The 572,677-nt window shown below is 40.5% G+C and overlaps 3 protein-coding genes across 11 annotated transcripts; 2 read left to right on the top strand and 1 right to left on the bottom strand.

Annotated features, from left to right (window-relative positions):
• Positions 1-14,385: 14,385 nt before the first annotated feature.
• SPAG17 (sperm associated antigen 17) lies at positions 14,386-268,498 on the top strand. 4 transcript variants are annotated; one of them, XM_070785824.1, is made up of 49 exons: positions 14,386-14,568; positions 45,964-46,104; positions 46,696-46,782; positions 76,012-76,143; positions 89,890-90,076; positions 91,575-91,769; positions 93,613-93,794; positions 98,757-98,918; positions 101,747-101,852; positions 102,045-102,157; positions 106,991-107,128; positions 107,214-107,327; positions 107,933-108,083; positions 115,594-115,821; positions 115,917-116,108; positions 124,821-124,882; positions 125,445-125,558; positions 135,635-135,789; positions 151,192-151,373; positions 152,924-153,021; positions 157,834-158,073; positions 159,482-159,593; positions 162,291-162,449; positions 163,799-163,912; positions 173,281-173,456; positions 177,477-177,594; positions 182,076-182,254; positions 182,834-182,993; positions 195,745-195,860; positions 200,631-200,775; positions 202,718-202,872; positions 210,941-211,129; positions 213,144-213,289; positions 213,394-213,524; positions 215,298-215,425; positions 218,657-218,839; positions 220,220-220,333; positions 221,387-221,432; positions 223,320-223,419; positions 223,656-223,703; positions 226,075-226,174; positions 226,890-226,992; positions 229,397-229,528; positions 239,829-239,965; positions 245,643-245,827; positions 247,352-247,412; positions 250,042-250,186; positions 253,257-253,403; positions 268,306-268,498. In XM_070785824.1, exons 1-48 carry the CDS (start codon positions 14,482-14,484, stop codon positions 253,394-253,396), a joined length of 6,588 nt encoding a protein of 2,195 aa, XP_070641925.1. In that variant the 5' UTR covers positions 14,386-14,481; the 3' UTR covers positions 253,397-253,403; positions 268,306-268,498. The 4 variants fall into 4 exon arrangements, with proteins under 4 accessions (XP_070641925.1, XP_070641927.1, XP_070641929.1 ...); XM_070785826.1 differs by lacking the exon at positions 268,306-268,498 and adding an exon at positions 256,160-256,334; XM_070785828.1 differs by lacking the exon at positions 162,291-162,449.
• Positions 262,402-301,264, bottom strand: WDR3 (WD repeat domain 3). Of its 3 annotated transcripts, none has more exons than XM_019956724.2 (27): positions 301,128-301,264; positions 296,701-296,908; positions 294,691-294,900; positions 292,208-292,326; positions 290,370-290,448; positions 289,115-289,210; positions 288,076-288,189; positions 287,818-287,919; positions 287,291-287,388; positions 285,956-286,063; positions 285,212-285,442; positions 282,144-282,237; positions 280,196-280,297; positions 278,154-278,239; positions 277,855-277,990; positions 277,051-277,107; positions 275,795-275,895; positions 275,477-275,588; positions 275,212-275,346; positions 274,893-274,943; positions 274,156-274,221; positions 268,256-268,348; positions 267,765-267,812; positions 267,029-267,072; positions 265,273-265,401; positions 263,433-263,526; positions 262,402-263,136 (listed from the first exon to the last, which is right to left on the bottom strand). In XM_019956724.2, exons 2-27 carry the CDS (start codon positions 296,869-296,871, stop codon positions 262,981-262,983), a joined length of 2,832 nt encoding a protein of 943 aa, XP_019812283.1. In that variant the 5' UTR covers positions 296,872-296,908; positions 301,128-301,264; the 3' UTR covers positions 262,402-262,980. The 3 variants fall into 3 exon arrangements, with proteins under 3 accessions (XP_019812283.1, XP_019812282.1, XP_070641930.1); XM_019956723.2 differs by lacking the exon at positions 301,128-301,264 and adding an exon at positions 300,898-301,017; XM_070785829.1 differs by lacking the exon at positions 301,128-301,264 and adding an exon at positions 297,448-297,590.
• On the top strand, positions 301,092-365,673 carry GDAP2 (ganglioside induced differentiation associated protein 2). Of its 4 annotated transcripts, none has more exons than XM_019956726.2 (14): positions 301,092-301,231; positions 311,140-311,382; positions 313,013-313,152; positions 322,263-322,416; positions 322,823-322,911; positions 331,137-331,213; positions 334,885-335,044; positions 336,463-336,619; positions 347,775-347,851; positions 348,599-348,675; positions 351,412-351,551; positions 351,852-351,906; positions 360,590-360,733; positions 365,207-365,673. In XM_019956726.2, exons 2-14 carry the CDS (start codon positions 311,207-311,209, stop codon positions 365,252-365,254), a joined length of 1,494 nt encoding a protein of 497 aa, XP_019812285.1. In that variant the 5' UTR covers positions 301,092-301,231; positions 311,140-311,206; the 3' UTR covers positions 365,255-365,673. The 4 variants fall into 4 exon arrangements, with proteins under 4 accessions (XP_019812285.1, XP_070641932.1, XP_070641934.1 ...); XM_070785830.1 differs by lacking the exon at positions 301,092-301,231 and adding an exon at positions 301,711-302,468; XM_070785831.1 differs by lacking the exons at positions 360,590-360,733; positions 365,207-365,673 and adding an exon at positions 357,174-360,567.
• The last annotated feature ends 207,004 nt before the right edge of the window (positions 365,674-572,677 follow it).

A 572,677-nucleotide genomic window follows, 5' to 3' on the forward strand; every position in this document is an offset into this window, starting at 1 on the left:
GGGGTAGCTCCTCTCAGCCACTCCTGCGCCTTGGCAGCCTGGTGCTCTCGTCACTGCCCCTGACCTTAGGCATGGGGTAGCTCCTCTCGGCTGCCGCCCCTGACCGCGGACGTGGGGTAGCTCCTTTCAGCCGCCACCCGGGACCTTGGACATGGGGTAGCTCCTCTCGGCCGCTCCTGTGCCTTGGCAGCCTGGTGCTCTCGTCACCGCCCCTGACCTTGGGCGTGGGGTAGCTCCTCTCCGCCGCTCTTGCGCGGTAGCAGCCTGGTGCTATCGTCACCGCCCCGACCTCGGGCGTAGGGTAGCTCCTCTCGACCGTGCTTCTGTGCAGTCATGAGCATAAGGCCTGGCAAATAATGGACACTCAACAAAATTTGTTGAATGAATAAGTAGCTAATAAAATATTAGCAGGCTAGAAGGAACTGTATGGTGTTGTATTAGAGTGGTAAACATCATTATGAACACATGTTTACCTTAATAGAGACATATATGTATTTATAGAAATAATTGTGTATATGCAAGTATAGATGTATTATTTCTTAAGTCTTTTTACTGAGACAGCCTAGAAACAAAAGACACTCCAGTAGCAAAGAGCATGCCCAATGCCCAGTTCTTGGTTTTTAATACATTTCTCCAATAAAAGAACCAGGGATCCTTGGAAATTGGCTGATTCAAAAGACTGGGGCAAGAATACACAATAGGAGCCTGAAACATATTATAATGCTAGGAAGTAAGGAAGTGTTCACAGGAAAAAGCAAACAAAACAATGAAGGGATATGTCAAGGGGACCCAGAAGCCAAGTGAAAGAGCTCCCAACAGTCAAAGCAAGGAACAACTGAGTTAAGTGACACAATCAAGAAAGTAGTATTGGGTTATGCACCAAATGATAAAATAAATATTTATGATCCTTTCTGCTGTAAATGATTGATTGAATAAATAGAGTAGAAATTTTCTAATACAGAAGACTTTCAAATATTTTCATAGATACTGCCCCCCATAACATAACTCTCCATATTTTAAATGAGGGGCTGTGGCTCCACATGGTAACTTTCTCACAAAGTCTATAGTATGGAAAGTTGGGGGTGGGAACACTTAATAGGGGAAAACGTGAGCCAGGGATCAAGGTTACCATCCTCATGAGAAGCAATGTTGACGGCGAGTACTCTTGATGTGATCCTCATGAATGGTACCTGGTGTCTTTAGTCTTTCTCCCCAGTCCCATGACTCCTATCTAAGAAAAACATCAGACAAACCAAAAACTCTGCAAAATATCTTACCACCCCAAATTGTCAGCGTGATCAAAATCAAGGAAAGTTTGAGAAATTGGCAGAGGTTGGAGAAGGCAATGGCACCCCACTCCAGGACTCTTGCCTGGAAAATCCCATGGATGGAGGGGCCTGGTGGGCTGCAGTCCATGGGGTCGCAAAGAGTCGGACACGACTGAGTGACTTCACTTTCACTTTTCACTTTTCATGCACTGGAGAAGCAAATGGCAACCCACTCCAGTGCTCTTGCCTGGAGAATCCCAGGGACGGGGGAGCCTGGTGGGCTGCCGTCTATGGGGTCGCACAGAGTCGGACACGACTGAAGCGTTAGTAAGAACATATCAATATTGATTCATTCCTTGTGACAAATTTAACATGCTAATTCAGGATGTTAACAGTAGGGAAAACTGGGTGTGTACAATGTGCAATATCTTTGCCAGTTTTCTGTGAATCTAAAACTATTTTAAAATAAAAAGTATAATTGAAAAATAGTAGCTAACATATATTGAGAACACAGTATATGCCATAAACTGTTCTAAAGCAATTATATCTGCTAACTGTTTGAATCTTCATAACAACCCCATAATGTAAGCACAATTATCTGTATTTCAAAAAGAAACTGAAACAAAGAAGGATTAAATTATTTGTCACACAGCCAGCAACTGGTAAGCCAGCAAGGACTGGATCAGGGGAACTGGATCAGGAGAAAGAATTTTGTCCTCTCAGTACAAGAGTATCTCTGGAAGTGCTTCTCGGCACTAAGGTTTAATTCTCTGATTTTTAATAACCTTTTGTTGTAAAGAGGAAGAAGGTTATGGCAAGTCTGAAAGCTAATGTGGAGGAGTTTGAGAAACTATGATAATAAATAGAGTAATAGGATTTCAAACTTCTATGAGAGTGAAGGCGGAGGGAGAAGAGATTATGGGCATACATGTGAGTAACTTAAGCTTTGTAAAAACAATTTCAATAAAATGAGAAATTTACTTAGTGGGATAAATTGGCAATGGTTATTACCCAAAAGTATAGTGGAGAAAAATGGCTACCCTCTTAAGGATTAAGGCAGCTGGCTCAGGTGGTGGGCATACCATTAAGCAAAAACAATCATAAAAGTTTTAAAATGTGGACGGTTGACAAATTGTATAACTTGATTGTGAACAAAAATAGAAGCTTAGGGATTAATAGCCAGCCTAAAGGGGGGAAATAAAACAAGAAACTATGGACACATCAAGAAGGCACTGCTAAGCACAAAAGAAAAGGTGAAGTGTGACAATCAAAGCATAGCAGACAGAAAATGAGATTTGTTTTGTTTAATATATTAAAGAGTTGAAATAAGGCAGTTCTATTTCCAGTTTTTTAAGGAATCTCCACACTGTTCTCCATAGTGGCTGTACTAGTTTGCATTCCCACCAACAGTGTAAGAGAGTTCCCTTTTCTCCACACCCTCTCCAGCATTTATTATTTGTAGACTTTTGGATCGCAGCCATTCTGACTGGCGTGAAATGGTATCTCATAGTGGTTTTGATTTGCATTTCTCTGATAATGAGTGATGTTGAGCATCTTTTCATGTGTTTGTTAGCCATCTGTATGTCTTCTTTGGAGAAATGTCTATTTAGATCTTTGGCCCATTTTTTGATTGGGTCATTTATTTTTCTAGAGTTGAGCTGTAAGAGTTGCTTGTATATTTTTGAGATTAGTTGTTTGTCGGTTGCTTCATTTGCTATTATTTTCTCCCATTCTGAAGGCTGTCTTTTCACCTTGCTAATAGTTTCCTTTGATGTGCAGAAGCTTTTAAGTTTAATTAGGTCCCATTTGTTTATTTTTGCTTTTATTTCCAATATTCTGGGAGGTGGGTCATAGAGGATCCTGCTGTGATGTATGTCAGAGAGTGTTTTGCCTATGTTCTCCTCTAGGAGTTTTATAGTTTCTGGTCTTACGTTGAGATCTTTAATCCATTTTGAGTTTATTTTTGTATATGATGTTAGAAAGTGTTCTAGTTCCATTCTTTTACAAGTGGTTGACCAGATTTCCCAGCACCACTTGTTAAAGAGATTGTCTTTAATCCATTGTATATTCTTGCCTCCTTTGTCAAAGATAAGGTGTCCATATGTGCGTGGATTTATCTCTGGGCTTTCTATTTTGTTCCGTTGACCTATATTTCTGTCTTTGTGCCAGTACCATACTGTCTTGATAACTGTGGCTTTGTAGTAGAGCCTGAAGTCAGGTAGGTTGATTCCTCCAGTTCCATTTTTCTTTCTCAAGATCGCTTTGGCTATTCGAGGTTTTTTGTATTTCCATACAAATTGTGAAATTATTTGTTCTAGCTCTGTGAAGAATACTGTTGGTAGCTTGATAGGGATTGCATTGAATCTATAAATTGCTTTGGGTAGTATACTCATTTTCACTATATTGATTCTTCCAATCCATGAATCCATGATCCAGCAATCCCACTGCTGGGCATACACACTGAGGAAACCAGAAGGGAAAGAGACACGTGTACCCCAATGTTCATTGCAGCACTGTTTATAATAGCCAGGACATGGAAACAACCTAGATGTCCATCAGCAGATGAATGGATAAGAAAGCTGTGGTACATATACACAATGGAGTATTACTCAGCCATTAAAAAGAATACATTTGAATCAGTTCTAATGAGGTGGATGAAACTGGAGCCTATTATACAGAGTGAAGTAAGCCAGAAGGACAAACACCAATACAGTATACTAACACATATATATGGAATTTAGAAAGATGGTAACGATAACCCTGTATACGAGACAGCAAAAGAGACACTGATGTATAGAACAGGCTTATGGACTCTGTGGGAGAGGGAGAGGGTGGGAAGATTTGGGAGAATGGCATTGAAACATGTGAAATGTCATGTATGAAACGAGATGCCAGTCCAGGTTCAATGCACGATGCTGGATGCTTGGGGCTGGTGCACTGGGACGACCCAGAGGGATGGTATGGGGAGGGAGGAGGGAGGAGGGTAAGAAAAAATAAAATTAAAAAAAAAAAAGAAGTTGACGGGGTTGGAGACTGGATGGATGACTAAGAGTCTAGACAGGAGTCTAGCCAAGGATAGCGAGTGAGAAGTGGGCAGTGGGGGTGTGGGGTGCGTGTCCTGGAGTTCCTTTTTCAGGTATCCCCATGCACATTCCCAGGACAGCATGGGGACCTTGGAAAAAAAAAAAAAAAGAGTTGAAATATAAGAAAGAGTCAATGAAACCATTGTTTTGGCAGGTGAAGTTAGAAATAGTTGACTCCCCTGAAGGAAATGGTGGAAGAACTGAATAGATTCATTCAGAAATGGAGTGAGGCAGAGGGAGCAGCCTCTGATATGACCTTTTAAAGCAGTATTTGTTCTGCTGATTGACTTGTGCATCAGCTGAAATTATTTTGTTTTTGAATGGGTGTTATAGTCATCCTTTTCTTCCTACGATCTGACTTCAAATGTTTTCTTTTTCCTCTTATTCCTCACTTATATCCATTTGCATCAGCCATAAGGTGGAGCTTTCAGTGGAAGTTTTCTGAGAACACATATTAGAAGGAGACAGAAATGGAGTGTAGGACCTCTTCCTTAATATCAGAGAATATGTCTTCCTTTTATAGACTGACATCTTCACAGAACATAGTCAAAGTAGATTTCAGTGAGACAGTCTTCTTTCTGTTAAAGTCTTACTAGAAAAAATCTTTTAGTTTCCAAGAAATCCTCTCTAACTTATTCAAAACCTTAAAGATGCTGCTGTTGCTGCTACTGCTAAGTCGCTTCAGTCGTGTCCGACTCTGTGCAACCCCAGAGACGGCAGCCCACCCGTCCCTTTGATTCTCCAGGCAAGAACACTGGAGTGGGTTGCCATTTCCTTCTCCAATGCATGAAAGTGAAAAGTGAAAGTAAAGTCGCTCAGTCGTGTCCGACTCTTAGCTACGCCTTGGACTGCAGCCTACCAGGCTCCTCCGTCCATGGGATTTTCCAGGCAGGAGTACTGGAGTGGGGTGCCATTGCCTTCTCCATTAAAGATGCTAGTGTTGTAAATATCAGTATTTCTTTATACCTCACATAGAAGCCAATGCTTATCAATATCAAAAAATGATGTCAAATAAAATGCACACGATAAAAATTGCATATTGATATGATTTTTAACAGAACTCTGCATATAAACTATAGGAAATGTAACTTTTTAAAATGCACTCTTAAACATTAGTGTATTCAGGTTCTTTAGAGAAACAGAACCATTAAGAGATATATATCCATATATCTCTATCAATCAGATCAGATCAGTCGCTCAGTCATGTCCAACTCTTTGCGACCCCATGAATCACAGCACTCCAGGCCTCCCTGTCCATCACCAACTCCTGGAGCTCACTGAGACTCATGTCCATCGAGTCAGTGATGCCATCCAGCCATCTCATCCTCTGTCGTCCCCTTCTCCTCCTGCCCCCAATCCCTCCCACCATCAGAGTCTTTTCCAATGAGTCAACTCTTCCCATGAGGTGGGCAAAGTACTGGAGTTTCAGCTTCAGCATCATTCCTTCCAAAGAAATCCCAGGGCTGATCTCCTTCAGAATGGACTGGTTGGATCTCCTTGCAGTCCAAGGGACTCTCAAGAGTCTTCTCCAACACCACAATTTAAAAGCATCAATTCTTCGGCACTCAGCCTTCTTCACAGTCCAACTCTCACATCCATACATGACCACAGGAAAAACCATAGCCTTGACTAGATGAACCTTTGTTGGCAAAGTAATGTCTCTGCTTTTGAATATGATATCTAGGTTGGTCATAACTTTCCTTCCAAGGAGTAAGCATCTTTTAATTTCATGGCTGCAGTCACCATCTGCAGTGATTTTGAAGCCCAGAAAAATAAAGTCTGACACTGTTTCCACTGTTTCCCCATTTATTTCCCATGAAGTGATGGGACCGGATGCCATGATCTTAGTTTTCTGAATGTTGAGCTTTAAGCCAACGTTTTCACTCTCCATTTTCACTTTCATCAAGAGGCTTTTGAGTTCCTCTTCACTTTCTGCCATAAGGGTGGTGTCATCTGCATATCTGAGGTGATTGGTATTTCTCCCAGCAATCTTGATTCCAGTTTGTGTTTCTTCCAGTCCAGCGTTTCTCATGATGTACTCTGCATATAAGTTAAATAAACAGGGTGACAATATACAGCCTTGACGAACTCCTTTTCCTATTTGGAACCAGTCTGTTGTTCCATGTGCAGTTCTAACTGTTGCTTCCTGAGTGGCATACAGATTTCTCAAGAGGCAGATCAGGTGGTCTGGTATTCCCATCTCTCTCAGAATTTTCCACAGTTTATTGTGATCCACACAGTCAAAGGCTTTAGCATAGTCAATAAAGCAGAAATAGATGTTTTTCTGGAACTCTCTTGCTTTTTCCATGATCCAGCGGATGTTGGCAATTTGATCTCTGGTTCCTCTGCCTTTTCTAAAACCAGCTTGAACATCAGGAAGTTCACGGTTCACATATTGCTGAAGCCTGGCTTGGAGAATTTTAAGCATTACTTTACTAGCGTGTGAGATGAGTGCAATCAATAGATAGGTGTAAAAATGAGAGATTAACTCATGAGATTTTAGAGGCTGAGAAGTCTCAAAATCTGCTATCTGAAATCTGGAAGCCTAGGAAAGCCAGTGGTATGCAGTTTGAGTCTAAAACCCAAGGACTGAGAACCAGGAGCACTGGCATTCAAAGGCAGAAGATAGATGTCCCAGTTCAGGCCAAGAGCAAATTTGTCTTTCATCTGCCTTTTGTTCTAATCAGGCCTTCAATCAATTAGATGATGCTCACAGCATTGGTGAAGGCAATCTTCACTCAGTCTAATGACTCAGATGCTAATCTCTTTCAGAAATAGTCTGACAGATACACCCAGAAATAGTATTTGACCAGTTATCCGAGCATCCCTTAGCCTAGCCAAGTTGACACAGGAAATCAACCACCACAATTAGTTTGACCAAAGAACAGCAAGAAAAATCATCTACATAAGAGTTGCATTCAAGCTCCTATTTTCTTTTTTATATTAATGTTTAACTGACATACAGGTGTACTACTTAGTGATTTGGTATTTGCATATGTTATAAAATGGTCACTATGATAAATCTCGGAGAAGGCAATGACACCCTACTCCAGTACTCTTGCTTGGAAAATCCGATGGACAGAGGAGCCTGGTGGGCTGCAATCCATGGGGTTGCTAAGAGTCAGACATGACTGAACGACTTCACTTTCACTTTTCACTTTCATGCATTGGAGAAGGAAATGGCAAGCTACTCCAGTGTTCTTGCCTGGAGAATCCCAGGGATGGGGGAGCCTGGTGGGCTGCCGTCTGTGAGATCGCACAGAGTCGGACACGACTGAAGTGACTTAGCACTTAGCACATGATAAATCTAGTAACCATCTGTCCCCAGACAAAATTATTACAGTATTATTGACCATATTCCTTCTGCTGTGTATTACACCCCTGTGGCTTATTTATTTTGTAACTAGAGAGTTATATCTCTTAATCACCCCTTCACCTGTTTCACCCCCTCACCTTCCTCCTCTCTGGCAACCACCTGTTTGTTCTCTGTATGCATGAGTGTGTTTTTGTTTTATTTGTTTTATTTTTGTAGACTCCACAAATAAGTGATATCATAAGGTATTTATCTTTCTCTGATTTATTTCACTTAGCATAATACCCTCTAGATCCACCCATATTGTTGCAAATGGCAAGGTTTCATTTTTTTACATTTGGGTAATATTCCTTTGTATCTATCCTTTTCTTTATCCATTCATCTACCAATGTACTTTTCCAAAGACTTTAAGGTAAAACAGCTAACCACAACTGACCTTCTTGTTCCTACATCCAGCAAGCATTTTTCAGACTTTTTTACCTGTCTTCTCAATAGCATTCAGAACCACTGGCCACGCTCTCCTTCTAGAAATACCCCCACCTTTCGGCTTCAGTGACAGGAGCTCTACTGGGATTTCCTCTTCCCTCTCGGAACATCGGACCATACTTCCACTCCCAGGCCTGTCCTCTTCCTCTTAGCCATTGACTGTTGGACTCCCAAAGCTCAGTCAGCTCTAGGCCTAGCTCCACTGCTCACTGCGTGGTGTCTCCAGGCAGATTCCACCCAGGCTTCACTGCTAGGTATGAGTAGATGACTCACCCATATCTACCCCTGCTCTGGGCACCAGGCCCACCAGTTGCCTACTTGACATGTTTGGATGTCTCAAGTGTGTACAAACTGAATTTATCTAAAAACCAAAGTTCTAATTTCCTCATTAGCCCACTCCTAGACTCTTCTTTTTCTGGTATTCCCTATCCTTATAAACAACACCACCAATCAACCAGTGAAATAAAATTATATTTAATCAGAGAAATTCATACTTTTTCAGATAGATGGATATAGTATAAAATACTACCTTCCTGATGCTGGGAAAGATTAAAGGCAAAGTGAGAAGGGGCGACAGAGGAAGGGATGGTTAGATAGCATCACCGACTCAATGGACATGAGTTTGAGCAAACTCCAGGAGATAGTGAAGGACAAGAGACTCTGGCGTGCTACAGTCCATGGGATCGCAAAGTCAGACATGACTTAGCAACTGAACAATGACAACATAAAATACCACATTTGGAGGGCATAAGAAACCTAAGCAAGCATACTAAAAGACATTGAATAAATAAATGATATATATGAATTTGAAATTTAATAGGAAAGGAAGCAGCTGCATTCTACTGAACAATACCCCCTTCCTTCAGCAAGTGGACTTATCCTATGATAGTCTTAATTTGGGTTCATTTGACAGCAGAATGTTACACAAAAGTTGGAAGCCAGCAAAAGCAAAATTTTAATTCATGGAAACAAGGATTGGCATCTGTAAAATAGAAAAAGGCAACTCTGCATAGTTGCATTTAAGATGTACAAGATCATAGTCAGAGACAAACTTCCTTGGACGTCATTCAGACATCTTCCTAGTGGTACCCTGTGTTTTTTAGGAAGGTTGAGAGTCAGAGAGTGTCAGGCTGGAAAAGAGAAGTTAAGGAAGGAGAGATAACAAAGGTAGCAGACCCTTTGCCTTTGTGTGTGGTAGATGTTCCATTGTGTCTGACTCTGCAACCCTGTGGACTGTAGCCTGCCAGGCTCCTCTGTCCATGGGGTTCTCCAGCCATGAATACTGGAGTGGGTAGCCATTCCCTTCTCCAGGGGATCTTCCTGACTCAGGGATCAAACCTCAGTCTGCTGCATTGCAGGCAGATTCTTTACCATCTGATACACCAGGGAAGTCCACTGTTTGTCTACACTACCGTGTATAATACTCACAGCTCCTCATAACCTTATGACCAATCATCTTTTTCCCCAAAAGATTACTCATTGATCAGCATAATACACTTTGATGTAGGTTCCCCTCAACCATAAATTCTGAACTTTGTACACAATTTTTAAAAGTTTTAACATAGCACAAATGTATGAGTAACAGATATCTGATAAAACATTAAAAAATCAAACATTTAGATAAGCATTTAAAGAAATGACTTACCATGAGTTATGGGTTTTGAAATCGTCCCCAAAGGATTTACCACAAATCCCTTTACTGAAGACATTTAAAATTAGATTCAAAGAAAAACTTGAGTGAGAGAATATTCAAGTGAAAACTCCCACACTAACAAATATGAAACAGATGAATTTTTAGCTTTTTCTATTTTTAATATATACAACTGTTATTTATCTGATTCATTAAAAAGTAGATTGATATTCTTAACTCTTGGCCACAAATTACATAAAATAACATAAAAATTAAGTCAAAAGCACTTCATTATGGTTCCAAAGGCGTGCAGTTATATGACAAGACATTCAAGGCCAAAATTGTAAACTTCGAATATTGCTTTTATCACTGACAGAAACAGGGTTCCTAGGGAAGTTCTTCTTTAGAAAATGATCTACTCCCAGGCTCCCCACAATTCACTAGGGATTAGGAACTGCAAGCCTGCAGCTGATTTTAATTGCCACGATGATGCATAAGGAGAGATGTGATATCTGGAGTAACTGGCTTCTAAACAATGAGGGGCTTTAAAGATTAAAGTCAACACTTTAAATTGCACTCAGGATGGAATAGGAAGCTAATGCTGACCATTGAATGCAGGTGTAATATTCTCCATATGTTTTGGACCTTGTCACTGAAAGAGATCAAGCCCTCTGCATCACACACAATAAAAACTCCAGGACAATGCGTTATAACATGCTATCTGGAAGGTTAGCAACACAAAGATCGTGACGGTAAATAGCACAACCAGATAGTGAAAGGTGTTCTTAGATGTAGGATGCCAGTCTGAGAAACCAGAGGTCATCTGTGAGGCCTTCTGAGCCGAAATCAAGCAAGTTGCTGCATCTCCATGTACTTTGAATACCTGCAGTCTTGGCCTACAGGTGAATCTGTCCATAGCTTCTGATGCTACCTGGTAACCGTGGAAAAACTGGACACATCAATAGCTGGCTAGCCCCTTTCACATATGAAAGGGTCAGGTATCAGACCCTTTCATGCCTTAGACTTTACACCTGAATTCATTGAACTTATTGTAAGAGCAAATCATAAAACTTGAAAAAAATAATTTTTTGTAACCATAGTATCCTAAAGAAACTGCAACCCTTAAAGGAGACAGTCCTTGGTGAGCTAAATAATATTAAATGCAAAATCTTACTGGAAAAACTAAAACAAACCAGGAGTGACTGTTAATGTGAAAGAAAATTCTCTGAATAGTGTAGTTTTGTTTTAGCCACTGACATATGGGAAAATTTATGTAGTAAAGTATATGCTTATAAAGTTTCAACTTATATTTAGTGGGGGAAACAATTTATTATACCAAAAGAGCATAAATGTATGACAGATGGTAATGCTTTTTTTCTTTTTCTCTATTCTTGGCAGGGTACACTTTTAGCTGAAAGGCTTTTGCTTCTTAAAACTATGAACATTGTCATTCACACCTATTTTCTGAAATTAAACAGACCAATTCTAAGATGAAACTCCCTATAAATTTGGTTACTATATAGTGTCTTCCCCTTTTGTATCATAAATTATCTAGCATACCACTTTCTCTAGAATAATGAAATAAGCCAAAACTAGGGGAAAATATTATGTAATAAAAATCTTTATCTTTAATTCTGTAAATCAATTTTGGAAAACCTATATTTAAATTTATTCTGGTAGGACTTTACAAATGGAACTACTAAAAATTATATTGCAAGTGGATTCTTCCTTCTTGAAATCTTTATTTTTGAATTTTAAAATGTTCAGTTCTTTTTAAAAAATCACTTGCTAAATTACAATTAGTGTGTTTAAATGTCTAGCAAAGGATCTTGTAGATTCATCTTCTGAAAAATGGGCAAATATTCTCCTAAGTATATGTGACATGGGCAGACTAGTCTGTTGTATCACTTTAATATGCAGACTATTTTAAAGTAAGAAATGCATTTACTTGGTGAATAGGTGAAAGAATGTGCTGTATGAGCAGGTGGAAGTCCAGGCAAAGGATGAGCTCTCATTGGTAATACTAAATGAAGTCTCTCGAACAGCAGGAATTAGATCTTTGTGCTGTTCACAGTAGCCAGATTGCACCCTGCCTACTTGAAAGTAACAAGGCTGTTTTCTCATGCCATTTTGAAGGTCGACTACTGTTAGATTTACTAAAAGCTGATTTCTCAAATGAAAACTATTAAAAATACTGGAATAGTTACAGTAACTTTAGTTGCTATAGCAAACCCCAACATTTCAGCAGCTTAAGAAAATAAAAGCCTATTTCTCATTCACTTAATCATATACTTAATGTTCTCAAGCAAATACCTTTGGTGGAGAAATCAAGGCAAAACTGAGGGAAAAGGGGCCCTTTGCATCACAGCAATCATTCAGAGATTCAAGGATTTCTGTGTCACCCCAATAAACAGGCAAATATGGGAAGAGAACGAACAATTCTTGGAAGATGTAACTTACAACTTTAAATTGTAAGACAAAGCTAGTGACATTTTCTCTGTGATTATAAAATAACACTTAATTTTACTCTTTTCTCCCTATTTCATTTTTCTCCATTGTTTTTCTTTCTTATCTGCAGTCTGTTTTATTAATCATCTGCTAGTGATCTGGCTGAACTGATTGTATGTAATATGTTTTATTTGAAATATGCATTCACATTCAAGAAGAAAGAAAATTGGTAACATGGTATGACATATATAAACATCTAGTCAATTTTTTCTTATAAAACATAACTGGAAGGACAACAAGCTTTTTTACTGCTTTTCTAGAAAAGACATAGGACTTTTTTTTCCCAAACAATAAAAACCTATAGGAAAAATTATGATCAAAATTCAGAATGATGTAATCAGTTATTACTTATTTTTTTATTTATAAGTGTTTATATATTCAATATAAAGCTTGAATCTTTATATTCAAGCCATAATCCAGAGACAGTTTTCATCTTATATAGAAAATTTTAGTGAAGAATCAAATTTTGGAGAAAATTCTATGATAATGAGTCAATGGTGGCCTGGGTGGTTGCTCTGGAGACCCTCAGGAAAATCCCTTTCTGGCATGATACCTCTGGCATCACTATGCATCAGATATTTTATCCTTATGACAAGAAGAAAGGGATTCAGGTTGTGATTTGTGATTGCATGGATCTACTCTCCCAAAAGATAAACCATTCATATTTCAACAAGAAAATAAAAGTGGAATTTTTTTTGTAAATTTCCTGTGGAAAGACTTTCTATAAATTATACTTTCTCTTTAATATCTGTTGTAAAGAAGTGGGGTAGGAGGAGAAACTTTCCTTTCATTGATCCAAATTATGAACAATAGTTGAAAAGAAGCATCATCTTTAAACCTCAGATGAAGTAAGACAGTAGTAAATAGGTATCATTATCCCATTCAAACACAATTTCTTCCTCAAAAAAAGCAATAAAAAGTGTCAGAACACTTTCTTGCAATGAAGGATCATCTGCAGGTTGTGCTGAATGAAGTTAAGCTTCAAGTCACATGCATCATCTTAGCTACCCTGGCCCATCAGAATAATTGAAACACCTCACCTCCAGGCCAAGTGCAGGGCTGGGAGGAATGGGTAAGCACTGGTCACACTGCATTATATAGTGAAAAAGACTAAAGACTAAAGAAATAGCAAAATACCTTTGGCTGAACTCTGCCCCTGGTTGTCCTCAAAGTTGTCCCATTGTAATAAAAATTAAATAAAAATAAGTCTAAAAGAGAGACATCTCTCATTTTAGCAGGCCTAAAACAGTGGTAATAGTAGTGTAGAATTTAAGCATACTGAAATTGGGATTCATATAATCCTAGATTTTAATTCTAGTGCCATCAGTGATACACTGTGAGACTTGGAGCAGCATTGTTTTTAAGTAAATAATGTAACAATGTACAGCATATAACCAGTGCTCAAGAAACAAGAGTTGTTGTTAGATTATTATGATAACTTTCATTATTACTTTGGGAACTCTGATCAGGATACTTTAGATATTGGTGCTATGTGAGGGAAAGAGGGAAAAGACTACTTAGTGGAGCACAGTGTAAAAGAACTTGGGCTAATCAGGAAGAGAAAACAGTTTATAGACACTCTTTCTGATTACAGTTATATCAAGGATCCTGTGCAAGAGTAATTGGACCTGTTTTAGTAAGGCCTTGGGAGGCAGAACCTAGACCAAAGCAGGGGATGGAGGGAGAGACAAATTTGGCTTCACATAGAGAAGCATCTTGGGCAGATTAGAGAGGAAGAGAAAACAGCATGGGCTGTCCTCTGAGTGGAGTCAGTTCTTCATTCTGAGTTTCCCAAGGTGGAAGAAATCTTGGTAAAGAAGTCGTGGACGGGATTCTAGGGATTCTGAATTTCTCGACAATTCCTCGGACCAGAGAAGGCTCTAAAGAAGCAGCAGAGGGTGGGAGTAAAAGAAAGTAGCTTGACCAGCTCGAGGCTAGCTGTATCCTTTCCTCCTCCACTTGCACATTTCTACGACTGGGAATTTCTGATTTAACCTTGGGGACTGGAGTCCCGCCCACAAGTTGCCGGTTACCGTGGCGACGGAAGCGGTTGACCAGAGCCTTTAGAACAGGTTTAGCAGAGGGCAGCCAATCCCTTCAGGAACTGGGCGTGGCTTCGGTTACTGTGGCAGCGGGGACGCTTAGTCCGGGCCTGAGGCCAGTTTAGAGGCTAATGCTCCTCCCGTTCTTTGCATGGCACCCAAGAAAGAGAAAGGCGGGACAACCACCACTGGCTCTAAGATATGGGAACCCTCGCTCATAGCTGCACAATTCAACCAGGTATGCCCGGAACCCCGTAAATCCTCTCTGACCACCCCCCTACCCCGACTCCAGTGCTGAAAGCCCGAGCCAGACTCCAGGCGACGCTGCCAGGCTGGCCTTCTCTTCTAGACATCACCGCTGCCCCCTCGGAAAATTGTACTTGGCACCGCTCTCCCAGGACTGATGGTTTTGTTCACAAAAATCCTAGGGTCCCACCCGCAGGGAGCATTGAGGGAAGAGAAAAGGGGACTTGGGTTTCAAGAGGGGATGAAAGTGAGTGGTGGGGGAAGAGTAGAGGCTCTGACATCTCACCATCCTTTTCAGTGAAGGCATCCAGAAGGTACTCCGCAAATGTACTGGAGTTGTCTTTATGAACTATTCACTTTCTCCTGATTTCTCCTGAGGAAAAAATCCTGCTGACTCATTTGTAGCCTGGCACATAGTACGGCTTCAGTAAGAGCTGTATGAAAACAGACATGGAGTATCAATGCATTTGGTATCAGTGTATTTAATACAAAGGAGCCTTCTACAGATAGGAAAGGATGACTTTCTTATGCAATGCCCTAATACCACAGTATCAAACGTTTTGATGTATTTTGAAGGTAGTCTAGGAGATCAGAGTAGTGAGGGGTTGACTGCTAGACTCATCCATAGGATGACACAAAGGCAATCTATAACCCACCTGCCATCCATCACTGACCAGTTCTCCACTCTACTCATACCCACCACCTCCAGTGAGTTGGGCAGCCCAGTACCTCCTGTCATCTGCTGCCAGAAATTCACTTCAACACTAAGTTGTTTCTAAGTCAAAGATAACATTTGCAAGGAGGAATTCTGGGAATTCCGGGCTGCTATTCCAAAAACACCTTAAAAAACTGGAAAAAATTTTTTTTCATTTTCTATGCATATCTGTTGCACTAGAGAGTGAGTACTTAAAGGAAAAATACATCTGAAGTTTCATGATGTTCTCATGAGAGATTTCTATTTGTCCTTATTTTCCACTATTATTGTTTTTCCCTGTGAACAGTGATCCTGTCTGATATGAAATTCCACCAGATGAAGAATTTTGTGAAAGTAATTGAGATATTGCCGATTCTGACATGATGTCATGGAAATTGGGGTTATTTCTATAACCTTAGGAATGAAGGATGTCAACTCAGTAATTCCCAGTTACGTTCTCAAATTCTCAAAGATGTTTTTTAAAATAGTCTATAAAAGCACCCTCTCTTTTGCTTTTATAATTCAGTACTAGCCAAAATAATTTTTTCTCCATTTTCTTTGAAATTGTGTAGGCCAAGTTTGGGCTTGGAGAGAACATTTCTGCTTGAATTATAAACTGCTGAACAACAGAGTTTGATGGAGCTGCTGACATTGCATTAAGCTTTAGTGTTGCAAATATGAAGCTATAATTTTCCTAGTTGAATGGAAAACCTAAAGGCACTATTTTCCCTTATGATTTGAAAACCTGAAATAATATTCAGCTTTCTTGTTCCTGCCTAAACAATATAATTTCAATAAATCTTATATGTAATAGAAAGAATTTGGACTCAAAGAAATATGTAACTTTAACTACAACAAGTAAACTTTGGTCAGTTTGTTGAAATACAACAAACTGAAGGTTTTTTATTGCAGAGGGAAGGCAACTACCCTCCACCTCCTCTCATATTTTTTTCTCAGCTTGGTTTCATGTCTGATCCCAGAGGAAAATTCCCAAATTAAGCCTGAAGTCCAGTGCCCAGAGGCATGCCCTAACCACAATGTAATAGACTGAATTTGGGTTAAAGATGACTATAGATGTGTGAATTCCTTATTCATAGGGCCTAGCAAAGTTATTTGTACATATTGGGTGTGCAAAAAATGTTACTGCTTTAGTTTCCAGGGTTTCTTTCCATGGAGTTCTACCGCTGTGCAAACTGTGCTCCATTATATATGGTTGAGTATGTGTGTGTGACTCTGTGATTGTGTGTGAAGGGAGAGGGAAGTTTTCCTCTCAGTCTTCCATAAGCCAGTTTTTAGAATTAACTGATTAAATAGTCCTAATCAATAGTAAGTTTGAAGTCCTGTTTGCATGGACCAGCACTAGAGTTTACAGAAAATAAATAGGTTCACAACTTGGTTTTAGTAAATTTACTTTGGATCAGTATTTTGGGCTGTCTCTTGGAGGCTAGAATAATCATCAAATTTTCAGTACATTTTAGTTGGCTCTAAAACACAAAGTGATAGCAAATAATACAAGGCAGTCTATTTCTAAGCATTAGATGATTATATTTAGTCTAGAGGTTAGGAAGATCAAAGGGGGCTGAGATAGCCAGGAAATGCTTTTTAAGATATTTACCTTTATCTGAGTTCTGAAGAATAGGTAAAGTTTGAATAGGTAGAAAGCAGGAGGACAATTATTTTCAGAAAGGAGACCAATATGTGCCTTAAATGAACCTGGGACACTTAAATTGAAAGAGGAAAAAATGCAGGTTAGATACCTTCTAGGTATACATTGCTCGTAAATTAATTCTGTCAACCAAATGATCATTTACTAACTTTGTTATCCAAACATTTAGCTTGTTATTATATATGTGAATAGATAATATTGTTATATATGAATATATTACATTATTAGTGTATTGAACTGTCACACTTCAAATTAGGTAAATTGGTAATATTTAGGGACAAGACTATAAAAATGCATCTTAATGTTGTCTTGTATATGACATAGACATTATATTTATGGTATCTAGCAGCATTAAGTGTTAGAGATGCTTTGGTGTTATATAAATTAAAATCTTTTCATGCAACTGTCAAGGCAGCCTCTACTGGCCACAGTGAGGAACAGGTGTTAACCCAGGTCCTCAGTGATAAAAGGTGCTATCTGGAAGCATTTTGGTCTACGATATCTTTATTTGTATTTTTTATTGTGGTAAAACATACATATATCAAGAAAGTTATCACTCTAAATATTTTTAATGTACCGTTCAGTGAATGGCATGAAGTATCTTTACATTATTGTGCAACCATCACCACCTTCCATCTTCAAAACATTTTCATCTTCCTCAACTGAAACTATATCCATTTCCTAATTCCACTACCTCCCTCCCCCACCCAGCACCTGGAAACACCCATTTTTTTAATTGTGGATTTTTGTCCCAAAAATGTGGTCTTCAGAATTTGAGGAGTCTCCAAAAGTTTGAGTTGATTTAGAAATCTCATAGGTAGAGTGTGGTTTGAGATTTTGTTAATCTTAATTCTTCAGTTCAGTTCAGTTCAGTTCATTTCAGTCACTCAGTTGTGTCTGACTCTTTGTGACCCCATGAATTGCAGCACGCCAGGCCTCCCTGTCCATCACTAACTCCCGGAGTTCACTCAAACTCACGTCCATCGAGTCGGTGATGCCATCCAGCCATCTCATCCTCTGTCGTTCCCTTCTCCTCCTGCCCCCAATCCCTCCCAGCAATTCTTAAATACTTTCATATCCTTGGATGATTATATCTTTTCATTTATTCCAAGTTTAAGGTCTCATTTTTAGGTGTGGCAAGAAGAAAGCCATAACTTGTAAGACCAACTATTTGCATAGCAATTATTTCATTTGCTTACTGTGACCCACCATAGAAACTGTTAAAAAACAGAAAAAAAAAATTCTGGCAATCCACATATACCTTAACCCAGCCAGCCTCACTAATCAAACTGATCAAATTTACTGATTTCACTTTGTAAAGATGATTTTAGGTCCCTAATACCCTACTTAGGTATTGGACACTTACTGTCATTTACCTTACATTCATAAGATTTTACTTCTTGATTAAGCTTTTGATCCTTCTTTAATATAAATATCCACATATTTTAAAACATTTGTAAATATCTACTGTAATATATTTAGGTCTTTACTGAGACTCATGGGGTCTTGCTTTCAAAATTTATATATTTTCATTATCGGTGTATGTTTATCCCTTTCAAATGAATAATAATATTTGCATCAAAGGCACAGATTAATAATATACATGGTAATGCTGTCCTTCACAATACTCACTCAGAGGTTGAGGCTCCTGGGTTATTTGGGCTAACCTGCTTCTTTAAGAGATCTGAGGATTCAAGTATTTTAAGTTCTGGTTAAATTCTGGTCCAAAAATATGCAATGAATTGGCACGTGAGGGACCAGATTACAGATTTTCTCTCTAGTCCTTCTTCCTTAATAGAACTATATGTTATGATATAACTATAGCATTTAATATAGACCTTGCAATTAAAAAATATATTTGAAACCAAATTTAAGGAGAAATTTAAATACTTTGTTTCAAATTTCAAGATCTATACAAAATGCTATTAAGTGTGAAAAAATGCCTCCTTCTACTACCTAGAAATATGCCACATTTCCTGGTTGTGCCTGTGGAAATTTGGCTCCTCAGTGTCTCAGACCACCTTCATCTCTCCACTTCCCAATGCCTGTCAGTGGCACTGGAATCCTTAGTCACTGAAGTTCATCAAGAGTGAGTCATTGCTCTTCTTCTTCAGCTGGCCTCAAAGCTCTCTTAATATTTCCTTTAATATTTTCTCACTTTTGTCTCTTCCTCTCTTTTCTCAAGCCTTCATTCTTCATTTTGATCCCTGAATTTTTACAATAGCCCCTCACCTCTACTTATTATGGAGTCATCTATTTTTGTCACACCAAGCCTGTTTGTGAAACCAGTGGCCACTGTACCTTTCCTAAACACTGCTCACACTGTGTTCACTCCTCCATCAGAAAGCATCAGCGACTGTCTGTACTCTCAAAACCTAATCACCCTGGCTTCTTCAACCCTCTTTAAACTGGTCCCCGTTTAACTATCAAATTGAATTGCTCCAGGCAAGGCAGTTGTCTCCTTGAAGTACAGACACACGAAGGAGCCAATGAGCTGCTGGAGAAAGTTAGGCTCTCATAAAGCCATGCCTTGCAGTAAGCTTTCCTAACTACCCTAACCCACATTTATCTTCCCTCACCTTTGCTCTTGGCCCTGTCTTTTACAACTCAGTCCTTGGTTGCAAGTATGCCTTGAATTATTTGCTATCATTTCATGTTTTATAGAGCATTAAGTATCATGTGAGCTGCTTCACAGAAAAATCATATCTTATACTCCTTAAATCTACTCCACAATGACTAGCATGTTTCTAGGCACACAAACCCATACTCAAAATCTGTACAAAATTAATTCACTGACTTACTTTGGGATATGAAGAAACTTTTATTGTAGAAACCAGGACAGGACAGTTAGTAGACTAAGGAGCTGTTTCCAAGAGAAGAGGAAGGGACAGAAAACATTTATATAAAAAAAAGTATCACAACAGATAAATAGGCTGATTGTAGCAGTACCCCAAAAAATATTATGCAATGATTCCATTTCACTTCACAGAGATATTTCTCTGTCAACCAGGAGGCATTAAAGTGAAAGCTCTTTAGAACATATAGTTAGCGGTTGCTGCTGCTGCTGCTGCTAAGTCGCTTCAGTTGTGTCCGACTCTGTGCGATCCCAGAGACGGCAGCGCACCAGGCTCCCCTGTCCCTGGGATTCTCCAGGCAAGAACACTGGAGTGGGTTGCCATTTCCTGCTCCAGTGCATGAAAGTGAAAAGTGAAATTGAAGTCGCTCAGTCGTGTCTGACTCTTAGCGACCCCATGGACTGCAGCCCACCAGGCTTCTCCGTCCATGGGATTTTCCAGGCAAGAGTACTGGAGTGGGGTGCCATTGCCTTCTCCAAGTTAGCGGTTACTCCTCATTATATTATACATCAGCTGGGAAATAATACTTGTCTCTTATTAAACATAGCTTAGTGACAATTGCTGAGTTGTACACACTGGAAAAAATAGTAATGAAATTTCTGGGAGTCTGGAACAAAGCTTACACCTTGTAAAGGTTTGGAAAGTAGATAAGGGTTTTGGACAGGTATTGCTGAAATGTTTATATTCCAGACCTCTTAAATAAAGTTATAAAGTATAGAGATGCTAGGATGATAATAAACAGTCTAAGTAGGTTTGGGAGGAAAAATGTTCAGTTGTGCTCGAAACCATTATGAATGCAGTTTATCAAAAGAGAAATATGTTTTATTGGACAGAACCCTTGAATAATTTTTGAGAGGCAGTGGAGGATTTTTCAACTTTTTTGATCTTCAACAGTAACCTATTTCTCATGTTAATGTGTATTTAAGACTTACTGGAAATACTCATAATATGAGCTGAAGACTGATGTCTGGCAGCAAGCATATTTCTGAAATTGAGTTGGTTTTTATTACAATATTTTCTGAAATATGCTTTCACTGATATTTACAAAACAAATTGCCAGTTCGCACAAAGGTTGTTTTAATAAAAGCCAATGAAAGCAACTGAGTTGCTAGGAAGAATGTTAAGAGGGAAATGGACTTTTCATAACCTCACATTATAATTTCTCTTTTTGGACAAAAATGTATTATTTGAATGAGTTTGGAACCAAAGGGAGTTTGCATGTCAAAATATCTACCTGGATGTTATATGTGATCATTTTTATTGCAAATGAAAAATATTAAATACAAGTAAAATGTTAAGTGTTGCCAGTATGAGTTTGGCAGCGTACTAGGAAAATGTTAGTTAAGAAATGGTGAACGTTGATCATGTTTCAGCTCTAGCCATAGAAACCATCATTAGCTTCCAGTTACCCACAGGGTACAATGTGAGATAGTCTGCCTGGCTTTCACAACCCTGCCTAATTTGGTCTTTCTCTGCCCAAACATCTTTATCTTCCTTTGCTCCAGTTGAATGATCTTTGTGGTATCCCCAGGCACATGCTGACTATTCTCATGCAGTTTCCTGGCCTGAAGATCTCCCTGCCTCCATCCAACTTCTTCTCATTAAAACCCTCCCTTATATCTTCCAGGGCCTTCCCTGGTGGCTCAGTGGTAAAGAATCTGCCTGCCAGTGCAGGAGACATGGATTTGATCCCTGGATGAGGAAGATCCCCCAGAGAAGGAAATGACAACCCATCCCAGTATTCTTGCCTGGGAAATCCCATGGACAGAGGAGCCTGGTGAGCTAGAGTCCATAGGGTTGCAAAGAGTCGGACATGACTTAGGCACTAAACAACAACATATCTTCCAGAAAGGAGTTTAATCACATTATTCTGGCCCTTATTGACTTTCCTCCTTCCACTAAGCTACCTCAGTGATTGTTATCTTTAATGCTATCCTACTTTGAGCTATGGTACAATACTTTCAGTGTTACCTACTGTTCCTGCATTCTCTTACAACATTGCAAATCCCTGGAGGATAGCAAAAGATTAATATTTTTAATTCCCTCCCTCTTGCCCACAGCACCTAATAGTGATTAGTACATAGTGGTCTTCTACAAATACCTACTGAATTAAATTCATTGACTGGCTTTTACTGCCTCAATTTCCTGGCCTGTTTCCTTTTTTGATCTCCAGAATTAGTCCCAACTCATTGCTCATGAGAAAATCTCAAAGACTTAGTTTTGATACCCATAAAACAGAGACAGTGGTCATACCTCCTTTGCAGATATTAAAAAGATTGTTGAGAAGATTTAAAAACTTCTATCGTGTTATCTTAGATTCACACATCCAAACCCAGACTCTAGATTTTTCCTTTCAAACCTGTTCTCTCCCAAGTCTTCACCTTCTCATTGAAGGGTGTCACCATTCATTCAACAAGTCACTAGAGCCAAAGCCCTTGCATTCATTGTTCCTCCTCCTTTCCTGTATCCCATAATCAAGCTTTGCTGAATCCTGTTGGCTCTGCCTTTGAAACTGACTTATCATCTAGATCATCTCTTCTTTTGGCACCACCTGTACTGCTATCTTGTATAGCTACAAACAGCTCAAGAGTTTCAGAACTTAGCCTCTTTCTCCCATTTTCGCTGCCCTGTAGTCTGTCCTCATACAGCAACCACAGTGGTTCTTTTAACTACACTGGCCTTTTGGCAGGCTTTGAATCCATCAGCAAGAACACTACTACTTTACAGCCTTTGCTCTTGCTATGCCTTCTGCCTAGAATGACCCTTCTCAAGATGGTCACATGAGCCACTCCCAACTGTCCTTCGGAATTCTGTTCAAATATTGCTTTCCCTGACCTCCCTATGTAAACTACATCTTCACTCTCTATTCACTCAACTCTCGTTCAGTTCCTGACCTTCTACTTCATTTGTCTTAGTGTCTGTTTTCCCTCTTGTGATAGTAAGCTCTGTGAGGGCAGGGATATGTCTCACTCATTAATACATCACCAGCACCTGACATTTAGAGGGGCTCAATTATCTTAATTATCTCAATTAATTTAATTGTCTCTGGTTTATGTTTAATACATGGTAGTGAAAAGAAAATATTTATATTGATTTATTTGATATACATCTTTTATTGCATCATCTGGGTATAATGATGCAACTGGGTCTACAGTGAGTTACAACCGAAACAAAACATTTGGAACTTTTTTCAAAAAACTGTGGGCTGAAACTCCAGAAATTCCATTTCACCACTCTGGCACTGTTTTCATGTTAATGGTTCTCAGTGAAGCCATCTTTCTTGGTACCTGTTCAAATAGTTTGAGATATCACAGGTGCTGTCCTACTGGCACCCCCAGATCAACAAAAAACATTTAACTATTAATATCTTTAGCATCTTTAACAAGAAAAAGAAAAAGAAAAGACCCGAAAGTGAAGTCACTCAGATGTGTCTGACTGTTGGCGACACTATGGACTGTAGCCTGCCAGGCTCCATGAGATTTTCCAGGCAAGAATACTGGAGTGGGTTGACATTTCCTTCTCCAGGGGATCTTCCTGACCCAGGGATCGAACCCAGGTCACCCACATTGCAGGCAGACTCTTGACCATCTGAGCCATCAGGGAATTCTAGTGTTTTAGCATCTTGAGTTTTGCAAATAAGGTACTATTAAAGCACTTTTACATGAAACATTCAAAGTTTTAGCAATAGTAATTGAATGTGCTACTTTGATTTATATGTTTTCCTAAAGGTTTCCTTCTCCCTTCAGTAGATAAATGCTTTGCCATAGTCAAAGCTGTAAATCTACATTGCAGTGGTACACCCATATATTATTTTTTGAAGTTCAGCTGAGTATTTTATGTCTAAAAATGCTCACTTATGTTTAACTACATAGTAGGTTATGTTAAAAGCTTTGATGATATGTTTTTAAATGTTTTGCAATTACTTCATTGACACATTTTGATTAAAAATTTTGTTTCAGTTTTTTTAATGCATGAAACTGATTATATATTATGTTCTTTAAATTTTCCTTCATTAATTATTTCAAAATGTCCTTTTTGAAATTGTGAGCTTTAGCAAAACCTGTTTGCCATTCTGATTAAAAAAATGTGCTTGCCCATTCAACTTTTAACAACACAAACTTAAGAGTTCCATTTCCACCCAACATTTATATTATTTGCAATATAATCAAATTTAATTAATCAGATGTTTATGTTGAAAGAATTATGTTGTTTTGCACTTCAGAAATACAAACTATTTATTCATGTCATAATTATTTTTACATAGTATCAGAATATGCCTCAGATTATATTGATTATATTTTTCTTCTTTGATCTCCTGAAAAGTCAGAATACTTATCTATTCATGATACTTGAAAAAAATTTTAAAAACCTATCCAACTTTGAAGTCCTCTTCACTGTGGATTTCCATTTTAAACATTTTATATTATAAACTTATATAAACATAACATGTTATTAATATAAGTACATAATAAATAAAAATTATGTACACAGGAATTGAATGACACTATCATTTACAAACTGTAAAAACTAAGCAAGTCAGAAGCAATAGTTTGAGCTTGAGGAGGATGACTGGGGGTCCTCTGGAAGCCCAGAGTGCTTAGGGAAAGATGCACAATTTACCTTTGCTGCCTATCAGGACAAAGTCTAGACCATAAGCCATGCTGCAAAATTCCCCTCATGCTACACTGCTAAGGAACTCAGGTATCAATGATCAAAGCAACATCTTATACTGATCAGTTTGTACTAACAAGGCTATATTTTTCATTCCTAATTTTACCAATTTTTTCCTACCATCCAGCCTATAGTCCAGTTCACCCACTAGGTGGGCATACTTGTGTGTATCCAGGAGGTATCAGAACTGTCTCCTCTTCTCCCCTCTGTGTTCCCTCTACATGGCCACCCGTTTGTCCTTCTGTCCTGCCAATATGATCATGTCACATCCTGCTTCAATCTCAACCCTTACTATTACTTACTTGGCCCTTCTTCCGGGCTCCATTCCAGCCTCATCTTCCCTCCTCTGTCCCAGCCCCTGTCATACCTAACAATTCCACAACTCAAACCTGCTAGGTAATTCTGTGCCTTCATGTATATAGGATTTTTTTAGAATGCCCTTCTAAAAAAAGTCCTATATAAATCAGATGTACCTCCTCTGTACAACTAAGACTGACTTCCTATTTCCTATTTAAGTTCGCCATATTTCCACAGTACGTATGCATGCCTTGATGATGGTAATTATATTAGAGTTATTGGTGGATCTGCTCTCTCACTTGACTGTGCGCTTCTCAGGGACAAGTAGTGAGTCATATTGTCTTTGGGTCCCCTCTGTTGAATACACTCAGTCCTTCATAATTGGAGGAATGATGAAAACAAATGCAGTCATTCTTCCTGTTATACCACAACCACCCACCTTTAAATCACATTCTTCCTACCTTCCGTATTTTTTTTGCTGAGGTAAAACAAACAAATGGCAGTATTAAATGTTCACTCTAATGCCTTTTGGTATATGTACACACCAAGATCTAGAACATTTTCAGTCATATAGAAGATTTCCTCAAGCCTCTTCCAAACAATACCTACACCCCCAAGGAAATTAACTCTGTTCTGACTATTAACACTATTCTACCATCATCAATTACTTTTCCTGTTCTTAAATTTTATTTAAATGATACACATGAACTCTTTATGCTTAACATAAAGTCTGTGAAATTCATACATGTTGTTGCATTATAAATCATGTGTTCTTTTTGATGACTGCAGTATTCCATGTATGAACGTACTGTGATTTATTTGTGTATTCTCTTGCTGATTGACATCTGGGTCATCTCAATGACATTGGGACATTGCAGTTTGAGATATTACAAATGATACTACTATAAAATTCTTATATGGATTTTTCTTTGGACATATGTACTCACTTTCCTGAGTATGTAACTAGGGATGGAAAAGCTGGTCATAGGACAGGCATATGTTTAGCTTTAGTAGCTACAACCACAGAGTTTTCTAAAAGGATTGTACCCATTTATACCCCATTGCTACTGCTAAGTCACTTCAGTCGTGTCCAACTCTGTGCAACCCCATAGATGGCAGCCCCCCATGCTCCCCCGTCCCTGGGATTCTCCAGGGAAGAACACTGGAGTGGCTTGCCGTTTCCTTCTCCAATGCATGAAAGTGAAAAGTGAAAGTGAAGTTGCTCAGTCGTGTCTGACTCTTAGCGACCCCATGGACTGCAGCCTACCAGGCTCCTCCATCCATGGGATTTTCCAGGCAAGAGTACTGGAGTGGGGTGCCACTGCCTTCTCCAAGTTTATACCCCATTAGTAATATATGAAGTTCCAAGTCACTTATCACTCTTTTTAATTCCATAATTTTTTTTGTTCTGTATTTCTACTGTACTTCATATTGTTGTTGTTAATTGCTCAGCCGTGTCCAGCTCTTTGCAACCCCATGGGCTGCAGCACGCCAGGCTTCCCTGTCCTTCACCAGATCTATATGTTGAAACTAAATTCCTAATGTGATGGTACTAGGAGATGGGTCCTTGGAAGTAGAGCTCTCATTAAGAGGATTATTGCCTTTATAAAAGACACTCCAGAGAGATTCCTCTTTCTGCTATGTTACATTATAGTGAGAAGAGGGCCTCCATGAACCAAGAAGTGAACTCTCACTAGACACTCAACCTGCAAGTGCCTTGATATTGGACTTTTAATTCCAAAACTATAAGAAACAAAATTCTGTTTTTTAAAACCCCCGAAGTCTGTGGTATTCTGTTATGAGCCCACACAGACTAAGACATACTATAATAGTTCTCCCTCTCTGATCTAAATTTGTTCCAGTCATTCATCCCCACTGAAGTCCCTCCTACCCTATGGCCAGTTTGTTTGCCATTTTGTGACTCTTTCCAGCTATTCAGTCCCTTTCTAGGTTTTACGCTTAAAACTCAACACAGCTTTCCAAGTACAAAGATATTCTAGTTTTGTACAGCTGTAAGGTAATGTTTTCTATTTTGTTCCCACTTTTTTTCTAGATCTGGTGAGCCAAGGCCTTTTAACCAGAACCGCAGCACATTAAGCTGAGAGTTATGGGAAAGCATTAAACAGTCACCCTTCCTATAACTGATCATCAAAGCCTATGAGGTTTTTTTCAACGTTTCATAAAAGAAATTTCTTTTTTTAAAATTGAAGTATATTTGATTGACAGTGTTGTTTGAGTTTCTGGTATACAGTGAGGTAGTTCAGCTCTATGTCTATAGTCTTTGTCATATGCTTTTCCACAAGATATTAAATATAGTACCCTTTGCTACAGTAGGACCTTGTTGCGTATCTATTTTATATACAGTAGTTTGTATCTGCTAATCCCAATCCTAATATATCCCTCCCCTGCCCTTTTCCCCTTTGGTAACTGTAAGTTTGTCTTCTATGTCTGTGTGTCTGTTTCTGTTTTGTGAATAAGTTCATTTGTATCATATCTTCTTAGTTTCCACATATAAAGGATATCATATGATATTTGTCTTTCTCTTTCTGACTTAGTTAAGATAAAAATCTCTAGGTCCATCCATGTTGCTGAAAAAAGGCATTATTTCATTATTTTTTTATAGATGAGTGATATTTCACTGTATGTATGTACCACATCTTCTTTATCTATTCATCTGTCGATAGACATTTAATTTGCTTCCATGTCCTGGCTATTGTACATAATGCTGCCATGAACACAGGGCTGCACGTATCTTTTTGGATTAGTTTTCTCTAGATGTATGCCCAGGAGTGGGATTGCTGCATTATATAAAGCCTCTAAACTTCTAACTAGAGTTTAGATTATGTTTTCTTCAATGCATCTACTTACATTTTATACAATGAATGTCATTTGACACACGTGCCTGCTCAATTCAGAAAGCTTTGTCAAGTCTCCCTGCAGTGTTTAATTACTCCCTTGGCACACAGCGTCACTGTCAGTGTCTGCCAGTGAAGGCAAGGCAGAGTGGTAGAGGAAGGCCCATTGTCTGGGAATCAGGATGTGTTTTTTCCTTTATGTGACACCTTGACCAAGTCTCCATGCTATAGATTCCTTTTCCCATCTGCAAAATGAAGGAATTAGACAAAACGGCAATGAAAGAAACCGCCTAGCACCAAATTCTAAAAGCTTTTGTTTCACTGTAACTGTTTGCACATCTTGCATAAAGGTGGTTAAATAAGATATATACAAAGAAGGTCCTCCTCTCTGTTAATGCTTCTCCATCAAGAGAAGTGTCTGCTTAACCTTACCTTTGTTTTTAAGCAAGTTTTCTAACTCTGATGAAACATTTCCTCCACTTCCAAGGTAAGTCAGTATTTTTAGTATGAAAATTTGTGAAATGCTTTCTAAAATGAAGTCAGTCCTGTTTCCTGACCTTACCTCTTCTTTACCCTTCACAACCTTGATACTTTGTGTTAGTCCTCTTTGTTTTCTGCTAAATGTTACTATGGTATGTGGCCCTACGTGTTACAGCTAACATACCAGTTTCTCAGGCAGGGTATGTTGAATAGACGTGTGGGGAGTAAACCCCCCAAATTGTATAAATACCAGTGAAAAATCATCTGATATCAAAAAATGTATATGACTCTGTGTGTGTGTGTGTGTGTGTGCGTGTGTGTGTGTACGCGCTCAATTGCTTCAGTCGTGTCCGACTCTTTGAGACCCCATGGACTGTAGCCCACCAGGCCCCTCTGTCCATGCAGTTGTCCAGCCAAGAATACCAGAGTGCATTGCCATGCCCTCCTCCAGGGGATCTTCTCGACCCAGGGGTGGAATCCAGGTCCTACATTTGCATTACAGGTGGATTCTTTACCCACTGAGCCACCTGGGAAGCCCTTATGACTCCATATATGTATTTAATAATTGAGTTTTGGTTAAACTAGTTTAAGGTTAGGAATATTGTCTTCAACTACCTCTGTTGTCTTAAAAAATTTTATTTATGTATAATTGATTTACAGTGTTGTGTTAATTACTGCTGTACAGCAAAGTGACTCAGTTATACATTGGCATACATTCTTTTTCATATTTTTTTTCATTATGTCAGCCACCTCTGTCTTTGCATAAGTATTTAGGTAACTGAACAGGGATAGAGTTTCATTATTCACACATTTTATTGTAATCACAATAATGCATTAGATAGTGTTTATTATTCAACTTGTCATGCATACCTTATAAATTTAGCAGCAACCTAGAAAAATGTTTGTGGAAAAATGATTTATTAGGACCAGATTTTCAGCCTTTGTGATGGAGATAATTGTGGATGTGTTATTTTACTCTTTGACATGAAGATGTCACTTTTGCTCGGAAGGGTATATGCTCTAAAATATATTTAAAGCAATGATCTGTTTTTCTGAAGAAACTTGTTTAGCTTAATCTCTCTGGTGTTTAGTAACTAGGAGCAATCATGTGTGAGACCAAAGGTCTTGATCATGTGGAACAGAATTTGCAGTCTAAGAGTTAGACAATTAAAATACTGTGAGGGAAACATGAAATGATTAAATTGATGTCTCTGAAAAAAATTAATAGGTTATAAATGGAAGAAGGTTTTGGAGGCTTGCATAGACCCAGTAGGAAGTATTTTCAATAGTCTAGGTTTGAGGTAGTTATCGGTTGAACTAGATGAATTGTCATGAGAATAAAAAAAGAAGTGACAGATTCAAGAGTTTCTAGAAAGAAAGTAACTGATTGTATATCCAAAAGGAGAATGGAGGAGGATTTGAAGTAGGATGACTGGGGAAAATGACAAGTCTCAGAAACTGACAAATTTAGCTAATTGAACTTAGGTGATTTTTATTGTTTGTGAAAGGGCCAGGGGAGGGAGTGATTTTATCTGTGGTGGATCACACAGTAAAGAATCCACCTGCAATGCAGGAGACCTGGGTTTGATCCCTGGCGTGGGAAGATCCCCCGGAGGAGGAAATGGCAGCCCACTCCAGTATTCTTGGCTGCGGAATTTCATGGACAGGGAAGCCTTGTAGGCTACAGTCCATGGGATCACAAAGAGGTGGACATGACTGAGCAACTAACAGAACAACAAGAGGCATAAAGAACTCAGCTTTTAGACATCCTGAGTTTGAGATGACTGTAAAACATCAAAGTAGAAATTCATCAGAAAATCCAAAATATGGACTGTAGTTCACAGGCCATGTTTGGAGACATTGACTCAGGGATTGTCAGTAGAGAGATGAAGTGGATGCCATGGGAGAAGCTAGAATATCCAACAGAGAGAAGCACAGACGTTTCTATGAAATATCTAGAGGTCCTCATTTATGAGACAGAAAGAAAAGAAAGAGCCTGGTGGCCAGAGAAGCAACAGCCAAAGGTAGAAAGACAGAGTAAGGACAGGGTGGTATCTTGGGAATCAGGTCAGAGAAAGGGACACAAAATGGCATTTGAATCCTTCCCTATGGAGATCTAGGTAGAACAGGGCCAGGCAACCATACTTGGTGATGAGAACACCACTGGTGATCTTCAAGGATGCAATTTCAATAGAGTTGGTGGTGGTGATGGTGGTGGTGGTGATGAGAGAAGGAGGAAGGAGGGAGCAAGATGGGAGGCATGTGTCTTATCAGGAGGTGGGCCTCAAGTCCCATGTTTGGGAAAATTTAACTCTGAATAAAAGAAGATCATATGGAAAATGTGTATGGCAGTCCTAAAGCAGGTTGGAAAAGAATTTCCAGACACAGAGCATTACAGAAAGGAGTGAATTTATTAAGAACAAAGAGCAGAGATAATGTGGAAGCTGCGAACATAGCAGGCTGACCTCTTGAAAAACCAGGGAGAGTTGACATTTTTTGTGGGCTAGTAGCCAATTTTTATAGCCTCAAGACAAAGAAAATTCCTGCCCGAAGGGTAGCATTAAATGATTGGTTGGGTGCTACAGGGTGAGTACAGGGGTGGGCATTTTTGCCTAATTTGGGGTCAGGAAGCTGGCTGGTAAGGATCAAGGGGTTTTGGCAGTGGTTGCAATGGGGCTTAGACAATTTTAAAGGTGACCTTGCTTCTGGGCTCCGCTTCTGTGGCCTTGATGCGAGGCCTTGCACCTGTGGCCTTGGGATAGGATTCCACAAAATAGTTAGTGGGAAGACTGGGATTAGGTGGAGATAGCTATGCATTTGTGAAATGGGAGGGAGAGGAATTGGGAAGAAGGGATTGAAAACTGAAGGGGGATAAGAGGATTGAAGGAACCAAGTTCGAAAACAGGTAAAAGGAAAGGGGGTCATTTGCTGTAGTACAGGAGAGAAAGGGTCAGAATCTCTCTCTCAGCCCAAGAAAAGGAGCAAGTCCTCAAGACTGGTGAAGGAAGATCTTAGACAAAAATATGAAAAGGGGAAGAAACTTGGAGAGCCTTGGTCTTCTGAAGAGGTGGAAGTGGGGCCACTGTGTAGATAGAAAGTGAATGAGCAAGAGACACCGACAAAGAATTCCTTCCATTTCTTCAAATGGCAGCTTCCCATGAGGCAGGGAGATAAGACACAGGGAGGATGTGATGCATCATAGAACCCACATCATTTTACATAATGACTGTTCACATGCCTGCCTCCCTTACTAGATTATGGGTCTTTTGAAGGCAGAGACTTCTTTCTAGTACTTTTTGAAGTGCAAGAAAGCACACAGCGTGATATAAAAGCACATTTGTACCATCGTGATGGTTTCTAGTTTGTCTTTCTTTATTTTTTTAAATAAACACTGGGAAAAGAATGGAGAAACACTTTGTCCTTATTTTCATCTCCTGTTCCATTCCTTTCTCTCTCCTCCTAGAAGCAAACACTATCATGAATGAACATCCCCTCAGCCTGTGTATCTATTTATCTGTATCCATTAATATTCTATAATACTTTTACTGTATGATTTTGAAATTTTACACAAATGGTTTCATACTATGCTTGCCAATTATGCAATTTATCTCTTTTTTTAAAATTAGTTTTGAAGTCTCACCATGTTGAGAAATATAGTCTTAGTTCCTTTCCTTTAATTTCTTGTATTTTATTAATCTTTGCATCCTCCATCTCCAGGGTAGCATAGGTACCCACATAGCAAATGTTATTAGGGAATAAATTAGGGCAAATAATATCATAAAAGAAACAGATACTTTGTATAGCTCTTTGTTATGAAATACTTTTAACTATAATCTCTTTTCTCTGTCATTGTGTATGTTCTTCCCCAGGCTAATGCTTTTTAAGGAGAGTAATTATGCCTTACGCCAGTGCATTCTATTCATAATGCCTACTTCACTGTTCGGCACGTAGTGAAAGTGAAAGTCGCTCAGTTGTGAAAGTCGACTCTTTGCCACCCCGTAGACTATACAGTCCATGGAATTCTCCAGGCCAGAATACTGGAGTGGGTAGCCTTTCCCTTCTCCAGGGGATCTTCCCAACCCAGGGATCAAACCCAGGTCTCCTGCATTGCAGGCAGATTCTTTACCAGCTGAGCCACAAGGGAAGCCCAAGAATACTGGAATAGGTAGCCTATCCCTTCTCCAGGGGATCTTCCCAACCCAGGAATCGAACCAGGGTCTCCTGCATTGCAGGTGGATTCTTTACCAACTGAGCTATCAGGAAGTCCATTGTAACTGCTCAGTAAACAGTGATTGAATGAGTGACTCTTTACTGTAAGTATTATTTTGTGAAAGTCTAAATTCTGAGTACATAAATGTTTTTTCAAGACCATGTGGTTGCAATCAGGACTAATAATCAGGTTTTCTGATACTAAATCCAGTGGTCTTTTCATTTTACTATTGAAAGAGCTATTGTAAGGCCTATATTAGGAAATCAATAGGAAAGAAATAATTATAATGAATTATTGCCCTGATATAACCAATAAATAGACTCCAAGTACCTGTGTAAGGGGAAAATTAATAACCATAACCAGGTGTAAGGCCTTGAAATTTATCATAAGCATTAACTTTCTTCTATTTTATCACATGGTCATTAAACCACGTGAGATCCATATAGTAAAGGAGATAGGTGAGTTATGAGGACGTACAGGATTACAGGAGTGAAGGATTAGGCAGGAAGCAGTTTTACTAAAGTATGACTCTTTTGCTGAGGATACTGGTAACCTAATTTCCTTTGATGACATACTAGTGTTTGTCTCCCCTTCTGGGTTCAGTGATGCCTCCGCTCCTGACTCTCCTCCCCCTCACTTTCTTGACCATCTCCCAAGAAACCCTTCCCTCAAACAGGGAGAGTTGAGTGGAGATCTGAAGGAAATGACAAGAGTTCTAGGAAAAAAGATCTCCGGAACTCCTTCAGACACCCCCCACACTCTAATCTGTCCTCTCTCTAGTCTGTATTAATATCGATTGATACTTTTAACATGAATTGGAGGTTTGACCCCAGTTTCCTCACTCAGAAGCAGGTCTCCATCACCTCTTGCCTTCCTGGAACAACTCTTGGGTCCTGGGCAGCCATTAAAGTTGCTGCTGCTGCTACTGCTGCTAAGTTGCTTCAGTCATGTCCAACTCTGTGCTATCCTATAGACAGAAGCCCACCAGACTCCCCCATCCCTAGGATTCTCCTGGCAAGAACACTGGAGTGGGTTGCCATTTCCTTTTCCAATGCATGAAAGGAAAAGTGAAAGTGAAGTCACTCAGTTGTGTCCGACTCTTAGTAACCCCATGAACTGCAGCCTACCAGGCTCCTCCCTCCATGGGATTTTCCAGGCGAGAGTACTGGAGTGGGGTGCCATTGCCTTCTCCTATTAAAGTTGGGATTGCTGCAAAGAACCAGCTCTGGAGAGCAACGCACCCTAACTCCCCTGACAGAGCAACTGGGTGGTCAGTCTGCACAGAAAAAGGCCTTTTAAGGAACTTATTTTGAAGTATAAGCACTATTAGCTCACTTTCAGACTCATATCTTGGTCATTTGGGGGCATCCTTTACAACTTGTTACATTTAGAGTGTTGGTCACTTCAGTCATGTCCTACTCTTTGCAACCTGTGGTCTGCAGGCAGCCAGGCTCCTTTGTCCATGGAATTCTCCAAGCAAGAATACCGAAGTGTGGGGAGCCATTCCCTGCTTTAGGCGATCTTCTTGACCCGGGGATCGAATCCAGGTCTCCTGCATTACAGGCGGATTTTTTACCATCTGAGCCACAAAGGCAGTCCCACATAAAGGACATTTAACCATACCAATTTAACAAACGCTTGTTGAGGAGGACTCTGCCTCTTTTTTTGTTGAATTGAGTCAGGACACAGATTGTTTGCCACACCTCTTGCTCAAGATGCACTCTTACAGTTTTCCTGACACCCCCAGTGTTCAGATAGATGCAACATTCCCTCCTCACATAACAAAAACTCAGGCACTAGAAGATCTGATCTCAGCCAGGATCATACATGCACACCCCTTCTTCCCATAACATAATCTGAAGATCACAGTTTAAGGCTTAAAAATCAGATCAGGTCGTCAGAGAATTTTTGTTCTGCTTCTAGGTATCAGAGATCATACAGGGAATGAAATTTGATTACCACAACACTGACATTTCTTGGACACTTTCTTGAATTTGGGGTCAAATAGGATAGAGGGCTGGTAATCAGGACAGTCTTATATCCTTGTGATAATCAGACGCATCCTTAGATGTTCTGCACTCACTCAAGAAGGACATAGAAATTAAGCTGTATTAGTGACTTTGTAGTGAACAAATAAGTGAGATAACCCTAACCAAGAAGCAAATGTGGGGCATGGATAGCTCATTAGAAAGAGCATCAGCTGTTTATTTTGAAGTCTTAATGCCAGATCCATACAAGTTCATGAATTAGGTCCGATGCCTAGGGAATAAACGGCATTTAATTAGAGAAAGGAAAATGGAAAAAGAAAACAGAAGGAAAGGGCTAAAGTAGAGTAACTGGGACTTCCCTGGTGATCCAGTGGTTAAGACTCTGCACTCCCAATCCGGGGGGCATGGGTTCGATCCCTGGTCAGGAGATTAAGATTTTCACAGGCCACATAGCAAGGCCAAAAAAGTAAAACTGAGTAACTAATGAGCTCATATTGAGTCTCGAAAATATATCTTTAAAATATATCTTAATATTTAGGAACTTCCCTGGTGGTTCAGTGGTTAAGAATCTGCCTTGCAATACAAGGGGCACATGTTTGATCCCTGGTTCGGGAACTAAGATCCTGCATCCTGTGGAGCAACTAATTCTGAGCACCGCAACCACTGAAGCCCACATGCTCTCGAACCTGTGTGCCACAACTAGAGAGTCCATGTGCTGTGCAACAAAGGAGCCCGGGTGGCACAAATGAGACCCAAGGCATCCAAGTAAATAAATAAATATTATATATATACACACACACACACACACATATCTTAGTTTTTAATGTGGAAGATAGTAACTCAACACTGAAGGGACTCAAGGAAGGCACATAAGGGTCTCATGTCTGAGGAGGGAATTGATGAAAGGTTGTAGCCTTTAATATCTGATGATGAAAAGAGATCTTTCTTTGGGGTGAGTCCCTGATTCCAATTTTACATTTGTGGAGCAATTAGCAGGACGCCTCTTGGCTTTGCTTGGTCTCCTCTGTTAGAAGAATGCCTCTGATATGTAATATTTGTTTCAAAACCCAAAGAAGCTTGTTTCCTTTTGAGGTTTGCCTTACTTTTTATGCTCTGAAGTTCATTTTGGACCTCAGATTTTGCTCCAAGCAATAAAACTGGTTGGCTTGTACTAACATAATGGAGCCGTAATTTTAGCCAACTCTGGGGGGCGGGGAGATAGTTAAGGTGTGTAGTGGTTTCTGTGGTTTCTGTGTGGAGTAGAATTCCCTGCAAAGCTTTTCCATGTGGTGTTTTAATAGCTGTCTTAAAACTCTCTGATGCATGGAGCAAAACTGAATTAGACTCACGTGCTAGATTGCTGGGATGGGCCAAGAAACCAGAGAGACAAAAGAGCAACAATCAAACAGCCTAAGCTCAGAGGCTGTCGGAAGATCTTCAGGACATATCCAAGTTGAAAATTAAAGACATGATCACCTGATTTAACCCATTTTTGCAGGACTTTCTAAGGAAATTTTGAATTTTTTCTTTACAGGTATTAATATTTTATTTTGCATGGAATTTTACAACTTACAAAATGCTTCAGTATATATGAAGCATTTTGTAAGTTGTATATATATATAATATATGTGTATATATGTAATATATATATATATACACATTTATTTATTGTGTATATACAACAATCTTTGGAAGTTTGTGTTATTAGATCTGTTTTTATAAATGAGAAAACTGTCACAAAGATAGATCCAAGGTCGTTTGGCTGAGAAACTACAGAGGCGGAATTGGATACCATCTCAAAGCTCTGCATATTTACACCAGAACTTCAATAATTTTAATTAGTGATCGTATTTAATTCATGAAGCAAGGATCACCAGACAAGTACTGTGCATACACAGAAAAGATGTTTCTGGACTGCTGAGTTCTTATCAATGAATATAAGGCATTGTGCTGCTGCTGCTAAGTCACTTCAGTTATGTCCAACTCTTTGCGACACCATGGACTACAGCCCACCAGGCTCCTCCATCCATGGGATTTTCCAGGCAAGAGTACTGGAGTGGGGTGCCATCACCTTCTCCATAAGGCATTGTAGTGTTGTCTAAACTGCAAGAGAATATACTCCTCCTTTCATTCAAATGCTCATTAATCTAGAGACATGGTTCCCTCCAAAGTGCTAAGTGTAGCTGATAAAATGCCATGTACTTAGTTGGCATTCCCATATTAAGAATGTGTGAAAATTCTCTTTAGTGTGTGGTTTTGGCTGCTAAGTTCCAGGAACATTTATTGAATGTTACTATATGCCAGGCACATGGGCACAGGAGGAAGTTATCTAGGTGATATGATTCTAGCGAAGCCTTTTCCACTGCCCCAGCCCATTGCCTAAAATACCTTCCTCAGCAGGGCATCCCTTTGAGTTAGTCCAGGAGTCACTGTGATTCCTTTGAAAACTGTAGGTAGCTTGGAAAGAAGAAAATACTTTAAAATTTTTTCTTTTAATTTTACCAAAATCTTGGGGTATATTTATTTATCCAGTTAGCAAAATCAACTATTAAGACTCTGAGTTGAATAGGAAGTGATGTGGATACTTTTATTCTACCCAAGAGAATGGATGGGGAATTCTAGAAATTCACCCATCAGGACACAGGGGAGCCAGAATACAGCAGCAACAGGTCTTATCCAGAGAGAGGGTTGCCCTAAGGGTCTTTATCCAGAATAAACTTCAGTCACTTTGCTTTTTTCTTTTTTTAACTTTTATTTGCATCTATTTTTTGCAGCATTTATTTCCAGGCCATAAGTTTTTGTTTCTTCAGTTTCTTCTGAGCTATCTTTTACTTCTGTGCAACCTCCTCTTCTGGTTTAGGAACAATCTGTTCTTTTTCTGTAAGGATAATCTCAATGTGGCCAGGAGGGCTCATGGAGGAATTGATCCGACCAGGAGGTCTGTAAATCCTGCACCCGCGGGGCTTTGTTTCACTTGGACCTGCTCAATGACCAGAGAATCTACATCTATGCCCTAAAGTCCAGCATTAGTCTCTGCATTTTTGAGCATGTGCAGTAAAACTTCGGCACTTTTTTGGGGCCACCAACCCTTCCCATCCAGACCCACTGTTCGGCCTGTGCACACCTACCAACTCTACTGTTTGTAACAACGGACTGCTGCTAAAGTCACTAGTACCGAACAATGGACTAGCACGTGTTGTTTCTTTAAAGTGACATCTTTCAGATACTTGGTGGCTTTTTGGATATGCATGCCCTTAATGGCCTGGGTGACTTCATGAGTGTTCTTAAAGTGAACACAAAGAACCCTTGATTTGCATGATTTTGTGGCGTTTTCTGGGTCAAGTGAATAGCGCACCATTTTTAGAGGTCAGCTCAGGCCACTTACCAGAAAAGCTCACTTTGCTTTTGTTTTAAAGATCTAGTCCTACCTGATATCAGTATTTCAGATCTGGATCCATAAGATTAAGCAGGTGAGTATTTGCAATGCAAATATCAAACATTTGATCCAAGTTCTTCAAGTAAGCAGGTCCCCATCTCTAATGAAAACTAGCCTGGTACCCAGTCTTCTGTGTATGGCTGTTTCAGAACTCATCCTGTTCTCCGTCAGCCTCTGTACTCATTTAACTCTGCTGCTGCTGCTGCTAAGTTGCTTCAGTCGTGTCCGACTCTGTGCGACCCCATAGACGGCAGCCCACCAGGCTCCCCCGTCCCTGGGATTCTCCAGCAAGAACCCTGGAGTGGGTTGCCATTTCCTTCTCCAATGCATGAAAGTGAAAAGTGAAAGGGAAGTTGCTCAGTCGTGTCCGACTCTTCGCGACCCCGTGGACTGCAGCCCACCAGGCTCCTCCGTCCATGGGATTTTCCAGGCAAGAGTACTGGAGTGGGTTGCCATTGCCTTCTCCATTTAACTCTAATCCCTGTCTTTTCAAAGCTGATGATGGGTTGACATCTCTGACAGATCTGCGCCAAGTACAAAATGATTTAAAGCCTTCTCCTGCCTCACACTCACATTCTCTCCCACAGCTCCCAAAATTCTATACCTGTAGAGTTTTAAATATACTGTGTTCATGATTTTTTACCATCTCTTCCAAAGACCTAAAATATTTTAAAAATATATTAATTAACAAGTTTATTGTTATCAAAAGAAAACTGTTTTACAAATTGTCACTCATGAGGCAGCTGTTGATATTGTTTGATTTTTTTCTTGGTTCACCCATAAGTTTTCCACACTTGAAACAGCATGTATGGGATAACTATGTTTGTTCTAATGACTAATGCAAGGAAAACTCCCAAAATAATATCCATCATGATGGCTTTGATTATTGCTAAGTGCTGTGCCGAGAAAGGCTCTCTATAGATTTTCTCATTCAATCTTTAAAACAATCCCAAGCGCAGATCTGTCAGAGATGTCAACCCATCATCAGCTTTGAAAAGACAGGGATTAGAGTTAAATGGAGAAGGAAATGGCAACCCACTCCAGTGTTCTTGCCTGGAGAATCCCAGGGATGGGGGAGCCTGGTGGGCTGCCATCTATGGGGTCGCATAGAGTCAGACATGACTGAAGTGACTTAGCAGCAAGGTACTGTATTTGCCCTTATTTATACATGAGGCACAGAGAAGTTAAGTAACTTGCCCAAGGATGCACAGCTTGTTCAATGAGCTTCAAAAACAGGCATTCTGTATCCTGAGGCTAGGCTCAAAGATCACTATGCCACAATGACCAATGCCTTTCCAAGGGGCCACCAGAGTATGAGGGAGCTTCATCACCTGTGGGCAGGGAGTAGTGGGGACCTCCCACAGCAACAGCCACAGTGCTCAGGTCCTGAGTGAGGAAGTAACCCTTGAGATGGCCAAGAGGAAAGGAGAGCCTTGGAGTGGGTTGGCCCTGCTTCTACCACAGTGGCCTCTCTGTCCTTACCTCGTCACCTGCTTTTTATAGGCCCATTTTGAAGGATAGTGCTAAAGGCCCAGCCACCACTGAACCAGCATCAACAGACATTTAATTATGAATTCACATGGCACATGGCTGCACAATGTGTATTAGGGGCAGGAAGGGGGAGGATGGAGAAAATCTGCTTTGCCCTTCAGTATTTTCTCAGCGACAGCCTTGGCCTTTTAAGTCAAGATCAGCTCTGAGTCAGTCTCAGACCCACAGACCTTCCTGAGATGGGGCCACAGTGTGCTGCTAAATATTTAATAACCTGCTCTTCAGGAGGGAAGCTCTGATTCGTAGCATTGCTAGTGCCATAGTGTAAATGCTCCCACCGCAGCAAATTTCAGGCTATCAACACAGCCTCACTGAATAGAGTCAGGAAGCGCGGTGGGCAATCTGATTCAGCACACTCCTGGATGAAGTCAGAAAATTCGGCCAAAGCTGATTTGTTAGAAAAGACCCTGATGCTGGGAAAGATTGGAGGCAGGAGGACAAGGGGACAACAGAGGACAGGATAGTTGGATGGCATCACTGACTCAATAGATGTGAATTTGAGCAAGGGTCCAGAGATGGTGAAGGGCAGGAAAACCTGGTGTGCTGCAGTCCATGGGGTCTCAGAGAGTTGGACACAACTGAGCGACTGAACAACAATGATGATGACCACACTCCTGGACGAAGTCAGAGTGTGTTCAGAGAGGGTGGTGTTACTGTAGAAGACAAGAATCAGGTGTACATTCTGGACTTAGATGACCCATTTTATGTGTGGTTTCTTCTCTCCCCACCCTACTCTGATACCTTCCACCCTAAAATCAAGCCCCTAAGAATGTCAAAGGCATCTTAAAAGAGAAAGGAAGCATAGAATTTGCAGCCCATAGGCAATAGGTGAAAGGGAAGAGGGAACTGCCCACCAATGGCCTTTTTGATGGGAGATGGGAGAAAGTAGGAAGAAGGACAGAGGTGGGAGGAGTCGTTTTTTAGTCAGCACGTACGTGTATGTGATTCTCTGGCTTTTCCCTCCTCTCAGAAAGAGCTGCCTCCTTCCCCTAGCTGCCAGTCTGCCTACTGGTCTAAGTCACTCCCAGGAAACAGGTCTTAGCAGGGGGATGGCTTAGCAGGGTTTGGCTTCCCACACCCTTGTTACTGACCCCTGATATGAACCATGTTAGATCAGATCCAGTCTGTTTTCCTCCCAAAGGACTTCAAGGCTAGGGACTGTAGGTCCTGCTCAGCCCTGACATTCTAGGGCTTTATGATTCCCAGGGTCAGATTTCTTTCTAAGCATCTTCTCTGTTGATTAACAGATATTTACACAGAGAGAGCCCTGCTCTGTTTTACATTCACTGCTGGGCACTATGAGCTCCAAAAGCACATAAAACAATGTTTCCAATCTAAAGGGCTTACAGTCTCCTTGAGAAAATGTGACAGTTCTGTGAAATAATTCCTAAATAAGGAACACTTATAACAGCATGGTGATGAGATGCCAAACTGTAGCCTTTATAATAAATTGTGAGAAACCTATAATTAAAGAAGCATCCATGTGCCGTGCTGTACTTAGCCACTCAGTGGTGTCCAACTCTTTTCGACCCCATGGACTGTAGCCCACCAGGCACCTCTGTCCGTGGGGATTCTCCAGGCAAGATTACTGGAATGGATTGCCCTGCCCTCCTCCAGGGGATCTTCCCAACCCAGGGATCGAACCCAGGTTTCCCGCATTGCAGGCAGATTCTTTACCATCTGAGACACCAGGGAAGCGAACTTATTTAGTAAAGACAGTCAGACTGCATCCCGGTCCTTTGTATTGTTCTTGTTTGTTACATAGCAATGTGTACCCAATTTTTAACTTATATTTCCAACTCATTTTACAGTTAGGATCCCCTTTTAACAAATACGATTATAGCAGCCAGTTCAATGTAATAAAAATATTTCTTCTTCTGGCCAACAGCCCATACTAACACTCCTTTGCTGATGGAGATCCAAGACTCCTTTTGAAGGAAAAACGCTGTATGAAAAAGACATTCACAAATCCCTGTCCATTAGGCAGTAAATCTACTTAACAAAAAGGTTATCCTTTCAGCAGAGTATTGACATAAAGTACAGGTTTGCATATCTGCACAGTGTTAGATAACTCTCAACAAAAACCTGACTTTTTCAATGTTGCATTGATTTTATTTGGGGCTTTATAGGGCTTTTTGCTTCATAGAGCTCCACAGGTTCCAATCAGTTCTGGGTAGAGGACTGAGGGAATCTCACCCCGATCATCCAGGGCAGCAGACCCCCTGAGACTAGCAAAGGACGCAGAAGAGAGCACATGCATATTTGCCCTTGTATTCCCTGTACCAGCCAATTAATTGTGCTAACAGAAGGAAGAACTCTCACTCTCATCATGGAAAAGCTACTTTTCACTTATTTTTTTCAATTTATTTTATTGACGTGTATTTGATTTATAGTGCTGTGTTACTTTCTTCTATACAGCAAAGTGATTCAGTTTTACATATATGTATATATATTTATATATATATACACACATATATTCTTTCTACATATTCATTTCCATTATGGTTCATGACAGCATATTGAATTAAGTGCCCTACACTGTACTACTTTTCACTTACATTTGAAAGGGTTTTGGTAATTATATTAGAATATAGGAATGCCTAAGTAAAAGTTGGAGAATTTTCAATGTATGAAAGAAAATTTGTTATGAATCTACCGTGTGTCTCTGGGACAGTGGGTTTATGCGAGCAGCCAGATTCTCTGCATTTACTTGAGTACTTTCTTGCCGTAGGAGTCGGGCATGTGTTTGGGTTAGGGCACCCTCCTGCCAGGCTTCAAATTAGGTGAGGCTGATAAAGTAAATAGAAGGTAATGGGTTGTGTCCATTTGTGACTTCATTCCATCCTGGGAATGACTTTATCAGTAACTACTCGAGGGCAAGACTTGGCAATAAGCATGTTCAGTAGATGTCTGCCGGCAATAGAAAGCTGATTTTATTTCCTAAGGTGTTTGAGATGTGCCAGACTGGAACCCTCTTCCTTCACTGTTGGATACATCTAGTGTAGTTTTCTGAAGATGATTAATGGTTTCTTTCTCTAGGCTCATGCTGCTAATTACACCCAAGCTTCTTGAACGGTCTTAATCAAATTCGCACACAGGTAGGAGCCCTGCAGGACTCAGGAGTGTGATGAATCAGGTTCGGTGTGTTGCACTTTCATTTGTCCTCTCTGGTCAACACTCGTTTTCTCTGTGCTCACTTCGCTTGCTGCCCTGTGAACTCAAATTTAAGGACTATGCTTAGTTGCGTTTTAGGGTGGGATACCAGTGGAAGGGTGCATTTTAACAGTATTTTGCCAAATTTAAATTGGGTTTAATTTTTTTTCCAAATTAATTTCCTGTTTTTAATACTGCAGCCAGATTGGAGAGATTTGAAATCTACCATTATCCTGAAATACTAAGAAAGAAGTTCAAAAATTATATTTGCCAACCATCACTCAGTTAACGAGTCTCCCTAATTAGACACAGTTGGAAATGATTGCTCTCTGTAATGAGAGTATTGTGTGTTTCCTGGCATCTCGCTGCCCCCTAGTGCAGAATGCCAGTGAGAGCATCCTTCTGGGCAGGCAATCTTTGTGTTATTACTGTCTGATCAGTCCATCTCATGCTTCCCTGGGTTCTGGTGAGGTAATCAGACACTAATCCATGATTCCAACAAAGTCCTATTTTGCCAAATAGACTCAATTTTTAGAGTAGGTGTTTGGTGGGCTTGAGAGTGCAGAAAGTAGACCTCAACTGAACTCTTGAGACCCCTTCCAATGGAGACACTTGGCCTAGCTCCCAATGGACCTTGTAGAGAATTCTGAACGTGAACAAATCTCCTCCTGCTCTAGTGCAGGCAGTCTGTCACAGGGTGACCACTGGGACCCCAGGAGTCTCAGTACCTCGCCAATAATCAGAGGAAAAGATTTTGTGTCAAGATGCACTCCTACAGTGCAAAGCAACAAGAACAATGGGCTTTGAGAGAGAGACAAGCTTGGGAAAATTTCCTCAAACTCTTTTAGCCTTTGTAAAATAGTCTTTGATAAAAAAAAAAAAAGTAATCTTAGACATTTTAAAGTTTTAATACATCATCTATTTTGAAACCTCTATATACTTGAACATGTGATATAAATCATCCTCTATTAGGTATACTGTGGCCAAAATAGCCATTAGGTGCAATTTAAGGATTATGGAAAGGCGCTCTGAACCTAAAGGCTTGCTCTCAAAACTGTTCTGAAATAATCACAAAATTGTGAGCCATGTATGTGGTCTCCATGAAGTTCTGCCAAAATGACCTTGAAACAAGCTGTTTAACTTCGTTGGGCCTCTGTTTTTCCATCTATAAAGTATTAGTGCCCCTATTTAAAGGGATTACTTAAGGATTCAATGAGATAACATATGCCTGACACATGGCAGATTTCAATAATTGTTACCTCCTACCTCCTCCTCTTTCCCTCACCTTTTTTTTTTCTTTTTCCAATCTGAAATAGTCAACACCTGTCTCGAATGCCAGACACTAATGGGTAGATGGTGGATTACGATGCCCTCTTTGTGAATTGTCCCCAAAGAGCTGAGATTTGATTTCTCGTCACCATTAGCTTTTGAAAATTGGCTAGGAAATCTGTAAGAGGGTGTGGGATAAGCGGGTAAATGTAGCCATTAAAATCTTCAGTGTAGAAACTATAACTCATAGGAACATCAAGGCATTGCCTGTTCAGGAACTTCATCTACTTTCCTAAGGAAGGAAAGATTTTTCTTCTTTAATGATGATTGTCATTGCAGTTTTGACTGAGGGAGCAGACGAGAGGAAAGAAAAGTCATCCAATGTGGAGAAAGGTCGTTTGGTGATTATGGAATTTTTTTCCAGTTATAAATATCACACTTGCTTTTCAGACTCAGGCTATTTGAAAAACAGATGCTCAGTCTTCCTATGGTGAATTAGTCAACAAAAAAAGATTTTAAATCCAGTTTAACAGAAGGAAACGCAGAGCCGCACCTACATGCATGCTTGTACATGTACACAAACACAAATACACACTTTGTAGATTAAACAGACATTTTTATGCTTTTATGTGTGTTATTTGTTTTGGTGACAACACTGAAAATTGTGTGGGTTTTGTTATGTGGTTAGGGTTAGTGAGTTTCCATGCAGAGAAGTAAGAGACATTTAACAATAGTCACTCTTTGATGGTAAAGAAGAATTTGTCTTTTCTCCTATCTGTACTCTAGTTCTTATCATTACCTTGACACATGAATTGGACAGAAACCCAGAGAACCATGGAAAAGTATGTGTTTCATTAAATTTCTGTAAAATCTTTCCAGATCTTCTTAGACAATATTCTGGAATTGACCAAGGGTGAATTTTACTCTATTTTTATCAGATCTCTGGAATGGAGCTAGAGGAAATCTTACATATGCCTCTGTCCAACCCCCTTATTTTATAAAGGGAGAAACTGAGGTCTAAAGAGGTCGCAGGGCCAGGGTGTCCTCCCTTATTATTGTCTCCCTTTCCTGATGAATGTATCACGTTTGCTTGGTCCATCTCCCCAAGGCAGTGAGTGTTCAAAAGCAATAGACCTGATTTGCATGAGTTTGGCTTTCCTAGAGACGGCAATGGCAACCCACTCCAGTACTCTTGCCTGGAAAATCCCATGGACAGAGGAGCCTGGTAGGCTGCAGTCCATGGGGTCGCGAAGAGTCGGACACGACTGAGTGACTTCACTTTCACTTCTCACTTGCATGCATTGGAGAAGGCAATCGCAACCCACTCCAGTGTTCTTGCCTGGAGAATCCCAGGGATGGGGGAGCCTGGTCGGCTGCCACCTATGGGGTCGCACAGAGTCAGCCACGACTGATGCAACTTAGCAGCAGCACCGCATCATGGGAAAGTCAGTCAATTCCATTCCTCATTTCCTCCAGAGAATTGCTTCTTCCCAACAAAATTATAATAGAAAGGGATTACTGAATAAATATATTGTTTTTTAGTAACTTATTTTTTTATTTGACGAAACATTTCATGTTCAAGTTTAAAACTGCAGCCTATTTCTTGAGAGTGAAAAGAACTCGCATATGAATTAGCAATGAGAGTGTTGTGTTTACATTAGGAGGAGAATATGTATTCTAGTTCGGTGCTTTACAAAAACTAGATCCATGGATGGTGAATAGTGAAAAATATTTTACATCAAAAACTCTGGGATTGAATTTTACCTCATGTAAAAAAAGCCTATTTGGCAACTCACTCAATATTACCAAACAATCAAAAAATATTTATCAAGCTCCTCCCTATTTTCCTAGCAGTATTTAGAGTCTTAAGATGTATCAGGGAACAAAACAAAGATTCCTGCATTGGAAATTGTACATTCATACACATATGTAACATACAGATGAACTATTGCTTTCTAATACCAAAGTATTATTGCACAGCATTATAGTGAAAATGTGTCATTTAAAAAATTAAAAACTGTCTTCCTTAAAATATAGGTCTCGTTTCTCAGGGAAATTGCTTTTGGGGCAAGTTGCATGAAATTTGGCACAATACTGCCGCCTTGTGGCTGCTTGAATCAAAAACCCACATACACCATAAGGTCAGCCTGTCTTTAAAGTAAGGTTTCCAGGACTGTTACCCTGTTTGTCAGTGGAAGCCTCTGACACAAAATTACCTCGGCAGGAGTACTTAGAACCTGATTCCTTCTGATTTTGTCACAGAACGACTGGAAGGGCTCCATCGCTTTTGTCGCTGGAAACCGGATCGAGGACGAGGTTCTCATTCGTGCTCTCACCCTCGCTGTCCAAGTCCCTCAGCGCAGACTCTTCAGTATTGTCTCCTGGCAAGACATCGTCCAGCAGGTACCTGTCCCTTCTCACCCCGACGCCCGTTGGAGACGTCTTTCTTAAAATAATAAAGTAATGAAATCAATAAAACTAACACATTCTTGGGCGGTTTGGTAAGTTTGGGTGCATGGCTTTGCTGAAACACTTAGCTAGAATAAATTTGGAAAGATCTAATCTGGAAGGGGTTGTTTTTTGTTCGTGAATGCTGCCCTTTCAGCATCCATTCATTCAACAAAAATGTCTGAGGTCATACTAGGCTCCACATGCTAGGTTTTGTGAGGAATTATTTAATAAAGGTCTCAATAGCAATAAAAGACTAAACTATTTAATGTTCCAAGGAAGGCTATAACTAACTGGAAAAACGAAGCCTCCAAAGAATCATAGCTGTCAGAGGTTGGAGGAGAACGATAACGCAGAGAAGTTCTGTCAGATGGCACGTCCTCATACGATTACTAATGGCTTACCAAAGTGGCTATAAATATTTGAACTAACTGATGGCTGTCTCTTCCCCAATCCCTCAAGTCATCTAGGTACTTGAAAGGAACATCTATCTAAGTATTCTTTAAGTAAGCCCTTCTTTTTCCTTATGAATGAATTTTCTTACAGGTCAATGGATCAAGTGCACTTTTTGGAAGTACATCTAAAAAGGCAAAGAAACCTGTAGGTGGTAATAATGCTCCCTTATATTATGAGGTAGGTAAATGTATTGATTGAAGAGACTTTTGTAATTTTTTAAAAAACAAGAATTGAAGTAATAATTTTATAGTCACTTTTTTTAAAAAAAATTAATTCATTTTTTGATAGCAAATCCCCTCTCATTGTTGGGGCTGTTTGTTACTAATGATGGGCATGTAAAAAAATCTATTTCCCTTTTAACAAAATCCCCTTTTAGGAAAAAAGTTGTCCCACATTGTCTACACTATCACTGTGTCCAATTGAAGACTATAAATCAGAAATGTGTATATATGAAAGTGTTGGGTCATACTTTTTTATGGTAATTACTGAGTGTGTGATGGTATTAAAGGGGGTCGTGTTATCGGTGTATTACAAAGTGTTAGTTTCACCAAAGAAACAGTGTAAAAATGCCCCAGAAAGTGCTTCCTGCACATGACAGAGAAACAACTGGAATAATTTTCCATCCATTTGTGAACTTTGTGTACACTTCACATTCTACTTTAATCAGTGTGAAAATAACAATAATCTTCAGATTAATGATCCATTCCGCTTCTAGCAGATGCAAAAATCTGGTCTGGCTGGCCAGTGGGTTTGTGCAAAGGACTTAGAACTCAGGCTTTCCTCTTACCCTGCCTTGTTAATATCCATCTTACAAGAAACTATAAAAATCCAACAATTAATTAGAATATCGCTTAAAATTTGTCAGGCACTATTTTTATGACTCTGCAGACCAAAAGCGTAAAGATTTTGGGATCTTTCAAAACAAACTTGTTTGCACTTTATTTCAGTGATGACTAATAAAAGTTTTTATGTGTCTCGGTTCTTGGATGGTTTCATAATAGGCTCTGTAGTGTTGCCTGAGTACTATCTGAATGGGCTCCCCTGGATTTATTTACGACTGCCAATACTGTGGGTTTTGTAGCATTAACTCTTGCTGCACTACCCCTGCTGTCATGGAAAACTCGTTCTGCACTGTTAAGGTCAGAGAACATGCCTTCTATCTTTTGTTAGGATGTCCCACATGTGTGTGCCCAAGTTGAAACATTATGTGATACCTGGATTTAAAATATTGGAAGTTTTCTTCTGAAGTAGCCATAGAAATCCACGTCCAATTCTCAGGCCTGGGATCAATTAGCCCCCCCCTCACCCTCCCACCCAAAGGACTCTTTCTTCTTCAAAGATGCTCAGAGAAAATCAGGGATGATAACGGGCCAGTTTTTACATCTGATGTGGACAGGCATCTTGACTTGGATGTGGGATAGCCCGATGTTACAGACCCAGAGTTCAATTAGAAAGCCATTCATCTCCAATCTGTGCTGGGACTCTGAGGAGCCTTCACTCAGAGGAGGTCCATCTCACATCTGGCTCCCCCACATTCTTCCAGGGGAGCATTTGGGCAACAAGCTTCCCACACCGGCTCACAGACGCTCTTCTGAATGGTTTCAGAAGAGAAGGGAAGGCAGGATGCGCATCACAGAGATGGACCTGGAATGCACCAGACCTGCATTAATGTAGTCACTGTAGCAAAAGTGGATCCAATGCGGGCTCCTGGGTAGTATCAGCCAAGGCCAGCATGCACACCTGGGAAAGAGAGCACATCTCCAACCTCAGTGCCTCCACACTCAGGACCTGTTTTGGCCCCTCTTCCCAAGAGAAGTGAAATGCTACAATCAGTGCGTACTGAGAGTCTCAAGGCAGTTAGGAGTGGTGGCCATGAAAGAGGCCCAGAAGCCAAACTCTTTGAGGACCACTGGACCTTCCAGGCATGCAGACAGTCCGCTCTTAGCTCTACTTCTGCTTAAAACCTTTCATGGTCGGTAGCAACTGGGACAGTGGCCGCAGGTGAATTCCTCAAGAGCCTGTTTAGGAAGTCTTGTATTTTTCTTCTCAAAGGAAGAAAAGATAATCCAACAAAATTGCTTCTGTTACATGGGAAATTCATAGAGTTCTGTCTCCTTTTAAATCTCCACTCTGGAGGAGGGAGAGCTCAAAATAGATAATATAAAGGCTATGCACTGACCCTGACTTCTATTTGTAGGATACTCTCATCAGCCTTAAGTCAGAGCCTCTTCATTCTTACTTTAAACACAATTCTAACCTATTTGGCTTTCTGGTTTCCCAAACTGCGGTCGATTAGGAGCAGAGCATTCAAGTGAAACTTCACTCTAATGCAGTTGATCCATGAGTAGTAAAAGAGTGTCAGAACCACATTACATATTTCCAATAACGACTTGAAATGTCTGGGCCAGCAAAGATCGCATTCCACAGTGATTTGCTCAAGCTTTCATTTGGATGGCTCGGTGCTATGTACACACAGCCTCGTTTTGAAATTATGTAATTTCCCCCTGAAACTTGAGAATTTCATCTAGCCACCATACTGTGTTTGTGAGATAGTCTTTATTTATAAATTATCATTCTTTGAAAACATGCTTAGGTTTCTGCTAATGTGATTCCACAGAGACAGCAGTCCACGTGTTCTTTCGCCTTCTCTTTAGGGAAACTGGTTTTGCTCTGGAAGGAACTACTCCAAAGACCCATGTGGGAATGGAAAGAGAATTTGCCCCTTTGTATATGGTCTCAGGAATGTTAGCTATCACTTCATCATTCTAGTAGTAATAGTGGTAGTATTTCATCATGAGGATGAAAATGGTTATGATCCCAAATACTGGCATTGCATATAATTTCCACCATGTAATTCTATATGAAGATGTGTACACATTTGAGAATGGATATACAGACATTTCTTGCATTTTTAGTAGCCAGTGTTACTAAATGCCAAACAATAAATACATTCTTCTTCAAGCACTAGGTGTCAGACTATCTAGACAGTGGAAGGAGTGGAATATGAATAGTATACAGATCCTAACCTCAAGAAGTTTAAGGATTAGTTAGGGGGAAAAAAAGAAAATAGACATGCCTGATACAGAGTAGGTATTCAGTATATGTTTGTTAAACTGTATGACACAATGCAGAAAATTGTCAGTGAAGTCTATGAAGGAGAAATGGAGTATTCTGGGCATTTCACAGAAGATGAGGTTAGGTTAGCCTAGGTGGTGAGAGCTAGAGGAGCCTTGCAGAGAAGGTGGCATTGGAAAGGAAGTGGAGCTGACAGTTTTCATCTTCTAAATATGTTTTCCCAATTGACCCATACTACAATTAAAATTATATGCTGTATATATACGTACATATATATCCCCATTTTACATAGAGGGCAATGGAAGCATAAAGAAGGTAGGAATTTTAGAAATTAGAAAATTTGAGGAAATTGGATTTGATGAATTTACCATAGTTAAATATGTAGCCTCAGATTTTTGCACTTTGCCACATACCCAGTCTTCTTTCACTGGGATCAAAGCTGCCCACCCTTGGGTAGAGATAGGTCCTGACTTTCAAATGTGGGGACATTCTATGTAAAGGGAACAAACAGCTCAAGCAAAGGAACAGGAAGGGAAGAGAAGACAGACTGCACATGTACTAAATTTGTCCTTACATGGTGCCATGTGTACAAATTAGGAATGTGTATGTGTATGTACCTGTACATAGCTTAATTACAACTTTAAAATCCTAAAGGTGGAATTTTATGTGAAACCATCTAAAACACTGAGGAAAAATCTATGCTTTAATATTCATGCCTGCGTTTAAGTTTATTCTCTAAATGTGCACAAATATTTTTGTGTTGCTTCATGGGCCACATAATGGACTTCCCTGGTGGCTCAGATGGTCAACAATCTGCCTGCAATGCAAGAGACCCAGGTTCAATCCCTTGTTGGGAAGATCCCTTGGAGAAGGGAATGGCTACCCACTCCAGTATTCTTGCTTGGAGAATTCCATGGACAGAGGAGCCTGGCAGGCTAGAGTCCATGGGGTTGCAAAGAGTCAGGCACGACTTAGTGACTTTCACTCACTCACTCATTCATGGTCCGCAGAGAAAATCTGACCTGTTCATTGGCCAGTATACTCAGTTCTGACAAAAACCAAAAGGAAAATATTGATGGACATTCAAAGCCAACTGAAATGTTATCTATGAGAAAGCTCTGTGTGTATGATACATGCAAAAATTCTCCCATTTGTGACTAAGGTATCTGAGCATTTATAAGTTCAGTCCAGTTCAGTTCAGTCACTCAGTCGTGCCCAACTCTTTGCGACCCCATGAACCGCAGCACACCAGGCCTCCCTGTCCATCACTAACTGCCAGAGTCCACCCAAACCCATGTACATTGAGTCAGTGATACCCTCCAACCGTCTCATCCTCTGTCGTCCCCTTCTCCTCCTGCCCCCAATCTTTCCCAGCATCAGGGCCTTTTCAAATGAGTCAGCTCTTTGCATCAGGTGGCCAAAGTATTGGAGTTTCAGCTTCAACATCACTCCTTCCAATGAACACCCAGGACTGATCTCCTTTAGGATGGACTGGTTGGATCTCCTTGCAGTCCAAGGGACTCTCAAGAGTCTTATCCAACACCACAGTTCAAAAGCATCAATTCTTCGGTGCTCAGCTTTCTTTATAGTCCGACTCTCACATCCATACATGACTACTGGAAAAAGCATAGCCTTGACTGGATGGACCTTTGTGGACAAGGAAATGTCTCTGCTTTTTAATATGCTATCTAGGTTGGTCATAACTTTACTTCCAAGGAGTAAGCATCTTTTAACTTCATGGCTGCAATCACCATCTGCAGTGATTTTACAGCCCCCCAAAAATAAAGTCAGCCACTGTTTCCACTGTTTCCCCATCTATTTGCCATGAAGTGATGGGGCCAGATGCCATGATCTTAGTTTTCTGAATGTTCATTCAGCTTTAAGCCAACTTTTGCACTCTCTTCTTTCACTTTCATCAAGAGGCTCTTTAGTTCTTCTTCACTTTCTGCCATAAGGGTGGTGTCATCTGCATATCTGCTGCTGCTGCTGCTAAGTCGCTTCAATTGTGTCCGACTCTGTGCAACCTCATAGATGGCAGCCCACCAGGCTCCATCATCCCTGGGATTCTCCAGGCAAGAACACTGGAGTGGGTTGCCATTTCCTTCTCCAATGCATGAAAGTGAAAAGTGAAAGTGAAGTTGCTTAGTCATGTCCACTCTTCGTGACCCCATGGACTGCAGCCCACCAGGCTCCTCCGTCCATGGGATTTTCCAGGCAAGAGTACTAGGTTGCCATTGCTATTGCCTTCTCCCTGCATATCCCTGCATATCTGAGGTTATTGATATTTCTTCCGGAAATCTTGATTCCAGCTTGTGCTTCCTCCAGCCCAGCATTTCTCATGATGTACTCTGCATAGAAGTTAAATAAGCAGGGTGACAATATACAGCCTTGACATACTCCTTTTCCTATTTGGAACCAGTCTGTGGTTCCATGTCCAGTTCTAACTATTGCTTCCTGACCTGCATACAGGTAACTAAAGAGGCAGATCAGGTTGTCTGGTATTCCCATCTCCTTCAGAATTTTCCACAGGTTATTGTGATCCATACAGTCAAAGGCTTTGGCATAGTCAATAAAGCAGAAATAGATGTTTTTCTGAAACTCTCTTAGATGTAAAATTTTCAGACTTTGACATTGTGGCTTTGATAAATTAGAAAGAAAAAAGTACCAACTGGGCAAAGGGATCATTTACCCAACTTATCTGAAATCAGAGTCAGCTGTCTTAAAAGTTTTATATTGTGCTCCGTAGTTCTTATTTCACAATGGTGATTACTGTACCTCACTATGGGAAGCGAGACTCTGTCCACACACAGACTGTGGTTTATGTGCCTGTCTCTGACTTATTCAGAAAAGACAAATCGGGTCACTATACAAACAAAATCCCAACAGTCTGCTGAAACAAAGTCATCCATAAAGAATAAAGGTTTTTATATCCTCATTTATGGCTCACTTCAAAGAATAGTCAATTCTATACAATAACAAACATGGACAATCCTAAACTTCATATAATACATTGCAATTTTACAAATAGAAATAATTATTAATTTTCCTCTTTACCCCATCAGTAAAAACAAAAACTTTTTTCAAAGTATATTAAGATGGGCTTTTCCATTAGGAAATAATTTTGGGAGATCATTAAATGTGGAAAGACTTTTGTATTAGATATGAGTTATCAACCAAATGCAGTTTAAACAAGTATAGGATGCAAATTTTTATATCTTCAGATCTAATTAGTTTCACCACATTTTTAAAGACACTTTTCTAGTACATTGGATTAGAACCCCCAGAGGTAATAGTTCCATTTTTTGATCCCTACTCCTGGGTGTGTAGACATATTTCTCAAATTTTCCCCAACATGTATTCATAATAACTCACAAGCAGGGACAGAGGCTTAATTATTATCTAGTTTCCACACTTTTCCAGATTCCTAATGTGAAACTCATTCCTTAAACAGTGCCTCGAATTAAGTCTATTCGATAGAATTGTAAGCCCTTGTTTTGGGGGGTGGCCCTTGTCAAAATGAAAAATGGAAAACTCATGCTTCAGAGATAGGAACAAATAATATGTGAACACATTTAAGAGGTTTGAAGTTATTAAAATGGCAGATCTACTGGGAACAGAGAGAGCAGTATGTCATGGAAGGAACGAAGGGAAAGCGAGACAGGAAGCATTCTCTGGCCTTTTCAATCCTGTGTTTTAAAACAAAACTAAAAAATTCAGGAAGAATTGGAAGGTAGCCAACCTAATGCCGTTATTTCATAGAGCTTAGGGACACACCAGGAAATTACAGGCCAGTTAGTTTAACTTCACTTGTAGGGAAAGTATTAAAAACTGCTGCAGGAGATCAAGTAAAAGGATGCTTAGAAAAGCACAGCTTGATTAAGACAAGCCTGGCCAACGTGGTTTTCGGAAAGCGAAGGTCATGTCTTAGGAACTTGTTGAAATTCTTTGAAGCTATTATGGCCAGTATAGTCTTCAAAGAGCACAGAGAGGCCCAGGGTCTGCGTATCTTTTCTGTCCCACATCAGTCCTTTAGGGATGCTTAGAGAACACGGCCCACATCAGGGCCTTGGCACTTTAGGGTTTAGAAACCACTATCAAAATAGCAGAAAATAACCTCTGATGGAACATTTTGAAAGCTGGAACCAATTAATACAACCCGATCTTTATAAATGTAAAATAATGACTTGGAACAAAATTTAGGAATATTGAGCTGTAACAAAGAAGTGCTACGCTGGGACTATAAAAACAATCTAGGGATTCTGGTGCCAAAATGTGAGCTTTGGAGGCATTTCTCACCCAAAGAAGGGAAAATGAGGAGAAATCACAATACTAGAAATGTTTATAAAGAGTTATGAAGAGTTACAACTGCAAGAATTTTGTTAGGATGGGGAAAAACAGTCAGATGGGTTATCAACTCCGAGCCTCCGCGTTTTGGAGGCCAGAGCAGTCCAGCAGAGAAGGTAGGCCAAGCTGGTAACTGAGGAGCAGAAGGTCAGTGCTCCTGGGGTGAAAATATGTCTGCTTCTCACGTCAGAAACCTGAAGTTCTGTTTTCAAAACAAAGCACAACTCAAGCAAAGACATCCAATTCGTGCCCCCAGCTCTCTCCCACCCCTCGGCCCAGGCAGCTGGCCAAGCCTGTGTAGCAAGTAGTCAGAAGTCGAGGAGGAGGCAGGTAGTCACTGGGGAAGAGTGGTACCCAAAGCTGAGGACCCTGGGATCCATCAGCATGAAATGCACATGTGTGAGGATTGGGGTGCTGGTTAGGACCTTGGTCAGTGGGAGAACTGCTGGGCAAGGCAGGAATCCAATCAAGGATTCCAGGGCACAGATATTAGTGGAGGAGCAGCCACAATAATAAAGCAAGGTTCGAGTGATAAAGAGTGGCCATCATTGCTTTTGCTTGGGTGGGTTTGGAGCCTCTCCAACATGTTATACTACATGCCTACCATGATTGGAAGGATACTGGAGAAGGAATCATAAAGACAACCTCATCCAATTCTTGTATCTAAGACTGCCAGTAAACCCCCTTTATGTATGGTAATAGTAGTTACTGTCCATCGAACACTTAATTTGTACCAAGCTTTGTGTGCTGGGTGTTTAGTATCTATTAACTAGCCTAATCTTCTCAACAACTTGCCAGGAGATAATGAGAAAATGATGAAAGTGAAGCTCAGGCAGGTTAAGTACCTCATTAATTTGGAAGCCTTTTTTCCTTCCCTGATGGCTCAGACGGTAAAGCACCTGCCTGCAATTCGGGAGATCAGAGTTCAGTCCCTGGGTTGGGGAGATCCCCTGGAGAAGAAAATGGCACCCCACTCCAGTACTCTTGCTTGGAAAATCCCATGGATGGAGGAGCCTGGTGGGCTACAGTCCATGGGGTCGCTGAGGGTCAGACACGACTGAGCGACTTCACTTTCTTTTTGTTCCTTCTGCTTGTCTTACACAAAAATTGAAATTAGTTTAGATTCTACAGGGGGTAGTTGTGATTGCACATTTCTTGAATACAAGCTACTGTCAGTAGTGAGAATTAACCTCTAAGTAGTTCTGAAGTAGTTCTGTGTTTATTACTTTTCCTACTACTCAGGCAAAAACAATGAAGATATATTAGCAGATAATGAAGGTGCTGAACAATTTTAGTTATTTTGAGCCATGTTGATGAGTGGCTTCTGCTAAAATGTTTGGATCAAGAGAAATTTTTAATTCTTACAACTAAGATTTACATGGTTAAGGTGACTGAGTCTTTTCCTTGGAAGAAAGAAGGAAAGATGGGAAATGAGAGAATTTAGTGCAAATTAATCAGAGATGAAAGTGCAGAAAAAAGATCTATCTGCTGAAACTGAAGCTGTAATACTTTGGTCACCTGATGCAAAGGGCCGACTCATTAGAAAATGAGTCAGGAAAGACTGATGCTGGGAAAGACTGATGCTGGGAAAGATTGAGGGCAGGAGGAGAGGGGGCGACAGAGGATGAGATGGTTGGATGGCATCGCCAACTCAGTGGACATGAGTTTGAACAAACTCCAGGAGATAGTGAAGTACAGGGAAGCCTGATGTGTGGCGGTCCATGGGAGTGCAGAGTTAGACACGACTTAGCGACTTAACAACAAACTAATTACTGAGAGCTTAAATTCATCTCCAGAGTGTTTCTTACTAGTTTGATGAGACCTGTACCCAGGAGTTAGATGCACTGATCCAAACCAGACTGCATGGGCTCATATGCAGATTCTACTACTCATTAGCTATGTAATCTTGGACAAATTATATAACTCTGCTGTACTTCAGTTTTCTCTTTGTAAACTCAGCGTGGATGATGCTGTCTACCTCGTAAAGCTGTAATGATGATTAAATGAAACAGGAAATAGAAAATAGCATAGTGCTTGATCTAGAATAATGATCCAATAAGGGTTAGCTGTTATAATTATTTTTCATTTCTGTCCTCGGTTTTAGTGATTGTTGCAGTTTTGTATTCCAGAAAACATGGAAGAATTGAAATACCTATAAACAGGGATTTTTAATTTTTGTGTGGTAAAAAATACATAAAACTTACCATCTTAACTATTTCTAAGTGTACAGTTCAGTAGTATTAAGTATATTTGCATTGCTGTGAAGGAAACCTTCATGACTTTTTCATCTTAATAAAACTGAAACTCTGTATTCAGTAAACAACTCCTCACTTCCCACCTCCAGCTCCTGATAATCATCATTCTTCTATCTTCTTTTTCTAAAAATTAGACAACTCTAGATACCTCATATAGGTAGAATCATATAGTATGATTGTTTTCGCCTTTAGGGACTGGCTTGTTTCACTAAGCACTGTGTCTTCAAGGTTCATCCATATTGTAGCAAATGTGAATTTCTTTATTTTTTAAGGCTGAGTAATACTCCATTGTATGTATTTACCACATTTTATTTATCCACTCAATCAATGGTACACAGGGACACAGCTTTGGCTAAATGATCAAGTGATAATTAAGGTTTAAGAAATGCTTTATTTTATGCATTGCACAAATATTTGAATTTCTAGTAGTAGTAGTGTTATTTGCTCAGTCATGTCCAACTCTTTTCAACCCCATGGACTGTAGCCTGCCAGGATCCTGTGTCCATGGAATTCTCCAGGCAAGAATACTGGAGTGGGTAGCCATTCCCTTCTCGAGGGGATCTTCCCAACCCAGGGATCAAACCTGGATATCCTGTATTGCAGGCAGATTCTTGACCATCCAAGCCAGCAGGGAAGCCCATTTCAAGGTCTATCATGTACCAAATCTATGGTTGAGTGTATCTTAATGTATAAAACAGATATAATTTCCTGCCCTCAGAGAGTTTACTTTTGAATGGGAAGGGAGAGATTAAGCAAGAATCAAATAAGCAAACAAATACATACACTAGCATAAGTTGCAATACTTGCTTTACATCAGAAGGAATTACATGGAAAAATACTTTCAACTGAGTGTTTGGAGATAAACTGAAAGATGAAAAAGAGCCAAGTGATAAGAGTCAGGGAAAATTATTCAGGCCGAGGGAACAGCTTGTGCAAAGAATTGGAGGCAGGAAGGGAACAATGTCAGCCTCTCAGAGGAATAAGAAAAGCCAGTGTGCTTAGAATTTCATTAAAGAGAGAAAGTGTGATAGAGAAGTGGGCAGAGGCTGGCTCTGAAGGAATTGATAGGTCCTTGTCTCCAGGGGATCTTCCCAACTCAGGGTTTGAACCCAGATCTCCCGCATTGCAGGCAGATTCTTTACCATCTGCTGCTGCTGCTGCTAAGTCACTTCAGTCATCTGGGCCAAGAGTATATTAAGAAGGAAGAATCTGCAGGATGGGTCCCTGAGATGGGAGGTGGGAGGGAGAAGAAGATGTCAGGGTGATTTCAAAGCCCAGAACTGAGAAGCTGAGTAAAAATATCTTCTTCAATATAAAAAATTGAAAAAGATTAAGTTTGGGGAAAGTGTGGAAGTACAGTTTGGAGTAAATTTTATGTGTCTGAGAGATGTTATAGAGGAGAAGTCAAAGAGGAAGTCAGCATTTTTAGTTTTTTTCATTCTTTGTATCTTTGCCTGTCTAGCACAGTGCTGATGCACTGAAGAGGTGTTTGTGGTCTGAAGAAACCAACTCGTTAATGAAGGACTAGTGAGAGTTATTGGAAGGCACAAATAAGACACAATGGACCATTTCAACAGCAATCGTTCAGGAATATTTCCTGGGTACTAGAGGCTTTGGGCCCTTCCATTTCCTCTTTTTTTTTTTGGTTCCATATCCCACACAGTGGTTTTCTAACTGTGGGTAACAGCCTAGCGGTTTACACAGATATTTAGTTGGTGGCAACTGTGTGTATGTATGTGGTTTGTGTTGTAAAAATTTCTTCTTGCTATAAATATAGGTCCGAAAAATTTGAATAAAATAAGACGCTAGAGTTCTCTAAGCCCATTTCATGTTTCCTTCCTTTTGCATCTCCCTAGACTGAAGATGATGGTAGATATTCATCCCAGCTCAGTCCTCATGCAGCAGACATTTACAGAATGTCTATTACAGTCTGGATAAATGGCAAATTAGGCCTGGGCTCTTCCCTCAAGAGCTGGTAGTCCATCATGCTGTAAACAATATGTTTGTTTCTTGCTATTTCATGACATTTTAATACCTTGTAGCAAGTCTGATGTAAAAGTTATAGATTTAATCCCTGGCTATAATTGAATCTGTTATTCATTGAGACCTATGGCTGACCTCACTTATTGTTCACGACTTTCAGCCAAAAGGGTAATGGTCCCCAGACAGGGTATGTTGGAAAGACGAAAGAGGGAGGGACGGAGCAGTCACCAAAATAGTCAAAGATGCACCAAAGATACAGACAGCCTTGATTCCTTGGAGGCGGAGAATGTGTAGCTGGAACTGAAGTATGGTAACAATTTTCATGCTTCTACATATTTTTAGTGTGACCTCTATTTCTGAAATTCTCTCTCCTGGATCCTTGGTAGCAAGGAAAGGAACAAATACCAAACTAAAAGTGATAGAATAGACTAATAGAAATTCATATATATTTACTGAAAAGCAACCGCACATATTAACTCAAAGAATATTAATTTTAAATAAGTGGATTTCAGATAGCTATTTATATATTAAAATCCATCCATTCTTCTATTTCACAAACATGACTGGCCAAAAAACCCCAAAACACTCAAAACCAATTAAGTATCCTGATCATGTAAGTTATCTAAAATATAATTTCTATATTGCTTCAAAAATATATTTAAATACATAATTACAAGTTTAAAGGTTTGAAAAATAGAAAACCAGTCCTACAAAAATTCTTTCCTATAAAAGGTGAAATTGTTCAATAAATCTAGTCCTTTAAAATTGCGTCTTTCAACTTCATCCTTATTTGGATAACAATACTCATTACCATTTGAAATCTATAGAGTACTTATCATGAGCAAGGCCAATAGAATACCCTGCAGAGTACCGTGTGCTTCATCAAACATTCCCAAATGAACAAATTTATTATTATTTGTGCTAGCCTTTATCAAGTCTTTATATGAAAAAGACAAATTCAGTCTAGGCTCACTCACTCATTGGGAAATATTAAATTAGATGATATTGAAGATGATAGGAATGCATAATTAGTTTAGTTATTCTCAACTCTTACAGTATTATTCTTCCATTTATTGCTGGAGCTGCAGAGAGACAGAGCACAGGCTAATAACATGTAACCTTGTCACAGGCCACCACTGCTGAATCCTACTAATTTATGAGGAGCTAGTCTTGTATTACATTCTCAAGGATTCATTTTAGGAATATTATTGAGAAGGGGGAAAAAGGATAGATCCTATCTGGATTTAATGCAAGGAGCTAATATATTACTTTTTGTAACTACTAAAACTTCAAGGACTGACAGCAAATTTCTGATTGCTTCTCCCCTCATAAAATGTCTGCTTTGAATTATGCAGAAAGAATTCTTCTTCCTGCCAACTTGTTTCAATCCCCTGTACAAAACCATCCACAGAACATTGTCAGGGGTTTCCCATAGAGGTTCATTTCAGGATTCCTCAGTCATTGGAGGAACACATACATACACACTCACACGCACATACACACACACATATTTTCTCCCCTTTTTGGAGCAAGCAAAGGAAAATGTATTGGACTGGTAAAGTCTGTGTATGGTACTTTCTGAAAGCAGAGACAAGGATGAGTCATCAGATGGTAGAGGTTTGCGAGTCCTGTTTTATGTATGCAGGCCTGCCCTATGTGTAGGTGGAGCGGGCAGTTGCCCTGCAATGTGATTTAAGAGGTGCTGGAAGTCCTGCCTGTCCAAAAACAGCCCCCGCAACGCCTGAGTTCAGGCACAGTGTCCGTAAAACCTTGGTTCAGATGAAATGAAACTGCCTTTTCAGAATGTTAACCCATTATACCATTTTCCTAGCAGCATGCATTTATTTATCAGAAGTAAAAGCTGGGCCCTTGAGGGGATTTTCACTTGTGCAGGGACAGTGGGGGAAGGAGTCAACAGGATCCCAGGCTTTGGGTAAGGATGTGAGTCCCCAGAAATAATTTCTGCATCACCACTGAGTGAGTTTGTTGAAACTAAACCTCTTCCACATTCATTCAGTCAGTCTTTTTTGAATCAATATTTTATGGAATGTGGCTTTTTATAAACAGGCAGTGCTTTTTACTGGGACCTTATTAACAATAATAACAACAACAATTCACATTTGGAAGATGCCTTTGAGAGTATAAAATAGTTTCACACACAATGTCAGATTTGATCACAACAGTATTATAAGGCTGACTTACCTTTTATTATTCTCCAGTAGCAAATGAGCCATGAGTTTCACAGAGGTTAAGAGACTTGCCCTGTGCCCACAGCTGGTAATGTCAGAGCCCCATGTTAGAACCTAGACTCCAAATTCAGAGTTCACCCTGTTACTTCAAGCTCTTTGAGACATAGTGTCTACAGTCAAGGAGCTAACAGTTAAATTTAACCAGCTTAGTAATTCATCTGAACAAAAGAGCCAGCTCTGGGAGTTTTCCCTAATGTCCCTACTAAGAAAGTGTTTCTCCCTGGTCTTAAAGTTTCTAAAAGGACTGTGCCAAACACAGGCTTCTGAGGGCATGCATTTGGCTTCAGACATTTGAGTTAGGCTTTGTCATTTGCGTCATTTCCAGGGCTAAAGACATTCCCTGCTTAGAATACTGACCCCTCTGCACAAAGTTGTAAAATGTAATAAACCAATTATACAGGAAAAATAAAAATATGAATTGGCAGATATTAACTTAGGATTTTCTCTAGAACCCTTTGAATAGATAAAAAATCAGGGTAGAACTTGATCAGGCATGACAAAGTGACTATAAATCTAGAATGTCTGTATCAAGCCACACCTACCTTGCTCCATAAGCAAACACACACATCTCCATCACTGTGGGTGATGAAGCCAGTTTTGTCACAGCTCTAGCTCGTTCTTTTTCAGCCATCTTGCACTTAATTCAGTTTACACTCCTTCTTCACCAAGTGCACCCCGTTAAATAGAATTATGTAGAATTTAGACTTAGATGTTCCCATTTCACAGCCAAATAACCCTGTTCCAGTGCCATCTCTTTTGTGAAATCTTGGATTCCTGTAGGCAAAGTTAATCTTGCTGTGTTGTATTGTGGTTGTTTGTTTTTATCTGTCTCCCCCTGCTTCGTAGTGAACAGCATAAGCATTAGAGGACATGTGTTATTCATTACTAAACCCCAGTGCTCTAGGCTAGCAATCCCAAGTTATTTTCATCACATATCCCATCAGTTAAAAAAAAAAAAAAAAACAGCATTTTTTCCATGTATGTTGTGTGTGTATACAGAGAGAGGGGTATGTATAAGAATATGAATTACAAATATCATAGAACATTATCAAAAAAAATAAAAGGATTAAAAAGGACAAAAATAAAGGCAAATGTCATCAGAGGTTCTAATTTTTTTGCCCTCCTGGTGGATAGTCTTGCACATGCCCAGGGCTGCATTTGGAAACTGGAGCCACTGATTTTCACACTTTGGCAGGACACTGTAAATGTTTGTGCAATGGGTCTGTGGAATGAGTCTCTGGCATATCAGGCCCTTCCCCTGACACCAGTCACTTTCTCAATTAGTGAACTGGCTCCAAGTGCTTTCCCAGCTTCTGAGCACCCTGGCTTGGCGAGAGGAGGGCTGGCTGGATGTCGGACACACTGGCATTGCAGGGTGCCCTTATACAAGGGACAACCCACACGATGTGAGTGAAGGGCTGTGTGATTTGTATGCTGATTCTTTCATTCAGCATGTATTGTATTGGCTGTTTACCCTCTGCCCATTACAAAGTTAATTTCACCCTTCAACCCAAAAGACGGAGATGGAAATGAGCAGTTCTATTACCATGTGATAACAAAGAAGTTATTGAAAGTGCATTGAGTGCAGAGAGCAATGCCTAAATCTTTCAAAAGTTTTGGAGAAAAGGTTTTAGGAAAATGGATAGAAAGCTGAATGGGGAATTTATGAAGTAATGAAGGAAGAAGGGAAATTCTAGGCACAGGAATCAGCCCAGGCAAAATCAGGCAGATATATACACAGCATAGCATAATCAACAAACTCCGCATAGTGGGTATCCCGGAAGGATAGGAGGGAAAGTGGAAGCAGCAGCTAGGCACGAGGCTGGTGTGTCAGGGCCAGGTCATCAGGGACTTGGTGTGACCTGCTAAGGAGTGAAAACTTTATCCTTTCAGTATGGAAGCCTTTGAAGAATAGTGGGCTGGAAAGTAATGTGAGAGGTGAAGACACTAGAATCAGTGTGCTGGAAAAATTATGCAAGAGGATGGAGGGGTGGCACTGTTACAAAGTCTGTATAGCATTTACATTGTATATTTTATTTATTAGCTGTTTTATTGTGAAAGTAACACATGGTAACTGTAGAAAATTTGGGAAACGTAGAAAGAGCATAGCCCATATAGTAGTAAGTACTTAAGTATCTGTAGACTACTCCACCATTCAGAGATGTATACTGGTTTAAAAAAAATAGGAATTTACTATGCTTTCTATCATATCCTTTTCACATATTATGACACTAGCCTCTTTCTAAAACCATATCCAGTATCTACATAATATTAATAGAAAGCCTATTCAATAATTCATTTAACCACTCCTCCTTTTGCTAAATTTAGACTGTTTACCAATAGTTAGGACCCTGATTATTTCCTTATGGAACATTTCAAGAAGTAGAATTACTGAATCAAAGTATGTAAATCTTTGTAGGCTCTTGACACACATTGTCAGAATGCATTCGAGACAAATTTGTGCCAATTCCCATTCCTTCTAACAGTTCCAATTTAACCACACCCTCTGCAACATTGTATTTTTTATCTTAATCTATTTGATATACAAAACTTGTTAAGGTTGAATGCTTAATCATATTTTTATTGGCTGTGCTTTGTAATTGTGGAATTCATTAAAGCAAAATGATTATGTAATGTCATTTTCAGATTTCTTGTGATAATGGGAGGAGACCCGCTGTTGTCTAAATTCAGAACAGGGAATATTTGCTTTAAGTGATTTCAAAGCAGATTTTAGATGCTGTGAGGGATACAAAAAGAAGGAAGCCATCATCAGAGCCCCGCCCAAGCTCCAGGTCCATTGCACAAGGACACACAAGCAAGACTGCTACTAAAGGCACAGCTGCAGGAGGAGCCTGGTTGAAAATATGAACAAGGGCTGGGGAGTCAGGCCAGGGAGAACGGTGTCAGATGGGGATCTGGGAAGGTTTCTGCAGGAAGGTCTTTGGTGTGAGTCTTTCTGATTTCTAACCTCTTCTTGCCATCTTGTGTCAGTGGCCCTCAAAGTGGGGAGACTCGGAATCACCTGGAGAGCTCATTTAAAAATGCCTATTCGAAATCTCAGCCAGTGATGGGGATCAGGGGCATCTTCAGACAAGTCCAGGAACACATCTTCTCAACAAGCATCCAGGTACTTCCGAGCCTGCGCTTGAAGACATACAGTCTCACCTGTGTCCACGTGCTATTCACAGGGTCAGGAAAGAGGCCATCCTTCTCGAGGATGAACTCTCTCCGTCTATACTCTGCCTCGCGCTTACCACCCACCCAGAACTGTACAATGGACCCACTGATTCTCTCCTCTCCTCACATTCTCTGTTGTTCAGTGTTCATCCCTCCATCCATTCTTTCATTCTGAGCACTTGTACCAGGTACTATTGGAGTTGGAGGGACAGAAGTACCATCAAAACGTTTAGGATACTTACATCCTCCAATCTGTTGAGTTCTGCCAAAGTAACAGTAATCTGAGAAGGGCCAGAGAATGTTCACGCTTTGCTCATTCCCCTGCTCGTCAAGGCAGATGGTACTGCTTGCCTGTCCACTTCTTGGTCTTTAGCCTCTGAGCAAATTAGAACACCTCTGACCAGCCTACATGCCTCCAGCACTAGAAGCAAATGACAGTCTAACAAGGCTGAAAGCTGAATATACAGAGACACACCTTATAATCACTGTCTGTGTGTGTGTGTGTGTGTGTGTGTGGTTTAAGTCTCTGTTAATTTGAAGGCATGAATTTCATGCCATATCAGTACCAGGTTGGTCACCTTACTTCTACTTCACAAGAAAAAAAAATATATAATTGGCTTAAACAAAAGGGAGTGTACTAGCTTGTATAACTAGAAGTCTAGACAGGTTTGGGGGTCAGCTTTAGCCCATGGGCTTAAACCCCACTTCCTGTGTATATGAGGAATGACCCTTCCCCCATCTGTGTGGCGACCCATTTCCCAGAGAGGTGGGATGGCTGCAGCCTTCTCCCAAAGCTCTGTCATGACTGAGGAGGTAGGATCTGGCCACCTCAGGAAACTACTCATATCCCATTGGGCTGAAGTAGGTCACAAGCTCATCCTGAAACAATCCTGGACCAGGGAGTTTAGGATTATTTCTAGTACACAGGGATCCTCCCCTGGAACAGCAAGTCCCCAGAGGGATCTGTTTTTCAAGTATCTTTAGTTCAAAATAATTCTTATCCCAAAATAGCATGGTCTGCCACCCTTCAGAGCTATTTTAGGACTGAGGGTTCCCAGTCTCAGATTCCCAGTAGGTCTCAGAGGAAAAAAAGAAATACAGCTCTTTAGAGTGGAGGCACCAGGTAAAGACAAAATGAGTAAGAGAGTCAAGAGTATTTAAACTAAAAAAAAAAAAAGTTACAAAACTCTACATCCCTCCAGCTAAGATGGGGACTGGGTATAGAGATGGGGGAGGGGCTGGGATACTAGATGGGAGCTCAGTGACTCCAGCTCCAGGGTAAAAAGGCTTCTGTGAGGCCACAGAATGTGGTAATGAAGAACAGGACCTTGGATCCAGGTAACCTGAGTTCAAATCCCACAGCCACTACTTATGTGATTGCCAGGCCTCAGTTTCTTTATCTGTAAAATGGGATGATGAGTCACCACCTCAAAGGGAAAGTGAGAATTAAATGTTAGACTATCTAAAGTGCATGCATGCTAAGTCGCTTCAGTCGTGTCCGACTCTTTGTGACCCTATGGACTGTAGCCCACCAGGCTCCTCTGTCCACAGGATTCTCCAGGCAAGAACACTGGGGTAGGTTACCATGCCCTCCTCCAGGGAATCTTCCTGATCCAGGGATCGAACCCACATCTCTTATATCTTCTGCATTGGCAGGCAGGTTCTGTACCACTAGCACCACCTGTGAAGCCCATCTAAAGTGTAATCCTTAAATTATTCTAGTGCTACTGTTGGAACAATCCTTATCTGGCACATAGTGTGTGCTGTGTAACCATCTGTGTGTTACTCTGCCTGGGAACCTACTGATACTTGCAGTCTACTCGTGGAGCTTTATCACAGTAGCTATGAACATTTGAAAACACCTACCTTCAAATCAAGGAAGAAATAACTCCAAAGACCCATTTTAAAATTATTGAACGACATATGCATAAGATTCTGTGTAGGGGTGGAGAAAGATAAATCGGATCAGGATCTGCCCTTCCAAGCTCCTAGAGATTACAAACCCTGGACACAAGTAACTCCGATACAAGAGAGCTGACTCCCTTAGGGAAGGTTCAAAAAATCAGAAGGTTGTTCAGTTGAAGCTTTCACTACAAGCTGGAAGAACCAAGAATGACATCAGAGGGGTGGGGGCATCTTGGGACTGAGGAAAAAAGCTTGATCTAAAAAACAAAAATTACCAAGGTAATAGTTTCATATGTTAGTAATACATACCTGAAGCTAATATATATCTGAACTTCTCACCATCCTTCCCCATGATATCACATTCAGTTTCATGAGCCTGTATATATTGCACAAGTATACAAAAACCCGAACACTCCTTAATGAAAAGGGGAAGCTTTGCTTTTCTCCTTCTGTGGAAGAGTAACCCCAACAAAGGCTTCTAAGATAAGTCCTGTGCTTTCTGACATGTGCAAACTAGGTGTTCCAAATACACATCTCTCTTGGGAAATTCATCACATTTCAAATTATACGTGTCCGTTAGAGCATAGATCTGTTCTACCGTCCATGTATTTGTTATTCCTGCTTCTGACACTTCCTTAGGCCCCAAAGAGGTCTTAATCCCTGTCAAATGTTATTATGTTACCGACTTTTATGTAGTCTTGAAAGGGGTTGTTTATTTAGTTTCAGTGACTCCTTGTTACTGCCAAATATTATTTCATTTCAGCACAGATGTAAGGGGTCCAATGACTGGAATTATTTTACAGCCCTGACATTGTCGAGAGATGGATACCAGTTTAATTATGGACAGCTGAAAATGATCCAGGAGTCACCTGCTCTGGATATTTATCATCATTAAGAACTTCTCACTAAGCTGTGGTCTGAGCCCTTTCATAACGTTCCAGTTGTGAGACAGACAGGATGATCTATATGGAACCTAGATCTTCCGTCACCTTGAAATTTATGTAGGGACAGCTTCGTATCGCTTGATTATTTTCTTTTCCTCTGCTCAAAGTGAGAAAATATTTTTCAGTCATTCCTCTTTCTTTTCTTTCCTCTTTCTCTGTCTCTCCCCATTGCCTTCTCTCACTGCTAACCCTGCTCCTTCCAGCTGTTTTTCCAATTATGCCTCATTGGAAATTATTCATTACTTAAAGAATGTGAGCTGGATAGACTTGACACATAAAGGATCAAGTAATGCAATGAAGTTGGCACTCGGTAAATGCAGGAGGAATGAAGGAGGGAAGAGAGTGGGGGGAACAGAAAGGAAGCTGAGGAGTTGCAGAACACTCGGATCATTCCTCCCTCTAGTTTTAGAAGAAATTAAGAATAGCAGACTTCCTCCTTCTCTCCCCTCTCCCATTATACACTCCCATTATGCACCATGATGAAATCTATCTTTACACCTTTCGCTTTTATCTCCACTTTCTCTACATGGACCTTGACCTGTCCTTGTCAGAACAGAGAAAGGGTTAAGTGAAAGGCACATCCAGGTTGCCACCATCTGGTAACAGATTAAGGTCCCCTTCTGCCTGCCCAAATGCACATTGCTCTGCTCCTTTTCTCTTCTCCCCCAACCTGAACTGAAAGGTCTTCAAGAATTCTAATCCTGCTCTGGATGCAAGCGTAAGAACAGTAAGAGCTCATTTTAGTAAGAGTTTTCTGTGTGTATATCATTCACCTAAGTCTTGCTAGCCCTTTCTGTGCGCTATTGCATTCAACTCTCAGTATAGTCTTGTGAAATAAGCACTGTTCATATCCTTTTTATGTACATCCGTGGTTCTCAACCAGGGATGGTTTTGTTCCCTGGGGAAATTTGGCAATCTCTGGATATAACTTTGCTTGTCACCATTGGGGTAGCCAGAGGATGTGGAAAAAACAGCCTCCAGTGCACACAAAAACCTCCTGCAATGAAGAATTACCTGGCGTTCGTTGTCAATAGTGCCACCATTGAGAAACCCGGATGTAGCTTAAAAAGCTGAGGTTTATAGGCATTAGGGAACTTTTTCAAGGCTACCCAGTGCTACTGTTTGAGAAGACCGGGATACAAACGCAGCCTGTGCTTCTCTACTTCGCTGCCCGTGTGCAGTTGTGGCTTCAGCAGCTGGTTCATCATCCCTTGAACCCAAGGACCTAAATTCCCAACAGGAATCTTTTCCTATGAGAGAATCTCTATATAAGTGGCTCTTTTCAGTTATTTGAAATCACCTTCTCATCCATCCTTCTCATCAAATATTTAGAATCAGTCCCACTTTTCACTTTCACTCACCTTTCACCCACCTTTCACATTGAAAATTTTGTGAAAAACACACACATATGTACACACTTACACTGGGGCAGTATGTCCTCTGACTTTGTCATTTTATAAGTATATATAAGGCTTCCCAGGTGGCTCAGTGGTAAAGTATCCACCTGCCAATGCAGGAGACTTGGGTTTGATCCCTGGGTTGGAAAGATCCCCTGGAGGAAGAAACAGCAACCCACTCCAGTATTCTTGCTTGGGAAATCCCATGGACAGAGGAGCCTGGTGGGCTACAGTCCATAGGTTTGCAAAGAGACAGACACAACTGAGTGAATGAACACATACACGCATAGCATATATAAGACAAAAGCAGAATACACAAGCAGCAAACTTTGACCTGCCTCTTGAGAAACCTGTATGCAGGTCTGGAAGCAACAGTTAGAACTGGGCATGGAACAACAGACTGGTTCCAAATAGGAAAAGGAGTACATCAAGGCTGTATATTGTCACCCTGCTTATTTAACTTCTATGCAGAGTACATCATGAGAAACACTGGGCTGGAAGAAGCACAAGCTGGACTCAAGATTGCCGGGAGAAATATCAATAACCTCAGATATGCAGATGACACCACCCTTATGGCAGAAAGTGAAGAGGAACTCAAAAGCCTCTTGATAAAAGTGAGAGAGGAGAGTGAAAAAGTTGGCTTAAAGCTCAACATTCAGAAAAGTAAGATCATGGCATCTGGTCCCATCACTTCATGGCAAATAGATAGGGAAACAGTGGAAACAGTGTCAGACTTTATTTTTTGGGGCTCCAAAATCACTGCAGATGGTGATTGCAGCCATGAAATTAAAAGATGCTTACTCCTTGGAAGGAAAATTATGACCAACCTAGATGGCATATTAAAAAGCAGAGACATTACTTTGCCAACAAAGGTCCGTCTAGTCAAGGCTATGGTTTTTCCTGTGGTCATGTATGGATGTGAGAGTTGGACTGTGAAGAAAGCTGAGCGCTAAAGAATTGATGCTTTTGAACTGTGGTGTTGGAGAAGACTCTTGAGAGTCCCTTGGACTGCAAGGAGATCCAACCAGTCCATTCTAAAGGAGATCAGTCCTGGGTGTTCTTTGGAAGGAATGATGCTGAAGCTGAAACTCCAGTACTTTGGCCACCTGATGCAAAGAGTTGCCTCATTGGAAAAGACTCTGATGCTGAGAGGGATTGGAGGCAGGAGGAGAAGGAGACGACAGAGGATGAGAGGCTAGATGGCATCACCGAATCGATGGACGTGAGTTTGAGTGAACTCCAGGAGATGGTGATCGACAGGGAGGCCTGGTGTGCTGTGATTCATGGGGTCGCAAAGAGTCGGACACGACTGAGCCACTGAACTGAACTGAAACTTTGAAGATGGCACATAAAGTTACAGTTTACTTAGATGAAAATATAGATATATATTCTGACATGTGTTATTGATAAACATAGGAACTTGTGTTCTGCAGGATAATTAGCTAGAAATGGTAAATAATCAACAGTATTACTTTTAAGGTACCAATTAAAGATGTTAGTTTTCTCTTGTTACCAATTCTTCATATCTGCTGTTTCAGTTTTGCCAGTGTTTTTATAAACTATCTTTTAATGATCTTGACCATCCCCAAAGGCAGCTGAACACATGAACACACATACTTGTGCAGACATGCGTATACACATACACAGACATGCACACGGATACATTCAGGCACAGATACATGCATACACACACCACATGTCCACACACACTCAGACACAGTCACACACAGACAAGTCCCAGGTCTTACTTCCCAGAGCAGTTTCCTTGCCTGTATTCTTCCCCACAGCACAGAGCTGCTGGCTTGCTGGTTTTCTGCCCCACCCACCTTCTCATCCTCTCAGATGCTCCTCCTCTGACCCTGCCCCAAGGTTATTTCCATTTTCCCCTCACGGTTCTTCCCCTGCAGACCTAGTCGTGGAGTGTAAGAACTCCAGGCAGTGAAACTTGAGGGTGGGTAGAGGAGAAGCTAGTCATGGCCGGAAGGCTGTTGTCTTCTGGGGGCAGTCTTCTGGGGGCACAAAAGCGAAACTATATTCATCTTCAGAGTCAGCCTCAAGCATTTCAGGCTTTCAGGTGAAAGATAGTAGTCACCTCCCACCCTAAATTCTCAGTTGTCACACCTATTACTTATTGGTTAAAATTATATCATCAGTTGCTAGTCCCTTTCATTCTATAACTAAAGGATAAAACCTTATAATACAGCTTACGCACTGGCATAGTAAAATTCATTCAGAGTGAGTTACTAAGTTAAATCTTCTCTGTTTTAGTGGCAGGAGTGATTTAGACAGCAAAAAGACACTCTGTATCTTTCTAAATTATGCCTCAGGCAAGTCCCGTTTATCCTCACCTGTTCAAGGGCATATTTCTTAAATGAGCGGAAAAAAATATCTTAGCCTGGAAGTCATAAATTTCCGTTACCTTTCACTGGGTAATATCTGAGTGTACCATTATATTTAATAATGCATATGAGTATTCCTACATTAATCAACTTTGCCAAGGATGGTGCCATAAGAATATCTTTTCTTTCAGTTTTAAGGGTAAAATCAAAGGGACAAAGTGGTGGGATGATTAAACAAACATTATTTTATTTATTGAAGTATAGCCGATTTACAATATTGTATTAGTTTCAGGTGTACAGCAAAGTGATTCAGTTATACATATATATATAAATTATTTTCTAGTATAGGTCATAATAAGATGTTAACTATATTTCCCTGTGCTTATACAATAAATCCTTGTTGTCTTAAATAATCATAATTTTAAATGAAATAGTAATTTTTCCACTTTTTATTGCAGCACAGACATGTCCTGACCAAAACAGAAGCCTCGAGTTACACGTGACTATTTACATTTTAGTTTTAAATAAAATTAAAAATTCAGTTCCTCAGTCACACTAGCAATATTCAAGTGCACAATAACAGCCAGTGGCTGGTGGCTCCTTTGTCGTACAGTACAGATAAAGAACATTTCCACAATCACAGACCTGTCAGCATGAATATAGACAAAAGTTGGAGAAAATCCAGTTAACAGGGCCCATGTGGGAGCATATCCTTTCATTCAGTGGTGGAAACAAGAATGCTGCTAACTTTTCAGATGTCAATTTGGAAGTATCAATAAATATTTAAAATATACATGAGCTTAATAGGAAAAAAAAAAAAAACCTGAAATTACCAAAATGTCCATCAGTTGGGAACTGATTAAGTAAATGACCAAACACCCATACAATAGAGGTTTATACCAATAATTTAAAAATGCATATGCAAACAATATATGTCAGCCTAGAAAGCTGTCCTGGCTACCTGTGGATGTAAAAACACAAACCACCTGACAATATTAAAGTGTGATACTATTTGTATTAAAATATAAAAAGATGTATGTCTATATTTGCATAGGAAATTATTTTAAGACAAGAATTGGTCAATGGAATGGAGGAGATTGGGGAAGCATGTTTTTCCCACTGTATGTCTTTCTGGTACTGTTTGGACTTTGTACCATGATAAGGAAGTGTTATACTCAGTCATGTATTAAAGAAATGAGAGAAACAAGAGAATGTGATACCAAATGAATGAATGAATGAAAAAACAAATGAACAAATAAAATTAGCATGTTAAAGACGTATTTGCTCAGCCCTGGGCTAGTCTGGAGTGAGTCAGGTTTATGGATTCTGTTCCTATTTGCTGAGGTCTTTACATCTCCAAACCAACCCTAAATCACTGATGCAGGAATAATGGGTTAAATGTGAAATCATGCCTTAAGCATTTTTACAGCTACTCTAACAAATAACATGGACACTCAAAGAAGACCCTGAAACCAAGAGATTTTTAGGAGAAAGGGTGACTATTTGGAACTCTTGCAGGGAAAGTCTTCCCTCACCTTATGCCTCTCTCATCACCCCTCCCTTCTCTGCCAACATAAGCACCTTTCCCTCTTCCCCACCACCTCCTTCCCATGGCTTGCTCCAGGCAGGAGAAATGCAGATCCAAAGTCTTAACCTTCCTTAGAACTCACCTGGATTGAACATGCAGCAAGTTAAGCTACAATGCAAGGTGTTCTATAAGCACTCCAGGGAAGCCAGGCAGCAGATCTATAGACCCCACAGAAGTCCTATCTATCTATCTATCTATCTATCATCTATACACACACACACACACACACACACACACACACATATATATATATATACACACACACACATACATTTGCAAACATGCATATATTCAGTTCCCCTGGGAACCTTTGGAGCAGTTCTAAGTGTTGTCCAGACTGATGCCGTGCTTACTACTAATGTGGGGAGGATCCTCAGAACGGGATGAAGAGCGGGGGAGAGGGCTATAGGTGGGCCTGATCCCCAGGAAAGCAAAGAATTTGGCTCATTTGGTGTGTTTTTGTTGGATCAGATCATTAGACAGTAAATATGACATAAATCTTTGAGGCAGGCCAGTGATATACAGTGAAATGCTTTTATTTCTTAGTGTGCTCAGAATCACAAACTTCCTAGAAGACAAAGGGCATCTACCTTCAAAATCAGACCTTCACACAGTAAAACACAGATGTGTCTTCCTGCCTCAGCTGCACTCTTTGAAGCTAAATTTCCTCCACTAGACTTTTCCAGAACTGAGCACCTCGGGTACGTTGACCTGGACATCCCTCACAGCCCTGGCAGGCCCCGTGGCCTGGCCTGAGTAGGTCTAGGAGACACACACAGGCCTTGTCTGGCAGCAGTTTTTCTCTATTTAACAAGTCTCACTTGCCCGTAAGACTCATTATTTTAAGTTTCTGACTCATGTCAGGATCATTTGTTTGGTATTTTGACTTGATGAGTACCCAGGTTTCAACCCACTGAGGACTTTTTCTGCCTAGTTCTGGAAACGGGATTTTGTCTAATTACACCATAGCTCTGATCAGCTCACTGTGCCCTTTTTCTCTTATATCCCTCATCCTCCCAAGACCGACAGCCCTTGCCATCTTACCTCCCCAACACACACACACACACACAGACGTACAGAAATACACACACACAGATACACAGATATATATACAGAGAGACACACAGATACACACACACACACACACACACATTGACTAAATACTGGACAAGTGTTAGTCATTCAGTTTTGTCTGACTCTTTGCTACCCCGTGGTCTGTACACAGAATTCTGCAGGCAAGAATGCTAGAATGGGTTGCCATTCCATTCTCCAGGGAATCTTCCCAACCCAGGGGTTGAACTGAGGTCTCCTGAATTGCAGGCAGATTCTTCACCATCTGAGCTACCAGGGAAGCCCAGATACTAGACAAGAAATGCTTAAAATTCTGAAAGGTTGACATTTTGATTACTACTTCAGTTACTACAAGTGAGGCAGGAAAGGGAAGCTTTTCTCAAACGTTACTCGAGAAACTGCACCACCTTTTAAAATCTACACATATTTTTTTCTTCCTTCAAAGATGTACCCTTCAGACAAAGATTTCTGAGGATTGGTTTTTCATCTAAGATCCAGTTCCTGGTGGGTGGAAGTGTGAACTGTGGGGTGTGAGAAGAAAGATTTTTCAGTAGAAATTCATTTATAAATAATTTTCTGTTTCTACCTCTCCAGGGGATGACTCACATACCATAAACATTTTCAGTCTAAGATTTTTTTCAGAAGAGACTTTTAGTTACTTTAATTACCCCCAGGAGTCATATGATCATTCCCTTTGGGGGAAGCACAGAAAGACAGTGGCACGTGTGGGAGTCACATCTCTTCCAGAAAGGACAAGCTTGCTGGTTGCTCATGAGGCCACGTGCACTGCTGTGTCCTTCTCCAGGAGTGTGGGCGTCAGCATTGAGTCTCCCTCCGACTGGGCCTGTTCAGGGAGGAGAACGCCTCCTTGGGATTCGCCCTGCCACTGCTCTGATGGGCTCTGTGTCCGTGAGAACCTGGGTGCCCTGCAGCTCCTCATCTCCCCATTTCACAGGAGGATATCATTCTTATTTTAAGGCTTTGCCAGCTTTTTGTTTTAAATCCAGCTCTCTACAGACAGTTTTTTGATGAACCAGAAATAACATTTATGGCCTGAAAAATACCTTTCTCTTGGAAGTTTTGTTGTGCTTTGAGTACATTTTAACACCGTGAGGTAACATTCATAGGGACATGGGGATAAAAAGCAATTCCAGAGACATCCCATCCATCACCGTGACGCCAGGCAGGCTTCACCCACACCACCCCAGACGTAGGTAAATATCCTGTTTTCACAGATCATCAGGAAAAGAGACCCAGGCCAGTGTTGACTTCCCTTCAACACTGTCATTATATTTGTATCACAGGGAAACACCCCATGCTAGACTGCTCTGAGCCTTACAAACTCAGAGTTGTATATTTTGAACCAGATGTCACAAAGAAGCCTGATTGTCTGCACAGTGTTTAGCTGGTATTATTGAAACACACCATTTCAAACCAGATACACCTACCCTTGAGACTGGAACCAATCGGACTGCTTTCATTTTATATGTAACTAACTGTCCAACCCCTCAGGATTCCCTTGTCTCTCGAGTCTGGTCATCATTAAATGGTGAGGTTCTGCAGGTGTACCCTTATGTTTTCCAGCTCCCAGAAATCACAGCCATCATGTCCCTTTCCCTAAATCGTGTTAGCAGGAGCAGAACTGCCATAAAAAGCAAAGAGCTCTGTTTCACGGAGAGTGTTTGCTTAGACACACGCAAAGCTTTCTGACATTTGGTCTGTTCCGTTGGTTTTTGGAAACAGCAGCTTTAAAGGAGTTCTTCCCCTGGCTTTCCCCTCCTGCGATGCAAGGCAGGAAACCCCGACGTGGTCTCCAGGCGGTCCAGTTACATTTTGGCTTATGATAATCCACAGGGCCATCTGCAGTTAGAAGCAAAATAGCCATCTCCCTTCCTTTCAGCTATTTCCCTTGGCAAAGTGAAAAGTCCTTAGGAACCAGATCGGTCAGGAAAGCCCTGACCAAGGACTGGTATGAACCTCAGACAAGACGCAGCCTGATGAGATGCAGTGTGCGCGGTCATTGTCTGAGACGGGAGGCTCTGAAATTGACACCATATGCGCCCTGAGGAGTAATTGCTCCAAGGGGGGAGAAAAGCAACATGTCAGAACATTTTAGTAACACCTAATTCATCCCGAGGTTATAAATAAATCTGATACTTGCTTAAAAACAAAAGTCGAGAAACACTTTGACTAGATTACTTTTGTGACAGTGCTTCCGGCCGCGGTGAACTTTATTAGGGAGACAACATGAAGAAAGAGAAACACGTAACAACTTTTTATGGTATATTTTACATGATTTTATTTTTTTTGCAGTAAATAAAGTGGTTATAGGGCTCCAAGGAAAAGGGCCCAGATGTTAGGGTTGTGTGAAATTTAGGGGAAACAAGCTGTAAAAAGCATAGTTATAAAACAGGCTGTCAGTGCCACACATCTGGACAATACAGCTGTATGTTCCTAGTGGCTGTCGTCACCCAAAGAAAACTCAATAACCTTATTTCACCCCAATTAGGCTGCATACCAACAGGATCAACATTAAATTGCAAGGGAGTGGGGGTAGGGGAGCAACATTCGCATGGCGCCTCTGTGTCAAACAGCTTTTATCTTTCATTTGACTTTGGTCACCAAGAAATAAAAGACTGCTAACATAGCCATTTCCATTATTATAAAACCCTACTTAATTTATAGCGTCCTAATAAGTCAAGGTTTGACAGTTTGGGCTATTGGCTGTGCCAAACAATAGACTTTCTGTAGCATGAAACTGACCCGTCGGTCATCCTGACACCGAGCCCCGCCTGTCTTTCCTCCACCCCTCTTTGGGAGTCTGAGTCAAGCATCATCATGGGAAGTCCTTATTGGAAAAAGTTCATTTTCAGACAACCCAATATATTTCGGGTAGAGGGTAAATGCCTCGCTTTATGGCATTGGGGCATTTTTCCCTAATTTTTTTGGCCAGCATTGAGGCACCTTTGCAGTAAGACAAATATTACGAAATTCAGAATACCATTTTGTCTTTTCATCACTGACAGACATGCCAAAGGTTATAAAATGCCACTTTCCTAATAATTGTGTTTCTTCATAGGTGTTAACGGCAGCAAAAGCAATTATGGACAGCGGAGAGAAATTAACCTTACCACTGATAGGGAAACTCTTGAAATTTCAGCTTCTTCAGATTAAGTTAAAAGACCAGCAGCGCCGGGAAAGCGAGAAGAAGGTACTGGGAGGGCAGTGGTGGGTTTTCTAAACCAGCAAGAGTGACTGAGCTGCAGCCAGGTTCTCTGGGGCACTTCCTCTCTCCGTAAGCCTGCCACGAAGTGTTACCTAGCACATTTAACCGTCACCTCAACTTTCCAGGGGAAAGTCTATCCAAAGAGCTAGTGGAGGAATTACATTTTCTCAAAGACAAACCCATTAAAAGTAAGTTCCCCTGAAATGTGACAATATTCCAGGGCATGTGGCTGAGGTCATTTTTATGGTAGTCTGTTTGTACGCTAGGAGCAAATTAGGGAACCAGAGGACAGACATGGAGTCAGGAGAATATAAAAAGGTGAGAAACCCCCGCAAAGTCAGGGTCTAACTATTTTAAATATTTTACGTGATATTCAATAGAGTACTTATTAAAATAATAGGCTACAACTGTACCTTCCTAATAATCTAAATATTTCAGCAGCAAACCATCACTTCTACTCCCATATTATGTACCTGATTATTTCTTCACATATAGATTTTTCATTTGCATATGAAGTCAATCTGTGTGTTTTCCAAAAATTTGTGTTTTTCATCTGAAAAAAAAAATATTTTAAAGTCCTTTTGGCAAAGTGATGCCAGTTGCAAACCCATTTGCTATTTAACCCTTTGTCAAAATGAGAAAAGTTTTTCTTATTTTCCAAATTATGCTGAAATATTTTTGGAAAGTCAAATGCTTCTGTTTGCACATGTGTAATAAGTATGTGTGCATTTGTTTGTATGAAATGCATTTATAAGTAAATTGTTTCTTTATGCCTCTAAATGGGAGCGGCAAAACGAAGTCATGGAAGAAAAAAAGAGAAAAGTGAACACATTCCAATAATACCTACTTCCTCTTTGTAAGACCACCCACCTCCCCAAATTTGGCTTTCCTATTTGCACTGAACTCTTGATGGGATAATCACAGAAAAAAAAAATAATAATACCACCTTATATTTGTAATAAAGGGCTTTATGCTTTTCAAAGAGATTCCCTATTTAGCCTCTTACTAGGGTGATATATATTGTTCCCAGGAAAATTCTACTTAAATGGACACAGTTGATGGTACAGTTTTCCATCTGTATGAAGCTCTTTCTATCGGGTACAGGAGATTTGTACCTCAAGCAATACTCAGGGAACTCAGGGATGTTAAGACTTGGCAGAATAAAAATTGGAAAATTTGAAACTAGTATAGAAACAGCTTTTCTTGCCTTTTTAAAATTCCAGTGTCACATGGGAATCTGAATTATAAAAAGTAGACTCTGAGTCCTCCGAAAATTCTTACACCTTCTATTAGCTTTGTGCTTTCCCACAGCACCTACAAATGTAAGTTACTTGCTGAGTGTTGATTTACTTATTTACTACCTGTTTTGAGTCAGTAGTTGTGATAGGAGTAGGTTTTAGATTTCAGTCAACAAATTTTAAGTAACAATAAATGGGATATCCTGGAAGCCGAGGAAGTTTTTACAGCTAACAGTATAAAATTATTTCTGCACTGTTATTTCTTTGAAATGTGAACAAAATAATAATGCAGTTATAAAATTCTTAAGATACAGAAATAATCTTTTTGTTGAAAATTTAAGAATCTTAAGGAATTTTAGATTTATAAAAATAAGAAAGTAATAGATGCATAAAAGAACTCTTTGAGCAATTAAGAGACAACAATTACATAATCTAATCGGTATCTTCATTAGATTGGATTCCCAAAACATCAACCCCAAAATCTCTGAGTTGAAAACACACAAGCCAGTGCTAAATAAATGGATGAAAACTGAAAGGAAGGGAGTACTCTCCAGAAAAGTTATCTCAGTGAAGGCAAGACTAAGGGAGTTGTTGGAGGGGTGATATAATCTATGTTCATTTCAACAATGCTGCCCAGCAGGTCACTTAAAACAATTGAGGTTAATGCTTGTCAGCCAGGGAATTGAGCAGATAGCAAAATAAGTATAAAGCATGAAAACTGATGCTACGTTGTGGATTAGAAAATGAAAAAAAGAAAAGAGGACTTTATCCAGTTTCTTCTTTCTGAACCCCTGGTGAGATTCTGAGATTCCTGCAAGGAGTGACTCTCTCGTTAGCTTTTTAACATCAACATGATATATAGTTTCTTTCTCTCAAATACTAGCTATATGTTTACACTTGTACAACCCAGAGTGTTTTGTTTCTTCTTTGTTGAATCTTTGGAATTGCATTTTTTAAAACAAATGCTTGACAATTATTCATAGCAGTAGTTATAGAAAATACTAGGGAGACTATGTGGACAAAAAAAAGTAATATAATTAGGTCCCTGTCCTTTTTCTCCAATGGAAAAAAATGTATGTACACTACATATTTGATTCTGTTTTAACCATCTATGCTTAATAATATAGTTCCAATAGCCAGATACAGTAAAATATCATTATTTTAGATTCCACTAATTTTAATCATTTATAATACTTCAGACTATGCTTAACATTGCATTTTCTTTGTCTATGAAGAAAGTATGCTGGATAATTAATATTATAAAAAATAATACAAGGAAGATATTTCTTGAAGAACAGTTTAGAACCCTTTAGCATGTGAATCTCTAGGAGACAAATTCCTGCCTCTAATTGTAGTAAGTTGAATATATTTTGAAACTTTTATCTGTTTGGAAACATCTTGTTGGTTATTTCCAAACATACATATCATGAAGAAAATATACTTTATTTCTAGAAATGTATTTTAACATTTCAGAACTTCTGAATATGATTCTTTCATATAATTAATCCCAAATTAGATTTTATTTTATCTTAAAATCTGAATAGGAGAATGTTTTGCTTGAAATTGAATTTTCCTTGCACATATCATTATCTGAACATTTATTGTGCATTTTTAGTTATATCATTATCAATTTGTTGTTAATTGTTAATTTAACAAACATTTATGGAAACAAGCATTTAGAGAAACAATCTACTGGGACATATATTTTCATAAGGTTCATTATAATTTTAAAATAATTGATTGGTTTCTATTCTGAACCAGGTTTTAATTTAGTCATTATCTGAATATTACAATATTATTCACATTTTTACTTCTTTTTAATTACAACTTTTAGGTTATATATTAATTATAAACATTTTAAAAGCCAAAACACTTCGTTGTGAATCAAAATATTTAAAATATATTGAGAATTCAGCTAAAAGAAAACATTTAATCGTGGAAAAAATTTAAATGACTATAAAACAAACAAAAAAATTAACTAATTTAAATAATCAGCCAAACTAAATGTAGTCTGTACATCTGAGCTGAGTTCAGAACCTTTGGATAGGTTTTGGGGAAAGATTCAAATATATTCTAACTGTGCTTTTAAGTTGTGAATTCAAATAACCAGTCCATATTTTCTTAGATATTTTTTGGCATATCTTTTATATAAAAGCAGAGCAGTTCTTTCTCTTTCTGACTTATCTACTTAATACCAGTTGCCTTATTTTTCGATGTCCTAGAACTGAAGAGAAGGAAGACATGCAGTTAGGAATATGGACGGCTGGTATTGGTAAACTTTTCTTAAAATAACTCCAAATTAAAAGCACCTAAATTTGATAAGATATCATGATGAAGCCCCAACAGCCCAGAACCTACTCCAAAGGACTGACAAGGAGAAATTAGGATAACTTTCATTGACGTTTTCCAGCTTACTCCAGTTAAAACCCCGAAACACTGGAAACCAGCCAATGTAATGCCATTTTGTATGTGTGTTTTGTTTTAAAAGAAAGGCCATAGGGACATACCAGGAAATTACAGGCTGGTTAGTTTTGATTCAGTTGTGGTTAAAATCTTCAGAAACTATTTTAAGAAATCAAACAGAGGAAGAGCAGAAACTCAGTTTAGAGGGACCCGTGTGGTTTCCGGAAAGGAATAACTTGCCTCACTAACTGCGTGGAATTCTTTGAGGCTGGATAATCGAAATGAGGATACTACCAACAGAACTGTTGGATCTGAAGAGCTACAAAATTCAGTGATTCAGGGTAAATCATTGGCGGTTTATCTGTAGACTAGAGCAGCGCTTTCCTAATTGGGATGCTATTAATTAATGAAACCTTTTACAGACTTTGGGAAAAATGTAAAGAAATATACATATTTAAAATAGAATAGTATTTTGAAATACAAATAGCTACTGTTACAGGAGCTAATAACAGTAATTAGCTACTATTATTGTCTGCTTGGCACTATACTTAGGCTGTTTACATTCATTACATCACTTAATCCTTTAAATGACTCTGTGAGGTACAGAGTATTATTCTCAATTTGCAGATGGCAAAACTGAGGGTGTGAAAAGCTAAGTAAATTTCCAGTGGCTGAATGGAGATGGATCTGGGATTTAAATCCAGAACTGTCAGACTCTAAGATCACATTCTTAACGACTGTACAAACCCCTTCTGTGTCTCAATAATTATGCAAAATAGAACTTTTGGCTGGCAATCAGTAGAGAACTTCCCAGAAATGCCTCATTATAGGAACGAATGACTACTTAGTGGGATCTACCAACTTGCTAATTACACTGCATACAAGTGGTAAAAAAATCCCACCTGCCAATGCAGAAGACATAAGAAACACAGATTCGATCTCTGGGTCGGGAAGATCCCCTGGCGCAACAACCCACTCCAGTATTCTTGCCTGGAGAATCCCATGGACAGAGTAGCATGGCAAACTACCGTCCATAGGCTCGCATAGAGTTGGACACAACTGAAGCGACTTAGCACGCATGCACAACATTCTGAGGTTAAGTGGGGGAACTGCTCAAAGAAACCGCCTATTCCCAAGGGAATCCTGACTTCTTATCCAATCTCACCACCCACCCAGCCACCCTGCCCAGAAATGAGCTTGTCTCTGGGGGAATCTCTTAGAACTAGATTTACTGGGATTCCTCCAAACGTCCTCAGCCCTTCTCTCTTCCCTTCTGGATGTAGGATAGCATTGGCCGAATCACAAAGGATCCTGCAGGAGACAGACATCAGATAGACATCAGACCTAGACCTACCCACCACCACCACCACCACACAAACATGGCTATGTCCTGATTCTGTGGGTGAAGAATTGCACCCTGAAGATGGCACTATGGCACCCCAGGACTTTGTGCAATCTCTAGATTGTATCATTTGGTCAAGTGAACGCAGGACACTTGTAGGCTTACCTTTCCTACACCTCAGCAGTTCTCTAGGAAAGCAAGGTCCTGACTCAATCCCATGCATTGTCTTTTCTGTCTGGCAGGCATGCAGGGAGGGCAAAGAAATAGAAAGTATAGAAAAGGAATAACAAAATGTTCATAACGCCACAACCCTATTACAACTAATGTTAACATTTTGGTATATTTGCTTTGTTTCTTTCTATGGATGTGTTTCTTTACACAGCTGTAATATTTTAAAAGTTTTTAATCCAGTTTTATTTCAGTTAAAATATACCATAATTTTTTCTCATTACCACAGCATCCACACCGACCATTGTTATTGGCTAGGTGACATCCTATTGACTACCATACTTAAAGTTCCTTTATTGTTCATCATCTCCATTATTTCTGTATTCTTTCATAATAAACAATGTCATGATGAACAATCTTATCTTGTAAAATTCTTCATATTTTGAATAATTTCCTTAGTATAGGTTCATATGTGTATTAGTTGCTTGGTTGTGTCCAACTCTTTGTGACCCAATGAACTATAGCCTGCCAGACTCCTCTGTCCATGGGATTTCCCAGGCAATAATACTGGAGTGGGTGGCCATTTGCTTCTCCAGGGGATCCTCCCAACCCAGGGATCGAACTCAGATCTCCTGCATTGCAGGCAGATTCTTTACCATCTGAGCTATCAGGGCAGCCCTAGCCTAGGTTTATAGATATGGATTAATTGAGCCACCAAATGTTCCCACAACCTTGTGTCTCCAGAGTAGGTTCTAGAACCATTTAGTCCCAAGTTCTCATTAAAAGAAATCATAAATAATGCCCTGTTTAAATGAACTTTGTGTTCGCTTTTTAAAGATGGAGGAGTTTCATGAAAACAAATCTCTTTAATATCGTTTAATCTGTTTCTTTCAAACTTACTTGACACCGTACATTTCTTTCAGTCCGTCTTGTCCTCTCATCATCTGTGGTCAATAGATTGTTTACGAGATGCGTAGAATGATGTTTTGAAAGAGAATTGAGTAGCACTCTGAAGATAAATCCTGCTTCTCAGAAGTCACGTGATAATGGAGTGACTTAGTCACTTAACTTCTATGACATCTTTTCTTATCAATATCCTTAATAATATTACCTTGAGAATCTAATGATAGAACATATATTGAACACAAATTATACACAAATATGTAGATGTAAGAGTAAGATGAAGTATTCCCAGGTGGCACAAGTGGTAAAGAACCCGCCTGCCAATGCTGGAGACCTAAGAGACGTGGGTTTGATCCCTGGGTCGGGAGGATCTGCTGGAGGACGGCATGGCAGCCCACTCCAGTATTCTTCCCTGGAGAATCCCATGGACAGAGGAGCCTGGTGGGCTACAGTCCACAGGGTCACAAGAAGTCGGACACGACTAAAGCAATGTAGCACACACACACAAGATGAAGTATAGATATTTATCAGTCCCGCTGACTTTTACCATTTCCCTCCCTTCTACTGTGAAAAACAACAGAATGAATACCCAGAAAAGTATTTGAATTTTGGTATTAAGAAATCATTTAGAAATAAAATATAGTCTAAAATACTTTTGAAGTGTCAAATAACTAGTCTGCCCAATTCCAAAGAGGGAGAATTTTGTATTTTAACCTTTAAAAACTGAGAATAACAAGATTAAGGATTCTAGGTGGGTGTCATTTAATACTCAGCTGAGTATGTGAAACCCAAAGACTCTTTTTTTGGTTATTGCTAGGACAAGAGCCCCGCATCTGCTACATAGCTTAACTGGTAAGAGACCTCTGTGCCTGTCCAAGATCTTCTCACCATAGGAGGCATCCATATGCCTTTTGGAACCACTGCATTTTAAAGAAAATGTACTCTGTAACAAACCTGATTCCCCCTTCATATGCAGGGGAGCCTGTGTTCCCCTCACATTGTGGAAAGAAGGGCTATTGAATACACCCCCCTCCTGAATTTTTTGTCTTAAATTGGCAAGGGTTTCCTCTGAGTTTTTCAAGTTGTAAGGAGATGACCATAGAATGGGAACATGCATGTCATGTTATTCAGAAGCAAGAAAGCCAGAAGAGGTTGGTGCAAACAAGTTTTAGCTTATGATTTAGGAGTGGGCTCAGCAAACCTGGTTTACTTCTCCCCACTCCTGCCCTCAGATCCAAAGATATAAACCCATAGCAGGGAGGGGCTTATTCAGAATGAAGAAAAGAAAGGGAAAGGGAAGGTATAGATAGGAGGTGATTTTCCTGTGATTAGGGCTTGGTGGAAGAGGATGAACTTTTTGACCAAAGTAGATTCCTAGGGGGCAAGTAGTCAATCATTGTTCAGAAAAAGGGACAAAGGGACTGCCATGGTTCAGCTCGGGTGTGGAGGGAAGGAGATACAGACAGGACACAGGAGAGGAGCAATTAGACCATCACTAGAGTCAGCCAAGGGGAGCAGTGGGGACTGAGTAGGGCAAACAACAACATGTTCAGAAATGTACTGAGGATTTCTCGGCCTGCCTCTGACACCTCAGAAAGACCCAGGTGTTTTCACTTGCTTCTGTTCTTTACCAATTAGTGTCTGCACACCACAAAAGCGTGTATAGAGTTACTATGAGAAATATTTTACATAGCAATACTGTTTTATATTTTATCAATTAAAGGTACATCATTGTTAAATGGAAAATGCAGAGCTTGTGTAGAGGTGACGGTAATGATTACATTAAAATGACGCCAAAACATAATTTGAAAAAAGGCATTAATAGCTTCTTTACCCATCTTCTCTGGATGGTGGAACTGTGAATTTTTTTGGTAACTCCTCAATTTTTTCCTAATTTTTCAATTATGATTATTTTTATAATTTAAAAATGTTACATAAGGAAGTAAATCAGGAAGAATTTTTTTGTGAAAGGAGGGAGATCAGTATTGGTCATTTCAGTGTTAATGGAAATAAGTTTAAAAAATGCTTGTCTCCAGGGTATCAAGTTTGGCCTTGCTAAGGGAATGCATTCCCTGGTGGCTCAGATGGTAAAGAATCCACCTGTAATGCAGGAGACTTGGGTTCAATCCCTGGGTCGGGAAGATGCCTTGGAGAAGGAAATGGCTACCCACTCCATATTCTTGCCTGGGAAATCCCATGGGCAGAGGAATCTGGCAGGCCACAGTCCATTTGGTTGCAGAAGAGTTGGACACAACTTGGTGACTAAACAACAACAATGGTCTTATTGAGACACAAATGACCACCACACTCAGAAAGTGATTTTGGAATGATGGAATATTAATGCATGTATAAAGGTCAATGAAAGAAATGAAGTCACCTTCAGAATAATTTAACCCAAAACAGTTTCTTCTGTTCTGAAGATCACCCTGCGATTTTGTTTGAAATAATGGTGTAGAAGTTTCTGGAAGATTTTGTTGGCCAACTTGGGACTCTTGTGTGATGAGCCTAGCTGTCCACCTCAGAGCTGCACAGGAGTTTTTCACTCTAGTGGACTCACCATGATCAGAGGCATGGTTAGGAGAGCGTGCACAGGTTTTGCCAACGCCTCTGAGTTAATTGGACTCTGCACCACTGATCTGGGCTCTGGTTCCTTTTTAAATGAGCCTTCTCAAAATTTCTAATAAACTCTCCACACTGGCGGAGAGTGAGCTTTCTTCCCCACTTTCTGAGATGACTCACATTATCTTCTCTAGTGAAACCTCCTACCTCATACCTGCCCGTCCTGAGTTGATAACTTTGCCTCGTCCTTCGCTTGAAAACATTGAAACATTCCCTCAACACATCAAGACCCCTCTCTTCCTTGTACCCACACCCAGCCACCCATCCCAGCTTTGCTCCTTTTATTAAACTAAGAAATTGCCTTTCTTCCTATCAAAGTCCAATTATTGACATGTTCTCTTGATCTTACCCCACCTTGCTTCCTCAAGGAGTCTCCCCAATGACTTCAATGTCTCCCTGTCTGCTGGAGATTCCATCAGCCTGCAAACACAACATCTCCTGATTTTACATATGTACATATTAATATATACACACATAGCTTTATATTATACTCCTCTCCTGCTCACTCATCCATTGAACAATCTCAGAGCTCCAGTTTCCCTTCACAAGCTAACTTCTTTTTTAAGGGTTTTCCCTTTTTATTCTTCTTTTTTTAATACATTTAGATTAGTTGTATGCTTTACTTTTTTATTGGAGTATAGTTGATTTACAATGCTGTGTTAACATCTGCTATATAGCAAATTGATTCAGTTTTACATATATATGCATTTTAAGATATTCTTTTCCATTATGACTTATTATAGGATATTGAATAGAGTTCTCTGTGCTATACAGTAGGACCTTGTTATTTATGCATTTTGTATATACTAGTTTACATCTGCTAACCCCAACCTCCTGCTCAATCCCCACCCCAGGCCCCTCCCCCTTGGCAATCACAAGTCAATCCTCTATGTCTGTGAGTCTGCTTCTGTTTCTTAGATAGGTTCGTTTGTGTCATATTTCAGATTCCACATATAAGTAATATATAGTATTTGGCTTGTCTATTTGATTTTCTTCACTTAGTATGATAATCCCTAGGTACTTCCATGTTGCTACAATGGCATAGCTTTGTTCTTGTATATGGCTGACTAGTATTCCATCGTGTGTATGTATATATGTGTATATGTATATATCATATCTTCTTTATCCATTCATCTGTTGATGGACATTTAGATTGTGTCCGTGTCTTGGCTACTGTGAATAGTGCTCACAAGGAAAGGCCTTGAGACAGTGGTCCACACAAGTGGTCACCCTACTATTCCTGCCTCCCTATTCACTGCCTCCGCCCTCCACCAAGGCTGCTCCCATGACGTCACCTGTAACCACCCATACTTTTCAGTTCCTTGGTTCTCTAGCTGCACACTCTGTACTTTTTCCCACTTTTTAAGTCATTTCTATCTTTTGCCAACATCTCCTCCTATACCTGACTGATAAGTATTGGAGTTTCCAGCATGACCCCAGCTTCACTTCTCATATTTCTTGAGAACTCTTTCCCCAAGAGTCTTCTCTCTTCCCATGCCGTTAACTACTATCTCTATGTTACCCACACCCGAACTTGTAACTCCAGTCAAATCTTTTTTCTTCTGGGAAGAGTACAATTGCAGTCAACTGTTTCCTTGTCATCTCAGGAGCATCTCAGATTTAACAAGATCATTCTGAATAGTCTGCCCACCTTAACTAAAAGCAATTTCCCATCCCAACACCTGTCTCTGTGAGTGGCACCATCAACCACCCTGTTACTCAAATTAAATCCTAGGCGTTATCTTTGTTGTTGCCTCCGCCTTCACTCCTCGTCTCTAATCTTTCACCCTGTAATTTCAACTTGCACAACAGATCTTAAATCGTCCTCTTTTCTCCACTCTGCCAACACCTTAATCTGAATTACCATTAAGTGTTATCTGGACTATTTCTAGAATTTACTTACTGGTCTCCTGTGTTCCTATGTGGCAACTTCACAGTAAGCCTCCATTTAAAACCATTATGGTCTTTACCATTGCATTTTTAATAGGACGTAAATATGTGAATCCCCTACTCCAAAACCGTGGATGACCTGACCTATGACTTGCTTCCCCCTCCTTATTCTGGCTACTCTCTCCCTTGCCCACTCTCCTCCTGCTATACTCACTTCTTTTCAAGCCTTTGAGCACATTCATGTCCTTTATGACTTAGGGCCTTTGCATACACAATTCATCTTTTCCCCACTTCTCACCTGGATGACTCCTCATCCTTCAGGTCCTCACTCAAATGCCATTTCCTCAAAGGCCTTCCAGCACTAGCTTCTAGAGAGTGGTGAACTGTGTGTCTATTACTATATCAGGTTTTATCCTTCATAAAATGCATGAACATCTCCCTGTTCATGTGCTTTTTTTCCCCTCTTTCTTCCCCAGGAGAGTGGAAACTCAAGGGAACAGAGCCCAGCCATATTTTATGGAACACCTTATATATGGGCTTCTCTGGTGGCTCAGACGGTAAAGCGTCTGCCTGCAATGCCGGAGACCTGGGTTCGATTCCTGGGTTGGGAAGATCCCCTGGAGAAGGAAATGGCAATCCACTCCAGCACTCTTGCCTGGAAAATCCCATGGACAGAGGAACCTGATAGGCTACAGTCCATGGGGTCGCAAAGAGTCGGACACGACTGAGCGACTTCACTTTCACTTTCTTTATATCTGGTGCAGAGGGAAATGCAGAGGCTTTTCGTATCTCTGTACTTTCCCTTGTGCTTTCCTTGCTGCCTTACCCAAGGCTATTAGTGACATCTCCAGCCTCCGCTGATGTTTCCCTGTGCCGAGGAGCAGGTGTGGGGAGGTTGAGTTTCCCACCACTAGCACATCTGGTTCCAAATAGGGAAAGGAGTACGTCAAGCCTGTATGTTGTCACCTTGCTTATTTAACTTATATGCAGAGTACATTATAAGAAATGCTGGGCTGGACGAAGAACAAGCTGGAATTAAGATTGCCAGGAGAAGTACCAATAACCTCAGATATGCAGATGCCACCACACTTACGGCAGAAAGTGAACAAGAACTAAAGTGCCTCTTGATGAAAGTGAAAGAGGAGAGTGAAAAAGTTGGCTTAAAGCTCAACATTCAGAAAACTAAGATCATGGCATCTGGTTCCATCACTTCATGGCAAATAGATGGGGAAACAGTGGAAACAGTGACAGACTTTATTTTCTCAGGCTCCAAAATCACAGCAGATGGTGACTGCAGCCATGAAATTACAAGATGCTTGCTCCTTGGAAGAAAAGTTATGACCAACCTAGACAGCATATTAAAAAGCAAAGACATTACTTTGCCAACAAAGGTCCATCTAGTCAAGGCTATGGTTTTTCCAGTAGTCATGTATGGATATGAGAGCTGGACTATAAAGAAAGCTAAGCTCAGAAGAATTGATGCTTTTGAACTGTGGTGTTGGAGAAGACTCTTGAGAGTCCTTTGGACTGCAAGGAGATCCAACCAGTCCATCCTAAAGGAAATCAGTCCTGAATATTCATTGGAAGGACTGATCCTGAAGCTGAAATTCCCATACTTTGGCCACCTAATGCGAACAACTGACTCATTTGAAAAGACCCTGATGCTGGGAATGATTAAATGCAGGAGGAGAAGGAGACAATAGAGTATGAGATAGTTGGATGGCATCACTGACTCAATGGATGTGAGTTTGAATAAACTCTGGGAGTTTGTGATGGACAGGGAGGCCTGGCATGCTGCAGTCATGGAGTTGCAAAGAATCGGACACGACTGAGTGACTTAACTGAACTGAACTGAACTGAGCAGCACAAGTGCTAGGCATGTGTGGAGAGTCCATGGGCACCGCTGACACAGCCTCCGGGTGCTAAAGCTAAACCAGGTTCTCTGGAACCATCAACATCCAGAAGCCGTGTGGAGGAGGCAGACACTCCTTTCCCCTCCTGTGCCAAGATTTGTTAGCTGGATGCCACAACAATATATCTTCTACTTTCTTATCTCTACTGTCTTAGAACAGAGTTCTTCAAATTTGCTTCTAAGAACCCAGGAAAACACAGAGCCCCCACTGTTGCTACAGTGGTTTGTTTAGTTATGTTTGTGTGCTATTTTGTTGAACATGGGGAAAGTGAATAACATAAACATATTCTGGGTCTTCTGTATTATCCAATACTACCACATCATTTCAATGAACTCAGTCTATTTGTATTTATAACACATGAATGAAAATTGTAATTACATTATGAAATAATGTAATAACATAAACATATTCTGGGTCTTCTGTATTATCCAATACTACCACATCATTTCAATGAACTCAGTCTATTTGTATTTATAACACATGAATGAAAATTGTAATTACATTATGAAATAATGCACAGAGGTTTTAGCAATTGTTTGGAAAGAAAAAATGGTTTAAAAAAAAAAATTAGGTCTTTAGTTGGTATGTGACAATCTCAGTATGCCCCAGAGCAGTGTATAAAGAATTAGCATTGCCAACCGAAGTGTTGTGTTGATCTCTTTGAACATATCAGATAGCAGCCATTGATCCCATCTACACATTTTTTAAGCGGCACTGTGGAAGCGACTTAGCAGCAGCAGCAGCATACCAAAAATAGTTTGTTTTGCTAAGTTCCCAAAAGAATCCTTTAACAGTTAAAAGTGGTTGACACACTACTTAAACCAGGAAAACTATCATAAAAATTTTTTTAATTTAAAATTTTTGTTTTGTTAGCAACCCCACATGTCTGTAAGACAAAAAGAGACCCCCAGCTTAGGCAACATGATAAACCTAAGTCCCTGCCATCACAATGTATTCAAGAGCCACCACCAACAACCTCAGCTGGCTGTTTATTAGGTCAAGCTTGGCTCCTTTAAGACGAATTCCCTTCAAGAGGGATGTGTGTATGACAGTCTTTTAGCATCCACCCTTTTTGGTGAATTGATGTACCTTCTCACAGCTTAGACTCAACCTGAAATCTCCACTCTCCTGGCCTGAAGAATGAATAAATGAGTAAAGCAGTGATTGCATGAGATAAAGCATTAATTTACCTGATAGTAGAAAATCCATTGTCTGCTCACTATATGGTTTAATGAAAAGTATTCTGTCCTTCCAGGTCATAGAAGACAGATTTAAGATAGAAAAGGATAAAGTGAAAGCAAAATCTCCCAAGGAGAAGAAGTCCCCATCTGCCAAGGTTGCCAAAGGAAAGGGAAAGGACCAGCCAGAGGCAAACATCGCCGTGAAAAAGACCACCCAGTTAGTGAGGAGGGGGGAAGAGGATGACACCAAACAATACATTGGTCAGTGAGATGCTGCTTTCGCTGCTCGCCCTATGACCTGTGAACTTGAGAAATCATTCCAATCACTATGCTTAATCTTCCCCAGGCTTTCCCCTTTTTGAAAACCATAAATCCCATGCTCCCCATGACACCTTGGTAGAAAAATATTTCTACTTGCAATTCATTTATGTTTTCAGCCAATATTTCTTTAGCATGTGTCTTGCTATAGGCATATTTTCACAGTGCAAATAAAAGATGAAGTCACAACTTATTGTGCTACCAAGCAGCTTAGTGTCTGTTTGGGAACATTTTGAGAAAGTCAGAGACACTTGTAAGGCAAAGCAAAAGTAATTATTGTCACAAATGAAACACAGTAACAATAAAATCAGACCAGTTAATTTGTGACTCATGTAGAGCATGTAGCTTCCCGACCTCAACTTCTCCCACTATCTGTTTGTCCTAGATAGAGCAATGAGAATTTTCTTTCATTTAGATTGTCTACATAAAAACTATTCAACTTAGACAGCTATGAGTTATTGCTCCTTTCCCGTGAATCTGAATGGAGCTACTGTTGTTATGCACATTGTATTTAAATAAGATGGCAGGTCTTCTCATTCTTTGCCAATTTGACTCCCATAATCTCTGCTCTAAACCTACTTACTTAGGAGCAATTATATTATGGATTTCATGGGCAATATCAATACTGATTTGTTTTAGTAACTGAAGAAAAATCACTACTTGAAGATCAAAAGTTTGTGCATCCGTTGCTGTATTTTTAAGTTGATCTTAGTGAACCATTGTGAGATGTAATGTTTTCATGTACCATCTAGTATTGATACCAAAGTATGACAATTTTTCTCACCCCTCAGAATCTAACATTCTAATATAAATTCATGTTCTAACACTAATAGAACAATGTAGCCAGGATTAAATCAAGGAGAAAAATTTTAGGAATGTGCACAATGTATATTTTAAAATTGAATGCAATAAATAATATTGTTGCTACATAACCCATACTCTGCATCCACACCTATTGACATAAACACACAGAATGCTTTGGTAGGGAGTATGTTCATATTCAATATTCCCCTCTCCTGTAAACACCTCTACTTATAAAATATCACGAAGCTTCAGCTACTCGTAATTCAGGAGTAAAGCCAGATGTTGCTCAAGAGATTAGAACCAAGAAAAATTACAACCTAGACTTTTTTTTTTCCCCCACGAAAATCCAAACACATTTTCCATGACGACAGGCCCTCTGTATGTTTGCCTTTCTATTATGCCTTTGTCTCATTTGCAACAGTGATTTAATATTTTGTAAAATGGCCACGGCCTTCTTACTGGAAGGGCAATAATGAAAACCAGTCAACAGGACTGCATTCCAGCCAACCCCACTGCTCTTGGCAAGCCCCGGGGATGATAAACGCATGCATAATGTATGGAGCCATTGAACTGGCTGCGTGCAACCTGTTCTCTTTTAAAATGATGGCTGCTCTTCTCTATGGTATTTTTTGCACAGACGATGAGCCAGATGACGGTGCCCAGCATTACTTTATAGTTGTGGGCTTCAACAATCCTCAGCTATTAGCGATCATGACGGAGCTTGGCATTCCCATAAGCAGCGTGATTAAAATATCTTCAGAGAATTATGAACCTCTGCAGACACACCTGGCAGCAGTTAGCCAACAGCAGGAAAGTTTTCTTCAGCCAGAAGGTATGCAGTCTGCTAAGCAACTTACCGAATCCTTGAATATTACCCACTGTCCTTAAAGAACAAATACAACTTTCTGTCCAAAACATAGTCCTATGATACATATATTATTAAATCCTTTTGAGACTGATTTGCTGTTTATGCTGCTTGCACTAGCCAGGTGTTGTAAATTTTGCAAATTCAAATCATACCCTGTGTTTCTATCCCTGTTCAGCCACAGAGAACATAGAGTTGGTTATCCAACTCCATTTCTCAGGAATTTTGATATATAACTTTTACCCAAAGCATGTGCTGGGTGGATCAACTGTAAAGAATCTCTTCTGCCAGCAGCCACAGTCACCAAATGGCCCTGGGGGGTGGTCATCACTTTGGATTCTTGCTTGGCTTTGCTACTGGTGTATTGCGACATATCAGAAGGGGCGTGTATATTCTGGGCCTTGGACCAGGAAGCTATAGGATGAAGTTCTTCCTACACTGCTCTTCAGCTATTCTGAGCCTCAGGGTCTTCCTCTAAAGGAATTGAACCAGACGCCCTCTATGGGAAGGGAACAAAACTCTACTGTGTGGGTACTAGAATTAGGATTCAGCATAAGCTTCTGTGACCTGGAAGTTCATGCTCTTTTTGCCATATGCTATTTCACTTTTATGTTATTTATTAGTAATATTTTTTGCACAGGACTTTGTAACTTACACAGCCACATCCCAATTTCTATAACACGACATTTAAAAATTTGCCATTCCAGGTTAGAAATAGCTAACCCTGATAATAATAGCTACCATTTATTGGGCATAGGCCTCGGAACTTGGCTTAATGCTGAGGGCTTTAAGTGTGTTGATTCATGTAGTTTCCATGACAACTCTCAGAAGTATGTTTTATTATTTCCATTTTACAGGAAACGACTTTCAGTCTAGGGGCAGCTATTAAGTAAAAGAGTCAGAATTCAAATCCAGCTACTCCTGTCTCAAAGGCTAGTTGTAACGTTAAATATTTATTATTGAAGCCAATGAGAAAATGCTGACTCCTCTGCCCATGGAATTCTCCAGGCAAGAATACTGCAGTGGTTAGCCATTCCCTTCTTCAGGAGATCTTCCTTACCCAGGGATCAAATCCAGGTCTCCTGCATTACAGGTAGATTCTTTACCATCTGAGCCACCAGAGAAACCCATAAGTTTCAGAGTCTTTCTATTAAAAAATATTTAATATATAAAAATAAAATCACAGAAAGAGAAACTTTAGAATAATGAGATCTTAGTAGTAGGACCTATTTAGTTATAGATGGAAAAAAAAAAACAAAACATGTCAGACAAATTTTCAAGTGTAACTTTATGGAAAACTGCCATTATTTTACAGTCAGAGTACAAATGCCCGGAGAAGCTAGTAGCCATTTCAATGTGGCCTAAAGTTAACTGAAGCAGAAATCATGGACCCAGTGTGTTTTTAGCCACATAGGAAGGAGAACTGGATCACCTGTAGTTATGCATCAAACAAATGCTAAAATGGTTGAAAAGTGGTTTGGCAGGAAAACTTCTCCTCTACAGATACAGTGTAGGAGTGCTAGAAATATTGGCCATAGTTAGCTCCCAACATGTGTGACCTTATTATTATCTTTCTAGGCTTCAACTATAAAATAAAGGGGTGGGGAAAGCTCATATTTAATAACAATTTCAGCAGTAAAATCCTCTGATGTTTAATTATATAGTCCAGGTCCAAACACTTCTCAAAATTTATTTGTATTTTCTGGTGCTGTACAGACACTGGGCAATGTATATGACTCACCACAAGCACTGCACGTGGGGTGAAATTCAGCACTCTCATTTTGCAGTATAAACATGTTGCTCTTATTAGAAATAGAAGCTGAAAAACTGAAGAAAGAGAATGGCATAAAAGAACTTGAAATCTTCTGGAAGTACTTGGAGCCAATCCTGAATAACCAGAAACCAGAAACAAATCTCTTTGATGTCGCTCAGCTTGAATACACGGTCAAGGCTGACAAGTTTCCTTCTGACTGGTCAGACAGCGAGATGTTGGTTAGTACATGCATTAGTGAGACTGACTAGTTTGAACATGTGACACTGTGCTTCCATTTGCCCCATCTGTTCATTCCACAGATATTTATTGATCACTGTTTATAGAGACGGTTTTGTGCTAGGCTGGTTTATCTTCAAGACAATGGGCACATTGAATGTCTGATAATGGCTATAGCCTGATACTTCGGCTTTTAGTGTATGAATTAATGTCAAAGGAATAAGATGTAGATGAAGATAAAGCATGGTAATTATTTTATTTGGTGATGTGTGGGTTTGCTTCATACCTTAAGGCTCTAGGCAGCAGAGTCTTAATATATATAAATTATGAAAATACTAAATTTTACAGTTTGTTGAATTATATTGTCTTTCTTTTTTATGTATTAGTTCAAGACATTGTTCTTCTAGGTCTTGGCTTTTATTGCCAAAATTGTATTTTTAATTTATTTGCCTGACAAGGTTTATCTTAATAGAATGACTTGACCCCCAGCCAACAATTAGCAGGCATTTCCTGAGTGTATTTGTTGGCCCCCTGCTATTGAGGTACTTGCAGAAAGGCAAGACCAAAATCATGAAACAGAGAAGCAGTGTTCAAGATGCCACACATGTGCGTGCTCTGTTGTATGAAACACTCTGTTTCTTACTAATTCAGAAAAAGAAGAATTAGGATGCTCTGAAAAGTAACGAAATCTATCTATATGAGGGTGTTTTAAAAAAGAATGTTGAACAACTACTTATCACAGATGTTGGGGAAGATATCCATATCCAGGCATTCCTGTTATTGAAAAAGAGACCTCTCAGGTCTCTTTCTGGCTGACCACATGTCCCAACAAACAGGGAACCAGGAGTGTTGAAGCCCTTACAGGGTAATATGTGTCAGTATTGAAAGGACTTGAACTGAAAGCAGAGTCCCAGAGAAGGACCACATCAAGTGTGTCCTGAAGGAAGCTGGGAGAAACAGGATGGAAGGGGAGGATGAGTGTCTGTGGACAGTGACTGTGGGTAGCTCCCAAACAAACAAAATGCAAACCTGACCATCTAAGAGGCAAAGAATGACATCAAATCCTGGAGTTTCTGAGCCAAAGGGTAGGCTGCTCATGACCATGGGTTGCCACATGGGCAGTTCGCACTATGAGAATCGCTGATTCTGTTACCTTGAGATGGATGTGCACTGGCTGAATTACGTGAAAACACTGGGGAGGGAAGCCTAGACTTGAACCTTGAAGGACAGAAAGGATTTGAATAAGTAGCGATGGATACATCAGGTTGAGTGACAAAGATTGTCAACGTAAGGTATTAGATGTTATCATGTAGAAACAGAACACTTAAGTCTCATACTATTGGCAACTATTGTTATTGTTGTTTAGTGACTAAGCTGTGTCCAACTCTTCGCAACCCCATGGACTGTAGCCTACCAGGCTCTTCTGTCCATAGGATTTCCCATGCACAAATACTAAAGTGGGTTGCCATTTTCTTCTTCAGGGGACCTTCCTGACCCAGGGATCAAACCGGCATCTCCCATGTCGCCTGCATTGGCAGGCAGATTCCTTACCACTGAACCATCAGGGAAATCTACCTTGGCAGTAGTAAGAATAAATCCTAGCCTAGATGGGAAGATCCCCTGGAGAAGGGAACAGCTACCCACTCCAGTATTCTGGCCTGGAGAATTCCATGGACAGATGAGCCTGGCAGACGACAGTCCACGGGGTCGCAAAGAGTCAGACACAACTAAGTGACTTTCACTCTCACTAAGATCCATGGAAACAAAGCTGAACGCAGCAAATCTGTGGCTGAAGGCAAAGCTGGTTCTTGTGAAATCCCTTGCTTTGCGTCACCCCATTCCTTCATCTAGATATCTTCCTCGGTCCTGCTTTGTCTTTCAGTCAAAGAAACTGCCTCCTAAACCTGAGCTCAGAAAAGAGTCCTCCCGTCCTTCACTGCTTCATGTTAAGTAGGGCCCTGTGTCTCTATCCCAGAGACACTGGCATTCCAGGTACTGTCGTACTGTGACTACTCCATCCTACTTTCTTGGAGTTCTAGATTATTCCCAGCAAATGTGAGATGTGTTTGGGAAAGAGGCTATCGCCCTGGGATCCTGAAACACCATTTCAAAGGCAGCTGTCTACTCTATCTTGATGATAAACCAGCTCTTCTTCCAAGAATTTAAAAATTTATCCTAACTTTAAAACTCACATCCACAAATGTAAGTTTTGTGGAAACTGTCCTCCTCTCATCTGGGCCAAGTTTTGGCCACATACCTTCAAAAGAACTTCTGTGCAATTTTGACTTAATAGAGCACAGGAGATCCCAGCCATATAGATCTAGAATCCTCTGTCCATGGGATATCCCAGGCAAGAATACTGCAGTGGGTTGCCATTGCCTTCTCCAGGAGATTTTTCCTGACCCAGAAGTCAAACTTGCATATCCTCTGTCTCATGCATTGCAGGCAGAATCTTTACCTGCTGAGGCATTGGGGAAGATGAATCATAATTAAGGGGAGGCAATACAAAGAGTCTTCTAAGGCAGCCTCAAACCAAGAACATTTTGCTCCTGCTCTAACTAGAGCTCCGTTTTGTGTGTCTTCTGTCCTCCCCAGACAGAGGCTGAGAGGAGCTGATGTGCATTGAGCTCAGGTAGAAGACATTCCATTGCATCCTCAGTACGTAGATGTGAACATCAAGACACACAGTTGCAACTCCAAAAGACCCAGCACCATTCACAGCATCCTGTTTCCTATGCCAGAATTAAATGCTTTCTGTTCATTAGATTTTAATCACTCTGTTTTAAAAAGTTTTTATTATTTTTTGGCCACACCATGTGGCACGTGGAATCTTCATTCCCAAACCCAGGATCGAACTGGTATCTGCTGCAGGGAAGTGCAGAATCTTAACCATTGGACTATCAGAGAGGTCCCTAATCACTCATTTTTTAAAGAAAGTGAATGTGGCTATATTTCCCTTTTTAAAAATATAGAGTGGAAGAGTTTAAATGGCAATTAAAGTTAAGAACTTCCATGTTGAAAAAATAATAGCAGTTTGAAATACTGTTGGGACTTTCCTGGTGGCTCAGATGGTAAACAATCTGCCTGCAATGCAGGAGACCCAGGTTCAATCCCTGGGTCAGGAAGATCCCTTGGAGAAAAGGAATGGCTACCACTCCAGTATTCTGGCCTGGAGAATTCCATGGACAGAGGAGCTTGGCAGGCTACAGTCCACAGGGTAGCAAAGAGTTGGATACGACTAAGAGACTAACACATTTACACACATATGTACCTTATGCACATATACTCCTGACTTCAGAACTAGAAGATTAATGTCTAGAGTCTCTAGTTGGGCTATGAGGTAAATGAGGAAGGTGAATGAGGAAGGTAAATGAGGAAATGAGATCAATCAACTGTGCTGCCCGAATGGACATATCAATTCTATCAGCCACTTTGCAAGTATTTATTGAACATCAGCTTCATGCCAGAGCTGTGATCTGGGTCCAACTGCAGCAGACTTTTAGAGCCAAGGCATGCCTTTACAAGGTCCAGTTTGTGAGTGAGCAACCCAGCACAAATAATGATGGACAAAGAAAGCCTTAAAAGCAGTTCAGTAATAGAGTTGAGTTTCAGAAGAAAAGGCCTTTGGGTTTAATACTGAAAATCAAAATTAATTGTAACCTTAGGATCACTTGAAAAATATAGAAGTAATAAACCTATTTCTAATACAAGTAGCCTACGTACATACTGTAGATAGACGGTATTATACTCTCAGCTCTATCTGTAAGTTGATAATGGCCTCACATCCAAGCCAGGAGCCAGCCAAGTAGTCGTCTTTCTCTCTGGAAGAAGGAAAGCATTAGTACCTTTGGCTGCAAACAAGCAGGCTGTATTTCTGCTGAACCCAGGTAACGAAAGCTTTACATCAAATAAATGCCCATCAAGAAGTGCTAACTGCCTATGAACGACATCTGCAACATCTCAAGTTAAGCCCTGGGTTGCTGAAATAATTTTCTGGCTTTAAGCATGTGATTTGCTGTTTGATTTAAAAAGAAATTAGCTAGTTAAGCTAAGGGATAATTGACCAGAAGCTTTTACTCTATTTCTTATAAATACAAGCACACAAAAATATGTTTCTGTGCCAGAATGTGGGCAGAGAATATCAGGTTGAAGTTTCACGGAGGAATTCTCAGCCCTGGAGGGGACCCATGAAGCCCAGACTAAGAGGTGTGCTGTAAGGATGTGCAAAGCTGGCTTGTCTCTGGACTCCTGCCAGGCTGAGTCACTGGCCCCGCTAGGAGCTTTCTCCCTCTACCTTAGCACTTCAACTTGCAAACAGGAGGAGCCTACCTCCTTTGCTTTCAAGCAGACTTAATGATAACTGTGCTTTTCCACTTCTGGAAATGAAAGCCAAGGTAATAGAGATATCTGATCTATGACCTGCTTGCCAGATCATAAACTTGCAGGTATCATAGTAGTGCTGTTCTATCAGGATCTCTTAGGGTTTCCTCCCTAAAGGTAGCACACGTGAGGAGAGGAAGAAATCCTGATGGCATACACACTGTAGTGTGCTTGTGTGGAGAGTGTGGGAGATTTCCACTGAAATTCTTGTGTGGCCGAGCAGGAGCTCAGCCCCAGCTTGCCTTGGGCTGAGAATGTGGAAATTACCTATCTCATGAGTTGCTTCACGAATGGAGATGCCTAGAAAATAGGCCTCTCTGCTGAAGCGAATGAATATAGCATTTTCCACCTTGTTGAAGCATTAATCAGACTCTTACAATATTAGGCAGCCAGAGGCCCTCCAAAGGGAACAGTCTGCATTGTGGTGAACAGGAAGGGCCAGAAGGGTTCAGTGGTTTGGGGACCAGCTGGGGAAGGGCTTCCCTGTGAAAATCATAGGTTTGGCTCTAAGGGAGATACAAACCATACATCTGATTCCAACAATATGAAGCTAAGAACTAACTGTTGTTAATTCTCACCCGTAGCTGGGATTGGGCACCGACATTTTTGAAAATGTTGCCTGTCTGATGTACGACACCCTGGATTGGAAAAGGCAGCACCAGCACTATTTGGAAAGCATGCGGCTTATTAACGTCCCACAGGTGGTTAGTGAGAAGCCTATCTTTGAAGTGACGTTGATTCCTGAGGTAGGCACATGCTGGAGTGTCTTCAGTGGGCCGAACGATTCATTAAACAACTTAATTTTCACATTTATAAAACACATGAAGAAAAAAATCACAAATATTGGTAGCAAGGGGACTCTGCCTGCTGCCGTTTAATGGATGAGCGTGGGATCAAGGACCCCAGGCACAGAATTAAAGGTATCCATATGGTAGGGACTTTATGAGGCTCCCCAACTACCTTCCAACTATCATTCCACAGAGGGGATGATAGAACCTACTTTTTAGCCATGGTGCAATAAATAACATTTGAAACCAGGAGGGCTATTGATAACTTAATCACCATGCTTATGTGCATGCTAAGTCACTTCAGTGGTGTCCGATTCTGAGACCCCATGGACTGTAGCCTCCCAGGCTCCTCTGCCCATGGGATTCTCCAGGCAAGATTACTGGAGTGGGTTGCCATGCCCTTCTCCAGGGGATCTCCCCAATCCAGGGGTCGAACCCGCATCTCTTAGGTCTCCTGCCTTGGCAGGCAGGTTCTTTACCACTAGCACCACCCGGGAAGCCCAACCATTGTTATTTAACATCTACTCTGTGCTGACACTGTACCAGGTGCTGGCAATACAATAATGAACAAGACCCATCCCCCGTCCTCCTCACTGAGATTAAGCTTTAAAGGGAACGGCAGTCAAGTCAAAGGTGGTTTCAATTTAGCATGATGAGTGCTGGGAGGATAGTTAGCTGAGGTTGCAGAAGAAGCTATAAATATGGCACCTAACCTGCTCCTGAGAAGAGGAGGTTAGAGAGACGGGAATCAAGAAGACCTTACCAGGCACAGTAAGTGATGGGCTGAAGACTGGGGATGAATTGCCTGGGTAAAGCCTGGTTGGGGGTAGGGACAGGGTGGTACTCTCAAGAAAGGGGCAAAGATGCTGCAAAGACAAGGAGGTCAAAACAAAGAAGTATTATGGCCAGAACCACACCACAGGGTGGGGCAGTGCTTCCAGGCCATACATACAGAGTGGAGAACAGCAACAAAAGCTGGAAAGGTGGGAGCCAGGATGTTCTTGAGTGCTGAGCTCAAGAGTTTGGGTTTTATCCTGAAATCAATGGGAACCATTCAAGGATTCTCAGAGGGAGAATGGCACAATTCTGAGTCATCCTAGGGAAGAAAATCTTCTTGACTCTTGGTGCCCCATCTTCCCATCCCTTTCCTGATAATTACTTCAGTTCAGTCTCTTAGTCATGTCCAACTCTCTGTGACCCCATGGACTGCAGCATGCCAGGCCTTCCTGTCCATCACGAACTCCCGGAGTTTACTCAAACTCACGTCCATTGAGTTGGTGATGCCATCCAACCATCTCATCCTCTGTTGTCCCCTTCTCCTTCCACTTTCAATCTTTCTTAGCATCAGAGTCTTTTCAAATGAGTCAGTTGTTCGCATCATATGGCCAAAGTACTGGAGCTTCAGCGTCAGATGTTCCAATGAATATTCAGGACTGATTTCCTTTAGGGTCGACTAGTTGGATCTCCTTGCAGTCCAAGGGACTCTCAAGAGTCATCTCTGACACCACAGTTCAAAAGCATCAATTCTTCGGCACTCAGCTTTCTTTATAGTCCAACTCGCACATCCATACATGACTATTGGAAAAACCATAGCCTTGACTAGACGGACCTGTGTTGGCAAAGTAATGTCTTTGCTTTTTAATGTACTGTCCAGGTTGGTCATAACTTTCCTTCCAAGGAGCAAGTGGCTTTTAATTTCATGGCTGCAGTCACCATCTTCAGTGATTTTGGAGTCAAAACAAAAAAAAATAAACTCTGCCACTGTTTCCCCATCTATTTGCCATCAAGTGATAGGACAGGATGCCATGCTCTTAGTTTTCTGAATGTTGAACTTGAAGCCTCTTTAATCAAGAGGCTCTCTAGTTCTTTGCTTTCTGCCGTAAGGGTGGTGTCATCTGCATATCTCAGGTTATTGATATTTCTCCTGGCAATCTTGATTCCAGCTTGTGCTTTGTCCAGCCCAGAGTTTCTCATGATGTACTCTGCATAGAAGTTAAATAAGCAGGGTGACAATATACAGCCTTGACATACTCCTTTTCCTATTTGGAACCAGTCTGTTGTTCCATGTCCAGTTCTAACTGTTGCTTCCTGAGCGGCATACAGATTTCTCAAGAGGCAGGTCAGGTGGTCTGGTATTCCCATCTCTTTCAGAATTTTCCACAGTTTATTGTGAGCCACATAGTCAAAGGCTTTGGCATAGTCAATAAAGCAGAAATAGATGTTTTTCTGGAACTCTCTTGCTTTTTTGATGATCCAGCGGATGTTGGCAATTTGATCTCTGGTTCCTCAGCTTGAACATCAGGAAGTTCACAGTTCATGTATTGTTGAAGCCTAGCTTGGAGTATTTTGAGCATTACTTTACTAGCGTGTGAGATGAGTGCAATTGTACAGTAGTTTGAGCATTCTTTGGCATTGCCTTTCTTAGGGATTGGAATGAAAACTGACCTTTTCCAGTCCTGTGGCCACTGCTGAGTTTTCCAAATTTGCTGGCATGTTGAGTGTAGCACTTCCACAGCATCATCTTTCAGGATTTGAAATAGCTCAACTGGAATTCCATTGCTTAGTGGGTTCTATTAGGAAAAAAAATGAGAAATCTCCATACCCATTAACTTCTTTCCTTCTGTGGACCAAATTTGCTTATTTGACCCTCATATTAGCAAATGATTTTGTGGTGTGAACAGAATCATACAACCTCAGAGTCCCGTCGAAATCCCATCATACCAGCACTGGATGAAAGCATCTCTCAACTGGATGTTTCAAGTGTTCCTTTTTAATTGTTCTTTTAGCCCCCACCACCTGTTGTTGCAGTCCCTGGAAAGAAGAAAACACAAGCATATGAAGAGCCACAGATTCCAGCTCCTCCTCCAGCAACACTGCTACCACCACTACCAGGCATGTATGGAACAGCTGGGAATCAGTGTCAGGAGCTGGCGCTTTAGGGGATGAATGTCCTCCAGCTTGTTTTCGCATCTGTCTCCACCCCTAGCCCCTGGTTTATCAGGGCACGATCAGAGTTTGAATCTGTGGATGGAAGAAATGGAGAGCACGTTTTAACTGAACAACAATATTTTGTGTCTTTCACAGTGGCTTCCGTCATCACAAATGAAGTAGACATGAGATACTACAATGATTTGCTGAATCCAATTCCAGAAGAGTTCATTTCTGTGCCCTTGATACTGCACTGTATGCTGGAACAGGTAGGTGGGATACATCCTGGAGCTTTCTTCCCAGGTGGGTGACCTGTAGTCAGGTACTTCATCTCCCTTTCTTTTTTAAAAAACTATTTTAAAAATAGGCTCATAATACCTGCATGCATTCTCCTTTACAAAGATTAGGACATTTTAGATACAGCAAAAATTTTCTTATGAGCTTCAATCATCTTTCTTTTGCTATGCTCTAGAACCATTTATATAACATACCCTGAAGTTTTGGTAGGCATATGTTTAAATACTATCAGGCGTCATTTTAATGAAAGGGAAAGGAGTTGAGCAGGTGGACAGGGTGGCTAATGGTCTTCAACTGCATTTAAAGTTTCTTTTACTCTTGTAGATTTAATCAGACTTTTCTATTTCTGAGGCCAATTTTAGTCATTCATCTTTTTAAATAAATGTCCATTTTATTTGTGTTTTCAATAACCTAGAAGCCCTTTATTCACTAATATACATTTAAAAATTCTCTCTGTATCGGTTATGTCCCTTTCAATGACCAATGTTACTTATTAGTGCCCTCTTTTCTCGATCATGGATGTCAATGGTTTATTGATTGTTGGTCTTTTCAAAGAACCAGCATTTTTTTCATTGATCTACTCCTCCTTACTTTATTAATTTCTTCATTTATCTTTATTATTTCCTTCTTCCTACTTTCTTTGGTTTATTTAGCAATTCATTTTAATTGAAAGTTCATTTGGTTTACTATTTCACTTTACTTAAGCCTATGCATTTTGAGTATTTCTTGGACACATCATAATGCATTCAATGTACTCAGTTCTAAGTCTTTTAATTTCCACTGGTTATTGTCCATTTCTAATTTTATTTTGTTATGGTCAATAAACATGATCTGGGTGTTAAAATTTTTTTTTTAATTTCCCAGACTTCCTGTATGACCTGGTACACATGGTCAATTCTTATGAGTGCTGTATATGCAGTTGAGTGTTATTAGCTCATTTAATTCTTGGAACAACCCTAGGGAGCAGGAACCATTTTTAGTCCCATTTTGCAGATAAGGAAACGGAGGCAGAAAAAAAGTTAAGTAACTCGTCCAAGTAGTAAATGACAGAAACTGTTTTGAATCTTATCAGTCTACGTGGAAAAGTATTTTGATAGCATTGCTCTGTTGTGGTCTTCCTTCTCAAGTTGCTGATAAGAAGTCTGACATCAATTGGATACTTTTTCCTTTATTTTTGTTATTGTTCAGTTGCTAAGTCCTGTCTGATTCTTTGCAACCTCATGAACTGCACCATACCAGGCTTCTCTGTCCATCACTATCTTCCTGAGTTTGCTCAAACTCATGTCCATTGAGTCAGTGATGCCCTCCAGTCATCTCATCCTCTGTTGTCCCTTTCTCTTCCTGTCTTCCATCTTTCCCATCATCAGAGTCATTTCCAATGAGTCAGTTCTTTGCATCAGATAGCCAAAGTATTGGAGCTTCAGGTTCAGCATCAGCCCTTCCAATGAATATTTTCCTTTATAGGTAATCTATTTTTTCATTCTGGCAGCTATTAGAGTTTTCTTTTTATAATTGATAACACAAGGCTGTGTGTAGATATGGATTTATTTTATCATTGTCTTTACAATTGAAAAGATTAAAGTCTGGTTTCTGATAACATTGTGAGTAAAATCAAAATTCCTTATGCTGATCCATAAAGACCCTAAAAATATGGTTCTGGGCTGCTTCTGTCATCTCCTGCCCCCCCACGCTCACACTCATACTGTTGGTCATCTACATAGACCTTCTAGTGTTTCCTTACATACACTAATTCCACCTTAGTGTTTTCACTCTAACTTCTCTTCCTGGAAAGTTTTGCTCCCACATGTCTGCCTGTTGGATACTCCCTGTCATTCCGTCCCCAGTGAACACAGTGCTCCTGAGGTAGGCTTTCTCTGACCACTTGGTCTAAAGAAGGCCCACAACAACAAAAAGTGTTCTCTACCACTTCACCTTATTTTACTTTCTTACAACAATTGCTCTTTCAAAAATACGTTTATTTGCTTTATGTCTTCCTCCTTCTCACTAGAATGTGAGTAGGGACCTAACTTAGTTTTTTATTTTATTTGTTTTCAGCTGCGCTAAGTCTCCATTGCTCCCTGCGGGCGTTCTCTAGTTGCAGGGAGTGGGGGCTACTCTCTAGTAGCAGTGCATCACTTCTCATTGCAGGGCTTCTCTTGTTTGCAGAGCATGAGGTCTATAGTGCGCAGGAGTTATGGGCTCAGGAGTTACAGTGCATGGGCTTAGTTGTCCTAAGGCATATAGAATCCTCTCTGACCAGGGATTGAACCCATGTTCTCTGCATTGGCAGGCAGACTCACAACCACTGGACCGCCAGTGAAGTCCCTAATCTAGTCTTGTTCATTGCTCTCTGTTCAGCATGCAATAACCTAACCCATAGTAGACACAATATGTATTTGTTCAATTATGTCTTCAAATATTACTTCTGTTTGTTTATCCTAATTATTATTAGGGCTTCTCTGATGGCTCAGCAATAAAGAATCTGCCTGCAATGCAGAAGACGCGGATTTGATCCCTGGGTCAGGGAGATCTCCTGGAGGAGGAAATGGCAATCCACTCCAGTATTCTTGCCCAAAAAGTCCCAGGGACAGAGGAACCTGGCAGTCTGCAGTCCAAAGTGTTGCAAAGAGTTGGACGTGACTGAACACACACACACTTATTATTAGATGTTGGAATTTCTGTTTTTTTCCTCCATGTATTTGAAATTTTCTTGCAACTTTACCCCTTTGAGACTTTCAGCTTAAGATTTCCAACTAATTCATTTTTCCATGGAGGCCGGTCTGCTATTGAAATTTTGTTTCAACAGTAACTTTTTAAAATTATAAATTCTTTAATTTCCCGTATAACTGCCTATTGTTCTTGCTTCATGTACGTACCATATTCCTTTATCTCACTGAATATTAAAATGTGTTTAGACTCTATCATCTCTGTTACCTGCATTATATATTTTGTTTGTTGACTGCTTTAGTTTTCTAACCAATTAGGTAAACACACTTATGTTTATTTGCATTTAATTACCCCATAATGCTTTGAGGAGATCGGTATTTTATTATATCAATACATTTGTAAAAGCTCAACAGCCCTAGAGAGCTTAGAGTATCATTTTATTTATCTTAGTCTTCCTTATTTTTTTCAACTAAGGGCAACATTTATTAACCACCTACTGTTTTCCAGGTGCCAAAGGTGACAGAGGATGAGCTCAGTGCCTGACACATAGGCCCCAATAAGAGACGCATGTTGGCTGAACACATGCTTAATAATAAAGCCAGGAAGAAGTAAAATATAAGAGGAATTGGGTGGGGTATTATAAGAGGGGATATTAGAATGTTTTACATTTCAGAGGTGGAACAGTTCTGTATGGTCTTCTGTGATTGGAGTGGGTCCAAGAGATGGTAGGAAGAGAGGAAGTGGAGACAGGAGTGACTCTTTGAAAAGTAAGGTGTTGATAAACAGTAAGAGTGTAAGACTGTCTTGCTGTTGTTCTCAACAGGAGGAGTTGCCTCAAAGGGGGCATTTGGCAATGTCTGGAAATACTTTTGGTTGCCACAGTTGAAGGTGTTCTACCGGCATCAAATGGCTCGAGGCCAGGGATGCTGCTAAACATTCCATAGAGCGCACAAGACAGCCCCCATGACAAAAAGCATCTAGTCCAAATGCCTTAAGTTTCAAGGTTGAGAACTCCTGCAGAGGGGCGTGAAATCAGAGGGTGATTTCAGTATCTAAGGTGAAGAGAACAATTATAAATTAGGTGCCGATCTTGATTACATTTCAACTTTTTTGTTTACCATGTAAAATTGAACAAGATGATCAATATTTCTAGACCTCACTTTCCCCATAAAAAGCGGAATATTACCCTTAATTGATCTCACTGTCTATAACTTTTCTATCTTGGGGATTTAACCTGAACCCCCAGTTCCACCCACTAAGTAATTTTGGACTACTTTTTAGTATCCAAATTAGTTTTTGAACTACTAATTAGGGCCAGGCCCCTAATTTCACTCACCCTAGTTCCATTTATAAATAGGAAATAATACCTGCTTGGCAATATTGCTGTGAGGCTTAAATGAGATAATGTATTTGAAAGTGCCCCACACATGCTTGGCATGTGGTAGGCATTCAATAAGTATTTATTGAATCCAAAGATATGAAATCAAGGTTTTGAGTGCTTTAAGAGAAAGAATGAATCATTTAAAAATATATTAATATTGTTATTTTGATTTCTATTATGGTAAATTTTCTTTTTTAGTATTTGGATTTTGTGTTGTCTATTCTAATGTAGGCATTAAAATTATACTTCAGTACATAGGTTATAAACATGATCCCTTTTATTTTGGTAGTCACTGGTTAATTATATAGCCACTTTATATAATCACCATACTTTTGGGTAGAAACTGCCTTCTTTTTACTAAAAAAAACACAAAATACATAAATATCAATAAAGAGCTGACCATTAAAACTAATACTTCCCAACTTTTCCCTGATAGCTCACTTGGTAAAGAATCTACCTGCAATGCAGGAGACCCTGGTTGGATTCCTGGGTCAGGAAGATCCACTGGAGAAGGGATAGGCTACCCACTTCAGTGTTCTTGGGCTTCCCTTGTGGCTCAACTGGTAAAGAATCTGCTTGCAATGTGGGAGACCTGGGTTCAATCCCTGGGTTGAGAAGATCCCCTGGAGAAGGGAAAGGCTACCCACTCTGGTATTCTGGCCTGGAGAATTCCATGGACTGTACATAGTCCATGGGGTCACAAAGAGTCGGACACAACTGAATGACTTTCTTTTCTCCCAACGCTTTATATCAACAGGTTGTGGCAAGTGAAGAAGATCTTGTCCCACCAAGTCTGATAGAGCCACCTCCCAGGGCAGATGGGTTGGACTACAGAATAGCAGCTCACATTGTTTCCATCCTGCCCTCTCTCTGTCTGACAGAGAGGGAGAAAAAGGTCAGATGGTATGAGAAATCCAAAAAGTATGCATGCTTTGAAAAGTATGAATTCTCTCTTAAAATCATTATTTTAATTTGAATAGAATCTCCATGAAATATTCTTATCTGAAGAAGAAAATGAAAGCAAACCAGTGCCCACAGGCCCTCTCCTGCTTAACTATCACGATGCCCACGCCCACAAGAAGTACATGCTAAAGGTAATAATTGACCAAGTTACCCAGAGGATAATTGATGCAAGGGAGCTCATTTGCAATTATTCAGTGGTAGAAATCTTAATTGGATAGCTTTACCAATGCTAATTAAAAGTAATCTACAAAGTCGATACCTGCAAAGTAAGAGCTTGGAAACTGGACATGAATGAAGGAAAAAGTACATCAGCAAAGAAAACTGGCCCACGTATAGAGGGCCATTGAACCATTAAATTCATTGCAGCTACGCCAAATATGTATTAAAACCTTATAGTTATGTGCTTTATATATCTGCTAATATGAAAGGAAGAAAAAAACTAGTGGAGGCAAGAAAAGAGTCTAAGAAGGGAGGCAGGAATATATTTGAGACTTTGGCAGTTTGTCCCTGTGAATAAGGAATCCATCATTTCTGTGCACCAAGAATCTCTGGCAAAGTGAGAAGTAGCTTTTTTGACCTTCAGCAAAATACCAACAATTTGTCTTCCCCAATTACCACTGATTTCCCCTGTTCCCAGATAATGAGAGCAAAGGTATCATGTTTTGCCTTCTCCATATGCATAAGGCAGTTGACAGCTTATTTTAACATCTTCTGTCACATTGCTCTTTTTCATCAGGACCTAAAGAATTTTGATCCAGTTCAAATTGAACAAGAGATGCAGTCCAAGTTGCCACTGTGGGAATTTCTTAAATTCCCTCTGCCCCCGCCATGGAATAGCACGAAGCGTCTAGCTACAATTCATGAGCTCATGCACTTTTGTACAAGTGGTGAGTACATTGCTTCCTTGTAGCTTAAACCCATTCATTGATGGTCATGTGTGCCTCTAATGATTATACACCCATCTGCAAAAAGATTTTTATTCTTGTCCTTTCAGAGGCTGGGGAGTATTTTGATTGACTACAGTTTCTTTTTATTTTGAATAATGTCATTAACAGCAGGATGATAACTATAACATTCTTCAGTTTGATGCCCTGGGTTTTCATTCTGCTGTGTTTCTACGACAAGAGTAATCCCCTTCTTTCTTCCTCCTCCCCGCCTCCCAACACCCCCTCGCCCCGTCTACTTATTAACATGATTGGCGATGACATAGCAGTCCCCATTCTAGTTAAGAGGAGAGCTGAGAGCACCCCTTGTGGGTAGCATGTACGCCTTGGTGTGGTGTGTATGCACATGTGCTCAGTGGCGTCTGACTCTTTGTGACCCTTTGGACTGTGGCCTTCCAGGCTCCTCTGTGTATGGGATTTCCCAGGCAAGAATACTGGAGTGGGTCGTCATTTCCTCCTCCAAGGGATCTTCCCGACCCAGGAATTGAACCCATGTCTCCTGTGTCTCCTGCATTGCAGGTGGATTCTTTACTCGCTGAGCCATATGCTAAGTGTTAACTCCAGTTCATCTCTCACAATAGGAAGGTGTGTTGTCTGTTCTTTAAGGATAGTAGAAAGAAGGGTCATTAAAAATATCTAAAATCAGCTTCTTATTGCAGAGCTCATGGGGATTTTAAGATAAAGACAATCATTTCCTGAAACACAAATCTTATTTCCAGCTGAAGCAATAGGCAGATATATTGCTGCTTATAAGAAGAAATAGGAAATTACATAGACATCTTGATTTGATCTAGATAAAAAAAAATGTGCAGATTCTTCCTTCTCCTTTCATCTAACTCTAAGACAATTATGAAATGTTTGTACTTTGATTTCTTTTTTTCATTTTTTTAGTAGCCTTAGTAATAGTCAGATTTTTAAAAATTTTAATTCAAGAATAATTGCTTTACAATGATGTGTTGGTTTCTTCCATACAACAACATAAATCAGTCATAAGTATCGTATGTCCCCTCCCTCTTGATCCTCCCTCCCAACTCCCACCCCATCCCACCCCTCTAGGTTATCACAGAGCCCTGGATGGAGCTTCCTATGTTACATAGCAGCTTCCCACTAACTGTTTTAACACATGGTAATGCATATGTTTCCATGACATTCTCTCAGTTGGTCCCACCCTCTCCTTCTCCTGTTGTGCCCACAAGTCTGTTCTCTACATCTGCATCTCTATTCCTGCCCTGCAAATAGATTCATCAGTCCCATTTTTCTAGATTCCACATGTATTCACTAATATATGATATTTGGTCTTTTTCTGACTTACTTCACTGTGTATAACAGGCTCTAGGTTCATCCACCTCACTACAACTGATTCAAATTGGTTCCTTTTATGGCTGAGTAATATTCTCGTGTGTGTGTGTGTGTGTGTGTGTGTGTGTACATATATATATGTACACATACATACATATAAATATACACCACCACTTCTTTATCCATTCATCTGTTGATAGACATCTAGGACATGTCCTAGCTATTATAAATAGTGTTGCAATGAACATTGGGGTACATGTTTTTTTTATTTTATTTTTAAACTTTACAATATTGTATTGGTTTTGCCATACATCAACATGAATCCACCACAGGTATACACGTGTTCCCCATCCTGAACCCTCCTCCCTCCTCCCTCCCTGTACCATCCCTCTGGGTCATCCTAGTGCACCAGCTCCAAGCATCCAGTATCGTGCATCGAACCTGGACTGGTAACTCATTTCATATATGATATTATACATGTTTCCATGCCATTCTCCCAAATCTTCCCACCCTCTCCCTCTCCCACAGAGTCCAAAAGACTGTTCTATACATCAGTGTCTCTTTTGCTGTCTCGTATACAGGGTTATTGTTACCATCTTTCTAAATTCCATATATATGCGTTAGTATACTGTATTGGTGTTTTTCCTTCTGGCTTGCTTCACTCTGTATAATAGGCTCCAGTTTCATCCACCTCATTAGAACTGATTCAAATGTATTCTTTTTAATGGCTGAGTAATACTCCATTGTGTATATGTACCACAGCTTTCTAATCCATTCATCTGCTGATGGACATCTAGGTTGCTTCCATGTCCTGGCTATTATAAACAGTGCTGCGATGAACATTGGGGTACACGTGTCTCTTTCAATTCTGGTTTCCTCAGTGTGTATGCCCAGCAGTGGGATTGCTGGGTCATAAGGCAGTTCTATTTCCAGTTTCTTAAGGAATCTCCACACTGTTCTCCATAGTGGCTGTACTAGTTTGCATTCCCACCAACAGTGTAAGAGGGTTCCCTTTTCTCCACACCCTCTCCAGCATTTATTGCTTGTAGACAGTGTTTTTTTGAATTACGGTTTCTTCAGAGTATATGCCCAGTAGTGAGATTACTGGGTCATAATGGTAGTTTTATTCCTAGTTTAAGAAATCTCCATACTGTTCTCCATAGTGGCTGTATCAATTTATATTCCCACAAACTCTGCAAGAGAGGTTCCCTTTTCTCCACATCCCGTCCAACATTAATTGTTTGTAGATTTTTTGATGTGGGCCATTCTGACCAGTGTGAGGCAATGTCTCAGTGGTAAAGAACCTGCCTGCCAATGCAAGAAATGCGGGTTTGATCTTTGGGTCAGGAAGATCCCCTGGAGAAAGAAATATCTATCCTTGCCTGGGAAATCCCATGGACAGAGGAGCCTGGTGAGCTACGGTCCATGGGGTTGCAGAAAGAGTTGGACATGATTTAGCAACTACACAGCAGCACATTCTGACCAGTGTGAGGTGATACCTCATTGTACTTTTGATTTGCATTTTGCTAATAATGAGTGCTATTGAGCATTTTTTCATGTATTTATGAATCTGTATGTCTTCTTTGGAGAAATGTCTGCTTAAGCCTTCTGCTCAGTTCTTTGATTGGGTTGTTTGCTTTTCTAATACTGAACTACATGAATTGCTTGTGTATTTTGGAGATTAATGCTTTGTCAGTTGCTTTGTTTGCGATTATTTTCTCCCATTCTGAGGGTTGTCATCTCATCTTGTTTATGGTTTCCTTTGCTGTGCAAAAGCTTTTAAGTTTAATTAGGTCCCATTTGCTTATTCTGTCTTTATTTCCATTACTCTAGGAGGTGTGTCATAGAGGATCTTGCTGCCGTTTATGTCAAAGAGTATTCTGCCTATGTTTTCCTTTAAGAGTTTTATAGTTTCTGGTCTATAATTTAGGTATTTAACCCATTTTGAGTTTATTTTTGTGTATAGTATTAGGAAGTGTTCTAATTTTATTCTTTTACACATTAGCTGTCTGGTTTTCCCAGCACCACTTACTGAAGAGACTGAAAAAAAAAGAAAATTTTTAATACGGTCTTGCTGTCACCTCATGGAAATGGGTGTTGCCTAGTGGGCCTGGGTGTGTCATCTATTTCCATAATCATCCTCTTCCTGGTGTCCTGAGAGCATCTTACCTTTCCTCTTCTCCTTCTGCCTTGTGATATGATCTCATTCTCTCTCTACTTTGCTTCTACACACAGCACAGGATTCTTTTTTTTTTTTTAATATTAAAAAGTACATGTATTGAATCATTTTTCACAGTAGCAAAATATTAGAAACAAACCATCCCATCAAAATCTCTCATTAAAATATCAGACACCTGTGTGGTACAAGATCATGTATCTTAACAACCTGGAGGGCTATCTCTATCATGATATGGAACAGCCTCCTAGATAATTTAAGTTTAAAAAGAAAAGGAAACCAAGGATAAGAAGAGGATGATTAGTATGCTAACATTTTCTTTTGTCTTTTATGGGGAAAATGTGTAACACATATTCTTTTTTATACAATTTTTCAAAGGTCACACTCCAGTTATATTTATTATAAAATATTGGCTGTATTCCCCACATTGTAAAGTACACAAGATTCTTATTTTTGTTGCCATCGCTGAAACTGCCCATATATACATCCTGCTCGTATGTCCCATCCTGAAGCCTTGTTCCTCCACCTCTCCTTCCTCTTTGATCCTTCTTCATGTTTAAGTGAAAGTTGCTCAGTCGTGTCCAACTCTTTGCGACCCCATGTACTATATAGTCCATGGAATTCTCCAGGCCAGAATACTGGAGTGGCTAGCCTTTCCCTTCTCCAGGGGATCTTCCCAACCTGGGGATTGAACCCAGGCCTTCCACATTGCAGATGGATTCTTTACCAGCTGAGCCACAAGAGAAGCCCAAGAATACTAGAGTGGGTAGCCTATCCCTTTTCCAATGGATCTTCCCAACCCCCGAATCTAACTGGGGTCTCTGGCATTGCAGGCAGATTTCTTAATGCTTAGTAGGTCCAAATTCTTAATTTCCTTGAAAATTGTTCCTTCACAGTGCTCTTTATTTCAGTAAATAGCAACTCTTTTCTACCAAAACCTTAGCGTCATCCCTGGTTCTCTTTTTATGCCCCACAACCAGCCCCACCACATCTCTCGCTACCAGCCCAGCCCAATCCGGCACCACCTCTCACTTGAACTATTTCAGTAATTTTCCAGTTGGTCTCCAAGCTTTCCCCTTTTTACCTACAGTCTTTCCTTCACATAATAGCAGGAATGACCCTTCCAAAAGGTTAGTCAGATCCCGTTCCTTCTTGGCTCAAAACCCCTCGTGATCACCCATTTCCCTCAAAGCAAAACCTAAACTTTTTAAGCCCATCCTCAGTCAAATTCTCGTTGTTCTGCTCTGCTCCATCTCACTGACCTCACTGTGCTTCCTTGGGCAAGTGCATCACACCCCTGCCTCCACCTCTGCACTAGCTATTTCCCTCCCCTGCCTCCATCACTCTACTCCCAGACAGTGCTATGACTCCCCCACTTCTTTCTTGTTTTTGCTTTACTTCTTTACAGGACTCTGCTCCGATATTTGTTGTTGTTTAGTCGCTAAGTTGTGTCCAGCTATTTTGCGACCCCACAGAATATAGCCCACGAGGCCCCTCTGTCCATGGGATTTCCCAGGCAAGAATACTGGAGTGGGTTACTATTGCCTTCTCCAGGGCATTTTTCCCTACCTAGGGACCACACCTGTGTCTCCTGCATTGCAGGCAGATTCTCTACCATCTGAGCTACCTGGGAAGCCCTTGCTCTGACTTCTTTATATAAAATATAAAGTCCCTCCCCAGTCGTTATTACTGCTTATCCCCTCATCTGGCTTTACTCTTCTTGTTGTTTCTGATAGAGTATACAATTACCTGTTTATTCTGTGTTCCCAACTGCTAAAATAGATACTCTATAAAGTTAGGAGTTCACTGATGTTTGCTTCTGTAGTCCTTTTATTAAAGTCATTGACCACTAGTAGGTGCTCAAAAAACGTTTGTGAAATGAATGAATGAACAAACTCAGTTTTGTCACCTTTGCCTCTGTCGTGTCTCTCTCCTGAATTTCCTTGTGGTTTTTTCCAAAAGTCACCTCCCCGCTACACTCTTCTCTGTTGGAGGGGAAGAAGAGAGGTGACTCTGATTCTTTGATCTGTCCCTGTCATTCACTTTCCCTCACTGAATTCCATGATTGTTTGTTAATACTACCTCCTACCTCTCTGTCTTGACCTTTTGAAGTGCTGAACCAAATCTTTTCTTTCAATGTCAGGCAAAGAAAAATAGAGCATAAAGCCTAGCACATAGAAAACAAAAATGAATGCAAGAGCGAGTGAACATACAAATTCTATAAATATTAAATACCCAAATTAATATAGCCCCTTGAAGGCTGATAACCTTTGAAATAAAATTATGAAAAGTTCTATACCAGTTTATTGGGGGGAAAGATGCCTTTTCTAAGCCTGAGTGAACAGAAAAGCCTACTAAATTAACAGCCTATATTAGACACAAATGAGTAAATTCTGTGTTAAATTACAACAGCAGCAAAAGATGCTTTTGCTTAAAATGACATTTTCTTTTTTTTTTCCCATGCCTTAAGGTAATTTATTTATTTTTTTTAATTTTATTTTATTTTTAAACTTTACATAATTGTATTAGTTTTGCCAAATATCAAAATGAATCCATCACAGGTATACATGTGCTCCCCATCCTGAACCCTCCTCCCTCCTCCCTCCCCATACCATCCCTCTGGGTCGTCCCAGTGCACTAGCCCCAAGCATCCAGTATCGTGCATTGAACCTGGACTGGCATCTCGTTTCATACATGATATTTTACATGTTTCAATGCCATTGTCCCAAATCTTCCCACCCTCTCCCTCTCCCACAGAGTCCATAAGACTGTTCCATACATCAGCGTCACTTTTGCTGTCTCGTACACAGGGTTATTGTTATCATCTTTCTAAATTCCATATATATGCGTTAGTATACTGTATTGGTGTTTTTCCTTCTGGCTTGCTTCACTCTGTATAATAGGCTCCAGTTTCATCCACCTCATTAGAACTGATTCAAATGTATTCTTTTTAATGGCTGAGTAATACTCCATTGTGTATATGTACCACTGCTTTCTTATCCATTCATCTGCTGATGGACATCTAGATTGCTTCCATGTCCTGGCTATTATAAACCATGCTGCGATGAACATTGGGGTACACGTGTCTCTTTCCCTTCTGGTTTCCTCAGTGTGTATGCCCAGCAGTGGGATTGCTGGATCATAAGGCAGTTCTATTTCCAGTTTCTTAAGGAATCTCCACACTGTTCTCCATAGTGGCTGTACTAGTTTGCATTCCCACCAACAGTGTAAGAGGGTTCCCTTTCCTCCACACCCTCTCCAACATTTATTATTTGTAGACTTTTGGATCGCAGCCATTCTGACTGGTGTGAAATGGTACCTCATAGTGGTCTTGATTTGCATTTCTCTGATAATGAGTGATGTTGAGCATCTTTTCATGTGTTTGTTAGCCAAAATGACATTTTCTTAATGTATAAATGTGTAGTTGATTTACAATCTTGTACCAATTTCTGCTATACAGAAAAAGTGACTCAGTTATATACATATATACATTCTTTTTTGCATTCTGTTCCATTTCAGAGTACTGAATACAGTTTCCTGTACTAAGCAAGATGACCTTGTTTACCCATTCTATATGTAATAGTTTGCATCTACTAACCCCAAACTCCCAAACTATCTTTCCCTCATCTTTCTCCCCTTTGGCAACCACAAGTCTATTCTCTATGAAAAAAATGACAAGTTTTAAACATATTCAGCCAATACTCTGGAAAGTCAGTGTGAATCAATCTGGACACCTCATGTTCATTCATCTATGAAGCAGTTTGTGGGCATCATCTTGATACATCTTAATTGTATAAGTTTCTTATTAGTTGCCTGTAATATTTGTTGCAGAATTGGGGTGCCCATGTGTAAAGTCAGGTCAACACGCATTCTGGCGTGACTCTTGTCTTTCTGGTGGACTGACCACCCCACCCCATTGCCCCTGTACTGTATGGTAATAAAGAGCATTTCTAAAAGCACGGGTCTGCTTTCTTACAGAAGTCTTGAGCTGGAATGAAGTAGAACGAGCCTTCAAAGTGTTTACATTTGAGAGCCTGAAACTCTCTGAGGTTGATGAAGATGGGAATCTAAAGCATTCTAAGATGATGTATGGGACAGATTCTGAGATGTTCAACATACCATGGGACAACCCTGCCAGATTTGCTAAACAGATAAGGCAACAATACATCATGAAAATGAATACCCAAGAAGCCAAACAGCAAACAGGTACACTGCCTGGAGGGAGCAAAAGGCATTCTTGCATTGTATGATTGTCGATTTGTCTAGTATTATATCTTACGGATCCTCTTTACTCTGCCTAGATGATGGAGCCAAAGACAGAATTTTATTTCTGAATCAGAATTGGTCAACACCTATGCCAGATGATGCGCTCAACAAAGAACCATCAGATTGTCGTCAGCCTGGTAGTAACAAGAAATCCTTAGACTCTGATAATAGAGAACCAACAGAGCAGGAGAGAAACTTGAAGTCTCAGCTCCAACCTGAGACTCTGGGTGAGCAAATATGTGTGTGTGTGTGTGTGTATGTGTGTGTGTGTGTAGATACTGATATAGAATGTATAAACCAAAAACATTCAAGATACAGTATTTAAATGCCTCCCTATTTCAGTTGAAAAACTGGTTCATATTGTTTTATTAATTAAACTTTGTTACTGAGTGTTATTCAGTAACTACTCATTTAAAAAAAATTTATTGAAGTAGAATTGATTTACAGTGCTTTTATTATACAGCAGATTGATTCAGTCATATATTTTTTTCATATTTTTTTGCATTATAGGTTATTACAAGACACTGAATATTGTTCCCTGTGCTATATAGTAGGTCCTTGTCATTTATCTGTTTTATATGTGGTAGTGTGTATCTGTTGATCCCAAACTCTGAATTTATCCTCCTCTCCCCAAGTTTTTTTTTTCTATATTGGAAATCTATTTCTATTTTGTAAATAAATTCATCTGCATCATTTTTTGGATTCCACATATAAGTTACATTATATATTTGTTTTTCTCTGTCTGACTTATTTCACTTAATGTGATAATCTAGGTTCATCAATGTTACTGCAAATGACATTATTTCATACTTTTTATGGTTGAGTAATATTCCATGGTGTATATTATATATATGCATATATGTGTGTTTTGTTTATCCATTTATCTGCTGATGGACATTTAGGTTGCTTCCATGTCTTGGCTATTGTGAACAGTGCTGCTATGAACATAGGGATGATGCATCTCTTGAATTATAGTTTTGCCTAGATAGTATGCCTAGGAGTGGGATTGCTGGATCATATGGTAACTATTCTTAGTTTTATAAGGAACCTCCATACTATTCTCCATAGTGGGTTTATTTACCAATTTCCATTCTCATCGATAGTTTAGGAAGGTTCTCTTTTCTCCACACCCTCTCTCGCATTTATTATCTGTAGAGTAAGTCCTCATTATTTCAACCCTTGTTTTTCAATGTATCATAAGGCCTCTTAAGTGACTCGTACTACCTTTGTAAATATAGTACAGTGACCAGAATTAAAACTTTTATCATTAGTGTTTCATAGGGTTATTGTGATTATATGCAAAAAAAATTATCCAAAATTACCCCCAATAGCAATGAACTGTGTAGTACAGAGCTTGGTACAAAATCAATACTCGATGAACATCAGTTTACCTGAACACTCTCCTGCTCAGGTAATTATTCTCATTGTAGAATAAATCATAATAAATATTGTGACATTAAGAGATATATAAGCATAGAAGAATATCAGGCTAAATTTTTATTGAGCTGTTTTACACACAGCTCTCAGATTACTTACTTAAAATATGGTTCTGCTATTACCCTGCTTATAACCTTCAATGACTCCCTCGTTGTTGTTGCTAAGTCAAGTCTGACTCTTTTTGCGACCCCATGGACTGTAGTCTGGCCAGGCTCCTCTCTGTCCATGGGATTTCTTAGGCAAGAATACTGGAGTGTGTTCCAGGAGTGGGTTACCATTTACTTGTCCAAGGGATCTTCCCAATCCAGGGATCAAAACTGTGTCTCCTGCATTGGTAGGCAGATTCTTTACCATTCAGCTATCAGTGGCTTCCTACTACCTACAAATAGAACCCAACTTCTTGGCTTGCTTTATACACTTCTTCAGCAGTACCAAATTATTTTCCCAAACCCTTTCCACTTTTTCACTTTTGTTCTCTTATCACATGCTGTAGTCAATATAATTAGACCCTATTTCCTCTAGGCAGCCTGCTCTTTTCTATCTCTAACTTTTCCCCACAATAACCTCCCACTAGAGTTGTCTTTTTGATTATACTGAGGTTCACATGACATGCCCATGAAGCTTTGTTAGATGTGTTTATCTGGAACTGCCTTTCTTACCATTCCCATGCTCATAACTAATATATGCTTCCTTTATAGCATCAGTTATTTCCTACTCTGCTGTGCTGTGCTGTGCTTTGCTTAGTCATTCAGTCATGTCTGACTCTTTGCAACCCCATGGACTGTAGCCCACCAGGCTCCTCTGTCCATGAGGATTCTCCAGGCAAGAATACGAGAGTAGGTTGCTGTGCCTCCCTCCAGGGGATCTTCCCAACCTAGGGGTCGAACCCAGGTCTCCCACATTGAAGGCTGATTCTTTACCATTTGAGCCACCAGAAAAGCCCAAGAATACTGGAGTGGGTAGCCTATCCCTTCTCCAGGAGATCTTCCCAAACCAGGAATGCAACTGGGGTCGCCTGCATTGCAGGAGGATTCTTCACCAGCTGAGCTCCCAGGGATTTCCTACTACTTATAATGGTTATTCATATGCCTATATTAAGGCCTCCTTAATACTGTAGCTTCTTAGAGATCATAAGTACATATGTTTATATTAAAAACCTTAACTGTATACTACATCATAAAATAAATTTTCACAGATCAAAACTACAGAGTATGTTCTTGAACCACAAAGAAATTATGGAAAATATAGATGCAATAGGAAGAACAAATAAAATGAAAATTTTGGCCCTTTGAAAGATTTTTAAAATTGAAAATTTTTTAGTAAATGACTGATCACAAAAAGAAACATGAATTACTGTATTAGAAATAAAATTGTTTCAGGAATAAAAATCATTGGGGAAATAAAGAATCAGATTTCCCTTTGGTGCTATAGAAATTTAAAAGAGTAAAAGGATATAAGGGGCTTCCCTGATAGATCAGTTGGTAAAGAATCTGCAACTTTATTTGAGTATGTCCAAAGATGATGCTATGAAAGTGCTGCACTCAATATGCCAGCAAATTTGGAAAACTCAGCAGTGGCCACAGGACTGGAAAAGGTCAGTTTTCATTCCAATCCCAAAGAAAGGCAATGCCAAAGAATGCTCAAACTACTGCACAATTGCACTCATCTCACACGCTAGTAAAGTAATGCTCAAAATTCTCCAAGCCAGGCTTCAGCAGTACGTGAACTGTGAACTTCCAGATGTTCAAGCTGGTTTTAGAAAAGGCAGAGGAACCAGAGGTCAAATTGCCAACATCCACTGGATCATCAAAAAAGCAAGAGAGTTCCAGAAAAACATCTATTTCTGCTTTATTGACTGTGCCAAAACCTTTGACTGTGGATCACAATAAACTGTGGAAAATTCTGAAAGAGATGGGAATACCAGACCACCTGACCTGCCTCTTAAGAAACCTATATGCAGGTCAGGAAGCAACAGTTAGAACTGGACATGGAACCACAGACTGGTTCCAAATAGGAAAAGGAGTATGTCAAGGCTGTATATTGTCACCCTGCTTATTTAACTTCTATGCAGAGTACATCATGAGAAACACTGGGCTGGAAGAAGCACAAGCTGGAATCAAGATTGCCAGGAGAAATATCAACCTCAGATATGCAGATGACACCACCCTTATGGCAGAAAGTGAAGAGGAACTAAAAAGCCTGTTGATGAAAGTGAAAGAGAGGAGTGAAAAGGTTGGCTTAAAGCTCAACATTCAGAAAACAAAGATCATGGCATCTGGTCCCATCACTTCATGGGAAATAGATGGGGAAATAGTGGAAACAGTGTCAGACTGTATTTTGGGGAGCTCCAAAATCACAGCAGATGGTGACTGCAGCCATGAAATTAAAAGACGCTTACTCCTTGGAAGGAAAGTTATGACCAACCTAGATAGCATATTCAAAAGCAGAGACATTACTTTGCCAACAAAGGTCCGTCTAGTCAAGGCTATGGTTTTTCCTGTGGTCATGTATGGATGTGAGAGTTGGACTGTGAAGAAAGCTGAGTGCTGAAGAATTGATGCTTTTGAACTGTGGTGTTGGAGAAGAGTCTTGAGAGTCCCTTGGACTGGAAGGAGATCCAACCAGTCCATTTTAAAGGAGATCAGTCCTGGGTTTTCTTTGGAAGGAATGATGCTAAAGCTGAAACTCCAGTACATTGGCCACCTCATGCGAAGAGTTGACTCATTGGAAAAGATTCTGATGCTGGGAGGGATTGGGGGCAGGAGGAAAAGGGGATGACAGAGGATGAGATGGCTGGATGGCATCACCAACTCCATGGACGTGAGTTTGAGTGAACTCCAGGAGTTGGTGATGGACAGGGAGGCCTGGCGTGCTGCGATTCATGGGGTTGCAAAGAGTCGGACATGACTAAACGACTGAACTGAACTGAAAAATGAAATGAGTAAATTACTAGAAAAGTATTCACTCAAGAAGAAATATAAAACCTGAGTATCTTATAATTATTTAAATAAATTAAGTCAATTTAAAAACTCCCCAAAGAAGACATGCCAAATTCAAATAATCTCATTGACTAGTGATATTAAACACTCAAAAAATAATAGTTCTAAACACTCAAAATATAGTTCCAATCTTAGCAAAAATTAATTCCAGGAAATATAGAAGGATTATTCTCTTCTCATTTTATGAAACTAGCATCAGCCTTATAATAAAACTGTCAAGGATAGTACAACAACAACAACAAAAATTAAAACTCAGTTATTCATGAACATATATGCCAAAATCCTGAATAAAACATAGGCAAACTGATCTAGCAATATACAAAATCATAATAGTCAAGACAAGTTTTTGTAAGAAGGAAATGCATACATTGTAAAATCAATATAATTTATCAGTGAACACACTAAGAAAAATGTAATCTCAGTGGATGGAGAAAAAATATAGCAATTTATGAAAAACAAACTAGCAATGGAGAGAAAACTTCTCTACCTTATAAAGTGTGTTTTAAAACTTACTATAAGAAACATTATCTATCAAGATGAAAAGTTGAAAGGTTTCCCTTGATCAGAAGGTTATCCACTGTAAACTCTCCTATTTAGGATCACTTTGGAGATGCTAGCCAACTCAGTAAGGTAAGAAAAAGAGATAAAGCTATAAATGTTGAAAAGAAGCAAAACTGTTACTATTTGTAAATTGTGTGTAAAAAAACCCAGAACAATCCAAAAAAAAAGTCAGAAATTATATGAAGGTTTAATAAAGAAATGTGATTGTGAAATAACATGAGTAAGTTGTCTGAAGTGCTAGGACTTTTCTTTATCATTATTCATTATAGCAAGCATTTAAGTTCTTTGTACTTTTCTGTATTATTTCAAAATTCTAAAAAATGGTCACTGCTATAAAAGAATAGATGTTAAGTGAGTATGAGCATAGCCTAATCCTGAAGATGAGGAAACAACGACTCAGAGGGGTTAAGTAACTTGTTCAACCACATATGAGCAGGAAGTCAGGATTCCAAAGAGGGATCCAAAGCAGTGCTTCCTCCACTGTGTCTTGTGGCTTCCTCAGTTCTAAGAAATGCCTTGGGATGCATCTGATGGTTTAACCATATTCATATTCTCTTCTTCATCGTTATACATACCCAATTTTGTTGCCTTTGGGACTTCCTAGGGCTGGTTGCTTACCTTCAGGGCAGGTGCCTTACCTTTAGGGTTGGTTCTCTATCTCCCTGTTCTATATACCCTTACCTATTAGCCTAACTCGCAAAAAATTAACTTGAGATATTATGGCATTAGTGAGTCCTATTGGAATATAAATGTATGACAAAGAAGTCATTTTGAGTTAATATAGAGCCAGAATAAGCCAGGAGAGAGATAAGGCCTGAGGGGTTTTTTGTTTGTTTGTTTTATTTTGCCTTTTTTTTTTTTTAAAAGAGCAGTTGGTACATAGCTTTCCTTAGGCAACTTTTGCCACCTGGTGGTCAAACCACATAAATTTGTGTTCTGAGTCCTGGTGCAAAGTAAATGTTTATAGCAATTCCCTAAATCATTATGGCTAAAAATGCTATAATGGATGGTGTATCCTAGTGGCCAAGCAATCTTGAGAGCTGAACCCATGGCCTGTGAGGGATTCTACCTGATGTAGGCTGGCCTATGTCAAGGAATTGTTACATTTGGATGGAGATGGGTAGATGAACCTTGGTGCCTCACTGAGGCTATTAACATGTAAGGGAAATTTTTGTTGTTGCTAATCTTTTGTTTGTCTTTGCATTTTTCCCCTAACTGAGTCACATTTCTGAAGCAGCCACTTTAAATCTCTAAACAAAGCAGAAATTGTTCATGTATTTCCTGCACAACCATCTTAGCATCAAATACATAGAAAAGCCTGTTCCTGGACTTGAAGGGCTAAATACTTGTGCTTTTCTCAACCAAACAGATTTCCATCTGAGACTGGTTTTGAACTTGACGGGGCCTATTGGATATTTATGAAAAACCTGAGAGTTGATAACCATGAGGCTATAGGTTTAGATGTGCCCTTTATGCTTGTTGAGTGTTTTTTTAATAAAGTAACTGCTTTGCAGAGGGATCTTGTTATCTCTAAAGTAAAACAGATTAGGAAAGCTGTTTTTCAAAGAGATGAGAATGCATCCATTTCCAGATGTGTCAAAAACTACTGAATCACACTGTCAAAGGATTATGTGGTTGAAGGAAGAAATCAGGAAGAAAAAGAATGACTTTTACTCTACTATTAAATAGAGTTCAGATTAGTCTTAGAATGTTCTTCCCTTTGACAAAATATCTGATGCACAGTTTTTTAAAACATATTTTCTAAACTGGAGACTTTTTTTTCTATTGGATCCTTAGACACAGGAGGGAATATCAAGTCTCCCGGAAATCTGGCAGCCCATAGAATAGAATAATTTTTATTCCACAGATTGCATATCAATTGCTTCAAGGACACATGGGACATAATGGTCTATTTAGAGTTATAGTTGGCCTGAGTTTTCTCTTGAGTGTCTGTGTTATATAAATATTAAACTGAATTGAATTTATAGTTTTCTTATAAATCAAAATGGAACATTCATGCTGTCACCCTCACCAGCCCAAGGTGAGATGGAACTAGTAGCAAAAATATAAGTAGCTATGCTCCTAAAGACAAGTAAAATATTTGGCCTATCTTGCTTAGATGTAATTAGCTAGTCCCTCTAGAAGCCCAGATGTGGTTCTCTTTGCCACACAATGAAAATTTAGATCTTGTGAAAGTGAAAGTTGCTCAGTCGTGTCTGACTCTTCGCGAATCCATGGAATTCTCCAGGCCAGAATACTGGAGTGGGTCGCCTTTCCCTTCTCCAGGGGATCTTCCCAACCCAGGGATCTAACCCAGGTCTCCCACATTGCAGGCAGATTCTTTACCAGCTGAGCTTATGCTTACCCCACAAATAAGCTTTTGTTGTAGGATTTCTTCCACATTTCTGCACTCTCTATTTGGCTCAATATTTATTTCCAGTTTTAATACATGATGTAGATTTCTCTCATTCAATCAAAAAAATATATGTATTTACCGATTTCCTACCATGTGTTGCGTGCAAAGAGTAAGGTTAGGGAAAATAGAAGTTCTTATTCTCCAGGAATTCACATTTGAGATGGAGAGACAGACAAATATTATTAAGCATGGATAAATGCCATGATCAAAAATCAAGCAGGATAAGAAGCAGAAGACTCTTGAGGAGGTGACAGTTGAACAGCAATATGAATGAAGGGTTTGAAACAGATGACTCTCTAAAAGCAAAGCATGCTAGACAGAAAATCAAGTTCAAAAACTTCAAGATACAACAAGCAAGCCAGTGAGTCTGGAGTGGGATGAGCCAGGGAGAGTAGAAGGAGGTGTGGCTGGAGAGTCAAGCTGGAGCCATTTTTATATGACTTCCTCGGGATTAATCTGCTATTATTCAGAGGGTGATAAAAAGTCAGACTGGCTGTCTTTGAGCAGTAAGACAGATATGTTACAAGATTTAATGTGCCGCCCCCCCTCAACTTTATTACTTTGATCAGATTTGGAATATGCTATGTCCTTGATTTCTTTCTTTCTTAGAGATTCACAGTCACAAGAGCATATTACAAATTCTGAAACTTTCACAGTAAAGTGTCTATTTATCCATGTGAAACTCATATACCATGGAATTCCTCTACATAACACATTTGTTAACTTTAAGATTTACTGAAACAGGATGATTCAGAAATCAACACCATCAGTCTGTTTCTTCCCTCTCCATTTATGGCTGTGTGCTTAGTACTCAAGGAGGTTATCACAGTCCCAGTTATCATATAAGTATACTCTTTGGTCACAGCGAGAGCTAGTGTGTCCATGATAAGGGGCCCCGTGGAACCCAGCTCCCTATTCATTTTATTCATTTAACTAACTTTTAAAAATTCTGTAAATCTGAAGATGCCCATTAAATGGGTTTTAAATTAATACATTGTTAATGAATGGGGGAAGAGCTTAACAGGATAGAGTGTGGTATTGCTTCTTCTAGTAGGAGGTGCTTTTGTCAGGGGGTTCTTCTTTCCATACATCCCTGCCCCTGTCCTAGTCTGTCACTCACAAGATACAAGTTTGAAAAGGCTTTGTGATAGTACCAGCATCATAACAGACAACTGTGTGGTGAGCAGCTGACATAGTTTAATCAGTAAATATTTGCAGCTTGTAAGATGAAAGTACATTGTCAGAAGCGAGCCATACAGTCTGAAGGCAGAATATCTAATATATGATTTAGGAATGTATTATATAGGGAGCTGGGTTCTTTTCAAAGGACTTAGTATAACTTTTCTAGGTAGACACTAATTTAGAATTATTGACAAAAACACCTTTTTGGAGGCATGAAACATGCCTTTCAGGAATTACCTTTTCAGCACAGAAACATAGATCACATGGTAACAAAAAGGCACAGCATTGACCAAAGAGAGAACAAAGCCCAAACACAACTGGATGTTGATGTCTTTGATTTACAGAGCAGACCATGAACAATGAGATCAAAGATGAAGCGGTCACAAATGCTGATCTTCTTGAAAAGGTAGGGAATTATTGCCCTGAAAGTGTAGATGCCAGTAAGATCTGAGAAAACCGTAACTAAAAAAAGAAACTTAGCAGGAAGGGGCTGGTACTAGAGGAGAAGGGTTTATTCAGACACCCCGCCTCCCCAGCTCAGTTCCAACTGGAGAGAAAGGAGTTAATTTCACCAGCCGCTCAAGCAAAACTTCCAGGCTCCATGCTTCTCTCTAGACAGTGTGGCTTGGCAACGTCACGAACACCTGCTGACCATACAGCTATGTAGAACTAATGCTGTCTTGAAGTGAGTTCAGAAAACCTGCCTATAATTGCTAACAGGACTCAGAAGAGTATAACCTAACAATAAAAATATTTAGATTATGTTGCCCATAAAAAAAAAAAAAAGTCAAAGGCATACTTTTTCTGGCAGCAGTTCTCTTAAAATGTTGCCATATGGATTTATACATATGCAGATTTCCCCCAATTAGATGGAGTGCATGCTGGTTAGTTGATGGAGTCCAAGAGGGCTTCATTTGGACTTAAACAAATTAAAGCTGAAATTGTATTCCTCTGATTTTTTTTTTAAGAAACCAAAGAAGATGACTGTAGAAGCCGAGTTAGAGGACATAAAGAAAACCCAGCAACGCAATCTAATGGACTGGAGTTTTACTGAACATTTTAAACCAAAAGTTCTGCTTCAGGTATTAATGGGCTATGAGTCTCATCAGATTGGTCTGGGGAGGCTCAGTGTGATTTCGAACAGTTCACTTCTAGGTCACTCTCAGATCTATTTCAGATCAATATTCCCATTTACTTCAGCTATAAAGTGAGTTTATTCCCAGACTGTGTGCTATGCATGCCCAAAATAGTTTAAAATATACTTTCTTAAAGGATGTTTTTTTAATGAAGTCTCTTAAGAAAAGAAAGAAGATATGTGCATGACTGCTGCACATGTTTAAAAAAAAAACATAGTAATAAAAGTAAGATGTTATTGGGAAGCAACCTTATATTTCCCCATATTGCCTGTTAGCTCTCTTCAGTTTTCACATTTCTAAATATTTTCTGATGCAATTAACAATTCAATGTAAACTGTGATGGCTAACATTTATTGAGCACTTACCATATGCTGCTGCTGCTAGTCAATGTATTACTAGGTTATTTAATCTCTTCAGTAATCTTATGAAGTAGAAACTATTTAAATAGTAGAAAACTGAGGCACCTTAACCACTAGTAACTTTTGTCCAAGGTCACACTGGAAAGGGTCTCACTGGTTGATGAGTGAGAGAAGCAAGATCCGAACAAACCCAAGAAATCAGACCCAGAACTTGTGCTCTTAACCACTACGCAAAATAATGAGTAATACTAAGGCAAGCTCTTTTTGTCAATTTTACATTTTACACAAAAACTTTTACTCTTTTTTCTTTTATCCTTTTAATTTAAATTAAATTTAATTTAATTTAAAATTTAAATTAAAATTTTACATCCACTTATTTTTTAAAGCCAAAACATTGTGTAAAGAGTCTTGTGAAAAATACAAGGTCCCTCCCATGCCCATGGAGCTTTCCAGGTGGTTCAGTGGTAATGAATTTGCCTGCCAATGCAGGAGCCAAATCCCTGGGTCAGGAAGATCCCCTGGAGGAAAGAAATGATAACCTACTCTAGTATTCTTGCCTGGAGAATTCCATGGACAGAGAAGCCTGGCAGGTTAGTCAGTGGGGTCACAAAGAGTCAGACATGACTGAGCATGCACACTCCCTTGCCATGACACAATTCCCAGAGGTAAAAATCTTCAACGTATTTACCTGTTTCTTTTGTTACTTAACTCAGTTATCTCTAAATAACAAGATATTTAGTTACCATCATCAACTGACTCCCTCTTGAAAAAACAGCTTGCCCAACCCCATATAACACACACTGAGACATGCACATACACTCACTCATTACTCCTATACATACATATACACACTCATAAACTCAAACCTTGTCATTCTCTGAAACTTTTAGCCATATCATAATTTTTATTAGATTTCAAGATTTATCATATTTCAATTATATAAGTGCTATTCACAGCTCAAACAGTATGAAAAAGCAAAAAGATAGGACACTGAAAGATGGACTCCCCAGGTCGGTAGGTGCCCAATATGCTACTGGTGATCAGTGGAGAAATAACTCCAGAAAGAATGAAGGGATGGAGCCAAAGCAAAAACAACACCCAGTTGTGGATGTGACTGCTGATGGAAGCAAGGTCCGATGCTGTAAAGAGCAATATTGCATAGGAACCTGGAATGTCAGGTCCATGAATCCAGGCAAATTGGAAGTGGTCAAATAGGAGATGGCAAGAGTGAACATCGACATTTTAGGAATCAGCGAACCAATATGGACTGGAATGGGTGGATTTAACTCAGCTGACCCTTCTATCTACTACTGTGGGCAAGAATCCCTTAGAAGGAATGGGGTAGTCATCATAGTCAACAAAAGAGTCCAAAATGCAGTACTTGGATGCAATCTCAAAAACAACAGAATGATCTCTGTTCATTTCCAAAGCAAACCATTCAATATCACAGTAATCCAACTCTATGCCCTGACCAATAATGCTGAAGAAGCTGAAGTTGAATGGTTCTATGAAGTTCTACAAGACCTTCTTGAACTAACACCCAATAAAAGATGTTTTCATTATAAGGGACTGGAATGCAAAAGTAGAAAGTCAAGAAACATCTGGAATAACAGGTAAATTTGGCCTTGGAATACAGAATGAAGCAGGGCAAAGGCTAATAGAGTTTTGCCAAGAGAATGCACTGGTCACAGGAAACACCCTCTTCCAACAACACAAGAGAAGACTCTACACATGGACATCACCAGATGGTCAACACCAAAATCAGATTGATTATATTTTTTGCAACCAAAGATGGAGAAGCTCTATACAGTCAGCAAAAACAAGACTGGGAGCTGACTGTGGCTCAGATCATGAACTCCTTATTGCCAAAGTCAGACTTAAATTGAGGCAAATAGGGAAAACCACTAGACCATTCAGTTATGACCTAAATCAAATCCCTTACAATTATACAGTGGAAGTGACAACTAGATTCAAGGCATTAAATCTGATACACAGAGTGCCTGAAGAACTATGGACGGAGGTTGGTGACATTGTACAGGAGGCTGTGATCAAGGCCATCCCTGAGAAAAAGAAATGCAAAGGAGGAAAGGAAAGATATACCCATTTGAATGCAGAGTTCCAAAGAATAGCAAGGAGAGATAAGAAAGCCTTCCTCAGTGATCAGTGCAAAGAAATAGAGGAAAATAACAGAATGGGAAAGACTAGAGATCTCTTCAAGAAAATTAGAGATACCAAGGTAGCATTTCATTCAAAGATGGGCACAATAAAGGACAGAAATGGTATGGACCTAACAGAAGCAGAAGATATTAAGAAGAGGTGGCAAGAATACACAGAAGAACTATACAAAAAGATCTTCATTACCCAGATTATCACGATGGTGTGATCACTCATCTAGAGCCAGACATCCTAGAATGCAAAGAAAGTCAAGTGAGCCTTAGGAAGCATCACTATGAACAAAGCTAGTGGAGGTAATGGAATTCCACTTGAGCTATTTCAAATCCTAGAAGATGATGTTGTGAAAGTGCTGCACTCAATTTGTCAGCATATTTGGAAAACTCACCAGTGGCCACAGGATTGGACAAGGTCGGTTTTCATTCCAATCCCAAAGGAAGGCTGTGCCAAAGAATGCTCAAACTACTGCACAATTACACTCATCTCACACGCTAGCAAAATGATCCTCAAAATTCTCCAAGCCAGGCTTCATCAGTACGTGAACCGTGAACTTCCACATGTTCAAGCTGGATTTAGAAAAGGCAGAGGAACCATAGATCTAATTGCCAACATCCAATGGATCACAGAAAAAGTGACACAGTTCCAGAAAAACATCTACTTCTGCTTTATTGACTATGCCAAACCTTTGACTGTGTGATCACAACAAGCTGTGGAAAATTCTTAAAAGAGATGGGAATACCAGACCACCTGACCTGCCTCCTGAGAAATCTGTATGCAGGTCAAGAAGCAACAGTTAGAACAGAATATGAACAACAGACTGGTTCCAAATAGGGAAAGGAATACATCAAGGCTGAATATTGTCACCCTGTTTATTTAACTTATATGCAGAATACATCATGCAAAATGCCAGGCTGTAGGAAGCACAAGCTGGAATCAAGACTGCCAGGGGAAATATCAATAACCTCATATATGTAGATGACACCACACTTATGGCAGAAAGCGCAGAAGAACTAAAGAACCATTTGATGAAAGTGGAAGAAAAGAATGAAAAAGTTGGCTTAAAACTCAACATTCAGAAAACTAAGATTATGGCATCTGGTCCCATCACTTCATGGCAAATAGATGGGGAAACAATTGAAACAGTGAGAGACTTTATCTTTTTGGGCTCCAAAATAACTGCAGATGGTGACTGCAGCCATAAAATTAAAAGCCACTTGCTCCTTGGAAGAAAAGTTTTGACCAACCTAGACAGCATATTAAAAGGCAAAAGCATTACTTTGCCAATGAAGGTCCAGCTATGGTTTTTCTAGTAGTCATGTATGGATGTGGGAGTTGAACTATAAAGAAAGCTGAGCACCAAAGAATTGATGCTTTTGAACTGTGGTGTTGGAGAAGACTCTTGAGAGTCCCTTGGTCTGCAAGGAGATCCAACCAGTCAATCCTAAAGGAAATCAGTCCTGAATATTCATTGGAAGGACTGATGCTGAAGCTGAAACTCCATTACTTTGGCCATCTGATGCGAAGAACTGACTCACTGGAAAAGACCCTGATGCTGGGAAAGATTGAGGGCAGGATGAGAAGGGGACAACAGAGGATGAGATGGTTGGATGGCATCACTGACTCAATGGACATGAGTTTGAGTAGGCTCTGGGAGTTGGTGACGGACAGGAAAGCCTGGTGTGCTGCCGTCCACGGGGTCACAGAGAGTCAGACACGACTGAGTGACTGAACTGAACTGATTCATAGCTGCACTGTGTAATATCCTGGATACATTTCCTTTTTATTTGTTTAGTTTGATAAACATTTGTCATTACTCTCCCCCAAATTCTCTACTTAAGAGTAAATCTCTGCTCAGTACATTCAAACCTAACAGATATTCCATCAGTTGTGTTTTGTAAGCAATATCTTTCCTGTGTGTTCTGAACCTCTGCTTGCCCTCTACTTGTTTTCTGGGTTCACAGGGTCACAGGTGAGCAGGCATTTTGCCCAAGGATGGACCAGAAACTGAGTCACACCCATAACTGACTTAGAAGATATTCAGATAACATTTGAGCCTTAGAGTTGATGCTGGAAAGGGTTGAAACTTTGAAGGATGTTGGGTGGGTGAATGTATTTTATACATGGGAAAGATATGAATTTGAGAGGCTACAAGATAAACTGTAGGCTTCTCTGGTAGCTCAGCTGGTAAAGAATCCGCAATGCAGGAGACCTGGGTTTGATTCCAAGGTTGGGAAGATCCCCTGGAGAAGGAAAGGGCAACCCACTCCATTATTCTGGCCTGGAAAATTCCATGGACTGTATAGTCCCTAGAGTCGCAAAGAGTCAGACTGACTGAGCAACTTTCACTTTCAGTCTGAACTGTTTTATGTTGAACAGTGTCCCTCAAAAGATTTTTTAGAATCTTTACACCTAGTACCTGAAAGTGGATTATTTGGAATTAGGGTGTCTAAATGATGTAATCAAGTTAAGATGAGGTCATTATAGTAGGCTCCAACCAAATGTGATTTATGTCCTTGTAAGAAGAAGAAAATACCAACTAAAGACACACAGGGAGAATATTTTGTAACCAGAGAGGTGGAGATTAGAATGATGCAGATCCAAGCTAAAATTCACCAAGGATGGATGACCACTGTCAGAAGCTACTATACAAAGCAGCAAAGGAAATCCTACCAGTTCTCAGAGAGAGCACTCTACACAGCGACGGTCCTCCCATCCCCTTTGCGGCCATCCTGGCCGTGTCCTTTGCCTCTATTTCCAGTTAGATACTGTCTTCTGCATCCCATGTTGCCCTCTCTCTTGGGTTACTTTCTTTTTGTAGGGGACTGTCTTTTCAAGTTGCCTCCTGAGTTAACATAAATGGCAGGGAAATTTTTGATGTGATGGATGTTTGAAAATGACTTAATTCTATACTTTTAACTGCCAGTTTGGCTTTATATAAGATGCTAAGTTAAAAAGTATTTTCCTTCAACATTTTGAAGCCATTCCTCAATAGTCTTCTAGCTTTCCAGATTGTCCTTGAGAAAGAAAAAAACAATGAAATTCTGATTCCTGGTCAGTCGAGTCTGTGTTTTTTCTTCTCTCTGTAAGGTCTTTAAGATTTTCTTTTTGTTCCAGTGTTCTGGATTTCCTGTTGATATTCCTTGATGTGTGATTCTATTCCTAATACTGCACCGGGGAGCCCAGTATAATCCAGAAACTCTGAGCTTTACATTCTGGGAAATATTATACAATCCTCACTCTAATAATCCCCTCCCCTCCCTTTTCTTTAGTCTTTCTTCCTGAAACTCCTGTTGTTCTGGTATTGGACTCCTAGACTGAACTTCCAATTTCCTTATCCTTTCCTTCCAAGTTTTCAACAGCTTTTCTTCTTATTCTGGAAATATGTCTGTGCTTTCATTGAATTTTTCTATCGAGTCTTCTGTATCTGTTGTTATAATATTAATATCATAAGGTTATATTTATAGTTACAAATTACATTTATAAAACATACTCTTCACATTCCCTGGTACCGTATCTTCCCTTATGTCTATGAGGATATACTAAAGTCCTTTGAAGTCTTCTCTCTGAAAACTCCTTTCCCCAGGTTTTAACTACTTTTTTGTGGAGGAGGTGTCTTCATTTTTCACATTGAAGAATAGCATCTAGTGATATTTGCCTCTTTGTTTATATTCATAATGAGACACTACAAAAATATGATAGGAAGTGCTACATAAAGTCAAAGTGGGGGAAAGCTGTCAATACCCTGACCTTGTTGTTGGGTGATTTGGCTGCGGGGAGGTGGGGGGTCTTGAAAGACCCGTGAATGTTGATGTATTAATTCTATACTCTTGAGCCATTTAGAGTCTCTAGGGAAAAAAGTCTGATCTCTTCTCTTCCGAGACATAACTTGTCAGGGTTTTAGGAGCTGAATGATGGGGGAAAGGAATTTCAGATTTCTTACCACCCAGTGTCTAGATCTGCACTGTCCAATGTGGTAGCCACTAGTCACATGTAGCTTCTGAGTACTTAGCAATTTTTATATTGATTACATATTGAAATGATAATATATTTTGACATATTAGGTTAAATAAAATGTATAGTTTGATTTTACCTTAACCTTTAAAATATGACTACTATAAATTTTAAAATTATGCACATGGCTCACATTTGTGGCTTCCCTTATATTTCTATTAGACCATGCCAATTCAAGTTTTACATAATTCTCTTTTTTCTGTGGTATAGCTCTCCCTCAGTGGTGCCCAGGGTCCCTCCTCTTAAAAACCCACAGGGTCAGCTTCTATAGTAATAACCCTGCTTTCTTCTGCTGATGAGAGAGATGGGCAGTACCCTGGCTGCTCAGAATGGTTGAGGCTTCTTAAAAGACATTAATCTTCCTATTTTCATTGCCCCTTTCATTCCACTTTCAGAGGTACCTAACTCTGCCATTTCCAGAGCCTTTCTGTGTTTCTGCTCATAATGTTCCTTCTGGTCTCTCTTAAAACTAATCTTGGAATTTGATTTTCCATGTTCTGCTAAATCAGTTACCATTTATTCTCCTGCTTTCTAGCCTCCACGATGTTTCTTTTGTCTCATCTCCCTTGGGCTTCAACTTTGTGATATTAAAACTCGAATTTGACTATTCCTTTAGTGAGGGGTTAGGAAGTGCATGTGTTTAATCTTTCATTTTTTAACTGGAAGTTCATTTCAGATTTTACTTTGTTTTAGCCTCTCCTCCTCACTCCATAGAAGCTTAACTTTTATTTCTTTTAAAAAATATATGTATTTATTTATTTATTTGGCTGCTCCAGGTCTTGGTTGCATCATGTGAACTCTCAGTTGCAGCAGGTGGAATCTAATTCCCTGACTAGGGATTGAACCCAGGCCCCCTGCATTGGGAGCCTGGAGTCTTAGCCACTGAACCACCAGGGATGTCCTGAAGCTTCACTTTTCAAGGTCACATGTAATTGTCCTGCCAAACCTAATGAACATTTCTTTGTATATCTTCCTTGACCTTTTCCTCACAAAGTTGATCACTTCCCCACAAAACACTGTTCACTCCCAGTTTCCAAAGCACCATACCGAATTTCTCCTCAGTGTGCCATCTGGAATTTTGTTGAGTACTTCTCCTCTACCTACCATTTAAATATTGAAGTGCCTCAAGCCTCAGTCTCGAATTGTCTTCTCTCCTCTGTAAACATTCTTTTAATGATTTCATCTACTACATATGTCTAATCCTGATGACTCATAAAAGTTTATCTTCCAAATTATCTCCATCTTGAGTTCCACATTAGTGAATTTCTGATAGACACCTTAAATATTTTGTGTCCCACATGAAGCAAATAATTTTCCCACCTAAGCATGCTTCTCCCCTCATCCATCTCAGAAAACGTCAGTGTCAAGCCAAAAGGCTGAGAGTCATTCCTTACTTCAGCTTTTCCTTTGTCGCACACATCTGGTCCATCATCGAGTTTTGAGGGTATACCTCAAAATACCTCTTGAGGCTCTTCATCTCCACTGCTGCTACTTTAATCCAAGTTCCATCCTCCCCATCTACTGTAATATCATCGGCCTATTTCACTCTCTCTCCACTCTAATCCCTTCTCTCCGTATCAGGTGTTCCATCAATTGCTTCTTAAACACACATCTCTGAACTCCAGAATCCTCTGTAAAAATTGTAATCATATTTTAAAGAAAAGTCTTAGCTATCTTGTTCGTTTTGTTTTTCTATGAATGTGGTAGGTCTCCATTTTTAATGAAAAGCTTAATTAATGAGAAAAATATCAATACATGATAATAGGTAAAAGCCAAGTTTTTTTAATGTTTTGAAGTATAGTTGATTTGCAGTGTTGTGGCCAAATTTTTAAAAAGGAAAAGAAATGTATGAAACTTTATCAAATATTGATTGAGAACACCTACACGTTCATCAAAAATAGAAGTTTGGTTGGTTGGTTGTTTTTCTAATTTAAAATCTGAAAGGAATTTGCCCCAAAAAGTAATGGATAGGACCCCCACAGAGCAAAATGTTTTAAATGCAAAAATATTTACCATGTCAGGACTTCCCTGGCAGTACAGTGGTTAAGACTCCATCCTTCTACTGCAGGGGAGCATGGGTTTGAGCCCTGGTCAGGGAACTAAGATCCCCACAGCTGCACTGTGCAGCCTAGAAAAAGAGAGAAAGAAAACAAATTTACCACATATGTGTTTCTTGTATTGGCTCTCAGGGAGCAGTTGTAAAAATTCAAATGCCGCTTCATAAAGGCATATAGGGGATTAGATTGGGGAGTAAATGTATTATTTTAGTTACACTACCAGTGTGCAATTGACAGCAAAAGTAAAATAGTCCTTTCCTGACATAATATGCAATTCCATGCCTTTAGATCATCCAGACAGTGAAGAACAGAAAGCTGCCTCCACCAAATTGATATGGACAAGAAAAAAAACAAAACAAAACAAAACCCCGCAAGTGTCTAATTTCTTTCCCTATGGACATATTTCTTTATGTTGATTGGCATAAGGAAAAGGCAGCTGCCCACAGGCCCCCTCTGTTTGTGGCTGCAGTTACAGTGCTGAGGATAAAATGTTTTGGAAAGGATCAGGGATAGAAGTTGTGTAGAAACAGTATGTATCAAGAAGACCACTCACAGTATGTCTCTGTACCACACCGTGGTGTAGTGGAGAGCTCTGTGTGGAGTGTGAAATGTGACATTTAGAGTCAAAAGACTGGTATAAGCCCTTGTACCAGAACTTAGGAACTCCATACTCTTAGACAAGTCTCTTATTCTCTCTTGGCCACAACCAATACTGAAAAATGCAGCTTTTAATATTTTGAAATGGGAAAAATAATCATACCAATGTATCTGAGGTTTTTATGATAAAATGAGATGATTTATCTGAAGGCGTGTGTGTGTGTGTGCATGTTAAGTCGCTTCAGTCATGTCCGACTCTTTGCAATCCTATAGACTGTAGCCCACCAGGCTCCTCTTTTCATGGAATTCTCCAGGTAAAAATACTGGAGTGGATTGCCATACCCTCCTCCAGGTGATCTTCCCAACCCAGGGATCAAACCCAGGTCTCCCATACTGCAGGCAGATTCTTTACCATCAGGAAAGCCCAAGAATACTGGAGAGGATAGCCTATCCCTTTTCCAGGGGATCTTCCTGACCCAGGAATCGAAGCAGGGTCTCCTGCATTGCAGGTGGATTCTTTACCAGCTGAGCTACCAGAGAAGCTTAAAAAGAAGGCATGGAACGTGCTAAATAACTCCTAGACTTTATTATCTCCCAGCATTAATGAAAAACACTTGAGCAAATACCTCTATGCTTGGAGCCTAGGATTTGTTTTTCTTATAAGAGTTACTAAAATGCTCCTGAAAATATCTGCCATCCCTGCTCTCACCTTGACCAGCATCATGGAGATAAGGGAAGAAAAGGGAGGAAGCAGAGAAAGGCCCTAGCAGGAGACCCTTCTCTCGGGGAAAAAAAGACAAAACAATGCATTCATTTTGATTTTCAGGTTCTTCAAGAAGCTAATCAGCAATACAGGTGTATTGATTCGTATTACCATACACAAGACAACTCTTTACTGTTGGTCTTTCATAATCCGATGAATTTACAACGTCTGCGTCATGAATATTGGAAAGTTGGCCTTCACTCTAACGTTGGATTCAGGTAACCAACTTAGATGGTTTAGTTAGTTATCTTAGTTAGCTTGTTACTTGGTTTTTAATTCCTTAGCCTAAGCTGAGTGGTTCAACCCAATAAAAACATTTGTGCAGTACCGTAGATTCAGTGAAGTTCCGTAGATTCAGTGAAGTTCACCAAATTGAATGCTGTGTGCCAGGCACTGTGATAGGTGTTGAAACTATACACTGAAGAAGGCAGACATCATTCCTGGCCCCATTGAATCTAGTGGGGATATTATTAAATTATACTTGATTCATTTAGACTCCAATATAACAGCCTCTGAAAGGTTTAAAGTAGGAACTACAAAACATGGCATTCCATCTGCTGGTTTTGGGTAACTCCACTTGATCTAGGGAAGACTCAGACGTAGGGTAACTGAATGACACATGCACTCAGCTTCCCAGCAAACTGAGACCTCTAGGAATCAGTAATTTGTTTCTCCTCCCCAGCTCCTTAATTATTTCATTGCTATCTTAAAAATTTTCTCTCCTTTCTCATTAATGATGAGAACTTTTCATTATTTTTCTGTACTGGTTAATATATATTCAGTATTTGTTATTTATATAGAATTTAGTCCTAAGGGATACAGAGAGGATGAACATGGACCTACAGAAAACTGGAGAAATGGATTGTGTGCATACATATACACAGAATCACACACTTTAAAGTCATAAAATGATTTTTGTTAATTAGGATACACAATAGGTATACCAAGCTAATATAACTGTGCTTTCCTTTGTTCTGTTTTTCATTGCCAGTAATTATGCTTTTCATGTCTTTGTTGACTAGGACTTCAGTACAACTTTGAGAACATTATTGTCTTATTCTAGCTTTTGAATATTCATCTATTAAGTATTTTTTCAGTTTTTTGCCATAGGTAAATGCTCCTTATTAGGTTAGAAAATTTTCTTACGTTGCTAGTTTGCTCTAGGTTCTTAATTATAAATGACTATTAAATAATATCAAATGATTTTCCTGCATCAATTTGGGTGTTCTCTCTTTTCCTTTAATCTATTAAAGTGTGAAATTTTATTAATAGATATTCTAATGTTTGAACTTACATTCCCATGAAAATCCAATTTGTCCATTATGTTCTCTTGTTTATAAATTGCTGCATCTGGCTTGCTAATATCTTCTTTAGAATATGTCCAATCTGTATTCATGGGTAAGATTCAGCTATAATTTTTCCCATCTTTAAATGTTCTTTTCTGGCTTGAGATTGAGATTTTTATTAGCCTCATAAATTAATGGGTGGGTATTCTCCCTTTTTAATCTCTATTTTTTTATTTTCTGAAAGAATTTATGTAAGACTAAGATGTATATTCCTTTGGCATTTGGTAAAACTTGAAAATAAGACCATCTGGACCTGGGAAGATGGTTAATTACTGATTTAACCTCTGTCATGATTATTAGAAACTTTGGGTTTACTATGTATTTTTGAACTACATTTGATAATATGTATTTCTCTAGGAATTTGACCATTTTGCCTGTTTTCAAAATTATTGCATAAAGTGGATTACAATATGCTCTTGCCTTTTTGTGTTACACATATCTGTTTTAATTCTTAATGCTTTTAATCTGTGATTTCTCTGTTTTTCTGAACCAGTCTTGCCAAAGGTTTGCCAATTTTGTTAATTTTTTGTAAAAGCAACTATTGCATTTGATCCTTTCTCCTTTTTATTTTTTAAAAATATGCCCTCATCTTTATTATTTTTTATTTTCTCTCAATTTCTCTGGATTATTCCAGTGTCCTTTAACTTTGCAAATTAGAATTTTATCTCAGGATTTTGAGTTATTTTTGTTGCTTTACAAGTATTTAAGGCAAAAATTTCTTTTTAAATACCACCTTAGCACTACAAAATATCTGACTGATGGAATTTTATTGTTGTTCATTTTTTTGAACACATAATTCTTTTTTATTGAATTATAGCTGATTTACTATTATATTAGTTTCAGGTGTACAACATTGTGATTCAATATTTTTATAGATTATACTCCATTTAAAGTATTATAAATTATTGCCTACGTTTCCCAGTGCTATGCAATGTATCCCTTTAGTTTATTTTATACCTAGTAGTTTGTGCCTCTTTACCCCTATTCTTATCTTGCCTCTTTCCTCTTCTCTCTCCTTACTGGTAACCACTAGTGTGTTCTCTGTGTCTGCGAGTCTGTTTTGGTTTTGTTATATTCATTCATTTGCTTTATTTTTTAAATTCCACATATAGGTGATAACAAACAGTATTTGTCTTTCTCTGTATGATCTATTTGACTAAACGTAGTCGGTCCATCCATGTTGCTGCAAATGGCATAATTCCATTCTCTTTTATAGCTGAATAGGAATTGCCTGGAAAATCCCATGGACGGAGGGCCTGGTGGGCTGCAGTCCATGGGGTCGCGAAGAGTTGGACATGACTGAGCGACTTCACTTTCACTTTTCACTTTCATGCATTGGAGAAGGAAATGGCAACCCACTCCAGTGTTCTTGCCTGGAGAATCCCAGGGACTGGGAGCCTGGTGGGCTGCCGTCTCTGGGGTCGCACAGAGTCGGACACGACTGAAGCGACTTAGCAGCAGCAGCAGCAGTGTTCCATTATGTATATGTAGCACATCTTTATCTATTCATCTGTTGATAGACATTTAGGTTGCTTTCATATCTTGGCTATTTTGAACAATGCTGCTATATCATTCATTTCTCATTTCCATCATTCTTATTTGACCCATGGATTGCATAGAAATGTGAGTTTTTATTTTAAACATTTGGCTGAGTTACATTTTTATTATAGTTTATAATTTCAAAAGTAGTAGTCAGACAACATGTTCTATAGAATACTGATGCTGTGAAATTTGTTGATCAACTTTGTTGCTTAATATGTGGTCAGTTGTTATAAATACTCCAAGTTTGTGTGTTAAGGAAGTTTATTCTTTGGTTTTTGAATACAGGTTTGTATTTCTTAATCTTCACTATTCTTTCTGATTTTTAAAAACTTGGTCAATCAACTAATGAGAAATGATTTTTAAAAAACTCAATGTGTGATGGAACCTGGTAGATTTATTCCTATAAATTTGTCAGTTTTTGACTTCATGCATGTTAAGATTGACACCACCCTTATGATGATACCAGCCTTATGGCAGAAAGTGAAGAAGAACTAAAGATCCTCTTGATGAAAGTAAAAGAGGACAATGAAAAGGTTGGCTTAAAACTTAACATTCAAAGAACTAAGATCATGGCATCCAGTCCTACCTGCCACTTCATGGCACATAGATGGGGAAACAAGGGAAATGGTGACAAACTTTATTTTCTTGGGCTCCAAAATCACTGCAGATGGTGACTACAGCCATGAAATTAAAAGACACTTGCTCCTTGGAAGAAAAGCTGTGACTAACCTAGACAGCATATTAAAGAGCAGAGACATTACTTTGCTGACAAAGGTCCATCTAGTCAAACTATGGTTTTTCCAGTCGTCATGTATGGATGTGAGAGTTGGACTATAACAAACACTGAGTTCAAGGAACTGATGCTTTTGAACTGTGGTGTTGGAGAAGACTCTTGAGAGTCCTGTGGACTGAAAGGAGATCTAACCAGTCAAACCTAAAGGAAATCTGTCCTGAATATTCATTGGAAGGACAGATGCTGAAGCTGAAACGCCAGTACTTTGGCCATCTGATGCGAAGAACTAACTCTTTAGAAAAGACCCTGATGCTGGGAGAGATTGAAGGCAGGAGGAGAAGGGGACGACAAAAGGAGATGGTTGGATGGCATCACCAACTTGTACATGAGTTTGAGCAAGCTCCGGGAGTTGGTGATGGACAGGGAAGCCTGGGGTCGCAAAGACAGACATGACTAACTGACTGAAATGATGTTAAGATTATGTTAATAAGCAAAACAAGAATTGAGTTGTTTCCCTGATTAAGCTTTTATCAATATGCAATGTCTTTATCTCTAGGATTGCTCTTTGCTTTCAAGGTTATATTGACCAATATTGATATATCTGAACAGACTTTATCATATGTATCTTATCTGATAGTGATAAACTTTACAAGCCTCTTTTATATTTTATCTTGTATATCCTTTTCTATCCATTTACCTCTTGCAAAATATATATATAGCCAAATTTTAAAAATTCATCTGACAATATTTACCTCTTGAGAACCTAGTTCATATATTTGGATTAATTTCAACCATTTAATTTTGTCCTTTTATTTGCTCTTTTTTTTCATTTTCTTTATTTCTCCTTATTTGGTTTGAATTAATTTCATTTTTATTACTACTACCAGAATGACAGTTATACACTATATCTCAACTCATTCTTCAGAAACTGTGATATTCACTTGAAAATTGACAAAGTCATCAGCACCTTTGTTACGCTATTCAGTCACTCAGTCACGTCCGACTCTGTGATCCCATGGATCGCAGCACGCTAAGCTTCTCTGTCCTTCAGTGTCTCCTGGAGTTTGCTCAAATTCATATCCATTGAGTCAGTGATGCTATCTAACCATCTCATCCTCTGCTGCCCCCTTCTCCTTTTGTCTTCGATCTTTCCCAGCATCGGGGTCTTTTCCAATGAGTCGGGTCTTCACATCAAGTGGCCAAGTATTGGAGTTTCAACATCAGTCCTTGAAATGAATATTCAGGATTGATTTCCTTTAGGATCGACTGCTTTCATCTCCTGCAGAAGACCCTGCCTTTACCTTCCTACCAAATAATATAAGCACAATAGAGTGTTTTAACTTCTTATCACCAGTCCACATTTTCTATTATTGCAGAACACTTTAATTCTATCTTAATGTTTTTACCCCACAATATAATAACATTATTGTTTTCATATCCAGTGTTTGTAAATTAATATATGCTTACTATTTTATTTTCCCTTCTTCCTAAGATAAGAGCTTTAAAAGTTCATATAGTGAGGATCTTTGGTAGTAAAATCATTTTGTTTATTGCAAATATCTTCATTTTAGCCTTGTTCATGAAAGATAATTTTGCTTAGGATATAGTTCTTGATTGACATGTAAATTCTCAGCACTTTGAAGAAAATTATCCCATTGTCTTCTGAATGCCTTTGAAGTTATTAAGATGTAAACATCATTCTTAATAAAAAATGTTACAAGCATCTTTATAAAATTAGAAACAAAATAGAGGTAACTACCATGACCAATTCTAAGCAACATTTAATGAAGATCTAAATCAGAAAAATTACTAAAAGTATCTTTAAATTATAGGAGTCCAAAAGGAAACTGCCATTATTAGCAGCTGAGGTTATTAGCGACACAGGAAAATCCGAAACAATCTATCTAAAAATGTGAATTAATGGGAGAAATTACCTGAAGATCAGCCCTGAATATTCATTCAGCAACCCTGATGCTGAAGCTCCAACACTTTTGTCTCCTGATGCAAACAGCCGATTCCTTAGAAAAGACCCTGATACTGGGAAAGATTGAAGGCAAAGGAGAAGGGAGCAGCAGAGGATGTGATGGTTGGATGGCATTACGGACTCAATGGACATGAATTTGAGCAAACTCCGGGAGATAGTGGAGGACAGAGGAACCTGGCATGCTGTGGCATGATCCCATGCCAGTCCATGGGGTCACAAAGAGTTGGACACAACTTAGCAACTGGATAACAACAGCAGCATATCCTCTAACTGCATTTTTTTGCACTACAAGAAATTGTTAGAAAATGTGATGTTTAAAAAAGGAAAAAACACCATTGACAACAGAAACAAAAACTAGAATACCCAAAAAAGGCAAACCTAGGGCTTGTTTACACCCACACTTTGACCAAAGAAAATCATTCTTTTTCCATTCCCCTCCCAAGTGAAAATGTTAGATATACTTGGCTTCAGATATTACAAATTAAATAATAAAACCCAACATATTGATCTTTACATACATTTTATAACTTAATAAAATAGATACATTTTTCTCTTTCAGTAACCTATTTTATGACATGTTCTGTAATTTACTTCTCCAGTGATGTTTATATTATTCTCCCAAGTGTGTAAAATATATCACTTAGAGATGTATTGGTGTTACACTAACCTTATGGATAACACTGACAATTATGTGTATTTTTTATGACCTGATTCTCCAAGATAATTGTGGATTCAAGTTAACAACCAGAATCACATGGTAAGTAGAATTTAATCCAATTCTGTGCTTACTTAGCTTTCTGCAAGAACCCAGTGCAGGAGATCCAGCATGACCCCATCTTCATCCCATCAGGGGGCTCAGCAGCTGCCCCAGGGCACCACTTCTTTTGCTTCCCTCCCCACACTGGTTGTGCGTACCTGCTGAAATGGGCATCAAGGTGCCGTGTTCCCCCCTTCACCTAAGAAGCCACAGCCTGCAGTCCACTCCCATTTGTCTCGTTAAGGTGTGAGCCCACAGCTCTGAGGATTCACAGCACATAAGGCAGTCAAAATATTCCACCTTTTAACTCTGTAGAAAAAACAATACTGTTAGAAGTTAGACTACAAAGTCATTTTCCAAGACCCTTTGCTTACACATACAGGAGCTTCCACAGTATGTACCTGACTTTGTGGAGAGTAAGAATACTTCACATGGAAAACCATTTAGAGTTAGTGGATTCCAAGGGGCTGGGTAGCAGGGCCCAATGGGAGAGAGAGTAGGTCAGAGGATGAAGAATAGATTAATCTACAACCTTGTCAGTCCTTCTGAAGTTAATTCTCTATTCAGCTTTTCTATTTCTTCTTCAATTACTTTTGGAAATTTTTACTTTCTTAAGGAATCATGCATGACATCTAGATTTTCCAGTCTATTAAAATAAAATTAATCAGTATTCCCCAAATAAACATCCATTTCTGAGAGAGAGAGATTAATGTCTGTCTTTATGATTATAGCTCTGTTTCTTCTTCCTGTTCTGCATGTGTACTGTATGTGTATATGCATAATGTTATTTTTTAATTTCTATTTTTATATACATCCTTCTTAAAGGATTGTAACTTATCAACATGATAACACGTCTATCTTCCTTTTAATGCTTTTCACCTTGAATTTAACCATATTTGATATTAATATTATTGGAAATTCTTTTATATTAATAATTTACTGATGTAATGTTCTCAGTCATTTTGCATGTCAACTAGGAATGATGTTTCACTATATTCATGGAAAACTGGTTATAATGGTTAAACTAGTAAGAGAATTATTTTTCTCCTGTAGCAAAAAAAAATCTGTAGTTGGGCATTGTGTCAGGGATAGTGCTGCTGCTCACAAAAATTGAGGACCTAGACTTCTGCCATTTTTATATTCTTCTGCTTGAATTTGACTTTTAGATATATCTCTCTTTTTAAAATTTAAACTTTTTATTTTCTCCTGGGATATAGCCACTTAACAATGTTGTGATAGTTTCAGATGAACAGTGAAGTGACTAAGCCATACGTATACATGTATCCATTCTCCCTCTCAGAGAAGGCGATGGCACCCCACTCCAGTACTCTTGCCTGGAAAATCCCATGGATGGAGGAGCCTGGTGGGCTGCAGTCCATGGGGTCGCTAAGAGTTGGACACGACTGAGCAACTTCCCTCTCACTTTTCACTTTCATGCATTGGAGAAGGAAATGGCAACCCACTCCAGTGTTCTTGCCTGGAGAATCCCAGGGACGGGGGAGCCTGGTGGGCTGCCGTCTCTGGGGTCACACAGAGTCGGACACGACTGAAGCGATTTAGCAGCAGCAGCAGCAGCAGCAGCATTCTCCCTCTAGCTCTCCTCCCATTCAGGCTGCCACATAACACGGAGCATTGTTCTATGTGCTATACCATAGGTCCTTGTTGGTTATCCATTTTATTTTTTATTTTATTTTTTTTAATGGACATACTATGGTCTCTTTATTTAATTTATACACTTATACAGGTCAGCCATTCTATTTCAATGCTTTATTTACACAAATCTGTTGTCATTGTTTAGCTATACAAAGGATTGTGAAAACTATTTTAGATTCTACAAACATGAATAGGCCTTTGTTCTTGAGCTCAGTTTAGTCATAATTCATAAATATTTAAGTAGTTTGGAAAGTATGAATAATATTTTTAAAACTATATTAAAGAACTGATGGAAAATTGTACATATCATTACTAAACTATGAGTTTCATGAGAAATGGTGAATAATTGTGTTTACAGCATTCTCAATTGATACTTTTGAGAAAATATTTATGTTGATAAATTTTAGGCATTACTATTTATACAGCATTCTGAACACCATACAATATAACAAATATTTTAAAAATCATCTTTATATTAGAAAGCTTACAACCTATTTAAGAATTCTATTTTACTGTCATTAATAATAGTGAAGCTTCTACTTATTGATGCTTATGATGTGTCAGACTTGTGTTCAACGCTTTCCATATATCATCTCACTTTGTTATCACAACATTATACAAATGAAGAAGTTGAGGATTATTTGTAAGTAAGTGGCAGATCTAGGATTTGAACCTGAGCCTTCCAATATCAAAGCGGACCTGAATTTTCTATTATTACTGCAATAAAGTATATACTGCTGATACTACTACTTACATTTTTCTGTAGGATTGATGTTTATCTCTTTTATTATTTATCTTTGTACATTTTTACATTTACAAAGATTTTAGATTATATACTTCTTGAAGGATAAAAACATTTTATCATTTTATATTATCTATGAACATAGCAGGTAAATATAGCAGTGTGTACAAGTCCATCTCAAAATCCCTAACTGTCCCTTCCCCCCATCTTTCCCCCAGGCAACCATAAATTCATTCTCTAAGTCTTTTGACTTTGTTTCTGTTTTAGATACACCTCTTTTAAATATCAACTTGAGTTTTTTAGCCACTCTGAGATCTCCTGTCTTTTAAAATATTCTAATAATAATAACAATGTTAATTTTCTTACATCTAAAATAACTTAATATATTCACTTTTACTTTATTTGTTAATATGTTTGGCCTCATTCTTACCATTAAATTTATACAACCCATATTTTTACTTCAAGATTAATCCCTTTCTTCCTTTGTTAGACTCAATTCATTCTTAGCATGTGATTTTTTAAAAGTCATAAATTCTACTTATATTTTTGTAGAAGTTACACTTATCCTTTTAAATCACATTTAAATACTTTTATATAATAGATAGGGTTGCTGCTGCTGCTGCTGCTAAGTCGCTTCAGTCGTGTCCAACTCTGTGTGACCCCATTGACAGCAGCCCACGAGGCACCCCCATCCCTGGGATTCTCCAGGCAAGAACACTGGATGGGTTGCCATTTCCTTCTCCAATGCAGTGAATATTAGTACCATTTCCCAGGAAATGTTAAAATGTTTAACATATTTTCACATGCTCCCAGTGCATCTCCTACCTCCCGTTTAGAAATTGTCTATAAATTTTGTTTCTAATCGTAAAGTAATATTTTTGATAACAAGTAATAGAACTGAATATAAATAATTACTTACATTTAACTATTAATTTTATTCTTTCTCAACTCTTACTTATATCCCATGTTGTCTTTCTTCAACTTTTCTTTTAAGCTCTGGAATACATTTTTGAGTAATTATTTCAGGAAGTATCCCTGGGTGGCAAACTTCCTGAATCACTTTGTGCTGAAATGCTTCTTATTTTGTCATTTCATTTGAAATATACATATCTGTGTTCCGTTATCACAGATCAATTGTAAGCATTCTGGGTTTTGTTTAAAACTATTAAAAGTTTCTAAGAATAAGAGAGTATAATCTGATTTAAGGATTAAAAGGATCTTTATAGTTGCTCTGTTAGGAATAGACTACAGGGACTCGAAGGTAAGAACAAGGAAACTTGTTGGAAGACTATGGCAACAATCCTAGCAAAAGATGATAGTGACTTAGACCAGGATTCGGCAGTAAGCAGAGTGAGACATGATACGATTTTGAATATATTTAAATATGTTTTAAAAAATCATTTGGATTTCCTGACAGTTGGAAGAAGAACTTGAGAAACAAGAGTAGTCAAGATAACTTCAGGGTATTTGACCTGTTCAACTCAACATGTTAACAAGTGTAGACTTACCACCAACTAACAGGCCAAGCAGGAATTCAAGAGACACCTGTAGTAACAGGCAAGTTTGGCCTTGGAGTACAAAATGAAGCAGGGCGAAGGCTAATAGAGTTTTACCAAGAGAATGCACTGGTCATAGCAAATACCCTCTTCTAACATCACAAGAGATGACTCTCTACATGGACATCACCAGATGGTCAATTACCGAAATCAGATGGACTATATTTTTTTACAGCCAAAGATAGAGAAGCTCTATACAGTCAGCAAAAACAAGACTGGGAGCTGACTGTGGCTCAGATCATGAACTCTTTATTGCCAAATTCAGACTTACATTGAAAAATGTAGGGAAAACCACTAGATCTTTCAGGAATGACCTAAATCAAATCCCTTATGATTATACAGTAGAAGTGACATGTAGATTTGAGGAATTAAATCTGACAGTGTGTCTGAAGAGCTATGGATGGAGGTTTGTGACATTGTAGAGGAGGTGGTGATCAAAAACCATCCACAAGAAAAAGAAAGGCAAAATGGTTGTCTGAGGAGCCCTTACAAATAGCTGAGAAAAGAGAATCAGAAGGCAAAGGAGAAAACGAAAGATATACTCACTTGAATGCAGAGTTCCAAAGAATAGCAAGGAGAGACAAGAAAGCCTTCTTCAGCGATCAATGCAAAGAAATAGAGGAAAATAATAGAATGGGAAAGACTAGCGATCTCCTCAAGAAAATTAGAGATACCAAGGGAGCATTTAATTCAAAGATGGGCATGATAAAAGGACAGAAACGGTATGGACCTAACAGAAGCAGAGGATATTAAGAAGAGGTGGCAAGAATACACAGAAGAACTATACAAAAAAGATGACCCAGATAACCACGATGGGATGATCACTCACCTAAAGCCAGACATCCTGGAATGCGAAGTCAAGTGGGCCTTAAGAAGCATCACTACTTGGACAAAGCTAGCGGAGGTGATGAAATTCCAGGTTAACTATTTCAAATCAGAAAAGATGATGCTGTTTAAGTGCTGCACTCATTATGCCTGCAAATTTGGACAACTCCACAGTGGCCACAGGAGTGGAAAAGGTCTGTTTTCATTCCAATCCCAAAGGTAATGCCAAAGAATGTTCAAACTACCACACAATTTCACTCATCTCACACACTACCAAAGTAATGCTCAAAATTCTCCAAGTGAGGATTCAACAGTATGTGAACTGAGAACTTCCAGATGTTCAAGCTGGATTTAGAAAAGGCAGAGGAACCAGAAATCAAATTGCCAACATCTATTGGATCATAGAAAAAGCAAGAGAATTACAGCAAAACATTTACTTCTGCTTTATTGACTATGCCAAACCTTTGACTGTGTGGATCACAACAAACTGTGGAAAATTCTTAAAGAGATGGGAATACCAGACCACCTGACCTGCCTCCTGAGAAATCTGTATGCAAGTCAAGAAGCAACAGTTAAAACAGAACATGGAACAACAGACTGGTTCCAAATTGGGAAAGGAGTACATCCAGGCTGTATATTGCCATCCTGCTTATTTAACTTATATGCAGAGTACATCATATGAAGTGCCAGGCTGGATGAAGCACAAGCTGGAATCAAGATTGCCAGGAGAAATATAAATAACCTCACATATGCATATGACACCACCCTTATGGCAGAAACTGAAGAGGCACTGAAGAGCCTCTTGATGAAAGTGAAAGAGGAGAGTGAAAAAAAAAAAAAAAAGCTTGTTTAAAACTCAGCATTCAAAAAACTAAGATCATGGCATCCAGTCCCATCACTTCATGGCATATTGATGGGGAAACAGTGGAAACAGTGACAGACTTTATTTTCTTGGGCTCCAAAGTCACTGCAGATGGTGACTGCAGCCATGAAATTAAAAGATGCTTGCCTCTTGGAAGAAAGTGAAATGAAATGAAGTCGCTCAGTTGTGTCTGACTCTTTGCAACCCTGTGCACTGTAGCCTACCAGGCTCCTCCATCCATGGGACTTTCCAGGCAAGAGTACTGGAGTGGGTTGCCATTTTCCTTCTCCAGTGGATCTTCCCAACCCAGGGATCAAACCTGGGTCTCCCACATTGTAGGCAGACACTTTACCATCTGAGCCACCAGGGAAGTCTAGACTGCATATTAAAAAGCAAAGACATTACTTTGCTGACAAAAGTACATATAGTCAAAGCTATGGTTTTTTCCAGTAGTCATGTATGGATGGAGAGTTGGACCATAAATAAAGCTGAGTGCCGAAGAATTGATGCTCTTGAACTGTGGTGTTGGAGAGGACTCTTGAGAGTCCCTTGAACTGCAAGATTAAGCCAGTCAGTCCTAAAGGACATCAGTCCTGAATATTCACTGGAAGGACTGATGCTGAAGCTGAAATTCTAATACTTTGGCCACCTGATGTGAAGAACTGACTCATTAGAAAAGACCTGATGCTGGCAAAGATTGAAGGTGGGAGGAGAAGGGGACACAGAAGACGAGATGGTTGGATGGCATCACCAACTCAATGGACTTGAGTTTGAGCAAACTCTGGAAGATAGTGAGGACAGGGAGACCTGGCATGCTGCAGTCCTTGGGGTTGCAAAGATTTGGACATGACTGAGCAACTGAAGAACAGTAACATTACTAAATCCCAGTAAGCAGTAAGACACTGTGAGTTCAGTTCAGTTCAGTTCAGTCACTCAGTCGTGTCCAACTCTTTGCAACCCCATGGAATGCAGCATGCCAGGCTTCCCTGTCCATCACCAACTCCCGGAGTTTACTCAAACTTATGTACATTGAGTCGGTGATGCCATCCAACCATCTCATCCTCTGCCGTCCCCTTCTCCTCCCACCTTCAATCTTTCTTAGCATCAGGTCTTTTCAAATGAGTCAGTTCTTCACATGAGGTGGCCAAAGTATTGGAGTTTCAGCTTCAGCATCTGTCCTTCCAATGAATATTCAGGACTAATTTCCTTTAGGATGGACTGGTTAGATATCCTTGCAGTCCACGGGACTCTCAAGAGCCTTCTCCAACACCACAGTTCAGAAACATCAGTTCTTTGGCGCTCAGATTTCTTTATAGTCCAACTCTCACATCCATAGATGACGACTGGAAAAACCATAGCTTTGACTAGATGGACCTTTGTTGGTGAAGTAATGTCTCTGCTTTTTAATATGCTGCCTAGGTTGGTCATAACTTTTCTTCCAAGGAGCAAGCATCTTTTAATTTCATGGCTGCAGTCAGCATCTGCAGTGATTTTGGAGCCCAAAAAGATTAAGTCTGTCACTGGTTCCATTGTTTCTCCATCTATTTGCCATTAAATGATGGGACCAGATGCCATGATCATAGGTTTCTGAATGCTGAATTTTAAGCCAACTTTTTCACTCTCCCCTTTCACTTTCTTTCTGCCACAAGTGTGGTGTCATCTGCATATCTGAGGTTATTAATATTTCTCCTGGCAGTCTTGATTCCAGCTTGTGCTTCATCCAGCCTGGCATTTTGTATGATGTACTCTGCATATAAGTTAAATAAGCAGGGTGACAATATACAACCTTGACATACTCCTTTCCTGATTTGGAACCAGTCTGTTGTTCCATGTTCTGTTTTAACTGTTGTTTCTTGACCTGCATATAGATTTCTCAGGAGGCAGGTCAGGTGGTCTGGTATTCCCATCTCTTTAAGAATTTTCTACAGTTTGCTGTGATCCACACAGTCAAAGGTTTTGGCATAGTTCATAAAGCAGAAGTAGATGTTTTTCTGGAACTCTCTTGCTTTTTCGATGATCCAGCGGATGCTGGCAATTTGATCTCTGGTTCCTCTGCCTTTTCTAAAACCAGCTTGAACATCTGGAAGTTCACAGTTCACAAACTGATGAAGCCTCGCTTGGAGAATTTTGAACATTACTTTACTAGTGTGTGAGATGAGTGCAATTGTGCAGTAGTTTGAGCATCCTTTGGCATTGCCTTTCTTTGGTATTGGAATGAAAATTGACCTCTTCCAGGTCAGTAAGATGCTGACATATACATAAATGCACAAGCAGCTTAGGTTGTAGTATTTAGGATGAGGGTATTCACAAGCCTGATAAGTTTATAGCAAGACTACAGTGTTTCAACTAATCCAGTGAGTGAGTCAGTTGGTGGTCAATTCAGATGGTACCTATTGTGCTATAAAATTGCCCTATAAAGACATTTTACCATATTACTCTGCAATTAATAGTGCTAAGAATGACTGTTTCTCCAAACTGTCATCAACTTTTGGTATTATCAAGCATTAATCTTTGATTTGGAGGGAAATATCTAATTTTTAATTTTGTAGGTCTTTAATCATGAAGGAAGTTGAAGATTTTTCATATCTTCATTGAATATTTATAAATGACTACTTTGTACAAAATATATTATAGCATATATCTCTATATTATGTTTGTTACATGGGCAGTTTCTGTTCAGTTCAGTTCAGTCACTAAGTCGTGTCCGACTCTTTGCAACCCCATGAATCGCAGCACGCCAGGCCTCCCTGTCCATCACCAACTCCCAGAGTTCACTGAGACTCACGTCCATCGAGTCAGTGATGCCATCCAGCCATCTCATCCTCTGTGGTCCCCTTCTCCTCCTGCCCCCAATCCCTCCCAGCATCAGTCTTTGCCAGTGAGTCAACTCTTCTCATGAGGTGGCCAATGTACTGGAGTTTCAGCTTTAGCATCATTCCTTCCAATGAACACCCAGGACTGATCTCCTTTCCAATAGACTGGTTGGATCTCCTTGCAGTCCAAGGGACTCTCAAGAGTCTTCTCCAACACCACAGTTCAAAAGCATCAATTCTTCAGCACTCAGCTTTCTTCACAGTCCAAGTCTCATATCCATGCATGACCACTGGAAAAACCATAGCCTTGACTAGAGGGACCTTTGTTGGCAAAGTAATGTCTCTGCTTTTGAATATGATATCTAGGTTGGTCATAACTTTCCTTCCAAGGAGTAAGCATCTTTTAATTTCATGGCTGCAGTCACCATCTGCAGTGATTTTGGAGCCCCAAAAAGTAAAGTCTGACATTGTTTCCACTGTTTCCCCATCTATTTCCCATGAAGTGGCAGTTTAGAATCAGTTAATTTTTGAAAAGTTCATTTGCACAATCAGTATCTTATGCACTTGTTGACTTTGAAGTGAAGTGTCAGTTGCTCAGTCATGTCAGACTCTTTGTGACCCAGTGGACTGTAGCCCACCAGGCTTCTCTGTCAATGGGATTCTCCAGGAAAGAATACGGGCGTGGATCACCATTCCCTTTTCCAGACTCAGGGATTGAAGCCGGGTCTCCTGAATTGCAGGCAAATTGTTTACCATGTGAGCTGCCTATTAACTCAGGTGTCACCTGCTGATCTTTTCCTTTTTTAGAAATTATTTGGAACTTGTTGCAAAATCCATTCAAGATTGGATCATAAAAGAAGAAGCTATATATCAGGAAACTAAAATGTCTGATGAAATCAATAAAGCCAAGTATGAGCTGGAAATAAAATCTTCTGTTGCTACCAAAGTTTCCTCTACTAGCAAAATTTATTCTATTAAAAAATCTAAAAGTAAGTAACCAATTAAACTTATATATAAAATCCCAAGACATTCTGCTGTTTACTAATTATATCAAGTCTGTAACTATTTCAGGATTAAAGAGTTGTCCACAACATTTCTGTGACTCTTCACTTTCCCTATAAAATAGAATAGCTGCTTCCTAAATATGATGAGAATATTTGTCTTATATTGATTTGATACTTGTCTTATATTGACCCCACTTCCTGCCAGATTTGAAAGAGTCAATCTGTTGAGATTAAATGTGATGTTAGGGAAATGCCACATGTCTTTATTTTGGTGGGCTTGATAGGTTCGCCTATCTATGGTTTGTTGGCAATATATGAAGTAAATTCAGAGACAGTATGTCTCTGTAAGAATAATTATGGCTTCCAAAGTGAGAATAAAACAAGACCTTCCTTATAAGAGTAAACAGAAGAGTCCCGAGACTAGCTGGGTGGGTTAGAATAACAAATGAAGGGAAAATGAATTTTTGGGGGCCTGTGACATGGATTAGATGGGATGTTGCATCAATATACAGTTGTGTTTTTGTTATTTTCATGGTGTTGATGCTGTCAAGCAGAGAGAAGGTGACGAAAAGAAAAAGGACACTTGATCAATGAATGAAATGTTGATGTAATTCATCTGGAAAATAAAGATATTTTACTGGGTTCAGACAAAGGGAATGAACTCTGTGTAATTATTATTCATTATTTCTGGTAACTAAGTTGAGAGTGATTTCCTATAAAGAAGCAAAACTATATAATTTCCTAAGTTTTTGCAACCTCTATAAAGTACCAGAGGAATTTGTGCTTGGCTTGATTCTAAGATAAAACTTGGCAAACCAAGTCAACGATTCACCTTTCACCAAAATGGTTCCATAATCTGTCCATCAGTTCGGCCTTCCTCCAGGCGGGACAGCACAGGACAGCACTAAGTAATTCAAATACTCGATGGGACTATATAAGACAGGTAGGGCTGCCCTTACAGTTGTATCCAGGTCATGCTTATCTGCTAGTACCAAGGACTATGGGTTGACTGCCTTTTCTTTATTCTGCTTCTGAGCAGAACCGAAAGCTCAACAATTATCTGGGTGTCTGTGGACCAAATTCAGAAAATGGTCGATTTGAAATCAGAGTTGGAATGCACCTGGTAGGTATTACATTCTGTTTGAGGCCTCTCAAGTCAGGACAGATGTAAATCTTCACCACAAAATAACTGTAATGGCAAGAGGAGGTCTTCAGTATGGAAGGAAAAGATAAATTTGTCCTGTGTGGTTTTAAGGGGTTAAATTATGATTAATTAGATTAAAACTCTAGTGAAAGTCCAGCTCAATAAAAGCTTCAGAATCTCAACACATTGAGAATGGAATGTACTGCCTCCACTGATGGCGAGTCGTTCATCCCTAAAAGATTTCATTTCTACTTCAGATGTCCACTCTAGAGATGACAAAAAAAAAAGAATTCAGATATGAGTGAATAGGGCTCTCCTACAACTCAGATGTTTGGTCCTTCTATGAAAATTAGAGAGTTTTACCAAGAAGTTTAATTTTCTCTGGTTATAGGTAACAAAGGAATGAGCAAGACAGAAATATCAGATCAAGAAAAAGACAAAGAAAAAGAGAAGGAAAAGATTAATTTTATTTTAGAAGGCTCTCTCAAGGTAATCCAAAGAAAGAAATATGACATTGACAAATTACAGGTTCAAAATTATTTTTTTCTAGAGCATTTGTGTAAGTATCACAGGAAATGATCCTTTTGCTAAACTCTCAGATAATTGAATCTTCAAGGAAATAACAGTCTCTCCACCAAGCTCACTCCTCCACCAGATGATAAACCTTTAGGGAACTCTGCCAAAATCCAGGGCAGTGCCCCTTGTTCATAGTTGGTATTCTTGCTGCTTCTGTGGCAGTGGTTTGTTTTTGTTTGCATTTTTATTGGGATTTTTAATCACAAAAGTAATACATGCTTTTACAAGAAATCTTAACCTGGCTGGCCTAAGCTCCTGAAATCAGAAACAGTAAAAATTTGGTTTGTTCTATGCTCATACAAGCATGCATGCACAAATGTAAAGAAAGTTTTCATGTTTGGTCTTGGTTTAGGTTTGATATATATATATTTTTTTAACTCTGCCAGATACTTTTTTCTCTTATCAGTACATCCTGAATATCACTTCCAGACAGTATCGAGAGATCTAACTTATCTTCATAGCATTATATTAGTGTATGATTTGGATGTACCTTAATTTATAAAACAATTTCCTTATTAATAAATGCCAATTTTTTATATACAGAAACACTCAACTTTTATCTGGTCAAATCAATCATTTTTGGCCAAAATTTAGGAGACACTGCCAGATTTTGGCAAGGATGTGAAGTAAAGCAAACTCTCCTATACTGCTGAAGTATAAGTTGGTACTTTCACTTTGGAAAATTGGGCATAACTACTAAAGTTAGGCATACGATTTCTCTTGAACCTAATAATTTCACTCCTAAGTACATACCTGATATACTTATGCATGCACGGGTGCACCAAGACATACGGACACAATTGTTCTTGCAGTGTTGTTTTTAACTCTCCCAAACTGGAAACAATTCAAATATCCATCAATAGAAAGTCTAGAATGGTTTACTCATGTGATGAAATACTATGCAGCTCTGGAAATGGCCTATAGCTTACAGAAGTATGTATGAATCTCACAAACATCATAGTAAGAAAAAGAAGAGAAAGTTAAAAGACTATATATTGATAATTATATAAGATTTCACTTATAGAAAATTTTAAATGGCAAAGTGCCAGGGTCCAGCCCCGGCTGATCCAGGGTATTCAAAGTGGGGACGGCGTCGGCGAGGATCAGGATACAATAGCTTCAATTAGATATTAATTAGAGATGTAAAGAGTAATAGAATGAGGATAGCTCAGCAGGAAAATTCAGTGGAGAAAAGAGGCTGAGTAGCTTGGTTTACGCGGGAGACCAATAAAACTTCAAGACAAGAAGCTTGCACCACTTACGTAGGCCGCAGGTGTCCTTCCGTTCTCCCGAAGGAGAGGAGACACTGAGGCCTCCCTGGTCGGATCTTAGAAGCCCAGGCATAATTAGTAAGCATGGCAGGTTCTGCGCTCCAGATGGAGACTCAGCCCGAGTGAGAGAGAGAGTGACATGGGGAGACCAGTATTTCGAGAAACTGATCCCAATTCTTTATTTTCCATGGTCTACTTTTATACACTGAGATGTTATGCAAAAGTCATGCGGGGTCAGCAGTCCTGACTTTTATCAAAGTCAGGTGCTTCATACAAATATATACAGAGGTCTTAGAGGTGTTACATCATCTTCTGGCCAGGGGGCCTGCTGACAATTTATGACCCTCTCCTTGTGACAGCAGTCAGTCAACCAGGACACTTATTTCTCCAGGGGTGATTATTCCTAAAACAGACACCACCCAAATAAAGTTACATTCCTATAGGGTGCGGGTATAGTGGGTTTTAGTTAAGGAAAGAATTTACTTAGCCTAAGGTCTAACGTGATTAATATCAAAGGTTAATACTTATTTCTTCTATATATTCATTACTGTGTGTAAGGGCAGGGGATATGGAGACTTAGCAACAAGCATTGGCTCAACAAATGAAAAACCCTTCACCAATACAATTTCTAATCAGCCCATTATACTTATACTAATAGTTTTCTAACTTTTCTAAGGAACCTGTTTTTAGAAGGTTTAAAGCATCTCATGCCTCTCACGGTTGGGAGGCTGTGAGCAATCACATGTGGCCGGACAAGCCTGTCAGGCAGGCTAGAGAACCTTCAGAGGAGTTTGTAGGTTAAAACACTCTTGTCACGCCCAGGAGTTTTTATTAACTGGAGCTCTAAGTTAACTCCTTCTCCGAAAGAGGTGGTGGGGGACAGCCCCCCGTAAAGTCAGAGGTGTAGATGAGCACAAAGTAGTAAAGTAGGCAGGCTCTGGTTGTGGGGGTAGATGCTCGAGGAGTTCCAGGGGGACTCCTGAGGCTCGATCCCACTTTTGCGTATGTTGAGCCTCCTTCCTCATGACCTTTGCCACGGGCCGAGTGCCTCACTCTGGCCCCCAACAGCAAAGCTTAAAGCTAATGTATTAAAAACTAGGATGATGGTTGCCTTTGGGGCAGTCCAAGTGGGTAGTAGTTGAGGAGAATGAAGGGGGCTCCTGGGGAGCTAGAGATCATCTATTGCTTGACCTGGTGGTACTTTTACAGGAGTGCTTACATACGTGCATCAGGCGCTCTGTCATGTCTGACTCTTTGTGACCCCATGGACTGTACCCTGCCAGGCTCCTCTGTCCATGGAATTTTTCAGGCAAGAATACTGGAGTGGGTTGCCATTTTCATCCTCCAGGGGATCTTTCTGACCCAGGGATCAAAACTGCATCTTCTCCTGCACTGCAGGCAGATTCTTTACCTGCTAAGCCATCAGGGAAGCCCACAGTAGTGCTTCAGTTCACTTCAATTCAGTTCAGTCGCTCAGTCGTGTCCGCCTCTTTGTGACCCCATGAATCGCAGCACGCCAGGCCTCCCTGTCCACCACCAACTCCCAGAGTTCACTCAAACTCACATCCATTGAGTCAGTGATGCCATCCAGCCATCTCATCCTCTATCCTCCCCTTCTCCTCCTGCCCCCAATCCCTCCCAGCATCAGAGTCTTTTCCAATGAGTCAACTCTTCGTATGAGGTGGCCAAAGTATTGGAGTTTCAGCTTTAGCATCATTCCTTCTTGGTGGTAATTCATTCAGATGTTCACTTAGTATTTGTGCTCTTTTTGAATGTATGGTACTGCTGCTGCTGTGTCACTTCAATGTATGCTATAGCTTATCAAAAAAAAAAAGTTTTTTAAATATCTGTCATTTTTAAAAATGTTTTTAGGACTTCTATGCTTTTGATTCCATCAGGTTGATTCTACCCTGAGTTTATGTTAACTTTCATCCACTCTCTTAGAATATTTTCATAGATATGCTTTTCATATTCAGAGATCATTAGAAATGATCTGAAATACGTTTTTGTAGTGTAATGTAAGTGTCTTAATTTTTCTTTGCCCAGATGGACTGTCATTTCACTAGTACCATTTGATTAAATGTAATATTAATGCCCACCTCTTAAACTAAATTGGAATGTTGATAATGTCACATATTAGGTACCCATTTTTAAATCTATTTTTAAAAATCCCTATAAAATGATAAAAGACATATTCTAAGCTCTTCTGAACACTGGAGTGTTTAGTGTTTGTGTCCTTTGAAATTCATATGCTGAAAATCTAATCACAATGTGAAGGTATTTTAATCCATTTTTGAATGCTGAATCCTGTTTCAGTCACCCACTTATTTATTCCTATACAAGTACCATACTATTTTAATTACATTAGCTTTGTGGTAAGCTTATACATTGGGTAGGCAGGAATTGATTTCCCCATCTCCATCAGTGTGCAGTTACCCTCAAAATGTTGTTGGTTAATATTGGAGAGCCTCCCTGGCTTCTTGGTATTAATGGTAAAGATAAATTACATGGCAAAATATATGTTTGCTGCTTATACTAAATTTTAAAGTACCTGTTGGTATTGAAACTAATATCTCTTGGGGCTTTTTCCTTTATTTAGGAGATACATTGAATTATGGGGATTGATTTAACAGTATGAATAACCTTTGCATTTCTAAAACAAACTTTCCTTCAGCTTTTCCTAAAGTTTAGTCCTTATCCTACAAAACCACATATGCCATAATTGCTAAAATATCTCTGGAAGAGGAGAGAGTTAAAATATGTATGTTTTTGTTCCATCCTAACTGATCTTTGGCAGTAGAACCTAGGAATTTTAATTTTTAGTAAGCTCCTGGGTCCATCTTTATGTACATTATTGATGAAAATTATAACACCAGTTTTTCATGGCATATTATTATTTTAATAAATAACTAGATTTGACCTGATAGTATTTTATCTAAAATTTTTGTGTCTAAGATGATTGAAATTATAGGCTTTTATATTGTTTTTAGCACGCATCACTATTAAGGTTATGTTGGCTTTTTAAATTTAGTTGATACACAGTATTATATGTTATATTACAATGATGATTTAATACCTTATCATTTTTGAAATACATTATGTTAGGAATGTTTCTTTGAACATCTAGTCTATCATATTGCCGGTTATTTAGAACCTAAATTGGGGATTTGACTCATGTGGAAAATATAGGAGGCAGGGAAACCAGCTAAGAGGCTGATGCAGTAGTTCAGGTTAAAGATAAAAAGAAACCTGAAGTTAAAGAAAAAACTGCAACAGAGGCGAGTGAAGAAGCTGCAGTGAGAGAATCAAGGATTGTATGACAGTCTCTAGTTCAGTATTTTGATCCATCAGAGACATAGCTTATAAAAATTCACGTAAAATGGTCTCCAAAGTGAACCTGAGTGGGATCAAATTTGTTTCAAAATCCTGTTAAATGTTTTAAATGTGTTTACAGGCCTGGAAAGAAGAACAAGATCGGTTAGCTGAAGAGGAACGCTTAAAGGAAGAAAAAAAAGCAGAAAAGAAGAGTAAGGAGGCTGTTAAAAAGAAAGGCAAGGAAAAAGTAGAAAAAGAAGATAGTAAGATTTTCAAGAAAAAATCTTTTATAAAGGAGAAATTGAAAGAAGAGCAAATGAAGATCCCGGAAGTAACAGAGGAGCCCCTCCAGGAACCAGAACCTGAGAGAGTTTACCCGGTAGAATCAATTTTCTAAAAAGCCCCTTTGGGTTATTCCTAATTGTTTGGGGGAAAACTCGGCTTCGGTGGAAACAAGGTTTTCAGTCTTCACTGCCGTCAGAGAGGCCCTGGGGTTCCTGCCAGTTTGGGTGATCTCACACCTGCAATCCACCCTCTGATACCTGGAACCTTCCTTGCAGCCAACTGGCAAGACAGCAACACCCTCAGGCCAGTTTTTCTTGAGTGCCATGAAGCTAGTTTTCTAGATGGAATTTTGGCACAAAAGCATTCATTTAGGTGTATGTAAATAAGCAACTGTGATAGGTCAAATGTTACCAAACTGAACTTGGGTCGACTTACCCACACACAGTAAAGCCAAGCTACTGACAGCGGGTTGTTGTGAAGGAAAGTGCAGCATTTATCGCAGGGTGCCAAGCAGAGAGTCCTGGACTCAAAGTAGCTGACTCCCCAGTGGGTTTCAGGAAAGCAGATATAAAGGCCAAGTGAGGGAGGGGAGTCCCAGGCTACATGATCAGCTGTGCACAATTCTCTAGTTGATGGCGAGGTAATAGGTCTTAGGGGTAACAGAGTCACAGGGATTAACATTATCAATCCTTAGATGTCAATAGGTCTGGGGGCTACTGTGCTTATTGTCATCAAGTCGTTAATTTCTTCCATTTAGTGGGAGTTTTAGCATCTATTAAACAACTCAGGAAATGTGCATGAGATACTATTATCTAGGTACTAAGAGGAGCTAAAGCAGAGGATTTGAGGGAGGCAGTCTCTCCTGCGAAGGCCTCATAGGGTCCTGAGCACACAGAGGTTGGTTTTATCTGACTTAGATGACTGGACTTGCTGGGGGCATTGGGTTGTCTCTCTGTAGGCACCCACATTTCTTGCCTATAGCTTTTACCTTTCCCAGTCTCTCCCTCAAGCAGTTTTATGAGAAAAACATAATGGGCAAAAATGAGGGGAAAAGTAATAGTCCTCATCCTTTCTAGTTACTACTCTGAGCCAGTTGTTCTCAAGCTTTAGTATATAATCAGTGTCACTTGGAGCTATATTAGCCACAAAGTTGGAAAAGTCTTTAACACATGACCTTCTAAAGTGTAAAGTTAAAAAAAAAAAAGTGTAAAGTTATTAATATTCCTCAATATATCAGTTCACATTAAACAGAAAGTTAATAGCCAATGAAAGAAATTGGTTTCTCTTCCTATGGTATTGTGAAGATAACCCAATGAACAGAGTTTAAAATCATGAGATAAAGAGGCCAAAGATAAGATGGACACTGGCCTCTGAGTCTAAAAAGTAATAGACAAATCCTTTAGCAAAAATAAGGCTTATGGCAACTTGAAGTGGCTCACACAGATGACCTAATCTTTGTCAATGGCCATTCCACATTCAAAGCATGATGTTTTCTCTTCTAGTTTCATGGATACAACATGGGAGAAATACCCGTGCAAATCTCAGGAACAAATTATTATCTGTATCCTTCTGATGGAGGGCAAATTGAAGTAGAAAAGACAACATTTGAAAAAGGTACCATTTGACAGCAGCTGGTTAATGGCTTGGAAGATATTAGCCCATTGCAGATCACTGTGGGGGCTTGTCCTCCTGACTGTGATGGGTGAGAGTAGTGATGTGCCCCCAGTAGCTCATATATGCACCACGTTTGCCATCTTCAGACTTCACTCTTTTCTGTTATAATAGCCTCTGCAAGGCACAGGCCGCCTCGAGGTTAGCTGGACATACTAAGACAAATGTTCCATGATATGAAAATATTGCTATAGGATTGGAAAATAATAGTAACTGCAATAAACTAATCATTACTTAATAATGTTAATTACAACAGACAGTGTTATCTCAGAAACCAAGCACATACTGTAAATTTAGAGCCAATTCCTGGTTTGGTCTTCTGGAGCACAGAGCTTGGGGCCCTGCCTCTGATATCCAGTTATTTTAGATATAGAGTAATTGCCTCTGTATTCAGAAGTCATTAGGTGAGAGGGGATCTTGCAGAATGAATTGAGGCAGACCTAGGCATGTCCTAGGAAAAGGACATACATTGTTCCCCGCAAGGGAAGAGCAGATCTGGGCTCTAGGAAACTTATCAAGGATATCTCGTAGAGCTTCTCTTTTTACTGTGCTTTAAAGATTTCTTAGGATGGGTTTGAGGACCTGGGCTTTATTTAAACAACTTATCATCTTGTAGGGAGCAATGGTTGCTGAGAGCTGGGAAGACTCAGTGGGAGGGAATGTGAGAAGGATCCTGTTTAATGTCCACAAGATTATGCAACCCAACAAGGGCCACCAAGGCTGCTCCCACCCACGCTCTGCCTGTGACACCAGCCACCCCTTCTCACCTCCTACCCTTCCTCCACCTGCCATCCCTCTCTTAGTTTTCCTTCCTCCCTCCCTTCCTTGTCATCAAATGACCATAATTTAATGAGGAAATTATTACAAGAGTGAGAATGCTATTCCCTATGTGGAATCATGGCTCAAGCATCATTAGGTAGTAATTGCCACATCAAACAAAAGATCATACTAATGATTTTTTTTTAATTTTATTTTTAAACTTTACATAATTGTATTAGTTTTGCCAAATATCAAAATGAATCCATCACAGGTATACATGTGCTCCCCATCCTGTACGATTTTTAAAATAAGAAGGCCTGCAAGTTATTCAAATTATTTAAAGAATGGTTGTGATACAACTTCTATCAAATGCCAGACTTTTTACTATATAAAATTTGTTTATTTAAAACATGAAAGGGATTTTTATTATAGATGTTGTTTAGTTGCTAAGTCATTTCCAACTCTTGTGACCCCATGGGTTGTAGCCGACCAGGCTCCTCATTTCCCAAGCAAGAATACTAGAACGGGTTGCTATTTCCTTCTCTCATTAATAGATTGATATACATATGTATTTATATTACCATATGTTTCAGTATTTAGTATTTTGAATATCATCCCTAGGTGTAGAGTATAATTAGTGATAAAGATGAAACTCAGAATCACATAACTGAGAAGAGCACTAGACTCTAGTTTTATAATGTTATGTTCTGTTTTCAGTAACTGTTCTTCACTCATCAATATTTTCATATGCATATAATGTATGGAGAAATGTGAAAGTGGGCTTCCCTGACAGCTCAGTTAGTAAAGAATCCTTCTGCAATGCAGGAGACCCTGGTTCAATTCCTGGGTTGGGAAGATCTGCTGGAGAAGGGATAGGCTACCCACTCCAGTATTCTTGGGCTTCCCTTGTGGCTCAGCTGGTAAAGAATCTGCCTGCAATGCAGGAGACCTGAGTTCAATCCCTGGGAGAAGGGATAGGCTATCCTTTCCAGTATTCTGTCCTGGAGAATTCCATGGACTGTTTAATGTATATAAGTTTCATATAGTTCATATGCTATCTGAAAGTATACTATTTTCATCTTAATCCTATCAACTTTGAAAGATGATCATTCAATGAAAGTTGAAAAGCCTGGGTGAAAAAAAAAAGAAAAAAGCTGAAAGAGGAAAGAAAGAATGAGTCAAGACACTGGAAGAAAGAATATGTTTGGGAAATTCTTCAGAGGGTAAAGCATCTGCCTGCAATGCAGGTAGACCTGGGTTCGATCCCTGGGTCAGGAAGATCCTCTGAAGAAGGAAATGACAACCCACTCTAGTACCTTTGCCTGGAAAATCCCGTGGACAGAGGAGCCCTGTAGGCTACAGTCCATGGGGTCTCAAAGAGTCGGACACAACTGAATGATTTCACTTTCACTATGTGATCTTAATAACAACTACTGTAACTAACATTCATGCAGTTCTTTGTAAACTGCAAAATCTTTTCACATTAACCCTGGCATGTGATTGATCATAAAGTTGAGTATAGATGAGGAGCCTGGCGGGCTACAGTCCATAGGGTTGCAAAGAGTCAGACATGACTGAAGAGCGACTTAGCACACACATAACCTTAGCTCAGCCAATGTATTCTCCCTTCTGTAATTTGATTTTAGGTGTGAGCAGAAAATCTGAAAACATTTCCCTGATCCACCTGCTATTTCTTCCTGGAATCCTACCATTACTTTATTCCTTTAGGTATCTTTTTATAAAAATGGCGACATCCCTAGGTATTTCCAGCCCTGGCTTACATTCTATTATGTAAATTGGCTGCATTATTTTGAGGTTTTATTACAGAGTTTAATGGGGCATCACCATCAGCCCACTTTCTATCCCATGATTCTTCCCCAGGTCCAACATTTATCAAAGTGAAAGTGAAAAAGGACAAGCACAATTTTTTAATTCACTTAAGAGACCCTAGGAAAATTGTGGAAAAGGAGGAAAAAAAAGGGGATTATCTTTCAGAAGATGAGAAAGAAGAGAGAGAAAGAGAGCAAAACTTTGAAGCAGGTAAACAGCTTCGTCTTTGTGGCAGTGTATCAGTACTTCAATAGGTCAACCGCATCCATCTAGCAGAAACACAGGTATCCCCAGCAGGTAGCATGTGTGATTTTTCTAGATGATAACTGAAGTGTTTTGCTATCTTCTGTATATACATTTTCCATAATATAATGTGTATATATAACACATTGTATACATAACTGATCTATAGTGGGCTGCTTCCTTGGTTTTGCCTCCTCTGGGAACCCAGCTTTTGATTCCAGCTGACATGCAGGCTACCTCGCCTGGCTATGTTTATGCAGTAACACTGAGTTTGCAGTATCCATCCTGGCCTGAATTTTATTTTATGCACTATACCATGTGCAGTCTCTAGGAGTCAGGTCCTCATTAATCAACTCCTACTTGAAGGTTTGGCTTCTCTTCAATGTTGATTGCAAATGATGGAGTTTTTATCTGTGCTCTTATCACTTCATTCTCCCTGTAGTCTCAGGTTTCTCAAGTTGCAAGGACAAGAAAAAAATCCTAAATTTGAACATGAGCATCTCTACCTGCTTGTAGGTGAGAGTTCCAAATGGATGTCCATTAATCATACACCATGAAACTTCCTAATTACACCATTTAACGTCTCCAGGCACCTTTGACTGGAGAAATCAATTGCTTCTCACCCAGTGTGGGTTATACCTGCAAACGAAAATGAGTTAATTAATAAAATGCTTTAAACACAAGTTAATAATAAGTAATAAGATCAGTAACTAAATCTTGCTAACAAATTTAGTTACGGTCTCAGTACTTTCTAAATTCAAGGTAAGAATACAGTGTTTGACAAGTATGAATGTACCCAAGAACATTTTAGTTTTAAAAATAAAGAAATTTTAATGGCTTTCCTGTGTTTTGCCAGATATAAAAATACATGGTTTAGTATAAAAATTAGGAAATATAGGAATATTTTTAAAAGATGACAGTTGCCCATAAGTCTACCACCCTAGAAGTAACCACTATTCACAGTATGTTTCTTTCTTTCTTTATCATGATGTGAAAGTGAAAGTTGCTCAGTCGTGTCCGACTCTTTGCGACTCCATGGACTCTACAATCTGTGGAATTCTCCAGGCCAGAATACTGGAATGGGTAGCCTTTCCCTTCTCCAAGGAATAATGAGCAGTTTCCTATTCATTAAATATCCTCTACAAACAATTTTTCAATGATTTCATAATAATTCATTGGTGTATATTTATATATATAATTTACTTAATCATATCCTTGTTTTAAACATATTTAGATGATTTCCACTTCTCACTGAATTTTGCTTACTTTTTTTTTTGATAAAACAGAAATGTCCTTGATTCAATTTTATCTTTTAGAAGGATCAAATGCAGAGAATAAAGCTGTCAGCAAGTTTGGATCTTTTTCTGCCACCTTGGAAAATGGAATCTGCCTTTCAATAAGTTACTATGGATCAAGTGGATCAGCACCAGGTGAATTAAACACAACAGAAAGGATAAATGTCCTGTGACCAAGGGCAGCTGCCCATCCTCCATCTGCTCACTTGTTGATAAACATGGTCTGATTTAATGCCCCTCATTTCCTGAGCAGTGGGAGTATTTGTGTGTGTACATATATATGTGTATGTACACATGTCTGTACACATATAATCTTTCACACATAGAAAATAACAGTGGTTTGGCATTTTAAACAGCATTGATCATACGTATAATCTCCCATATAACCACATATACATACATATAAGTTATCTTTGTGAACTAGCCCATGAAAATCAGTCTGTTAGGTGGTGACAAAACCAGCATGATTGGCTGAGGAATCCTCTTGATTTTCTTCAGAATAATATTTCTCTGAATCCTGTGTTTGTGGAACTTCTCACTGTGCCTCAGAACATTAGTCTTAAAGGAGCCATTCACTAAACATCTTGAAGGATTTATTTACCCTTCTCTCAATAAACAAATTCTCCAACTGGAAGCTAGTTCCTTACAAACCACAAAATAACCTGTCACTTTACCAAGAACCAATTAGGAGAACTTGTGGGTTCTCAGGCATTTTATAGGGATCTATCCACAAGATGTTAAAAAAAAAAAGCTTTATAAAATGAAAAGGTAATCCTGATGCTGTGCTTCCTTACACTATGTGGGAATCTCTGTGATCAATTATCTGCCTGACCATGTAGATCCATTTCTCTAGAGACAGGATTCCTATGGATCATTAATCCACATTTCTTACCTTTAGTCCCTTAGTGAACTAAATTTGTTAGTATTTTTGCTTTTGTTTGGGTTTTGACCTTGAACTTTGCATTTTGATTTATTTTTAATCCATTTGGAGAAGTCATTTGGTGCCTAGCAAATTATGTATTAAAATCCATGATCACATACAATCACTAATCACACCCCTTCTGAACAAGGTTATCAATTTTTTACATTAAGATATTTACATTCTACTCTCTATCAACTATACTGCTGCTATTTCTTAAGTTATTTCCTTATTCTCAATGAATCCTTAAATTCATATGTAATCTTTCGGTTTAATACAGATGTTCCTCATTTTAGGTTATAGATATTGCATTTGAAAATGTTTATAGAGTAGATAAGAAGTATTGTTTTAGTTTCTGTATATTTTTAAAAAGTTGAAGGCATGGGTCTTTGTAAAAAAACATTATAAATTCCTTAAGGATGTATACAATATTAATATTTAAGAACATTTATCTACTAATGGCTAAACAAATTTTCAACTCAAGTCTCCCATCTTAATTCAATATACACAGCTCTCTGGAGCTTATTCATTTTGCTTAAATGAAATTTTATGCCCACTGATGATGATACTACTTTATGCTTCCAATTCCCTTCTCTCCCCAGGCCCTGGCAACCACCATTCTACTCTTCAATTCTGTGAATTCAGCTATTTTAGATACTCACATAAACGAAATCAGGCAGTGTTTGTCTTTTTGTGACTGGCTAGGGCTTCCCTGATAGCTCAGTTGGTAAAGAATCCACCTGCAATGCAGGAGACCCTGGTTGATTCCTGGGTTCGGAAGATCCCCTAGAGAAGGGATAGGTTACCCACTCCAGTATTCCTGGACTTCCCTTGTGGCTAAGCTGGAAAAAAAAAAATCAACCCACAATTCAGGAAACCTGGGTTTGATCCCTGGGTTGGGAAGATCCCCTGGAGATGGGAAAGGCTACCCACTCCAGTATTCTGGCCTAGAGAATTCCATGGACTGTATAGTCCATGGGGTCGCAAAGAGTCAGACACGACTGAGCGACTTTCACTTTATGTCACTTAGCATAATGTGCTCAAGGATCATCCACAGTGTTGCACGTTACCGAATGTCCTTCTTTTTAAAGACTGAATGGTGTTCCACTGTAAGTACACATCACACTCGAACCATTCATCTGTCAATGGGCCTTTTGTATTATCTCCACAACTGGGCTCCCCTATGCTTTTTGTGCCTTTCAGTTCCTTGATGATCCATGTTATCTCTTATTGCCCATGCTGTGCCCCTTGCTCAGAACTCTTCCTCTTGCCATATATACCACCACTTTCAACAGTGAACTTCCTCCCATGCTTCAGGACTCAGTTTACAGGTTACTTGCTCTAAGAAATGCTTCACTCATGTGAACTGAGTCTTTGGAGGTGAGTGGAACTTGCTTAGGCAAAGAATCAAAGGAAGGGAATTCTATACCAGGAGCAGCATATGCAAAATCTTAGTAATATAAAAGTGTGGCACATTTGTAGAAAAACAATTGCACAGTATAGTCAGGCCTCCATATCCCATATCCATGGGTTCTGTATTCATAGATTTGACCAACCTCAGGTTTAAAATATTCTTTAAAAAAATTCAAGAAAATTTCAAAGAGCAAAACTTTGCTCCCAAATTGGCCATATGCCAAGCACTGTGCTGAAGTCAGGTGAATGATGGGATGTGTAGGCCCTCCCTACTGTGACCTCCAGCCATATCACAGATCCACAGTCTCTCCAGTGCTCATTATATGAGCATTGTTCTTCTGGCATTTTGCTTGTTTGCTACACATGTTATGTGTGTATGCTTGGTTTCTGTGACAAATAGTTCCCAGTAGCAATTAAGTGGTCAAAGCAATCCCACAAAGGCCAAGAGGGGGCACAAAATGCTATCTCTCAACAATAAAATATAAACCTTTAGATTTTTTTTTCTTTAATTTTATTTTATTTTTAAACTTTACAATATTGTATTAGTTTTGCCAAACATCAAAATGAATCCGCCACAGGTATACCCGTGCTCCCCATCCTGAACCCTCCTCCCTCCTCCCTCCCCATACCCTCCCTCTGGGTCGTCCCAGTGCACCAGCCCCAAGCATCCAGTATCGTGCATCGAACTGGACTGGCAACTCGTTTCATACATGATACTCTACATGTTTCAATGCCATTCTCCCAAATCTCCCCACCCTCTCCCTCTCCCTCTTCGACAGAGTCCATAAGACTGTTCTATACATCAGTGTCTCTTTTGCTGTCTCGTACACAGGGTTATTGTTACCATCTTTCTAAATTCCATATATATGTGTTAGTATACTGTATTGGTGTTTTTCCTTCTGGCTTACTTCACTCTGTATAATAGGCTCCAGTTTCATCCACCTCATTAGAACTGATTCAAATGTATTCTTTTTAATGGCTGAGTAATACTCCATTGTGTATATGTACCATAGCTTTCTTATCCATTCATCTGCTGATGGGCATCTAGGTTGCTTCCATGTCCTGGCTATTATAAACAGGGCTGCGATGAACATTGGGGTACATGTGTCTCTTTCCCTTCTGGTTTCCTCAGTGTGTATGCCCATCAGTGGGATTGCTGGATCATAAGGCAGTTCTATTTCCAGTTTTTTAAGGAATTTCCACACTGTTCTCCATAGTGGCTGTACTAGTTTGCATTCCCACCAACAGTGTAAGAGGGTTCCCTTTTCTCCACACCCTCTCCAGCATCTATTGCTTGTAGACTTTTGGATCGCAGCCATTCTGACTGGCGTGAAATGGTACCTCATTGTGGTTTTGATTTGCATTTCTCTGATAATGAGTGATGTTGAGCATCTTTTCATGTGTTTGTTAGCCATCTGTATGTCTTCTTTGGAGAAATGTCTATTTAGTTCTTTGGTCCATTTTTTGATTGGGTCATTTATTTTTCTGGAGTTGAGCTGTAGGAGTTGCTTGTATATTTTTGAGATTAGTTGTTTGTCAGTTGCTTCATTTGCTATTATTTTCTCCCATTCTGAAGGCTGCCTTTTCACCTTGCTAATAGTTTCCTTTGTTGTGCAGAAGCTTTTAAGTTTAATTAGGTCCCATTTGTTTATTTTTGCTTTTATTTCCAATATTCTGGGAGGTGGGTCATAGAGGATCCTGCTGTGATGTATGTCGGAGAGTGTTTTGCCTATGTTCTCCTCTAGGAGTTTTATAGTTTCTGGTCTTACATTTAGATCTTTAATCCATTTTGAGTTTATTTTTGTGTATGGTGTTAGAAAGTGTTCTAGTTTCATTGTTTTACAAGTGGTTGACCAGTTTTCCCAGCACCACTTGTTAAAGAGATTGTCTTTAATCCATTGTATATTCCTGCCTCCTTTGTCAAAAATAAGGTGTCCATATGTGCATGGATTTATGTCTGGGCTTTCTATTTTGTTCCATTGATCTATATTTCTGTCTTTGTGCCAGTACCATACTGTCTTGATAACTGTGGTTCTGTAATAGAGCCTGAAGTCAGGTGGGTTGATTCCTCCAGTTCCCTTCTTCTTTTTCAAGATGGATCTTTTAAAAAGTGACAAGTGCCTTGCTGAAGTGGGCTGTAAGGTCACTAAGAACAAATGCAACATTCTCACAGTAATGCAGAAAGAAGCTGAAATTCATAGAAGTGTTAGATCTGCCCCTACAATGGCAAAAATGGTCTCTCTGGTTCATGCCAAAGTGCTTGCAAAGACAGAAAGCATTTTGTGTGTAGCTAAGGGCCATGGCGTGAAGCATGTCCCTGGGGGTAGCGAAATTATGGATGAAAGAGCACATAGCCTCTGTGAGCAGTGCTGTGGGGAGGTGAGGAGATCAAGAGGAAGGGGCTTAAGGGTCTTAAGAGATGGCTGCTTAGGTAGTAGAGTGTTAAAGGTCCCTCAAAAAACTTAAAGGTCATGGAACAATCAACATTAGCCGATGCCAAAGCAGCATTGGTGTTTCCAGAAGACCTCGAGAAACTCACAGAAGAGAAAGTTCACTTTCCAGAGCAAGCCTTCAGTTGTGACAAAACAGGCTTATTCTGGAAGAAGATGCCCAATCGTATCTACATCTGTAACAGTGCCAGGTAAACCCTGGGGTTCAAGGCCTAGAAAGTTCACCTTACTCTGGGGCTATGCGGCCATACAGCAGGTAACATGATCAAGCCTAGTCCATAAGCAAACAACTCCTGGGCCAGAAGAACAAGAACAAAAATTATCTGCCTGTGCTCTGGCCGCACAACAGGAAAGTTTGGGGGACAGAAGTCTTGTTCTTGGAGTGGTCCCTCCAAGGCTTCATTCTTGAAGCGAAGAAATACCTCGAAGAGAAGGGGCTGCCATTCAAGGGGTTCCTCTTAATTGGCAATGCTCCCAACCAACTGAATTTCTCTGCCTCATTGACAAGAAAGTGGAAGTGATGTTCCTGCCTCCTAGTGCTGCATCACTGCTGAAAGAAAGTGTGAAAGTGAAGTTGCTCAGTCATGTCCAACTCTTTGTGACCCCATGGACTGTAGCCTACCAGGCTCCTCCATCCATGGGATTTTCCAGGCAAGAGTACTGGAGTGGTTGCCATTACAGCCACTCAATCAAGGCATCATCAAGGACATTAAGACAACTTACATCCACCTTACCTTGGGGGAGATTCATGCTGTCCTTGGTGCTAACCTGGACTGCAGCATCATGGATTTACGGAAGAGCTCCACAGTTGCGGTTTGAACTGTGTTTATTGCAGAGTCTGTAGGTACCCTGAAGCCTGAGACAATCAGTGCATGTTTGAAGCCATTATGGAATGAGGTGGTTGATGGTCTCAACAACTCCCCCACTATTGATGTAGAAATCATCAAATATCTCAAATATCTGAATATCTCAAATGTTGAAGGGAAGATGGGGGGGGGGTGCCTCCTCTGACATGGTCTAGAATGATGTCGAAGAACGTATAGAAGAAGATAAAAGAATCCTTAGCAACAAGGAACTCAAAGATCTGCTGAAGTCTTCTGCAGATCTGTGATGATGCAGAAAATTTAGAGGAAGCAGAGCCATCAATTTGAACACTTGAAAAAATGGCATTGACTTTTCAATAGGTGCAAGTGTTAAAGGATGTGATCCACAAATACAATCCTTTTTTGGACTGAAGCCTCTGTGTCACCCAAGGTATAACAGCATACCTACAACCACTGCAAGACTTGTTTGATGATACATAGAGAAGGAATAAACAGCTTCCTCTAGCAATGATTCTAACTAAAGCATCTGCAGTTGTGAAGCCTAGACCTTCAACACTTGAAGATCCTCAGCCTTCAACCTCCAGAGATCCTGACATTAGTGTTACTGAGCCTCCTCCAAAGTGTCAGTGTCTGCAACTGGAACTCAGTTATCTGGACTGAATACCTTCTGACATCCTGTCATAAGGCTTAACTCAGCCTGATGCCTCACCACTTACCAACAGGGCCACACACCTCATCAACTCACCACATTGGTACCGTAGACACGATATAGCGATCATCATCATAGTCATCATCATCATCCAAGGGAATCGAGAGAAGAACCAGGGTTATGGGGAGTGTTAGCACCGTGTGTATGTGTGTGTGAGAGAGAGAGGAAGAGAGAGAATGAATAAATAGTTTCTCTATAATTATATTTTCTATATATACTTGTATTTTAATATTTTTTGCATCATTAAATAAAAGCAATCTGTAACTGTTGAAAGAAAAGGTTACATTGTTGATGTGTACCATACAGTTAAGCCTATGATGGTTGCATAGTTGTGACTATACTGAACATAAACGTACTTTTTTCCCTTGTCATTTTTCTCTAAATGATACAGTATAATAATTTTGTACACAGCATTTACATTGTATTAAGTATTGTAAGTAATCTTTAAATGATTTAAAGTATATGGGAAAATATCCACGTGCTTAGTCACTCAGTTGTGTCTGACTCTTTGCAACCCCCATGGACAATAGTCTGCCAGACTCCTCTGTCCGTGGGATTCTCCGGGCAAGAATACTGGAGTGGATTGCCATGCCCTCCCCCAGGGGATCTTCCCTACCCAGGGATCAAACCCAGGTCTCCCGCATGGCAGGCAGATTCTTTACTGTCTGAGCCATCAGGGAAACCCAAAGGTTAGGAATATTCTGGATGGGATGTATCCAGTACGTTTTTATATTGTTATTAGCCCAAGAATACTGGAGTGGGTAGCCTATCCCTTCTCCAGGGGATCTTCCCAACCCGTGGATCAAATCAGGGTCCCCTGCATTGCAGGTGGATTCTTTACCAGCTGAGCTACCAGGGAAACCCCAAAATGGCCTTAAACACTGCCAAATGTAGATGATTTTTCAATTAAAGGGAAAGAATATCAACACTTCAACAGCCTGTGCTCAGGCTCACAGGCAGCAGATTCCTTCACATACCAAGAGGATTGGGTGTTGAAATGGACAGTGTGAAAGACCCCAGCCTCCTGCTCTTACACCTCTCTATGCAAATAAATACTATACCATTTTATATGGGACTTGAGCATCCACGGAATTTTGGCAACCCATGAGGGTGTCCTGGAACCAACCCCTGTGGAGTTGAAGGATGACCATATAAAGTACAGCTTGTATGAAATGTTTAGTATCAAATGCCCTTCTTCTAGGTTCCCACAGTGCTCTGTGCTTTTGCTAACACAGGCTTAACATGCAACAGTGAACACCTGAGGCTCTCTTGATCTGAATTGCCATTTCAAGTTCCTGTTGTGTCTTTCATCACCGGTTACCCAATTCGTGGTGCATAGTAATAGGTACTCAGCAAATATTTGCTGATTGAGTAAAAGGATGGGGATGAGAGGGAGGAGTTTCCAGCTGCGTCCAACTAGGTGCCATTCACTGCTGATATTCCATACTTCCTATGAGTCAGGCATCTGGTTACATCTACTCAGAGAACTTGTTGTCTAATGGGAAGAGAAACCATAAATACTTAGATAACTGCATAAGTGCTAAAAATTATATATAAACCTAGTACTGGGGACAGCCAAAAAATACTTGAGAGAGAAGGTATATAGCACCTGACATAGGACTTTATAGCTGAGTAGGAACTATCCAAAGGAACAAGGAAGGGAAATTCTGGACAGTAAGAACCATTGGTATAAATATACAGCTGTGTAAAAGCATGGCCTCTTTATAGAAAGATGAGAAGTTGAGTGTGACTAGAATGGAAATGGATGAGCATTGGGTGTCCTTTAAGATTAGTGAGCACTGGAGGTTATTAAGTAAGAAAAGGAAAATGATATGAAAGATTTTATTTTAGGAACATAATTATAGTGATAGTTTGGAAATACACCGAGGCAGTGGTATTAGGAAACTGCTACCAAAAAAAGCAAGAGCATAAGAATTTGAATTAAGGTGGTAGGAATGGATATGAGAGGCATGATATGAGAGCAATATCTGAGGGCTCTGTGAACGGCTGGATGTGTGGGTGAGTCAAAAAGAGAAAATGCAAATGATCTCAATGTCTAACTTGAGAAACAAAGTACATAATTGATCATGACATTGACTGAGGTTGAGAACATAGGAAGGAGGGTTATCTGCTTGGAAGAATAGAGGCTTATTGATTTTGAAATATCTCCAGTACCACAAGCAGAGGGGTGATATCTAAAAGCAGTTGGAAATACAGATCTGGAGCTAGATATGTAAACTTTGGAGGTATTAGCATGTAGATGACAGCTGGAGCCCCAGTAGTGAGCAAGATACTCAGCTCTAATACAGATAATAAAGGTTGTCAGCCCTGACTTATCACCATCACATGTGGTGTTTCACAACTATAAATGCCTGGGCCTCCTCCCCAGAGAGTCTAACTCAGTAGGTCAAGGTGGGAGTCTGAGAATTTTTTTTAAATTCTGTAAATAATTATTATGGGCAACCAGGATTGAGAATATCTGTTGTGTGATGAGAAGAGGAGTGAAAACCTGGGACTACCAACTTTCAACAACAGGAAGAGTTAGTAAAGGAGACTGAGGAAAAATGACCAGAGAGATAAGATGATATCCATGTGGGGGTGTTACTCAGGAACCCAGGAAATATAACTCAAGACGTAAGGGAGGCTCAGAAGTTTCTGACATAATTCCTCCATGGATTGCCTCTCCTTTCACAATTCTGCATTAAAATCCAGAATAAAATCAGTCTTCTGCAAGAAAACTTATTTTATCATGTCAGCTAGAAATTATTCTTTTCTAAATTTCCTTGTTTGTATCACTTATTATGTTCCTAAGGTCTGTCTTTCCCTTTATTGTTCACTGCTCCACACGTTTACGTATAAGAATCTATCAATAAATATTTCTCAAATAAATGAAGAGATGGTTACTGCCCTATCATTAGGAGTTTACAATCTAGATGGGGATGGAAGAACGTGTGAAATAATGACTCAATCAAATGTGTCAAAGTATTAAGGGCCTCAAATTTTTAAACTACGATTTTGATCTTCAAATCAAATACATTACCCCCTGAAACCTATACAATTGATAAATGCTACTAGCAAGGTAAAAATTGTCAAATTGTATAAATATTTGAGATGTAAATTTTATTTAACAAATATATCAAATATAAATGTCTAATTTGCTTGCTTTTTTCCTCTTTCTCTTATTATAGAGGATAAGGATCCTAACTTGGAATCTATGTTGAATATCCCATCAGTACATACTCCAACAGTAATTCCTGTTATAGTGAGTATTCCTCAAGGCAAAGGAAAAGGGAAAACAAAAGGCAAAGAAAAACCCAAAGAATCTCTTAAAGAAGAGGAGCACCCAAAAGAAGAAGAGAAAAAGGTAAGTGGACCTTGCCATGGATTCCCAGATTCTGCTTCTGACTCAGTGTTAACTTTTTTAAGATCATGATTTATGCCAATAGTGTTCTTACAGTGCATATATTTCACTGTTCAGATTAACACTCCTTGTACTTTCTATTTTAAATGGACAAAAGAGGCCTGCACACAGGAGTTGAATTCCCACACTGGGAGACATGTTGTCAGTCATCTACAAACTGTCTCAGGTCACTCATTCCAAACTTAGAATAACTAATTCAACCATTTCCCCACATTGGATCTTGGAGGTTCTTTGCTTTAGGATTATAAAGTTCCTACCATTCCTTATTTTTAATACTTCATTTAGTTCCATTGAGATAAACAACAATTGGAAGAGGAGGATCTTTAACTAAATAGTGGAAACACTTCTATTTGGTAGATTTGGACTTAGATATTGATGAGCTTTAGCTTACCAGGTGGCGCTAGTGGTAAAGAACCTGCCTGCCAATGCGGGAGGTGCAAGAGACATGGGATCGATCCCTGGGCCAGGAAGATCCTCTGAAGTAGGGAATGGCAACCCAATCCAGTATTCTTGCCTGGAAAATTCCATGGACAGAGGACCCTGGCGGGCTACAGTCCATGGGGCCACACAGAGTTGGACATGACTGAGCAACTGGGCAATTGATGTGCTTGGAATTCAGCAAGACTAAAGGACAATCCTGAATACTAAAGGGCTTCCCTGGTGGCTCAGAGGGTAAAGCGTCTGCCTGAAATGCAGGAGACCTGGATTCGATCCCTGGGTCAGGAAGATCCCCTGGAGAAGGGAATGGCAACCCACTCAAGTACTCTTGCCTGGAAAATCCCATGGACAGAGAAGCCTGGCGGGCTACAGTCCATGGGACCGCAAAGAGTTGGACATGACTGAGCAACTGGGCAATTGATGTGTTTGGAATTCAGCAAGACTAAAGGACAATCCACTTCAAGTTAAAGAGGGATGTACAGGGAGGGAGGAGGAAGGAGGGTTCAGGATGGGGAACACTTGTACATCTGTGGCAGATTCATGCTGATATATGACAAAATCAATAAAATATTGTAAAGTTAAAAAAAAAAAAAGAATAGAGAGCCCAGAAATAAGCTCACACACCTGTGGTCAATTCATCTTTGACAAAGGAGGCCAGAATATACAGTGGGAAAATGACAGTCTCTTCAACAAGTGATGCTGGGCGAGTGGGACAGCCACATGTAAATCAATGAAGCTAGAACACACGTTCTCCCCATACAGAAAAATAAACTCGAAATGGCTTAAAGACTTAAACATAAAACAAGATAGCATAAAACTCTTAGAAGTAAACATAGGCAAAACATTCTCTGATGTAAATCATATCAATGTTTTCTTAGGTCAGTCTCCCACGACAATAGAAATAAAAAATGAAAGCAAATAGGACCTGATCAAACTTAAAAGCTTTTTCACAGCAAAGGAAACCATAAACAAAATGAAAAGACTACTTAGAGAAAATATTTGCAAGTGATGCAACTGACAAGGGCTTAATTTCCAAAACACACAAAGAGCTCCTACAACTCGACAAGAAAAAGCAAGCAATCTAATTGAAAAATGGGCAGGAGACCTAAAGAGACATTTCTCCAAAGAAGAAACACAGATGGCCAATAGGCACATGAAAAGACAGTCAGCATCACTAATTATTAGTGAAATGCAAATCAAAACTACAATGAGGTTACCACCTCTCCGTAGTCAGAACAGCCATCAAAAAAAAGTCTATAAATAACAAATACTGACGAGGGTGTGGATACCTCTACACTATTGGTGGGAATGTAAATTAGTGCAGTCACTATGGAGAACACTGTGGAGGTTTCTCAAAAAACTAAAACTAGAACTAGCAGATGACCCAACAATCTCTCCTGGGCATATATCCAGACAAAACTATCATTCAAAAACACATGCACTCCTGTGTTTATAGCAGCACTATTCACAATAGCTAAGACTTGGAAACACTCTAAATGTCCATTGACAGATGAATGAATAAAGAAGATGTGTGTGTGTATAGTGAAATATTACTATACTACTATATATATCACATCTACATGTGTATATATTTATATGTATGAAAGTGAAAGTGAAGTTGCTCAGTCGTTAACTCTTTGCAATTCCATGGACTGTAGCCTACCAGGCTCCTCCATCCATGGAATTTTCCAGGCAAGAGTACTGGAGTGAGGTGCCATGCCCTCATCCAGGGGATCTTCCTGACCCAGGGATCAAACCCAGGTTTCCTGCATTGCAGGCAGACGCTTTACCATCTGAGCCACTATATATATATATATATATATATATATATATATATATATACACATATATATATATATATATACACATACACACCTACAGTGAAATAATACTCAGCCAAAAAAAAAAAAAAAGAACAAAATAATGCCATTTGCAGCAATGTGAATGCAACTAAGGATTATCATGGTAAGTGAAGTCAGAAAGAGAAAGACAAATATCATATGATATCACTTATATGTGGAACACAAATGAACCTATGTATTAAACAGAAATTGAATCAGGAACGTTGAGAATAAGCTTGTGGTTGCCAAGGGAGAGTGGGTGGGAGAGGGTTGGATTGGGAGTTTGGAATTATCAGATGCAAACTAGTATATATAGAATGGGTAAATAACAAGGCCCTACTGTGTAGCACAGGGAACTATATTCCACATACTGTGATATACCATAATAGAAAACAATGTGAGAAAAGAATATATATGTGTGTAACTCAATCACTTTGCTATATAACATAATATTGTAACATAACACTGCAACACAGCTGTAAGTCAATAAAAATGAATAAATAAAAGTTGAAAGTTATGGGGTTTGAATGTTACTGAGCCTCTACACCATATTTACACAGCTTTACTGGATGAGTTTTCTCAAGCTCAGATGCTCCTCGTTAAGTGAAAATGTTGAAGTGTTGGAAATAGTCCCAGGTAATTCATCAACTTAGCTGAAAGCAATTTGGTGGCCAACCAATTGGTCTACCCAACATTTTTTTTTTTTAATTAACTATAATGAAGGAATAGGGGATAATGGTTCTGAATGTAATGACAGATTTGTCATGGCGTGTTTGTGTCTTTGAACAATATTGTTCATTTTACAGAAGTTCATAAGCGTTTTCCTCTTAATTTTGCTGTGTTTGTTATTAATTGATTTTTAGTTGACAATTCAGATTTTATTCTCTGCTAGTAACAAAGGCAGAACCACCTAAATGATCAGTAATAGAAGACCACAGAGAGTAAATTAAAGATTCAATCCTGGGGGATCCGTTGGAATGATTTTGGTGGTAAGCCACTAAGAAAGTCAATTGGAAAAACTGAAATGATTATTGTTGGAGATAACAAATAACTTTTATCCTAGAGTACACATAACCAAACAAGGAATTCAGGCACAGTTGGCATAAAATCATTTACAATTTGTTAAGTAGACACACCCAAGCCCTCATTAAAACTTATAGTCCTTTTTATTGTCTTTATTTTCTTTTATTGTTTTTACTTACTACAAAAGCAATGCATGCTCACTATAGAAAAAAAAAAAAAAAAAAGATGTATATCCTAATAGCTCTAGCTATGATGTCTCTAGCATCCAAACTGTGAGAATCAAACAGAAGGTGCTGGGGATCTTGGTCAGCCCTTACACCTATATGCCTATATGAGGCATCTTTAAAGGCCTAGTTCAAGTCCCAACTTCTTTATCATCCTTTCCTAATCAGTCTTATTAACTTTGATATCTCCCTTTTCTGAGGAAAGATGCCAACCATTTGGTACTAGTATTTAGCTGTTTCACATGTCTGTGTGTTATGCTACAAGAAAAATATCAGTTGCACAGTAGAGAGACATCCTTATTAGGCTCCCTTGCAGGGCCCTATAGTCCTGTGAAAGTCATATTCTAAGTATTCAGCAAGTCCTTGTTTAGTCATAATAAATCAATAACTCATTTAGAAAATGATAGGAAATTATTCACATGTTGAATGATTTACAGGAAGCAGAAGAACCAGAGCCTGTTTTACAAGAGAGTCCTCGTGCTCCCATCTTCCAAAACCTGAATGTGTCTTGCCCCAATGGGCTCCAAGTGACCTTCACTGGGCAAGAGTCCCCAGGTGAGTGCTGGCCAGGGGGATGAGGAGGCAGGGGAGGAGGGAAGTTACATAGAAAACACTTGAATCACCATTGCAACTGTGTACTTTCCTGCCAGTTAGATATGTTTGTTGATAATGAATAATGGGCTAATAGTAACCACCATTTGTGAGCACTTACTCTGGGCCAGACACTATCTAAGTACTTAACATACATGACAGAATACAACTACTGTACTCTAAGTCCTAATAGTTTCACTTCACAAAATAAATGGAGACAGCAGAAGATTCGGTGTCTTTCCCCGTGTCACTCAGTTCCTAAGTGGCAGAGATAAAATGCCATTCCTGGTCCAGTGCTGGCAAAGCTAATGCTCTTCATAACTACAGTGTGTCTCTGTGCTCCTGCCTCTACAAAGGGCCACATATACAGAACGTTGCTGATCTAATCAAAGCAAAGGACAGTGAGCACAGAGTAGACAGAGATAAGTGCAGGTTAAATAGATGAGGAAAACCGGTCTTGCTTCCAGGGAGCAGCATATACTTTTAGAGGGCGTGTGCACGCTAAGTTGCTTCAGTCGTGTCTGACCTCTTGCGACCCCAAGGACTTCGGCCCGCCAAGCTTCTCTGCCCATGGGATTCTCCAGGCAAGAACTCTGGAGTGGGTTTCTGTACCCTCCTCCAGGGGTTCTTCCCAACTCAGGGATCAATCCTGTGTCTCTTGCATCTCCTGCATTGGCAGGTGGGTTCTTTATCACTAGCGCCGCCTGGGAAGCCCATACTTTTTATCGAGTTTATGGCACCTTATTAAGATGAATAAGTACAATAGGACTTCTTTAACTAATCCAATGCAGGGAGGACATCCATAGTGGTGATTTGATTTGAATATCATTTAAACGGAGACCCACTATTGCAGTAGAATTAGGAGAGGCAACAAAGCAAGCTGCTGAGCTCGGATTCGGGTTCTAATTAATTATATAGCCCTTATAAGAGCTTACGGCCTCAGGGCCATAGTTCCCCACTTGATAAATGTTACATTGTATCAGTGATTCACATTTTTTTCACAACCAAATACCTTCTTTATATAATTCATGTGTGTGTGTATGTGTGCATGCACTCAGTCACTCAGTCAAGTCCAACTCTTTGCATCCCCATGAACTGTAGCCTACCAGGCTCCTCTGTCCATGGGGTTCTCCAGGTAAGAATTCTGGAGCAGGTTGCAATTTTCTGTAGGGGATCTTTCCGACCTAGGGATGAAACTTGTGTCTCCTGCATTGGCATGAGGCTTCTTCACCACTGAACCACTTGGGAAGCACCCCCCTGTAATTCCCTTATGTATTCCATATTTGAAAAGTGTATCCATCAAAGATAAAGAGTATGCTAGTTGAAAAACAATTGAATGGTATATTCACTTGCCAGCCAAATAAGAAGAAACAATATTGTAGCTATTATGTCTTGGTTTTACTTTTCATTAGGCTTTCTGAATTATTAAAAATAGACTCTGGACCTTTGTTTCTATTTCTGAGAATTCCTAGTGGTCTGTGTTTTCCATGATGGGATCGACTGTGTGTGTTACTACGACTGAAGGTCCTGGAGGGTCTTCCAAAGTCAAACATGCTATGAATGTACTGAGGGATATTGTTTTCAAGTTCAGAGACATAATTGTTTGCTGCTTGTTTTCTTGGTTCTGTTATCAAACCACAGCTTAATACTTGTTTTACCTGTCTTTTCTGTTAGTTTCATTTCCTAGTCTGATGTTTTCATCTTTGTGTTAGAGTGGACAATGTAATTAATAATAACTCTGCCTGGCACACATAATCTTTCTAAAATATTCCATGTATTGCGTGCTAAGTCACTTCAGTCGAGTCTGACTCTTTGTTACCCTATGGACTGTAGCCCTCCAGGTTCCTCTGTCCATAGAATTCTCCAAGCAAGAATACTAGAGTGGGTGGCCATGCCCTCCACTAGGGGATCTTCCTGGCCCAGGGACTGAACCCACATCTCTTGCATCTCCTGCATTGGCAAGCAGGTTCTTTACCACTAGTGCCACCTGGGAAGCCCATGTATTATGTATATTCTAATTCAAGTCTGAACATAATGACAACATAAACATCAAAGTAGCACTGTCTTCATAGGATCAGCCTAGGGCAAGGGAATGGAGAAGGCAATGGCACCCTACTCCAGTACTCTTGCCTGGAAAATCCCATGGACGGAGGAGCCTGGTAGGCATGGGGTCGCAAAGAGTCAGACACAACTGAGTGACTTCACTTTCACTTTCCACTTTCATGCATTGGAGAAGGAAATGGCAACCCACTCCAGTGTTCTTGCCTGGAGAATCCCAGGGGCAGGGAGCCTGGTGGGCTGCAGTCCATGGGGTCGCTAGGAGTCGGACATGACTGAGCAACTTCACTTTCACTTTTCACTTTCATGCACTGGAGAAGGAAATGGCAGCCCACTCCAGTGTTCTTGCCTGGAGAATCCCAGGGGCAGGGAGCCTGGTGGGCTGCCATCTATGGGGTCGCACAGAGTCAGACACGACTGAAGTGAATAGTAGCAGTAGGGCAAGGGAAAGAAGGTGACATAGTGTAAGAAGAAAGAGCCTAGAAACTCGAGTTATTTCCAGGGTGACCTTGAACAAGTTATAACCCGCCACCCTGAATTTCTTCATCTATAAAATAACATTATCTACTAAACAAGATTGTTATAAATATTAAATGATAAAATACTTTCTGATCTGGAGACTATTACTGCAGTGTTAGGTTTTCGTTTGCTTGATTTTAGTTGTGGTAGCAGTGGCTGTTTTGCAGTATAAGGGAAAGGCTGAGCACAGAGACTTTCTTTCAGATCTTAGCTCTTACTAGCTGTGACCTTAAAGAAGTTTCCCTCCATTAATTCATCTGAAAACTCTGGAAAATGAAAGTGTCTGCCTTAAAGCATTGTTGAGGTAGGCTGAACAAAATACATATCAAAACATTTAACATGTAGAAATATATGAACAGATGTTTATTAGTTTTTTATTATTCCTTCTTTGACTTGAAGGGTACCATGAAGGATGCTCCTTCAAAAATATTTTCCCACTTGCCCTACATAGTCCTTGAAATGCCATCATTTCGTATTAGTAAGCCACTTTATTTTTCCTCCAGAACCAATAGCATTTTATTTTAATACAGAAAAATATAATAGATAATAGAACATACTCATGTGACAGCCAGACAAAATAAAGATTGTTTTCTGTGATACTTTAATAAAAATATTTTTTAAAATTGCATAGTTGTAACCCCAAATTTCCCACTATGTTCTATTCCTTTTCTTTCTCCTATAGTAAACAAGATTTAGATTTTTGTGCAAGTAGGTTTGTACAAATATGCTATATGTATGCCTTTATAATAATAAATAATGTGAGTGATGCAAAATTTACACAAATTATATTGTAAATATTTTTCTGCAAATAGCCTTTTTATTCAATCTCTATTTTGGATATCCAAGATGATACACATGTATCAAATAGCTTTATTTTAAAATGTAGATAACATGTAATTAAATGAAGAGACTGTGATTTTTTAATGTACTCCATCACTGATAGACATTGGATTTCATGTTAGTAAATGACTTTTTAAATGGAGAAGAGGAAATTATTCAATTAGCAAAACCTGAGTAGGTGCTGTGTGCCAGAAATTCTCAATAATAGTACTTTCCTTTGGAGGGATTGATTAGGTGCTTTTCTCCTTGATTGCCAGTTAAGAGTAGAACCATGAGAAAAATCTGGACTTGGTTAGAGATGAGAGGATTGTGTTAATTTTGAAAGATGGTAAGTGATTTAAAAAAAACGGGCCTGAGTGAATGATTTCTCCTGGGGCTCCAGGCGATTTGGGGAACTGCCAGGGAGCATTGTGCATCCCTGGAAGAGAGAGAAAAGAAGAGGATGAGAGGAAAATACCAACAGGAAGAAAAGGCAATATCTAAAACAACATACCTGCTCCCTTCCTAATTTTGTCCTGAAATGTCCTGAACATCAGTAGAGAGAATGGCTAGTACATGAAGAAAGTACCTGTTAAGTAAATGGCTTTATTTACTACATATGACAGTAAGAAAGGCAGCAAAAAGGGACTTCTCTGGTGGTCCAGTCGCTAAGAATCTGCCTGCCAGTGCAGAGGATGCAGGTTCCTGGTCTGAGAAAACCAGGATGCCATGGAGCAGCTAACCTGTGCATCACACTACCGAGCCTCCACACCTAGAGCCCGCGGTCTGCCGCAAGAGAGGCCACCGCACCAAGAAGCCCACGGACCTCAGCTGGAGAAAGCCAAAGCCGCAAAGAAGGCCAGCACAGCCATAAGAAAATAGTTTTTTTAAAGGCAGCAAATGACCCATATTTGGGCCATCTGTCATGACCTGAAAACTGTCCTAAGTATCCAGATAGAAACAAAATAATGAAAAACATTCAGAAGATGAAATTCCAGCCACACAGCATTGCCCAGTTCACAGTAAGCCCTTTTTCTTCTCTTTTTAAGATCAGTGTATTGTAGATGAGGAACCCACTTGGGATATCATGGTCCGACAGACCTACCCCCAGAAGGTGAAGCACTATGAGTTCTATAAAACGGTGATGCCGCCGCTGGGGCAGGAAGCATCGAGAGTTATCACCAGTCAAGGCACTGTTGTCAAATACATGCTGGATGGATCCACACAGGTAAAGGAGTATATTAAATTTCTCTTTCCTGCCGCAAAGTAAAATACAAACAAGCTGGAGGTGGGTCATAGTGCCATGACAGGGGAGAGAAACAACTCATTTGAAAAATGAATGATGCTTTAAAAATGACAATGAATGTTATCATGGGAAGAAAAACACTACCTTAGATGGTATACCTACTAGACAGATATTGACAGAAGCTAAGTGTCTGAATGTGATGAAGTTTTAAATGCAGTCATTAGAAAAATTGAAATAGGGTGAATCATTTCCCAATTACAGAGAGGAAGGGTGAAGAATGGAAAATCGTAAAGTCAGACTGATGAAATACATGAAATGAAAATAAAACAGAAAGTAAATGGAAAACAAAATAATATCATTGTTTTGTATTATAGTGTTATTGGCTCTGTGGTCTCTGAGCTCCAGATCTCTAAATCATAACATGCTTTATACTACTGGATCTGCAAGTCAGCAAGTTGCACTTCACTGAGTTATTTTTAACCTATTGCAGTTTGACACACAGTGCTGTTAACCAGGTTCTTCCTCGTTTCTTAGAATGCTCCCCTTTGGCTTTTTCTTCAGATTCTCTTTGCAGATGGGACTGTGAGCAGTAGTCCCAATTCAGGGCCTGTCAGTCTTCCTACTGACATGCCCGCCAGTGCTCACAGTGCTGACTTGATGGACACGATTTCCCAGCAGAAATCGGAAACAGCACCATCGGAGACTGTCATCACCAAGAAAGGTAGTAACTGAAGCCTCTCAATTTATAATGGATTTAATCAATCCAATAGTTTAATAAATGCTTGGTATTATCATTACTATTATTATGCTTATCTTTTTGTTGAATAAATGCATCAACAGGAATCACAGCACTACACATTTCTTGATCACTTTGATCTTTTTGTAATAAATAGCAAACATTTTTCTATGTCATTATGTACTCTGAAATGGTGGTGGTGGTGTTTTAGTCACTAAGTCATGTCCAATTCTTGCAACCCTAGGACTGTAGCCTGCCAGTCTTCTCTGTCCATGAAATTTTCCAGGCAAGAATACTGGAATGAGTTGCCATTTCCTTCTCCAAGGGATCTTCCCGACTCAGGGCTTGAACCTGGGTCTCCCACACTGTCGGCAGATTTTTACCAACTGAGCCACCGGGACGATGTTAGCTCTAACACCTGGGCTACTGTTTTAGGGTTAGATGAACAATCAGTGATATCAAGGTTCTGGGTTGGCTTCTCTGTCCTCTTTTCCTCAGAATAGCAAGAAGACGACGTCAGCTCCAGGTATGAGGTCCTCATGTCGTAACTTCCAAAGCAGAAAGGAAAGAGGGTGAAGAATGCCTATAATGTGTGTAACTGAGTTACTGTGCTGTATGACAGAGATTGGCACAACATTGTAAATCAATTATACTTCAATTTAAAAAAGTAAATTTTAAAATGAAAGGGAAGAGGGTGAACATATGAGTTTTCACGTGTCTTTTTTTCCTCTTTCTTTTTTACTTTTTAAATTATGAAAGTATGATAGCACATTTACAGGAAACTTGGAAAATACAGAACAAATTTACATACAGTTCCACTATATATTGCAATTATTTTTAAGTAGATAAATTAAGATTTTTAGTATAATTTGTATCCCACTATTGTGCGAAAATTGTTTAAATCTTGATTATGTTGAATTGGTTCATGGTGCTTTTCAGATCTACCAAATCCTTCTACATTTCTGTATATTCATTCTATTAATTTCTGAGAGTTTGATGCTGAAAGTTCACGTCTTTCTTTATCAGGGAGAAAAATGCCTCCAGAGTCTACCAGCAGCTCCCCCTCCCCGCCCAGGTCTCCTCTTATATCTCATTGACTAGACCTGGATGGGGACCTAGGCTGGGGAAACAGCATCCGGCAGTTTTGGCTTTTCTCTCAGGAGATGAGCACTGCTAGTAGGGAGAAAGGAAGGTGGAGAAGAGCTGGGTAAGCAATCAACAGTGTCTGTCATGATCTAAATTACTTGCTCTCCTCTGAGACAATTGCAGTGTATACCCTACCTCCAGCACAGTATGAAAATGTCTACTTCCTCACATCTTTGCCAAAGCTATGGTCAGTCTTCTCATCTCGCTCAGTGTGAAAGGGAATTAATGCATCTTATTATATTATTTTGCCTTTCTTTGATTACTGGTGAGATTAAACATTTAAAGATGCTTATTGCTTTTTTTTTTCTTTTTGTGAATTTTCTATTCACATCTTTCCTTGGTTTACTGTTGAGATGCTCATCATTTTCATTTTAAGAAATCCTTATATATAGGAAATGTGTGCTTATGTAGCAGGCACAATTCTGTATACTTTAAAATATTAAATCAGCAAATCCTCACAACGGCTCTGTGAGGTATATATCTATATATATCTTAATAATTTCAATTTACAGACAAGGTAATTGTGACACAGAGAGGTTAAGGAACTTCCTTGAGATTTCTCAGCTTGTCAGTGGTAAAGTTGGGATTTGAGTCAGGGCAACTAATCCCTAAATTACACTGTCATGCATTACAAGTTTTTCTTAATGTCTCATCAGTTCAGTTCAGTTCAGTTGCTCAGTCGTGTCCAACTCTTTGCGACCCCATGAATCGCAGCACGCCAGGCCTCCCTGTCCATCACCAACTCCCGGAGGTCACTCAGACTCACGTCCATCGAGTCAGTGATGCCATCCAACCATCTCATCCTCTGTCGTCCCCTTCTCCTCTTGCCCCCAGCCCCTCCCAGCATCAAAGTCTTTTCCAATGAGTCAACTCTTCGCATGAGGTGGCCAAAGTACTGGAGTTTCAGCTTTAGCATCATTCCTTCCAAAGAAATCTCAGGGCTGATCTCCTTCAGAATGGACTGGTTGGATCTCCTTGCAGTCCAAGGGACTCTCAAGAGTCTTCTCCAACACCACAGTTCAAAAGCATCAATTTCTTCGGTGCTCAGCTTTCTCATATGCCTTCAATAATCTGTGAGACTGAGAGTTAATCTTTTTTTCTCAAGTTTACAGCTCACCACGGTATCCAGGAACCCTCCTAGGAAGGCAAAGTGAATTCTTTATTGTAACTCAAAACTTAGAGAAATACTGGGTCATACTTCCCAGGTGGTGCTAGCGGTAAAGAACCCACCTGCCAGTGCAGGAGACTAAAAGACTTGGGTTCTATCCCTGGTTTGGGAAGATCCCCTGGAGAAGGAAATGGCAACTCACTCTAGTATTCTTGCCTGCAGAATCCCATGGACAGAGGAGCCTGGCAGGCTATAATTCATGGAATCGCAAAGAGTTGGACATGACTTAAGCGACTTAGCAGCAGCAGCTATGTCATGCTAAGTTGCTTCAGTCTTGTCCAACTCTTTGAGACCCCACGGATTATAGCCCACCAGGCTCCTCTGTCCATGGGCTTCTCCAGCAGGAATACTGGAATGGGTTACCATGTCCTCCTCCAGGGCATCTTCCCAACCCAGGGATCTCTTTTACTCCCCGCATTGGCAGGCAGGCTCTTTACCACTAGCACTGCCTGGGAAGCCCCCTGCAAAAGCAACTCATTCCTTTGGTCTCTATAGTAGTTCTATTTTGCTTTCTTCCATAATGTTTTCCACAGTGACTGTATCAATTTTATTTCCCCCAGTAGTGTATAAGAGTTCTTTGTTCTCCATACCATCTCCAGCATTTGTTACCTGTATTCTTTTTGATGACAGCCATCCTGAGAGGTGTGAGGTAGTATCTCATTGTGGTTGATTTGCATTTCTCTGATTAGGGATGTTGACCATCTTTTCATGTCCCTGTTGGCCATCTGCCTTTCCTCTTTGGCAAAATGTCTATTCAGTTCTTCTGCCCATTTTTTAATCAGTTTTTTTTATATTGAGTTGTATGAACTATTTATATATGTTGGATTTTAACTCCTTATCAGTCATATCATTTGCAAATATTTCCTCCCATTCAGGAAGTTGTCTTTTCATTTTATCAATGGTTTCCTTTACTATGCAATATCCAAAAAAAAACCAAAAGCAGTAATTCAAGAAGATACATGCCAATGTTCATAACAATGTTATTTACAAGTGCCAAGATATGGAAGCAACCTACGCATCCATCAACAGATGAATGGATAAAGAAGATGTGGTAAGATGTGGTACATATATACAATGGAATACTACTCATCCATAAAAAAAGAATGAAAATGTACCATTTGCAGCAAGATGGATGGACTTTGAGGACTTTATACTAAGTGAAATAAATCAGATACAGAAAGGTAAATGCTGTATGACATCACTTTTATGTGAAATCTAAAAAATACAACAAACTAATGAATGTAACAAAAAAAGAGGCAAACACAGGTATAGAGAAGAAACTAGTAGTTACATGGGGAGAGGAAAGAGGAAAAGGACAGTGTAGGGGTGGAGGATCAAGAGGTACAAACTATTAGGTATAAACTTAACTACAAGGATATATTGTAAAACACAGGTTATATAACCAGTATTTTATAATACCTATCAATGAAACATAGCCTTTATTTTTTTATTATTTTATTTTTTAACTTTACAATATTGTATTGGTTTTGCCATATATCAAAATGAGTCTGCCACAGGTATACATTTGTTCCCCATCCTGAACCCTCCTCCCTCCTCCCTCCCCATACCATCCCTCTGGGTCGTCCCAGTGCACCAGCCCCAAGCATCCAGTATCGTGCATTGAACCTGGACTGGTGACTCATTTCATATATGATATTATACATGTTTCAATGCCTTTTAAAAAATCATGAATCACTATATTGTATACCTGTAACTTATATAATATTGCACAGCAACTGCACTTCAGTTAAAAAAAACAATGAAATAGATTTTTCTTGGATAGTAGCAGAAGATTCCTTGTTGGAGAAGTGGATGAAAGTATTCCTATAGCTTTCTAGACTTTCCAGCTCAATAGCTCTCTCTCTTATGTCTACAAGAGGACTTGATGTAAGGGTGGTCTGCATAGCTGCTTCTCTAATTGCCTGATTCCAAAGTCTTCTGTCTCCAGAGCAGTTTGTCCAGATTTCTTCACAGCTCTTAAATCTAAGGTGACACAATCTCTCGTTTTTAAACTTACCATTTAGTAACTAATTCGTGTCCAACTCTGTGACCCCATGGAATGCAGCACGCCAGGCTTCCCTATCTTTCACTGTCTCCCAGAGTTTGCTCAAAATCGTGTCCATTGAGTCAGTGATGCCATCTAGCCATCTCATCCTCTGTTACCCACTTCTCCTCCTGCCCTCAGTGGCATCAGGGTCTTTTCCAGTGAATTGACTGTTCACATCAGGTGGCCAAAGTAGTGGAGCTTTAGCTTCAGCATCAGTCCTTCCAATAAATCTTCAGGGTTGATCTCCTTTGGGGTTGACTGGTATGATCTCCTTGTTTTCCAAGGGACTCTCAAGAGTCTTCTCCAGCACCACAGTTCAAAAGCTTTGATTCTTCAGCACTCAGCCTTCTTTATGGTCCAACTCTCACATCTGTACATGACTACTGGAAAAGCCATAGCTTTGACTAAGCAGACCTTAGTTGGCAAAGTGATGTCTTTGCTTTTTAATATGCTGTCTAGGTTTGTCATAGCTTTTCTTCCAAAGAGTAGAAAAGTGAAAGTGAAGTCGCTCAGTCGTATCCAACTCTTTGAGACCCTGTGGACCGTAGCCCACCAGGCTCCTCAGTCCATGGGATTCTCCAGGCAAGAATACCGGAGTGGGTTGCTATTTCCTTCTCCAGGGGATCTTCCCAACCCAGGGATCGAACCCAGGTCTCCCACATTGCAGGCAGATGCTTTAACCTCTGAGTCACCAGGGAAGCCCAAAGGGTAAACAGCTTTTAATTTCATGGCTGTCACCATCCACAGACTTTATTTTTTAGAGCAATTTTAGTTTTACTGGAAAAAAAATAGCAGAAAGTAGACAGAATTCCCAAAGTCTCCCTCTCTTTCAGGTTCAGTTTTCCCCTATTTTTCCCATCTCGAAAGTGTGCTACATTTGTTACAACTGAAGAACCAATGTTGACACATTATTATTAACTCAAGTCCCTATAGTTTACATGAAGGTTCTCTTTTTGTGTTGTACAATTCTATGAACTATTACAAATATATGTCATGAATCCATCATTTCAATATTATACAGGATTGTTTCACTATCTGAAATATCCCCTAGGCTCTACTTATTCAAACTTCCCCTTTCCCTGACCCATCCCTGCCTAGAACACCTGGCAGCCTCTGATCTTTTTATTTTCTCCATTGTTTTGCCATTTTGAGAATATCACATCATTGGAATCAGATAACAGGCAGCCTTTGTAGACTGTCTGCTTTCACTTAGCGATATGCATTTAAGATTCCTCCAGGTCTTTTCATGACTTGGTAGTTCATTTCTTATCACATAATAATACTCCACTGTATATATGTGCAGAGAAGGCAATGGCACCCAACTCCAGTACTCTTGCCTGGCAAATCCCATGGACAGAGGAGCCTGGTAGGCTGCAGTCCATGGGGTCGCTGAGGGTTGGACACTACTGAGTGACTTCACTTTCACTTTTCACTTTCATGCATTGGAGAAGGAAATGGCAACCCACTCCAGTGTTCTTGCCTGGAGAATCCCAGGGATGGGGAGGCCTGGTGGGCTGCCGTCTATGGGGTCGCACAGAGTTGGACACAACTGAAGTGAATTAGCAGTAGTAGTATATATGTGCAGTGGTTTATCCATCCACCTATTGAGGGATATATTGGTTGCTTCCAGGTTTTGGGCAATTATAAATAAAGCTGCTTATGAACATCTGCATTCATGCAACTGTGTAAGAAACTTTATAAGAAACATCCAGGGCCTCTTCCAAAGAGGCTGCACATTTTCGCACTTTCATCAGCAATGAATAAGAGTTCCTGTTGCCCCCTGTTCTTCTCAGCATTTGGTATTGTTAGTTTTTGGGTTTTAGCCCAAAGTGGTTATCTGAGGATGCTTTACAAATAGCTGAAGAAAGAAGAAAAGTGAAAGGCACAGGAGAAAAGGAAAGATATTCCTTTTAGTAAGGAGAGAAAAGAAAGCCTTTTAAAATGAATGATGCAAAGAAATAGAGGAAAACAATAGAATGAGAAAGACTAGAGATCTTTTCAAGAAAATTGGGGATATCAAGGAAACATTTCGTGCAAGGATGGGCACAATGAAGAAATAAAGAAATGATAAGGACCTAACAGAAGCAAAAGAGATTAAGAAGAGGTGGCAAGAATACACAGAACTGTTAAAAAAAAAAATTCTTAATGATCCAGATAGATAGATAACTATGATGGTGTGGTCACTCACCTAGAGCTGGACAAATGTGTGAGGTCAAGTGGGCCTTAGGAAGCATTACTGTGAACAAAGCTAGTGGAGGTGACATAATTCCAGCTGAGCTATTTAAAATCCTAAAAGGTGATGCTGTCAAAGTACTGCACTCACTATATCTGAAAATTTGGAAAACTCATTAGTGGCCACAGGACTGGAAAAGTCAGTTTTCATTCCAATCCCAAAGACAGGCAATGCCAAAGAATGTTCAAACTACTGCACAACTGCACTAATTTTACGTACTAGCCAGGTTTTACTCAAACTCCTTCAAGCTAGGTTTCAGCAGTACATGAACCAAGAACTTCCAGATGTACAAGCTGGGTTTAGAAAAGGCAGAGGAACCAGAGATCAAATTGCCAACATTCATTGGATTATGGAGAGAGCAAGGGAGTTCCAGAAAAACATCTACTTCTGCTTCATTGACTGTGCTAAAGCCTTTGACTGTGTGGATCACAACAAACTGGAAAATTATTAAAGAGATGGGAATACCAGACCACCTTACCTGTTTACTGAGAAAGCTTCATGTGGGTCAAGAAGCAATAGTTAGAACCAGATGTGGAATGATCTGGTTCAAAATTCAAACTGGTTCAAATTGGGAAAGGAGTATGACAAGGCTGTATATTGTCATCCTGCTTATTTAACTTATATGCAGAGTACGTGCATGCTCATTAAGTTGCTTCAGTCATGTCTGACTCTTTGTGACCCTACAGACTGTAGCCCACCAGGATCCTCTGTCCATGGGATTCTCTAGGCAAGAATGCTGAAGTGGGCTGCCATTTCCTCCTCCAGGGGATCTTCCCAACTCAGGGATCAAACCCATGTCTCCTGTGTCTCCTCCATTGCAGGCAGGTTCTTAACCTGCTGAGCCATTGGGGAAGCCTCACTAATTATTAGAGAAATGAAGATTAAAACTACAATGAGATACCGTCTCACACCAGTCAGAATGGCCATCATCCAAAAATCTACAAATAATAAATGCTGGAAAGGATGTGGAGAAAAGGGAACCCTCTTTTATTGTTGGTGGGAATGTAAACTTCAACAGCCACTATGGAAAACAGTATGGAGATTCCTTAAAAAAGGAGGAATAAAACTACCATATGAGCCAACAATCCCACTACTGAGCATTCACTCTGAGAAAACCATAATTGAAAAAGACACATGTACACCTAGTGTTCATAGCAGCACTGTTTACAGTAGGTAGGACATGGAAGTAACCTAGATGTCCATCAACAGATGAATGGATAAAGAAGATGTGGGGTGTGTGTGTGTGTGTGTGTGTGTATACATACAATGGAATATTACTCAGCCATAAAAAAAAAAAACAAATTTGAGTCTGTTCCAGGGAGATGGGTGAACTTAGAACCTATTTTGTGAAGGTTGAGTGAAGTAAGTCAGAAAGAGAAAAACAAATATTGTATATTAACATATACATATGGAATCTAGAAAAATGGTATTGATGAGCCTATTTGCAGGGAAGGAATGGAGATGCAGATATACAGAGAGAATGGACTTGTGGGCACAGTGGATGAAGGAAAGAATGGGATGCTTGGAGAAATTAGCATCGACATATATGCACTACCACGTGTAAAACAGATAGCTGGCGTGAAGTTGCTATATAATACAGGGAGCTCAGCCTGATGCTCTGTGATGACCTAAAGGGGTGGAGTAGGGGGAGGGGAGGGAGGCTCAAGAGAGAGATGATACATGTATAATTATGGTGAATTTGCATTGTTGAATGGCGGAAACCAACACAGCATTGTAAAGCAGTTTTCCTCCAAATAAAAATTAATATCCTTTGGTTTTTTTAACTATGTAGAAATGTACAAAGAATTATCACTTCACAGACTATACAGAAACAGACAGTAGGCCATATTTGCCCTATATTCAAACTTTGACCATTTTTATTCTATATCCTTACAGACTTTTTAATGTACAATGTCAATTTATTCAGTAGAAGTATATTTAAAGCTTTTGAAAGGGTAGAATAGCTTCTTCACTCCTTATCATTTAATCCTTATTTCTTTAAATCTGAAATAATTAAGTCCTTTCATTGTTTTCAGATTTGCTTTTGTATATTTTGAAAATATGATTTTAGATACTTACAAATGTAGAGTTGTTTTATCTTTATGAGCAATTTAACATTTTATCCGTATACAATGACTTTTTATTCTAGGATTCTGTTTTTTGCCCTAATACTGATTTTGCTTATATTATTATAGCTACACCAGCTATTGTTTAGTACTTTCCCAGTATAACATTTTCCACACTTTATTTTACTTTCTGTGGTTTATGTTTAAAAATGTCTCTTATGAACAGTGTGCATGTGTGTTCATTTGCTTCATTCATGTCTGACTCTTTGCAATCCCATGAAGTATAATCCACCCAGGCTCTTCTGTCGGTTGGATTATCCCATCAAGAATACTGGAGTGGGTTACCAATTTCCTCTTTCAGGGGCTCTTCCTGACCAAGAGAATGAACCCCCATTTTATGCAACTCCTGCACTCACAGGTGGATTCTTTCTCACTGAATCACCTGGGAAACCCCCTTGTGAGCATAATATCAGTCAGTCACTCAGTCATGTCTGACTCTTTGCGACCCCATGGACTGCAGCATGCCAGGCTTCCTTGTCTATCACCAACTCCCAGAGTTTGCTCAAACTCATGTAGGTGTATATTTTAAAATTAGATGATTCTGTGTTTTAACTGGAGATTTTAGGCTACATATTACATACCATATTTTCTGAAAATTTCTTTATGTTGTCCTCATTCTTAAAGGGGCTTCCTAGGTGACCCAGTGGTAAAGAATCCTCCTGCCAATGCAGGAGACACAAGTTAGATCCCTGATTCAGGAAGATCCCTGAGAGAAGGAAATGGTAACACACTCTAGTATTCTTTCCTGGGAAATCCCGTGGACAGAAGAACCTGGTGTACTGCAGATCATGGGGTGGCAAAAGATTCGGACATGACTTAGCAACTAAACAACAACATTCTTGAAAGGTAATTTCACTAGGTATAGAATTATAGACCGACAGGTATTTCCTCTTAGTATGTGGACAATAAAGAACTAAAGAGTCTCTTGATGAAAGTGAAAGAGGAGAGTGAAAAAGTTGGCTTAAAATTCTGCATTCAAAAGACTGAGATCATGGCATCCAGTCTCATCACTTCCTGGCAAATAGATGGAGAAACAATGGAAACAGTGAGAGACTTTATTTTGGGGGCTCCAAAATCACTGCAGATGGTGACTGCAGCCATGAAATTAAAAGACACTTGCTCCTTGGAAGAAAAGCTATGACCAATCTAGACAGTGTATTAAAAAGCAGAGAAATTACTTTGCTGACAGAGGTCTATCTAGTCAAAGCTATAGTTTTTCCAGTAGTCATGTATGGATGTGAGAGCTGGACCATAAAGAAAGCTGAGCACCAAAGAATTGATGCTTTTGAACTGTGTTGTTGGAAAAGACTCTTGAGACTCCCTTGGACTGCAAGGAGATCCAACCAGTCCATCCTAAAATAAATCAGTCCTGAATATTCATTGGAAAGACTGATGCTGACGCTGAAGCTCCAATACATTGACCACCTGATGCGAAGAACTGACTCATTTGAAAAGACCCTGATGCTGGGAAAGATTCAAAGCAGGAGGAGAAGGGAACAACAGAGAATAAGATGGTTGGATGGCATCACTGACTTGATGAGTTTGAGCAAGCTCTGGGAGTTGGTGATGAACAGGGAAGAGTCAGACTGAACTGACTGATGTGGACAATAATTCTTCATACTAGTCTTGCATTGATTTTTACTGTTGAAATGTTGTCTAATTGTTGTTGCTTAGAAGATAATCTGGCTGCCTTTAAAACATTTTCTTTTTTAATGCAGTGTCAATATGATTTAACTAGGTTTCAGTTCAGTTCAGTTCAGTCCCTCAGTCATGTCTGACTATTTGCAATCCCATGAATGGCAGCACACCAGGCCTCCCTGTCCATCACCAACTCCCGGAGTTTACCCAAACTCATGTCCATTGAGTTGGTGATGCCATCTAATCATCGCATCCTCTGTCGTTCCCTTCTCCTCCTGCCTTCTATCTTTCCCAACATCAGGGTCTTTTCAAATGAGTCAGGTCTTCACATCAGGTGGCCAAAGTATTGGAGTTTCAGCTTCAACATCAGTCCTTCCAATGAACACCCAGGACTGATCTCCTTTAGGATGGACTGGTTGGATCTCCTTGCAGTCCAAGGGATTCTAAAGAGTCTTCTCCAACACCACAGTTCAAAAGCATCAATTCTTCTGCACTCAGCTTTCTTTATAGTCCAACTCTCACATCCATACATGACCACTGGAAAAACCATAGCCTTGACTAGATGGACCTTTGTTGACAAAGTAATGTCTCTGCTTTTTAATATGCTGTCCAGGTTGGTCATAACTTCCCTTCCAAGGTGTAAGCGTCTTTTATTTTTTTTATTTTTTTATTTTTTGAATTCTTTTTTTTTTTCTTTTTTTTTTCTAATTTTATTTTATTTTTAAACTTTACATAATTGTATTAGTTTTGCCAAATATCAAAATGAATCTGCCACAGGTATACATGTGTTCCCCATCCCGAACCCTCCTCCCTCCTCCCTCCCCATACCATCCCTCTGGGCCATCCCAGTGCACCAGCCCCAAGCATCCAGCATCGTGCATCGAACCTGGACTGGCAACTCGTTTCCTACATGATATTTTACATGTTTCATTGTCATTCTCCCAAATCTTCCCACCCTCTCCCTCTCCCACAGAGTCCATAAGACTGGCTGCAATCACCATCTGCAGTGGTATGGGTTTCTTTTTATTTACCCAAATGAGACTACATTGGGCTTCTTGAATATGTAGATTAGTATGTTTCATTGGTTCTGGAACTTTCTCAATAATTATTTTTTTTAAGTATTGCTTCTGATCCATTTCTCTCTCCTCTTCTTCTATAATTCCAATTAAACTTATGTTAGAGAACTTTTACCTCTCTTTACATTGGCTCTTTGAACTTCATTCTAAATAATTTCTACATGTCTATCTTTCAGTTCTCTTTTAATCCTCTGGAAATACTAATATGTCCAAATTAAGTCTTAGGGCAATGGAAAGGCTTAAATATATCTAAATGTATCTTTCTTCTTTGGTTCCACCTGTTAGTTGACTCAGCATCTTACACCAAGAAGCATGCCCTGTTGCACATTTCATGGTTTAAATCTAAACAACCTCCCTGGAGGCAACAATCATTCACTATCTTTTTTGCAACTTTTTTTTTCTCAGTCTGAATTTACTTCATCACTGAGGCTTGACAGTACAGGCAGATCTTGTCTAGAGATTACTTGTTACTTATACAAATAGAGTAAATCTACCTTGATAGAGGAACTGAGATAATATTTACAGGGTTCCATGTGAGTTTCCTTGGTTCTGTCTTCTTGTTCCAATTTAATGGTGGTGGGGAGGGTTTGAGAGGGATGTGCATAACAGATGGTTTTAAATGTAGTAATTAAACTGGACAAATCCTCTCTGTATGAGAGGCCAATGATATGCTTGATTGGTAATGTTCTCCAGATCCAGGGCTGAAGAGAGATGTTTCCTGGAACTGAAATATGACAAAATTAGGGGAATGAAGAGTTAAAATTATACTCTATCACACTAGAGTATATAATAAGTCAAAGAAAAAGAATCTGAAAGCTTGACAGATACATGGGAGAAAAATGTAGACTTTAAAAAGCTGGGTACAGGGCTCCAAACCTGGAATCTGAGGAGAGGTAAGCAAGACTTAAAAGTGTAGAGAATTGATAATAGTGTGTATTGTTCCATAGACAGTGAACTTTCTATGCATGTGTATATTTGTGGGAGGTGATGGGAATCCAGACAAGGTTCAAGTGCCAAGAATAAGATATTCATAAACTGATTTTTTCCTACTTGAGAAATAATATAACTGATGACCACCACTTGGACTTTCTATGCAACAGTGTCTGAGGTAGCCTACACTATATTAAAACTTAATGAATAATTCTATGTAAGTGATATTATAGTTAAATTGTTGTATTTGATATACTTGAACTCCCACAGGAAAAATTCAGAAAAATCAGTCACCTATGGCACATAAAAATGAAAGCCATGAACCTCCCCCAGAAACAGTTCAAACAATAACCCCTATGGATGTTCACTTAGGCACCTGGTTTACAACTACACCTCAAGGAAATCGGATTGGCACCAAAGGATCAGAAAGAATAGCAGACTTGGCCCCGTTTTTATTCTTTAAAGCCACAGATCCTGTCAATGGAACGGTATGACAAACTATTGTATATTATAAATTTTTCTAAATCATTAGAGTTGTAAAACAACATGTGGAAGAATGCCTGGCAAATAATAAATTTTCAATAACTATCTGTTAAGTAGCCGACTTATGTATAAATAGATGGATTCATCTTCCCAAATCTAAAACTACTGTGTGGTTTATTTGACCCAGAGTAATGTATCATGAAATACTAATTCTTGAAGTAAGAGACAGATGATGAATTTTCTATTCCACTTTTAAGACATATGATTAGTGATATCCTATATTTCTTCATGTTAAATGTATTTGTCTGTATGTCTTATATTCTAGACGTGTGAGGTTCTGCCTTGCTTCTACTTCTCGTATGTACCTGACATGAATTGTAGAAATTTGTTCATGATCCTTGACTTCGAATAATTTACAGTATATTTAATGAGAGGCTCATACCAAATAACTCAAAAATTCAACAATGCCATAAAGCCTCTGTAAAAAGATTTTATTTGTAACCTAAGAAAAAGTGATATATGAGTGGTATAGAAAATAATGGTTTTGTTTATCTGTGAAGCAGATGTGAAATTTAAACCCCTGGGATGTACAATAGTATTTTCTATGGGCCAGGCTTTCTGTTAGCCATCTTGCATACATTCTCTCTTCAGGCCTCACACCAGTGTATATTATACAGACAAGGAAGGTAAGCCTCAGCAAATGAAGTAATGTGGCCAGAAAGTGCTGGAACCAGGTTTGTCGTCAGTGATTGGTGACTAGAAACTGGGCTCTTTCCATTCTTCAGCTATTCCTCTATCATCTTATATGGAGCTTTGCACCTCTAAATCTAAACAAGACAAAGAATTTCCTGCATGCCTTGTCTCTAGTTTTTGGACTTCCAACCTTTGTTTACAACCACAAACTGCTAGTCAGAAGCAGAATGTCTGCTTCCCATTGAGATAAAGTTCATCATCTTACCAAACATGTTTTCCTTTCTTCTTCAGCCTGCTTCTGTAACAGTTTCATACTCTTCTACCTTGTTTGCTAGTTCTTTCTTATGAGATTCAAAATACATATTATCTCAGGATGGCTTTGGTCACTTCAAATACCTCACTTTAATTCAGCCTCAATACAGATTATTTGCTTTAATATGCAAATTTGATATTTCTTAGTTAATGACCCTTACTTTCTTTTACTGGTGGTGGTGGTGGTTTAGTCACTAAGTCATGTCCCACTCTTTGCAACCCCATGGATTGTAGCCTTCCAGGCTCCTCTGTCCATGGGATTTCCCAGGCAAGAATACTGGAGTGGGTTGCTATTTCCTTCTCCAAAGGATCTTCCTGACCCAGGAATTGAACCCAGGTCTCCTGCATTGGCAGACTCTTTTCCACTGAGCCCCCAGGGAAGCCCCTTCCTTTACTGATACCTAGGACCATTATGGAAGCACAAATCAACAGTTGGGAGCCTAGATCCAAACATAGACACCCAACAGTCTAATCACAACAAAGGTAACAATATTTACTGAGCACTCAGTACTCTTACCTGGAAAATCCATGGACGGAGGAGCCTGGTGGGCTACAGTCCTTGGGGTCGCTAGGAGTCAGACACAACTGAACGACTTCACTTTCAGTTTTCACTTTCATGCATTGGAGAAGGAAATGGCAACCCACTCCAGTGTTCTTGCCTGGAGAATCCCAGGGACGGGGGAGCCTGGTGGGCTGCCGTCTATGGGGTCACACAGAGTCAGACATGACTGGGGCAACTTAGCAGCAGCAGCAGCACCATCCCAGGCCTTGTTCAGTGCTTTCCAGATATAACTTATCTAATTCTCACAAGAAACTATTGCTGTTTCCATTTTACATACGAGACAAGCTACAAACAGGCTAAATAATTTTTCCAAAATCACTCAGCAAGTGGTAGATTCAGAATGTGGACCCCAAGGTTGGTTGCATTCTAGGTCTCATGTGCTTAACCATTATGCAAATAAAAGCCAATGATCATATGAAATAAGATCAAAAGTGACATGAAGTAGCACATTTTACAGGAGTGGCACTAACCTTGCAGTGAGGCAGACATGGCTTTGAACCCCAGCCATGCTTCTTACAAGATGCATGACTTTGATTGTTTCTAATTTAGGTTTTCTTATTCCTAAAATGAAGATTATGGTCATTACCTAAATTACTTGGGAAGATTAATACCAGATTAACACTATCAGGTGTTCAGGAAATATTCTTGCTGTTGTGTTCTTGCAAAAATGATTATTTCCTGAGCCTATGGTGACCAGAAAATGTCAATGTTATGTGATGTCATGAAATGTTAGAATAGTTCTAAGTAATAATCTGTAAATTTCTATACTAGATTAAGAGCTAGCATTTAGCATTGCTAAGTTGACCAATTAAATCTGAACCACTTTACCAGCATTCTGTCATTTAATCCATATAATGTCTCTGAAAAATATGCTGATGTTGTCTCCATTTTGCAGATGAGGAAACTAGACACAGAGAAGGTAAACAACTTGCCTAAATCACCTGTAGAGTCAGAAATTGAACTTGGGCAGGTTAACTCCAGAGCTCATGTTCTCAATCCTGCATTCTACAGCAGTATTCCTCATTAGATACATTCAGTAGATGGATAGATATAGATATACACGTCTGTATCATTGGCTGAGAGTGTGAAAGAGAAGACCTTAAAGATTAGCATGGACTTCTCTCTGAAATATATTGTTTTCTGCTTACCATAAAAAGATACAAATATAATTATCATCTTCTCCCAAAAGCCCTAGACACGAGTCAGAAAACAGCTAGCAAATTTCATATTCATCTGGACTCTTTAGTGAAACTGTGTCTCTTACAGTTAGGGCAGTACAAGGTAGAAAATACCCAATGATTTAAAAATATGCATTGTTGTTCAATCGCAAAATCATGTCCAACTCTTGGTGACCACATGGGCTACAGCACACCAGGCTTCCCTGTCCTTCACTATGTCCTGGAGTTTGCTCAAACTCATGTCCTTTGAGTTGGTGATACCATCCAACCATCTCATCCTCTGCCGCCCCCCTCTCCTTTTGCCTATAATATGCATTATACAACTGGAGTGCATTGTTGCCAGTTGGGATCTGCAGTAGCAAACAGATGAAGTTTGCTTGTATCAGATGTTTTCAAGAGACACCATTTGTGAAAGGAAGCAGAGGGGGAGCAGGAATGGGCAGAGAGAGAAGGCGAGCTATGGTGCAGACACCACCGAGCTCCACTGGCAGGAGCTCAGGAGCCAGTGTCATCTGCCCCAGTGTCCCAAGTCGGGGAGCAGGAGCCAGATCAGTGTCTCTGCCTCAGCAGAACAGTGGAAGTCAGGCAAGGCATCTCTCTGCAGTTGAGGCAGGTGCTGGAAGAACTGACATCTGGAGGCTGTTTGTCAACTTCCCTCCCCACAGGTGGGGAGCAAGTCCTGTCTTGAAGAGAGACCTGGGCAATGCATCTCCATGCCCACCACACCTTCACACACACATGTGCAGCTGGGGGTTTAGAGCTCCTCTGAACCATTTGGCTACAGGAAACAAAGGTCTCACTGTTCTTTCAAATTGAAGCACTTCAGTTCAGTTCAGTTCAGTTCAGTCGCTCAATCGTGTCCGACTCTTTGCAACCCCATGAACTGCAGCACGCCAGGCCTCCCTGTCCATCACCAACTCCCGGAGTTCACTCAAACTCACATCCATCGAGTCAGTGATGCCATCCAGCCATCACATCCTCTATCCTCCCCTTCTCCTCCTGCCCCCAATCCCTCCCAGCATCAGAGTCTTTTCCAATGAGTCAGCTCTTCACATGAGGTGGCCAAAGTACTGGAGTTTCAGTTTTAGCATCATTCCTTCCAAAGAAAACCCAGGACTGATCTCCTTTAGAATGGACTGGTTGGATCTCCTTGCAGTCCAAGGGACTCTCAAGAGTCTTCTCCAACACCACAGTTCAAAAGCATCAATTCTTCGGTGCTCAGCTTTCTTCACAGTCCAACTCTCACATCCATACATGACCACAGGAAAAACCATAGCCTTGACTAGACGGACCTTTGTTGGCAAAGTAATTGAAGCACTTACCAGGACTAAATTCTTTCTGTGTTTCCAGCTCTAGTCCACATACCTAAAACTCTTCTCTACTGCTTTGCCCCTCTTTGGATAACAACTGGGTCCTTAATATGACTTAACAAGCTTCCCAGTATGGTCCCTCACCTTCTAGCCTTGCTCCCACCACTCTGCCCATTGGTCTCTGAGTTCCCTTGTGTCCAGCACCCCTTTCATCCATGCTTCCCTGTATCAACCTTTCACCCATGGCTCCCTGTACCAACACACAAAATCCAGGCTCTGGCATTGCATCCTCAGGGGAAGCAGACCAATCAGAACCCTCACTACAGACACCAGTGGTCCCTGGCTTAACTTAAACCTGTAGTTTCTAAGGGAACAGGACCTGGGGTCATCTTCCTGCATATACCTGGGTCATATCACTCCTGACATTAGCTTTTGACTCACAAATGTGTGACCATGGAAGGAGCATCACTGCTGAATAAGACAGTCCTAGTCCAGCATCAGCTCTGGCACACGCTGAGTGACTTTGGGCAAGTTACTTAACTGCTCTAAGCCTGAGTTTCCTCCAGGATTGTTATAAAGATTAGATCAAGTAGATGAGATAAAACTTTCATTTTTAAATAATCAGGCTTTTGATGGTAATCACTGGGGTGTAAAAATAAGCAAACTTGGGATTAACCAACCACCTGAGCAAATGATGATGCTCTGCCTTTGTATGTTCAGGTTATGACAACTCGAGAAGACAAAGTGATCATCATTGAAAAGAAAGATGGTACTCGGATAGTGGATCATGCTGATGGTACCAGGATCACAACCTTTTATCAAGTTTATGAAGATCCGACTATTTCTTCGGAGGATCAAGAGACAGGTAAGCTTTAATTTTTCTGGCGGACTACGTAGAGTCTCAAAGAGTTCGACACGACTGAAGCGACTGAGCAGCAGCAGCAGATAGTTAATATTGTATTTCAGGTACACAGCAAAGTGATTCAGTTATACATATACATGTGTTTATTCTTTCTCAAGTAGATGACAATATTCTATGTCTTTAGGATAGGATAGGTAAAAACTTCACTGATTTTTCAAAACACTTGTAAGAAAAACAATTTTTTTTGGAAGAACTCAAATCAACCAACAAATCCAAACCAGAACCAATGAGGACCTTTATTATGGTCTTTATCCTCAGCTGACATGGGAGTGATAACAGCTCTAGTTGGCTAATGGATAGTAATAGTGCTTTCCTTATTTTTACCACTAAAAGCTACAACCTGGATTGGTATTAACTAAAAGTTAATAATCATGACTCAACTGTACTGAGCAATTAGATTTCAGACCTGTTTCCTTCGAACCTTAAGGAATCTAATTTTCCTACATAGACCTCAGATTTGTCCTCCTTCGATTCTGTCTGACAATTCTCAGAAAAGTGGCAGCTGCTAATGAACTGGAGTCTGTTCATATTATCTAAAAGCCTAACACCCTTCCTAAGCTAAATTTAAACAAGATTTTGAAATAAAAATTATTCCCTAATTCACTTTTGTTTAATTCTGGGGTTTATTTGTTGAATGCATTAAACGATTCATTGCCAAATTAAATGCAACAAAATGGCAAGTGAGTAGAAAGAGAGGAACCTATATATCCTGTTAGAGTGAAAATTTAAAAAGCCACTTGGGTAGGCAATTTTAAAATATCTGGTGAATTGAAAAGTGCATATCATGTGATACACTAATTCTCCATCTGGGTATATATAGAAAGATACTCTTTTGTTTTGTTTTTATTTTTATTGGGTTATAGGGGATGGGTTGGGAAATATCTCTGCAAGTCAATCCCACTAGAGAAATGTCCATTCTAATTGTCCTGGGATAGCTTTCAAAGCTTTTTCCTTTTCTTGGGAAAGACACTCATACATTTGCACAAAGAAACAAGTACAGAGATGCTTCTTGCAACACTGAGTATAATATTAAAATATTGGGAAAGCATAAATGTCCATTAACAGCAGAACAGAAAAGTAAAATGTGGTTTATTCTTACAAAGGGATACTATGTAGCAATTAAAATAAATGAAGTACCCACACATGTACCTGTTTACATCGGCACATATATATCAAGATAGCTAAAGGCCTCAAAACATAAAGTGAAAAATTCAAGTGTGTATCAGTTGCTCAGTCATGTTCAATTCTTTGATGACCCCATGGACTATAGCCCACCAGGCTCCTCTGTCCATGAAATTCTCCAGGCAAGAATACTGGAGTGGGTAGCCATTCCCTTCTCCAGGGGATCTTCCTGACCCAGGGATTGAACCCAGGCCTCCTGCGTTGCAGGCAGATTCTTTATTGTCTGGGCCACCAGGGAAGCCCAGTAATGTGATACACAGGGTGATATATAACTTATGTAAATTTAAAGCAACAAAATATTTCTGATATATACATTTATATAAAAGTATTATAGTGGATTGTGAGAAAAAGAAAGTCAGAGATAGGGAGAGATGTGAACTTTACCTGTAATTTCTCTCTTATATACATGTTAAAAATGAAGCAAATATGGCAAAATATTAATGAGTGTAAATTCTGATTGGCAAACATGTATAGTTAAGTTATATTTTGTGCTTTTCTGGATGTTTTCAATTTCTCAAAAAGAACGGTGAGGACAAAACCAGCACACTAAATAATATGCCTTCTCAAACAAAGGCTCCGAATTGATATAGCAGTAGCCCATACAGCAGCCCCATGAAGTGAGTTCTCAGCCAGGCAGTCAGCAGGCAGGCGTGTTGCCCTTGCGTGCATCCCGTCAGACCTACTCCTTTGCATTTGCCCACAGCCGAAGGTCCTCAGAGGATCGCCAGGCAGGTGAAGTGCATGCGGGTTGAAAGCTCGCACTACGCCACTGTCATCACCAACTGCGAGGACAGTAGCTGCTGCGCCACCTTTGGGGACGGGACGTCCATCATTGCAAAGCCACAGGGAACGTACCAGGTGGGTCTGAGCAAAACGAGGGGAGCCAAAGGCAAGTGGCGAAGTGTGTTTGTGACTAAGAAAGCACACCCATCTGGGGCAGTGAACATTCCCGCCACATGCATGGCTGTTGCTCTCATCTCAACTGATCTTAGAACACACTTCTCAATATCTTTTCATTTATTTACTTTCTTTTCAAAATCCATCACAGAAAATCCATGTCCTCCCTGTCTTTCAGTGCTTTGGTATCTGGGGATCAAATTTATACTCTGGAGTGTATTTGCTGGGGATCATTTAGTGATGGGCACTGTGAGTGCTAGGAGCACTCGGTGCTGCCCTGTCCCTTCCAGATCAGCTTCACCTCCTGCCTCCTCTTATTCATTCTCACTTTCCTACCCTTCCCACCTCCAGTCTGTCCCCACTTTACCTCGTATCCCCAAGGGATAGAAGGACACATGTGTTCTGTGTGATCTAGGAGGAGAACTAGCCCAAGTGAAGCACAGCTGTGTCTTTGGAGGGCTGGGGAGGAATGCTGTTAGCAACTCCTCCACCTCCTTGCATTTCCCCATTAAACACAATGCCGCAAGCTCAGCCTGTAGTCCCTCCAGTCTTAGAGGGATTTGCCTTTGCCTTTCTACTTGCTGGAGAAGGGACACAAGTGCCAGGATGTCACATCTAAGGTCACAGGATACTGAGGGTGCAAAGGCAGAAGGTAATGGACAAAGACTTCCATAACAAATGTTTGTTACTGTGGAAGCTACTGGAGCCGGTTTATCCCTCCCTTCTCTCTTGAAACTCCCTCATACTGTGCAGATCCTTGTGGGACGAGCAAGGTGCTGAAAGTGAGAGATGACCAAGAAAGGCTGCAGTTGGAGAAATGGATGCTTTTTTTCCCTACATAACATTCAAAATATGGTATGGGGAGGGAGGAGGGAGGAGGGTTCAGGATGGGGAACACATGTATACCTGTGGCAGATTCATTTTGATATTTGGCAAAACTAATACAATTATGTAAAGTTTAAAAATAAAATAAAATTTTAAAAAAATTTAAAAAAAATAAAAAACTTTTTTATTTTGTATTGGGGTATATTTGTATTGGGGTATAGCTGACTGTATTGGGGTATAGCTGATTGGAGAAGGAAATGGCAACCCACTCCAGTATTCTTGCCTGGAGAATTCCAGGGACAGAGGAGCCTGGTGCTGCCGTCTATGGGGTCACACAGAGTTGGACACGACTGAAGTGACTTAGCATAGCTGATTAACAATGTTGTAATGGTTTCAGGTGAACAGAAAAGGGACTCAACCTTACATACACATGTATCCATTCTCCCCCAAACTCTCCTCCCATCCAGGCTGCCACATAACATTTAGCAGAGTTCCTGTGCTATCAGAATGTTCATTTTTTAAGAAAGCACCCATATTTCAGTACTGCATGTCCTACCAGAGGTCATAAAAATCTGTAATGCTGTGATGAGGCCTTATTTTTATCATAGCCCTAGACTCTGCTGGTTACAACTATAGAGGCAAAGAAATTTTAGCACCAATGTAAGTTACCACTGAAGGAAGAGATGTAACAGAAAAGAGATCCAACCTGGAGACATTCAGTGTCTGATACAATTGTGTAGAAGCATGTTTGCCCACATCTCCTGAAACACTGATTGCACCTCATTGAGAAATACACATATCTTAGCTCCCAATTGGGGGAAAAAACTCCAAATAAGCTTAACAACACTTACTTTATAGTTCTATAATTTTATAGAGCATTCACAACCACCTTCTGCCCATCTGAAAGCTGGCATTCACAACCACCTTCTGCCCATCCTCATTGGCCTTGGCACATGTGTCCTTACTTACTCACCAGCATGAGGACACTGGGCAGTGTGATGAGTGAGGCTGGATTTTAGGCAATGTGAAAGAGAGAGAGAGCTTGATTTTGGCCACTACTATACCTTAGCAGCACTAAAAAGATTGAAAACATCAAGGAGGAGGTAGATGTAACAGCTATTATTGTCTATGATTATAGTGTTTCACAATTGGGCGTGGGAACATCCACCCAGTTGGAAGGTTTCAGAGAGACAAGATGACAAATAATGGGTCTGTTGTCTCCCATGGGGAATCTTCCTCTGTCCTTGGGTCTAGGAACAGAAAGCTGTTTCCCTAGACCAGAAGACTGAGTGTCTTCCTGGGGACAGGGGTGTGTGTGCTTGTGCATGTGCACACTGGAATAAGATTTTGACAACTCTTCTATACCAATCTGAACTTGACTCCTTTGGGAGAAGTTAAAGAAATGTAATAAGCATTCTTAGGAATACTACTGAAAAGGACTTCAAAGGTCCTTTTCCTTATCAGCAGTACCATAAACAAATGTCATAATGGAGGGAGGCTTATCCTCTACGCAGTGTGTGAAATCAGTTGAAAAAGGAAAGTTTTATATTAAACTCTGAGCAGTATAGATATGTAAAATCACGAGAATTCTATTCGCCAACTGGCTGCTATATTGAAGACACTATGTACATATGTATATAAGTCATTGATATATTTGTCGTGTTGAACCACCATAGCTGTTTTTCCAGGTTAACTTCCTAGAAGGAAAGCCATCTCCTTTTTACAGGTTTTCTTTTTGGCTTTTCTAGATGGTGCTTCACCTAGTGTATATGTCTCAGTTCTGGGAATGTTAGGCCATCATTTTCTGTCCAGAGCAGGTTTTAGTAAATTACAGTCAATCTGATGTATTAACAAGCAGAGACATTACTTTGTCAACAGAGGTCCATCTAGTCAAAGATATGGTTTTTCCAGTGGTCATGTATGGATGTGAAAGTTGGACTATAAAGAAAGCTGAGCACTGAAGAATTGATACTTTTGAACTGTGGTGCTGGAGAAGACTCTTGAGAGTCCCTTGGACTGCAAGGAGATCCAACCAGTCAGTCCTAAGGAAAATCAGTCCTGAATATTCATTGGAAGGATTGATGCTGAAGCTGAAACTCCAATACTTTGGCTACCTGATGCAAAGAGTTGACTCATTTGAAACGACCCTGATGCTGGGAAATATGGAAGGCAGGAGGAGAAGGGGACGACAGAGGACCAGATGGTTGGATGGCATCATTGACTCGATAGACATGAGTTTGACTGAGCAAGTTCTGGGAGTTGGTGATGGACAGGGAAGCCTGGCATGCTGCGGTCCATGGGGTTGCAAAGAGTCAGCCATGACTGAGCAACTGAACTGAACTGAACTGACAGTTTGAGTCTATTTTATTGAGGACCTATGGAGCCTGGGAAAATTATAGATTCAACCAGTGTCTATGCTAAAATATGCCTGAAACCACAGAGAAGCCTCAGAATTAGTCAAGGTCCAGGGAGAGTTCTCTGGCCTGGGTAATGGTAAAGAGTGAATCTGAGAAACTTCCAGAATGATGGAGTAAGAACCTTCAAAAATCCACTTACTGCTCTCTAAAAACAACTAGAAAGCTGGAACTATTGACAGAATCAACCTTTTTAGAAGTCTGAAAATCAACCAAATGACTATAATGATATGAAGATTATTAAAAAAAAAAAAAAAAAAGACAGTCTTGGGAAGAACAGCAAGAATCGTGGTGATTTCGCTTGCCACATTCCTCTCCCCTCCCCCAGCTCCAAGGTAGCCTGAATATCAACACTGTCACATGCATGATAGCAGTGAAAACCAGCAGGCCAGCAGCCACTGAAAGAATAGATCTAGAGCTCCCCAAAAGATCCATCACAAGATGTTGTCATTATTTGACCCGTCTGTCCATTTTCTAGAAACCTCTGTTCAACAGGGGTTGTCTTTATTTGGTCTGATTCTGAACTCACTCCCTACAAATAGACTTTTCCCCAAAGGGGGGTGATAATTGAACATTATAGCTGTTGAAGTAGTGACAAAAAACAAGAGGCTAAACAAAAGAGTTAAAAAGAAAAGGAGAATGAGAAGTCCGTAGAGGGCTTTCAAAAGCTCTGACATATTCTCTGGAATCTAGAAAGCCACGCTCCTGTGAAGGGCTATGAACATGCCCATAAGAGGCCTCAGAGAGCCCTGATCTTTCACTCTTGCTGATCAAGAAGCTCTGCACAAGCAGGGAGTGAAGGGTAAGGTGGAATTACAAACTTACTACTACAGCATTGAAAGCATTTGCCAGTATGCACATAGAGCCCATACAGCCCTCAGCAGAGGCTGAAAGATCTATTAGTGTAAAGTACTTAAGAACGTATCTGCCCAGTTATGAGGAGAACTCTAAGCCTAACAAGCAGATTAGGCCCACGCATGACAATATAAACTTTAAAGAAACGGTCAGGGGAATCACTGAACAAATAGCAACAACAACAAAAGTAGCAATAACAAGTCCTGGGGCAAGGATCTAATTTCCAGAGTTGTACATAATACTATTTTTAAGTATCTAGTTTCAACAAAAAATTATAAGACATGGGGGAGTGGGGAAGAGGGGGATTTTGGCCCATAAACAGGGATGGGAAAGGAGGAAGCAATCAATAGAAACCATCCCTGTGGAAACCCAGACTCTGCATTTAAAGAGACAAATTTAAGCCACCTGTTCTGTTTTAAAAAGTGAGAAGCCTTGTATAAAGAACTAAAGCACAATATGAGAATGATGCTTCATAAAGTATAGAACATCAATACATAGAAACTATTTTTTAAAAGAACCACATAGAAATTCTGGAGTTGGAAAGCATAATAACTGTAATGAAAAATTTGCTAATGAGGCTCAATATCAAATTTTGGCTGGCAGAAGAAATAATCAGCAATTATTTGAACTGACTTGAAAATAGATCAATTGAGATTAAGCAGGCTGGAGGAGAGAGAGAAAAAAGAATCAAGAAAAATGAACAGAGCCTCAGAGGATACCATCAGGCATACTAACGCATGCATAATGAGAGTCTGAGAAGGAATAGAGAGAAGGGCTGAAAGATTATTTGAGGAAATAATGGCTTAAAACTTACCAAATTTGATTAAACTATCTACAATTGCAAGAAATCTCAACAAACTTCAAGTAAGATAAACTCGGAGATCCACACCTAGGCACATCACAGTCAAATTGTGTGAAGACAAAGTCTCACAAGCAATGAGAAAAGGCTCATCAAATACGAGAGATCTCAAAAAAAAGAAAAGAAAAACCCTAAAGCACAACATTGTTAATCAACTATATCATAATAAAAAATTTTTTAAATTGAGGTATCCAATAAGACTAATAGCTATGTTCTCATCAGAAAACATGGAGTCAGAAGGCAGTGATATGACATATTCAAAATGCTTAAAGAAAAAGATCATCAACCAAAAATCCCTCTTTTCAGTAAAATTATCCTAAAATGAAGAAATTAATATAGTTCCAGGGAAACAAAAACTGAAAGGATTTGTTGCTCTTAGACATTCCCTACAAGAAAATCTTTAGATTAAAGATTCCCTTTAGGGAATCCTTCAGGCTGAAACGAACACTACACAGCAATTCAATTATACATAAATAGTACTGGTAAAGATGACAATATAGGTAAATATAAAAGACAGTATACATGTATTTTTGTGGCCTTTTTTATTTAAAAGGCAACTACATAAAACCACTATTATAAAATGTATAAAGATGTAAGTTTTGACAATAACACAAATAAGGAATAGAGCTACATGGAGCAAAGATTTTGTATAATAGTGAAATCATTAGTATCAATCCAATCTAGACAGTAATACATTAAGATGTTAATTGTAATACCCAAAAGACACTAAGAAAGTAACTCAAAAATATATAGTAAAAGAAACAATGGAATTAAAATGGCACACTTGAAAATAATCTATTTAAAACAAAAGAAGGCAGTAATGGATGACTAGAAGGGAAACCAGACATAAGACATACAGAAAAGTGGAAAATGCAAATCTTTTTTTTTTGATTCTTTATTTTATGTTGGAGTATAGCCAGTTAACAATGTTGTGATAGTTCCAGGTGCATAGCAAAGCAACTCAGCCACACACACACACACATGTAGTCATTGTACCCCCGAACTCCCCTCCCATCCAGGCTGCTATATAGCATTGAGCAGAGTTCCCTGTGCTATACACTAGGTCCTTGTTGGTTATCCATCTTAAATATAGCAGTGTGTTCATGTAGATTCCAAACTCCCCACCTCTTCTGTCTACCCTTTCCTCCTGGTAACCATAAGTTTGCTCTCTGTGCGTCTGTTTCCGTTTTATAAGTAAGTTTATTTGTACCACTTTTTTAGATTCCACATGTAAGTAATGTCATATCTCTCTGTGTGTCTTCACTCAGTATGACAGTCTCTAGGTCCATCCATGTTGCTGCAGATGGCATGTTTCACTCTTTTTAATGGCTGGTAATATATATCTCCATCGTATACATGTCCCACATCTTCTGTACCCATTTCTCTATGGACACAGGTTGCTTCCATATCTTGGCTATTGCATGTATCCTTTCCCATGTTTTTCTCTGGATATATGCCCAGGAGTGGGAGTGCAGGGTCATATGGTAGCTCTATTTTTAATTTTTTAAGGAACCTCCATACTATTCTCCGTAGTGGCCATACCAATTTACATTCGCACCAACAGTGTAGGAGGGCTCCTTTTTCTCCAGCCCTCGCCAGCATCTCTTATTTGTAGACTTTTTGATAAGGGCCATTCTGGCCAGTGTGAGGCGATACCTCATTGTGGTTTTCATATGTCTGCTGCAAGTAGACCCCTTCCATTGGCCCTTGCTGCACAGGCTGGGACACCTCTCCCCAACCCCTGCCACCACCTGCCACAGAAAGTTAAGTTTGAAGAGTAGGGGAAGAGAGAAACATGGCCATGAAGAGAAGGATCTACCTGGAGCTGAGGAAGCAGACTCTGGCAGCTATTTGAGAACTTGTCCTGGGCAATTGCAAGTCAAACAATGGGCAAATTGAGGACTTAATGGCTGAATTTGTGAACTTTGAACTCCTCAGTTTAGCAAAGAGTCGGACACAACTGAGCGACTTCACTTTCAATTTTCACTTTCATGCATTGAAGAAGGAAATGGCAACCCACTCCAGTGTTCTTGCCTGCAGAATCCCAGGGACGGGGGAGCCTAATGGGCTGCCGTCTATGGGGTCTCACAGAGTCAGACACAACTGAAGTGACTTAGCATAGCATAGTTTAGCAAATGTAGGCTTGATTTCAGTTTCAAATCTCCCCAAACTACCTAAATTGAAAAAACTTGAGTTCATTTTAGCATAAAAACTTTTAAAATTTCACACATCTAAACTGAAGTGGAAATAAACAGAATGAAGTATTGATACACACTACAATATAAATGAAGCTTAAAAACTTTATGCCAAGTGAAAGAAGCCAGGCACAAGAGGTGCCAAGTATCACATGCTTCCATTTCTACAGAGTGTCTGAAATAGTCAAATCCACAGAGACAGCAGGTCAGTGGTTGCCAGAGACAGGAGAGGTGCAGAATGACTAATGGCATCAGGGTTTCTTTGTAGGACAATGGAAATATTCTGGAATTAGTGATCATGTTTGCACAAGTTTTTGAATATACTAAAATCCACTGAATGAACACTTTAAAGGGGAGAATATATGGCATGTGAATTATATCTCAAAGAGGCTATCCAAACCAGAAGTCATTATACAAAAGCTATTACTTAAGGTCTGTGTCAGCCACCAGAGGAATGAGGAAAAATAAAAGCTTCTAAAAGCATTTGTCCCATTGCTGTTGACCCCTTTGAAGATGCTCCTTGCCCAAAAACATTAAAGGATTCCAAGAGTTTTGAATAGGGTCAAGTGTGTTTACTTAACATATGCTTTTAATACTTTAATTAAATATCTGAAAAAAGAAGGGGCGTAGATTGCATTAACTGGAAGAAGTATTAAAGTGAGTAGATAAAATATGAGATGCAGGAACAATTATATCCTAATCATTATTTGCCTCCTTATTAAGTAGTCTTTCCCCAAACTTACATCCTCTTTTGTTTTCTTCCTGAAAATACATTTGTGTCTCAAGTCAATGGATAGTATTTTTTCCTTAAGTGATTTTCTAAATCTCTCAAATCAATCAAGAAATTTTGAATAATTTATCTCTGTGTGTGACCCTTTCAGGTGTTACCTCCAAACACAGGCTGTCTTCATATTGATAGGGACTGTTCAGCTATATATTGCCATGAATCAAGCAGTGACATATACCATCCTTTTCAAAAACGTGAGCAGCTGAGAGCTAGCAGGTACATCATGAAACACACATCAGAGGTTATCTGCGAGGTCATGGATCCCGAAGGAAATACCTTTCAGGTAAAGTGCATCATTAGTATGGAGAGAGAGGCGATGGGTTTGCTTTTGAGATATTTCACCCTAGAGAGCTCCCAAATAGCTTTTTATCTTAGCTGCCTTGGGATTAGTTATCTACTTACTGTCAGTGCTTTGGACAACAGCAATTAATGTCAGTAGCTTTAATTCTCGATTATGCTTCATTGGAGAAGGAAATGGCAACCCACTCCAGTGTTCTTGCCTGGAGAATCCCAGGGACGGGGGAGCCTGGTGGGCTGCTGTCTATGGGGTCTCACAGAGTCGGACACGACTGAAGCGACTTAGCAGCAGCAGCAGGGGATAGCAAACCCAACAATGAGGATGGTTGAAATGGTAAAGCCAAATAAATAATTAGAACAAAAAGGGGGGAAGTTACTAAACATCTAAAAATAATGTCAACAACAAAGAACAGTGTAAGAATGCTCTGTATCTGGGTTTAAGTGAGAGAAAATACACAGGACAGCAGGCAAGTCTGTTTGACTAGGTAGAGAATGCTTAGAAATATTATCAGCATGAGGGTTCCAGGAGGACTGAGGATGGGGAGGTGGGAAGCCTGGTGAGGTGCTTAGCTGGTCCGTGGTAGAGCTCTGTGTTCTGTTTCTCTGTCCTTCCTCTTATTGCTAAGCCAGGCAGTGACAAACCATGGTCACTTGTTTATATGCGCCCTTGAGTTAAAAACGCAGGCTGACTACATTTTACATTTTTAAACGGTTGGGGAAAATCAGAAGGAGAAGAGAATTTTATGACACAGAAAATAATAGGAAATTCAATTTCAGTGTCATTATATAAAGTTTTATTGGAACATAGCCATGCTCATTTGTTTACATATTACCTGTGGCTGCTTTTGCATGTAATGGCAGCATTGACTAGTTGCAACAGAAACTCTATGGCCTACAAACCCTAAAATATATACTATCTGGCCCTTGACAAGGAGAGGTCCACCAGCCCTTTCTCTAGGCACTTTTTTCCCACTCCTCACCCCTTGGTGGAATTTCATGTGTTGGCTAGTGGGTGGCAAAGTTATTTTTTAGATTTGAAACCCTGACAAAGAGTCCCCAGCTTTGCATGGGGTGCAGACTGGGCCTGATCCAGATTTGTTTTTCTGTGCTAAGTAAGTGAGACTCTTCACAGCCTGAGTTCAGGCTACTAAGAGACTTTGATTTACAATGAACTGAAATTGAAACCTAAAGCCCAAACCCTCCAAGTTGAAACATCTAAGCCAAGCATTACTCTAGGCTTCGATGTTCTTCTTGTGCGTTCCCTTCAGTGGCCTTTCAGCCTAAACCACACTCTGTATCTTGACAGTAGCAATGGCTAGGAATGTACATCTCAGAGTGAACCTCCATCTGTTTCCCAGGGTGGTCTATCCATGAGTCTCTAATTCTGTGCTTAGAATCCATACTGTCACTCTTAATGTTTCAAGACAACTGTCACATGAGTAGTCTTTCCTCCATGTTTAAATTCCCAGTTCCCTGAACTTATCCTCAGAAGATAAGATTGTCCCCTGGTGTGTCCCCTGCCATACTAGTCGCCTTCCTCTGATTGTACTCTGGCTTGTCTTCCCATTTGTTTTCACATTCTCGGTGTAGTTTGTCAGTGAAGATGTGCTACTACGTTTTCACTTTTATTAATGCAGTCTATTGGGGCTTCCCTGGTGGCTCAGCAGTAAAGAATCCACCTGCCAATACAGGAGATGTGGAATCCATCCCTGAGTTGGGAAGATTCCCCTGGAGGAGAAAATGGCAACCTGCTCCAGTATTCTTGCCTGGGAAATCCCATGGACAGAGAAGCCTGGTGAGCTACAGTCCATGGGGTTGCAAGAGTCAGACATGACTTTGTGGCTGAACAACAACAAAATACTTAGGGAATAATACCTTATAAGTAAATATCTTTGATTTTCTGAATATCCAAAAGATTACCTGCTTTCTCAAATGAGATCAACAAAAATGTAAGCTTTATGGCTTTTTTTTTTTAGTTGCTTATCTACTGTGTCCCTTAGGTCATGGCTGATGGTAGTGCATCAACCATCCTACCTGAAAACAACCTGGAAGATGATTTAAATGCAAAAGCTGAAGGTTATGACAGTTTGTCATCCACTCACCTTCATAAGAATCATCTGCAAATCTATGGTGAACATGTCCCCAGGTAATATGATAAGAATAAAATCATGACTTTTATTTTCAGTTCCAAGTTTAAGGAGCATTTTAGCTGAATGTGTCAAGGGATCTGATTTTTATTTCTGCAAACAGGTTTTTTGTTATCTATGCTGATGGATCAGGAGTGGAGCTTCTTCGGGACAGTGACATAGAAGAGTACCTCTCCTTGGCATATGGAGAATCAACTACTGTAGTTCTTCAAGAGCCAGTACAGGAACAACCAGGTAGAGAGCCAGACTGGAAGTTGCTGTGTCCTTTACCAACTCTCATCCTCCATAGCCAGTCTACCCTGATGTGGTTGCTATGTTTTCCCCTTTGCTCACTTTTCAACTCTGCTTTCCACCTGGCCATGTCAGCCTGGTTGTGCAGTGATGTATGTTTGTACTATGCTTTATCTAAGCACCAACCTGTGTAAATTGTGTGAGTCCCTTTCCTACCTATAAGGAGATCTGTATCTGCATTTAGGCTTGTTAGGTAGATTTAGTTATGTACCTAGGTTCCTACTTATGTGTCAGTTTCATCTTAGTAGGAAAAAACAAAAGTGAGGTATATTTCCTAACTTCATTTTTTGTCATTTTGATGGTGTTGCCTTCATGAATTTAGTATAACAAGAGAATAAAGTAGATTTGATGTGTCAGTTAGAAATCCAACCTGAAATATAGGATAAGTTATGTATTATATTCATTGGACATTTACATATTTTCATTAATTTCAAGAAATTAGTGTATGACCAAAAAATAGAGACATATGTTGCATTAGGTAAGAACCACTGTATATGTAACGTGTGTATTTAAGCACAGAAAAAACAAAAAAGCTTCCATGTTATCCATGCACCAAAGCAATATGCTGTGTCTATCTAGGTTTATGTATGTGTTTCCTGTTTTATCTTTTCTCTGATAGGTGGGGTATATTTTGTATTCATTTATGAGTATGCCCACCTCTATATGCAGTTGTATCTTTGAATGCATCAATGTACATGTGTGTGATATAATAAATTTGCTTTTTCTCTATGAATATGGAAAGTGGGGAGCTCTGACTGGTTGTACAGTGTGTGTGTAGAACTGTGAGAGAATAAGAATTCATCTCAAATTGCTTCATTAGTCAGTCATTTAGCATCTACATGATAACCCACCATGTACCAAAACTTGGCTGGATGTTAGGGATACAATGGTGAGCTAAGAGAGCAACAAACCCTGCTTTCACAAAGCTTAGAGTCTAAGGAAAGAGATGGGCGTTAATTACATAGTCACACAAATACCTGTATGCTTATAAATTGGGATAAGGCGTATGGAGTAAAGGAATATGATTCCATGAGAGCATCTAACAGGGGAGCCTGACATAATCTAGAAGGCTTTCCTGAAAACGCTGGAGCCAAGAACTGCTGGATAAGTAGGCACGAATTAAAAGAGGAGGAGGAGCTTTCTTGGAAGAGGGAATACAAAGCAGGAAGCTTGGAACAGAGGAGAAAAGGCCAAAGGAGCCAAAGTATAGAAGGGAAAATAGCCCACGTTGAGGAGGCAGGAGAAAACATGAAGGCCTCAGTTTTATCCTATAAACGATGGGAAGTCAAAGAAAAGTCTACATGGTGGACTAACACAGTCAGTCACCCTGCCTGTGGAAGGAGGTTCATTCACAGAGTAGAGGTGGGAAGAAAAGTTCATTGTTGCTGACGTCCAAAACAGGATCTCTCTGCGGGAAATAGTCCAAGGTTGGGTCAGTGGAGGGGAAAAAGGTGGATGAACTCAAGAGATGCTTAGTGGTAGAACTGACAGGACTTGCGTCTGATTTCTGAAGGACAGCGAAGTGTCAATTAATGCTTTCAAGTGGTCTGAATGCAGCTTTTAGACGTTACTCTGACTAAAAGACTTTCCTTATTAGCGTGGAGGTCCTTAAGCATGATCGCCATGTCTGGCTTATCAAATGTGTTTAGTATTTGCCGAATTTCTCCGAGTATTTCTGACAGAGACATGACCCTCTGCTAACTCTCTGTGACCCAGGTGCCCTGAGCATCACCGTCCTTCGCCCTTTCCATGAAGTGTCACCATGGCTAGTGAAGAAAGAATTAGATACGATTGTTCCTCCTAATCTCCAGTCAAGGACATGGGAGACCTTTCCCTCAGTTCAGGTATAAATTTTCCTGCTGTGAAGTCACCATATATGCATATCCATCCATCCATGGATCAGAGCTCAGGTCTTCTCCTGTATATTCACCTCTTTTCATTCTTTTGTAAATTGTTAACAGGATCAAGGAGTTTTATATTTGAATACTTTGACATTTATAGATTTTGGAGAAATATACCTGACTAATCTCAATTTTATTTTTTTAGTCTACATTGCTGGTTTGAACATCTTCCTATCATATAAAAATATCTAGTCTGAGTAACCCATTACTGATACTATGCAATATAGAAATCTTCCTTTCTCCCAATATTTGCTAGTTTTAACGCACAATCTGAGGTCTTTCACTTTCCCTTTGTTCTTAATTTATTAGTGCACAAACTGAGTATGTAAGAATACCGTGAAATAGTAAATATATGGACTCGGAATCTCAGTGTTAAAAAGTAAGCATTGTAATTGTGTCAGCTTAGAGAAGCCTCGCCTCAGATTTTTTTAAAGAATGAAAGAAAATATCTTAAGAAATCATAAAGTCCTGCATCTTGCCAGGTTTGTCATTTAATTTTGCAAGCAGTTTATGTAATATGTCCAGCAAACTGTCAGATGTTAAATTGTTAAATCAGTGAAGGCATTGGTAACATGATCAGGGAAAGATAGTACTGTGAAGTAAGGAGGATAATGTTTTTTAGTTATGATTATCTTGGTTTCTTTATCCAGTCTTATAGTTGTGGAAGCAGAGGTAATGAACTCTTAAGATAGCAAAGATCGCCTAACCCTCTGTTTCAGTTTGGTACCTATAATCAACATGGTGAATGAAGGTGATCTGAATTCTAATCTTGACTTTATCAATTATTAATATGGAATTTGAGACAAGTCACCCTTGATCTCTGCTTCCTTATCTGAAAATTGAAAGCTCATACCAAATGGTTTACAAAGGCTATCTCCAAGTTGAATGTATTTATTGCATTATGAAAAATAATATACCACATTTGAGATGAATGAAGGAAGTTCCTTCTCTTCCTCCAAAATTCCTATAGCTGTGACCTCTGACCAGTGGAGTGACCCAGCCCAGGCAAGCTCCTGAGTAGCTGTCACTGACCATGCATTTGACATGAAGAGCAACTTAAAATGAAACACATCAAGCCCACACAACTCCTGAAAGTCAATTCCAAAAAACATAAGAGATGTGCATCGACACAAGGCACACATTTCTGCAGAAGAGATCCTGGGAAGATTCTGACAGCATGCTTAATCTAGAGTGAGGTCAAAGACCACCCAGATCTATGGCTTGATTTTTCCTTCAAAGGATCTCTCCGAGCTTAATTCCAAATGTTTTAGGCTCTCTGTGGGTATAAAAATATGTGTGTGTGCTAAATCACTTCAGTCATGTCCAGCTCTTTGTGACCCTATGGACTGTAGCCCACCAGGCTCCCTTGTCCACGGGATTCTCTATGGAAGAATACTGGAGTGGGAGGCCATTTCCCCCTCCAGTGGATCTTCTCAACCCAGGGATCAAACCAATGTCTCTTGCATCTCCTGCATTGTCAGGCAGGTTCTTTACCACTAGAGCCACCTGGGAAGACCAGGTAGTCTCATGCATTTGGCATAAACAAGGCTTCTGCTGCATCACCATGGCAACAGCATGGCTTAGCATTCCCTTAAATGCTATCCAGTAGGATATCAGGCAACAGGATTTTAAAATGTCCTTATTTTTGGTAACACATATAAAGAGGAAAACTTGTCCAGTTCATTCCTAATTTTCCTTATATTTGCAAAAATTTTGAGAGCAGGGATCCCTTTTTTTTTCACTATTATATTCACTAATGAGAGGTTCCTAGCATATAGTGTCTCCAGTTCAGTTCAGTTCAGTTGCTCAGTCTTGTCCGACTCTGCAACCCCATGCAATGCAGCATGCCAGCCTCCCTGTCCATCTCCAACTCCCAGAATTTATTCAGACTCATGTCTATTGAGTCGGCGATGCCATCCAACCATCTCATCCTCTGTCATCCCCTTCTCATCCCACCTTCAATCTTTTCCAGCATCAGGGTCTTTTCAAATGAGTCAGTTCTTTGCATCAGGTGGCCAAATTATTGGAGTTTCAGCTTCAGCATCAGTCCTTCCAATGAATATTCAGGACTGATTTCCTTTAGGATGGACTGGTTGGATCTTCTTGCAGTCCAAGGGACTCTCAAGAGTCTTCTCCAACACCACAACTCAAAAGCATCAATTCTTTGGCGCTCAGCTTTCTTTATAGTACAGTTCTCACATCCATACATGACTACTGGAAAAACCATAGCTTTGACTAGATGGACCTTTGTTGGCCAAGTAATGAATGTCTCTGCTTTTTAATATGCTGTCTAGGTTGATCATAACTTTTCTTCCAAGGAACCAGCGTCTTTTAATTTCATAGCTGCAGTCACCATCTGCAGTGATTTTGGAGCCCCCCAAAATAAAGTCACTCAGTGTTTCCACTGTTTCCCCATCTATTTGCCATGAAGTGATGGAACCAGGTGCCATGATCTTAGTTTTCTGAATGTTGAACTTTAAGCCAACTTTTTCACTCTCCTCTTTCACTTTCATCAAGAGGCTCTATAGTTCTTCACTTTCTGCTATAAGGGTGGTGTCATCTGCATATCTGAGGTTATTGGTATTTCTCCCAGAAATCTTGATTCCAGCTTGAGCGTCTTCCAGCCCAGCATTTCTCATGATGTACTCTGCATATAAGTTAAATAAGCAGGGTGACAATATATAGCCTTGATGTACTCCTTTCCTGATTTGGAACCAGTCTGTTGTTCCATGCCCAGTTTTAACTGTTGCTTCCTGACGTGCACACAGATTTCTCAGGAGGCAGGTCAGGTGATCCAGTATTCCCATCACTTTAAGAATTTTCCACAGTTTGTTGTGATCCACACAATCAAAGGCTTTGGTGTAGTCAGTAAAGCAGAAGTAGATGTTTTATGGGAACTCTCTGTTTTTCAATGATCCACTGGATGTTGGCAATTTGATCTCTGGTTCCTCTACCTTTTCTAAATCCAGCTGGAACATCTGGAAATTCACAGTTCACGTACTGTTGAAGCCTGGCTGGGAGAATTTGGCCATCACTTTGCTAGCGTGTGAGATGAGTGCGATTGTGCGGTAGTTTGAGCATAGTGTCTACATAATAAGTACACAGTGGAAGAAAAAATCTAATATTAAAACATACTCATTTCTTTGATGGTGGTTTTGCTTATTTTGGTGACAGAAAAAAACTCCAGGACCTCCGTTTGGCACTCAGATTTGGAAGGGTCTCGACATTGGCTCCAAACAGTTAGTGAACACTCCAGCCCCTATACTGAAGAGCCCCAGTGTGCTACAGACACGCCAGTTCATCCAGCACGAGGTCATAAAGAATGAGGTGAAACTGAAACTGCAGATTTCCCTGAAGGTAAGGGATTGCAGGTAACCTGACCAAAAGAATCAGCAACAGGGCAACCATTCCTCTTGGTTTCCTAAGGAACCTGAACTTACGGAATTGTACCAATATTTATTTAATGCAACACATGAATGCCAATCTTCAGTAGGAGGTTGCATGATGGAAAATATTTCGTGGTTCCCATAAAGTAGAGGAAGTATTAAGGCTCCAAAGACGTTGAGAAGATAAGTATCTTTTAAATGTGATTGCAGTATTGTCCTCCTTTCTCACTCTCTGGAAAACTGATCTAGTAACCTCTGGGAAAAGGTAGAACTGCATATTAACTTGATACTTGTCCCTAATGTAAGTTATTTCCTAGTTTTTCTCCTTCTGTGACCAGGCATGTTGTATTATATAACACTTCTTGAGCATTTCTGACAGACTGCTGGCTGTCTATTTATCAGTGGCAGCTAGTTACTGGTTGAAAATGGGAAGCAGTAGGATTCCCTGAATAATCTTCATTCTTCCATGGAAGAAAAGGATTTAGTTAGTCTTTGGAAACAGTCGAAGCTTTTGCTGATATATAGTTCACTATTAAGCATGTCTGCAGTGCCTCACTGTCAAGAGTGTCCACTATCTCAGAACGTGTGTCGTATGTGTTTAGTTTATGGCTACACATCCAACACCTGGCATACAGCAGGGGACCGTTATTCATGAAAATTCAAGTATTTATGGTTTTCAGCAAAGGCATGAACTGAGCCACTTACATTCATAAGTATCATCTTGAAGACTATACCTGCAGAGGACTCTAGAAATCATCTATCCCAGCGCTGTCCATTTTATTGATGAGGACGCTGAGTGAGAAGCTGGGCTTCTCTGAGGTCTGCTGCTGCTGCTGCTGCTAAGTCGCTTCAGTCGTGTCCGACTCTGTGCGACCCCGTAGACAGCAGCCCACCAGGCTCCTCTGTCCATGGGATTCTCCAGGCAAGAACACTGGAGTGGGTTGCCATTTCCTCCTCCAATGCATGAAAGTGAAAAGTGAAAGTGAAGTCGTTCAGTTGTGTCCGACACTTAGCGACCCCATGGACTGCAGCCTACCAGGCTCCTCCGTCCATGGGATTTTCCAGGCAGGAGTACTGGAGTGGGGTGCCATTGCCTTCTCCATCTGAGGTCTGCAGACAGTTCTAATGGCCCGTGGCTCTTACAGCTTTACTCTTGAGCTTTTCGGGTCTTTGCTTATTAACATATTAAGGAAAAGCCTTTCCAGATTGCTTGACTAGTAGCTGGTTGCTGAGCAGTGTAAACTTACATATTCTTAACCTTTTGTAATATTTCCAGTTGCTGTTAACTATTTTGTATCTCTCTCTACCATACTTCTGTGTTTTATTGATTTCTTTTATTCTACTGATTTAGGATTACATAAACCATATTCTAAAGAAAGAAGATGAGTTGCAGGAAATGACAGTTAAAGATTCCAGAACTGAGGAGGAGAGAGGCAATGCTGCAGATCTCCTCAAGCTGGTTATGGTGAGAAAGAAATGTTTTCTAGTCCAGTGTTTTTTGCTTTTGTTTCAGTATTCAATGCATCAAGACAAAATATTGTAAATAACAGCTATTTCTGTCACTTTTATGAAGGTTTTTCCCCCTCCTTATAATTTCTTATTTCTGTGGAACCCTGATTCCTTATATGTATCACATTTTGTAAACACTTTTTGAAAGAAAGTGAAAGTGAAGTCTCTTAGTCATTTGTGACCCTGTGGACTGGCCTGCCAGGCTCCTCTGTCCCTGGGATTCTCCAGGCAAGAATACTGGAGTTGGTTGCCATTTTCTTCAGGGGATCTTCCTGACCCAGGGATTGAACCCAGGTCTCCCACATTTGCAGGCAAACTCTTTTACCATCTGAGCCACCAGAGAATCCCAATATGATGCGTTTTAGTCTCTTCCTTCAGAGAAGGCAATGGCAACCCACTCCAATACTCCTGCCTGGAAAATCCCATGGACGGAGGAGTCTGGTGGGCTGCAGTCCATGGTGTCTCTAAGAGTCGGACACGACTAAAGTGACTTCACTTTCACTTTTCACTTTCATGCATTGGAGAAGGAAATGGCAACCCACTCCCATATTCTTGCCTGAAGAATCCCAGGGACAGAGGAGCCTGGTGGGCTGCCGTCTATGGGGTCACAGAGTCGGACACGACTGAAGCGACTTAGCAGTAGCAGCAGTAGCCACAGTCTCTTCCTTGACGCATGAATAATTCTGAAGGCTCTTAAATAAAAGTTTTTATTGTCTTCAGAGAAGCTGGCATTCATTGAAATGTATGAATTAATAAATGAAATTGGAAGAAGGAAGAAAAAGCAATTTCTACACTTAAGTGTAGAGTGATTTCCACTTTTAGAAATTTGCTAAATGAAATAAATGACTAAAAGAAAAATCACTTTTTGTATCAGCATTAAAAACTAATTCATTTTACAGTAGTTTCCATAAAAGATCAATTTGCATATATAAAGAAGAATCTTGCTAAACAAAGTAAATTTTGTATGTAATATAATAATTACTATTAAGGAACTCTCTCTTCATTTCAGTCTTTCCCTAAAATGGAGGAAACTACAAAAAGTCATGTTACTGAAGGTAATTATACTTAATATTTTTCTGTAAAATAGTTATAGATTTCAAAGGAGCAATCTTAAATACACTTCTCAGTTAAATTCTCTCATCTGATAGCAAAGTAGCGTATACATATTTGTTGTCATACTGGCCATGTTGTACTGTAATGACTTTTTTATACGCTTTCCTGTCTAAATTGTGAGAGTCTTAAAACCATGATTGCCTCAAATTCATTTTTGTCGCATGTTGCATGAAAAATGTTGACATTTGGCTTTTAAGTTAGTGTCAACTTGTATTTAGAACATAGCAAACATACAGGAAGGAAGCAGTCAACCGAATACACTCCACCCCTAACACACGCAGTCACATACACAAAACTTTGGAGCAACTACATAGATATAACAAAAACCTTGCCATGTTTTACACTACATGTAGCCCAAGCAGTCTACTTTCGGAAAGCAATTTATTTGGGACCATATACAGCCCCAGCCAACTTGGTTATATAGTTTCATAGTTCATAGAAGATAAGCAGCAGAGAATTTTTGTGGTTTGGGGTTTTCTTTTCTATTTTGACTGTATGACAAAAGTCAGAAACTGGCAGCCACGGGCTCCGTTCAGCCCACAGGCGTGTTTTGCATGTCCTGCGTGGTGCTGGCTTGCACAGCTGTGTTTGTTGTTTGGTATATCTGAGTCTTCCTCTACCATACCGTGACATGTAGCTGAAGATGATTAGCAGCTGCGCCTCCAGGACTGCCATGGACCAAAGGGTCCATCAAAGCCCCCAGCGTCTCCTGGTGCTTACAGTCTGTTGTCACTCTTTTTGTGGGTGGCCTCTTACATTAGGGTTGCCAGATTTAACAAATGAAAATACAGAAGACCCAGTCAAATTTGAATTTCAGAGAAACAACACATTTTTTTTTATTATGAGCAAGTTCCAAAATAACAAGGAGCATGCTTATACTAAAAAAACTGTTATTGCTTCTCTGAAATTCACGTTTGACTAGATGTCCTACATTAGTAACCCTACATTGTAGCATTTGAATTTTTAACCTCTGGTGTGAGGGAACAGTCAGTGAACAGGTAAATACACAAGTTGCCCAATGTTGAAGGATAAACCAAACGTATTTTTCAAACAGACAAACAGATGCAGGAATCAACAGTCTTGCATGTTTACAGCTGCTCTGACACATTAATAGTGGTGATCCTAAGTCATTGCCCCTCAAAGTACTTCCGAAAGCACTAGTCTATGACATGGTTCCAGAGGAAAATGAGTTTTATGATAAAATAAATTTGGATACTGCTGCATAATGCCTTATATTCTTAGACAGCCACAAGGTACATGAACTAATTAAGGGTTCAGAAAAGTCCTAAAGTAATGAAACATATTTAACCTTATATAAATCAGTATTTCCTAAACTCATATAACCATGGGATAGGGAACCTTCCTTTCTTTTTTTATCTCCTGTTAACATTTTGCTGAGACCATGTTGTGGAATAACCTCTGAGAATCACTGCCCAAATTGTCAAACAACCATCATCTTGTATTCATATCCTTGGATTCAGACCCTAAGGTATCTTTTTAAAAACACAATTTCAATAAGATATTTACTTTTGTGGAGTTTTGGTGCTTCAGATGTGAAGAAACTCAGGTAGAACATTGATTCCCCTGATGATGTGGGACAGATGAAGAGTTTGCCACATTTTATGTTTTGATTCTAAGATGTGTGTTTTCTAGAGGGATATTTCATAGAGCTACCTGGTTTCCTGTGATATTATAACTTGGTCATGGAAATTCTAGTAAACACTTGAGAGGCTAAATATAGGCTCTTAGAAAACATCTCAGATGAATGCTGATTGTGTGTTGTGCTGTCAAGAAGTGAGGATAAAAGCTAAACCCATCTATTTTTAAAGTTGCAGCCCACCTAACTGATTTATTTAAGCAGTCTTTGGCTAATGCTACAGAATGTCCACCAGAAACCTTTGAGACAGATTTCCTTGAAAAGAAATTGAGGTAAGCTGATCCAATAATGTGTTCCAATCAGTATTAAGGAAATGAGGAGGAAATGGGAGATAAGAGTGTAATACTGAGGGTGATAGTATCTAGGAATTCTCAGCCTTTCATCTTCCACGCTGTTAACATCTTCCACGCTGTTAACAATTTATCTTGCAAGGGTGGTTTTTCTTCTATTGTCTGTAAGCTGAGAGCATTGCCCTTTTCCATCATATTTTCCCTTTCCTTTTACACAGGCACACAGAGACAACAAAGCGCTGGAAAGAAAAACTAGCTCAAAAGAGGTAATTCTACCCTGAAGTCTACAGAAGCGTGTGAAAGACCCAGTTTTGTGGAGTCATAGAATTTTAGGATGGGATGGTTTGCAAGGTCCTACCATCTAGGCTCCCCCTGTTCTTAAAATCTCTGCTAATACATTTCTGCCCAATGGGCATTCATTGTGCAATGATGTTGTAATCTTTTGAGGAAACCCATTATTAGAACATTAGGTAGATCCTCTCTGTGTCATAAGCAAGAAAGCGCTCTTGTATTCTCTGTGCTTTGGTAATTCTAATATATTGATAAATATTCTAGAACTTAATGTAGAGCATTGTCATAAACTCGCAAGGGTTCTTATAATGCACATGAGAAATGTACTCTCAGCATTATGTGTGCTGGTTTCCTTTCAGTCTTAGCTGAGGATTCCAACCCCAGCCCTCTCGCCCTAAAGAAAGGAAGCCAGATATATTTATTGGGTATACAGTAGTACATATTGTACCATTGTACACGTGTGCATGGCTGCTCTCCAGAATGGCTCCCAGGATGAATATGCTTCTTAATAAAAACGTCTGGGTTGTGGAATGTGTTGGATAAGTGGTGAGATAAGACCTTAGGTCTCAGGGGCCACCCTCCTATAAAACTAGAAGATATATACTGTCCTATAGAATATCCCTGAAAGGATTTCCAAGAGCCTGGTGACAGAGTCTGTGGGGAAGGAGGCTGAGAGGTTAGCGGACAGTGTAAGATGAACTTCCTTTCCATGATGTACTCTTTTCTACTTATGTAAACGTGCATGCATTATCCATTCACATTTAAATTTTTTTGAAACATTAACATTTTGAATTTTAACCCATAGCTAGGTAATGGCAAGCCAACAAAAGTTTTTGAAGAAAATGCAACATGGAATTAGATATGTGTCCTAGAAAAGAGAAGAGATAACAACGTGGAAAATGGGTGGGAGATGAGGGTGAAGGAAGGAGAAAGTTTCCAGGATATAGAAGGTGGTCAACAAATGACAGATGCTGTGGAAGAATTGGAGAGGAAAATGAAAAGAGGAATTTGGGCTTATCAGTTGGAAGATTTATTGATTTCTTTTGTGAGAACAGTTTTAAGAGAGTGGTAAGCAGTAGCTAGACTGCCATAGATTGATGAATGAATCCATTGAGGCAGTAGAGATTTAAAGAGAAATTCAAGTTATTTAATAAGACAATTTTCATTCAGCCAGTATTTCTAGAGAGGCCGTCTAATATAAGAGAAAAAGCACTGATCTTAAAGGCAGCAGACCTAGAATCAGCTTCCATTTGATTATCTGCAGAATGTATGATGCCAGCTGGCTATTTTACTTCAGTAAAATTGACTTCAGGATTTCAGTTGCTTATCTATAAAATAGGATGATTAGACTGCCTAATGTCTAGGACCTCTGTCAGTTCACCAACAGCTGACTTGCATGGGCACTAATCAAGATCACTGGCTTAAGGGCATACTACCTGGGTTTTAATTCAGACTTCACCTCTTACTGGTGACGTGATTTAGGGTAGGTTACTTAACTTCTATGTGGGCTTCCCTGATAGGTCAGTGGTGAAGCATCTGCCTGCAGTGCAGGAGACCTGGGTTCTATCCCTAGGTTGGGAAGATTCCCTAAAGAAAGAAATGGCAGCCCACTCCAGTATTCTTGCCTGGGAAATGCCATGGACAGAGGAGCCTGGCAGACAACAGTGCATGGGGTTGCAATAACAGTTAGATACAACCTAGCGACTAAAACTCACATGCACATTTAACTTCTATATGCCTTGATTTTTTTGACCAATAAAATGTAAATGTAAAGTGCTTTGCAAACTTTTCCTGGCATGCAATAAGCACTAAAAAATTATTTCAGAGAGGGTTAGGTTCAGCTACATTTAACAAACAAGTACAGGTTCTAGTATTGGAAAGATGGCTAGCAGGATTATTGTGATTGTTTTTATTTTACTTTGTGCTCATTAATTATTCATAAGCCATTCATTCCCTAAGTTTCCGTGTTTATTACCATTGCTACTGAAATTTTGGAAATCAGTAGAATCTAACTATCAAACTTCAGAGAACTGGAAAGACAGGAAAAAAGGTCAGCATGTGGTTTGTAGCCTTCTGAGATCAACTGTAAAACCAAACTACAAGCTGGTGTCATTATTTCCTAGCTTACTGGAAAGTCTAATTTCCAATGTAGGAAGTGTGATCGATTCTAGAAGAAGCAGAAAATGAACTAAAACAATTTGACAGAAAAAATTGCCTGCGTTAATTCTTATCAGTTTTGCTGTTCAGGATCTGCATTTTCTGTGGGATTTAGAGCTGAAACACAAGCAAATAACATTTTAAAATATTTTTTGTCATCTTTTGCATCATTGTGGAAATATCTACCAGGAAGGAAATTGAAAAAACACAGAATTATCTAAAGGAAATTAGGAGCAAAGTAATATCACCCTACTTCAAATCTGAACTGAGCAAGCTTTATCAGTCTCAGGTAATTGAATGTAATTGAATGAGTCCTCGTAAGAATTGATACAATGCCTACGCTATTAATGTAACCTACCTATCGTGATGTTGCTTCTTCCCTGCTTCAACCATCAGCCCAACTGACTAGCCCACACTCTTCAAGTCCATGTTTTCACAAGCATATGAGAGGGAAGTTCTTTGCCAGTGTATTACTATAGCTCCAGCTCCCTGCCTTACATTAGCGCTATTAATTACATTCTCCCACCTCTATTTTAAGCCCTTTGGGGGGATTGAATTCTCCCTATTGATGATTACCCTCTGATAAATCCCATTTTGAAATTTTTATTCCATTAAAAATGTCCTCACTCATCAGCTGCTGAGGCAACACTAAGAGATTATGAGTTCTGGAAAGTCCATGGAAGGAGAACATGCCTCACCTCTTCTAGGAAATCTTGAAACTCTAAAGCAAAAGGAGTATTGCTATGTGTTCAGAACTCCCTGTGCTTCTGTGAAAATTCCAAATGCTATTATTTACCACAGGTGGCCTGACAAGAAAGTATGGGAAATTATGGGGAACAAAATCTAGAATTAAGTTACTCTCTTGAAAAACTTGTAGTTTACAAACCTTTTTCCCAGGGCCCTAAAAAACACTTTAATCACTACTCACCAACTCAGTGTGCTTGGAGCAGTTGCCTTTTGGCCATGAGTTAAGTCTAAAATAAGTCTTTGGTTTTTCCTTTAAGTTTAATTATCTGGACACCCTTTCCAAAAACTTGCCTCCTTTGACAAAGAAAGATGAGGATGCAAGCAAAGAAGCCGCTCAAGATACATCCAGTCCTCCTCCAGGTGTGTGCTCATGTAGCTCTTACTCCTGTTCATGTAGAACATAGCCAGTTTCCTTCCACTTTTTGTCTCAGTAATGGCTAATTATATGACCCACTGTGACCTATGTATTGCAGATTTGGCTGAGTTATGAGGAAACTAAGCTGTAAATAAAATTTAGTTTCATCCTGTATGCTTAAAATTTGCCTAAAAGTATTAAGAAGACCTGACTAAAGATAAAAATCATGGGAGTATTGAAAGGTTGTTGGAGAATGGGGCATTCATGTGGTCTCAAAGTATCACCTCGCATATTGCCTACTAAATTATAAGGTGAAAGAATGGAGAAAGATGGCATTTCAACCTTAATCAGGTGATCAAGCTCCTACCAATTGCAAGACCACCTAGCATTAAGTGTTTTCTCATATAGCACAATACAGAGTTCCTAGAGCGACTCTACTTTCACTTTTCACTTTCGTGCATTGGAGAAGGAAATGGCACCCCACTCCAGTGTTCTTGCCTGGAGAATCCCAGGGACGGGGGAGCCTGGTGGGCTGCCGTCTATGGGGTCGCACAGAGTCGGACACGACTGAAGGGACTTAGCAGCAGCAGGACCTGTGTAGAATTCTTGCCAAAAATCTTTAACCAGAATTTCATCAAAAGGAAAAAAGCCAAGAAATCCAGAATGTAGACATTTTATAAGACAACTAACAAACTCTTCAAAGAAGTCAATGTCATTTTAAAAATGTTAAAAGATGAGGTGATTGTTCTGTATTAAAAGAGACAAAAGAGACATGAAAACTACTTGTAATATATACATTTTTTAAAAATTTTATTTTATTCTTAAACTTTACATAATTGTATTAGTTTTGCCAAATATCAAAATGAATCCGCCACAGGTATACATGTGTTCCCCATCCCGAACCCTCCTCCCTCCTCCCTCCCCATACCATCCCTCTGGGTCGTCCCAGTGCACTAGCCCCAAGCATCCAGTATCGTGCATCGAACCTGGACTGGCAACTCGTTTCTTACATGATATTTTACATGTTTCAATGCCATTCTCCCAAATCTTCCCACCCTCTCCCTCTCCCACAGAGTTCATAAGACTGTTCTATACATCAGTGTCTCTTTTGCTGTCTCGTACACCGGGTTATTGTTACCATCTTTCTAAATTCCATATATATGCGTTAGTATACTGTATTTATGTTTTTCCTTCTGGCTTACTTCACTCTGTATAATAGGCTCCAGTTTCATCCACCTCATTAGAACTGATTCAAATGTATTCTTTTTAATGGCTGAGTAATACTCCATTGTGTATATGTACCACAGCTTTCTTATCCATTCATCTGCTGATGGACATCTAGGTTGCTTCCATGTCCTGGCTATTATAAACAGTGCTGCGATGAACATTGGGGTACACGTGTAGATACTGGATTGAGAAAGAAACAGCTATGGAAGATATTTCAGAGCAATTAGTTGAGTCTGATTTAGGGACTGTATGAAAGGATATTGTGGGATTACTGTAAGTTTTCTTGGGTATGGTGATAGTGTTATAAACATGTAGTGGACATGTCTTCATTTCAGGAGATGCATGTTGAAGAATTTAGGGATGAAGTGAAATTTAGTTCTTCTCTTGAATAAACTGGGTTGTTAAAATAACCAGACAGAGGGATTTTCTGCTGTATAATGCAATACCACGAGCTCGGCTGCCTGGAATGAGGACAGCCAAGGAAAACACGTAATTACCACGGCATTTGCAAAGCAAAGATTAAGGCTGGAACAAGGACTCATAGATGTGATGGAGCCCAGTCAGGGATGAAGGCACCCTGAGCAGATGACACTAACCAGTCCAGCCTATCTTTCCATTGAAAGGGGGCCAAGGCCACAATATTATCAGCATGGTCCTTCAGGCAGTTTCCACCCTTTAACTAGGGTTGGCAAATAAAAGTTGAAATGTATTTGCATCCCCAGTCCTTGAAATATATATATTTAAATTTTGTTTCATATTGCACTGAGTTCTTAGAGCACATTTTAATACAGAGCTACATTTTCAGAGTAATAAATGGACTTAAGATTGGAAACATTTTTAAAAAAGAAATGACAATTCAGTTACTCTGGCCAGGTAAAAGTAGGTTAAATTACCTGGTCTCTGTTTCATAACCCAAGATGACAACTACGCTCTGGTCATAAGGCCCAGAAAGAACCAGCTAGCTCCTTGGGAGTGAGTCTTACAGACACTGTCCTGTTTGTTAATGCCAAACACTGTGTCATATAATGAAAAATCCTGGCTCTTAATGGCTTGCTTCCATTTACTCTCTTTAAAGAGGGTGGGGGGGAAAGCACCTTGTTCATTGTAATACAAACATAAGTAGTCATTGTATCACTGTCCAAAATATCACTTTAAATTATTTGTTTGGGTTTTTTATTTCAGATTCCCAGAAAAATAAAGTTTCAAAACAGGAATCCTCAGATATACTTAGTGTTTCAAAATCAGAGAACCTTGAGGATACCAAGGAGCCTGCTAGCCAAAAGCAAACTGAAAATTTAACAGTGTCTATCAAAGGTATGACAGCCTATTGCTTTATCTCATTGCTTCTGAAAACTGAACATCTTGTCTTTTTGGAGTACGGGAGATGGCCCTCGGGGCGTGGTTGGCAGTTACAGAAAAAAATCCTAGTGGGTCATGGATTGTGAATCTGTAGGACTTTGTAAGGCTTCTTAGCACATCAGAGTATCTCAAAAAATATTTTGAGAATGACTACAAGTCCCAGATTGAAGGAAAGAAATGACAAATTTTTGAGATTTGTTATTTTATTTCTTCAATTTATTTTGATTGATTTATTATTTTATGCATCGTGGTTCTAAGAGTTTGTGTGATTTACTGAAAGTCAGGTACCTAGTAGCTTTGTTGAGCCATGAGTGGCTTGGTAGTTGGACTTAGATTTACCTATGATTTCAATACTTCTTTGGCCTGCAGGTGCTGGAAGAGAAACATCTGTCTTACATAGCGTGTCATCTTATTGGGGTAGCAGAAACTCAAGTGTGGAATACTACAGAATAATATCTAGTTCCTGTAGAGTCACATTACACTGATTTAACTGAAGTCAGTTGAACTAAATATGATTGGGAAAGAAAAAGAGGGAGGGAGAAAGAGAGGGAGGGAGAAAGGAAAGGAAGGAAGGAGGGATAATTTAAATTGTATAGATAAATTTGTACTCCCTGATTCCTGTGGGCATGTTCCATTTTGAAAGTGAGGTGAGGATCAGTTGATGGGTCTTAGTTACCTCTTACAGAAGCAACATCTTGCTTCATTTATGAGTCAGAACTAAGAGATTTACTTTATGCAAGTCCTTTTGCTTTCCTGACTCTAATCTTATGTCTCCTGTGAGGTTTGTTCATTTAGGAGGTGACTTACTCATTGCCCCCTGGAGACAGGAATGGCAACTCACTCCAGTATTCTTGCCTGGAGAATTCCATGGACAGAGAAGACTGGCAGCCTACTGTCCATGGACTGACAAAGAGTCAAACATGACTGAGTGACTTTCACTTCACTTACTCAATGTCAGGCACTGTTCTAGGCATGGGAGTACAGCAATTAAGAAGCCAACGTCATATGCAGCTGAACATACTATGAGCAGACCTAGACAATAAGTAGACAAATAAGTTCAGATAATATTAAGTGGTATCACATAATGTAACAGTATAATGTATGGGGAGTATCTGAGGGGAGAGATACCACTCAGTTAGAGGGTTAGAAGGCCCTTCTGTGAAGGGACATTTGAGCTGAGACAACAGAGACAAGAGGGACGCAGCCATGCAAAGACTGAGGGAAAGGAAAATTCCGGGTAGCGGGAACAGCAAACATGAAGGCCCTTAGAGGAGAAGAAATAGAAATAAAAAGAAGGCATGGACCTGGAAGAAAATGGGCATTGGAACAGTCAGAGGAAGATGAGGTCAGAGAGAGGGGCTGCAGTAAGATCCCATGAGGAGTTTTGAGTTTTATTCTAAGAGGTGAAAGTGAAAATGGTTCAGTCATGTCCGACTCTTTGCGATCCCATGGACTATACAGTCCATGAAATTCACTAGGCCAGAATACTGGAGTGGGTAGCCTTTCCTTTCTCCAGGGGATTTTCCCAACCCAGGGATCAAACTCAGGTCTCCCATATTTGCAGGTGGATTCTTTACCAGCTGAGCCACAAGGGAAGCCCACGAATACTGGAGTGGGTAGCCTATCCCTTCCCCAGCAGGTCCTCCTGACCCAGAAATCAAACTGGGGTCTCCTGCTTTGCAGGTGGATTCTTTACTGAGCTATCATTCTAAGAGGAGTTGTAGTCAAACCCCACCAGAAGGTTTTGAACAGCAGGGTCATTACATGACAAGCTTATGTTTTAGAAAGATCCCTCTGGCAACTGTGTGGACAGTGGCTTATAAGAAGGGAAAAGGGAGGACTGGAGAAAATGGAATCAGGGAGGAAGCAACAGGATATTTGTGAGCATGGACAGAGATCTGGACTAGGGGCTCAAGGCAGAGGTGGTGAGAAGCAAATTAATTGGAAATATATCCAGTGTATATATGTATATGTTTGTGTGAGTGTGTGTGTGTGTGTGTGTATGTGTGTGTGTGCGTGTGTATCAGAGGTAGAGCCAGCAGGGCTTGCTTGTTGATTGGACATGGGGCTGAAACAGAAGAAGAAACAAGGGGATTCCTGGGTTAACTAATGTGACCAGTTGTGAGGATGAGAATTGGTAATTGCAACAAGTTTCCAGGTGGTATTGATGTCACTGACATAGGATCATGTGTTGACAACCACTGCCCTATGGCAAACTCTAGAATGTAAAATCAGGCAGAGGAAGAGCCAGTAAAGGCAACTAAGAAGAAAAAGCCAGCAAAATAGGCGAAAAATGGGAATATGAAAATCACTGAGTGTTTTGAATATATTAAATGCCCCTGAAAAGTTGAGTAAGATAAAAAAATAACCGTGGAATTGGATACTATTGTGGTCACTGGTGATCTAGACAAGAGAAGCCCCAAGGCACAGAGGAGACGGAAGCCAGCTGGAGCCACTATGTATAGAATGGCTAAGGAGGAATCAACAACAGCAGCAGGAATGGATAGCTGTAACCAAGAGCTTTGTTGAAAAAATAAAGAAGAAAGACTGCAAGTGGAGGGAGCTGTGTCACTAAGTGAGAGGTTTTTGGTTTTGTTTTAAATTAGACATAGTAGGGACTTCCCTGGTGGTTCAGTGGCTAAGACTCCATGTTCCCAATGCAGCGGTCCCAGGTATGATCCCTGGTCAGGGAGCCAGATCCCACATGCGACAACTTAGAGTTTCCTTGCCTCAACTAAAGATCCCGTTATGTGGTAATGAAGATCTTGTGTGCTGCAACTAAGACCCAGCACAGCCAATTAAAAAAAAAATTGTAATTAGACATACTAGTAGAACATGTTGATTTGCTAAATGATGATAATTCTGCATCAAGAGAGAACCTATGATGCAGGAGAAGGGAACATAATTGCAGGACAGCAAAGTGTTAAAAAAGGTGGGAGACCATGACCTTTGGGGCAGACCCTGAGTCAAAGCTATGGTTTTTCCAGTCATATATGGATGTGAGAGTTGAACTATAAAGAAAGCTAAGCACCGAAGAATTGATGCTTTTGAACTGTGGTGTTGGAGGATGTGCTTGAGAGTCCCTTGGACTGCAAGGAGATCCAACCAGTCCATCCTAAAGGAAATCAGTCTTGAATATTCATTGGAAGGACTGATGCTGAAGCTGAAACTCCAATACTTTGGCCACCTCATGTGAAGAACTGCCTCATTTGAAAAGACCCTGATGCTGGGAAAGATTGAAGGTGGGAGGAGAAGGGGACGACAGAGGATGAGGTGGTTGGATGGCATCACCAACTCAATAGACATGAGTTTGAGTAAACTCCAGCAGTTGGTGATGGACAGGGAGGCCTGGCGTGCTGCAGTGCATGGGGTCACATAGAGTCGAACACAACAGGGCAACTGAACTGAACTGAATGACAGAGTTGACCTTGGATGTGAGTAGTGTCACCTCATCCACAGTGGCAGGAGACAGGAGAAAGAATACAGGTACACGGGCAGGAGGGTTGTGGTTTGGTGTTGGGAAGGTGAACGAGTGTGACGTCAAAGGAGTGGATGTAATGAGAGCATAGAAAGCCCATTCCAGAGAAACAGGAAAGCAAAGCAAGAAGGCGTGACTTATTGTTTAAAGTGACAGTGTCTGTTGACTGGAGCTCTCAGGAGGTCAAATAATTGCTCGGCAGATATGATAGAGTAATAAGATGGTGATCTAGACAGGGAAGCTTAAAACAGAGGTTTGGAAAGTGATAAAATGATTGGTGTTGGCAAGGGCAAAGATATGACCCTGGGAGTTTCTGAGGTGGAGAAGAGGAAAGATGAAGAAACAGGGTGATGGAAAAATCAGAGAGGACAGAGTTATCCGGGGATGTCACCAAGAGAGATGAAGGGGAAGACTGACTAAGGTGTTGGAACTGCAGTGAATCAAGGCAATGTTTGAGGTAGTCAGCGATTGACAGCTACTTGGAGATGTCAAGTAGTTGACATCTTTTATTAATAATAAAATAGTCTGATGGCATGAGCTTCAAAAGAATGAGAGTGCTTGAAGGAGGAAAAAAAGTTTTGAAACTAGAGAAACACCTACAGCACCCCTTTTGTTGTTGTTCAGTCGTTCAGTCATGTTGGACTCTTTGAGACCCTAGGGACTGCAGAACGCCAGGCTTCCCTGTCCTTCACCAACTCCCGGAGCTTGCTCAAACTCATGTCCATTGAGTCGGTGATGTCATCCAACCATCTCATCCTCTGTCGTCCCCTTCTCCTCCTGCCTTCAATCTTTCCCAGCATCAGGGTCTTTTCAAATGAGTCAGTTCTTCACATCAGGTGGCTCAAGTATTGGAGCTTCAGCTTCAGCATCTGTCCTTCCAACGATTATTCAGGGTTGATTTCCTTTAGGATTGACTGATTTGATCTCCTTGCAGTCCAAGGGACTCTCAAGAGTCTTCTCCAACACGACAGTTCAAAAGCATCAATTCTTTGCACTCAGCGTTCTTTATGGTTCAACTCTCACATCCATACATGACTACTGAAAAACGCATAATTTTGACTATATGGACCTTTGTTGGCAAAGTAATGTCTCTGCTTTTTAATATGCTGTCTAGGTTTGTCATAGCTTTTCTTCCAGCACCCCTACATACTGAAATACCTGAACTAATAGAGACAATGATGTGATTCCACTATAAGTGGTAAATTAAATTTTAATATAAACAATAAAGTTTAAAGAAGTTCAGAGTAGGAAGAGATTAACACAAGCAGCGGGGAAAGTTTTATGGGAGAGGTGGTCTTAAAGAATAAATAAAGTTGCATCGGTTTTAAGATTTAAAATGCAATCACCTGAGACAGCCCTCATTTCACCTGAGGAAACTGAAACCTAGAGAAAGTCAAGCAACATTGAAAATCTGGGACTCTGCCAAGGCCAGAAAATGAGTTTTTTGACTCTGAATTCTCTGTAGTTTATTATACTGCCCTCCAGATGTAGGGAACAGAAAAGAGTATTTTATACTGAAAAAAAAAAAAAAGAAGAAAGGAAAGAATGTGTTCAAAGCTTGAGTAGAAATGAACTGGAAACAAATGTAAGTAGATTATTCTTATTTGGTAATAGTACAAGAAATGCTTGGAAAATACGGTAGAATCAGCTAGAGGAGATTTAGATTTGATGAAATAAAAATGAATTTGACAGCATTCGCTGTGATAACACTGTGAAAAATCCTATGGCGACACAAACCAGTTTCAGGGGCTGTGGGCCGACTGTGCAGCCTGCTCCAGACTGCAGGAGGCGTGTTCTGGGCTTGGTACCAGGCCCCTGAGATCTGATGGCGCTCTCTCATCCCAGCCCTACGTTCAGTGACACCACATTGAGAGCTTGAGTCAGCCACTGTGAGAAATCAGCAAATGCCACAAATGTGCAAAGTATACCAACCAGGACAGTTTTTCTCCAGGGAGGCAATTGTTAAGCTTTTTTCCAGCACACCAGCAGCAGCAGGGAGAGCTTGGGTGTATTCCACTCCCACATTGAAGGGGCCCCTCCCTCTGTGGCTGCTGCCTTCAGGGCAGAGGGTTGGAGCTCAGGAGAGGTGGATTGTGGGCTGCCCCCTCAGTCAGTTCAGTTCAGTTCAGTCGCTCAGTCGTTGTCCGACTCTCTGTGATACCATGAACTGCAGCACACCAGGCTTCTCTGTCCATCACCAACTCCCAGAGCTTACTCAAACTCATGTCCATAGAGTCAATGACGCCATCCAACCATTTTGTCCTCTGTCATCCCCTTCTCCTCCTGCCTTCAATCTTTCCCAGCAGCAGGGTCTTTCCCAATAAGTCAGTTCTTTGCATTGGGTGGCCAAAGTATTGGAGTTTCAGCTTCAGCATCAGCCCTTCCAATGAATATTCAGGACTGATTTCTTTTATGATGGACTGGTTGGATCTCCTTGCTGTCCAAGGGACCCTCAAGAGTCTTCTCCAACACCACAGTTCAAAAGCATCAATTCTTCAGCGCTCAGCTTTCTTTATAGTCCAACTCTCACATCCATACATGACTACTGGAAAAACCATAGCTTTGACTAGACAGACCTTTGTTGACAAAGTAATGTCTCTGCTTTTTAATATGCTGTCTAGGCTGGTCATAGCTTTTCTTCCAAGGAACAAGCGTCTTTTAATTTCATGGCTGCAGTCCCATCTGCAGTGATTTGGGAACCCCCCCCCCAAAATAAAATTTGTCACTGTTTCCATTGTTTCCCCATCTATTTGCCATGAATTGATGTGACTGGATGCCATGAGGCCCCTCTCAGCCTCTGCTCAGAACTGGCTCAGCCACTTAGACATACATTTGTGGGTCAGAGCAAGTCCTAAGACCGAGCTTAGAGTCAGTGGACAAAGAAATGTGCCCCACCTACAGGGAAGCCATGCTCAGAGACGAAGTAAATAAAGCCATGCTCTGAGAGGAAATAAAAAAATAAAAACAAAATATTATTGTGTGTAAATACTATGGTTGACTTCAGGGTAGAAACAGGGAGGGAACCACTATTGGTTCTTCAGTTGTGTGAAGTCTGGCCATAATTTCAGATGATACCACTAGTTGGACCATCCCAGGTGTTTAAATACTAAAATTCCTCTGTATCAGTTGATGTCCAGCTGCTGCTTCAAGCCCCTCGAATACCCCCTCTTCTATCCCCATCCATAGGAAAGCCCTAGGTAGGCTCAGTGAATAGGAATTCATATATTATGGGTGTTGGTACTGGGTTCGAAGCCTGGGTTGAAAAGATCCCCTACAGAAGGGAAGAGCTACCCACTACAGTATTCTTGACTGGAGAATTCCAGACAGAGGAGCCTGGCAGGCCCCAGTCCATGCGGTCACAAAGAGTTGAATACGACTGAGCAACTGAAACACACCTGGTAGAAAACAGAGCTAAGGCTCACCTAACTCCTTATATAATAACTATGACTTATATACTGACAATGACTTATATATAATTATATAATGTCTTATATAATGACATGTATCTAATATGACATATAATTTATGTTAAGGCTCTACCTCACTCCTCATATAATAACTAGGTTACAGTGAGCATGCTGTTTTAATTTTTTATTGGAGTGTAGTTGATTTATAATGTTATGTTAGTTTCAGGTGTGTAGCAAAGTGAATCAATTATACATGTATATATGAAAGTTAAAGTGTTAGTCCCTCAGTTGTATCTGACTGTTTGCAACCCCATGGACTGTAGCCCCACCCCCACCCCCCAGGATCCTCTGTCCATGGGATTTCCCAGGCAAGAATACTGGAGTGGGCTGCCATTCCCTTCTTCAGGGGATCTTCCCAACCCAGGGATTGAACCCATGTCTCCTGCATTGCAGGTGGACTCTTTATCATATGAGCCACCAGGGAAGCCCTACATAACATATATCCACTCTTTAATTTTTTAATCATTGATTTATTTATTTTTGGCCAAGCTACAAGGCTTAGAGGATCTTAGTTCCTCTGCCAGGGATTGAACCCATGCCCCCTGCAGTTCAAGTGTGGAATTCTAACCACTGGACCGAAGTCCCAGTGACATGCTATTTAACCCCTCTATATCTTCCTGTTTTCTCTTCTATAAAGCAGATAGAATGATATATACATCACAGTGTTGTGAGGATTAAATTTAATATATGTAAAATGCTTACAGTAGTGCCTAATTCATGAGAAACTCCATATCAGCATTTAGTATTGATAATAATAGAATGAACGATTGTTTGGTCCCCATCAGACTGATAAAATGCATTGCTATAAGACAGAAATATGCATATGGTAAGAAATACAAACAAGAAGATGCATCAGGCCATCATGATTGTTGTCTATGTAGGCGATAGTGACAAAAGAGAGTAAATATATTAGAACACTGATCAATGATCCCCATCACTGGAGATTCTGATTCTGTTCTGGCCTGAAATACAGCTTATCTAGCATGTGGCTAGAGAATCTCTATTTTTCCAGGGTCAGCCCAGGGGATTAAGATGCACATATGAATTGGAGGCACACTGGGTAGTTGTGTAGGAAAAACTCACAACTCATACAGAGCACTTCTGTGACCAGATATGTGTGAACTTTTATTACACCAAGCAATTCTACAGCACCAGCTGGGTGTCCTACAATTCAGTCCTTAAACTAACCAGAGTAGCACAGACTCTATAAGCTAAAGGCTCGGTCTCACAAGGCTCCCCATCACCCACTTCACATGCTCATTGCAGGTCCAGGTTGTCACTTGAGCTTCTAACCAGTCAGCTATAAAGTGGGGTTCCCATGACCTGCTTTTATGCTTCCCTAATTTGCTAGAACAATTCACAGAATTCAGATATTATTATATAATAAGGGACATGATAAATGGCACAGATGAATAGACGTAGGAAGAAGTACTCAGGGCCCGGTCTGGAAGGTTTTAGCACAGTAGCTTCTGTCCCTGTGGGACTGGGGTGCACCCACCCACCTGGCATGTGCTCACCAGCTTGGAAACTCTCCAAACTGCATGCTGTAGGATTTTTGTGGAGACTTCATCATGTGGACATAATGAACTCCATCTCCGTATCCCTTCTTCTTCCCAGAGGATGAGAAGTGGGGCTGAAATTTCCAAGCTTCTTATCATGGCTTGGTTTTTCCTGATGACCAGTCCCCATCCTGAAGCTATCCAGGAGCCCACCAAAAGTCACTTAATTCAGATCAGAAGAAACTCCTATCACCCAAGAAATTCCAAGGAATTTAGGAGCTCTGTATCAGGAATCAGGATCAAGGACAAAATATTAAAAGATGCTCCTGGTACTCTTATCATTTAGGAAATTAAAAGAGATTTGGGAACACTGTGCCAGGAACCAGGGACAGAGGCCAAGAAACATCTTCTATTATCTCACACTATCGGGAGTGTGTTCCTTGTGGACTTAGTAAGGACTCTTCAGTTTGAGAACTAGAACTCAAACTCATTGAACAACAACAAAACACGGGATGGGTTGGTGCTTGTTGATGCTCAAACCAAAGAAAAGTAGCCATGGTGCTAGCCCACGGATGACTGGATACATTCAGGCTTTTCAAGAGTGTTTACATCTGACTGCCTGTCTTTCTGGGCATTCTCCATGTTGTCACATCCCTCCTTGTCCCTGTGTGGTCTTGTCCTCTCCTACAAAGAACAAGCTATAGCCATGTGGCAGGGACATGTCCAGAGAGGTTAAAAATTCTGATTCTTCCAGACCCATAACCCTGCAAACAAGATAGGATCATCCCTGTTAACTTCAGGAAATATCTTGGTCAAGGTTCTGTGTTGGCTTTGAGGACTTGTTGAGAACTAGTGAAATGCTGGGGCTTCCCTGGTGGCTCAGATGGTAAAGAATCTGCCTGCAGTGCAGGAGACATACATACAGACAAGGCATGGTTAACATACATGTGGTACTTGCCTGCAGACAGTGGACACTCAGATATTGGTTTCCTTCCCTTTCCTCTCTTGATGATTTAAATTCAAGACAGGGTGTTTTAAAAAGGTGACCTAAAGCACAATTTTTATTAAACCTCCTGGATATTTGGAGAAATACACACAACTGCTGCTATGTAGATTATCTACTTTGGCTCATTCCTTCACCAAATTTAGTGATCTGGGGATTTAATTTCCTGGCTTAATTTATCTATGATAACTCCACCCCCTTTTCAAACTCTAAACTTACTAGTTGAAACAAAGAAATTCTTAAGATTTTTATACTCATTAGTTTTAAGAAATCTCTGAGAGTCAACATTTTATTGAACTGTACCTTGTTGATTTATAGGCAAGTCACTCAATTTCTTAGAATCTGATTTTTCTCATTTATTTAAAAAATGTGATGCTAATAGCATCTGCCCTGCTCATCTCATAGGATTATTCTGAGAACTAATATTAGGTTAAGTCTTGTTGTAAAATGTAGATCAAACAATAGAATTATTCAAAGCCTTTATTCCTGTAAGGGAATTCCCAGGTGGTGCTAGTGGTAAAGAATCCGCCTGCTAATGCAGGAGATGCAGAAGACACTGGTTTGATCCCTGGATCCGGAAGATCCCCTAGAGCAGGAAATGGCAACCCACTCCAGTATTCTTGCCTGGAAATTTCCATGGACAGAGAAGCCTGGCAGGCTACAGTCCATGGTGCTGCAGAGAGTATACAAGCTTTTTAAGAAGAAAAGAAAATGTCCCAAGTGGGTTCTGTGTTCTTCTGCGCCCTGGTATGACCTTGGATGTCTTTGGAAATTTCACATGGTGTAATTTCAGTGTTCTCTCTAACAGAACCAGAATCGTGTATGCCTCTGAAAATTCCAACCCAGTCATTGCTGCAGGATGTGGCAGGACAAGCAAGAAAAGAGAAAGTGAGGCTACCTCACTACTTGCTGAGTTCCAAGCCCAAGTCTCAGCCTCTCGCAAAGGTAAAATGGACTTGGAAATAAATCTGCCAGAGCCAGTTAGAGTTTTAAGTATTCCTGGTTGATTGAAGTAACTGATTTCCAGCCACCATGTAACTGCTATTTGCTATATGAACCATGTCAGCATGAAGGGCTTCCGGTCACACCAGGGATAAACCAAGGCAGTACTTTGCTAGAGTCAACTCATATAGGCTCATGAGAGGAATTATATGAGCCAGCTGTTAAGCCATCACTAGCTTATAGTTGGCAAGCTTCCATGGTGGCTCAGTGGTGAAGAACTCACCTGCAGTGCTAGAAACTCAGGTTCAATCCCTGGGTCAGGAAGATCTCCTGGAGAAGGAAATGGCAATCCACTCCAGTATTGTTGCCTGGGAAGTCCCATAGACAGAGAAGCCTGGATGGCTACAGTCCATGGGGTCACAGAAAGGTTGGACATGACTTAGCGACTAAATCACAACCAGTTTGCAGTCAGCCATGCTTGGAGTTCTTCTGCCATAGAAATTGGCAGATGCTACTGATGAAGGTTCTTTTCCAAGAGCCAGATTACCAGCCCACTGATGGCTAAGGGGATCATTGGGCACCCTTCTCATGACTCTTAGGATAAAATCCAGATGACTTAGTGTGACTGCAAGGCCTGGCTCCATTTGCTTCTTTACCCTCATGCTTTGCCAGACTCATTATACTTCCCCCATTGTGGCCTTCTATTAGTTCTTTCAAAGTACCAAACTCCTTCCTCAGAGCCTCTAAGATCCATCTCAGCTATGTTGGAAAGCTTTCCTAGAGCCCACCAACCAAGTTTTGTTAGTCATCCTTTAGAAATTTCATGGCACACTGTGTTCATTGCAGTCAGAGAATGTACTGCGATATGTATAATTGACATGTGGTAGGAGTGCTTCTCAAACTTTAATGTACATGTGAGTTATTTAGGAACCTTGTTAAAATATAGATTCTGTCTCACTGGGTCTGCTGTGAAGCCTGAGATTCTGCAGTTTTAACAGGCCCCCAGGTGAGGTCAATGCTGCTGAGTTGGGAAATAACTGCATAGGGCAATGGTTCTCAAAGTATGATTGTTTGACTGTCAGCATTGGCAACACCTGAGAACTTGTTATAAATGCAAATTCATGGGCTCCATCCCAGATGTACTAGTGGAGAAACTTGGGGGTGGAGTCAGCAATTTGTTCTCAGTAGACAGTGCTCCTCTGCAGAGTAGGTTTCCCTTATCTTTGTAGTTCCTTCCCCTCTGCACCTACCTATTCTCTACTCCAGAGGTCCCCAACCTCCAGGATCTAATGCCTGATGATCTGAGGTGGAACTGATGTAATAATAATGGAAATAAAGTGCACATAAATATAATGCACTTGAATCATCCAGAAACCATCCCTATCTACCCCTGCCCCATCTGTGGAAAAATTGTCTTCCATGACACTGTTCTGTGGTGCCAGAAAGTTTGGGGACCGCTGCTCTACCCCACCCAATCCCAGACTTACTAATGGAGAAACTCTGGGAGTAGAGTCAGCAACTGGCATCTTAACCAGTCCTCCCGGTGGTTCTGATAGAAGTTAAAATAGGATAACCACAGGCACAGAGGGAAGAGCACCAACTTTGGAACCAGGTAAACTTCAGTCTGAAACTTTAGTCTTCCACTGACCACTTGAGCAAGTTTTCTGTCTTCCAGTTCTCTGAACTTGAACTTCTCTATCCTTAAAGCCTAAAATACTTCCTTACTGTGCTGTGATAAGGATTACATAGACCATAAATGTTCATTTTCTCTCCTAGCCAAGCAGTTATTTTCCTCCAGTGACAAAGCCTTTATTTACCTGAAATATAATTGACATACAAGATTATGTTAGTTTCATTTGTACTACATAGAGATTTGATACTTGCATACATTATAAAATGATCACCATGAGTCTAGTAACCATCTGTCCCATACAAAGTTATTACAGTATTACTGACCGTATTCCTTACGTTACATTCCTGTGCCTTATGTATTTTATAACTGGATGTTTGTACCTCTTAATCCCCTTTACCTATTCTGTCCCCCCAATCCTTTCCTTTTGGTCAACCACCCATTTGTGTTCTGTATCTGAGTCTATTTTCATTTTGTTTTGATTGTTTTGTTTTTTAGACTCTACATATGCAACATACAGTATTGCCTTTTCTTTGAATTATTTTACTTAGTATAATTCCCTCTAGATCCATCCATGTTGTTGAAAATGACAAGATTTCTTTTTTTATGGCTGAGGAATATTCTCTGTGTGTATATATATAAGAATATATATATATTCATATATATGTATATATATATCACATCTTTTTTTTTCTATTTGTCTATTAGTGAACATTTAAATATATGTTACTTTCATATCTTGGCTATTATAAATAATGCTTCAATGAGCATTAGTGTGGATATAATTTTTCAAATTAGTAATTTTATTTTCTTTGGGTAAATATCCAGAAATAAAGGTGCTGGATCATATGGTAGCTTCTGTTAAATTTGCTTTATGCTGTTTTTCATAATGGCTGCCCCAATTTACAATTTCACCAACAGTGTATGAGGATTCCCTTTTCTCCACATCCTTGCCAACACTTGTTATTTGCTGTCTTTTTGATGATAACCATTCTGATAGACATAAGGTTGCATCTCATGGTTTTGATTGGCATTTACCTAATGATTAGTCATGCTGAGCATCTTTTCATGTATCTGTTACCTATCCTATATGTATGTCTTCTTTGGAAAAAAAATTTTTTTCAGGTCCTCTGTCCCTTTTTTAATTGGGTTGCTTAACTTTTTGATGTGAGTTGTTTGAATGTTTTGTATATTTTGGATGCTGCTACTGCTGCTGCTGCTGCTAAGTCGCTTCAGTCATGTCCAACTCTGCAACCCCATAGACGGCAGCCCACCAGGCTCCTCTGTCCCTGGGATTCTCCAGGCAAGAATATTTTGGATAGAAACCCTTTATCTGATATATTGTTCACATACATCCTTTCCCATTCAGCACTGCAATGTATAATTTGTTGATGTTTCCTTCACTATATGCAAAAAGCTTAGTTTGTTGTAGTCTCATTTGTTTATTTTTGTTTCTCTTACATGAAGAAGCAGATACCAAAAAAAAGTTACTAAGATTGATGCCAAAGAGCATATTGTTTATGTTTTATTCTAGGAGTGTTATAGTTTCAGGTCTTATATTTAAGTATTTAATACATTTTAAGTATTATTTTTGGATATGATGTGAGAAAGTAGTCCACTTTGCTTATCTTGCATGGACCTGTCCAGTTTTCCCAACACCATTTATTGAAAAGGCTATCTCTTCCCATTGTAATTCTTGCCTTTGTCATAGACTAACTATAAAAGCATGTTTTTATTTATAGGTTTCATCATTATATAATGTCCTTCTTTGTCTCGTTACAGTCTTTGTTTTAATATCTACTTTTCCTGATGTAGGTATTGCTGGCTTTCTTTTTGTTTCCATTTGCATGGAATACCTTTTTCCATCCCTTCACTTTCAGTCTGTGTCTTTAAATCTGAAGCGACTCTCTCGTTGGCAGCATTTCTATGGGTCCTGATTTCTATCCATTAAACCACTCGGTGTCATTTGATTGGAACATTTAGTACATTTACACTGAAGTGATTATTGATAGGTATGTACTTATAGACATTTTGTTCATGTGTTTATAGTTCTTTTTTTTGTTCATTCTTCTCTTAGACTCTTCCCTTTGATTACTGTTTTTAGTGTTATGTTTGGATTCCTTTCTCTCTTTTGTGTGGGTAGATTTTATAGGTTTGTGGTTACCATGAGGTTCATATATTATAACATATAACTCTCTCTCTCTCTCTCTCTCTCTCTCTATATATATATATATATATACACACACACATGATTATTTTAAGTTAATAATCTCCTGGGTTTTAATGCATTCTAACAACTCTTCATCTCTCCCTTACACGCACACATTTTATGTTTTGGTGTCAGCTGTGTTACATCTTTTTGTTTTCTGTACCCCTTAACTCCTCATTGTGGATATATATATATATAATTTTACCACTTTTATCCTTTAACCTTCTATCCTGCTGGATTTATAAGTGGTTGATCTACTACCTTTACTGTGTACCTGTCTTTATCAGTGAGATTTTTCCTTGCATAATTTTGGTAATTATAGTTGTGGCCTTTTCTTTTAGAGAAGTCCCTTAAACATTCGTGTAAAGCCAGTTTAGTGGCACTGAACTCTCTTAGCTTTTGCTTGTCTGCAAAACTCTTTTATCTCTCTTTCAAATATGAATGATGGCCCTACCAAGTAGAGTCTTCTTGGTTGTGGATTTTTCCCTTTCATCACTTTGAATGTATTATGCCACTCCTTTCTGGTCTGTACAGTTTCTGTTGAAAAGTCAGCTGATGGTCCTATGGTAGTTCTCTTGTACATAATTAGTTGCTGTTCTCTTCCTTCTTTAAGATTCTCCCTTTATTTTTAATTTTTGGCATTTTAATTACTTTGTTGTGGAATGGGCCTTTTACGATTAATCCTGTTTGGGACACTCTGTGCTTCCTGGGCCTGAATGTCTGGTTTCTTCTCCCAGGTTAGTGACATTTTCAGTTATTATTTCTTCAAGTAAGTTCTCTGTCCCCTTTTCTCTTCTCCATCTAGGTCCCCTATTTGCAACTGTTAGTATGCTTGATGTTGTCCCAGAAGTCTCTTGAACTATCTTTATTTATTTATTTTTGCTTTTTTTCTGTTCAGCTTAGGTGATTTTTACTGCTGTGTTCCAGGTTGCTGATCCGTTCCTCTGTATCACCCAATCTACTGTTTTCTTTCTAGTGCAATTTTTATTTCAGTTATTATATTCCTCACCCCCAGTTATTATTTTTTATAACTCTTTGTTAAAATTTCCACTGGACTCATTCATTCTTCTCCTGAGTTCAGTGAGCATCTTTATGATCTTTATCTTGAACTCTATTGGCTGGATTGATTACCTATACTTTGTTTAGTTCTTTTTCTGAGATTGTGTGTTGTTCCTTTGTTTGGAACATATTCCTGTGTCTCCTCATTTTGCCGAGTTCTCTTTGTTCATTTCCATGTGTGAAGTAGGTTGGTTACATTGTCTGATCTTGTAGAAGCAGCTCATGTAGGAGATGTCCCATGGGCCCAGCATCCTTTTTCCCTCTGGTCACCAGAGCTGTGTAGTTGAGGGGTGTCCTTTTGTGGGCTGCATGAGCCTTTCTGTTGTGGTAGGGCCTACTGCCATGGGCATGCTGGAGGCAAAACGGGCCCTGACTCAGTTGTCTGCAAGGCCATGCCTTGTGTGGTGACTAAAGGCTGGCTGTAGGGCAGGGGAGGCTTGCTGCCTGGTTTGCTGCATGGCCTTGCGGGGGGTGGTGGTGGTGGCAGTGGGGGTATGTGTGTAGGGCCTGAGCCTTTTTATTATCTTGCATGCTAAGTTGCTTCAGTCATGTCCAACTCTTTGCAACCATATATATATATAAATATATATATATAGCCCACCAGGCTCCTCTGACCATGAGATTTTCCAGGTGAGAATACTGGAGTGGGTTGCCATTTCCTCCTCCAAGGGATCTTCCCAACCCAGGGATCAAACATGAGTCACTTATGTCTTTATTATCTTGGGAATGCAAAATAGAACCATTTTATTATGTTTTATTGCTTTTTTTCTTTTTCGATGAAGGCGCAAGATTCTGTTGGAGGAAGAGTGAGAACATCCTCTGTGGCATCTGCTGCCATTAATAATATAAATTCATCTCCCTTTGGATTCCATCTTCTCCCACCCGCGGTGAAATTTGGAGTGCTTGAAGAAGGACACACCTATGCCACCACTGTAAAGCTCAAGAATGTTGGAGTAGACTTCTGCAGGTGAGGCCAGGGCTCCAAGTGTATGCTCAGATTACCTATCATTACATCTAATGATGTGATTCAAAATTAATAGCAAATAACTTAACTCACAGTCTGTATTCCCAATAGAAAATATACTCTATCTGGTATTAAGTGACAAGAAAGTCACTTCAGTCCTTCGTTTCCAGATCAAAACCAATAGAATCTTAAAGTGTGTAGAGATCTTGGAGACTGTTATAATATAAGGGAACTGAGTAACTTGTCTTAAAAGGTCTTGTAGGCTTCATCAAGAGTAGATCTCCGATACCCTGAGTGCCAGTTCATTGGAGCACCTTGCTTTATCAACACAGCTGTGGTCACTGCTTCTTGTGGGAGATCAGTCCTTCCCGTTGGGTCCATATACCATACATCTATTCCAAGACAATTCCCAATTACAAAATCTCCTCTGTACTATTTTGTAGTAAGCATCAGGATTGTGGGGAACTTTACCCCCATAAAAATGGGATACACGTATATTTCAGAATGCAGAGTTATTCTCAGTGTCACTAACAAGTCCTTTGAGAGCATTTATGATTCTGGACTCAGGATTGGAAGTCAGACAGGGCATAGATACAGGAGCATCTGATTGAGAAGATCATTGTCCCATTTTAGTTGAGGCAAGTCCTCAACTTCAGGGATCATGTTCACTTCCTTGGAAAAAACTTGATGAGGGCATCACACTGCCAGATCAGACATCATTGCTTTTTGGTGTTGTTGCCAAAAAATGGGTGGGGAGAAATGGAGAGTCAACCTCAAACTTGGTTAAACTCACCCAAGGAGACCCTGTGTGTCCAGTATAGAATTTTAGTTTCATAGATTTCACTCCTCAGCTTGTTCAGTTCAGCCACTACAGGGCAGATAGCAAAGCAGATGGTAGAGGGAACCCAGTTGGGGTCAACATGGAGATAGACTGCCCTTGGCATTTTAATTCACTCCAGGTCTTTAACCTTCAGGCAGAGCCCACAAACCGCAGGAAGGGGAAGAGATCAACAAGTACCATGTGTGAGTCCAGGGCTTTTCAAGTTCTCCTACCATTTCTGAGCCTTTTCTGTTTCTTTTCTCCCCAAACATGCAAACCCCATACCACGACAGAGCAAGACTGGCTCCCACGCTCCACTGCTTTCCAAAAGAGCCTTTATTCTTCAGCTTAATGATCTGGCAGTCAGCATTTGTGTTCATGCTGGCGGCTACGCCGCAGTGCACACGCCAGCCAAACATTCACAACCCTCTGCCCAGGCCCAAGCTGCTCGTCAGCATCCGATAACAAAGGGTTGAAACCCGGTTTGGAGTCAGTTTGACGCCGATGAAAACTGTTGGAAAGGCAGTTGTGAAACAGGCCCCAGATTCTCCTTCCAACTGGATATTAGATTGTTTTTCTACTAGTCTGGACCCCCTGCTCCCGTGTAGCCAATATTAACACCTTCCTGATTTTATTACTTCCCAGTTCATTTGTGCTCATGTTTTTCATTATGGCATTAGTTTATCCCCATCTTTTTCTCCTGGTAGGTTTAGGGTGAAGCAGCCTCCACCCAGCACTGGGCTGAAAGTGACTTACACACCTGGGCCCGTAAGTCCATGTGCTGTGTCCTGCGTGTGTCCATATGTGTGTGCGTACAGATGTGTCTATGTTTCCAGTGCCGTGAGCTTTCGTGCCATTCTACCAATTCGGTTTAAGCCATTTGTAAGTCGACTTTTTCTAGTATCATAAGCCACAGATTCCTGGCACTGGTACACTCTGTGGCTGTTGTCACTTATTTCATGTAACAACCATAAGCACTCCTATGTGTAAGTAGAATTAAACTTCCAGCTATGGAACCATTTCTGAAGTTCACTTCACTTGCCCCAATACTGCAATTCTATACAGTTGTCTGGAAATACCTTTAAAAAAATTAAAATATGATTTAACATGCATTTGGTAAACTGATTACCTAAAGATATCCTGTGACAACTCCTTCTGCAAAGTGAAAAGTCGTTGGAAAAAATAAATACTTCATTCTTTACATTTTATGCAAATCTGTTCCGCTCTCCTGGTATTTGTCAGAGAATAGTAAAGAAATAGTAGCAAATTTAAATTAACCATCTGTCTCATTTCTCCAAAAATCTCTGAAAATATGAATTCCAAAATGTCAAATTGTTCTGATTTTATCTGATACATTATATTTAGTATAAAATGTGTATTGCCACTTACTTCAAAATATAATTTCAGAGGTGTATTATGATTAAACACGAGGTTATCTCAAAATATAATAAAATCACACTCATCAACCTTGACTTTTATTTCTTGGTCAGTATATCATCTTTTGCTTTAACACTCTTGTAATCTCCTTTAACAAGCTTTGAGCTCCTCCCGTATGCCAGCAATAGTGCCAGGCTATAGGAGATGTTAAAAATGAGTGAGACATAAGAAGTATACAAAGCAGGCACATGGTGGGCACTCAAGAGATGTGTGACTGAGTAACAGATGGTGTAAGGAAGACTGGTAGATAAATGAACCATTCATCACCGGTGGGGACTGCACAGGCTCATGGGAACTCTGAGCAAGCGCATCCAGTCCCATAACCAGCACACTGTGCTGACTGAATCCCAAGATCTTAAAGCGGTCACGGTGGCTGTGTGTTGACACAGAAGAATCGGTTGGCTGTAGTTCAAAGTCAGCTGGTTTCTTGTAACTCTGCTACCAAGCAGCTCTGTGATGCTGTTGGTTAATCCTCTGCGCCTTGCTTTCCTCATCTATAAAAGGAGCTTAGACTGATCATTTCTCAGCCCTCTTGCAGCTCCAATATCTTATGATCTATAAAACAGTAATATGTAGGCCGCAATTCAAAAACAGAAATCCTTTTGGGGATTCAATCCACTAATTTACGAGGACCTCTCTGAAACACTTCATCACTGTCCCATGTCAGAATTTCAGAATCTTCACAACATAGAACAAAAAAGCACAGTTAAAGGAAGCTTTTCTCCCACTGTTCTGGGAAGTTCGCAAATCTTTTTCATTTTAAGTAGGGATTATGCCAAAACCCTAAACGACTGCTAAATCAACCTTTATACATACTAAAAACCCAAACTCACTCTATACCTTTTTTCTTTCTGATGGTAGTTTTGGCTCTGGCAGAAAAATGTAGCCTACAGACTTCTCTGTATCTAAACCTCACCACTATCCAGCTTGGTTCATTGCCAGCACTACATGAATGCACTCCAAACCCAGGTAGACCTGTGTTATGGCAGCCCTCCAGCTCCCCTCGTGCAGCATCGTCATCCCCCGGCCCTGCTCCGATTGTTGGGCTTGGAGGGCTGAGGGCCTGGTTCTCAGAAGCTGCTGGATACCCTCCAGCGTGCGGACGTCCACAAGCACAGCACTGAAAAAACTGAAACATTTTTCAATTCTATTATTTATAAAACCCAATCGAAGAAAAAAAAATTATATTCGTACCTAATTGCTTTCTGTGTGGTAGTTTCTGATTTATTTTTTCCAGATAACTGTTCTCACATTGGCTTTTTAACCCACCTCCTAGGGAGGTGGCTTCCAAACATAAACAGCCCTTTCTTTCCTGGCTTAGTGTTCTTTTCAGGGGACAAGGCAAGAAGCCCATTCCTTGCTGTGTTTCTCCTTCATGGTATATCAGGTTTCTTTTTTGTTGATACATCCTCTTCCATGTATCTTTCAGATCTAAGCAGTTTGGCATTTAAACTAATTCTGTCTCCCTCTACTGGCTTTGCCATGTTACAAGTCCTACAGTAGGAACATGCTAAACCATGGGACATGGGCACAGAAATTGTGGGATTCACCTAGTCTCTTAAATTTAAGATTAAATTTATGTTTATCTTTGATTAAATTTATCTTTGTTTACAGAGATGACAATAAATAGAACCTCACTACTGATATTCAAGAAATAGCACAATTACAGACATCATAAGGAGTTTGCCCTCCAGCACCCTGGCATTTAGTTTCCTTATGCTTTTTCCTAAATGGCACCTGACTTTCTCCTTCAATTTATCCTGGGTCCCACTAACTCAATGGAAATCTACCTATCTAATCCATGAAGTAATTCTTCTAAATGCTGAAACAGCAGTCATTCCTTTGGACCAAATTGATAGATGAGGGAGCTAGATTGGAGAGTTTGAATAAGTTGCTCAAAATCATGTGAAAATTTTGAACTTCTGTATGGCTGATTCTAAAGCTTCATTGTGCATTTCAGGTGGCAGCTGGTTTGCAGGCAGATCTGAAAGTGGAGTTATTTGCCATGGCTGTTGGGGAGGATGGCACCAAGGGATTGGCACACATCTCTCACAATATAGAGATTATGACTGAGCATGATGTCCTGTTCTTACCTGTGGAAGCAAATATCCTTTAAAGTTCAATTTGAGTCACCACATATAGTGTAAAAATTACATTTGAACAAGGAGAACACAGAAGTCAAAATGGTGTTTCCCAATCCCCTCACATCTGCCCTCTGTAGCTTCATTTATTCTAGTTTTAAAACCACAGAGTTAAATTTCTTAGGACAAAGACTTGTTTCTTCATTTGTTTTTTGAAAGCATCTAGCAAAGTGCCTGACACATAGTACATGTAACTTTAAGTTGGATAAATCTCAATATTATTGGCCATCTCTGGGGTATCAAACAGTCAGAAATTTTTTAAAAAGCAAGTCTTTTGTCTTAAGAAAAAAACCTGGTCATCTTCTTGGGGGATAGGATATACCTTATTATAGAAACAGAATGAATAAGTATTGAATTACACATACATTCCTTCATATTGGTATCTCCTGTATATAGAATATATAGATACCAAGAACCTTTTATATGCCATGTACTGTATGAAATATTTTATCAAATATAAAAGTGAAAATTGAACTCTATCTTAAGCTACATAAGCTGGTAGCAGGAATAAAATTTTCACACTTGATTCCTGTATTGTAACTCCAATAGTATGAATCATATACCACTTTGTATTATAGGTATATCTATTTGATATTTGAGCTGGGTCTTATAGAATACAAAAACTTTTGATGAAAAGAGACTTAGGAAGAATGAACAAAACTGTAGCAATAGGAAAGCTCCAATTGTTCAGGAGGGTAAGCAGGGAGTTCAATTTGTTGAGAGCTTAGAGTACTAGTAATATAGTGGCAAAGCTGGTTGGAATCAAGTTGTGGGAGATTTTGAATTCTTGGCTTAAACTTTATTATATAAGCAACACTGAATCATTGAAATTCTGATCGACTGGGTGATATAATCAGCATGTCTTTATAAAAATGAATTCATTGTTATCATACAGGCTGTGTTGAAGGAGAAGAGCTACTGGATATGCAACAAACCAGTAGAAGGTTCCTTCAGCAAGCCTTCAAGTGTAAGGACAAGAGCTATAGTGTGGCAACAGTAGAAATGCAAGAGGGACGTGGGTGAAAGGCCTCTGGCATGGGGTACTGTAAAACCTCAGGTGGGACCCCTTAAGAAAAGGAAGTTAGAGGACATAGAGTTCACTGGCAAGGGTTGGGGCTCAGGGAATGAATCGTGGAGATTCGGGACTGGGTCTCAGTGGAGGAGTCAGAGTTGGAAATATAATAATTGTAATTGTCAGCTGCAGAAGTGGTGATAGAAAGTATGGGGGAAATTAGTAGAAATTTGGGTTTGTTTATGGAGCAGGAGAAAAAAAGAGAAGCCAGGAGAGAGAGAACAAGCAATTGGCAACATGTGAAATATCTCAAAGAATTTCAAGGAAAATATGGACATAGTTGACAGATGCTATGGAGATGTCAAGGAGGATTCTGATTTAAATAGAACCACTAGATTTTGGGGGACAAAAAACTGCAAAACATAAAGAATGGCTGAGTGTTGAGAAAGCAGAAATATTGAGTATGGATACACTTTCAATTTATTATTGAAGGAAAGAGCAAGAGAATATGGTGCCTCAGACTCAGGGAGGCAACAGAGCAAAGGGGAGATTTTCAGTTTAGTGTGGTATATTTCGTATGCTTGTAGGCTGGAAAGAATGGATCAGAAGAGAAATATTAAAAATATGTATAAGAGAACTGAGGCAGCAATATCCAAAAGAAGGTGAAAGGCTAATCAGGAGCAGAGCTGAAGGGTTAATCTTGGCAAGGGAGAGGGTAAAGATGGGCAAGGGAGAGAGTAAAGATGACCAAGGGTCTAGACATTCTAAGGTGAAAGAGAAATTAGGGGAAATTGTGTCAGGTGATCACGATTCAATAGAAGTGGAGTTGTATTCATTTGTTTATGGGCTTCCCAGGTGGTTCGGTGGTAAAGAACCTGCCTGCCAGTGCAAGAGACTCAAGAGATATAAGTTCAATCCTTGGGTCAGGAAGATACCCTGGCAACCCACTCCAGTATTCTTTCCAGGAAAATCCTACAGACAGAGGATCCTGGTAGGCTACAGTGCAAGGTGTCACAGAGTCAAATATGACTTAGCAACTGAGCATGCATAGTTCATTCTTTCAAAGATCATAAGTATCCCTAATGTGCTAGGCATCAGGGGTATGGCAATGAACAAGAGACAAATCTCTGCCTTTATGTAGCTTGCATTCCAGTAGGAAGACAGACAATAGACAAAATAAGTGAAATGTGGACTCTAATGGTAATAAGTACAATGTAAGAAATAGAAAATGTAACATAAGAAAGGAAGCACATGGAGAAGGAAATGGCAACCCACTCCAGTATTCTTTCCTGGAAGATCTGATGGACAGAGGAGCCTGGTGGGCTACAGTCCATGCGGTTGCACAGAGTTAAACATAACTTAGAGACTAAACAACAGCAACAACATAGGAAAGGAAGTACAGGGAGTGTTAAGGACTAAAATTTAAAATGAGTAAATTTAAAAATCCTTCTCACTGAGAAGGATTTCCCCCCTCTGGCAATTATGTCCTCTTCACACAAGTTATTAGATGCTGAATCTAATAACTGAATCCCTGCTGATGATCGCAGCATTTAAATAATTTTGCATTCATTCTAATAACATTTCTATTTCCTTGCTTACAGATTAGAGACGATCTGTCTGGCACAGAGAGATGGGAAAAGAGTTTTACTAAATCTTTAGTCTACTTCCAGGGTCAACAATGATAGTTCATAGCCCATTTCTCAAGATCTATTCCCTCCCCTTCACACCAAAAAAGCGTGAAATCTGCATGTTGGTGTGTTCTGGGACCTGGTTATAGTGATTGATGGTGCCTATAGAAAGGCCAGTCATGTAGCAGAGAAACATACACTAGAGGGCACCAGAGAAATTCCAGATCAATATCCATCCTTCATCCTCTAAGCTTGGCATATAGAATTTGCATTAAATAGAAAATACCTAAAAGTGATCTGATGATGCTAAAGATTCTAATTCTAAAATATTACCTGAGTTTGCGTATACAGTTCATTTGTTCATGAAAATAATAGTCCTTAATGGGTATTTTACCAGTTTTAACAAGCAGCAATTATGATAAGAGACCAAAAGATTTTCCCCAGGGAAAAGAAAATCCCACGGTCCAGAGGATTTCTACAATTTCTTCCTCTGCACTCGGAGTCTTCATGTCCCGTAAAATTTCTCCACATTAGGAGTCAGGTAAGTAATACATTTGTAATTTGATTGTCATCCATTCAAATTTGAGGCCATAGACCTCACATTTGTTCTCATCTTCATTCAGCCAGCAACCACTGAGCCACTTAGTCTGGTGGAATTAAAATACTTGTTTCTAATAATAACAGCTACCCATTTATACTCATTATCCATCTAATCCTCATGCTATCTACAAGGTAGATATTCCCCCACTTTATAAATAAGGAAACTCAGGCTCAGAGAATCTTGAAGAAGTAAAAAACCTAACTTACTTCAGTGTGATTCTAAAGTTTATTCTTTCAAGTGCTATTTTTGACATTGATCTGACTTTCCAAGGGTAGGAACATCAACAGCAGGATGCCCTTCTGTACTTGAGAATTTACAGTTAGGTCAGTGGTTCTTACATTTTTTGGACTCAAAGACTCCTTATGTGCTGTGCTTAGTCTCTCAGTCATGTCCGACTCTGCAACCCCGTGGACTACAGCCCGCCAGCCTCCTCTGTCCCTGGGGATTCTCCAGGCAGGAATACTGGAGTGGGTTGCCATGCCCTCCTCCAGGGGATCTTCCCAACCTAGGGCTCAAACCCAGGTCTCCCGCTTGCAGGTGGATTCTGTACTGTCTGAGCCTCCAGGGAAGCCTATATACATATACTTATATATGTATATATGGCTGTGCTGGGTCTTCATTGCTACACAGTTTTTCCCTAGCTGTGGCAAGCAGGGGCTACTGTCCAGCTGTGGCACATGGGCTTTTTATTGTGGTGGTGTCTCTCGTTGCAGAGCACAGACCCTAGAGCACAAGGGCTTCATTTGTTTCGGTTCCCAGGCCCTAGAGTGCAGGCTCAGAAGTTGTGGTGCAAGGGCTTAATTGTTCTGTGGCATGTGGGATCTTCCTGGACCAGGGATCAAACCTGTGTCTCCTGCATTGGCAAGCAGATTCTTTACCACTGAGCCACCAAGGAAGCCCTCCTTATGTATTCTTAAAAATGAATGAGCTTTTGTTTGCTGGAAGATTTTTGATTACAGTTTCAGTTTCCGTGCTTGTGATGGGTCTGTTAAGATTTTCTATTTCTTCCTGGTCCAGTTTTGGAAAGTTGTACTTTTCTAAGAATTTGTCCATTTCTTCCACGTTGTCCATTTTATTGGCATATAATTGTTGATAGTAGTCTCTTATGATCCTTTGTATTTCTGTGTTGTCTGTTGTGATCTCTCCATTTTCATTTCTAATTTTATTGATTTTTCTCCCTTTGTTTCTTGATGAGTCTGGCTAATGGTTTGTCAATTTTATTTATCCTTTCAAAGAACCAGCTTTTGGCTTTGTTGATTTTTTGCTATGTTCTCTTTTGTTTCTTTTGCATTTATTTCTGCCCTAATTTTTAAGATTTCTTTCCTTCTACTAACCCTGGGGTTCTTCATTTCTTCCTTTTCTAGTTACTTTAGGTGTAGGGTTAGGTTATTTATTTGACTTTTTTCTTGTTTCTTTAGGTATGCCTGTATTGCTATGAACTTTCCCCTTAGGACTGCTTTTAAAGTGTCCCACAGGTTTTGAGTTGTTGTGTTTTCATTTTCATTAGTTTCTATGCAAATTTTGATTTCTTTTTGATTTCTTCTGTGATTTGTTGGTTATTCAGCAGGGTGTTGTTCATCCTCCATATGTTGGAATTTTTAATAGTTTTTCTCCTGTAATTGAGAACTAATCTTACTGCATTATGGTCAGAAAAGATGCTTGGAATGATTTCTATTTTTTTTTAATTTACCAAGGCTAGATTTATGGCCCAGGATGTGATCTATCCTGGAGAAGGTTCCATGTGCACTTGAGAAAAAGGTGAAATTCATTGTTTTGGGATGAAATGTCCTATAGATATCAATTAGGTCTAACTGGTCTATTGTATTGTTTAACGTTTGTGTTTCCTTGTTAATTTTCTGTTTAGTTGATCTATCCATAGGTGTGAGTGGGGTATTAAAGTCTCCCACTATTATTGTGTTATTGTTAATTTCTCCTTTCATACTTGTTAGCATTTGTCTTACATATTGTGGCGCTCCCGTGTTGGGTGCATATATATTTATAATTGTTATATCTTCTTCTTGGATTGATCCTTTGACCATTATGTAGTGACCATCTTTGTCTCTTTTCACAGCCTTTAAAGTCTATTTTATCTGATATGAGTATTGCTACTCCTGCTTTCTTTTGGTCCCTATTTGCATGGAAAATCTTTTTCCAGCCCTTCACTTTCAGTCTGTATGTGTCCCCTGTTTTGAGGTGGGTCTCTTGTAGACAACATATGTAGGGGTCTTGTTTTTGTCTCCATTCAGCCAGTCTTTGTCTTTTGGTTGGGGCATTCAACCCATTTACGTTTAAGGTAGTTACTGATAAGTATGATCCCGTTGCCATTTACTTTATTGTTTTGGGTTCGAGTTTATACACTGTTTTTGTGTTTCCTGTCTAGAGAATATCCTTTAGTATTTGTTGGAGAGCTGGTTTGGTGGTGCTGAATTCTCTCAGCTTTTGCTTGTCTGAGAAGCTTTTGATTTCTCCTTCATATTTGAATGAGATCCTTGCTGGGTACAATAATCTGGGCTGCAGGTTATTTTCTTTCATCACTTTAAGTATGTCTTGCCATTCCCTCCTGGCTTGAAGAGTTTCTATTGAAAGATCAGCTGTTATCCTTATGGGAATTCCCTTGTGTGTTATCCGCAAATCAATCAATGTTATACACCACATTAACAAATTGAAAAACAAAAACCATATGATTATCTCAATAGATGCAGAGAAAGCCTTCGACAAAATTCAACATCCATTTATGATAAGAACTCTCCAGAAAGCAGGAATAGAAGGAACATACTTCAATATAATAAAAGCTATATATGACAAACCCACAGCAAACATTATCCTCAATGGTGAAAAATTGAAAGCATTTCCTCTAAAGTCAGGAACAAGACAAGGGTGCCCACTTTCACCATTACTATTCAACATAGTTTTGGAAGTTTTGACCACAGCAATCAGAGCAGAAAAAGAAATAAAAGGAATCCAAATTGGAAAAGAAGAAGTAAAACTCTCACTGTTTGCAGATGACATGATCCTTTACATAGAAAACCCTAAAGACTCCACCAGAAAATTACTAGAACTAATCAATGATTATAGTAAAGTTGCAGGATATAAAATCAACACACAGAAATCCCTTGCATTCCTATACACTAATAATGAGAAAACTGAAAGAGAAATTAAGGAAACAATTCCATTCACCATTGCAACGGAAAGAATAAAATACTTAGGAATATATCTACCTAAAGAAACTAAAGACCTATATATAGAAAACTATAAAACACTGGTGAAAGAAATCAAAGAGGACACTAATAGATGGAGAAATATACCATGTTCATGGATTGGAAGAATCAATATAGGGAAAATGAGTATACTACCCAAAGCAATTTATAGATTCAATGCAATCCCTATCAAGCTACCAACGGTATTCTTCACAGAGCTAGAACAAATAATTTCACAATTTGTATGGAAATACAAAAAACCTCGAATAGCCAAAGTAATCTTGAGAAAGAAGAATGGAACTGGAGGAATCAACCTACCTGACTTCAGGCTCTATTACAAAGCCACAGTTATCAAGACAGTATGGTACTGGCACAAAGACAGAAATATTGATCAATGGAACAAGTGGATGAAACTAGAACCTATTATACAGAGTGAAGTAAGCCAGAAAGAAAAACACCAATACAGTATACTAACGCATATATATGGAATTTAGAAAGATGGTAACAATAACCCTGTGTACGAGACGGCAAAAGAGACACTGATGTATAGATCAGTCTTATGGACTCTGTGGGAGAGGGAGAGGGTGGGGAGATTTGGGAGAATAGCATTGAAACATGTATAATATCATGTATGAAATAAGTCGCCAGTCCAGGTTCGATGCACGGTACTGGATGCTTGGGGCTGGTGCACTGGGACGACCCAGAGGGAGGGTAGGGGAGGGAGGAGGGAGGAGGGTTCAGGATAGGGAACGCGGGTATACCTGTGGCAGATTCATTTCGATATTTGGCAAAACTAATACAATATTGTAAAGTTTAAAAATAAAATAAAATTAAAAAAAAAAAAGAATGAGGATCCCCCAAAGCTTTTGTTTATGTGGGTCATTTTTTATCAGTATTTACCATATTAGAATTAAAACTGGGAAAACCTTAAAACTTATATTTTAAAAAAACAGTTCATTACTGTAAATAAATTGTTAATGAAAAATAACTTTTCCAAACAAAAGTTAATGAGGGGAAGATTAAATTTTGGCAAATCTTTTAATGTTTGGCTCAACAGAACATAGCTGGATTCTCACAGCTGCTCTGTCTTCAATCTGTCACCATATCACACATTGCAGAGTCTCTGGAAGACTCCACTGTATAGTCATGAGAGAAAAAGGTCAGTAACATCTTGCATTTGTTTCTTAGGACTGCTGTAACAAATCTGTATTTGTTGCCCAAGGCTGCTATAACTAAGTACCACAGACCAGGTGACTTAAAACAGCGGGTATTTCTTCTCTTGCAGTTTGGGAAGCCAGACGATTGGAATCGAGGTGTGAGCAGGGTTGGTTCTTCTGTAGCCTCTGAGGGAGAACTTGTTCTATGACCTTAACTTCTGCTGGTTCCCCGCAATCCTTGGTGTTCCTCAGCCTATAACGCACCACTCTCATCTTTGCCTGTCTCCAGTGGCATTCTTCCCTTTGTGTTTCTATACCTCTCTCCTCATAAGATCAACAGTCATATGACTTAAAGTGTTAGTCTCTTTGCGACCCCATGGACTGTAGCCTGCCAGGCTCCTCAGTCCACGGGCTTCTCCAGGCAATACTGGAGTGAGTTGCCATCTCCTTCTCCAGGGGATCTTCCCGACCCAGGGATCAAACCTGAGTCTCCTGCACTGCAGGCAGACTCTTTACTGTGTGAGCCATCAGGGGCTCCTCATTGGATAAAGGGGCTACCCTCATCTTGAATGGGCTTCCCAAGTGGCACTAGTGGTAAAGAACCCACCTGCCAATGCAGGAGACACAAGAGAGGTAGGTTTGATCCCTGGATAAGGAAGATCCCCTGGAGGAGGAAATGGTAACCCATTCCACTCTTCTTGGCTGGAGAACCCTACAGACAGAGGAGCCTGGCAGGCTACAGTCCATGGGGTCGCAAAGAGTCAGACACGACTGAAGCGACTTAGCAGGCATGCATGAACTTGAATAAGATAAGGCTTCATCTTAACTTGATTGCATCTGTAAAGACCCTATTTACAAATAAGGTCACATTCATCGATCCCTGGTAGACGTGCGTTTTGTGGGGACAAACTCAATATAGTCTACCCTCTGGTCCCCCAAAATTCACATCCATCTCACATGCAAAATACACTCAGTCCATCCCAACACTCCCCAAATTCTTCACCTATCCTGGTGTCCTCTCCATTTGCAGACCTGTGAAACTCGGAAACAAGTCGTCAGCTTGCAAAATACTGTGGTGGGATAACATAAGAAGACATTATCCTTTTAAAAAGAGAAGATGCAAAGAATTAAGCTATCACCAGGCTACATGTTTGCAATGCTCAGGGCAGATTTGCTGAGGTTTCAGAGTATGAACACAATCATTTATGTCTTGAGCTGAGCTCTGGGCCAGGGACTTCCCTAGCCCCACCCTCTGGACCCTCAGAGGCTGTTTGGGTCCCACCCTCTGTCCTTAGCCCGATAAAGTATTATCCTCTGGGCAGCCCGCTTTCTGCTTATAGAAGCTCAGAAGTCTGGCAGCCTCCCTTCATTTCCTGCCTCTGGCCCCCAAGCCAAGCAGGCAGTGTTTCTGCTGACAGAACATTCTCTGAAGTTTTCATTGTCAAGGGGCTCCACACCATTAGGTGTGAGGGCTCTCCACAGGTCTTTCCTCAAGTCTCACCTCTGTTCCTGGCTTCTACTGAGATGGCTGATGGTACTCATCTTGGTCACAAACCTGTTTTTCCACCAGGCTTTCCAGTTAAACCTTAGATAAACTCTTCAGAGTGTACCTTAGCATATCTTACAATATGGACAGGCTGTGAATTTCCTGAATTATCATGTTCAGGTTCCTTTTTGCTGTCCATTTCCTTCCTCAATTTATCTCTTTCCTCTTGCATTTTACTATAAGCAGCAAGAAACCAGGACACATCTTCCATATTTTGCTTGGAAACTTCAACTAAAAATACAATTTCATTGTTTATAAGTTCTACTTTTTATCCAAAAGCAGAAGACAATTCAGCCAAGTTTTCTGCCACATGGTAACAAGGCTCTCTCTTCCTCCACTGTCCAATACTATGTTGTTTCCATCTGAGAGCTTACCAAAAACACCTTTCATGTTCATATTTCTACCAACAGTCTGTTTACAATACAGAAATTCTCTAAGATGCTTGAAGTGTTCATTACTGTCCCTATCCCTTCCTTCTGAACCTATATGAAAATTGCTTTTAATATCCATTATTTCTACCAGCAGTCTTTTCAAGGTAAACTATTAATATAACTTTTCTATTATGCAGCTCAAAATAATTTGCTTTCACCCATTGCTTGATTCCAAAGCCATTTCCACATTTTTAGGTATTTGTTAAAGCAGCACCTCACTTCCCAGTACCAAAATCTGTTACTAGTTTCCTGGGTGTGTGTGATAAGTCACTTCAGTTGTGTGCGACTCTTTGTGAGCCTAGGGACTGATACATTTTTTGTGTATTTTTGCACATGGTTATTTGTTAGAGAATGTTTTATAAATAACTTAATTCCAAATAGTCAGTCATGTTTGACTCTTTGTGACCCCATGGACTGTAGCAGGCTCCTCTGTCCATGGAGATTCTCCAGGCAGTACTGGAGTGGGCTGCCATTTCCTTCTCCTTAATTCCAAATGTCACATTTATAGGTTTCGGGTAGACATGAATTTCTGGAGGACACTATTATCATTTTAAAATATTTTTGACCATGCAGATGATTCTCAAAAGGGTCTTCAGACCCTAAAGGTCTGGGAACATTCTTTAGAAACCACTGATTAAGGTGTGGTTTATCTTGGTTCTAGTCCATGACTTTCAGAAGTTACCCTAAACTAAAAAGTGATGAAGTCTGAAACTCTAGCTGGACCATTCTGAAAACTACAGCACAGCTTTCCAATATTCATAATGCCTGTTGGCACCAATCTGTCAAAAGTAATGACATGAGTGTACCTAATAGAAATGTCTTAAATGGTACGTCTTTATGCCTCTTTGTTCATATTATCAGTTAATGATATTAACGGAAGTACAATGAGTATCTTTTAAATACCTATTGTAAAGATTCTGTGATATCTGACAGAAAACGTTTTCATCTTTTTCTTCCCAATCTTTTCTACCTATTGGCATCATTATATAGTTTTATATTGTATATGTCTCAAACAGAAAAAGTAACATATTCTGTGTGTTTCTACTCTGAGCCAGTGGTAAGTACTCCAGCTATCTGTTATCAAAACATCATGAATGCTTATTGCTTTAAGATACTAAGCTATACATTTCTCCATAACTCAGTAACTTAAAGCAACAGACACTCCTGATCTCCTAGCTTATGTGAGTAAGGAATACAGACATATAGCTGTTGTTACTGTGGCTCAACTAGGGGTGAATCTGCTTTCAGCTCACTCAAGCAGTCAGTGGCAGGATGCAGTTCCTTGCAGGCAGTTAGATGGAGGACCTCAGTCCCTCATGGCTGGTGTCAGGAGACTGCTCTCAGGGCATTTTACAATAGGCAGCTTATGTTTACTAGAGCGATCAAGAAGATCTGAGAGCGTGTGAGCACAGCATAATTCAGGGTGTTAATAACCTAACCTTGGAAGAGATATCCTATTACATTTATTCTATTCTTTAGAAGCAGGTCAACAGGTCCAGCCTATGCTTAAAGGGTAGGAATTATCCAAGGGCAGCTAGCACTTGGCCTAACAAGGGATGGGCCAGTGACTGCTGTATATATCAGAGCTGCTTCCATCCCATAACCTCAGAAATAAAGTGACAGGACTTAGAATATAAGGTGATGTTATCCTTAAGAGCGTTAGTCTTATCTCAAAACCCAGGGTCTTATGAAGAAAGGGATGTATTGTAGATACTGTTTGCAGTGTGTGCATTCTCAGCCGTGTGTGACTCTTTGTGACCCCATGGACTGCAGCCCACCAGACTCCTCTGTCCATGGAATTTTCCAGGCCAGAATACTACAATGGGTAGCCATTTCCTCCTCCAGAGGCTCTTCCCAACCCAGGGATGGAAACTGTGCCTCCTGCATTGGCAGGCGGATTCACTGAGCCACTGGGAAGCCTGTTTGTAGACTAGGTGCTTCTTCCTGAGCTCCTGCCTCGTCTGGCCTGGAAAGGCTGTACAGATGGGTGAGTGGAACCCTAGATCCCAGTGACAGACACCACTGTCTCCTTGGTCACTGCCCTAGGTGCTCTGCTAGATTTCTTTGGGGTGAATGTGATTTCTGATACTTGTCACTGAGAAACACTTTAAGTAATTCCTCTTTCTGGTGGTAGGAATAACTGCCTAAAAGGTTGATTCTTCAGAGTGGAATGCACCTAGTATCCATCACACTGTCTATCCTCCTGCCTTTTCATGGTGAAGTCTCAGGAACTCTATGCCTAACTATTCAATTCCTTACTTCAGTTCAGTGACTGTGTTAATGCTTAGGAACAATAATAGGCGTGTGGTTTAGGAGAGATAGGAACTGCGTCTGAGATTGGCAAGAAAATGGTAGTACAACACAGTAATTTAGATGAAATGGACAAATTCATAGAAACATACAACTACTTAAACAGACTCAAAAAGATAGTGAAAATCTGCACTGATTTCTAACAAGGAGATCCAGTTAGTGATTTAAAAACTTCCCACAAAGAAAAGCCCAGCCCCAAAGGTATGTGTCCATTTCCTTTCCTAAAACACTGCCACCTCCCCTCCACGAAGATATATATACAGCATACTAGTCACCCAAAAAGCACAGCCAGGTATCTCAGGTTGACTGCTCTTTAATTACAAACAAGTACTTAGAGGAATAGAAATAGCAATTAGGATCGTCTTATATAACGACAAAACAACCTGCAAGAGGTTAAGTTTAAGGAGGCTGTTCCAGGTAACTCTTACGGTCCCTTTTGGCTCTGAAAGTTCAAGACTTACATTTATGGGCAGAAGGTGATCAATATCATACCTGACTATCTCAGTGGGCTATAAAACCTAATCTGGAGAGGTAACAAATTACTCATCAAATCTTCTGACATAAATAAGGAAACATTTTGAAATGTTAAAGTTTCAACTTTAGTGAAACAATACCTAATTTAAAAAATTCTCTGCTTCCTGCTAGACTATAAAGGGCACGCCTCTTAGAGGGCTCCCCATTCAGAGCACAGATTTTAAACTAGTCTGTTTCAATCCAAGACACTCCTATGCTGAAATTCCTTCAGGCAGAGCTGGGAAATACATCATGTGATATCACCTCTACAACATGATAATCTCTTGAATATTACACCAACGCTACCGTTGCTTAGTTTGGAAGTCCTTCTCAAGCAAAAGTTGGAAAAGGCACATTTTAGTTCTAAGTCACTGTTAAAATTAGCTTCTCCCTCTTTTTCCTCTTCCTCTTCTTTTCTTCCAAGTGGCTGGTAGCATCAGCAAAAAACATAACTTCACTTTTCGCTTCACATTCCCTCTTGAGATAATCGAGACCTGCCATGTTAAAGCCAATAACATCCTGAGGAAGAACAGAAGAGAGATTAAACGAACTTCCCCTCACTTCAGTTCAGTGTCACAGCTATGTGAGTCAGAGGAACCAAAGCTTCATGTGTTGCTACCCATCCCTCCCTAAGGTCTTTTCTTGTCTTTTTTCCTTATGTCTACCAGCTCCAACAAAAACCTCATCTTAAATATGTATATACGTCAGGTCAGTATCACACAAGACTGGGCACAACACACCATGCTAGCTGTAAGTCACATATACACTAGGATTTCCCCTTCTTATTCTACGGCTACCTCTACAAAGATACTTACCCGGACTTGGCTGACTTTTGAAATGGTTGTTTCCTTTAATTTTTCAATCACTGGCACAAGCATTTGGTTGCTAGTGATCTGGCCAAAGTGAATCCTAATAGAAAAACAACACCAAGCATTGTCACAAAGAATAGTGGTTTTGGCTACACCTCCTAGAACCAGCAACAAAACAATATCAAAGCAAAAAAAAAAATCATTTCACCCATCATGGGAATATAGAAATGCTTCTAGCAAAAAGGGCTAAAGAAGTTTCTTCCCTACTATTCAGTTCTATCTAATAATTTTAAAACCTAGTATCCTAACATCTAAAAAGCTGACTTTTCCCAGCAATCTATCAAATGGCCACAGATTTTTAACAACAGTATCCTATGGGGATTTCAGAGGGAAAATGAGCCTTCTAAGAAACACTAACTCAAAGATTTATATTTCAGCAAAAAAAAAAAAAGAGAGAGAGAGATGATCAAACTCTGACCAAGAGTACCAACATGCCCTGGATGACTTCATGCTTTTTAACTTCCACACTCACCCTCATTCACAGCTGTGACCTGCCATATCTACTTGTGAGATAGCACCCATCTACAACCCCAATATGCTAGAAATATTCAGTGTTTCTCTTAGAATCAGTGACCCTGATTCAACATATGCCATAGCAATGAGAAATACACTGTAGATATGTATATCTTCATTTGCTACTATCCTGAAAGAAAAAGGAATGAAGGGTTAAGGTTTATGAAAAAAAAATGCCAATTTACCAAGTACATCATTTTCTTTTAATTAATTGGTATTGGCTGAGCAGTTTCTACTGTTTTCCTAACAGCATTTTAGGGAATGTTCAAATTTGCCAATATTCCTGTTCTCTTATACAAGGGCTTGAGACTGGGGGACAGAGTGGGAGATAAGAATGTATTGTGTGTGTGCGCTATTCACTCAGTCATGTCTGACTTTCCATGACCCCATGGAGTCCAGCCCACCAGGCTCCCCTGTCCATGGGCTTCTCCAGGCAAGAATACTGGAGTGGGCTGCCATTTCCTTTACCAAGAATATACTAAGCCTTTGTAAATACATTTTTCCTCTGTTACATATTTAATACAAATTCTTCCTATTTAAGAATATAATGTAACAAACATTTTCTTTGTTTCTTGAGTGCTTAGTTGCTCAGTTGCGTCCGACTCTTTGCGATTCCACGGACTGCAGCCTGCCAGGGCCCTCTGTCCGTGGAGTTTCCCAGGCAAGAATACTGGAATGTGTAGCCATTCCCTTCTCCAGGGCATCTTCACAACTCAGGGACTGAAGCCAGGTCTGCTGCATTGCAGGCAGATCCTTTACTATCCAAGCTACTGGGAAGCAGTTATGTTTCTTAGTTCCCTCCAAATACGCCACTGCTCTTCCATTTGCATTTGTAGAGGCCTGGGAAATAAGCTGACTGCTCCTTAAAATTCCGTTATGGAAACAAAACCAAACCATTTAGTTTAAACTCAACAGTTAGAAACACCACTGAAGGAGACTGGTCATTCAGGGATGGGCTTTCAGCACCCTACCCAGAACCAGGGCCACTGCCTTAGACTGTAACTTGGAGACCTCCGCCTGCCTGGGCATCCTGAGCAGCGTAGTATCCTGGTACTTCAAGAGGTGGGTCATCACTGTCGGCACTTTAGGAGCAAGACTGACCACCAAAGGGTAAGAAATAATCTGTGCTGGCCAGCACTGAAATTCCTAACAGTCTCTGAAACTGAAGTGTCACATTTATTAATTGCAAAGCATGGAGAGGGCTTCAGGTGAGGCACTACTGGAGGAGTTATGCTCATGAGACATATGATGTTCTTCTGGGAAAGGACGTTACCTGAGGAGAAAGAAGAGGCACCTACACAGGAGTTCAATATCGGAGCCCTGCTGGATGAATTCATTAAAGAGCCTGAGAATGTCTGGAACGTAAGAGAAAGGCAGCACGAGGAGAGATTCTTCCAGCTCGCTGGAGAGGGAAAAATAAACATTAAAAATGTCACGTTTCTTTACATGGTCAATTTAAAAATCTTTTCCCCTCCAATTTTTTTCTTCTCCTTTTATGTACTTCAACAGATCTTACCCATCCAGAATTATCATCTGCATTATGGATGGCTCTCTCTTATCATGTTTTATTTTTCTTATATTTAGTATTTTAACCTAGTTGATGCATTTTGGTCCATGAGTGTAGGAGAATCTTTTTTTCTTTCAGATAACTCATTTCTTCAGAGCTTTTTATTGAATATCCTATCTTTGTATGATACTTCTTTTACCATTGATTGAGTCCTTCCATATGACAGAGCCTGCGTCAGGGCTTTAGAGTCCATTTTGATGATTGATTCTGACAATCCTGTACTGTTTCAATTTTGTTGTTTTTATAGTTCTTTAATCTCTTTCTTATTCTGGGTTGGTTTGTTTATTTTTCTTGAGCTATTTATCATTCCATCGATTCCAATTAGAATTCTCAAGAGGCTTTGAATTGGGATCACAAATCTATAGATTAGCTTAAGAAAAACTAAATCTTTAAACACAGAGTCTTCCCATCTATGAATGCACCCTACCTCCATTAATCTAAATTCTACTTTACATTTCTCTAGCAAAGTTTCATTATCTTAGGTTCTATTTAATTCTTATATGGGACATACTCGGATATTGTGATTTGTTATAAAAATGATAACTAAGTAGGTCAAACTCAAATAAATCCAAAAGATAAATCACAAACAAGAAACATTATTCCAAAAATGACGAAAGATATATTAAAAAAAATTCTTAACCAGTAAGAAAAACATCCATAAAGCACAAGAATGGGAAGGTAAAAATTCACAGGAAAAAATACAAATGGCCAACAAATATAAGAAAATTTTAACTTTGTTAATTAAAAATGAAAATGACACAATACCACTTTTTGCCTCTCAAACCAGCAAAGAACTTTTAAAAGCCTGGTGAAAGTCATTACAGGCACTCTGGAAAGTAAGCAACATAAACCTTTGAAAAGTTTATGTCCATTAATTAGTTAACAGACTGCTAGGACCGTTAAGAAAATAATCAGTGAGGATGGCAAAGATTTATATGTAAAGGTGTTCACTGAAGCAGTATTAATAATAGCAAAAACCCTTATACAACACCTCATAGTAACTATATGTACAATGGAATATTTTGAATTAATTCAATGATGTGTTTCTGAAGAATGTTACTAACGCAAGCAAATGCTCAGGAACTATCCTGTGAAAAAGGATAGGATGTAAAAATGTATACACATGATTTCAACTCTGTATATACACAGAAAACAATCCAAAGGAAATATACAACAAAAAACGTTAATAGTTGGTACCTCTGACTGAATTGCAAATTATCTCATTACCTATGATATAAAGTAGCACTGCCCTTCATTTGTCCTTAAAAGTATCTCCCTTCATATTTTAGGAGGAGCCTTCTAGTTCTAATTCAAAACAAACATTATAATGAATTATTTTCCATCCAAGTTTTGACATAGTTAATCCTCTAAGGAAAATAACCATCAATTAAAATGTACTTATCTCACGTTTAGTAAATGGTGTTAGCTGCCAACTTACAATAATCCGTGCACTGGCACTCACCTGGATTTGATTCCTTTAAAAATCTCCAACACATAAGCTGAAGGCTAGAATGGAAGTGTGACAGCATTAGTGATACTTCTTTTTCTTAACTGAAGCTCTCTACTCTCTATCTCCTAAAAACCAGGGATCTCTCTCAAGAGAAACCATGTTCTAAAAATGCCAATACGTGTACGGGCTTAGACTGAGTCAGATCTGGGTTCACAATCTGACTCTGCCACTTGCCAACTATGCTCCCTTCAATCTGTAAGTCAGGACAGTTTCCTGTCTATAAAATGAAGACACTGACATGTATTACTATTGTGATGGATGAAAGCAAAGCATTGAGTAATTAAAGATTACTAAAGTATACATTGTCCTGTGATTCTCCCTCTCTCCTCTTTTTATCTGGCTGATTTGTAACAACTTGCTGTCCAAAAACTTCAGTTTCAATGAACAGAACCTTCAGAGAGCGCTTTGGATACTAAACATAAATAAGCACTAAAAGAAAACAAAAACAAAAACCAGTCCAGTCCAACCAGAAAAGATGACTTGAAAGTTCCACTAAAATGGTCTTTTTGAAATACAAAATATCCTAAAGGATTCCAACATTGAACAGAGATTTTTAACAACAAAGTATTTCCCAATATGTCAATTCTCAAATCAAATGCCTCTTCACTTCCCCTCTTGTGCCTGCCTGAATTTAACCTTAGAATGGTGGTTAAACCTTAAGGGGGAAACCATTAAACATTCTACTTACAGAGATATTGCCATAAGCCATCAGGATGGGGTTGATGGGAAGAGGAACCTATGAAGAAATGATTAAATCAAGTCATTAAAAAATAAGCCTTTGATAGTGCTTATCGCAGGCAGGGTCATAACAGTCCATTAATATAGTTCTGAAGGAGACCCTAAAAACTGATGCTAAAGAATTATTATATAAGAATGTATTTTTAGTTTCAATAGGGCTTATGAATGAGTCTGGGTAATACATTTCATGTAGAAATCCAAAATGGCTCACCAGCCTCCCAAACTGAAGCAGGAACCTGAGTTTCCAACTCAAAACAGTAATCACATCGATTTCAAATTAACTATCCTTGACTTTTTATTAAGATAGAGCTTCTCAATTCTTTCTTTCTAATGTTTGAATTAGAAGAGATTCTATCACATCTATACAAATAAGGTTTTTCCCTCAGCAATTATCTCTATAAATAAATGTCACTCAGAATGTAACTTAATGAACCGTCTTACCTCCTTCCCTGCAGCTTTACAGATGGCTTTGTGTTCTCTCAATTTTGCAGTTTCTTCTCGGTACAGCTCAATAGCCTCCATGATCCTCTCAGCCTACAGACGATGACAAAGAATGGAAGTCATCACGATACACTCATCGTCCCACAACACTGCAAATGGAAGGCCTGACAAAAAGTTATCAACTTAAACTGCTTGAATCAGTTTAATAAAGATGTGCCAAGAGCGTCCCAAACAGCATTCAAAGATGTCTTTGGCTTTTGTTTTTTAATTCACAAGGAGACTAAGTGTTGTGAATTCAGGTGAGACTGCAAGTGGACACCTTCAGCAGGGCAGCTCCCAGGTACACCTGACAGGTACACTTGAGATCAACCCTGCCTTTCTTAGAAACCACACACTGATTAAACAGATTCAGCACTACTCATGTCCTTGGTTACAAGGGAGGAAAACAGAGATTATGATCTCCATCATTAAATTTCATCAATCTTGTTGCCACAAAAGGGCTATTTGGTTGGGACCTTTTTAAAAATGAGATATGGGGCAGTGATCAAGATGGTGGAGTAGAAGAACATGAAGCTCACCTCCTCCCAGAAGTACATCAAAAATACATCTACATGTTGAACTATTCTCATAGAATATCTACTCAACACTGGTAAGAGACTTCAGTCCTCTGAAAGAACAAGAAAATCTCCACATGAGCATAACCGGGTAGAACAAAAGACAAAAGTGAGAAAGGAACTGGGTTGGGACCTGTACCCCAGGCAGGGAGCTGTGAAAGAGGAAAGGTTCCTGCACCCTGGGAAGTCCCCTCACTAGGAGGAAGTCAGTGAGGACAGAAGGAGAGCTTCAGAGCCTCAGAGGAGAATACAGCAACTGGTTTGCAGCAGCTAGAATAGAGAGAGGCCTGCAGACAGTCCGTGCCACCCCTCTACACTCCCAGCCCGAGACGTGTGTCCAATGGTGCATGTGAGGGCTAGATGTGGAAGCTCGGGCCTCAGGGTGGGCTGTGCAAAAACAGTCTAAAGGGTCTGGAGTCTAGTGCAACCACACCTGAAGCCTGGGCCAGCTTAGAGGCCAGGTGCTGTTGTGTGGCAGTGTGCGATGGGAGGCATGGTGTCCACCCTACAGCCTTTTCCTCTGAGGGACTGCTCAGGCTGTAGGACACTGCCTACATGAGCTCTAGGAGTGGCAGTGAGCCGCCACAATGCCCCAGGCTTCTGGAGTGGTTGCCAGCCACCTCTGCTCCCACTGTGTGCTCCAGGGGTGCGCATGAGACACCACTGCCGCTGAGAACCCAGTGCTGTATCTGCACACCCCCTATCGAGGGGATACTGGCCAGCACACACTGAGGAAAGAAGCAGCAGGCATCCACACTAAAAACAGTCCTTGCACCAAAAATATCAAACACACACAAGCTACACAGGGATGGTCTCACATATAAATTGCCCTGCAAGACCACACTAATAGACCTCTTCAGTCTAAGAGACACCAACTTAAAGGAACTACCAATTATAAAGAGGAACCAAGAAAAATAAGAAAATTCACTTTTTGAGACAAAAACTGAACTAAACACAGTAAGAGCAGAATAAATAATGCAGAATAAGTGACCTGGAAAAAAAAAGATGGAAATCACCCAACCAAGATAATAGGCAGCCAAACAAAAGAAATGAAAGCAATATAAGAGATCTACGGGATAACAAAGATCATGGCATCTGGTCCCATCACTTCATGGGAAATAGATGGGCAAACAGTGGAAGCAGTGTCAGACTTTATTTTTGTGGGCTCCAAAATCACTGCAGATAGTGACTGCAGCCATGAAATTAAAAGACGCTTACTCCTTGGAAGGGAAGTTATGACCAACCTAGATAGCATATTCAAAAGCAGAGATATTACTTTGCCAACAAAGGTTCATCTAGTCAAGGCTATGGTTTTTCCTGTGGTCATGTATGGATGTGAGAGTTGGACTGTGAAGAAAGCTGAGCGCCGAAGAATTGATGCTTTTGAACTGTGGTGTTGGAGAAGACTCTTGAGAGTCCCTTGGACTATAAGGAGATCCAACCAGTCCATTCTGAAGGAGATTAGCCCTGGGATTTCTTTGGAAGGAATGATGCTAAAGCTGAAACTCCAGTACTTTGGCCACCTCATGCGAAGAGCTGACTCACTGGAAAAGACTCTGATGCTGGGAGGGATTGGGGGCAGGAGGAGAAGGGGACGACACAGGATGAGATGGCTGCATGGCATCACTGACTTGATGGACGTGAGTCTCAGGGAACTCTGAGAGTTGGTGATGGACAGGAAGGCCTGGCGTGCTGCAATTCATGGGGTTGCAAAGAGTGGGACACGACTGAGTGACTAAACTGAACTGATGGGATAATAATAAATTGTGCCGTGCCAATTTACACATAATACAGCTCCAGAAGGGGAAGAAAGAGAAAAGGAGATTAAAACTGTATTTGAAGAAGTTATGGCTGAAAACTTCCCAAACCTAAAGAAACAAATATTCATGTAGAGGAAGCACAGAAGGGCCCAAATAAAGTAAATCCAAACAGACCTACACCAAGACACACTATAATAAAAATGGCAAAATACAGATGAGTCTCAAGGCAGCAAGAAAAAAAAAAAGTTCATCACAAGGAAACTTCCACAAGGCTATCAGCTGATTACTCTACAGAAGCACTGCAGGCCAGAAGGGAGTAGCAAGATATATTCAAAGTCCTAAAAGGGAAAAATCTGCATCCTAGGATACTCTACCCAGCAAGATTATATTTAGAATAGGAGGAGATATACAGAATTTCTCAGACAAGCAAAAACTAAAAGAATTCAGCAATACTAAATCCATCCTAAAGCAAATATTATAGGTCTTCTGTAAATAGAAAATTAGTAAGAATAGATAGGAAAGAGAAAAATCACAACTGGAAAGTAAGTCACTTCAATAAGCCAACATACAGATTAAAAAAAAAAAAAGAAAACGTCTTTGTGAAAATGATGGTAACTACAATGAATAGCAAAAGGATGAAGATGTGAAAGAGGACATCAAAATCATAAACTGTGGGACAGGAGAGTAAGAAAATGCAGGGTTGTTTTTTGTTTTTTCACTTCCTGGAATGGGTTTGACCTATATGACTACCAACTGAAGCAAGTAGATATAGAATGGGGTCCACATACTTGAAACACAGGGCAACTTCAAAGCATACACCAGAGTCAAAAAAAATCAAAAAGAGAACATAATCAAAAGGGAAACAAACCACAAAAGAACAACACAAAGAAAAAGAGACAAAGAAAAAATGTAAAATCAATATGAAAACATGGTTAAAATGGCCATAAATATGTATCAATAATTACCTTAATTATCAAACATTGGACTAAATGTTCCAATCAAAAGACAGAGTGGAAGACTGGATTAAAAAAAAAAAGCTACAATATGCTGCCTGCCAGAGACCTACTTTAGGGCAAAGGACACATATAGATTGAAAGTGAGGGCATATAAAAAAGAGAGCCCATGCAAACACAAATGATAAGAAAGTGTGGGTTGCAATACTCATATCAGACAAAATAGACTTTAAAACAAAGGCCATAAAGAAAATGGAGAAGGCAATGGCACCCCACTCCAGTACTCTTGCCTGGAAAATCCCATGGACAGACGAGCTTGGTAGGCTGTAGTCCATGAGGTCGCTAAGAGTCGGACACGACTGAGTGACTTCACTTTCACTTTTCACTTTCATGCATTGGAGAAGGCAGTGGCACCCCACTCCAGTGTTCTTGCCTGGAGAATCCCAGGGACAGAGGAGCCTGGTAGGAGGCCGTCTATGGAGTCACACAGAGTTGGACACGACTGAAGTGACTTAGCAGCAGCAACAGCAGCAGTAGACCCAACCAAGGAAATTAAAGACTAGCACACTGACAACCATAAACTATTAATAAAACTGAAGAGGATTCAAAGAAATGGAAAGATATCCCATGCTCTTGGATTGGAAGAATTAATATTGTTAAAATGGGCACACTACCTAAGGCAATCTACAGATTTAAAGTGATCCTTATCAAGTTACCCATGACATTTTTCATAAAACAAATAATCCTAAAATTTATATGAAACCATAAAGATCCACAATTGCTAAAGCAATCCTGAAGAAAAAGAACAAAGCAGGAGGCAGATTTCAGACAATTCTTTTGCACAGAGCTACAGGAATCAAAACAGTGTGGTACCGGCACAAAGACTATTCCAGATGGTCAATGGAGCAGGACAGAGACTCAGAATAAACCCATACATACAGAGTCAACTAATCTTCAACAAAAGAGGCAAGAACATATAGTGAGGAAAGTCTTCAGCAAGTGTTGGCCAGTTGGACAACTGCATGTAAATCGAAGCTAGAACACACCCTCTCACCATACACAAAAGTAAACTCAAGATGTCTTAAACACTTAAAACATAAGACATGACACCATGGAACACCTGGAAAAGATTATAGGCAAAACATTCTCTGACATAAATTGTACCAATGTTTTCTTAGGTCAGTCTCCCAAGGCAATAGAAATAAAAAACAAATGGGAGACTTTTGCATAGCAACGGAAACCATAAAAAACAAAAACAAAAAACAACCTACAGAATGGGAGAAAATATCTGCAAATGATGTGACTGACAAGGGCTTAATTTCCAAAATACACAAACATCTCCTACAACTCAACAACAAACAACCCAATCAAAAAATGGACAGAAGATCTAAAGAGACATTTCTCCAAAGAAATACGGATGGTCAATAGGCACAAGAAAAGATGGCGAACACTGCTAACCATCAGTGAAATGCAAATCAAAACTACAGTGAGGTACCACCTCACACTGGTCAGAATGGGCATCATTAAAAACTCTACAAATAACAATTAGAGAGGATGTGGAGAAAACGGAAACCTCCTACACTGTTGGTGGAAATGTAAATTGGTTCAGCCACTATAGAAACAGTATGGAGGTTCCTCAGAATACTAAAAATCAAATTACCATATGATCCAGCAGTCCCACGCCTGGGCATACAAGCAAACAAAACTGTAATCTAAAAAGATACACACAACCCTATGTTCATAGCAGGACTATTCACAAAAGCCAAGCCATGATAACAACTTAAATGTCCAATGACAGATGAATGGATAAAGATGATGTGGTACGCATATAAAATGGAATACTACTCGGTCATAAAAAAAAGGAGGAAATAATGCCATTTGCAGCAACATGAATGCAATTAGGAATTATCATACTAGGTAAGTCAGAAAGAGAAAGATAAATACCATATAATATTACTTATATGTGGGATCTGAAACATGACAAACGAAGCTATCTATGAAACAGACTCATGGATATGGAGGATAGATTCATAGCTGCTTTGGGGAAGGGATGGAGTGGCAAGCCGGGGTTAGCAGATGTAAGCTACTGCATATGGAATGCTACTGTATAGCAGAGAGCTACATTCAGTATCCCATGATAAACCATAATGGAAAAGAATATGAAAAAGAATGCGTGTGTATACACATATATATGAACTGAATGTATACTACTGAAACTCTTTGCTATACGGCAGAAGTTAGCACAACATTGTAAATCACCTATACTTCAATTTTTAAAATGTTTATAATAAAAAAAGCAAACAAAAAACCCCACTTATTGCTAACCCCTCCCCTGTGGTTCAGATTCAGTAGGTCTGGGGGCTCCACTCTGAGAACTTCTGCCATCAAGTAAAGAGATTAGACTAGGGGCTCTTAAAGCTTATTTGGTGATTTTAGGGTCAAATATGGGAACAGGGCAATTTCATGCTATTTTATTTCTTGTAATTATTTCCTTTGTTTTTCTTTAGATTTTAATAAAATACTTTTTGGAAATAAGAAATTAAAATGAGACACAACATTCTATATCAACTTACTGCTTTGACTGTTTCAATAGTTTTCTTTCCAGTGAAGTAATTGTCACCTTGAGTCTCTCCTGGAACCTGCCAGAAACAAAGAGATCCTTTTAACATAACACTGATGGGTGTTAAAGAACCAACAAATTAATCTTATATCCAGAAAAGAACAGACATACTATGTTATGATGACTGTTGTTACATTGTGTTATCAGCTACCAGTAAATGAGAAATTAGTAAGTGCCAGGGAAAGAAAGTGAAAAGTGTTAGTCATGTCCGACTCTGCGACCTCTTGAACTGTAGCCCACCAGGCTCCTCTATCCATGGAATTCTCCAGAAAAGAATACTGGAGCGGGTTGCCATTCTCTTCTCCAGGAGTAAGTGCCAGACACTATGTTAAATGTGTTACATGCATTATCATAAGAATACTCTGCTCTACAACACATGATTAAAGAGATTGCTTCATTTCTCAATTCTTTCTGATTTTTGATTTACAGTGAAACAGTTCCCTAAAGCCTCCCTCAAAAAAAAAAAAAAAAAGCGAGAATGACAATCATTTAATACCAAGTCATTTGTCCCATAAAATCAGGATATACAGCTAAATTAAGAAGGACTACACAGATTCTTTCTCATATCAGCTGCAGATGACTTTGGCATCTAGCCCCAGTTCTAATTCCATTAGAAATTCTTGAAATTACAGTAAATGCCAGTAAGAAAATGACAGGGCACAGTATGAGGATCCCAGAAGATCTACTTACTGCTGGTTGGTCTTCTTTGGCCACACTCTCTTCATATTCTGCTTCCCTTTGCTGTCAAGAGATGGATATGAATTAATTTCAAAGATAAAACATGATCATTATGTGAAGTAAGGCAGTGAGAAGCTGCTTCATTCACAATCTAACCCCCTCCTGGGATCTTTATCTCCACTGGGCTACCCAAGTGGTGTTGGCAGTCTTGGAAACATCTTCTGGAGGCCAGTGGACTAGCACTGAATGTGAGGTGTGGCAGAACTAGACAGGAACCTTCAGCCGAGTCAGCGTGTCAGGGACTGATACCTACCAAGCCTGAAGTCCTTACCATCTCCTTTTCTTCCTCAAGAATAAGAGGCTCCCTGGTTCTCTCCCAAAGTCTCAGAGATTTGTCATGGGATGATGATACAACGTAGTCCCCACTGGGGCTTACAGCCAAGCACCATATTTCCTGGTGGTGCCCCTGCAGAGAGTAAAGACAAAACCAAAAATCCTGAGTGAGAATACCTTATTCATAGACTGCTACACTGGTGGGAAATCAATGCTCAACCTTAAAAGAAGTACTGAGCACGTCAAAGTAGGCAAGAGGTTACCTCTAGAGTCTGTATGTGTTCAAATTTGTCTGCATCCCACTGTTTAATCTTACGGTCTTTTCCAGCAGTGAAGAAGAGGTGAGACTTGGGCACAAACCTTAGGTACATCACACTGAAAAGTGAGAGAAATACTCAAACGTCATCAATTTCCTCATTATTAAGGTCTTAAACATACATAAATCGCTTTTGGACAGTTAGTTCTAGAGTTTTATTAACAGAATTTTAAATTTCTGACTATCTGAGAACACTAAAAGATGCTCCCAGGAAATGACACTGATAGGTAACTCAACAGGAGGTCTTTGAAAAGATGACATCTACCTGTCATCATGTGCAAACAGAGACTTATGGCAGTCCCCAAAGTCCAGACCCCAGATTTTCACGTTCCTGTCTGCAGAGCCAGTTGCTATCAGTGCTCCATCCTAGAAGGAAGAGAAGTGAAACGTTACTAGTTCATCCGAAACCCTGATTAGATAGAGAAAAGTTAACCAGAACATCTATCCCATTTCTTTCAAAAATGTCAATGTCAGTGCCAAAAAATTAATTTCATCTCTGTATCAAGAGCACCCATATCCCTGCTTTTACCTACAAATCTACTTAAAAAGCTTGTTAAGTGAGCAAGAACTGTGTGGCTCAGGTGTTTCTGGTCCTGCTACAGGGCAGTGTTGTGCTTTGATGTAGGTTATCTGTTTACTTTGTTAAAATTGATAGAATAAAGACTCCCTAATCTCTGTCACAGAGTTTGACAGAGTTGGGGACAGAGAAAAGAGGAAAAGAGAAGAATGAGCCTGGGAAAGAAGCTACTAGAATGCTTACAACCTAGACATTTTTATGCCATGTCTCCTATCACTGTTTCTCTTCTATTTTAGCACCTAGTTCAAATGGCTGTCCACATAAGAAGAAAAATATTTTCTGACACCAATTTATTCTGTTCATGCACTGAGTGCAGATAGGTAGGGCGGGGGCCAATTCCTTTTACACAGACTAGATTTTTTTTCATTTTTAATTGGAAGATAATTGCTTTACAATATTGTGTTGGTTTCTGCCATACATCAACATGAATCAGCCATATGTCCCCTCCCTCTTGAACCTCCCTCCCACCTCCCACACCATCCCACCCCTCCATACTGCCACTCATAACTAGACACTGCAAAACATATGACTTTGGTCAAGAGACTAAAAGTATACACAGTGAAAAATACCATAAATATTGCAAAGTTCCATTTTTCTTATGAACGTTATACTTCAGAACAAAGCAGGGATGCATTTTTGAAAGTCCTTCACAATTTAGGGTATTCTACCAATTATAGTCCTTTAGACAAGAAAATACTATTTGGGGAATCCAAACCAGGTAGTTAGTTAAGAGGATTAATTCAGGTATCTGTGAAAACATCCTAAAACAATTAAAGAAATATATACTTAAGGTATGATTATAATAAATACTTTTGTAATTTTTTTAGGATAGTCAGTTATATACCAGACTGAAAAACACTGAAGTGAAGCTGTCAAGCCAAGAACGAACAAAGCACTTTAGAAAAGATAACTTGTCACTGAGACACTATTTAAATTTTACTTACATAAGATATGTCCATACATATTACAGGCAGTTTGTGTCCATATAGTGAGAGAAAAAACTAAATATTAAAAAAAAAAAAAGAATATAAACAACTTATGTCCATCTATAAAATGCAGGCATAATTTATTATATGTAGATCTAAACTATAACCTTAAATACAGTGCTAAACACTGTCCTGAATTGTTTTTATGTCTGTGTTTCAAAGAAGATGACAAACCACTGAAGGTTGTACCCATACAACTTAGCATAAAGCCCTGCATGCTCTTGCCAAGAACACTGCAGTAGAGTGGAGCCTGTGATGCTGCTGAGGCCTACTCCCTCAGTCAGAACACAGCACAGGGATGTTCTCTGGATCTCTTAGCTAAAGAGTCTGGGGAGCACTTGGTTCACAACAATACCTCCGGGCCTAATACAGTTCCACGGAGACTCTGGATGTAGAGCCCAGTAATCCATATTTTTAAAAGCAACCCAAATGATCCTGAGGTACTGCCAAATGTGGGATCATTGCCTAGGACAGCGAGCAGTTCTCTTAAAACTACTGGCTGCAACAGGATTTCTTGTCCACAGATTTTTCTGAACATGTGAAATATAACTTGCTTTAAACAAAATTTATGAACCAAAAAACAAAATTTATGAACCAAAGGATTCTTTCAGAAATCCAGCCTTCCTAGTGCACTTGCAATGTTTTGATTCACAAACCAGCTTTCAAAAAGATATTACTGCTGGAAATAGTCAAGGCCACTACTCTATAGTCTCAACCCAAGTTCAGTCAGAAAGAAAATACCCATAGGCATAACCATCATACCTTTAAAGTGTCAACATAGAAAATTTTCACAGTACAGTCCAGCAAAGACACGGCCAACAGCTTTTGATTGGGAGAGTAAGTGACACACAGAACTTCTTCATCTAGTTGCAAGGTTCGGGTTTGCTTCACAGAAAGCCTAGCATCATGGAAAGCATCAAGAAAAATGAGTACAGAGGCAAAGTCTCCCAAGACCTTCTAGAGCTCAACAGAAATACATGCGTCAAAAACCCATTCAGTGGTGCCTCATTTTCACTCCAACAAATGGACACAAATTAAAAAAAAAAAAAAAGTCTACTCACCTTTTCTGGGTACTGTTTTCATCTTTTACCAACTCAAAATCCCAGAACTTGACAGATTTATCTGCACCACCTGTCACAAAGCCACGCTGAAAATCAAAGGACATTTCTGTTAGAAAAGTATCTTAGTACAGCAACTGGTTCAGTTCAGTTGCTCAGTCGTGTCCGAGTCTTTGCAAGCCCACGAATTGCAGCATGCCAGGCCTCCCTGTCCATCACCAACTCCGGAGTTCACTGAGACTCACGTCCATCAAGTCAGTGATGCCATCCAGCTATCTCATCCTCTGTCGTCCTCTTCTCCTCCTGCCCCCAATCCCTCCCAGCATCAGTCTTTTCCAACGAGTCAACTCTTCGCATGAGGTGGCCAAAGTACTGGAGTTTCAGCTTTAGCATCATTCCTTCCAAAGAAATCCCAGGGCTGATCTCCTTCAGAATGGACTGGTTGGATCTCCTTGCAGTCCAAGGGACTCTCAAGAGTCTTCTCCAACACCACAGTTCAAAAGCATCAATTCTTCAGCACTCAGCCTTCTTTGTTGGCAAAGTAATGTCTCTGCTTTTGAATATGCTATCTAGGTTGGTCATAACTTCCCTTCCAAGGAGGAAGCGTCTTTTAATTTCATGGCTGCAGTCACCATCTGCAGTGATTTTGGAGCCCCAAAAAATAAAGTCTGACACTGTTTCCACTGTTTCCCCATGTATTTCCCATGAAGTGGTGGGACCGGATGCCATGATCTTCGTTTTCTGAATGTTGAGCTTTAAGCCACCTTTTTCACTCTCCACTTTCACTTTCATCAAGAGGCTTTTTAGTTCCTCTTCACTTTCTGCCATAAGGGTGGTGTCATCTGCATATCTGAGGCTATTGATATGCAGAAACTGGTAAGACACCTCAAAATAATACAAAAGACCATTTTTATTTAAGGCATGGGACAAGAATTAAGATGTGTGGTTTTTCCTTAACCCCCTTTCTTGTTCTTTTAGGGCTGCCTGCACAGGTCTTATTTGAGAACTAACTCCTAGCAGTGCCTCATGTAGTCAGATGACAACTGATGTAAAGTTCTAGTTACACTTTCATTCGGTGTCAGGAAGAAAGACTCAACAACTACTACAGGGTAATGCAACAGTCAAAAGAATTTGCTGTGAAGTATTAAACTGGTCTCATCACATTTTAGGGTTAGTGTAAAGTATAAGGAACACGGAGTAAGAAAACCAGACCTCAAATGTCTATTCTGCCGTTTCAGAGATCTGTAACATAGAAAGAAAAACCTTACAGTGATGCTTAGTGTTGCTAAAGAGAGAAAGACTACCTAGTTTATAAAAGTGTTGTGAAAATAATAGTAAATGACATGATGGATATGAAAACACTTTGGAAAATAGAACACGCCACAAACCCAAGATGCTAACTACTATTTACATTTTAAATGCTGCTTTATTTCTGCCCCCAATGGCATTACTCAATCTAAATTCCAGGTTCCATTTTTTCCCAAAAATATCTACTTTCAGGGAATACAGATTTGCCACTACTGAGGACATTCAAATAAATGGGCCACAATCCCTTCAGGTATTGTCAAAAAAAAATCTCAAAATGTTCTGAGCAACAAATAGCACAACTTGAGGTCTCCAGTGACTCCTTTGAAAGGAAACACACTGCTGTTGACTGGAAAAGGCTCACAAACTGACTAAAAACCACTAGACTTGTATAGTCATAGATATATAGACTGAAGGCGGAGCAGAAAAGACTGCTCTAACCTCTGTACGCACTGCCCAAGGAAATATTTCCTCTTAAGAAGTATCACAAATCACTGGTAATGTAGGAGGATAAATATTGTCATGTCATGTAGCTCATGATCAAGAGCAGCTGAACAAAAATTCAGATCATAGTGACAGCTCTTCGTATTATCAGGCACAAAATATGGCACCATATATAGAGATTACACAAAGAGTGGACTTTCTTTAAATTCCTGTTAGGCAGCAGCAGAACTTGATATAAGAGATGGGAAGTGCAGCAAGAGTACTCAAGTCCAGATCGTCACATCTGGTTCAGTTACCTGATCTGGAGAGAGAGACAAGGACCATAAGGCTCCATCGTGTGCGTCTATCGTCTCCAGCAGATTTCCTGAGGCCAAGTCATAAAGCTGCAGCTTCCCCGTCTATGGAAGACACAAAATGAACACACCCGCAACCTCCACGATGCTTATCTACAGTGTCATAACCAAGCAGCAACGATGTGGCCGAGTGCTCAGCAAACGGCTTCCATGGTCTACCCACTGTACTTCCTCTGTGAAGAAGCGCTGTTAAATCTCCTACGGACATACTGGTCTAATCTTGGCAGGGTCACTATACTCTGCAACTATGGAATGCTACAACCTTGTAGTACAGGACTCCTGTCACTTCCACTGGTCCCCCAACTTCAAATGGGAAATACCACGGCCAGAGGTGTATCAGAGTAAACATGACAGCAAATGGGGGATTTAAAAACCTTTAAAAATGTAATCAGTCCTTTAGGTGGACTAACAACTCCTCTCCATCTAGTTTTGGCTTCCCCTCTAGAATACATTGACAGTAATAAATACCACCTACAATGCTAAGGAGGACAATGAACTTGGAAAAAAAAAATCGTGGTAGTTTAGAAAACTATCAGCCACACTTCCTCTTTAGACCCTGTATATGCTGTGGTCTTGGGGCCAGCACAGAACAGAACGCACACAGTGGCCAAGCCTGCTGTATGCTGAGTCTGTAAACATGCGGTGGGAAGAATGTAAGCAGAAGACATGCCTCCCAGGGCTGCCTCTCTCTAACTCTGACTATGAGTAAATTCATGTCCATGAGCCCATTTTTCCATCTGAAAAATGGAGTTTATATTAACAACCTCTCTAACCAGTTGTGGGGATTAAATGAGATAATGTATGTTAACGGCCTAGCACAGAGACGAGGCTAGGGATTCTGAGTCATACAAACAGTTTTTTAAACGATTAATAGTGGATGAACATTTGGTGAATGAATGAAAAATGAGGGTACTTTTAACTAAAATTTAACGTTCTGTGACATTGACTCTTGAACTCTCTCCAACTTATTTTATACTTTTTGGTGGGCAAAAAAAATATCCATTGTGATAACAGGTTTTCTAATAAAAATGCACATATGGCATTGGTTTAAGGAGATAATGACAAATACTTGCAAAGCACTTTTCAAAATATTCCATAGACCTATTACACTTTATTCCCACTACAACTCCGACTATCACCATTCATGCTACTTCTACTGCCAGCTCTTATTCGTTATTTTCTGGGAGCCAGTCTCTGTGCTAACTGCTTTGCAGACTGTGAGGCAGTCTTTTTACTTTTAGATATCAAAGCTTACAGGGTGGAGTAACTTGCCCAACTCATAGCTAGTTGAGTAGACGAGCTGGGATTCAAACCCAGGCAATTTGGCGCAAAAGGCTCTGTCAAAAAGCAAGTGCCATCATGTCCTAAAACAGATAAGGAAACACACTAGGAGAAGTTTATGCAACTTGCTCCAAGTTACCCATTTTTTAGGGGAAGAATCGGAATCCAAATCCATGTTTGTGCATTCCCTCAGGTTCTCTCCCCATGTGATTACAGCTGAAGATTTGGTCACTTGGTCTCTCTTTACTGAATGCTTCTATCTACCACACCTGATGCTGGTATTTAATGTATTTATTAATCTTCTCAAAACACAATTACATGTGTGCTTATAAAAATATGCACGAAAGGCTGATCGCCAAATTGTTAATGATAGTTATCTTGGGTCATGATTTTAATTTTCTTCATAATTTAACATATGGTTTGGTTTACCAAAAAAAAAAAACAAAACTTAAAAAAAAATAAAAACCTCAAAAAAAAGGGCAATGAACTATCACACTCTCATATTATCCAGCTCTAATACATTTCCCATATGCTAAGGAAGCAGGTTTCTTAAACAACTTGAAGACTATTGAGCAGAAAGTCCCCTAAATCCATGGAAAAGTCTGTTTACCTTTGTCCCTATGACCACCTGCCGATCCCCAGGCACAAAGAATGAGCAGAGCGCGTATTCACAGGCCATCGTGCGAATGCACTGCAGCGTAGACCTGTGAGGGAGAAGGAGTAAAGAGAGCCTGCTTCTCCACCTGCGAAGGCAGCATGCACATTTAATATTAATACCTACTTAGCCACACAGAATGGTCGACAAGAGAGGACAAAGTCTGAACGCGTGTGTGCTAAGTCACTTCAGTCGTGTTCAACTCATGTGACCCCATGCACTGTACCCACCAGGCTCCTCTGTCCATGGGATTCTGCAGGCAAGAATACTGGAGTGGGTTGCAATGCCCTCCTCCAGGGGATCTTCCTGACCCAGGGATTGAACCTGTCTCTTATGTCCCCTGCATTGGCAGACAGATTCTTGACTTAATTATAGTCAGAGAGAAAACAGTAAATGGCCCCTAACTTTGTTTTCTTTATAGGAGGTTCCCAATCCTAAGGAACAGATTCTACAAAAACAGAGTTTAAAAAAGCCATCTGCTCGGTTCAAGAGAACCCGATCTGCTGCTACAAAGAAGTGTGTGAGCCCAGAGGACTAAGTCAAATTAGCATATTATATCCCTACAAGTCAAGTTCATTTTAGTGGACCATTAACATTCACCCATTCAGCAAATACCCACTCCCTCCAGTATGTACTGAATGCCAGGTCCTGTTCCAGGTGCTAGAGATGAGACAGTGAGTTAAACACAAGAGATTCCGAATTCCATAAAGCTTAACATCCTCCGGAAGTAAGATGTGTATGGGTATCTCAGGGGCTAGCAGGTGTTGTGGAGAAACACAGAGCTGGGGGAAGGGGGCTCACAGTGCGAGGGGAGGCAGGGAACAGCAGGGTGGCCATGCGATGACAGCAGAGGGAGGATGGCCTGCAGCCGAATGGGAAGCTGGCTCCAGGAAGAAAGAAGAGGGAGCACAAGGGCCACAGCACGGGCACGTTCTTGTTGCCTGGAAGGGGTAGTGAAAAGGCCAGGGGCTGCAGTGGAGAAGGCGAGAGTGGTGAGACAGCAGCCCTAAGGACTGTGACTTCCAGTTAGCGTTAGATGGAGCTCCGGGAAGTGATGGAACTTCCATGATAAAAAGATTACATTGGCTGCCACGCTGAGAACAGACCACAGGGAGCAAGTAAGGAAGCATGGACGCCAGTCAGGAAGCTATTACCATCCATATGAGAGATGGTGGTGGTCTGAACCCAATCGTGGCAGTGAAGGTGACGAGATGTGGTTGAAATTTCAGGTACATTTTGAAGGTGGAGCTGACAGGTTTTGTTAATGAACTGGACGTGGGACATGAGAGAGAAAATCAAGAATGGCTACAAGGATTTGTGCTTTTAACTGCAAGAAGTAGTTATTTACTAAGATGGGGAAGTCTGTAGGAACAGAGGGTGAGGAGGCTATTGAAGAAATGAAGATCACAAATGTGGTCTGGACATAAAAGTTTGAGATGCCTAATTAGACATCCAAGGGGTGATACAAAAAGGATGTGGATATGAGAGTCTGAAGTTCAGGGAGAGGCTGAGGCTAGAGACACAAATTTATGAGTCATTAGCACAGGCAGCCATCTGACTAGAGAGCACAGAAAGTGAAGTGAAGACAGAGAAAAAGTTCAAAAACTTTGCTCTGAAGCATTTCAACATTTACAGGTCAGTAAGTACAAAGGATTCAGCCAAGACTGAGGAGAACCAGCCAGCAGAAGAAGAGGAAGTAATGAAATTCAGTGTTTCAAAGAGGAGAAAAGTTACCAATTCAAGGAGGATGTCAGACAAAGCTTATCGGTCACTAGATTTAAAAACATGAAGACTACTGATGAGATGACAAGAGCTGCTTTGGTGAAATGGTGGGGATAAAGGCCTGATGAAGAAAAGGATCAGCGGATGGGAGAGATAACTGGAGAGGGAGGTAAGGACGAGACAGCATATTCTTTTAAGATGGGAGATATTATAGCATGCACGTATGCGTGCTAAATCACTTCAGCCATGTCCGACTCTTTGCAGCCCTTTGGACTGTAGCCCACCAGGCTCCTCTGTCCACTGGATTATCCAGGCAAGAAATCTGAAGTGGGTTGCCACACCCTCCTCCAGAAGGTCTTCCCAACCCAAGGATTGAACCCAAGTCTCTTTAATGTCTCCTGCGTTGGCAGGCGGGTTCTTGACCACTAGGGCCACCTCAGATCTTTATACTGAGAGGAATGACCCAACAGAGAAGGAAAATTAATGATGCAAGAGAGGGAGAGAAACTGCCAGAAGTAGATATATAGGTTGTGATTAACTTTTGGTTAGGAGCACCATCAGTCATAGGAAGAAAGATTATGTGATACAGATGCAGCTAAATTGCCAATTGTAATGGGAGCATATGAATGTTTTTGGATGATTCCATTACTTTAGCCACCTGATGCAAATAACTGACTCATTGGAAAAGACCCTGATGCTGGCAAGGTTGAAGGCAGGAGGAGAAGGGGACGACAGAGGCTAAGATGGTTGGATGGCATCACCGACTCAATGAACATGAGTTTGAGCAAGCTCTGGGAGTTGGTGATGGACAGGGAAGCCTAGCATGCTGCAGTCCATGGGGTCGCAAAAGAGTCGTACACAACTGAGCGACTGAACCGAACTGATTTCTTCAGTGAACTACGAAACAAGGTCATCAGCTTAAAAGGGCAAGAGGTGTGAGATGTGAGAAGTAAGGAAGTGTGAGAGTCATCTAGGAAAGTGAGGAATTAGAAATCAAGATAAAGTTACTGGAAAGCACTAAGCCTACTTGAATTTAGAGTAGGTGATATGTTTGTGTCTAACCAAGTATAGCAATAAGCTTTAGACATGGATTAAACTTGCATTTTTTGCACCAAATCTAAAAAGGCAATTTTTCCTACTCTAAACTCCACAGGTCTACAGTCAAAATGCACTAAAAATACATTTTCAAGGGACTGTATTTAGGGCCCTAAGAAAAACTAATCATCAAGAGTACTAAAAACTAACTCAAAGGGAAGAAAACTTTACTGAGTAGAGCTACAGAAGGGCATCACTTCACAAACCTGTTCCATATCTTAATGGAATCAGCTGCTGCTGAAAGGATAGCAATATTGTCTGAGCTGAATGACAAAGTCCGCACGTCACTGCGATGACCTCCAATGGTAATTCTGTTTGTCCGGACAGGCTGAGGACCCGGCGTGGAAGCATTCAGTGAATATAATTCCAACAAGTTGTTCTGCAGCAGGAAAACCGCCTTTAACTCTCCTTGAGGAGTATGAATCAAGTCAAAGGATCTGCATGAGAAAATATTCACATATGTTCAAATGTTCCAGCAACCATCTTCATTTCAGCATTAACTTTTTTTCAGGAGAAAGGCTTTGCAATGCTCTCCACTTGTAAGTTAACAAGTGTAAAGGATTTTACTTATAAGAGTGCTCTGAATATTGGACAGTAGTCAAGTACAGACCAAGTCCAAGAAACCTGAGCTCAGATACTGGATCTGATTTGTTTCTGTGTATATTTTCTAAGTGACCTAAAATCCTTTTGGAACACAGGCTATCCATTTTTCTTTGTAATTAGCAGCAGTAAAGAACTATAAATGAAAAGATAAAAGGCTATCATAATGAAGCATAGAAGATGATGAATAAGTGAGGCCATGGTGAGCAGGAGAAACTGAGTCCCACAACCATTGTGTCCAGATATAATTTGTAGCGACTGCTTACAAATAGGATGAAAAGCTGATACAACTTAGCAGGTTACTATTTCTACAACACTTCAGATACTTCAGCTACTACATTTTCACTCACTTGATTTTGGCAGAAGTTTTGATATTAGCTACCCGTTGGATTTCATCTTGCAGAGTCATTTTGACATTGACTTCAAGGTCTTCCTCCTCCTCATTACAAGAATTTAATCTAAAGGAGAAAAGGAAAAAAAAGTATCATCCTATCACTTTTTTAGAAGTTTTGCTATTACTTGAGTCAAGTTTTGGTCCAAGACCAACAAACCGTGTGGGAAAGTCATTTAACCACATGAAATTACCATGAAAATTAAACAATGACGTGTATGTAGAAATGCATTGTGTACCACAATGCAATTAATATAAAGTATTATTCCATCCAACAGGTACCCTTAATAAATGGATTCCAAATGCAGTAGTCCATAAAATTGCTGCGATGAGTTCATAGTTCAAACTATTCCACTGAAGTGTTTCTGATAAACTTCTCTATCTTTGGGACTTTTTAGAAAATCCATTAGCCTACACTTAGCAACTCAACCATGTCAAATAAACCAGAGGTCTCACAAGATCTGCTCTAGCAAATAAAAAATTTAAGAAAGGATGACTTTTTGAGACTTGATAAATTTCAACCACTGAGAAACTGATTTCTATAGCTATAATGACCTAATTAAGGTGATACTGTCCTAAACTTCAATTATGTAACTGTCCAACCAGTCTTCCTTCTCACAGTCCCACAGGTCAGCACCAAGCAATCCAGTCCCCTTCTGTATAGGTTGCTGTCACTGAAGATATACTGCTAGCCTCTCAGAATTAAATCCTTTAGAAAACTGAAAGTCAGTCAGTCGTGTTCGACTCTTCGAGACCCCCATGGACTATACAGTCCATGGAATTCTCTAGGCCAGATTACTGGAGTGGGTAGCCTTTCCCTTCTCCAGGAGATCTTCCCAACCCAGGGATCGAACCCAGTTCTCCCACATTGCAGGCAGATTCTTTACTAGCTGAGCCACAAGGGAAGCCCAAGAATACTGGAGTGGGTAGTCTATCCCTTCTCCAGCAGATCTTCCTGACCCAGGAATCAAACCAGGGTCTCCTGAATTGCAGGCAGACTCTTTACCAACTGAGCTATCAGGGAAGCCAAATCATTCAGAAGCTATGTTTAAATATCTGTGCTGTCTTTCTAGTTCTGTGTGGTTCTCAATGCAAGATCTACGAATATGGTAAGTTATAAAACTATACATAGAAATTACAACTTGGACTACCAGCACACCTTAAAACCTTCCCTAGCATTTAATAGTAACTGGAAACAGAGTAAATATTCCTTTAAGGAAGCCACAATTTTTCTATCAGTACAATGTGGCCCACCCAGGGTACTTTATTAGTAGTAAATATTAAGAAAACACACTTTGCTTTCTTTTTAGCTTTCTTCATCTTCTTGTCCATTTTCTTCTGAATTTCCTCTTTGGAAAGAATACAAAACACTTCTAGCACAGAATCGGTTCCCTAGAAAAGGAAAAGGCTGATGTGAGTCCAGGAGAGGCAACTTGTTAATTCAGCTTTTTCTCTGTAAGAACATTTCTTTTTCTTCCCTATTGGTATTACCATGGACAATTTAATCTCTCTGTAATTGTCGTCTCATCTGTAAAGCGGAAATATACCACTTTCTACAGTGTTCCTCTGAAGACTAAATAAGAAGTTAATGCTTTTAAATTGTTTAGAAAAGCAGGGATTTAATCAGTGTTTGCTAATAACAACAGTGATAATAGTAATTACTATTATGCTAACAGAAGCTAGGGAGTATAGATCCACAAGGTACCACATAATGAAATCTTAAAAGGACCAAAGAAAAAGTCACGTCCACACCAAATACTAAATGAGTCTCTGAAAGGAACAGCGGAGTCCTTGTTATTTTCTCCTGAGCCTGATACTCACATGGCAAGCAAGAATCCTGCCTGTCTTGTCGACTGCAAGGTTCACAACTCGGTCCCTTCCTTCCCGCATTATGGATCCAGCTTTTCTGCATGTAAGGATGCGCTGCAGAAGAAGCAAGAGAAAAGGTGAAGCTTAACAGTTACTTCTGTTAACCCCGGAAAAGACAGGATTTCAAATGCAGGCAACAAAGATCATTCCTAAAATGAATACCTTCCCAGCACTCAACTCAACTGAACATAAGAAACAAAAATGAATTACATCCTCAGGAGTTTCATCCATCTCAAGGGTACCATCCTCTGCTTCATGTGAGTCCTGTATACCAGGAGAAGATTCTTTGATTTTCTTGGGTTCTGGTTCTTCTGGGTCTTCAATCTGTTTTTATAAAAAAGGGAAAATAAAAAGTGAAATAATTAGTTCTAGGAGGTGACTCTTACCCTTAATGACTTAGAAACCTGTCTTCATGGCTACTGATAACTTCCATTTAGTGACCTCTCTGATCTCTTCAATGGCAGCACACTTACCAGAACATATTAAAAACAGACTACATCAAACACAAACAAAGCATTATTCATCATACTAGTTTTAATAACTTCCCATAGTATACGGACCATTGTTCCATAACAAAGTGAAAAAATGATGACCTCATTAATTTTAAAATCTTAGGTGAAAGATCCACCATATTCTAGAAGGAAGGATTCAAATTGGCATTACAAATTGCAAACACACTATATGAGAGGTTACATTTTCTTCTTATATAAAGAAAAGATCAACTCTAGCCTACTAATGTAGAACCCATCAGAATGGCTACTGGATACACCACCACATATCTCACCCCAATTAAACCCTGGATAAAAGGTACACGACCTTTTATCCACACAAAATCTTTGAGGATCTGATAAAAAGTTATAGATCTTCTCAAAATATACATATTTATATAAACATACAGAAATTCTACAAAGATATTTGTTTGAGAGAAGAGGGTCACAGATATCCTGAAGTCCATCCATGGACACCCAAAGATCAAGGAATATCAATCAAGCTAAGAGCCCTATAAACTAAAACATTAACATTACCAAGAGCTGTAACCCTAAAGCTATCCTTCTTCCAAGTGCAAATGAGAATAGAAATAAAACACAGAATGAAGGAAAAAAAATTGTGTGGAAGTCACAGGTTATCAGTAAGAGAAAATTCCAACACAATGTGTAAGTACTCAGTAATTACTTCTGATTCTAAATTCAACAAAACTATGAAACTGCTGAACCATGACCCTGCCCGTGATCAGAAAATCAGCAATTACCTCTTGTAGATAAGATATGTCCCAAGCCCTCAGTTCACTGTCAGAAGCCCCAGTGATGAGTCGCTTTTCTTCAGACACCAGAACCAACCCCCACACCTACAGAGCATAAACAGATTCAAATAATATGATTTAAGGGAATCCAGGATGTAGGACATGACATCCCAAAAATCTAAGTATGCTGTAGTCAAATCACTTTGGCACTGTAAAGTCTAATATTAAGGGCAACCTTTTCAAAAGACACTAAAAGAAAGCCCACTTTTAGAAAGAAAATGATCTAGGGTAGAATTGTTTATGTGGTAACTAGCAGTTTCTCTGTAATTTCCTATCCTTAAATTTAGATAATGGCTGTTCAGAATAAATCCTAATTAGAAGCCACTCAAGTGATAATTTTAAGTCTGGCACTTCTTTGCTTTTAGCAGTGCTTACAAATAAAAGGTGCTCATTAATATCTATCAGAGTATCATTTTTAGACTCAAACATGCATGAATAAACACTGAAAATAACAGTATTGTTGCAAATCAACATAAAATTCTAATTTGCTTTTCCTCATTAATTCTAGGATGTGTATATTCCTCATACATTCTAGGGTGTATATACACATGCACATACATATACACATATACATCTATATAACTGACTTATAATTAACATACATTATTAGCTAAAGGCATACAACACAGTGATTCAATTTTTATATATTCTGAAATGATCACCACAGTAAGACAAGTTACCATTCCATTGACACACAAAATTGTTGTAATATTACTATGTACCCTGTATATGCATTACATCCCACAACTGGAAGTTTTTACCCCTAATTCACCTTCGCCTCTGCCTAATATGAACAAAGCACAGAGGATGCAAAGATGTAAAATATTCCCTGATCTCTATGGAACACATCTATGTTCAGGGAACTATTATAATGGCTATAATTTGCTGTTTACATGTCACCAGGCCAGGCACTATACATGCAGTATCACTATACTTCCCTACAATCATAAAGGTGGACGCTTATAATTTAAACTGATGAAACCCATATTCATGGGTTAAAAACTAATGTAAGACCAATATTTACTAAATGCCAGAGCAGCAGTAGCAGCAGCAGAGCAGCTCTATCTGCTCTGATGGTTGGCACTTTGTCCACCATCCCAACTTCTCTCAAGACAGGATATACCAATTATTGTTAGCAGTAAAGAAATGCTCTCTTCCTTTCTGCCTTGCCATTCTTGCCCTGGCCCCATAATCCTACACGTACCTCAGTTCGGTGGCCAACCATTGTTTTAAAACAGTGCTGGGTATCAAGGTCCCACCATTTCACCATGGTATCTTTCCCACTAAAAGAAGAAATAGGAAAAAAAATCTTATTAGGAAGAATCAAATGAACATGAAGATCAAGGACTCATTTGTTGCCTTAAAAAGACATAATACACAGCAATGATGTCTAATGTTAATATTTACCTTTCTTTTGAAAAAAGAATCCTAAGTCTCAAAACACTCCTCTTTTTTCCTGGCAAGAACTGAGTCAATGAAAAGCCATGGACTCTTCGCTGATTATAGCCACCCAACCTCCTTTCCCCTCTATAAAAGGAGAAAGCTCTTTTTCCCTTGCTGAGTGGAAATGAAATGGCAATTCTCTGCTGATCCTAAATAAATCCATTTTTGCTGGGGGCAAAGAAAAAAAGAATCCTAATTCTCTATATGGCTATTCTCAGGTAGAAAATAAAATGTTCCAAAAATAACCTTGAATTCAGAGTGCTACAGAACATAAAACTTGGGCTGTTACACACCATTTCCACAGCCACAGCATCAACATTCCTTCATCTGTCTAACTAGAAAGAGCATAGCCTCTCTTGCTCCCTTGTCTTCCAATGTTCAGCTAGTCTCCAGGTCCTGAAAATGCCTCCTCTGGGAAGTCTCTAAGCCTTGATTCCTTCCAATCCATTTCTGTACACAAACCTGAATCTAAGTCCTATTGCCTGAATTATTTTATATTTTAATAACTTATGTGGTCTCTGTCTATTCAAATCTGTTACCTCATCACATCCAATACACCACTGGCAGATAATCTCAATTTCCTAACTTTGCACCAACTCAAGATTCTCTATGAAATAAAAACCAAGCTCTTTGGCACCATTCCCCAAACCTCCCATTCACTGGCTCTTAATCTCCCTGCCAACAGGCTCTACTCTTCCTGCCTCAAATGCCTGTTCTCTGTTTCTTCACCAGTAGAAATCTACCATAATGCTGGTACCAGGATTAAAACTGGAAATATCCTAAAACCCAATTTACAAAACCTTTCCTATACAATCCTACCTCCCGGTGTCATTTCCTTTTCCTTACATCCCCTAAGCTCTCAGGTGTATGTATATTCTAGGAACTGTAGAGTCACTGCCTCGTGTTATCTGAACAAGACACACTACCACCCCTGTATCCTACCCCACAGGGACAAATCCACCATTTGGACAGCATTTTGTGCTGCTCTTCTACACCGCTTCTGGTTCTTCTGTGGTTCTTACTAATTACTGTGGTCCTTCTAAGTACTGCCTGGCAACATTTTGGATTTCAAACTTTCCTGGGTAGCCATTCCTTAGGAATGGTAACTATTACATTTAGGCTGAACGATATGAAATTGCTGGTATCTGACATATCACTTTTAACCCATACAAATGGTCCAACCTATTAGATGTTCAGGAGCCCTAAGGATGGAGTAAATAAGTCTCTTTTAAAGAGGCAGGCTAAAACAAACATTTAGTAGTCACATCTGCCCGCTGTTCCATATTCGGTTTTCCTGACTTTCTAGGGATCCAGAAAGTAGACAGTTCATGCATCTGTCAAAGAGTTATCAGGGGGAAATAATGACAAATCAGAAAAGGGAATTAAAGAATGCTATAAAGAACTCTGCATAGCACCCATGATACTGTTGGGGAGGGGAGGCAGGGGCAGAGGAAAGCAGAGAGAAGAGGCAACTAGCAAATAAGCTTGAGTGTAGCGGGAAGAAACGAGTAAGGAATCAAGCCAATTCCTTCTGTGAAAGCCTCACTGTCAATTCACCTAGAAAAAGAACTGGACACGAAACTGTTTCCACTACTTTACCTCGTAACCAGCAGGTTCTTTTCTCGTAGAAACAATGCTTGTGTGATGGCGTCCTTGTGTCCCTTTAGACGGTAGAGGCCACTTTCATTGATCACATCCCATACGATAATATCCGTGTCCTAAAGGAATCAAATCATATAGAAGAACTTTATCACATAAGGCCTAACTTGACAAAAAACAGGGTGTAATATTCTTATTAGAAAGTTGATATGTAGTTCTTATAGAAAACTTGGAAAGCACACAGAACAATAGAGAAGAAACAAACACCAGCTGATTTCACCACCCAGACGTGATCAACATAGATATTTTGTGTACACTGCTCCAGTCTTTATGTGTACATACATGCTGTTAACTGAGATCATGCTATTACTATCATTTTAGAACCTTCTTTTTCTCCTTTAATATATTTCTCTATTTCCACGTCATTACAGACTCTTCTCATTTTTAACAGTCATGTGGTAACCAACCTTAAGGATATATCATTATTTTAAATTTTTTTCTATTTCAGCCATTTAGGTAGTTACCAATTTCTATTATAAATATGTGGAAACGACCATTCTTGTACATCAATCTTTTATATATCTCTGATCAGAATAAAGACTAAAAAGGGACATTCTTGGGTTAAAAGGTATTTTTTCTATTTTAATACCTTTAAATAGAATAATAATTTTAATGGAATTTAATCTGAAATTCAGGGTGATCTCCAGAAAGGTTGCACCAGTCTAAAGGTCCACAGGAGCTGTGTGTGACAAGACCAGTTTTCTCATCCCTTCAGCACTGGGTATTATCAGTTGCTCAAAAACCACTGCCAATTTCACAAGTTGAAAGGCTACCTCAGTATCTGATTTGCATTTCTGAATACCAATGAGAAATTCTGCACATCCTCTATGGTGATTACTGGCCTTTCTGTACCTCCTGCGAACTGTCAAGTCATGTCTTTCATCTTCCTTTGGGTCTTATTTATTTGTTGTTATTAAGACATGATATTAATATTTGCCTTTTATTCTAGAACTATTAAATACTTTCCCTTTTTCATTGTCCTTTATTTTTTCCAGTTTTACTTAAAAATGATTGACATATATGACTGTATAAGTTTAAGGCATACAGCATGATGGTTTAGTTTACATACATTATGAAATTATTAACATAATAGGTTCAGCTAACACCCATCTTCTCATTTAGATCCATTAAAAAGAGAAAAAATTTCTTGATGTGATGAAAACTCTTAGGATTTACTCTTAACAACTTTCTTATATTGTTTTAATGTTTTAAAACACATTGTAAATATTCAAATATTAAGCATTCAAAATTTCCTTTCTAATTTATTTCCTTACCCATAGGCTTGAAGTCTTTATCAGATTGATATCAGATATTTTATCACCTTGATATCAGATATTTATTTATGTATCTTCTAGTTTACTTAAAACACCATGATTTAAGTCTTTGAGAATTTTTTTGGTACATGGCATGAGGTAAAGTTTTAACTTAAAATTCACGCCCACATGGTGAGCCAATTGTTTAAGTACTACTTCAGAAGTAATCCATCATTGTTCTACTCAAAAATGTCACCTTTAAAGTAATTAGGAAATATATATACATATATATATATACACACACACACACTAACTAGGTATATCAAGTGGATATGTTTCTTGTATTCACATTTGGTTGCAATAATCTGACTATTTTGTATTAATGCCAGCTTGATATAACATATTATAAATTGTGACTTCATAATGCATTCTAATACCTGAAACCTCTTTAAAAAAATCCAGCCCTGAAAAAGAGTCGGAAACCCTTTTATTAATTTTTCCCAAAACTCTGTTTATATTCATTTGTTTTTACACGTGCTTTTAAATCATTTGGTCATGTTCAAAAAAAAAAATCTTTGGTACATTTAATCCGTTTTATCTATATAAACCAATTAGAACATAGGAGTATCATCTCAACACTTCGTCTTGCCATTCAAGAACATGGCTTGTGTCTCTACTCATTCAAGTCTTTGTTACATTCTTCAGTAAAGTTTCACAATATTTTTGAGTCCATTATTTAACACACAATTGTAAATGGAATCATTTACATTCTATTTTCTAACTGATGACTGAGGTATAGGAAAGTGAGATATTTTACCAAAATGAATGGCCAAGAAGCATCATTTTGCCTCTGCCTTTCCAGTGCTTCATCCACCCACTTGTGTACTGTTTTGGGTAGGCAAATGTACAACGATGTCACATGGTAATTATCATGGACAGCCTCATCCTGTTCCCATATTTTACAGGCTTTACTCAGAGAATCTGACAGGAAACAAAACGGACCACCCAATTCAAATCCATCCTTCTCACTCTATACTACCACTGATACTATTTTGTACACAGAGTGCCCACTGTTTCAGCCAACAATTTTTGTGAACAACCTGCTTCAGCTTGTTCAGTCTTATGCTCCTTTGCCAGATCAAAGTCAGGACACCTAATTCAAGGTCTCACCTTGGATCCAGAAGCCAGCCTGCCTCCTAGCTGATCATACTTCAAGGATGTGATGGCTGCTTTATGTCCATTGAAGGTCACATTTCCTTCTCCACTCAGGAGACTGAAGATTCGGATAGATCCATCCTCATAACCAACAGCTAAGTGCAGCCCATCTGGGGAGGGGCACAAGCAAGTGACTTCATGTTTAAGCCCCTGAAGGATGAGGATCTGAAATAATAAAAATTGAAAATAACGTAGAGGAGTTAAGCATGTCATCAAGGAAAAAGTGTGGGACTGTCAGGCACAGTAAAATTAAAAGCATCAATAATTCCAAATTGCTCTTCTGAATAATAATGGAACTCTGCATTCTGTCTCAAGTTCTTTAATATAGAAACTACTATTTGCACTGGGTAATGAAACATTCAAGAAAAGGTAAAGCTATACTACACTATTTCTCCAAAGCTCTACATTAGTATCAGATCAGAGCAGATCAGATCAGTCGCTCAGTCGTGTCCGATTCTTTGCAACCCCATGAATCGCAGCACGCCAGGCCTCCCTGTCTATCACCAACTCCCGGAGTTCACTTAGACTCCCGTCCATCAAGTCAGTGATGCCATCCAGCCATCTCATCCTCTGGCGTCCCCTTCTCCTCCTGCCCCCAATCCCTCCCAGCATCAGAGTCTTTTCCAGTGAGTCAACTCTTTGCATGAGGTGGCCAAAGTACTGGAGTTTCAGCTTTAGCATCATTCCTTCCAAAGAAATCCCAGGGCTGATCTTCTTCAGAATGGACTGGTTGGATCTCCTTATAGTCCAAGGGACTCTCAAGAGTCTTCTCCAACACCACAGTTCAAAAGCATCAATTCTTCGGCGCTCAGCCTTCTTCACAGTCCAACTCTCACATCCATACATGACCACAGGAAAAACCATAGCCTTGACTAGACGAACCTTTGTTGGCAAAGTAATGTCTCTGCTTTTGAATATGCTATCTAGGTTGGTCATAACTTTCCTTATACATGCCAAAATTTCCCAGGCAAAGGAATAAATTCCTAAGTCCTTGTTCTGTGTCAACACCAAATGACTTTCCATAAAGGCTTATGAACACATCCTTGCTTTAAATGAGCCCCATCTCAGAAACCAATGTGCTTGGCACTAGAGTGCTACAGTGGTTTATCCCCAAGGGGCTTTGAGGGACAATAAGTATCAAAGTATTAACCTCTTGGGAGTCACAAAGAGAGTGGACAAGATTAAAATGCCTGTATTTGGTTTGGCAGAAGTGGTAGGCTTAGGAATTCAGAGTTATACAAAATATCAAAGGCTAGTTTAACAACCCTTTGGCCTCATCTGCATAAGATTCAGTCAACATATTCCTTTTAAATGCCTAATATTATGTAACTGAGCTTCCCTGATGGCTCAGGGGTAAAGAATCCGCCTGCAATGAAGGAGATACAAGTTCAATCCCTGGGTTGGGACGATCCCCTAGAGAAGAAAGTGGCAACCCATTCCAGTATTCTTCCCTGGAAAATCCCATTGACAGATGAACCTGGCAAGCTACAGTCTATGGAGTTGCAAAAGAGTCAGACACGACTTAGCGACTAAAACAACTATAACAACTCTACAATTAGTTCTGAGGGCAAGTAGAAGTTGAAAAATGGAGAACTGGCAGAGGAAAAACAATGAATAAAAATGGAAAACAATGCTGGGAATAATGATTACAAATAATTACCTGTAAACATCACTACAAAGAAATACCTAAAAGATAAGCTCCTATTTGGTTATGCTTTTCAGAGTTTAGTGTAGAAGAACACAATAGAATCTTTTCCACTGTGTGAAAACACAAAAGAATCTTTTCTATTGTGTTCTATTTCACAATACAATACTTGGCTATCCAGATCCAAAGATTTAAAAAAACAGTTTCTAGAGGCACACACAGTAAAGAAAAAAATCTGTGAATAAGACAGACCTCTCCCACTTCTGCCTCCACCCTCAAATACCCATAAATAGTATGAACCTGGATGACTGCTGGCTTACCTTCTCTCCTTTCCGTAAGTCCCAGATGAAAACATGTTCACAGGCTGGTACTGCCACATAGCGTCCTTTTTCACCACGAAGTGTCACGAAGACAATGTTACCTTTTTGGCTGCCAATAAGGCCAAAGACTGCACTGGCAACATAGCGCAGGTACTGCTTGGTGAGTCCCATGTTTTACCATCTGATGCCGCAAGTGAGGCAGCTGCACCTACAAAGACGACTCAGTACTTCAGGCACCTCGGTTCTGCTGAGTTGGTGAACACCAGCTATTCATCATGTGCTTCAAAGCCTTTGACCTGCTGCTAAACCTTCATTTACTCTGAATATACCACTGACATAAAATACCTGAACAGCTTCATTTTTTATTCACGGGGTGACTCAACATGTCATCCCTCATTCCTCAAGTTTCAAACTGGTCACACTGCATGCCCACCTCACAAATATCTGACAGCTATTTAGGCTTCAATGCACCTGAACAATTTGCTTCTGACCCCCAGTTCAACTACCAAAGATTTTAAACTGAGATTGACAGTCTCAGACTGAAAATATTTATTAATGAGCATTTATTGTGAACCTACTAGTAATTAGACAGGCACTGATCTAGATGCTAGCAATATGGTCTTGAGCAAAACAAAAATGCCTCATCTCGTGTCACTTATCTTTGAGCGCAGCAGCTCTCAAACTCCAGAATGTATCTAAATCACCCAAGCGGTTATGAAAACAGATAGTAGGAACCACCTCCCTCACCTCCCTAGTGTCTATTTCTGATTCAGTAGGTCTGGGGTGGAGCCCAAGATTTTTCAAGTCTGACAAGTTCCCAGGTGACGCTGCTGCAGTTCCTCATTTTCAGAAGTACTATATAACATGTGTAGGTTGATCCTTGATTTCAAATCAGGGCAGCCACCTTCCCTTGGAACAAAAAAAATAATACAAATTGCACACTATTTTTGACAGATTTCATCGTTCCTGTGTGACTGAGTAGGACACTATGTGTGTGCCACATGCTAGCTGCTCAGTCACGTCCGACTCTTTGCAACCCCACGGACTGTAGCCCGCAGGCTTCTCTGTCCATGGGGATTCTCCAGGCAAGAATACTGAAGTGGATTGCCATGCCCTCCTTCAGGGGATCTTCCCAACCCAACGATCAAACCCAGGTCTCCCGCAATGCATGCGGATTCTTTATGGACTGAGCCACCAGAGAAGACTGAAATTGTCAAGTCAGACAACACTCCCCTCCATCCGCCTACTGTTTATAGAAAAACTTTAGTCTCCTAAAGTTCCCTGAGTTCCAAAGAGCAAATTTAATCAAAAGTGAGAAAATGCAAAAACAAAGAAATTAAAAGTATTAATAATTTAGCCATTAAACAAAATCACGGGCCTTTAGTTTCCTCTCAAGGGCTATACAGATGATACTGAGTCATATCCTTGAGCTATTTTTCAGATATTGATATCCCCACCAGGAGGAAGAAGTTAACTGCATGCTGACCACCAGCACTTACACCCCAAACTGGCTGGACCAGGTTGATGGTGTTGACTCCCAATTACCATGTCCACCAGCTGATTACACATCCCACCTCCTCTCCCTTATTTTGTCTTTAAAAACCTTTCCCTGAAAGCCAATGGTGTGTGTGTGTGTGTGTGTGCGTGCGTGCACACGCACGCACACACAGATCACCTCCCCGCACCCCCCCCCCACACCCCACCACACATTCTCCTTGTTTGGGCTCGCAATATAAATGTTGCACTCTCCCTCACCACAACCCCATGTCAGGAGATTAGCTTGAGTGCTCACAGGTGAGCGATCCAAGTTTGGTTTGGTAACAACTGCACTAAATCAAATTCACTGGAAACACTTGATTATGGAGGAAACAGACAACAGGGGAAGGAGATAACAAGCTTGTCTACTGTTTGGAAATGTGAAAAGTAGTCCCTGAAACACCTGTGCAACTAAAACCCACAATACTAAACAGTTTTTCGGAGCTGTTTTTTTGTTGGTGGTGGTGGTTCAGTTTGGTTTAATGCTACAGGGTGTCTCTTTCAGAGTACAACCTCTTGTTTTAGTCTACTTTAACAGGGAAATATTCAATGTTTTTGCTAATATTCCTCTTCAATGATATTTTAATGACCACCCACTGGCTTCATTTTTCTTCCAGGAACCAACATAAAGGCAGTTAAAAATGAAGGAAAGATAATATTAACATGGCAATAATGCTCTTAACCTAGGCCATTTGATCAATTCTTTCCCAATTCGTCTTATTCTCCTGGCCCCAGCCCCTTAACTAATTGTTTCTTGGTAGTCTCTGGCCAGCCACCACAGTATTTTCCCTGGAGACTTCATATAGCATGCCTAGGCCCAGAGACTCCAGCATGTCCATTTCCAGTCCTGCCCACAGACAAATATTAACTACAGAGCTCTGAGAACTTATCAGACATCTCCATCCAAATACCTTCCAGTGTCACATTTAGTATGTATAAAAACGAACCTAACTTACTTCCTGAACCCTATTCATTTCTTTTCTGACTCTGCGACACTCAACTCTCCAAGCCATTCAGGTGCAAAACTTTGTAGTAACCTGTGGCAACCTGTGGCTCATTAATAATATTATTTAAGCAACCAATACTTTAAGAGTGCTTACTATCTGGTAACTAATACATAAAATGTATATAACTGAGTAAACGTACAGATAATTACATATAGTAGTTGAGTTATTTAAGTGGGTTAATATATGTAAAGTGAAAGTCACTTAGTTGTGTCCGACTTTTTGTGACCCCCATGGATGATACAGTCCATGGAATTCTCCGCCAGAATACTGGAGTGGGTTGACTTTCCCGTCTCCAGGGGATCTTCCCAAACCAGGGATCGAACCCAGGTCTCCCTCATTGCAGGCAGATTCTTTACCAGCTGAGCCACAAGAAAAGCCGGAGAAAACCAGAGTGGGTAGCCTATCCCTTCTCCAGGGGATTTTCCCAACCTAGGAATCAAACCAGGGTCTCATGCATTGCAGGCAGATTCTTTACCAACTGAGTAAAGGCTATCAGCGAAGCCCTAATACATGTAAAGCACTTTTAAAAGTCCTTCACAATTACCTTGCACAGTACTATTCTCACCCCATTTTACTGACAAGGAATTTAGCCAGAGAGATGCGAAGTAGCTAGCCCAACGTCATTCAGTTGGTTTTAAATGCCAAAGCCAGGTTAGAATCTAAATTCCAACAAATTTCTTCTTTTAACCACTAAACTACTTCTCTTTGCCCCTGTCCTCTCTCTTCAGAAACTTGTTTCTCTGAAGTAGGATCCTTTCCCTCTTTCCACGTCTTTCTGTTTCAGCTCTTTATCACTGGGTTCCTGCACGAATTTTCTATGTAGCACTCCCACCTCCATGCTTTTCATTCTTTCCTTTTTAAAAGTCATTAATACTACCTGACTAATCTTTCCAAACATGTGGTTCTACCCCGAAGCCCTTTAAGGGCCAAACCACAGTTCCCAAGAATTCATCCTACCTATTCCTCTTTACATCTCGCATAACCTTGTCTGTCAGGCTAGTTGGTGTCCCTCCTTGTCCTGTTACCCTGCCTTCCTTCACACTGTACTTAGAATAACGTGCATTCTCCCGTCTACCTAAGTGTGTTTTCCTCTGAGACCCACTTCCTTCGAGGCTAAAGTCTTTGTATTGTATGAATACTTCCACGATCTTTCATACAACTTAGTACTGGTCACTTGTGTCTCACACGCATATATTTCTACTCTTTTGGGGGGAAGTTCACAACTTAACCTTTCTCTATGCTCCTTTCTCCCTGCTTCCTAACCCATAGTACCCTAAAACATGCTTCTATGATGCGCTGCAAGGCTGGACCGCGGTAACAGACCTGTCAGACGTCTAAAAACCAAGTCTTTAGACAGGAGAGACTGAGGTGGGGTTCCGGACACCCACCACGCTGCCAGAGCATCTTTAAGCGAGCCCTGCAGGTGCCGGTCAACTCGCTCCACATCTCACCGATGAACCTCGGGCGTTCGTCCGCGCCCTCCCAGGACGGCGGTGGGGCACTCATAGAAATTCAGGTGCTCCTCCACCCTCAAGACCGGCCCCAAATCCCCCTGCTTCGTCTGCTGCTAGGACCACGAAGGCCTCTGCCGGGACCAGACAAATCCAAGGAGCCGAGCAGAGGCCTTCGACCGCAGCGCACCTACGGTACCTACCTGGGCCTCCACGCGGCTCGGAGCAGATTAAACCCGCCCACCGAACGCACCCCTTCCGGGTCCGCTCACGGACCCTCTTCCGCCCAACGTTCCCTTTGCCTTCTGGGGGAAATGACGTAAAAGCCGGGCTCCGATTCGTGAGCACCAGCCGGGAGCGGAAGGCGGTGTTTCGCAGCTCACGGCTCCTGCAGCTGGTCATTCCAGCCTCTTGGGACTTTGGCTCGTCTTACCTGCCTACCGCCTGGCAAGGGCTGTCCGGCGATGCAGCTCGGCCACTGTCCACGAGGAACTTAGCCCGTCACGCCTGCCGCCCGGATGGAACCACCGGAATGCTGTGAGAGGCGGGACGGAGGCCGGGAGGAAAGGCGGGGCGGAGCGGGCCGGGGTCGCTGCGGGCGGCGGGAGGCGCGCGGGACTTGGCCCCGGCTGTGGGAGCGGGAGAAGGCTGGTTCTGTCCGTTCTCAGCAAAAAAGAGCCTGGTGCTTCTTTTGCTGCTGTTGCTCGGGTTCCTCTCGCCCGAGGCGCTGTCAGGGACAAGTTACCCACCAGAAGATAAAGGGTAGGCAGAGTCGGGCACGAGGAACTGTGCTGCTGTTGCCCTCGGGGAGACGCGCGCCCTGGGGTGCAGATGAAACTGGGCGGCCGGGTGCCCTGCTGGCTGTAGCCCCAGAGTCGAGTCTGTGTGGTCGCCCGTGTGGACTGGGCGTTCCACGAATCGAAAACGGCTCGAATCAGGGCTGAGTAGGCACCGAGCCCAGGATGCTGAGTTGTCTGGATCCCCGCAGTCCCTGGAGTGACATTGGTCTGGCTTTCGGTTTCCGCTCCCTGGCCGCAGGAGGGGGAAGTGACCAGCGCTGACTCCTCCTTGTTTGATAATTGAGGCTTTAGGTGCTCTTTTACCAAGTGGGAATTAGCTTTTCTCTCTTGTAGTTCCGTCCGATTTATTCTTGGGCTGCCTAGAAGTGTTCTGCACAGGAATGAGTTCTGATGTTTGTAGCTATGGAAAATTAGAGTTAACATAGAGCTATATAAAATAAGACTGTCCTTCACTTACTGTACAGGATAGCTTCAGCCAGCCTCGAAATTAGACTTTTACCTCTATTATCTGATTTTCTTCAGGCGTCTCTTGAGTTTTTAAGACATGATCACCTAGTCTGCTGTATTCAAGATAATTGCCATAGTAAAGAATGGATATGATCAGGCTGTAAATAGATGTAAAAGTGTAGGTGTTTGAAAGCTTACTGTGGGTTGGATGAATGAGGAGGGAAGTAATTGTAGCAATAGACTATTATTTCAGTAAGTTTGATGAGGAATGGAGCCTTTAGGTGAACGTATATGGGAACCTGGGCTTCCCAGGTGGCACTAGTGGTAAAGAACCCGCCTGCCAGTGCAGGAGACTTAAGAGAAGTGGGTTGGATCCCTGGGTGGTGAAGATCCCCTGGAGAAGGAAATGGCAACCCACTCCAGTGTTCTTGCCTGGAGAATCCGCATGGTCAGAGAAGCCTGGTGGGCTCCAGTCCATGGGGTCACAATGAGGCGAACACGACTGAAGCGACCTAGGACGGATGGAGGTATGGTTAATATGTCTTAAGGTGATGTGCATTATATCACATCCATGAAAATGTGTGTATTTATATATATGAAAAATAAATGTGCTTCACTAGTCTAGATTCAGTCTCGATGATACCCTTTGGATTATCTGATTCTAAGAAATCTATTTTACAGTTGTAAATACTAAATAATTTGTCTATAGACATGGAAATGTCTCTTAAATGTTCGATTTTGCCTCATATACTTTGGGTTCAGTATTCTTGATCTATTAATGTGCCTGATTTATGGGCCTCCCTTTATCAGCCATCTGGCAGGTTCCTTTGTGAGTTAAAATATTAAACCATGTTCATTTTTGTATTTGAATGAGTCATGATGTTCTGTCTTAAAAATTAATGTTATTAAATATGGGGAGGACAACCACAAATAGAAAAAATAATTTTAATAAAAGTTGTTTTAAGATCAACTATGAATGAGTGCTAAGATAATGCATCTTATAAATTCCCAATACACCACTTCAAGAGCATAAACTTAGTTTTCAAAGTTTCAGAATTGCTCAATGTATTAATATTGTAATTGAAACATAGTAAAGTTCTTTTAATATAAAGTTGGTAGTACGAACTCACCATTGGAGCTTGTGCTTTGGCTGGTCTTGAATGATGGTGTTAGATTTGACCTGGGTCACTGACACAGCTTAGAATTATACTGTATTTATTGTTGACATAATTTGACTGCTTCCATTTGTTCTTTTGTCTAAAAGAGTCATTCTTTCTATTTGCATAGAATGATTCTTAAATATAATAGATTTGGTGTTAGGGTAGGGGTATTGTGCAGAAGTATCTAATGTATCCTGAAATTTAAAATATTGAAATACAAAGACATAAAGAATGGTAAACTTATAATTTATGTAAAAACAGTGAAATAGAGCTGGTAATTAGTGGAGATCAAAAGCACAGACCAGCAACTCTGTACTTTTATACATGCCTGTCTAATCAATGTAAGCATTTTGAAGAACAAGAAGACAGATTTGGAGTTCTTTTCTCTTTTAAATGATATAGTTTTCTCCTTATTCAGGCAAAACATCGGTTTTTTTTGAGACAGTGATCTAAGATGTTCTGCCTGATTCTGCACTGTCTTGAACATTAAAAATTTGATCTCTCTAGACAATCCGGTTATTCTTATAAAGCACTATTTAGAGGACTTCTTAAACTAGAAGATGACAAGGTTTTGAGAAAAAAGACAAGCTACACTGTAATAAGAACTATTTATACTCATTACAAATTTGAATTATAAAAGATACATTGTGAGTTCTCTTTATCCTGTCAGGTACCTGTACCTGGCAGGTACAATGGCACCCCACTCCAGTACTCTTGCCTGGAAAATCTCATGGAGGAGCCTGGTGGGCCGCAGTCCATGGGGTCGCTAAGAGTCGGACACGACTGAGCGACTTCACTTTCACTTTTCCCTTTCATGCATTGGAGAAGGAAATGGCAACCCACTCCAGTGTTCTTGCCTGGAGAATCCCAGGGATGGGGAAGCCTGGTGGGCTGCCGTCTATGGGGTGGCACAGAGTCGGACACGACTGAAGCGACTTAGTAGCAGCAGCAGGCAGGTACTGAAGACAACCCTTAAGATAGTATGGCTAAGGAAGTAGGTCTGATTCTGGAATCTTCTGTTTGTTCTAGGTAAACTTTCAGATTCTGGGACATAAAAGTCTTGCTTCAGGAGCCTTTTTACTAAGGTTTTGTGTTTGTTTATGAACCTGTTTAAAATACAGAAATGATCAATTGATTTTCAGTAGAAAGTCCCCCTCTTCTTTAATGCTTTCCAAAATTCTGTATGTGTGTGTGTGCTCAGTAATGTCTGACTCTTTGAGACACTATAGACTGTAGCCCACCAGGCTCCTCTGTCCATGGAATTTTCCAGGCAAGAATACTAGAGTGGGTTGCCATTTCCTACTCCAGGGGATCTTCCTGACCCAGGGATCAAACCTGTGTCTTCTGCACTGGCACATGGATTCTTTACCACTGCGCCAGCTGGGAAGCCCTCTGAAGTTCTGTATACAGCTATAGATTGTTTTAGCCTTTCTCTCCTCTTTCCATCACCTGAGCACTCTGTATTCTTTTATCAGTGGGATTACTAATTGAGTCTGGAAAACCCCTCCGATTTATTTCCAGATCAGTGCTTGTATGAGCTCATGTACTCACAGTTTGGTAAAAGGGTGTTTATCTTTCTCAAAGGGGTCTATGATCCCAAGAATGTTAAGAACCCCTGTTCCTGAAGGGTCAGGGATCAGTTTGTCCTGACTAGCTTGGCTTTGCTGCTCCATTTGCTTTATTGCCAAGGTGTGTGTGGTGAGGGAAGGGGGGATTTAAATCTCTTTTTAATGAGAAAAATATGTTTCTGTTTAGAGATGGAACTGAAAAAGAATTCACCCTTTGTTAAATACCATGATACTTTCATATAATGCCATTAAACTTTGCCCTACAGTAAGAGCTCTGAATATTTCTTACTACTTGTTTATATTATACTGACAAGATGTGGTTGGAGATATAGGAGAACCACCAAAGTGTACTATCAAAGAAGATAATAGAGTTTCAAGAAGGGAATAATAAATAGCAGGTGCAGCTAAAATTTAATTAGCTCTTGAACTTGACATTTGGAGAATTATTGTTGACCTTGAAGAAGCAGGTTTAGTGTTGTTACAAAGATGGAAGCAGAACTGCAGTGGGTTAAGTACATGGAGGAAAAGAATTTAGAGCTGTGAAACAGACTACTCTTAAAAAGTTAAATGGGGAAATGTGGAGTTTGTTGGTATTCTGAAGAAATGGGGTTAGAAAAAAAAAATTGGAGTAGGAGACTCAGGGGAAGGAGAATCAGATGTTGTGAAGGGAAACTCGATGTTATTACCTTCCCTTAGAGGAGATCTAGTCAGGTGCAGTAAAAGGCTTAAATGAAGGTGATTTGGCAAGCTTAAAAGTGTGAAATACACTGAAAATCCCTTGCAAGTTGAAAAGAGTGAATGAAGATAGAGACATTTTGATTTGTAGAGAAGGTAATTTGAACAATGACTTCTCTTTTCTCAGAGCATCAGGAAAAGAAGGGAGGCAATGTGATATGATGTAATGGAAATGGCATGGGTTTTATTGTTAACTGGTCTTCGATCTGGATCTCAAGGTACTGCTTACTAGTTCTGTTACCTTGAGCTGGTAATTGAATCTCTGGTTCTTGAGGCCCTCATTGTAAAATAAGAGTTCTTTTGAACTGTGGTGTTGGAGAAGACTCTTGAGAGTCCCTTGGACTGCAAGAAGATCCAACCAGTCAATCTTAAAGGAGATCAGTCCTGGGTGTTCATTGGAAGGACTGATGTTGAAGCTGAAACTCCAGTACTTTGGCTACCTCATGCGAAGAGTTGACTGATTGGAAAAGACCCTAAAGCTGGGAAGGATTGGGGGCAGGAGGAGAAGGGGACGACAGAGGATGAGATGGCTGGATGGCATCACCGACTCGATGAACATGGGTTTGGGTAGACTCTGGGAGCTGGTGATGGATAAGGAGGCCTGGCGTGCTGTGATTCATGGGGTCGCAAAGAGTTGGACACAACTGAGCAACTGAACTGAATACCTACTTTGTGGGATTATTGTAAAGATTAGAAAGCATATTTCTAACAGATCTGGTACCTCATGGCTCATACCTTCCATAGTGGCCTTCTTTTGTTTTAGTGTCTTAGGCTTTTTGGTACCTTTTTGGTACCTTTGGTACCTGCGGGGCTCCCAGATGTCCGCTTTCTGCTGTCTCTAGAACTCTTCTGCTACTTTTGGTCTCAACTCTCACTTTCTGGAAGAGACATTCTCTGCTTCTTCAGCCTAAAGAGCCTCCCCTTCTTTGTTGTAGCAATATGTATTTATTGCTATGATTATAAGTTTGTGCGATTTTTGTGGGGCTGTCTTTTCCACTAGAGACTCAGCACTTAATAGTGCTTGAATGAATGAATGCCTGGGACATAATAGGCAAATAAGCATTTATTACCTCACAGTTTTTATGGGTCAGGAATTCAAAAGTTGATTAGTTGTGTGGCTCTGGCTCAGCATTTCTCATGAGGTTGTGGTCAAGATGTCAGCTGGGGCTGGAGGATGCAAGGTGATTCATTCTTGTGTCTGGCAGTTGGTGGTGGTGGTTGGCAGGAACTCAGTTTCTCCACACAGGGGCCTTTTCATGAGCTGCATGAGTGTGTCCCCAGATCACGAGAGCGTACTTCCCCAGAACAGGCAGTCCAAATGAGCATGGCGGAAGCCACAATATCTTTTATGACCCATCCTTGAAAGTCACAAGCTGTCGTTTCTGCAATATCCAGTTGGGTACATTGGCCAGCCTTATTCATAAGGAAGAGGTCTACACAGGGGCATTCATATCAGAAAGCAGGTATCCTTGAAAGACATCTTGAAGGCTGTCTACCACAGATGCTGTGTGGAGTAGCATAGTCATCCAAGAATGACTCAAACAATTTTCTCTCAGTGTTGATGGAGGGCCCAGCTGACACAAGAAAACATGCATTTGTTTTGACAGCAGAGAGAATACTTTGTGATTTTTCTTTCCCTAGTGGCACAGGAGCAGAATCAGAGAAAACAGATGTTGGGTTGATTTAGGTGTTTTAGGGATTAACAAATCATTACAAGGGCAGACAAATAAGAGTGTATCTTAGTTTAGCAGTTTGTGTCTGGTTTGTCTGGTGCTCGTTAGGGAATCTTTGACAGCGTCTTGATCTTTGCTACATGTGAAAGCATCTGTATCTCAACAATGGTGCAGGTGATTTTCATATTGACTGAAAAGGTTATAACACGCAGCATTTATTGTGCCTCGCTTTGTGCCAGGTGGTCTGCTGTGCAATTTTACAGATGATAATCATTTAATCCTCAAAAGAACTGTCATTCTGACTCTTTTAGAAATAAGAAAATTCTGCTTCAGAGTCAATGATCATGAAATTATTAGGTGGTAGGTCTTAGACCCAAACTCAGGCCTGATAACAGAAGTCTGAAGTGTTAGTCAATCATGTCCAACTCTTTGTGACCCCGTGGACTGTAGCCCACCAGGCTCCTCTATCCATGAAATTCTCTAGACAAGAATACTGGAGTGGGTAGCCATTCCCTTCTCCAAGGGATCTTCCCAGCCAGGGATCAAACCCAGGTCTCCCGCATTGCAGGCAGATTATTTACCATTTGAGCCACCAGGGAAGCCCCAGAGCCCAAGCTTTTACCAGCCTACTTCTACCTCAAAGTGCAATTTCATCTGGAAATTTTTACCTTAAAATACTAAATAAACTGGATTCAAATTGTATTATATGTACCTATCATAGAAAAAAAGTAGGAACTACATCAGATTTTGAAAGTTTTTTCTCCCCTTTTTGGTATTTTTCAAGTGTTCTATGAGTGATATGACTGAGCGACTTCACTTTCACTTTTCCCTTTCATGCATTGGAGAAGGAAATGGCAACCCACTCCAGTGTTCTTGCCTGGAGAATCCTGGGGACGGGGGAGCCTGGTGGGCTGCCATCTATGGGGTCACACAGAGTCGGACGCGACTTAGCAACTGAACTGAACTGATGAGTGATTATTACTTAGAATTGGAGAAAAAAGTTATTTTAAAGTAAGTGGTTTTGTCCTGTAATTTGATGTTCAAGTTTGCAAAATGAAAGTAAATTTTTAATGGATTTTTTAATATTTTGGTTAAGTTTCAGCATGAGTCAGTCACCAAAAATCTGGATAATGTTGGGAAAGTATGAATTTCTACAGGGTGTCTTTGCGTTGAACTGAAAGCAGTTCAGCCATAGACGGTGAATGTAGCCTTCACATTTACTCTATTCAGTTGTCCAGTTCCAGGCTGAATACTTGTGAACAGATCAACAGGACTTGTGGTTGCCTCTAGTTTCCTCTGGAGTAGGAAATGGCAACCTACTCCAGTATTCCTTCCTGGAAAATTCCATGTACAGAGGAGCCTGGCAGGCTACAGTCCACGGGGCTGCAAAGAGTTGGACATGACTGAACACACACATACAAAAACACACATTCTAGTTTCAAAGGCTGATTGGACAGGACTGAACATCAACTTCTAGATAGAATTTGTTTCTTTATTTCAAAATAACATCAAAGCAGTACTTAAATGAGAATAATCCTCTGATACAAAATTGGGCTTCCTTGGTGGCTCAAATGTAAAGAATCTCCCTGCAATGCGAGAGACCTGGGGTCAGTCCCTGAGTCAGGAAGATGTACTAGAGAAGGGAGTGGCTACCCACTCCAGTATTCTCCAGGGGAATCCCCATGGACAGAGACCCCCTATGGCAGGTTACAGTCCATGGGGTTGCAGAGTCACACACAGCTGAGTGACAAACACTTTCACTACTTTCGTAATCTGCAAGACTTTTCTGAGATTGTTATATAAAGGAACACATTTCCTCCCACACAGTGTTGGTACAGGAATTAGAATATTGTATCAGATCTGTAGTTCATCCCAATTAGTATCCCATGTCTCTGAGCAAGAAACATCAAGAAATTAGGTATAGAGGGGCATGCTTGTTTTCCTTAACTCTTAACGAACATTAGGATCATACAGAAAAACTCCTCAGGAAGTTCACACACCAACTGTCATTCCCTCATCATCTGTCTGCTCTCCTGTATGTACAGTGTTACCAGCAATCTTTCACTTACCAAATGCACTAATTTTTAGTCCTATTCCTCCATCTTTCAGTAGCATTTAACCCTGGATGATCCTTCTTGAGCATCCCATCTAAAGTTGTTTTCTTCACTTAGCTTTTATGTTACCACACTTTTCCAGATCTTTCTTCCATTCTTATCAATCCTTTTCTCTCTCTCTCTCTCTTTTTCACTTTTCTTCTTTTCCAACCTCCAAATTCTGCCTTAGGACTGAGTCCTTGGGTCTTTTCTTTATTTGCATTCTCTGTCTCTGTGGTCTTGCCCAGTTCCCATAGGTTTAAATAGCATCTATATGCTGAGACCTCCAATTTTACAAATTTAACCTGATTTCTTCTTTGAGCTCTAGCCTCAGGTAACCAACTGCATGTCTGATACAAATACTTGAGTATATATGGGCATTTCAAACCTAACACATGCAGAAACATAAGGAAAAAAAGACCTTGATTATTACTGCACCTGCAACCTACTCCAGTCTTCTCTTTCTCTGTAAATAGCATTACCATCTATTTGACTGCTCAAGCAGGATATCTAAGAGTAATCTTTGTTCTTTTCCCTCACCCCTCAGGTGCATTTAGAAGGTCCTGTTGACTCCGTCTTGAAAATTCATCCAGTTCTAACCATTCCTTACCACCTTCATCACCGTCTCACCTGGATTACTCCACTTGTTTTCTCCCGGTCTCTGCATTTACTCTTGCCCCCACTCAGTTTCACTGTAGCTAGAGTAATCTTTTCAAATATTATTTATATTAATCATTATCTTTATAGGGATCTTCTAATAGCTTGCCCTTATTTGTGCCAAGATCTAAACCTCTTATCATGACTTATAGACTGATTCATCTGACCTCTCCTTGCTCACCAAGTTTCATCACCTGCTACTCACTATCTAGCTCATTCTACTCTAACCCAGACCAGCCTCCACACTTTTCCTGGAACAGAGTTCCTTCCCTCCTGCCCTTTTGGCCTTTGTACTTGCTATTGCCTTGGTCTGGCACACCCCCCTAGAGCTTTACATGGCTTGCTCTCTCACTTTATTTAGCTCTCTGCTCAAATATCACCTTTTCCTCATAATACTTATTGCCTCCAGCCATTCTGTTAGATACCTGCTTTCTTGCTTGCTTGTTTTTCATGTCCTTTCAGGGAAGCACGAGCTCTCTAAGGGACTGCTTAGCAGGGACTGCTCTATCTTATTCTTATGTCCCCAGTGACTAAAACAATGCTTGACACCTAACAGATGCTTCCAAAGATTTATTGAATGAGTGAGTGTACCGTTTTACTGAAACAGCTGTTTGACTTATTGGCAAATGAAATATCCTTTTCTCATGTTAAATTTCCCGTGAGCTCTCTGTGGTACTTGACGCTGTGTGTCTTCCTGTCACTCTTCTTTTTTAATTTCTACATTTCTCTACAACCAACCTCCTACCTCATCAGTGTCTCATACCCTGTATTCTCTAAATCATCAGATCCTGTTAAGGCTTCCTTCGTATGTTGCCTCACAAATCTATGCTTTCCTCTCCTCCTCCTTCTCTACATAGTTGAGACCTTTGTTATTTCTTACTACCTGATTTCAGTAACCTCCCTGCTTCTCAGTCTCCACGTTAGACTGAACTCTCTAAGTTGTACATAATATGTGTCTCTGTATCTCTTGCAACATCTAACACTCCCCTCACCCTGCCAGTAGCAGACACTCAAAGAAAGTTGAGTGAATAGTCCTGTGTTTCTGGAAAGTAGAACTGGTAGGACATGTGATTATTTAAATGACTAATTCTTGGAAAATAATTTATGTTTAAATAATCTCTCTTTCTTTCTGTATTTAAAAAACTGTAGTAATTCATTGTTGTACATTTGATTTTTTAAGGGACTATGTAAGTGACTGTAATCACACAATATCCTATTGGTGCATTTCACAGTAGAGTTTTGTTTTTTGCTCTAATAAAGTGAAGGAGTATCTGTGCTTCTCTATTAAAATGATTCTTTCTTTTCTCTCAAGCTAAAGTCCCCAGTGAATATTGAATTGCTGAGAAATTTGGGAAAAGACAAGCTGAAGTTTCCATTCCATGGATCCCTTGGGTGCACCTTCCCAGTTTGTGGATGTGGATACACTGCCAAGCTGGGGCAACTCTTGTGAAGATCAGTTAAATGCTTCTGAGATTGCAGCTGAAACATACCAGGAAGAGACTATTAGATCACCTTTTCTTTATAATAAGGATATCAATGGAAAAGTGGTTCTTTGGTAATTCCTTGTTTAAATCATATCGTGATATAATACTCTGATAATTTCTTCTAAATTCTTTTTTTCATAGTTTTTTTCTAAACTCTTTTTGTAAAACCTCTCATTATTGAAATATTACTTTTCATATACATTTACAGCTTTATAGAGACATAAGTGATATACAATAAACTTCACTTAAAGTGTACAGCTTGGTAAATTTTGACATGCATACACCTGTGAACCAGTCATCAGAATCAAGATAGTGAATATATTTATCACCCCCAAAAGTTTTTTGTGTATCTCTTGGTAATCCCTTTCTCCTGCTCCTCCCTGCTTCTACATCCCCAAGCAACCATTCATCTTTTTGTCACTCTAGATTAGTTTGCATTTTCTAGAAATGGAATCACATCCTTTTTTTTTTAGTCTGACTTCTTTCATTCAGAATAATTATTTGAGAATTGAGCTATATTGTTGCATGTATTGGTCGTAATAGTACACTTCTGTTTATAAAAAGCTGTTTTTAAAAAACCTTCATTGAGATGGAATTCATATATCATGCATGCATGCTCAGTCACTTCAGTCATGTCTGACTCCTTGCAGTCCTATGGACTCTAGTCCACCAGACTCTTCTGTTCATGGGATTTTCCAGGCAAGAATACTGGAGTGGGTTGTCATGCCCTCCTCCAAGCGATCTTCCCAATCCAGGGATTGAACTCACATCTCCTGCATCGCAGGTACATTCTTTACCCACTGAGCCAGCTGGGAACCCCCAATTCATATATTATACAATTCACTAATTTAGATTGTACAAGTCAGTGGTTTTCAGTACATTCACAAAGTTGTACAACCATCACCATGGACAGTTTTCATCAACCCAAAGTCCTGTACCCATTAGCTGTCACTCCCTGTCTTATACACATCTCTTAAGAAAGAAGGAAAAGAATGGCATAATAGTTTTGTGAGTTTTGAGGTTTTAGCACTTGTATTCAAGAATTAGCCTTTCTGAGTCAGGAACAACTTTTTTACTATTGCTCAATTTTGTGAGCTAGTAAATAAATGTACCCACCCCCAACTCTCTGCTCCAGTCAACCACTAATCTACTTTTTATCTCTAGATTTGCCTATTCTGGACATTTAATATAAATGGAATCAATTGTGATGTAGCATAATGTTCTTAAGATTCATCTATGTTGTAGTATGAATCAGTAATTTAATCCTTTTTATGGCCAAGTAATATTCCATCGCATGGGTATACCACATTTAGTTTATCAGTTCAATAGTTGATGGACACTTGGGTTGTTTCCACTTTTTGGCTATTATGAATAATGTTGCTATGTTTAAACTCTAAAAACCACCTACTTTCAGCTCTGTAAGACTTGTGTTGCAATGTAACAGGCATATGGAAGAAGCCAAGGAATGACATGATAGCTTTATGGGTTTCACATTTGTAGCACTTTTCATTCAGGATCTATCTGAGATGCCTTATTAGCCTTTCTGAATTAGGAACAACTTTTTACTATTGCTTAAGTCTGTGAACTAGTAAAACCAATGTTGTGAAGGCATTGAAGACAGAATGTTTTGAAAGAATCAGAAACTAACATTCTCATCTGCCTCCTCTTCCCTACACTTGCTCTTAATTATTGTTTCCTCAGGAAAGGAGATGTGGCATTACTGAACTGTACAGCTATTGTGAATACCAGCAATGAAAGTCTCACGGATAAGAATCCTGTGTCAGAGAGTATCTTCATGCTTGCAGGGCCTGATTTGAAGGAGGACCTCCAGAAACTTAGAGGTAAGTGAACTTTCTTAGGTCTGTCAGTGCTTAGGAAGCATATATTTTGATGTTTGAAGAAGTATAGTGTCATTCTAAGTAGATTTAGCTCTATTGGTGTTGTTCAATTACAGCCTCTGATAAACCCACAATGTGTTAGAAACTGAATGCTGAGACTTTTACTCAGTAAAACTCTCTCGTGTTCCTGAATTTTAAAATGACAGTTGTCATAGCAGGTTAGATCTTTGGTAACATTTTCTTGACTGTATATTGTCTTGCACTGATAAGCCTTATAAAACAACTATGCTCTGTCTAAACTGAAGCTTTTTTTATTGAGTTTTGATGTTGACAGAGAAATTTTTATATACCTCCTGGACATAAGAGTATTGCACTTCTGTAATGAAATTGAATTACTGGCAAAAAACCACAAGTGCATTTTAAGAGCAAATGCATTCTGGGTTAATTCTGTACTTGCTGTTTTTGTTTGTATGTTTTAACCAGAATGTTATTCTTGGAATATTTCTTTGGAATTGGAAATAGGAGGAATCTTGTTTACTTTATTTTCATTTATTTTCTTAACTTGCCAACCTGGCAACTTTTTGTTATTGTTATTTGAGTGCAAAGAGAATATTGTGAAATTTAGTCATCCCATTTTATAAAAAATATTTATGAAATAAAGCAATTTTTCTTAAAATGTAAACAACAAATCCCTTCTCTATAAAAGTCTTCATTTCTTAGACCTCTGTGATTTAACACTGACAATTGGTTTCTAACCTAATAAAGGTATTAGAATTTGAACAAGAACATTTATAATGTTGACCATGAAAGAAGGGATAGAGAGAGAAGAGTTAAATAATCTATCTTATCAAGACACTAAACTTTAACCGGGAGGGGAGAAGTGGGGGAAAAAGCCCTCAATTTAACTAAAAGCATGATGCTATGAAAAACATGTAGAAATTACAAAATGTATTAGGGATAAAGCTGAGAAGTTCTTTGAAAAGAGTAACAGAAACTGGTCTGGAAAAATTCCTGATGGCCTCTGTGTGTGGGGGGGGGGGGGGGTGGGGCGCGCGCATATTCTCACTTACACCTTAAATCTGGACTTACGACTTTTAAAAAAATAAAATAACGAAATTTAAGTTTACAAAATAAAAACTCAATTTTTAGCAGCATATCTTTGGAGAGTCTTCAAGCTGGGGTTCATATTATAACTCTGTCCTTGACGAACTATGTGACTTAAGACCAGTTAATTTGCCTCTGTGCCTGTTTCCTTATCTCTAAAAGGGGGATGATGATAGTAGTCCCTGATAACAATCCCTACCTCAGTTCCTGACTCATAACGAGAGCTCAGTGAATATTTGAAAATGGAAAAAAATTATCATGAAGAATAAATTATGTAATGGATATTAAGTGCTGCTCCTGCTAAGTCGCTTCAGTTGTGTCCGACTCTGTGCAGCCCCATAGACGGCAGCCCACCAGGCTCCCCTGTCCCTGGGATTCTCCAGGCAAGAACACTGGAGTGGGTTGCCATTTCCTTCTCCAATGCATGAAAGTGAAAAGTGAAAGTGAAGTCGCTCAGTCATGTCCAACTCTTCGCAACCCCGTGGACTGCAGGACCCCAGGCTCCTCCGCCCATGGGATTTTCCAGGCAAGAGTACTGGAGTGGGGTGCCATTGCCTTTTCCCTATTAAGTGCTAGGCACATCCTAAGCATTCAGTATTGTATATGGTGCTAGCTACACTCCTCAGTTGTATTGATTAATTAATCAGTGCCAACCTGGAGAAAGATTATCAGTGATACACTAAAGGGCTAAATACTTAAGTCTGTCCTCTTTTTAACATTTTTAATAACAACTTAGTAAATGATTACAAAATATGACTTAACCAAATCTGTAGATGATAAAAAATGGTGAGAGGAGTAACAGAGGAGAGACATTAGGTTCTAGACTCCTGCTGCTGCTGCTGCTGCTAAGTCACTTCAGTCGTGTCCGACTCTGTGCGACCCCATAGACGGCAGCCCACCAAGCTTCCCATCCCTGGGATTCTCCAGGCAAGAACACTGGAGTGGGCTGCCATTTCCTTCTCCAATGCATCAAAGTGAAAAGTGAAAGTGAAGTCGCTCAGTCGTGTCCTACTCTTAACGACCCCATGGACTGCAGCCCACCAGGCTCCTCTGTCCATGGGATTTTCCAGGCAAGAGTACTGGAGTGGGGTGCCATTGCCTTGAAGTATGAGCCAAAAAATGGAAAAAATTGACAGGGATGAATATAAAAGTATTGCAGTAAGTTTAAAACATTAATCACCCAAGTTCAGAATGGGAAAGCTCAATCTAACAGCTTTTCTTAGGTGAGAATTTGCTATCTCACCTAATAGTAAAATGGCACTATCATCAACCACCACATTTGTCATGCAAAACTCTTTAGGGTTAACACTTGCTCTTTCTTTTTCCCCATATGTCTGTCTTTAAGCCCTAAATCAACCTTGAATCTCTCTATGTTATCACTGCCTTCATCCCAGCCTGTGCTGCCATCATCCCCATCTGGATTATAGTCATCGCCTTCCTCCCAACTGGTCTCCCTACATCCATTCTTTTCTTAAATCTGTTTTCCACATACAGGAAGTATTTTCTTTTTAAATTGTAAATCCCTTCTTATTGCTCCCCTGCTTCAAACCATTTAGTGGCCTCTCATTGCGCTTAAAATAAAATCCTGACTCCTTATACTGGTCTCCAGGGGCTTGCAAGATCTCACTCACTCACTTCCAGGTCCCCTTTTACCTTTTGCCTTGTCACCCAGCTCCTTTTCAATTTTGCATGTACTAGTGTTCTCTCTTAATTCTGAAGTCTTTGCTTACATCTCTTCCTGAAAGCACTATTTTCTTTTCTTCAGAATTGGTCATTCTATCCATGGTATATGCTTCCAGCCTGCAGTACTTGTCTTGGAGCTCTTAATTATAATTTTATGAATTGTTTATGTAATGATTGTGTCCCCATCAAACTTTGAACTCCATGAGGACAGGAACTGCATGTCTTACTGTCCTCTGTGTTCCCAATACCAAGAACAGTAAAGGCATCCTTTCAGTAGCTAATAAATAAATGAATAGACATTCCTTGGGATTTTAACTTAGAGACTCAGAGGTGATAATGCATCATTTCTACTGAAAACACCAACAGTATTAGATGCATCTTTTTGTAACATCACAAGTGAAGGTTTGTTATCAGCAAAAATAGACAATTAAATCTATAAGATGTTTGATGTAATCCTCATGATAACTACAAAGAAAAAACCTATGATAGATACACAAAAGGTAACAATAGATACACAAAAGATAAAGAGAACAAAATCAAAGCATACTAGTTAAAAAAAAAAAAAAGCAATACAGTAAGAGAGGACTAAAGGGTAAAGAACTGAAAAAACCATCAAACAGTTAACAGAATGACAATAATTACCTATTAATAATAATTTTAAATGCAGAAGGACTAAATTCTCCAACTAAAAGACACAGAGTAGCTGAAGGACTAAAAAAAATTCCAACAATATGCTGTTTACCAGAGATTCACTTTAGCTTAAATGACACATACAGGCTGGAAGTGAAGAGACTAAAAAAAGATAATCCTTGCAAATGGAAACCAAGAGAGAGTAGGAGTGGCTGTACTTATATTGTATAAAATAGACTTTCTGTCAGAATTGGTCAGAAGAGACAGATGTCACTATATGGTGGTAAAGGGATCAGTTCATCAAGAAGATATAACAGTTGTAAATATGTATGCACCCAGCATTGAAGCACCTATGTATCGAAGAGAAATATTAATAGAACTGAATGGAGGAATAAGATAGCAATACAGTAATAATTGAGGACATCAGTACCCTACTTTTAACACTGGATAAATCATCCACACAGAAGACTAGTAAGGAGGCATCCACACAGAAGACTAGTAAGGAGGCTATCCTGAGACAAGGAAAATAAAGCATGCCAAACTTATGGGATGTCAAAAAATTTTTTAAACCCAATTATAAGAGAAATTTATAGCAATAAATGCCTACAGTAAGAGAAGAGAAGAAGCTGAATGGTTCTATGAAGACCTATAAGACCTTTTAGAACTAACACCCCCAAAAGATGTCCTTTTCATTATAGGGAACTGGAATGCAAAAGTAGGAAGTCAACAGGCAAATTTGGCCTTGGAGTACAGAATGAAGCAGGGCAAAGGCTAATAGAGTTTTGCCAAGAGAATGCACTGATCATAGCAAACACCCTCTTCAGCAACACAAGAGAAGACTACACATGGACATCACCAGATGGTCAACACCGAAATCAGATATTCTTTGTAGCCAAAGATGGAGAAGCTCTATACAGTCGGCAAAAACAAGACTGGGAGCTGAACTGGGGTTCAGATCATGAACTCCTTATTGCCAAATTCAGTCCCTTGGACTGCAAAGAGATCCAACCAGTCCATCATAAAGGAGATCAGTCCTGGGTGTTCGTTGGAAGGACTGATGTTGAAGCTGAAACTCCAGTACTTTGGCCACCTGATGCAAAGAGCTGACTCATTTGAAAAGACCCTGGTGCTGGGAAAGATTGAGGGCAGGAAGAAAAGGGGACGACAGAGGATGAGATGGCAGGATGGCATCACCGACTCAATGGACATGAGTTTGGGTAAACTCTGGGAGTTGATAATGGACAGGGAGGCCTGGTGTGCTGCAGTTCAAGGGGTCGCAAAGATTCAGACATGACTGAGCGACTGAACTGAACTGAAGAGGAGGACAATCTCAAACAGCCTAATTTTAGGCCTCAAGGAATTAGAAAAAAAGAAAAATCAGTCTAAACCTATAATTATCAAAGGGGAAAGGAAACACATATTAGAGCAGAAATAAAAATTAGAAAATATACAGTTGAAAAAAAGCAATAAAGAGTTGACTTAAAACTAAAAAAATAAAAATTAAAGAAGGAGAAATGTTTATCCAGACTAACCAAAGAGGGAAAGAGGACTCAAACAAAATTCTAAATGCAAGTGGCGATATTACAGCTAATACTATAGAAAGACAAAGGATTATAAGAGACTAGTATGAACAGTTATTTGCCAATATATTGGATAAGCTAGAAAAAACATAACTTCCTAGTGAACATACAATCTACCAAGACTAAACCATGATGCAATAGAAAATCTGAATGGACGAAAAAAGTAAGGAGTTTAAATCAGCAATCAAAACCTCCCAACAAAGATTACCCATGACCTGGTGGCTTCCCTGGTGAATTATACCATATATATAGAGAGAGAGAGAGAGAGAGAGAAGAATTAATTTCAATTCTTTTCAAACTCAGTCAAAAAGTTCAGGAGTACATACTTCCAGACTTGTTTTACAAGGCCTGAAACAAAGCCAGACAAGGAAACTACAAGAAAAGAAAAATATAGGCCTATATCCCTGATAAGTATAGATAAAAAAACTCTCAACAAGATAGTTGCAAACCAAACACATTGGCAATTTAATTATATCATCCTTCCAACAGATGAAGAAAAAGCATTTGACAAAATTCAACACCTCTTTCATGATAAAAATTCTCAAAATATTTGATGTAGAGGAAACATACCTCAACATAGCCAGAACAGTTAGACAAGAAAATGAAACAAAAGGCATCCAAATCCAAAAGAAGTAAAATTGTTACTTTAATATTTTTAATTTCTACTCAAAGCCATCTATAGGTTCAGTACAATCCCTATCCAAACTCCCATGGTATTTTTCACAGAAATAGATAAAACAGTTCTAAAATTTACGGGACTACAAATGACTCCAAATAGCCAAACAAATCTTAAGAAAGAAGAGCAGAGGTTGCGGCAACATACTTCCTGATTTCAAACTGTACTATGAAGCTGTAATAATAAAACCAGTAACATCACTTGCCTTTCTCTGATATAATCCTTCATTTTTGTGAGTAAATCCACCGTAAGATTTGTGGGAAAGGTGAAAGGGGACAAAACTATTGAGGTCTTATTTCTACCTTCAAACTTAATTGGTAGTTTGGGTGGAAATAAAATTCTAGGTTAGAAATTATTTTCCAGACTTTGAAGGCATTGCTCCATTGTTATCGGTTTTCATTATTGCTATTGAAAAATGTGATGTTATTGTTCCAGATTCTTTGTATGTTACTGGTTTCTTTTCTGGAAACTTTTATGATCTCATCTTTATTTCTGATGTTCTTTTATTGTAATTTAAGTGATGTGGTGTGGTCTAGTTTGGTTATTCCATATGCTCTTTGAGTCTAGAAACTTACATCTTTCCATTAGGGGAAATTTCTTGTTTTGTTTGTTTAATAATTTTCTTCCTGCTGTATTCTCTGTTCTGTCTTTGAAGAAACCTGATTGAATCTGTACCTTCCATTTCATCTTCCAAGTTTTATATCTGTTACCTCTTGTCTTCCATCTGTTTATTTTCTGGTAGATTTCATCAACTTTAGGTTTAACTTGTCTATTGAACTTTTTATGCCTGCTGTCATATTTTTCACTTAGCTATAACAGTTAGATAAATGCCTTTTCCTGTTCTCTGAATATTTCTTTTTTTAAATATAACCTTGTACTTTTGTTTTCAGATGTACTATGTTTTCTTTATCTCTCCAAGAGCAGTAATTACAGTGTTGGGAGTTTTTTTGCTCTCTTTTTAATTTTCCTTCCCAATATTGTCTTTTTTTTTCCCTGGCTGCGCTGAGTCTTTGTCGTGGCGCATGGACTTTCTCTAGTTGTGGTGCAAGGGCTTCTCGTTGTGGCGCATGGGCTCAGTAGTTGTGGTATGTGGGCATAGTTGCTCCATGGCATGTGGGATCTTAGTTCCCTGACCAGGGATCAAATCACTCTCCCCTGCATTGGAAAGCAAATTCTTAACTACTGAACCACCAAGGAAGTCCCAACGTTGTCTTTTTTTTTTTTTTTTTTTAAGCATTTGTCCTCTGCCTTTTCTCTGCTCCATTTGTGAGAGGCTTAGTATGTCATGTGAAATACCAAGCTGGATGAATCACAAGCTGGAATCAAGATTGCTGGGAGAAATATCAACAACCTCAGATAGGCACATGGTACTCTGATGACAAAAAGGGAAGAGAAACTAAAAAGCTTCTTGATGAGGGTGAAAGAGGAGAATGAAAAAGCTGTCTTGAATCTCAGCATTAAGAAAACTAAGATCGTGGCTTCTGGTTCCATCACTTCATGGCAAATAGAAGAGGAAAAGTGGAAACAATGACAGATTTTATTTTCTTGGCCTCCAAAATCTCTGTGGATGATGACTGCAGCCATGAAATTAAAAAACATTTGCTCCTTGGAAGAAAAGCTATGCAGACCTGGTCAGTGTGTTAAAAAGCAAAGACATCACTTTGCCGACAAAGATCACTATATTCAGAGCTATGGTTTTTCCAGTAGCATTGTACAGGTGTGAGAGTTGGACCCTAAAGAAGGCTGAGAATTGATCAAAGAAACATCAAAGAAGAATTGATGCTTTTGAATTGTGGTGCTGGAGAAGGAAGACTCTTGAGAGTCCCTTGGACTGCAGGAAGATCAGACCAGTCCATCCTAATGGAAATCAGTCCTGAATATTCATTGGAAGGACTGATGCTGAAGTTGAAACTCTAATGCTTTGGCCACCTGATGCAAAGAGCCAACTCATTGGAAAAGACCCTGATGCTGGGAAAGTTGAAGGCAAAAGGAGAAGGGGACAGCAGAGGATGAGATAGATAGCAACACCAATGCAATGGACATGGATTTGAGCAAGCTCTGGGAGACAGTGGAAGACAGAGGAGCCTGGCTCGCTGCAGTCCATGGGGTCGTGAAGAGTTGGACACGGCTTAATAACTGAACAACAACAGAAACAGTTCCTCACTTCTGGTGATCAAGTGTCAGCTTACTGAGCAGGGAAGAATTGAGAAGCTACTGGGAAGCTTTGTGTGCATAGACTGCTGCTGCTGCTGCTGCTAAGTCGCTTCAGTCGTGTCCGACTCTGTGCAACCCCATGGACTGCAACCCACCAGGCTCCTCCATCCATGGAATTTTCCAGGCAAGAGTACTGGAGTGGGGTGCCATTGCCTTCTCCGGTGTGCATAGGCAGGGATCATTAATTGCTTGGTGGATCTCGAAGCAGATAGAGATCCACCATCTGCTTCAGCAGGAACCCTGCTGTTTCATTGAGGAACCATCCCTAATTTATCAGAATCTGTAGGCCCTTTGGTTTGAGCCTCTTAGTTTCCTGAAAGAGAATCTTCCAGGGGTATAAGCATGAATGTCTGTGTTAGAAGCCAGTTAGGAGCAGAGATCTGGAGCTGTTACTCTTGAGTATAACACTTTAATGAAATCCCATCTTTTCAGCCGTGCCTGGGGTTCTGGAGTCCAGAAACTCTCTATTTCAGTATCTCCTGAGAATAAACCTTCCTGTTGCTGTGGTGGTAAAGAAATCATCACCTCACTGTGCTGGCTGAGGGAGAGGTTGTTGCAGATTAAATGTTTTTATACAGACTTTTAACTCAGACTCTTCTTAGTCCCACTTCACCTTATAGTCTTTAGAAGTTCTTAGGACCTCCAATTTCTGAGCCTTTTTAGTGTTCTTCAGTAATAACAACAATAGTATTAATAGCTAATTTCTGAATTCACTTTGCATAGATTAATAACTCATTTAATCCTGTGAAGGAAGTACTATTAGTGTCTCTCTTATATAGGAAATTGGAGGCCAAACCTTTGTCCAAAGTGTCATAGCAGGAACATGGTAGATTCAGGATTTGAATCAGACCAGTCTGTCTTCTCTCCAACACTGCCTTGCCGAGCACACCAGTTTGCTTCATACTGGTCATCCCATTTCTGCAAGCAGTTAGGTTTCTCTGCTTTACTTAATCAGTTGCTTCTAGTCCACTGACTTTATTCCTTCCAAAATTTTGATGGTGTTTTTTTCTGCTTCATGTTCTCTCCCACCCTCTTTGTCTCTGTTTTTATACCTATTGTATTGCTTTACTGTCATTTGGTGATTAGAGATGTTTGTGTTCAGTCCGTATTTTTAACTGAAATTTCGCAAAGTTCTTAATACTTTCTCTGTTTCATGCATTGTTCTGTTGGTTTGTTGTTGTTTTTCCTAACAACTCCATGACTTACATATTCTCCATTATTCCCAGGTTGCCGGACTGGTGAAGCAAAATTAACCAAAGGATTTAATCTAGCTGCCCGGTTCATCATTCATACGGTGGGACCTAAATACAAGAGCCGCTATCGCACCGCCGCTGAGAGTTCCCTGTACAGCTGCTACAGAAACGTACTCCAGCTGGCAAAGTACGGCTAACTCAATTCCTAGACATAGCATGCCATATATTGTTAAAGGCCCTGTTTTAAAATGAAACCCAGCTTTGAAAGTCAAATTTTGAGGAATTTAGACAATTTAGGAGGACCCTGAAAGTAGAATTCATCATCTTCTCAAACTCGACAGAATAAAAGGAATGGATTTAGGCGACTTGAGAATTTAACCTGTTCACATTTCACTTAGTTCCCATTTTCCTCAGAATGTATTTCCTCCAAATGGTGCAGTTAAGTTATATATTAATATAATACTATATAGTGCAGTTGGGTTAACTATGGCAGATTTGTTGAAGGGACAGGGAAGGAGAAATAAAGCTGCATTTTCTATTTAGTTATTCTGAAGGTTTGTAGTATAATTTTTGTGTTTTCTGTTTGATTGCAGAGAGCAGTCCATGTCTTCTGTTGGATTCTGTGTCATCAACTCTGCAAAACGGGGTTACCCTTTAGAGGACGCAACACACATAGCACTTCGTAAGTAATGTTGGAGAAACTATATAAATTAGCATAACATTTCCTAAGTAGGATCGGGGATACTGTACATAAATTGAATTTAAAAACAAAAGCTTTTTATCACTAGTTAAATAGTTATAGCTAAAGAAGGTTTGTTGATTAACTGATCATGGCACCCTGGAGGGAAGTTTGTATTGACAGGTTGCAGAGCTCTCAGTTTACTTTCTAGGTTTGACATTTTAATCCATTTGAATAAAGGCTTAGAAAAGTTACCTATTAAGTTTGAAAAATGATACCAAGCTGAGACACATTTGGTATTCAAATCATAATTCAGAATAATCTTAGCAGATTGGAACAATGATGTCAAAACAGATTTTATAATATCAGATTGATATAGCCCTTTGCAGTTTAAACAGTAGCTTTCACATGTGCTATTTAAATATAAAACCCTGCATTTAGGTTTTTAAAAGACTAGACTCAATAATTGTGAGTCAGAATGTCATATATGTTATGTGAAAATATGATACTCTAGGGAGTCCCTGATCTTACTGTCTTATACAGGTTCAGACCACATCTCGAGTTTTGTATATAGTTCTCCGTGTCATATCTCATGAGACTGACAGATTGGAGGGCAAACAGTCTGAAACATTAGTGGTATTTCTCCTAGAGAAGAGCATGCTCTTAGCATGCATGGTACCCAGATATCTCAAGGAGTCTCATGTGGACTTATTCTGTGTGACATTTTTAGAGCAGTAGTTCTTAACCTTTTTGGAAGTCGTCATAAACTACAGTGAGCACCTGATGAAAGAAAGCTGTGGACCCTTTCCCAGAGGAATGTACATACGTAGGACATTTACATGCTCTTTCAGGAAGTTCACACATCCTTGTAAAGATTGTAGGTAAGACGTTCAGCTTTATAAGATAGGTCTAAGACCAAGTGACAAGGAAGATTTGGTCCCACCTGAGATGGACTATCTGCAATAGAAAGGTATTTTAAGTGTATTTTTTGTCATTTAGAATGTTCACGCCGAGGCTAAATGATCATTTTATTTGGGAGGGATACTATACGAGATCATTTTACAACCCCTTTCTATGTCTGGAATTTAAAGATGGAAAGCTGGAAGTCTTATATTCACCCAAAAATTACAAAAGTGTGTGAATGTATGAAATTATTATTGCTATTACTAGGTTATATGTCTAAAATTTAGAGTGAGAGCATATTCAATCTTAAATGTATTTAATGATTAGTTATTTCGAAAACTAAAATTTTTCTTATGCAAGGATTTTATAGTAAATTTATATATTTTACAGTTACAGCTTATATACATTATACTTACATTAAGCTTCTTGAGGAGCAGAGATCTTTTCTTATCATCTGTGTATTTCTAGTACTTTACAAATGGTCCTTGCTGAAGAAATACATATCTTAAAAGGGGATAAAGAAATTCCATTTTATTTCTTCCATCAACCCTGAGCTTTAAATAGTGTAGTATCTGTTTTACGAATAAAGAGACTCAGAAATTTATCATGTTCTTAGAGTTATGCACACTTGGAACATATATCCAGGCCTCTGACTCCCAAGTCTAGTAACCTGTGTATTATACTACATAATTCATTATGCTCGAGTTAGGACTGCTTTGGTGGGAAACTACTGTGTTATGGCTAGCCTGCATGTATTCTCAGTGATCCCTTACCAAAGCAAAGTTCCTGCCTCTATATAATTCTTCCTGGCAAGGCTTTTGGCAGGTTTCAACTGTCTCTGGTTTCACTTAACCTGTGCCCCGTATCTCATAGCTTGAGTTAGGCCTTTTGTGTCTCCATTTTTTACTGAAATAATCATATGGATTAGAATTTAAAGAGAGGCACCATTATTTTGTAGAAAAGGCTCTGAAAAACTAATTAAGACTACTGGTTTTTGGTCCCAGTTCTACTAATCTAATTCTAGCTCTGTGGCCCCCAGAAAAGTTACTTGATGCAGTACCATAAAGGAGTCAGCTTTGAACAGTAATTGTAGAAATAGCAGATAAAGATCAAAAATAGGCATAAGGGACTTCGGTGAAACAACTTCCAGAGATTTAATTAGCACAAAGGAAATGTAAAGCTTTAAGATAAGCAGGTTAACCTGTATTTTAGAAGACCTACTTGACTTATTACACCTTAAATCTAATAGCAAAACTATACTATTTCATTAAAAAATATATTCACACGCACAAACCCAATTGTGCTCTTTGCCCATATGCTTTCTGAGTATCTGGGAAATAAATGGCCTTTAGGCTTTTATAGCATATACAGGCCAAAAACAAATCTAAGAATGTGACTCTTAAGTCCTTAGTTCCAAAAGCTGTCTCACTTATTACACTGTCATTGAAATTTATTTCATCTGAAGTCTAAGTAATATCTTCCTGATAGTTGTACCAAGGCTCGTTATTTTTTTATTTTTCCTTAGTTCATGTGCAGTTTAGTTTTTCTCCAGAAGAAACCTTAAAGAACCATCTGCATTTAGATAAATTTATCAGGTTATTTACTCATTCAACAGAAGTCTGAGTGACTACTGTGTTCTAAGCCATGCTGTGTGGTAGAGAATACAATGGTGAGAAAAAAAAGGCAATGATGTTGTCTTTACTGTGTTCCCAGGTTGGAAATTTTAATGTCCTACATGTGATTCTCACCCGTTGGGAATGGTCAAAGTGCAAGTCGCTCAGTCGTGTCCAACTCTTTGCAACCCTATAGACTATACAGTCCATGGAATTCTCCAGCCAGAATTCTTGAGTGGGTGGCCTTTCCCTTCTCCAGGGGATCTTCCCCGCCCAGGGATCAAACTCAGGTCTACCCACATTGCAGGCAGATTCCTTACCGGCTGAGCTACAAGGGAATCCCAAGACTGCTGGAGTAGGTAGCCTGTCCCTTCTGTAGCGGATCTTCCCGACCCAGGAATCGAACCGGGGTCTCCCGTTGAAGAGTTTTTACTAAAAGTTAGGCACATGGCATTCTGACTGGGTGTAGACCACTAAAACCACGGAGCCATGATAGCACTCTTTTTTTTCACTCCTTTTTACAGAATTACTTTTCTGAATGAACTCTGCTGTTGAAAGAATTCAATTAGGTTACTAGTGAGTGTTGTATTTTGTCTTCCAAAGGAAATCCCACGGTTTTATGCTGGGAAACTATTGTGTGTAAACTTTAAAACTTGGTGTCAAAGTGAATATAGGATGGAAGAAATTCCTTTTTTAATTTTTTTTTTTAACTATTAAAGCAGAACAGAGGGAGAGATGAGAAATTTGTCACCTGATGGAGAGAGAATTAGGAAGTTTTGTTCAGTCCTTCAACAAATGGGTCTCCTCTGTTAGGTTCTCGAGGTATAGTAGTGAACAAGGCAGGCTGTACTACATCAGTAACCAGAGCCATAAAATGTTCTTTCAGTTGTTAGTTATTTTTGAATGATTACTTGCCATATTCCTAAGGCGTGGTAGGCCTTAGTAATATTAATGTTAAGTTTACTTGACATTCAGAAAGCTCACAGACTAGCTATAAACAGCTGTGAGAAGTTCACACAAGGAGGGCTATTCAGACAATTACAGGGGTAACATAAGGAAGGATGGCGTTATCTACAAAGGAGATGGTCTTTGGGTAGTGAGAAATGAGCAGGCGTTCACTAAGAGAGGGTCATGGTGGATAAAGGGTATTCTAGTCAAAGGTGACCATGAAAGCAGAAGTAGGGGAACATCACAGCAAGTGGTGTATTCTGAGTCCAGCAAAGAAGCCAGTGGCTGAAGCATATGCTGTAGTTGGAAATAGAACTAAGGGGTGGAGGTGGAAGGGTAGTTAGTGGTCAGTGCGGAGAGCCATGCTGGGGCCTTTGGATCTTAACCTGTAAGCAGTGTGGAGCCATCAAAAATGTTTAGCAAGGTGGATAACATAAGATAACATAGGGGCGACAGTGAATATGTAGGCTTGGAAAAGAGAAGCAAGAGAGCAGTTGAGAGCTTATTGCCAAAGTTTTTGTAAGCATTGAGACACTGAGAGCAGCTGGAAGAGAGCAGGAATGACTGTTAGAAATGTTAGCAATAGAATATAAAGTACATAATAACCCATTGAAAGTACAGGATGAAGGAAGAAATGAAGGAAGAGTCAAGAAAATTCAGGATTCTAGCTTAGGTGAGGGGTTGGATGTTGCTGTATAACTGAAATAAGGAGTGCAGTAAAGGAGCAACAGTGTAGGGAGAAGTGGAAGTCAGGTCTGGACCTGTTGGGATCAGGTTTGGACATGTTGAGTTTGAGGTCACGGTGGCAAGTAGGGATTTCAGGGTTTTTTTGTTCATTAAACAGAGTATAGAGAACAAACACGTATATCAAGGAGGAAATAGTGTTGGCTGGGGGATAGAAAGGGATGAATTGGGAAATTGGTATTGACATGTATACATACACCACTATGTATGAAGCAGGGCAAAGGCTAATAGAGTTCTGCCAAAAGAACACACTGATCATAGCAAACACCCTCTTCCAACAACACAAGAGAAGACTCTACACATGGACATCACCAGATGGGCAACACCGAAATCAGATTGATTGTATTCTTTGCAGCCAAAGATGGAGAAGCTCTGTACAATCAGCAAAAACAAGACCAGGAGCTGACTGTGGCTCAGATCATGAACTCATTATTGCCAAATTCAGACTGAAATTGAAGAAAGTAGGGAAAACCACTAGACCATTCAGGTATGACCTAAATCAAATCCTTAATGATTATACAGTGAAAGTGAGAAATAGATTTAAGGGACTAGATCTGATAGACAGAGTGCCTGATGAACTATGGATGGAGGTTCATGATATTGTACAGGAGACAGGGATCAAGACCATCCCCAAGAAAAAGAAATGCAAAATGGCTGTCTGAGGAGGCCTTACAAATAGCTGTGAAAAGAAGAGAAGTGAAAAGCAAAGGAGAAAAGGAAAGATATTCCCATTTGAATGGGAGTTCCAAAGAATAGCAAGGAGAGTTAAGAAAGCCTTCCTCAGTGATCGATGCAAAGAAATAGAGGAAAACAACAGAATGGGAAAGACTAGAGATCTCTTCAAGAAAATTAGAGATACCAAGGGAACATTTATGTAAAGATGGGCTCGATAAAGGACAGAAATGGTATGGACCTAACAGAAGCAGAAGATATTAGGAAGAGGTGGCAAGAATACACAGAACTGTACAAAAAAGATCTTCACTACCCAGATAATCACGATGGTGTGATCACTGACCTAGAGCCAGACATCCTGGAATGTGAAGTCAAGTGGGCCTTAGGAAGCATCACTACGAACAAAGCTAGTGGAGGTGATGGAATTCCAGTTGAGCTATTTCAAATCCTGAAAGATGATGCTGTGAAAGTGCTGCACTCAATATGCCAGAAAATATGAAAAACTTAGCAGTGGCCACAGGACTGAAAAGGTCAGTTTTCATTCCAATCCCAAAGAAAGGCAATGCCAAAGAATGCTTAAACTACTGCACAATTGCACTCATCTAACACGCTGGGATTTCTTTGGAAGGAATGATGCCAAAGCTGAAACTCCAGTACTTTTGGCCACCTCATGCAAAGAGTTGACTCATTGGAAAAGACTCTGATGCTGGGAGGGATTGGGGGCAAGAGGAGAAGGGGACGACACAGGATGAGATGGCTGGATGGCATCACTGACTTGATGGACGTGAGTCTCAGTGAACTCCGGGAGCTGGTGATGGACAGGGAGGCCTGGCGTGCTGCAATTCATGGGGTTGCAAAGAGTCGGACACGACTGAGCAACTGATCTGATCTGATCTGAACACGCTAGTGAAATAATGCTCAAAATTCTCCAAGCCAGGCTTCAGCAATACGTGAACCATGAACTTCCAGATGTTCAAGCTGGCTTTAGAAAAAGCAGAGGAACCAGAGATCAAATTGCCAACATCTGCTGGACCATCGAAAAAGCAAGAGAGTTCCAGAAAAACATCTATTTCTGCTTTATTGACTATGCCAAAGCCTTTGACTGTGTGGACCACAATAAACTGTGTAAAATTCTGAAAGAGATGGGAATACCAGACCACTTGACCTGCCTCTTGAGAAATCTGTATGCAGGTCAGGAAGCAACAGTTAGAACTGGATATGGAACAACAGACTGGTTCCAAACAGGAAAAGGAGTACGTCAAGGCTGTATATTGTCACCCTGCTTATTTAACTTCTATGCAGAGTACATCATGAAAAACGCTGGGCTGGAAGAAGCACAAGCTGGAATCAAGATTTCCGGGAGAAATATCAATAACCTCAGATATGCAGATGATACCACCCTTATGGTAGAAAGTGAAGAAGAACTAATGAGCCTCTTGATGAAAGTGAAAGAGGAGAGGGGAAAAATTGGCTTAAAGCTCAACTTTCAGAAAACTAAGATCATGGCATCTGGTTCTATCACTTCATGGCAGATAGATGGGGAAACGGTGGAAACAGTGGCTGACTTTATTTTTCTGGGCTCCAAAATCACTGCAGATGGTGATTGCAGCCATGAAATTAAAAGACGCTTACTCCTTGGAAGGAAAGTTATGACCAACCTAGATAGCATATTCAAAAGCAGAGACATTACTTTGTCAACAAAGGTCCGTCTAGTCAAGGCTATGGTTTTTCCAGTGGTCATGTATGGATGTGAGAGTTAGACTATAAAGAAAGCTGAGCGCCAAAGAATTGATGCTTTTGAACTGTGGTGTTGGAGAAGACTCTTGAGAGTCCCTTGAACTGCAAGGAGATCAGTCCTGGGTGTTCATTGGAAGGACTGATGTTGAGGCTGAAACTCCAATACTTTGGCCCCCCGATGCGAAGGATTGACTCATTTGAAAAGACCCTGATGCTGGGAAAGGTTGAGGGCAGGAGGAGAAGGGGACGACAGAGGATAAGATGCTTGGATGGCATCATCAACTCAATGGACATGGGTTTGGGTGGACTCTGGCAGTTGGCGATGGACAGGGAGGCCTGGTGTGCTGTGGTTCATGGGGTCACAAAGAGTCGAACATGACTGAGTGACTGAACTGAACTGAACTGATGTATGAAATAGATAACTAATGAGAACCTACTGTATAACACTGTACTCAGTGCTCTGTGGTGACCTAAATGAGAAACCAAAAAAAGAGATTTATGTATACATACAGCGGATTCACTTTACTGTACAGCAGGAACTGACATAGCAGTATAAAGCAACTTTGCTCCAATTTAAAAAAGAAAACAATATAAAAATTTGGGAGCCATCAGCATTTGGAGCACTATCTAACCATCAAATTAGTGAGCTCAAGAGAACATATATATATATATATATATATGAAGAAAACAAAAAATGTGGAGGACAGAACCTGGAGAGGACAACATTTTTAAAAGTTGGGGTGTGAGCATCTAGAAAGAAATCGCTGGTAAGTTAAGGACTGAGAAAAGGCGACTCGGTCTCATTATTAACAGGTTTAGAGAAAGAATAAGATAGAAATGAAGAAAAAATGATTCAGTTTTGGTTTGATAGAATGTTGACAGGACCACCTGATGCGAAGAGCTGACTCTTTAGAAAAGACCCTGATGCAGGGAAAGACTGAAGGCAAAGGAGAAGGGGGCAGCAGAGGATGAGATGGTTAGATAGCATCACTGACTCAATGGACATGAGTTTGAGCAAATTCTAGGAGATGGTGATGGACAGGGAGGCCTAGCGTGCTGCAGTCCATGGGGTCTCAAAAGAGTCAGACACGTTTGAGCGACTGAACAGCAACAATAAAAGGGCTGAGTAGGGCATCTAATACTGTAACAGATGAATGGGAAGGCATTTTTGCTAGACCATTCTGGTCAGAGAGAGAGGCCTCAGAAAACAGAAAGAATATACTGGATAAGGGAGAATTGTCTGGAGTCAGCATCTTCTATGGCCAGCCACTGTTTACTGGCAATAAAGCAGTAAATAAAAGAAAACTCTTGCTGTTGTGTGGGGCTTTCATTCTATTGGATGGGGCAGGGACAGAGGGGGAGGATATACAATAAACAGGAAGCATCACAAAATGTCTAAAATAGTTGCTGTGGAGGAAAGCAAAATCAAGGAGGAGTTGTTAGATAGGGTGGCCTGGGCAGGCCTTACTGATAAGGTGCCATTGAGTACAGGCCTGAATGAATGGAGGAGTGATCCATTACAAAAATAAAACTTAGACTGATTTTTCTTCACACATAAGTAATTTCTCATTTATTATTATTTATTAATAATCTTTCTGTTATTTTCTTTAGGCACTGTAAGGAGATTCCTTGAAATTCATGGAGAGACTCTTGAAAAAGTAGTATTTGCTGTCTCTGAACTAGAAGAGGTATTTTGCTAATTATCTTGCATTGTTTTGAGTCTTATTTTTACTTGTGTTTGCCTTTGTGTCTTCATTATCTGTTAACTGAATTGCCAACAGGCAAATCCTCATTATCTGTACATATATTTGGCAGTGGGGCTTACCATCATTGCAATGAAAGACTATATTAGAGACTAAAAGCAACTCAAGATGAAGCATTTTGCTCATATTTTTCACTGGTAAATTGTTATCACATAGTGAAACCTTACAAGGCATAGCTGCTCTGACACAGCTCTCAAGACATCTCAAGGCATTACCTTATGATGAAGCACTGGGCCCTTGGGCAACAGAGTTGGGAAACAGCCTCTGCTGGAAAAACCGTGGTGTCTACCTGACCCGGAAACAGGTGACAGCCTAGCCTAGTGGCGAGTATTGAGTAAGTTATGAGGTTTGTGTTTCATTGTATGTGATGAGGTTTATTATATTTCAAGTTAATTTAGAGCCGTTTTAGGAAATTAGCTCTTTTTAAAATCTTACTAAGCTTTGTTCAGCTGTAGTGTTCTCTGTCCCATTCAGCTTGTATGATTTCTGAATTTTGTGTCCTTGGGCAAGTTATTTAACCTCTCTGTGCTTGGATAAAATATGAATACTGACAGTACTTATATCACAGGAGTTTTGTAATTAATGAATTAGTACGTGTGAAATATCCCCAGTATATATAGGTATGTATATGAGATATAAACCGTCTTGAATTTGCTGAAGACAGACACATTCACCATGTTTGCTGTGTCTCTTCTTGTTTTACCTGGTTTACCTATTCATTCATTCTCTCAGTGACCTTTTATTGAATGTCTGGCATATATCAGGTTTACTCCACTGGGTTCTGGGACTACACCAGTGAGTGAGTCAGTCTTTATCCCCAAGGAACTCACTGTCTGTTGGTGGGGACAGAAAAGTCAGATAAGTTACAATAATTGTGATAAGTGCACTAGTGGAAGCATGGGAAGGATGAGGGCACACAGCTCCAGTCTGGCGTGGGGTTAGGAAATAACTTCCTGTAGGAAGTGATATGTGAGGTGAAATCATTGTAAAAAATAACTACGATTTTCCAGAGAAAGGGCAAATCATGGTAGTCATACAAGCATAAGTACAAGCACACATGTAAGAAATAACAGGAAGAGTGTAGTGTATTGCATAAAATGTGAGGCTGCTGTTGCTGCTGCTAAGTCGCTTCAGTCGTGTCCGACTCTGTGCGACCCCATAGACGGCAGCCCACCAGGCTCCCCTGTCCCTGGGATTCTCCAGGCAAGAACACTGGACTGGGTTGCCATTTCCTTCTCCAATGCATGAAAGTGAAAGTGAAGTCATTCAGTCATGTTGGACTCTTCACAGCCCCATGCACTGTAGCCTACCAGGCTCCTCCGTCCATGGGATTTTCCAGGCAAGAGTACTGGAGTGGGTTGCCATTGCCTTCTCCAAAATGTGAGGCTAGGAGTGGCAAAATGACAATCTGGCCGTTCCTTGGAAAGTCAAACAGAGATTCCACTCTTAGGTATATGCAGAATAAAATTGAAAACATGAGTAAGTATTAGTTGCTTAGTCATGTCCACATCTTTGCGACCCCTTGGACTTCACCCACCAGGCTCGATGTCCATGGGAATTCACAGGCAAGAATACTGGAGTGGGTTGCATTTCCTTCTCCAGGGGATCTTCCCCACCAGGGATCGAACCTGGGTCTCCCACATTGCAGGCAAAGTCTTTACTGTCTGAGCCACCAGGGAAGCCCATTGGAAACATATGTCTACACAAAAACTTGCACACAAATATTCACATCAGCAATATTCATAGTAACCAAAAAGTGGAAACAACCTAAATGTCATTAATGGATAGGTGGATGCGGTATACACAAACAGTGGAATGTCACTAGCCTATTAAAAAGTATGGAGTGATGGCATATCCTGCAGCATGGGTGAACCTTAGAAACATATGCCGCATGAAAGAAACTGGACACAAAAAACCATATACCATATTCCATTTTAATGGAATGAATATTCTGAAATAGGCAAATCCATACAACAGACAGGTTAGTGGTTGCCAGGGGCTGGGGGAGGGAGGGATGGAGAATAACCTAGCTAATGAATTTAGATTTCCTCTTTGAGATGATGAAATGTTCTGGAATTAATTGTGATGATTCCACAACTTCATGAATATACTAAAGCCCAGTGAATCGTATACTTTAAAATGTGAATTTTATGATATGTGAATTGTAGTTCAATTTTTTTAAAAGGTTACAAAGATGGTGTCTCCAGTCTTCTTTTTTTTTTAATTCTTTTTTTAAATTGAGGTACAATTTTTTTAAATTGACTTACAATCCAGTCTTTGTATATGCCTCATGAAATGAAAGTGAAAGGCACTCAGCCGTGTCCAACTGTTTGCGACCCCATAGACTACACAGTCCATGGAATTCTCCAGGCCAGAATACTAGAGTGGGTAGCCTTTCCCTTCTCCAGGGGATCTTCCCAACCCAGGTATTGAACCCAGGTCTCCCACACTGCAGGCAGATTCTTTACCAGCTGAGCCTATATGCCTCATATATATATTTATATGCATGAAAGATGATGCAGTGTTGTGGGTGACACAGTAAGGAGACTGATGGATAATTTATTCAGTGATTTCACTGTCCTTCTAGATAGTTCCATCATTCTTTTGGTTTCTTAGTGTTCTGTTTTAGTTTGTTATAGTTGGTAATAATTGATGAGTAACGATAAAATGACTCTAGGATGATGAAAAAAACCAAAATGCTTCAGATCAGATCAGATCAGTTGCTCAGTCGTGTCTGACTCTTTGCGACCCCATGAATCGCAGCACGCCAGGCCTCCCTGTCCATCACCAACTCCCGGAGTTCACTCAGACTCACATCCATCGAGTCGGTGATGCCATCCAGCCATCCCATCCTCTGTCGTCCCCTTCTCCTCCTGCCCCCAAACCCTCCCAGCATCAGAGTCTTTTCCAATGAGTCAACTCTTCGCATGAGGTGGCCAAAGTACTGGAGTTTCAGCTTTAGCATCATTCCCTCCAAAGCTTCAAGACTGAGGAAAAATAAGAGCACTAAGTATCCATAATATATCATGGATTTAGAATGAGTCCAGTGGACCAACCTGTATGGAAGTTATAAGATACAGTGAATTTTATTCTAATTTTTTTTAAAGTAAGATATCTCTTTATTGTTTGGGAAACCTCTAAGAGAGAATAAAAGTCAGGAAATAGCAATCTTTTCAGAGAGAACTGTTTAAAAACAAAACTGTCAGATATTAAATCTAGGTCACATGGACCCTGATGGCACACTGAGGATTAAGGAAGTAGCGTCTGTGTCTGAGCTGAATCTTGAAAGACAGATATCATTAATGAGGTGAAGAAGGGGCTGGGGATAGGGGTCACAGGACATATCCATTCCAGCTTCAGTGACCTGGAGCTGTCAGGATCAGGACTCATGGGTCTTCTTGAGTGACTAACGAATCCTGGTCTTTGACACAGAAACTGACTGAGGGGCCCAGGCAGCATCCAGTCTGAGCTTAGGCATGGCGCGGCCTTAGTTCATGATGGAGGCTCTTCACAGTCTGTGGAGTGGCGTGAGCGCTGCTGATGCCTGTTTCATCACTCCGGTATTTTTCACAGAACGTTTGGCTTTTCTTACACAGGCTACTTACCAAAAGCTGCTACCTCTGTACTTCCCAAGGTCACTGAAGGAGGAGAGCCGCTCGTTGCCATGCCTACCTGCAGATATTGGCAATGCAGAAGGGGAGCCTGTGGTACCTGAACGGCAGATTAGAATAAGTGAAAAACCTGGCGCCCCAGAGGGTGAGTTCTCTCCTTTTCTTACCTTCCCTCTTCAGGAAGCAGCGGCTCTGGTAAGCATCAGCCACCAAGACGTAGCAAGTTCAGCCTGTTCTCTAGGAAGCTTTTAGTGTGACACCAAGATCAAGACCACCATCAGTGCTTTTAGAGTCTTATTCTTGTTAAGATTTACTCTTTAAATTATGTATGTGATGTGAAGTCTGCGTTAGGCAGTAGAGATTCAGAGGTGGGTATGACACCATTTGTACCCTTGTGAAGTTTATGGTTTCACACAGGACACTGTTGAGGAAACAGTATATTATTAAAATTTTCAGCAGATTCAACTGTGTCCTCTGAAAGCCATACCTAAAACAGGAATGCTGTAACCACGTGTTTTGCTTCTTTAGGTTACATACCAATGGAGATTGAAGTGTTAGTAGAGCAGGGCAGGATGGGAGCCCCTCTGAGCCGTTCTGTGTGACAGCTTGCACTGATCTTCACTGATATATGTTCAAGATCATAGTTGGAGACATGCCTCACAAGCGTCATTGCTGAGGCCCGATCTCAAAATTAAGCGATTTAAGAATTACTGTGAGATTTCTACTGTGAACACTTTTAAATGAGCATCAAGTTAAAATCTATTGAAGGCTACTCATCTCTTTTTTGTTACCAGTACACAGATTTAAATCAAATGGAAGGAATAATAAATGATTTAGCATCAGAAAATGTCTGATAACCAAGCTTTGCTGGAGGAGTACTTTAGAGAGACTCCAATAGAGTACAGGCTTGAAGTATGCCCAGCCTCATTCAGAAATCCTCAGAATTGTGACTGCCATGATAGAATATCATTTTTCTTAAATGCACAAAATGCATTTTGTATGACAATGGGCAGTGAAGAGCAAAACCAGTTGAGGTGTCAGTGCTGGGTGGTCATTAGCCACAAGGGTCCCTTCTGTCCACCATCCTCAAACACTGCTTGACTTCCACCTGTATCTCAAAAAATATTGTCACTTGATAGGCTGTAGTTTTCATAAATATTTTCAGGTAGAACATTGAATCTGTTAAAGGAGATGTAAAATCAGCTTGAGGGATTGAAAGAAGATTCATTTAGTGGTATTTTTTAATAAAAGCAAACTCTGAAAATCTTGCCTATCACACTTTGAGGAACAGTGGTACAAATGTGAAGAAGTCCCAACTGAACAGCTCAGATGGTGGCATTGCCTTGGGAAGCCCGCCATCGTCCATGGATTCTGTTTGTTTGCTTTTCTTTCTTGAAAAAAAAACTTTTGTCTTGGGTTTTTTTTTCCCCCTCAAAAAGATCTGGTGAGGCAGTGGGGAACACATTAAGAGGTGATCCATTCCCAAAGGATTGGCTGCTAGCAAAACATAAAATAATCATATGGATAAATAGCCATAAGCTATTGATAGCTTTTTTGTTACAGATAACCAGGAAGAAGAGGACGAAGGCTTGGGAGTTGATCTCTCTTTCATTGGCTCTCATGCTTTTGCCCGAATGGAAGGAGATATTGACAAGCAAAGAAGACTGATCCTTCAAGGGCAGTTATCAGAGGCAGCTCTACAGAAGCAGCATCAGAGAAAGTAAGACAAACCCTTTGACAGACACATAAGGACTAGAGAAACAAGATAGGGGCTACCTCTACTAAATGGTCTACATATAATGTGGTCTCCTTTATTCTTCCTGACAATCCAGTAAGGAAGATACTGTCCCCACTTAGTAGATGCAGAAATTCAAAGTTAATTTGTCACAGATAATATGTGATGAAGTCAGCGTTCAGATGCACCTCTGATTTCAGAGCTTCTGCACTTTGTTGCAGTTATAGTACCTATAAAATTAGATTATATTCTAACAGCAGAAAGTACGGAAAAGGGGAAGCCGAATTACAAAGTTTTTGTTTAACATTACTATATTTGTAATTAAAGCATAGTCTATGGTTGTCGTATTAATGGTTAAAGAGTTTTATTTCCCCCTGATTTATCCCAAGGACTTTGTGAAGTCATTCCATTTCTTTTACATGTTTTCTGAAACAATTCTGAATAAACCCTTTTTGACACATAAAGAAAAGCACCTTTGTTATTTCTGGGTAAGTTTGTCCAAGTACTAACAGATTACCCTTGGAAAACTAGCTGCTTTTCAAAAAATTTTAAAGGAAAGGAAAAATCATAAACCCTAATTGGTTAATATTCACTATCTTTTAGGGTTGATTGAGAGGGTACCATCTCTTAGGGTTGTTGTGAGTGTTAAATAAGATAGTGTAATGGACTTAGCACAGTACCTGGTAATTCTAGCAAGCTCTTAAAATTGGCCACTGCTGTTGTCTTTAATTCTGAGCAAATTTTGACCTATTATATACCTTTGAGCTTGGGTACTTGCCACCCCTTTTGACTGGATTACTCTTGTCCTTCAATTCGTTCTCCAGGTTTCAGCTCAGACTTGATTGCCTCCAGAAACTTAGCTCCCTGGAGATAAGTTGGAGTAGATGGAACAGAAGTCTTGTCTCCCCCATACACTTTTTTCTTTACACCCTATACTTAACCAAAAAAGCATAGCCTAGCATTTATTACACTATACTGTAATGATGTGCGGTTGTCAGTCTCCATATATAAAGTGGAAGTTGTACTAGATAATCTCCGAGTCCCTTATAGAATTAGAATTTTGTTTTTCCTGAGTTCCTGCTCTTCCCTTTATTATTTTCATAAAGAAAAGCAAATTAGCCACTAGGGGGCATCAATAAACAGCTTTTCCAAAGGCATGCACCATCAAATGATAGCTTCAGTGGTTTCTGAACTTGACCATGCGTAAGAATCATCCGGCAAACATTTTTCTTTAAATACAGTGACTGGGCTCTGCCTCACATGTCTGGGACTTTGGCCTTTATATATATTTTGAAACTTTCATATTATGATTCATGCACTGCTAGATTTGGATACCTTTGTTTGGACTAGAGCTGTAGTTCTCAAACTGTTTGGTCTCAGGTCCTCTTTGCATGCTTAAAAATTATTGAGGACCCCAAAGAGCTTTTATCTTTACAGCTTGTACCCACTGATATTTATTATATGATAAATTACTTGTTCGGGCTTTCCTAGTTGCTCAGTGATAAAGAATCCACCTCCCAGTGCAGGAGATGTGGGTTCAATCCCTAGGTCAAGAAGATCCTTTGGAGAAGGAAATGGCAACCCACTCCAGTATTCTTGCCTCGGAAATCCTATAGACAGAGAGGAACCTAGAGGGCTGTAGTGCATGGGGTCTCAAAGAGTCAGACAGAACTTAGCAAATAAACGATAACAACAGAATTATTTGTTAATTCACTTGGAAAATAACCCATTATGTTTTTACGGAAAAAAAAAAAAAACTTTTTTAAGTTAGTAAGAAATGCATCATTCTACATTTTTGCAAATATTTTAATGTTTGATTTAATAGAAAACAGCTGGATTCTAATATCAGCATACAGACTGTTGCAATATGTTGTTTTGTGTGAAGTATATGAAGAAAATCTGACCTCACTAGATACATAATTGGAAAAAGGAGTATTTTACTAGCCTTTTAAAATAGGGATATTCTTTGATATTACACCATAACTCAATCAATGGTACTTTAATAATGTTTGGTTGTAATATGGAATTTCAGACTATATCTATGAATTTTGTATTGTTATATTAGAATGTGTTGTTTTATCCTGCACTTTGAGTAGATTTTGTAATAGGAGTTGATAGTATGAATTTATAACATGGTGCTTTGGCTCACTGAATTAATCAATTGTTCCAAATATTGACACATTATATTATGCAATATCAAAATACTGTATTTGTTAGTGTTACCACTGCTGTCATCAGAAAAGTCCTCAAGTGTTAGGAATGGTTACCTTCTGGTGATGGATATAAATTTGCCAGCATTTTTTATATATATATATATATATATATATATATATATATATATGTATGTATATAAAAGTTCAAGTTTTATCACTGGTAACAAATACTGTTGGTTGTTTTTCTCGATATGACAGGGTCACTTTATTCATTTTTGAGAAAATATCTGCCAAAAACTCATATTGAATAATCACAGTTTGCCCGTCATTAGTTGAAGAAAAATGGTATTTCATGAAAAAAAGCAGTTAGTTCAGTTAGCAGGTCAGACACTTAGTTCTTTACTTCAGGACAGCCTTAGGCTTCAGTCTGCAAAAATGCTTTGTGTGTTCTGCCCATTTTGTGACACATTTAATATTAAAAAATGTATTCCCAAGGGTTGATGTAATAAAATTAATAACTTTTTCTTCCTCATAGAAGACATTCTTAAATGAAACTGGCTTTTTTTCCCCCCGAGTCTTTTGACCATTAAAAACACAATAACTACTAGTATGATCTGGTGCTTCCACCTGTATTCATGCTAATGCAGCAGTTTGTTTTGTACCATCAGTGCAGATGTCAACACAGTAAAAAAAAAAAAAAAAAAATGATGTTTTGCTCTTATCATGAAGATAGTTTGACCTTGCAGAGCCCCTGAAAATGTCTTCAGACTGTGGCCCACACTTTGAGAACCACTGGTCTGGGTCTCCTAGCAGTACTTTATAGTTGAAAGGAGTTTTGGTAATTACCTGATGTGGTTTTCTGAAATGTAGTATGGCATTAGAATCACCAAGGGTACTTTCTAAAATTTCACAGGCCCCACACCAAACTTCTTGAATCAGAACCTCTGTGGGGAGGGCTCAGGGTCCATCCTTCTAAGGTTTCTTAAATGATTTCTTAGACTATTCTGTGCCTGATCTGGTCTGGCCCCTTTAACTTAGAAGGGTAGAAGGGTAAATTGACCACCAAGAGTGACTTCACCATGGTGAAAACTAACTGAGGATGAGCTACACTGAAGCTGATCTCCCTTCTCTGCTACCATCTCCAGCCACCTACAGAGACCAGATTCAGAGAAGCTGGGAAAGGACCAGACATGTTCTGTATGCACGTGCAGAGAATTACGTTGTTATCACCTTTCTCAAATCAATCACCCTAGTCTGTCTGTCTGTCTGTCTGTCTGTCTGTCTGTCTGTCTCTCTCTCTCTCTCTCACACACACACACACACACACACACACACACACACACACACCTTTTTCATTTCTCTGTGGGTAATACAGATAAACTGGCATTTGTTTGTGTCTGGACTAGATACTTGCCTGTCTTGTGTCTCTCTTTTTAGTGGGGGGATTTGTGAATGACTTGTTCAAGCCAGTATTATTAAAATAAATCTGTATTCACTGAGCCCATGTTGTCTGGAAAGGGGTCCTCAGCAAAGGGGCAGGTTAGAAAGGACTATGAATGCAGCATGTAAAGCATTGCCCTTGTTGGTAGAAAGTGATGATCTTGAGATTCAAATCAGTCTCAGACTTGACAGTTTCTGTTCAGTTCAGGAAGCATTGGATATTTACTCTATTCAGGGTACTATTCTAGAACTGAAATAGACAGGTAAAGAAGGTAATCCCTTTAGAAATCCATGAGTGAGCCACACTACCGTAAGACGTCAGGGTGTGTTACGTATGGTGCTCTGGTTGTTGTGGACGTCTAGTTAACACATAATAACACATCAACCTACAGGCTTGATGAAGAGTACCACCTCTGGTTCTTAAAGCCTGAACCAAGAAACAAAGGGCAGTCTTTAGTTAGGAATATCTTTTTGAAAGCCTTCAGTTCTTGCTTCAGAAACAAAATTAATGGTCACATGGATAGGTTATAGGGTTAGTTCATTCCTTTTGTAGCATTGGCTTTTCTTTGTGTAATAATTCACTTTAACATCTAAAACAATTAGATAAGTTGTCTAATTCTTGATTATTATTTCCAGTTATTCCACCCAATTGTGACACTAATCTGGGTGTATCATAAGATAGGAGTTGGCTTCCTTACAAAAATTAGCAAGCAATCTAGATACTCTTTTACAAAGATCCAGCTTTTAAAACTCTTAAATTGTTTTTCAAGTACTTTTTTCTTTTTCTTTTTTCCTTGATTGGCTTAAGATCCAGTTGCCTGTAACTCTTAGGTCATTTCTCACAGTAAAAACGTTATCTCATTCATTATTAAATATTTATTGAACCCTTACTGTTGTGCCAAGCTACAAATACAACAAAGTGACATGCAAGGCAGATCTAGCCCCAGGCAGCATTGAGCTTAAGGTCTTGCAGAGAAAAAAAATGTTAAACTAATTACTGTATAAAGATGTATTTAAATTGTAGGATACAATAAGAGTATATATAACAAGGATTTTAACTAAGTCCAGTGTGGGACAGCTGCATGAATCATGTCCGACTCTTTGCAACTCCATGGACTGTAGCCTGCCAGGCTCCCCTGTCCGTGGAATTCTCCAGACAAGAATACTGGAGTGGGTAGCTGTTATTCAGGGGTTCTTCCCAACCCAGGGACCGAACCCAGGTCTCCCACATTGCAGGCGGGTTCTTTATTGTCTGAGCCACCAGGGAAGCTCAAGAGTACTGGATTGGGTAGCCTATTCCCTTCCCCAGGGGATCCTCCCAACCCAGGAGTCAAACTGGGGCCTCCTGCATTGCAGGAGGATTCTTTATCAGCTGAGCTACCAAGAAAGCCCATTAATATATGAAAATGTATTTAACTTACAGGATGCATTAAGAGTATATATAACAAGAGTTTTAACTAAGTCCAATGTGGGACAGCTGCATGAGGTCAGGAAAAGCTTCTGTTAATTTCAAACTGAAAATTTTCCCTGGGCTGTTGGTGGTATACCAATAAGTAGGTTAGTTAGTGGACTTTTAAGAGTAATTAAGCTTGGATTTTCTTCATTATTTAACTTTTGGTTGAGCATTTGGATGGTAATTTATTAACTAGAAGAAACAGCCTTGTGTTTGCTTTGTGAGGGCAACATCCAACCTTAGCTGACTGCAGTCTATTGAGAAACCATCTACTCAGTGTATCTGCCTGGAGAGCACAGTAGTGGGTACTTTTGTTGCCATTGTGATGTATTTTGTGTGACTGTTAACCAGTGATTATATTTTACCTATCAAAATAAAAAGCTTTTGAGGTTGGGGTGTATTTTCTTGTTTGATTTTTAGCTTTTGTTTTAATTGTTGGATTAGGATGAAAGGCTTCATGTCTTCATTGAAATAAAAGGAAACTAGCAAAAAGTGAAGTGCAGTTTTCAAAAATATAATGGAAAGTTTAAAATATTCTTTGAATAGGTGGGGGAAGCAGGGGATAATCAAAGCAAATTTACACAATCTGTAGAATGGAGGGGACAATTAGAATAAAGAAGAAACCAGATGAAGATGGCAGTTGTAAGTTGTTGCATTGGAATTCATCTCAAGGTTCTTAGAAACTATAACAGTTGCCAGTGTCTCAGCAGTGATTCTAAACCTTTTTTAAATCATAAAGGCTTTAAGAATCTGATGTAAGCTATAACCTTCTTCCATAATCATGTTCATAAAGATTTGCCTATCCTAGGGTCTCAAGTTGTTTATTGCAGATGAGGTTGAAAACGTTTTTGAGTTTACATTATTTCACTTCAAATTATGGGCTAAAATTAATTTTAGATGGGTTAAACTTAAGTTTTTAAAAAATTAAAATTCATGGAAGGAGTCATAGGCTAGTATTCCTCATACCAATAAAACAGATTTCTTAAACAAAATATAAAAAGCACTGACTACAAAAGAAAAATTAATCTTGACTATATTAAAGATAAGAACTACAGAAAGTGGGGCAATTAAGCTTAAAGTAAGTGAAAGGCAAATTGCAGAATATGAGTATTCACAATACACACAACTGGCAAATGATTCAGCTCAGTCAGTTCAGTTCAGTCGCTCAGTCGTATCCGACTCTTTGCGACCCCAAAATCGCAGCACGCCAGGTTACCTGTCCATCACCAACTCCCAGAGTTTACTCAAACTCATGTCCATTGAGTCAGTGGTGCCATCCAGCCATCTCATCCTCTGTCGTCCCCTTCTCCTGCCCCCAATCCCTGCAAGCATCAGGGTCTTTTCCAATGAGTCAACTCTTTGCATGAGGTGGCCAAAGTATTAAGAGTTTCAGCTTCAACATCAGTCCTTCCAATGAACACCCAGGACTGATCTCCTTTAGGATGGACTGGTTGGATCTCCTTGCAGTCCAAGGGACTCTCAAGAGTCTTCTCCAACACCACAGTTCAAAAGCATCAATTCTTCGACACTCAGCTTTCTTCACAGTCCAGCTCTCACATCCATACATGACCACAGGAAAAACCATAGCCTTGATTAGACGGACCTTTGTTGGCAAAGTAATGTCTCTGCTTTTTAATATGCTGTCTAGGTTGGTCATAACTTTCCTTCCAAGGAGTAAGCGTCTTTTAATTTCATGGCTGCAATCACCATCTGCAGTGATTTTGGAGCCCCAAAATTAAAGTCTGACACTGTTTCCACTGTTTCCCCATCTATTTCCCATGAAGTGATGGGACCAGATGCCATGATCTTAGTTTTCTGAAAGTTGAGCTTTAACCAACTTTTTCCCTCTTCTCTTTCACTTTCATCAAGAGGCTTTTGAGTTCCTCTTCACTTTCTACCATAAGGGTGGTATCATCTGCATATCTGAAGTTATTGATATTTCTCCCGGAAATCTTGATTCCAGCTTGTGCTTCTTCCAGCCCAGCGTTTCTCATGATGTACTCTGCATAGAAGTTAAATAAGCAGGGTGACAATATACAACCTTGACGTACTCCTTTTCCTGTTTGGAACCAGTCTGTTGTTCCGTGTCCAGTTCTAACTGTTGCTTCCTGACCTGCATATAGGTTTCTCAAGAGGCAGGTCAGGTGGTCTGGTATTCCCATCTCTTTCAGAATTTTCCACAGTTTATTGTGATCCACACAGTCAAAGGCTTTGGCATAGTCAATAAAGCAGAAATAGATGTTTTTCTGGAACTCTCTTGCTTTTTCCATGATCCAGCAGATGTTGGCAATTTGATCTCTGGTTCCTCTGCCTTTTCTAAAACCAGCTTGAACATCTGGAAGTTCACGGTTCACATATTGCTGAAGCCTGGCTTGGAGAATTTTGAGCGTTATTTTACTAGCATGTGAGATGAGTGCAATTGTGAGGTAGTTTGAGCATTCTTTGGCATTGCCTTTCTTTGGGATTGGAATGAAAACTGACCTTTTCCAGTCCTGTGGCCACTGCTGAGTTTTCCAAATTTGCTGGCATATTGAGTGCAGCACTTTTACAGCATCATCTTTCAGGATTTGAAATAGCTCCACTGGAATTCCATCACCTCCACTAGCTTTGTTCGTAGTGATGCTTTCTAAGGCCCACTTGACTTCACATTCCAGGATGTCTGGCTCTAGGTGAGTGATCACACCATCGTGATTATCTGGGTTTGAAGTTCTTTTTTGTATGGTTCTTCTGTGTATTCTTGCCACCTCTTCTTAATATCTTCTGCTTCTGTTAGGTCCATACCATTTGTCCTTTGTTGAGCCCATCTTTGCATGAAATGTTCCCTTGGTATCTCTAATTTTCTTGAAGAGATCACTAGTCTTTCCCATTATGTTGTTTTCCTCTATTTCTTTGCATTGATCTCTGAGGAAGGCTTTCTTACCTCTCCTTGCTATTCTTTGGAACTGTGCATTCAGATGCTTATATCTTTCTTTTTCTCCTTTGCTTTTCACTTCTCTTCTTTTCACAGCTATTTGTAAGGCCTCCTCAAACAGCAATTTTTCTTTTTTGCATTTCTTTTCCATGCGGATGGTCTTGATCCCTGTCTCCTGTACAGTGTCACGAACCTTTGTATTTTTGATCTAATGCAAATGATTAAATCAAAAATATATAAAGAACTCCTACAAACAAGTGAGAAAAGAACAAACAACCCAATAGATAAATGGACAAACAGTATGAACAGGCATCTCACAGAAAAAGAAAAAAGCCAGGAAATATGAACAGGATCTCAGCATCATTAACAACCAGGGAAATGAAATACAATTTCAAACCCAGTTGATTGACAATTAAAATATTTGCTCAGATCAAGTGTTGAAGAGGACATGGATTCTTAGAACCTCCTGTTCATTGCTTGCAGAAGTATAAACCAGTACAAAATGTGGAAAACAGTTTAGACCTTGAAACCAAACATACCCTGTATGTTCCACTTCCATTCCTAGGAGTGTCCCCAAGAGAAATCAAACACACATATACCAGGAGATATGTAAAGTAAGTTGATTGTAGCACGTTCACTGTAGCAATAACCTGGGAATAGCCTGAATACCTGTCAGTAGGAGAGTGGATGAAAACTACAGTGTTCATGTAATGTGAGTACATTATGGGTAATAGTCAAAGAGAATGAACAGCATTGATACCCAACATTAGAGAGGAATTTTAGCAATAAGTCCAAAAACTAGACCCCAAAAATTTTGTGATAAGCTTTTGTCTTTTTTGAATAGTTAAAAACAGCCAAAAAGCTTTTTAGGAATATGTGTAGATGAATTAAAATGATATAAAAAGGAAAACTAGAAAATGAGGAACCTGAGATTCCAGATGATGAGTGAGGAGAGGCAGAAGCTAGAATTGGAGCGAAGTGACCATGGTGATTAGATGGAGGTTTGTGATGGTGCTAACTTTTGTTTTGGGTAGATTTTGGAGTGCTTATTACATCATTAAAAATAACCAACTAGATAACTACTTTTTAAAAGAGAACCATGCATGTACCAGTCATGAGAGAGTTTTGAAGCAAGGTGATTAGTTCTATTCTGTGCATCTGAGTTCCAGTTAAAAAAAATTTTTTTTTTTTCTTTAGAGTTCATTGAATATGTAGTGACTAAGTGTCAGGAACAACCCTAGGGACTTCCTAGAAATATAGAGACAATGAAGACATAGTCCCTCTCTCGAGGTCTAGCAGAATGGACACAAATACTGCAGTGAGTGGGGAAAGAAGCCTTGTGCTGATCTTTGTGATACAAAGCGGGAAGCAGTTCTACCACGGTTCTGGAACTTGCTTCCACCTGCTCCTCACTCTAGCCTGAACCCCTACTCCCACAGTCCCCCTCTTAGAGACATACTTGATTGATAGAGCATTTACATGTCTGCTAGATTGCTTGTGTCATACTGAATTATGACAGTGTTAGTTGTCTTTGTAATATGTCTATCTCATATGTTCAGCCTGAAACTCTGAATCCAAGGGCCTTTTACTCTTCTCAGGGCTCCAAAATACCCTGAATAATACTTATGTTTATTATTTCATTTAACAAAGATTTGAATCCCTGCTATGATGCAGGCATTGTATTTTTGCAATAAGTCTTTGAAAAATGAGGTAATGAATACACAGAGTATAGAAATGAACAGATATTTACTGAATTCCTGTTGCATGTTTGTGGTATAATCTGTGGTGCTCATAAGACACTTAAGATATACTGTTCTCTTTAGTCTTGATATGGAGATGGTTTAATCATAAAACAGTTAGAAAGCAGTACAGTTGGGGGATTAGTGTAAATAACCTGGGAAATAGCTCCGTGTGAAAATATGGAATTGAACGTATGAATAGGGAGAACTAAAATAAACGTAGATCCTTTCTTGACTTGCACATTGTATCTTAAACTAACATTAAAAGCTGTTGACTTTAAATTCAGTTAGCACAGGTGGGTATGTTTCTAAATTTAAAAAGGCAGACTATAGAGCTGTGTAATACTAAGTGTTTTTTTTTTTTTTTTTTTGGTTTTTAATAAATGTTTGGCCATGCTGCATGGCTTGTGGAATCTACATTCCCAGACCAGGAATCTAGCACCGAGTCCTAAACACTGGACTGCCAGGGAATTCCCAATACTAAGCTTATTTTTCACAAGCAACAATTTCCATGAACCTAGCAGGCATATCACTTGTTGATTACAATCCCTATGTAATAGACTTCCTATTAAATATCCTTAGTTATGTGGTTTTATAGCTGAAAGGTGTTCTGCAGAAACACTGTTTTGCAGATCAGGAAACTAAGGTCCATAGAGCTGAAGTGTCTTTATTAAGGTTGCACAGAAAGTGATAAGATGAGAACCCAAATATCCTCTCTCCAACCAGTTTTGTTGTTGTTGTTGTTTTTCATGTTGTAGGATGTTGCCAGATGAGACCTAAAAGCTCTTTGAGATTTTTAATGTTTTTTCCAATTTTAACATTCTCTTAGCCAAAGCCAAAATGCAATCTCTATGATCTGGTATATGGAGTATCAGTAGAGCTACTGTGATTAGTCAGTCATTAAATAAGCCTGGACTTCCCAGAAAAAAGTGTACCTAGTTTCTTCGTGATCTGGCAAAACATGTATAACACTTAGCTGTTTTTCTTCTGAAAAGTAAATTCCTTGAGTGTCTGACCATGTCTATTCACTAGAGTATTCTCAATACCTCTCATGAAGTAAGCAGTCAGTAAGTCTTTGTTGAATGAGTGAACATCTCTTGTGGAAAACTGCTATTGCTTTAAGCTTTGTTTGCATTTTCTTTCAAGTAGAGGAAAATAATAGTATTTTAAAAACAATGTTAGTTTGAGTACTAGGTATCTTAGCCAATTATATGAGTAGTCTTCATTTGCTCAAAAAATAATTTTAAAAGTCATCTGGTGTGAACATCTTCCTTTCTCAGTAACTCATTTGTTTTGTTTTTTAATAACAGTAGAGATTCAGCATAGTGTAACAGCCTCTTTAACTCCTTCCTCATTATAATAAAGCATTCTTTAAGCTAAAAACAGGTCTCATTTATAGATTTACAACTGTTTGTTATAATTATCATATCCTTTATTTCCCTAGTTATAATCGCTGGTTGTGTCAAGCAAGATCTGAGGATCTATCTGATATTGCTTCTCTAAAAGCCTTATACCAAACAGGTGAGCTTAAAGACATGGCAACTTATTCTTTTACTGATTAAAAGACATTATTTGGTATGCTGTTATGGACTTCATTCTTCTCTGATTTTGCCCATTTTGTCTACATATAGAATTTTTTTTTTTGGTACAATGAAGATAGGTTTTGCTCATGATTAATATGTTAAAAATATCATATTAACCTGTAAGATTTTCAGCTAGTTATTCTATATTGGCCAAATGAAGTCCTTTTTCTTCCTTTTTTGTGTCTTATAAAATTTTTTCCTAGTTTTAAAGTACCATAATCTCTTTATACAGAATTCAAACGTTATATAAATATATAACACGGACTGTGAAAGTTATCAGATTCCCCCTTTATATTTCTTTTTCAGACAGTGCTTGTTAATTTTCAGATTTGAGTTCCATTATTTTTTTTTAGATCACTAATGTTATTAGTTAACTTAAATAAAAAGCTATTTATAAAATTATCTTTACCCTGTGACCTTACCTTTGGTTTGCCCAGATTTAAAACCTATAAGAGGGCTTACCTTAAAACCAAGGACAGTCATCAAAACTTCATGAAGCTTAAAAAAAATGAAAAAGTGGTTTTCCACATAGTGAAAGAAATCCGAAGATGAAATTTGAAAAGCTTATGTTCCTAGTTTTTCGTCTTTTACATTTGTTTAGAATATTTTTATACGGTCAGAGCCCAGGACAAATAATACTCCTGGAATAAAGTTTCTGGGTGCTGATTACGTTTCCTGTTTGTAGGTGTGGATAACTGTGGTCGCACGGTGATGGTGGTAGTTGGAAGAAACATTCCTGTAACATTAATAGATATGGACAAGGTAAGCCATAAAAAGGCTTTGTTTTGTAAATAACATTGATTTTAAAAAAATAAGTAGGGTATGAATTTGGAATCAGGGCTTAGAATATGAGATGAGACAGAATTGCATGTCTGTGACTGAGTAGCAGCCCTGGTTCTACAGGTTGGCACACAACATTTCCGTCAGTTAGGGGTCCGGCCTTGTGTCTGAGGAGAAACAGAATACTCAAATGCCACAAGGTGATTTCCAAAAACTCACCAGCTGTGTTTTGGACATGACATAAATGGCAAGTTTTTGGTCGGACTCATTCTGTATTATCTGCCTTTCTTGAAAAAAGAAATCTATCTGAGAGAAGAATCTATCTGAGAATCTATCTGAAGAGAAGAAACCAGAGATGTAGTTAACCCAAGATGTCATCATTTCCTAATCCCTTCTTTTGAAGTTAAAGGACAAAAACAGATGATTCATAGCAGAAGAAACGGTATTACTAGTAAATAAGAAAATGTTCAACCTGTTAGTAGTGAAAAAAAAAAAAAGTGAATTAAAATGAGGTATCTTTTTTCACCTTCAAAATTAGCCATTACTTTTTTTTGTTTTTATTTTGTAGCCATTACTTTTAAATAATAATCATTGTCATCAAAGATTAATTAAAACTATTGAAGTGACCTAGTAATTTCTGAGAATTTGTACTAACTACTAAGGAAGTAATCCTAGGAATGAAAATAGCTATTGGCCAAGAAACTGCCCAAATTGTGGAATATTTGGGCAAGGGACAGTCAAATCCAAAAGATAAATACATAGATCATCCTAGAACATCAGTCGTAATAGAAACTGACTGCAAAGGAAGAGACTCACTTTAATAAATAATTTTTAACTATAGTAAAAAAAAAAAAAAAGTACTCAAAAGTGTAAAAGATGCATACAATTTTAAGATAAAACACCATTGTGCAAAAGCAGATGATTACACCTGGCTAAGCCCTTAGAGTCCTGGTCCCTGGTGTTTAGATAGAAGAAAAAATTGGGAAAGCCTTAGATCTGGCATGTTACTCAAAGGCTCATTTGTGACACAAAATAACAAATTCTGTTAAGTTAATTATTTTGCATCCATAAATGGAATGTTCTGTGACCCTGAAAAAATTATGGTTATGAAGTTAAGTACTATAGAGAAATGTTTATGATATGGTATCAATAGAAGAAAAAGTGATACATAGTATGTATACATTGCCCTTTTTTTGGGCGAGGGAAGCAGGATGGGAGTTTAAACATAAAGGTAAAAACTGGAAGTCAGTATTTTAAACTGGATTTCATAGTTTTAGGGAGAATTTGTTTTCTATATTTTTCTGTCATGTGGCTATACTTCTTTATAAATGAAAAAATTTAAGTTAAAGATGGAGAATTTAAAGCTGAAAATGGGTATCTTAATTGCCCTGGGCAGGAGGTAGTAAGTGGACAGAAAGAGGACCAGAAGCAGTCTGGTAAGAGCAGAAATAATAAACACATACACACACACACACACACACACCCCTTAAATGCTCAACTATTTATAATAATCAGTATGACGTTTATTCACAGCATTAATAATGTGATTCATACCAATAAAAGCGTAAACCCCTTTGATTCTGATGTGTATTTGCATGGTGTTCTGAATGTTTGTGATGTATCATTTCATTTATATCGTGAGGCCCAAACCAGCTAACGACTGGAAATAAAATGTGTTTCCTTAGAGCCCTCCTCTGTCTGCTCTGGTAGCAGTTGGACCCATGCTAACTAATCCTCAGTAGTCCATTCATGTGAATGCCAAGGACTCCCTTGAGGCAAAAATGGGGAAATAGCCTGTTTGATAGTAATCCTTCAGGGGCTGCCTCTCAGCGCCATGTGTGTCATTGTTTATAGATACACCAGTGGGTCATGCTGGCCCTGCCCATGTTGTGTCTCTGCTTTGTACTTAATGTTTCTCTTAAATTTCATCCTTCTTGTAATGGCATACTTTTCTAACTGATCCAGGTCAGTTTGAGTCAGAGCAGAAGTGCTGCCCAGCCCACTGCCTTCTGCTCACTAAACCTGTTCTCATTTTCCTCATTCAGTTCAATGTTAAAGATGCTGAACAGATTAGCCCTCAAAGTGAGCCATGTGAGGCATGAGTCTGTATCTCAGTGGAGACCGCAAAGATTTGTCACTGAGCTCAGGTAGAACCTTCAAGAATGATTAAAAGTCTAGAAATTCTCTAACAGTTTTGAAATCATTATCCCAGAGAGAAAAGACCTGGTTGTTGACTGAAGAGCTCTTTTGTATATACAAAGAGCTCGTTTGGGAGGATGGAGATATTCTCCTCCATCACTAGGACAGAAAGGGAACATACCATAGCATTATGGGAACTATATGGGAAGATCTTTTTGAAGAGATACTTGTTCCTGATGTCTGCAGTGTCTGGAGCATAGATTAGATTAAGCTCCTGGGTTTTTTCTCTCTCTTGGCCTCAAGTGGCACATTGGTAAAGAATCCACCTGCCAGTGGAGGAGATACAAGAGATGTAGGTTCGATCCCTGAGTCAGGCAGATCCCCTGGAGTAAGAAATGGCAACCCATTCCAATATTCTTGCCTAGAAAATCCCATGGATAGAGGAGCCTGGCAGGTTATAGTCCATGAGGTCTCAGAGAGTTAGACACAACTGAGCACGTGTGCGTGTGCGTGCACACACACACTGTGAAATAGACTACTATACAAAATGATCATTACTTTTATTCCTTTTTCTTCTAGGCTCTCTTATATTTTATCCATGTAATGGACCACATTGCTGTGAAGGAATATGTATTAGTGTATTTTCACACACTGACCAGCGAATACAATCACCTGGACTCAGACTTCCTGAAGAAACTCTATGATGTCGTTGATGTCAAGTTAGTTTCTCAAATTTTGAAGGGGAACAATAGCTTTTTCCTTTGCTAGTATTAAGCAGGAGCAAACATTGTGGTATATTCTGTGAAAGGACAGTTCATATAACAGATTTTTATAATATATAGATTGGGTATTTTAATAATAGGAGCCTCCCCTTAATTCCAGTTTATTTTGTATCAGAGTAAATTCATATGTAAACTTTTCCCTGCTTCTAAACTCCTGGAGAAAGAGTTAATTGTTCATAACTTTGATTGGTTTTAGGCATGGCTTATACTGACCCTTTTTTGTTTGTTTTGAATCAGGTACAAGAGGAATTTGAAAGCTGTTTATTTTGTTCATCCAACATTTCGTTCAAAGGTAGGTATTTTTCTTTCTGCTAAATCTTGACGTTAAGTGCGCTATATACCTGCATATTAAGATATATTTCATCATCCTAATTCTTGCTGTTACCATTGTGACTGCTAATTTCCTTGTTTACCCTTCATTTTTAAGTGATCTCAAGTTGTGGTCCTAATGTTTTGGTCCCATGTAACTCGGATATCTTTGTCAGTGACCTTTACAAGCCATTAGCCCCTCTGTCCTTGCCTGTCTGTGCTCTTTGTTTGGGCTTACCTGATGGCTCAGATGATAAAGAATTCGCCTACAGTGCGCGAGACCCAGGTTCGATTCCTGGTTTGGAAAGATCCCCTGAAGGATGACATGACAGCCCACTTTAGTATTTTTGCCTGGAGAATCCCCATGGACAGAGGAACCTAGTGAGCTACAGTCCATGGGGTCGCAGAGAGGTCGGACATGACTGAGCGACTAAGCACAGCTCTTAGTTAATCTGGGCTTTTTCCTGCCCCTGTTCCTAGCTAATTCCTATTTTATCCTTCAGATCTCAGCTCAACAATTACTTTATGTAAAAAAGGAAAAAAGAAACCTCTCTGACCAATCCTGCCACTAGTAGGTACTCCTACAAGTCATCAGATATAGCAGTCATGGATTGAGATATAAATTTTGAGAGTCATCATCAAGTAAATAGAGCTTTAACTCTTTAAAAGTGTTAATGAATAAAATCACAGACTTAGACCAAAGACAACAGCTGAAGACAGAGCACTGGGATCAGGGAAGGAAACCAAGAAGTAATCAAAAAGGCAGCAGGAGAACCAAGGTTGACTAATGCTGTGGAAGCCAGTGGACAGGCAAAGCATCAGAGATGGTAGAAATAGTTATTATTTTAAAGTGCTGTAGAAAAAAAAATAAATAAAATAAAGTGCTGTAGAGAAGTAAGATAAGAAGTGAAAAGTCCTCATTATATTTCATAACTAAGATGAGTGAAGACTTCCGTGAGAATGTTTTCCACTTTGGGAAATTTGTCACTGTTTACAAAATTGTTGTTTCTCATTGAAATACCATCTTTAAATTTTGCATGAAGTGTTTTAAATAATCCTTTTTAAAGCTGCAAATTTCCTTTTGGTCCCTCAGTGTTACAACATCACAGTATTAAGTGCTATGCTTATGGGAACACTGCTTGGTCAGGCTTTTTTAAAAACATAAAATGTGTGAGCAGTCAATTAAATCACTTATAATTGTCTTTCCTGCTTTTCTTTCAATGGACTTCTGACTACATAGTCTTAGCAGATAGTATACTATTAACTTTCCCACTCTTGGGGAAGTTAATTTCATTATGCTCAGCAGGTGGCTAATTTTTTCTTTTTTTCTATAGCACTTACGGAAGTAATGCTTGACTATTTCCCAAAATTTCATCATCCATTTTCTTTTTTATTCATCCAGTAGCTACTGAAATTTTTTCTTAAATGGAGACACACAGAAGGATTAGCTTGATTTTTAGTATGTCTTTGCAAGAACACCTGCTATTTCCCACTTGTACTCAGAATTGTACCAGAGGTTCTAGCCAGTGTAATATGGCAAGAAAAAGGAACAAAAAGCATCTCAATTTAGAAAGGAGTAAATAAAACTGTCTTGATTGACAGATGACATGATTATCTATGTAGAAAACCTTGTAGTATCCTCAGAAGAGCTATTAATACTAGAATTAATGAGTAACTTTAGCAAAATTTCAGGGTTTAAGATCAATATTCAAAAATCTATTATCCATATTAGAAAGAAATACTTTGAAATTTAAAAAGCATTATAATTTACACTAGCATCAAAAATATTAAGTACTTAATGATAATTATGACCAAAAAATGTGAAAGACTTATACATTGTACAAGTTAGTAATAATAGTAGTAGTAGTAGTTGCTTGGTTGTGTCTGCCTCTTTGTGACCTCATGGACCGTAGCCCACTGTATATTCTGTAAAACATTGATGACATGCATCAAAACAGACCTAAATAAATGAAGACATATCCTGTATGTGTGAATTAGAAAGTTTAGTTTTGTTAAATTGTCATTTCTTGCTGAAGCTATAGATTCAGTTCAGTCCTAACCAAAATTTCAGCAAGCTTTTTTTTTTTTTTGTAGAAATTGACCAATTAAAATGCAAAGAATCTAAAATAGCCAAAACAACTCAGGGAAAGAACACAGTTGGAAGACCAGCACTGTCTGCTTTCAGGGCTAACTCTAAAGCAGCAGTACTCAAGACAGTGAGGTATGGGCATGAAGGTAGACAAATTGATCAACAGAGCAGAATTAAGAATCCAGAAATAGATCCACATATATATGGATAACTGATCTTTTTCAAAAGTGCAAAGTTGGGTCAGTGGAAAAAGGATAGTCTGTTCAACAAATGATATTGGAACAATTAGATATCAATATGTAAAAAAAAATGAACTTTGATCTGTGACTTGCATCATGTACAAAGTTAACTGAGAATGAATCAAGGACCTAAATGTAAAACATAAAACTTTTTAAACTTCTAGAAGAAACTATAGGAGAAAAAGTTCTGTGTGACCTTGAGTAAAGCAAGTTATTTCTTAAATTAACACCAAAAGCATAATCTATAAAATAAATTGAACTTTATAAAAATTAAAAACTTCTGCTCTTTTGAAGATAGTTAGGAGAAGAAAGTGAAGAGGAACTAAAAAGCCTCTTGATGAAAGTGAAGGAGGAGAGTGAAAAGGTTGGCTTAAAGCTCAACATTCAGAAAACTAAGATCATGGCATCTGGTCCCATCACTTCATGGGAAATAGATGGGGAAACAATGGATACAGTGTCAGACTTTATTTTTGGGGGGCTCCAAAATCACTGCAGATGATGATTGCAGCCATGAAATTAAAAGATGCTTACTCCTTGGAAGGAAAGTTATGACCAACCTAGATAGCATATTGAAAAGCAGAGACATTACTTTGCCAACAAAGGTCCATCTAATTAAACCTGTAGTTTTTCCAGTAGTCATATATGAATGTGAGAGTTGGACTATAAAGAAAGCTGAGCACTGAAGAATTGATGCTTTTGAACTGTGGTGTTGGAGAAGACTCTTGAGAGTCCCTTGGACTGCAAGGAGATCCAACCAGTCCATCCTAAAGGAGATCAGTCCTGGGTGTTCATTAGAAGGACTGATGCTGAAGCTGAAACTCCAATACTTTGGCCACCTGATACAAAGAGTTGACTCATTGGAAAAGACCCTAATGCTGAGAAGGATTGGGGGCAGGAGGAGAAGGGGACGACAGAGGATGAGATGGCTTGATAGCATCACCGACTCGATGGACATGGGTTTGGGTAGACTCCGGTAGTTGATGATGGACAGGGAGGCCTGGCGTGCTGCAGTTCATGGGGTCGCAAAGAGTCAGACACGAGTGAGTGACTGAACTGAACTGAAGAGAATGAAAAGATCAACTGCAGCCTAAGAGAAAATCTTTGTAAATTAAACATTTATCTAATAAAGGTCTTATTTTTTGAATATATAAAGAAATCTCTAAGTAATAAGGAAACAGTTTAGAAATAGACGAAAGATTTGTACAAAAATCTGGCTTAACCAGAAGATACACAGATGGCAAGTAAGCAGATGAAAAGATATCAAGCACAATTAGTTATTAGAAAACTACAAATGAAAGCAACGTGAGATATTACCTTCCTACTAGAATGGCTAAAATTTAAAAGATGTTTTTGTGGTCCTCAGTATCTATTCATAAAGCTAGAAAAAGTTGAATCCTATTAATTTATTATGAATGACAGAACTAATATAAAACAAAACAATTTAAAAAAAGAAAACTTAAGGAAAATGTTAATGATTGTCTGAGTGGTTTCTATACCTATGTTCCTTGTAAAATTCTTTCAACTTTGGTAAATGTTGGAACACTTTCATAATTTTTTTAATGGTCAAAACTGTTTTTTACTCACCACAAATTCAAACTTATCTAAAGAGTATTCCTTTGTGAATTCACCAGACTTATGAAAATATATAGCCACTGTTGGCTAAGATCTGACTTAACCTCTCCTCCCCCACACATGAGAGAGAGAGTGAACAGCTTTCCTTCCCTCACTATGACATCAGTGGATAAACGTTACCAGAAGTTTCAGTGTTAGAGCCACTCGCTTTGGCTGTCACTAGAACTGCTTCATGTAGGAGTCCATGCGAATGACAGGTTGGGCAGAGGCTGAAGGGGAAATGCATGAAGCGAGAACCATTACATTACCTTTCCATAGCATTTTGGCATGGAGAAACCATTGGAGGACTGAGAATAAAGCTCATATGTAAAGAAATCCACCATTATTTTATACTAAGTCAAAAACTGTAAATGGAGTGGTTGTAATTATAAAAGAATGAGATGAAAAGAAATCAAGGGATAATAAAACAATTGAATCACACTCTTCTGATTTCCGTACTTCTCAGATCTTTTCCAGTGCACTCCACCCAAAGTGATAATAAATTGACTGCTCGTATAAATCACTACTTTCTTTCTTTTTTGATATTTCCTAATAGAACACAAGCTAATAATATTTAAACCCACTGTTGACTCTGGCTCTATTAGATCACTTAAGTGCACACATGTGAACAATCTTTTCCTAGTTTATGTTGTTTTGTGATCCCATGTTCTTGGCTCTGCACTTGTGAATAATTGGGTGAAATAATTTCTGGAATTCACAGAATATTCTAGCAGTCTTTTTTTCAAATGTTTAGTTTTCTTTGGGCTTCCCAGGTGGCTCAGATGGTAAAGAATCTGCCTCCATGTTTGGAAGACCTGGGTTCAATCCCTGGGTCGGGAAGAATCCTTTGAGAAGGGAATGGCTACCCACTCCAGTATCCTTACCTGGAAAGTTTTCTTCAGTTTTTTAAAATAATAGATACTGAGTAATGCAAGTTTACCTAAATAAATGTATATGTATGGCTTATGTTGTAAGTAATTGAAAATTACTGTTCATGGGGTTCTCAAGGCAAGAATACTGAAATGGTTTGCCATTCCCTTCTCCAGTGGACCACGTTTTGTCAGAGCTCTCCACCATGACCCGTCTGTCTTGGGTGACCCTACATGGCATGGCTTATAGTTTCACTGAGTGAGTCAAGGCTGTGGTTCATGTCATCAGATTGGTTAGTTTTCTGTGATTGTGGTTTTCAGTCTGTTTTACCTGTTATGGAGAAGGATAAGAGGCTAATGGGAGAGACTGACTGAGAGGGAAACTGGGTCTTGTTCTGATGGGCAGATGCTTGTAAATCTTTAATCCAATTTTCTGTTGAAGGGCAGGGCTGTGTTCCCTCCCTGTTAATTGACCTGAGGCCAAACTATGGTGGAGGTAATGAAGATAATGGTGACCTCCTTCAGAAGGTGCCATGCAGCACTGCTACACTCAGTGCCCCTGACTCTGCAGCAGGCACCACCAACCCACGCATCTGCCACCATCGCTTCTTGAGAGTCCCTTGGACAGCACAGAGATCCAACCAGTCCTCCTAAAGGAAATCAGTCCTGAATATTCATTGGAAGGACTGATGCTGAAGCTGAAACTCCAATACTTTGGCCACCTGATGCAAAGAACTGACTCATTTGAAAAGACCCTGATACTGGGAAAGATTGAAGGTGGGAGGAGAAGAGGACGACAGAGGATGAGATGGTTGGATGGCATCACTGACTCAATGGACATTGAGTAAACTCTGGGAGTTGGGATGGACAGGGAGGCCTTGCATGCTGCAGTCCATGGAGTTGCAGAGTTGGACACGACTGAGCTACTAAACGGAACTGATTTAAAAATTAAAAGCTGAGCTTTATAAAAATAAAACAAAACAAAAACTGAAGAGAATGCTCTTCGGTCTCCCTGACAGAAAACTTTTAACTAAGTTTCAACTTCCGTCTGCTTTGAGTAACATTCTCTTGTTAATGCCCGAAGAATGTAAGGGAGGTAATGGGGAAAAAATGCAATGGAGAAATGTGTTTGTCCTTCAGATCCTGAGTGTATATATGATCACTGCCCATTCTTCCTAAACCCAGCCTTCTCTTTGAATTTACCACCGCCCCTCACCATGTCAGTATGTGCTGTGTAGTCGAGTCCTTTCACAGAACTGTGTAACTAAGAGAGACTTTAAAAATCATTCAGGTATAACTTCCTCACTTTGTAGATGAAGAGACTGGGCCCAGATTGGAGTACATTTGTTTTTATTGTAGAATGGAAGAATATTAGACCATCCCTACATAGTAAAGTCGTAAGTCCAGAAACTATTTGTTAATTCTTTCAACATATATTGAATTCCTTACTTTTCACATTGGGCTTTGGTTAGACCCTACAAATACAGTATTGAAGGAGACAATCCCCACAGGGGGAATTGGTTGAAAGAATCAGCTACTACCACAGAGAACGTCAGTTACACAGTAATATGAGTAACACGGTGGTGTTGGAACTCTTAGGGGAAAGCTGCGTCTCGCACTTTGGGTGGAGGGTGGTCAGTGAAAGCTTTCTCACGGAGGTGAATTCTGACCTGAGCTCTGAAGGACAAGTTTTCACCAGGCAAAGAATTGAAGAAAAGGGGGTTAGGAGTAAACAAAGCAGCATGTAAAAATGTCCTGAGGTAAGAGACCGTGGAACACAAATTGCCTGTGTAGTTTCTTCTGGCTCCATAATTTTATACTTTTATCCAAGTAGCATGGTGCCTTGCCTAGGACAGGTAGTTGTGGATGTCCTTGAACCATTCATTGTATTTAGCTTTTTTTTTTTTTTTTTTGGCCTTAGGAGATTGTTATTCTGCTTATGAGCTGGCTCCTTTACTAGAATCTAATTCCTCATTAGAGGAATGGCCATGTCACTGTTAGCCTGTATTACTGAAAGCTGTGCACAATGCTTAGAACTTAGTAGATTCCCAGGAAATATGTAACTCCTTGTGCAAATGCATCTCCTAATACATCCTCGAGATACTTCTCTGTTCTGACTCTGCAGTCTTATTCTCTTGAACTCTTCCTAGGATCTCTAAAATCTCCATGGCCTCTCTGAAGCTCTTACTAATTTATCAGCTAACTCTTGGCTGGTTGTATCCTAGTCTGGAATTTTCACTCATCTAGTTTGCAGAAGTTTATGTCAGTTAGGTATATAACAGCCTGTATTTAAAAAAAAATGATGTAAAAAAACTGGGGATTGGTGTGTAATTAAATGACTGCCTAATTTGATTTATATTAACTCACTTTGTTCTAGAAAGGCTGAGTGTGTCCCCCTCCCCTCCACCACCCTCCAAATAAACTTGTTAAGGTGAGAGGGTACGGAGGGTAAAGTTAATATTGAGGCCTTACACCAGTGTTTCATAGTACAGCCAAAATAGAATAGTGACCCAGGTCATAAAATTCATTATGAAATAGATCTTATCATCATTCATTCATTCTTTTTCAATGAATGCATGGTTCTGTCTGTAGCTTTTAAAACTGTAGACCATTCTATGATTGCCTGCCAAGTGCTAGGGAAATTATAAGAAACTGTTTATATTCCTGTGAAATAGAAATGAGTGCTGTACATGAGATTTAAACATAAGGTTGTGAGAATTCAATAGATGGGATAATCTGGAGCTGTCAGGGAGAAATGGAGATGGGTCTCTGCCAAGTCTGGAAGTTTGGGCAAGATTCTGATAAAGATAAGTTCAGTGTTGGCTCTGTTAGTCCACGCTTTTTCTCATAAGTAAGCATGAAGAACATATTTTGCATTAGGGACTAGGAATATGCACAAGGTTTGGAACAAGCCCTGAAAAACATGATAGGGTGTCAAAGAGAGACTAACAAAATGATGGGCAATTGCCCAAAGTGTCGTGTAGTATATTTATAATGTACCTAGTTATATCTTGGAATGTGCTGTGCCAGTACACTGAGAATTCATATACATAGATTACCTTCTTCTATAAATGGGGATACCTGCCTCACAGAACTGTTGTACAAGCCTGTGGTAAACAAGACTATTTATGGTGGTCAGTTTGGATAGATGAATAATAATTTGTAAGTTCTAGCTGTTACCTAGTTCATGCCAGTATTGTTTGCTGTCAAGAATTCTGTTTGTTTGTTTGTTTGTTTTTTGCATTGAGCAAATTTTACAGGTTATCTTTATAGAAAAATTGCATGTTGTGAAGTAAAATGACCAAGAGTGGCTCATCCACAGAAAATGCACTTTGAGAGATCGCATGCCAAGTGTCCACTGAAAAATAAATGTCTCAAAAATTGGCAAAAAGTTTCAATCTCATTTTTAAAAAAGTGAAAAGTGTTTCTGAGATTTGGAGGTGTTAAACGTTTTCACAGTACCAGTGAGGCAGTATTCCATCAGAGTGCAGTGGTTTTGACCACTACCCACAACAAAAAGCACATTGCATCACATCACAGGACACTACAGGCACAGGCATATGACAGAAGCTGAGCTTCAGGAGACAAAGCACATTCTTACTACAGTCCTTAGGAATTGTTGCTCTAGCATGTTTCTTTCTGTTGTTCTTAATACTGTTCACAGTCCACTAAACTGATTGCATAATTCAGTGATGCACCGCCACCTGCATTTCAAAAAACACTGCTCATTACAAGACTTTTTTGAAACCAACTTCAATTCTGAAATCGTTTTTATCTAACATAAATTTTCAAGATCATGTGTGTATTTCTGATTCTTGCCACTGTCTTAAATCATTTTTTTTTTCTTCTATTAATCAGGTATCAACATGGTTTTTTACCACCTTTTCTGTCTCAGGACTGAAGGACAAAATCCACCATGTGGACAGCCTCCACCAGCTGTTTTCTGCCATCTCTCCAGAACAGATTGACTTTCCTCCTTTCGTCCTTGAATATGATGCCAGGGTAAGAAGTACCAGGAATTCTTCCTCACCTAGGGTATTATTGTAACTGTTTTATAATGCAGTGGGTCTAAGCACATAATCTTTTCATTATAAGATGCTGTTAATACAATTAATGTGTTTTAGTAAACTGGATATATCATTTGACATTCTTCTCCTAAGGTAACTTTTAGGAAAATGTTTGATTCTAAGAGAGGCCTTCCCCCCCAGGGCCTTCCCCCTCTTTTCAATGATAAACATTTTCACTGTAAGTATAAATCCAGTCCTTGCTTGTATTATCAGTTTTCCACCACCTCTGAGACATACCTCTGCCTAATTTTATTAAGACTAAATGACTTTTCATCTACATAAATAGAACCAAAAGAATCTGTTGATATCCAGCATTTTTCAGCATTCATTGTAAGCCAAGTAACCTATTTTAGTCTTTACCCTACTAAAAGTTCCATTTGTATAATGTTTGTAAGAGTGTCAATCAATAATATTAACATTGTTACTTACACAATATATTAAACACTAAGAAATGGCTACTCTAGAATTTCATCTGAGCTGTAGTCCTTTGTGGTTATTCACTATCACTGGAGTAGTTAAAAAAGTGTAACATGCTTGCCAAATAAGGCAAGTGATGGTAAGGCAATTATCAGTTGCCTTATTTAATTAATGCTGATTGCATATTTTGGGGGATGAAGCAGAGCATATATTTGTAGGTTATCTTAAACTTAAAGTGAATTATTCTTCCTTAACTATTGTACAACATATATATAGTAAAGTAAATATTCTACAAGACATTTTTTCTCTAAAATTTCTCCAACTTCAGTTGCGATTCCTGTTTCCCTTTATGTGATAGGTGGTGTGCTCAGTCATGTCTGACTGTTTTAACCTTATGGACTGTAGGCCGTCAGGCTTCTCTGTCCATCGGATTTTCCAGGCAAGAATACTGGAGTGGGTTCTTCCTGACACAGGGATCGAGCCCACATCTTCTGCGCTGGCAGGCAGATACTTTACCACCGAACCACTAGGGGAGCCCTTTCTATATTCTTAAGGGCCTACAAAGAAGGCTTTCATTAAATATCAACACCATCCTCAAGCTTGGTTTTGTTTTTCTGTCTTATATGTATGTGCTTTTAGGTTTTTTATTTTTTTTTAAGATTTAATCTATCAAATACAGGCCTAATTAATAATTTTATTAATCAAAATTAAATAAACTGCAATATAACATCATCTCTGGATTATCTCTCTGTATCTGTACTGCTGCTGCTGCTAAGTCGCTTCAGTCATGTCTGACTCTGTGCAACCCCATAGACAGCAGCCCACCAGGCTCCACCATCCCTGGGATTCTCCAGGCAAGAACACTGGAGTGGGTTGCCATTTCCTTCTCCAGTGCATGAAAGTGAAAGTGAAGTCGCTCAGTTGTGTCCAGCTCTTCGCAACCCCATGGACTGAAGCCTACCAGGCTCCTCCGTCCTTGGGATTTTCCAGGCAAGAGTACTGGAGTGGGGTGCCATTGCCTACTAGAGCTTTCTAAAACTGAAATATTAGGTGTTCTATACCTAAAGCCAAGGAGAGGAATAAGAAGAGAGAAGAAACAGCAGAAGGTGTCAGCAGATGATGTGGACAGAGCAGGCAGAGAGCACATCCCTAGATCCTGGAGCCCTTCACTTTATGCCGCAGTCCTTTGGTGCCTTTGTGGTCAGTGGAGAGTGTTGTACATGGAGAACTTTTGTGTTCCTGTTTAGAAAGATGGCTAAAGAAACCATGTAGAGAAGGATTAGACAGAGTAAGACCCTAGGCAAGGAGACAAGTAAGAGGCTATTCAAGAAAGTCAGGGGAGACTTGAGACTAGAGCTAGGCGGTGGTAGTGATAATGGTAAGGTTTGAAGATCTTAAGGGATAGTTAAAATTAGATATTTTAGGGAATAAAATCCCCAGCATTATGGTGACCAAGCAGCCAACCACTGGGAGGAATAAAGGAGGAAAGACGCCTGAGGTAACTGCCAACATTTCTGCTTTGGAAGACTTGGAGAATGTTATTGCCACCATCCCAGAGAAGCAGTTTGGAGAAATAGCACTGGGACGCTCAGAGAGAGGAGACAGGTGGTCTCTTAAGTTTGTGACACATTAGGTTTGAGGTGCTGCGTGGGAGGAGAAGGGGGCAACACAGGATGAGATGATTGGATGGCATCATCAACTCAATCAATGGACATGAGTTTGAGCACGCTCCGGGAGGTAGTGAAGGATGGGGAAGCCTGGCATGCTGCAGTCTACGGGGTTACAAACTGAGTGACTGAACAACAAATGAGACATTGAAGTGAAGGTCTAGAAATTGGATAGGTATTTCCTTGTAAAGAAAAGCTTTTCCTTTCCTAGAAAGAATTAAAAATATGCTTAGAGAAAAGGAAATGAGTGTATTGTTGGTCAATTTGATTATCATCTTCAAGAATGCTTTGCCCATAGTAGATTATCTGGTGAATGTATGATCTGCTGCTGCTGCTGCTGCTGCTAAGTCGCTTCAGTCGTGTCCCACTCTGTGCGACCCCATACACAGCAGCCCACCAGGCTCCCCCGTCCCTGGGATTCTCCAGGCAAGAACACTGGCGTGGGTTGCCATTTCCTTCTCCAATGCATGAAAGGGAAAAGGGAAAAGTGAAAGTGAAGTCGCTCAGTCGTGTCTGACTCTTCACGACCCCATGGTCTGCAGCCTACCAGGCTCCTCTGTCCATGGGATTTTCCAGGCACGAGTACTGGAGTGGGGTGCCATTGGCAGTCAGCTTCTATTTTTCTGGATCTTATGTGACTTAGAATAGCAACAGAAATTTTATAGGATTAAAAGTCACTTTTGATGTTAATTAGAAGGTAATTTTTATCTATCTAGATCAAAATGGTACTGAGACCATTTCAGAAAGGGAGCTGGTCAGCATTCATATAGTCAGAGAAGAGAGTGTAGAGATTTACCTGGTCACAATTCTTCAAAGTTTTACAGTTGTTTCCAGAAATAGAGAAAATATTTGATTGCTCAGCAGGCTCTTCCACAGTGTGAGACTAATATAAAAGATGTATTTCATAGCATTAAGAATTAGATTTTCCCTTCTTACTTTATCACAATTTAATGTTAATATAGGAAGCTTAGAAAAATACCATAGTGGAATAAAATGGAGAAATCTTAAAGATGGATAGTAAACCATTTCTTTTTAATTGAACTTCAGGATTTCTCTCTTCAGGCATGTATCTTAAGCATAGCATCTGTGCATATTGAGGATACTGGTGGGGTTAGTATAACAGATCTTGGTAGGAAATTCTAAAATACAAAATAAAAAAATTTACATTATTTTTTTCCCCCAAGTATCCCAAAATGTAGCCAGTCTTCAGATTTGATTCTACCAAAAAAAATTTTTTTAATCTTTTTGCTATCTTGTCAGGTTTATAATCAGAAAGTTTTAAAAAAAGAAAGTTTTCCTAGATATTCTCTTTGTTTTCCTGGTTTAGGTCCCAGATCAATTTCTGCTCCAAAGCGTCTGCTCTGAAGAATACAGAACTTTTGATTGACTTAGTCTCTCAAATAACATTTACCTTCCTACTGTGTTTAAGACCGAATAGATTCAATGCTCCAGAACTATAATGGAAATATACCCTCAAGCAATGCTATTTTTCACCCTACCTCATTCTTCATATCTAATTGTTATCTTACTTTGAGCATTTTTTGTTTATAGCTTACTAAAAAAGTTACTCATCAAAGAAATACTTTAATAACAGGAAATGAATCTTAAGTCTCATAAATCTAATTTAGAGACCGGCTGAAACTGTCTTGATTTTTAAGATAAAGTTAGCCAAGATAAAGTCAAAAACTTTCCCCTTACGCTGATTTGTTGCTTTCTGCATTTGACAGTAAAATTCTGGCATTTGATTCTCCATCTTGATCCTGAGTGCCCTAAAAACTGTCCTTGTTAAAAGCCTTGCCACTCGGGCATGTCATGAAGAAGCTGTTTTCTGCTGATCTGGTTATTAAATTCCTCAAGGAGAATTTTTGTTTATCTCAAAGATTCAGCACACAGCAGGACAACACAGTCTAATACGAAAGAATCTGGGCTTTAGATTTGAATAGACATGTATTTAAATTCAGGCTGTTTTGGTTGCCAGCTCGGTGATTTAATCTGTGTGACCCTCAGTTTTCTGTTCTGTAAAATGAGGATGTTACCTGCTTCATGGCATTATGTGAGGATATAAAAGGATAATGAAAGAAAGTGCTGATTAAGTGTCTGGCATATTGAATGTTAATAAATGGTAATATTTTTAAGTATCATTATCCTGATTACTTCTGCCTACATTATAGCAATTCTGACTGACCCCAGTGAAATTGCAGTGTTCCAGGCATGTGCTGGACATTTCACATACATTATATCATTGACTCTAAATCCTTCTCTTTTATATTCCCAGTTACATTGGTCTTAGTATTTAATGTTCTTGTCATTTTTCCTTTCTGCAGGAAAATGGGCCTTACTATACGTCTTATCTTCCATCACCAGATTTGTGACCTGCTGTCATTCAGCGATCCTGGTTTCTAAAGACTCCACTTTCTCCGCAGATCCACTACCTGTTGAAGCAATGCTCATTTTTGCTGTACAGCTCCAGAGAGCCTTTTGTCCCCCACCTCTCTGGTATTTTTTTATTGACTGTATATTTTCTGGCACATAGGCAATCTGAAAATGATAGGCCATTCTGAACTGTACACTTATTTTAAATTTGTATATTTGTATCAAATGAAAATGTTCACTTTTAGAGGGTTGTTAACAGCAATTGGGGAGCAACTTCTGAGTATCTTCAGTTTCCTGGAAGGACACTGGATTCTCCATTAGACAAGCTGCAATATCATTCACATCATGCCTCTCACATTGCACGCCTTCTGTGTATATGCAAGTGTTTCTCAAAATATATAGAACCAATGTATGCTGACCGGATGCATTGTTTGCTTCAGATCCTGGCATTATGTTTTATTAAAGATAATTTGGTGAGGATAAAAGAGAATCATCTGGGATCAAGGATGTAGGAAAAAAAGTATCTGATCAAAAATGTCAGAAATCATTAGCAAGATACAGGTCTTAGAATTTTACTGCACCAGTTAAGATAAAAACTTAAGGACTAAAGTTGCTGAGCTTGTATGATTTAAGACTGTCCCTGTTATGGTCACAACAGTGGAAGAAAAACAAGAAGACTGTTGCTTCAGCCTTTTCCTACCATCAGAGGTGGTTTGTTCTCCATATTCAACAGGACAGCACATATTAGTAATCTTAGTAGAGGGTATCTCCTGAGATGCCATCGGGGAACTTTACAAGAGTGCTGCCTTCCCAGAGTGTGAATGATTCTATTTGGCTCTTAGGTCTACTTCCTCTGCGGACATTTCCTAGCAGTGTGTCTTGAGTTGCCTACGTCAATATGAAGGAAGTGTGTTGACATGAACAAAACGGCAGACCACTTTTGCAACTCAGGCTCTATTTGTGCCTTAGCTTGACTAAAAATTAGAATTATGCTAGCTACCTCACAGAGGTATCATAAGGATAGCATTCAGAAAGGGCTTTTGATATCTTTGGATGAAAAATGCTGTGCGGTGGGGTGTCTTCAGTTAGTTTTTCAATGAGAATAAATATCCTTGAGGGAGTGCTACAGGACACTCCGCTTGTCCTTGGCACATGTTGAGTGACTTCCCTTTTCTTGGAACAAGAATTGTTAGTGCAGAATCCCAACCCTTAGGATCCCCTCCTATTTTGTCCAGGTATCTTCTGGCCTTCTCCTTCTCCAGCGCTACACTTTAGCGAGAGGCATGTGTAGCCATTTTAAATGTTACTTCTTGAATGAAGGTCACACTGACATCATTTCCATCTGGGTTTCTAAATACTCCTTTTAATTCCTGCATTCCCCGCCCCACCCCACCCCCCAGTCTCCCTTACCCCATCATGTACACTGGCAGTTCGGAGAAGACAGAATTCTTCTAATGTGCTCAGGATTGATGCTTCCAAGGGTCCCACTCCCTTAGGTCCAAATTAGTTCTTCAGTGGAGATAAAAGAAGCATCATTTTTCATTTATGATAGAGAAATGCCCCTGTAGTTGTGTTAACCCCATCCTCTATTTTCCTGCATAAACAAGAAGGGCCTTTACATTTCTCAGAAAACCAATCTTATCTTCTGCATGTAATGGACACATCTGCTTTCTGCCAGTAATCAAAACCACTTGTTCCTCGCATATGCTTATTTGTTAAGGACTTCCTGTTATGTTCCCTAGGTCATCGGGTCTAGACAGCCAGTCAGATGTCTGGTATTAACCTTCATCTCAAACAGTATTACTTCAATCCTTTGAGCCTTGACTTTTAAAAATCTGAAAAATTAGCTTAATCTTCTCCAGTCAATTCTTAGATTGTATTTGAGGTGGCGTTTCACTAGGACCAGTTGTAAAAATACGTCAACTTTTCTCTGTTATAGCTGGACTTGGCTACCTTACGTTGGCATCTGGCCTGAATCATTTCCTTAGAGGGTTCAAGCTACTTTGCTGTTTGGAACCAAATTTTACAATTTCTTATAGGCAATAATTTATAAAAGATATCCCTTTGCAATATTCACAGCAATATATTAATGATTAATCACAAGCCAGAATGTTCAAATGATGTCCTAGAGTGTAAAGGTGGTATGGGGCTATATACATATCAACTGCATTTAATAATTTAATGATGACTAAAGATAAGGTTGCTCTTCTCGGTGAAACTGAATTTGGTATTGGACCAGATTCATGCTTTTATATAGCTGTCTGAAATGTTATGTAATGAAGTTCTTTCAATGTACTAAATCCTAAGAGGGGAGCATAGTGACCTTGATGTTGAAATGATAGAGTAACGTTCAGGGTATATCTGCCTAGATGACACATACCACTTTCAAGGATATACACATTAGAGAATAAATGGGTGGAGATGACCCCTAGCATCTGATATTAATTCAAAGCATCAAGTCCTTAATTTAATTAAATTTCTGTCATGACAAATGCTAGTTGAATTGAGGTAGAAACTACTTATAGACTGTTAAGTTAATTTAAATTAGCTCATGGAAGACATAATATGATTTTTAAATAAGTATGTTTCTTGCTTCAGTATATATTTGAGTTCCTAACTTATCTGTATTCATTCTTAACTCATCTATTTTGCTATTTCTTGATGGCAAAAAGACCTTCTGAGAAAAGCTCAGTATTTATTAGACTCAAGGTTTAGAGACCAGGTGGTTCGTATCTTAAAGATTTTTTTTCTTTATTTAATATATATCTTATTTCATTGGCTGATGCTCCATTATATTTATTTTTTCTAAAGTAAACCCTCTATAATAGTTGAGACTAATAGAGGATTTTTAGATTACTTTTTAGGGTAAATGGATATAGATTTTTTTTATCAAATATCTGAAGTTCAAAATGATTTAATCTCATTTCTAGAGAGAGATGGGTATAATCACTGTAGTAGCAAAACATGGCTTGCCTGTTTCTACCTGTCTTTGCTCAGATATTATTTAATGAATTCAAACTATAGATAATGGTTTAATCTTTCCTTTGCTGCAGTTAATAGGAAAGCCAGAAAATGTAGGTTCAGTATGAGCTACAAAATCACTCCTGGTGTTTCCCCTGGTACATTGTCTATGTATGTATGTATATAGTTTAAATTGCTTAATATATGAACAGAAATTATTGGAATTTGCCCTGGAAAGAGAAAATTTTTATGGTTCTAGTAACGGGTTGATTGTATTAAGGACCAAAAGTTACTACAAGATAGCATGTAAGCCTCTTAAGATTAGAGTTAGCCAGTGACTTTCAGATTGTGGTTCTCTTAGGTTATAGTCATAATCAACAAGCACCAGAGTGTTTCACCTGGGTAGGTGCCAGTATACCTCACAGTATGGGATGGACTCTTGGTTTGCAGTTGCCAAAGAACGAGAAGGATAAAGGAGGGTTTTAATGCTTTTGAGCTGTGGTGTTGGAGAAGACTCTTGAGAGTCCCTTGGACTGCAAGGAGATCCAACCAGTCCATTCTGAAGGAGATCAGCCCTGGGATTTCTTGGGAAGGAATGATGCTAAAGCTGAAACTCCAGTACTTTGGCCACCTCATGCAAAGAGTTGACTCATTGGAAAAGACTCTGATGCTGGGAGGGATTGGGGGCAGGAAGAGAAGGGGACGACAGAGGATGAGATGGCTGGATGGCATCACCGACTCGATGGACGTGAGTCTGAGTGAACTCCGGGAACTGGTGATGGACAAGGAGGCCTGGAGTGCTGCGATTCATGGGGTCGCAAAGAGTCGGACATGACTGAGAGACTAAACTGAACTGAAGGTCTCATCATAAACACAGATTATAAGGATTGCCTAGAGGGTCTAACCATTTATACGTGTATATCTATATCTACATACATATTTATATTTACACACAGTAATCTAGTTTGTTTTGCATTCTTTGTGGTTTAAATGGCCCATATGTAGAGAACATAAAGCAATAAATAGCCTAGTTTAAGCTTTGATTTTACCAAAATAGCCCTTGAAAAGATGGTATCAAGGTCTTTTTAGATATTAGTGACTCCCTTGGATATTAGTTACTAACTTTGTTTTCTGTGTTTCTAAGAACAGCATCTCTGAATCTTAAGTACAACATAATTTAAATGTATAGGGCCTCTGAGTTCAGGTCTTCCTTCATGGCTCAGATGATAGAGAAGCTACCTGCCGTGCAAGAAACTCAGGTTCAGTCCCTGGGTTGAGAAGATCCCCTGGAAAAAGGAATGGCTACCCACTCCAGTATTCTTGAGAATTCCATGGACAAAGGGAGCCTAGCAGGCTACAGTCCATGGGATGTCAAGAGTCAGACATGACTGAGCAACTAACATGAACAAAGTCTGAGTTCAAGATTAAAAGTATAAATATTCTCTAGGTAAATTACACTGACAAAATCGTAACTGCTGAATGTAAGCTAATATTTTTGTTGAACAGTTAAAACCAACACATTTTGCATATACAATCATATCTTTTTTTTTTTTTTTCTGATGGTGTGTTTTGTTAGTGTAATCACAGTCATCATAAACTGAGCCAAGACTTTGTCAAACCAGATGTGTGGACCAAAACATTTAAACACGAGCTGAACATATGTAAATGATTTTAATTGCTTTTGGGCAAAGGAGACCTAACAAAGTTTTGATTGATGTGATCTTGAGATTTGTTTATTCAAAACTCAAAAGTTTTGAATATTTTTCATTTAAAAATAAATTTTGTTCTTTTTGAATTAGAAGTTAGACCCCTTTTAAAGAGAGTCCCCCTCTATACAAATACAGCCATTAAGAGCTAGTTAGTAAAATGGTAATGTTTATATTGAACCCCAGGGTTAGGACAGTCTTTTATGGCCACTGTACCTGGCATTTTTCTAATCCCGTAAATTAGCCTACAGAGCAGTATAAAATGCAGTAAATTTTATTGTCAACCTTCTCTATGGAGACCTAGGCTGGTGCTTCTCAAATTTTAATGTGCATATGTTAAATCAGCCAGGAATACATTAAAATGCAGATTCTGATATAGTAGGTCAGGGTGGAGCCTGGGATTTTCAGTTTCTTTTTTTTTTTTTTTGGCCATGCCACATGGCATGTGGAATCTTAGTTCCCTGACCAGGGATTGAACGTATGCCTCCTGCCTTGGAAGCCCAGAATCTTAAGCACTGGGCCACTGAAGAAGTTCCCAATTCTCAATTTCTAACAAGCTCTTAGGTGATATCAGTGCTCCTGGTTGAAAGACCACACTTCAAGAGCCTAGACTATATTTAGCTTCCATATTGTCCCTGTTTCTGGTAAAAGGGATAGAACTTATCATTGTAATAATACCTTCTGCAGGCCAGGCATTCCCACATTCCTTATCTCATTTAATCCTCTTAACAAATCCTCTGAAGTATGTGGTGATAGAGGTTAAGTGCTGCTAAAGCCCAAACACACAAGCAGTGCAGTATAGAGCCCTGTTTCTCAAACTTGAATAACACATATCCCCTTTTAATACAGAAAAATTCTCTTAGCTCCTCAGTTTTTTACTTTATTTATTATAGTGTTATCTATGTATATATAAAGTTACATATAAATGCCTTATGCTTATAGCGCTTGCACAAATATAAAATCGAAAGTTTACAGATCAGACACAAACTATGAAACTAATGCAATTTAAAATAGCGTTGACTAGGTGTGGAGGCTGACGGTGTTTTGCCAAGGTGAAGCTGTGGAATGATTACGGTACTGAGTCCTGTGCCGCAGGTTACGTATTCAGCATGCCCCTGCTACCACGTGTGTGGTGACGCAGTCCTCCCGCTCTTTGTTCAAACTGTAACGTTTCTTTGTGTAGTGCATAGTGGTGGTGGTTGGTCTTCATGTAGCTTCAGCACATCGTTCCCCTATTAAGTTAGTCTCTGTTCTCCATAAGCTTCCACAGCTAAAGCAGAGCCTGGCTTTAACACGCCAGGCTAAATGATGCAAACCAGGGCTGTGAAACATATTTGGCTTTAAGGCAGTTATCCAGATAATTCAGAACATGAATACTGATTATTTTTTAGAAGTTCCATCAACATGAAAACAGTCTAATTCTCATAGTAAACTCCTGAGTCTCTCATCCCACAAACATACACACAGAGACTCTTAATTCCCCTTTCCCCTCTCTCCCAACGAGAATTTTTCATGGCGGTTAACAGCATTGGTCCTTTGGCTTCTGACATACTGGATTCAGAACTAGGCATGTTTCTCAGCATTTTCTGAGTTTCACTGTTTTCATGTATTAAACAGGGATAATAATACTGATTCAATAATTAAGAGCAATAAATGTAATCATTCATAAAACATGCATAGTTAGTGTTTATGAGTGGTAGCTACCATAGCTTTGATTAGAAGTAATAATAAGTAACATTTGGTGATTTACTTTGTGCCTCTAATGTTGCTAAACTCTTTGCATATGTTATCTTACATACTGAGTTGTAGATTGTTGTTATTCAGTCACTAAGTTGTGTTCGACTCTTTGTGTCCACATACTCCAGTACACCAGGCTCCCCTGTCCTTCACTATCTCCCAGAGTTTGCTCAAATTCATGTCCATTGAGTCAGTTTTGCTGTCTGACTGTCCCATCCTCTGTTGCCTTCTTCTCCTTTTGCCTTCAGTCTTTCTCAGCATCAGGGTCTTTTCCAGATGAATCGGCTCTTTGCATCAGGTGGCCAAAGTATTGGGGCTTCAGTTGTAGGATTGGAGTTCAAATCCAAGTCTGACTGCAAAGCTCATGCTCTTATAAAAAATAATTAGTATAGAACATCTACACTAAGTTGCTTATTTAAAAAGTTATTTAATGTTAAATTGTATTTTCTCAAAATTTTTGTTATAAAATTAATGATGTTTCCCTGAAGGGGAAATGGCTGAGGTTCGTTTTAATGTTGTATGATGTGCTAATCAAATTGACACATAATAAATTTAAGTTTCTTTTAAAGGCTCTCTTGCTAGGTTGTGGTCCAGTGAAGATACTAGGTCCAGTAGGCTTCACTTGTGCATTATTGTTCTCTTGCATATTTAAGACCTGTAACTAATGGTATTATATAACATGAGATTCTTATTGAATCTCTCAATGAAGCTTTTTTGCAGAAAATAATTCCCCCTTCCCATGGTACTATCCTGGTATTCCTTGATAGTCTGAGAAATAATACACAAACATCTTAATTTTCACCTGTGCAACACATTGTTAAAAATTGTCCTAACTGTTCTTTAAAATAGTTACTACTGATACGTCTATCATTTCCTAGTTTTCTGTTAAAAAAAAAAAAAAAAACTAGAGTTTTAAAAAACAAACATCTGTTGGCCAGATGTTTATTTCTTTTTTTGTTTTGTTTTGCTTTTTTTCTCTAATTAGGTATTGGGAGACTATACTAGGAGGGAGTTGTAAGAGGAACTCATTTATTAACAAAGATAGTAAACATTTGCGTAAATGATTAGAATTAGTTGGAGACACATGAAATGTGAGGCTGTCATTGAATTTTATTAAAATCTATTGTTAAAATACTTCCCTTTATGCCATCGTACATAGAAGCAGGATAATCTCTGTTGTGGAAATTACTGATTCTTTTTCCAGTCCGGCCTCTTTGCCCCACCCCATCAGCAAGATCTCTAAGCTCAATGAATGTGAGCCTTTCTGTCCATGTGAGTTATCAAGATAAAAGATGTATTCTCTGTGTTACTTCACTGCTTCACCCCGTATCACAGCATACAAATCTTTATGTGGCTTCATGTTACAGATACGGCCAAGCTCTACCTGATTTTCTCTATTTTAGCAGTCTGTTAATTGATTTGGGGTATGAGTCCTTCCTCAGTTTATGTTATTCTCCTCTTTCTTGTATTAATTTTAAGACTGGTTCATTCTACCTTTTCTCTTAATATTTGGATATAATGCCTTCTGGTTTTTTGCCTCTTTAAAATCCAGATTTATTCTCTGTAAGTAGGTACATGAAGCATGTGACTGTTTCATTATGTCTTCTAGTTCAGATGTGTCTGGCATTTTCACTCTGAAATACTACTTATGAATTATAACATCATTGACTTTTTAAACATAGATGGGTTATGATTTCTATGAATTTTATTTCTTGTACTAAAAGCAGGTTTTTAAAATTTTATGTGAAAGGGGGTAGTGGTTCTCAAAGAGTAGAGAACCACTGAACTCTCTCATCTTACTGATGAAGAAGTAGAGACCCAGGCAGGTTAAGGCAGCCTGGACTCCTCACCAGATCCTGTGGATTTCAGATTGTTTGAAGGTGACCTTGACATCTATAGCTGGAGCTCTTTGGTTTAACTATGTTTGCCCAGCTGCTTGATTTTCACATTCCTTCTTATGTCCTCCAAAGCAGATTTTATTTTTATCATTTTTTATTTATATTGCACTTAGCCAAGTTCCAGGGAAGGACTAAGTTCGGGAATTAACGGCAGAGGTTATCAGTCATTCAGGGACTGTGAAAATACTTGGGGATGGGAGATAATTGTTCACTTGAAGTTATAGGTGTGAGATTTTAGTTTTTTACCCAACTATCCATTCACTCGCATTCATTGCCCACCTCTTAAGTAAAAATTCCTCCTTCCGACAAAACTGAACAAGAAAGCAGCTTTTAACGCATTTTATTTTGGAGACACAGAAAATGCCAATCTGAAAATGATAGACTTCTACCATCTAGAGAACTGCACAGACTTTGGCACTGAAGCACACCAAAATAGGCTCTGCATTAACATTGTGGAGGCTCTTGCAGGAGAAACTAAACTCATATATGATCCCATTTTTCTGTCATGTAGTTTTATAGCATAGAAATTCTCTACTTCTTCCTGAGTCAGTGAGCAAGGTCACAGTGCAGAGAAATGCTATACTTCTTCCACTCGTTCAGTAAATAGTTCCTAAGGATCTATACATTAAAATAATGCTGGCTGCTGTAACAACAATGAACGTGCTTAATGGCTTAAACACATTAGAAAATGTATTTCTCACATAAAGCCTGAATAGATATTACTGGTGAGCAAGCACTCCTAGTCCTGATTCAGAGACCTAAACTCCTTCAATTTTGTGGCTCCATCATCTTCAACATGTGGCTTTCAAATTGTTAGTTGCTCAGTCATGTCTGACTCTGTGATTCCATCCAGCCAGCCTCCTCCATCCATGGAGTTTTCCAGACAAGAATAGGGAGTGGGTAGCCATTCTCTTCTCCAGGAGATCTTCTTGACTCAGGGATCGAACCCCTGTCTCCTGCATTGCAGCCAGATTCTTTACCTTCTGAGCCATCAGGGGAGCCCCGTGGCTTTCAAAGGATACATACTTTTCCATTTCAAGCTGGCAGAAGGGGAAGAACATGGAGGACTTGCCAGACCTGGAGGTGACATATAGCACTTCCATTCATATTCCACTATTTAGAACTTAATCATTGGCTACACCTAACAGCAAGGTCAGGAGGTGGGGAATATAGACTAACTGGGCCCAGGAAGAGAGGCATAGGAACTTGGTGCCCAGCTCTTGGCAATAATCCAAGCAGTCTACTACATGCTAGAAAAAATATAAAAAATATGTTCCAACCACGAAGGAATAAATTACCCTGCAATGAAAGAAATGCTCCACTAGACAGATGTCAAACGTCAGAGAAGGGCATTGGCACATGATCACAACTTTGCCTGAAACAAAATCCCATGGCATAGCTTAGGACATATCTGTAAACTGAAGCTCCTGGTTCAGACCCTCTACACCAAATGTGCTTGTACTCTAGAGCAGGAAGAATACGGAGGCATCCAGATGCCTGGTACTGCATCTTATAATATCTTACTACTTCAATTCTGTGGATCAAGAGTATTGACTTCTTAGAAATGCATACTCTTCAGGCCTTATCCCAGAACTATGGAATCAAACTGTGCATCTTATCAAGGTTCCCCCAGCGATTGGCATCCACATTAATTTTGAGAGTCACACTGTGATCCTGGCTCTGACACTAATTAGTGTGACTTTAGCCCTATTGTCCCAACTCTGTCCCTTCCCTTCATCTGTAGAGTGGGGGGTAATTGGATATCGGGGTATCTCTCTAGAGATAATGTACACAAATGTTAAATAACACCTGACTGTCAGCAAGCATTGGATATTTTCTTACACTAAGTATTTTCTTTAAAAAACAACTGTAAGGAGACACAGCTCTTTGAACTGTTAACTCTTTGAATGCATCCTCTTTCAACCCTTAGGACTTCAGCCCTTTGAAATGGTGAGAGGTCTTTTATTCATATGGTTTAGTGTTCCTTAGAAATGTGTCAGCTCAGAAAAAATAAACATTTCCAAAGTCAGCAAATGGCGTTTGTCCTGCTGCTGCTGCTAAGTCACTTCAGTCGTGTCTGACTCTGTGCAACCCCAAAGACGGCAGCTGTCGTAGTAAGCCCTAATATAGACAGCAACCACGATCTCAATCAATGAATTTAGTAAACTTTTAAGTATACACAGACATGATCTACTTACATGCCAAACCTTGAGAGACAGTAAATTCTTAAGGAACTTTAGTTATATATAGTAACCTTAGATTAATTGAAACAGGAAAAACCATTTATTTATAAATTAACTAATTTGCTTCAACCAGAAAATAACTTGGTTTTCAGCCTTTTGGAAATGTGTTTTTCTTGTATAATCTTTGTGCCTCATTTATTAAGTGTAATATATGCCTATTAAAGTTAATTTTTGCTTTATGTAATTTAGAAAGCATATCTAGATCTTTCAGCACCTTGGGTTTATCTTTTTAAAACTGTTTCTCTTAATCCTATGTGGTTAGTGGTTATGTGGTTAGAAATTTATCAGAGTTAAGGCTGAATAGGTACTGCTCTAAGAATACAATCTGAGACTTAAAAGCATCTTTAAAGTCAGATCCTAATATCAGCTTATTTGGTTTTTTTCCTCTTGTTCCTAAGTTACAATTTTAAATTTTCAGTTTAATTAAATTACATTTATTGATGTTATGGGTGGCTTACTGTAGTTCATCAGATTATTTAAAACTAGGAAATAAATTGAAAGACTAACTATTATGGCTTTCACTCAAGGAAAGGAACAAGACAAGAACCACTGGCATTTAGGTTCAGATGGGAGCATCTCAGTCTAAGTTCGTATATGCCCCTATGCATTTAGACCTGGCCTCCTAAGTCATAGAGGAATCATCCTGCCCATCTGACAAGTGAGATCCAAAATGTTACAGGTTGTTTCCTTTGTACACTTAGTGCAAGACCAGAACTAAGAGGCACTAACACTTTCCTGTTGAATCCATCTTGTTGGTATGTTGTACAAACCAGTTCGGTTTTGAACCTCATCTAACCCCCACAGGACTTACACAAGAAGTGCAAAAAGGCAAAAATCCCGTGTTTTAGTCACAACAGTGAAATGGCACAGTGTAAAGCCACTCTGCATCTAGTGTTTTTTTGTTTGTTTTATCTTTATAATTTATTGTAACATGTACCAAAATCAAATTATAATATAATTCTATGTTATATTCTTTGTGAATATAAAGACTTCTATTTCTATTCCAGTCTTATGACGTATATCCTTTTTTGTATGTTTATTTTCTCTTTCCTTTTTTAAGCAGCTTTGAAAGTGAAAGTGTTAGATGCTCAGTCATGACTGACTGACTGTGACCCCATGGACTGCAGTGTAGCCCTCCAGGCCTCTGTCCATGGGATTTCCCAGGCAAGAATACTGGAGTGGGTAGCCATTCCCTTCTCTAGGGGATCTACCAGATTTAGGGATTTAACCTGGGTCTCCTGCACTGCAGGCAGATTCTTTACCATCTGAGCCACTAATAAGACACAGTTCACGTATCATAAAATTCAGTCATTTAAAGTGTACAGTTCAGTGGCTTTTAGGAAATTCAAAGTTGCACAGCCATCACCACTGTCTACATTGAGCCTGGCGGGCTATAGTCATAAGGTCGTAAAGAGTCAGTCACGACTGCAGCGACTTAGCGCACACAGAGTGTCGTCAGCGTCCTGAAGGGAAGCCCCATACCCATGTACTGTCATTCCCAATTCCCGCTCTTCTTCAACCTCCCTCCTGCATCTGGATCTTACTGCCGTGTGTCCTGCCTCTAAGATACTTTGTGTTGCGCTCATTGGAGGAAAGTCTCAATAAATATTCGTTGAATAAGTTAAGACCCACAAAGCCGCCAGCTAGGGGGTGGCAACTTAGGAGTAATTGAAAGGGCAGTGGAATCCGTGTCAAAAGATTGGATTTAAATCCTGACTGATACTCACCAGCAGTGCTGTTCTGGGTTTAGAGCCACTTGCCCTTTTCTGTGTGGTGTAGACTCTTGTTAGTCCCTTGGACAACAAGAAGATCAAACCAGTCAATCCTAAAGGAAATTAAATGTGATTATTCATTGGAAGGACTGATGCTGAAGTTGAAGCTCCAATACTTTGGCCACCTGATGTGAAGAACCAACTCATCGGAAAAGACCACGAACCTGAGAAAGATTGAGGGCAGGAGGAGGAAGGGACGACAGGATGAGATGGTTGGATGGCATCATCGACTCAATGGACTTGAATTTGAGCAAACTCCAGGAGATAGATAGTAAGGGACAGGGAAACCTGGCATGCTACAGTCCACGGGGTCACAAAGAGTCAGACACGACTAAATGAGTGAACAACAAGCCCTTCTCACCCTCAGTTTTGACATCCATGACATGTAGATGGTTGTGAGAATCACTGGAGAAAATACAGTTAAGCACTGGACATATAGAACCCGACCCACACCATGAAGGCAATTATGAATTTGTTCATCCAAGAAAGAGAAACCCCTAGGGTGATGACCAGGGGAAATACCCACCACCAGATTGCTCTGAAGCCTAATGAAGGTCAAACCCGAGGGCTTCAAAGTAGTGGCAGTGCACTTTCCTGACCTCAGTCCCCCCAGTTTCTTTCCTCAAAGAAGAGGGAATTCTGGAATGCAACTTATGATTACTTTCCTTACCTCACAACTGCGGCCTCTCCCATTTCTGCATTGCCGGCCATTTCCTCTCCACTGCTGCTGATGCTGAGTCTCACGGAGGGCCCATACTGAGCACAGAATCAAGCACTGTCCATCAGCTGTAAATACAGACTGACCTTCCAAGGTGGATTACCACACCCTCACCCCAACTTCAGCAATATTTATTGCTCCTTTCCATCACCAGGGGTGCAGAAACCCTCTCTAGGAGGATAAGCTGCCTAATTTGGTCAATTGGCAACCTCAGGCTGATTGATAGGCTTTTCAGGGACTATGGCCCATATTTAACTTTTTCTCTCTTAAAGCTGCCACCTCCCCTCTGCCCCCGGAGTTACCTCAGCAGATTTGCTGTGCATGCATGTTGCAAAAGCCTTTTCTACACAACAGAATGAAATCCTAGTCATTGTCAACTACAAAATGCCAAGCATTGTAAATATATTATCTCTCATCTTTAGGATAAAGCTTGCAAGCAGATATTTCCCCCATTTTGTGAGGGGAGGGCGGGGAGTGGGATTCTTAAGGTGAAGAAACTGGCCATAAGGAAAAGGTTTTGGAAGGGCAGAGAAGATTGTGTAGCTACCAATACAAAGCATTTTTCTTAAACTCTTGGGCTGTCCAGTAGTGACATCGGTCTGGTATATAGAAGCATAGTGTGTGTGTACAGGTGTGCTCAGTCGTGTCCCACTCTTTGAGAGGCTTCTATTCAAATCTGTATCTCAACCATTCACTAGCTCTATGACCTTGAACTCATGTCCCTATCTCTTTGAATTTCAGTTCTTTCATATGTAAAAAGTACTTACCTCTTAGAGTTGTGAGTATCCAATGACTTAATAGCTCTAAAATTCTCAAATATAATAGCTGTTTTCTCATTTAAATATTCTAAGTGCTATGATCAAAATGTCTCACCTTTGCACACTGATGCCTTTGACCCTTAATTGTAAGTTGTGTTATATTACCAGTTCAGAAGATGTATGCTGTATTTGGTATGTATCTCCTTCCAGAGGAAATGACATTTTAAATCAGGGGTTGGCAAACATTTTGGGGAAAGGACTAGATAGTAAATAGTTTAGGCTTTTCAGGCCATATGTTGTCTTGTCACAACTGTTCATCTGTGCTGCTGTAATGTGGAAGCAGCCATGACCATGCTCAAGCAGATGAGTGTGCCTGTGTTCCAGTAAGACTTTCTTTACAGGGGCTGGAATTTACATTTTCAAGTATATTAAAATTCTCTTTATTTTCAGCAGTTTAAAAATGTCTAAGTCACACTTAGCTTGAAGACCCTATAAAGACAGACAGTGACTGGCCTTAGTTTTGCCAACCTCTTTTTAAATAATTTAATAATTCTTTAAAGTTAATGAATACAGCAAAGTGCTCACTAGGGAAAAGCAATGCAAAGGAAGAACATTAAGAGCTAGTGGATCTATCAACTAGCTAGCCCAGGTCATAACTATATTAGTCACTCCCTGCTCTAACACAGTCATGCAACCACTTTGAGCTTAACCTTTAAAAGAGCTTAATCTATAAAAATGAAGTAATAACTCTCTGACCCACACCTACTCCTTCCTGGGGAAGGGAGTTTAATAATATTTATCATTTATTCATTTATTGAATTTATGCTTCTGTGCTTATACTTGAATCATGTTAGTTCCAATCTTATTATCCACATTTAAAGATGGATGAATCTTATCTTCATTTACAGATGAAGAAATGGAGACTCGGAGGCAAATAATCTGCTCCAGATTACAGTTGTTGCTATTGCTAAGTCACTTCAGTCGTGTCCGACTCTGTGTGACCCCATAGATGGCAGCCCACCAGGCTCCCCCATCCCTGGGATTCTCCAGGCAAGAACACTGGAGTAGGTTGCCATTTCCTTCTCCAATGCATGAAAGTGAAAAGTGAAAAGGAAGTCGCTCTGTCATGTCCGACTCTTCACGACCCCATGGTCTGCAGCCTACCAGGCTCCTCCATCCGTGGGATTTTCCAGGCAAGAGTACTGGAGTGGGGTGCCATCGCCTTCTCTGCCAGATTACAGTACCAGTGTCTAAACCCAGGTATCTGACTCCTATCAACCCTCTAAGCTTCTCTATAGAAAACACTCTGTGACAGCAGGCACCTCATTGGACTCACTCTGTGCTAAATCCCCCAGTGCCTAGACTAGTACCTGGCGTATAATCAACATTGCACAAATACTTAACTGAATTCATGAATGAAGGAATTCATCCATTATGCCAGTGGTCCTTAATCTTTTTTAAGATCAGGGATACATTTGGGAAATAATTTAAAGTTCTGAACCATCTCTTCAGATAAATTTCAGACTGAGAAACTTTGCCTTAAGTATTTGGCTAGCTGCTCAAAGAAGATGCTGTTCACATACTCTGAATAATACTGATTATAATTCTTACGCTAAGTATGGAAACAGGATTTGGAGGTGTCTTGTTTCTTCTTGTCAAGATAACTTTAAATCATGATATTAAAAGTGTTAAGGCCTAAAACATTTTCTTCTCTGCAGTTGCTCATAGCTCCCAGGCATACTTTTTAAAACTCTGGATTCTCTTAAAAATCACATTTTCAAAATGTTACTTAAAAGTGATTTTTATTGGTCCAAGTTGCTTCAACATGAAAAGGGAGAAACCAAGCCCTATTAAGATGAACATGCACTTTTTTGCCTTCAGGGATACAGCTGTGAGAGCAGTGTCTGTTCCTCACTGCCCACGGCCAACCGGATCTGAATCCAGTAAGTCACTCAGAAGAGGCCTTCTGCTGTTGCTTCTTGTCAGTTACTTACAGCTTTACTTTCTACCCCACAGCCTTCTGTGAAGTCGATGAGAAGGGGTTATTGACACTCCAATATTATTAAATTCAGATGTTAACTGAATTTTGTTTTCTTCTATAAGACAGCTATTCTTTATATACACTTATCATTTACATCAGGACCTTATGATCATGACTCACTCCAGGCAAATAGTAAGATTAAGAATAAATTGTTTTCACAGAATGTTATAAAATCTGTTGATTATGGGAACTTAAAAACATTAAGGAACTACAATCATGTAATACTGCCTTCCTACTTTCTTTCATTGCATTCTCCCAAAGAAGTCCCATTCTGAAATATGAGTATTTTCTTTCAGCGTTTTTGGGACAAGTCTCTCTATTCATAACTTTGGTCATGTCATAACATTTAGTTTCTCCCCATTGCACTTATTACCTGGATTCATATCCAGCCACATCAACTGTGAAAAATACTGGAATACTCTGTATGCGTTGGTATATAGCTGCTCTCCTGAGCCCTCTAAGTATCCTTTGCTACCCCATCCCTCCCCCAGTTTCCTCTCTCTTTATAATCCAGCAACTAAAGGGTTAATGCCACTTGCCCTTCTAGAACCCCACTCCAAGACTATGACTAGTGTCTCTTCTGACTGGTCAGTTCCAATGCCATGCCCGTTTAAACATCACACTAGAGTATTACCATATGTGTTAGTGGCTCAGTCGTTTCCCACTCTGTGACCCCATGGACTGTAGCCCACCAGGCTCCTCTGTCCATGGGATTTCCCAGGCCAGAAGAATACTGGAGTGGGTTGCCATTTCCTTCTCCAGGGGATCTTCTGGACCCAGAGATTGAACATGGGTCTCCCACATTGCAAGCAGATTCTTTGCCATCTGAGCCACTAGGTGGACTATATTACTATATATATAAATATATATATATATATATATTGTGTGTATGTGTATGTATTATATATATATGTGTGTATGAGTTCACCCATTCATATATACTATATAGTGTATATGAATAGATACATGAATACATATGAATGACTAGGGGTATAAACATTTCCTTTTTATGCATTGCTATATTCCCAATCTCCTTGAACGGTCCCCAATGGGTAGTAGGCTTTTAAATAATTGTTAAAAGAAAATATTGTGTTTTGTGCTTATGTTATCAAAGAAGTTAGATCTAAAGCAGGAGAATCACGTGATCAATCAGGATTTGGGCATGATCTAATAAGGCATGGGAGCAGAAAAGACATGAGTCAAGTGCAAGTCAGGTCTCAGCCAAATGGCCTTTCCTTTGATGAGCAGCCTTGCTTCACCACATTAGCTCTTAATAATTTGCTTTTTTTCAGGAAAGGTGAATGTAAGTGAGGATTGGGTTTCAGGTCCAAATTTGCCTCATTCATGATGAAATACTAGACCTGAGAAGCAGCAGCCGATCGTCTTACGCTGAGCCAACAAGGCATGGAAGCCTGAGGCAAGGCTCTGAGATGATGAGGTAGGCTTGCCGAGGAGTTTTGTGCAGTATTCTGTGCTGGTGGAGACGGAGTCACCCAGAATAACTGAGTTGAGCTGTAAAGCCCATGCAGTTAGAGCTGTTCCTACCCTTCCTGGAAGCTGGGCATCTACACACACAGAGAAAGAGTGGATGCTCACAGTCTCCCCTCTCTCCTTCCTCTCAGGTAAAGCTCACCTGCACATTCCTGGGTACCACATCAGCGTGTGTGTCTTGTCAAGCTAGGGAATAGAGAAGAAATGTGCATTTCACATCATTTTAGCAGAATCCAAAATTTAGTGTGGTACATGATTAAGAGTTTTCTAACACTTCCTGTCTGTCCTCAGAAGCCACTTCTGAATGTCCTTGAACTTCTGAAGCTGTTTCCAAACTGTACTCTTACTTTTTATTTTTACTTTGTGATATAGAATCTTCTATTTTATTTTCTAAAAATGCCTTTTTTAAGGTTTGAGAAATACCAGCTAAACAAAGCTTTTTACAATTTGGTTTAAGTTGTAAATCAAATTGTGCCACATTCATCTTCCTAATGTCTCTTGTCTTGTGACACCATCCCCAGATGGAAATAGCTCTTGATCAGGCCCCGTGTTCTTGGGGAACTGCAGGGCACCCAATGGTAACCACAGACTGCCGTCTGGGTCCATGACTCTTCTTAATCATACCAAAGAGGTTCTGTGTTTTCCCCCTCAGGACAGCAAAAGAATTGATGTGAAACAAGGTGCTGCTGCTGCCTACGCATTTCAGGTCTCATACTATAAGCACATTTCCTTTCTGTGTTTATTTGGTGCCATCTATTTGGCAATTTTTCTCCTGATTGATTTCTCTGTTTAAAGTGGCTCCCAGAAGAGTGCTCAAGTGCCGTCTCATATTGCTAAATGCAAGAAGGCTATGGTGTGCTTTATGGAGAAAATAACTCCATGAAGTGTTGAATAAGCTTCATTCAGGCATGAGTTATGGTACTGTTGGCCATGCATTCAATGTTAATGAATCAACAGTCTATATCATACAAAGAATCTTTAAACAGAAACACACATAAAACAAAGTGATGGATTGATTGGTTGATGAAAATGTGGCCAGAGGCTCAAAGGAACTTCATCTTTGTATTTCTCTTAGAAGCAGTGTTTTAGTGTTTGCAGCAAATTTATAGAACATACGGATCACAAATAATAGAATCAGCTGTAGTTGTGAGCAACTGAACCCAAGCTATTGTGTCCTACTGGAGTTACAAGTTTACTATGTACTCAAAAAATAATGGTCAAGCAGCAACTATGCCCTGAGCTCCTGGAATATAATCTTGTACAAGAGGGTCATAGTTCTAAACTTCATGCATCTCATAGCCTGGTAGGGATGTTAAATTTTAAAAATTTTTTGTAAACATGCAGGACAAATGTGAATCTGGTATTAATGACCAGTTCTCTTACAACAGGGGATGGACGAAATCCTTAGCCAGAGGGACTAAAGAAGTGTATATTCTGAGTCCTTCTCCTTTCTGCATTAAAATGTGATCAGCTACCTGAAAGCTCCCCTTCACAGTCCTGCATCCAGTGAGAATCTTAATATGCAACAAGTTAGTATGTCCCTCCCCACTCAGAAGAGAGGTCTGGAAAAACCTTAATCCGAGTGTTGCAAAAAGCTTATGTTTTGGATACTAACTCTGATTAGTTACTTGCATCACTGTGGTAAGAATGACCATGCTGTCCTCCTGGGCTGAGCAGGAGAAAATGCTGAAATCTAATAGTAACAGTTGGTGTACCATGTAGTTGCCCAGTTTTCCATGACTGCCATGTGTCTGGTATTTGAATGTCTGGAAGCACATAGACTCATTGACCCACTTACTGCAAGGTGATATATGGGCTTTCTACTTAATCAGGGCCAGACCATCATTCTAGCCTCTCTCGCTGTGCATTTCACTGCTTCCACGTCATTCTGAGAAATGTCCCTGTCTAGAACTTCCCGTGTCACACTCTGAGATCTTTCTTTACATTTGGCTGCACTGTGTCTTTGTCTCTGCACGTGGGTTTTCTCTAGTCACGGGGCACTGACTTATTGCAGTGGCTTCTCTTGTTGCACAGCACAGGCTTCAGGAGTTGTGGCTCGTGGGCTCAGCAGTTGCAGTTCACAGGCTCTAGAGCGAGGGCTCAGTAGTTGTGGCACACAGGCTTAGTTGCTCCATGAACTGGTATCTCCTGTACCACAAGGTGGATTCTCAACCACTGGATCACAAGCCCCCCGCCCCCCATCTTTCTTTAAATATTAGCATCTATCCTTTGAATGTGTTTGGGGACTACATGCCCATCCTCAGAAGGGGAACCACCAACTCCCCATTTATGATGACTCAGTCCCTGATAACACTTTCTTCTTCCAGCAGAGTGTCACCGTTAGGAGGCCAATACCTGATTCATGAGAGTCCTGTCTTTATTTAGATTCTGCTGGTCTGCATCATGCATATGCTTGTGGTATCCAGGGGGTCTGTTAGAGACTGGTGACCTTCCTTTCACATAGCAACAAATTTCAGAGAGTTACTTGTCACTATGAGTGGTTTATCTAGGTTCAAGCTTGTAAATGTAAGATTTTTAGCAGCTGTATTTCTGTCACTGCAGTCGTCTCTCTACCTATTGGCAACTTGGGAAAACTTTGTGGTATTCAGATTTGCCAAGCTTCATCAATTATGCAAATAGACCTCTGGATGCTGCCTGCCATGAAATATTTTCTTCATATTGCTACAGTAACGAAAGGAACTGTGTTAACCTTCCATGTAGGTTTTGGCAAAAGACAACAGCTTCCCACCTAGACTGTACCCTCCAGCAGGGGAAACCATGCAGGACCTGTTTTAAAAACCCCAGTATCTACAGCGCTGAGCACAACACCTGCACGTAAGTATTTTTTTTCACTGACACTGAGCTAAGTGCCCCTTTGGATTCTCACATTAATCAGAAGCCCTGCCCTTTATAGTTACTTCTGGCTATGACAATATAAATATGCACTCCTTAACTACACCACATTTTATTTTTTTAATACAGAGAGTTTCTTTTGTTCAGTCACTAAGTCATGTCCGACTCTTTGTGACCCCATGAACTGTAGCATGCCAGGCTTCCCTGTCCTTCACCATCTCCCAGAGTTTGCTCAAACTCATGTCCTATTTATTTATTTGGCTGCTTTGTATATGAGATCTTAGTTCCTCAACCAGGGATTGAAGCCATTCCCCCTTAAGTGGAAACATAGTGTCTTAACCACTGAACTGCCCAGGAAGCCCCATACAACATATTTTTAAAATATCCTACTTCTTGCCAGGGATATGGGCAGTATTTAACAGTTTCACACCCATTTTTATGTGTGTGTGTGGTTTTTTTTTTTTTTTTGCTTTATACTGTAATATTATCGTGAAAAACAATTAGACATGTATCTACAAAGCCATGCATTTTAACTGGGGGATGGAGAAGGTAGGAAGAAGAAGAGGCAGGAAAATCAATGTCTTGCTCTGCTTAAATATCTAAATGACTTTTGGCCTTGCATGAGTTATTTGTAAAGACATAAAGGATGGATATATTTTCACCAACAGTACATTCTTTGGTGAAAGAGAGCCTGCCCCTATTTATAAAGGCTTGATAGTATCCTATGTTTTAAGAGCTGAAGATTCCTTTTCTTCTTGTCTTCCTTGTTAATAGCTCTTAACTTGGTAGAATGTTGCAGAAAGAACATGGGCTCTGAAATTAGAAAACCTGGGTTTGAACCCCAACCTCTCAGTTTTTTTTTTTTTTAATCTATCTGGCCTTTGTCTCTAAGCTTATTGTCTTCTTATAATTATACTTCTTCACCTCCAAATGTAGCTGAAGATGAACTGTGAACTGGGAAGCACAATATCCAACTAGTAAAGAATCCTCATCACATCCTTTATAAATTCAGTACCAACCCTTTGACTCTGGATACTGTAAGGATCTACTAGAATTACATTTTTCAGCAATGACCTCTGGCCACTTACGTCTAACATAATAAATGCAAGGACTTTGCCAAAGCAAATTCCTGAAAAGAACACAGTGCGACAGAAGCAGTTCACAAAGTTCTCTAAGTTTTGATTGATGATTACATCCTGCTGCTGTGTTAGCAAGGGCTGGCAACCAACCTGAAGACAGACAAAAGAAGTGATGAAAATGTCAAGATTCCTCAAGCAGATATGTCATGGAATGAGTGGGGGCAGACAAGGATGTTGCATTCAGTGATAAAGGCCAAGAGAACTGGCCATCTCCTCATCAAATTATTGCTATCTTATTTAAAGAATCCCACTTCGCTGTGAAGACTTGAAAATAAACACATTCCAGCAGAGAACTGTCAGTCCTGACCTTTGTTCTGGGTGAACAAGGGTTCACCTATGGACAAGAATAGTATATTGTACTTTCATGTCTTAAAGTTTTAGTTCTTTCTTATAAACATTTGGGACTCTATGACAGTTGCAAGTGAGCATTTTTGGAGACTAGAACTTTATTTGCATTCGAGGCTGTTCCGGAAATACTCCATAGTAATCACACTATATAGGGTGTCCTTGTTTTGTCACGGTACTGATGAGCTGTGACCTTGCAGAGATTTTCCAGAGGGTCAGGTCTGAGAGTGTGTTGAACTCAACTGCATTTTTACCTTGTCTTAAGAGCATCCGCACGGGCACTCATGAGTTGAAATTTTAACTCTCTTTCCTCCAAGTGTGAGGGAAGCACACAGGAATAAAAAATGCACACTCTCTATATTTTCCAGAGGAAATTTTGCTGTTGAAAGTCTCCTACATGGTTCCCAAAACTCTTTCATTGTGTAAACCAAGAAGCTCTACACTCTCTTATCAGCCTCTTAAGAGAGACACAGATATTCTGACCCAAGTTATCAGGCTTGGACCTCTGGCACATTTGCTCTGTTGTTCTTATTCTTTGCAACACTTTGGACTGTAGCCTGCCAGGCTCCTTTGTCCATGGGATTTTTCAGGCAAGTATATTGGAGTGGGTTACCATTTCCAGGTTCCCAGGGATCGAACCCACATCTCCTGTGTCACCTGCAATTGCAGGCAGATTCTTTACCACTGAGCCATTGGGAAAGCCCCCCCGCCAACTCCCCGCCATGTGTGCATAAACACACATAAAAAATGGGCTGTGAAAGGAAGGAAAGAGAAACTGACATCAGCAAACCAATTAAAAGGAAAAAAAGGGAAAGGAACTAACAAGACATTGAAAAAGGCAGATGGAAATGGGTTACATGGTGGGTGAGGGGAAGAGTTTTCCTGAAGAACATGCTATTTTGGGGGATGACTGTGACCAGCTCAAAGGAAAAATTCTCACAGAACTTCTTTCTTTCTTCCCAGAGGTCTCTGATCATAGGATACACACCAGTGAGTCTAGAAGAAGTAGAAGTATAAAGTCACATTTCTGAGCATCCTGAATTCTGTTTCTCAGTCATTTGAGTTTACTGAAACTATGTTCTTGCCTTCTGTATTGAAAATCTTCAGTAAGCAGTGATATCCTCAGAGAGGCTGAAATATCACGGTGAAGTGAGTACTATAACAGTCGGTATGTATAATCCCTTATGTGCCAGGGGTTATTCTATCTATGAACACATTTAATTCTCCCAAGAATCCTATGAAGCTAGTTATTATCCCCATGCTACAGATGAGGAAATTGAGGCACAATGAGAGTTAGGGCTCTGAGTCACATCAGTAAGAAGGCCAGGATTTGAACCTAGTACTGAAGTCCCCAGGTTTCCAATTTTCCAACTAATAGAGTCAGGTCCTTCCCTAAGGACACCCTGTGAATGATGGTGGGGTTGATGGGAATTCAGGCTCTCGGGCTCCTCAGACAGCCTTACAAACCTTGCAACTGGCATCAGTGTTAAAGGTTCTTAGGCACTGAAGTGTTTAATGTTGAGCTTTATACAAAACAAAGAATATGTTAGCAATTGAATGGGAATGTATATTTGACCTTAGAACTGAGTATGTCGTATCATTAAATAACTGCCCTTCCTATAACAAGACTTGTCTTGGCCACTCCACAAATGACAGCACATCCCAGTATGAAACAAGAAATGGGTATTCTCCTATGGTGACTTGAGTGTTTTTGATTTGGAGAGACTGGATGCCAGACTTCAGTGTATAGTAGTAATCAGAAAGAAAAGTTCTTTAATAATATTTGGGGGCTGCTTATTTATTCTCTGTTTATAATTTCCAAATGTCTTTTGACCAAATTGCTAAGTCACTTCAGTCTTGTCCGATTCTGTGCAACCCCATAGATGGCAGCCCACCAGGCTCCCCCGTCCCTGGGATTCTCCAGGCAAGAACACTGGAGTGGGTTGCCATTTCCTTCTCCAATGCATGAAAGTGAAAAGTGAAAGTGAAGTCGCTCAGTCATGTCCAACTTGGCGACCCCATGGACTCCAGCCTACCAGGTTCCTCCATCCATGGGATTTTCCAGGCAAGAGTACAGAGTGGGTTGCCATTGCCTTCTCCTAAAGGATACAAGCTTTTCATCCAAACCTCAAGATCCCAACAATGTGACTCCAGCCTATTTTTGCAGCCTCATCTTCTTACCAGTATTTCCTTTATCTTCAAATGTTTGAGCTGAATCTCACTCGGACATTCTCCATCTCTTGTGTGATGGAATCAGGATCATTGTGTTCTTATCTCGGTCCCCCAACATTTTCTCAGGTGGAAAAGTGTGTTTCTTACCCACCCCTGCCCTTCTTGTGGTGCTTCTTGAACCTGACAGCTTTCTTAAACAACTTGACTTTCCTCGGTGCCTTGCCGCATGTATACATTGTAAGGTGACATGTCATAGATGTCAAATGTTAACCAGGGAAGGGACCTTGGAGATGAACTAGTATCACCCTTTTGTTGTATAGATGGGAAAACTGAGGCGTGCCAGAGTTCAACCACCCAAGATGAGATGGTGACAGAGCCAGGTCCCCTGACTCCCTGCAATTTAGTACCTTCTAAAATGTAGAGGGGAACATGGTGTCAGGGGAGAATATTTGATGGTTATGAAATTATACGGATTATTTGTGTCCTGATGGGACGAAGTAGAGCAGAGAGAGGAAAATCGATGATACAATGATTGCAGGAGGGAAGTTGTTGAGTGAGGGGGGGATGGAATCCAGTATTTGAATAAAGGACTTAGAAAACGGCCTGAACAGTTTACCCATAGTGATAATAGGGGACATTGAGTGTGGGGGTGTATATGTACATATATCAGCAGATATCAAGAGCATGTGGAAGTTTTTTCCTGAACTCTTCTGTTTTTTTCTATTGAATAAGAAATATGGGAGGTTTAGGACAAGATAGTGGAGGAGTAGGTGGACGTGGAGTGCATCTCTCTCCACGGATACAACAGGAATACACCTTCAGACACAGAAGTACATGCAGAACACCAGCTGAGAGGGGACAGGAGTACCTGACCAGCGGAAAAGAATATATAGACCCACACAAAACTCGGTAGGGCAAAGGAACTAAGGAGAAACACAGGAGTGTTAGTTTAGTGGACCTGCCCTTGGTGGGTGGGGGAACTGAAGCAGGGGTCCAGTCCCCATATCAATGCAATTGTTTGAGTCAGAGAAGAAACATTTAAGGCTGAGTGTGAGGCTGATCTGTGGCAGCCTAAATGGAATGAGAATCAGTCCTTCCCCGCAACCATACACACCCCAGACCATGCAGCGGCTGGGAGCTGGAGTTCAGGGATTGTGGAACACTCCCTGGGTGAGGGCTGCTGCTGACTGCGGAAAGACGGATCAAGGGGCTGTGAGGGAGGAGATTGTGGTGGGAAATGACTGTGGAGGAAAGCTGGGCAGCCATGGAAACAAGGAGATACTGCTGTCACACATAGCAGATGGAGCCATCACCATAGCCTCTCTCCCCCAGCACGCCAGCATTGGCAGCTGAACAACAGACAGGCTGGCCCATCAAATGCCTGATGCACCCCATAGTGCTTCTTTAAGTGCCTGACATGCCTATCTACAGAGTAGGACCCCAGTCGGGGGGCCCCCTCTATGTGCCTGATGCGCTGAACCACAGAGAAGGACCCCAGGCAAGGAAGCCCTCTAAGTGCCTGAACAGGTGGAGCTACGGTGAAAGACCGGCCAAAGAGGCCTTCTGATCGCTAGCTACAAGAGGCTGGAAAAAAAGACTCTGATAGGGCCATAACTCCTGCTGTGGGGACAGTCCATGTCCCTGCACACTTGGCACCACCAGGGTCCCCACAAGCCAAGCAGCTGTGCCACCGTCATGCTCAACTCTCACTGGAGCAGAGCTACCACAGGCAAAAAAAAGTCTTGTGCCTCTGCAGCAGGGTCACTTCAGCAGTGTCCGACTCTGCGACCCTGCAGACTGTGGCCTGCCAGGCTTCTCTGTCAGGGAGGGGGCTTCTCCAGGCAAGAATACTGGAGCGTATTGGCCAATACTGGTTGCCATACCCTTATAGAGCACTATATTTCCTGCTGCCCTAGCTGCCAATTCCCCTGAGTACCTGGTGCTGCCAGAACCTCTGTGACCCAAGCAGCTGCACCACCTCCACACCTGGCCCTCACAGGGGCAGACCCAAGTCCTCCAGGGCAGCCTCAGGAGCTAAACCCCAGTGAATGACCCACATGCAGAGGTGGAAATAAAGCCACAATTGAAACCCAGGGGCAGTGTGACTAAGGAAGAAGACCCAAAACCCTCCCACCAGCTGTACAAGCTGCACATTAAATCCACATGATCATCTAGGCAGACTCTGTGTTTATGGAATATATAAAAGGTCATTGAGAGCTCCCACAAAAGAAAATGCACTAGTTCTGATAGCTGTGGACGTTGGAGGCAAGAACACAGAGGAGTAGGGGCAGCTTAGAATCTGAGCTGCCCCCACACAGCAGGTCCAGACATAGCACAGTGTTAGAGGGCATCCTAGGGAGGTGAAGTGGACCGTGACTCCCAGAGAGGGAAAAAACTCGGACAGCAGTGACTCAAGAAAGACATTTATTATTCTTATGTTTTGACTTGTTCTGTAGATTTTTTTGGATTTTTTCCCCTTTTTATCCCCCCTCTGTTGTAGTTGTTGATTTTATTGGCACTATGAAATCTAAGCTTTTGAGCTTTCCCCCCTGCCCTCCTCCTCAGTCACACTTTTTATTGTTATAAATCTCTGCCTCTACATTGGCCTTTTGCAGGTCTGGGGAGTTTTCCTTTTTTCTCTCTCTCTCTCTTTTTTTAATTTGAATTTTTTAAACCTATTATTATTTTTTTCTATGTTTATTCCTTTATTTGCTTTTCCTACTGTTCTTTTCCCCTTGCAGTTAATCTTTAATATATATAAATCTTCATCTACCTCTATTTGTGTATCTATCCTTTCTTTTCTTTCTTTCCTTTCCTCTCAACATATTTGTTAGTTTTCTTTTCATTGCTTTGTTTCCCAATTGGGAATAAAGTTAGTTTATTTAGTTTGTTTTCCAGTTTGTGCTTTAGTGAGTTTTGTTCTGGTAGACATGATTTTTGGTTCCCTCTGTTTGTCAGGTCAATCTAGGGTACTTAATTTTTGTTGGACTGTTTTGATTTTGCTTATGGGTGTATATGTATATGTGTATAGTCAGTCAAACCTCTGCCTCTACATTGGACCTTTGCAGTTCTGTGGAGTTTTCCTTTTTTCTTTCTTTTTCCATTTTTTTCTTTTCTCTTTTTTTATAATTTTAATTTTTAATTTTTCAAACCTATTATATTTTTTCTACATTTATTCCTTTTTTGCCTTTCCTACTGTTCTTTTCCCCTTGCAGTTAATCTTTAATGTATATAAATCTTCTTCATCTACCTCTATTTAACTTTGTATGTCTATTATTTCTTTCCTTTTTTTTCCCCTCTCAATATATTTGTTAGTTTTATCTTCATTGCTTTATTCCCCAGTTGGCACCTTACTCTAGTTTTGTTTTCCAGTTTGTGCTTTAGTTAGTTTTGTTCTGCTAGATATAGCTTTTGGTTTCCTTTGTTCACTGGGTCAATCTATTGTACTTTATTTTTGTTAAACTGTTATGATTTTGCTTATGGGTATATATGTATATGTGTATATTCAGTCACACTTTTTACTGATGTTATAAACCTCTGCATCTAGGTTGGGCTTTTGCAGTTCTGTGGAGTTTTTCTTTTTTATTTCTTCTTCTGTTTTTTTTTTTTTTTTTTTTTTTTTCTCTTTTTATAATTTTACCTTTAAATTTTTAAACCTATTATATTTTTTCTATATTTATTCCTTTGTTTGTCTTTCCTACTGCTCTTTTCCCTTTGCAATTAATCTTTAATGTATATAAATCTTCTTCATCTAACTCTATTTAACTTTGTATATCTATCCTTTCTTTCTTTGCTTTCTTTCCTCTCAACATATTTGTTAGTTTTGTTTTCATTGATTTATTTCCCACTTGACACCTTGCTTTAGTTTTGTTTTCCAGTTTGTGCTTTAGTTAGTTTTGTTCTTAACTGGTAAATATAATTTTTTATTTCCTTTGTTCACCAGGTCAATCTATTGCACTTTATTTTTGTTGGACTGTTTTGACTTGCTCATGGGTTTTTATGTATATGTGTATATTCCATTACTTTAATTATTATTTGCCTGATTTTGTAACTGCCATTTGTCTGGGGTTCATCTGTGGTTTCTCATTTTTGGATATTTGTTTTAATTTCACTTAATGCCATAACAAACCCCTTATGGAATCTTCGTTCCTGACCAGAGATCAAGCCCTGAGCCTTTGGAGTAGCACTGACTCCAAGACCCTAGACTACCAGAGAACTAACCCTAGGGGGTGTCACATAGTGAGAGCTCACACAAAGGAAACCGCTTGAATACAAGACCCGGCATCACCCAACCACCAGTAGCACCCTGTGCAGGACGCATCATCTAAACAACAAACAAAACAAAAATACAAACCCAATCACCAGCAGACAGGATTACCACCTCACTCAGTCTTGCCCATAAGAGGAAAAACAAACAAGCAAACAGAAAACTCAGCACAAATCTCACCCTATAACAAGCCTACACAAACCACTGGACCGACCTTAGGAGAGCAGAAACCAAAAGGAAGAAAGAATTCAACCTTGAAGCCTGGGAAAAGGAGACCTCAAACACAGTAAGTTAAAAAAAAAGTAATGAAAAGGCAGAGAGATACTACACAAATGAAGGAACAGACTAGAAACACAGAAGTCCAAATAAATGAGAAAATAGGTAAACTACCTGAAAAAGAATTCCGAATAATGATAGTAAAGATGATCAAAAACCCTGAAAACAAAATAGAGAAAATGCAGAAATGAATTAACAAAGACCTAGAAGAATTAAAGAATAAACATGCAGAGACAACACAATTACTGAAATCAAAAATGCTCTAGAAGGAATCAATAACAGAATATTTGAAGCAGAAGAATGAATCAGTGAGCTGGAAGATAAAATGGTGGGAATAACTTCTGAAGAGCAGAATAAAGTGAAAAGAATGAAAAGAACTAAGGATAGCCTCAGAAACATCTGGGACAATATCAGACGCACCAACATTCAAATTATAGGGGTCCCAGAAGAAGAGAAAAAGAAAGGGTATGAGAAAATTTTTGAAGAGATTATAGTTGAAAATTTCCCCAACATGGAAAGGGAAATTGTCAATGAAGTCCAAGAGGCACAAAGAGTCCCATACAGGATAAGCCCAAGGAGAAACACACCAAGACACATACTAATCAAATGAACAAAGACTAAACACAAAGAAAGAATATTAAAAGCAGCAAGGAAGAAACAACAAATAACATACAAGGGAAACCCCATACACTTAACAGCTGATCTTTCAACAGAAACTCTGCAGGCCAGAAGGGAATGGCAGGATATATTTAAAGTACTGAATGGAAAAAATCTACAATCAAGATTACTGTGCCTGGCAAGAATCTCATTCAAAATTGATGGAGAAATAAAAATCTCAGACAAGCAAAAGTTAAGAGAATTCAGTACCACCAAACCAGCTTTACAACAAATCTTAAAGGGACTTATGTAGTCAAGAAATACAAGAAAATAACAAAGATCTACAAAATCAACCCCAAACAATTAAGAAAATGCAATAGGAACATATATATCAATAATTACTTTAAGTGTAAATGGATTAAATGTTCCAACCAAAAGACACAGACTGGCTGAATGGATACAAAAACAAGACTCATATATATGCTGTCTACAAGAAACCCACTTCAGACCTAACATACAGACTAAAGTGAGAGGATGGAAAAATATATTCCATGCAAATGGGAGGCAGAAGAAAGCTGGAATAGCAATCCTCATATCAGACCAAAGACCTTAAAATAAAGAAGACTACAAGATAAGGAAGGACAGTACATAATGATCAAGGGATCAATCCAGGAGGAAGATATAACAATTGTAAATATCTATGCACCCAACAAAGGAGCACCTCAATACATAAGACAAACACTAACATAAAAGGAAAAATTGACAGTAACACAATAATAGTAGGAGACTTTAACACCACACTCACACCAACGGACAAAACAGAAAATTAATAAGGAAACACAAATCTTAAATGATACATTAGATGAGATGGATCTCATTGATGTCTTCAGGACATTCCATCCAAATGCAGAAGAATACACCTTCTTCTCAAGTGCACATGGAACATTCTCCAGGAAAGATCACATCTTGGGTCACAAATCAAACCTCAGTAAATTTAAGAAAATTGAAATCATATCAAGCATCTTCTCTGATTGAGACTAGATATCAATTACAAGAAAAAAAGTGTAAGAAACACAAACACGTGGAGATTAAACAACATGTTTCTAAATGACCAACAGGTTACTGAAGAAATCCAAAGGGAAATAAAAAATAATTTCTAGAAACAAATGACAATGAAAACACGACAACTCAAAACCTATGGAGTGCAGCAAAAGCTGTCCTAAGAGGGAAGCTTATAGTAATACAATCCTACCTCAAGAAACAAGAAAAACCTCAAATAGAAAACCTAACTTTTCACCTAAAACAACTGGAAAAAGAAGAACAAAAAAAACCCAAAATTAGTAGAAGGAAAAAAATCATAAAGATCTAAGCAGAAATAAATGAAAAAGAAATGAAAGAAACAGTAGTAAAGATTAATAAAACTAAAAGTTGGTTCTTTGAGAAAATAAACAAAATTAACAAAACTTTAGCCAGACTCATCAAGAAAAAAAAAGAATCAAATCAACAAAATTAGAAATGAAAAAGGAGAGGTTATATCAGACAATGCAGAAATACAAAGGACTAGAAGAGACTATTATGAACAACTATATGACAATAAAATGGATAACCTGGAAGAAATGGACAGATCTTTAGAAAAGTTCAGTCTTTCAAGACTGAACCAGGAAGAAATAGAAATTATGAACAACCCAATTACAAGCACTGAAGTTGAAGCTGTAATCAAAAGTTTCCCAAAAAACAAAAGCCCAGGACCAGATGGCTTCACAGGAGAATTCTGTCAAACATTTAGAGAAGAGCTAATGCCTATCCTTCTAAAACTCTTTCAAAAAATTGCAGAAAAAGGAACACTTCCAAACTCATTCTATGAGGCCACCATCACCCTGAAACCAAAACCAGACAAAGACAACCAAGAAAAAGAAAACTATAGGCCAATATCACTGATGAACATAGATCCAAAATCCTCAACAAAATTTTAGCAAACAGAATTCAGCAACACATCAAAAAGCTCATACACCATGATCAAGTTGAGTTTATTCCAGGAATGCAAGGATTCTTCAAGATATGCAAATCAATGTGATACACCATATTAAAAAATTGAAAGATTAAAAACATATGATAATCTCAGTAGATGCAGAAAAAGCCTTTGACAAAATTCAGCACCCATTTATGATTAAAACTCTTCAAAAAATGGGCATAGAAGGAACCTACCTGAACATAGTAGATGCCGTATATGATAAGCCTACAGCAAACATTATTCTCAATGGTGAAAAACTGAAAGCATTCCCCCTAAGATCAGGAACAAGACAAGTGTGTCCACTTTCACCACTATTATTCAACATAGTTCTGGAAGTCCTAGCTAGAGCAATCAGAGAAGAAAAAGAAATAAAAGGAATCCAGATCAGAAAAGAAGTAAAGATCTCAATGTTTGCAAATGACATGATACTGTACATAGAAAATGCTAAAGATAGTATCAGAAAATTACTACAGCTAATCAGTGAATTTTGGTTTTTCCAGTGGTCATGTATGGATGTGAGAGTTGGACTGTGAAGAAAGCTGAGTGCTGAAGAATTGATGCTTTTGAACTGTGGTGTTGGAGAAGACTCCTGAGAGTCCCTTGGACTGCAAGGAGATCCAACCAGTCCATTCTGAAGATCAGCCCTGGGTGTTCTTTGGAGGGAATGATGCTAAAGCTGAAGCCCCAGTACTTTGGCCACCTCATGCAACGAGTTGACTCATTGGAAAAGACTCTGATGCTGGAAGGGATTGGGGGCAGGAGGAGAAGGGGACGACAGAGGATGAGATGGCTGGATGGCATCACCAACTCGATGGACATGAGTTTGAGTGAACTCTGGGAGTTGGTGATCGACAGGGAGGCCTGGCGTGCTGCGATTCATGGGGTCACAAAGAGTCAGACACGACTAAGCCACTGAACTGAACTGAACTGAACTAAATCGGTGAATTTAGCAAAGTTGCAGGATACAAAATCAATACACAGAAATCATTTGCATTTCTATATAATAAAAATGAAAAATCAGAAAGAGAAATTAAGGAATCAATCCCATTTGCCATTGCAACAAAAAGGAATTCAATATCTAAGAATAAATTTACCTAAGGAGACAAAAGAACTGTACACAGAAAATTATGAGACACTAATGAAAGAAATCAAAGATGACATAAACAGATGTTTATGGGTAGGAAGAATTAATATTGTGAAAATGTCTATACTACCAAACACAATGGACAGACTCAATGTGCTCCTTATCAAATTAACAATAGCATTTTTCACAGAACTAGAACAAAAAATTTCACAATTCATATGGAAACAAAAAAGACCCCAAATAGCCAAAGCAATCTTGAGAAAGAAAATGGAGCTGGAGGAGTCAACCTTCCTGACTTCAGATTATACTACAAAGCTAGTCATCAAGACAGGATGGTACTGGCACAAACACAGAAATATAGACCAATGCAACAAGATAGAAAGCCCAGAAATAAACCCATGCACCACTGGGTACCCTATTTTTGACAAAGGAGGCAAGAATATACAATGGGGCAAAAACAGCCTCTTCAATAAATGGTGCTGGGAAAACTGGACAGCTACATGTAAAAGAATGAAATTAGAACACTTCCTAACACCATACACAAAGATAAACTCAAAATGGATTCAAGACCTAAATGTAAGACCAGAAACTATAAAACTCTCAGAGGAAAACATAGGCAGAACACTCAGTGACATAAATCAAAGCAAGATCCTCTATGACCAACCTTTTAGAGTAACATAAATAAAAACAAAAATAAACAAGTGGGACCTGATTAAACTTAAAAGCTTTTTGCACAGCAAAGGAAACTATAAGCAAGGTGAAAAGACAACCCTCAGAATGGGAGAAAAATAATAGCAAATGAAGCAACTGACAAAAGATTAATTTCCAAAATATACAAGCAGCTCATACAACTCTATGCCAGAAAAACAAACAACCCAATCAAAAAGTGGGAAAAAGACTTAAACAGACATTTTTCCAAAGAAGACATACAGATGGCTAACAAACACATGAAAAGATGCTCAACATCACTCATTATTAGAGAAATGCAAATCAAAACCACAATGAAATATCACCTCACACCAGTCAGAATGGCCATCAATAAAAAGTCTACAAACAATAAATGCTGGAGAGGGTGTGGAGAAAAGGGAATGCTCTAGCACTGCTGGTGGGAATGTAAATTGATACAGCCACTATGGAAGACAGTATGGGGATTCCTTAAAAAACTAGCAATGAAACCACCATATGACCCAGCAATCCCATTACTAGGCATATACTCTGAGGAAACCAAAATTGAAAAAGATACATGTATCCCATTGTTCATTGCAGCACTATTTACAATAGCTAGAACATGGAAGCATCCTAGATGTCCATCAACAGATGAATGAATAAAGAAGTTGTGGTACATATACACAATCGCATATTGCTCAGTCATAAAAAGGAACACATTTGAGTCAGTTCTGATGAGGTGGATGAACCTAGAACCTATTATACAGAGTGAAGTGAGTCATAAGGGAAAGATAAATATCCTATTCTAATGTACATATATGGAATCTAGAAAAATGGTACTGAAGAATTTATTTACAGGGCAGCAGTGGAGAAACAGACATAAAGAATAGACTTATGGACATGGGGAGAAGGGAGAAGAGGGTGAGATATTGGTGATGGACAGGAAGGCCTTACATGCCGCAGTCCATGGGGTTGCAAAGAGTCAGACAAGACTAAGCGACTGAACTGAACTGAACACTTGAGATTTTTGATCAAGCAGTGTTTTTCAGTGGAGATGCAATTAGCCTTTTGGGAATGCATGCTTTTCAGCTTCTGGCATCCCTGGCCCTAAGTAATACCTATATCATTGATTGTGATGATCAAAAATGTTCCCCACAAAATTTCCAAGTACCCTCTAGGGAGCTAATCTATTCCCAATTGAGAAACACTGGGGACCAGTCACAAGATTATGGTATGCTTTTCTTCAGCAACTCGGATACTGGCAGGAAACAGGCAGAAATCTGGGTTGATAAGTGTTACGTTTGACAGATAAGAACATTGATGGAAGAGAGAGACAGGGGAACTGAGGGTGTATGTCATGGACTGGTCATGACAGTCAGATTTACTGAACAACAAAGTATTCTTGTTGGCCCAGGGAAATTCTATAACACCACAGTGGTGGAGGATCCTTGACCACTGTTGTACACATTTGGACATCTGATTGATTTCTGGCTATTGTGAATAAAGTACAATGAATGCTCTTATATGTATTTTGGGGCAGACATATGTATTCATTTCTTTTAGGAATATATCCAAGGTGGATTTGATGGATCACAGAGAATATGTTATCCATTCAATATGTGATCCATTCAATATCCATTGAATATTTAGTTCAATTAAAAACTTCTGCTCATTTCTTTAAAAGTTGCACATACATTGACCTATGACTCAGCCATTCTGTTCCAAGTATTTACCCAAGAGAAATAGGCATCTATCCACACAAAGGCTTGTACGCTAATGTTCATAGCTTTATTTGTAATAGCAAAACACCAGAAACAACCCAAACATTCACCAATAGATGACTACATCAACAAATTGAGGGATAGCCATATAATGGAATACTACTCAGCAGTAAAAAATGTATTATTGAAAGACACAGCAACATAGATAAATCTCAAAATAACTGAGTAAAAGAAGCTAGATACAAAATACTATGTGATTCCATGTATATAAAATTCTAGAAAAGGCAAACTAATTCATAGTGATAGAAAATAGATCAGTAATTGCCTAGGGATGGGCTTGAGGGGAGAAGAGAGGAAGGGATGGATTCCACAAGGCATGAGGAAACTTCTGGGGATGATGAACACGTTCATTTTCTTGACTGTGGTAGTCATTTCATGGTTGCACACATAGGTCAAAACTCAGCCATCAAATTATATGCATTAAAAATGTATAATTTATTATACATGAATTATACCTCAGAGCAATTAAAAACTAAAAAGCCTACTGAATAATTTTCCAATGTGGTTAAACTAATTTATATTCCATCAGCAATGTATAAGAATTCTAGTTGTCTACCACATCTTTGCCAACATTTGGCTTTATCCAGTCCTTTTAATTTTAGCAGTACTCTGGTGATATCACATTATGGCTTTAACTTATGTTTTTCTGATCAAATGACTTTGAGCACCTTTTCATATACTTACTGGTCATTTGAATGTGTTTTGTTGTTGTTGTTGTTAAGTGCCTATTTCAGTTTTTCCCATTTTTCCATAGGACTGGAAGTCTTTTTCCTTTGACTTGTGCTTCTTTACATGTTCTGGATAAGTCCCTTATCATGGAGGCGGGTAGGGTAGGCGTGGTAGGGAGGCAGAGAGAAAGAGACACACAGAGAGAGGGTTTCTTTTCCCAGTCTATCACTTGCCTTTTCAGTCTCTTAATGTTGTCTTTTGATGAACAGTTCTTAATTTTAATGAACCAACATATTAAGCTTTTCTCTTGTTTAGTGATTTTTAAGTACTATTTTACAATTTTTTGTCTACCTTATATCATAGATATTCCCCCGTGGCTTTTTTAGGAACTTATAGCCTTAGGGTTTATATATAGGTCTACGTGTGCATGTTCAGCTGTGTCTGAATCTTTGACACCCCATGGACTGTAGCCCAGCAGGCTCCTCTGTCCATTGGATTTCCCAGGCAAAAATACTGGAACAGGTTTTCATTTCCTACTCCAGAGGATCTTTTGGACCCAGGGATCAAACCCCCGTCTCCTTTATTGCGGGCAGATTCTTTACCACTGCACTACCAGGGAAGCTTGTATAGATCTATCAGTTCGGTTCAGTTAGTTCATTCACTCAGTCGTTTCCGACTTTTTGCGACCCCGTGAATCGCAGCAGGCCAGGCCTCCCTGTCCATCACCAACTCCCGGAGTTCACTCAGACTCACATCCATCGAGTCAGTGATGCCATCCAGCCATCTCATCCTCTGTTGTCCCCTTCTCCTCCTGCCCCCAGTCCCTCCCAGCATCAGAGTCTTTTCCAATGAGTCAACTCTTCGCGTGAGGTGGCCAATAGGTCATCACAATCTTTTTTTGGGAGATATGGTGTGAATTAGAGGGTCGATGTTTCTTTTTTATTTTAATGAGTTCTAATTGACCCAACATCATTTTTGAAAAGACTTTTCCTGCACTGCAGTGTAATGGCATCTTTGTCACAAATCAGGAAGCCATATGAAAACCAGTTCTTATGACTTGCTTATAGTTTTATTGTGTCATCTTTACAGGTTTTGTCTCAAGACTGTGCTAATCTCATAAAATAGAGACCAGAGGATCTCTTTTCTATGCCCTGAAAAATACTTACTTTGTAAATTATTTGTTCCAAGGCACATATGTTTGAAATAATCATTAAAGCCATGTATATCAGTTAGTGTCCAATCAGGAAAACAGAAACCACTCAGAGTATTTAAAAAGAGGGGAATTAATTACACAGGTGATGGGAGGAGCAAAAAAGCCAAACAAGTGAACTTACAATAGGAGGAAACAACTGTTACCCCTAACCCACAAGGAACAAAGGGAAGAGAAGGTTTTACTGGAGTCTAAGGGATAAAGTCAGGAGGTGGAGATAGGAATCATGTTGGTGTAACTAACGGGAGCTTGAGCTACAGAAAAGAAGTATCCAGTGTGGGGGGCCTCCATGAAGGGCACAACAGGATAGACAAGACCCTGGCTTCTCTCCAACTTCAGTCTCCTACGTACCTCCCAGAACCTCCCATGGCCTGAATATACCAGAAGCCTGCCGACACAGGAGCTGGTGAGCACAGCCCACAGGAATGTACCTACCAAGGATGATGCATTCTTCTGATCCCTGTGTATCCTATAACTGATACATTAAGTCCAGAAGTTGAGGGCTTCCTAGGTGGTTCAGTTCAGTTCAGTCGCTCAGTCGTGTCCAACTCTTTGTGACCCCATGAACCACAGCATGCCAGGCCTCCCTGTCCATCACCAACTCCTGGAGTCCATCCAAACCCACGTCTATCGAGTCAGTGATGCCATCCAGCCATCTCATCCTCTGTCGTCCCCTTCTCCTCCTGCTCCCAATGTCTCCCAGCATCAGAGTCTTTTCCAATGAGTCAACTCTTCACATGAGGTGACCAAAGTACTGGAGTTTCAGCTTCAACATCAGTCCTTCCAATGAACACCCAGGCAGGACTGATCTCCTTCAGAATGGACTGGTTGGATCTCCTTGCAGTCCAAGGGACTCTCAAGAGTCTTCTCCAACACCACAGTTCAAAAGCATCAATTCTTCGGCGCTCAGCGTTCTTCACAGTCCAACTCTCACATCCATACATGACCACAGGAAAAATCATAGCCTTGACTAGACGGACCTTTGTCGGCAAAGTAATGTCTCTGCTTTTGAATATGCTATCTAGGTTGGTCATAACTTTCCTTCCAAGGAGTAAGTGTCTTTTAATTTCATGGCTGCAGTCACCATCTGCAGTGATTTTGGAGCCCAAAAAAATAAAGTCTGACACTGTTTCCACTGTTTCCCCATCTATTTCCCATGAAGTGATAGGACCAGATGCCATGATCTTCGTTTCTGAATGTTGAGCTTTAAGCCCACTTTTTCACTCTCCACTTTCACTTTCATCAAGAGGCTTTTGAGTTCCTCTTCACTTTCTGCCATAAGGGTGGTCTCATCTGCATATCTGAGGTTATTGATATTTCTCCCAGCAATCTTGATTCCAGCTTGTGTTTCTTCCAGTCCAGCGTTTCTCTGTTGGGTTACTGGGTTTTTAAATTTGATTTGTAGAAGGTTTTTATATGTTAAGACTTAGAAGTCAGTCTCTTGTTTGTGATTCTGTAACATTTTTGAAGCAGAAGTAATAACCTGACAGTAATCTAGTTCAGCCTATGGTATTACAAGGGCTTCCCTGGTGGCTCAGATGGTAAAGAATCTGCTTGCAATGCAGGAGACCCGAGTTCAATCCCTAGGGCTGGGAAGATCCCCTGGAGAAGGGAATGGCTACCCCACTCCAGTATTCTTGCCTGGAGAATCCAATGGACAGAGGACCCTGGTGGGCTGCAGTCCATGGGGTCACAAAGATTTGAACACGACTGAGCAACTTCCACTTTCACTTTCATCATGCTACAGATTTTTTAACTGATTTAAAGATGTTAAATCAGATCTGCAGCCAGGGATGTTGAGTCCTAGTTTAGTCATTTTTACACTTCACCATACCATCCTAAGCCAGAAAGAGCCACTGTCCATCCTCACAGAATGTGAGTTTGGGATTTAGGGACTTTGCCCTTCTCTATGACCCCATTATTTCTCACTAATCCATTTAGGGACATATCTCCCCAACTTAACTTGCACTTTCTGGATTCCCCAGACTTGTCTTCATCAAATGTGTTACTCTCCATAAGCATAATGACATCTTGACTTTTCCCACAGATTCTCATTCTTGAGTCAGTTCTTCATCCTGAATTTATTGAGCTCCTGGTAAATGAAGAGCCCTGCATTGGGCAAGATAAGAAGATAAAACAGAAATAGAAAATTAAATCCCTGCCTTGGTTAATAGTCCCTTTGAAGAGAAAAAGCAAACACCCAATTTATTTGAAAATGAGCTCATAATTACTTGTTAATGCTCAAGGTGTATAAATCAAGCAAATGATTAAACGGATTTGTGTCAAGTGGAAAAAGACTCCTGCAAGTTAAGTTTTTCCTTCAGATCTAGAAAGAAAGTGACATATTTAGATGACAACAATCCTAATTAATATACACAGCATTCTAATACTCAGCATCACAGACAGCATCTCTTTTCAACTGAACAGTGGGACTTTTTTCTTTCGCTTTATACATGAGTAAACTATAGAATGATTGAGACACCAAACAACTTGTTCAGACAGCCTGAAAGGGCCCAATGCTTCTCTCTCCAGGACCTACGAACTGTCCACTATACCAGACCGCTTCAGTTTGGCAGAGGAAGAGAAGGGAGTGAGGAGGGGATTCAGGGGGAATGAGTCACAGATCTGAATACTTTTAAGAGGTCCCATGGTATAGTGAGAAGACTAATTTTGGAATCAGACAAGATTTGAATCTCTCTTGCTATTTACAAGCTGTGACCTTGGCAAGTTACTTATCCTGCAAACCTTCATGTTCTCAACTTAAAAATGGAAGTTAATAATATCTACTCTCTAAGGCTTCCTGTCATATAGTAAGCATCTGATAAATGGTAGCTACTTTAGCTAGTACTGGGCTAGAGTAGAAATGTGGATCAGTTTTTCCCTTGGAAGCATTAGTGACTGACTTAAAGCAGAATGAGTGAAGGGCAAAGGGCCCAAGAAACCAAAGTGTGTTGAATCCTAGGGAAAAGCACCACACTTGTTCTTCAGATTCTTCTCTTCTTGCCTGCTTTCCTAGCAGGATGATTTTTGTAACTGTTTACAGAGCAACTTCCAGAGAGAAGAGTTGAGAGGATTCTTACCTCTTTGGATGCAGTCCTAACAAGAATACACATGAGACAGTATGCATAGAGAGTGCACTGAACATTGTTAAATTGTTCAAGCTCTAGATTCAGTGGTGGAAGAGGGGACTTGACTTGCCTTTGCCACTTTCCAACTCTATGTTCTTCAATGAATCATTTAACCTCCTTGCTCCAGGGACACCTATGAAGTGGGGCTAGTAATCCCTACACCACAGAATTTCCAAGTGCCAGATTAGATCATTCAATTAACAAACACCTATAAAGTACTCACTGTGATGCTTAATTTACTGTGTCACCTTGGAGAATGTTTGGGGATGAAATTACCTTTTAAAATGATGAACTTTGAGGAAGCAGATTGCCCACCATAATCTGGGTGGGTCTCATCCAATCAGTTGAAGGCTAGACTAGAACAAGGAGATCAGCCTCCCCCATCAAGAGGGACTCCTCCAGCAGATTGCCTTAAGGCTTCATCCACACCAGCAGCTCTTCTGGGTCTCCAGTCTGCTGGCCCACACTGTAGATTTTTGACTGGCCAGCCTCCATAATCATGTGAGCCAATCCCTTATAATACCTGGGAGTGATGTGAATAAATACAAAACAGGGAGCTGATAGTGAAGGGTGAAGCTCCTTTGGATTGAGTGAATCTGGGTGAAGCATTGCTATAGACAGGGGCACACATTGTTTCTTAGGAATGACCTCCGTGTGCTTGGGCAGAGGGGAAGAAGGTGTGCCTGGGAACAAGTGAGTGTGATAAAGAGTGGCAGGGGGGGCTTCCCTGGTGGTCCAGTGACTAAGACTCTGTGCTCCCAATGCAGGGGGCTTGTGTCCAATCCCTGGTCAAGGAACTAGATGCAGAATGCCACAACTGAGACCCAGTGCAGTCAAAAAAATAAATACTGAAAAAAAAAAAAAAAATGGCAGGAGACAACATAGGTAAGGTTACAAGATCCATTAGGGAGACTGCTATTCTCATGGTAAAGAATTTGAACTTTACTCTAAGTGCAGTGGAAACCACTGAAGGGTTTTTCTGCCAGCATGTGACATGTTCTGATTTATATACACACAGTTTTTTAAATTGAGGTGAAAGTCATATAATGTAAAATGAACCATTCTAAAGCGAACATTTCAGTGACATTCACAATGTTGTACAATCACCACCAATTTATATTTTAAAAGATCATTCTGGTTGCTGTGTAGGAAATGGATGGTGTTCAAGAAGCAAGAGTCCAGAGGAGAAATATATTTGGCGGCTGGTGCTGAAGAGGTACTGGCTAGACCAGTAGCAGAAAAGACGGAGAGAGTGGACAGAGCAATGGGACATAATTTTGAGGAAGAGCCAACAGGACTTTCTCACAGACTCAATGTAGCCTGTGAAGATATACATAATGTACATGGAAGCACTTTGTAAAATTCTCCAACTGTAAAATATTATCATCATTATTATGAACTGCTGCTGTTGTTGTTCAGTTACTAAGTTATATCCAGCTCTTTGCGACCCCATGGAGTGCCACACACCAGGCTACCCTGTCCTTCACTATCTCTTGGAGTTTGCTCATATTCATATCCATTGAGTCAGTGATGCTATATAATCATCTCATACTCTGCCACCTCCTTCTCTACCTGCCTTCAATCCTTCCCAGCATCAGAGTCTTTTCCAAAGAGTCAGCTCTTTGCATCAGTTAGCTGCTATGCTATTGGAGCTTCAGCATTAGTCCTTCCAGTGAATATTCAAGGTTGATTTCCTTTCAGACTGACTGGTTGGTCTCCTTGCTATCCAAGAGACTCCCAAGAGTCTTCTCCAGCACCACAGTTTGAAAAAGTCAGTTCTTCAGTGCTCAGCCTTCTTTATGAATAGGATTTTATGATTATTAAAGAGAGCTTGACCAGATGGTCTCCAAAGGGTCCTCAGAGTCCTGAGATTCTCTGATGCCTTAAAGATGGGTAACTTGTCTTTGGGGAGAAAGGAAAGATTTAGTTGAAGATTTTCCTTATCCCATGCAGTACCCAAGTGCCTCCAGAGCACAGTTCCAGGGCATTGTCCAACCGAATACTCTGTGAGAACCGGCAAAGCCTATATTCCTCCAGCCAGCAGGGCTACATCATGGCCTGGAGGCGTGCATGGGAACTGGCAGGCTTGGGTTCAGCGTCCCAGACACTACACTCTTAAGAAGGAAGTGCCCTGACGCCTGGGCTCTCAGACCTCCAAGACGTCCAGTAAAAACAGACTGGGTGGCAAGGCCCCAGGCCAGAGAAGGGAGAGTGCTTCCAGCAGTGCAGCGCTGTGCAGACGACTCTTGCTGGCACTGGGCATGCCCCAGAGTCTCAGGGGGTTGGAGTCTGAGATCTTGTTCACAAGCGAGAGGTTCAGCATCTGACGCTCTCAGCATCCCGGACTGCGTGCAGGTGGCAAGGGTCCTCTGCACACGAAGGGTGCGGAGGGTCCAGGAAGACCCTCTCTAAAAGACAGTTCTTTCCCTCCCTCCTTCCTCTTGCTTAGACGAACTTTTCCTAAATCCAAATCTGTTTGGTTTATGATCTTCATAGTCTCCTCTGGAAAAAGTGATCTCTTTTTTCACATAAGATTTAGCTTCAGATAGTTAGGCCTCTGTTGGGCTTGGAACATTTTTTTTCTTTGACAAAGAGTTTCTCACCAAGCAAATCAAGAAGTTGCATTAACTCTTTTAAAGTCACTTGAGTAATAATGTCACTACATTACGATTTGTGAAATGGTCCTTCTTCCAGCTGAGCGAACAGACAGCCCTTCCCATGCCATTAGAGCTGTAGTTCTCAGAGTGTGGACCCCAGACCCACAGTATTAGCCTCTGTACCAGCAGGTACTTGTGAGAAATGCAGATTCTCAAGTCTCGCTCTGACCTACTGAGTGAGAAACTCTGGAGGTGAAACCCAGCAATCTGTGTTTTAATGGGTCTTTCAAGAGGTTTTGATGCACATTCAAGCATGAGAACTACTGCTTTAGAAAAACAGAAATGTAGATCCATAGGAAGTGTGAGCAGAGCAATCATGTGAAGGACTTCCCTGGTGGCCCAGTGGTTAAGACTCCACACTTCCAATGCAGGGGGCACAGGTTCAATCCCTGGTCAGGGAAATAAGATCCCACATGCTGTGTGGTGCAAAAAAAAAAAAAAAATACAGAGCAATCAGGTGGTCACCTGACCATAGGATGGATGAAGGAACTGAGGCCCAGAGAAAAAAGGTGCCTTGTCCTAGAAGGTGTAGAAGACAAATGACCCTTTAGTCCCTCTGGGTTCTTCTTCTTTCCCATAAGGAAACTCAATTTTTCCTTTTGAATTACTGTCCTTTCCCGGACATTCCAACAGCTCGCCAATCCTCACATTATCGAGTAACTTAACAATTTAATCTGTGCTGATATAAATTTGATCCTTTTCTATAGTAAAAGGTAGATGACACGATGTGCTTAAAATGCTAAAGAGACCTCCAAGATAGTGTGGTTTACTGGAAGCAGCTTTGGTGACAGAAAATCGTGTGCAAAAGTTTTACTGGGTGTGTTTCCATATAAAGATTGGTCACAAGGAGAAACCGACCCTTGGCATGATGGTAACTGAGGCCTTAGGCAATCTTCCAGGGAGCTCTAGAGCTAGGATGCTATGCTATGCTATGCTAAGTCACTTCAGTCGTGTCCGACTCTGTGCGACCCCAGAGACGGCAGCCCACCAGGTTCCCCCGTCCCTGGGATTCTCCAGGCAAGAACACTGGAGTGGGTTGCCATTTCTTCTCCAATGCATGAAAGTGAAAAGTGAAAGGGAAGTTCAGTCGTGTCCAACTCTTAGCGACCCCATGGATTGCAGCCTAACAGGCTCCTCTGTCCATGGGATTTTCTAAGCAAGAGTACTGGAGTGGGGTGCCATTGCCTTCTCCAGAGCTGGGATGAGCTTTCAGAATTCTCTCCAACTGAAGGAAGGAGGCCCAACCTTTATATCGCTGCATTAGCCAGTCATTGGCTTGGAGCCGACACTGGGAGGGGCTTCACTTTGTGCCAGGCAGTTATCTGCCAAGGGCATTGTCTAGTAAGGGACATAGCTGGGAGGCATCAGCAGCTGGGAGCTGGGTAGATCAACCCTGAAGAAGGGATCTGGAGAGAATATAAGTATTCTCTACAGAAGGCATTCCAGATTTGGGGGTGGCAGAGTCAGAAGAATTCACCAGCTGAAAGTAATATCAAAACAACTCAAGACACAGCATGAAGAGAATCAGATCCTAAATACAGGTGTGTTGCTCATTAGAGACTGAAGTACTTACTGTCTCTACTAAATACTCCCAGATCTAGTGAAGAAGAGTATGGTATGCACCAGAGCTTTCCAACCTATGTGCTAAGGCCCACTTATGGGCAACGATGAATCAAAGATGTGTGGGGGCTTTTACTTCCTTTAAACCTTAAGGTAGCAGAACAGGATTTGGGATGACTGGAGTCCCTTTATCAGTTCAGCCCAGTATGCCATATAGACATGTGTACAGGTGCAGTAAGGTGCAGCGATGCTCAGAAAGCTGGAAAGTGCTAACTTATAAAGAAAGTTGTTATATACTCAGTTGTGTCATATTATGTTGAGGCAGAGCTGGCATCACAGGGGGAGATGGCTCTGTGTGCCAGAGTGGGAGCCCTCTAATTCTGAGGACCAGCACTGTTTATCCAGAAATATCTCCAGGATGCAGAAGGGCAGTTTATCCATATACTCTAGAATGATGAAATATTTCTTAAAAACGGGTTCATTCTGGAGGCTTTGCTCTACTTTTGTCTTCTTGGAAAAAAATATCTGCTTTATGTTTCAGTATCCACAGTGGGATTATATTCAGGGGTGATCTGAAGAAAGGTTGGATCCCAGTGGTGCTACCTGATACCCCTCTTTGACAAGTCCATATCTCAGTTGTCATTCATGCTCTTTTTTAGAGAACCAGTTCTCTCTAGCCTGCTTATCTTTGAGAAACTGATGGAATTAAGTTCCCAGACCAGCAAAGCTGAGAGCTAACTTCTGGATGTTGGTGACCAGCTATGGAAACCTCGGGCAATTCTCTCTGCCAGAGGCATCATTTAGTACAGTAAGGAAACATCTCACACAGAGGGAATTGATCACTGGAGAAGTGATATTTTGCCATGGAAATGAGAATTCTGGAGCTACATGCTCTGTCTAGAACTGGGCAGGTGGGAAGGAGTTTGGGAAGCCTTGATGGCTGACATCTGATCCGTGAGCTTGGGGCTGGCTCCCTGCGGGGATACCTGAGTCCTGTAGCACAAATATTTGTGACATACTCTCTGACCTCTGGTCACCGGGGCAGATGGAAAGACTCTGGAACTCAGATGATCCCATTCTCTCTCTCACCTTGTTGTAAAGAGGAAACAGTGGGTGTTTTCTCTGTGTGGCTGTGAATTTCAACAACACCAAAGAGATCAAACCATTGGGTGACCTGACCCCAGAGCTGCCCCCAGATCAGATTGCAGGTGGATTTCAAACTTGTTTTGCCTACCCACCCAGCCTTAGGAAGCCTCTTGACTTCCTTCTAGGGGAGAGAGGAAAGAGGTAGCAGTGGCCTGAAAACCTTGCACCTGCCCAGAGGGGTCCTGCTCATCAGCAGGGGACTCCCACTGCCCCCCAACACACACAGCAGGTCCATCCTCTAATCTAACACTAGAGAAAGGTGTGCTGGATTCCCTTCAGGTGACACACCACGGAGTTTTCTTGGACAGGACGGTTCTGGCCAATGTTCCACCTGCACTGTTGGTTTAAGGACCGGTGAGCTTGAGGGCTGAAGATGCAGAAAGAGGAGAGTGCCAGGCCTAGCCATGAATTCAGCCCAAGTGCCAGTCTCCAAGGAAGATTTTCTTCTCTTCTCTGGAACTATTCCAGCCAACTTCAGGGATCCAGGTGTCATCTCTGTTTGGAGTCAGTCAGAACCTACTCCCTAGTACTTCCAAGCAGCCATTGCCTTCTCATTATTGTGCTTTAGCACCACGCCAATGGGCTCCACCCTAGTCCTGCTGCAAGATGGAGCAGCCACTGCCAAAGGCTTCATCTTTCTTGACCACAGGCCCTAGAACATTGTGGGCCTCCAACTTTCTCAGTCCCACCAAATCCCCAGGCCTTCTTGATACACTGCCAGAGGATTACTGCCACTGACAGAGACAGAATTACAAGTTGTTGCTCTCACTACTCTGTTCTCCTTTTTAAGGATGGGGATGATGACCTCTTCATTTCTCCATGCCCTGACATAGTGCTGTTTGCAGAGTAAACTCTCAAAAAATGTCTGGTAGACAAACAGGTAAATGCACAAATGAATAAACATCAGAAACCACTGACCAACTGAGTCGGGAGCTGAGTTAGAGCATCTCATTCTAGAGTAGAGGTGGGAGGGAGGTGGGCTATTGACATCCTCAACTCTTGGCCAGTCGTCTGCTCACTCACACACTGTGTTTGCTTCCACTAACAGTAAGGTGAAATAAGGACACAGGTGGATGAAAGGCAGCCTTGGGAGATTAAAAAAAAAAAAAGACATTGTAAAAGGGATCATGTAGGAGGTGGAGCTATGTAAGAAAAAGAGATTGTACCCCATGCCCACCTTGCTGCTATGGCCACAGGAATGTGGACTTGGGCAAGATATTCACGGATGACCCTGAAGGCTCTGGGCTTTCAGAGCTTCACCTGCAGGGCCCCATGTCCATCCCACTGTCTCCCTGAGCCAAAGCCTGAATCACCATCCAATCCACAGAATACCATCTTCCCAGGCTTGAGACAACAGTACTGATTTGCAGGTCACCCTCCCTGTATTCAACAGCTATGGCTACTCCTTGAGTCAGTGTGAAGTCTTCTCTGCCTGTCTCCTGTTCTCTTCTCTGTGTGGGATCTTGTGTCTCCTTGGAAAGTACTTGACTGCCAATTGCTTCTGGCTTCAGATTCATGGGCCCAGCTAGTGGAGGGCTCTCACCAACCACCCCAGAAGCACTCACCCTGGGGGAGCAACTCAATATCTCTCTTTGTCAACAAAGCGGGGGAAAAAAAGTGAAAGTGTTAGTCACTCGATCGTTTCTGACTCTGCGATCCTATGAACTGTACCCCATCAGGTCCCTCTGTCCAAGGGGTTTCCCAGGCAAGAATACTGGGGTGGGTTGCCATTTCCTTCTTCAGAGGATCTTCCTGACCCAGGGATCAAACTTGAGTCTCCTGAATTGCAGGCAGATTCTTTATCATCTGAGCCACCAGGGACATCTTAATATTATTCTCAGGTTTAAATACCAGGCTTAAATGGAATGGGGTATGCAATAAGAGTAATAGAAACGTAACAGAAAAATCTATATAAAGCAAAATATTTATAACCATTCTCCCTCTGGGGACTTCTGAGATTTAAAGAGCTTCTGTTTCCTTTGGGCTGGCCAGGTATACTAATTAAGGCAAAACTAGCCTCTGTAATAAGCAAGTCCTCCAACAGTCAGTAGCATAACCAGCTTTTTTTTGTTGCTCCCATCAGTCCATATCAAGTACCTGGCAGACAGTCTCACGCTATGATTCACGGACCTGCAGGTTCCTTGCTTGAGGCTGAGCTATCCCCTGGGGCCTTGGGTCCTTTGCCTTTATCTGGCAGACAAAGAAAGGGAAAGAAGAACAGCAATACCTAGTTGTCAGTCACTTTGGCCTGGAAGTGACATGCATGACTTCTGCTCACCTCCTAGTGATGAAGTCTAGTCTACCTAGACCACAGGGCTCCACCCAGATATGCTGGGATAGTGGGGTAGCGATGGGGTCAGGGGTGTCGAGGGCAGGCAGCGTTGAGAAATGTAGCTCCATCCTAAGAACCTCCGCGAGACTGCCTCATTATGAGAGAGGAGCCCGGATCTCAGAAAAACAGCGAGCTGTCCTGTCCCTGACACAGTGAAGTCATGATCCGAAGTGCAAAAGGAATAAGCTGAAGGAATGGGATACATCACTCCCAGGGGAAAAGCACGTGGAAGTCATGGGGTAAGGATTACAGAAGAGCTGAGAGAAGGGAGAGGAGTGAGGAGGAGAGCCGGTCAAAATGGAGTTCCGGAAACTAGACTGGAGCAGCTGCCGTCCAGGTGAAACTTCGGGAAGAAACGATTAAAAAGTGTACTGAGTGCTGGTACTGAGTGTTTGTGGTCTGATTTGTCCCTTTTCAAGCTTCATTTTGGAGAAGGAAATGACAATCCACTCCATTATTCTTGCCTGGAAAATTCCATGGACAGAGGAACCTAGCTGGCTACAGTCCAGGGGATCACATAGAGTCGGCCACAACTGAGCAAATCAGCAAGCTTTATTTATTAACACTAAAGCTTTCAGGAGAGTGTGAGAGCAGAGGGCGACCTCAGGGTTATTGAGTCACATGAACTAAAGAATCATAGCTATTCTGAAATTAGATGTGATTATGCTCGCACAACCTTGTGAATATACTAAAAAATCACTGAATCGTACACTTGAAAGGGTGAGTTTTATGATATATGGATATCACTCAATAAAAAATTAGAACGATAATAACTCCCACCTTTTAAGCACTTTTTTCTTTTGTGTGTGTGTGCTAGCACTTGACATATTTTTTATAACCCCTACATCCTTGTGTAACCTGAAAGGTGGGTATTAATGTCTCTGTTTTAGAGATAAAGAAATCTATGTTCTCTGAGATTTACATGGCCCAATGTCACACATGGGGCAGAGTCAGAATCTGAACTCAGTCTGTCTGACTGCAGCGATGGTGTCTTCTTCTGGGGCTTGATGCTCTCAGCAACAATCACCGTCCTCCATGGCTGCATGAGTACTGAGGTAGGGACTTTGTGTGTGTGATTCAGATTCCCTCATCAGTCTAGGGGAGTTAATTTGCCTTGCCTTCATAGAGGAAGTCACTGATAGCCCCCAGTTCAGCTAACAATTGACAACACCAGGTTTCAATCCTTAAAGCCCCTCAGTGTTCTTTCACTTAGGGGTCCTTCGACACCACAGTGTACACAGTGGCAAAAGCACTTCTCTCTATTTGTTTAACAGGTAAATCTTGCTTTCCACTCCCTGATTCAAATCCAGCTCACTTTACTAAAAGATTTTTAAGTGGCAAGTATTATGTTAAGATGCCTTGTCTTTCCTCTATCAAGGCCCATCACCTTTTTCAAAGTTGGACTCAAAGGCTCTTTCTCTACAAGGTTTATACCAACTAATTTATCTCATTCTGTTCCTTTATCCCTTAAGTAGAAAAATTACTGTGATTTGACCAGTACAGCTCTAGATATAGCCTGGATGGATCTAGTCTTGAAATGTTTGTTGCCAGTTCATGCAAGATAAATAAAGAAAGTATTCAGAAACTGACAGGGACTTGACATTGCTATGACAACCAGTTCCCTAATCAGTGGGCTTACCTTTTGTCTTTTTTATTTCATTTTTGTTATAATTCACCTTCATTGTATTTTACAGAAGAATTGGTCTACCACAGGCTGGAAATTTTTATAATACAATGATCCTATACCATAGATAGTTTGAGAAGCATTGATCCAGACCAGAGGTTAGCAAGCTCTGGCTCATAAGCCAGGCCAAACCTATCATCTAATTTTGTAAATAAAGTTTTATTGAAACTCAGGCACACCCTTTCATTTGTGCATTGTCTATGGCTGCTTTCACACTATCATGGCAGCACTGATTATGACAGAGACCACCTGGCTCACAAAGCAAAAAATACTTCCTACATGGACCATATAGAAAAAGCTTACTGACCCCTGATCTAGACCACTGGTTCTCAGCCATGACTGCACATTGGGAACACTGGGAGAGATGTTTAAGTAGCCATGGTCAGGTTCTAGCCCCAGAGGTCCTGGCATCATGGATCTGGGGTGCAACCTGTGCAAGTCATTTTAATGTGCAGCCAAGTTAGAACTGCTGTTTTAGATCAGAAACTTTCAACTTTAGTTTGAGGATCAGAATCACTGTGGATGCCAGAGATCCACCCTGAACCTACTAAATCAGAATTCTGGAATGTGGGGCTGAGGCATGCTTGAGTATATTTTAAGTAAACCCCACAGATAATCTAGATGTCTCCGCTGGGGTTGAGAACCACTGGTGCAGACTCTGGAGGAACGATTTTCACAGCTGTAATGTGTATCAGAATTACATAAGGAATGTGTTAGGAATACAGATCCCCAGACCCCACCTCTCGTGAGCCTAATTAAATAGGTCTCACATGGATGTGAGCCAGGAATGCACATTTTTAGCTAAGTCTCCAAAATAATTCTGGACCAGGGAGCATCCTTGGACCAGTCACCAAGAAACTCTCCTAGTGCAATAAAAACTTGGTTTCTGTCCAGGCTCTCGCAGGATGACTTAGATTCTGTGACTCATTTTTCCCTCAGTAAAATGAGAATGATCCCTCCCTGACCTTACTTTTCCAAAATTGTATGAGCATGATAATGTATTTAAAAGTGTTTCATTGAAATGAAGGAAAAATGCATAGAGGAACATATCAACTCTCCCTGAGATATAAAGATAATGATGTACCTTGTTCTATCTCTAGAGAGATTTACTTTTATTTCAAAGCTATCTCCATTGGAGAATTCATGTAGCTAGAAAAGGCTCAGAACAGGAGGTCTGGGGGTTTTATGGGAATGTCTTTACATCTTTTCTGTTGTTCAAACCACTCACTTTAAGGTATTCTGTTATGGAAACCCTAGCAGACTAATACATCTTCCCCAGTGGCTCAATGGTAAAGAATCAAGGGAGGGACTTAAGGTCACACTCTAGAGCCCCCCTTCTTAAGCACTCCGCTATTCTCCACTATGTCAATCAATGTGAAAAACAGTCTTGGCCAGGAGAGGGAAGAAAAGGCTCCCCAGAGGCCACTCAGTCTCCTGTATGCTTCCTTCCAGTGCAATATTTGTTCAAAATTTCTCACCATGGAGCCACACACCCCATGCACCCCTCTACCAAGCCCTCATGCAGGCATAATGTAGAACTCCACATGACCCAAGCACCCTTGGAAGGACTGTACTTTGTCATTGAACTGACTGCCATTTCTGAAGTCGTCCCATGACTTTACCATCCATTATTTGGGAGCTGTGAACAGCAAACAGAGCAGAATTCCCAATACAAGAAGTACTGCAAGAAACCCAAGAAAGAAAACAGTCACTGAGTATTTCCTCTCATCCAATAGGGTTTATGACTATCCTGGGCACTCAATGTTTTGAAAGATTAGCTCTGCAGTGGTGGAGAGCAGAAGCAGGCCTGGGAAGTGAGGATTTGCCCTGGGACACCTCTAAGCACACCATCTATTTCATTGCATTCAGTTGAAAGTAAATATGTGTTAGTGAGTTTTGGGGGAGAGGGATGCAACAAGTGAGATAGCAGAAAGAATGGACCAGGTCTTTACACCATGGACCAACTCAGGATTGACCCAGCTCAAGCTGTTGGAATTTTTGTCCAGCAGCTTCTGGGAGAAGTCAGCTATGGCTAAGACCAATGGTATTGTCTGGTCCCAGCCCCAGAGAAGGGAGATTGGCTAAAGCAAAGGTCCTTACCTACCCTCATCCACTTGTCTTACTCTCCACCAACCTCTCCCCAATCCCTTCTCTGCCCCACTGTTTCAGATCCAGAGGACAGAATTCTCTTTCTCACCATGCATTCTAATTTTCTGTCTTCTTCCTCCTCTCTCTTCCTGAAAAGTCCCTCCTCCTCTTGTTCCCTTCTCAGGTTGGACTTGAGAACAATAGTACAGGACTGTTAAGCTACTGTGAACCACCTGCCCTCAAGGGCACCCATCCTCATCCTTGTTCCCCAGAGGAAACTGAAACACTCCAGTAACCTGCTGTAATATGGAAAGACCATTTCAGTAATCACAGCCTTCTGATGATCAAACTCAGTGGTCAGCAAACTATGGCCCATGGTCAAATATGGCCTACCATTTTGTAAGTAAGACTTTATTGAAACATACCCACAGCATTCATTTACATACTGTCTACGGCTATTTTCATGTTTCAAGGACAAAGTAATTGTGACAGAGATCACACGGTCTGCAGAAAGCCTAAAATATTTACTTTCTGGCTTTTTACAAAAAAAAAAAAAAGAAAATTATCAGCCTCTGACCTAGAATATACCCTGACTAGTCTGAGGCTTGTTCGAATAAGGCCCCCAGATTGTTTCTGCTGTGTTGAAGTGGTTTGTGGGTGTTTTATTCAGAAGTTGCTTATAGGACTTCCCTGGTGGTCTAATGGCTAGGATTCTATGCTCCCAGGGCTGGGGGCCCAAGTTCGATCCCTGCTTGGGGAACTGGATCCCACGTGCTGCAACTATTACCCAGTGCAGCCAAATAAATAAACAAAACAAAACAAAATATTAAAGAAAAAAGGTGCTTGAGCCTTTGAAACATATTAGTGAATGCCATACAACAAAAAGTCAGTGACAAAAGGAGACACAGCTACCTTGCTCTTCCCATAAAGTAGCACAGTACCCTGTAGAGATGAGGATATTCCTGCTCCAGGAGAGAGAGAGCGTGAGGAGCCCTTACCTGCTGGTTGAAGCAGGGCAGCAATTCCCCAGGGCAAACTCCCTCAATTTTCTTACCACTCCTCTCAGTGAGAGCTTCTTGATGCCACAGGGACAGAAACAAAAGACGTGTCATGGAAGCCAAACAGTTGCCCATTAGCATAAATCTATGCGATGTTTATCTAACGTGACGTATCAACCGGTAAAATGCAATATTCCCAAGGCCTTTGATGCCCAGACCTAGTTGGGTTCCTGGCTTCCACTTAATCCCTATTCCTTTCATCTCATGGTGAAACCATTTGAGCCATAAATAGTCAACCCCTCCACCCACAGATAATTGGCCATTTAATGTTAGAGTCATAATAATTTTTGGCTTGATAATAATGATGACATAATTGCCATTATGATTCTCCCATACACAGAGCTAACTCTGCCAAGAATTATGAGCTTTATGTCATGCGTGGCAACTCAACTGACTCAAAGTAGTGCCAGATCTCATGCTTTGCTTTATCATGTCGAGGCCCTACACCATAGTGACCATCCCCGTGGTTGTCTGGACGCTGCCCTGTATCTGGTAAAAGAACACAGGTTAACTGGGGCTCCTATCTGTCCTGCCCTGGAAGCCACTCTGAGGCAATGCCATATTCAAATGTCTCGGGGGGCCCCTCCCAATGCTGTTTTGAGGCACTTCGTAAGTTAAAACAGGCCTCATTGCTCTGGAAGTTGCCTCTAAACTGCTACACCATTCTGCCTATCCAATTCTAATAGCGTCATGGCCATCAAGCCATCCCTGCACCTCCACTCTCTTTCCCATCCTTGACTCTGATGAGAACTGTTGGTCTTGAGGTCCCGGAGAGAAGTCTCTCTACTCCCTTCTGATGATGTTGTCTCTTTAGGATATCTCTGCTGCTATTGCTGCAGCTCCTCAGAATCCCAGGGTGCCATTCCTGTATTTGTTTATTGAAATAACAATGCTGAGTGTCTTCTGTGTGGACAAAGTGGACAAAACACAACCCGAACTTCAGAGGACCCTGCAGACTAGAGACAAAAACATATAACACAATCGCAGAGCCATGGGAACTTGGACTTGGAAGTGATGGTTCAGCAAGATGTCCCAGAGGTGTTACATAGAGAAGCACTTTAAAGGATGAGCAGAAACCAGACAAAGGGATCTAGGATAGGGTTGGAGTCCTAGGCAGGGGGAATAACATACACATTGACCCAGAGGCATAGGAGTGAGTTAGAGATTTTAAAAAAGTAAATATTTGTCTTAACTTTTGGGGCCTGATGTGCTTGTAATACTCAGGGCTCCAGGCCCTATCAGGATTCTAGCATTACAGGTGACAGCTTCCCTCATGGAACCCAGACTGGACTCTACCTGGGAGAACAGATTCCTGGTGTTGCACCATCACAGCACTATCCTTTCTTCTTCTAATGCCTCTCACAAGGGCTGTAGGCTTCCCAGATGGCTCGTTGGTAAAGAATCTACTTGCCAATGCAGGAGACGCAGAAGATGTGGGTTCGATCCCTGGGTTGGGAAGATCCCCTGGAAATGGCAACCCACTTCAGTATTCTTGCCTGGATAATCCCATGGACAGAGGAGCCTGGTGGGCTACAGTCCAAAGGGTTGCCAAGAGTCAGACATGACTGAGGGACTGAGCACTCATGGGTCATGGGTTCACCCAACTCTGGCATGAATTGGCACTTGCATTAATGGAGGAATATTTTTCTGTGCCATCCTGATGTGTTTCATTATCTTTAAGTAAGGAAACAAGCCTTAAAATATCTTTTTGTCACTTTTTTTTTTTTTGACTGTACTGCGTGGTTTGTGGGATCTTATTTCCCCAATCTGGAATCAAACCTGGGCCCTCAGCAGTGAAAGCTCAGAGTCCTAATCACCGGACAGCCAGGAAATACCCCTTTTGTTGCTTTTCTAGAAGTTTCTAGGCCAATTAGACCACAACCCCACTGTGCTGAACAGGAATGAGCCAGATTCCTCAGCATCATATCTGGAACCCTTGGTAACATTCAGTAGTCTCTCCTGGACCCTATGCTCTTCTTACACAATCATGATTAATGATGAAAACTGTGACTTTTGCTTGTCCCCACATAGCTTTCACTTGAGAGAGGCATGAAAAAGATTGAGACCCCTGGCCCAGAAAGAAAAAAAAAATCAAAAACAGTTAATCTAGGGTTTGTGCATGGCTTTATGGCTTTAATGAGGTTTGTTCAACTGATGCCAGCAACATCTGGAACTGGGAGTGTATCTGGTCACATTGCAGTAAAAGGAGGCTCAGTTGGCTGGGCTTCCCTGCAGGAAGAGGCCCAGGAGGCAGAGCAGTAGAGGACACAAGAGAATTATCAGCAATGGAAGTGGGCAGGGCATGTGGGCTTTGCCTGAAGAGGGAATGGCCATTCGTCCTGAGTGAAGCAGGACCTGGCAAGTCGAAAATCACCTCCCGAAAGCATGTTCTTTGCACTGTTCTGGGCCTTAACCAGTCAGTTCCTTTTCTCCTTCACCCTTCCCAGCCCTTTACTTTTAGGCTCTTGGGACGCTTCTGCTCTGAGCCAAGCTTCTAACTTTTAAGTCTAAATCTATCCCCCCAACATATTTTGATCTATCGCATCAAAATATGTCTACTACTATGTTCTCCCCAAAAAAGGAAAATGAAGAAAGGAAGGAGGGAAAGAAGAAGAGAAAGAAAGGAAATAGAAAGAAAAGACCTAAGTGTGCAAAGTGACAAATGCCAGGAAATGTCAAAGTGAAATCAGTTTTAAGACAATAGGGCAAGGGTGACTTCTTTTCCTGCCATAAAAATTCCTTTACAATTGTGATCATATTTTGTTAATAAAAGTAATATTTTTTTAATTTCTTTCTCTTTCCCTCCAGAGTTTTAAGGCGGGCTGTATTGCCAGTCTTTGACAAATTAGGTTAGGGTTATGTGCTAATTGCTTAAAGCTTGCTACTTCCAGAAGCAATTGTACTTTTAGCCAACTGATAGTCAAATAGCATTTTTCTAATATCACCTCAGTAGCATGGTTGAAGGGGTTTTGGTGAGGGCTATGTATAGAATCCCTGAACCTTAACAGCTGGTAAAGATCTGGATGGTCATGTAGTAAAACCTTTCATCAGTGGTGGACTTCTTGTAAAACACCCAGAACTGCTTGATCACTTCCAGTTATGGGAACTCACTTCTATGAGAGGCAGCTATTCAGTCTTTGGATGGTTTTGTTAGAAAGTTCTCTCTCTCTCTCTCTCTCTCTCTGCACCCCATCCCAGAAAGAAAATCTGTCTTCCTGAAGATTCCTTTTACCAAACCAAGTTAGACTTTTCTAGAGCCTAAATCTAATCCCTAATCCTTTTCCTTAGCACGATAGTAGGTTAAATATTTAAAAGTAACCATCACACCCTAAGGATTTTCCTTTTTAATCAAAGAAATTCTAAAATCTCTTTGACTCTTTCTGGTGTGACTCATACTCAGTCAACCTGTCCTCTACGGGATTCTTTCTAGTTGGTCAATGTCCCTCTACTTTAAAATATGTTACCCAAAATTGGGCCCAAACTCCTGATGCATTCTGTGTGTGTGTGTGTTAGTTGCTCAGTCATGTCAGATTCTTTGCTATCCCATGGAGAGTAACCCACCAGGCTCCTCTGTCCATGAAATACTCCGGGCAAGAACACTAGAGTGGGTTGCCATGCCCTTCATTCTAACCATCAGCAAAATAGAGTGGGAGTCTTACAGCTCTTTTGGCAGCCCTGGCAGACCATTTCCTCATGTTGAACTTGGAGTAAATACCTCTTGTCTCTGCCGCTTCCCATCCCTTTTTCAGACATTGGCTGCTAATTTAGCTGTTCCTCAAAACTGTGTTTTTCCAAGTACGTTTTCTTTTTTTTTTTTTTTACTAAATCTAATTTTATTTTATTTTTAAACTTTACATAATTGTATTAGTTTTGCCAAATATCAAAATGAATCCGCCACAGGTATACATGTGTTCCCCATCCTGAACCCTCCTCCCTCCTCCCTCCCCATACCATCCCTCTGGGTCGTCCCAGTGCACTAGCCCCAAGCATCCAGTATCAGGCATCGAACCTGGACTTGCATCTCGTTTCATACATGATATTTTACATGTTTCAATGCCATTCTCCCAAATCTTCCCACCCCCTCCCTCTCCCATAGAGTCCATAAGACTGTTCTATACATCAGTGTCTCTTTTGCTGTCTCGTACACAGGGTTATTGTTACCATTTTTCTAAATTCCATATATATGCGTTAGTATACTGTATTGGTGTTTTTCCTTCTGGCTTACTTCACTCTGTATAATAGGCTCCAGTTTCATCCACCTCATTAGAATTGATTCAAATGTATTCTTTTTAATGGCTGAGTAATACTCCATTGTGTATATGTACCATAGCTTTCTTATCCATTCATCTGCTGATGGACATCTAGGTTGCTTCCATGTCCTGGCTATTATAAACAGTGCTGCGATGACTATTGGGGTACACGTGTCTCTTTCCCTTCTGGTTTCCACAGTGTGTATGCCCAGCAGTGGGATTGCTGGATCATCAAGTACGTTTTCAACCTAAATTGAGGGCTTTGTTTTGAATCTGTGTCTCTTCCGTCTCGTCCAGGTCTTCCTCAGTCTTAGTTCCGGCACTCAATGCATCAGCTCTCCTTCCACATTTTACATTTGCGTAGAAAGACAAGTGGGCCAAACACAGAGCTCACTGTACCTCACCTTGGGCTGATAATGACCAATATCCTTTGGATTGTTTAGTCAGTCACATACCCCCAACATTCTACGGCTTTGAACCCGCAGATCTCTGAACAGACAAGACTCAAAAGCCTTGCTAAAATCATGTTACACTATATTCATGCCTACCCTAGTAATGCTCCAAGTTCAGTTGCCCAGTAAAAACAGGAAATTACATTTGTCAGTAATCCATGAAGCTCCCGGTGAGCACAGGACTCTTTTCTAAATGCCAACATGTCATCTGTTAGAAATGTGTGACAGAAATCAGTAATAAGTTAATTTTAATTCTTTTTTGAAGTCTACTTTTCTTAGCTTCTAAAAACTCAGGATATTTGTTTAGCTATAAATAAATAACTTACTGTCACATCTACACATGATTTTCCTCAAGATTTTAGCAGCCACATCTGCAAAATTTTTTTAACATTCAAGACAAAAATTTAAGTTGAGTAGATACTATCCCGTCTCAGCCTTTTATTTCTTCATTCATTTTTGAAGCATCCCCTCTATTGTGTTTAATAGAATACCTGGTATATTCAAAAAAGTATTTTTTGAATATAAAAGTATCAAAAATGTACAGGCTATAAACAGATATATACACATATGATAATGTATAGTAATATAATGAGCACCTGAACAACCACCAGCCAGTATCAAATCCAGAACTCTTCAGCAGCAGATAGCTTCCTATTTATTCTTCCCATTTTATCCTTCTGCCTCCTCCTCCTGCCCACTTAGATAAAAGACGACTCTGAATTTTATATAATTTTTTCTTTAAATAGTAGTTTTGTCAATCATGTAAATATGTGTTTAAATTATGTATTATTTATTTTTATTTGACTTTGGGGTTTCTGAACATAATGGGCTTCCCAGTTGGCACTAGTGGTAAAGAATCTGCCTGCCAATGAAGGAGATGCGGGTTCGATCCCCGGGTTGGGAAGATCCTCTGGAGAAGGGCATGGCAACCTACTCCAGTATTCTTGTCTGGAGAATCCCATGGACAGAAGAGCCTGGCAGGCTGCAGTCCATGGGATCACAGAGTCTGACACGACTCAAGCGACTAAACACGTACGAACATATTACACTTGATGTAATCTTCTGGGATGGCTTACCACCCCGCATCAACTTAAATTGTATTTCAAGAATTCATTCATAGTGTGGCAGGTAGCTACAGTTTATTTATATTCACTGCTATAGATAATATTTAATTGTTAAAATATTTTCTCTATTCTTCTATTATAGGACAAGTAGTGGTCTTTAAAACATATCTACAAATTCTTTGATGCTCCTCCTATCAAAAGGTAATTCTTCTCTTGCATAGGGGCTGACTTTAGTAACTTACTTTTGGTGAATATATTTGGTGAATGCAGCAAATATGATCTGAGTGATTCTTTTCAATATTTATTTATTATTTGGCTGTACCAGGCCTTAGTTGTGGTATGCAAACTCTTAGTTGCAGCATATGGGGTCTAGCTCCCTGACAAGGACTCAAACCAGATCCCCCTGCATTGGGAGCACAGAATTTTAGCCACCGGGCCACCAGGGAAGGCCTGATACTGCATGATTCCTGAGGCTAAAAGTTGTTTATTATATAATCCTCTCTTTTCCCTTCCTCTCTTTTACGTTTCTCTCCCTTCCCCTTTCTCTCTCTCCTTTCCTCCCTCTACCTTTCCCTCTTTCTCTTTCCACATCCTCCTCCCTATGTGGAACCCAGCTACAATGTTTTGAGGAAGCCAGCGTATCAATAGAAGAGTCTCTCATAGATGAAAGGGAGCAGCGTTAAGTGAGGTCTCAGCAAACATCAACCACCAGACATGTAAGTGCACCTGCAAATGATTCCAGCTCCTAGTCTTCCAGCTACCCTAGCTGACTCTTGGTGGACAGAGACTAAGCTGTTTCCTCTGCTGCTGCTGCTGCTAAGTTGCTTCAGTCATGTCCGACTCTGTGCGACCCCATAGACGGAAGCCCACCAGGCTCCCCCATCCCAGGGATTCTCCAGGCAAGAACACTGGAGTGGGTTGCCGTTTCCTTCTCCAATGCATGAAAGTGAAAAGTGAAAGTGAAGTCGCTCAGTCGTATCCAACTCTTAGTGACCCCATGGACTGTAGCCCACCAGGCTCCTCCATCCATGGGATTTTCCAGGCAAGAGTACTGGGGTGCCATTGCCTTCTCTGAAGCTGTTTCCTCTAGGCCCTACTAAAGCTGCAGGCTCATGTGTTGTCATTTTAAGTGACTAACCTTTGAGGCTGATTGTTACACAGGAAAGGATAACTGCAACAGGACACCTGGATAATTGTCAGGTTTTTCTCTTATGCATAGCGCCCCTATGAATGTTCTTACACTGGTTGCCGAGTGTATGAAAGCAAGAGTGCAATTGCTAGACCACAGGATGTCAGCTAATCAGAAGAGTCAAATTATTTTTCAAAGTATTTGTATCATTCTCTACTACCACAGTGTGTGGTTTGTGTTTTCACTTTCTTTTACTTTTTTACTGTCTTTCAATGAAGAGAAAATTCTAATTTTAATGTAATCTTTTCTTTTATGGTTATTGCATTTTGTCTTGCTTAAGGCTTTCTTATCCTAAGGTCAGAAAGACATTCACCATATTTTTGCATTTTTAAAGCCTTGCAGATTTCATTGTATTACACATCTAGAATTGACTTTATGTATGGAGTAGGTTGAGGATCCAGTATAACATTTTCTTTTATATGAGTAATCAACCCCAGTACCATTTGTTGAATGGTCCTTCCTTCCCATGCTGATTTGCAATGCTACCTATATAAAGCTCCATGTATGTGTAAGCCTATTCTATTTTTATCTAGTAATCAATTTATCTGTCTTTTTATTCCTGCAACTTTATAAAAAGTCTTGGTAACTGATAGGGCAAAAATCCCCAATGTATTCTCTTTTTTTCTCATAGCTTTGCCCTTAAGAATGCATTTTAGAATAAGTTTGTTGCATTCTAAACCACTTGGAATTGTGATTGAAAGTGCATCAGTTCAGTTCAGTCACTCAGTCGTGTCTGACTCTCTGTGACCCCATGAATTGCAGCACGCCAGGCCTCCCTGTCCATCACCAACTCCAGGAGTTCACTCAGACTCACGTCCATCGAGTCAGTGATGCCATCCAGCCATCTCATCCTCTGTCATCCCCTTCTCCTCCTGCCCCCAATCCCTCCCAGCATCAAAGTCTTTTTCAATGAGTCAACTCTTCACATGAGGTGGCCAAAGTACTGGAGTTTCAGCTTTAGCATCAGTCCACAGAAATCCCAGGGCTGATCTCCTTTAGAATCAATCAATTAACTTGGAGATACTTGACATATTTATGATATCGAATCCTTCTATTCATAGGCAAAGAAACTTTCTCCATTCATTTCCTTTCTTCTAGTGAAAACTTTAAAATTTTTACAAGTGTCTTGCACATTTTTTGTTAAATTTATTCTTAAATACTTCATTTTTTATTGCTATTCCAAGTGATTTCCTTTTAAAAATGGTTTTGATTCTTGGTGGCATAAAATACAAGTTTATCGTTTATCTTTTTTCTTGCTTATTTAGTCAGTCACCTTGCCAAATTCTATTATTATTTCTAACTCTGTTGTTTGAGATTTTCAGTATAGACAAACATATATCTGGAAATATTAGTTTTGTTTCTTTCTTCTTCCTATTCTTATGTCTCTAGTGGCTTTTGTTGTCTTACCATTTGCCAAGAATTTCCAGTATGATATTGAATAGAAGTCTTAATAGTGGCTATCTTTGTCTTCTTTTGAATTTTAAAGATAATACTTTTAATATTTTTTATTAAGAATGATGATTGATGTATACTTTTGGTAGATAGTCTTTATCAGAGGAAGAATGTTTTCTTTTATTCATGTAATTTACAAAAAAAATGATCATGAAAGAGTGTGAAATTCCATAAAATCTCTCTTTTAAAAAGGCTACTGAAGATGTGAAAGTTCCTGTGGTAGCCATACCTTGAAGCACAGTATTGTATATAAGTAAATATCTCAATTCTAAATTAAATCCAGATTTAACTAATATATATTATTTTATATCTTTGCTGTATTAAAATGTTTAAAAACACTAAAAATAAAACATTTGAAAATTGAAAAAAAAAATAAAATAAAATAAAAAAATAAAAAAAAAATAAAAAAAAAAAATAAAAAGGCTACTGAGGCATAATTTACATAAAACCAAATCCGCCTATTAAGGTGTCTAGTCAATGAACTTGAACAAACATATGTAGTCGTTAGCCATTACTACCATCAACATGTAGATCTTTTCTGTCACCATAAAATTCTCTCATGTCCTTTGCAGTCAATCCCCTATATTCTCTTTTTAGAAAACAGATGAATTTAACTTTATTTAATATATTTGTGTGTAAATTCATGAGTGTTTTTTTCCTATTATTTGACTTCTTTTACCATCCTTGTCTGGTTTTGGCATTAAGATTATTCTTGCCTTGTAGAATTCACTGGGGGAATGTTTCTTTTTCTTCTGCCTGGTAAGAAAGTCTGTAAGATTGGAATAAGTACCTTGAAAATTTGGTAGAATTCACTTGTACAGCTAGTTTTTATTATTGAAAGAGTTTTCAATATTTCTTCATATATGGGTAGGGCCATTAAGGTTTTCTATGTCTTCCAGGGTCAGTTTTAAGTTCTAGAAATATGTCCATTTTATCTGCATTTTTAAGTTTATTGGTATAAAGTCTGTAGTATCTTTACCTTTTAGTCACTACCAATATAATAGTGTTTAATTGTACATTTCATTTTTCTTCCTTATGAATATTAACAGAGGTTTAGCAATTTTATTAGCCTTTTCAAAGACTTAATTTTTCACTTTTGAGATGCTCTCTCTTACATCTTTGTTTCCTATTTCATCGATTTGTACTCATCATTATCTTTTTCCTTTTGTGTTTATTCCCTTGTTCTTTTCAATTTTCTTAATCTCATTTTATTTCAGGTTTCTTCTTTTCCAAGATAAACATTTAAGGCTGTAAATTACCCTCAAAGTTCTGTTAATTGCATGCTGCAAGTTTTGATATACATTATTTTTAATATTATTTAGATCTAATTAATTTAATATCCAATACAATTTGTTCTTTGACCCATGATTTACTTAGAAGAGTGTTTTTAAATTTTCAGATATGAAGATTTTAAAACTTTTTGTACTTACTCTTAGCAAGTTATACTCTTATCAGAGTTTTATTTTCTATGTACCCATTTTAAAATTTATTGTAGTTCACTTTACATGTTTATAATCAGTGTTTGTGAATGTTGTTCATTATAGGATTTTAAATAATGGTCATAAAATACTCACCAAAGTCAGGAGAACAATGTATAAACAAAGTGAAAATTTCAACAAAGGGATAGAAAATATTTTAAAAGTACCAAACAGAAATCATAGAACTGAAAAATACCATGAAAGTGAAGTGAAGTCGCTCAGTCGTGTCCGACTCTTTGCGATCCCATGGACTGTAGCACACCAGGCTCCTCCATCCACGGAATTTTCTAGGCAAGAGTACTGGAGTGGGTTGCCATTTCCTTCTCCAGGTTATCTTCCCAACCCAGGGATGGAAGCCAGGTCTCCCACATTGCAGGCAGATGCTTTGCCATAAAACACCATAACTGAACATAAAAATTCAATAGATAGGTTCAATATCAAACTAGTTCAAGCAGAAGAAAGGATTGGTGAACTCAGCAAAATTTTCGGATATCACCCAAAACAAGAGAAGCAAAAAGAGAAAGAATGAAAACCCGTGACTATAACTTAAGGGACTTATGAAACACTATCATGTGGACAAATGTATGCTTTATGAGAGCACAGAGAGAGAAAAGGAGCAGGGCAGACACTTATTCAAAGAAATAATGGCTGGAAACTTCCCAAACCTGTGGGGGTAGGGAATGAAACAAAATGCAAAGTGCTGGTTGGGGGAGAAAACCTGTCAACTAAGAATATGAATCTGTTACCTGGCAAAGTTGTTCTTTAGAACTGAAGGAGAGAGAAAGACATTCTTAGGCAAATAGAAGCTAAAGAAATCATCACCAGTAGACCTGACTTACAAGAAATAGTAAAGGTAGTTTTTCAAGTTGAAATAAAAGGACGCTAATTAGTAACATGAAAACATGTGAAAGTATAAAATTTACCAGTAAAGGTAAATACAGAGTCACATTTAGAAAACTATATCATAATGGTACTGTGTAAATTACTTATAAATCTTATAAATAAAAGACTCTAACTATGAAAAATGACTATGAATACAATAACTTGTAAGCAAATATACACTTTAAAAAATGTAAATTGTGACATTAAAAACATAAAATATGTGGAGAAGAGTAAAAATCTTGAGCTTTTGTATGTGATCAAAAATAAGTTGTTATTAGCTCATGTTATTGCTGGCCTTGCCAGCTGAAAATAAACTGCTTCTGGTGGGCTTTATGTACAGGTATGGAGAAAGAGGTCTTGTATACTATAAGATGTTGCTTGTATACTATAAGATGTTTTATGCATGGCAACTACAAAGCAAAAACCTATAGTAGATACACTAAAAACAGCTAATAAGGAGTCACAACATGTCACTATAGAATATCACCAAATTACAAAGAAAAACATCAAGAGAGGAAAAAAGGAATATATGATCTACAAAATACTCAGAAAATAATTACAAGGCAATAGTAAGTGCTAATGCATCATTTAGAACTTTAAATACAAATGCATTAAATTCTCTAATCAAAAGACTTAGAGTTGCTGAATAGACTAAAATAAGGTCCAACTGTATGTTACCTACTAGAGATTTATTTCACCTTTAAGAATATATATACTGAATGTGAAGGAATAGAAAAAATATATCATGCAAATTGAAACTAAAGTTGAGCAAGCATAGCTGTACTTGGACAAAATAGACTTTAACTCAAAAGCTATAACAAGGGACAAAGTCTTAATATGATGATAAAGGGATCAACATCAAGAGAACATAACAATTATAAATATATATGCACCCAATATTGGAGCATCTAAATATATTTAGCAAATATTAACAGGTGTGAGGGGGAAAATAGATAACAATACAATAATAGTAGGCAACCAATACCCCACTTTCAACAATGAATAAATCATCCAGACAGAGTCAATTAGGAAGCATTGGACTTACACTATACTTGAAATCAAAGGCACCTGACAGACATATCTGGAACATCCCATCCAACAGCACTAGAATACATATTCTCCAGTTCACATAGAATGTTCTTCAGGATAGATCGTATGTTGGGCCACAATGCAAGTCAACAAATTTAAGAAGACTGAAATCATATGAAACATCTTTTCTGACCACAGTGATATGAAGCTAGTGATATCAATAACAAGGGGGAAACTGGAATATCCACAAATATATGGAATTAGACAGTATGCTCCAGCACAACCAATGAGTTAAAGAAGTCAAAGGGAAATCAAAGATATCATGAGAAAAATTAAAATGGAAATACAGTATACCAAAACTCTGTGTCATGTAGCTATAGATCTAGCAAACACCTCTTTCTCCGTAGCTGTACATAAAGCCCACAGAAGCAGTTTGCTTTCAGCTGGCAAGGCCAGCAATGTATCTGTACTGTGCTACCTCAGGGTATGTCAGATTGGCCTTGGCGAGTGGAAGTCTGTGTTACTGACACAGATGGATAGATAGATACGGAAGTATATAGTAGTACCTGACATTAAGCTTTTGATTGCCAACGTATTCTTTTTGAAGACATTCATCTTGAATAAACCTATTACCAGCTGTGTGACACAGCTGGTAGCAAAGCAACTAAGGAACCAGGCTGTCTCTGCCCATGAAGGTCCCCTTTTAGAAAGCCCTGAGTAACCTGACTGCTTGAGTGACCCTGCTTCTCTCTTCTCATGCCCCAGTTCCAACTCTTTTGCTTTAAAATTCATTAATACACTAATTCACTAATGCAGAGTGGACTTGCAAAACCTTAGGCACTCCACCCTCAGATTCTAATAAAAGGCAGAGCTCAAAATCTGTGCTTCTTTCTCTCTCTCCCCTTGAACTCTGTGTGGCCATCAGGCATGCCATCTACCCTTTAGGGCCTGTGAATAATAAATTTTGTTCTTCAAAGTTCCCTGATAGATTCTTGTTGAAACATATCCAGTGATTATAAGAACCATAAGGGCTGGCCCAGCCACAGCATCAGCCTTCGTGAGGGGTGGAGTGAATTTGGGGCTGTCTATGAGTAAATGCTGCCTGGGGTGAGCGCCTCAGGTTCTAGCCAAGAACATCGCTATTAATAGACTGGAACCAAAAACCATTAGATAGATGGAGTGATAGATAGATAGGTAGATAGATAGTCTTTGTTTTCTTTCCTCTCTTATTCCTTTATCATATAACATAAGATGTATTGACTTTATATCATTGTATTTAACTATTGTTAATTTTACATCATTGTGTTTATGTTATAGCATATTGAGAAGAGTAAATATCACTCAAGGACCTTACCTCCTTTTTTGGAGAGAAGGAGTTAGTGTGTTTTCAGCTGTATGCAGGTTAGTTGTATCATGTTGGGTGAAATTATGACCTATTATTGTCTCAATTTGCAGATTTGTGGTTTTATTTAAGGAGATGTATGGTGTGTCAAGTTGACCAGGGGTGGACTTGTGATGGTTAATTTTTTATGTCAATTTGAGAGGGCTATAGAGTGCCATATTAAACATTGTTTCTGTCTGTATCTATGATGGAGTTTCTGGATAAGACTGATTAGCATTTGAATCCATGGATTCAGTTGATTACCCTCCCTAAGGTGGGCACGTCCAATCCACTGAGAGCCTGAATAGAACAAAAGGAGAGGAAGGAAGAATTCGCCCCCTTTTTCCAGCCTAACTGCTGAGCTGGTACATCTTATTTCATCTTCTGCCCTCAGACTGGGATTTACACAATCAGCTCCCCTGGTTCTCAGAGCCTCAGACTCAGGCTGAATTACACCACTGACTTTCCTGATCCTCCAGAGTGCAGAATGTAGATCCTGGGACTTCTCAGCCTCCAATTCCTTATAATAAATCTATGTGTCATATACAATTATATATATATATATATATACACACACACACACACATATATATATAAAACTCTCTATAGGTAGATACACACATGTATATGTGTGTGTGTGTATATATATATTTATATGACTAATACAGATTACTAGTAGCTGTAATTCTAGAAGTACGCATCTCTTACTTACTTAAGTAAGAGAAGTATCTCTTTGGAGAAGGCAATGGCACCCCACTCCAGTACTCTTGCCTGGAAAATCCCATGGACAGAGGAGCCTGGTAGGCTGCAGTCCATGGGGTCGCTAAGAGTCGGACACGACTGAGTGACTTCACTTTTACTTTTCACTTTCATGCATTGGAGAAGGCAATGGCACCCCACTCCAGTACTCTTGCCTGGAAAATCCCATGGGCGGAGCTTGGTGGGCTGCAGTCCTTGGGGTTGCTAAGAGTCAGACATGACTGAACGACTTCACTTTCACTTTTCACTTTCATGCATTGGAGAAGGAAATGGCAACCCACTCCTGTGTTCTTGCCTGGAGAATCCCAGGGACGGGGGAGCCTGGTGGGCTGCCGTCTATGGGGTTGCACAGAGTCGGGCACGACTGAAGTGACTTAGCAGCAAGTATCTCTTAGATTCCCTTTTTACCATTTCAATTTTATTATTTAGAGCATTTTCTTAAAAAAGAAAATACTTCTTTATTTGGCTATGCCAGGTCTTAGTTGAGGCATGCAAACTCTTAGTTGTGGATGTGGGATCTAGTTCACAGATCAGGGATCGAACCCAGGCCCCTTACATTGGGAGCTTGGGGTCTTAGCCACTGGACCACCAGGGATGTCCCTAGAGCATTTTCTTAAAGATGAAATCAATAAAAGAATTGATGTGATGTTTGCTCTGTGACAATGCTGACTGAATATGTTGCAGATTTTGGGTTCCACAGGCATTTGTATGTCCCCTAAAACCATGTACTAATTATTTTTCCATCTCCAGTTGAGGTTCCTTCAGATCACCCCAACAGCTGTTGTGTCAGCTCTTCTCTGATCCTGTGGCACCCAGGCTCCTTCCTCCTAGCTGATATCCTCACCATCTACTCTATGTTCAGAAGACAATGTGATCTTCATTGCTCTCCCCATCTGCTCTCCTGTCTGCTAGGAAGATGTGTTCTTTCTTGTCCCCACTAACTCCCCTTGTGCTCTTGATCACACCCATTCCTGTCTCCTCCTGCTTCCCTAGTTTTCCCTTTTTCAACCTCTCTCACACTTTCTTCCCCTTAGCTCACCTTGTCATATGATCTCAATCCTATAACCATCTGATTTTTCACCCATCTGTTTCCTCTTTGGCCTCTTCTCATATAGAAATGGCTTTTCATTTTTATTAGACTTTGTGTGACATGACACTTCTTCTTGGTTTCCTTAACCTGGCCCACATACCCCTGGAAGTGGTCCACTCATTACAGTATCTTTCATTTGAATATCTGAATGAAATTCCCCCCTTGCCAAGATCCTGTCCGGCAATATAGCTGGGGATTTTGGATGAATTGCTCAACCACTCAGAACCCCAGATTTAATCTCTAAAATGTATGTAATTTTACAGGATTCTTGTTAGGGTTAAGTGAAGAGACAACTAAGAATATAGCCCAATTAGTGTTAGTGATGATTGTTATGACATAATTTATATCCTACTTTTCTACTGAAATTGTACTTTCAAAGGTCACAGTTCACCAAACCCACTGACATGACTTTTTAGGTGGGAAAGCAATTTAGGGAGTTACTCAAAAAATATAACTAAGAGAAAGTAAGGACTTGAATCATGGGATCATTAGACATGGATTCACAAACAGAAAGATGATTCAGACAACAAAATGCTAGTGTTGACTACTTCACAAAGTTTACTTCGTGAATCTACTCACATCCATTTAGTACAGTTATCCCATATAGACCTGCACTGTAGCCTCCTCTGACCATCAGGACATGACCTCATCCCTGTTGACCCCACCTGCTTTTGAACTGTGGTGCTGGAGAAGACTCTTGAGAGTCCCTTGGACTGCAAGGAGATCAAACCAGTCAATCCTAAAGAAAATCAACCCTGAATATTCATTGGAAGGACTGATGCTGAAGCTGAAGCTCCAATACTTTGGCCACCTTCTTTGGCAAATAACTAACTCATTGCAAGAGATCCTCATGCTGGGAAAGGTTGAAGGCAGGAGGAGAAGGGGACAACAGAGGATAAGATAGTTGGATGGCATCACTGACTCAATGGACATAAGTTTGAGCAATCTCCAGGAGTTGGTGAAGGACAGGGAAGCCTGGTATGCTGCAGTCCATGGGGTCCCAAAGAGTTGGACATGACTGAGCGACTGAACTGAACTGGAGTAGTTGCTTTTCTTTTTTCCTTAAGACAGTTTCATTGAAGTATGACTGGTATACAAAAAACTGCACCAATATAAAATATGCAGTTTCATATGTTTAAAAAATTTTAATTGAGCTAGAATACACATAACATAAAATTTACCATTTTACCCTAAGTATAGAATTAGATAGTGTTATGTATATTTACATTGCTCCAGGACACTTTTCATCTTACAAAATTGAAACTTTTTACCCATCAAACAACAATTCCCATGTCTTAGTCCATTCAGGCTGCTATAATAAAAATACCATAGATTGGGTGGGCTGAATTAAATAAAAAGCATTTATTTCTCACAGCTCTGGAGTCTGGGAAGTCCAAGGTCAGGGTGCCAGCAGATTCCATGTCTGGTGAGAGCCCATTTCCTGGTTTATAGATAGTGGTCTTTTCACTGTGTCCTCACCTGGTAGAAGGGGAAAGTATGTATTGTGTTTATCAGAATTTCTTTCCTTTTTAGAGCTGAATAATATTCCATGGTACACATATACCACATTTTGTGTATCCATTCATCCATCAGTGAATAATCAAGTTGCTTTCCCCTTCTGAGGGAAAGGGTTTGGGTTAGCACATGTTTGCTTTAGTCCTTAATCTAGACTGTCTTTTGTCAACAAAACATGGCATATATCATCCAACCAAACTTTGATAAGATTTGACCAAAATATTGCATGCAGTTCCTACTGTCTACTTACTACATCCATTTGCCAAGTCAAATGGGGACTGGTTATGTCAATCCTCAGTAATCCTGAATTCTTATGTCAGGACAAGTCTCGCCATCTTCAGCATTATAGTGCTGGCCTCAGGAAACATCTCCAAGAGCATTCCCAATTTAGTTCTTACTCCTCCACACCAATTTCTTTATAAGTCTGACAGCAGCTCAGAATTAGTAGATTCTTCTCTGCTTAGGCCTTACTGGGTCACATTAATCCCCCTTCCCATTGAGAGTTGGCAGGCTCTTATATTTCAGACTCGGAATGCTGTTCCTTTCTAGCCAAAACGATATACATCTCTTTTAATTGTGACTGGGACTGTTTTTCTCTTTTTGGTGGAATCTTTCCCATCATGAGTTGTTGCAATTCACTTGGGAAAGCAAACTAAGAATTTGTGTTGCTCATAAATGGTTGAAAAGAAGCCATCTCATACTCCAGGATAGGAAGTCACAGGCATGCCATGTGGATGATCTATTTCAAGGTTCTTGGTTTTGATATAAACATATATCCAGTTTAACATCAGTGTGAGCAGCATTTACATGCACACCACTAGGTGAGACCATGTGTGAGCTCATCTCTGCAGAACCCTGCTGGCCACTCCTCACTGGGCTGATAGAGTGTCATGTGGACACCTCAATCAGGCCAAGTTGGTTTTGATTTTTAGTTCTCCACTTCTTTGTGGCTTATGCCATACCACAAGAATCTGAATTCTAAATTCTGTGATAATAGAAGCTTATACAATGCCAAACATGAGAGCACATTTTGTATTTCCCTGGTCTAAGCTTAGTTTGTGTACCTAGCAATTTTGAGTTGCATGACTAAACCAGTTGTCCTGCTGTGAACCTATCCCTTATAGCCCTGAGTGTGGGTGGAGGGCAAGAGTTTCCTCCTCCAGTAGGGAGGAGACACAGATGTCCTAGAAGAAGCAAGGACTTTTTACAAATAGAAACAAAAGGCAGAATTGTACAAGTCTCCTCTAGAGGACTCAGCTGGACAGAAAGGTCTGGAAATGCCTAAAGCTAACATCACTGAGAGGTAACAGCAAGAACAAAATTTTACTGCAAATTTCTGAAGGACTTGATTTAGAAATATTTGAAAAGCTCAGAACTGGCTTAATTTGGGCCAAGGCCTCAACCCAAGAAGGTTCTGACATACAAAGAATGTAGTGGGCTGCTTTACCCATCACGGCAGCTGGCTTTGGTATTGCTAGAAGAGCAGTGCCCTTCCTAAAGACTTAAAAGTTCCCTACACATACCATCTGCGGTGCTGAGAAGACTCTTGAGAGTCCCTTGGACAGCAAGGACATCAAATCAGTCAATCCTAAAGGAAATAAACCCTGAATATTCCTTGGAAGGACTGATGCTGAAGCTGAAACTCCAATACTTTGGCCACCTGATGTGAAGAGCTGACTCATTAGAAAAGACCCTGATGCTGGGAAAGATTGAAGGCAGGAGGAGAAGGGGACAATAGAGGATGAGATGGCTGGATGGCATCACTGACTCAATGGACATGAGTTTGAGCAAACTCTGGGAGATAGTGAAGGACAGGGAAGCCTGACATGCTGTAGTCCATGGGGTCACAATGAGTCAAATATGACTGAGCAGCTGAATTGACTGACTGACACTTACCTTCTTTATAAAAATGTCCACTATTTGTAGAATATACCATGATCTTCTCATTGCTTAATTATTTGATTTCCACCCTCTGCTTAGATGAGACTCATCCCCTTTTTCCTATTACAGGTGATCTGTTGATAAACTGGGTCCAGCATTGTCTTCTTCCTTTTTGAGCAAGTTCCTGATTTGACAAGCACGTTAGAAAGCCAAAGGGAAATGAACTGTAAACTCTACCTGGACGTGCTGACTCATAAAGGAAAACAAGTTACTTTGCTTACCTTCTATGGCCCATGAATTGATCAAATTTAGATCTCATTTTAAACTTATTGCTTCCAGAAAATCTGGGTGTGATAAATGGGCTTCCTAGCGGGCTCTAGTGGTAATAAACCTGCCTGCCAATGCAGGAGACCTAAGAGATGTGGGATCGATCTCTGGGTCGGGAACATGCCCTGGAAGTGGGCAGAGCAACGTACTCCAGTATTCTTGCTTGGAGAATCCCATAGACAGAGGAACCTAGAAGGCTGTAGTCCATAGGGTCACACAGAGTCAGACATGAATGAAGTGACTTAACATACATGCAATAAATACTTGTAAGAAGCCAGAGGTCTGGTTTTGTAACCATAGATGAGAATCTTTTAGAGTCATGGTCCACAGTCCAGTTTTGTTTGAAAGAGGCCCTGAAAATGCAGATACAGGTCTATACCCAAAAGGCCTGTTTCTCTTAGCTCTAAAGTTCTAGGGTTGTTGCCTTGACTCATGGACATTTCTTTATATAGGTTACTTGCTTAAAATATTAAGTGATCATAACAAATTTTTCCTCTCAAACTAGTCAAAGTTTGTATTAACTGGGTTCTGATTCCTTCCAATAGGCTTAACTCCACAGGTTTGAATCTAACTCTTTGAAACAAAAGCATCATCTATTATACTTTTTTAAAATGGACAGTCTTCTGTAGATTACTAGCTTGTCTGACATTTCAAAGAAGTTTCATGCAAGTTTACTCTTTAACAAATTGTAGGTGTTGATTTATCAACCTGATATTTTACAAGAGGAGCAGAATCTGTCAAAGATAGTGTAAGACTGTTTCCGGGCCAGTATCAACTATTGCCTTGAACACTATAATCCTTCTAGTATCCATATAGCAACCATGGTCGATTTTTCTAAAACTCACATCTGATTATGTCATTCTTCTTAAAATCATTCAGTGTTTCCCACTGCCCTCAGGATAAAGTAAAAACTCAACATGGAATTACTGAAGAGCAATTGGACCATCTTAGCCAAATGCCCTATAGCCTACACATAAGTTTCAAATAAACATTCTTTAAGCCACAAACTAAAAAAAGAGGAGGAGATTCACTTATTTATTGGGTGGTACTCAATAGGTATCCACTTATTTATTGGGTGGTACCATTCAATTTACTCCAAGAGAAGGAAGTGGCACACCCACCCTCATTCCCTTTGCCATAATTCCAGGGCAAGATGCTTTCAAGGTTTGGGCATTCTTTTCCTGCATATGAATTTGCTGACTGCAAGTGCCATGCTAATGGCTCTTCCCAGACAATAGATCAGCTGCAAGATCCCTCATTGTCCATCCCAGGATAATTAGGGAAGTAGAGTTGAGTCATGGTGCGATCCAAATAGACTGTGTGTTGCACCAAAGAGCAAGAGCCTGGTCTGTGTTCAGGCCTCAGATTTGTATTAAGTTTCCTCTATTTCTACTGCCCTCCAGCGGGGCTTGGTCTTTCTGGACATTCTCCTATGAGGCTATATTCACAAATTGGCTTTATCGCTCATTGAATTATTTCCTCCGATGACCCAGTCAAGTCATCAGGGGTTTAATTAGGGTTGACTCAATTATTAGGAAGTTGGGATCAGTAATTAGATTCTTCTGCCTAGGTGTTATTGACCCACATAAAATTACCTCTGGTTTATATTTTATACCAAAACATTCATCTTCTGAACCTCAATGTGGTCAGTATTATTTTTAAAATGTTTTTCCTGTTTTGCTTAAGCTAGTTTGAGTTGGGTTTCTGTCAGTTATAACAGAGTCCTGACAGATTGTAATTTTCTGCAACAACTTTTGCAGGACTTGATGCAGGCACACCACCGCAGGAGGTTGTGTGGATATGTGTTCTCCTTTATACTGGCCTCTGCACACCACCACAGGAGGTTTTGTGGACATGTGTTCTCCTTCATACTGGCCTCTGCACACAATTGGACCTTTTGTCCATCTATTGCCAGGAAACAAATGCTCCCATAAAATTAAGATCATAGTTTTGAACAGTGGGTCTCCAAATGTTAATTGGTTCATCCTGTAGGAAGCATGTAATTTATAGGACAATAAACAAAAAGTGTCATTAATTAATTGCCTAAGCACACAATATACTACTATTTCTTCCTGATGGTTTCACTGGAAAGCTATGTTGTCCCCAGCTTCCACTGGAGTATTTCTGTGATTTTTCTACATCTTTCTCTTGGGCAACTCTGTAGGAGCTGATATGGTTATCCCTCACCATTGAAGTCTTAGCTTCTGTATTTTACATAAAAGACTATGACCTTCTAAGGCTTTGATTCTCAAATTTTAGCTTGCATCAAAATCACTAGAGGGACTTAGTGAATCATTGATTGCTGGGATTTCTACACCTGAGTTTCTGACTCAGTAGACATGGCATGGGGCCCCCAATTTTGCATTTCTAATAAGTTTCAGGTGATCTGATACTGCTTCTCTGGGGGCCACACTTCACTAGCACAGACTACCCACACTAGAGTAGGCCCTTGATAGACACAATTTGTCTTCTGCTTGGCTATTGTTAGGAAAGGTGCTCCACATGGAGGACTGTCCATCAGCAATGCAGCATATCCATTATGCTAGATTAGGGTCTCAAATTCAAATGCCAACTGGAAGGAAAATAAGCTGAAGGGTGAGGTATGGGGAGATAGAAGAGGAATATGTATACAATGTAAAGTGCTGAGCACTGTGGTGAACAAAAGTGTGTGCCCTATTTAAAAGAACATTACTCTATAGCGAGACAGTTGAGGTCACAGACTCCAGAAGAGGCTCCACCACTTACTAGTTATATGACAAGGTTAGACAGCTTACCTAAGCTCTCTGTGCCTGGTTTCCTCATTCATAAAACCTGGACCATAACAGAACCTACCTCATAGGGTTTTTATGAGGATTAGGTAAGTCAACATATGTAAATCATTTAGAAGTGAAAGTGAAATTCACTCAGTCGTGTCTGACTCTTTCGCATCCCATGGACTGTGCAGTCCATGAAATTCTCCAAGCCAGAATACTGGAGTGGGTAGCCATTCCCTTCTCCAGGGGATCTTCCCATCCCAGAGATTGAACCCAGGTCTCCTGCATTGCAGGCAGATTCTTTACCAGCTGAGCCACGAGGGAAGCCCAAGAATACAGGAATGGTTAGCCTATCCCTTCTGCAGCGGATCTTCCCAACCCAGGATTCTTTACCAAGTGAGCTGTCAGGAAAGTGAAAGTAGCAAGTACTTACAAGTATTCTTGGAAGAGGATATCCCCACCCCAGTATTTTTGCCTAGGGAACCCCTGGACAGAGGAGACTGGCAGGATACAGTCCATGTGTTTGCAAAGAGTCTGACATGACTAAGCAACTAAACAGCAACAACAAAAATATTCCAATAACAAATGCTTATATAATACTATTTATCTGGCACTACTTTAAGTGTAGTACACTTATTAATTGGCTTGATCTTTACAACAACCTATGAGATAAGCACAATTTGTTGTTGTTCAATCACTAAGTTGTGTCTGACTCCCTGCAGCCCCATGGACTGCAGCATGCCAGGCTCCTCTGTCCTTCACTATCTCCCGGAGTTTGCTCAAATTCATGTCCATTGAGTTGGTAATGTTATCTAACCATCTCTGCCACTCCATTCTCCTTTTGCCTTCAGTCTTTCTCAGCATCAGGATCTTTTCCAATGAGTCAACTCTTCACATTAGGTAGCCAAAGTATTGGAACTTCAGCTTCAGCAACAGTCCTTCCAATGAATATTCAAGATTGATTTCCTTTAGGATTGATTAGTTTGATCTCCTTACAGTTCAAGGGACTCACATGTCTTCTCCAGCGGTATTCGAAAGCATCAGTTCTTCGGCGCTCTGACTTCTTATGGTCCAATTCTCACATCTGTACATGACTACTGGAAAAATCATAGCTTTGACTATATGGACATTTGTCATCAAAGTGATGTCTCTGCTATTTAATATGCTGTCTATGTTTATCATAGCTTCCTTGGCAGCTCAGATGGTAAGGAATCTGCTTGCCATGTATTCAATCCCTGGTTCAGGAAGATTCCTTGGAGAAGGAAATGGCAACCCACTCCAGTATTCTTGCCTGGAGAATTTCATGGACAGAGGAACCTGGTGGGCACAGTCCATGGGTCACAAAGAGTTGGACACGGCTGAGTGACTAACCCTTTGACTTTCAGTTTTGTCATAGCTTTCCTTCCAAGGGGCAAGCATCTTTTAATTTCATGGCTGCAATCCTCATCTAGTGATTTTGGAGCCCTAGAAAATAAGATCTGTCACTGCTTCCAATTTTTCCCCAGTGATGAGACTAGATGCCATGATCTTAGTTTTTTGAATGTTGACTTTTAAGCCAGCTTTTTCACTCTCTTCTTTCATCCATACTAAGAAGCTCTTTAGTTCCTCTTCCTTTCTGCCATTAGAGTGATATCATCTGCACTTGTTGTTGATATCCCTGAGTGTCCCTGGTACTGGTACTCAGATTTATGTACCTGATACTGAGAATCTCTGGGCAGATTCAAGCAGTTGTTAATTAGGGAAAGAAGGGGATATGAGACCAGGGAGAAACAAACAGTCAAGAACAGCCTTGAGGCAAAGTCCTGTTTCCCCCATCAAGGATATCTCTGACATATTTCAGATGTACTGAAACCCCTTCCAGGTGGGAGAAGTTGACGATTAACAATGGTATGCTAATTGCCAACATCCACTGGATCATCGAAAAAGCAAGAGAGTTTCAGAAAAACATCTACTTCTGCTTTATTGACTATGTCAAAGTCTTTGACTATGTGGATCACAACAAACTGTGGGAAATTCTTAGATGGGAATACCAGACCACCTGACCTGCCTCCTGAGAAATCTTTATGTAGGTCAAAAAGCAACAGCTAGAACTGGATATGGAACAATAGATTGGTTCCAAATTGGGAAAAGAGTATGTCAAGGCTGTATATTGTTACCCTGATTATTTAACTTACATGCAGAGTGAAAGTGAAGTCGCTCAGTCATGTCTGACTCTTTGCGACCCCATGGACTGTAGCCTACCACGCTCCTCTGTCCATGGGATTTTCCAGGAAAGAGTATTGAAGTGGGTTGACATCTCCTTCTCCAGAGGACTTTCCCAACACAGATCGAACCTGGGTCTCCTGCATTGTTGGCAGACACTTTACTATCTGAGCCACCAGGGAGGTCATATGCAGAGTACATCATGCGAAATGCTGGGCTGGGTGAAGCACAAGCTGGAATCAAGATTGTCGCAAGAAATATCAATAACCTCAGATACACAGATGACACCACCCTTATGGCAGAAAGTGGAGAAGAACTGAAGAGACTCTTGATGAAAGTGAAAAAGGAGAGTGAAAAAGCTGGCTTAAAACTCAACATTCAGAAAACTAACATCATGGCATCTGGTCCCATCACTTCATGGCAAATAGATGGGGAAACAATGGAAACAGTGACGGACTTTATTTTTTGGGCTAAAAAATCACTGCAGATGGTGACTGCAACCATGAAATTAAAAGACACTTGCTCCTTGGAACAAAAGCTATGACTAAAACCTAGACAGAGACAGCATATTAAAAAGCAGAGACATTACTTTGCCAACAAAGGTCCATCTAGTCAAAGCTACAGTTTTTCCAGTAGTCATGTATGGCTGTGAGAGTTGGTCCATAAAGAAAGCTGAGTGCCGAAGAATTGATGCTTTTGAACTGTGGTGTTAGAGAAGACACTTGAGAGTCCCTTGGACTGCAACAAGATCAAACCAGTCAATCCTAAAGGAAATCAACCCTGAATATTCATTGGAAGGACTGATGCTGAAGCTGAAACTCCAATACTTTGGCCACCTGATGCAAAAAAACTGACTCATTGGAAAGACCTTCATGCTGGGAAAGATTGAAGACAGTAGGAGAAGGGGATGACAGAAGATGAGATGAGATGGTTGGATGGCATCACTGACTCAATGGACATGAGTTTGAGCAAGCTCCAGGAGTTGGTGATGGAAAGGGAAGCCTGGCATGCTGTAGTCCATGAGGTCTCAAACAGTCTGACACGACTGAGCAACTGAACTGAACTGAACTGAATTGAATGGTATGCTTCCCACAGGCATATAGAACCAAGACCAGCTGACTCCTACTTAGCTCTCCACCAACCCATCAGAAGAATGTCCACAAGCTGACCAGGCCCTCTTTGAACAATTACTATAAAACTTCTTACCATTTTCCCCATGGGAACACATGGTTTTGAGGACATTGATTCTCTGTGGCCCGCTTTGCTTGCAAAGTAATAAAGATATTCTTTTCTACTTCATCCAAAACTCTGTCTCTAAGAGTTGATTTGATATCAGCATACAGAGAAGTTGAGCTTTCAGCATCACTACTGTAAGCTGGGTATTGTGCCTGGCTCCTGGCAGGGTGACTTACTTCATGACACTTTATAGCTCACTGCTCTTCTCTTTGCTCTGGTAGCCTCCCAGCTCTTCCCTTTCTTTCCTCTCATGTTTTCTCAGACCAAGACCATAGAAATGCCTCACTTGCTTAGGGTACCAAGTGGTTCCCTATCGAAAGGCTGGTCCCTCCCTCCTTAGGATGGAGCATTGTTCCTAAAGGTGCAACAGAGGCTGCTGCCATTAAATCCAGCATTTATCACTTAAAAATCACTTCTGACTCTGATCTCTTTTTATGTCAGAGAAGCAGCCTCCCTAAATTTCCAGTGCTTGAAATTCTTGATAATGCAGTTGCTTAATGCAAGGCACACCTGAAGAGCAAGACCATGAACACAAATAAATCTGTCTTTCAGCGGAAAAGCTGAGTCTGGCTAGAGTTACTGCTCGCATATCTGGCCTGTTCAGTTGGAAACACAAGACTTAGATATGTGTCATGATGACATAACATTATTTTCCCAAAATAGAGGTTATTTATTCCAGCTGGATCTGATTATGGTTTTTCTACTTTGCTCTTGGTCAGCCCCCAGGTTAGCCTCCCAGGCTGAGCTTCTTGTCAGGCCAAGAGAGGCTTTTCCATGCACGGAGTCTGCTGGGACAGGAGATCATGACCATGGAGCACCAGTCAGCCACATGGTGGAGGGTGAGGGGGTCCTTTCACAGACAAGGTGTGAACAAGCCACGCTGACCTGCCATCTGATCCTGAAGCAAAGTTCTCATCATATGTTGAATCAAACAACTCTTTTTTTTTTTTTAAGTTTCTATAGTTAGATATGTGCAGTTTTGTTTATAAATTTCAGAGTTACTCTTTTGTGTAGGCTAATTGACCCATTCAAGAGTTGCATTTCGGTTTACACAATATCTGCATTGCCTTCCTGAGTGTTTAAGGACCCCACCTAAAGACCTTGTGGAGGAAAACTTCCATGTGTTCATAACGGGAAATCTATGACTTTCACTTCAGTTTAACCCTTCAGAGCCAAATCTAATCATTCGCATCAGAAATTAAAGGCATTTATTGTTGTGGAAGTGTTACTACAATTGAGAGAGAAAGACCAAAAGGGAAGTAAGGAGACTAGGGAAAGAGAGAGGAAAGCTGCTTTTTAAAAAAGTCTAGAAATATAGCTGTTGCTGGCATTTATTTCATTTGTAGGTGGAATAATTACTTAGTTCTAAGTACCCTACCATAGAAAATATAATTTAGAGTTATTAATTTTCACAAGTTACAATCACACAGTGAAATTTAACACAGAGGCACAGACACAGCTATATTAATTATTTAATCTCTTCCTGGGTTAAAGTACTCACGGGTGTTCAAGTTAGAGTGACGATCCAAAATGTAGCTGAGGAGACTTGCTATGTCTTGCTGTGATAACCATAATCTAGGTCTGTTTCTCAGCTTTACAAAGTTCAAAACTGAATCTTTTTGGTTCACTCAAAGGTAATTTGACTAGAGAGACCAATGTCAAACAACCCACATAAAAGCAGATGCCTGTGTATATATTCCTGATCTCGAGTGGTTTCAGCCTGCAGCAGCTTGAAGTGGGGCTTCGGTTCACAGCGAGATTGAGGTTGGGTCACCATGGTGAGCACACCAAACCCTAGCCACTAGACCAGTGGGCAGTGACATAGCCCTGGCTCTTTGGCCTTGCAGAAGAAGAATTCCCACAAAGTATAGTGAGAGTAGTGAAAGTATTTTTTAGGAGGGAAAAAGAGTACAGTACACGTGGGCATAGTGCACATGGACAGACATGTGACAGACAGACAGACAGACAGAGAAAGCTGCACCCCTGTGGCAGCTTGAATCTCTTTTTTGGGGCATTTCTTCCAAGTTCTCTTTGGCCAATCATTTTGGTTGGCCTGGTTCAGAGTCCATATTTGATATATCTCAGGATTCTCCCCTGTGAGAGCACACATCTCTTAGCCAAGTTGGATTCCACCAACAAAGCCTATGGGGAGTTAGCATCTCTTAGCATCACTCCCTTTTTGACCTCCAAGGAGCCTTTCTGCACAGGTATAGCTGAGGAGGTCTCCTGACTGTGAGACTGAGAAATACGTGGTCTCTTAACTTCTATCTGGGCAGGGCCCAGCCTCCTCCCTCAGTTGTCCTGCTATCCGTTTTGGAGTATCTGTCCACAGAGAACAAACTCCAACTGTTTGCACCAGCGGCCCATCTATCTTCTGCCTCATCTCAGTTAAGAATAAAAATCAAATATCATCTTAGCAGAATCTCTCCTCTGTTGGAAAGTCTACATGGAAAGCCAAATTAGTATCAGAAAGTGATTTGATGAGCATGGAATCCAAACCAGGGAGTGAGCCTAAGAATCCTAATGCCTATTGCATCCATCTCCCCAGGAGGCTGAGTGCTTGAAATGCAGACGTAGAGGTGGCTTTTGTCCTTTCTTTCTCTAGACTTTGTGCTTTCCTCAGACTCTGTTAAAAAAATTCAACTGGGTACGTTTAAAAGAGCTGATTAGCTTTACTGAGCAATTCATGACTCAGGCAGCATCCCACCTACTAAGTAGAGAGAAGTTCTGTCAAGGTGCAGGAAATAAATTTCTAAAGGCAAAGAAGGAGCTTACAAAAGGAAGTTATTAGCAAAGCATTCATTGTTTTAGGCAAGGCTGCCCTCCTAGGGATAATGAAAACAGTCTATCAGCAGATTTCCTAGTGCTAATTAGGATATTCCAGAGTGACTGATTGAAGGTCACATTCCTAGGGAAGTTGAAACCTCCTAGTTGAAATTATTAGATTAGGTATTAAGTCTTGGTTTGCTGGCATTGGACCTACCAAGAGTGGCTCTATCTTGGACCTTTATAATAATTTCCCTCTTTGATCAGGTTCTCAGCTTAACTTAGAGATATGATCAAAATTTAAGGCATTAGCACCACTTTCACCTACTTCTCTATAATTCTTACAGCTTTTGTTCATCATTTGTGTGTAATTCACAGTTAAGGGCTTTTTTTTTTTTTTTTTTTTTTTTGCTTAATCGCTAACATATTCACAGGTCACATCTTTGGGTTCATAATTTTTAAGTCAGTTATTCACTTTGTTCCTTTTCTCATATTCTAGTCTTCGGGAGAACATTTGCTTGGCAGTTGGTGGCTATGAACATGTATTTAAAGCTTTTGAGGAATATGATGCATAAAGGAAATTATGATTGTAATAAACAGGATAATTCCCAATGTTTAGAGTGTACTTTGGAAATGGCAACCCACTCCAGTATTCTTGCCTGGAGAATCTCATGGACGGAGGAGCTTGGTGGGCTACAGTCCATGGGTCGCAAAGAGTCGGACACAACTGAGCAACTTCACTCACTTTCACTTGGATCCATGCTTACTAATGAAGGAGGAAATAGAACAGGCTCCATCTTGAAAGCAGGACTCCATCTTGGGCCGGACTGTGGACTTTGAGCTATAAGCCCACTATCTATGAAAACCACATACCAACTGGAAAACCAGGCCCCCAGAAGGAAGAGCCCCAGGGCTCTCTGTTGCCTAAAAGAATACCCTAATTGTCTGTGTAACTGAATAGAATCATACATTCTATTATGCTTATTGGGGTATGGCCACAGGCCTATTGATAATTGTCCACTGTTAACTACCTAGGCTTAAGGCAAATGAATCACGGGTTAACTTTGTATCTTTCTTCTCCTTTGTTCAGACTAGTTTCAGGGAATTCGGGGAGGTGAGTTTGAGCATGTACACTTAGGGTATTTAAGGTTTTCACAAAAACTGGTCCAGGTCCTTGGCTAAGAGGAGACTCTACCTTGGGCCTGCCAGTGTAATAAACTACACTCCACTCTCTGCATTGTCCTTCTGAGTGAGTTTGTTTCCCGGAATGCATGGCTACAACACTAAGACCTAAACCAATCAAAATCAAACAAGTCAAAGAAAGACTCTCCTGAAGGAGTCACCTTTAAAAGCCAAGTGGCTTGCTTGGTGATCTTACAGGAATGAGTTTTAACTTCTCCAGAGGTGTTAATCCAGGTGCAGCAAGTACTGTTGGTTATAGCACAAACCCCTTCTTGTGCAGCTTAAACTTTGGCCAGAGAGTCTAAGGATTTTTGTTGGACCCCTATTGCTTTTGCAGCAGATTCTGCAATATTTTCAAGAGCTAAGGAGAGGTTTCTGATCATAGCCTCATATTTACTCCTAATCGGGGAAGTAGGGTCCTGCCAAAGGAAGTAATCCTAAATCATGAGTGCCTCCTGGTAATTTCTTTTTAACTTGACACTGTAAATTCAGGGAAGTCAACCAGTGAGGTATCTCAGTCTGTTTGTCGGCAGAAGTACAGTTAGATAACCTAAGAAGTATTGCCCAACTCTGCCAGCTACCTGGATATTGATTGGCCCAAGAAGAGTGATAACCAACACAGCCAAAAACAAACCTTGTCAGGGCACAAGGCATTCGCATTAGAATGGCACTGTTAATGGACAAATCAGAGATGACAAATCTAGCTGTCTTGGCAAGAGACATGGGTGATAGAATTATCATTGCAGGCCAATGCCAGACTAAAAGAAAGAAAAGAAAGGGATTCATGTTTAATTAAAGTATGAAGTCTTGATCTGGCATCTTTGGAGAAAGCAGTTTATCTTGATATGAGCTACTGTTCTTCCTAGTCAATTTGATTTGGAGGTCTCCAGCATCTGTACAGGACCACAAGTCAAGTGGAGTCTTCTTAAGCTGTAAATGTATTCCCAAGGCTTGAATCCCTGAAGTTTTGCTGCCACTGGGTACTGAAGAAGACCTGGTATAGTCCCTTACAAGGAGATTTAAGGGCAATCATTGTTCTTGCTCATTCCAAATTAGAAGAGTGGGGAAAAATTGGAAGCATTAGTTTTGAGAATAATAGCCAGATATTTGCAAAAACTTAGAAGAATTCAGGATCCAGTCTAGTTTAAATGCATACAACAAAACCTCAAAGACAATTAATAGGACTAGAAAATAGCATCTACAAAAGTGCAAACATACTTTTTCTCCCTAATTATCCCAAATAGTTTTCTAAGGATAATCACAATACAACTAATTTGTTTGCATTAAGCTTGGCCTAATTATTTACACAAATGCAGCAAGAATAGTGATTGACTACATAAGTTACTTTTAAGACTACTTTGCTGAAACTTTTTATATGGAACCTCTGATTGAACTTCTTAAGAAATTCTCAAGGCTAGGAAGCCAAGTTAAAGTTCAAGCATTTCCTTAAAATTGCCTGATTGTATCTGAGTCTATGACTATCTCTTACAAATATGACATTCCAGTCAAAGCCTTAGTAATACAGCCAAAAGTTTCCAATTGTGTCGTTTTTTAAGAACAGATTCTCATGGAACTTATGCAAATAACTAATTATATTGCCATAAAAAGAATAGTTATATCTCCAGATTCTGGAGGGATCAGGTAAGGAGAAAAATATTTCATTCTTGTTTGCAAAAATATATTTTTGTGAAAATTATAATGTTATAAACAGCTTGAGAGAAAAGGTTTCCTTAAAATAATGTTTCAAACAGAAATAATCATCCTCCTCAATTTATTTAGTCCCATGTTATTAATTTTTGTTGACCTTGATCTTCTATCAGAAATTTTATGAAGCCATCAGCTTTTCCTTTAGAAGAAAATATAATTTGTTATACAATTTGTTTGAAATTATATTTGAAAATATAATTTGTTACCTAGTTCAGTTTTATGATCTAATCAGAAACCTGCACTTGTCAGAAGTCCTTTCCATGAATTTCCTTGAGAATGAAGTCCTTTTGCAGGAACATTTTTGTAAAAGCATCTGAATAAAACAATAACGGTCTATAGATGGCAAAAGACTTAAAAATGCTCATTATTAAAGATCTGCTGAGATTTTATTATAATGAAATTGACAAGGAAATTTGTGTTTATTTCTTTTTAAAAAAATAAGGTTGGCTTTATTTATTTTTGTTTTATTATTTTTGTCTGTGTTGGGTCTTTGTTGCTGCACACAGTCTTTCTCTGACAAGTGGGGGCTACTCTAATTGCAGTGCACAGGCTTCTCATTGTGCTAGCTTCTCTGGTTGTGGAGAACGGGCTCAGCAGTTGCGGTACACAGGCTTAGTTGTCCTGCAGCATGTGGAATCTTTCTGGACCAGGGATTGAACCCATGTCCCCTGAATAGTCAGGCAGACTCTCAACCACTGGATCACCAGGGAAGTAAAAATGTGATCATTTTTGTCGTACATAGTATTTTCAGATAACTGGTATTATGATTGCTAATATTATACCAGGACATATCAGATTTCCAGGAATTACATAATTTCTGAAACATACAACACATACCTATACAAACATAACATAAAGAAGGCTTTGTATTAGTTCTCACTTTACATGTAATGTAACCTATCAAATTAGCCTGATTAGTTTAATGTCTCCCTTTTTATAAGGAGAAAGAACAAATCTTTTGAAATATTCCAGGGCTTCCCTGGAAAATTTCAAATTTAGTTTGAGGTGAAAAAGACTTTATTTAAAATTTGATTTTGAGGAAGAGGGGTTTGTTTTAAAAATATCAGAAAGATTTTTTAAATTAATTTTAATTGGAGAATAATTACAATACTATGGTGGTTTTTGCCAAACATTGACATGAATCAGCCACTGGTGCACATGTGTCCCCGCATCCTGAACCCCCCTCCTACCTCCCTCTCTACCCCATCCCTCTGGGTTGTCCCAGAACACCGGCTTTGAGTGCCCTGCTTCATGCATCAAACTTGCACTGGTCATCTATTTTACATATGGTAATATGCATGTTTCAATGCCATTCTCTCAAATCATCCCACTCTCACCTTCTCCCACAGAGTCCAAAAGTCTGTTCTTTACATCCGTCTCTTGCTGACTTGCATATAGGATCATCATTATCGTCTTTCTAAAATCCATGTATATGCGTTAATATACTGTATTGGTGTTTTCAACCACTTGGTCAAGTAGGATCATAGGCAACTGTGAAATTATACTTTGTTAACTGTTTAATCAAAGTGACAATAGAAGATGTTAAAGGCAAATACAGAAAGGTAAATAGTTGTAAAAAAAACCTTAGCTTTTTTTGGTTTGCTTTTTGTTTTGTTAGTTAGAAGATTTAGCTTTCTGAACACAGAAAATTATTGACAAAACACAGAACCATTGCTTTCAAGCAGATTATTTTAAAAGATTAAAAAAAAGAAAAAGAAAAACCCAACTTTTACAGTCTCTTATCAAGAGAAGACCCATAGTCCAATAACACTTTGTTCCTTTAACAGAAAGAAAAACCAAATTTTAATTTTATACCAGCTTGCTATGATATTCAGAGAAGGCAATAGCACCCCACTCCAGTACTCTTGCCTGGAAAATCCTATGGAGAGAGGAGCCTGGTAGGCTGCAGTCCATGGGGTCTAGGAGTCGGACACGACTGAGCGACTTCACTTTCACTTTTCACTTACACGCACTGGAGAAGGAAATGGCAACCCACTCCAGTGTTCTTGCCTGGAGAATCCCAGGGATGGGGGAGCCTGGTGGGCTGCCATCTATGGGGTCGCACAGAGTCGGACATGACTGAAGCAACTTAGCAGCAGCAGCAGCTATGATATTAGATTAGAACTCACTGATTCAATTAAATTTATTCTGATTTTATCAAGTCCTGACAATGCACAAAATTCCTTTCCAAGATTCCTTTCTTTTAATAAACCTTAAATATTTCCCCCCTTTTTTTTTTACATTCAGATTTTGTCCTGTGTTTTGTTCTCTTTCTCAGTTGTCCTTTAGAAGAAAGTTACTTTCTTTTCCTTCAACAGAGAATGCATCTTTATTCCTCATACCTTCTTTTTTGTTTTTGCTTATTTGCTTTTTTGGCCACACCACACAGCATGCAGGATCCTAATTCCCTGACCAGGGATCAAACCTGTACCCCCTGCAGTGGAAGCTAAGAGTCCTAACCACTGGTCTGCCAGGGAATTCCTTCCTTACACCTTCTTTTACTGAAAACGTACATCCTATGTTCCTGCATACAGAGATAGTTTCCTTATTATTTCTTGTAGCTTTAATCACAAGTATTAGTTCTGTTTTGTTTTTTAATGAAAGGCCTTAGAAGGCCTTAATTTCTAGTGAAAGTTAAGAAATAAGCATTTGTGAAAACTGTCTTTTGTAATAGCATTCTGTTGCTTACAAATTTATCAATATTTTCTTTATAATTTTTAGAAACATATGCCCTTTTATAGAAAATTACATAATGCGTGTTTGTTGATATACCCAAATATCTTTAATTCCTCTGCAAAAGGAAGCCAAAGCTACATTAATCTATGTTCAAAAATTAGCATTTCAACATTTTATCTTATTTAGAAATGGTCTACATATTCAATGAACTTCTATCATTTAATTTAGCTTAGCAAAACTCTTAACAGTGGAAGTCACCAAAGAGATTTCAATGAGTATTTTTAAGTACACACATCATAAAACAATTATTGTTTTTATTTATTTATTTATTTTTACTTTATTTTAAAAATTTTTTATTTTATTTAACTTTGGACATCACCAGATGGTCAACACCGAAATCAGATTGATTATATTCTTTGCAGCCAAAGATGGAGAAGCTCTATACAGTCAGCAAAAACAAGACCAGGAGCTGACTGTGGCTCAGATCATGAACTCCTTATTGCCAAATTCAGACTTAAATTGAAGAAAGTAGGGAAAACCACTAGACCATTAAGGTATGACCTAAATCAAATCCCTTATGATTATACAGTGGAAGTGGGAAACAGATTTAAGGGCCTAGATCTGATACAGAGAGTGCCTGATGAGCTATGGAATGAGGTTTGTGACACTGTACAGGAGACAGGGATCAAGACTATTCCCATGGAAAAGAAATGCAAAAAAGCAAAATGGCTGTCTGGGGAAGCCTTACAAATAGCTGTGAAAAGAAGAGAAGGAAAAGCAAAGGAGAAAAGGAAAGATATAAACATCTGAATGCAGAGTTCCAAAGAATAGCAAGAAGAGATAAGAAAGCCTTCTTCAGCAATCAATGCAAAGAAATAGAGGAAAACAACAGAATGGGAAAGACTAGAGATCTCTTCAAGAAAATCAGAGATACCAAAGGAACATTTCATGCAAAGATGGGCTTGATAAAGGACAGAAATGGTATGGACTTAACAGAAGCAGAAGATATTAAGAAGAGATGGCAAGAATACACAGAAGGACTGTACAAAAAAGATCTTCACGACCCAGATAACCACATGGTGTGATCACTGACCTAGAGCCAGACATCCTGGAATGTGAAGTCAAGTGGGCCTTAGAAAGCATCACTATGAAGAAAGCTAGTGGAGGTGATGGAATTCCAGTTGAGCTATTCCAAATCCTGAAAGATGATGCTGTGAAAGTGCTACAGTCAATATGACAGCAAATTTGGAAAACTCAGCAGTGGCCACAGGACTGGAAAAGGTCAGGTTTCATTCCAATCCCAAAGAAAGGCAATGCCAAAGAATGCTCAAACTACTGCACAATTGCACTCATCTCACACGCTAGTAAAGTAATGCTCAAAATTCTTCAAGCCAGGCTTCAACACTACGTGAACCATGAACTTCCAGATGTTCAAGCTGGTTTTAGAAAAGGCAGAGGAAACAGAGATCAAATTGCCAACATCTGCTGGATCATCAAAAAAGCAAGAGAGTTCCAGAAAAGCATCTATTTCTGCTTTATTGACTATGCCAAAGCCTTTGACTGTGTGGATCACAATAAACTGTGGAAAATTCTTCAAGAGATGGGAATACCAGACCACCTGATCTGCCTCTTGAGAAATTTGTATGCATGTCAGGAAGCAACAGTTAGAACTGGACATGGACCAACAGGCTGGTTCCAAATAGGAAAAGGAGTTCGTCAAGGCTGTATATTGTCACCCTGTTTGTTTAACTTCTATGCAGAGTACATCATGAGAAATGCTGGGCTGGAAGAAACACAAGCTGGAATCAAGATTGCCGGGAGAAATGTCAATAACCTCAGATATGCAGATGACACCACCCTTATGGCAGAAAATGAAGAGGAACTCAAAAGCCTCTTGATGAAAGTGAAAGTGGAAAGTGAAAAAGTTGGCTTAAAGCTCAACATTCAGAAAACAAAGATCATGGCATCTGGTCCCATCACTTCATGGGAAATAGATGGGGAAACAGAGGAAACAGTGTCAGACTTTATTTTTCTGGGCTCCAAAATCACTGCAGATGGTGACTGCAGCCATGAAATTAAAAGATGCTTACTCCTTGGAAGAAAAGTTATGACCAACCTAGATAGCATATTCAAAAGCAGAGACATTACTTTGCCAACAAAGTTTCATCTAGTCAAGGCTATGGCTTTTCCTGTGGTCATGTATGGATGTGAGAGTTGGACTGTGAAGAAGGCTGAGCGCCGAAGAATTGATGCTTTTGAACTGTGGTGTTGGAGAAGACTCTTGAGAGTCCCTTGGACTGCAAGGAGTTCCAACCAGTCCATTCTGAAGGAGATCAGCCCTGGGATTTCTTTGGAAGGAATGATGCTAAAGCTGAAACTCCAGTACTTTGGTCACCTCATGTGAAGAGTTGACTCATTGGAAAAGACTCTGATGCTGGGAGGGATTGGGCACAAGAGAGAAGGGGACGACAGAGGATGAGATGGCGGGATGGCATCACTGACTTGATGGACATGAGTCTGAGTGAACTCCGGGAGTTGGTGATGGACAGGAAGGCCTGGCGTGCTGAGATTCGTGGGGTCGCAAAGAGTCAGACACGACTGAGTGACTGATCTGATCTGATTGGTTTTGCCATATATCAAAATGAATCTGCCACAGGTATACATGTGTTCCCCATCCTGAACCCTCCTCTCTCCTCTCTCCCCATACCATCCCTCTGGGTCGTCCCAGTGCACCAGCCCCAAGCATCCAGTATCGTGCATCGAACCTGGACTGGCGACTCATTTCATATATGATATTATACATATTTCAATGCCATTCTCCCAAATCATCCCACCCTCTCCCTCTCCCACAGAGTCCAAAAGACTGTTCTATACATCAGTGTCTCTTTTGCTGTCTCGTATACAGGGTTATTGTTACCATCTTTCTAAATTCCATATACATGCGTTAGTATACTATATTGGTGTTTTTCTTTCTGGCTTACTTCACTGTATATAATAGGCTCCAGTTTCATCCACCTCATTAGAACTGATTCAAATGTATTTTTTTTAATGGCTGAGTAATACTCCACTGTGTATATGTACCACTGCTTTCTTATCCATTCATCTGCTGATGGACATCTAGGTTGCTTCCATGTCCTGGCTATTATAAACAGGGCTGCAATGAACACTGGGGTACACACGTCTCTTTCAATTCTGGTTTCCTCAGTGTGTATGCCTAGCAGTGGGATTGCTGGATCATAAGGCAGTTCTATTTCCAGTTTTTTAAGGAATCTCCACACTGTTCTCCATAGTTGCTGTACTAGTTTGCATTCCCACCAACAGTGTAAGAGGGTTCCCTTTTCCCCACACCCTCTCCAGCATTTATTGCTTCAGAGCAGAAAAAGAAATAAAAGGAATCCAAATTGGAAAAGAAAAAGTAAAACTCTCACTGTTTGCAGATGACATGATCCTTTACATAGAAAACCCTAAAGACTCCACCAGAAAATTACTAGAACTAATCAATGAATATAGTAAAGTTGCAGGATATAAAATCAACACACAGAAATCCCTTGCATTCCTATACACTAATAATGAGAAAATAGAAAGAGAAATTAAGGAAACAATTCCATTCACCATTGCAACGAAAAGAATAAAATACTTAGGAATATATCTACCTAAAGAAACTAAGACCTATATATAGAAAACTATAAAACACTGGTGAAAGAAATCAAAGAGGATACTAATAGATGGAGAAATATACCATGTTCATGGATTGGAAGAATCAATATAGTGAAAATGAGTATACTACCCAAAGCAGTTTATAGATTCAATGCAATCCCTATCAAGCTACCAACGGTATTCTTCACAGAGCTAGAACAAATAATCTCACAATTTGTATGGAAATACAAAAAACCTCGAATAGCCAAAGCTATCTTGAGAAAGAAGAATAGAACTGGAGGAATCAACCTGCCTGACTTGAGGCTCTACTACAAAGCCACAGCCATCAAGACAGTATGGTACTGGCACAAAGACAGAAATATAGATCAATGGAACAAAATAGAAAGCCCAGAGATAAATCCACACACATATGGACACCTTCGGAGAAGGCAATGGCACCCCACTCCAGTACTCTTGCCTGTAAAATCCCATGGACGGAGGAGCCCGGTAGGCTGCAGTCCATGGGGTCGCTCAGAGTCGGACAGGATTGAGTGACTTCACTTTCACTTTTCACCTTCATGCATTGCAGAAGGAAATGGCAACCCACTCCAGTATTCTTGCCTGGAGAATCCCAGGGGCGGGGGAGCCTGGTGGGCTGCCGTCTATGGGGTCGCACAGAGTCGGACACGACTGAAGCGACTTAGCAGCAGCAGCAGCATGGACACCTTATCTTTGACAAAGGAGGCAAGAATATACAATGGAGAAAAGACAATCTCTTTAACAAGTGATGCTGGGAAAACTGGTCAACCACTTGTAAAAGAATGAAACTAGAGCACTTTCTAATACCATACACAAAAATAAACTCAAAATGGATTAAAGATCTAAACATAAGACCAGAAACTATAAAACTCCTAGAGGAGAACATAGGCAAAACACTCTCTGACATACATCACAGCAGGATCCTCTATGACCCACCTCCCAGAATACTGGAAATAAAAGCAAAAATAAACAAATGGGACCTAATTAAACTTAAAAGCTTCTGCACAACAAAGGAAACTATAAGCAAGGTGAAAAGACAGCCTTCAGAATGGGAGAAAATAATAGCAAATGAAGCAACTGACAAACAACTAATCTCAAAAATATACAAGCAACTCCTACAGCTCAATTCCAGAAAAATAAATGACCCAATCAAAAAATGGGCCAAAGAACTAAATAGACATTTCTCCAAAGAAGACATTCAGATGGCTAACAAACACATGAAAAGATGCTCAACATCACTCATTATCAGAGAAATGCAAATCAAAACCACTATGAGGTACCATTTCACGCCAGTCAGAATGGCTGTGATCCAATTATTGTTTTTAAAAAAATCATTTAAAACCTTTATCCCACTTACATCTGCTCATTTTCAACAATTAGATTTAGATGACTTATGAACATTTTTTCATACCAAGGTACTTTTCTTGTTGACAGATTTTGTATTTTATTTGATTAGTAAATCCAAGCAGTATAAAAGTTGTATATTTGCCTTATATTCAATGTTTATAACTCTAAAAACAAATATCTGTTTTAATTAAGCCAACAACATTAAACTAACTTTAATGTACTAAAGATTAACCCTAGATAACAAACTTGGAAAACATGTGGGTTAGTTTCTATTATGAAAGTGAAAGTGTTAGTAACCCAGTCATGTCTGACTCTTTGCAACCCCATGGACTGTACCCCAGGCTCGTCTGTCTATGGAATTATCCAGGCAAGAATACTGGAGTGGGTTGTCATTCCCTCCTCCAGGGGATCTTCCTGACCCAGAGATTGAACCTGGGTCTCCTGCATTGCAGGTGGTTTCTTTACAGGTTGAGCCACCAGGGAAGATGCCAACTTCTATTATGTTTTAACTCATATATGCACTTATTCAATTTTAATCCAATTTATTAGTGCTCTTGAATATTTATACCTCAAAGGTACAAGGGAAGGAATACAAGTTCCCAAAAGAAGGACTTTGGTTTCCCAAGGCCAACATTTGCAAGCCTTTTAAAATAAAAAAGAGAGGTTTGGGGGTTGGTAGAAGGAATAGATAAATTTTGAACTGTGGAGCTGCATTTCTGGCTTTGCGAAGATTTATATTGACGAGACAAAGAACCGAGGATAAAGACAGTTGCTTTTCATGGCTCAAAGAACAGAGTTGCAACTTAAATGACATCATAGGTTGATCCACCATAAATCCTTTTGTAAGAGCTTTAGAAAGTTTTTCTTTCCCTCTGAGTATATTTAGTTTAGGATAGGTGGCCTAATATTTTTCTATCACACTATCAATATCAGCTTCCAAAATGGCAACATTTCATAATAATTCTAATCATAGAATTATTAAATCTTTTTAAATATCTTGTCAGGTTTCATCTGGGACGAATAGCAAATATTTCTGGCAATATTGAACAACCTCTTGGATTCAAGAGGTGTCCCCAGGGAAGATGCAGATTGTACTACGTTCTCGATAACCAGAGTCACTCCCAAAGAAAAGCCAAAAGAAAGAACTGACAGCCTACATGTCCCAGGCAGGCAGAAAGCCAAGCCAGTCTCTCAGGATACAAAATGATACAAGACAGAAGACAATAGCTGTCCCTAGAAGAAAAAGAGTCAATAACCAATGGGCCTGGATTTGGAAAGAAAGGGACAATGTGAAATTTAATTTTCCTCCCTACATATTTGAGATGAAGATTTAGGAGAGTCAACTCTGGTAAGAATTCTCGCACTCCACTGACTTCTGCAAACTCTCTCAGGATCCCATCTGCAGGCTCTGAGGTAAAGTGGAGAGCACAGCTCTGATATTTGTAGAATTTGGCAAGAGTTTTTTTTTTTTTTTAATTAATTTTAATTTCCTCTTGGTTATGCAAGAGAATAACATAGTCATTAGCTTACCAGAAAATTCCTCAGAGTCCCACCAACTCTGTGATGTTGAAAGCTCAGCTTCTCTGTACACTGGTGCTGAAGCAAATCTTGGAGACAGTGTTTTTGGAGAAGTAGAAAAGGATAGCTTTATTACTTTGCCAGGCAAAGGGGGAAACAGTGGGCTCCTGCCTCAGAAACTATGTGCCCTCACTTGGAGAGGATGGTGAGAAGTTTTATGGTGATGGTTCAAAGAGGGCATGATCTGCTCAAAGACATGCTTCAATGGGTTAGTGGTGAGGTAAGTAGGAGTCAGCATCAACCTTCAGATTCCATTGGTCTGGAATCCACATTATTGTGGGCAGCATACCAACATTAATCATTAACCTCTCCCATTTGGAGGGGATTTCAGTATCTGCAAAATAGCTCAAAGATATTGTTGTATGTCATTGATGGGGAACAAGGACCTCGCCCCAAGGCTGCACTATTGTTTCTCTTGACTTGTTATTTCTTCCTGGTCTCATATCCCCTCCCTTCCCTAATTAGCAACTGTTGGAATCTGCCTGTTGGAACTCAGGGAAGGTCATGGAGGCTGAATGAAGGCTATTTCCTATAACCAAAGAAAAGGGAGACACAAAAAGGCTTTGTGCCCAGGACCACCACAGGGTCTTGCTTGGTGTCATCTGGGCATGGGAGTAGACATGGGAGTGTCTGTAAGGCTATTAACTTGGTGGGCTTTTGTTTATAATCTGAGTCAAAATTTTCATTATCCTTTTGCAATGAATTTTTAATGAAGCTATTTTGGAATTTTGAAGCCTTCTAGAAGTTTAAGTATAACAATAAAATATGTATCCCATTCTGTTTATTTAATTAGGAAATTCTTACTTTTAAATGCACTTCTTAAGTGATCTTACCTAGTTGGAATGTTCCTTCTAATGGCCATTGTAATCCTAGGTTGTTTTTAGTAAGAATTTTGTAGATATTTATAGCTTACAGGGGGCTTCCCTGGTGACTCAGTCAGTAAAGAATCCACCTGCAATGCAGGAGACTAGACTGCCTGCAATACAGGAGACACAATTCAATCCCCGGGTGGAGAAGATCCCCTGGAGAAGGCAATGGCACCCCACTCCAGTACTCTTGCCTGGAAAATCCCATGGACAGAGGAGCCTGGTAGGCTGCAGTCCATGGGATCGCTAAGAGTCAGACACGACTGAGTGACTTCACTTTCACTTTTCACTTTCATGAATTGGAGAAGGAAATGGCAACCCACTCCAGTGTTCTTGCCCGGAGAATCCTAGGGACAGGGGAGCCTGATGGGCTGCTGTCTATGGGGTCACACAGAGTCGGACACAACTGAAGTGACTTAGCAACAACCAGTACTCTTGCCTGGGAAATCCCATGGACAGAGGAACCTGGAGGGCTACTCCCATGGGGTCCCAAGAGTCGGACACAACTTAGTGACTAAGTCACCATCACAATAGCTTCTAGGACCCACAGTTCAGTTCGGTCACTCAGTCCTGTCTGACTTTGTGACCCCATGGACTGCAGCACACCAGGCCTCCCTGTCCATCACTAACTCCTGGAGTTTACTCAAACTCATATCCATTGAGTTGGTGATGCCATCTAACCATCTCATCCTCTGTCATTCCCTTCCCCTCCCACCTTCAATCTTTCCCAGCACCAGGGGCTTTTCAAATGGGTCAGTTCTTCGCATCAGGTGGCCAAAGTATTGGAGTTTCAACTTCAGGATCAGTCCTTCCGATGAATATTCAGGACTGATTTCCTTCAGGATGGACTGATTGGATCTCCTTGCTGTCCAAGGGACTCTCAAGAGTCTTCTCCAACACCACAGTTCAAAAGCATCAACTCATTGGTGCTCAGCTTTCTTTATAGTTCAACTCTCAACATCCATACATGATTACTGGAAAAACCATAGCCTTGACTAGACAGACCTTTGTTGGCAAAGTAATATCTCTGCTTTTTAATACTTTGTCTAGGTTGGTCATAACTTTTCTTCCAAGGAGCAAGCATCTTTTAATTTTATGGCTGCAGTCACCATTTTGCAGTGACTTTGGAGCCCCCAAAAATAAAGTCACCCACTGTTTCCCCATGTATTTGCCATGAAGTGATGGGACCAGATGCCATGGTCTTTGTTTTCTGAATGTTGAGCTTAAGTCAACTTTTTCAGTCTCCTCTTTCACTTTCATTAAGAGGCTCTTTAGTTCTTCTTCTCTTTTTGCCATAAAGGTGGTGTCATCTGCATATCTGAGGTTATTGATATTTCTCCCAGCAATCTTGATTCCAGCTTGTGCTTCTTCCAGCCCAGCATTTCTCATGATGTACTCTGCATAGAAGTTAAATAAGCAGGGTGACAATATACAGCCTTGACGTACTCCTTTCCTGATTTGGAACCAGTCTGTTGTTCCATGTCCAGTTCTAACTGTTGCTTCCTGACCTGCATACAGGTTTCTCAAGAGGCAGGTCAGGTGGTCTGGTATTCCCATCTCTTGAAGAATTTTCCACAGTTTATTGTTATCTACACGGTCAAAAGCTTTGGCATAGTCAATAAAGCAGAAATAGATGCTTTTCTGGAACTCTCTTGCTTTTTTGATGATCCAGCGGATGTTGGCAATTTGATCTGTGGTTCCTCTGCCTTTTCTAAAACCAGCTTGAACATCTGGAAGTTCACAGTTCACATATTGCTGAAGCCTGGCTTGAAGAATTTTGAGCATTACTTTACTAGTGTGTGAGATGAGTGCAATTGTGTGGTAGTTTGAGCATTCTTTGGCATTGCCTTTCTTTGGGATTGGTATGAAAACTGACCTTTTCCAGTCCTGTGGCCACTGCTGAGTTTTCCATATTTGCTGGCATATTGAGTGCAGCACTTTCACAGCATCATCTTTCAGGATTTGGAATAGCTCAACTGGAATTCCATCACCTCCACTAGCTTTGTTCGTAATGATGCTTTCTAAGGCCCACTTGACTTCACATTCCAGGATGTCTGGCTCTAGGTGAGTGATCACACCATCGTGATTATCTGGGTCATGAAGATCTTTTTTGTACAGTCCTTCTGTGTATTCTTGCCATCTCTTCTCAATATCTTCTGCTTCTGTTAGGTCTTAGGTTTATATTTTTATTTAATTTTCATTTTTCACGTCTGTCCAATAGAGAGTTATACTGTTTCTGATCATCCTCCTTTTCAAGGTAGTATTTGGTCCTGTCCTCTCCCTCAAACTTAAAGGTAGTTGCAAAAAAAAAAAAGAACATGATTATATGTGATTGAAATAAAAAATAAATCATTTTATCAGTGTCAAAATATTTTCCCCATGAGAAAGAATGAGAAGAGACTGAAATCTCTGTCCCTGAAAGCATGCAAAAGAGACTAAACTATCTTCATTCAACACTTATTAACAGAATATCTACTGGGAATACAGTGTAGTAAATAAGGCACTTGTCTGTCCTCATGGGTCTTCAAATCTGACAGCATGTCCCGGTACCTGGGGATTTCTGCATAGGTTTGAACTAGGTGACCCTGGAGTTCTCTTCTGGAGATCTGTAAATGTGTATTTCTAGGATTAAAAAAAGAAAAGAAAACACTTCAAACAAACCTTTGTGTTCTGGTAAGGCAAATGCCTTTTCTCTTTGCGGTTTGAGAGTGGTGGGCTGAATACAGAGGAATAAAGAACCCAACACCTATGAAAGCACCCCTCCAGCCTAAAACAAAAGACTTTGTCTGGCTCTCTCATTAAATCCATTTTGTACATGCGTGTGCTTGCAGGTCTCTGCCAGAGGGAAATGTCAAACACATGGTCTCAGGCCATTCCTACCTCTGGGAAAGTGTGGAAGAGACCATGTCAGAAAAATGCAAACCCATTTCCAGGAAAGTTTACCTTCTGGCATGGGTCCCCTTCCCTTGGCTCTCGGTGCTACTTCAGGGACTCTGCTTCAGGAAAGTGAGGCAGCCAGGGAGCCCATCCAAGCCAGAGTGAGCAGATGGCCTAGCGTTCTGGGAACGTTCTGGGCATATTCCTCCAAGTACTACCACAGAAATGAGGGATGGTTCCAGGAAAAGAAGGAGTTGTAACTAGACTCATGGCTTAGGCACACGAGGCCAGCAAAGAGGTGCCAAGAGCAGACTTGCTGGAGTCAGGGCGGAGGTGACTGTTGGCTGCTCTTGCAAACAAATCCTGATTGAACATGATCACTGCTCCCTCCCCCAAAACATCTCTTGGGTCTGCAGACCTATGTCCAGTCACAGCTCTAATATCTGAGAGCTCTAATATCAGGCTCAAAGTGTTTCAGGAAAGAAAGCAAATGGACACCGAATAATCATTCTGTAAACGGTTTTCCATTCCAAACTTTGTTCATGCTTTTTCTTCTCCCTAGGTTGTTCTCTGCCTTCTTCCATCTTGGCCAACTTTTCTTTCCAGGGTTATCTCAAGTGCTACTTCTTTTATGACACTTTCCTGGAGTCTTCCAGCTCCAAGTAAGCAGGGTCTCTTGTCAGAGCATTCTAAATTTTCTTATAACAAATATTATACCTTACATTAAAGCACTTTATGCATGCCTTACCTTTTTAAAAATTAAGTTCTAAGCATCTCATGAGCAGAAATTTCATTCTTCTTTACATCTCACCCTGACCCTAAAGCTCTGCATTTCCCCCAGCCACCCTGCATCTGCTCATGGTAGAATTAAGGAAAACTTGAGAAAATAGAGTTGAGAAAACAATCCTTACCACAGAAATCAGTGGTAATTATCAGAAACTTCTAAGTCTTCAAAGAGCAAAACCAAGTCTCTCCTACAGTCTCTTTGAGGTTGACAATGATGCTTTTTTGATCCAATAATCTAAAAAATTAAAAAAACTAAATTCACACTCTGTGATGCCTAACTTACTCTGAATCATTGGGAAATAAGCAGTTCCATCTAAGTGAATTTTCCAAATCATTGGAGCTTACTCATTAGAATCCAAAATTTTTAAAATGATTTATAATGCATTTTCTAAAGCCATTTAGAATGTCTCTGGAAAAGTTCAAATGTAAATGGTTACAGTGGCTGTATCCATGGAGGATGACTTGGAGATTAGGGGGAGAGGTAGATAGAGACTTAATTTTCACTATGTATCTTTTCTACCTTTTGAGTTTTAAATGATGTATATCTATTGAAGTGAAGTGACGTCGCTCATTCTTGTCCAACTCTTTGTATATACATTACCTCTTAATTTAAAACAAATGACACACTTCCTTACTTCTTTCAATGTAGTTGCTGAACCCAGTATAACTCTTCTTTCTGAATCAAGGTCATCACTACAAATATTATTTGTTGCCTTGTTCCTAAATAGCATTATGCAAAAAAAAAAAAAAAAAAAAAAAACCAAAAAAGTTAAAGTTGTATGGAGTTATTTGCCCCTATACTAAATGACTCCAAAACTTCTAAGCCTCCAGAGGTTTGGGATTTGGTTTACTTTTTAGATTTTCTATCTCTTCCCTGACAGCTATCACTTTTTGTTGTTATTATAGTGACTACTTACAGCAACCATTATTAGCAACCCTAAACCCCTCCACCTCTCTACCCCACTTCCCACCCATTCTGACTTGCTCATTTGTTCTTCTTCTTTTTATTTTTAATTTGGCTGCTCTGGGTCTTAGCTGTGGCATGCAAGACCTTTGATCTTCACTGTGGCATGCAGGATCTTTAATTGTGGCATGTGAGATCTTTAGTTGCAGCATGTAGGATCTAGTTCCCTGACCAGGGATTGAACCTGAGTCCCCTACATTGGGAGTACAGAGTCCTAGCCATTGGACCAAGGAAGTCCCTTGCTCATTTGTTCTGATGTGACTTGGAAGTCAAAGGATCTCAGGTGGTAAATAGAATTCCTCAAGTGGAGAGAGAGGGGGAGAAGACAATTTCAGGAGTTAGAAAAAGTGCTATCAGCTATGTGGGCTATGACTTTACAAAGTGGGTTAGGCTGAATGGTGTTCTAATCTCAGATTTACTTTTCTCTCACTGAAAATCATACAGTGCTGAGCCTTCAGATAGCAGGTCCTCGTAGTAGGCAGGTCTGGAGAACACCAAAGTAGTTACCTGGTACCAGAGTGTTTCTAGAGAAGATGCCTAAGAAATTGAGAGATAACATATCTTACTGTCCATGGAACCATCATCCCCAGGTTGCTCAGTGGTAAAGAATCTACCTGCCAATGACTGAGATACAAGAGATGGGGGTTTGATCCCTGCTTCGGGAAGATCCCCTGGAGGAGGAAATGGCAACCCACTCCAGTATTCTTGCCTGGAAAATTCCATGGACAGAGGAGCCTGGCAGGCTATAGTCCATGGAGTTGCAAACAGTTGGAGATGACACACACATGCATGAACACACATGCACACTGTCCGTGGAGCATGCAGGAAAACTACTAGATAATTCCTAGGAATGCAAAAAGGGATGAAAATTGGCATCATTCAATATGTGGACTTAATGATATCTATTTTGGCTTTGTAGTGGTTTTTCTGACTCTTTCTGATTTTCATTGTAGATTTTTATATGTTTTTTGCTCTCCTTTTTGCTATAATTCTAGATACCTGAGTGACTACATAAGTGGCTTTTAAATGAGTAGAGTTACTATTAATATCACTGTTTAAATTATTTTCTCTTTTTATCTCAGTGATTTTTATAGAAAATCCTGGACAATTAATTGGCAAAAAAAATTTAATAGCTCCAAATTCAGGTTAAGACACACCTCTGTTAATGCTCAAATCTGTCACCAAGAATGATGGCCTGAGCATCACCATCCTGGGTTAAAGTGCAAAGAGTTTAAAAATTATTGGAGAACTAAAAAGAGAGTTGAGAATCAAGGTCAGAGAATAAGATGAGGCCATATATATGGTGTTAACATTTAAAAAAGAAAGCTAATTGTGGAAATTCCTGGCCAGTAAATTGGATCATCATAGTAATAAAACAGATGTTAACAGTGAAAAATCCATCAATATCTGGAAAGAATGAAGTAGTTTTCCTGCATGCTCCATGGACAGTGTGCGTGTGTGTGCATGCATGTGTGTGTCATCTCCAACTGTTTGCAACTCCATGGACTATAGCCTGCCAGGCTCCTCTGTCCATGGAATTTTCCAGGCAAGAATACTGGAGTGGGTTGTATCCATAAAACAAAGGATTTATGGAAAGGAATGAATTTAAGAGACTCGGCAGAAGAGAAAATTCAAGTGAGGCCAGGTCTTTAGTAAAGGATTTGGAACCTGGGTGAAGGATTTTGCTCAGCCTGCCACACCATTTCTACTCTAAGGCCAGTTCAGATTGCTTTGGATGAGAATGTGGTCACATGGACTCCACCACTGGCTGGGAGATCACAAATGAAGCATAATGATATAAACACCCAGAAATAGCTCCAGTGAAGGGAATGGGGTGCTGAGGGCACTTCCCTGGAGAGCAAGGTCAGATATGGTTTTATTTAACATCTTTGTAATGATTTTAAAACAGGAACAAACAAATGTCAAGAAAATGTGCAAAACACATCAACTATAGACAAGTTACACATACCAACTGCAGAGAAGTTACGCACACCAACCACCAAGGAGTTTACCCAGCAGGACTGAGAGCAATTAGCAAAGGGAGCTGAAAGTTACCTAGGTCAGAGCAGCCTAGGAAAGTGATCTGAAACAAAAGATCAGTCACTCTTCAGGGCTGGGTGGGGCACGGAGGTGAAATGGGCGGTTAGCTAGAGGAATAAAGTAGGACAGAAGTGTGGCCAAAAGCAGTCCCAGGGGGCAAATAATGTTTAACAGCATAACAGGGAAATGAGGAAGCCCAAGAAGGCAGAGGTACAGTACTGTGGGTTTTAAATGTATGGTTGCATTTCAACAAATGTGAAGTGATAACTGGCCCATTTATTCAGGGTTATATTTGCAAGAAGCAAGGAAGGGTAAGAGTATGCATTTGCTGTTGTTTGGTAGCTCAGTTGTGTCTGACTCTTTACAACTCCATGGACTGCAGCCTACCAGGCTTCTCTGTCTATGGGATTTCCCAAGCTAGAATACTGGAGTGGGTTGCCATTTCCTCCTCCAGGGAATCTTCCTGACCCAGAGATCGAACCTGCATCTCCTGCATTGCAGGTGGATTCTTTACCACTTGAACCACGGGGGAAGACTGTGCATACTGGACTTTAAACATTTATCCACAATGTTCAAGTCCTGAGAGTGCGTGTCTCTGGCCTCCTGAGTCAGACTTTTAGAATATTACCTAGAACAGTACCTGTCACAGTCAGTGGCAATAGTCAGAAACTTACTATTCCTGCAAAGGGGAAGACCAGGTTTCTTCCACAGTTCTCTTTGAGATGGACAGAGGCTCTTTCTGACATACAGTAGATGCTTAGTGATTGTGGAACAAATGCAGGAAGCCTGTAGAAGTCTTAGTGTAAATACAATATTCAATATGATATTTGAGTGATAATGAGGTAATAGTTGCCAGTAAAGGACCTCTAGCTTTGAGATTTGAGAACACTGTAATTGGAAGAAAAGGAACCAGGGGCAGGCAGGCAGGTGTTCAAGCAAACAGTGATGACAGCCCCAGATTGTGTTCTGGGGCTCTGGCCTGTCCCGTCCCTGCCTGTGAAATGGAATTGTGGTGTATCCACCGCCACACCTGGTTCCGCCACTCCTCTTCCTGACCTTAGCTAAGGGACTGGTCACCTATGATTGAATCTCACTGTCTGGTTGTGTTCTGCAACTATCCCCATAGTATTCTAGTTTTTTTCCAGGATCCAGCTTGGATTCATGAAAGCTCATTTCCCTTTCCCTAATTGTTTAGCTTCATGATGGCTGCTCAGAGGAAAGACGACGTCTCTTATCCTGATATGCAACATTAAATCCCCCTATACCTCAAAATCCATCCTGTAGCTGTTTCTAGGCTGCCTAGACAAGGACTTCTCAAACTTTCATGAGCATAGAAGCCCCTGGGAGGGGAGAGTATGAATTTCTAACAAACTTCAGGATACCGTAATGTTTTTCCACTGATCACACATTTGAAAAGCGAGTCTCCAAAACAGCAGTGTCCAACAGAACTTTCTGCAATGATGGAAATGTTTTTTGACTTCACTGTCCAATACAGGAGCCATAGGTCACAAGTGACTGTGAAGACTAAGCATGACTTATGAACTAGCTTAAAATTTTAATTTAATCATAATTAATTCTAACTTAAATGGGCACATGTAGCAGTGGCTCCTGTGCTGAACAACACAAGTCTAAAGCAGTTCAGAAGCTCATTAAATTTGGAGAAGTACTGGTCTGGAGAATGCCCGGTCACGCATTTCCTTCCCCCAATAAACCACTAATCAGACGGGCATCCCTTGTGCTACACTATACCACACAGTCAACTGGATTGACAACCAGTTTGACTGGAAATAAAAATTTAGTTTATATGGTAGTTATTTTCACTACAAAGAATGTTCTGAAGAAAACAAAACTACCATATAATCCAGTAATTCCACTCCTGAGTATATATCTGAAGAAAAGAAAAACACTAATTCATAAAGATACATGAAACCCAGTGTTCATTACAGCATTATTTACCATAGCCAAGATGTGGAAGCAAACTAAGTCCATTAATAGATGAATGGATAGAGAAGATGTGGTGTATAATACACACACACACACACACACACACAATGGAATATTACTCAGCTATTAAAAAGAAAGAAATTTTGCCATTTGCAACAAAATAGGTCAACCTGGAGGATATTATGCTTAGTGAAATAAGCCAGACAGAGAAAGATAAAGGCAGTTTGTTTTCACTTGTATGTGGTATCTGAAAAATAAGACAGATGAATGAATATAATAAAACAGAAACAGACTCACAGAAGCAGAGAACAAACTACTGTTGCTTGGACTTGTCTGGGGAGAGGAGTTGGATGAGGAGCAAAATTTGGGAAGGAGATTAAGAGGTACAAACTACTAAGTATAAAATAAACAAGATACAAAGTTGTAATGCACAGCACAGGTAATATAGCCAATATTTTATAAGAATTTTAAATGGAGTATAAATAGAAAAATATTGAATCACTCTGGTGTATCTGGAACTAATATAATATTGTAAATCAACTATATTTCAATAAAAATTGTACTCTATTTACAGACAATAAAAATAAGGGTGATAAGACATTTAAACAAAGAAGTTAAAAGATTTTACATTTAAGTTTTGTTAAACAGATTACAACTAACATACAAAAGGTACATATATTGAAAGTGTAAAATTTGACAATTTTTGACATATCCCATCACTGTGATCAAGAAAATGGACATATCTATTATCTGTTAAAGCCTTCTGGCACTCTTTGTAATTCCTCCATCCCACACTACCCTCTTCTTGTTCATCAATAGGCAACCACTGATCTACTCTCTGTTGCTATACATTAGTTTGCATTTCCTAGAATTTTATATAAACGAAATCCTACAGTATGTACTCTTGTATTCACCTGGCTTCTTTTATTCAGTGTAATTATATTGAGATTCATTCATTTCATGTGTGTCCATAGTTCACGCCTTTTTATTGATGAGGTGTATATCACAATTTGTTTATCCATTCACCTGTTAAGGACTATTTTTATTTCCAGTTTGGGGCTATCACAAATAGAGCTGCAAAGAATGTGGGTACACATGTCTTTGTATGAACATATGCTTTCATTTCTCTTGGGTAAATACCTGGGAGTGTAATGGTTGGATCATATGTTGGCATGTATTTAAAACTTTAAGGATATGCCAAATTGTTTACCAAAGTTGTAACGTTTACCAAAGTTGTAACATTCCAACCAGCAGTATATGAGTTCTAGTTCCTCCAAATTTTCACCAACACATGGTATGGTCAGACTTTCAAATTTTAGCCATTCTATTAGGAGAGCAGTGATATCACATTGTGGTTTTAATTTGCATTTCTCTAATGATGCAAAGAGTTGACTCATTGGAAAAGACTGATGCTGGGAGGGATTGGGGGCAGGAGGAAAAGGGGATGGCAGAGGATGAGATGGCTGCATGGCATCACCGACTCGATGGATGTGAGTCTGAGTGAACTCTGGGAGTTGGTGATGGACAGGGAGGCCTGGCATGCTGCAGTTCATGAGGTTGCAAAGAGTCGGACACGACTGAGTGACTGAACTGAACTGACCTGAACTGAATGATCAGTAATGACTATATTTTCATGTGCCATTTGTAGTGTGTCTATTCAAATGTTTTGTCCATTTTTTCCTATTTGTTGTTGTTTTCTTATTTTTGAGTTTTGAGAGTGTTTCTTATATTCTAGATCAAGTATGTTTTGCAGATACTTCCTCACAATCTGTGGTTTGTCTTTCATTCTCTTAAAAGAGGAAATTCTTAATAATTGATGAAGCCCAATTGGTCAATTATTTCTTTTATTTTGGTGTTGTAGCTAAGAAATCTTTTTCTAATCCAAGATTATGATTTTCTACTGTTTCCTTCTGTAAAACTTCTAAATATTTTATAGATTTACATCCATTTGAATTAGTTTTGTACATGGTGTTAGGTATGAATCAATGTTCATTTTTCTAACATCAGTTCAGTTCAGTTCAGTCGCTCAGTTGTGTCTGACTCTTTGCAACCCCATGAATCGCAGCACGCCAGGCCTCCCTGTCCATCACCAGCTCCCGGAGTTCGCTCAGACTCACATCCATCGAGTCGGTGATACCATCCAGCCATCCCATCCTCTGTCGTCCCCTTCTCCTCCTGCCCCCAATCCCTCCCAGCATCAGAGTCTTTTCCAATGAGTCAACTCTTCGCATGAGGTAGCCAAAGTACTGGAGTTTCAGCTTTAGCGTCATTCCTTCCAAAGAAATCCCAGGGCTGATCTCCTTCAGAATGGACTGGTTGGATCTCCTTGCAGTCCAAGGGAATCTCAAGAGTCTTCTCCAACACCACAGTTCAAAAACATCAATTTTTTGGCGCTCAGCTTTCTTCACAGTCCAACTCACATCCATATATGACCAATTATGTCAGTATCAACTGTTGAAAAGACTATCCTTTTTCTACTAAATTCTTTTCCATCTTTGCTGAAACACAGTTAACCTATGTATGTGGGTCTATTTCTGGATTCTCTATTCTTTCCATTGATCTATTTGTCTGTCTTGACATGAATATCATTCTGTCTTGATTACTATAAGTTTTAAGATACATTTGGGAGGACATTCCTCATGGTCCAGTGGTTAAGACTCCATATTTCTCTGGTTGGGGAACTAAGATCCCACATGCTGTGGAACCAATTAAAAAAAAAAATCTGAAAGTCAGGTAGTTCTAGTCCTCCAACATTTTTCTTGTTTTTCAAAATTTTAGCTATTCCAGACTCTTTGCACTTCCAAATTAATTTTAGAATCTTGTCAATTTCTATAAAATGGCCTACTGGAATTTTGATTAGGCTGGCTTTGAATCTACAGATTAACTTGGAGAAAATTGATAGCTTTTGAATTACTGATCTGTCAATACAGTATCTGTCTGCATTTATTTAGGTCTTCTTTAATTCCTCTCAGCAATGATTTTTAGTATTCAAAGTGCAGGATTTATCAGATTTATCCCTAAATATTTTTTATTTCTTTTCTAATCTTGTAAGTGGTATTTTAAAACGTTTCAGTTTTGGTTCTTCATTATGGTATACAATTGACTTTTTAAAGTTGATCTTACATCCTTGATAAACTTGTTGATTAATTTTAGTGGCTTTTTTGGTGAATTCCATCAGATACCCTACATAGATAATCATGCTGTCTGCAAATAAAGACAGTTGTACTTTTTCCTTTCCAATCCATGGTGCCTCTGATTTGTATGTAAATACAAACACAGATGTGGGCACCAAAATCCCATGTGTACTTGTCTACAAAGAGTCCGCATAGTGACCCAGAATATGTCTACATTAATTCATTAAACTATCAACAAAATAAACACAACATTTGAAAATCCTCACAGAGAACTTATGAGGGTCTGTGACCCATACTGAAAACCACCCAGATGTGGTGGGAAACACCCAGAATTCAAAGTCAGAGACCTGGATTTGAACCCTGGCTCCCTGCTTCCTGCTCTGCAATCTAGGGGAAAGATTTACTCTGTCTGGAAGCTGTTTCCTCATATAAAACAGGGAGATTGACGCACTTGGAAAATATTGATGAGTTATCTTGCTGTGGGCCAGGACTATAATGTCTCCCTTCCCAACTTAAAAGCGTTATCTTGAGGATCAAAAGAGATAACTCAGGAGGAAGCATTGTATGAAATAAAGCATACTACAGTTGTTAGTCACTTTATTTTCGTGCACTTAGCTGTCTCCTAAGCTCAGAAAGCTCCCTTGAACCCTTTGAGATCTGTCTCAGAGGTCTTTCTCATGCCTTCACCCTGGTTTCTCATGGTTCCTTCTCTATAATCCTAATAGTCATCTCACTGCTTACCTGGTGGTTTATCCTCCTTGGCCAAGAGATAGGTCATATCACGGTTTGAACCTAACACAGTGCCGGGTAAACCAGAAGTAAACAAAGTATATGTTTGCTAATACATGGATTTGAGGCTGTAGATGACTAAGTGAGGATGATAAGGCCAGAGAAGACAGGACAAGGAAGGCAGACATTCCTTCCCCACTTGATGACGCTGTCTGAGCCTGTTTCTGTTGGCACTACCCATTCCTGGCCCACCCATGTGTCAATGCACTCGGAAACACAGGAACAGTAACAGCCACAGCAAGGCATGAGGTTGTTAGTAAGCTGTGACTGAGTCAGGGCTTTGCTTCTCCAAGAACTTCATCCCTGGGAGTGATTGGGAAGTTGATGCCGCTTTCTTCTTTGGGGGCCGTAAGTCCCTGTCCCAAGGTCCAACCCAGTGACAGGGGTGGCTCCCTGGCCCTTTTCAGGACCACTGAGGGGGTCAGTTCCTGGGCTGGCTTTCTCCATTGAGAGGAGGGTGGCTGGAGGACTGGGTTAGCAGAAGCCATGCCAGGAAGGGTGGGAAGTGGGGAAAGGGCTAGGTTTTCTAAATCTCTCTGGCCTGGCCAGGATGGGGTAGGGTGGAGAGACACCAAGCCACTTCACATTTGTTGAGTCCAGATGGCAGGTTCATGAGACCCATTTAATAGTCCGCAGAGAGAGAGAGAGGACATCTCACTTTGGCAGAAGACATAGGCTAATCAGAAGCAGCCTCCAGCCTCTCCATCTCTCTTCCCTCCCTCCCTCTATGAATTCAGTGTGATGGGTGCAAGTAGAAGTTCCAGGGCTTTGATCCCTGGCCATGCTGCCTAGCCTCAATTATCAGACGTTCAGAAACAACTGAAGGAGTTTTCCGATTGGGAGTTGGGAGGGGAGTATCTTGTGAGCCCACCTTGGCCAGGACTCTCTCATGAGCTATGAGCAAGCCCAGCTCATCTTACTCCCAGCCAGAAAGCTTTCTCTCCTTGTGCCAGAAGCCTTTATTCTGAGGATGCTTGGGGAAAAAAAGCAAGAGGGAGTGGAGACAGCTCAGGGTTTTGGAAGTAAACAGATTAACAGATTATGGTGCCAGTTGAATAATTTAGGGATATCCCATTTCTTATTTCATAGAATGACTGTATGCATGAAAGTCACATAACCCCATGAGCTTTAGTTTTCTTCTTTACAAAATGAAGATCAAGATACCTACCTGATAGCATGTTATGTAATAATGTATGAGATGCCTGGTGCTCATTCAGGGCTCATAAGTGGCAATTCTCTTCTCTCCCAAGCTGATGGGATGCTCAGACCAAAGCATAGGTTAAGTCTTGGAGTCCTCTGCCTGAAACCATTGTTATTCAATACATCAAGTTCTCCTCCCACCTCCTTAATTATCTAGTTCCTATTTTCTTTTGACTATGTCAACCAACTAGCCTTATTGTTTCTATGATGTTTATTGTAAAGTTTTAAAAATCCATTCTGCATTAGCTTCTGGGTATAAAATAAGCATATACATATCACCTATATTTATAAAATATAAAATACATGCAGACCCCATGAGGTACAACCACACATATGCACTTGTGACAAAGGCAGTTTAATCAAAAAAGTGCAAAAAAGTGCTTTATCACACTGCAGGTTGGAACATTAATGGGTTTTGCAACTCCACATTGGCTTCTGAAACACAATGCATGAAAATGGTTGGCTTAAACAGAGAATCCCTCTTGAATGCACTTTTTTGGACATTCAGCAGCTGACCAATGTTTTCAGAGGCCTCTAGGCCTGTCCCTGAACTAGTCTCCTTTGCCTGTGGCTCTGGGGTTCCTCCACCCTCATCTATTCCTCAGGAAGGACTTGGCTGCAGAGCCCTCTCCCCGTCTCTCTTGGACATGCTGGCTTTCAGTGCCTGAAGTATATAGTCTCTATCCATCTAGAACATCACTAGCTACCTTTTTCTCATTGCTAATAGAGATCTGAAGGCTGGACCAGTGGGTATGTAGAGAATATATCTTCTTTTCTCTCCAGTTCAACTACTTACCGCCACATTCCTTCTCTCTTAAAGTGTCCCCGTCCCACCAAAGCCTGAGATGAGGCTTTTAAGCACACTCCAGAGGCCAATCAACAGCTTGAGTTTCACTTGACTTTCAGCCTAAGCCTGCCAGAGCCAGAGTGTGGCTGTGAGCAAGCTAGATCACACCCAGGCTGGTCCTGGAGTCACAAGAGCTGGGCTGTATTCCATCCCCGGCTCTCACAAACCCTATGCTCCCAGAGGAGTCACTGATGGCTGCTTTAGGCCCACTGTTTCCTCCAATCAGTGGAAAGATCAAGATGACTCCTAGTCTGCATCCAGATTCAACTCTCCAGGGAAACGTGGACATCGAGCGTGACCACTAGGTGGCAGTACGTGGAAGGGCACGGAGCTGAAGTCCGTGGCTGGTGCCAAGGGCTCTAGAGGACTTAGGGCCTCTGGGAGGCCCAGGTGCAACCTGAGGAGCGAGCTGCCAAGACCGCTCACTCAGCTCACCCGCACACATTTACTGAGCACCAGAGTCAGCTCATCTTCTCCTGCCTGTTGCCTCCCTGCCCTTGGGGCTCCCCCATAGGACTAAGTGCACCCCCATCCTCCTCCCTGTCCCGGAAAACCCCTGGAAGCCCTTTAGGACTCAGGTCAGACAGGTCTCTTGTGAAGCTTTTTTTCCTGATAAATCTTCTCCTACTTCTCAGACAAAGTTCATTCTTGTTTCCTTTGTCTCCCCAGCACCCTTAATCCACAGCTTGATCGTGACACTTACCATCCCAGACAGCGAGCATTCCCCTGGCTGTCTCCATTACTGGATTATGAAGTTGTAAGGGCAAAGAGCAGGTTTTCTTTGCCTCTATTTCCCCAGTGCCCAACATGGAACTGGTGTTATATACTACCGCTACATGTTTGTGTTTCAGATGAAGTAGTACCTCAACAGAGTTTTGGAAGAACAAAGGAACCTCTTTATTTAATGCTTTTAATCTGCCTTTCTGGTAGTTCTTAGTATTAAGAGTTATGGCTTTCTTGATTTTGATTAGCAAGTATGACTTTAGTGGGGTTTTCAGCGTCTCTTAGCACTGAAACTCTGGTTCAAACAAAAATCTATGACAACCTGAATATATAAAGCAAATGAAAGTGGAGTTGCTTCCTAGAGCCTATTATACAGAGCATAAGTCAGAAGTGGAGAAGGCAATGGCACCCCACTCCGGTACTCTTGCCTGGAAAATCCCACGGACGGAGGAGCCCGGTAGGCTGCAGTCCATGGGGTCGCTAAGAGTCAGACACGACTGAGCGACTTCACTTTCACTTTTTACTTTCATGCATTGGAGAAGGAAATGGCAACCCACTCCAGTATTCTTGCCTGGAGAATCCCAGGGACAGAGGAGCCTGGTGGGCTACCGTCTATGGGGTCGCACAGAGTCGGACATGACTGAAGCAACTTAGCAGCAGCAGCAGCAGCAGCAAGTCAGAAGTAAGTCAGAAAGAGAAAAGCACATATTGTATATTAACCCAAATGTATGAAATGAAGAAAGATGGTACTGATGAACCTTCTTGCGGGGCAGCAATGGAGACGTGGATGTGGAGAACAGACTTGTGGACACGGGGGTGGGGCAGGGTAAGAAGGAGAGGATGGGACGATGGAGAGAGTAGTATGGAGACATATACACTAACATATGTAAAATAGAGAGACAGTGGGGATTTGCTGTATGACTCAGGGAACTCAAACCAGGGCTCTGTGACAACCTAGAGGGGTGGGACGGGGTGGGGGGCTGGGAGAGGTTCAAGAGGGAGGGGACATATGTATACCTATGGCTGATCCATGTGGATGTACGGCAGAAACCAACACAATATTGTAATTGTGCTTCAATTAAAAATAAATAAAAAGAAAGTGGAGCTGCTTGAGTTGAAGCTGAAATGGGGAACTATGGAGCCGGTGTGTCTTCTCCTTCCATCCATTTCCTTGGTCAGGGAGCGCCTCCTTCGAATCCAAGGGCTTTGTAAATATACTTCAAAAAACACTCCCCTGATTGTCATACTAATTTCTTTTCTATTCACCTCCAATTCACAGGAAAGATGAATGATTGGGGAAGGACTGCATTTCTGGGGACAGGAAGCCTGTTTTGGTGATCCCACAACCTTGGCAAGCAGTATGGGCTCAATGGATGTTTGACTGACTGAATGGAGTTGAGTTGAATTTAAATAAGTAGACTTTGAAGGCAAATAATGCCTTAGAAGTTGGAGAGAAGTGGCCTTGCGTGGTTTTTCCCCAAGGTAGGTGTGGGAAGGTTGTTGAGATGACTGGCCTGACAATCACCTCTAGCCTGAATTAATTCACTGTGACTTCCGAATCTCAGGGCACTGCGAGTGGCCAAAGGGACCAAGTTGTCTGACTGCAGAACTGACTGATTCAAACTAAGATGTGGCTTCAGTCTATCTGAATGTCCCACCTAGGTCAGTGTGCAGCAATATAAATACAAACAGATCAATAAATCACCGTCACACTGAGGCATCTACAGGCTAGAAGGTATCATTGGGTTCATCTAGGCTGATCAAAAGAAAAGCCCTTTCTCTAGCACTAATAGACAGTGGATCTGCTCTATTAGTGCCCTTTTGAGGGGAGCATGGTCACTGTTGAAGAGGGCTCCCTCACACCCAGTCTCTATCTTCAACCTCTCCCCTCTCTGAGGCTCAGCCTCTCTCCTCTCCATATAAATGCTTTCAGATATTGCAGTGGCTTAAATTTTTTAAAAGGTTTTTAAAATTAGTTTAAAAAAATATCTCTCCCTCCACTCTCTGGCATTTTTAAAAACCTGTTCTTTTCCTCATGGCTGAGCCTCTTGAGAAAGCCACCCATGAACTCTCTCTACTTCGTCACCTCCAACCCACCCCTCAGCCCACTGCAATCTGGCTATGTCCTTACCATTCATTGACGCTACTCCTGACTAGATCAATAACTGCCCTTTTATTGCTATGTCTAATACTAAGACCCTGTTGACTTCCCACTTGAAACCCTTGCCTTTCTTGATTTTTTGGTAACTCTCTCTTCTGTTTTTTTGTTTGTCTTCCGACTTCTCTGGCTGCTTCTTTTCCACTCCCCTCTTGGTTTGCTCTTTAGCCAGTCTTCCATCATCTTTTCATCTTACCCCACCTACACTGCCTGGGCTGGCTCATCTACCCTTCTGCCTTCCACTACCAAAATTACCATTAGTGTTAGGCCATTTGCTTATCTTCTATATCCAATCCATAGCAGAATCATTCTATCAATCGCTTTTAACATAACTCAAATTCACAGCCCCTACTTCATCCTCTTGCTACTCCCTACTTTATTTCTCATCTCTTTTTGACTTTTATCACTGAATATAAAGTCCACCCTACACAATGCCACAGATTTAAAATATAATTTAGACCATAGCATTCCCTTGATTCAAACTTGTCTATGATGCCCTGTTAGTCTGAAGAAAAACATCCAAGCTCCTTAACACGGTTCTTATTCAAGGCTCTCCTCATATAAGACCCAAATGACCTGGACCTCTGTCTATCTCTCTGTTCCCCAGATTCCTTTATGTTGTAATTTAAATCCAGTTTAGAGAAATGCTACATTGTTCCAAGGTTCCACTATGATCTCTTACAGACATTCTATTTCTTCAGAAAAGAATGTCCTTTTAACCTATACTTCTTTAAACCTTTTCAAAATACTTATTTTTATTCGTTCATTTGGTTGCACTGAGTCTGGGCTGAGGCACATGGGATCTTCAGTCTTCATCGTGGCACACAGCATCTTTAGTTGTGGCATGCGAACACTTAGTTGCAGCATATGGGATCTAGTTCCCTAAGCAGGGTTCGAACCCAGGCCCCTTGCCTAGGGAGCAAGGAGTCTTAGCCACTGGACCACCTGGGAAATCCCTCTTTAAATATTTAAAACATGTTTTAATTTAGTTTTTTATTTGGCTGCACTGGTCTTCATTGCTACCTAGGAGCTTTCTCTAGCTGTTGCGAGTAGGAGCTATTCTTTTTTGCAGAGCGCAGTCTTCTCATTGCAATGGCTTCCCTTACTGTGGAGCATGGGCTCTAGCGTACACAGGCTTCAGTAGTTGTGGGACCTATGACATGTGGGACCTTACTGGACTGGAGATCAAACCCATGTCCTCTGCATTGGCAGGCAGATTCTTAACCACTGGACCACCAGGGAAGTCCCCCTGTACTTCTTACGATACTTCTATACATCCCTTAGAATTCAGCTCAGTTGTTACCTCAATGGGGTACATTGCTCCCCTCAACGGGGCAGCTTTCTCTGACCCCTCCCAATCTAGTTAGGGGCTCCTCACAGGTTTTCCATAGCAGCCTGTGAACACTTCAATCTCAGAAGCACTGAGACTGTATTGGGATTGTGTACTTGATGGCATCTCCATAAACTATACTCTGTGAGCTTGTGGGCCCCTTTAAAAGGTTTCTAAAAACATTTCTGTCTCACTGGTGTGTAGGAGAGACCTGGAAGGTCGTACGTGCTCAGTAATACCTGGGGTAAATTAATACCAGCAGCAACACTCCTGTTAGTTTCTTCTTCATGAGTATAATTTGTAGTTGTAGAATTCTGCTTGGAAAGTCGCCATGACTTAGAGTACTAGCTGGTATGCTGACATGCCTGTCCCTCCGGTTTATACCTTGGGAGATGACATAGTCTTTTCTCCCAGAGTTCCTCTCATTTTTACTGCACCAACCTGTGTCCTCTTTGATGGTGAAAATGAAGTCCATACATTATTACACTTACTGATACATTGGCACTCAACACCATAAAAATGCCAGTGAAGTAGGTTTAGAACTTACCAGATGCTCTCTTTTTAGAAGAAAGAGTGAGTTTAGAGCACATGCCTCCCAATAATGTCTAATATCATAGCTTCTGAGCTGACTTTTAAATGTACTGAGAAACTATTATAGATATGTGTTTTCTGGCTAGACAGTATGTAGTCTATCCCGTGTCTCTGTTTATCATCAAATAGATGCTTCATCTCTGTGTTTATAGCCTCTTAACACATTGCTACTTTTCAGAGAGGGGTCCTGGAGAATGACATTTTTGTACCCATGTAGCCCTGACCTCCCTTCTTTTTTGATTTTTCTACTTAAGATAAAGAATTAGTAACTAACAGAAAGACTTTAGAAATTACTGCCTTCATTTCTTTCATGTGAAAACATGGCCCCATAGAGATAAAATGACTTGCCTATTGGAAATAATAACCCCTATCCTCCCAAAGAGCTGAACTCAGCAGTGTACGAATCACTGTCCAAGACATGAGGGCAATTAGTGAGATAGCCCAAGATTTGCAGCCTCTGGTAAGTAATCCATACGTTCTGCTCACAGCTACTGTGGGCAATACTGCTGGTTCTCAGTTCTGTGCTTGAAGGACACTTTTCCCTGCATTCTTACTGCAGAAGAACCACTGCAGCTATCTGCTTTCTGGTGGCAGGACCCAGAAACACAGGGAGCCCAACAGTGCTGCTGGACGGTCTTGCCTCAAGGACTAAAGACTTCCGTACCTTCTTTGGGGAATCGTTGGCTAGGGCTCTTACTCCAGTGTGTGTGGATGACTTGCTCACCACAAGCAAAATGTCTACAAAATACCATAAGAACAACTATTCAGCCAATGGTGGATGGAATGGCTCCCAGAAGAAGGCTCAAGTATGTAAGCAACAAGTCATGTATCTGGGTTTCATCCTCTGCCTGATAGAAAATAGGCAACTGCAGGCTCAGGAACACCCAAGACAGTCACAGCTGAGGGGCTTCTGAGAAAGGCAGGATTCTATCGAATTGGGACCTCAAGCTCAGGCTTTAAAAGGACATGATCCTGAGCTCCTGACTTTGATGAAAGAGCACTGAACAGCCTGTGAAACAGTAAAAACAAGGTTAGTTTTGGCCCCAGCTTTGGAACTAGCAGACTTAAATCTTTCGCACTGTATGTCCATGAGAGACAAGGCACGAGTCTCAGACATTAATTCAAGCTCCGGGGGAACGTCCATCAACCCGCTACTTATTCTCAACTAAAACACACTGTTCAGGGCGGGCCCCTAGCCTTGGAGCTGTAGCTGCTCCTTGTGACAGACTTCAGGAAGCTGAGCAGTTCACCCTGGGGCAACCCACCACTGTGTATGTCTCTCAAGGGATTAGATCTGATAGACAGAGTGCCTGAAGAACTATGGATGGGGGTTCATGACATTGTACAGGAGGGCAGGGATCAAGACCATCCCCAAGAAAAAGAAATGCAAAAAGGCAACATGGTTGTCTGAAGAGGCCTTACAAACAGCTATGAAAAGGAGAGAAGTGAAAGGCAAAGGAGAAAAGGAAAGATATACCCATTTGAATGCAGAGTTCCAAAGAAGAGCAAAGAAAGATAAGAAAGCCTTCCTCAGTGATCAATACAAAGAAATAGAGGACAACAATAGAATGGGAAAGACTAGAGATCTCTTCAAGAAAATTAGAGATACCAAGGGAACTTTTTATGCAAAGATGGGCACAATTAAGACAGAAATGGTATGGACCTAACAGAAGCAGAGATATTAAGAAGAGCTGGCAAGAATACACAGAAGAACTATACAAAAAAGATCTTCATGACCCAGATAATCACGATGGTGTGATCACTCACCTAGAGCCAGACACCCTGGAATGTGAAGTCAAGTGGGCCTTAGGAAGCAGCACTATGCACAAAGCTAGTGGAGGTGATGGAATTCCAGTTGAGCTATTCCAAATCCTGAAAGATGATGCTGTGAAAGTGCTGCACTCAATTTGCCAGCAAATTTGGAAAACTCAGCAGTGGCCACAGGACTGGAAAAGGTCAGTTTTCATTCCAATCCCAAAGAAAGGCAATGCCAAAGAATGCTGAAACTACTGCACAATTGCACTCATCTCACACTCTAGCAAAGTAATGCTCAAAATTCTCCAAGCCAGGCTTCAGCAATACGCGAACTGTGAGCTTCACGTTCACAGTGAAGTTCTAAGTTAGGAAAAGGCAGAAGAACCAAAGATCAAATTGCCAACATCTGTTGAATCATCAAAAAAGCAAGAGAGTTCTGGAAAAACATCTACTTCTGCTTTATTGACTATGCCAAAGCCTTTGACTGTGTGGATCACAACAAACTGTGGAAAATTCTGAAAGAGATGGGAATACTAGACCACCTGACCTGCCTCTTGGGAAATCTGTATGCAGATCAGGAAGCAATAGTTAGAACTAGACATGGAACAACAGACTGGTTTCAAATCAGGAAAAGAGTATGTCAAGGCTGTATATTGTCACCCTGCTTATTTAACTTATATGCAGAGTACATCATGAGAAACGCTGGGCTGGAAGAAGCACAAGCTGGAATCAAGATTGCTGGCAGAAATATCAATAACGTCAGATATGCAGATGACACCACCCTTATGGCAGAAAGTGAAGAGGAATTGAGAGCCTCTTGATGAAAGTGAAAGAGGAGAGTGAAAAAGTTGGCTTAAAGCTCAACATTCAGAAAACGAAGATCATGGTATCATTCCCATCACGTCATGGCAAATAGATGGCGAAACATTGTAAACAGTGAGAGACTTTATCTTTTGAGGCTCCAAAGTCACTGCAGATGGTGACTGCAGCCATGAAATTAAAAGATGCTTGCTCCTTGGAAGAAAATCTATGACCAACCTAGACAGCATATTAAAAAGCAGAGACATTACTTTGCCAACAAAGGTCCATCTAGTCAAAGCTATGGTTTTTCCAGTAGTCATGCATGGATGTGAGAGTTGGACTATAAAGAAAGCTGAGCACTGAAGGGTTGATGCTTTTCAACTGTGGTATTGGAGAAGACTCTTGCGAGTCCCTCGGACAGCAAGGAGATCCAACCAGTCCATCTTAAAGGAAATCAGTCCTGAATATTCATTGGAAGGACTGATGCTGAAGCTGAAACTCCAGTACTTTGGCCACCTGATGTGAAGAATTGACTCATTTGAAAAGCCCCTGATGCTGGGAAAGATTTGTTATTTATATGTAAGCCCTTTATTTATATTGCTGTTGTTTAGTTGCTAAGTCGTGTCCGACTCTTTTTCGACCCCATGGACTGTAGCCCGCCAGGCTCCTCTGTCCATGGGATTTCCCAGGCAAGAATACTGGAGCAGGTTACTGTTTTCTTCTCCAGAGGATCTTCTTGCCCCAGGGATCAAACCAACATTTCCTGCATTGCAGGCGGATTCTTTACCACTAAGTCACCAGGGAAGCCCTTACTTATATTTCCTTATTTTTTCTTCACAACAGTTCTATGGGGAAACTGTTATTAGTATTTCTAGTTCACAGATGAGGAAACTGAGGTTTGGGAAGATGAATTAACATGCCCAATCTCACAAAGCTAGTGAGAAGCAAAAAGGTTCCCAAAAGAGACGCTTAGACTCAAAAGCCATTTCTTTTAATTACTAAGCTCTGATTAACTACAAGGCTACTTATTTCCCCATTTGTGTAAAATAGATTTTATTTTTATTTCTGATTGCTCTTCCTTTGGCAATAGTTAAAGAATGCTGGCCAAAGAGTTAATGGGCTTAATGGTTCATAAACAAACTCCACAGTGTACAAAGGGCTACCTATTTTAAACATTAAGAATTTTTATGTAATTCAGATTATCTCTACTGTGAGCATGGGTTTTCATATATTGATCTTCTTAGCACGAGACCTAGCTATTTTGGAAATGAGCAATCCAGAAGATAGAAAGCACTGTTTGTAATTAAGTGGAAAATTCCCCCATGGCTCCAAAGTTAAATTAGAAAAGAACTGATTAAGGAAAGTAAAGAGAACACTCTTAGTCTTTTTAGCGCAAACCTTTTGTTTGTCCAAGCCAAACAGTTGCCATTTCTAAGAGAAAGAAAACACCTGTTGCTTCAGAAAGGAAAATTTAAGACCTGGCTCTTCAGAGCTGTTGCTGATAAGGGCTGACCATTAAAATTTCCAAAGATTGACATCTAGGCCCAAAAGTTTACCTTCCTGTCTGCTTATTTTCTGTATCTGTATGCTTGCCTTCGCTGGAAAGTTAGATTGTAACTCCAGCCCAGGACTCACTCCCCTCTGCACTTCTAGAAGGAGCATTGATTTGGGTGTGGCTGCTCTAGACAAATGGCGAGGCCCTCCTTGGTCTGCGGAGCCTTGGTCTCAGAATGAGGTTGCTCTTCTGGTTCCTACTCTGAGTGGTCCACTCAGAGGTCATGTCAGTTGGATTCTGTGGATCAGCCCCTATCTTTAGTGGGCAGTGATTACTCAAGAGAAAAAGCATTTGCATAAACCAGTTAATGTCCAATATCAAGCCAGGTGCTCCTACTGGGCTGAATCTAGGACCATTATGATCATGTTCTCCTGTCATCTGGGACAGGGGTATTTGGGTACGTATTCCTGCCTTGAGAGCAAACCATCTGATATCTTGCCTATAGATGGTGCCTCATCTTCTGTAGCTCTCTGAACCCCAGTAGATATATTTTTTTTTTAATTTACTTATTCATTCTTTCGGCTGCACTGCATCTTAGTTCCGGCATAAGGGATCCTCTGTCTTCATTGTGGCATGCAAGATCTTTAGTTGTGGCACATGAACTCTTGGTTGTGGCATGTGGGATCTAGTTCCCTGACCAGGATTGAACTGGGGCCCCCTGCATTGGTAGCATGGAGTCTTAACCACTGGGCCACCAGGAAAGTCCCCTTGGTAGATTTTGATTCAAGTCACGAGTTCCATCAGGATTCTGTATTTTTAAACAATCTTCTGAGGTAGGATGACAAACTATTCTGTTTACCTAGACAGGCCTGGGGAGACTGAGGAATCTATCAGGTTATGTGGCCTTCAGTGATAAAGTTGAAGTCATGGGCAAACCGGGATGAGTCAGTCACCCAATTATGGGTAATTATGATTTACAACAAGGTTCAACAAACATCAGTCCGCAAGCCAATCCAAGCCACTGCCGATTTTTGTAAATAAAGTTTTATTGGAACATAGCCATGTTCATTCATTTCCATATTGTCTATGACTGGTTTTATGCTGCAGTAGTAGAGCTGAGTAGTTGTGACAGTGACTACATGACCCACAAAATGTAAAATACACATTACTTGTCTCTTTCCATGGATCATGTATTGCTGAAGCCTGGCTTGGAGAATTTTGAGCATTACTTTACTAGCGTGTGAGATGAGTGCAATTGTGCGGTAGTTTGAGCATTCTTTGGCATTGCCTTTCTTTGGGACTGGAATGAAACCTGACCTTTTTTAGTCCTGTGGCCACTGCTGAGTTTTCCAAATTTGCTGGCATATTGAGTGCAGCACTTTCACAGCATCATCTTTCAGGATTTGAAATAGCTCAACTGGAATTCCATCACCTCCACTAGCTTTCTTCATAGTGATGCTTTCTAAGGCCCACTTGACTTCACATTCCAGGTGTCTTGCTCTAGGTCAGTGATCACACCATCGTGATTATCTTGGTCTTGAAGATCTTTTTTGTACAGTTCTTCTGTGTATTCCTGCCACCTTTTCTTAATATCTTCTGCTTCTCTTAGGTCCATACCATTTCTGTCCTTTATTGAGCCCATCTTTGCATGAAATGTTCCCTTGGTATCTCTAATTTTCTTGAAGAGATCTCTAGCCTTTCCCATTCTGTTGTTTTCCTCTATTTCTTTGCATTGATTTCTGAGGAAGGCTTTCTTATATCTTCTTGATATTCTTTGGAGCTCTGCATTCAGATGCTTACATCTTTCCTTTTCTCCTTTGCTTTTCGCTTCTCTTCTTTTCACAGTTATTTGTAAGTCCTCCCCAGACAGCCATTTTGCTTTTTTGCATTTCTTTTCCATGGGGATGGTCTTGATCCCTGTCTCCTGTACAGTGTCACGAACCTCTGTCCATAGTTCATCAGGCACTCTATCTATCAGATCTAGTCCCTTAAATCTATTTCTCACAGGCTTAAGCAATACATGAACCATGAACTTCCAGATGTTCAAGCTGGTGTTAGAAAAAGCAGAGGAACCAGAGATCAAATTGCCAACATCTGCTGGATCATTGAAAAAGCAAGAGAGTTCCATAAAAACATCTATTTCTGTTTTATTGACTATGCCAAAGCCTTTGACTGTGTGGATCACAATAAATTGTGGAAAATTCTGAAAGAGATGGGAATGCCAGACACCTGACCTGCCTCTTGAGAAACCTATATGCAGGTCAGGAAGCACTAGTTAGAACTGGACATGGAACAACAGACTGGTTCCAAATAGGAAAAGGAGTATGTCAAGGCTGTATATTGTCAAATGCAGAGTACATCATGAGAAACGCTGGGCCAGAAGAAGCACAAGCTGGAATCAAGATTGCTGGGAGAAATATCAATAACCTCAGATATGCAGATGACACCACCCTTGTGGCAGAAAGTGAAGAGGAACTCAAAAGCCTCTTGATGAAAGTGAAAGAGGAGAGTGAAAAAGTTGGCTTAAAGCTCAACATTCAGAAATCAAAGATCATGGCATCTGGTCCCATCACTTCATGGCAAATAGATGGGGAAACAGTGGAAACAGTGTCAGGCTTTATTTTGGGGGGCTCCAAAATCACTGTAGATGTGACTGCAACCATGAAATTAAAAGATGGTTACTCCTTGGAAGAAAAGTTATGACCAACCTAGATAGCATATTGAAAAGCAGAGACATTACTTTGCCAACAAAAGTCCGTCTAGTCAAGGCTATGGTTTTTCCAGTGGTCATGTATGAATGTGAGAGTTGGACTGTGAAGAAAGCTGAGTGCCAAAGAATTGATGCTTTTGTACTGTGGTGTTGGAGAAGACTTGAGAATCCCTTGGACTGCAAGGAGATCTAACCAGTCCATTCTAAAGGAGATTGGTCCTGGGTGTTCTTTGGAAGGAATGATGCTAAAGCTGAAACTCCAGTACTTTGGCCACCTCATGTGAAGAGTTGACTCATTGGAAAAGACTCTGATGCTGGGAGGGACTGGGGACAGGAGGAAAAGGGGACGACAGAGGATGAGATGGCTGGATGGCTTTACTGACTCGAAGGATGTGAGTTTGAGTGAACTCCGGGAGATGGTGATGGACAGGGAGGCCTGGCATGCTGCGATTCATGGAGTCGCAAAGAGTCGGACACGCTGAGCGACTGAACTGAACTGAACTGTCTTTTTCCAGAAAACATTTGCTGACTCCTGATTTATAGGATACAATCCAGCAACCCAATCCCTTCATCATGAGCCAATTACCTTCCTGGCCAGCCTCATTTCTACTCTTTCCTTTCTTTCTTTGATCTCTCAAGTCATATTGTCTATTTCTAGCTCCAGTAAAATGCCAGATGCTCCTTTTTTCCTTTTATTTATTTCTTTTTTTCCACGTGTTTCTCCTTCTACCTTGACTGCCCTTCTCCCACTCTGCTTAGCTAATTCCCTTTGGTCCAGCAGGACACAGCTCAGGAGGTCTTCTACCTCCAGGAAGTCTTCCCTGATGCTCCACCACACCCTTCTATGTTTCCCCCACCACCCTATCTCCATAGGGCCAGTGCAAGTGGAGCCTCCTATGTACACCTCACCCATTTCTGATTTGCTTGTTGATTTCTCCCACTGGGCTGTGGGATCTTCCAGGGAGAGCACTGTGGCTCACTCACCTTTATAACTCCATCCTTTTGTTGGATTCCTGGCATGGAAGAAGCCAAGGTGGTGCAGTGGTAAAGAATCTGCCTGCCAGTGCAGGAGATGTGGGTTTGATCCCTGGGTCAGGAAGATCCCCTGGAGAAGGAAATGGCTACCCACTCCAGTATTCTTGTCTGGAGAATTACATGGACAGAGGAGCCTGTTGTGTTACAGTCTATGGGGCCCCAAAGAGTCAGACATGGCTGGAGAACTGAGCACACACATGGAGGAAGCCTAGGAAATGATGTTAAATTATATACTTATACAACAGGTATAAAAATTTCCTGGGAGATATAGCTATATGTGTGTATTAGCTAGAAACTTAGATTATGACTCTTGTTCAGGACTCAACTGTCTCCATTTCTACAAGATGCATTGGTTTGGGTGTGGTTGTGCCAGACAAACCACAAGGGGTAGTGAGCTGCCACTACCCCTTCCCCCACCTTCCTGTCCTGCATTGCAACTTTGGCCTGATAAACCCTTTAGAAGCAGACGAAGGCATGTGAAAATGAGAGATTCTGCTTATATAACTCAATTAATTTTCAAAAAGGCATAACTTGTCAACAAACACATTTTCAAATCACAAATTTCATGTTCGGTTTAGGGACTGAATGGTACTAAATGTCAACTAGAACATAAAAGTACATGTTTTAGTATAAAAAATAGACCAAAAGAGAATAAAAAAAGAAGACATGTGGATAAATAATATTCCCTCCAGTGTGGAAATATATGACATGTATTGACCTGGAAAGATGGCTTTTGTGAGTATATTTTTCTGGATCACAATTAGACTTGGGTCACAATAAAATCTGAGGGAAGATTTTTTTTCTGGAAAAACTTTTGTTTTCTTAGAAAATTCAAAGAGAAATATAGAAATCCTCTCTTCTCTCCTCTACTTTTTCCATTTTTCCTCAGGTCTGCTTGTCTCCAAATACATCAGATGTGATAGCTTTTGGAGCAAACTGAGTTACAATATGTTTTATGGGCCCAAATTAATAAAAATGGCTTTAGATCAGCAATGATATCCAAAAAGTGCTTGAAGACATGGTCACTTTTCCAAAAATTTGTTTTTTTTATTTTAAGGGGATTTTTTTTTTTGGTCTGTTGCTTTTGTATTTCCAGACATTTTACTTCTCCAGATGAATAATCCTACTCCTAGAATTAGGAAAAGAATCTGGAGGGCAGCTCAGCTCAGAGTGCCAGGTCTCCGTTTGCCAGGACCTTCCAGGGAAAATCAAGGAGACTCCTTGAGGTACTACTCTGCCAGTGGCCTAAGAGAAACTTCCGAGAAGGCAAGCCAGTCAGGGGACCAGCCCTGAAGCAAGGGCTGCTGGGCGTCACCATGCAGACTCACAGGGAGCACCAAGAGAGAGGTTCCTGCGTGAGATGGGTCTGTAGACCTTGCCCTCCCTCTCCTCCAAGAAGTGGATTTGGCAAATGTTGGCAATTGGTTGATATTCAGGCTTTGCCCTCTGGACCTTTTGTTCCCACAGCTCTTGTGGACATATCTGCTCTCCCACTCTGTATGGTATAAACCTGTGACAAAGAGGAAGCCTGGAAGGTGGGAAGATTGTGGTATGGGAGTTTGAGCCTGAGCGTGTCTAGGATGTCAGATCCAGGGCAAGATTTTTACCTTCTCATCACCTGATACTTCTTCTGCAAAATGGATATAATAGTTTATACCTGAGATAGTTAAAGGTTAAATGAGATCCCATATGGAAAATTTTCAAAGTTTCTGACACGTGTCAGATACCTTAAGACAGTTCTGGGTGGAGGATCAGAGTTCAGAGCAGATAGACAGAGGCTATGTGTACGTGGGAAGACTTGCCTGGCTCTAGAAGTCACTGAACTGCCAAAGAGGTCAAGGATGTTGGATTCAGCCTCATATCTCCTTTTCCCCAGAGATTCCCTAAAACCTCAGCTAAACTTCTTGGCCAGTAGCTCTTGTGGCCCAGCTAGAAGCCAGGAATCAGCCAGAACCTGAGGACCACTGGACAGCCCTAGATTTAGGCTAGTGTGAAGGGTGGTTTTTCCTCAGGCCCTCTCCTCAATTGTCGTATCTCTCCCACAGTTCATGCTCCTGGGAAGATCTCATCTGCCCCACAAAATTCCAATGCTCCCTGTTACTAAAGGCCTCCCAAATCAGATCTCCAACTTGCCCCCTCTCCTAAATTGAAGGCAGCTTTCCCTGTTTGCTGGAAAGCTCCACTGCCCCGTGGGTGCTAGGGGACCTCAAACTCATGCCCCAAACTTAATTCATGTTCTTTATCCCTACGTTGATTCCTCCTCATGTGTTCTCAGTATAAATCAGTAATATCATCCTCTGCTCTCTCAGTGAAGCCAGACATTGTGGAGTTATCCTAAGCTTCTTCTCTTTCTGGTCCCCCTTCATATTTATGACTCAGTCGTAAAGTCATTTATTCAGTCATTCATTCAACAAATATTATTGAGTGCTTGCAATGAGTAAAGTACTACACTGTGTGCTGGATAGAAAGTAGTAAACAAAATAAAAATGCTTTCCATCATCTATATATGGGGAGTCAGACATTAAGCAAATATGCAAATAAATACATACTTATAAATTCTGGTAAGTGTTCTGAAGGAAATACATTGGGTGTTTTAAGAAGTATAACAGGAGGACTAAACACAGATTGAGAGGTCAAAGAATGTGTAGTATTCAGCAATCTTTCAATCACAAATAATAGACACCCAATTTGAATTAGTTTAAAGAAGGGAAGGTTCCCAGGTTGCTCAGTGGGTAAAGAATATGCCTGCAATGCAGGAGATGCAAAAGACTCAAGTTTGATCCCTGGGGAGGAAAGATCCCCTGGAGAAGGAGGGCATGGCAGCTCGCTCCAATATTCTTGCCTGGAGAACAGAGGAGCTTGGCGGGCTACAGTCCACAGGGTCTCAAAGAGTCAGACTTGACTGAAGTGACTGAGCACACATGCATGCAAAAAGGAGCAAATATTGGGGTAGCTCAGAGAAGCAAGGAAGAGCTGACAATCCAGGCTTGGAGAAGGCCTCAAGGGGGCTGATGAGATCCAGAGACTGGCACACCATCTGGACTCTTTTCTCCATGTCTTTCTGAGTTGGCCTCGCCCTCTCCCATTGCAGACAAACTTTCTCCACACATCAGAGAAAGTGATTCACAATCAAGTGGTTCTGTTGCCTTCTTTGTCAAACCAGATAGGAAAATCTGAGAAGACTCTGATTGACCAGAGGAATGGGAAACTATGAAGTTGGTCGAGCCAGAGTCAGGACCTTCCCCTATAGCCAGACAGTGAGGGCTGTTGCTTCAAGAAGGGAGGGGTGAGGTGAGGGACAGGCATCTGACGACATCTTCAAGGAATGTATATTTAAAGTGATGAGACCTAAAAGATAATAAATGAAGGAGAATAAATGAGGAAAGGACATTCTAACTAAAATTAAAAAAGTCATTCGTTCATTTATTCACTTATGTAGCACATATTTATTGACTATTTATACATCCTTGGGTATACAACTGAGAACAAGAAAGATATGGTCCCTGCCCTCTTGGAATTTATCAGTATAAAGATGCTAGGCAGGAAAACTGGGCCTGTCAGAAAACTATAAAAAGGTCCAGGTGGCTAGGGGTCAGTGAATGAGAGATTTGTAGCACAGAATAAAGATGGAGAGGAAAAAAAATCAGTTTTCAGATTCTTCAAGGCCATCCTGAGGTTTTGGATTTTTCTCATAGTTCAGTGAAAGGTCACTGAAGGTACACTAAGGAGCAGCATGATCTGGTTTATATTTCTGAAGTATTGCTCTAACTGTGTTGTCCAAGGATTGTAAAGGAACCAATGTTTAAGAATATCAGTTAGTTAGAAGACTATTTCTATAAGTCAGAAAAGAAAGGATAGTAGCTTAGACTAAAATGACATGAAGAAACAATGGAATACTTCTAGAAGTTAAAATAAATAATACCTGGTAATAGACCGGATGAAAAGGCAAAATGATAGGAATACTGAAAGAGGAGCTCCCCAGGTCGGTAGGTGCCCAATATGCTACTGGAGATCAGTGGAGAAATAACTCCAGAAAGAAGGAAGGGATGCAGCCAAAGCAAAAACAATACCCCGTTGTGGATGAGACTGGTGATAGAAGCAAGGTCTGATGCTGTAAAGAGCAATATTGCAGAGGAACCTGGAATGTTAGGTCCATGAATCAAGGCAAATTGGAAGTTGTCAAACAGGAGATGGCAAGAGTGAACGTCGACATTCTAGGAATCAGTGAACTAAAATGGACTGGTAAATTTAACTCAGATGACCATTATATCTACTACTGCGGGCAGGAATCCCTTAGAAGAAATGGAGTGGCCATCATGGTCAACAAAAGAGTCTGAAATGCAGTACTTGGATGCAATCTCAAAAATGACAAAATGATCTCTGTTCGTTTCCAAGGCAAACCATTCAATATCACAGTAATCCAAGTCTATGGCCCAACCAGTAATGCTGAAGAAGCTGATGTTGAATGGTTCTATGAAGACCTACAAGGCCTTTTAGAACTAACATCCAAAAAAAGATGTCCTTTTCATTATAGGGGACTGGAATGCAAAAGTAGGAAGTCAAGAAACACCTGGAGTAACAGGCAAATTTGGCCTTGGAGTACGGAATGAAGCAGGGCAAAGACTAATAGAGTTTTGCCAAGAGAATGCACTGGTCATAGCAAACACCCTCTTCCAACAACACAAGAGAAGACTCTACACATGGACATCACCAGATGGTCAACACCGAAATCAGATTGATTATATTCTTTGCAGCCAAAGATGGAGAAGCCCTATACAGTCAGCAAAAACAAGATAGGGAGCTGACTGTGGCTCAGATCATGAACTCCTTATTGCCAAATTCAGAATTAAATTGAAGAAGGTGGGGAAAACCACTAGACAATTCAGTTCAGTTCAGTTCAGTTCAGTCGCTCAGTTGTGTCCGACTCTTTGCGACCCCATGAATTGCAGCACGCCAGGCCTCCCTGTCCATCACCAACTCCCGGAGTTCACTCAGATTCACATCCATCAAGTTGGTGATGCCATCCAGCCATCTCATTCTCTGTCGTCCCTTCTCCTCCGGCCCACAATCCTTCCCAGCATCAGAGCCTTTTCCAGTGAATCAACTCTTCGCATGAGGTGGCCAAAGTACTGGAGTTTCAGCTTTAGCATCATTCCTTCCAAAGAACACCCAGGACCAATCTCCTTTAGAATGGACTCGTTGGATCTCCTTACAGTCCAAGGGACTCTCAAGAGTCTTCTCCAACACCACAGTTCAAAAGCATCAATTCTTCAGCGCTCAGCTTTCTTCACAGTCTAACTCTCGCATCCATACATGACCACAGGAAAAACCATAGCCTTGACTAGACGGACCTTTGTTGGCAAAGTAATGTCTCTGCTTTTCAATATGCTATCTAGGTTGGTCATAACTTTTCTTCCAAGGAGTAAGCATCTTTCAATTTTATGGCTGCAGTCACCATCTGCAGTGATTTTGGAGCCCAGAAAAATAAAGTCTGACACTGTTTCCACTGTTTCCCCATCTATTTCCCATGAAGTGATGGGACCAGATGCCATGATCTTTGATTTCTGAATGTTGAGCTTTAAGCCCACTTTTTCACTCTCCTCTTTCACTTTCATCAAGAGGCTTTTGAGTTCCTCTTCACTTTCTGCCATAAGGGTGGTGTCATCTGCATATCTGAGGTTATTGATATTTCTCCCAGCAATCGTGATTCCAGCTTGTGCTTCTTCCAGCCCAGCGTTTCTCATGATGTACTCTGCATAGAAGTTAAATAAGCAGGGTGACAATATACAGCCTTGACGTACTCCTTTTCCTATTTGGAACCAGTCTGTTGTTCCATGTCCAGTTCTAACTAGTGCTTCCTGACCTGCATACAGGTTTCTCAAGAGGCAGGTCAGGTGGTCTGGTATTCCCATCTCTTTCAGAATTTTCCACAGTTTGCTGTGATCCACACAGTCAAAGGCTTTGGCATAGTCAATAAAGCAGAAATAGATGCTTTTCTGGAACTCTCTTGCTTTTTTGATGATCCAGCAGATGTTGGCAATTTGATCTCTGGTTCCTCTGCCTTTTCTAAAACCAGCTTGAACATCTGGAAGCTCACGGTTCACGTATTGCTAAAGCCTGGCTTGGAGAATTTTGAGTATTACTTTACTAGCATGTGAGATGAGTGCAATTGTGCGGTAGTTTGAGCATTCTTTGGCATTGCCTTTCTTTGGGATTGGAATGAAACCTGACCTTTTCCTGTCCTGTGGCCACTGCTGAGTTTTCCATATTTGCTGGCATATTGAGTGCAGCACTTTCACAGCATCATCTTTCAGGATTTGAAATAGCTCAACTGGAATTCCATCACCTCCACTAGACCATTCAGGTATGACCTAAATCAAATCCCTTATGATTATACAGTGGAAGTGAGAAATAGATTTAAGGGACTAGATCTGATAGATAGAGTGCCTGATGAAATATGGACTGAAGTTTGTGACATTGTACAGGAGACAGGGATCAAGACCATCCCCATGGAAAAGAAATGTAACAAAGGAAAATGGCTGTTTGGGGAGGCCTTACAAATAGCTGTGATAAGAAGAGAAGCGAAAAGCAAAGGAGAAAAGGAAAGATATAAGCATCTGAATGCAGAGTTCCAAAGAATAGCAAGGAGAGATAAGAAAGCCTTCCTCAGAGATCAATGCAAAGAAAGAGAGGGAAACAATAGAATGGGAAACACTAGAGATCTCTTCAAGAAAATTAGAGATATGAAGGGAACATTTCATGAAAAGATGGGCTCGATAAAGGACAGAAATGGTATGGACCTAAGAGAAGCATAAGATATTAAGAAGAGGTGGCAAGGACACACAGAAGAACTGTACAAAAAACATCTTCACAACCCAGATAATCACGATGGTGTGATCACTGACCTAGAGGCAGACGTTCTGGAATATGAAGTCAAGTGGGCCTTAGAAAGCAGCACTACGAACAAAGCTAGTGGAGGTGATGGAATTCCAGTTGAGTTATTTCAAATCCTGAAAGATGATGCTGTATATTGTCACCCTGCTTATTTAACTTCTATGCAGAGTACATCATGAGAAACGCTGGGCTGGAAGAAGCACAAGCTGGAATCACGATTGCTGGGAGAAATATCAATAACCTCAGATATGCAGATGACACCACCCTTATGGCAGAAAGTGAAGAGGAACTCAAAAGCCTCTTGATGAAAGTGAAAGAGGAGAGTGAAAAAGTGGGCTTAAAGCTCAACATTCAGAAATCGAAGATCATGGCATCTGGTCCCATCACTTCATGGCAAATAGATGGGGAAACAGTGGAAACAGTGTCAGACTTTATTTTTCTGGGCTCCAAAATCACTGCAGATGGTGACTGCAGCCATAAAATTGAAAGATGCTTACTCCTTGGAAGAAAAGTTATGACCAACCTAGATAGCATATTGAAAAGCAGAGACATTACTTTGCCAACAAAGGTCCGTCTAGTCAAGGCTATGGTTTTTCCTGTGGTCATGTATGGATGTGAGAGTTAGACTGTGAAGAAAGCTGAGCGCTGAAGAATTGATGCTTTTGAACTGTGGTGTTGGAGAAGACTCTTGAGAGTCCCTTGGACTGTAAGGAGATCCAACGAGTCCATTCTAAAGGAGATTGGTCCTGGGTGTTCTTTGGAAGGAATGATGCTAAAGCTGAAACTCCAGTACTTTGGCCACCTCATGTGAAGAGTTGACTCACTGGAAAAGGCTCTGATGCTGGGAAGGATTGTGGGCTGGAGGAGAAGGGACGACAGAGAATGAGATGACTGGATGGCATCACCAACTTGATGGACGTGAGTTTGAGTGAACTCCAGGAGATGGTGATGCACAGGGAGGCCTGGCGTGCTGCAATTCATGGGGTCACAAAGAGTCGGACTTGACTGAGCTACTGAACTGAACTGGCCTGAAGGGGATGAAAGAGAGGGAGGAGAAAAGATAACACCCAGATTTTCTGTCTCGAGTAACTGAGTGGTTGAAAGTGCTATTTACTGAGATGGGGGGACCACAGGAGGATTCCATTAGTATAGGAAAAATAATGAGTTTAATATTGAACATATTACGTTTGAGCTGCCTTTGTGATATCTAAGCAGAATATCAAGTTGGCAGGTGTGTGTGTGTGTGTGTGTGTGTGTGTGTGTCTGTGTCTGTGTCTGTGTAACAAATGGCATATACAAACATGAAATGGATGACTTCAATTACCAGAAGTGTAGAGTGAAGAAGAGACACAGGATGAAGCCCAGGAGAGTGTCAGCATTTGGAGGACAGATAGATATTAAGTAAAGAATACCTGAGTCAGAGATACAGAAGGGGAATGTGGTATTGGAGAGTCAAAGAAGAGAATGCTTCAGGAATAGACATGATTAATGATGTCAATGCAACTGAGGTCAAACAAACTATCATTTTAAAGTGTCTTTTGAAGTGAGCAATATAGAGGTCATTGGTGGCCTTAGCAAGATCAATGTCAGCTGAGTGAGCTATGGAGGTAGGAGATAATGAATGCTGTGCCGTGCTGTGCTTAGTTGCTCAGTCATGTCTGACTCTTTGCGACCCCATGGACTTTAGCCTGCCAGGCTCCTCTGTCCATGGGGATTCTCCAGGCAAGAATACTGGAGTGGGTTGCCATGATCTCCTCCAGGGGATCTTCCCAATCCAGGGATTGAAACTGGGTCTCTTGCACTGGTGGAGTCTCCATAGCAGGTGGATTCTTTACCAGCTGAGCTACCATGGAAACCCTGGAGAGAATGAATGGAACCCTTGAAAATCAGGAATAAAACAAAGATGCCTGCTCATACTATGAATTCACTATTGTATCATAGGCGATAATTAGTGAAACAATACAAGAATAATAAATAAAAGATATAAGACCAAATTGGTCATTATTTGCAGACAATATGATTGTCTCCATAGTCAATTGAAAATAATTTTCTTATTACTGGAATGAAGAAAATTTAAATGGTAGTTGGATAGAGGAGCAATATACAAAAGTATTATATTTTTATACAATACAGTAAGTGAATATCTATAGTAGTAACAACAACAACCAGCCAAAGCAGAAGGTACCCAAACATATGTAAGATCTTTGTGGAAAAAAATTAATTTTTCTAAATGACAATAAAAGAAGATCCATATGGGTGGAAATGTATACCATGTTAATCAAGAAAATTTCAGTGTCAGAAAGATATTAGTCTCCCTAAGGGATATTTGCTCCAGCTTAAAAAGAGATTCGAAAATAAAATGGACATAGATGCAGGTATATATGTAGATCTGGTGGTAGACACACAATAGATACTCCTTTAAACGCCTTGTGATCACAATCATCTTCACTTTTATAGGCTGCTCTCATGTTTGGAATCTTCTTCCACTTTAAGTATTTGACAAACTTCATTTAAGACCCTTCTTTCAAAACTCTGGACAGACCTGATCACTCCTGCTTTCCTGGCCTTCCAAAATAGAATCATTCATCCTCTCTTGCAAGCTTCTTCAGAATCTTGTGTTTATTCCAGTTATTTCTTGGGACGCAATGCATTCTTTTTATGTGTTTATATGTCTACCTGAAGCAAGATTTTCAATAGCAGAGTCCATGTCTTGGGGAATGAGCAGAAGGAAAGGCCAGCTATGGAGTTTCCTAAAAGTCTAAGTTCTCAATAAGTATCTTTTGAATAACAAAGTACTTAGAGTTAGCCTACGCCCACAGAGAGGATTCTGAGCGGATCATTAACTCACTGCTTGTTCTTCCCCCCACCATCCTGAGGTGGTCCCTGGGAGACTCTATAAATAGCCTGAGAACCTGGGGATCTGGATGTTGGGAACCCAGGCACAGGAGCACTCCCAGTGGCAGAAGTCACAGGATATCCTGTTCCAAAGCTAAGTGCTTCAGGGCCTCTTTTATGCCAAAGAGATTGTGCAAAGAATGACCATCTTCTTCCCCAAAGGCCTGCTGGCCTTCACACAGGATTCCTTTCTGAAAGGAATGAGCAGAACATATTTCCCAGATTGTTAACTATGTAAAGGAGTTTGGGTCTGGCAGAGAACTTAGAGCTAGAGGCCCAGGAACTTCTGTCAAGTTAGCATAAATCAGAAATGCAGGAAAGAAATCCCTGAGCTAGCAGCATTAAGCAATGAGGGATTATGATTTATCTGACAACAAATTTAAGTTCTGGCTTAGTTTTCAACAAACCCATGAACTTTATCAAGGCAGAGGCATATGTGTATGTATATCCTTTGAAGTTTTTCTCTTTCTTTAGCTTTGGTGGTGATGGTTTAGTCGCTAAGTCGTGTCTGACTCTTTGCGACCCCATGGATTGTGTAGCCCGCCAGGCTCCTCTGTCCATGGGATTTTCCACACAAGAATACTGGAGTGGGTTGCCATTTCCTTCTCCAGGGGATCTTCCTGACCCAGGGATCAAACTGTTGTCTCTGGCATTGAAAGCAGGTTCTTTACTGCTGAGTCACCCAGGAAGCCCTTCTTCAGTTTTACTGAGATATAATTGACATGCAGCGCTGTAAGTTTAAGGCGTACAGCATAATGGTTTGACTTACATCATGAAATGATTACCACAGTGAGTCTAGTGAACACTGATCATTTCATATGTATAAAAAATCAAATAGAAAAAAATACCTTCTCCTTGTGATGAGAACTCAGTATTTCTTCTATTAACTTTCCTATGTAAGTTAAAGCCGTGTTAATTTATCACATTGTATTGTATATCTCTAGGGCTCATTTATATTACAACTGAAAGTTTGTACCTTTCTATAACCTTCATCCAACCCTCCCTTCCCCCACTCCTACCTTTAGTAACCACAAATCTGATCTCTTTTTCTATGAGTTTGTTTTTGAACTATAATCTACAAAGTTGTGTTACTTCTTAGCACATAACATAGTGATTTGATATTTCTACTTATTTCAAAATGATCATCATGATAACTCTAGTTAAGCTATGCATGTGTGCTAAGTCGAGTCAGTCGTGTCTGACTCTCCACAGCCCCATAGATTGTAGCTCACCAGGCTCCTCTGTCCATGGGGATTCTCCAGGCAAGAATACTAGAGTGGGTTGCTATGCCCTCCTCCAGGGGATCTTTCCGACCCAGGGATTGAACCTGTGTCTTTTAAGTCCCCTGCATTGTCAGGCAGGTTCCACCGCCACTTGGGAAGCCCAGTTATGCTATGTCACCATACAAAGATATTACATAGTAATTGACTATATTCCTCACCGTGTACATTTTATACCTGTAACATTTATTTCATAATGTGGTATATAAATACATATACATTGGAATATTACTCAGCTCTCTTTTGAGTTTTTATGGTATGAATTCTATATTTACCTAACAACCCTGACTTTCACATTTGAGGGAAATTTATAATTTCCTTGAGGATAGGGTCATTATTTGCAAAATTATGCGCTTATATAGAACTTTACACATAATAAAATCCACTAAGAACAAATTTATAAATGAATGAGTGAAGAAGATACATAAAGGTTAAAAACCTAATGTTTAAGTAAAGGGGGAGAGGGTTCCTTAGAGCATTTCCCATAGCAATTTTTGATATCACTTTCTGTAACAGATAATGGAAATCTAAAATGTAAAAAGGGCATTTTGCCTTAAAATGATCCTGATGAGACTCTCTCTGCACTGGTTCCAAGGGCTGGGAGACAACTGATGATGAGATGCTGATAAGAACTGCTCTCAAAAGGGATAACAAGATCTGTGTTTGTAAAGTAAGTATTCCCTGAACATCTACATGTGCCAGGTTATTGGTTCAAGGCATTGGAGATGAGCCATAGATAAGTCTTCAAAGCAACCTACATTCTGACTGTTGAAATAAACATGTGCAAAGATAAAATCAGAAAGGGATAAAAGAGGAAATTGGACACACTGAGCGAGAGCTGAGCCCGTAACTCCCAGGCCTGAGTTTCCAAAACAGCCCCTATATTTAGAAATATTGATGAAGGGTATAACTGGAAGGGAAAAAGAACAGAACAAATGGAGAAGCCACACATTTATTTTATTTAATTCCTTTTTTTTTGCTAAGATTTTGTTAAATACATCATATGTGTTCAGTCACTCAGTCATGTCCGACTCTTTGTGACCCCATGGACTGTAGCCCACCAGACTCCTCTGTCCATGGGATTTTCCAGGCAAGAACACTGGAGTGGGTTGCCATTTCCTCCTCTAGGGGATCCTCCTGCCCCATAAACCCAGGCCTCCTTCATCACAGGCAAATTCTTTACTGTCTGAGCCACCAGAGAAACCCAAATACCTGGGAAGCCAAATATATTAATTACATAGATGTGGCTAAAATGGTAAGGAGAGGGTTCATAATGAAATGAAATTCTATTGTTCCTTCCTAGGGATAAGCACTTTCAACTCTTCCAGCTGTTTATTCTAGCTGTATCTTTTGCTTCTGTCACGATTTCTGAATGTATAAACTCAGAGTAGTATCCTGTGACTCTCTGCTTTCCTAGATGGGGATTTACGTCTCTATTCTACCTTTTCCTATCTAGATGCTCCAATATATTTGTCAGTATATGGAGTTTCTCGAATATTAAGTTCCTTACATGTATATGCATATTTTTCTTTTCCATTGACCATAGATAATCTTTTTCAGTTCCTTGTTGGGGACTGAACTGTGTTCCCCTCAAATTCATGTTGAAGCCCTAATCCTTGAGGTGACTATATTTGGAGATAAGGCCTTTCAGAAGGTAATTAAGGTTAAGTGAGGTCCTAAGAGTCGGTCCCTAATCCAATAGGACTGGTGTCCCTATAAGAAGAGGAAGTGGTGCCAAGAGGGCATGCTCCCAGAGACAAAGGCCATGTGAGAAGACAGCAAGAAGATGGCCTTCTGCAAAACCAGGAGAGAGTATTCACTAGAAACCACACCTTCTGATACCTCAGTTTTGGACTTGCAGCCACCAGCACTGTGAGAAATAAATTTCTGTTGTTTAAGTCACTCACTTTGAGATTCTCTGTTATGAAAGCCCTAGAAGACTTATGTACCTCTTTATAAGATTAAGATCATTTGCCTTGTTATAATCATATTTTTTTAAATTTTCCATGACCTCTTTCTTGTTCCCTATTGTCTTTTTCTTATATGATGTTGTCTTCTGACTGAAATATGTTCTCAAATCACTATGAGAATAACAATTGTTCTAATAATTTGAACTTCTTTATCCTTTGTTCATTTCTCCAGCTATTTTCTCTGAAAGTCCCATTTTCTATTTGTTTATTTTTATGTCTCTATTCCCTATTAAGGGACTTCTTCAGATGTCTGGAGATCCCAGGAGAAGCTACTATTAAAATTTTGGTCAATTTTCTTCTTTTTCTTTATTTGTATAATTTTATGCATAAAGTGATATAAAACATTAGGATAAACATCCTGAGTACTAAAGTTTTGTGGGTGTCAGTGACACACTCAAATCTCTCAGAGATTTTAACTCTTGTCCTTTGCTTTCATCCATAAAGACAAGACACAGATTATATCAAACCTACCTAAAAATAAGTGAACATAATCATAACAGAAAACTAAATAACAATATCCTTCATAACATAAATGCAATTTGCTAAAGTTTTAGCAAATCAGGTCCAACAATATGTAAAAAAAATGATGCTTCATGACCAAGTGGGGTTTGTCCCACAAAAGCAAAGTTGGCATAACATTCAGAAATCAATCATATAATTGACCACGTTACAGAGATTAAAAAAATTAAAACCACATAATTATCTCAGTAGACATGGAAAAAGCATGAAACAAAATTCAATATTCATTCATAATAAAACTCTGTTATCCATATATATAAAGGAGATTATGTAAATAACATCTATTTTAAAAACCTTATAGGTAATATTATATTTTAATGGTGAGTATTTTTCTCCTTAAGACTGTAAAATAGACAGGGATGTTCACTCTCACTCCCTCTATGTAACATGATACTGGGGGTCCTAGACAGTGTGATAAGGTAAGAAAAATAAGTAAAATCCATACAGACTGGAAAAGAAGAAGTAAAGCCAGATTTATTAATAGACAGCATAATAGTCTATGCTGTAAATCCTAAACACTGTACAAAAATGCTACTGTAAATAATAAATAAGCCTAGCAAGTTTGCCAGAGAAGGTGATGGCACCCCACTCCAGCACTCTTGCCTGGGAAATCCCATGGACAGAGGAGCCTGGTAGGCTGCAGTCCATGGGGTCACTGAGGCCCAGACACGACTGAGCAACTTCACTTTCACTTTTCACTTTCATGCATTGGAGAAAGAAATGGCAACCCACTCCAGTGTTCTCGCCTGGAGAATCCCAGGGACAGGGGAGCCTGGTGGGCTGCCGTCTATGGGGTCGCACAGAGTCGGACACGACTGAAGCGACTTAGCAGCAGCAGCAAGTTTGCAGAATATAATGTCAATATATAAAAGTCAACTGCATTTCTATATATTTGTAACATGCAATTAAAATAGAAATGAAAAAAACAATAGAATTTATAATAGCATAAAAATATATGGTACTTAGGGATAATTGTATAATGTATGTGCAATACCTATACTCTGAAAACCACGGTGCTGATAAGAGAAACTAAAGAAGACTTAAATAAATTGAGAGATATACCAGGCTCTTGGACTGAAAGATTCAATATTGTTAATATGTCAATTCTCCTTAAATTGATCTATAGTTTTAGCATAATCTCAATCAAAATCTCATTAAGCTTTTTTGTAAAAAAAATTAGCAAGCTGTTTATAAAGTCTATATGAAAATACAAAGGACCAAAACACTTTTGAGAAGATGGGAATAAATTTGGAGAGCTTACATTCCTGACTTCAAAATTTATTGTAAAGCTACAATCTTCAAGACAATATTGTATTCACATTAAGACATACATATAGGCCAATGGAACCCCAATAGAGTGTTCAGAAATAAAACCACATATATATGGTCAGTTGACTTTCAGCAATGTATGGCAAAACCACTACAATATTGTAAAGTAATTAGCCTCCAATTAAAATAAATTAATTAATTTAAAAAATAAAATTGCTGTTAATTATAATAATAAAGCTGTATTTTCTTGTTGTTGAAAAAAAATGCAAAGACAAACAGTGAAGAAAGCATATCTTTTCTAATGGTGCTGAAATAATTGAATATCTGTATAACAACAACAAAAAATGTCAATCCATACCTCACACAATATACAGAACTTAATGCTAAAATCAACTCAAGACCAAAATGATCTAAAAGGTCCAAATGATCTAAATATAAAAACTCTAAATCTAAGCCTAGAACTATGAAACTTACAGGAAAAAATAGGAGAAGATCTTTGTGACATTGGGTCAAAGATTTCTTAGATATAGCACCAAAGTAAGTCCAATTGGTAAATCGACTTCATCAAAATTATAAACTGATCTTAACTCTCACTTCTTCAAAAGACACCACTAAGAGAATAAAAGGATAAGTTACAGACTTGGAGAAAATATTTAGAAATTACATATCTGATAAAAGACTTATATTGAAATATATAAGGGACTCTAAAACTCAAAAATAAGAGAACAAACACCTAAGTATTTAAACATGGGCAAAAGATCTGAACAGATACTTTATCAAATAAAGACATGGGGACTTCCCTGGTGGTCCAGAGGCTAAGAGTCAGCTTGCACTGCAAGGTGTGCAGGTTCAATCCCTAGTCAGAGAACTGAGATCCCACACAGAACAACTAGGCCTGCACGCTGTGCCGTGTGTCCCAACTAAGACCTGAGACAGTCAAATGAATAAATAAATATTTTTTAAAAGATAGGTTCTAAAAAAGAAATGACAGACGAGCACGTGAAAAGATCCTCAAAACTAGTCACAGTTCAGTTCGAATGAGCGAACTGAACTGAACAAATGAATGACTGAACCGAGTCATGTCCGACTCTGTTGCAGCCCCAAGGACTGCAGCACGCCAGGCCTCCCTGTCCATCACCAACGCCTAGAGTTTACTCAAACTCATGTTCACTGAGTCAGTGACGTCATCAGCCATCTCATCCTCTGTCGTCCCCTTCTCCTCCCACCTTCAATCTTTCCCAGCATCAGGGTCTTTTCAAACGAGTCAGTTCTTCACATCAGGTGGCCAAAGTACTGGAGTTTCAGCTTCAGCATCAGTCCCTCCAATGAATATTCAGGACGGATTTCCTTCAGGATGAACTGGTTGGATCTCCTTGCAGTCCAAGGGACTCTCAAGAGTCTTCTCCAACACCACATTTCAAAAGCATCAACTCTTCGGCGCTCAGCTTTCTTTATAGTCCAACTCTCACATCCATACATGACTACTGGAAAAACCATAGCCTTGACTAGACGGACCTTTGTTGGCAAAGTAATGTCTCTGCTTTTCAATATGCTATCTAGGTTGGTCATAACTTTTCTTCCAAGGAGCAAGCATCTTTTAATTTCATGATTGCAGTCACAATTTGCAGTGACTTTGGAGCCCAAAAAAATAGTCGGTTACTGTTTCCACTGTTTCCGCATCTATTTGCCAGGAAGTGATGGGACCAGATGCCATGATCTTAGTTTTCTGAATGTTAAAACAATGAGATGCCAATACATACCTCTCAGAATATTTACAATGAAGAGTCTGACCATACCACATGTGGCAAAGACATGAAGCAGTTGGGACCTTCACATATTGCTGGTGGGAATGGGAAATAGTACAATCACTTTAGAACACACTTTGGTAGTTTATTAAAGAGTTAAACATACATATACCACCTGATTCAGCCATTCCACTACTGAGTATTTGCTTTAAAGAAAGTCTATGCAAAGTCTTGTACATGAATGTTCAGAGTAGCTCTATCTGAAACAGCCTGTAATAACCCCAAACGGGAAACAAATTTGGCATATTCCTATACTCTTTGGCAATAAAAAGGAATAAACTATTGATATATCCAACATTAAATCTTTAAATAATTATGCTGAGTGAAAGAAGCCAGACAAAAACTATATATTATGTGATTACATTTGTAGAAAATTCTAGAAATTCAAAATAATATGACAGAAAGCAGATCGGTGTTTCTTGGGGATGGATGAGGCCGGGTGGGAGAGAGGGAGGGAGGCATAACAAAGGGTCACAAGGATATTTGTGGGGGGCATAGATAATGTTCATTATCTTGGTTGTGGTAATAGTTTAATGGGTGTGTTAGAGATGTTGCTGCTACTGCTGCTGCTAAGTCGCTTCGGTCGTGTCTGATGCCTAGCAACCCCATGGACTGCAGCCCACCAGGCTCCCCCGTCCCTGAGATTCTCCAGGCAAGAACACTGGAGTGGGTTGCCATTTCCTTCTCCAATGCATGAAAGTGAAAAGTGAAAGTGAAGTCGCTCAGTTGTGTCCGACTCCTAGTGACCCAATGGACTGCAGCCCACCAGGCCCCTCAGTCCATGGGATTTTCCAGGCAAGAGTACTGGAGTGGGTTGCCATTGCCTTCTCTGGTGTAGAGATGTTAGCACTCATCAAATATATGCATCTTATTGTTTATTCAGTTCAGTTCAGTCGCTCAGTCGTGTCTGACTATTTGTGACCCCATGAGTCCCAGCACGCCAGGCCTCCCTGTCCATCACCAACTCCCGAAGTTCACTCAGACTCATGTCCATCGAGTCAGTGATGCTATCCAGCCATCTCAACTTCTGTCATCCCCTTCTCCTCCCGCCCCCAATCCCTCCCAGCATCAGAGTCTTTTCCAATGAGTCAACTCTTCGCATGAGGTGGCCAAAGTACTGCAGTTTCAGCTTTAGCATCATTCCTTCCAAAGAACTCCCAGGGCTGATCTCCTTCAGAATGGACTGGTTGGATTTCCTTGCAGTCCAAGGGACTCTCAAGAGTCTTCTCCAACACCACAGTTCAAAAGCATCAATTCTTTGGTGTTCAGCCTTCTTCACAGTCCAACTCTCACATCCATACATGACCACAGGAAAAACCATAGCCTTGACTAGACGGACCTTTGTTGGCAAAGTAATGTCTCTGCTTTTCAATATGCTATCTAGGTTGGTCATAACTTTCCTTCCAAGGAATAAGCGTCTTTTAATTTCATGGCTGCAGTCACCATCTGCAGTGATTTTGGAGCCCAGAAAAATAAAGTCTGACACTGTTTCCACTGTTTCCCCATCTATTTCCCATGAAGTGATGGGACCAGATGCCATGATCTTCGATTTCTGAATGTTGAGCTTTAAGCCCACTTTTTCACTCTCCTCTTTCACTTTCATCAAGAGGCTTTTGAGTTCCTCTTCACTTTCTGCCATAAGGGTGGTGTCATCTGCATATCTGAGGTTATTGATATTTCTCCCAGCAATCGTGATTCCAGCTTGTGTTTCTTCCAGCCCAGCGTTTCTCATGATGTACTCTGCATATAAGTTAAATAAGCAGGGTGACAATATACAGCCTTGACATACTCCTTTTCCTATTTGGAACCAGTCTGTTGTTCCATGTCCAGTTCTAACTGTTGCTTCCTGACCTGCATACAGATTCTATTCAGATGGTATATATAAAATATATACTATATATATCATAGTCTGTGTTATAAACAGTTTAGTATATAAAGCACACAAATCTGTAATATTTTTAAATACAGGAAACAAAGCAGAGAATCAAAATATCACTGATGTACTCCCAGCCTCTACTGACATGCTTATAAACCAGAGTAATACAAACGTAAGGCTAGATCATTTAAACGGTACCAAATGAGAAATGAGAGTGGAATGCTGCTCCTCACACTGTCCCTCTCCCTCTCGCAATCTCTCCCCAAAGGCCCTCACTAGGAACTAACTCTAATATTGGGTTATGGTATGATTTTTCTTAAATGTGTTTCATTGAAGTATAGTTGATTTACAACATTGTGTTAATTTTTGCTATAGAGCAAAGCGATTCATACATATATGAATACATATATACATACACATATATTCATATATATACACACACATATTCTTTTTCATACTCATTTCCATTATGATTTATAGCAGGATATTGAATAAGTTCCCTGTAGTATGCGATAGGGAAGAAGGCAATGGCACCCCACTCCAGGGTTCTTGCCTGGAGAATCCCAGGGACGGGGGAGCCTGGTGGGCTGCCGTCTATAGGGTCGCACAGAGTCGGACACGACTGAAGTGACTTAGCAGCAGCAGCAGCAGCTGTATGCTATAGGATCTTGTTGTTTATCCACCCAAGTAGAATGGTTTGTGTGCTAATCTCAAATTCCCAACCCATCCCTCCCTGCTGCCCCCACCACCCCGGCAACTTCAGGTCTGTTCTCTATGTCTGTGAGTCTATTTCTGTTTCATAAATCAGTTCATCTGTGTCATAGTTTAGACTCCACATATTTTAGTGATTACATGTGGTATGTCTTTCTCTCTCTGACTTACTTGACTTAGTATGATAATCTCTTGGCATCCATGTTGCTGTAAATGGCGTTATTTCATTCTTTCTTATGACTGATAGTGTTCCATTGTGTATATACACCACATCTTCTTTATCCATTCATCTGTTGATGGACATTTAAGTTGTTGCCATGTCTTGGTTATTGTAAATAGTGCTGCTATGAGTATAGGGGTGCATGTATTTTTTTGAATTATAGTTTTATCCAGATTTTGGGCTATGGTGTGATTTTTAGTTTCCATTTACTGTAGGGAAATGTTATCAAATGAAAACATGTCAGATATCTTTGAATAACTTTTTAGGGAGACCTGAGCTATCCAAGTCTTGTACAAATACAAATATTCTATATAGTCCAATAAAATGATTGTTAATAGATAATAAAGGAAGGATTATTATAGCTCATCATTAATTTTATTTTTTTTTCTTTTCTTCATCATTAATTTTAGGTCAAATATTAGAAGAATAATACTGCATCTTTAAATGTCATATATAAATCATTGAAAGGAGGGACTTCCTGGGCAGTCCAGTGGTTAAGACTCAGTACTTCCAATGCAGGGCATGTTGGTTTGATCTCTTGTTGGGGAACTAAGATCCCATATGCTCTGTTGCATGGCCAAAAAATTTAAAAAATAAAATAATAAGTAATTGAAAGGATGTCAAGCATTCTACCCCCTGCCATTGGTGAATACAGACCATTTGCACACATCTCACAGATCTCAAAATAGTTTCATTGTCTTATGTGAATAAAGAAATAAGGAATTTGGGTGCTCACGGGTTTTATTACTCAGGTTTAAGCTGAAAGTAGGAAGAGAAAAGGAAGAAAGAAGCTTGGGCCAGGGTAGGTAGTAGCCTACCCTAGGTTCAGGGATCATCGTCTAAGAGGGAAACAGGGAAGTCCAGACAATGTCCAGTGAGAGCCCATCCCCTGTGCTCACTACAAAGGTTCACTCACAGGGCAAGCCTGGCACTCACACAGCAGGCAGCAGGAGGCTCTCAAAATGAAGGAAAGAAGGTGCTCCCTTTCCTTGGTTGTCTTTTGTGCTAGACATCTTGTGAGGCATTTCAGCAGAAGCCTGGGGTAGCTGTTCTAGACTCTGCTCTTATTGATGAGGACAATGAGGCTCAGAGGCAAGGAGTTAAGTTTGAGTAGCTCAGGTCCACTCAATTCCAGTTCATGGGCCTTGCTCCCAAGGTGCCTGTTGGGATCTGGCTGATTGCAAACGGAGAGAGATCAAGGGATTCAGTGCTCATGTCAAGAGCCCTGCATGCTGGGTCTGCTGGTCCCACTAGAAATAGAAATAGAAGACATAATAGTGATGATGAATGATGAACAGACTTCATGACCACAAGCGTGTGGGCTGTCAGCCCTGGTCCGGTGGGTTTATTTGGGTGACGTTGGAGGAAGAACCAGAGTGAGAAGGCTGACATTGACCAAATGGCCCTCAAGCTCCTCACTTTGCAAATGAAGGAGTGAGAGACAGCAGAGGTGAAGAGGTTTGTCCTTCACAGGACAAAGCTGGGACCCTAAAGCTGTCCCTTCCTCCCAGATCTGCCACCCACAGCCTCAAAGGCACTCTGAATAAACACGGGACAGCAGCATATAGAGAAGCTTGTCCTGGAGATCCACTTATGTAATGAATGGCTAGTCTCAGCAATGATTTTTTTTCCCCTTATCAATGATTTGTTTGTTACCCTATTTTTTGCAAGCCCATTTTTTTTCTGGTGGAAACCTGAGTACCTTTGTTATAGGTCAGTGGCTTCCAAGAACACTCTGAGCCCAAGGGCAGAGCTGTCTTTACCTGTTCCTTTGGCCCTCTGTTGGGTAGGACCATGGTGGCTTGGTTTCTGCAACCTCCTTACACTTCAGTATTAATCTCATCTCTTTCTGTGCCTAAAGAACAGAACATTCTCCCCAGTTCAAGGGGGAGGCGGCACCAAGGCCATGGGGAAATAGCAGAATTATCCTTCTCTGGTCAGACCAGGGTCAATTTTACAGATGGCCCTTGTTTATTCTTGTTTGCTCTGCGCATCCTCCCCACCTCCACTCCTCTCATTTTCGTTTGGCACCTGGATGACCTTTTTGTCCTTGGCTCTTGTGTTCAAGGCCTGGCAGGAATGAATGGCACCCTCAAAAGAGTCTGATAAGAGCTTAATAAAAGGACCATTTACAGGGGTCTGGGCAGGGTCAGAAAACACCCCAGGACCAGAGGCAGGAGGGGCTATTACCAGTCTTAGGCCCAGAGGGGCAAGAAGAGGGAAGGGTGTTATCTGAGCCCATGAGAACTGGAATCAGGAATGTGGCGTTGCTTAATAAGGAGCTGTGACTGTACAGGCACCGCCGGAATCATAGCAAGGCCGGGAGGGACTGAGGGCATTAAATGCTCTGATCTCTGCTTCTCCTCCACTACTGATGCCTCCCGCTGGCTGAGCCCCAAGAAAAGCCAGAGGGCAAAGAACTGGGAATTGCAGTCCACTGAGATGAGCCTCCCAGGGCAGAGAGCAGGGCAGGAAAGGGTGAGAAAGGATCTGACAGCAGGTGGCAAGTAAAAAGTAAACTACACAATCTTCACATCAGCTCTGGGAGGTGAAGGCAGCAGGCACCATGAGTTTTGTTTTCCAGAGGAGAAAAACTGAAGCCCAGAAAGTTCTCAGGAACCCACAGAGGGGATGTGGTAGAGCCAGACTGATATGCTAGGTCTCTCGCTCCCACATCTAGTGATTGATCTTTGATTTTCGGTCATCCAGGCCCGAGCTCCCTGCCCAAACACCCCGCCCAGCCCAGGTGTCCACACTGAGCCCTCTGGGACCCCACTGTTTGTGCCATCCCCCATTCTGTCAGTCACTCAACATACTCTTACTGAGCACTTACCAGCCCTAGGCTCTGGGGTTACAGAGCCAGTCTGGGCTTTGTATCCTATCGCTGAGGACTATGTCATGCCTTGTTTTCTGCCTTCAAAACTCCCATATCTTCTCCCCAGCCCTTCCTCATCCCCTCTCCCCTCTCTCAGCTGATGACCTGGCTTCATGCTTGATTGGGCAAATGGAAGTCTGTCCTCTCTCTACCACCAAGTTTTTTGATATCCAGGGATCAACATGCTCTTCTTCCTCCTTGCATTAGAACTGAAGATGTGTCTCTTCTTTCAAATGAGACTAGTCTCACCATCTGGGCTGTGGATCCCATTCCCTCTCATCTTGGATCCTTGTCTTCCTTCACCATCATTAATCCCTTTACTGAATCATTCCTCTTAGACTAGTATTCCCTTGCATCTCTCCCATCTTAAAAGTTCTCTCTTGATGCCACAGTTTCTCCAGCTTCTACTCCATCTCTCTGCCCCCTTGGTATCCATACTTCTTTGCCCATGGGTTGGTCTGACCCCAGGATCAGAGGATACAATTAATTATCGCTTTGTTTCAGGCCACCCTTTAAATATATGTCTGAACAAGGCACTTCCTTGTTCAGAAGCTCCTACACCAAATGGCTACCTTGCTATTAAAAAAAGAATTCTGATGATGGCCAAAAGCGCTACTGATTTTTATGAGGTGAGCTTATACCTGACAGCCTTACAGTTTTAATATTTGTTAATGTTGTTGCTTTTTCTCTATAGGAAACCAAATCATCTACAAAGAATGACAGTTTCATTTCTTTCCTTCCAATCTATACTTGTTATTTTTCTTTCCTTAAAGTGTAGTAAAGGCCTCCAGTTCTATGTTAAACAATGGTGTTAGTGGGCATCTTGTCTTATTCCTGATCTTAAAGGAAATACAGCTGAAGTTACTCAGATATATTATTAACACTTTATGCTAATATTTATTCTTGGTGTGAATAATATTGCTGCTTCTCAGGTGATGCTAGTGCTAAAGAACCTGCCTGCCAATGCAGGAGACATAAGAAACGTGGGTTTGATCCCTAGGTCAGGAAGATCCCCTGGAGGAGGGCATGGCAACCAACCCCAGTATTCTTGCCTGGAGAATCCCATGAACAGAGGAGCCTGGCAGGCTATAGCCCAAAGAGTCACATAGAGTCATATATGACTGAAGTGATTTAGCACGTATGCACGCGTGCATGAATACTATTAAGGTTTGAGTACACAGACTTCACCAAGTTAAGGAAATTCTTTTCTCCTTGTACTTTCTAAGAGTTCTTTTTAACATAAACAAATGATGAGTTTTACCAAATATTTTCTCTGTGTCATTGAGTTAATCAAATTATTTTCTTCTTTCATAGCACAGAAAATTACACTGGCAGAATTTTTTTTAACACTGAACCATTCTTGCATCCTAAGATAAATCATATTTGATGATTATTATGATTTTTATGTACTTCTTTTCTAATTTTGTTTAATATTTTGTTTAGGATTTACACACTTATGCATGTGTACTCAGTTGCTCAGTTGTGTCTGACTCTTTGTGACCTCATGAACTATAACCTAACAGGCTCCTCTGTCCATGGGATTTTTCCAGGCAAGAATACTGGAGTGGATTGCCATTTCCTCCTCCAGGAGATCTTCATGACCTAGGGACTGGACCCACATCTGCTGTGTCTCCTCCATTGCAGGCAGATTATTTACTGCTAAGCCACTGGGAAAGCCCATTGCACATCTGTGTTCAAGGTGAAATAGTCCTATTTTTATTTTCTTGAACTATTCTTATCTGATTTGGGAAACAAGCTTACACAAGCCTCACAGTAGAGCAGTTTTCATTCTTCTTCTGTTGTCTAGAGCTTCTCTAACATAGGAAATATCTGTTCTTGGGAATTTGGTAAAATTCATATGAAAACTACCTGGGCTTGGGGATTTTTAAGAGAAATCTTTAATTACAGTTTCATTTTATTGAGTGCTTATTGGTCTCTTCAAATTTAAATTTTTCTATCAATTTTTATTTTATATTTTTCTAGAAATATTTCCTATTCATTTAGATTTTCAAATGTCTTAATATAGAGTTTTCATAATGTACTTATGTTCATGGGCTGCTCAAGAAAAATAGGACAGACTGCATGGCATAAACAATAGACGTTGTCTCACAGCTATGGAGGTTGGAAAGTCCAAGGTCAAGGTGCCGGCAGATTGGGTTCTTGGTGAGAGCTCTCTTCTTGACTTATAGACAGCTGTCTTCTCGCTGTGTGCTCATGTAGACTTTCCTCAGTGTGTGCATGGAGAGAGAGAGGGTGTGAGTGAGCTCTGGTGTCTCCAACTCTTGTTGTTTAATCGCTAAGACACATCGGACTCTTTGCAATCCCATGGACTGTAGCCCACCAGACTCCTCTCTCCATGGGTTTCTCCAGGCAAGAATACTGGAGTGGGTTGCTGTGTCTTCCTCCAGGGAATGTACCAGACCCAGGGATTGTGAACCCTCATCTTCGGCATTGGCAGGCTGATTCTTTACCACAGAGCCACCTGGGACATCCCCAGCTCTTCTTAGAAAGTGAAAGTGAAGTCGCTCCGTCGTGTCTGACTCTTTGTGATCCCATGGACTGTAGCCTACCAGGCTCCTCTGTCCCTGGGATTTTCCAGGCAAGAGTACTGGAGTGGGTTGCCATTTCCTTCTCCAGGGGATCTTCCTGATCCAGGGATCGAACCCAGGTCTCCTGCGTTGTAGGTAGACGCTTTACTGTCTGAGCCACCAGGGAAGTCCAACTCTTCTTATGAGGCCCCTAATCCTATATGGCATCTATTCTCATGATCTCACCTAAACATAATTACCTCCCAAAGACCTGCCTCCAAATACCATCATTTGGGTATTACCACTTCAATATATGGATTTGAGGGGGAGAGGAACCTCAAACATTCAGTCCATAACTGCACTTTAAATTTTTTGTTATATCTATATTTATTTTTCAGTATGATGTTTATTTGTACATTGTCTTTTTGGTGGAACAGTGGTAAAGAGTTTGCAGGAAATACAAGAGATGAGGGTTCGATTCCTGTGTCAGGAAGGTCCCCTGGAGTAGGCAATGGCAACCCACTCCAGTATTCTTGCCTGGAAAACTCCATGGACAGAGGAGCTTGGCAGCTACAGTCCACAGGGTCACACAGAGTCAGACATGACTGAGCACACACGTTCCATTACATTATTTCCCTTGATCTATCTTGACAAAACCCTATCTCGTTAATCTTTTGAAAGAATAGGTTTTAGCTTGACTATTCTAATTTCTATTGTGGTTGTCACCCTATTTCATTGATTTCTGCTCTGGTTTTTATGGCTTCCTACTATCTTATTTCTTTTAGCCTTGCTCTGTTGCTTCTTTCCCAATTTTTTGAGCTGATGACTTTAGCTCACTAGTTTTCACATTCTCTTGCATCCCGATAAATGTATTTTAAACAACACACTTACCTTTCAAGTTACAGTGTTTTCATTGTCATTCAGTTGTTTTATTTCCCTTATAAGTTAGTTTTTAACCCAAGTGATCCCATTCATAGGTGTTTAAATGAACATTCTTTTATTTCTAATTTTTTTTTCATATTTTAGATGAATATAGTCTGAATGATGCTGATTCTTTTTGGTTTACTGAAGCTTCTTTACTGACTCAGTACACGGGCACTTTTGGAAATGTTCCTTGTATGTCGTGGTTTAGTTTTTAAGGCATATCCGACTCTTGGTTGCATAGGCGTATGCAACCTTACGGATTGTAGCACATTAGGCTTCCCTTTCCTTCACTACCTCCCTGAGTTCGCTTGGACTCATGTCCATTGAATTGATAATGCTATCTAACCATCTCATCCTCTGCTGCCCTCTTCTCCTTTGGCCTTCATTTTTTCCCAGCATCAGGGTCTTTTCCAATGAGTCAACTCTTTGCATCAGGTGCCCAAAGTATTGAAGCTTCAGCTTCAGCATCAGTCCTTCCAAAGAGTATTCAGGGTTGATTTCCTAAGATGGGCTGATTTTATCTCCTTGCAGTCCAAGAGACTCTCAAGAATCTTCTCCAGCACCACAATTCAAAAGCATCAATTCTTCGGTACTCAGCTTTCTTTATGGTTCAACTCTCACATTCATACATGACTACTGGAAAAACCATAGCTTTGACTAGATGGACATTTGTTGGCAAAGTGATGTCTCTGTTATTTAATATGCTGTCTAGTTTTGTCATAGCTTTCCTTCCAAGGAGCAAGTGTCTTTTAATTTCATGGCTGCAGTAACCATCTGCAGTGATTTTGGAGACCAAGAAAATATAATCTGTCACTGCTTCCACTTTTTCCCCAACTGTTTGTCATGAAGTGATGGGACCAGGTGCCATGTATTTTGAATGTTGAGCTTTAAGCCAGCTTTTTCCATGTGTAATCAAAAATAATTTGTCCACTAAAAAAAAAAAGTATGTGTAGTGTATTTATTTGTTTATTGAATTTTTATATCTTCTATATCTATGGATTTTACGATTTTTATGCATTCTATTAGTTTGCAAGTGGGATATGTTAAAATCTCCAACTGTTGGTTTATCCATTTCTCCCTGAAGTTCTGATAGTTGTTGATTTCTGTGTTTTGAGGGTATATTTCTAGGTGTTTCACACAAGTGCACACATACGTGCACCCACCACATACTTGATGCCTCTACTGTTGGCTCTCTCTTGCCAAGTGTATCCACACGGTAGCTCCCTGCCTTTCTTCAGGTGCAGAAACACCTTACCATGGCCTCCAAGGGTGCTAAGATGTGGCTTCTGCTTCTTTCTCCCACCCTTCCTCCTGAACCCCTTGTCCTCATTTCCTCAACTTCTGACACACAGATCTTTCAACAGCTCTGCAAGAGTCTAAGGTCTCTTCCACCCTCATCCCAGTGCTGAAGTTTCCAGGGCTGGCAAGTTCTTGTCCAGGCTCATGGCTTAACTAACTCCTCTCCTCCTCCAGAATTCAGGTTAAATGTCACCTTTTCAGGAGGCCTTCCAGGAGCAACCATTCTCTATCACATCACCCAATTTTTCTTCACTATATTGATCATATGCTGCAATTATTTATTGATTCTGTTTTCTTTGTATCTATTTCTACCCTAGAATGTAAACTCTTTAGGGGCACAGATTTTTGTCTGTTTTGTCCGTGGCTGCATACTGAGAACAGTGTTTGGCACATAGCAGGTGCTCAACAAAAATTGTCCAGGACATGGATGAATGACTCAATAAATGAGTGAAAGGTTAAGGATCACTAAAACTATCATGTGAAGAAGATTAGTAGGGCTATCTGTACATTTTCACCTTTTCTGACCTTCACAGGAACCCCAGGAGGGATTAGGAAACTTCCCTGGCACACAGGTGTAGTGAGAGGAGAGGCAGAGCTTGTTGGAGCGTGAGCGTGCCTCTGTGCAGTAGCCTCTACCTCTTGGGCCCCCACATCTGCAGGCTGGGAATGGGCATGCTAATGCATCAGTGCTGTCAAAGGGAGCTCAGCCATGACAACAGGAGGGGGAAGACTGCAAAACATGGCCTGGGAAGCCTCAGTAGAGAGTGCTCTGATGGTGCGCCACAGAGTAGATTGCAAAGGCTTGGCCTGAAGTTTCTTTTTGTTTGTTTGTTTGGCTACCCTAGATCTTAGCTGCAGCATGTGGGATCTCACTTCCCTGACCAGGGATCAAACCTGGGCCCCCAGCATTGGGAGCACAGAGTCTTCGTCACTGGGCCACCAGCAAAGTCCCTGGCCTGAAGATCTTACCTTTCCTCATCACGATCAGCAGGAAAAGTGGGTCCATTGGAAGATGTGGAGCTGGGCTCAATTGGTACCTGGCATCCCTTTTTCCTTCATAGTTCTCTGACCTTCCAGTGGGTAGGGGTTCATGTCTTGAGTAGAGGTTAGAGTGCAGAAGACCCAAGTTTAAATTCTGGGCTTCTTGCTGCTCTCCAGAAGGCCCCTCTTCACTTATAACCCGCAGCAAGTTCCTTTCTCTCTCTAAGCCTATGTTCTTAACTACAAAACTATCTGCCCAACCTAAATCCTGGGTTGATGTTGATGTTGGGAATGTGTGTAAAAAGAACCCAAAATGGTGCCAGAGTGTAGCAGATTCTCAATATGTATTAGTTTCAGGCATTCAGTGTAGGAGGTGCTACACAGATTTTTAGACACTGTTTGGGGAAAATATAAGCCTGACTGTGGAGCTTTGGGGATTTTTATGAATTTGAGGCCATCTGCCTCTTTCTCACTGGCCATGGATTTGATTCTGCTCAACTATGCTGAGTAAGGGCCTCTTGGAATGATTATCATGTTTGAAGGATTTTTTATTTAATCAAGTGTAAGCTGAACTGGGATTTAGCTGTTAATATTTCCATTTCTTTTTCCAATTGCTGTAAGAATTTTATAAGTAGTTTTTTACACTTGTAATAATATTCTCTCCGTCTATCAGAGCAGCCTAGTATCTGATTTCCAGCCTTGTGCCCATCTAAGTCTTGTAGGGGAAGGAGGGCAGAAGAGAGAGGCAGGAGAGAGAATGTGAGTTTTTTGCGAAACTCCTGTGAGTAAGTGAAATTCCATTCATATCAGGTTGATTCCAAGCAAATTCTTAGGTTCTGCAGCAGAAAAGGAAGACACACCAGAGCCATCTGTGCTGCTTCTCTGAGTGAATGCATTTATTTATTTTTAATTTTTTAAAAAATATTCAATGGGATTTAGTACATAAAATTGGTGATATTCCTATTTCAAAATATCTTTTTAAAATTTATTTTTAATTGGAGGATAATTGCTTTACAATGTTGTGTTGGTTTTTTCTGTAGAACAGCATGAATCAGCTCTAAGTATACATATGTCCCCTCCCTCTTGAGCCTCTCTCCCTCCCACCCCTCTAGGTTGAGTGAATGCATTTAGAAGTTGGTTTGCTTTGGTCTTCGGGAGTGTGCTAAGGTTATTATTAATACAGGCAGTCCCTGAGGCATAAACAATTAATTTATAATCAGTTCTTATGTAAGAATGGACACCATAACATACAGCTGCCCTCCCACTGCTCCAGACACTCCTGAATTTGAAAGCACTGGTTGGTCACTTATCCATTTGAGAAACATTTACTAGGAGCGACAGCTCCAGCTCCAGAGGCAGAGGGGGGCTGTGTCTGAGAATGTGGTTTCTGAAACCATGTGGTTTAAATTCTAGCTGAGCAGCTGTGAGACCTTGGATAAGTGGCTCTTCAAAGACCGGCGGGAGACAATTTCCTTTTATCTTAGTTCCACAAATAGTTGTGCTTCTCCCCTGTACTTGAACTTTATACCTTAGAGGTACTCAGATTCTTAAGATGATGTTGATTTTCCTCTCCCCACTGATTGCAGAAAAGCTAAGAGCTAACTATGCATGTGGCTTCTCTCTAGTAAATAGGACTTCATGCCAAGTGCTTTGTTGCCAATTTTGCTTGTGGTTCGGCTTCCCTTTCTCTCGTTTTCTCCTTGCTTTGCCTGAATTTCCCTACAGAACCTTCAACGTCTAGCAGGACAGCAGGTGTGTAAGTGAGCAACCAGGCTCCACCTCTACTGTTACCTTGGCAAGTTACAATGTTTTCTCACCTGAAGTTGCTGCTGTAAGGAACAAAGGGTTTCAAGTAAATATGTGAAGTGCTTAGAGTAGTACCTGGTACACAGTCATTGCTCACTGATTATATTACTACAATGAGGCCATGATGGGGCAATGCGGCTTATGTTCTAGAAAAGAGGTCCCCAACTTTTGACACCAGGCACTGGTTTTGTGGAAGACAGATTTTCCACAGACCTGGGGTGGGTGAAGGGATGGTTTTGGAATGATTCAAGCTCATTACATTTATTGCGCCCTTTATTTTTATTGTTATTACATGAGCTCCACTTCAGATAATCAGCATTAGATCTTGGAGGTTGGGGACCCCTGTTCTAGAACATCCTTTATTAGAATGTAAGGTTGCACTGCCTCTTCATGGATAACAGCTTTGTCATGGCGAAAGGACTCACACAACTCAATGAAGCTGTGAGCCAAGCAGTGCAGGGCCACCCAAGATGGATGGGTCATAGTAAAGAGTTCTGACAAAACGTGGTCTGCTGGAGGAGGGAATGGCAACCCACTCCAGTATTCCTGCCTGGAGAACCTCATGAAGAGTATGGAAAGGCAAAAAGATATGATGCTGGAAGATGAGCCCCACCCCCCCATGTCGGAAGGTATCTGATATGATATGGGGAAGAACAGAAGGCAATTACTAACAGCTCCAGAAAGAATGAAGCAGCTGGGTCAAAGCAAAGATGCTTAGTTGTGGATGTGTCTGATAGTTAAAGTAAAGTCAGTTGATGGAAAGAAAATATTGCATAGAAACCTGGAATGTTAGATCTATGAATCAACATAAATTGGATGTGGTCAAGCAGGAGATGGCAAGATTGAACACCAACGTGTTAGGAATTAGTGAAATAAAATGGATGGGAATCAGTGAATTTAACTCTGATGACCATTATATTTACTACTGTGGACAAGAATCCCTTTGAAGAAATGGAGTAGTCCGCATAGTCAACAAAGAGTCTGAAATGCAGTACTTGGGAGCAACTTCAAAAATGATAGAATGGTCCCAATTCGTTTCCAAGGCAAATCATTCAATGCCTCAGTAATCCAAATCTATGCCCCAACCACTGATGCTAAAGAAGCTGAAGTTGACCAGTCCTGTGAAGACCTACAAGACCTTCTAGCACTAACACCAAAAAAGATGTCCTTTTCATCATAGAGCATTGGAATGCAAAAGTAAGAAGTCGAGAGATACCTGGAGTAACAGACAAGTTTGGCCTTGGAGTACAAAATGAAGCAGAGCAAAGGCTAACAGTGTTTTATCAAGAGAGCACACTAGTCAAAGCAAACACTTTTCCAATCACCCAAGTGATGACTCTACACATGGACATCACCAGATGGTCAACACCAAAATCAGATTGATTATGTTCTTTGCAGTCAAAGATGGAGAAGCTCTATACAGTCAGCAAAAACAAGACCTGGAGCTAACTGTGACTCAGATCATGAGCTCCTTTTTGCAAAATTCAGGCTTAAATTGAAAAAAGGAAGGAAAGCCACTAGGCCATTCAGGTATGACCTAAGTCAAATCTCTTTTGATTATACAGTGGAGGTGAAGAATAGATTCAATTAGATCTGATAGAGTGCCTGAAGAACTATGGACGTAGGTTTATAACATTGTACAGGAGGCAATGACCAAAAACATCCCAAAGAAAAAGAAATTCAAGAAGGCAAAGTGGTTGTCTGAAGAGGCCTTACAAATAGCCGAGAAAAGAAGACAAGCAAAAGGCAAAGGAGAAAGGGAAAGATATACCCCAACTGAATGCAGAGTTCCAAAGAATAGCAAGGAGAGATAAGAAAGCCTTCCTCAGTGATCAGACAAGGCTGTGGTCCTAGTGTGATTAGATTGACTAGTTTTCTGTGAGTATGGTTTCAGTGTGTTTACCCTCTGATGCCCTCTTGCAACACCTACCGTCTTACTTGGGTTTCTCTTACCTTGGGCATGGGGTATCTCTTCACGGCTGCTCCAGCAAAGCACAGCCATTGCTCCTTACCTTGGACGAAGGGTATCTCCTCACCGCCGCCCTTCCTGACCTTCAAGGTGGGATAGCTCCTCTAGGCCCTCCTGCACCCGCGCAGCCACGGCTCCAGGTAACTCCTCTCGTTGCTGCCTAAGCTATGCCCGTGGGGCAACCCAAGATGGGTGGGTCATGGTGGAGAGATTTGACAGAATGTGGTCCACTGGAGAAGGGATGGCAAACCACTTCAGTATTCTTGCCTTGAGAACCCCATGAACAGTATGAAAAGGCAAAATGATAGGATACTGAAAGAGAAACTCCCCAGGTCAGTAGGTGCCCAATATGCTACTGGAGATCAGTGGAGAAATAACTCCAGAAAGAATGAAGGGATGGAGCCAAAGCAAAAACAATATCCAGCTGTGGATGTGACTGGTGATAGAAGCAAGGTCCGATGCTGTAAAGAGCAATATTGCATAGGAACCTGGAATGTCAGGTTCATGAATCAAGGCAAATTGGAAGTTGTCAAACAAGAGATGGCAATAGTGATGTCGACATTCTAGGAATCAGCGAACTGAAATGAACTGGAATGGGTGAATTTAACTCAGAGGACCATTATATCTATTACTGCGGGCAGGATTCCCTCAGAAGAAATGGAGTGGCCATCATGGTCAACAAAAGAGTCTGAAATGCAGTACTTGGATGCAATCTCAAAAACGACAGAATGATCTCTGTTCGTTTCTAAGGCAAACCATTCAATATCACAGTAATCCACATCTATGCCCCAACAAGTAACGCTGAAGAAGCTGAAGTTGAACAGTTCTATGAAGACCTACAAGACCTTTTAGAACTAACACCCAAAAAAGATGTCCTTTTCATTATAGGGGACTGGAATGCAAAAGTAGGAAGTCAAGAAACACCTGGAGTAACAGGCAAATTTGGCCTTGGAATACAGAATGAAGCAGGGCAAAGACTAATAGAGTTTTGCCAAGAAAATGCACTGGTCATAACAAACACCCTCTTCCAACAACACAAGAGAAGACTCTATACATGGACATCACCAGGTGATCAACACTGAAATCAGATTGATTATATTCTTTGCAGCCAAAGATGGAGAAGCCCTATACAGTCAGCAAAAACAAGACCAGGAGCTGACTGTGGCTCAGACCATGAACTCCTTATTGCTAAATTCAGACTTAAATTGAAGAAAGTAGGGAAAACCACTAGACCATTCAGGTATGACCTAAATCAAATCCCTTATGATTATACAGTGGAAGTGAGAAATAGATTTAAGGGCCTAGATCTGATAGATAGAGTGCCTGATGAACTATGGAATGAGGTTTGTGACATTGTACAGGAGACAGGGATCAAGACCATTCCCATAGAAAAGAAAGGCAAAAAAGCAAAATGGCTGTCTGGGGAGGCCTTACAAATAGCTGTGAAAAGAAGTGAAAAGCAAAGGAGAAAAGGAAAGATATAAACATCTGAATGCAGAGTTCCAAAGAATAGCAAGAAGAGATAAGAAAGCCTTCTTCAGCGATCAATGCAAAGAAATAGAGGAAAACAACAGAATGGGAAAGACTAGGGATCTCTTCAAGAAAATCAGAGATACCAAAGGAACATTTCATGCAAAGATGAGCTCAATAAAGGACAGAATGGTATGGACCTAACAGAAGCAGAAGATATTAAGAAGAGGTGGAAAGAATACACAGAAGAACTGTACAAAAAAGATCTTCACGACCCAGATAATCATGATGGTGTGATCACTAACCTAGAGACGGACATCCTGAAATGTGAAGTCAAGTGGGCCTTAGAAAGCATCACTACAAACAAAGCTAGTGGAGGTGATGGAATTCCAGTTGAGCTATTCCAAATCCTGAAAGATGATGCTGTGAAAGTGCTACACTCAATATGCCAGCAAATTTGGAAAACTCAGCAGTGGCCACAGGACTGGAAAAGGTCAGTTTTCATTCCAATCCCAAAGAAAGGCAATGCCAAAGAATGCTCAAACTACTGCACAATTGCACTCATCTCACATGCTAGTAAAGTAATGCTCAAAATTCTCCAAGCCAGGCTTCAGCAATATGTGAACCGTGAACTTCCTGATGTTCAAGCTGGTTTTAGAAAAGGCAGAGGAACCAGAGATCAAATTGCCAACATCCAATGGATCATCGAAAAAGCAAGAGAGTTCCAGAAAAACATCTATTTCTGCTTTATTGACTATGCCAAAGCCTTTTGACTGTGTGGATCACAATAAACTGTGGAAAATTCTGAAAGAGATGGGAATACCAGACCACCTGATCTGCCTCTTGAGAAATCTGTATGCAGGTCAGGAAGCAACAGTTAGAACTGGACATGGAACAACAGACTGGTTCCAAATAGGAAAAGGAGTTCGTCAAGGCTGTATATTGTCACCCTGTTTATTTAACTTCTATGCAGAGTACATCATGAGAAATGCTGGACTGGAAGAAGCACAAGCTGGAATCAAGATTGCCAGGAGAAATATCAATAACCTCAGATATGCAGATGACACCACCTTTATGGCAGAAAGTGAAGAGGAACTCAAAAGCCTCTTGATGAAAGTGAAAGTGGAGAGTGAAAAAGTTGGCTTAAAGCTCAACATTCAGAAAACAAAGATCGTGGCATCTGGTCCCACCACTTCATGGGAAATAGATGGGGAAACAGTGGAAACAGTGTCAGACTTTATTTTTCTGGGCTCCAAAATCACTGCAGATGGTGACTGCAGCCATGAAATTAAAAGATGCTTATTCCTTGGAAGGAAAGTTATGACCAACCTAGATAGCATATTCAAAAGCAGAGACATTACTTCACCAACAAAGGTCCGTCTAGTCAAGGCTATGGTTTTTCCTGTGGTCATGTATAGATGTGAGAGTTGGACTGTGAAGAAGGCTGAGCGCTGAAGAATTGATGCTTTTGAACTGTGGTGTTGGAGAAGACTCTTGAGAGTCCCTTGGACTGCAAGGAGATCCAACCAGTCCATTCTGAAGGAGATCAGCCCTGGGTGTTCTTTGGAAGGAATGATGCTAAAGCTGAAACTCCAGTACTTTGGCCACCTCATGCGAAGACTTGACTCATTGGAAAAGACTCTGATGCTGGGAGGGACTGGAGGCAGGAGGAGAAGGGGGCCACAGAGGATGAGATGGCTGGATGGCATCACTGACTCGATGGACGTGAGTCTGAGTGAACTCCTGGAGTTCGTGATGGACAGGGAGGCCTGGCGTGCTGCGATTCATGGGGTCGCAAAGAGTTGGACACGACTTCGTTACTGATCTGATCTGATCTCAGTGATCAATGCAAAGAATAGAGGGAAACAATAGAATGGGAAAGACTAGAGATCTCTTCAAGAAAATTAGAGATACAAATGGAACATTTCATGCAAAGATGAGCATAATAAAGGGCAGAAGTGGCAAGGACCTGAAAGAAACAGAAGAGATTAAGAAGAGGTGGCAAAATGAACAGAACTATACTAAAAAGGTCTTAACAGCCTGGATAACCATGGCCATGTGTCACTCACCTAGAGCCAGACGTCCCGGAGCGTGAAGTCAAGTGGGCCTGAGGAAGCATTACTACGAATAAAGCTAGTGGAGATGATGAAATTCCAGCCTAGCTATTTCAAATCCTAAAAGATGATGCTGTTAAAGTGCTACACTCAATATGTCAGTAAATTTGGAAAACTCAGCAGTGACCACAGGACTGAAAAGGTCAATTTTAATTCCAATCCCAAAGAAAAGCAATGCCAAAGATTGTTCAAACTATCATACAATTGCACTCATTTCACATGCTGACAAAGTAATGCTCAAAATCCTTCAAGTTAGGCTTCAGCAGTACATGAACCAAGAATTGCCAGATGTATAAGCTGGATTTATAAAAGGCAGAGGAACCAGAGATAAAATTGCCAACATTCATTGGATCATGGAGAAAGCAAAGGTGTTCCAGAAAAATATATACTTCTGCTTCATTGACTATACTAAAGCCTTTGATTGTGTATGTCACAGCAAACTGTGGAAAATTCTTGAAAGAGAATTTTTAAAGAGTATCAGACTACTTTACCTGTTTCCTGAGAATCCTGTTTGTGGGTCAAGAAGAAATAGAATGGGACAAAGAACAACTGACTGGTTCAAATTTGGGAAGGGAGTACATCAAGGCTGTATATTTAACTTCTGCTTATTTAACTTCTATGTAGAGTACCTCATCCAGTACTGGGCTGGATGAATTGTAAGCTAAAATCAAGATTGCCAGGAGAAATATCAATAAACTCAGATGGGCAAATGATACCACTCTAATGGCAGAAAGTAAAGAGGAACTAAAGAGCCTCTTGATGAAGGTGAAAAAGGAGAGTGAGAAAGCTGGCTTAAAACTCAACATTCAAAAAACTAAGATCATGGCATCTGGTCCCATCACTTCATGGCCAATAGATGGGGGGAAAGTATAACAGTGATAGATTTTATTTTCCTGGGCTCCAAAATCATTGCAGATGTTGACTGTAGCCATGAATTTAAAAAAGACGCTTGCTCCTTGGAAGAAAAGCTATGACAAACCTAGATAGCATATTAAAAATCAGAAATACCACTTTGCCAACAAATGTCTATATAGTAAAAGCTATGGTTTTTCCAGTAGTCAATATGAATATGAGAGTTGGACAATAAAGAAGGCTGAGCACTGAAGAATTGATGCTTTTGAACTGTGGTTTTGGAGAAGACTTTTGAGGGTCCCTTAGACTGTAAGGAGATCAAATCAGTCCTGAATACTCATTCGAAGGACTGATGGCTGGAACTAATGCAAGGAGCCTACTTATTGGAAAAGACCCTGATGCTTAGAAAAATTGAAGGCAAAAGGAGAAGGGGGCAGCAGAGGAAGACATGGTTAGATAGCATCACTGACTCAATGGACACGAATGTGAACAAACTCCAGTAGATAGTGGAGGACAGAAGAGCCAGGTGTGTTGCAGTCCATAGGGTCGCAGAGCCGGACGTGACTTCATGATTCAATAACAACAAGGTTGCGCTGAGACCCAAAGCTGAGGAAGTTTCAGGGACCTGAAATCCAGCCTGCCTTCCGCTTTCTAGAACTCAGAGGCAGCTGCACCCACTCAGAGAAAGGGGAACCCTCTAAACGTAGGCCTAACCCTCTCTTTTCCTCATTCTTTACAAGTTGAATGTTCCTGAAAGATAACAAATAACAAAATTGAAAAAGCCCTTTCTTTTGGAAGAAGTTTAATCAAAAGAAGTTTAATCTGATGTCAGCTTGTGTCCAAAAGGACAGCTCCTTCTGAATATGTTTCTCCTAAAGGAGAAGGGCCTGATCTCCCTCACGCTTGAATATCCAGTCAGGTTCCATTTCTTTAATAAATGAATTACGATAACTGAGGCCCCAGTTGCCAAACTGGAAAAGTATGGTTATTTACCCAGGTTGTCCTCCCCCAATCTGCACACACACATCCCTCCCTCTCTATCTGTGCCCCTCAAACCAGCCTGGTGCTTCTCTTTACTCACCTGCTGCCACCTGCTGGAAGAGAAGAAACTTGGCCATCACGGAATAGTGTCCTGAGGCCCTCGGAGCTCCAAACCGCCATCTGCACCTCAGTTGCCTCCAACCTGCAGGTGTATCAGAGAGGGTACCAAGGTGCTGGCCAAGCTGCAAGCTAAGGGCTGACTGAGTCACCTCTCCAGTTGTTCCCATAGCTCAGCTTGGTATCTCTACAGTTGTCCTCAAAGATTGTGCCAAGTTGTCCAGTTTTAGTGTTCCTCAGGGAATGGAGACAATCCCCACAATGAACACGTCCTGCAGAAAAACTGCCTGGGCCCTAAGTGTACAACTCTTAACGGCTCAGCTCCTTTAGTTCACACTCTTCCCTCACCCTCCAATACTCCCAAGTTGGACCAGGATCAAAATGGGCTCCACCATCAGCTACACATTGGAGAAGGAAATGGCAACTCACTCCAGCATTCTTGCCTGACAAGTCCCAATGACAGAGGAGCCTGGCAGGCTACAGTCCATGGGGTCACAAAGAGTCAGACGTGATTTAGTGACTAAACGACAACAAATCAGCTATACCATGTCTAGAACTATCACTCCTTCATTAACCCCGTTTCTTCCCACCTCCTTCCTTTGTGAGTGTTTTCTGGAGAGAGTCCCACCACCCCACACCTCCAGCCCCATTACCTTCCCTACTCTCTGGCCTCAGCCCAGCCTACTTCCTCCATCACACAAGGCCTAATATTTTGAAAGTCCAAGAAAAGAGTTTGCAACCGCAACACCTTTTCTTCCAGGGCCCTTGCAAACTCCTGGATACAAATAGACATATGACACGCCATTCTTCCCAGTAGCCAAAACTCCAAAGCTAAAAGACAGGGGCACTGTCTAACCCTTTCACTTCCAGCACCTCAGCAACAGATAGCTACCCAGCCAAAGATCTTCCCACACCTATTTCACTCACTGAAGCCAACTGTGGTTATAGTTTCTGTGTCTACAAGTGTTCTCTTCACAATCTTGTGAGATGCCCTGGTTTGGTTGCCTTCTCATCTCACATCAACTCTCTCATCCATTCAGTAGGTATAGACTTTAGAGCAAGTCACTTGAAAACCCACCTGATAATGCCTGGGAATTTCATGACCCATCAGCAGGGGACAGGAATAAGCCTGAACCCAGAAATCTCAGCAAGAAAGGAAAGGCATGGGCCAGTCCCATCAGGAAGTGAAAACAGGCTGCCAAGGTGGAAAAATGATCTCCCAAGGTGGGTTTCACAGATTTAGTGAACAAAAATATAGGAAGCCCAGTTAAAGTTGAATTTCAGGGACTTCCCTGGTGATCCAGTGGTTAAGACTTCACCTTCCAAAGCAGGAGGTGTGGGTTTGATCCCTGGTTGGGGAGTTAAGATCCCATATGCCTCGTGGCCCAAAAAACAAAACAAAAAACAGAAATGACATTGTAACAAATTCAATAAAGACTTAAGAAAAAAGTGGTTCACATTTAAAAAAAAAATGAATCTCAGAGAAACAACACAAAATTTTTAGTGTAAGTAGGACCTGAGTACTATTTGTGCATCCCGTTGTTTTCTCTGGCAAGCCTATCCCAAGGCCTGTGAGCAACTGTCAAGCCCACTTAGCCCTCATGGAAGCCCCAGAACCACAGAGCTGGCCTGGCCAGCTCAGAATTCATTTCATAGCCTGGGTATCCGTGAGGTGGTCAGAGTCACAGGTCACATGCAGCCTCTGTGTGGGCCATGTGGATGTGAACCACTCAGGCGGGAGGTAAACCAGAGTAAACAGCCCTGAGCTGCAGGAGAAAAAGACAGTTTCCAGGAAGAGATTAGAGGAGAGGATGCAGGCTCCTGCTTCTACAGTGAGGGCCCGCCCAATGTGCTTGCCTCTTGGCTTCAGTGGCTCCTGTGTGTTTCACTTGGAGAAGCGTTTGGGGAGCCATGCTCTGTGGTGTGCACGCTCTCTAAAGCAATGAGAAGCTTTTCTCCTACAGACCAGTGTTTTATAGAGTGGCTTTATTCCTCTAACTCTAAACATGTTTGTTTCCCCAGTGAAAGGAAAAGGAGGCGCAAGCTGGGGTCGAGTGCCAGACCAGAAGTCCAGGGGGCAGCCGCCCAAACAGACGGGCCTTGGCAGGGGCCACCTGGCCGGCAGATGGTTCAGGGCGGAGTGAGTGAGCAGCCTCCCTGAGTCCTGAGTAGGGCCCTGCAGGGATTTCCAGCACTTTCAGACCTGAATGATCCAGAGAGGAATAATCATAAAAATTCCTCATACTTCAAAGCCTACAAAGCTTATTCATAGACATCCTCTCATCAGGCCCTTGCACCAGATGCATGAGGCAGGGGAGTCTGAGCAGGAGAGGAAGACAAAACTTCCCCAGAATTATAGACATGGTGAGGAATGGAGCCAGACTCAAACCCAGAGATTATTCCCAGGTGGTCAGATGCCATATTGCTCTTTCCAGGGGAAGGGATGGCCATGGGCAAATGCCGGGCAGAGTGACCAGCTGTCCGATTTGTTCAGGGAACAGGAGTTTCCTAGGATGTGGGATTTTTAATGCTAAACTCAAGATAGTCCTGAGCACATAGGTTGGTTGGTCCCTCTACTTGAGAGCCAGCAGGGGTTCATCCTGTCTCCATTCCCACCTGCTTCTGATGGGGGTCATCTATGCAGAGACTTAACAGGAGTTAGAAAGGGGCAGAAAGTTTAGAGAAGAAGCAGAACTTGAAAAGCTTGTGGTCTCACTTCTGAGTCTTCTCAAGCTGATTCTTCCACCTGGTGCCCCCTACATTCCCCATGTTTTCTCTTCTGTCCCTCATTTAGTTCAGTTCTAAATACCTTTCTAGTCTCCTGACAGGATCTGGGATACCACCTCCTCCAGGAGCATCCCTGGCCTCCCTAAGACTGTGTGCTCACATGAAGACTTACTTCATCACTGAACTTTGTGTTGAATTTACTTGTTGATTTGCCTATCTCCTCCCTAGAAAGCAACTCCATGAGGGTAGTGGCTGAATATTCATGCATTTATTGATTCATCGAATACTGATAGACCACCAACTGTGTATCAGTCACAGCTATACGATGTATCCTAGGATTACAAGATGCTGGAAGCAAGTCCAATACCTGCCCTCTTGGAGTTTACAGTCTGTTGGATGAGACAAATGTCAGTATACATAAGCACACAAGTAATAGCAAAATTACAACTATGTGGATTGTAAAAAAAACTATTTGCTTTGTGTGTGTGTTCTTAGTTGCTCAGTCTGACTCACTGAAGCCCCATAGATTGTAGCCCACCAGACTCCTCTGTCCATGAAATTATCTAGGCAAGAATACTGGAGTGGGTTGCCATTTCCTGCTCCAGGGGAATCTTCCTGACCCAGGGATTGAACCCACGTCTCTTGTGTCTCCTGTATCGGCAGGCAGATTGTTTACCACTAGCACCATCTTTTGACTGCCTTGTAACATATTCCACATAGGAGAATACCCAACATTAGATGAATTTATGATGGGGGACCAGGGAGGTAGGGGTGTCCGAGAAGCTTCTCCTGGGGAAGTGATGATGGAATGGAAATTCTGAGGTCAAGAAGTGGTTAACTAGGAAGAAGGGCAAGACCCAGAGAGAACTCTAAGCAGAAGGAGCAGCCTGTTCCCTCGTTTCGGGTGAGAAAACAGCACTTTACATCAAAGATTTTTAACGGGGTGATTTTGCATCTGCAGGGGACATTTGGCTATGTCTGGAAATATATTTTTTGTCACAACTTAGGAGGAGGGATTCTCCTGGAATTTAGTAGCCAGAAGTCAGAGAGGCTGCTAAATATCCTATGATGCATAAGACAATCCCCTGCCACGAAGAATGATCTGGTTCAAAATGTCAGTGGTGCCTCTGTTGGTGGAGCAGAGAGCAAAGGGGAAAGTGGTGTGAGTAGAGGCTGAAAACCCTGAGGATTGTGTAGGCAGGGTGACATGAACAGATCAATATTTGGAAAGATCAGTCTAGATGTAGCACGAAGAACAGAAAAGACAAGAGTGGAAGTGCAAAGATCAGTTGTGGACAATTGTAGTAGTCCAGATGACAGATGGTCCAGTTGACAGACTGGACCAGGACTTTGCTGGCAAAGAGAGAAAGACCTGAACGGATTCCTCAGCCACTGAGAAGGGATCTAATAGGACATAGGGATATAGGTTGGAGGAGGAGGTGTCAAGCCTGGTTTTCTCACTTGAGTACTTGTATGTGTTTGTGTGTTAGTTGCTCACTCATGTCTGACTCTTTTTGACTCCATAAACTCTAGCCCACCAAGCTCTGTGCATGGAATTCTCCAGGCAAGAATACTGTAATGGGTTGCCATTCCCTTCTCCAGGGGTCTTCCCAACCCAGGGATTGAACCCAGGTCTCCTGCATTGCAGGCAGATTCTTTACTGTCCGAGCCACCAGGGAAATCTGAGTACCTGTATAGGTGATCATAATAGGTGGTCACAGCATGTATGATTCTACATGCATCAGCTGACTCAATCCTCACAACTCCCTGAGGAAATTAAGCATAGAGTAACACATTCAACCAAAGGGCTTGGCCACTACCCACACTCAGGCGGTTTGGCTCTGGGGCTGCCAGTTGCTGCTCTAAATAATGCCACTGTCCACTCAGTGGTGAACTAGAGTGGGGGACCAGGTTTGGCCAAGGCCTGTGAGCTCACCTTTGGGCATGTTGAGTTTGAGATCACGTAAGAGAGCCAGATGCACAGACTGCAGCCCAAAGGAGACTCACATGCCTCATAGCTGAAGCCCCCCATACCATAGTACTATGCCTGCCGCATAGCAGGGGCTCAGGGCACAGCTGCTGAATGGGCCAGTGGCTTTAATTCACTGGTTAAAATGAACACTGATTAAGCCAGGCTATACTTAAGGCACTGTGCCAGGTGGTAGATGTACCCAGGTAAATGAAAAACAGACCTGGCCTCTGGAGGCTTCAAACCCCTGGAAAAAAAAAAAAAGCAAACACCTGAGCTTGAATGACCTGGAGCTCCATGCAGCCACAGCCTCAAGCTTGGTCTTCTCCTGTCTCTCACCTGAAAGTCTCACAGGGCAACATCCAGTGTCTGTGAGGAAGCTCTTTGGGCTTCCCAGGTGGCGCTAGTGGTAAAGAACCTGCCTGCCAATGCAGGAGACCTAAGAGATGTGGGTTTGATTTCTGGGTTTGGAAGATTCCCCTGGAGAAGGAAACGGCAACTCACTCCAATGTTTTTGCCTGGAGAGTCCCATGGACAGCTGGTGGGTGACAGTCCATAGGGTTGCAGAGAGTCAGACACAACTGAAGCAACTTAGCAAGCACACTAAGTCTCAGAGGCTAGAATTCAGTTGTCAAGATCCCACCAGCAAAAAACCAACGAATAAAATCAAAGACCTTGAGGTGTGTATGGGTGCACTTGCACAGGGAGCATTCATTCTCCATGTACTCTGCATGCCTAGAGCTCTCTACAGGCTCTCTATATCAGAGAATCATAAATCCTGATGCTGACCTTTCTGCTTGGAGAGAAGAAAAGGAGAAGCTCACCAGTTCTTAAAAACGTCTAATTTTGTGTGGCTGCCCGAGGGTATGAAGCTGGGTGATGGGCTTCACTTTGCTTTGCAGGCAGGCCCAGGGCTCTGCGGTTTCCTCCCACAGTGAGAAGACTTAGTTTCTCTGAGGGTGGGGCTGAACTTGGGTGAGCTGTTTTCCTGTTTTACAGGACTGATATTCTCAGGTCCAGCTACATAATTTGCAGCTGTGCTGTGGTTGGTTGCTCAGTCATGTCTGACTCTTTGCAACCCCTTTGCAACTCCTAGCCTGCCAGGCTCCTCTGTCCATGGGGATTCTCTAGGCAGGAATACTGGAGTGGGTTGCCACACCCTCCTCCAGGGGATCTTCCCAACCCTGGGTTCAAACCCAGGTCTCCTGCACTGCAGGCAGATTCTTTACCATCTGAGCCACCAAGGGAAGCCCAAGAATACTGGAGTGGGTATCCCCTTCTCCAGGGAATCTTCCCAAACCAGGAATCAAAATGGGGTATCCTGCATTGCAGGTGGATTCTTTACCAGCAGAGCTACCAGGGAAGCCCATATAATTTGCAGGGCCCAATGCAAAATGACCTTTTGAACAAGATCCCTTGTTCAAAAATCATTAAAATTTCTAAGTGGCATTAGCAGAGTATTAAACCAAGTGTAGAGTCCTTCTGAGCATGGGGCCCTGTTACACCCTGAAACGCCCTGAGTATACCCTGGAGCACCTTCAGAGCCTTGGGTGGTAGCACAAGCGCTACAGGCAGGGCAGGCCAGGGAGTGCTGTCCCTCCCCCACTTTCACTCCATGCCACCCACGTGGAGGCAAGAGTGAATTTTGGAGCTGGACCAGGTCTCCAAATCAGTAGGCCAACCCCTCCAGCAAAGTCATCAGCAGGCACAGTGAGCCAGAGGAGCAACTCCCAGGGGACGACACAAGAGCAGCCCCCCTTTGCTGCAGTGGATGAGAAGTGGCCGCCAAAGGGGTGGAGATTGGTCCTTCTTCACTTGCCTGGCTTCCATCAAGTTCAGCATCCAGGAGCACCTCTCCACCTTCCTCCCTCATGCCTCAAGCTGTTTGGACTTCCTCACTCCAAAGTGTTGCTCTTGCTGGTCTATGTTTATTTATTTACTTAATTAAACCAACATTTCTCGAGTGCCTAATATCTACCTGGCATGACTCTAGGCCCTAGTGGTAGAGTGGAATGGACCCATGCTACCCTCCTGATTAAAATATGGAAAGAAATCTCTATCAGCAGGCAAATAGCTGCTACCCTAAGTGGTCCTCCATTGTTCCCCTTGCCCATCCTGGTCACACCAACCCCTTTCCCTGGCCCCCAACACCTCACAAAGATCCAGTAACAGAAACACCTGCTCTAGAGCTATGGGCAGTATCGATTCTGACTGGTTGGAAAAGGAAAGCAGGTAAGGGGTGAAAGAGTTCTTTTGAGATTCAGGGAGGACCTCGTGACACATGTAACCTCGGAGCAGAGACCTGAGTGAAGCAAGGGAATGCAGGGCAAGCAGAAGGAATTTTAGATGCAAAGGCCCCGAGGTGGGATGTGGTATCAAGTTCAAAGGCACAAAAAGTCCAGCAGGACAAGGGCTTCCCTGATAGCTCAGTTGGTAAAAAATCTGCCTGCGAGGCAGGAGATCCTAGTTTGATTTCTGGGTTGGGAAGATCCACTGGAGAAGGGATAGGCTACCCACTCCAGTATTCTTTCTCTTATGACTCAGCTGGTAAAGAATCCACCTGCAATGCAAGAGACCCTGCTTTGATCCCTGGGTTGGGAAGATTGTCTAGAGAAGGGAAGGGCTACCCACTTCAATATTCTGGCCTAGAGAATTCCATGGACTGTGCATAGTCCATAGGGTCGCAAAGAGTCGGACATTACTGAGCGACTTTCACTTTACACTTTTACTTTAGGACAAGAGCAAGAAGAAGAAGTAGGGACAGGAAGCTAGCGAGTGTATCTTGAGGGTCTGACATATCACAGTTTGGAATGTGGGTTTTATTCTGAGTGTGATGGGAAACCAACGGAGGGTTTTGCACAGAAAAATAACAGGAACTGATTTACAATTTTTAAAAAGATTTTGTAGGGACTTCCCTGGCGGTGCAGTGGTTAAGACTTCACCTTCCAATGCAGGGAGGGTGGATTCAATCCCTGGTCGTGGAGCTAAGATCCACATGCCTCTTGGCCAAAAAAATCAAAACATAAAACAGAAGCAGTATTGTAACAAATTCAGTAAAGACTTTAAAATGCTCCACATTAAAAAATAGAAATGATTTTATTTTTTTGGAGCAGTTTTAGATTTACCACAAAATTGAGAGGGAGCTACAGAATTTTCATACACCTGCACCCACACACACATAATCTCCCCCATTATCAACATCACTCACCAGAATGATACCTTTGTTATCAAAGATGAACATACACTGAACCCATCGTCTACCGCTCATGGTGTTGTACATCCTATGGGCTTGGACAAATGTATAATGACATGCATCCACCATCAATATATCAGAGTATTTTCACTGTTCTAAAAACCCTCTGTGCTCTGTCTGTTCATATCTTCCGCCTCCCACACTTGGCAACCACTGATCTTTTTATAGTCTCCCTAGTTTTGCCTTTTCCAGAATGTTGTAGAGTTGGAAGCATACAGCATGCAGCCTTTTCAGATTGGCTTCTTTCACTTAGTAATATGCATGTAAGTTTCCTTCATGTCTTTTCACGGCTTGATGGCTCTTTCTAGTGATGAATAATATTCTATTGTCTGGATGTATCATAGTTTATTTTTTCCCCAGCATGGAAATAAATAGCATTTTATTTTTAATAATAACCTTGATATCTGAGTGACAAAATTGTTTTGCATGGAGTTTTTCCTTAGCAATTCTGAATTGAGAACATACCATAATCAAAAGTGACTATTCAAAGATTTAAGGATTCTATTTTGGCTAATACAATTTTATCATTATTAAATTCAGTGTATTAAATAATACCAAAATGTGTTAACTTTTAAAAACCATGATTTAAAAAAAAAATAAGTAGAAAAAAATATAAACATGAAATCCTGCATAGCCAAATTGAAATAGAGACCTCAGTTCATTCAGTTAATAGTATCAGTGAATAAAACTGTACAATTCTGACAGTCAAATGATGGCTTCCCAGTTTTCATCTTGGTTATATGAAAGGAAAACATATCATTCTTGGATTCAGTTAATGTGTTTGTTTTAGGTTCCAAATTACTTTAATGGTAGCATTTTTGAAAAAGCAAAAATGGTATAACACCTTTTCCTCATGTTCTGAAGCATTTTATCTGGGGCTAAGTCACTTCAGTCGTGTCCGACTCTGTGTGACCCCAGAGACGGCAGCCCACCAGGCTCCCCCGTCCCTGGGATTCTCCAGGCAAGAACACTGGAGTGGGTTGCCATTTCCTTCTCCAATGCATGAAAGTGAAAAGTGAAAGGGAAGTCGCTCAGTCGTGTCCGACTCTTCGCGACCCCATGGACTGCAGCCTTCCAGGCTCCTCCATCCATGGGATTTTCCAGGCAAGAGTACTGGAGTGGGGTGCCATTGCCTTCTCCAAAAAACAGATATTCATTCACACTGTTGTTTAAAAATATAGCTATAAGTTCCCAAAGTGAAATAACTCAAAGTTATAGTTCCCTTAGCAAGTATATTTTTTATTTTTAATAAATTCATTTATTTTAATTGGAGGAGAATTACTTTACAGTATTGTGACAGTTTTTGCCATACAGCAACATGAATTGGCCACAGGTATACATGTGTCCTCCCATCCTGAAACCCCTCCCACATCTGTCACCACCCCATCCCTCTGGGTTGTCTCAGAGCACTGGCTTTGGGTGCCCTGCTTTATGCACGGAACTTGCACTGGTCATCTGTTTTACATATGATAATGTACAGGTTTCAAAGCTCTTCTCTCAAATCACCCCACCCTTGCCTTCTTGGTTCATGATTTTGGCAATCATGAGTAAAGCTTCTGTAAACATTCATATGGAGCTTTCGTGTGGACATAGATTTTTAACTCCTTGAGTGCAAAAGTCTGTTCTTTATATCTGTGTCTCCTTTGTCGACCTGCATATGGGATCATCATGTCCATCTTTCTAAATTCCATGTATATGCGTTAATATTTCAGTATTTGTCTTTCTCTTTCTGACTTACTGCACTCTGTATAATGGGTTTCATCCACCTCATTAGAACTGACTCAAATGCGTTCTTTTTATAGCTGAGTAATATTCCGTTGTATATATGTACCACAACTTCCTTATCCATTCATCTGCCAACGGACATGTAGGTTGCTTCCATGTCCTATCTATTGTAAATAGTGTATCACAGTTTATTTATCCATCCACTTATTGAACAATGTCTTAGTTGCTTGGTTCATGATTTTGGCAATCATGAGTAAAACTTCTGTAAACATTCATATGGAGCTTTCGTGTGGATGTAGATTTTTAACTCCTCAAGTAAATACCAAGAAGTGCTGGATTGTAGGGTAACAGTAGGTTTAGTTTTATAAGAAACTGACAAAACTATCTCCCAAAGTTGCTGTGCTATTTTGCGTTTCGACCAGCAATTTCTGGTGCTGAAACACGTCCTCACCAGCATTTGGCACTGGCAATGTTCTGGATTTTGGCTATTCTAACAGGTATTTAGTGGCACCCCATTGTTTTAATTTGCACTTCCCTGATGCCATGACGTAGAGCGTCTGTTCATATGCTTATTTTTCTCTGTATATCTTCTCTGGAGCAGTGTCAGTTAAAGTCTTTGGCTTATTTTTAAAATCAGATTGTTTTGTTATTGTTGAGTTTTAAGAGTTCTTTGTATATTATGGATAGCATCCTTTATCAATCAGTTGTGTCTTTCATAAACATTTTCTCCCAGTCTGTGGCTTGTCTTCCCGTCCCCTAACCTTTTCGATATTGTCTTTCACAGAGTTGTTGTTTTTTTTTTTAATTAAAAAATTTTATTTATTTTTAAATTTTAATTTATCTTTGGTTGTGCTGGGTCTTTGCTGCTGAGTGCAAACGTTCTTTAGTCATGGTAAGTGGGGGCTACTCTTTGTTTTGGGGCACAGGTTTCTCATTGCAGCGGCTTCTCTTGTTGTGAAGCACAGGCTCTAGGCACATGGGTTTCAGTGGTTGTGGCATAAAGACCTAGTTGTTCTGTGGCACGTGAAATCTTCTCAGACCAGGGATTGAGTTCATGTCCCCTGCACTGGCGGGTGGATTCTTGTCTACTGTGACACCAGGGAAGCCCCATAGAGAAGTTTTTAAGTTTAGTGAAGTCCAACTTGTCAATTATTTCTTTCATAGATCATGTCTTGGGTGTTGTGTCTAAGAAAGCATTACTATACTCCAAGTGATCTAGGTTTCTCCTTCGTCACCTTCTAGGAGTTTTACAGTTTTGAGAAGGGTATAAGGTCTGTGTCTAGATTCATCCTTTGGCACGTGGTTGTCCCATTGTTTCAGCACCATTTGCTAAGAAAACTCTTTTTGCTCCATTGCATTGCTTTTGTTCCCTTTCCTTGTTTGCCTTTTAATAGATCACTCTGGCTGCCACGAGTGATCTATAAAATGTAAATGACAAGTTTCTGTTCTGTAGTAATAAGTAGATAGTATTTGTGGGAATTATTATGTGCCAGAACCGTTGTAGGAAACTTCCAGGTCTTACTTCACTTAATTCCTTAAAACAATCCTATGAGGTTGCTTGAGTACTATTTATATTCTTTCAGATAAGGGAACTGAAGCACAGAAAGTGAAAAACCTACTCAAGATCACACCATCACCAGATGACGGAGCAAGCTGGGATTCAGATGCAGGCAACTTGATGACAAAAACGACATCTACTGTTATGCCTGCTAGAAACCATAAAAGCTAACACGTTTATTGGCTGTTTGCTGGGCTCTGTTCTAGGGCATTACAAGGGTGAATTCACTTAACCTCACAGCAGTCTGACAAGGTGGCCGTGACTGTCACTGTGTCAGAGAAGAGCTCGCTGCTTCCCTCACCCGTCGGCGGGAGGCAGAGCTGGGACTGATTGCAGGCACTCAGCTCTAGAGCCTATGCTCCCAACTGTCACACAAAACCACCCCTGAGCTTCCAGGATATCATTCTCAGTATTTTGCTACATGCTTGAAACGTTTCATAATTCGAACATTTTGATGAAAATAAAAACTAAATTGAAACAGAAGATGTTCGCAGTAGTCTTGAGTACTGTGGGGAGGAGGAAGACTTGAACACACTCCTGGTGTGAGCTGGAGGAAAACAAGGTGGCCCCTGCCATTGGCCATCAGGGGTCAGCCGGCCCTTGTCGCTGCCCTGCCTCTATCATTCCCGGGCCTATCTCTATCTCCTTGCCTCCACATTGCGTTGTAATCATCCATTTCTGTCTGTCTGTATCTCCATAGACTATGAGATATTGGAAAGTGAGTCCCTTTTGAATTCAGCTTTGTGCCTTGAAGAACAGGGCCTATTCAAGAGCTGATGTAAAATAGTGGTTGTAGGATGAATAATGAGGCCCAAGTAAAGAAACCGATTGCTCATTTTGCAAGTGCCCACACTACCTCCTCCCCTCATAGAGGAGCTGACATCTGGGAGTCCTCACTAAGCAAAGCTGAGGCCCCAGCTCCAGACTGACCACAGCTTAGATGCAGCAACTAAGGCCTAGGTTAGTGGGGAAAGTGTGAGATGGATAGAAACCAGAATAAGCTCCACAGAGGCAGGTACTGTGGCAGGCAGGTGTCAACCTGAAAGATCGCAGCTCAGGAGGGTGGATGGCGAGGCAAAGAGAGATGGGAGGACCTCTGCTTTGATTGACAAAGCTTGGTGACAAGACAAGTTGCCTCTGGGGGATGTTGCACTACCACTGAATGAGCTTCCTGACCTGAACAGGAAGACTTGGACACCAGAGAATCTGCTCAAGAACAAAAAGATGAAGTGTATGGGATTAGCTTTATGGTAACTCCAAGAGAACATCCCCCACCCCATTGGAAACTGACATCTAGCTTCTTTTTCAGGGATAGATTATTTTCATTTATTTTTTATTATATATTGGAATAGTTGATTTACAATGTTGTGTTAGTTTCCGGTGTACAGCAAAGGGATTCAGCAATACACATATACATATCTATTCTTTTTCAGATTCTTTTCCCATTTAGATTATTACAGAATATCGAGTAAAGTTCCCTGTGCTATACAGTAGGTCCTCGTGAATTATGTATTTTATAAATAGTATGTTGCTGCTGCTATCTGTTTGCTAAGTCATGTCCAACTCTTTGTGAACCCATGGATTGTAGCCCGCCAGGCTCCTCTGTCCACGGGATGTCCCAGGCAAGAATACTGGAGTGGGTTGCCGTGTCCTTCTAGGGATCTTCCTGATCCAAGGACTGAACCCATGTCTCCTGCTTGGCAGCCAGGTTCTTTACCACGGAGCCACCTGGGAAGCCCTATAACAGTAGTGTGTGTATGTTAATCCCTGACTCCTAATGCATCCCTCTCTCCCACCTTTCCCTTCGGTAACCATACATTTGTTTTATATGTATGTAATACTGTTTCTGTTTCATAAATAAGTTCATTTGTATCATTTTTAAAGTTAACATATAAGTGATATTATATGATATTTGTCTTTCTCTGACTCACTTCATTCAGTATGATAATCTCTAGGTCCAAGGGGTGGATTAAAAAAAAAAATACATAGATTCCAAATGTTTTCTTTCAGTTTCTCAATTTGGTTTCTTAGTGATAAATCAACTCTCAAAAAGTATACCCACTTGGTTTGTGGCAGCAAAATGCAACATAAAAATATCCATCAGAATGGGAAACTATTTAGATTTCTCAGGAATGCAGAATATTTGACTTCTTTGAGCCTAAAACACTTCATATGTGGGTTTGTGTTTGACCACAATAAGTTAAACACTTACCTTTGTCTCTGATTTTGATTTAGTCAGAGTTGAACACTTCCCAGATACTTACATATGTCTTGTGATACAAGATGACTGAAGATATGAGAGAGAAAGGCAAAGAAAGAGGAAGCCAGATTTAAGGAAAATATTAACATCTCAACCCACGCTGAGGAGCGAGAAGGCTCAGACAGTGTGTTTGAAGCTTGGAGTTGTCATGGATATACAGATAGTCCACTCACCGATTACTAAGATTCCTAAGATTCTTCAAGGTATTTTCAAACTTTAGAAAAAATTTACAGATTTAAAAGTTATCTGACGGTTAAGGAAAAAAAAATCAACCCCAGAGCTTCAGTAACACTGCTCATGATCATTTCAGCCATGACAGCTCCCAGGCAAAGCATGAAATCTGGTCTTCAAAGTGTAGATTTGAAGGTTCACTAGTCTCAAGTCTCCACCAGCATGTTCATCTTCAGAGAAATGTCATATGTTGTGACCATGCCTCTTTTGCTTATCTGATTGTAACATATTCCTCAGAAAAGGAAGGCCTTCTTAGTTGATTGTAGAACTACTGTGAACTACTATGTCATTCACTGTATTAATTTTTTAAAACTGGTCAGAATTTATCTTTAATTTTCTAAGTTTCTAGATGAAAACAGACCTCCAAATTATCTTGGGTTTCTCTCTCTCCCTTACCTCCCGCTCCCAGTCAGCTGCCAAGCCCTGTCAGCCCTGACTACACAACTCTGTCTCTTATATCCATCCTGACCCTTCTCTCCCGTGGTTGCTGTTTACCTCATTAGCCTCCTAGCTGCCCCCCTGTCTTGGTTTCCTGTCTGTCCTCCTCCATGGCGTCTTCCACGTTACAGATAGGTCTGTCTTCATCCATGCCTGGGACCAAGCAATGGCTTAGTCGATGTTCGCTGACCCTGAGTCTTTGATCTTTCCAGCGTCTTATTCAGAACTCTAAAGGTGCTCTGCAACCCCCACACATGGTGTCTGAACTCTTTGGCCTGTCCCTGGACACCGTCCCCAATCTGACCTGGCCCAGTGTCACTGCCTCCCTCCTGGAGCCTTCATCTGGCCAAGCTGAGGGGCCGCCTCTGGTGCTTTCCTTTGTTCACTCTGCCTTTTCTACTTGCAACACCCTTTCCCCCAAATACATACTACCTACTTTGCAGGAAGCAGCTCCAGTGCCACCGCCTCCTCGAAGTTGTTCCTGAGCCCACCAGCCGGATGCCTCCTCTCCTAAGTGAGGAGAGAGCACTCTTTTGTTCTCTCTCTCTTTCTCCTTTTGGAAATTCTTGTCATTTAAGTGCACACCATCCTAGGTTGTGTGTATTTTGAGACCAACATCTGTGTCTTTACTGCAACATCATATGTAAAATGCACATCCATGTGCCTGCCATGTAGCAAGCATTCAGTGAATGCTAGAGTCTCCCCTTTTCTGTCAAGCTTTTTGTAAGAGCAGCGGCTTAAATCTCTGCAGTACAACTTTTCTTGAGGAGTCCAGGGATTTCACAGTTGTGTCTCCCTGCTTATTTTGGAAACAAGAGTATGGGATAGCAGAACAAAATCAGACCTGAGTCTGAACCTGGGTTCTTTTTTAAAAAAATATTTATTTATTTATGTGGCTGCCCTGGGTCTTAGTTGTGGCATGCGGGCTCTTGTTGGCAGCATATGGGGTCTAGTTCCCTGACCAGGGATTGAACCCAGGCCCCCTGCATTGGGAGCATGAAGCCCTAGCCCCTGGACCAGCAGGGAATCCCCTGAACCTGAGTTCTGCCATATCACCTATCACCTTGTTGATTTTAGAAAATTTGCCTACATTAACTTTTCACCATTAGAATAGATTTCTTTTCCACTATATTAGAACTGGCTCTTCAAATAGAAAAAGGCAAATAAGATAGAAGTTTATTGACCTTTCATGTAATGTCCATAGGTGGGCAGGTGGTTGAGGACAGATAGGACCCTGGTCTCTGAGTCCAGCCAGGGGCCTGGGTCCTTTTTGTTACACGGCTTCAATGTTGCCCAGATGAGCTAAAGCTCACTCCCCAGCCCCACAACCACATCCATTTCCAGGGCCCAGGAAGGTGAGCAGAGAGGAAATAGCTCCCTTAATAATGACTTTACCCAAAGTTGTGCATATCAATTTTGTTCAAAACCTACTGAATAGAATTTAATCACATTATCACACCTAACTGTAAGGGAAGCTTGGAAACGCTTACCAGCCCTGAGTACCTGATTGTTGTGCCATTATCCAATTCAGGAATAGCTAGGAAGTCACATACAATGCTAAAATTCAAGATGGGGAAGCTTATGTTACTAAAAGGAAGCAGCTAGGAATGGTTAAGAAGAGGCAAGTACCAGTGTTTGCCACAACTACTTCACAGAGTTGTTGCAAACATTAAATGCAAAGATCGGCAAAGTCCCTAACATTATGAGCAACAAAATCAATATTCATTCCTTCCTAATTATCTTCCTATTCCCCACTTGCCTAACAGCCTTTTGCTTAGTAAGTTCTCACTATATTTTTAATGGATAAAGAAAGCTCAAATGAATGAACTCATTTTGAAGGCCCACCCTTTTTAACTAGATAAAACCATTTGTAATGTGCTCATTAATTATTGTTATATGGAAGCTTGCTGCTAACTAAGTTTAGTATAAGTGGATAAAGGGCTCTCTTTCTACATCGCCAATGCCGAACTAATGGAATTATGCAGAGTCTCCCTAAGCCTCAAAAATTCCCAGATGAGGAGGACTAACGCTATTAAGGACCTATGGCTTAGTGTGCAATTGCTGAACTGCATTTTACATGAATCTCTGCTATTTCTCCAGAGAGCAGTTAGCACAGGAAGTGATCCACACCAGCTCCTCACATTCTTTAGCCTGAGCACTCATGTCTGGACTGTCTCCGGGGACACTGCGATGGAGAAAAGGATGGGCCTGAGAAGTTCCAGGAGAAGCTGAGCAGAACCACAGAGACCTCCAGCTGAGGTCACAGCAGCCTGGATCTCCCAGGAGAAGAACACGTGGAGAAAGGTCTACACCCAATCAGCCCGCTGTCAGAAATAACTGAGACTCTCCACCATGTGCTCACACGTATGACCTCGAAATCAGCTGCTGTTAGAGAGCCTGCTGCTCCGGCTGTGATGCTGAAGCCTGTTGCCTTAGTCAAGGGAGTCTCAGAATTCTTTGCAGGAAAAGTTCTTAAGCAGTGACTCAGTGAAGGTCTTAAAATGTCCAGGACTTGTCAGCTAATAGCATCCCTAGAGCTCTGGGAGACTGAGCAAACTGACCTAAATAGAAAAGCAATTTTGGGATAGGAAGAGGGAGCCCTGGAAAGAGTGCAATCCTGCCCTGCAGAAGCCCCATGGGATTCCATGGCAGTCTCCCCTGGGGGTGGGAGTCAGGGGCAATGAGACCCACCCAGTCAATCGGCACTGGGATGCCCCAGATTCTCAGGCTCCTCTGTGACTTCCTCTAGCTCTCTTCCTCTTTATCATCGCCTCATTCGGGACAACTTCCTGCTCTCTTCTTGGATTCCTTCAGATTTCTATGTTAACCTCTTCTCTTGAAACCTCAGAATTTGTATACTAAAATATTTCCTGACATTGGACTGTGCTCAACAAATCTCTCACAGTCATCTATTTGCCAGCTTACCATGTCCTCTGTGTCAGTATCAAGATTCCTGGAAAGAAAATACTTTATATTCCTAATTGTGGGTGTATGTGTGTGTGTGTATATATATATATATATATATAATTGTTTATGTGTGTATGGGTAAATGTGTGTGTATACATATGTATGTATATATTTACAGATTCCCTTACTTACTCATATAATATTTGGGGGTTGCCCAGACATTGCTCCAGGTACAAAGAGCCAGAAGTGAATAAAATAGTCTAAGTACCTACTTTGGTGAAAATTGGGGTAGACTTACAGTAAACAGGGCTTCCCTGGTGGCTTAGACAGTAAAGAATTTGCCTGCAATGCAGGAGACCTGGGTTCAATCCCTGGGTTGGGAAGATGCCCTGGAGAAGAGAGTGGCAACCCACTCCAGTATTCTTTCCTGGAGAATCCCATGGACAGACACAACCGAGTGACCAACATCTTCACTTTCACAAAAAACAAGTATTACAAAGTGCATGCGGATCTGTAGATATACTACAGGTTCAGTTCAGTTGCCCAGTTGTGTCTGACTCTTTGCAACCCCATGAACCGCAGCATGCCAGGCCTCCATGTCCATCACCAACTGCCAGAGTCTACCCAAACCCATGTCCACTGAGTCGGTGATGCTATCTAACCATCTCATCCTCTGTCACCCCTTCTTCTCCTGCCTTCAATCTTTCCCAGCATCAGGATCTTTTCAAATGAGTCAGCTCTTCGCATCAGGTGATCAAAGTATTGGAGTTTCAGCCTCAGCATCAGTCCTTCCAATGAACACCCAGGACAGATCTCCTTTAGGATTGACTGGTTGGATCTCCTTGCAGTCCAAGGGACTCTCAAGAGTCTTCTCCACATCACAGTTCAAAACCATCAATTCTTTGGCACTCAGCTTTCTTCACAGTCCAACTCTCACAGCCATACATGACCACTGGAAAAACCATAGCCTTCACTAGACGGACCCTTGTTGGCAAAGTAATGTCTCTGTTTTTTAATATGCTGTCTAGGTTGGTCATAACTTTCCTTCCAAGGAGTAAGTGTCTTAATTTCATGGCTGCAATCACCATCTGCAGTGATTTTAGAGCCCCCCAAAATAAAGTCAGCCACTGTTTCCACTGTTTCCCCATCTATTTGCCATGGAGTGATGGGACCAGATGCCATGAGCTTAGTTTTCTGAATGCTGAGCTTTAAGCCAACTTTTTCACTCTCCTTTTTCACTTTCATCAAGAGGCTCTTTAGTTCTTCTTCACTTTCTGCCATAGGGTGGTGTCATCTGCATATCTGAGGTTATTGATATTTCTCCCGGCAATCTTGATTCCAGCTTGTGTTTCTTCCAGTCCAGTGTTTATCATGATGTACCCTGCATATAAGTTAAATAAACAGGGTGACAATATACAGCCTTGACGAACTCCTTTTCCTATTTGGAACCAGTCTGTTGTTCCATGTCCAGTTCTAACTGTTGCTTCCTGACCTGCATACAGATTTCTCAAGAGGCAGATCAGGTGGTCTGGTATTCCATGTCTTTCAGAATTTTCCACAGTTTATTGTGATCCACACAGTCAAAGGCTTTGTCATAGTCAATAAAGCAGAAATAGATGCTTTTCTGGAACTCTCTTGCTTTTTCCATGATCCATTGGATGTTGGCAATTTGATCTCTGGTTCCTCTGTCTTTTCTAAAACCAGCCTGAACATCAGGAAGTTCACGGTTCACGTATTGCTGAAGCCTGGCTTGGAGAATTTTGAGCATTACTTTACTAGCGTGTTAGATGAGTGCAATTGTGCGGTAGTTTGAGCATTCTTTGGCATTGCCTTTCTTTGGGATTGGAATGAAAACTGACCTTTTCCAGTCCTGTGGCCACTGCTGAGTTTTCCAAATTTGCTGTCATATTGAGTGCAGCACTTTCACAGCATCATCTTTTAGGATTTGAACTACATGTACACATACACACAAATGCACACACAGTGGCTGGTACATAGTGAGTACCCAATACTTAGATGCCCCATAAAAATAATGAGAGCTAGGATTTATTGAGTACTTACTATATACTAGGTGTTCTTTCAATTTTAATAATCCCAAAGCCAGAAACTGTTATTATCTCCACACACAGACAGAAAACAGAGGCACACAGAGAGAACACAACCAGGGAGTATTATGTGCTGTTCAAACCCAGACGCTGTTTCCAAGCTTGAGCTTCCTTATTCCTCATCTTGAACATGGACTACCTTTATAGAAAGGCAGGCTGTCAACCACTCTCAACTGCCCAAACTATTCTAAGAACAAATTTCAACGAAAAAAAATCTAGAGAAAGAGAAACTCAGAGCTGTGTTAGTGACATGATTGAGACTATTTTGATGGTGTTTGCAGTGTGATTTTCCTCTGTCAAGTTTTGCTTTATCTGACAGTAAAGTGAAAGTCACTCAGTCGTGTCTAACTCTTTGAGACTCTTTGAATTTCTCCAGGCCAGAATACTGGAGTGGGTAGCCTTTCCCTTCTCCGGGGGATCATCTCAACCCACGGATAGAACCCAGGTCTCCCACGTTGCAGGCAGATTCTTTACCAGCTGAGCCAAAAGGGAAGCCCAAGAATACTGGAGTGGGTAGCCTATCCCTTCTCCAGGGGATCTTTCTGACCCAGGAACTGAACCAGGGTCTCCTGCATTGCAGGTGGAGGGGACATTAAGGAAGAGACAAAAAAAAAAAGGAAAGCCTTTTCTCAGGTAAGGCATAAATATATACTTTTAAGTGTTTCTTATTTGGAAAAAGGAAGGGAGAAAAGATAACACTAATGATCTCAACACACTTTCCCACATGGAGAAAACATAAATAATTCTTACTGATTCTCCAAGGAGTGAAGGGAGGAGGTGGGGAGAAGGGTCAGGAAATATATTTCCACAGGGGAATTCTGGTGACTAGATCCCCCTACTTCAACCCTTTAGACCCATTAGGAGGGATGTATGTTTCCTAACATGGTTTTAAGATGGTTTTAAGAATCAAGATGACAAAAAACTAAAAAGAGACTTACATGGACGTTTTGGCCTAAAAATGATTCAAGGTGAGCTACTTTTATAACCACAATATTTTAGTCACTATTTATTGAGTGTCTACTATATGGAAAGCAGCTTGCTAGATTTTTTAGAGACACAGTCTCATTTAGCATTAGAAATATGCAATCTGCTTGAGCTTGAAAGAAAACCAGCAATTGATTAAACATTGATGAAAACTATGAATGGTAACTGAAAAAGGAACCAAACTCTGTTTATGGAATTATTTAAATCTTGTTCTGCAAAGAATATCAATTTTATATATGGTCATTGCTATGCTGCTAAGTTAATTTTCTAGTCAAAAGATATAATTAAGAAGGACAACTCGCTAACTTCTTTCTTGCATTCATGCCTATGGTGAGCCTCTGTGGACAGTTATCATAACTGTCATCATCGAAAAAGAGTCAACACATAGTTAGTGTGTGAAGGAGCAACAGACTTGATACCCGAGATGCAAAAAAAAAGTAAGACATGTATTATACCCTTGGGGATCTGGAGGTGCAGTTCAAGAGATGGAACTTACATGTAGAAATTTACAAAGAATGGCAGGTTACCATGCTCAAGGTCAGATGAGCAGTACAGACAATAGGAGCTCAAACTGAGAAAAGAGAGTATTCTTTGAGTGCTAAGGATGCCAGGAAAAGCCTTGGAGTCGCACATGGATATGTGCCAAGATGCTTCAGTCGTGTCTGCCTCTTTGTGACCTTATGGACCTTAGCCCACCAGGCTGCTCTGTCCATGGGAACCTCCAGGCAAGAATACTGGAGTGATCTGCCATGCCCTCCTCCAGGGGATCTTCCCGACCCAGGGATTGAACCCACTTCTCTTACGTCTCCTGCATCGGCAGGAGGTTCTTTACCACTAATGCCACCTGGGAAGCCCCTTGGAGTCACACAGATCAGTGCTTTACTTCTGAATTCTCCCTTCTTTTCGGGATCTCAGACTAGATTCCTTATTTCTTCCCTTCTTTACCATTATCTCCCTATCCAGTGGCCAGCGTGGTCTTGAACCTTCTCTATAGTCTCTCGTTTTTAGTTAATGTTATGTTTCCATCAGTCAGCCAGCATGATTTAATTGGCCCTAGTATGTATAGAGAGTGGTAACGTGGCAGGACAGGTAGTAATGCAGAAAGCACAGATACAACTTTTACCCCTAAAATTGCAGTGGTCATTCACTGGGAAGGCCACCATCTCACAAGAATTGCCCTTGATACACAGGGTGTATCCCTCAATCTCCACTCCTCAGTGGGCCCTGTCTATACTGCACAACCCGGCTCCTGGCCATAGTCAGACACCAGTTCTGAGCTAGACCAGTGTCAAATCCTCCCCTGAGAAATACTGGGCCTGCTTTTCTCTGAGGCTGATTCATGCTCATAGTAAGATTCTAGAAGGAAGACCACAATCTCCTAATGTTGAGAGCTTCAGTATGGCCTTATGTCCCCTCTTCTCACAGCTGAGTTATTTACTCAGCATTCACCCTTTACAGATGCCCTGGTATTCTTCCAATAAATGTCTTCCTCTATTTTTTGCTGAAATCAACCACAGTTAGTATCAGGTTTTCCAAAAAAAATGATTAATTCATAAATTGGTTCTAGAGAGTATGTTGCAAATGCCAGACCTTCAAGGAAAATGTAATGGGTCATTGTATTGAGATAGAAACAAAGGCAGTAAGACTCTACCCTGTATTCAGAGATAAGAAATTAGCAACCTTGGTGAAACAGTAACAAACATCAATAAATGTCTTTTCTTGTGGTCACTTGGGACCAATGGGTGATAAGATTTGGAGAGACCCAATAGCTGCCACCACAAAGCAGTTTGAAAGAGATGAGAAAGGCCCGGAGCACAGGATCAGATGGTTGCTTTTGAGTTGCTTTTGGGATAAAAGTTAAGCGAGCTCAGTCCTAGAAGTCTTCTCTATAGGCTAAATTCAAAATCTAGGCCTTAATAGGATCCCACTAGCTACTGGCCTGAGATCACTAACAACCAAATTCAGAAACTGATATTTCAAGCTATTGACTTATTTGTCCACTTGCATTTACAAACTCACTATGTTTCATATGTGGATATAACATGATCAGGAAAAAGTGGAATTCTGGCAATAGAAATTGTGATGTATGGGAGGAAGTGGGGAAACAAGGCTTCAAGTCCCTCTGAAACATCCCTCATTGCACTCCTACCCTCATCCATCAGAGAAAACTAACCATCCACACTGCTGGACTCTATGGCTCAGTAATGTCCACTCTATGGCCAGCATTTGAACTCATCCCTGGAGGGCATAATGTAGAGTCAGTGTAGAGAAGAAAAAAGCTATACACAGGGACTGGCCAAGGAATACCATGAAGATGGGAGAAATTGTGTCGATATAGAGTTTGAAGATAAGCTGTGTAACCATTGGCTTCATTTGCTAATTAATCCATAGTCTGATGAATATCATATGGGCTACTAACATAACTGGAGAAGGAATGAGGATCACTCTGCTATCTAGGCTCAGAGAACAATGGTTCCATGACATCACCTTGGATACAGTAGCTGATGTAAGTTTTAATTGTAGCCCACTTGCATTTGTGGTTGTATATGGACATGTCAGATAGTGTGTGTGTGTGTGTGTGTGTGTGTGTGTGTGTGTGTAATGCTAAGCAACTAGGAAGGAGAATGCAATAGACATCAAGTGGGGCAGCTGCCTGAGTCACAACAGTGCCCCCTTCTCTGAAAGAAAAGAAAGTGAAGGTCTCTCAGTCATGTTCAACTATTCGTGACCCTATGGACTATACAGTCCATGGAATTCTCCAGGCCAGAATACTAGAGTGGGTAGCCTTTTCCTTTTCCAGGGGATCTTCCCAACCCAGGGATCGAACCCAGGTCTCCCGCATTGCAGGCGGATTCTTTACCAGCTGAGCCAAAGAGGAAGGCCTTCTCTGAGGACAGCTCTAAAACAAAGGGCGGGCCCAGAAAGTCTTTGTCTATATTACCCACCAACTGGCCCCCCTCACCAACACCAGCACAATAGTTGGATGCAGTGGTGTACTGCAGGCTGGGCACGAGGGGAAATCTGCCCCGGGTGCAGGCAATAAGGGAGCCTGCAGAGAATTTAAAAACAATAATGAAAGCAACTAGAAGTCAATCTGCTTTTTATTATCACCATGTCTCAGTAATTCCAAAAAAATGTCAGTGATACAGTACTCCTTCCTGAAAAAAATCTTCTGTTGATCTAAATTCTAAACAACTGCTGCATTACTGCTGAGTTTTCATTATGTGTGTATAAAGCTTCAGATTAGCACATTTTTATTACTTATCCTATATAACTCGCATTCTACATGGAAGTTAGTTCAGAGAACTGCCAGTTATACAGTCACGCCCCAATACACACAGACTCAACCACACAAGTTTATTTCAAGTAAATTCCTAACAGTTTGGAATCATTCACACTCACGTCATGTGTCCAGCCTCTGTAGTTCTATGAACTCCAGCATCTAAACCGCAGATTCAAGATAGGGAATAATAGCATAGTGATTACAAAAATGAAGAAGCAGAACTTACGTCACATTAGTTCTGTCATTTGTGAATGTGTGGAGAAATGATGGAAGAGGCTGGTTTTACATTGACAGTAGAGATCAAGAGGGGAGTGGTTGAATGCTATGATTAGTATCACCAGAAACTGGACATGGTACAAAGCAACAGGTCAAATAATGTTACTACTGTTTGCAATCATTCAGATATGAACTCTGATTTTGGAGAACAAAATCATCAGAAATTTGAACTAAAAATAATTTAAATGTTAGATGAATTTTTTGTTTTACTAGAAATTTTTCAGCTACGTCAATATTTGAAAGCTACTAGAATCAATATCAGAGATCAAATTGCCAACATCTGCTGGATCATCGAAAAAGCAGGAGAGTTCCAGAAAAACATCTATTTCTGCTTTATTGACTATGCCAAAGCCTTTGACTGTGTGAATCACAATAAACTGTGGAAAATTCTGAAAGAGATGGGAATACCAGACCACCTGATCTGCCTCTTGAGAAACCTGTATACAGGTCAGCTAGCAACAGTTAGAACTGGACATGGAACAACAGACTGGTTCCAAATAGGAAAAGGAATACGTCAAGACTGTATATTGTCACCCTGCTGATTTAACTTCTAGGCAGAGTATATCATGAGAAGCGCTGGGCTGGAAGAAGTACAAGCTGGAATCACGATTGCCGGGAGAAATATCAATAACCTCAGATATGCAGATGACACCACTCTTATGGCAGAAAGTGAAGAGGAACTCAAAAGCCTCTTGATGAAAGTGAAAGAGGAGAGTGAAAAAACTGGCTTAAAGCTCAACATTCAGAAAACGGTGACCATGGCATCCCATCACTTCATGGGAAATAGATGGGGAAACAGTGGAAACAGTGTCAGACTTTATTTTTCTGGGCTCCAAAATCACTGCAGATGGTGATTGCAGCCATGACATTAAAAGATGCTTACTCCTTGGAAGGAAAGTTATGACCAACCTAGATAGCATATTCAAAAGCAGAGACATTACTTTGCCAACAAAGGTCTGCCTAGTCAAGGCTATGGTTTTTCCATATCATGTATGGATGTGAGAGTTGGACTGTGAAGAAAGCTGAGTGCCAAAGAATTGATGCTTTTGAACTGTGGTGTTGGAGAAGACTCTTGAGAGTCCTTGGACTGCAAGGAGATCCAACCAGTCCATTCTAAAGGAGATCAGCCCTGGGTGTTCATTGGAAGGACTGATGCTGAGGCTGAAACTCCAATACTTTGGCCACCTCATGTGAAGAATTGACTCATTGGAAAAGGCTCTGATGCTGGGAGGGATTGGGGGCAGGAGGAGAAGGGGAGGACAGAGGGTGAGATGGCTGGATGGCATCACTAACTCGATGGATGTGAGTCTGAGTGAACTCTGGGAGTTGGTGATGGACAGGGAGGCCTGGCATGCTGCAATTCATGGGGTCGAAAAGAGTTGGACACAACTGAGCAACTGAACTGAACTGAGAATCAATACCTAAGACATAAAGACATGAACTGTGTTGCAATTTCTAGAATTTATTGTAAAATGAGATTTTTATGAATTACTGCTAAATTAATTTTTCTATTTAAAACTTTACCTATTTATTTATATGTTACTTCACATGAGAGAAACATTTTAAAATTAAAATGAATAAAAATTAGTGCTCAGTCAACCACAAGCAAAGAAATAGAAATATTTTATCATAATGGTTATTGGACATGAATAAGCAAAGATTTATTTTGACTAAATTATTTACAAGATTGCACAAAGTAGAACTTGAAAACAAAAACTGAAACATTATTACTCATTACTGTGACAGATGAATATGCAAATATAAATATATTTTCCTTTTTTCCAAAAAATATATAATGTAATAAAGCATATTATTACATTTTTACTTTATTGTTCTGCAAGTTATCTTGTATCTTGCTTATTTACTTTTAATTGGTATAACTATATATACAAAGTTTAATAGACTTTTTTTCACTGTGTTTCTTTTGTGGCAATATTATATTATTAGCTATATTTCATGATTATTATTGAAAATAACTTTGTTGGAGAGGATGTTAAAAAAGGGTCTGCTCCTGGAACTTCTCTGGCTGTCCAGTGGTTAAGACTTTGCCTTCCAATGCAGGGGGTGCAGGTTCGATCCCTGGTTGGGGAGCTAAGCCTTGCAGCCAAAGCATAAGATTAAGCAATATTGTAACAAATTCAATAAAGACGTTAAAAATGGTCCATATAAAAAATCTTTTTTTAAAAAATGATCTACTTGAGGTGTATTTTTTTTTAAAGAGCATTTCCTTTATTTTTATTTATTAATTTTGGCTGTGCCGCATGGCATGTGGGATCTTATTTCCTCAACCAAGGATTGAATCCATGCCCCCTGCAGTGGAAGTGTGGAGTCTTAACCACTGGACCACCAGGGAAGCCCCTGCTCCAGCTGTTTAATATGCCTCGTACATCCCCATCTGGTTGATCAAGGTATGTAACTGACCCCAGCTGGAGGCTAATCAGTCCTCCTGGGACTGAGAACCGTGGGCCTGAGGGGCAGGGGTTTTAGAGACTACAGTTCTGGGCTGGGTTTGGATGGCGCCGCAGTCCAGCCATAGGAACTCCTGCTGTGGAGCCTGAGAGCTGCCCTGCTTCTGTCTTTCCCACAGCCTCCTTGGATCGTGTGAGAGACCCCAGAATCATTCCAGTAACCTCCCCTGCACCCTTAGAGCCAGAATCAGTGTCTACTACTATGAGGACTGCTTTTACACAGGGACGGCCCAAGGGTAGAGGAGGAAAGGAGAGCTGGGAGAGGCACTCTGAGCCAAAACCCACCCCTGCTCCCTCTGCAGGCAGAATCTGTGAGCCACACAGGCAGTGCATGCTGGGAAAGGGAGGAAGGACAGGGATGCAGACTGGTGCCTGAGGGGAAGGATGCCTGCATCCCGGACAGCCTCGCTCCCCTTCTCTCTGAAGCCCCCGGCCCAGGTCTGTCTCCCACCCTCTAAGGATGTGAACTGTACCCTACTAAAGAGGTGACAATGGCAACCCACTCCAGTACTCTCGCCTGGCAAATCCCATGGACGGAGGAGCCTGGTAGGCTGCAGTACATGGGGTCACTAAGAGTCGGGCATGACTGAGCGACTTCACTTTCACTTTTTGCTTTCATGCACTGGAGAGGGAAATAGCAACCCACTCCAGTGTTCTTGCCTGGAGAATCCCAGGGACGGGGGAGCCTGGTAGGCTGCCGTCTCTGGGGTCGCACAGAGTCGGACATGACTGAAGCGACTTAGCAGCAGCAAAGAGGTGACAGTTGGCCATCTGTATGTCTTTACTGGAGAAATTTCTATTGAGGTCTTCTGCCCACTTTTTTGACTAGGCTGTGTGGTGGTGGTTTTTTTTATTTTCTTAATATTGAGCTGCATGAGCTGTTTGTATATATTTTGGAAATTAATCCCTTGTCAGCAACTATAATCCAATTTAAAAAATAAACAAAAAAGACTATAATTTTTTAAAAAGGTGAGAGCGACATCATTTCCTAGGGTGGCCACTGACAATTGGAAATGTGTAATCCTGGACTTTAAGATTACACCTAAAGTCCAGGATCACACATTAGATATGAGTTGTGGACATCCACAGAGCTGTCTGCCCAGCATAATCTTTAGTAAGACAAGAATGTCCTGATGTTTGCTTGAGCCCATGCCTCTGGCCATAGCCAGCCTCTGCAGGGCTGGGCCCTGACTCCTGCTGAACCTAGAAATGTCTTCCCTGGAAATCTTTAACTAGGACTGAGAAAGTCGAGGTCAGACTCCCTTCTGCAGGGGAAGTTCTTGCCAATCATGTTTCTGGAAAGCCAGACTGCAGCTGCAGTGAGAAAGGCAGAGATAAACAGGCAAAGGAATCATAGAGTCGGGTGGCATTTGAGTCTCTTATTCCAGCCATAGCTGGGCCCTCCTCATGGTTTGGTTGTTCTACATGTCTTAGGATTTTGGAAGTAATGAATTCCTCTTCTTGCTAACTGGGGTTCTGATATTTGTCATCAAAACTTTATAGGATGGGTGAGCCTCACATGTGCTGGCTTCTTTTTTAAACACAAAAGCAGAGTTGAGAAGGTAGAAAGCAAGAGCGGCCCTCACACCAATCCACCTGCCAGCTGTGACTTGTGGTTTACATACCTGTAGCTCCATGCTTGACCTTTTGAGGCTGAGCTATGTCTTGTTTCAAGATGCTACCCACAATTGGGGAAGGGGCGGCAGTAGGCAGGGAGCATCATGAGGACGGATGCGGATGGCTGCGGTCAGCTGCAGCTCCCAGCACTGGGGTTCTGCCCTGCCTGTCTGCTCTCTCTGCTGGGTTTATGCTCTTTTACCTCCCTCAGAAAGGAACCCCTCTTCTCTATCCTGATCTCATGGAGGGAGATTAGTCTCTAGGGAGCTCTCTCCTTAGGTCAGGAGGAGAAGGAAGGGGGCTGACATTTAATACATAAGATGCTCAGGGTTTTGCAGGTGGCTCAGTGGTAAAGAATCCACCTGTTGTTATGGGACTCACGGGTTTGATCCCTGGGTCAGAAAAATCCCCTGAAGGAGGAAACCCTTCAGTGGCAACCCACTCCAGTATTCTTGCCTGGAAAAGGCCATGGACAGAGGTACCTGGCAGGCTACAGTCCATGGGGTTACAAAGAGGAGGACATGACTGAGTGACTGAGCATCAGCGCCACCACCTATGACGTGCTTGTCTGTAGGGCATTTCACAGAATCCTGACAGCACCGTTAGGTACGTGAGGCAGGTACCGTTATCCTCATTTTACACGACAGCCGACCAGAGTCCCTCCTACTTCTCCTTGTGTCTGCAAATAGCGCACATCACTCTCTCCTCATCTCACTCCTCTTTTTCTGTTGTTGTTTTCTGGCCTTGTTTCCTACATAAGAGGCAGCATCAATCAAAAGCCAGCTACTGCTGGATCCTGAAGACAAGATGCCAAGTGAAGACTATTTTCATACTAAACCTGGTTTCCTGGTGGGTACACAAATTGTGGCCTGCTAAAATAGAAACTCTGGCAAAAATGTCTCCAATCTGCTTAGATGTGCATCACGTTAGGAGCTCGCCTGGCAGATAAGCCAACTGACTGTTTCTAATGAGCTGGAAACAAAATTCCTTTTAAAGCTACCAACCATTGGCCCAGAGTCATCAACACAACTAGGAACATGGGGCCCTAAAACAAAACTTCTTTCTGTCTTCAATTCATTTCAGCCCTACCCTCTCTGCCATTTTCCCCTATTCTGTGCCAGCCCCTGCCACCCAGGGCCACGGCCTTTACACATGCGCATGTGCATTTATTAACAGTAATAGGAGGCAGTGATCAAACCTAGGCCTGGGTCGATGGTCCCTGCCCTCAGAAACCTGCCCTCAGGAAGAAGAGATGGACGTAACTCTTATTTTCCTTTGCATTGCCCACATTCTCTCTCCAACCCATGTGCCTTTCCCCAGTCAATAGAGGAATCACTAGACCAATTTCTACAGCCTCCATGAACAAAAATTGATTGCTATTTGCGAACTCAAATGCCGCAGAGGACCAGGCAGATAGTAACAAAGATAGCTGACATTTTATCAAACACGACGGCTTGCCTCTGAGCCTCTGAGTATGCTGTTCCCTCTGCCTGCACACTCTTCCCCTCAGAACTCCATGTGGCTCACTGCGCACTTCCCTCCAGTCTTTCCTACAGGGCTGTCTTCTCAGGGAGACTTCCCTGACTATCCTTTATGAGTTGCATCTCCAGCATTTGCCCCTGTCTTCTCTGCTTTATCTTCCTCTACACCATTAGTCTCTATGTTTACTGCACAATCTACTCTTGTGCTTATTGTCTGCCCCCCATCCTCCCACTTTAAGTGCCATGAGGGCAGATAGTCTGCTTTACCCCCTGCTGTGTACCCAGTCCCTAAAAAAACCTGGCCCTTAGTAGGTGCCCAGGAAATATTCATTGTAATTCCAAGGCCAGGCCCTATGCTTGGGCATATCAACTCACTTAATCCTCAAAACAAACCTATGAGGGACTTCCCTGGTCGTCCAGTGGTTGAGAGTCTGCTTGCCAATGCCAGGGAGGGGTACAGGGGATCCCACATATCACGGGGCAACTGAGCTTGTGCACCACCTAGAACCAGTGCTCTGCAACAAGAAAAGCCGCCACGTTAAGAAGCCTGTGTACCAAGACTAGAGAGTATCCCCTGCTCGCTGCAACCAGGGAAAGCCCGCAGGCAGCCAACCAGACCCAGTGCAGCCAAAAAGAAAGAAGGAAAGAAAGAAATTTTTAAAATTAAAACAAACCAAAAAAACCCTATGGGATAGGTGCCATTTGTTGCTGCCACTGTTATTATGATGATGTCCATTTTACAGATGACGAGGCTGGAGTACAGAAAGGCAAAAGTACACAGCTAATTAGGGGTGGATCCAGTCCTCAGACCCAGCAGTGAATCCATGCTCCCAACCACTTCGCTGCTTCTGACACTCTGTGTGACATGACAGGAGATGGTGGGAACTGTGACTACTAGAAAATGCTTGCCATGCCCAAAAATGTTCCTTTTTTTTTTTTTTTTTTTTAATTCCTGTTCTGGACCAAAAAAGAATTGGTTGCCTTATTTAGCCTCTAGGCCACCAGTTGGAACACGATCAACCTAAAGTAGAAATTGCAGGCAAAAATAGGCTTTTATTGGGTTAGGAGGAACAGAGATTTAAGGAAAGATTGCCCAGCCAGACCTCGGGTGTTGAGGAATCCATGGGTGTTTTTTGTTTTTTGTTTTTTATTGGCAATTTGCTTTTTGGCAAGAGGGTCTAAGCTAAGGAGGGTTTGGTATAGCTATTTGAGCAGTCCTTTTGTGACCCAGTGGGACCCTTCCTGAAGAGATGATTTCAGGGGCCGTTCAAATGAAGGCAGGCTGCTGACTGTCACAGGCTGGCCTCCCATGACAGCAGCAGCTTCACAGAAGAAGGACCCAGCCCCAGAGTCACGGACACGCGTGTTGTCTTGGCACTGCCAGGACATTAATTAAGCCATCTCCCGCCGTGTCCTCCTAGACAGCCCCAGAGTTTCTTTGATGGTTGGGCAATACGAGGATTAGAAACAGCTTGCTTCCCCAGCGGATCAAACGGTAAAGAACCCACCTGCAATATAGGACACCTGAGTTCGATCTCTGGGTTGGGAAGATCCCCTGGAGAAGGGAACGGCTACCCACTCCAGTATTCTGGCCTGGAGAATTCCATGGACAGAGGAACCTGGCGGACTATAGTCCACAGGGCCACAGAGTCAGACATGACCGAGCTACTAACACACACACACCAGCTTGCTTCAGGCCCCAGTCATCTTATACTAGAGGGTTCAGTTCAAGTGCCCAGGAATTAGAATGCCACTCAAAGCCTTCAGAAATGCCTTCATACAATAATATTCAGAAGTCACAAATATTTGTTGAATACTGTAGGCCACATGGATGTCATATTCTCTTCCCAAACTGTAGAAAAGATCAAAAGGAATTTTTCTCTTTCATGAGGCAGCTCGAATCAAATAATAACCTACTCAGTCTCTCCATGCAACTAAAATCGGCTATGTGCATAGTCATTTCAGTGGTGTGTGACTCTTTGTGACCCTATGGACTGTAACCACCATGGGATTCTCCAGGCAAAAATATTGGAGTATGTTGCCATGCCCTCCTCTGCTGCTGCTACTACTGCTAAGTCACTTCAGTCGTGTCTGACTCTGTGCGACCCCATAGACAGCAGTCCACCAGGCTTCCCCATCCCTGGGATTCTCCAGCCAAGAACACTGGAGTGGGTTGCCATTTCCTTCTCCAGTGAATGAAAATGAAAAGTGAAAGCGAAGTCGCTCAGTCGTGTCTGACTTTTATCGACCCCATGGACTGCAGCCTACCAGGCTCCTCCATCCATGGGATTTTCCAGGCAAGAATACTGGAGTGGGGTGCCATCACCTTCTCCGTGCCCTCCTCTAGATGGTCTCAATTCTTTTAATAACCACCAATCACTGGGCGAGTACCTAGTGGTGCCAGCAATGTGCTCTGGAGTGACCCAAATGGTTAGAAGACAGGTATACTCCCAAACAATGAGATAAGTGCAGATGTGTGGGCTTAAAGGTATAAGAATACAGAAGAGGCGGGGTTTCCCTGGTGGTCTAGTGGTTAAACATCAGCCTGCCAATGCAAGGGACAGGGGTTCAATTCCTGGTCCGAGAAGCCCATACACCATAACTACTGAGCCTACACACTTAAACCAGTGGTCCGCAACACGAGAAGCCACCACAAGGAAGAGTAACCTGGCTCCCCGAAGCTAGTGAAGGCCCACATGCAGCAACAAAGAGCTCTAGAAGGATTGAGTACAGGCAAGTTAGAACTACACCTATTGTGTTAGCACAGAGTACTCGATAGGATTTTATATAAATAAAAGGTATACAAAAGTACTTTGCAAACTCTAAAGGCCAATGCAAATGAGTTATTGCAATTTTAGTTACATGTAAGCTCCATGATGAATTTTGTCTGTTTCCTCCATGACTGCACCTCTGGAGCTCCATCCTGGACTGTAGTAGGCATGCAGGCTATTTGTGGCAGAGACGGACAAATGCTTGCTCAGGAGGAGATACAAGCTGAGAACTCAGGGGATCAGGACTGGAAGCCACTGCTCCCTCCCTCCCAAGAAACCAGGTTGTGGGGGCAGGGATGTAACCCTGGCTGTCTCTTCAGAGCTCACCTCAACCCCCATATCTAACCCGCCCAGAACCCTCTCTGGTCGGCTGTGGGCTGCATGATGCATGAGTGTCCCTGCTCCATCCAAGCCCATTCCAGTCACCACCTCCGGGCAGGGGCTATTTTGGATCTGAGGGTGTCAGCAGCATAAAAGGACCGTCGTGGAAGTTGTGGCTGGGACACGGGCAGAGCATGCCCAGTTCTCTCCCCACGTCTAAACTGGAGCCTGAAATAGCTGTGGGGCTAAAGAGAAGCTCAGAATAGCTTTTGGCTTCACCACAATTCCAGGCCGAGCACAACACTTACCCAACTGGGGCCAAATAGGCAGTTCACACAAGCAGCTCACAGCGTGGGAAAGTCCTTGGGGGAGAAAAATGAAAATCACAATGCAAAACCCAGGCTTGCCTTATTTGGGGAAGAGTGACCACATCTTCAGTGACTCCAACGGTACAGCCAATCGATGGTGACCATTGCACCAGGTCATGGAGCCACCAGTATGGTGCTTAATGCTAAGGAGCCCCAGAGTGGGGGCTTCTAAACATCGTGGGCCTTCAAAAATGTCACCTCACTAGGATGTGACCTGCCCTGGCTGTGACGTAGAGGGGACATAGGTCATCAAGTGCCAAGGTGGCAGGCATGGGGCCATGACTCTAAAGATATTATCCAATTAAATTCTCACACAAGACTGTGACTGCACTATCATTCCCATTTTACAGGTGAGAGCGCCGAGACTCACAGGCATTAGGAAATTTTGCTCAGTTGGTAAATGACAGAACTGGGATTTGAATGCTGGTCTATGATTGCTTCTTGGCAGAAGAGCTATGACAAACCTAAACAGTGTATTAAAAAGCAGAGACATCACTTTGCCAATAAAGGTCTGTATAGTCAAAGCTATGGTTTTTCCAGGAGCCATGTATGGATGTGAGAGCAGGACTGTAAAAAAAGCAGAGAATTGATACTTTCACACTGTGGTGTTGGAGAAGACTCTAGAGAATCCCTTGGACAGCAAGATCAAATCAGTCGATCTTAAAGGAAATCAACCCTAAATACTCTTTGGAAGGACTGATGCTGAAGCTGAAGCTCCAATACTTTGACCACCTGATGTGAAGAGCCGACTCATTGGAAAAGACCCTGATGCTGGGAAAGATTGAAGACAGAAGGAAAAGAGGGTGACAGAGGATGAGATGGTTAGATAGCATCACTGACTCAATGGACATGAATTTGAGCAAACTCCAGGAGATGGTGAGGGACAGGGAAGCCTGGTGTGCTGCAGTCCATGGGGTTGCAAAGAGTCAGACACGACTTGGCAGCTGAAGGACTGTGTGATTTCAGTGCATTTTAGCGGAGGCTGCACCGATGCAAAGGACTCTGACCTCTCGAAAGAGGACAGGATGGTGACCAGGACAGGATTCCAGCCCTCAGGTGTTGGAGAACTGTCTCCTGCAGCTCTGGGAATGCTGGCAGCAGCATGAAGACCTGCACCAATGCTTGAATGAGACAGAGATGGGGCTCATGGGGCAGATGGCCCCTCTTCAGCATCCCTGAGGGCTAGGAAGTGCAGGCAGGTGGGGTCGGAAGGAGATCAGAGGAAACCAGGAGGCCGCCCATCCCCTGTTGCACTGGCACTGCTTGCCGCTTCTGCCTGTGGAGTCCTTTCAGGCTCATCACCACTCCAGGAGGTACCCCATCCCTGCCCAGGATCTGAGACCATTCCTCAAGGATAGACACTGTGCCAGTTTTCAACAGTAAACGTGCTACCCTCAAGAATGACTGCGGGAAGCAAGGGAGCAGGGATTGGCAGAGAGAGAGAGCTCAGACTTAACCATGACCTAGGTTATCCCAGCCCCCAAGCCTGTGACACTCAGCACAACCAACATCTGCTGTTGTTATCCTCTCTCCTCTTATCCTCTTGGGCAGAGACTCACCTCTAGAAAGGTGCTGGAAAGGCTAGGACTCTAGGCAAGGTGTGGAGAAGGAGCCCACCACCAGGGGGCTGTGTGGAGCATAGTCCCCATCTGCCATCCCACCAAGGCGTTTTTCCTTTCTCAAAACCCCACGACCGAACGGCCATCGTGGAGGTAGTCCACGGGATCCACAAGCTTCACATGGAGAACCTTAATATGTGTTTTTTTCATTTAAAGTGTAAGCGTATTCTGAATCCTCCAAAGACACTTAGAACTGAGGACCTCACTTAGAGGCTGTCCTTGACGTTTAGCAATGTGCAGCAGCACTTTAACTGGCATAAACAAATGGATAAAGAATGGAGGCAGACGCAGTATGGAAATAGTGTGTTTGTTCTGGTGAAGGCCCTGGGATACCACTACACCGAGGTGAGTGGCTGGCATGCAGTTTAGGGCAAGCCAGGTGCCAAAGAACCTGAACCATGGCCATCAACCGTCCCACCAGAGCAATCGAGTTTTGGCAAAACCACATCCTCCATTCCATTCCATTCGACATGTTATTGGTTGTGTTCTTTTGATGCTATTCAACCTGTACACTTACTTTAGTTTTAGGGTTGTATAATTTAGTGGTTAATATATAGTTTTCATACATGTGCATATTTAAGTAACATGATGAAGATTAAATGAACACAGGTAGACAGTGAACCTTTTTTCTTAGGATGAGATGGGAAGGCTGCAGTGTGCAGCCAGGATGAGTCTGGAGGAGATACAGGGCACTGATGCCAGGTGAGGATTTGGGGACTTGGGATGAGAAGGACTGGGTTCCAGTCTGCAGCTGCCACTTACTTCTCAGGGCTGTGATTTCCTTGACATGTGGGCTTCTTCTAAATTCAGGCTGCTGGGTGAGCTTCCCTGCTCCCCGCAGCTGGAAAGTCGGGCGAAGGGGAGATGCTGCTGGGGGATAAGAGGGTGTCCCAGTGGGAAACAGCCTTGGACAGCACAGAACCTACCTGACAGACAGACCTGACCTGTCTGGCTCTTGCAGGCTCCCAGCACCCTCCTCCAGTTAAGCCATCAGTCACTCTCCAGCAAGTCCATTAGTAGGGGTAAAGGGCAATTAAGCACCAGAGCATGGCAAGCCCTTCCTGGAAAGAAGCCAAATCGGCCCACACTTGCCTGGACTGTCCTTTCCCATCAGTACACCCAGAGTACGCAAATCCCTCAGACCAGTGATTCTCAACCTGAGGTTAGAAATAGGAGACCCTCCTTCTTCTCAAGGGAGAGAACAGGGCTAGCACCACCTAAAGGAAATTTCTGAAGTCCCTGGAACCTCATCTTTCCAGGATAAGGTTCCTTCTGCCACTGGGAAGATCAATAAGTCAGCCTTTTAAGGGTTTCCCTGGTTGTCCGGTGGTTAAGAACCTTGCAGTGCAAGGAACACCAGTTCAATCCCTGGTCTGGGAAGATCCCACATGCCAAGAGGCAGCTAAGCCTATGTGCCTCAAATACTGAGCCCATGAACAACAACTTCTGAAGCCAATGCACTCTAGAACCCATGCTCTGCAACAGGAGAAGCCACTTCACTGAGAAGCCCATACACTGCAACTAAAGAGTAGCCCCTCCTCTCCTTCATGCAGCAACAAAGACTCAGCACAGCCAAAAATAAAAAATAAATATTAAAAAACAACAGCATTTTAAAGTAAGTCTTTAGTTTATAAAAGATATTCACATATGTTATTTTATAATCAGAATAAAGAACTTTCAATTTCTCCATCTCATTTAATTTTTTTAATGTTCTTTCTCAAGGCCTTATCAAGTATAGTAGAAAAGCTTTTGCAAAAATTCTGAAAGAGATGGGAATACCAGACCACCTGATCTGCCTCTTGAGAAATTTGTATGCAGGTCAGGAAGCAACAGTTAGAACTGGACATGGAACAACAGACTGGTTCCAAATAGGAAAAGGAGTTCGTCAAGGCTGTATATGTCACCCTGTTTATTTAACTTATATGCAGAGTACATCATGAGAAACGCTGGGCTGGAAGAAACACAGCTGGAATCAAGATTGCCGGGAGAAATATCAATAACCTCAGATATGCAGATGACACCACCTTTATGGCAGAAAGTGAAGAGGAACTCAAAAGCCTCTTGATGAAAGTGAAAGTGGAGAGTGAAAAAGTTGGCTTAAAGCTCAACATTCAGAAAATGAAGATCATGGCATCCCGTCCCATCACTTCATGGGAAATAGATGGGGAAACAGTGGAAACAGTGTCAGACTTTATTTTTCTGGGCTCCAAAATCACTGCAGATGGTGACTGCAGCCATGAAATTAAAAGACACTTACTCCTTGGAAGGAAAGTTATGACCAACCTAGATAGCATATTCAAAAGCAGGGACATTACTTTGCCAACAAAGGTTCGTCTAGTCAAGGCTATGGTTTTTCCTGTGGTCATGTATGGATGTGAGAGTTGGACTGTGAAGAAGGCTGAGCTCTGAATAATTGATGCTTTTGAACTGTGGTGTTGGAGAAGACTCTTGAGAGTCCCTTGGACTGCAAGGAGATCCAACCAGTCCATTCTGAAGGAGATCAGCCCTGGGTGTTCTTTGGAAGGAATGATGCTAAAGCTGAAACTCCAGTACTTTGGCCACCTCATGCGAAGACTTGACTCATTGGAAAAGACTCTGATGCTGGGAGGGATTGGGGGCAAGAGGAGAAAGGGATGACAGAGGATGAGATGGCTGGATGGCATCACTGACTCGGTGGACATGCATTTGAGTGAACTCCGGGAGTTGGTGATGGACAGGGAGGCCTGGCGTGCTGCGATTCATGGGGTTGCAAGGAGTCGGACACGACTGAGCGACCGATCTGATCTGATATATATATAAATGCTAATGCTAAGTCACTTCAGTCGTGTCCAACTCTGTGCGACCCCATAGACGGCAGCCCACCAGGCTCTCCCGTCCCTGGGATTCTCCAGGCAAGAACACTGGAGTGGGCTGCCATTTCCTTCTCCAAAGCATGAAAGTGAAAAGTGAAAGTGAAGTCGCTCAGTTGTGTCCGACTCTTAGCGACCCCATGGATTGCAGCCTAACAGGCTCCTTCGTCCATGGGATTTTTCAAGCAAGAGTACTGGAGTGTGGTGCCATTGCCTTCTCATATATATATATATATATATATATATATATATATATATATATATATATATAAATAGTATGTATAATATATATGTTTTAGAAAATTTATGAATTTTTGCCTAACTAAAAAATTTATGACATTTCGATTCCACTTGCTTGACTTAGTATGAACAGAATGCTAGATTTCTCATTTTTAAAATATAGATATACAACAAGCAGCAAAGGTTTACTGTGTAGTACAGGGAACTATAATTGATGCCTTGTAATAACCTATAATGGAAAATAATCTGAAAGATAATATATTTGTATATGTATGACTAAGTCACCTTGCTGGGCACCTGAAACATAAGTCAACTATACTTCAATAAAATACATATATTAACAAAAATTAAAAAAAAAAAGAACTCCTAGAGAAAGAACCCAAGCCACAGAGGTTAATAATGTCCCTGAAAACACAGTTATAAAGTAGACATGCATGAGTGTGTGCTAAGTTGCTTCAGTCGTGTCCAACTCTTTGAGACCCCCATGGACGATAGCCCGCCAGGCTCCTCTGTCCGTGGGATTCTCTGGGCAAGAATACTGGAGTGGATTGTCATTTCCTACTCCGGGGGATCTTCCTGATCCAGGGATCAAACCAAGTCTACTTGCATCTCCTGCATTGGCAGGAAGGTTCTTTACAACTAGTGCCACCTGGGAAGCCCAGAGCCCAGCTTATTCTGCCACAATTCAGCAAGCAGAGCAAGCCCCTCTTCCTTCCTGAGGCAAGCTCAGGTGATGCAACGGAGAGACCAGGGCTGCTGCACTCATCTATCTCCCTCCTCAGGAAAAACACCAAGCAGCTGCTAACCTTCCTTGGATAACCTGTGCTATCCTCAACTCACATGCAGACTGCAGCGGAGGCCTGGCACCTAGCCCAGCAAGCTAGGTCCATCTGGAGCCTCAGAGTCTTTACCTGTGAGCTCCCTTCCACCTTCAGTGGCATCTGGCTTTGGAGGGCCAATGCAAGCTTCCTATCTCACATCCATGCATCTTAAGGGATCCACTGATGGGCTCAGAAGGGGGAGCCGTGTATGTAGATTTGTGTGTGCACGGTTTTCTAGGAGGATGGTCCACAGTTTTCCTGACATTCTGGAGCAGGGCCCAGAATTTCCAAATGATTAAGAGCCACTGTGTTCCCAAAGTCAAAGGAATTGGGATGTTTTGTCTGGAGATTTGTTCTCATAAATTTGAAAGGCAATCATGTGAAAAGAACTAAAGAGCCTCTTGATAAAGGTGAAAGAGGAGAGTGAAAAAGCTGGCTTAAAGCTCAACATTCAAAAAACTAAGATCACGGCATCTGGTCACATCACTTCATGGCAAATAGATGGGGAACAATGGAAACAGTGACAGACTTTATTTTCTTAGGCTCCAAAATCACTGCAGATGGTGACTGTAGCCATGAAATGAAAAGATGCTTTTTCCTTGGAAGAAAAACTATGACAAACCTAGACAGCATGTTAAAATACAGAGACATTACTTTGCCGACAAAGGTCAGTCTAGTCAAAGCTATGTCATGTATGGATGTGAGAGTTGAACCATAAAGAAGACTAAGTGCCAAAGAATTGATGCTTTTGAACTGTGGTGTTGGAGAAGACTCTTGAGACTCCCTTGGACTGCAAGGAGATCAAACCAGCCAATCCTAAAGGAAATCAACCCAGTCAATCCTAAAGCAAATCAATCCTGAATATTCATTGGAAGGACTGATGTTGATGCTGAAGTTCCAATGATTTGGCCACCTGATGCAAAGAGCCAACTCACTGGAAAAGAGCCTGATGCTGGGAAAGATTGAAGGCAGGAGGAGAAGGGGATGACAGAGGATGAGATGGTTGAATGGCATCACTAACTCAATGGACATGAGTTTGAGCAAGCTCTGGGAGATGGTGAAGGACAGGGAAGCCTGGCATGTTGCAGCCCATGGGGTCACAAAGAGTCAGACACGACTGAGCAACTGAACGGCAACGTGTGAAAGAAGGCGAGTACTGTGTGACTTACCAGGAAGCAACGGAAACCAATGGTACAACCTCTGGGAGGCCATTTCAGCTCACTATAAAGACTAATTAGCTGAGTGATGGAAAATAAAACAATTGACCAAAACGGTGGGTTCCCTATCACTGAGGTGTTCAATCAGTGATTGGCCATGGTGTTGGGGTACAAGATAGACTGATGGCCTTGAGGGTCTGGTCCAGCTCTCGACTGGACTGAAGGAAGGTGTGGCTTCTGATGCTGCTCAGGTGAAAAGGTGAGGAAAGAGAAAAAGTTGAGTTGCATCTTTGAATTGTAGAAAGAGACTTGAGGTATGAGAAGCTGTTTGAATGTATTGCTTCTTGGCCTTTTTAATGCCCCTTAGTGGAAGAGGACATCCTCAACAGGATTGTAGAACCTTAGAGCTCAAGTCTGCTAGGGCTGGGCAGAGGCTGGACATTTCCGACTTTATCCTGCTGACATGCACTGGATTGGATCTATGCCCTGGTACCTGGGAACCACAGAATCTGTCTTTGTTTGTGCTCTCATTTATTTATTTTTAAATATTTATTTATTTGGCTGTGCTGGGTTTAATTAAGGTCCCTGCACCACGTGGGCTCTTCTACCTTCCTTTCGGCATGTGGAATCTTTTTAGTTGTGGCATTTGAGCACTTAGTTGCAGCATGTAGGATCTAGTTCCCTGAACAGGATCGAACCCAGGCCCTCTGCATTGGGAATGGAGAGTCTTAGCCAGTGGACCACCCAGGAATTCCCTGTTTGAACTCATTTAGGCAGCTTTTCTCAACTATATTCTCTGTGATAGGTGAAATGCTTACAGATCTCCAAAAATTATTTTTGAAATACAGGCAAGAAAAACACTAATTATGTTCATGCAATTTTTATAGGTTAACTAATTAAAAAAATTTTTTACTATGAAAGTTCATTTTTTTCCTTTTTTTTAAATTTAACTTTCTATGTTGTATTGGGCTTCCTAAGTGGCTCAGATGGTAGAGTCTACCAGCAATGCAGGAGACCCAGGTTCAATCACTGGAATAGCCGATTAACAAACAATGTGGTAATTTCAGGTGAACAGGGAAGGGCCTCAGCCATACATACACATGTATCCATTCTCCCCCAAACACCCCTCCCATTCAGGCTATAGGTTAACTATTTTTAAGAAAAGCACACCATATGGAAAATGCCCTTCTCCTAAAAGACTTGATATTGGAGTTTCCAGAAACAGTACTGATCCAGCGTTTACCACTTTAGGTCATGTTAACAGGTGGCTTATAGTCGATAATTACTGACACAGCTTATGTATCTTGCCTTCTAATCTGAACACATATTTTCCATTTAGTCAATACTCAATGCATATATGCTTTTTTATTCCATAGACCTTTGTTTCCTATGGAACTGTAGTTTAAAGGAAGAAGATTTTACATGAAATCTTTTACAGAGTTATATGGTTCTCAATCTGCCTGAATCAAATAAGCAAACAGACGTAACACTTCAAAGCGAAGGCAAACAGTCACCGTCTTTGATTTCTAGAAAAAATGGAGGCGAGCTGCTGTGAATGAAACAATGGTTTGGGAGCAGCCTAATCAGGATTATCGCATAACTATCACAAACTTGTTTCCCAGGGGCAAACACTGCCTCTTATCCTGGTTTTCCTTATTTGTGGAGCAGCCACACCCTCGCTGGCCACCTGGAGATAGCCGGCTGATTTCCAACAGTCGAATGTGTCCTCGTGGGCTGGGGAGCCCTGCAGGCAAAACAGAGTTCACCTCCAGCTGAGCACTTCACCTCAAAGAGCAGCCTGGCCGGCCTTCCCACAGGGAACCTCCGAGTGGGTCAGGAACCAGACTATTTTCCTGATTATTCCCATTGGGCTGAGCCCGCTTGGTGGAGGAGACCCCAAACAAGAGAACCAGACCTGGTTGGAGGAGCTGTGTGATGTAAGAAAAGAGGGGCCCAGTGTGTGAGCCAATGCCAGCCAATAGCCCCTGCATTTCTTAGAGAAGGTGAAGTTGGAAGGCTGCCCCCCCACCACCCCACCACCCCAGACTAGATGGAACAGTGGGTGTCAGTCCAGCAGGAAGGGCTCAGGCCCTTGTAGAAGGCATTTGAAAGCACAGACACCTGGCCAGGGGACCAAAGTCTATGAACAGAGCTCATGAGGATGCCAAGGCAGGGAGGGATTGCCAGCTTCCCTGCCTTGTCTGGGCAGGATCTTATGGCCTGAAGCTCACAAGCCCTCTATCCTCTTGAAGAACTGCAGCTCTTGAAGGGGAAACCAATTCTGGTTGTGACACTGGCCAATGTCCATCGGTCCCAGACCGCCTGGTTGGGCAATGCCTCAGCCTCTTTGCCTCTCCTAACAACCCTACAGTGAAATGAGCTAACCTGGCCTTGCTATTGGAGAATGGCTCAAGGTCACTGAGCTCTGAAGAGGCCCTCTGAGGGTTTGAAATTGGATCTTTTAACTCCAAAGTCCAATCTCTTTCAATATTACCGCCACCTTACACACATACCCCAGAAAGGCCTGAATGTACCCTCCCTTCATAAAGGAGATCATGGTTTACAAACTACTTTGTAAATCCTGGCATCCTTTTGTGAGATGTACCATTGATTTATATGTAAGACAAACTTGTGGTGCTCAGAGAGGTTGAATGGCTGGGCCAGAGTCACACAGCAAAGCTAGGGTTCAGTTTGAGGGTGTTCACCTGCTCTCAAGAATCCTGAAGCCTGAAGAGGGTAAAGGGTCTAACCAGCCCCCGTCCCTGCCTTGCTTTATGTGACCCAGCTTTCTGTTTTGAGGGGAAGCACCTTATTTCCAAAAGGCAAAAAGGGAAGCAAAGTCAATATGACATCTGGGAGTCTGAGGAAGGACTCCTATGGGTCAGGCTCATCCTGACAGCTCACAAACACTAGCAGACATCTATGGTCTAAATAAAGCCCATGGCTCTTTCCAAAGTCTAAAGTCCATGGAAATGATTGTCCATCCCAATGCAGCACCAAGGGTGAAAATCTTCAAATATCTCATTTTCTTAAAGGATAATACAAGCCCATGAGACCACTTAGCTTTATACAGAAAGTAAGCAAGAAACTACTTTTATTATTATTAAGTGGAAACAAAAGAGGCTTAGCAAAGCAAAAGTGATTCACTAAAGCAACCCTACAGGGAAGTGACTCATGACTTCATATTTACAATTGTTGGGTAACAGAGGCAGGCCTGGATTTGGGGTCAGAAGATGTGGGTTGGGTGATCTTGGGCAAGTCACTTACCCTCACTGGGCCTCAGTGTCCTCCACAGACCTTCAGGGCGATGGCGATGAGCACAGGACCAGCATGTGTCCTAGAGGGATGGGGGAGGCATTTCATTGTTTGCGCCACTCTGTTCATGACATCACCATGCCCTTTTTACCTTGTGGTATGATTTTCCGCCTACTTCACCACATGTCTTCTCATCAGCTCCACCACCTGCCGCACTGTGGTGTTTAATGAATTTTTTTTTCAAATTTGTTATTTATTAATGTTTGGCTATGCTGGGTCTTCACTGCTGTGTGGGCTTTTCTCTAGTTGCAGAGAGCAGGGGCTACTCTCCAGCTGCGGTGCTCAGGCTTCTCACTGCAGAAGCTTCTCTTGCTGCGAAGCACAGGCTCTAGGGCGCACAGACTCAGTAGCTCAGCGCCCAGGCTCTAGAGCACGGGTTCACTAGTCGTGGCGCAAGAGCTCAGTTGCTTTGCAGCATGTGGAATCTTTCCAGACGACGGATCAAACCTGTGTCCCCTGCTTTGGCAGGTGGGTTCTTCATCACTGAGCCACCAGGGAAGCCCTAATGAATGTTTTTTGAATGAATTAACACGTCTGAGAAGCACAATGCAGACTCTGGCGTGTTTTTGTGTTTTTTTTTTAACACAGATAACAAATGAATCGAAATGCAAAGAAACTCATTTTCTAAGCCTCCCGATGACCCCAAACCTATGGGATGCAGCAAAAGCAGTTCTAAGAGGAAAGCTTATAGCAATACAATCCTATCTCAAAGAAACCAGACCTCCCAAGACCCACTCTTCCCTTTCCTGGCATCCACCCTGTGGTCCCATCGTCCTGTCTGCTCCATGGCAGCTGTGTCCAGTGCTTTTTCCTCCCTCAGGGATGATAGAGGAGGACAGTTATGAAGGGAAGAGTCATGACACTGTGACTTGGGGGACAGGGCCAGCCCCTGCACGTTCCTTGTGCCCGGCAGCCACCCAGGACTTTCCCCTTCACACTGGCTGTCCTGTGGCCTCAGGAGACTGTGGCCTAGAGCTGAGAGACAGCCAGGCGCCCTGCGCATCACTGTGCTTCAGGCAAAGATGGTTTCTCTGGGGAAATAGAGAGAAACAAACCCTGTGTCGAGACAGAGAAGAAAACAGCAAATGCCAGGAGAGGAAGCAGAGGCAGGGGCAGGGTGGAGCAAGAGGAAGTGTCTGCAGAGCACTCTTCTCTGGATGGTTGCTCTGAGTCTCGATATGGCTCAAGGTTACAAGTCTGGCAGGGCTGGAAGAGGCCTTGGCGACCATACAGTCCATACTCTTGCGTCACAGATGGGGAACCCAAGGCCCAGAGAGGGGAGGGAGTCGCCCAAAGCTGCACAGCTGCATAGAGACAGGGCAGGGCTGGAGTCACTGAGTTCATGGTCTGGAGTGTGTCTGGGGGCCTCCGTCTTCACCTCCTCATATCGCCCCACCCAATCCCACCCACTCTGTTCTCGGTCACCAATAGAAAGGCAGTTTTTCTGATGGCACTCTAGACGTTTAAACCCAGTTGGAGCTTCCCAGGTGGCACTTATGGTAAAGAACTCGCCTGCCAACGCAAGAGACATAAGAGACACAGGTTCAATCCCTAGGTCGGGAAGATGTCCTGGAAAAAGGCTTGGCAACCCACTCCAGTATTCTTGCCTGGAGAATCCCATGGACAGAGGAGCCTGGCAGGCTACAGCCCATGGGGTCGCAGAGTCGGACATGACTGAAGCGACTGAGCATGCATGCAGACAAAGTTTATCCTGATACGAAAGATGTGTCCAAAAATGTGTGCACTGACATTAGGGGGTTGTGACATGCAACTGCGCACCAGCTGAATCCTAGCCACGTTTTGGGGAAGACACAGGGAGGTGTGACCAGCCTCTGACTGCCCCCCAGAGCACCTGAGGTCTTCCAGGAAGAGGCTGCTGGAGCAGGGCAGCTGCACCCTGCACTGACCAGGCTGTGGGAGACCACTCCTACGAGCAGTTTTCCAAAGGAGGAATTTGCTCAGGACACTAATTTAAAGCCCCTCCTCTGGCCCATCCCTCCTGCTCCTGAGTTTGATGGGAAAGGAAAGGACAAATGGAGACAAGCAAAAATCCATGGGTTTCATTCCAGCTGTGCTGTGCAACAGCTGTGTGACCTTAGGCAGACCCCTTCACCTCTCTGGGCCTCCTTCTCCTCACTTGTGGTGTGAAAAGGTGGCCTGCCTGGGCCCTGAGATCCTTCCAGCCCCTAGATTCTCTGACTCACACCAACTCAAAGAAGGCTTACCCATGCCCGCCCACCAGGGACTGTCTTCTTAAGTGGATTCCTCTGTGGCTCTGACCTCAGAGTTTTGATCACGGGAATCCTCACCCCTGCAGTGTGGAGATGAAGAATGACTCCATCATTCAGAGAGAAAAATCCTTCTGTAAGGAGAAGCTCCTGCCTTTCACTTTCTCCCATCCGGTTACCTAAGGAACACACAGCTTGTCGTGGCTCCCAGCCAACCAGAACTACACCAACTTCCTCTGTGGGTGAAATATCAGTTTGTGTGTTTGTTTCAAATTTATTGAAGGATTATTTATACACTACCATGTGTAACATGGATTGTTGGTGGGTGAGAAGTTGCTGTTTAACACAGGGAGCCCAGTCTGGAAAAATTAGCTTTTATTTCATCCCAAGGGCCTCAGTAAAGAAACCACCTGGTGTTTTGATGCTGAGGACATTCTGTATCTGGTTCTGTGTGCTCTTTTCCCCCATCACTGAAACTCTTCTTGGTACCCAAGATCTAGCAGTACTTTAACCCTGCGTATTTATCCTTGAGTTTGAAAGAAGGGGTGGGGGGCCCTCCTCTATTCATGTACAGGCTTCATTGCTCTCAGTGTCTCCTTACACTGACGTAGTCAGTCCCCATGCAGTGTGCAACCTGGGTAACTGTCCATGGCAACCCTGGTGTTCACTGTCACTCCTCAAACAAAAGTCTAGCTTCTCTTTACTTGTGACTTCTCAACCCTGACAGCTGAAATGGGAACTTTTAAGAACTGGATTCCTCTGGTGGTCTAGTGACCAAGACTCCAGTGCTCCCAGAGCAGGGGGCCCGGGTTCCATCCCTGGTCAGGGGACTAGATCCCACAGGCCACAGCTAAGAGTTCACATGCCACAGCTAAAGATCCCATGTGCTGCAACTAAGGCCTGGCACAGCCAAATACATAAATAAAATTTTTTTAAAAAAAGGACTGAATTCCTTGTACAAAGCCAAGTGGTTCATTTGGGATGGGTCATCAGCCTCTGCTTACCCAGCACCTGGAGCAGAAGAGAAATGGGTTTTGTGCAGCACAGTATCAAATTTGCACAGCTCTTTCTGGAATACCGGGACTTACCTGGACTTGAACCCTCTTTCCCTTCTTTCCTTCTACCTCTATCATGGACGCTCCCCATCAGGGACCTCTTGTTACAAAACTGTGAAATACCAATCAACCAGAATGCCTCAATGACATACTCAAGGCTCCTGGGGGCTGGGCTCAGGGCTGGTGCTCTGTTGCTGCTGCCTCAGTTTACAGACTGAAGTTCTGCCACGTGGAGCAGGAAATACTGTGCTTTAAGTGGAGGAACCCCAGAGTTGCATGGCAAATGGCCTGGACACAGGATGGGTAAAGAATTGGGGCCTTGATGAAATTAATCTATGACACACCCAACTCTGTGTGGTCATCAGATGCTCCGCTCCTGTGTCTGCAGCTGCTCCCTCTCTACTCGATCAGACCCCGACCCAAAATATATTTAAATCATCCTTGTCGTAAGACAAGTGCTTGCCAGGGGGCTCAGTGGTAAAGAATCCACCTGCTAATGCAGGAGAAACGGATTTGATCCCTGAGCTGAGTAGACCACCTGGAGGAAGAGATGGCAAGCCACTCCAGTATTTTTATTTGGAAAATTCAATGGACAGAGGAGCCTGGTGGGCTGCAGTCCATGGGTCATGAAGAGTCAGACACGACTGAGCACTGAGCAGTGTCTTCAGACAAAAGTATTATGTAGCCCCCTAAGCATTTATCGATTCATGGAGTCTCAAAGAGTCAGACACGACCGAGCGACTGAACTGAACTGAAGCATTTATCCGGAGAAGGCAATGGCAACCCACTCTAGTGTTCTTGCCTGGAGAATCCCAAGGACAGCAGAGCCTGGTGGGCTGCCATCTATGGGGTCACACAGAGTCGGACACAACTGAAGCGACTTAGCAGCAGCAGGAGCAGCAAGCATTTATCGCCTTGTGTCTCCCTGCCTCCATTCTTTAGGAAATTCTTTCCAAGAAGGAAAGAAATAAGGACACATGTATATAGTATAAAAAGAATATAAAATATAGAACGGTGCTGGTCATAGCAGTGAAACTGGAGGTAATGTAAACTTCAAAAGTGGAGGAAGAACTTGGCAAACTGCTACATGTGGTGGGTGGATGTTCATTTATACAGACATTATAAATGATGGTTATAAAGATGATGCAAAAATATTTTTTAAAAAAACCCTGTGAAATCAAGTAAATTGAAAAAATAAAATTTAGGCCACACATACAAACCTATGTTAATAAAATAACCATAACATGTGAAACTGATGAAATTTGAATGAAGTCTGTGGATTTTACCAAAGCCAATTTCCTGGGTTTGGTATTGTATTTATGTAGGACATTATTATTTGGAGAAACTGGTTGAAGTGTATTTGGGACCTCTCTGTTCTATTTTTCTCAAGCTCCCATGAATTTATAATTATTTCAGAACAAGAAGTATTTTTTTAAAAAGCCCCAACAGTTACACAGGAAAAAAATAAATAAATAAAAATCCTGAAAAAAAAAAAAAGTCACATGTATTGTGTGGGTGGTTTTCTTTCTTTTTTCTGAATTTTTTTCATTTCCATGTCATAATGCAGGGGAAATACCCACTGTATTTTTACAGAAGAAATCCTAGATTTTCTCAGCTGGGCCTGTGCCCCTCCTGCCCCAGGCACGGTGGCTGGTGGCTGTCACGGCCCCACTGTTGCTCTTTCTCTTATTTATCTCTGCCATCTGCCTCCAGACAGCATACTCTCTGAGGCAGGGGCTGGATCTCATCACCTTTGTGCATCTCTCTCTCCATCTTGTGCCCAGACCAGGGCTTCATACAAATGTGCTCAGTATTCAGCAATACGAGCTGAACCAAAAAACTCCCCTGGATCCTGGGGATCCAGAATCAATGTCAAGGTGTGTGGAAGCACAATTACTTTCAAAGGGCTCACAGTCTCCACACAGGTATTTGTGTGTAACCCAACCCAGCAAATCTCTGTGCAGGGTGGAGAGAGGATGGTGGGCATAGAGAGGAAGAGCCAGCTGAGCCTTGGTTGCAGGGAGAGCTTCACAGAGGTGGTGACACTTGGCTCTGCCAAAGGGTGAAGAGTCAGCTGGCCGCTCAGAAGGGCGTTTTCCAGACAAAAAGACACCTTGGACAAAAACTTGGGGAAGTAGAAGACTCTGGGAGGCAGTGCACAGACATTTGAATCCATCATTTTCATCCTGGGATATTTTAATTGGAACTATTTCTAATCAGAATTACATAAACACTAATGACTTTTTGTTAAGAAAGTATTTTCCAGCATAAACTCTATTGAGCCAAGTTATTTTCTTTGTCAGTTTTTCTATCATCACACACACGTGTTCAGTTGTGTCCAACTCTGTGACCCCATGGACTGTAGACCATCAGGCTCCTCTATCCATGGGATTATCCAGTCAAGAATACTGGAGTGGATTGCCATTTCTTACTCCAGAGGTGCTTCCTGACGTCTGGATCAAACCCGAGTCTCTTGCATCTCTTGCATTGGCAGGCAGCTTCTTTACCACTAGTGCCACCTACTCTGCAGTTAAATAGTTTCTGATTTTTCCTTATTTTTATTCTACCAGAATTATTTTTGCCATCTCCTCTATTTTTTCCCTTCTGCATTTGAACAGAAAAAGTTTCATTTATTCATTAGTCTACTTTGTTCGTATCAAGTTGTACTGATTACTGATTAAAGCTTTTGCCATTATGAAGATATATATGCTTGTATTTCTTTAAGCTTTGACTTTGCTGGGTCAAAATATATATAAATAAATATGGCCTAGGATTGTTAAAATGTTATTAATTTTTTGACTAAAAACCGATTTTACCAAGTATTATACAATATTTGCCATGTTTGCTTTTATTTTGGTTAGGTTTTTTCCTGCCAGAAATATTTATTATAAATTGAGCATTTTTGAGTCTTAGATTCTCCACAACAAAACTGAATGAATTTGTGAGACACACAGAGAGACAGACGGAGAGAACAATCACACAGGGGAGAGACTGAGAGACGCGCAAGGCTACAGCTCTGCTGGTGGCCTGCCTGCCAAACACAAGCGCAGGGAGGAGAGCTCACTGCCTCCTTTTGTTTAGAGAATGAACCTCAGTTCCTTTTAAGGAGGACAAGGAAATCCAGCCTCCCTGCAAATGATCATTCACAAAGTCGAGTGCATGATAGGAAATCACTGGACGTGTGAAGAGACAGAAAAATGCAACACTGTGAACAAAAGGAAAAGTGGTGAATGGTTCCCAGTGGACATTTTCAAATGGGGGGAAAGGGCATCATTGTATATTTCAGAAGGACCACTCAGGTAGCACTGAGAAAGGACTAGCCCAGTGCGTCCTGTGAGCAGAATGTCCTAATGGCTCTGAAGGATGATGATGAAGATACAGACGAGGCCCTGCCTATCTGTGAGTTTTGTGTTTGCATTACAATGACGAAATGTCAGAGCTGAAAACATCTTAGATGGCATTCTATCTACCCCTCACATTACATATAGGGGAAGCAGGACTCAGAGAGGTTAAGTGATTTCCCTAAGATCCCACAGCCTTTTCAAAGATGAACCTGGATTAGAACCCACACCCCATAATTTTCCCATATCACATGGCCTCCCTATGACTACCTTGTGCTAAAACAGGCTCTCCGAGATGAGTCATGTGTGTTCTCCAAGTGACAAGTCCCAGCCATAGACAGCACCAAGTGTCATTTCTTCTTTCTTCTCCCACACAGAATAGGCAGGTTTCCCTTAAGCTATCACATAGAAACCTAAAGTCACCATAAACCTAATATGGTGACACTAATGCCAGTTACTACCTTCAGTACATAGTTGAGATCTGAGGCTTCCGATACTAGAATTTCTAGAAATGGATGTGCTCAAAGTTCACATTAGAGGAAGGGACTGTGGCTTTGACTCACGATGGTGCCCTGTTCACGGAATCCAGGGGAAAGGAGCATACATTCCATGACCTCAGCTTGCGCTTGCAAATGACATTGTTGGAAACATGCAGCAGCAAGTGAAGGATGGCAGTGGATGGATCATGGCCCCTTCCTGATCCTGAGCACAGACACGAGGCATCCACGGCGGCACT

Source organism: Bos indicus, chromosome 3, assembly GCF_029378745.1.
Source record: "Bos indicus isolate NIAB-ARS_2022 breed Sahiwal x Tharparkar chromosome 3, NIAB-ARS_B.indTharparkar_mat_pri_1.0, whole genome shotgun sequence".
Taxonomy (NCBI): domain Eukaryota; kingdom Metazoa; phylum Chordata; class Mammalia; order Artiodactyla; family Bovidae; genus Bos; species Bos indicus.

Coding starts and splice junctions, on each gene's coding strand:
- SPAG17 (XM_070785824.1), top strand. CDS start 14,482: ATGGCACCCAAGAAAGAGAAAGGCGGGACAACCACCACTGGCTCTAAG. Junction 102,158..106,990: donor TGCACTGTATGCTGGAACAG/GTAGGTGGGATA, acceptor TTATATCAACAG/GTTGTGGCAAGTGAAGAAGA. Junction 213,525..215,297: donor GCCAGTACAGGAACAACCAG/GTAGAGAGCCAG, acceptor TCTGTGACCCAG/GTGCCCTGAGCATCACCGTC.
- WDR3 (XM_019956724.2), bottom strand. CDS start 296,871: ATGGGACTCACCAAGCAGTACCTGCGCTATGTTGCCAGTGCAGTCTTT. Junction 287,389..287,817: donor GCAGGATTCTTGCTTGCCAT/GTGAGTATCAGG, acceptor TTCCTTTTCTAG/GGAACCGATTCTGTGCTAGA. Junction 282,238..285,211: donor TCCATTAAGATATGGAACAG/GTTTGTGAAGTG, acceptor TCTCCCTCACAG/GTCTACGCTGCAGTGCATTC.
- GDAP2 (XM_019956726.2), top strand. CDS start 311,207: ATGGATCCCTTGGGTGCACCTTCCCAGTTTGTGGATGTGGATACACTG. Junction 347,852..348,598: donor AAAAGCCTTATACCAAACAG/GTGAGCTTAAAG, acceptor TCCTGTTTGTAG/GTGTGGATAACTGTGGTCGC. Junction 360,734..365,206: donor TCCTTGAATATGATGCCAGG/GTAAGAAGTACC, acceptor TCCTTTCTGCAG/GAAAATGGGCCTTACTATAC.